The sequence below is a fragment of the Nerophis lumbriciformis genome, linkage group LG39, assembly GCF_033978685.3.
Source record: "Nerophis lumbriciformis linkage group LG39, RoL_Nlum_v2.1, whole genome shotgun sequence".
NCBI lineage: Eukaryota > Metazoa > Chordata > Actinopteri > Syngnathiformes > Syngnathidae > Nerophis > Nerophis lumbriciformis.
Window position 1 is genome coordinate 1,977,501 of NC_084586.2, and position 495,000 is coordinate 2,472,500.

Sequence of the window (495,000 nt, forward strand, 5' to 3'; positions counted from 1 at the left end):
TTGGTCAAAAAGAGGACTCAGATGCAGAGGTGGGGGAATAATCCGGCAGGCTTTTATTTTGAAAAGTTCACTTTTCACCTCTTGAGTCAGGGCAATACAACAACGGCTATAAACTCTTAACAACTAGGTGAAAAGGTTTCACAAAGTGTGAACAAACCAAAAATCACTCCAAAAAAAGGAGGAAACTAAAATACCCATCTCTAACTAGACTAGCGAGGAATACAACTATGACATTTAAATAACAAAAGACGCTCCAAAAAGGAGGGAAAAACAACGGGCTATAAAGCTTCTACACTCATTCTTATCTGTAGTGATGGGTCCGGCAACACCGATGCATCGGCGCATGCGTCGAGCTCATAGAGCAAAACCCTGTGCCGGTGCGCGTACCGCTTTTAGAAAGTCACGTGACACATCATGAGCTGTTTTGGTCACGTGACCGATACGCCAACTGTGTCGCCTCCTCTGTGCCCTGTGAGCGTGTCTTTTCTACAGCCGGTGAAATAATAACTAAGAAGAGAAATCGTCTAAAATGTAATACGTCGGAAAAACTTTTTTTTTTTTTTTTTTTTTATAAAAATGTGTAAAAAATAAAATTAAAAAAATTCCCAGTCCACAATCATCCACAACACGTTCTCTTAGATTTCCATGTTATGATACATGTTCACATTATTTATTGACTGTATCTAAAAAAGATGAAAATATATTTTTATTTAAATGAAGATATGAAATAATCCTAAATGAATTACAATGACTTGGTTTATATTATTGTATATACTAGGGCAGGGGTCACCAACGCGGTGCCCGCGGTCACCAGGTAGCCCGTAAGGACAGGATCAGTCGCCCGCTGGTCTGTTCTAAAAATAGCTCAAAGAGCAGCACTTACCAGTGAGCTGCCTCTATTTTTTAAATTTTATTTATTTACTAGCAAGCTGGTCTCGCTTTGCTCGACATTTTTAATTCTAAAAGAGACAAAACTCAAATAGAATTTGAAAATCCAAGAAAATATTTTAAAGACTTGGTCTTCACTTGGAATAAGCGGTAGAAAATGGATGGATGGATGGGTCTTCACTTGTTTAAATAAATTCATTTATTTTTTTACTTTGCTTCTTATTACTTTTAGAAATACAATTTTAGAGAAAAAAATACAACCTTAAAAATGATTTTGGGATTTTTAAACAAAAATACCTTTTTACCTTTTAAATGTCTTCCTCTTCTTTCCTGACAATTTAAATCAATGTTCAAGTAAATTTATTTATTTTTCATTGTAAAGAATAATAAATACTTTAGCTTCTGTTTTTTCGACGAAGAATATTTGTGAAATATTTCTTCAAACTTACTATGATTAAAATTCAAAAAAATTATTCTGGCAAATCTAGAAAATCTGTAGAATCAAATTTAAATCTTATTTCAAAGTATTTTAAATTTCTTTTAAAATTTTTGTTCTGGAAAATCTAGAAGAAATACTGATTTGTCTTTGTTAGAAACATAGCTTGGTGCAATTTGTTAAATATTCTAACAAAGTGCAGATTGGATTTTAACCATATTAAAACATGTCATCAAAATTCTAAAATGTATCTTAATCAGGAAAAATTACTAATGATGTTCCATAAATTATTTTTTTAATTTTTTCAAAAAGATTCAAATTAGCTAGTTTTTCTCTTCTTTTTGTCGGTTGAATTTTGAATTATAAAGAGTCGAAATTGAAGATAAACTATGTTTCAAAATTTTATTTTAATTTTTTTTCGTGTTTTCTCCTCTTTTAAACGGTTCAATTAAGTGTTTTTTTCATCATTTATTCTCTACAAAAAAACCTTCCGTAAAAGGAAAAAAAAATGTACGATGGAATGACAGACATAAATACCCATTTTTTTATATATATGAATTTATTTATTTAGCTATTCTTGGTTAAATCACACTTACGTGTAACTTACAAATGACAATATATTTATTTATTTAAGTGTGTATCAAACTGGTAGCCCTTCGCATTAATCAGTACCCAAGAAGTAGTTTTTGGTTTCAAAAAGGTTGGTGACCCCTGTACTAGGGCATCAAATCAGTGTCAGTTGAGTCGGTCCATAGGTTGCCTGTAGGGATTTTTAATGTCCAGCAGACGTCAGTATTTAGTGACACAGTATCAATACAGTTTTGCAATGTGTCGAAACGCTTCATGACGCCTCATCAACCCATCACTACTTATCTGGAGAAATAATGAACAAAAGGTCAGTCAAAAATGAGGAAAAGAAGAGACTGAACTCACCACTGCGACTTGAAAACCTTGCAAAGAAACATTCATTCTGCTTAAGAATGAAAAGGAAAACTCAAAATAGCAACTTGGAAATTCAGGACCTGGACAACAAGACGAGACAAGGCTTGAGTATGACGCTGGAGATGCACCAGACATTGTGGCACAGAGCAAAGGGAGGCGTGGACTTAGAAGACACTTGCGGGTAATGGGGAGCAGGTGGAAACAATCAGGGATGACGTCAGACTGATGATGACACAGAAGGAAGAGCAAGTGACCTGAAACGAGAGGACGGTTATTTTTCAAACTAAAACATGAAATTCACAAGACACAAAAAAACCAAGACAAGACATCCCTCACTTGTGTGACACTTGACACATGCTAACTGTTAGCATATTGACATTTTTTTCCAGCCCATTTTACAACCAAACGCCTCAGAGTCATATAACTTGGTACTTGGCACATGCTAAATCTAAACATGCTAACCTATTTAGCCAATTTTGCAGCCTTAGACTTATATAACTTGGTACTTGACACATGCTAACTGTTAGCATGCTAACCTTTTCAGCGATATTTTGCTTCCAAACGCCTCAGAGTCATAAAATGTGGTACTCGACACATGCTAACTGTTAGCATGTTGACTTTTTAAGCCCATTTTGCAGCCAAACGCCTCGGAGTCATTTAACTTGGTGCTTGACACATGCAAAATTTTTAGCATGCTAACCTTTTTAGCCACTTTTGCAGTCTTAGACTTACATAACTTGGTACTTGACACATGCTAACTGTTAGCATGCTAACCTTTTCAGCGATATTTTGCTTCCAAACGCCTCAGAGTCATAAAATGTGGTACTCGACACATGCTAACTGTTAGCATGTTGACTTTTTAAGCCCATTTTGCAGCCAAACGCCTCGGAGTCATTTAACTTGGTGCTTGACACATGCAAAATTTTTAGCATGCTAACCTTTTTAGCCAATTTTGCAGTCTTAGACTTACATAACTTGGTACTTGACACATGCTAACTGTTAGCATGCTAACTTTTTCAGCGAATCTTGCTGCCAAACGCCTCGGAGTCATTTAATTTGGTGCTTGGCACATGCAAATTTTTTAGCATGCTAACCTTTTTAGCCACTTTTGCAGTCTTAGACTTACATAACTTGGTACTTGACACATGCTAACTGTTAGCATGCTAACTTTTTCAGCGAATCTTGCTGCCAAACGCCTCAGAGTCATATAACTTGGTACTCGACACATGCTAACTGTTAGCATGTTGACTTTTTAGGCCCATTTTGCAGCAAAACGCCTCGGAGTCATTTAACTTGGTACATGACACATGCTAAATCTTAGCATGCTAACCTTTTTAGCCAATTTTGCAGCCTTAGACTTATATAACTTGGTACTTGACACATGTTAACTGTTAGCATGTTGACTTTTTAAGCCCATTTTGCAGCCAAACACCTCGGAGTCATATAACTTGGTACTTGGCACATGCTAAATCTAAACATGCTAACCTATTTAGCCAATTTTGCAGCCTTAGACTTATATAACTTGGTACTTGACACATGCTAACTGTTAGCATGCTAACCTTTTCAGCGATATTTTGCTTCCAAACGCCTCAGAGTCATAAAATGTGGTACTCGACAAATGCTAACTGTTAGCATGTTGACTTTTTAAGCCCATTTTGCAGCCAAACGCCTCGGAGTCATTTAACTTGGTGCTTGACACATGCAAAATTTTTAGCATGCTAACCTTTTTAGCCAATTTTGCAGTCTTAGACTTACATAACTTGGTACTTGACACATGCTAACTGTTAGCATGCTAACTTTTTCAGCGAATCTTGCTGCCAAACGCCTCAGAGTCATATAACTTGGTACTCGACACATGCTAACTGTTAGCATGTTGACTTTTTAGGCCCATTTTGCAGCAAAACGCCTCGGAGTCATTTAACTTGGTACTTGACACATGCTAAATCTTAGCATGCTAACCTTTTTAGCCAATTTTGCAGCCTTAGACTTATATAACTTGGTGCTTGACACATGTTAACTGTTAGCATGTTGACTTTTTAAGCCCATTTTGCAGCCAAACACCTCGGAGTCATATAACTTGGTACTTGGCACATGCTAAATCTTAGCATGCTAACCTATTTAGCCAATTTTGCAGCCTTAGACTTATATAACTTGGTACTTGACACATGCGAACTGTTAGCATGCTAACTTTTTCAGCGATATTTTGCTTCCAAACGCCTCAGAGTCATAAAATTTGGTACTCGACACATGCTAACTGTTAGCATGTTGACTTTTTAAGCCCATTTTGCAGCCAAACGCCTCGGAGTCATTTAATTTGGTGCTTGACACATGCAAAATTTTTAGCATGCTAACCTTTTTAGCCACTTTTGCAGTCTTAGACTTACATAACTTGGTACTTGACACATGCTAACTGTTAGCATGCTAACTTTTTCAGCGAATCTTGCGGCCAAACACCTCAGAGTCATATAACTTGGTACTCGACACATGCTAACTGTTAGCATGATGACTTTTTAAGCCCATTTTGCAGCAAAACGCCTCGGAGTCATTTAACTTGGTACTTGACACATGCTAAATCTTAGCATGCTAACCTTTTTAGCCAATTTTGCAGCCTTTGACTTATATAACTTGGTACTTGACACATGTTAACTGTTAGCATGTTGACTTTTTAAGCCCATTTTGCAGCCAAACACCTCGGAGTCATATAACTTGGTACTTGGCACATGCTAAATCTTAGCATGCTAACCTATTTAGCCAATTTTGCAACCTTAGACTTATATAACTTGGTACTTGACACATGCTAACTGTTAGCATGCTAACTTTTTCAGCGATATTTTGCTTCCAAACGCCTCAGAGTCATAAAATTTGGTACTCGACACATGCTAACTGTTAGCATGTTGACTTTTTAAGCCCATTTTGCAGCCAAACGCCTCGGAGTCATTTAATTTGGTGCTTGACACATGCAAAATTTTTAGCATGCTAACCTTTTTAGCCACTTTTGCAGTCTTAGACTTACATAACTTGGTACTTGACACATGCTAACTGTTAGCATGCTAACTTTTTCAGCGAATCTTGCTGCCAAACGCCTCAGAGTCATATAACTTGGTACTCGACACATGCTAACTGTTAGCATGTTGACTTTTTAAGCCCATTTTGCAGCAAAACGCCTCGGAGTCATTTAACTTGGTACTTGACACATGCTAAATCTTAGCATGCTAACCTTTTTAGCCAATTTTGCAGCCTTAGACTTATATAACTTGGTACTTGACACATGTTAACTGTTAGCATGTTGACTTTTTAAGCCCATTTTGCAGCCAAACACCTCGGAGTCATATAACTTGGTACTTGGCACATGCTAAATCTTAGCATGCTAACCTATTTAGCCAATTTTGCAGCCTTAGACTTATATAACTTGGTACTTGACACATGCTAACTGTTAGCATGCTAACTTGTTCAGCGATATTTTGCTTCCAAACGCCTCAGAGTCATAAAATTTGGTACTCGACACATGCTAACTGTTAGCATGTTGACTTTTTAAGCCCATTTTGCAGCCAAACGCCTCGGAGTTATTTAATTTGGTGCTTGACACATGCAAAATTTTTAGCATGCTAACCTTTTTAGCCAATTTTGCAGTCTTAGACTTACATAACTTGGTACTTGACACATGCTAACTGTTAGCATGCTAACTTTTTCAGCGAATCTTGCTGCCAAACGCCTCAGAGTCATATAACTTGGTACTCGACACATGCTAACTGTTAGCATGTTGACTTTTTAGGCCCATTTTGCAGCAAAACGCCTCGGAGTCATTTAACTTGGTACTTGACACATGCTAAATCTTAGCATGCTAACCTTTTTAGCCAATTTTGCAGCCTTAGACTTATATAACTTGGTACTTGACACATGTTAACTGTTAGCATGTTGACTTTTTAAGCCCATTTTGCAGCCAAACACCTCGGAGTCATATAACTTGGTACTTGGCACATGCTAAATCTTAGCATGCTAACCTATTTAGCCAATTTTTCAGCCTTAGACTTATATAACTTGGTACTTGACACATGCTAACTGTTAGCATGCTAACTTTTTCAGCGATATTTTGCTTCCAAACGCCTCAGAGTCATAAAATTTGGTACTCGACACATGCTAACTGTTAGCATGTTGACTTTTTAAGCCCATTTTGCAGCCAAACGCCTCGGAGTCATTTAATTTGGTGCTTGACACATGCAAAATTTTTAGCATGCTAACCTTTTTAGCCACTTTTGCAGTCTTAGACTTACATAACTTGGTACTTGACACATGCTAACTGTTAGCATGCTAACTTTTTCAGCGAATCTTGTATACTCTAGCCTTTGAATAGCCCCCCTTTTTTTAGACCAGTTGATCTGCCGTTTCTTTTCTTTTCTCCTCTGCTCCCCCCTATCCCTTGTGGAAGGGGAGACACACAGATCCGGTGGCCATGGATGGGGTGCTGGCTGTCCGGGGTCGGGACCCGGGGTGGACCGCTCGCCTGTATATCGGTTGGGAACATCTCTGCGCTGCTGACCCGTCTCCGCTCGGGATGGTTTCCTGCTGACCCCACTGTGGACTGGACTCTTACTGTTATGCTGGATCCACTATGGACTGGACTCTCACAATATTATGTTAGACCCACTCGACATCCATTGCATTCGGTCTCCCTAGAGGGGGGGGGGGTTACCCACATATGCGGTCCTCTCCAAGGTTTCTCATAGTCATTCACATCGACGTCCCACTGGGGTGAGTTTTTCCTTGCCCTTATGTGGGCTATACAGAGGATGTCGTTGTGGCTTGTGCAGCCCTTTGAGACACTTGTGATTTAGGGCTATATAAATAAACATTGATTGATTGATTGATTGAATCTAGCTGCCAAACGCCTCAGAGTCATATAACTTGGTACTCGACACATGCTAACTGTTAGCATGTTGACTTTTTAAGCCCATTTTGCAGCCAAACGCCTCAGAGTCATATAACTTGGCACATGCTAAATCTTAGCATGCTAACCTTTTTAGCCAATTTTGCAGCCTTAGACTTATACAACTTGGTACTTGACACATGCTAACTGTTAGCATATTGACTTTCTTTTAGCCCACTTTGCTGCCAAACGCCTCAGAATCATATAACTTGGTACTCAACACATGCTAACTGTTAGCATGTTGACTTTTTAAGCCCATTTTGCAGCCGAACGCCTCGTAGTCATTTAAATTGGTACTTGACACATGCTAAATCTTAGCATGCTAACCTTTTAAGCCAATTTTGCAGCCGAACGCCTCGGAGTCATATAACTTGGTACTTGACACATGCTAACTGTTAGCATGCTAACCTTTTTAGCTACTTTTGCAGCCAAACGCCTCAGAGTCATATAACGTGGTGCTTGACACATGCTAACTGTTAGCATGCTGACTTTTTTCTTCAGCTAATTTTGCATGCGAATGCTTCAAAGTCATATACCGTATTTTCCGCACTATTAGCCGCACCTAAAAACCACAAATTTACTCAAAAGCTGACAGTGCGGCTTTTAACCCGGTGCGCTTTATATATGGATTAATATTAAGATTCATTTTCATAAAGTTTCGGTCTCGCAACTACGGTAAACAGCCGCCATCTTTTTTCCCCGTAGAAGAGGAAGTGCTTCTTCTTCTACGCAAGCAACCGCCAAGGTAAGCACCCGCCCCCATAGAACAGGAAGCGCTTCTTCTTCTACTGTAAGCAACCACCCGCCCGCGTAGAAGAAGAAAAAGCGCGCGGATATTACCGTACGTTTCATTTCCTTTATGTGTTTACATCTGTAAAGACCACAAAATGGCTCCTACTAAGCGACAGGGATCCGGTTCATGAAAAGACGCAATCTCTCCATCCGCACACGGACTACTATTTCACAGCAACTGCCTAAAGACTTTCAAGAAAAGCTGGCTACTTTCCGTGCATATTGTAAAAACAAGATAGCTGAAAAAAAGATCCGGCCAGAGAACATTATCAACATGGACGAGGTTCCACTGACTTTTGATATTCCTGTGAACCGCACTGTGGATACAACGGGAGCACGTACGGTGAATATTCGCACCACAGGGAATGAGAAGTCATCCTTCACTGTGGTTCTAGCTTGCCATGCTAATGGCCAGAAACTTCCACCCATGGTGATATTCAAAAGGAAGACCTTGCCAAAAGAGACCTTTCCAGCCGGCGTCATCATAAAAGCTAACTCGAAGGGATGGATGGATGAAGAAAAGATGAGCGAGTGGTTAAGGGAAGTTTACGCGAAGAGGCCGGGTGGCTTTTTTCACGCAGCTCCGTCCATGTTGATATACGACTCCATGCGCGCCCACATCACGCTGGTTTTTAATATATTATTAAAGTTTGACTGACCTATCTGACTGTTTTTTTGACATTCCTTTAGCGCAGTTAGATGCGGCTTACAACACGGGGCGGCTTATAGGTGGACAAAGTTTTGAAATATGCCGTTCATTGAAGGCGCGGCTTATAACCCAGGGCGCCTTATGGTGCGGAAAATACGGTAACTTGGTACTCGACGCATGCTAACTATTTGCGCGCTAACTTTTTTAGCCAATTTTTCCACCTTAAAATTACGTAACTAGGTGCTTGACACATGCTAACTGTCAGCATGCTAACCTTTTTAGCCAATTTTGCATCTGAACACCTAAGAGTCATATAACTTTGTACTTGACACATGTTAACGCAATTTCTCCCCAAATTGCATATCCTCGAGGGGGTTTTTGTGTGTTAATTCTGTCTTTCGAATGTGTCGCGGGCCAATAAAAAAAAAGCTGCGGGCCGCCCTTTGGACAATTTAGCACATTTGTGTGTTTAAAAAAAAATAAAAAAATTATGTTTGCATTGAAAAAGTGACGTTAAATCCCGACGTGACCCGTGCTTACCCAACCGAACGTCCAAGTCCCGTCTAAAGGACAACAAGACGAGCGTCTCCGGTTTCAGCCGACTGCCGTCCTCGCCTGACCTGATTTGCAGCCCACGTATGTGCAGGGGCCGCCTGTGGGGGGGAGGGGCGCTTATGTAAGAGAGGCTTCCGACGTACATGCTAAACGCACATGGCGGGCTCATGCCTGCTTTCTCCGCTCGGCAATCAGAGACCGGGCGAGGGAGGAAATATTTGGAACGCTTCTTCAACAGCACCCAAGTGGGGCCCTGGCCTTCTTCCTCGCCGGAGTGGAAAATTCCTGCAATGATCGAGCGTAGACATGAAGTGTGCGTGTGTGTGTGTGTGTGTGCATGAGTGCAGTAAAGAAGGGGAGGGGTGGTGATGTGGGGGATATACAGTAGGATGGACCGTGGAGGCGGGGCTAAGAGTCCAAGCAGCTTCACTGGGATTGGCTGTCAGGAAAGCTGCCTTAGTGAGATCACGTCCCCCACAACAGTCCCCCCCTCCCCCCACAAACAACCCCCCAACATGGCCCACTTCACTTGACAACACGCAAAAACTAAAGTCCAAATTGAACACGCGCACGCTAACAACATGTGCTAACCAGCAGTCTTTATAGGCCTATGAGGGGTCTAGCATCTTGGGTGCTGGCATCTATAGGCCCCGTTAACACTGCACACCGATGTGACACAGTTCAGATTTTTCATTTTTTTGCCAGTCTAAACGCTCCAAAGTGCTTCAAATCGGATTTTTTGGCATCAGATTCTGGCCACATCAGGAAGTAGTCCTGAATCAGAATCAGAAATACTTTATTAATCCCCGAGGGGAAATTAACATTTTCAGCACAATCCCATTCAACAGTAGACAAACATTACAGGGAGACAGAACAGGGTCAAACATGACAGGGAGACAGAACAGGATCAAACATTACAGGGAGACAGAACAGGGTCAAACATTACAGGGAGACAGAACAGGATCAAACATTACAGGGAGACAGAACAGGGTCAAACATTACAGGGAGACAGAACAGGATCAAACATTACAGGGAGACAGAACAGGGTCAAACATTACAGGGAGACAGAACAGGATCAAACATTACAGGGAGACAGAACAGGGTCAAACATTACAGGGAGACAGAACAGGATCAAACATTACAGGGAGACAGAACAGGGTCAAACATTACAGGGAGACAGAACAGGATCAAACATTACAGGGAGACAGAACAGGGTCAAACATTACAGGGAGACAGAACAGGATCAAACATTACAGGGAGACAGAACAGGGTCAAACATTACAGGGAGACAGAACAGGATCAAACATTACAGGGAGACAGAACAGGGTCAAACATTACAGGGAGACAGAACAGGATCAAACATTACAGGGAGACAGAACAGGGTCAAACATTACAGGGAGACAGAACAGGATCAAACATTACAGGGAGACAGAACAGGGTCAAACATTACAGGGAGACAGAACAGGATCAAACATTACAGGGAGACAGAACAGGGTCAAACATTACAGGGAGACAGAACAGGATCAAACATTACAGGGAGACAGAACAGGGTCAAACATTACAGGGAGACAGAACAGGGTCAAACATTACAGGGAGACAGAACAGGATCAAACATTACAGGGAGACAGAACAGGGTCAAACATTACAGGGAGACAGAACAGGATCAAACATTACATGGAGACAGAACAGGGTCAAACATTACAGGGAGACAGAACAGGATCAAACATTACAGGGAGACAGAACAGGGTCAAACATTACAGGGAGACAGAACAGGATCAAACATTACAGGGAGACAGAACAGGATCAAACATTACAGGGAGACAGAACAGGGTCAAACATTACAGGGAGACAGAACAGGATCAAACATTACAGGGAGACAGAACAGGGTCAAACATTACAGGGAGACAGAACAGGATCAAACATTACAGGGAGACAGAACAGGGTCAAACATTACAGGGAGACAGAACAGGATCAAACATTACAGGGAGACAGAACAGGATCAAACATTACAGGGAGACAGAACAGGGTCAAACATTACAGGGAGACAGAACAGGATCAAACATTACAGGGAGACAGAACAGGGTCAAACATTACAGGGAGACAGAACAGGATCAAACATTACAGGGAGACAGAACAGGGTCAAACATTACAGGGAGACAGAACAGGATCAAACATTACATGGAGACAGAACAGGGTCAAACATTACAGGGAGACAGAACAGGATCAAACATTACAGGGAGACAGAACAGGGTCAAACATTACAGGGAGACAGAACAGGATCAAACATTACAGGGAGACAGAACAGGATCAAACATTACAGGGAGACAGAACAGGGTCAAACATTACAGGGAGACAGAACAGGATCAAACATTACAGGGAGACAGAACAGGGTCAAACATTACAGGGAGACAGAAGAGGATCAAACATTACAGGGAGACAGAACAGGGTCAAACATTACAGGGAGACAGAACAGGATCAAACATTACAGGGAGACAGAACAGGATCGCTGACGGGTCTGGCAACTTCCGGCGCCCCTCACAAAAAACCCGATTGGAATCGGATCTGTTCAAACGGGACTTCAGTCGAAACGCAATGCGACCTGAATGTGACTTTTTCCACATCCGGTTTCGGTGAGCAAAGAAGCAAAGAAAGCAAATAAAGAAGCAAAGAAAGCAAATAAATAGTCATTATTGAAGGACCTGAATTGATGCTGTGGCACATTTGTTTACATGTGAGTTGAAAAAATAAAATAAAGCTCACATGTTTCTTACAACATGCTTATTGTTAGCATGCTAATTTTTTTTTTTAGCCAATTTTGCACCTCAACACCTTAGAGTCATATAACTTGGTGCTTGACACATGTTAACTGTTAGCATGCTAACTTTTTACCCAATTTTGCCGCCTTAAACTTACGTAACTAGGTACTTGGCACATGTTAACTGTTAGCGTGCTAACTTTTTTTTTTGCCAATTTTGCATCTGAACACCTTAGAGTCATATAACTTGGTGCTTGACACATGTTAACTGTTAGCATGCTAACTTTTTACCCAATTTTGCCGCCTTAAAATTACGTAACTAGGTACTTGGCACATGTTAACTGTTAGCGTGCTAACTTTTTTTTTGCCAATTTTGCATCTCAACACCTTAGAGTCATATAACTTGGTGCTTGACACATGTTAACTGTTAGCATGCTAACTTTTTACCCAATTTTGCCGCCTTAAAATTACGTAACTATGTACTTGGCACATGTTAACTGTTAGCGTGCTAACTTTTTTTTTGCCAATTTTGCATCTGAACACCTTAGAGTCATATAACTTGGTGCTTGACACATGTTAACTGTTAGCATGCTAACTTTTTACCCAATTTTGCCGCCTTAAAATTACGTAACTAGGTACTTGGCACATGTTAACTGTTAGCGTGCTAACTTTTTTTTTTTGCCAATTTTGCATCTGAACACCTTAGAGTCATATAACTTGGTGCTTGACACATGTTAACTGTTAGCATGCTAACTTTTTACCCAATTTTGCCGCCTTAAAATTACGTAACTATGTACTTGGCACATGTTAACTGTTAGCGTGCTAACTTTTTTTTGCCAATTTTGCATCTGAACACTTTAGAGTCATATAACTTGGTGCTTGACACATGTTAACTGTTAGCATGCTAACTTTTTACCCAATTTTGCCGCCTTAAACTTACGTAACTAGGTACTTGGCACATGTTAACTGTTAGCGTGCTAACTTTTTTTTTGCCAATTTTGCATCTGAACACCTTAGAGTCATATAACTTGGTGCTTGACACATGTTAACTGTTAGCATGCTAACCTTTTACCCAATTTTGCCGCCTTAAAATTACGTAACTAGGTACTTGGCACATGTTAACTGTTAGCGTGCTAACTTTTTTTTTTGCCAATTTTGCATCTGAACACCTTAGAGTCATATAACTTGGTGCTTGACACATGTTAACTGTTAGCATGCTAACTTTTTACCCAATTTTGCCGCCTTAAAATTACGTAACTATGTACTTGGCACATGTTAACTGTTAGCGTGCTAACTTTTTTTTTGCCAATTTTGCATCTGAACACCTTAGAGTCATATAACTTGGTGCTTGACACATGTTAACTGTTAGCATGCTAACTTTTTACCCAATTTTGCCGCCTTAAAATTACGTAACTAGGTACTTGGCACATGTTAACTGTTAGCGTGCTAACTTTTTTTTTGCCAATTTTGCATCTGAACACCTTAGAGCTGGGGTGTCAAACTCAAATACAGAGTGGGCCAAAATTTAAATCTGAACAAAGCCGTGGGCCAAGGTTGAACAAATGAACCTTTTAATAGGGACCCAACCAAGTTTAGCATTGAATATTGAACAAGCAAGGCTTATATAACTTTATAGTGACATGCAAAATCGAGTTTCAAATAATAATAATAATAATTACAAAATATCAATGGCATATCAAATACAATTTAAATAAAAATGTAATGCCTCTTTTCTATTTGCAGCCTTCTGAGGTGAATATCAACATTAACTTTTTCCACAGGCTAATACATTAGAAAATAAAATAACAATGAATAAACCAACCATTCAGGACTTTAAACTGCTCAGTTTGCAACACACTGATCTAATCTGATGTGCCCAAGCCAGATACCTGCCATCTTTTCTTGGATGCTAGTTCATTAATGTCGGGGCTCAGGCTTTGAGCTGAGGCAACCTTCATTATCGAACGAAGGTGTTCATCAGTCATTATACCTCGTAGTCCACCCGGACCACAGTCTTGGGGGCGTGCTTTAAAGGCACTGCGTTTATCGTCCTCCACGAGCTGTCGTCACGTCCGCTTTTCATCCATTCCAACAACGTGCCGGCCCGATCACAAAATATGTGCGACTTCAGCACGCACACACACGTAAATGCAAGGCATACTTGGCCAACAGCGATACAGGTTACACTGACGGTGCCCGTATAAATAACTTTAACACTGTTAGAAATATGCGCCACACTGTGAATCCACACTAAACAAGAATGACAAACACATTTCGGGAGAACATCCGCACCGTAACACAACATAAACACAACAAAACAAATACCCAGAATCCCATGCAGCCCTAACTCTTCCGGGCTGCAATATACACCCCTGCTACCACCAAACCCCCCCCCCCCCCTCCATGCGTCGGTTGAGGTGGGCGGGGTTGGGGGGGGGTGTGCGTGCTGATATCGCACATATTATGTGACTGGGCCAGAATTCGCCGGACTGGGTGAAGAGCGGACGTGACGATTTTTGGGAGGGGCACTGAAATTTGAGAGTCTCCCTGAAGGGTTGGCAATTTAGCGGTGAATGCGGTGTTACCGCGGCACCGCCGCTGAATATAATCGGCGGGCCTGCTCTAGTGTTAATTTGATATCGCCTCAAGGGCCAAGTAAAATTACACGGCCAAATATGGCCCGCGCGCCAGAGTTTGACACCCATACCTTAGAGTCATATAACTTGGTACTTGACACATGTTAACTGTTAGCGTGCTAACTTTTTTAGCCAATTTTGCCGCCTTAAAAGTATATAACTTGGTACTTGACACTTGCTTACTGTTAGCGTGCTTACTTTTTTTAGCCAATTTTGCCGCCTTAAAATTACGTAACTAGGTACTTGACACATGCTAACCTTTTTAGCCAATTTTGCATCTGAACACCTTAGAGTCATATAACTTGGTACTTGACACATGTTAACTGTTAGCATGCTAACTTTTTTAGCCAATTTTGCCGCCTTAAAATTACGTAACTTGGTACTTGACACATGCTAAGTGTTAGCATGCTAACCTTTTAGCCAATTTGCCACACTTTGCATGGAAGAGGCACTTAAACGCTTGCTTTTTAAGTTCTATGAAGGAAAAAACTATTTGAAGCGCCTCTGACTCGCCCAGAGCTAGATAAGTCGTCCCTACAACCGCTTACGGTGCACCAGACCTTGAACACAACCCATCCATTTTCCTCCAGTCGCAGGAGCAGGAGTCTCAGTAGGGAAGCCCAGACTTCTTGTCTCCGGTCAGGTCTACCAGTTCCACCGCGAGGACACCAAAGCGTTCCCAGCCAGCAGCAAAACATATTTCTATACCAGAGATTTCTCCAGTATTGGCATGCCCGGAACACCTCAGCGCTGAGGCCTTCAAAAGGACTAGATGCCCGAGTTACCTCAATTAGCGTCTCTTGATGTAAAGGATCAGCGACTCCACTCTAAGGTCCTTCCAGATGACCTAGATCCTAAACCTGTCTTTTAGGATGATTCCTGCCACGCCGTAAAGGAAACCATTTTCGATCTTTCATTCACCATCCAAAGCTTGTGAGAGTAGGAACATACACCCAGAGAAATGACCCGGTACATTACCGCAGATTCACTGATTCACCTGCCGATCTCAGTTCCAGCCTTCCATCACTCAGGAACAAGATGTTAAGACACTTGTACCTGGGGTAAGACCTTGTTCCCAACCCGAAAGGGTGCAATCCATGACCTCAGATTTGGAAGCGACACCTAATATTCTTATTCATCATGTCATTGTTTTATTAGGCCATTGAAACAATCGCAAACTGGACTGTTCAGATTGCCTCAGAAGCAGGCTTCATCAGTTCATGCTCACAGACTTTGATAGGACAGTTCTAGGCAGAGAAACTGGTGCTGGATCCAAAGTGTTTATGGAATTTAGCTCATTTGTTGTCGCACCACAGTAGAGCAAAACTCTTTCTTGTAGACAATAAGTACTTTGGATTCGGCACCAGGCTCTGAGACTAGAGCTGTCCCATCGTAGTCTGTGAGCATGGATGAATAAAACTTGCTTGGATGAAAGGCGAAAGGTCTTCCAAGATAATCAAAACAATCCAGTTCAATGCTCAATGCCCTGAGGACACAAATATGATTCTATGTCAATGTCATTGTCATTCATCAAGGTCCTTGTCATCTCAGAGCATTCAATCAGTCGTAACTCGACTGTTTGGTTTGTCTTAGAAGATGTTTCGCCCCTCACCCAAGTAGACTTCGTCAGTTCATGCTCATAGACTTAGGTTGGTCAGATCGAGGCTTAGACTTAGGGTTGGTCAGATCGAGGCTTAGACTTAGGGTTGGTCAGATCGAGCCTTAGACTTAGATTGGTTGGAATTAGATTATATAATTAGATTGGTCAGATCGATGCTTAGACTTCGGTTGGTCAGATTGAGCCTTGTAATTAGATTGGTCAGATCTAGCCTTAGACTTAGGGTTGGTCAGATCAAGCCTTAGATTTAGATTGGTCAGATGTAGCCTTAGACTTAGATTGGTCAGAGCTAGCCTTAAACTTAGATTGGTCAGATCCAGCCTTTGACTTAGATTGGTCAGATCGAGCCTTAAACTTAGATTGGTCAGATCGAGCCTTAGACTTAGATTGGTCAGATGTAGCCTTAGATGTAGATTGGTCAGATGTAGCCTTAGATTTAGATTGATCAGATCAAGCCTTAGACTTACATTGGTCAGATCGAGCCTTACACTTAGATTGGTCAGATCTAGCCTTAGACTTAGATTGGTCAGACCTAGCCTTAGACTCAGATTTGTCAGATGCAGCCTTAAACTTAGATTTGTCAGATTGAGCCTTAGACTTAGATTGGTCAGATCTAGCCTTAGACTTAGGTTGGTCAGATCGAGCCTTAGACTTAGATTGGTCAGATCGAGCCATAGATTGAGCAGATCGAGCCTTAGACTTATGGTTGGTCAGATCGAACCTTAGACTTAGATTAGTCAGATTGAGGCTTAGATTTAGGTTGGTCAGATCGAGCCTTGTACTTAGATTTGTTGGATCGAGCCTTAAACTTAGATTGGTCAGATCCAGCCTTAGACGTAGATTGGTCAGATGTAGCCTTAGACTTAGATTGGTCAGATCTAGCCTTAGATTTATGGTTGGTCAGATCGAGCCTTAGACTTAGATTAGTCAGATCGAGCCTTAGCCTTAGATTGGTCAAATCTAGCCTTAGACTTAGGTTGGTCAGCTCGAGCCTTATACTTAGATTGGTCAGATCTAGCCTTAGACTTATGGTTGGTCAGATCGAGCCTTAGACTTAGATTGGTCAGAACGAGCCTTAGATTGAGCAAATCGAGCCTTAGACTTAGATTGGTCAGATGGAGCCTTAGATTGAGCAGATCGAGCCTTAGACTTAGATTGGTCAGATCAAGCCTAAGATTGAGCAGATCGAGCCTTAGACTTAGATTGGTCAGATGGAGCCTTAGATTGAGCAGATCGAGCCTTAGACTTAGATTGGTCAGATGGAGCCTTAGATTGAGAAGATCGAGCCTTAGACTTAGATTGGTCAAATCGAGCCTTAGATTGAGCAGATCGAGCCTTAGACTTAGATTGGTTAGATTGAGCCTTAGATTGAGCAGATCGAGCCTGAGACTTAGATTGGTCAGATCGAGCCTTAGACTTAGATTGGTCAGATCGAGCCATAGATTGAGCAGATCGAGCCTGAGACTTAGATTGGTCAGATCGAGCCTTAGATTGGTCAGATCGAGCCTTAGACTTAGATTGGTTAGATCGAGATGAGCATTGTGAACAAAGAAGAGTCTTACCACAAAGTCAGAAAGACCTTGGACACCGTCGGTCTCGTCCGACCTCTCGTCACCGCGCTGGTAAGAAGGCAGCAGACACAGAACTCTTCAGGAGGCTTGACTTTATTAGTGCGTGATTGCGAAGAACCAGAGAGTCGAGGTCACTTTAGTCACATGTTTATTACATAAATAGATCATCAAATAGAACACAGTCACCATAAAAATATCTTCCTTTCAAAAGCCTGACCGACAAAGACGCACATGTTGAACACGGAATATACAAACACGCGCACTGATTGTCACACGCAGACCCACACGCACCTGACCTGTCCCACAGGGGGGGGGGGGGGGACTACAAGGTTGTAGGTGTGAGGGGAGGGAGTCAGGTGCAGGTGAGATGGGCGGGTCTAGCGCGTTGAAGGTGGTATGAGAGGACATCACAGTAGATAGTCGGCGGATTTCCTGCGCACGTCTTTTATTGGACTCGTTTCTGTGCTTCCTGAAGGTTTGCATGAGGACACCTCCACCTTGTTGCTTTCTACCGTTAATTCCTGAAGATAGACGACCTCTAGGTGGCGACACGAGGCTAACTCACCGAGCCCCTGGTCCCCGGTTAAGTCCATGTTTGAGGTCCCGGGCAGGGAAGGGTCTATACCACTGAGTCCAGTGAGCAGCATCGTCCCTCACAGTCTTTGGCACCTTCCACCTGTATAGTCCTTGTCCTCTTGAGGTCTTCATCTGCGAGGTGCTTTGTGTGTTTGAAGTTTGAAAAAAAACAAAAAACTGAAGGAGAACTTCCAGAAAGAAACGCAGAGCTTTGCCGCGTAAAGACGAGGGGACGGAATTCGGCGTGAGATCTTTTGAGATGTTTGTGTTACTATTCTTCATTTGTCTTTTACACACACACACACACACATTCACACACTTTGTACAAGGTGAGTGGGACAAACAAAAAGGGGTCTCATCTGTAAAGCGTGGAAAAACTGCGTTAAAAAAACCCCAATGTAACGCAAGGTTGTAACGAAAAGGTCCATTCGTTTTGTACGCAGACTTTTAGTCCACGTACTTATACAGTTCAAGACCCCGAGTGTCAGCTCCCACCCCCCCGTGCTGACCGTGGAAAGCGCTACAGAAAAATGACAACATGGCCAGTGGACGTGAGGTCTCAAAGAGGCGGTTTGGACTTTGCTGGTGTGATGTGAGGCGCCCTGGACCTGCTACACAGTGGAACGCCTTCATTTGGGTTTGGCTTTGCATACTGCGGACTTAAGGTAAGTGTGCTGGGGTGTGGAACCAGAACCGGACAGGACAGAGGAAGAGGGGACAAAGGCGGAGCCAGAACACCTTTTCAGGCCGGACCTTTTCCGACCTGAGCAGTTGTGAAGCGGACAAACATTTGCATATTTCAACCTGCGGTGTAAAGCGTACATTCGTAGCTGTCTGTTTCCCAGCCGTTTGCTCCCCCCGAATAAATCCTCTTTAAGTGCTCTCTGTTGGCTGCGTGACCAAGTCTCTGTCGCGCCCACTCGGCGACGAGACTTCCTCATCGCGTAGAACTCGACCCGCCCGTTTTAGCTACGTGCCTACGGCGAACCTAAGCTAGTAGGGGCTGAAACAAAGACAACAAAGAACGTCGGCACACTAAGTCGCGTACGGTCGGAAAAACACGCCGTACGGTTGAAACAAGGACTAACCTTTTATAGGGTAAGATTTTTTCCTACAAAAAACAATAAAATGTTGAGTATTAATAGGTTTCACGTTGTCAGTAAATCGACCGAGAAATAATGCAACACATTGCCTTAAAAACCTCTAAAGGCCTTAGTGGCCACATACGTGGACAGCACCTTTTAGCTCTTATTTACAGAATTGTGTACACTACTGAATTGGGGTGTTATGGCCACTTATGTGGACACTTATACTGCCATCTGGTGGTGTCAGAAGAGTATAACATACAATGGAATTTGGAAAAAAAAGTGTAAAAATAAGAATTAGCATGTCACTAAACATGAAGTACACGTTTGTGTACTTATGGACTAAGTACTAGGGATGTCCGATAATGGCTTTTTGCCGATATTCCGATATTGTCCAACTCTTTAATTACCGATACCGATATATGCAGTCGTGGAATTAACACATTATTATACCTAATTTGGACAACCAGTTATGGTAAAGATAAGGTACTTTTTAAAAAAATTTATAAAATAAGATAAATAAATTAAAAACATTTTCTTGAATAAAAAAGAAAGTAAAACAATATAAAAACAGTTACATAGAAACTAGTAATTAGTGAAAATGAGTAAAATGATTGATATATAATGTAGGAACCAGAATATTAATAACAGAAAAAACAGCCCTTTTGTGTGAATGAGTGTAAATGGGGGAGGGAGTTTTTTTGGGTTGGTGCACTAATTGTAAGTGTATCTTGTGTATTTTATGTTAATTTAATAAAAAATAAAAAATAAAAAATAAACACTAAAAAAAACCCAATACCGATCATTTCCGATATTACATTGTAACGCATTTATCGGCAAATAATATCGGCAGGCCGATATTATCGGACATCTCTACTAAGTACATCATGTAAAAAGATGATTCTTAGTTTTTTTTATTCTAAATAGGGTCCAATAAGCCCAAATAGCAAAGAGAAAAAGAAAAAAAAACATGTAAACAAACAGCTTGGGCCTTAAAAGGTTAAATGGGAACGTTGCCCTTCCTAAGATGGCCGCCACGTAGCTGCTACATCGTGCAGCATGTATATATACATATATATTTGTATATATATAAATACATACACACATATATATTTACATAGATACATATATATATATATAGAAAATTATTTATTGGAAAAAGTTTGGACACCCCTGGCATAGAAGGGTGGTTCTCCTATATTTCCTCTATTGACACAATCATATATATTTATAAAGTATATATTAGATAACTGTTAGCGGTATGCTAGTCTAACATTAGTAGCAAGAGGTAGCGTTCAACTAATAACTACGGTTGTTAACGTTTACAATGTAATATACAATATACTGCTTGACAACAGGAAGTGCTTGTGTGACGTCACGTTGGCGCGCGATCGCTCACGTGACGTAGTGCCAGCTCATCTCCGACGGCCGTCAATCTCCTGCCAGCTTTTTTTATTTTTTTAATCTCACGTCGTCCTCACAAGGTGACAATTCACACCTGCTCGGAAGTTACAACTCAGCACACCTGAGCACATGCGGACACATGATTAGGTACATTCCTCCATAGTGCCACCCACCTGCGACGGCCTGAAAAGGTGCTCTGGAGGGGGGGGGGGGGTGAGGCAGCATGCGCGCGCATACAAGGGGTGTGACGTCACATGAACACGCACAAACACACACGGCAGTGACGCACTTGGACCTCAAAAAAATGTTTTTTTTTTTTTTTTTTTTTTAAAAGCGGATGATTGAACCCCTGAATTTTTCACAAACTGGCATGAATATCACAGCTTTTCTAGCAGGGAAACGAAAGTGAAAGTAAAATCCACCATCAACTTTTATATCATTTTCTTCAACCGCATGAGATTCTCAATGTTACCTCATGATTCAGTTTTTGCCCCAAATTCACCCCCCCCCCCCCGGTTTTTGTTCAACTTCTCAACCGCGGAAACTTTTCCAAACAAAGAATAAAAGCGTTGGTGATTCTGTGGGTGTTTCAAAAAAAAAAAAAAAAGAGTACAACAGCAAAATAATCCAACATGGGGCCAAAGAAAGTTGAGAGTAGTGGTGGGCAGAAAAATCTAATTGCAATTATTTTTCATCCCGATTCTAAATTGGTTCATCATATTAAAAAAAAAGATTAAAAAAATAAGTATATATATATATATATTTTTTTTTAAATAATAAATTCTTTAAAATATGTTTTTAGAGCCAACATCATGCAACCAGAAGTTGCTTTTCTAGGCTGTAACCTTTTATGAAAAAGTTTCATTTTATTATTACTATACCAACTAGTTAGGGGTTCACATCCAATTTATGTGTGTATATATATAAATATATACATATATATTATATAATTAATATATATGTATATATATATATATATATATATATTATATAATATGTATGTATGTATTTACATATACATACAGTATATACATAAACACATATATATGTATTTACATATACATATATACATGTATATACATATATGTATACATACAAATGTATACACATACATATAACTGTATATACATATATTCACATGACACATATATATGTATATACATTAATACACAAATGTATATACATATATGTATATACATATATATACACAAACATGTATATACATATCTAGACAAATATATGTACATACATATAAATATATATGTATGGATGTGTATATACATACAAATATATACATACATATACACAAATATATATGTATTTATGTGTATATATATATACATACACATAAATATATATGCACATATAAACATACATACATATGTATATACATATATACACATATATATGTATGTGTATGTATATATATATATATACATACATAGTATATACAGTACATATACATTGTGAAAATCGTGTTGAATCAAGAATCGTAATCACATCTACTCGTTAGGCCCCCAAAGAATCCCACCCCTAGTTGTGAGTCAGCACTTTGATAAAGAAGGTGAGAACCACCAGTAACCCCTACTAAAAGTCATGTTGAATGTTGGTTTATCTCATGTGATGTAATTCACATCAAACTAAAAATACTTGTCAATAAAATGTGTTTTCTTTACATTGTTTTGGGAGTTTGACTTTTTTTTTTTTTTCCTCATGGTAAACATGGCTTTGGTTGTGTTTTCATCGGACCTTACTAGGGAAACGGGTAACGAGTCCAATTAGGACCAAACGGGCGAGATAATCGTATTTCGTAGGTGTGGGAACACAAACATGGAGGAGGAGGAGACAATCACAAAACTGATGAAAGTGAATTCCATAGAGTTCATCATTTATTACAAAATGTTATTTTTACCTGAGAGAATCCTTCAATTAGCTTTCCTCACAACCACTTCTTGTGTGTGTGTGTGTGTGTGTGTGTGTGTGTGTGTGTGTGTGTGTGTGTGTGTGTGTGTGTGTGCGTGCGTGCGCTCTCTGGGGTGGGCGAACGTCACCAAGAAGAAATCCTCTCCTAATACTACCTGAACAGGTAAAGTGCGTTATTTATTAATTCACCTCAAACAATTGTAACCTTTCAGGAAAAGACATAATAATAATAATATTATAAAAAAAAAAAAAATCAATCTTAAAGTTCCTAAGGGGGGGTCACGGGGTATATCCAAAGTGCTTTTTTTTTTCTTCTTCTTTTTTTTAATTTTTATTTTAAGTGCTTTCGTTTGTGATTGCCAATCACTCTTTACAATGACTTAGTCGCCGGGTAGAAAACGTTAAAGCTTCACACCTTTTTAAAATGTGCAATTTAGGGGGCGGGGCTTAAATCTTGGACCTTTTTTTTTTTTTTTTTAATGTGAGATTCGCCCACCGAGCCATGAGAGCATCAACACAGTTTGGAGGGGAATTGCATAGACGCCGTGCGCATGCGGACACACACACACACACACACACACACACACACACACACACACACACACACACACACACACTATGAACATGAAGCGATGGATTGTTGACCTGTTGCGTTATGTCCGCTCTGCTGGTGCGCGGAAGTTTGGGCGGTGGGTCTGGGTTCTACGCCCCCTCCTGTCAGATACATTCATTAGCAGAAACACTCAGCCACTACAAACACCCTCCCATCCCCTAGGGGGCGCTACAGCGTGGGGGTGTGTGTGTGTGTGAGGGTGTGTTAGTAGCGTGCACTCGGGCTGGGCGATAAAACGATATCAATATATATCACCGCAGACGTGAAAAAAATATGTTTTTCTTCGGAGGAGGAAACAGGAAGTATGGAAGCAAGGTTGGTCGCACGAACAAAGGCACTCGCTCTCTGGTAACCGAGCAAGGCAGGAAGTGAATCACGTGACACGCTAACAGCCAATCAGGTGACAGTCAAAAATGAAGAAATTGTAGATAATAGAGGAAAAGTCACCTGGACAATTTTGGTGATTTTTTCCCCCCCAAAGGGACCGTAGTCAGACCAATGTGGTCTGTAAATGATGCAAGGCAAGACCGCTAATGCCACACCACCTTAGAGCTGCTCACCCTTTAGAGCACAGCTGTAATTTCCTGCCACTAAACCTGCAGAAAACAGTTCTTCTCAGGTTTCTCTATGTTTACATTTTCACACTTTGCACTATTTTAATAATAATAATATTGAAATAATGAACGCATAACAAAAATTCCTTTCCATAGTTAAGTGAGAATAACATGGCAAATGAATGTTACACAGTCGTTACTTCCTGTCAATAAACCTGCAGAAAATAGTTCTTTCTCAGGTTTCTCTATGTTTACATTTTCACACTTTGCACTATTTTAATAATAATATTTAATGCATAACAAAAATTCATTTATACAGTTAAATAAGAATAACATGGCAAATTCATGTTACACAGCCGTTATTTCCTGTCACTAAACGTGCAGAAAATAGTTCTTCTCTATGTTTACATTTTCACACTTTGCACTATTTTCTTACACCTTATGAAGCATTTCTTACATATTCCTTATTTTTAAGAGCTTATTGTTAAGTCTTCAATGGGACTTTACTATTTTGTTTTGGATGGATGGATGGATGTTTACATTGTTTGTGTTGACATTTCCTTTCTGCCTTGATAGCGGAGGGCATTATATTCAGAGGAAGGTTACATTTGAATCAAATATATTTACATTTAACATATTTTCTCCTGGCAGCTGAGATAGGCTCCAGCACCCCCCTCTTCTCCTGCAACTTATATTCCATAGGTCATAAAACATGTTATTAATTATCAATATCGATCGATATAATAGTCATATTCAAATAATTAATGCATAAAAAAAATCCTTTCCACAGTCAAATAAGAATAACATGGCAAATTAATGTTACATAGTCATTATTTCCTGGTACTAAACCTGCAGAAAATAGTTCTTCTCAGGTTTCTCTGTTTACATTTTCACACTTTGCACTATTTTCTTACACTTTATGAAGCATTTCTTACATATTCCTTATTTTTGCACCTTCATTTTAAGAGCTTGTACTATTTTGTTTACATAGTTTGAGTGTTTTCCATGCTTGCGTTGACATTTTCTTTCTGCCTTGATAAGCTGAGGAAGGTTACATTTGAATCAAAAATATTTACATTTAATATATTTTCTTATGCACCTTATTTTCAATAGGTCATACATTAAAAAAAAAAAAAAGGATCAATATCAACTACCGAGTATAAGTCACACCTGCCGAAAATGCATAATAAAGAAGGAAAAAAACATATATAAATCGCACTGGAGCCCGACCAAACTATGAAAAAAACTGCGACTTATAATTCGAAAAATACGGTATATAATAATCATATTTAAACAATTAATGCATAACAAAAATTCCTTTCCATAGTTAAATAAGAATAACAGGGCAAATTCATGTTACACAGCCGTTATTTCCTAGCACAAACCTGCAGAAAATAGTTCTTGTCAGGTTTCTCTATGTTTACGTTTTCACACTTTGCACTATTTTAATACACTTTATGAAGCATTTCTTACATATTCCTTATTTTTGCACCGTCATTTTAAAAGATTATTGGTCATTTTGTTTGCATTGACTGTTTTACACGCTTTCCTTTCTGCCTTGATAGTTGAGGGATTATAATCACATTTTAAAATAAATATTAACATTTAATGTAGTTTCCTCCTGCCTGTTATTTTCCATAGGTCATAAAAGATAACAGTAATGATCAATATCGATTGATAAAAAACCCCCCACTGATATCGTGATACCGTTTTCAGCCGTATCGCCCCAGCCCTAGCGCGCACACACACGCACGCACGCACGCACGCACGAGCACGTCAATGCGTCGGAGAACGTTGACGTGCAGCAAAACACGAGGCTCCGCCCACCAGACCCTTGAAGTCGTGAGGTATGACACATTTTAGTGTTTTTTTTTTTTTTTTTTTCCCGTTTTGTTTCTTTTCTCTAAAGACGTATTCACAAACAAACACTCAATAATAACAATAATAATAATAAAAAAAAAAAAGTTTCCTTGCTTGTAAATTGCTCCTGGTAAAAGGGGGCGGGGCATCATACACACACACACACACACACACACGCACAGAAAGGATGGCGCCGAGAGACGTTAGACTGCGCGCGCACACTCACACACGCGCGCGCACATGGTCCGAAAGTGACAAGCTGGTCAAAAGCCCCCTATTAGAAACCCAACAGGAAATAAAGTTTTTTTTTTTTAAAGTCATCTCCTTTTTCTTTGATGTTTTTTAAATCATCTCTTTTATAATATTTTTAACTGTGTACTACACACACACACACACACGCGCGCACGCGCATACACACACACACACCTTTTCCTTCTCGTCTTGTAGAATTCCGGGAGTAGGGGAGGGGCTGCTGTTCCACTGGTGTCCCCCAGGGGGCGCCACTCTGAGCAGACCGTCGTGGCCGCCTTGTCTGACAAGGATGTCCACTTCCTGCTTTTTTTTTTTCTTTTTCCTGAAAGAAGAAGTGACTCCGCCTCCTCGCCCGTGATTGGCTCTGTCACACAGACGCTCGTTTCCCAAGGGAGTCAGCCAACAAAGGGGAGGGTACGGGGGGCGTGGTTTAATCTCCAAATAAGGGCAAGAGGAGGCGTGGCGAGGCTGCGGTAAGTGCAAAAACTCCCACCAGCCAGGCTGGGTGGGCGTGTCCCGGAGGGGGGCGGGTCCGGACAAAGAGGCGGAGCTGGGCTCCGGAACAGGTGGTGTGACGAGGATGGTCCACGGCGTGGGTCTTTGGGACCTCAGCGGAACATTCTAGAACGCTGGCTCAGCACAATTGTCCCGTCCGTCCTGGGAAAAGGACCGCCAATAGAACTTTGTAGAACTTTTCCATTTGACATCCAAACTGTCCTTGCTTTGAGTGTGTGTGTGTGTCTTGGTCCCGTACATAACAATTCCAACATGATAGAACTTTCCCCAAAGATGGCGGGCTCTCAAGTCTTCTTCAGTGGCATTTCTTTTTCAAACCCATAGCACTGCGTGTGCGTGTGTGTGTGTCCACGTAGGTGAGGTAGTGCCCAGAACCATGGGGGGGCAGTGGGGGTGTGTCCACTTTGAGGTAAATGGCAGCCATCTTGGCGTCTGCCTGCTGTCAGTGATGGTTCATACAGATAGTTAAAAAAAAAAGAAAAGGCAAATGTGTATGGAAGCCTGGAGGGGGCAGCACTGAGCTGAGTAAAGGCCCCGCAGGTCAGGGCCCAAAATAATCATCAACAAAAAAAATAAAGCCACCATTGCAGGCGGCCAATGAGGCAAACACGTTACTGAGGTGATGTGTGTGTGTGTGTGTGTGTAAAATAAAATAAAAAATGTGTGTGTGAAAAAAAAAGAAAAAAAAGTGTGTGTGTAAAAGCAAAAAGATAAAATAAAATAAGTTTGTGTGTGTGAAAAATAAAAATAAATAAAAATAAAAGTGTGTGTGGAAAAGCAAAAAAAAGTTTGAATGTGTGTGCCTGTGGGAAAAAAATAGAATAAAAATAAAAGTGTGTGTGTGTGTAAAAACAAAACAATAAAATAAAATAAAAGTTTGTGTGTGAAAAAAATAATTAGAAAAAAAATAATTGTGTGAGAGTGTGTGGAAAAGCAAAATCTCAAAATGTAAATTAATTAGAAAAAAATAATTGTGTGAGAGTGTGTGGAAAAGCAAAATATAAACATTAAAATTAAATTTTGTGTGTGCGAAAACAATGAAAATAAAAACAAAAGTGCGTGTGTATGTGTGTGTAAATTAGCAAAAACATGAATTAATAAAAGGTGTATGAGTGTGGAAAAGCAAAAAAAAAAGTTTTTATGTGGGGGGAAAACATTAAAAATAAAAGTGTGTAATAGCAGAACATGTGAGTGGAAAATAATACAATTAAAATAAAAGTGTGTGTGGAAAAAAAAAAAGAAAATAACTGTGTGTGAGAAAAAATAAAATGAAAATAAGTGTGTGTGTGTGTGTGTGTGTGAAAAACTAAAATTGAAAAAAAGTGTGTGTGTGAAAAACTAAAATAAAAATAAAAGTGTGTGTGTGTGTGTGTGTGTAATAGCAAAAAAAATCAATAAAAACGTTTTTATGTGAGTGGAAAACAATGAAAATAAAAACAAAAGTGCGTGTGTATGTGTGTGTAAATTAGCAAAAACATGAATTAATAAAAGGTGTATGAGTGTGGAAAAGCAAAAAAAAAAGTTTTTATGTGGGGGAAAACATTAAAAATAAAAGTGTGTAATAGCAGAACATGTGAGTGGAAAATAATACAATTAAAATAAAAGTGTGTGTGGAAAAAAAAAGAAAATAACTGTGTGTGAGAAAAAATAAAATGAAAATAAGTGTGTGTGTGTGTGTGTGTGTGAAAAACTAAAATTGAAAAAAAGTGTGTGTGTGAAAAACTAAAATAAAAATAAAAGTGTGTGTGTGTGTGTGTGTGTGTGTGTAATAGCAAAAAAAATCAATAAAAACGTTTTTATGTGAGTGGAAAATAATACAATTAAAATAAAAGTGTGTGTGGAAAAAAAAAAGAAAATAACCGTGTGTGAGAAAAACTAAAATGAAAATGAATGTGTGTGTGAAAAACTAAAATAAAAATAAAAGTGTGTGTGTGTGTGTGTGTTCGTGTAATAGCAAAAAAAAAAACAATAAAAACGTTTTTATGTGAGTGGAAAATAATACAATTAAAATAAAATTGTGTGTGGAAAAAAAAGAGAAAAGAACTGTGTGTGAGAAAAAATAAAATTAAAATTAGTGTGTGTGTGAAAAACTAAAATGAAAATAAAAGTGTGTGTGGGTGTGTGTGTGAAAAAAAAAGCGTGTGTGTGTGTGTGTGTGTGTGTGTGTGTGTGTGTGCGTGTCACAGGAGCCGGTCCGATGACAGAAAAAAAAAAAACAAGGTTACAAAAATGGAGTAGTCTGCCAGAAAGATAGCACCGGGATGGACTGGAACGGCTCAGATTGACTTGAGGAATCCATGCTGGGTCAGTCCAGGTGTGCTCACCTGTCCCAGCCCACCTGCTGATTGTGAGGCTACAAGCGGACAATAATACTGAGAAGAGCAATGGCCGCCGCTCTCTCCGTGTGTGTGTGTGTGTGTGTGTGTGTGTGTGTGTGTGTGTGTGTTGGCATGCTCAGACAGAAGGGCCCCTACACGCCGCAGCAGAAGCCCCTCCTCTTCCTGCCGGCGAGTCGCTTCCAGTTTTTTGTTTGTTTGTTTTTTTCTGTACAAGGTCAGTGAGTCCCCCCCCCGTGCCCGTCACACCTCCTGGTCCTCGAAGACCTCCAGGAAGAGCGGCGGGAAGAGCTCGTTGGGACACTCCACCTTCATGTGCAGGAAGCGGCTGGCGTGGCAGGCGCCGATCATGCGCAGGTCGGTCACCTTCATCAGCAGCTTGGGCCAGAAGTGGGGGACGCTGTGCTTGCGGTAGTTGATGTAGTGCTCCAGCGCCAGCAGGTACGTCTCCTGGCACTTCTCGATCTTCTCCATGCACGTCAGGCCCGAGCGGTCTGCGGGGGGCGGAGCCAAGACGGTCAAAGGTTAAATGGGCCTTGCACGCTCTTATTGTGGAGACGTTCCATGACAGGGCGGTGCCATGCAACCTTCTCAGTTCCGGTACGATAGTTGAGAGGTGGTCGGTGCTGACGTCAGCACAAATTATTCACACTTTCGTCATTCTGTAGTGTGGAATGTGAGACAAGGTTTGATCGAGTGAGACGAGTCAAACAGAACAATGGTAGCTATGAAAAACAACAACCTATTTAGTTTTAACCGTCTGGAATGGACTTATGCTGTCTTTAAGTTGAAGTTCAACCGGGTGGTCGCAATAATTCATGAAGTTCAGCTCATGACGCAGTAAGTTGAATGATGCGGACACGTTTGTTACTGGATACTTCCTAATAACATGCAACTATATTTATTTAATACTTAACATTGACAAATGTGCTCTTTTACACTACAATATTGTTCAATGATTTTTACATATGTCTAGCTTATGTGTGCTATTGTGCGCTTAGCTGTTGCGTAGCTGCTTTTAGCCCACAGCCTGGCATGTTTACCTTTTGTAAATGACTTTAGTAAAATGGAAGACATTGTGTGCTTATTGGAGAACATTTAGATGTTAACTGGCTGTCCAGCTTTGCACAAGTAAAAACGCAGCAGGACTGCTTGTATCGCACATGATATCGCACACAAGTAAACACACTGCAGGACTGCTTGTATCGCACATGATATCGCACACAAGTAAACACACTGCAGGACTGCTTGTATCACACATGATATTGTACACAAGTAAACCCGCTGCAGGACCGCTTGTATCGCACATGATATGACACGCAAGTATACACTCTTAAGGACTGCTTGTATCGCACGCAAGTAAACCTGCTGCAGGACTGCTTGTATCGCACATGATATTGTACACAAGTAAACACGCTGCAGCACTGCCTGTATCACACATGATACTGTACATAAGTAAACACGCTGCAGGACTGCTTGTATCGCACATGATATCGCACACAAGTAAACACACTGCATAACTGCTTGTATCACACATGATATTGTACACAAGTAAACACGCTGCAGCACTGCCTGTATCACACATGATACTGTACATAAGTAAACACGCTGCAGGACTGCTTGTATCGCACATGATATCGCACACAAGTAAACACACTGCATAACTGCTTGTATCACACATGATATTGTACACAAGTAAACACGCTGCAGAACTGCTTGTATCGCACACAAGTAAACACGCTGCGGAACTGCTTGTCTTGCACATGATATTGTACACAAGTAAACACGCTGCAGGACTGCTTGTATCGCAAATGATATCGCACACAAGTAAACCCGCTGCAGAACTGCTTGTATCACACATGATATTATACATAAGTAAACACTCTGCAGGACTACTTGTATCGCACACAAGTAAACACACTGCATAACTGCTTGTATCACACATGACATTGTACACAAGTAAACACGCTGCAGAACTGCTTGTATCGCACACAAGCAAACACGCAGCAGAACTGCTTGTATCGCACATGATATTGTACACAAGTAAACCCGCTGCAGGACCGTTTGTATCGCACATGATATAACACGCAAGTATACACTCTTAAGGACTGCTTGTATCGCACGCAAGTAAACCTGCTGCAGGACTGCTTGTATCGCACATGATATCGCACACAAGTAAACACACTGCAGGACTGCTTGTATCACACATGATATTGTACACAAGTAAACACGCTGCAGCACTGCTTGTATCACACATGATACTGTACATAAGTAAACACGCTGCAGGACTGCTTGTATCGCACATGATATCGCACACAAGTAAACACACTGCATAACTGCTTGTATCACACATGATATTGTACACAAGTAAACGCGCTGCAGGACTGCTTGTCTCACACTTGATATTGTACACAAGTAAACACTCTGCAGGACTGCTTTTATCGCACACAAGTAAACACACTGCATAACTGCTTGTATCACACATGATATTGTACACAAGTAAACACGCTGCAGAACTGCTTGTATCGCACACAAGTAAACACGCTGCGGAACTGCTTGTCTTGCACATGATATTGTACACAAGTAAACACGCTGCAGGACTGCTTGTATCGCAAATGATATCGCACACAAGTAAACCCGCTGCAGAACTGCTTGTATCACACATGATATTATACATAAGTAAACACTCTGCAGGACTACTTGTATCGCACACAAGTAAACACACTGCATAACTGCTTGTATCACACATGACATTGTACACAAGTAAACACGCTGCAGAACTGCTTGTATCGCACACAAGCAAACACGCAGCAGAACTGCTTGTATCGCACATGATATTGTACACAAGTAAACCCGCTGCAGGACCGCTTGTATCGCACATGATATAACACGCATGTATACACTCTTAAGGACTGCTTGTATCGCACGCAAGTAAACCTGCTGCAGGACTGCTTGTATCGCACATGATATCGCACACAAGTAAACACACTGCAGGACTGCTTGTATCACACATGATATTGTACACAAGTAAACACGCTGCAGCACTGCTTGTATCACACATGATACTGTACATAAGTAAACACGCTGCAGGACTGCTTGTATCGCACATGATATCGCACACAAGTAAACACACTGCATAACTGCTTGTATCACACATGATATTGTACACAAGTAAACACGCTGCAGGACTGCTTGTCTCACACTTGATATTGTACACAAGTAAACACTCTGCAGGACTGCTTTTATCGCACACAAGTAAACACACTGCATAACTGCTTGTATCACACATGATATTGTACACAAGTAAACACGCTGCAGAACTGCTTGTATCGCACACAAGTAAACACGCTGCGGAACTGCTTGTCTTGCACATGATATTGTACACAAGTAAACACGCTGCAGGACTGCTTGTATCGCAAATGATATCGCACACAAGTAAACCCGCTGCAGAACTGCTTGTATCACACATGATATTATACATAAGTAAACACTCTGCAGGACTACTTGTATCGCACACAAGTAAACACACTGCATAACTGCTTGTATCACACATGACATTGTACACAAGTAAACACGCTGCAGAACTGCTTGTATCGCACACAAGCAAACACGCAGCAGAACTGCTTGTATCGCACATGATATTGTACACAAGTAAACCCGCTGCAGGACCGCTTGTATCGCACATGATATAACACGCAAGTATACACTCTTAAGGACTGCTTGTATCGCACGCAAGTAAACCTGCTGCAGGACTGCTTGTATCGCACATGATATCGCACACAAGTAAACACACTGCAGGACTGCTTGTATCACACATGATATTGTACACAAGTAAACACGCTGCAGCACTGCTTGTATCACACATGATACTGTACATAAGTAAACACGCTGCAGGACTGCTTGTATCGCACATGATATCGCACACAAGTAAACACACTGCATAACTGCTTGTATCACACATGATATTGTACACAAGTAAACACGCTGCAGGACTGCTTGTCTCACACTTGATATTGTACACAAGTAAACACTCTGCAGGACTGCTTTTATCGCACACAAGTAAACACACTGCATAACTGCTTGTATCACACATGATATTGTACACAAGTAAACACGCTGCAGAACTGCTTGTATCGCACACAAGTAAACACGCTGCGGAACTGCTTGTCTTGCACATGATATTGTACACAAGTAAACACGCTGCAGGACTGCTTGTATCGCAAATGATATCGCACACAAGTAAACCCGCTGCAGAACTGCTTGTATCACACATGATATTATACATAAGTAAACACTCTGCAGGACTACTTGTATCGCACACAAGTAAACACACTGCATAACTGCTTGTATCACACATGACATTGTACATAAGTAAACACGCTGCAGGACCCCTTGTATCGCACATGATATCACACGCAAGTATACACTCTTCAGGACTGCTTGTATCGCACATGGTATCGCACACAAGTATACCTGCTGCAGGACTGCTTGTATCGCACATGATATTGCACACAAGCAAACCCGCTGCATGACCGCTTGTATCGCACATGATATCACACGCAAGTATACACTCTTCAGGACTGCTTGTATCACACATGATAGCGCACGCAAGTAAACAGCTGCAGGACCGCTTCTATCGCACATTATATTGCGCGCAAGTAAACACGCTGCAGATCTGCTTGTATCGCACATGGCATCACACACAAGTAAACATGCTGCAGGACTGCTTGTCTCGCACATGATATTGTACACAAGTAAACACGCTGCAGGACTGCTTGTATCGCAAATGATATAGTACACAAGTAAACACGCTGCAGGACTGCTTGTATCGCAAATGATATTGCATGCAAGTAAACCCGCTGTGGGACTGCTTGTATCACAAATGACATCGCACGCAAGTAAATCTGCTGCAGGACTGCTTGTACCGCACATGATATCACACGCAAGTAAACACTCTTCAGGACTGCTTGTATCACACACAAGTAAACACGCTGCAGTACTGCTTGTATCGCACACAAGTAGACACGCTGCAACATTGCTTGTATCACACGCAAGTAAACACGCTGCAGAACTGCTTGTATCACACATGATATCACACAAAGTAAACACGCTGCAGGACCGCTTGTATCGCACATGATATCACACAGAAGTAGACACGCTGCAGGACTGCTTGTATCGCAAATGATGTCGCACGCAAGAAAACAGCTGCAGGACCGCTTCTATCGCACACAAGTAAACACACTGCAGGACTGCTTGTATCGCACATGATATAGCACACAAGTAAACACTCTGCAGGACTGCTTGTATCCCACATGATATCACACACACAAGTAGACACGCTGCACGACTGCTTGTATCGCACGCAAGGAAACAGCTGCAGGACCGCTTCTATCGCACACAAGTAAACATTCTGCAGGACTGCTTGTATCGCACAGGATGTCGCACACAAGTAAACACGCTGCAGTAATGCTTGTATCACACATGATATCACACACAAGTAGACACGCTGCAGGACTGCTTGTATCGCAAATGATGTCGCACGCAAGAAAACAGCTGCAGGACCGCTTCTATCGCACACAAGTAAACACACTGCAGGACTGCTTGTATCGCACATGATATAGCACACAAGTAAACACTCTGCAGGACTGCTTGTATCCCACATGATATCACACACACAAGTAGACACGCTGCACGACTGCTTGTATCGCACGCAAGGAAACAGCTGCAGGACCGCTTCTATCGCACACAAGTAAACATTCTGCAGGACTGCTTGTATCGCACAGGATGTCGCACACAAGTAAACACGCTGCAGTACTGCTTGTATCGCACAGGATGTCGCACACAAGTAAACACGCTGCAGGACCGCTTGTATCGCACATGATATCACACACAAGTAGACACGCTGCAGGACTGCTTGTATCGCAAATGATGTCGCACGCAAGAAAACAGCTGCAGGACCGCTTCTATCGCACACAAGTAAACACACTGCAGGACTGCTTGTATCGCACATGATATAGCACACAAGTAAACACTCTGCAGGACTGCTTGTATCCCACATGATATCACACACAAGTAGACACGCTGCAGGACTGCTTGTATCGCAAATTATATTGCCCGCAAGAAAAAAGCTGCAGGGCCGCTTCTATCGCACACAAGTAAACACGCTGCAGGACTGCTTGTATCGCACATGATGTCGCACACAAGTAAACAGCTGCAGGACTGCTTGTATCGCACACAAGTAAACACACTGGAGGACTGCTTGTATCCCACATGATATCACACATTTTATAGGCAAGCACATATCATCAACTAGTTTTTTTGACGATATCAGTCCGATATCAATTATTGCATCTAAACACACATGGTTGGTCTTTTCTTCTAATCTACTAAAGTCTTTTACAAAAGGTAAACATGCCAGGCTATAAGCTACTGAGAGCTAGCAGCTACACAACAGCTAAGCACACAGTAGCACACCAGCTAGACCTAGGTAATAATCATTGAACAATAAAACAGCACATTTGTCAATATAAACAAGTACCAAATAATAATAACGTACCCAGTAACAAACGTGTCCGCACCATTCAACTTACTGCATAATGACCTGAGCTTTATAAATTATTGTGTCACAAAAAACACTTCAACTTAAAGACAGCATAAGTCCATTCCAGACAGTGAGTAATGAATAGGTTAGTGTTTCTCTGTTTGACTCATTTCACTTGACCTAACATTCCACACTACTCAATGATATAATTATGTATGACTCGTTATGGATCAACGTCGGTATCGGCCAATAATCAAAGCTCCAATATCAGAATCGGAAGTGAAAAAGATACTTTTCTTCTCTGTAAACAAAGATGAATATTGACAAAACAACACAGGGCTCAGGTGATGGAAGGTGTGCGGACGCTTACCTGAGCTCATGAGCAACACGGCCTGCAACAGCGCCACCTCCGTGTCGTCCAGGTTGAACTGCGCCAGGCTCTTGCCCAGGTCGAAGATGGCGTCCGACACCACGCCCAGCCCGCCGTTCTTCAGCTGCTCGCGCTTGACCGCCATCTCGCCGCTCAGCGTCAGCGTCTCGCTCTCGGGGTCGTAGCGCATGGCGGCCCTCAGCGACATGATCTCCATGCAGCAGCCCTTCAGCAGGATGATCTGGTCCTCGCACGGCAGCTGGCGGGAAGCCACAGGAAGTCGCCATTTATGCCGCGCTTTCATTAGGAAGAGACGATTGGATGCACAGGCCCCGCCCCCTCAAGCTTAATGCAATGAAGCCTCTTTCATATTCCTGTGCTGCTGACTGACCTGTCAGTCATGCACCTTGACACGCACACACTGAGTGGATTGTGTACCTCTTAGGGCAGGGGTGCTCATTACGTCGATCGCGAGCTACCGGTCGATCTCGGAGGGTGTGTCAGTCGATCACTAGCCAGCCATTAAAAAATTGTCCTAAAAATGAGCGATCATATATCTTCACTATGACGTCAATTTCGTCACTTGATTGACATTCACGGCACCCGAGGGTCTTCTGAGATGACGCTGGCTGCTGCCAGCTCATTAAAATTAGCGACTGGAAGGCGAGAAACACTTTATTTCAACAGACTCTGGCGCGTACCTGTCGTCAACTCCAAAGACCGACTGCACAGTTGCACAATAAAAGCGCTACTTCCTCCTGCCTGCGCTACCAAAATAAGAGTCTCAGAAAGCTGGCGTGCACAAGCTAGCAAGCTACGGAGTTTGCCAACAATGTATTTCTTGTAAAGTGTATACAAAGGAGTACGGAAGCTGGATAAATAAAATGCCAAAAACCAACCACTTTCATGTGGTATTGGACAGAAAGGAGGACTTTTTTTCTCCTCCATTCGAAAATGCGGACCTTATTAGCACTACTGTCTGATTCCAATCAATGCAAGTCATCAGAATCAGGTAATACACCAACTTATATTCTTGTCTTCATGAAAGAAAGGAATCTATATGTGTTAAACATGCTTGTATTATCTTTAAACACCTTTAACTTATTAACAATATTAACTATATGGGTTAAACATGCTTGTTTTATCTTTAAACACCTTTAACTTATTACCAATATTAACTATAAGTGTTAAACATGCTTGTATTATCTTTAAACACCTTTAACTTGTTAACAATATTAACTATATGTGTTAAACATGCTTGTATTATCTTTAAACACCTTTAACTTGTTAACAATATTAACTATGTGTTAAACATTCTTGTATTATCATTAAACACCTTTAATTTATTAACAATATTAACTATATGTGTTAAACATGCTTGCATTATCACTAAACATCTTTAACTTGTTAACAATATTAACTATATGTGTTAAACATGTTTGCATTATCTTTAAACACCTTTAACTTAACAATATTAACTATATGTGTTAAACATGCTTGTATTATCATTAATCACCTTTAACTTGTTAACAATATTAACTATATGTAATAAACAAACTTGTATTTTCATTAAACACCTTTAATTTATTAACAATATTAACTATATGTGTTAAACATGCTTGTATTATCATTAAACACCTTTAACTTGTTAACAAAAACATATGTTTCATAAATAAGTAAATATAAATGATATATATGAATGAGGTAGATCCCCACGACTTGATCAATTGAAAAGTAGCTCGCCTGCAGAAAAAGTGTGAGCACCCCTGTCTTAGGGGTATCGAACCACTCAGTCCGATTCCCGGGTGACGATTCCATTCAATCGATTCTCCATTCAAACCTCATAATGTATTATTTGGTATAATAATAATGAAACTTTTTCAAAACAATTTACAGGTGAGAAAAGATCCTTCTGGTTGTGGGTAGGGGTGTGAATCTTTGGGCACCTAATGATTTGATTTTAGATTCAAACTGATTTTTGCAATTTATTACTTAGTTGAATAATTATGCAATTTTCAAAACAGGTGACAGGTTAGAAAAACTCCTTCTGGTTGCATGGATATGGACTAAAAATGTCTTTAAAGAAATATATTTTATTTAAAAATAGACTTTTGAAAATTAAGAATCAACGACTCAGGATCGCGATTCGGTTGTGAATCGAATATTTTGTGCACCCCAGGCAGGGGTGTGAATCTTTGGACACCTAACGATTCGATCCGATTCTCTATTCCTGGAGTGATGATTCGATTCAGAATTGATTCTCGATTCAAACCGATTCATCCAATGTAATATTTGGTATAATAATTATAACTTTTTCAAAACAGCTTCCAGGTCAGAACAATTCCTTCTGGTTGCATGGAAATGGACTAGAAATGTCTTTAAAAAATGTATTTTATTTAAAAATAGGCTTTTGAAAATTAAGAATCGACGACTCAGGACCGCGATTCAGATGCGAATCGATTCTTTTGTACACCCCTGGTAGTGGTGTGAATCTTCTGTCACCTAACGATTCCATCCGATTCACCATTCCTGGAGTGATGATTCGATTAGGAATCGATTCTCACAATGTATTATTTGGTATAATAATTATAACTTTTTCAAAACATGGTTGCATGGAGATGGACTAAAAATGTCTTAAAAAAACAAAAACAAAAGTATATATATATATATATATATATATATATATATATATATATATACATATATATACAGTATATATACATATACACACACACACAGGGCACCTAACGATTCAATCAGATTCCAATTCCTGGAGAGATGATTTGATTCAGAATCGATTCTTGATTCAAACTGATTCTTGCAATCTATTACTTGGTTTAATAATTTATAACTTTTTCAAAACAGGTTGCATGAAGATGGACTAAAATGTCCTTAAAATATATATATATATATTTTTTTTTAATTTAAAAATACACTATTGAAAATTAAGAATCGACGACTGAGGATCGCGATTCGGATGTGAATCAATTATTTTGTGTGTGAATCATTGGGTACCTAACGATTCGATCCGATTTCAACTCCTGGAGTGATGATTCGATTCAGAATCGATTCTCACAATGTATTATTTGGTATAATAATTATAACTTTTTCAAAACAGGTGACAGGTTAGAAAAGCTCTTTTGGTTGCATGGAGATGGACTAAAAATGTATTTCAAAATATATATTTTATTTATAAATAGACTTTTGAAAATTAAGAATCGACAACTCTTCGGATGTGAATCGTTTCTTTTGTGCAATCGCGATCCTAAGTCGTTTCTTCTTAATTTTCAAAAGTCTATTTTTAAATAAAATATATATTTTTAAAGACATTTTTAGTCCATCTCCATGCAACCAGAAGGAGTTTTTCTAACCTGTCACCTGTTTTGAAAAAGTTATAATTATTAAACCAAGTAATAAATTGCAAGAATCGGTTTGAATCGAGAATCGGTTCTGAATTGAATCATCACTCCAGGAGTTGGAATCGGATCTCGCAATGTGTATAATAATTATAACTTTTTCAAAACAGGTGACAGGTTAGAAAAGCTCCTTCTGGCTGCATGGAGATGGACTAAAAATATGTATATATATGTATATATATATTGTATATATATATATTTTTTTTTATATATATGATATATGATGATTCAGTTCAGAACTGATTCTTGCAATATAATATTTGGTTTGATAATTATAACTTTTTCAAAACAGGTTATAGGTTAGAAAAACTCCTGGTTGCATGGAGATGAACTAAAAATGTATTTAAAAAAATATATATTTTATTTAAAAATGGACTTTTGAAAATTAAGAATTGACGACTCAGTATTGCGATGTGAATCGATTCTTTTCATTTTTTTTTTAATCAATTTTCGAAAATCATGAATCAATTTAAAATCGGGATTAATAATTTTTTTCGTGCACACGGAGTGCAAAAAATAATCGATTCACAGCCGAATCGCGATCCTGAGCCATCGGTTCTTAATTTTCAAAAGTCTATTTTTAAATAAAATGTATATTTTTTCGATTCAGAATCGATTCTCACAATGTATTATATGGTATAATAATTATAACTTTTTCAAAACAGGTGACAGGTTAGAAAAGCTCTTTTGGTTGCATGGACTAAAAATGTCTTTAAAATGTTTTATATTTGATTGAAAGAATAGAAAATTAAAAATTGATGACTCAGGATCGCAATTCGGATGTGAATCAATTATTTTACGCACCCTTGGCAGGGGTGTGAATCTTTGGGCACCTAACGATTCGATCCGATTCCAACTCCTGGAGCGATGATTCGATTCTCACAATGTATTATCTGGTATAATAATTATGACTTTTTCAAAACAGGTGACAGGTTAGGAAAGCTCTTTTTGGTTGCATGGACTAAAAATGTCTTAAAATAAAAAAATAAAAAATATATACACAAACACAAACACACACACACGCGCGCATGCACACACACATTGCTTTTGAAAATCATGAATCAATTTAGTATCAGGATGAATAAGAATCATGATTCAGATGTGAATCGATTCTTTTATGCACACTTGGTAGGGATGTGAATCTTTTGATTCGATTCCAACTCCTGGAGCGATGATTCGATTCTCACATTGTATTATCTGGTATAATAATTAGAACTTTTTCAAAACAGGTGACAGGTTAAAAAAGCTCTTTTTGGTTGCATAGACTAAAAATGTCTTAAAAAAAATAAATAAATAAATACACACACACACACACACACACACACACATTGCTTTTTGAAAATCATGAATCAATTTAGTATCAGGATGAATAAGGATCATGATTCAGATGTGAATCGATTCTTTTATGCACACTTGGTAGGGATGTGAATCTTTTGATCCGATTCCAACTCCTGGAGCGATGATTCGATTCTCACATTGTATTATCTAGTATAATAATTAGAACTTTTTCAAAACAGGTGACAGGTTAGAAAAGCTCTTTTTAGTTGCATAGACTAAAAATGTCTTAAAAAAATAAAATAAATAAATACACACACACACACACACACACACACACACACACACACATTGCTTTTTGAAAATCATGAATCAATTTAGTATCAGGATGAATAAGGATCATGATTCAGATGTGAATCGATTCTTTTATGCACACTTGGTAGGGATGTGAATCTTTTGATCCGATTCCAACTCCTGGAGTGATGATTCGATTCTCACAATGTATTATCTGGTATAATAATTATGACTTTTTCAAAACAGGTGACAGGTTAGGAAAGCTCTTTTTGGTTGCATGGACTAAAAATGTCTTAAAATAAAAAAATAAAAAATATATACACAAACACAAACACACACACACGCGCGCATGCACACACACATTGCTTTTGAAAATCATGAATCAATTTAGTATCAGGATGAATAAGAATCATGATTCAGATGTGAATCGATTCTTTTATGCACACTTGGTAGGGATGTGAATCTTTTGATTCGATTCCAACTCCTGGAGTGATGATTCGATTCTCACAATGTATTATCTGGTATAATAATTAGAACTTTTTCAAAACAGGTGACAGGTTAAAAAAGCTCTTTTTGGTTGCATAGACTAAAAATGTCTTAAAAAAAAAAAAAAAAAAAATACACACACACACACACATTGCTTTTTGAAAATGATGAATCAATTTAGTATCAGGATGAATAAGGATCATGATTCAGATGTGAATCGATTCTTTTATGCACACTTGGTAGGGATGTGAATCTTTTGATCCGATTCCAACTCCTGGAGTGATGATTCGATTCTCACAATGTATTATCTGGTATAATAATTAGAACTTTTTCAAAACAGGTGACAGGTCAGAAAAGCTCTTTTTAGTTGCATAGACTAAAAATGTCTTAAAATAAAAAAAAAATAAAAAAATACACACACACACACACACACACACACACACACACACACACACACACACACACACACACACACACACACACACACACATTGCTTTTGAAAATCATGAATCAATTTAGTATCATGATGAATAAGGATCATGATTCAGATGTGAATCGATTCATTTATGCACACTTGGTAGGGATGTGAATCTTTTGATCCGATTCCAACTCCTGGAGTGATGATTCGATTCTCACAATGTATTATCTGGTATAATAATTATGACTTTTTCAAAACAGGTGACAGGTTAGAAAAGCTCTTTTTGGTTGCATGGACTAAAAATGTCTTAAAATAAAAAAATAAAAAATATATACACAAACACAAACACACACACACGCGCGCATGCACACACACATTGCTTTTGAAAATCATGAATCAATTTAGTATCATGATGAATAAGAATCATGATTCAGATGTGAATCGATTCTTTTATGCACACTTGGTAGGGATGTGAATCTTTTGATTCGATTCCAACTCCTGGAGCGATGATTCGATTCTCACATTGTATTATCTGGTATAATAATTATAACTTTTTCAAAACAGGTGACAGGTTAGAAAAGCTCCTTTTGGTTGCATAGACTAAAAATGTCTTAAAAAAAATAAATAAATAAATACACACACAGACACACACACACACACACATTGCTTTTTGAAAATCATGAATCAATTTAGTATCATGATGAATAAGGATCATGATTCAGATGTGAATCGATTCTTTTATGCACACTTGGTAGGGATGTGAATCTTTTGATCCGATTCCAACTCCTGGAGTGATGATTCGATTCTCACAATGTATTATCTGGTATAATAATTATGACTTTTTCAAAACAGGTGACAGGTCAGAAAAGCTCTTTTTAGTTGCATAGACTAAAAATGTCTTAAAATAAAAAATTAAAAAAAATATATACACACACACACACACACACACACACACACATTGCTTTTTGAAAATCATGAATCAATTTAGTATCATGATGAATAAGGATCATGATTCAGATGTGAATCGATTCATTTATGCACACTTGGTAGGGATGTGAATCTTTTGATCCGATTCCAACTCCTGGAGTGATGATTCGATTCTCACAATGTATTATCTGGTATAATAATTAGAACTTTTTCAAAACAGGCGACAGGTTAGAAAAGCTCTTTTTGGTTGCATGGACTAAAAATGTCTTAAAATAAAAAAATAAAAAATATATACACAAACACAAACACACACACACGCGCGCATGCACACACACATTGCTTTTGAAAATCATGAATCAATTTAGTATCATGATGAATAAGAATCATGATTCAGATGTGAATCGATTCTTTTATGCACACTTGGTAGGGATGTGAATCTTTTGATTCGATTCCAACTCCTGGAGCGATGATTCGATTCTCACAATGTATTATCTGGTATAATAATTAGAACTTTTTCAAAACAGGTGACAGGTTAGAAAAGCTTTTTTTGGTTGCATGGACTAAAAATGTCTTAAAACAAAAAAATAAAAAATAAATACACACACACACTGCTTTTGAAAATCATGAATCAATTTAGTATCAGGATGAATAAGAATCATGATTCAGATGTGAATCGATTCTTTTATGCACACTTGGTAGGGATGTGAATCTTTTGATCCGATTCCAACTCCTGGAGTGATGATTCGATTCTCACATTGTATTATCTGGTATAATAATTAGAACTTTTTCAAAACAGGTGACAGGTTAAAAAAGCTCTTTTTGGTTGCATAGACTAAAAATGTTTAAAAAAAATAAATAAATAAATAAAAAAAAAAAAAAATATATATATATACACAAACACACACACACGCACGCACGCACACACACATTGCTTTTTGAAAATCATGAATCAATTTAGTATCATGATGAATAAGGATCATGATTCAGATGTGAATCGATTCTTTTATGCACACTTGGTAGGGATGTGAATCTTTTGATCCGATTCCAACTCCTGGAGCGATGATTCGATTCTCACAATGTATTATCTGGTATAATAATTAGAACTTTTTCAAAACAGGTGACAGGTCAGAAAAGCTCTTTTTAGTTGCATAGACTAAAAATGTCTTAAAAAAAATAAAAAAAACAAATACACACACACACACACACACACACACACACACATTGCTTTTTGAAAATCATGAATCAATTTAGTATCATGATGAATAAGGATCATGATTCAGATGTGAATCGATTCTTTTATGCACACTTGGTAGGGATGTGAATCTTTTGATCCGATTCCAATTCCTGGAGTGATGATTCGATTCAGAATCGATTCAAACTGATTCTTGCAATGTAATATTTGGTATAATAAATATAACGTTTTTAAAACAGGTTATAGGTTAGGAAAAGCTCCTTCTGGTCGCATAGATATGGACTAAAAATGTCTTAAAAAAACCAAACTTTATTTAAAAATAGAAAATTATGAATCGATGACTCAGGATCGCGATTCGGAAGTGAATCGATTCTTTTGCGCGCCCCCAGAACCCAAAGTTGCGTCTGCCGGCGTAGTCGGCGGCGCTTACCTCGGAGAACATGGGCAGTTTTTTGGCAAAGTCCACCACGCGCGTGATGGCGGGAGTGATGATCTTGGTGAACTCGCTGAAGGCCTCCAGGTCCACCTTGTCGCCGTCCGACGTGGGCGCCACCGGCGACTGGCCGATCTTGTCCGGCTGCGGGGGAGATCAGGCGTGATTGGAATTGGGATGACTCATTTGCATACAAACCCGATTAAGACGCACACGCACTAACATTCCTATACTTCACACTTCTTCTTCAACTAATCCCCATGTGGCCCCCTTCCCACCACACCCAGCCACATCCTTCTAGTTGCCTAGCAACCACCCTCCACAATGGCTGCCAGCCCCGCCCCCCTCTTACATTTCCAGGCACTGGCAGAATCCGGCGGTGGCGTGAGAACTTTGGAACAGAAGAGCGATGCCAGGAACCCGAGGCCCCGAGTTCACCGGGGCGAGCGAGAAGCAGGAAAAACGCGCCGGCCGCCGGCTCCCTCGCCAGCTGGCACGTGAGGAGAGCGAGCGAGGATTTTGGCGGCTCAGAGAGATGGGAGCGCCGCGGTGGGACAGCGAGACGGGAGAGGAGAGCGGGAGGAGATTAGAGCAGGAGGAGGGAAACCATGGGAGGAATTAAGACGAGCCCAGAAGGATTGAAGGCTGTGAGGAAGACGAGGAAGGAATAGCGAGAGATGAAGTCGCGGTGGGACGTGAGCAGCCGCCATTTTTGAAACACGTGACTGGAGGTCGTGGGATGTTTTAGGACAGGTCCAGGAGGACTGTGCCTTGGTTTATCCAGGCTCTGCTTTTCCTCGGATTTGGTTTTTCGAGCGCAACAGACGAGTTAAAAAATGTAAAATAACTTCAAAATGATCCACCTGTGGGGCCAAAGGAAATTGAGAGGGGCAGCACTTTGATAAAGAAGGTGAGAAACATTGTTGCATTCAAGAAAGTAGGAAGGTGTGGCTCTCTCCTCCTTTCATTCCTCTTCAGCAACAAGAGTGTTCAATCAAGTCAAATGTTTTATACAATGGCTTACTGCAGGTAAAACTAAGTACCGTATTTTTCGGACTATAAGTCGCAGTTTTTTTCATAGTTTGGCCGGGGGTGCGACTTATACTCAGGAGCGACTTATGTGTGAAATTATTAACACATTAATGTAAAATATCAAATAATATTATTGATCTCATTCACGTAAGAGACTAGACGTATAAGATTTCATGGGATTTAGCGATTAGGAGTGACAGATTGTTTGGTAAACGTATAGCATGTTCTATATGTTATAGTTATTTGAATGACTCTTACCATAATATGTTACGTTAACATACCAGTTGGTTATTTATGCCTCATATAACGTACACTTATTCAGCCTGTTGTTCACTATTCTTCATTTATTTTAAATTGCCTTTCAAATGTCTATTCTTGCTGTTGGCTTTTATCAAATACATTTCCCCCAAAAATGCGACTTATACTCCAGTGCGACTTATATATGTATTTTTCCTTCTTTATTATGCATTTTCGGCCGGTGCGACTTATACTCCGGAGCGACTTATACTCCGAAAAATACGGTAACTGGATTTACACAATTTATCTTACCTTCTCTTTCCTACTTCTGACCTTCTCCTGACATATGTTACCTACTTCTTACCTTATGTTACTTACTTCTTACTTTCTGTTACCTACTTCCTCCTAACTCTGTTACCTACTTCTTACCTTGTATTAACTACTTCTTACCTTCTGTTACTTACTTCTTACCTTCTGTTACATACTTCTTGCCTTATGTTACCTAATTTTTACCTTCTGTTTCTTACTTACCTTATGTTACCTACTTTTTACCTTATGTTACCTACTTCTTACCTTATGTTACCTACTTTTTACCTTCTGTTACTTACTTTTTACCTTCTGTTACCTACTTCTTACCTTATGTTACCTACTTTTTACCTTATGTTACCTACTTCTTACCTTATGTTACCTACTTCTTACCTTGTATTAACTACTTCTTACCTTCTGTTGCTTACTTCTTACCTTCTGTTACATACTTCTTGCCTTATGTTACCTAATTTTTACCTTCTGTTACTTACTTACCTTATATTACTTACTTCTTACCTTCTGTTACCTACTTTTTACCTTATGCTACCTACTTCTTACCTTATGTTACCTACTTCTTACCTTCTGTTACATACTTCTTACCTTCTGTTACATACTTCTTACCTTCTGTTACATACTTCTTACCTTATGCTACATACTTCTTACCTTATGTTACTTACTTCTTACCTTCTGTTACCTACTTTTTACCTTATGTTACCTACTTTTTACCTTATGCTACCTACTTTTTACCTTATGCTACCTACTTTTTACCTTATGTTACCTACTTCTTACCTTATGTTACCTACTTCTTACCTTATGTTGTCTACTTCTTACCTTATGTTACTTACTTCTTACCTTATGTTGCTTACTTCTTACCTTATTCTGCCTTATGTTACCTACTTCTTACCTTCTGTTACTTACTTCTTACCTAATGTTACCTACTAAAGTCACCTACTTCTTACCTAATGTTACCTACTTCTTACCTTCTGTTACTTACTTCTTACCTTATGTTACCTACTTCTTCCTACCTCTGTTACCAAACGTCTTACCTCCTGTTATCTACTGAGTACCTTCACTTACCTACCTATTACCTTCTGTTATCTACTTATTACTTTCTGTTACCTACTTATTATCTTCTGTTATCTACTTCTTACCTTCTATTATCTACTTCTTAGCGTCTCCTACCTTGTTATCTACTTCTTCCGTTGTCCTACCTTCTGCTACCTACTTCTTACCTTCTGTTACCTACTTCTTACCTTCTGTTGTCTACTTCTTACCTTATGTTGTCTACTTCTTACCTTCCCCTACCTTCTGTTATCTACGTCTTACTTTCAGTTAGCTACTTCTTACCTTCTGTTACCTACTTATTACCTTCTCCTACCCTTCTATTATCTACTTCTTACTTTATGTAACCTAGTTATTACCTTCTCCTACCTTCTGTTATCTACTTTTTACCTTCTGCTACCTACTTCTTACCTTCTGCTACCTACCCTTTACCTTCTATTATCTACGTCTCACCTTCTGCCACCTACTTCTTACCTTCTGCTACCTACTTCTTACCTCCCCCTACCTTCTGTTGCTTATTTCTGACTTCATCTTACTTGCAAACTTTACCAAGCGCCCAGGAAACAACATTTTGTGCGTCGAAGTGGGCCATGCTGGGGCTTGCGGCATGACCCCAGGATGCAGAGAGGGAAGGCGATGTGCAGCCAAACAAATATTTGGAGAAGAAAAAGCCGGCTGCACCAGCACGTAGCAGTGGACCGCATGAAAAGAGGAGTACAGAACGCCCGAAAGTAAGTTTGTCGCTCACGTTCTGTCGTTAAAAAGGTTGACATACAGGAGATGAAGTCACATATTTCATGCTGAAACAGCAGTTTTCAGAATACTCTTGTTTCAAAAATCCAGCATGTTTAGGTGAGGATTAAAAGCAGACATCCACGTTGTGTGGTTTGACTCCAGCAAGTACAACCTTCCACACCAAGCACACGCCGTCTTACCAGGAACTTGCGCTTCTGTTTCCACTGGGAACCCTGAGCGTTGGTGTGCCGGTGGGCCTCGGTCACCATGTGGATCACCTCCCACTCCGACCCGGTGGGTTCGGGGCGGTTCTGGAGCGTCTTCACGATCTCCTCCTTCTTGCGGCGCTCCCGGTTCTCCTCGATGAGGCGCCGCTTGGCGACCCTCTTGGAGTCGTCCAGCACCACTGCCGTGACAGACGGGACCGTCAGCCGCGCGGCGCACACGTGTGGTTCTGCGAGGGACTTACGGTCCATGGCCATGCCCACGGCGATGCACTTCTTGAAGCGACACAGCTGGCACTGGTTGCGCGTGATCTTGTCGATGATGCAGCAGCCTTCATACTTGCACGAGTAGCTGGGGTGCAGGTTCTTCTGGATGGTTCTGCGGAAGAAACCCTGCAGAAGACCGGTATTCGTCAGGTGGACCTTGGGCGCGCCTCATGAGTGTGTGTGTGTGTGTGTGTGTGTGTGCGCACCTTGCAGCCCTCACAGGTGATGCAGCGGTAGTGGTAACCTGTGGCCTTGTCGCCACACACCACGCATGGCTCATCCTTCTCCAGGTAGCTGGGGATGTACCCTAAAGAGGGCGCAGACGCAATCAATACACGCTCGGACTTGTGCGACATCAACAAGAGATATCCATTTTTAGATGCGAATACTATCATTATACAGTGCATCACTTTTTACACATTTTGTTATGTTACAGCCCTATTCCAAAACGGATGTACTGTCCTCAAAATTCTCCACACAATACCCCATGATGACAATGGGAAAATGTTTTTTGAGTTAAAAAACAAAAAATAAAATCACATGTGCATAAGTAACGAATTGCAATTCTTATTTGTAACAATTCTCATTTCGTCCCCAAAAAAAATCAAAAATCAATTAAAAACCCCCACAAAAAACCCCTCTCTTGTCCAGTCACTTTAATAAATGTTTCGGAATATATTCATTTTTGTCCTCAAAATTCTCCACACAATACCCCATAATGACAATGTGAAAATGTTTTTTGAAGTAAAATATAAAAAAAACACGTGCATAAGTAACGAATCGCAATTCTTATTTGTAACAATTCTCATTTCGTCCCCCAAAAAAATCAAAAATCAATTAAAAAACCCCCCAAAAAACCCCTCTCTTGTCCAGTCACTTTAATAAATGTTTCGGAATACATACATTTTTGTCCTCAAAATTCTACACACAATACCCCATAATGACAATGTGAAAATGTTTTTTGAGTTAAAAAACAAAAAATAAAATCACATGTGCATAAGTAACGAATTGCAATTCTTATTTGTAACAATTCTCATTTCGTCCCCAAAAAAAATCAAAAATCAATTAAAAACCCCCACAAAAAACCCCTCTCTTGTCCAGTCACTTTAATAAATGTTTCGGAATATATTCATTTTTGTCCTCAAAATTCTCCACACAATACCCCATAATGACAATGTGAAAATGTTTTTTGAAGTAAAATATAAAAAAAACACGTGCATAAGTAACGAATCGCAATTCTTATTTGTAACAATTCTCATTTCGTCCCCCAAAAAAATCAAAAATCAATTAAAAAACCCCCCAAAAAACCCCTCTCTTGTCCAGTCACTTTAATAAATGTTTCGGAATACATACATTTTTGTCCTCAAAATTCTACACACAATACCCCATAATGACAATGTGAAAATGTTTTTTGAGTTAAAAAACAAAAAATAAAATCACATGTGCATAAGTAACGAATTGCAATTCTTATTTGTAACAATTCTCATTTCGTCCCCAAAAAAAATCAAAAATCAATTAAAAACCCCCACAAAAAACCCCTCTCTTGTCCAGTCACTTTAATAAATGTTTCGGAATATATTCATTTTTGTCCTCAAAATTCTCCACACAATACCCCATAATGACAATGTGAAAATGTTTTTTGAAGTAAAATATAAAAAAAACACGTGCATAAGTAACGAATCGCAATTCTTATTTGTAACAATTCTCATTTCGTCCCCCAAAAAAATCAAAAATCAATTAAAAAACCCCCCAAAAAACCCCTCTCTTGTCCAGTCACTTTAATAAATGTTTCGGAATACATACATTTTTGTCCTCAAAATTCTACACACAATACCCCATAATGACAATGTGAAAATGTTTTTTGAGTTAAAAAACAAAAAATAAAATCACATGTGCATAAGTAACGAATTGCAATTCTTATTTGTAACAATTCTCATTTCGTCCCCAAAAAATCAAAAATCAATTAAAAAAACCCACAAAAAACCCCTCTCTTGTCCAGTCACTTTAATAAATGTTTCGGAATACATTCATTTTTGTCCTCAAAATTCTCCACACAATACCCCATAATGACAACGTGAAAATGTTTTTTGAGTTAAAAAACAAAAAATAAAATGACATGTGCATAAGTAACAAATCGCAATTCTTTTAAGTAACAATTCTCATTTCGTCCCCAAAAAAAATCAAAAATCGATAAAAACAAACAAACACAAAGTCACTTTAATGTTTCGGAATACATTCATTTTTGTCCTCAAAATTACCAGCACAATACCCCATAATGACAATGGGAAAATATTTTTTGAAGTAAAAAACAAAAAATAAAATCACATGTGCATAAGTAACGAATCACGATTCTTATTTGTAACAATTCTCATTTCGTCCCAAAAAAATAAAAAATCGATAAAAAAAAAAAAACACAAAAAAAAACTGTCTTGTCCAGTCACTTTAATAAATGTTTCGGAATACATCCATTTTTGTCCTCAAAATTCTCCACAATGACAACGTGAAAATGTTTTTTGAAGTAAAAAACAAAAAAATCACATGTGCATAAGTAATGAATCGCGATTCTTATTTGTAACAATTCTTATTTCGTCCCAAAAAAAATCAAAAATTGATTAAAAAACCCTACAAAAAAAACCTGTCTTGTCCAGTCACTTTAATAAATGTTTCGGAATACATTCATTTTTGTCCTCAAAATTCTCCACACAATACCCCATAATGACAATGGGAAAATATTTTTTGAGTTAAAAAACAAAAAATAAAATCACATGTGCATAAGTAACGAATCGCAATTCTTATTTGTAACAATTCTCATTTCGTCCCCAAAAAAATCAAAAATCAATTAAAAAAACCCACAAAAAAACCCCTCTCTTGTCCAGTCACTTTAATAAATGTTTCGGAATACATCCATTTTTGTCCTCAAAATTCTCCACACAATACCCCATAATGACAATGTGAAAATGTTTTTTGAGTTAAAAAACAAAAAATAAAATCACATGTGCATAAGTAACGAATGACGATTCTTATTTGTAACAATTCTCATTTCGTCCCAAAAAAATAAAAAATCGATTAAAAAAAAAAAACACACAAAAAAAAACTGTCTTGTCCAGTCACTTTAATAAATGTTTCGGAATACATCCATTTTTGTCCTCAAAATTCTCCACAATGACAATGTGAAAATGTTTTTTGAAGTAAAAAACAAAAAAATCACATGTGCATAAGTAATGAATCGCGATTCTTATTTGTAACAATTCTTATTTCGCCCCAAAAAAAATCAAAAATCGATTAAAAAACCCCACAAAAAAAATCAAAAATCGATTAAAAAACCCCACAAAAAAAATCTGTCTTGTCCAGTCACTTTAATAAATGTTTCGGAATACATTCATTTTTGTCCTCAAAATTCTCCACACAATACCCCATAATGACAATGTGAAAATGTTTTTTGAGTTAAAAAACAAAAAATGAAATCACATGTGCATAAGTAACGAATCGCAATTCTTATTTGTAACAATTCTCATTTCGTCCCCAAAAAAATCAAAAATCAATTAAAAAAAAACACAAAAAAAACCTGTCTTGTCCAGTCACTTTAATAAATGTTTCGGAATACATACATTTTTGTCCTCAAAATTCTCCACACAATACCCCATAATGACAATGTGAAAATGTTTTTTGAGTTAAAAAACAAAAAGTAAAATCACATGTGCATAAGTAACAAATCGCAATTCTTTTAAGTAACAATTCTCATTTCGTCCCCAAAAAAAATCAAAAATCGATAAAAACAAACAAACACAAAGTCACTTTAATGTTTCGGAATACATTCATTTTTGTCCTCAAAATTACCAGCACAATACCCCATAATGACAATGGGAAAATGTGTTTTGAAGTATAAAAACAAAAAATAAAATCACATGTGCATAAGTAACGAATCACGATTCTTATTTGTAACAATTCTCATTTCGTCCCAAAAAAAAAATCTAAATTCGATAAAAAACAAAAACACAAAAAAACCTGTCTTGTCCAGTCACTTTAATAAATGTTTCAGAATACATCCATTTTTGTCCTCAAAATTCTCCACAATGACAATGTGAAAATGTTTTTTGAAGTAAAAAACAAAAAAATCACATGTGCATAAGTAATGAATCGCGATTCTTATTTGTAACAATTCTTATTTCGCCCCAAAAAAAATCAAAAATCGATTAAAAAACCCCACAAAAAAAATCTGTCTTGTCCAGTCACTTTAATAAATGTTTCGGAATACATTCATTTTTGTCCTCAAAATTCTCCACACAATACCCCATAATGACAATGTGAAAATGTTTTTTGAGTTAAAAAACAAAAAATAAAATCACATGTGCATAAGTAACGAATCGCAATTCTTATTTGTAACAATTCTCATTTCGTCCCCCCCCAAAAAAAATCAAAAATCAATTAAAAAACCCCACAAAAAACCCCTCTCTTGTCCAGTCACTTTAATAAATGTTTCGGAATATATTCATTTTTGTCCTCAAAATTCTCCACACAATACCCCATAATGACAACGTGAAAATGTTTTTTTGTAACAATTCTCATTTCGTCCCAAAAAGATCAAAAATCGATTAAAAACCCCCCACAAAAAAAACCTGTCTTGTCCAGTCACTTTAATAAATGTTTCAGAATACATTCATTTTTGTCCTCAAAATTCTCCACAATGACAATGGGAAAATGTTTTTTGAAGTAAAAAAACAAAAAAATCACATGTGCATAAGTAACGAATCGCAATTTTTATTTGTAACAATTCTCATTTCGTCCCAAAAAAAATCAAAAATCGATTAAAAAAAACCCACAAAAAAAACCTATCTTGTCCAGTCACTTTAATAAATGTTTCGGAATACATACATTTTTGTCCTCAAAATTCTCCACACAATACCCCATAATGACAGTGTGAAAATGTTTTTTGAGGTAAAAAAACAAAAAATAAAATCACATGTGCATGAGTAACAAATCGCGATTCTTATAAGTAACAATTCTCATTTTGTCCCCCCAAAAATAAAAAATCGATTAAAAAAAAAAAAACACTAAAAAATAACTGCCTCGTCCAGTCACTTTAATGTTTCGGAATACATTCATTTTTGTCCTCAAAATTACCAGCACAATACCCCATAATGACAATGGGAAAATGTTTTTTGAAGTAAAAAACAAAAAAATCACATGTGCATAAGTAATGAATCGCGATTCTTATTTGTAACAATTCTTATTTCGTCCCAAAAAAAATCAAAAATCGATTAAAAAACCCTACAAAAAAAACCTGTCTTGTCCAGTCACTTTAATAAATGTTTCGGAATATATTCATTTTTGTCCTCAAAATTACCAGCACAATACCCCATAATGACAATGGGAAAATGTTTTTTGAAGTAAAAAACAAAAAAATCACATGTGCATAAGTAATGAATCGCGATTCTTATTTGTAACAATTCTTATTTCGTCCCAAAAAAAATCAAAAATCGATTAAAAAACCCTACAAAAAAAACCTGTCTTGTCCAGTCACTTTAATAAATGTTTCGGAATACATCCATTTTTGTCCTCAAAATTCTCCACACAATACCCCATAATGACAATGTGAAAATATTTTTTGAGTTAAAAAACAAAAAATAAAATCACATGTGCATAAGTAACGAATCGCAATTCTTATTTGTAACAATTCTCATTTCGTCCCCCAAAAAATCAAAAATCAATTAAAAAAACCCACAAAAAAACCCCTCTCTTGTCCAGTCACTTTAATAAATGTTTCGGAATACATCCATTTTTGTCCTCAAAATTCTCCACACAATACCCCATAATGACAATGTGAAAATGTTTTTTGAGTTAAAAAACAAAAAATAAAATCACATGTGCATAAGTAACAAATCGCGATTCTTATAAGTAACAATTCTCATTTTGTCCCCCAAAAAATCAAAAATCGATAAAAACAAACAAACACAAAGTCACTTTAATGTTTCGGAATACATCCATTTTTGTCCTCAAAATTACCAGCACAATACCCCATAATGACAATGGGAAAATGTTTTTTGAAGTAAAAAAACTAAAAAAAAAATCACATGTTCAAAAGTAACAAATCTAGATTCTTATTGGTAACAATTCTCATTTCTTTAAAAAACAAAAAACAAAAAAAACATTAAAAAAAAACACCAAAAAAACTGTCTTGTCCAGCCACTTTATTAAATGTTTGGGTAGAATTTAATCAAACAAAACCAGTTTTCTTTGAAGTAATAGAGAAATGTATTAGAGCTGGTTGTTTAATTTATGGAGGAATGTAATTAATCATAGAACTGGCATCCAACGTTATTTAAAAAAGTATAGATTTTAAATCGAGAATCGATTCTGAATCGAATCGTTACCATCAAGAATAGAATCGAATCATGTGGAGCCCGTAGATTCACAGCACCTAACCGTCGTACAGTACACCCAGGAAGTATTCACAGCGCTTCACTTTTTCCATATTTTGTTATGTTACAGCACTATTCAAAAACGGAATACATTTTTGTCCTCAAAATTCTCCACACAATACCCCACAATGACAATGTGAAAATGTTTTATTTAAGTAAAAAAACTAAAAAAAAATCAGAGCTTTTGCTCAATACTTTGTTGATGCACCTTTGGCAGCAATTACAGCCTCAAGTGTTTTTGAATAGGATGCCACAAGCTTGGCACACCTATCTTTGGGCAGTTAAAAAAATGTTTTTTTTAAAATTTCGAACGAATCGCGATTCTTTTTGGTAACAATTCTCATTTTGTTAAAAAAATAAATCAATCTAAAATAGATTAAAAAAAATACAAAAACAAAAAAAACCTGTCTTGTCCAGCCACTTTATTAAATGTTTGGGTAAAATTGAATCAAGCAAAACCATTTTCTTTGAAGTAATATATAAATGTATCAGAGCTGGTTATTTATTTTATGGAGGAATGTAGTTAATCATAGAACTGGCATCCAATGTTATCGATTCTGAATCGAATCGCTACCACCATGAGTCGAATTTAATTGTGTGGTTCCCGTGGATTCACAGCACTTAACCGTCATACGGTACATAATCGATTTTTTTTGATACCCTTAATATACAGTATATATATATATATATATATATATATATATATGTATGTGTGGGAAAAAAATCACAAGACTATTTCATCTCTACAGGCCTGTTTCATGAGGGGGGTACCCTCAATCGTCAGGAGATTTTAATGGGAGCATTCGCATACCATGGTTTATATAGGGCACAGAGTGGGTGGGTACAGGCTGGCCTAGGGGCGTGGTGATTGGCTCATGTGTTACCTAGGAGGTGTTTCCGTCTATGGCGGCATGTTGTTACAATTTCGCTGCGCTTGTTGAGGGATGACAGGTCTGGACGGTAGATAATAAACAGTTTCTCTTTCAAGCATAGGTTGCATCTTTTATTACCACTATTGTAAGGTGTGCTGGATGCAAGAATTTGCCATGTTATTGAATATTCAACATTATTGTCTTTGAGGTCCCAAATGTGTTTGCTGAGTTCTGTGGTATTTCGCAGGTTTTTGTTCCTGAAAGAAGCCTTGTGGTTGTTCCATCTGGTTTTGAATTCACCCTCGGTTAATCCTACATATGTGTCGGATGTGTTAATGTCCTTGCGTATTACCTTAGATTGGTAGACAACTGATGTTTGTAAGCACCCCCCGTTGAGGGGGCAATCAGGTTTCTTTCGACAGTTACATGCTTTGTTGGTTTTGGAGTCGCTCTGACTGGGGGTCGACGGCTCATTTGCAATTGTTTTGTTGTGGTTTGAGATGATTTGTCGTATATTGTTCATGCAGCTGTAGCTCAATTTGATGTTGTTCTTGTTGAATACTTTTCTTAGGTTGTTGTCTTTGGGAAAGTGTTTGTCAATCAGATTGAGGAATTTGTGTCCAATGTTCGTTGAGACGTTTTTGCTGTATGGGGGGTTGTACCAGATGATGCCGTTTCGTTTTCTGTTCTTTTTTGGCTGGTTTCCTGGCGTGGGTTCATAGGTGAGGGTGAAATTGTATCCGCTTTCATCAAGGGCTTTTTGGTACGGGGGGGTTGCTTGGTCAAATTCAGCTTTGCTAGATGACAGCATCGATAGCCTTTTATTGATTCCGGTAGATATTCTTTTCGTGGTGGTGGGTGGATGGCCAGCCTGTACCCACCCACTCTGTGCCCTATATAAACCATGGTATGCGAATGCTCCCATTAAAATCTCCTGACGATTGAGGGTACCCCCCTCATGAAACAGGCCTGTAGAGATGAAATAGTCTTGTGATTTTTTTCCCCACACATACATATATTGCGCTCTACTACGGTATCAAGCACTATTTTTTGGATAACCTTATTAAGACATATATATATATATATATATATATATATATACACATACATACATATATATATACACACAGACACGTGTGTATATATATATATATACACACATGTATATATATATAAAAATATATGTACATACATATACATATATATATACATACATATATATATGTATATTATATATATACACATATATACACATGTATATATATATATATATATATATATATACATATGTATATATATATATATACACACGTGTCTGTGTGTATATATATATATATGTATGTATATATATATATATATATATATATACATATATATATATATATATATATATATATATGTATTAGCAGCTACATAAGGAGCCTTTGTAACCCGCTTTGAAATGTTCTACTATCATTTTTAAACCAAATAAGATATTAAAGTTAATTGTTATGTATCGCAGTTTATCAATATGATGATGTGCATTTTAGGCCGTATCACACTTCATCAATAAGTCAATGACAATATCAATGAGTGCTAATATCCCGGGATGGTGATTGTTGAAGGAGGCCGGCAGCAAACAAGACCAACAAATGAAAGAAATGCGATACTGGACACAAGAACGCTGACCGACGGAAGGATGCTGAAAGCAAATGAAATAAAGCGAGAGGAGAAAAGAAAACACTGAAAAAAACACAAAAACAAATCCGAGCAACGTTCAGCGGAAGTCGACAAAAAACAAGCACGGAGGAAAGATAACAAAAACTTGGTCATCGTCTTATTGGCCAAGGCGCCAGAGCAGCCGACTTGTGTGAAAAGCGGTATCAATAGCAGACCTCCAGTATGACAGGAAGCAGGCGGTGAATCCAGGTCAGGACCTTTCCCAGCGGGACGTCTTTCTTTCTTTGAAGGTAACAAAAGACCTATTTCTTCTACAGCCTCTTTCTTGGCCAACTGGGATTAGACTGAGATCCAAGATGGCTTCACGGACGTATTCATGTCGGCAATAGTGACATCATGGTGTCATTTCACCTGCGGAGACTACAGGTGTCACCGCACACACCTTTTTTTTTTTCACCAGCACAACAATACTGTATTGCTGTTTTACTCGTTTTATAGCCCACAGACTTAAAAGTAGACACTAGATGGCAGTAAAATCACATACTCACAGCTCATTGTCAACTTACTACAATGTTTTCATTTGTTATAACTAATATATTATTAAATATTATTATAGAGATGAATAATTAAACATTTGTCAACGGTTGAGAGCGATCTATAGCGCTCATTTTTGTTGGCAAATGAGAGGCGATGAGAGATCATCATCACACTTCAACATCTCTAATATGGAAATATGTTCTTAATTGTATTACCCCGGATAAATAAACGTTTAGCAAATACATAAAAGCGCGTAAACTAAGAAGTAAATGTCTTTATGTCAGTTTTTTCAACCTTTTTTGAGCCGAGGCACATTTTTTGCGTTGAAAAAAATGCGGAGGCACACCACCAGCAGAAGTCATTAAAAAACAAAACTCAATTGACAGTAAAAAAAATTGTTGTCACAATTGTTGGATATGACTTCCGAAAGGGACAAGCGGTAGAAAATGGATGGATGGATGGACTTTAAACCATAATCAAGCATGCATCACTATAGCTCTTGTCTCAAAGTAGGTGTACTGTCATGACCTGTCACATCACACCGTGATTTATTTGGAGTTTTTTGCTGTTTTCCTGTGTGCAGTGTTTTACTTCTTGTCTTGCGCTCCTATTTTGGTGGCTTTTTCTCTTTTTTTTGGTATTTTCCTGTAGCAGTTTTATGTCTTCCTTTGAGCGACATTTCCCGCATCTACTTTGTTTTAGCAATCAAGAATATTTCAGTTGTTTTTATCCCATTGTTAACTGTCATGTCATGTTCGGATGTACATTGTGGACGCCGTCTTTGCCCCAGAGTAAGTCTTTGCTGTCGTCCAGCATTCTGTTTTTGTTTACTTTGTAGCCAGTTCAGTTTTAGTTTTGTTCTGCATCCCTAAGCTTCGATGCCTTTTCTTAGGGGGCATTCACCTTTTGTTTATTTTTGGTTTAAGCATTAGACACCTTTTTACCTGCACACTGCCTCCCGCTGTTTCCGACATCTACAAAGCAATTAGCTACCGGCTGCCACCTACTGATATGGAAGAGCATTACACGGTTACTTTGCCGAGTTCTAGACAGCACCGACACATAATTTGCAGGCTATAATTACTGGTTTGCAAAAAATATTTTTAACCCAAATAAGTGAAATTAGATTATCTCCCACGACACACCAGACTGTATCTCACGGCACACTAGTGTGCCGCGGCACAGTGGTTGAAAAACACTGACCTAGGGATGGGTACCATTTACACCTGAACCGATACGGCACCAATTCCCGGTTTGATAATATCATCTCCTTTTTTATTGCGACATTGAAAATGATCTGATTACGATAACTGCTGTCCTGTTGTTAAATCTTGTTTTATTATCACGTTTCTGAGCCTCAGTTGCAAGTATGACAATAAGTTGCAATTACAGTTGCAAGTCCAAGATGTTGCGCCCTACAAAGTGTTGATACTGTAAGTATTGTACTTAATACGCACCAGTTGTTTAATTGTAATGTGCATTTTAGTTGTAGTTTTCATTAGCACATTTGGAGGTGTTGAAATCGCCATGTGAAATCGCTAATGCTAATCAGTAGCATGTCAATGGCAAAGCCATTGTGTATTCGCATTACCTTTACTTACATTGGAGGTTTAATGAGTCAAATGTCTTGTTTACACTGCACACCAAATCAGATTTTTTTTTTTGCCCTGAAGTGACACGGATCGGATTTTTTTGTGCCAGTCTAAACGCTCAACCCGATTGGAATCCGATCTTTTTCAAATGTGACTTCAGTCCAAACGCAATCTGACCTGAATGTGATTTTTTTCGTCATCTATGGGCAAGCTACGTCACTTTTGTGCGCGGGAAATCTTTCATCACAACGTCCGGTTTCGGTTTCTATTTAAGACGATCGAACCTTCGGTGCATCACTCGTCAATAGTGTGCGAATAATAGGCTATCCGTATTTTTTCCGACTACAAATTCCTTTCATTTTCTCAAAAATCGTCAGTGCGCCTAATTTACGTAATTATTCTGGTTGTGCTCACCGACCTCGAAGCTATTTTATGTGGTGCATAGTGTAATGATAAGTGTGACCAGTAGATGGCAGTCACGCAGGAGAGATACGTGTGGACTGCAAGATGACGCCAGTAAACAACACCAAAACTTCAAATGTTCCATTGAGAATACAGAACATTACACACGGCACTCAAAAATCTGTCAACATTTTTTAGTACGACTTTGGTAAGCTATGAAGTCGGAGCATTACGGCTACCATAGTCAGACGTACTGTGCTTCAACTTACAGTATTATTAAGGTGCGTGTATAAGGACCCCAAAATGGCACCTATTAGGAGACATTATCTGGCGTTTTGTTTCGCAATATTATGCAAAACCAACTTTTCGTACCTTCTGGTACCTGCCGATGTGTATTTTGGGATCTGCATAAGTCCTGTAAATTTGCGCGTGTCCGCCATTGTAGTCAATGAGCTTCTTCTTTTGGGACATTCATCCTCCGCTGTTGCCATTTCTAATATAAAGTAGTGTAAAGTTCTTACTTATATCTGTCATGAAAGCACTAAAACATACCGGTGTAGTGAGTTTACATTATTCACCCAAGGAACTTTAGTTATTAGAGCGTTCCGGTCGGACGTTTTTTCACGGGACACTTTGTACCCATCCCTTATATTACCCAGAAGGCTTTGCGCCGTAGACAAGAACAGGAAGTAGGACGACAATAGTGTTACACGTTGTTGGTCATGCTTTGTCTACACAAGAAATAAACAAAACTTTTCGAGAAGATTTTTGACGCGCGAGTTTGAGCGCCGTTCAGAGACTAATTTTATTGGCGAAAATGTGCGGGGGCTTAGTGGCCAATGGACAAAGTTGCAAGATTGGTTGAATTTGCGTAATTGGATAATAAACAGCAAACAAAAACGCTACAACGCCCAAACATTTTAGCCAGTCAGAAGCCATTTGCAAAAAATCCATGCCTGGTAAAGACGTGGATTTACTTTTTAATATCCCCGCAGTACAAAAAGAATCATTCCATCTTACTCACCCGTCATGCTCTTCACCGAACATTGGCTGTTCTTCCTCTTCCTCTTCGGGCCATTGAGCCACCTGAAAGAGAAAGTGAAACCTTTACCACTGAGGGCCAAAGACTGACAAATCGTTTTGGGGGTCATTTTGGTAGTTTTCACCTTCAAAACCAGTATAATATATAGATTGTTTTATTTACCCCCCTCAAAGAACTAGAAAATGTAATTTCGGAATACATTTGGTGGGAATGTTGAAGAGCCAAAGCCAAACTGAAATGCTAACAGTAAGCACGCTGGCGAGATAGCGTCAAGTAACAAAAAAATATGAACACAATGAGCTAAAAAAGCTAGCATGCAAACAGTACTATGCTAATATGCTATTAATAGCAGGCTTATAGTTAGCATTAATGAAATACCAAAATATATAACACTGAGGTATAGCTAGTAAATTAGCAGAACAAAAATCTAGCAAGCTAATGTTAGCATGCTAAAATGTTAACTGTAATATGGGTCAAATACCAAAATATATTTCTTTAAAATTGCTAGCCTGCTAGCGTTAGCATACTTCAAGGACCAAAATATGACTACGGTGTAGACCTACAAAATTAGCTAAAAAAAGCGAATGATACCTGTTAGCATCCTAATGTTGGTATGCTAGCTTTTTTTTAGCTAGTTTTGTAGGTCTACACCTCAGTCATCTTTTGGTCCTTGAAGTATGCTAACGCTAGCAGAGTAATATATTTTGGTACTTGACCCATAGTACAGTTACCATTTTAGCATGCTAACATTAGCATGCTAGATTTTTATTTTTTTAGCTAATTAACAGATATACACCTCTGCGTCAAATATTTTGTTACTTGACAAATAATACCTGTTAGCATCCTAATGTTGGTATGCTAGCTTTTTTTAGCTAGTTTTGTAGGTCTACACCTCAGTCATATTTTGGTCCTTGAAGTATGCTAACGCTAGCAGGCTAGTATTTAAAGAAAAACACTTTCAGGATCACACCTCAGAGTAGTATATTTTGGTACTTGACACATATTACAGTTACCATTTTAGCATGCTAAAAAATTTTTTTTAAGCTAATTTAACAAATATACACCTCAGAGTCAAATATTTTGTTACTTGATGAATGAAACTTGTTAGCATGCTAATTTTAGTATGCTAGCTTTTTTTTTAGCTAATTTTGTAGGTCTACACCTCAGTCATAATTTGGTTCTTGAAGTATGCTAACACTAGCAGAGTAATATATTTTGGTACTTGACCCATATTACAGTTACCATTTTAGCATGCTAACATAAGCATGCTAGATTATTTTTTTTAGCTAATTTAACAGATATACACCTCGGCGTCAAATATTTTGTTACTTGACGAATTATATTTTTTTGCATGCTAATTTTGGTATGCCAGCTTTTTTTTTTTTAGCTAATTTTGTAGGTCTACACCTCAGTCATCTTTTGGTCCTTGAAGTATGCTGACGCTAGCAGTTTTAAACCATTTTTTTCAGGTACACCTCCGAGTAATATATTTTGGTACTTGACCCACATTACAGTTACCATTTTAGCATGCTAACATTAGTATGCTAGATTTTTTTTTTTTTTAGCTAATTTAACAGATATACACCTCGGCGTCACATATTTTGCTACTTGACGAATGATACCTGTTAGCATGCTAATTTTAGTATGCTAGCTTTTTTTAGCTAATTTTGTAGGTCTACACCTCAGTCATAATTTGGTCCTTGAAGTATGCTAACACTAGCAGAGTAATATATTTTGGTACTTGACCCATATTACAGTTACCATTTTAGCATGCTAACATTACCATGCTAGATTTTTTTTTTAGGTAATTTAACAGATATACACCTCGGCGTCAAATAGTTTGTTACTTGACGAATTATATTTTTTTGCATGCTAATTTTGGTATGCCAGCTTTTTTTTAGCTAATTTTGTAGGTCTACACCTCAGTCATCTTTTGGTCCTTGAAGTATGCTGACGCTAGCAGTTTTAAACCATTTTTTTCAGGTACACCTCCGAGTAATATATTTTGGTACTTGACCCACATTACAGTTACCATTTTAGCATGCTAACATTAGTATGCTAGATTTTTTTTTTTTTTAGCTAATTTAACAGATATACACCTCGGCGTCACATATTTTGCTACTTGACGAATGATATGTGTTTGCATGCTAATTTTGGTATGCTAGCTTTATTTAGCTAATTTTGTAGGTCTACACCTCAGTCATCTTTTGGTCCTTGAAGTATCATGTGGTACACCTTCGAGTATTATATTTTGGTACTTGACCCATATTACAGTTACTATTTTAGCATGCTAACATTAGCATGCTAGATATATATATATTTTTTTAGCTAATTTAACAGATGTAAACCTCAGCGCCAAATATTTTGTTACTTGACGAATGATATTAGTTAGAATGCTAATTTTGGTATGCTAGCTTTTTTAAGCTAATTTTAGAGGTCTACACCTCAGTCATCTTTTGGTCCTTGAAGTATGCTAACGCTAGCAGGCTAGCATTTTAAAAAAACCTCAGAGTAATTTTTTTGGTACTTGACCCATATTACACTCACCATTTTAGCATGCTAACTTTAGCATGCTAGATTTATTTTTTTTAGCTAATTTAACAGATATACACCTCGGCGTCAAATATTTTGTCACTTGACGAATGATACGTGTTTGCATGCTAATGTTAGCATGCTAAAATGGTAACTGTAATATGTGCCAAGTACAAAATATACTACTCTGAGGTGTGAACCTGAAAGTTTTTTTCTTTAAATGCTAGCCTGCTAGCGTTAACATACTTCAAGGACCAAAATATGACTGAGGTGTAGACCTACAAAACTAGCTAAAAAAGCTAGCATACCAAAATTAGCATGCAAAAAAATATCATTCGTCAAGTAACAAAATATTTGACGCTGAGGTATATCTGTTAAATTAGCTAAAAAAAAAAAAATCTAGCATGCTAATGTTAGTATGCTAAAAGGGTAACTGTAACATGTGTCAAGTACCAAAATACACTACTCTGAGGTGTGATCCTGACAGTTTTTTTCTTTAAATGCTAGCCTGCTAGCATTAACATACTTCAAGGACCAAAAGATGACTGAGGTGTAGACCTACAAAACTAGCTAAAAAAAGCTAGCATACCAAAATTAGCATGCAAAAAAATATATCATTCGTCAAGTAACAAAATATTTGACGCCGAGGTGTATATCTGTTAAATTAGCTAAAAAAAAAAGTAATCTAGCATGCTTATGTTAGCATGGTAACTGTAATATGGGTCAAGTATAGGGTGACCATTTCCATGACACCAAAAAGGAGGACATTATGCGCCATATCAATAAATTACTATGGTGTACATAGGACTCTGGTATACTCTTATTTATAGTACAATTTTGAGTGGTTTAAAGATGATGTTTGTGTGGCTGAATAGGAAAAAATATTAAAGTCAAGTGTTTGTTAACAGTATTTGTATTTATTCAATACATTGTGGTGTTCAAAAAGTGACCACTGAGATGAATCTTTTCAAGTGCAGAGTACCACAAAGCATAACATGTGTGGACTTAAATGTAGTTAACATATATAATTAAAAAAAATGCCACAAAAAATTTTCCACATCAACATCAAGGCTGCTTGCTGCATATCTGGTTGCGTTATGCAGAATATGGGCCAAACAGTTTGCAGGGAGCACATCTTTTTGGCTCAGTTTCAACTTCTGATACACACTGTTATGTTTGCCACAATTAACACTGGCATTGTCTGCTGCATATGCAGACATGTTTTTCACCTCTAAGCCAGACATCTAAAGTTTTGCCAGCAGCTGGTTTGTTATGGCTTCTGACGTTTCGTTGCTGTCACTATAAAAATCCAACAGGACATGTTGGATGCCTTCATCAAAGTGAAAATACCTTACCACAATGGGAAAACACTTTTTTGTTCCTTTATTTTAGGCGTCGGTTGCCACGGAAAAGGGTAGGTTGTTTTCTTTTATGTAGTCGGTATGTTCCTGTACCGAATAGTGAGCGATGACGTTCTCGCACAATGCCTTGGCTTTTGTTCGGCCACAGGCCATCCCTTTAGCTGTGGGATAGTCACTGAAAATCTCCCGGTCCACTTTCATGCCGCAGTCTAAACTTCTGTAGGACTGGTGATGCTTTACAGCAGTGGTTCTCAACCCTTTTTTCAGCGATGTACCCCCTGTGAACATTTTTTAAATTCAAGTACCCTCTAATCAGAGCAAAGCATTTTTGGTTGAAAAAAAGAGATAAAGAAGTAAAATATAGCACTATGTCATCCGTTTCTGATTTATTAAATTGTATAACAGTGCAAAATATTGCTAATTTGTAGTGGTCTTTCTTGAACTATTTGGAAAAAAATATATAAAATAACTAAAAACTTGTTGAAGAATAAACAAGTGATTCAATTATAAATAAAGATTTCTACACATAGAAGTAATCATCAACTTAAAGTGCCCTCTTTGGGGATTGTAATAGAGATCCACCTGGATTTAGGAACTTAATTCTAAACATTTCTTCACAAAAAAAGAAATCTTTAACATCAATATTTATGGAACATGTCTACAAAAAATCTAGCTGTTAACACTGAATATTGCATTGTTGCATTTCTTTTCACAGTTCTTTTTGACATACATTTTAGTGAGGGTCAAACCATCATGGCATGGGGGAAACTCTGGCTTTATGGTAATGAATGGAATAGCCGACTTGATTTGATGTTCAGTTTATGAACTTACATTACATTACATCAGAGGTGGGACCAAGTCATTGTTTTGCAAGTCACAAGTAAGTCTCAAGTCTTTGCCCTCAAGTCCGAGTCAAGTCCCGAGTCAAGACAGGCAAGCCCCGAGTCAAGTCCAAAGTCAAGACTGGAAAGTCTCAAGTCAAGTCCTAAGTCCTGCATTTTGAGTTTCGAGTCCTTTCAAGTCCTTTTAACCACAGACTAATATATTAACACAGATTGTGTATGCTTTTCAAACGCTGTATTTATTTATTAAAACAAGTGCATTTTAAATTGCAGGAAAGAAAATTGTGCTGACATTGCACTTTATAATAGCACTATTAACCAGTCATTTTAAACATTAACTCATTCCTTTACAGAACAAACACATTGAAAAATAAAGTGCAAATGTACTTATTTGTACAAAAGTGTTAACATTGAAAAAACATGACATATACGTGAACATAACAAAAAAGTTGTACTTTTTATATGTCAGGGCCCTATGCTGCATTGCATTTGCAAAAGACCAAATTAGCCAAGAGTCTGTCAGTCATTTGTGCACGATGGGGGCGTAGTATGATGCCACCATGGCTGAAAACTCGCTCCACTGGAGCACTGGAGGCAGGCACTGCCAAGACTCTCATGGCCACTCGGAACAGTGAAGGAAGAGTCTTCATGTTCAATGCCCAGAACAAAAGGGGGGAGAGAGTTGTTTTGGGTTGGTGCACTACTTGTAAGTGTATCTTGTGTTTTTTATGTTGATTTAATTAAAAAAAGAAAAAAATATATATATATTTCTTGTGCGGCCCGATACCAATCGATCCACGGACCAGTACCGGGCCGCGGCCCGGTGGTTGGGGACCACTGAGGTAAACAACCAACAGTATGTCAGAAAGCTAGCTAAAACGGTACACATATTCATAATATAGTATACATTTTAACTGACCTTTATTTTACTATTTTTGTCTTTTTTTAGGTGGCTAAAATACGCGGTGCTGCTGACCACCGTCTAACGTTACGTGTGATGTATTGACTAACGTAACCCTGCTTAAAAAAAATCACTGAACAAAAAGTATGAATAAGGTAGTGAACTGCAACAGATTCCCGTGTTTGCAATAACGTTATAACGTTAGCAGTGAGTTTATAGCCTCACTGATTTAACTACACAGCAAATAAAAGTCACGTTACTTAGCCAATAAACGTTATCTTACATTCAAAACTTACCGTTCTTTGTGCAACTTCAAATGCCGGACGAAGTTGGAAGTTGTTGCCTCTCCATCAGTAATTTTCGAACCGCATGTGTTGCATACTGCAAACCGTTTTGTGTTGACCACCTCGTAATTTTTATACCCAAACAAAATTATTTTAGGTATCATTTTTTGTTCACTGGCGTGTGGTTTGGACATGTCTTCTTCGTTGGTTGTCCTGCAATTTGATTGGATGAATGCTGTGTGATGAAAACAAAGTAGATCTAATTTGATTGGCTGTTGTACTGAGAGCACACCAGCTGACACACGCAACGCTGATAGACAAGTACACAATGAAAAATACGGAGCGCTCCCGAATAACTTTTTCATCTTTGGGTTTTGGGGAAAGTAGCAAGTCATGTCAAGTCATGTCAATTGAAAAGGCTCAAGTCCAAGTGAAGTCACAAGTCATTGATGTTAAAGTCTAAGTCGAGTTGCAAGTCTTTTTACATTTTGTCAAGTCGAGTCTAAAGTCATCAAATTCATGACTCGAGTCTGACTCGAGTCCAAGTCATGTGACTCGAGTCCACACCTCTGCATTACAAAGCCCCAGGGTACCATTTGAGAACCACTGCTTTACAGCATGGTACACCTTGCACAGCTCGCAGCGGTTATCTAGTCATCCAGGGGCGACGAAACTTCACGAAAAAATGTCCTCATTGAAGAGGTGACGCACGTTTATTACTTTTATGTTTATCCGTACCCGTATGCCGTTCAATTGCAGCTTTCCCCTGACTACTTACGTCGACATCACATCGACAAAGTGTGCAGAAGCCATGGAATGAGTCTCGACTGCTTTTCGTTATAAATTCGTGCTCTTTTGTCCATTCAGAATTACACGAGGTCTTGCGTTTTGGCATGATGTCAGCAGCACATGAACCCTTGTTTACTTTTTTAACCAATGATAAGCAGATTTGTATCCGACACCGCTCTTAGCCAATCATTTGATACGTTACTGCGTTGGGGGCATTTTCTACGGTCTTTGATTGGCTATCGCGCTGCAGCCCAGCAAAGATGAAAAAACTCCGCTCTTCAAGCCTAGTGCCTCAAAAAGGAGGACAAATACATGTCCGGCTTGATGCTGCGCCGGACAGGGCATAAAAAATCCGGACTGTCCGGCCTAAATCCGGACACCTGGTCACCCTAGTCAAGTACCAAAATATATTACTCTGCTAGTGTTAGCATACTTCAAGGACCAAATTATGACTGAGGTGTAGACCTACAAAATTAGCTAAAAAAAAGCTAGCATACTAAAATTAGCATGCTAACAGGTATCATTCGTCAAGTAACAAAATATTTGACGCTGAGGTGTATATTTGTTAAAATAGATTTTTTTTTTTTTTTTAGCATGCTAATGATAGCATGCTAAAATGGTAACTGTAATATGTGTCGAGTACCAAAATATACTACTCTGAGGTGTGATCCTGAAAGTGTTTTTCTTTAAATGCTAGCCTGCTAGCGTTAGCATACTTCAATGACCAAAAGATGACTGAGGTGTAGACCTACAAAACTAGCTAAAAAAGCTAGCATACCATCATTAGGATGCTAACAAGTATTATTTGTCAAGTAACAAAATATTTGACGTAGGTGTATATCTGTTGATTAGCTAAAAAATAAATAAATCTAGCATTCTAATGTTAGCATGCTAAAATGGTAGCTGTAATATGGGTCAAGTACCAAAATATATTACTCGGAGGTGTATTTGAAAAAAAATGCTAGCGCCAGCATACTTCAAGGACTAAAAGATGACTGAGGTGTAGACCTACAAAATTAGCTAAAAAAAGCTAGCATACCAAAATTAGCATGCTAACTGGTATCATTCGTCAAGTAACAAAATATTTGACGCTGAGGTGTATATCTGTTAAATTAGCTTAAAAAAAAAATCTAGCATGCTAATGTTAGCATGCTAAAATGGTAACTGTAATATCTGTCAAGTACCAACATATATTACTCTTAGGTGTGTACATGAAACTTTTGTTTAAAAATGCTAGCCTGCTAGCATTAGCATACATCAAGTACAAAAATATGACTGAGGTGTAGACCTACAAAATTAGCTAAAAAAAAAAAAAGCTAGCACACCAACATTAGCATGCTAACAGGCAGAGGTGGGACCAAGTCATTGTTTTGCAAGTCACAAGTAAGTCTCAAGTCTTTGCCCTCAAGTCCGAGTCAAGTCCCGAGTCAAGACAGGCAAGCCCCGAGTCAAGTCCAAAGTCAAGACTGGAAAGTCTCAAGTCAAGTCCTAAGTCCTGCATTTTGAGTTTCGAGTCCTTTCAAGTCCTTTTAACCACAGACTAATATATTAACACAGATTGTGTATGCTTTTCAAACGCTGTATTTATTTATTAAAACAAGTGCATTTTAAATTGCAGGAAAGAAAATTGTGCTGACATTGCACTTTATAATAGCACTATTAACCAGTCATTTTAAACATGAACTCATTCCTTTACAGAACAAACACATTGAAAAATAAAGTGCAAATGTACTTATTTGTACAAAAGTGTTAACATTGAAAAAACATGACATATACGTGAACATAACAAAAAAGTTGTACTTTTTATATGTCAGGGCCCTATGCTGCATTGCATTTGCAAAAGACCAAATTAGCCAAGAGTCTGTCAGTCATTTGTGCACGATGGGGGCGTAGTATGATGCCACCATGGCTGAAAACTCGCTCCACTGGAGCACTGGAGGCAGGCACTGCCAAGACTCTCATGGCCACTCGGAACAGTGAAGGAAGAGTCTTCATGTTCAATGCCCAGAACAAAAGGGGGAGAGAGTTGTTTTGGGTTGGTGCACTACTTGTAAGTGTATCTTGTGTTTTTTATGTTGATTTAATTAAAAAAAAAAAAAATAAAAAAAAAATTTCTTGTGCGGCCCGATACCAATCGATCCACGGACCAGTACCGGGCCGCGGCCCGGTGGTTGGGGACCACTGAGGTAAACAACCAACAGTATGTCAGAAAGCTAGCTAAAACGGTACACATATTCATAATATAGTATACATTTTAACTGACCTTTATTTTACTATTTTTGTCTTTTTTTTTAGGTGGCTAAAATACGCGGTGCTGCTGACCGCCGTCTAACGTTACGTGTGATATATTGACTAACGTAACCCTGCTTAAAAAAATCACTGAACAAAAAGTATGAATAAGGTAGTGAACTGCAACAGATTCCCGTGTTTGCAATAACGTTATAACGTTAGCAGTGAGTTCACAGCCTCACTGATTTAACTACACAGCAAATAAAAGTCACGTTACTTAGCCAATAAACGTTATCTTACATTCAAAACTTACCGTTCTTTGTGCAACTTCAAATGCCGGACGAAGTTGGAAGTTGTTGCCTCTCCATCAGTAATTTTGGAACCGCATGTGTTGCATACTGCAAACCGTTTTGTGTTGACCACCTCGTAATTTTTATACCCAAACGAAATTATTTTAGGCATCATTTTTTGTTCACTGGCGTGTGGTTTGGACATGTCTTCTTCGTTGGTTGTCCTGCAATTTGATTGGATGAATGCTGTGTGATGAAAACAAAGTAGATGTAATTTGATTGGCTGTTGTACTGAGAGCACACCAGCTGACACACGCAACGCTGATAGACAAGTACACAATGAAAAATACGGAGCGCTCCCGAATAACTTTTTCATCTTTGGGTTTTGGGGAAAGTAGCAAGTCATGTCAAGTCATGTCAATTCAAAAGGCTCAAGTCCAAGTGAAGTCACAAGTCATTGATGTTAAAGTCTAAGTCGAGTTGCAAGTCTTTTTACATTTTGTCAAGTCGAGTCTAAAGTCATCAAATTCATGACTCGAGTCTGACTCGAGTCCAAGTCATGTGACTCGAGTCCACACCTCTGCATTACATACCCCCAGGGTACCATTTGAGAACCACTGCTTTACAGCATGGTACACCTTGCACAGCTCGCAGCGGTTATCTAGTCATCCAGGGGCGACGAAACTTCACGAAAAAATGTCCTCATTGAAGAGGTGACGCACGTTTATTACTTTTATGTTTATCCGTACCCGTATGCCGTTCAATTGCAGCTTTCCCCTGACTACTTACGTCGACATCACATCGACAAAGTGTGCAGAAGCCATGGAATGAGTCTCGACTGCTTTTCGTTATAAATTCGTGCTCTTTTGTCCATTCAGAATTACACGAGGTCTTGCGTTTTGGCATGATGTCAGCAGCACATGAACCCTTGTTTACTTTTTTAACCAATGATAAGCAGATTTGTATCCGACACCGCTCTTAGCCAATCATTTGATACGTTACTGCGTTGGGGGCATTTTTTACGGTCTTTGATTGGCTATCGCACTGCAGCCCAGCAAAGATGAAAAAACTCCGCTCTTCAAGCCTAGTGCCTCAAAAAGGAGGACAAATACATGTCCGGCTTGATGCTGCGCCGGACAGGGCATAAAAAATCCGGACTGTCCGGCCTAAATCCGGACACCTGGTCACCCTAGTCAAGTACCAAAATATAGTACTCTGCTAGTGTTAGCATACTTCAAGGACCAAATTATGACTGAGGTGTAGACCTACAAAATTAGCTAAAAAAAAGCTAGCATACTAAAATTAGCATGCTAACAGGTATCATTCGTCAAGTAACAAAATATTTGACGCTGAGGTGTATATTTGTTAAAATAGAATTTTTTTTTTTTAGCATGCTAATGATAGCATGCTAAAATGGTAACTGTAATATGTGTCGAGTACCAAAATATACTACTCTGAGGTGTGATCCTGAAAGTGTTTTTCTTTAAATGCTAGCCTGCTAGCGTTAGCATACTTCAATGACCAAAAGATGACTGAGGTGTAGACCTACAAAACTAGCTAAAAAAGCTAGCATACCATCATTAGGATGCTAACAAGTATTATTTGTCAAGTAACAAAATATTTGACGTAGGTGTATATCTGTTGATTAGCTAAAAAATAAATAAATCTAGCATTCTAATGTTAGCATGCTAAAATGGTAGCTGTAATATGGGTCAAGTACCAAAATATATTACTCGGAGGTGTATTTGAAAAAAAATGCTAGCGCCAGCATACTTCAAGGACTAAAAGATGACTGAGGTGTAGACCTACAAAATTAGCTAAAAAAAGCTAGCATACCAAAATTAGCATGCTAACTGGTATCATTCGTCAAGTAACAAAATATTTGACGCTGAGGTGTATATCTGTTAAATTAGCTTAAAAAAAAAATCTAGCATGCTAATGTTAGCATGCTAAAATGGTAACTGTAATATCTGTCAAGTACCAACATATATTACTCTTAGGTGTGTACATGAAACTTTTGTTTAAAAATGCTAGCCTGCTAGCATTAGCATACATCAAGTACAAAAATATGACTGAGGTGTAGACCTACAAAATTAGCTAAAAAAAAAAAAAGCTAGCACACCAACATTAGCATGCTAACAGGCAGAGGTGGGACCAAGTCATTGTTTTGCAAGTCACAAGTAAGTCTCAAGTCTTTGCCCTCAAGTCCGAGTCAAGTCCCGAGTCAAGACAGGCAAGCCCCGAGTCAAGTCCAAAGTCAAGACTGGAAAGTCTCAAGTCAAGTCCTAAGTCCTGCATTTTGAGTTTCGAGTCCTTTCAAGTCCTTTTAACCACAGACTAATATATTAACACAGACTGTGTATGCTTTTCAAACGCTGTATTTATTTATTAAAACAAGTGCATTTTAAATTGCAGGAAAGAAAATTGTGCTGACATTGCACTTTATAATAGCACTATTAACCAGTCATTTTAAACATTAACTCATTCCTTTACAGAACAAACACATTGAAAAATAAAGTGCAAATGTACTTATTTGTACAAAAGTGTTAACATTGAAAAAACATGACATATACGTGAACATAACAAAAAAGTTGTACTTTTTATATGTCAGGGCCCTATGCTGCATTGCATTTGCAAAAGACCAAATTAGCCAAGAGTCTGTCAGTCATTTGTGCACGATGGGGGCGTAGTATGATGCCACCATGGCTGAAAACTCGCTCCACTGGAGCACTGGAGGCAGGCACTGCCAAGACTCTCATGGCCACTCGGAACAGTGAAGGAAGAGTCTTCATGTTCAATGCCCAGAACAAAAGGGGGGAGAGAGTTGTTTTGGGTTGGTGCACTACTTGTAAGTGTATCTTGTGTTTTTTATGTTGATTTAATTTAAAAAAAAAAAAAAAAAAAAAAAAAAAAAAAATTCTTGTGCGGCCCGATACCAATCGATCCACGGACCAGTACCGGGCCGCGGCCCGGTGGTTGGGGACCACTGAGGTAAACAACCAACAGTATGTCAGAAAGCTAGCTAAAACGGTACACATATTCACAATATAGTATACATTTTAACTGACCTTTATTTTACTATTTTTGTCTTTTTTTTTAGGTGGCTAAAATACGCAGTGCTGCTGACCGCCGTCTAACGTTACGTGTGATATATTGACTAACGTAACCCTGCTTAAAAAAATCACTGAACAAAAAGTATGAATAAGGTAGTGAACTGCAACAGATTCCCGTGTTTGCAATAACGTTATAACGTTAGCAGTGAGTTTACAGCCTCACTGATTTAACTACACAGCAAATAAAAGTCACGTTACTTAGCCAATAAACGTTATCTTACATTCAAAACTTACCGTTCTTTGTGCAACTTCAAATGCCGGACGAAGTTGGAAGTTGTTGCCTCTCCATCAGTAATTTTCGAACCGCATGTGTTGCATACTGCAAACCGTTTTGTGTTGACCACCTCGTAATTTTTATACCCAAACAAAATTATTTTAGGCATCATTTTTTGTTCACTGGCGTGTGGTTTGGACATGTCTTCTTCGTTGGTTGTCCTGCAATTTGATTGGATGAATGCTGTGTGATGAAAACAAAGTAGATCTAATTTGATTGGCTGTTGTACTGAGAGCACACCAGCTGACACACGCAACGCTGATAGACAAGTACACAATGAAAAATACGGAGCGCTCCCGAATAACTTTTTCATCTTTGGGTTTTGGGGAAAGTAGCAAGTCATGTCAAGTCATGTCAATTGAAAAGGCTCAAGTCCAAGTGAAGTCACAAGTCATTGATGTTAAAGTCTAAGTCGAGTTGCAAGTCTTTTTACATTTTGTCAAGTCGAGTCTAAAGTCATCAAATTCATGACTCGAGTCCAAGTCATGTGACTCGAGTCCACACCTCTGCTAACAGGTATGATTTGTCAAGTAACAAAAGGTGTATACCTGTAAAATTAGCCAAAAAGCTAGCATGCTAATATTAGAATGCTAACGATTGTGCCATTAAATTATGAGCAACGAGCCGCACTTTGGACACCCTTGTGCTAAGTTCTGGAAGACATGATCTCATCAAGCACATCTTCAAAAAAACATCTGTTGGACCGCCAGACACAACATTTGAATCACTGTCATCTCAGGGAAGCACTGTCTGGGAAATACATTATACATAATACTACATAATAACACATAATAACTCGTAATAATACATTTTTGTCAATGTTGGGGAATCACCGCCGTATCGAAACAACGTTTTGTGGGGAAGAACAAAGGGAACATGGCAACCTGTCAGGATCACAACTTGGCAGGTACGTTGTGGAAGTGCGGAGCGACAGGAGGAAGAAAAGCTGAGCGGGGACCAGGAAAAAAGCGTCAGAACGCCTGGAGAGTATTAGAACGCGTCGGATGGAAGGAGTGGGGCGGTATAGCTCGGTTGGTAGAGTGGCCGTGCCAGCAACTTGAGGGTTCCAGGTTCGATCCCCGCTTCCGCCATCCTAGTCACTGCCGTTGTGTCCTTGGGCAAGACACTTTACCCACCTGCTCCCAGTGCCACCCACACTGCTACTGAAAGCCACTACTACCGACCACGCAGTCTGATAGTTTATATATCAATGATGAAATCTTAACATTGCAACACATGCCAATACGGCCCGGGTTAGCTTACTAAAGTGCAATTTTAAATTTTGCGCGAAATATCCTGCTGGAAACGTCTCGGTATGATGACGTCAGCGCGTGACGTCACGATTCTAGCGGACATTTTGGGACAGCATGGTGGCCAGCTATTAAGTCGTCTGTTTTCATCGCAAAATTCCACAGTATTCTGGACATCTGTGTTGGTGAATCTTTTGCAATTTGTTCAATGGAGACAGCAAAGAAGAAAGCTGTAGGTGGGAAGCGGTGTATTGCGGCAGGTGTTGTGCCGGTTAACGCACCCCCGCCGTAGAATGCACCCCCTGACTGTTGTGCCGGATAACACAGCCGGTGTTTCATTGTTTACATTCCCGGAAGATGACAGTCAAGCTTTACCATTGGCCTGTGGAGAACTGGGACAACAGAGACTCTTACCAGGAGGACTTTGAGTTGGATGCGCAGACGCGGTACCGTGAGTACGCATGCAGCTGCGGCTTCCAAACATTTGATCGCTTGCCCGTACGTGCGTGCCGCTATGTGCATGTCACGTACGTAACTTTGGGGAGTTTGGGGAAATATATGTGCTGTATGAACTTTGGGGAGGTGAACGGTACTTTGGGCTGTGGGATTGAGTGTGTTGTGCAGGTGTTTGAGTTGTATTGGCGGGTTATATGGACGGGAGGGGGGAGGTGTTTGTTATGCAGGATTAATTTGTGGCATATTAAATATAAGCCTGGTTGTGTTGTGGCTAATAGAGTATACAGGTAAAAGCCAGTAAATTAGAATATTTTGAAAAACTTGATTTATTTCAGTAATTGCATTCAAAAGGTGTAACTTGTACATTATATTTATTCATTGCACACAGACTGATGCATTCAAATGTTTATTTCATTTAATTTTGATGATTTGAAGTGGCAACAAATGAAAATCCAAAATTCCGTGTGTCACAAAATTAGAATATTACTTAAGGCTAATACAAAAAAGGGATTTTTAGAAATGTTGGCCAACTGAAAAGTATGAAAATGAAAAATATGAGCATGTACAATACTCAATACTTGGTTGGAGCTCCTTTTGCCTCAATTACTGCGTTAATGCGGCGTGGCATGGAGTCGATGAGTTTCTGGCACTGCTCAGGTGTTATGAGAGCCCAGGTTGCTCTGATAGTGGCCTTCAACTCTTCTGCGTTTTTGGGTCTGGCATTCTGCATCTTCCTTTTCACAATACCCCACAGATTTTCTATGGGGCTAAGGTCAGGGGAGTTGGCGGGCCAATTTAGAACAGAAATACCATGGTCCGTAAACCAGGCACGGGTAGATTTTGCGCTGTGTGCAGGCGCCAAGTCCTGTTGGAACTTGAAATCTCCATCTCCATAGAGCAGGTCAGCAGCAGGAAGCATGAAGTGCTCTAAAACTTGCTGGTAGACGGCTGCGTTGACCTTGGATCTCAGGAAACAGAGTGGACCGACACCAGCAGATGACATGGCACCCCAAACCATCACTGATGGTGGAAACTTTACACTAGACTTCAGGCAACGTGGATCCTGTGCCTCTCCTGTCTTCCTCCAGACTCTGGGACCTCGATTTCCAAAGGAAATGCAACATTTGCATGGTTGGGTGATGGTTTGGGGTGCCATGTCATCTGCTGGTGTCGGTCCACTCTGTTTCCTGAGATCCAGGGTCAACGCAGCCGTCTACCAGCAAGTTTTAGAGCACTTCATGCTTCCTGCTGCTGACCTGCTCTATGGAGATGGAGATTTCAAGTTCCAACAGGACTTGGCGCCTGCACACAGCGCAAAATCTACCCGTGCCTGGTTTACGGACCATGGTATTTCTGTTCTAAATTGGCCCGCCAACTCCCCTGACCTTAGCCCCATAGAAAATCTGTGGAGTATTGTGAAAAGGAAGATGCAGAATGCCAGACCCAAAAACGCAGAAGAGTTGAAGGCCACTATCAGAGCAACCTGGGCTCTCATAACACCTGAGCAGTGCCAGAAACTCATCGACTCCATGCCACGCCGCATTAACGCAGTAATTGAGGCAAAAGGAGCTCCAACCAAGTATTGAGTATTGGACATGCTCATATTTTTCATTTTCATACTTTTCAGTTGGCCAACATTTCTAAAAATCCCTTTTTTGTATTAGCCTTAAGTAATATTCTAATTTTGTGACACACGGAATTTTGGATTTTCATTTGTTGCCACTTCAAATCATCAAAATTAAATGAAATAAACATTTGAATGCATCAGTCTGTGTGCAATGAATAAATATAATGTACAAGTTACACCTTTTGAATGCAATTACTGAAATAAATCAAGTTTTTCAAAATATTCTAATTTACTGGCTTTTACCTGTATATGTCTTGTCAGGTCCCACCCGCCACTCACAGCATCTTCCCTATCTGAATCGCTCCCACTGCCCTCTAGTCCTTCACTCTCACTTTCCTCATCCACAAATCTTTCATCCTCGCTCAAATTAATGGGGAAATCGTCGCTTTCTCGGTCCGAATCGCTCTCGCTGCTGGTGGCCATGATTGTAAACAATGTGCAGATGTGAGGAGCTCCACAACCTGTGACGTCACGCTACTCGTCTGCTACTTCCGGTACAAGCAAGGCTTTTTTTATCAGCGACCAAAAGTTGCGAACTTTATCGTCAATGTTCTCTACTAAATCCTTTCAGCAAAAATATGGCAATATCGCGAAATGATCAAGTATGACACATAGAATGGACCTGCTATCCCCGTTTAAATAAGAAAATCGCATTTCAGTAGGCCTTTAAGTGTAACTTAGATATTGGGTTTCACTATGTAAAGCGCTTTGAGTCACTAGAGAAAAGCGCTATATAAATATAATTCACTTCACTTTATGATCCTGAGATGGCAATTGATCAATTTGCAGAGAGGACCTCGCTTTTAATGGCGCTAAGTCCGTGACGCGGAATCATTTCATGTCGGACATCTGGGGGATGCGACTCTGTGCAGTAAGATAGCTTGTTAGACAACGGAAAGACAAAACCATCATGTAAGGATTTGTCTTACAATCCTTATGAAAGACAAGAATTTTGACTTGTAAATAAACGGTAGCAAAAGTCAGTTAACAATGGAGCAAAAGGAAGTCCATTTATTCTGCCTATAAAGCACGATAAAAAACTAGAGATGTCTGATAATGGCTTTTTTGCCGATATCCGGGGGGGTGGGGTGGGTTTTAATTGATTTTTGGTGGAGTGCCATCTCCGGGTTGGGGAGGAGATCTTGCCCCAAGTGGAGGAGTTTAAGTACCTCGGAGTCTTGTTCACGAGTGAGGGAAGAGTGGATCGTGAGATCGACAGGCGGATCGGTGCGGCGTCTTCAGTAATGCGGACGCTGTATCGATCCGTTGTGGTGAAGAAGGAGCTGAGCCGGAAGGCAAAGCTCTCAATTTACCGGTCGATCTACGTTCCCATCCTCACCTATGGTCATGAGCTTTGGGTTATGACCGAAAGGACAAGATCACGGGTACAAGCGTCCGAAATGAGTTTCCTCCGCCGAGTGGCGGGGCTCTCCCTTAGAGATAGGGTGAGAAGCTCTGTCATCCGGGGGGAGCTCAAAGTAAAGCCGTTGCTCCTCCACATCGAGAGGAGCCAGATGAGGTGGTTCGGGCATCTGGTCAGGATGCCACCCGAGCGCCTCCCTAGGGAGGTGTTTAGGGCACGTCCGACCGGTAGGAGACCACGAGGAAGACCCAGGACACGTTGGGAAGACTATGTCTCCCGGCTGGCCTGGGAACGCCTCGGGATCCCCCGGGAGGAGCTGGACGAAGTGGCTGGGGAGAGGGAAGTCTGGGCTTCCCTGCTTAAGCTGCTGCCCCCGCGACCCGACCTCGGATAAGCGGAAGAAGATGGATGGATGGATGGACGAAATGAGAATTGTTACAAATAAGAATCGCGATTCATTACTTATGCACGTGTGTTTTTTTTGTTTTTTACTTCAAAAATTGTTTTCACATTGTCATTATGGGGTATTGTGTGGAGAATTTTGAGGACAGTACATCCGGAATAGGGCTGTAACCTAACAAAATGTGTAAAAAGTAGAGATGTCCGATAATGGCTTTTTTGCCGATATCCGATATTCTGATGTTGTCCAACTCTTAATTACCGATTCTGACATCAACCGATACCGATATATACAGTCGTGGAATTAACACATTATTATGCCTAATTTTGTTATGATGCCCCGCTGGATGCATTAAACAATGTAACAAGGTTTTCCAAAATAAATCAACTCAAGTTATGGAAAAAAAATGCTAACATGGCACTGCCATATTTAGGGCCCGCAATGGCCCATTGCAAAAGGACTCCCACAGGGAGTCCTTATGCAATGGGACATAAGGACCTATTGTTATTGTAACGTTTTATTATATTCTTTATTCTTTCTTTATTCTACCGCCGCCTCTTTGAACACTAATTTGACCCACTTAGCATGCTTCAAAACTCACCAAATTTGACCCACACATCAGGACCTGCGAAAATTGCCTTTTGATAAAAAAACCAAACCCCAAAAATAAAAATTGCGCTCTAGCGCCCCCTAGGAAAAAAAAAAAACTAGACTGCCTGTAACTCCCACTAGGAAGGTCGGAAAAACATGAAACAAAATCCTCTATGTAGGTCTGACTTAGACCTAGTTCTCATAATTGTACATCCTCGGGCTAAAATCAACAGGAAGTTGGCAATTCCCCCTTCAAGACAAAAAAGTACTAAAAACAGTCACTTTTGCCTCTTTGAGCTGCAATTTGACCCCCTTAACATGCTTCAAAACTCACCAAACTGAACGCACACATCAGGACTGGCAAAAACTGAGATCTAATAAAAAAACCTAACCCCAAATTCAAAAATTGCGCTCTAGAGCAATTTTTGAATAAAACGGAGAAAAAAACTGCTCCTCGGAAGAAAAAAATTACAAAACTGCCTGTAACTCCCACTGGGAAGGTCGGAGAGACATGAAACAAAAACCTCTCCGTAGGTCTCACTTAGACCTACATTTCATAAATTGACTACCCCCAGCAAAAATCAACAGGAAGTTTGCTATTCCCCCTTCAAAACACATTTTTTGTAAAAACCGGTCTCCTTCCTTCAAAAACGAACTCCTCTGAGCGCGTTTGTCGTTTCGCCTTCAAACTAACACAGGAGAGAGATTGAACCCTTGTGATTACAACAACAGAAGCGCTTTTTAATTAACTGCTCCGGTTTTGATTTTATGACCCTTCAAAGACCCGCAGTGCTGATGCTGCTGCAATGCTGTTTTTTCAAGATGGCTGCTTAAAAGCAGGAAGCACCAACGTGCCCACACAATGCAGACAAGGTAGGTACACTAGACAAAAGTCTTGGGACACTTCAGACTGAAAGTAGACTAAAGTATTGGGACACTTAGGACTAGCACCTGCCAAATACGCGGGCCCGTCCAACGCTGCTTGCAGCTTTAATTATTATTGAAGTCACAAAGTGCATTATTGTTTTTAACATGCCTCAAAACAGCAGCTTGGAATTTGGGACATGCTCTCCCTGAGAGAGTATGAGGAGGTTGAGGTAGCAGGGGGGTGTATATTGTAGCGTCCCGGAAGAGTTAGTGCTGCAAGGGGTTCTGGGTATTTGTTCTGTTGTGTTTATGTTGTGTTACGGTGCGGATGTTCTCCCGAAATGTGTTTGTCATTCTTGTTTGGTGTGGGTTCACAGTGTGGCGCATATTTGTAACAGTGTTAAAGTTGTTTATACGGCCACCCTCAGTGTGACCTGTATGGCTGTTGAACAAGCATGCTTTGCATTCACCTATATGTGTGTAAAAGCCGCATATATTAGGTGACTGGGACGGCACGCTGTTAGTATGGAGGAAAAGCGGACGTGACGACAGGTTGTAGAGGACGCTGAAGGCAGTGCCTTTAAGGCACGCCCCCAATATTGTTGTCCGGGTGGAAATCGGGAGAAATTCGGGAGAATGGTTGCCCTGGGAGATTTTCGGGAGGGGCACTGAAATTCGGGAGTCTCCCGGGAAAATCGGGGGGTTGAAACCGATACCGATAATTTCCGATATTCCATTTTAAAGCATTTATCGGCCGATAATATCGGACATCTCTATAAAAAACCTCCATCATTGGTACACGCTTAAAGCATGAACACTATATTGCCAAAAGTATTTGGCCACCCATCCAAATGATCAGAATCAGGTGTCTTAATAACTTGGCCCGGCCACATGTGTATAAAATCAAGCACTTAGGCATGGAGACTGTTTCTACAAACATTTGTGAAAAGAATGGGCCACTCTCAGTGATTTCCAGCGTGGAACTGTCATAGGATGCCACCTGTGCAACAAATCCAGGGGTGAAATTTCCTCGCTCCTAAATATTCCAAAAATCAACTGTCGGCTTTATTATAAGAAAAGTGAAGAGTTTGGGAACAACAGCAACTCAGCCACCAAGTGGTAGGACACGTCAATCAATGTCAATCAATGAATGTTTATTTATATAGCCCTAAATCACAAGTGTCTCAAAGGGCTGCACAAGCCACAACAACATCCTCGGTTCAGAGCCCACATAAGGGCAAGGAAAAACTCACAACCCAGTGGGACGTCAATGTGAATGACTATGAGAAACCTTGGAGAGGACCGCAGATGTGGGTGACCCCCCCCCCCTCTAGGGGAGACCGGATGCAATGGACGTCGAGTGGGTCTAGCATAATATTGTGAAAGTCCAGTCCATAGTGGATCTAACATAATAGTAAACTGACAGAGAGGGGTTAGCGCAGACCTGGGCAAATTAAGGCCCGGGGGCCACAAGCGGTTTTTCAATCTGGCCCGCCGGACATTCTCAAATGATTTTTTTACGATCTTTAAGATGGAAAGTGTAGCTGCCATTATGATGTGCAGTGATGTTTTCAAAGGACCGTAAGTCTTGGATTATACAAAGTATTTCAATGGTTGGAATCTGTGCTTTTGCATGATATACCGTACTAGTTACTATGGTAATCTAATTAGTTACTATGGTAATCTAATTAGTTACTATGGTAATCTAAGTCACAGCAGCTCAAACCAGGCACCAAGCAGTGTGGGTGGGGAGTGTTTCCACAGAGTGTTTCTAGCGCGGCCAGCCTGAAATGCGGGTGTCAGGGACGAACGCGGAAGGATTTTTACAAGAAAGTTCTAAAGCTTAGTGATGGATCAGAAGTATCAGATTGTAGGTGTTTTTTTTTTGTTGTTTTTTTACCCTTTTCGTTCATATTTCGCTGTGTTTGTTGCATTTTCTTTGGTGTTTTGCTTGATTGTAAAATATGTCGATTGAGAGGGGTGTGACGTTCATATGTTGTCAATATTCAGTGTTTTATCCTTCATAGTTAATATTGTGAATCCATACTTGCCAACCTCGAGACCTCCAATTTCGGGAGGTGGGGGGTGGGTGCGGGGGGCGTGGTTGGGGCGGGGGCGTGGTTAAGAGGGGAGGAGTATATTTACAGCTAGAATTCACCAAGTCAAGTATTTCATATATATATATATATATATATATATATATATATATATATATATATATATATATATATATATATATATATATATACCCCGCGACCCCGAAGGGAATAAGCGGTAGTAAATGGATGGATGGATGGATATATATATATATATATATATATATATATATATATATATATATATATATATATATATATATATATATGTGTATATATATATATATATATATATATATATATATATATATATATATATATATATATATATATATATAAAAGAAATAATTGACTTTCAGTGAATTCTAGTTTTATATATATATATATATATATATATATATATATATATATTATATTATATATATAAATAAAATAAATACTTGAATTTCAGTGTTCATTTATTTACACATATACACACACATAACACTCATCTACTCATTGTTGAGTTAAGGGTTGAATTGTCTATCCTTGTTCTATTCTCTGTCACTATCTTTCTAACCATGCTGAACACCCTCTCTGATGATGCATTGCTGTGTGGCACGCACAAAAGTGCTTTCATCAAACGCACTAGATGGCAGTATTGTCCTGTTTAAGAGTGTCACAACATTGCTGTTTACGGCAGACGGACTGCTTTACTGTAGACGTTCTCTATATTGTGGGAAAGCGGACCTGAGTCCGCATGGAGCTGGAGGGGGCGTGGCCTCCAGCTCCGCCTGAATTTCGGGAGATTTTCGGGAGAAAATTTGTCCCGGGAGGTTTTCGGGAGAGGCGCTGAATTTCGGGAGTCTCCCGGAAAATCCGGGAGGGTTGGCAAGTATGTGTGAATCCCAAATTCTTTATTTTCATGTACATTCTGGGTCTCTCATTCAGTAAACATTTTTTTAAATTCCATTCCGTTTTTTAAGGCGATCTGTCATAACGTTTTTAGCTTTCAATCAGACATTATTGTGAGGTTTTGTATTAGTGTTCCTAAAAATTGGATAGACTGGCCCCCAGACACTTTTTTTTCCTCTAAATTTGGCCCCCCCGAGTCAAAATAATTGCTCAGACCTGGGTTAGCGGATGCTGAAGCGCATAGTACAAATAGGTCGCCGACTTTCTGCACAGTCAGTTGCTACGGAGCTCCTAACCTACTCAGTGGCCTAGAGGTTAGAGTGTCCGCCCTGAGATCGGTAGGTTGTGAGTTCAAACCCCGGCCGAGTCATACCAAAGACTATAAAAATGGGACCCATTACCTCCCTGCTTGGCACTCAGCACCAAGGGTTGGAATTGGGGGTTAAATCACCAAAATGATTACCGGGCGCGGCCACCGCTGCTGCTCACTGCTCCCCTCACCTCCCAGGGGGTGATCAAGGGTGATGGGTCAAATGCAGAGAATAATTTCGCCACACCTAGTGTGTGTGTGACAATCATTGGCACTTTAACTTTAACTTCATGTGACCTTCCAATTAGCCCACGTACAGTACGCAGAGAGGTTCATGGAATGGGTTTCCATGGCCGAGCAGCTGTATCTAAGCCACACATCACCAAGTCCAATGCAAAGCGTCGGATGCAGTGGTGTAAAGCACGTTGCCAGTGGTTCTTAACCTGGGTTCGATCGAACCCTAAGGGTTCGGTGGATCCTCCGCCTTCTATGGAGTGATGAATCACGCTTTTCCATCTGGCAATCTGATGGACGAGTCTGGGTTTAGAGGTTGCCAGGAGAACGCTACATTTCGGACTGTGAAATTTGGTGGAGGAGGAATTATGGTGTGGGGTTGTTTTTCAGGAGTTGGGCTTGGTCCCTTAGTTCCAGTGAAAGGAACTTTGAATGCTCCAGGATACCAAAACATTTTTGGACAATTCCATTCTCCCAACCTTGTTGGAACAGTTTGGAGCGGGCCCCTTCCTCTTCCAACATGACTGTGCACCAGTGCACAAAGCAAGGTCCATAAAGACATGGTGTGGATGAACTTGACTGGCCTGCACAGAGTCCTGACCTGAACCTGATAAAACACCTTTGGGATGAATCAGAACGGAGACTGAGAGTCAGGCCTTCTCGACCAACATCAGTGTGTGACCTCACCAATGCGCTTTTGAAAGAATTGTCGAAAATTCCTCTAAACGCACTCCGCAACCTTGTGGACAGCCTTCCCAGAAGAGTTGAAACTGTAATAGCTGCAAAAGGTTGACCGACATCATACTTGCAAGATGGCGCAAAGTATCAAAACCAATGATTTGTAGTTTTATGTAAAGGAAATTAGCAAAAAAAAAAAACATGCTATAAAAGATGCAGTAAAAATACTTGTGTGATGAAGCAAACATACAGCCAGCAAACAAAATAAGCAGAAATACGGCATATTAGCATGCTAATATCAAATAAGTTTGCATACTTATAAGATGGCGGCAAATATCAAAAACCATGATTTTTAGGTTTAAACATACGGAATTAGCTAAAATGCTAATTCAAAAAGTGACGAGATAGTCCTATAAAGTTTCTTCATCATGTCTGTAATATATTTGTATTTGCATAAGAGTAAAATAGCTACAATTGTACAATGCTTCTTTTTAGCATGCTAGCACCTAGCAAGATAGCATGTCCAGAATGTACTGAACATTTAGATGCTGGAACAGTTCAAATCTGTTGAGAAATGAGGGAAGTAGGACATTTTCAATCCCTTCCGCGATGACCCAGAACCTTATTTTTTTGAGCCCGAATATAGGGAGGCGCGTGACCGTCGGCCTTATTTATCTCCATTGCAGCCGTGGCTGGGGGTTTATTTGGTCTCGTTGTTGACAGAGTTCACATTTCCCGGAAAGTGCCTCGACTTCGAAAAATCCCCCCGGGTCGGATTACTCGAGGTGCCATTAATCAACGCGCAAAATCACAAGATCCTACAAAATTATACCCGAAGGTAATAACGATTACTTGAAGTTTAGGATGTTGGTATACATATCTGTCCTTATAATCTTGAAAGGCAAAGTCCATCTGAGCATTGGTAAGTGGTTTGTGCGAGCTAAAACTAAAAACTGTGTAACATTTAATCGGGAAAAACTCCATTAGTGGCGTTTTGCGATGTTTTTAAACCATTCAGTTTGTATTTAAAATGGTATGCCTAAGTGTTCTCTTGCTGCTATTTAAGTTAAAGCTAAAGTACCCATGATTGTCACACACACACTAGGTGTGGCGAAATTATTCTCTGCATTTGACCCATCACCCTTGATCACCCCCTGGGAGGTGAGGGGAGCAGTGAGCAGCAGCTGTGGCCACGCCCGGGAATCATTTCTGGTGATTTAACCCCCAATTCCAACCCTTGATGCTGAGTGCCAAGCAGGGAGGTAATGGGTCCCATTTTTATAGTCTTTGGTATGACTCGGCCGGGGTTTGAACTCACAACTTAGCGACCAAAGAAAATAATAATAATAATAAATAAATGAATCAAGTTTTTATTTTTGTTATGAGATGATTTTTTTTAGGGTTACTGAACTAATCCATTTTCTTTTTGTTTCCTGCATTTATGACGAAAAATAATGGAGCTATGATGTTTTGATGTTGAATTCTCTATTGGATAACTCTTAATGGGTAACTCAAAACGAAAAAGCGATAATACTGTTATTTATTATAATTTTTTAAAATATATTTTAGATTTTTTTTGTAATCGAGTCATCAAAAAATAGATTTTTCGGACACCCCTAGTATTAATTGCTTTGAGATATTTTGCATTTAAAAATCTCACTTACTGTACAGTGTCTGCTCTCACCGGGATGAAGACTGATGTATGTTTACATGAACAATTTATCATAACCCTCACAAAAAGTTTTTTAAAAAGTATTTTCCTGTCTTTCTCGCCATCTCTGGGTCTAAGTTGGATGTCAAAGTCGACCAACTCGGTGGTTTACGTCCACAACATTCTACTATCCAGATGATTTATCATCTAGAATTAACTTTCGCCAACTCAGAGGCGATGCAGCAGCTCAGTATGTCAATATAGCAGCATAAGCAAGTTAGCTCTCGGAAAAAATAGTTGGTCTGCGTTAGCGCTTATAATAACAATACCGCTAATACTCGGTTAATAGTCAGGTCACGACACGTAAATGGAGTTTTGTTGGTGGTTTTTGGATGTTTTTTTTAGAGAGCCTTGCCTTAGCTGCATTGTTAGCCACCTCGTACTTGCCATATTTCATGATTTATCATTTTTTAAATAGATTTTGGATTTTTTTTGGAATCGATTCTTTCAAAAATAAATTTTTAGGACACCCCTAGTATTAATTGCTTTGAGATATTTTGTATTTAAAATGTTTTTTATAAAATAACGAACAGTTTTAGAAGCTGTGTGCTAAACAGATGCAGCTCCAGTCAAACACTAAGCATCATGTAGCAGTATTGCTAACTGCGAAACAAGACATACAAAGATAATAAAGCAATCACTTACTGTACAATGTCTGCTCTCACCGGGATAAAGACCGATGGGATGTTTGCATGAACAATTTATCATAATCCTCACGTAAAGTTAAAAACGAAGTATTTTCGTGTCTTTCTCGCCATCTCCGGGTCTAAATTGGATGTCAAAGTCGACCAACTTGTGGGTTTACGTCCACAACATTCTACTATCCAGGTGAGAGGCATGACTTATCATCTAGAATTAACTTTCGCCAACTCAAGAGGCGATGCAGCAGCTCAGTATGTCAATATAGCAGCATAAGCAAGTTAGCTCTCGGAAAAAATAGTTGGTCTGCGTTAGCGCTTAAAATAACAATACCGCTAATACTCGGTTAATAGTCAGGTCACGACACGTAAATGGAGTTTTGTTGGTGGTTTTTGGATGTTTTTTTTAGAGAGCCTTGCCTTAGCTGCATTGTTAGCCACCTCGTACTTGCCATATTTCATGATTTATCATTTTTTAAATAGATTTTGGATTTTTTTTGGAATCGATTCTTTCAAAAATACATTTTTAGGACACCCCTAGTATTAATTGCTTTGAGATATTTTGTATTTAAAATGTTTTTTCAAAAATAACAAATAGTTTTAGAAGCTGTGTGCTAAACAGATGCAGCTTCAGCCAAACACTAAGCATCATGTAGCAGTATTGCTAAGTGCGAAACAAGACATACAAACATAATAAAGCAATCCCTTACTGTACAATGTCTGCTCTCACCGGGATAAAGACCGATGGGATGTTTGCATGAACAATTTATCATAATCCTCACGTAAAGTTAAAAACGAAGTATTCTCGTGTCTTTCTCGCCATCTCCGGGTCTAAATTGGATGTCAAAGTCGACCAACTTGTGGGTTTACGTCCACAACATTCTACTATCCAGGTGAGAGGCATGACTTATCATCTAGAATTAACTTTCGCCAACTCAAGAGGCGATGCAGCAGCTCAGTATGTCAATATAGCAGCATAAGCAAGTTAGCTCTCGGACAAAATAGTTGGTCTGCGTTAGCCCTTATAATAACAATACCGCTAATACTCGGTTAATATTCAGGTCACGACACGTAAATGGAGTTTTGTTGGTGGTTTTTGGATGTTTTTTTTAGAGAGCCTTGCCTTAGCTGCATTGTTATCCACCTCGTACTTGCCATATTTCATGATTTATCATTTTTTTTAATCGATTTTGGATTTTTTTTGTAATCGATTCATTCAAAAAAAAAATTTTTTTAGGACACCCCTAGTATTAATTGCTTTGAGATATTTTGTATTTAAAATGTTTTTTCAAAAATAACAAATAGTTTTAGAAGCTGTGTGCTAAACAGATGCAGCTTCAGCCAAACACTAAGCATCATGTAGCAGTATTGCTAAGTGCGAAACAAGACATACAAACATAATAAAGCAATCCCTTACTGTACAATGTCTGCTCTCACCGGGATAAAGACCGATGGGATGTTTGCATGAACAATTTATCATAATCCTCACGAAAAGTTAAAAACAAAGTATTTTTGTGTCTTTCTCGCCATCTCCGGGTCTAAGTTGGATGTCAAAGTCGACCAACTTGTGGGTTTACGTCCACAACATTCTACTATCCAGGTGAGAGGCATGACTTATCATCTAGAATTAACTTTCGCCAACTCAAGAGGCGATGCAGCAGCTCAGTATGTCAATATAGCAGCATAAGCAAGTTAGCTCTCGGACAAAATAGTTGGTCTGCGTTAGCGCTTATAATAACAATACCGCTAATACTCGGTTAATATTCAGGTCACGACACGTAAATGGAGTTTTGTTGGTGGTTTTTGGATGTTTTTTTTAGAGAGCCTTGCCTTAGCTGCATTGTTAGCCACCTCGTACTTGCCATATTTCATGATTTATAAATTTGTTTTAATCGATTTTGGATTTTTTTTGTAATCGATTCATTCAAAAAAAAAATTTTTTAGGACACCCCTAGTATTAATTGCTTTGAGATATTTTGTATTTAAAATGTTTTTTCAAAAATAACAAATAGTTTTAGAAGCTGTGTGCTAAACAGATGCAGCTCCAGTCAAACACTAAGCATCATGTAGCAGTATTGCTAAGTGCGAAACAAGACATACAAACATAATAAAGCAATCCCTTACTGTACAATGTCTGCTCTCACCAGGATAAAGACCGATGGGATGTTTGCATGAACAATTTATCATAATCCTCACGAAAAGTTAAAAACAAAGTATTTTTGTGTCTTCCTCGCCATCTCCGGGTCTAAATTGGATGTCAAAGTCGACCAACTTGTGGGTTTACGTCCACAACATTCTACTATCCAGGTGAGAGGCATGACTTATCATCTAGAATTAACTTTCGCCAACTCAAGAGGCGATGCAGCAGCTCAGTATGTCAATATAGCAGCATAAGCAAGTTAGCTCTCGGACAAAATAGTTGGTCTGCGTTAGCGCTTATAATAACAATACCGCTAATACTCGGTTAATATTCAGGTCACGACATGTAAATGGAGTTTTGTTGGTGGTTTTTGGATGTTTTTTTTAGAGAGCCTTGCCTTAGCTGCATTGTTATCCACCTCGTACTTGCCATATTTCATGATTTATAATTTTTTTTAATCGATTTTGGATTTTTTTTGTAATCGATTCATTCAAAAAAAAAAATTTTTAGGACACCCCTAGTATTAATTGCTTTGAGATATTTTGTATTTAAAATGTTTTTTCAAAAATAACAAATAGTTTTAGAAGCTGTGTGCTAAACAGATGCAGCTCCAGTCAAACACTAAGCATCATGTAGCAGTATTGCTAACTGCGAAACAAGACATACAAAGATAATAAAGCAATCACTTACTGTACAATGTCTGCTCTCACCGGGATAAAGACCGATGGGATGTTTGCATGAACAATTTATCATAATCCTCACGTAAAGTTAAAAACAAAGTATTTTCGTGTCTTTCTCGCCATCTCCGGGTCTAAATTGGATGTCAAAGTCGACCAACTTGTGGGTTTACGTCCACAACATTCTACTATCCAGGTGAGAGGCATGACTTATCATCTAGAATTAACTTTCGCCAACTCAAGAGGCGATGCAGCAGCTCAGTATGTCAATATAGCAGCATAAGCAAGTTAGCTCTGGGACAAAATAGTTGGTCTGCGTTAGCGCTTATAATAACAATACCGCTAATACTCGGTTAATAGTCAGGTCACGACACGTAAATGGAGTTTTGTTGGTGGTTTTTGGATGTTTTTTTTAGAGAGCCTTGCCTTAGCTGCATTGTTAGCCACCTCGTACTTGCCATATTTCATGATTTATCATTTTTAAAATAGATTTTGGATTTTTTTTGGAATCGATTCTTTCAAAAATAAATTTTTAGGACACCCCTAGTATTAATTGCTTTGAGATATTTTGTATTTAAAATGTTTTTTATAAAATAACGAACAGTTTTAGAAGCTGTGTGCTAAACAGATGCAGCTTCAGCCAAACACTAAGCATCATGTAGCAGTATTGCTAAGTGCGAAACAAGACATACAAACATAATAAAGCAATCCCTTACTGTACAATGTCTGCTCTCACCGGGATAAAGACCGATGGGATGTTTGCATGAACAATTTATCATAATCCTCACGAAAAGTTAAAAACAAAGTATTTTCGTGTCTTTCTCGCCATCTCCGGGTCTAAATTGGATGTCAAAGTCGACCAACTTGTGGGTTTACGTCCACAACATTCTACTATCCAGGTGAGAGGCATGACTTATCATCTAGAATTAACTTTCGCCAACTCAAGAGGCGATGCAGCAGCTCAGTATGTCAATATAGCAGCATAAGCAAGTTAGCTCTCGGACAAAATAGTTGGTCTGCGTTAGCGCTTATAATAACAATACCGCTAATACTCGGTTAATATTCAGGTCACGACACGTAAATGGAGTTTTGTTGGTGGTTTTTGGATGTTTTTTTTAGAGAGCCTTGCCTTAGCTGCATTGTTATCCACCTCGTACTTGCCATATTTCATGATTTATCATTTTTTTTAATCGATTTTGGATTTTTTTTGTAATCCATTCATTCAAAAAAAATTTTTTTTAGGACACCCCTAGTATTAATTGCTTTGAGATATTTTGTATTTAAAATGTTTTTTCAAAAATAACAAATAGTTTTAGAAGCTGTGTGCTAAACAGATGCAGCTTCAGCCAAACACTAAGCATCATGTAGCAGTATTGCTAAGTGCGAAACAAGACATACAAACATAATAAAGCAATCCCTTACTGTACAATGTCTGCTCTCACCGGGATAAAGACCGATGGGATGTTTGCATGAACAATTTATCATAATCCTCACGAAAAGTTAAAAACAAAGTATTTTTGTGTCTTTCTCGCCATCTCCGGGTCTAAGTTGGATGTCAAAGTCGACCAACTTGTGGGTTTACGTCCACAACATTCTACTATCCAGATGAGAGGCATGACTTATAACTTTCGCCAACTCAGGGGCGATTCAGCAGCTCAGTATGTCAATATAGCAGCATAAGCTGGTTAGTTCCCTGAAAAATTGTTGGTCTGCGTTAGCACTAATAATAACAATACCGCTAATACTTGGTTAATACTCAAGTCACGACATGTAAATGGAATATTGTTGGCGGTTTTTGGATGCTTACGGGAGCAATAGCGTACTAAATTATTAGCCACCTCGTACTTGCCATATTTCATGATTTAGAATGCATGAAAAAAAGAAAAACATATGTTCTTTGAGAATGACAAAAAGAGCAGTTCCCCTTTAAAGTGTCTAATGATCTGTGACTTCCATCCAAGCATTGGTAAACAAAATGTCATGATGTAACGTTGACTTCAGTTGCTCCAAGAACAAGTTCTTTGTGACATGCCTGAAGGTCCACTTTGTCATTCTCGGAATGTCTTCACCTGCACACCTGCAGCCAGGGAAACAACATCGGTACTTAATGATGTTCTCCTGCCGCCTAGAATGTCACTCTGGAATCTGATTGGCTGTCAGATACGTTGACTCCCTGCCTTCCAGATCTAGAACGCTCGTAAAGTCCCTCTGAAGGAAACCGGAAGCAGCTTGTCAACTTGGACAACATCTCCAAAGACTGTGACCTGAAAATGTTCTAACCCAGGGGTTCTTAACCTCGTTGATCTCGGGGCCCAACTTTTCCACTGAAGAAGGCCCCCCGGAATATTGTTATTTTCATTACATGTACAATTCTACACCACAAAAATCAGCTATTTATTATTAGCATTATTATGGGCCTGCTGCAATACCTTGGTATGTGACACTTGTTAAACGTTAAAAGTTCAAGTTAAAGTACCAATGATTGTCACACACACACTAGGTGTGGCGAAATTACTCTCTGCAATTGACCCATCACCCTTGATCACCCCCCGGGAGGTGAGGGGAGCAGTGGGCAGCAGCAGTGGCCGCGCCCGGGAATCATTTTTGGTGATTTAATAATAAAATTCATAGTTCTACAATGCCCTACATTCTTAAAATGTTGCACCATTTTTTACCCAATTCTGACCTTTAAACCATCCACACTACACTTCCGATATATAGAACCCAAAACGTTTCCCATTTCCCAAAATTCCCAGTTTTCCCGTAACCCAAAACATGTTTCCCATTTCCCAAAATTCCCAGTTTTCCCGTAATTTTCTCCCCATTGTCAATGAATGGTAAATATACAACCTACTGAATATCCCACATTTCTCATCCGATTTGAACCGTTCCAACATCCACACACTTTTTCGGTTCTGAAAATTCCCTGAATACCCTGAATTACCAGGAACTTTCCCCCCCTTGAAATTGAATGGGCGATATACAAACCGCTCCATACCCCACATTTCTCAACCAATACGAACCGCTCCACCATCCACACACTCCGCTCACCTTGGACAATCAAACTACCATTTTACAAGTTCCAAAAAATTCCAGGAATTCCCAGTTTTCCCCTTTTCCTGAAAAGCTTTCACAGTCCAAATTTTTCAACCGTTTTTGACGAGTCCACCTTCAAAACATTTCTCTTTGTCGGGACAACAAATGCTCTATTTGCGAGCCGAATCAACAATGCAAAGCAATCCTTTTTAAGTCCACAGCTAATCCCTCCTTCTTTCCAGGCTTTGTTGGCTTTTTTTTTTTTTGACCAATATAGAGTAACAAAATAGACAAAACTTGATGAATGGCTAGACAAGAAAAACACGCTGAAGCACTGAAGAGTAATGTGCCGTGTAAACAGGTTGTGACGTAGAGGGGCCCGCCCCTTTAAATTTAAAGGGGTTCCAAATCGTGGTTCCACTGTCCAGTATTATTATGTCACTTAATGACAAGAAAATAAATAATCTACATACTTACAGGTAAAAGCCAGTAAATTAGAATATTTTGAAAAACTTGATTTATTTCAGTAATTGCATTCAAAAGGTGTAACTTGTACATTATATTTATTCATTGCACACAGACTGATGCATTCAAATGTTTATTTCATTTAATTTTGATGATTTGAAGTGGCAACAAATGAAAATCCAAAATTCCGTGTGTCACAAAATTAGAATATTACTTAAGGCTAATACAAAAAAGGGATTTTTAGAAATGTTGGCCAACTGAAAAGTATGAAAATGAAAAATATGAGCATGTACAATACTCAATACTTGGTTGGAGCTCCTTTTGCCTCAATTACTGCGTTAATGCGGCGTGGCATGGAGTCGATGAGTTTCTGGCACTGCTCAGGTGTTATGAGAGCCCAGGTTGCTCTGATAGTGGCCTTCAACTCTTCTGCGTTTTTGGGTCTGGCATTCTGCATCTTCCTTTTCACAATACCCCACAGATTTTCTATGGGGCTAAGGTCAGGGGAGTTGGCGGGCCAATTTAGAACAGAAATACCATGGTCCGTAAACCAGGCACGGGTAGATTTTGCGCTGTGTGCAGGCGCCAAGTCCTGTTGGAACTTGAAATCTCCATCTCCATAGAGCAGGTCAGCAGCAGGAAGCATGAAGTGCTCTAAAACTTGCTGGTAGACGGCTGCGTTGACCCTGGATCTCAGGAAACAGAGTGGACCGACACCAGCAGATGACATGGCACCCCAAACCATCACTGATGGTGGAAACTTTACACTAGACTTCAGGCAACGTGGATCCTGTGCCTCTCCTGTCTTCCTCCAGACTCTGGGACCTCGATTTCCAAAGGAAATGCAAAATTTGCATGGTTGGGTGATGGTTTGGGGTGCCATGTCATCTGCTGGTGTCGGTCCACTCTGTTTCCTGAGATCCAGGGTCAACGCAGCCGTCTACCAGCAAGTTTTAGAGCACTTCATGCTTCCTGCTGCTGACCTGCTCTATGGAGATGGAGATTTCAAGTTCCAACAGGACTTGGCGCCTGCACACAGCGCAAAATCTACCCGTGCCTGGTTTACGGACCATGGTATTTCTGTTCTAAATTGGCCCGCCAACTCCCCTGACCTTAGCCCCATAGAAAATCTGTGGGGTATTGTGAAAAGGAAGATGCAGAATGCCAGACCCAAAAACGCAGAAGAGTTGAAGGCCACTATCAGAGCAACCTGGGCTCTCATAACACCTGAGCAGTGCCAGAAACTCATCGACTCCATGCCACGCCGCATTAACGCAGTAATTGAGGCAAAAGGAGCTCCAACCAAGTATTGAGTATTGTACATGCTCATATTTTTCATTTTCATACTTTTCAGTTGGCCAACATTTCTAAAAATCCCTTTTTTGTATTAGCCTTAAGTAATATTCTAATTTTGTGACACACGGAATTTTGGATTTTCATTTGTTGCCACTTCAAATCATCAAAATTGAATGAAATAAACATTTGAATGCATCAGTCTGTGTGCAATGAATAAATATAATGTACAAGTTACACCTTTTGAATGCAATTACTGAAATAAATCAAGTTTTTCAAAATATTCTAATTTACTGGCTTTTACCTGTATGTTACTGGCTGCAAATTTTCAAAAGATGCATTCTGATACTTTTGGAGAGGGTGGTGGGGTGTGTAGGGTTTCATTTGGAAGTTTATATTTTAAAGCAATTTCAGTTTTGTATAGGGCAGGGGTCAGCAACCCGCGGCTCTTTAGCGCCGCCCTAGTGGCTCCCTGGACCTCTTTCGGAGATGTGTAAAAATGGAAAAAGATTTTTGGTTTTAATATATTTTCTGTAGGAGAACAAACATGACACAAACCTTCCTAATTGTTAGAAATCCCACTGTTTATGTTACACATGCTTCACTGATGAGAGTATTTGGCAAGCACCGTTTTGTCCTAATTTCAGCGACCCCTTGAACACATCAAAGTCTGTTTACATGTACAACTTTCTCCGATGCTGCCACAGAAAGACGTGTTTTATGCCACTCCTTCTTTGTCTCATTTTGTCCACCAAACGTTTATTGCTGTGCGTGAATCCACAAAGGTGAGCTTTGTTGATTTTATTTATTTGCTGGAGTGCTTATCAGGCATATTTTGGTCAATCCAAGACTGCAAGCTAATTGATGCTAACATGCTATTTCGGCTAGCTGTATGTACATATTGCATCATTGTGCCTTGTTTGTAGGTACATTTGAGCTCATTTAATTTCCTTTACTTATGTCCTCTGTGTATTTAATGTATATTTGCATGTCTCATGACACATTATATGTATGTAATATTGGCTGCATTTCTCATCATTGTTTGAGTGCCATGTTGTTCCAGACCACAGCAAACGTTACCCAACTTGCAAAGATTGTAATAAATCCATTAGAAGAAGTCAGCCCGCCGTTTCCTTAGACTTGGACACACACATCTATTTATACCTTTGGCCATTCTGAGCCAGTCATTTCCAGAAGTTATCTCATCCTGTGAGAAGCCTCCATTTTACTAATCATTTCCAATGTTGCAAAAATGTGTCGAATAAAAATTAAAATACAACATTTGTGTTAACAAACATTTGCGTGAGCCTTTGATAGTAGGCTAATATAGACACTTACATCATGTGTTGCCTTCATTATAACACTTATATAAGGCTTTTAATTTTTTGCGGCTCCAGACAGATTTTGGTTTGTATTTTTGGTCTTTCAACATTTTGGGTTGCCGACCCCTGGTATAGGGAGTACGGTCTAGGGATTTAACAATTCATGGTATTAATGATAAACCGCCGTTAAAAACTCCCGACAGTTAGTATTAGGTTTCAAATTTAAAACTTCGCAAACCGCGATTGATAACCGCACTGTGATTTAACTCATGGATGTCACAGCCCGAGCGCACACTAGTGCGCATTCATGTGTGCGCTGCGCTGGGCGCATCTTCGGGAGAGTGCCAGGCGCCTGTCAGTCCGGCTGCAGCAAGCAGTTGCAATCAATCGCCAGCAATCAGCGCACCTGTCACCGATCAGAGGACCTGCCTTCATAAGCCTGCACAACCTGCTATCCCGCGCCAGAACGTAGCTACCTGTTCTGTATAGTAAGCCGGATATCATACTCTATGCCAGTGTTTTTCAACCTTTTTTTGAGCCAAGGCACATTTTTTGCGTTGAGACACCACCAGCAGAAATCATTAAAAAACAAAACTCAGTTGAAAGTAAAAAGTTGTTGTCGCAAATGTTGGATATGACTTTAAACCATAACCAACCATGCATCAATATAGCTCTTGTCTCAATGTTGGTGTACTGACATGACCTGTCACATCACACCCTGACTTATTTTGAAGTGTGTAGTCTTTTAGTTCTTGTCTTGTGCTCCTATTTCGGTGGCTTTTGCTCTTTTATTTGGTATTTTCCTGCAGCAGTTTCATGTCTTCCTTTGAGCGATATTTCCTGCATCTACTTTGTTTTAGCAATCAAGAATATTTCAGTTATTTTTATCCTTCTTTGTGGGGACATTGTTTATTGCCATGTCATGTTCGGATGTACATTGTCTTTGTTCCACAGTAAGTCTTTGCTGTCGTCCAGCATTCTGTTTTTGTTTACTTTGTAGCCAGTTCAGTTTTAGTTTTGTTCTGCATAGCCTTCCTGAAGCTTTAATGCCTTTTCTTAGGGGCACTCCCCTTTTGTTTACTTTTGGTTTAAGCATTAGACACCTTTTTTACTTGCACACTGCCTCCCGCTGTTTCCGACATCTACATAGCAATTAGCTACCGGCTGCCACCTACTGATACGGAAGAGTATTACACGGTTACTCTGCCGAGCTCTAGGCAGCACCGACACGCAACAACAACACATCATTTGCAGACTATAATTAATGGTTTGCAAAAAATATTTTGAACCCAAATGGGTGAAATTAGATCATCTCCCACGGCACACCAGACTGTATCCCATGGCACACTAGTGTGCCGCGGCACAGTGGTTGAAAAACACTGCTCTATGCAAACCAGCTCTCTCCCCCGTCGTGTTTATTGTCTCGTGTCCTCCTTGTCGTTCCAACAGCAGACCTCCGTTCCCGCGTGACGAGCTGTGTGTCTCGTCTCCCCTTGTTCCCTCTGCTTCCCTGACTGCCTCTTGGCTCTCGACCTCCCGCCTCGACACGGACCTTCGACGCCTCGCTATAGCCCCCGACTTCCTGCCTGCTCACGGACCTCCAAGCTTGTCTTGTTCCCCCCTTGGACTTCCGCACCTCTTGCTCAACATTCCTGGTAACACTCATTTAATTCCTACACATAGTCGCACACCATACACATTTTGGATTAATACACACACTTCCTTTATTATTTTTATATATATGTATATATATATATATATATATATATATATATATATATATATATATATATATATATATATATATATATATATACATATGGTGCATATTAGAGATGCGCGGTTTGCGGGCACAACCGCGGAGTCCGCGGATTATCCGCGGATTATCCGCGGATCGGGCGGATGAAATTTTAAAAAATTAGATTTTATCCGCGGGTCGGGTCGGGCGTTTGAAATAAAAAAAATTAGATTTTAAATAGATTCAGGCGGGTGGCAGTTAAACCAATTGGGAAATATATATACATAGTTAAATGTTGTTACCCACATACGAAAAACGAGCAGGCACCTGCTGCATATGCCACAACAGAAGAAAAAAAAAGAAAAGAGATGGACACTTTTACGGAGCGGAGAAGGCCCCCGACGCCTCGCCGGGGTCCGGGACCGAGGCCCCTTCCCCCGAGAGGGCCCCACCGGGAGCCGTAGCTGAGGCGATCCGCGAGAAGGGCCCGACGCACGTCCAGGGTCACCACCGCGCCCACCGCACCGACACCCCGCCTCGTCCGCCTTCGCCGCGGCCGGCGTCACGCGCAGCAGGTAAGCAGCTTACCTGCCCGCCACCCCCGTGGCCGGGGGCTCGTAACAGGGGTCACTCCGCGCGCTCCGCCCGCGCAGCTTACCTGCCCGCCACCCCTGTTGCCGGGGGCGCATAACAGGGGTCACTCCGCGCGCAGTGCGCTCACGAAAGGGGTGGGGCTCACCCTGGTTGATATAGACAGCAGCTAGGACGGTGGCCATGGACGTCGGAACCCGCTAAGGAGTGTGTAACAACCCACCTGCCGAATCAACTAGCCCTGAAAATGGATGGCGCTGGAGCGTCGGGCCCATACCCGGCCGTCGCCGGCAGCGAGACGCGCTTGGAGGTGCGCTCAGCGCGGCTCCCGTATGATTGCGCACTGGTGTGCGTCTGGGTCGTGACAGCGTGGCACGCGAATGTCTGTACTGCATTGGATCAGTCTCCTTTCTTTAACAGGCAAAAGCTTTATAACCTCACTAATGCCTTGCATCGTCTATATTAGATATATAACAACGGGCGGGTGCGGGCGGATGGCGGGCGGGTGCGGTTCTGATCAAATGCTAGATCGGGTGGATTGCGGATGGTTGACTACTTTCTGATGCGGTTGCGGATGAAATAATTGCCTATCCGCGCATCTCTAGTGCATATATATATACACACACACACACACACACACACACACACACACACACACACACATATATATATATATATATATATATATATATATATATATATATATATATATATATACTGTATATATATATATATATATATATATATATATATATATATATATATGCTTTAAAATATTTGCGGTGTAGTGAAACCATAACATTTGAAGCGCAATAAAGCAAGGGACAACTGTATTCAGGTTTAAGTTCTGACACTAAAACTTGCCGTCATAGCAACCAAACTGGTACATAAACATACCTGTCAACATTTTTATTTGACAAGCGCCGACTGCCAAGGAAATTAGAGGAAATGTACGGGAAACAATTTCAGCGGGAGGACGACGGGGGGACAGAAGGGCAAAATACGACAGCTTCCTGGGCAAAACGGGGCGGTTATGACGGGGACCTCCCGCGCTTGTCTGCCGGACTCGCCCGACTTGCTGCGGCACGACAACACGGTCATGACGTCACAAGCTGCATCCCAGCGAGTATTGTTTTATGTCAGCTACACTATCCAGGCCACAATAGCACACATGGAAATACTGAACAATCACCAGCTGAGCATTCCTGAGGAGCAAAACAAAGGGGAAAGTAGGGCTGAGCTGAAAAGTGTATCCCCAAATAAAGTGTATTATATCGGTCGATACCGGTAATTATTGATATTTTTATGACCACTGACCTATGGAAAATAAAAACAATTTTTACACATTTTATTTATTTTTATTTATAGGTTTTTATTATTCATTATATATATATATATATATATATATATAATGAAAAATAAAAATCAATAAACATCAATATATATATACCGTATTTTTCGGACTATAAGTCGCAGTTTTTTTCATAGTTTGGCCGGGGGTGCGACTTATACTCAGGAGCGACTTATGTGTGGAATTATTAACACATTACCGTAAAATATCAAATAATATTATTTAGCTCATTCACGTAAGAGACTAGACGTATAAGATCTCATGGGATTTAGCGATTAGGAGTGACAGATTGTTTGGTAAACGTATAGCATGTTCTATATGTTATAGTTATTTGAATGACTCTTACCATAATATGTTACGTTAACATACCAGTTGGTTATTTATGCCTCATATAACGTACACTTATTCCGCCTGTTGTTCACTATTCTTTATTTATTTTAAATTGCCTTTCAAATGTCTATTCTTGGTGTTGGGTTTTATCAAATAAATTTCCCCCCCAAAATGCGACTTATATATGTTTTTTTACTTCTTTATTATGCATTTTCGGCCGGTGCGACTTATACTCCGGCGCGACTTATACTCCGAAAAATACGGTATTTATATTGTGCATATGAATAATAACACAACACTGTTACTATGTGTACACTTGTACCATATGGAAGTAAGCAAAACTAATCATCCGAAAGCTCTTCTTGGAAGTTGAGCGTGACAAAAAAAAGACGCTGCGGTTGACGCGAGGAATGTCCTTTAGCGACTGACCGTCATGTGACACGACAAACGGGCGATTTGGGTCTCCTCGTGCAGGGTGCACTTCTTTAAAGGCCGCTCGTTTGTCTGCAGGAATAGCACCACAATAACAACAAAAACAACAACAACACCGCTGACACAATCCAAATCATTCCCCTTGGAATGTGTGCGTCTCAAGTTGAGTCACGGTTGCATACTGCCAAAACCTACACAGACACACAACAAACACACACACACACACACGTAGACTTAAACACACACAAGCACTTTAGTTGCAACACAGAACCTCACGTGGTGTCTCAGTAACCTGAACTCATCTCAGAAACACAACTGTGCACACACACACACATACACAGCAGATGTTGTGCAGCCGAGTTTGGAGTGGTTACAGAAAAGGAAGGCAAGCGGAGCAAAAGATGGCCGGTGCTGACCTGGTGACGCAGCGAGGTTGCAGGATCAGCATGGCAAACAAGCACTCGGCTCCCGGCGGAACTTCAAGCAGGCTTTCCCTTCAGCAGCCCGTCTAAGTTTAGCACGCTCGCGCTCGCATCAAACGCTCCCCTCCCTCGGCCTGCCGCCAGCCCCGCCCCCCCCGCCGGCTCCACCTGCGGCTGGGCGGAGTTGGCCCGACGGGAAAAGTGACTTCATTACACCTCATTGATTATTGAACGGCTTCAAATGCCAATAAGATCAGCGGGACAGGAAGTTACAGCGCTGCGAGAGTCCACAGTCACACAGCAGAAGTAAATGTTACACAATCCTGACTGGGAGAACTGATTAGCACCCACTTTAGGACGTGTCACTGCATCATTCTTGTGAGTATCCTGCAGGGGAGTCTCTGGGACAATCAGTTGCATGCAAACACAGATCTGTTACGTTTAATCGATTCATTAGAACTAGAACAGCTTCCATGTTTTTCATTATGTTAATCGTTTAGTGAATGTTGATTACATCTGGACTACTGCAAAAAAAGAAGGTAAATAAAATAAAAGGTAAACAAGAAGGTAAAATAAGGTCAATGACAGGTAAAAGAAGGCAAATATAAGGTAAAAGAAGGTACATAGAAGGCAAAGAAGGTGAGACAAGGTAAAGAAAACTTAAAAGAAGCTAGATCAAAGGTAAAGAAGGTAAACAGAAGTAAAAAAAAGTTAAATCAACAGTAAAATAAGGTAAACAGAAATCAAAAAAAGGTAAATAGAAGGTACGGGAAGGTAAATAGAGGGCAAAAAAGGTAAAAGAAGGTAAAGACGGTATGCAGAAGTACAAAAAAAGAGTTAAATAAACGGTAAATAAGGTAAAAAAAAGTAAATAGAAAGTACAGGAAGGTAAATAGAAGACAAAACAGGTAAAATTAGGTAAATAAAAGGTAAAAGAAGGTAAATAAATATAAAATAAGATAAACAAAAGATGATTGTGTAAATAAAAGGTAAAAGAAGGTAAATAGACGGTAAAATAAGTGAACAGAAGGTTCATAACAGGTAAACAGAAGGTAAATGAAAGTAAAAAAAAAAAAGGGTAAAAAGTAAAATAACATCAATTAAAGGTAAATAAAAGGTAACAGAAGATAAAAGAAGTTGTGTAGAAGGTAAACAAAAGGTAAATGGAAGGGAAAGGAAGGGAAATACAAAGTAAAAGGGTAAATTAAAGGTAAAATAAGGTAATTACAAGGTAAATTGAAGGTAAAATCTGGTCAATACAAGGTAAATTGAAGGTAAAAACAAGATGAATAAAAGGTAGAAGTAGGTAAAAAGGCACGAAAAGGTAAAATAATTTTGAATAGAATATAAATAAAAAGTAAATAGAATGTAAAAAAAAGTTAAAAAGTTAAATGTAAGGTAAAAGAAGGTGAACAAGGTATAGAAAAGTAAAAATTAGGCAGATAAGAGGTAAATAGAAGGTAAAATAAAGATGAAATAAGGTAAAATAGTAGGTAAGGAAGTAACCAGAAAATGTTTACTTCAACTATTTTCATTATAATACGCATACGCTCTGTTTTCAATAAAATACAGAAATAAAAATACTATTACAAAAAAATGTTGGGGTTTGTTTTTAAACTGTTGCTGCTAAAAATATAATAATGAATTTAAATCAATGTTATGAATTATTGACTTATTTTTCAAAATTCATTATAATACGCATACGATGTTTTCAATAAGCTTCTAGATCAGAGGTGTCCATAACGCCCGCGGCAAAATAATACTATTAAATAAAATAAATAAATAAATAGATAAATAAAATAATACATGTAACAAAATAAAACAAATAAAAATACTATTACGAAAAAACGTTGGGGTTTGTTTTTAAACTGTTGCTGCTAAAAATATAATAATGAATTTGTCATGAATTATTGATCTATTTAATATTCCACTTTTTTAAAAATGTAGGAAAATATTGCATATTTTGTGTTTTTGCCATAAAAACAGGGTTTTATTCATCTAACAAGGCATAAAACATGAAAACAAAACAAACAAAAACTGTATATCAACAGATAGATCTGATGTTGATGTACAGATTTAAGTGTAGAAAAAAATAGTATTTTATGACTAATTTTTAACCTTCTGGGTCCCTGGGACTAAAATTAAGAGGAGCCTTAAAGTTTGAAAAAAAAATTATTGGTTTTGAAAATAAAAAAATATCAACATGTCCTACAGATGCTTTGATATTTCAATGTACGGCCCTTAGTGTAAAAAAAAAAAAAAAAAAATCATAATTTTTATGTATTTCACATTGTTTTAAGAATGTAATGCAATTGTGATGTTTGTGTAAAAGTGCTTTTTTTTTACTGCTATAAAGTTTTCCTGACATGGTAAACAATCCGTAATAAAAGAAAGTGAAGGTGGCCCCTGAGGTAAACAATAACAATAGAGTAAGTGTTTGTCCAAATCATATCATAATGCATGGTGAGATTGACACCGAGGGACAGACAACAGGTCCCAGTCCGCTGCCTGTATTGAGTAGGACAAGCGCTCGGCTCCAGTACAGCCTCACTCACGGCCTAACTTGATCTTCAAGCACCCCGCCCCTACGCCCCCCCGGCGCACAATGGACCCGTGATGTAATCAGTCACACAATCCACAGCCGTGGAGACAAACAACAATGCTCGTTAGCGCTCTGTGACAGGACATCCTCGCGGGAAGGAAAACCTGAAGCTTGTTTACACTTTTAGGAGCCCTCCACAGACCATTAAAACCTCCCCTGGACAGACCTACCAGAACTCCAGTCGTCAATATTCACCATTCATGGTATCGAACCGTGATAAAAAAAATTCCAAGTATTTGAGATCAGTGTGCAACAACATCATTTAAATGTTGTATCAGCTGCCGAGAGGTAACTCTACATTGTAAAAAGGACAGAAGTGCTCGATAACATCCCAGCATATCAAAACAAACAATACGGTAATTAATTATAATCATAAATAACAACAATAGTCAACTATTTTACATTCTAAAAGTTATATGTATACACATACACACATATACAGTATACACATAAATATATACATATAAACACACACACATATGTATATCTGTGTGTATATATGTATATGTAGATATATGTATATAAGTAAATACATGTGTATATATACATATACATACATGTTTGTACACATATGTATATATATAAATATATATATATATATATATATATATATATATATATATATATATATATATATACTGTATGTGTGTGTGTTTATATATATATATATATATATATATATATATACATATATATATATATATATATATATATATATATACATATATATATATATATATATATATATATATATATATATATATATTAGAGATGTGCGGTTTGCGGGCACAACCGCGGAGTCCGCGGATTATCCGCGGATTGGGCGGATGAAATTAAAAAAAATTAGATTTTATCTGCGGGTCGGGTCGGGCGGTTGAAATAAAAAAAAAATCAGATTTTAAATAGATTCAGGCGGGTGGCAGTTAAAACCAATTGGGAAATATATATACATAGTTAAATGTTGTTACCCACATACGAAAAACGAGCAGGCACCTGCTGCATATGCCACAACAGAAGAAAAAAAAAGAAAAGAGATGGACACTTTTACGGAGCGGAGAAGGCCCCCGACGCCTCGCCGGGGTCCGGGACCGAGGCCCCTTCCCCCGAGAGGGCCCCACCGGGAGCCGTAGCTGAGGCGATCCGCGAGAAGGGCCCGACGCACGTCCAGGGTCACCACCGCGCCCACCGCACCGACACCCCGCCTCGTCCGCCTTCGCCGCGGCCGGCGTCACGCGCAGCAGGTAAGCAGGTTACCTGCCCGCCACCCCCGTGGCCGGGGGCTCGTAACAGGGGTCACTCCGCACGCTCCGCCCGCGCAGCTTACCTGCCCGCCACCCCTGTTGCCGGGGGCGCGTAACAGGGGTCACTGCGCGCGCAGTGCGCTCACGAAAGGGGTGGGGCTCACCCTGGTTGATATAGACAGCAGGACGGTGGCCATGGACGTCGGAACCAGCTAAGGAGTGTGTAACAACCCACCTGCCGAATCAACTAGCCCTGAAAATGGATGGCGCTGGAGCGTTGGACCCATATACCCGGCCGTCGCCGGCAGCGAGACGCGCTTGGAGGTGCGCTCAGCGCGGCTCCCATATGATTGCGCACTGGTGTGCGTCTGGGTCGTGACAGCGTGGCACGCGAATGTCTGTGCTGCATTGGATCAGTCTCCTTTCTTTAACAGGCAAAAGCTTTATAACCTCACTAATGCCTTGCATCGTCTATATTAGATATATAACAACGGGCGGTTGCGGGCGGATGGCGGGCGGGTGCGGTTCTGATTGCCTATCCGCGCATCTCTAATATATATATATATATATATATATATATATATATATATATATATATATATATATATATACACACACACACATTCAGTCGTGGTCCCATTTTCAGTAGAGCCATAATAAATTCATAAAAGAACCAAACTTCATGAATGTTTTTTGTGACCAACAAGTATGTGCTCCAATCACTCTATCACAAAAAAATAAGAGTTGTAGAAATGATTGGAAACTCAAGACAGCCATGACATTATGTTCTTTACAAGTGTATGTAAACTTTTGACCACGACTGTATATATGTACACATACACACATATATACACATACATACATATAAAAATACATATATATACACATATATATACACATATGTATATACTGTATATATATATATATATATATATATATATATATATATGTATGTGTGGGAAAAAACTCACAAGACTATTTCATCTCTACAGGCCTGTTTCATGAGGGGGGGTACCCTCAATCATCAGGAGATTTTGATTGAGGGTACCCCCCCTCATGAAACAGGCCTGTAGAGATGAAATAGTCTTGTGATTTTTTTCCCACACATACATATATTGCGCTCTACTACGGTATCGAGCACTATTTTTTGGATAACCTTATTAAGACATATATATATATATATATATATATATATATATATATATATATATATATATATATATATATATATATATATATATACAGTATATATATATATTTATATATGTGTGTGTGTGTATATGTATATGTACATATATGTATATATGTACATACATATGTATATATACACATATGTATATATGTACATACATATGTATATATACACATATAAATAAATAAATGATAAATGGGTTGTACTTGTATAGCGCTTTTCTACCTTCAAGGTACTCAAAGCGCTTTGACACTACTTCCACATTTACCCATTCACACACACATTCACACACTGATGGAGGGAGCTGCCATGCAAGGCGCTAACCAGCACCCATCAGGAGCAAGGGTGAAGTGTCTTGCTCAGGACACAACGGACATGACGAGGTTGGTACTAGGTGGGGATTGAACCAAGGACCCTCGGGTCGCGCACGGCCACTCTTCCACCGCGCCACGCCGCCCCCATATGTACACATATGTATATATATACACACACACACACACAAGTACATATACTGTATGTACACACACACACACATATATATATATGTACATATATACGTACGTATGTATATATGTACATACATATGTATGTATACACACATACATATACTGTTTGTACACACACACACACACACACACACACACACACACACACACACACACGTATATGTACATTTATGTATATATACACGTATATATACACACACACATATATATGAACATACATACATACGTACATATCGTACGTACGTACAAGACACAAATGAATATATATATACACACATACGTGTGTGTGTGTGCGTGTATATATATATATATGTGTATATATAAAAACATATATTTTTATTTTACAATTTTGCAACAATGCGTTCCCCAGATGCTAATATAAATCGGATTTGCCACAGACAGGCTACTGATTAGCATTATCAATATTACATGGCGATTCCAACACCCCCAAAAGTGTCAATGAAAACTACAACTAAGATGGACGTTACAATCAAACAACTGGTGCGTAAAAAGTACACTACTTACAGAATTAACACTTTTTAGGGCGCAACGAAAACGAAAAAAACAAACAAACAAACAAAAAAAAAACACCATAAACTGTACACTACTGCCATGTTTTGGACTTGTGACTGTGATTGCAACTTAGTGTCATACTTGCAAATGAGACTCATAAACGTGATAATAAAGCAAGATGGACAGCAGTCATCATAATCAGCTCATTTTTAAAATGAGATTTTGTTATCAAAATAAGTAATATTTCTTAACAGTCACACATAAAAGTACCTACAACTTGGTATGGGTATCGATTCCCAGGCACCGGGAATGGGTACCGTATGGGTTCAAATGTACAAACCTTGTTTCCATATGAGTTGGGAAATTGTGTTAGATGTAAATATAAACGGAATACAATGATTTGCAAATCATTTTCAACCCATATTCAGTTGAATATGCTACAAAGACAAGATATTTGATGTTCAAACTGATAAACATTTTTTTGTTGTTGCAAATGATCATTAACTTTAGAATTCGATGCCAGCAACACGTGACAAAGACGTTGGGAAAGGTGGCAATAAATACTGATAAAGTTGAGGAATGCTCATCAAACACTTATTTGGAACATCCCACAGGTGAACAGGCAAATTGGGAACAGGTGGGTGCCATGATTGGGTATAAAAGTAGATTCCATGAAATGCTCAGTCATTCACACACAAGGATGGGGCGAGGGTCACCACTTTGTCAACAAATGCGTGAGCAAATTGTTGAACAGTTTAAGAAAAACCTTTCTCAACCAGCTATTGCAAGGAATTTAGGGATTTCACCATCTACGGTCCGTAATATCATCAAAGGGTTCAGAGAATCTGGAGAAATCACTGCACGTAAGCAGCTAAGCCCGTGACCTTCGATCCCTCAGGCTGTACTGCATCAACAAGCGACATCAGTGTGTAAAGGATATCACCACATGTGCTCAGGAACACTTCAGAAACCCACTGTCAGTAACTACAGTTGGTCGCTACATCTGTAAGTGCAAGTTAAAACTCTCCTATGCAAAGCGAAAACCGTTTATCAACAACACCCAGAAACGCCGTCGGCTTCGCTGGGCCTGAGCTCATCTAAGATGGACTGATGCAAAGTGGAAAAGTGTTTGGTGGTCTGACGAGTCCACATTTCAAATTGTTTTTGGAAACTGTGGATGTCGTGTCCTCAGGACCAAAGAGGAAAAGAACCATCCGGATTGTTATAGGCGCAAAGTTGAAAAGCCAGCATCTGTGATGGTATGGGGGTGTATTAGTGCCCAAGGCATGGGTAACTTACACATCTGTGAAGGCGCCATTAATGCTGAAAGGTACATACAGGTTTTGGAGCAACATATGTTGCCATCCAAGCAACGTTACCATGGACGCCCCTGCTTATTTCAGCAAGACAATGCCAAGCCACGTGTTATATCAACGTGGCTTCATAGTAAAAGAGTGCGGGTACTAGACTGGCCTGCCTGTAGTCCAGACCTGTCTCCCATTTAAAATGTGTGGCGCATTATGAAGCCTAAAATAGCACAACGGAGACCCCCGGACTGTTGAACAACTCAAGCTGTACATCAAGCAAGAATGGGAAAGAATTCCACCTGAGAAGCTTCAAAAATGTGTCTCCTCAGTTCCCAAACGTTTACTGAGTGTTGTTAAAAGGAAAGGCCATGTAACACCGTGGTGAACATGCCCTTTCCCAACTACTTTGGCACGTGTTGCAGCCATGAAATTCTAAGTTAATTATTATTTGCAATTAGTTTGAACATCAAATATCTTGTCTTTGTAGTGCATTCAATTGAATATGAGTTGAAAAGGATTTCGTATTCCGTTTATATTTACATCTAACACAATTTCCCAACTCATATGGAAACGGGGTTTGTAAACGGTACCCCTTCCTAACCTTGCGGCTCACCATTAAAAGCTCGGATCTCAGACGACAAAACGTCAGCGGACTGACGGCTTCCTTACACGGAAGTTTGATTGGCAGCTCCCAGGTGTGCAGATCCAAAGATCCTGTCAGGGAGCACCACTGACGACACGCCTTTTCTGTGTGCCGTCAGCCTCAGCCAACGCTAACGCAACGCGCTGCAAGCAGCGTGTGAGCGAGCGGCCGCCGTAAGACGCCGCCGCAAGTTCTAATCATCACAGTGGGCGGGGCAGGAAGTGCCGACAGGAAGTGAGACGGCAATGAAACAAAATGTTCTTGGCAGGAGCGGCGCAGCACACCTTCTTGTTCCAAGGGAGCACACGCTGTACCCTCAGGCCTTTATGGATGCTCAGAACGCTTCGTTACACGACAGCACGCCGTGGCGGACCGGCAGGACCGGCTATACCGGTCCAAACGTATAGCAAACCACCGAAAGGAAACAAAAGCAGGAGAAAGGAAGGCAGAGCGCTACTCACCGTTTCTCCTCGCTCTCTTGTGGGTTAGGGTCTTCCTCCTTGGGCATGTGTTCCATTCACCTTAATTCCATCCAGCAGCCAATCACGAGAGACTGAGGCAAGCCCCGCCCTCGGATGCACGCTTGTCATTCGCCGCTCGGGAGGGGTCAGTTGCCGAAAGATGACAGGGTCCCGGTCCCCGCCGTCTCGGGACGGGGCAAGCGGAGGGGGACCTCCGGAGGGAGCGGGCCCCTCGCGAGCGTCCCCGAGCGCGGCGCCTGGGACGGGGCCTGACGGCTGGCGCGGACCTCACAGGTGTGCAGGAGAGAGAAGGGTCCAGTCTGGAGGACGACAGGAAGCACTCACATGACCACAAGTCCTCTTTGTTTGACGGTGCAGCGAAGTCACAGAGAAAATATACACATTTTATCCTAAGAGATTTGGAAAATAAATATATTTTGTTGTGGGACACTCATAAAGAAATGTAGAAAAGAGAAACATTCTATTGTAGGACACTTCTAAAGACACCAATGTATATATATGTACATTTATACATATTTATGTACACACATATATATATATATACACATAAATATACATACATATACACACATATATACATTAGGGATGTCTGATAATGGCTTTTTGCCGATATCCGATATTCCGATATTGTCCAACTCTTTAATTACCGATACCGATATCAACCGTTGTGGAATTAACACATTATTATGCCTAATTTGGACAACCAGGTATGGTGAAGATAAGGTACTTTTTAAAATTAAAATTAAAATAAAATAAGTTAAATAAATTAAAAACATTTTCTTGAATAAAAAAGAAAGTAAAACAATATAAAAACAGTTACATAGAAACTAGTAATTAATGAAAATGAGTCAAATTAACTGTTAAAGGTTAGTACTATTAGTGGACCACAATCATGTGTGCTTACGGACTGTATCCCTTGCAGACTGTATTGATATATATTGATATATAATGTAGGAACCAGAATATTAATAACAGAAAGAAACAACCCTTTTGGGTGAATGAGTGTAAATGGGGGAGGGAGGTTTTTTGGGTTGGTGCACTAATTGTAAGTGTATCTCGTGTTTTTTATGCTGATTTAATAAAAAAAACAAAAACAAACAAACAAAAACAAAAAACCGATACCGATAAAAAAACCCCGATACCAATAATTTCCGATATTACATTTTAAAGCATTATCTTTTCTAGTACACACATATACCGGTATATACATTAGATTAGATTAGATTTATTGGTCCCCTTGGGGAAATTCATTCATTCATTCATTCATCTAATCTACATACATATACACACATATATATATATACATACATATATGTACATATATATGTGTATATGTATAAAATAGAAACATTTTATTGTAGGACACTTCTAAAGACACCAATGTAAATATATGTACATTTATACATATATATATACATACATATGTACACACATATACACACATCTATACATACATATGTACACACACATATATATATGTACATATATATGTGTATATGTATAAAATAGAAACATTTTATTGTAGGACACTTCTAAAGACACCAATGTAAATATATGTACATTTATACATATATATATACATACATATGTACACACATATACACACATCTATACATACATATGTACACACACATATATATATGTACATATATATGTGTATATGTAGATATATACAGTATGTAGATATGTACAGTATGTACATATATGTACATGTAGATATATATATATACATATATATGTACATATATATGTACATGTAGATATATATATATATATATATATATATATACATATATATGCATATATATATATATATATTCATATATATAAACATATACATTTATATACATACATATATACATATACATATATATATAGATGGTATGTGAATGCTCCCATTAAAATCTCCTGATGATTGAGGGTACCCCCCCTCATGAAACAGGCCTGTAGAGATGAAATAGTCTTGTGATTTTTTTCCCACACATACATATATTGCGCTCTACTACGGTATCGAGCACTATTTTTTTGGATAACCTTATTAGGACATATACTCCGCTCCAAATTGACATTTGTTGAGCACTGTACGACGATCAGAAATGGAAAAATTCAACATCGACTACTCCACGAAGAACATTCCCATACCCGCGCAGAATGACTACAAGCTAAGGCTCATAGAAAAGACGGAACACTTCCTAAGAAGGATGCGGTGGAAAGCACATTTTTTTCCTCCACCCTGAAACAAAAGGAACGCAAAAGAAAACTTACAGATTCAAATCTACCAAGAACCCACCCACAGTTGAGGAACTAAAGGATTTTGAGAACGACATGCTCAAAATGATACAATCAGTCAAATTCAAGCCAATCCGCAACCCACTCCTCACCAAGCTGAAAAATGACAAGGAGCGCATCAAGAAAGTAAACAACCTCATCATAGCTGCCGATAAAATCACAAACTTCTACAGAATGGACATACCAGAACATCGCACCTTACTGGACAGAAGCATCACCAAATCATACAAAAAAGCACAACCCAACACCTTACAGAACATCCACCTGGAAAATAAAAGGATCGCGGCTGAACTGGACATTGAGGACAGGGTGGACGCCACAGCCAACAAGGAAGCCTTCATCACATTGAAGGACCACAAACCCAACTTCGCAAATAACCCAACATGCCGACTAATAAACCCAACTAAATCTGAAATAGGAAAAATCAGCAAAATAATCCTGGACAGAGTCAACACAAAAATCAAGGACAAAACACCACTCAACCAATGGAGAAATACAGCAGCAGTAATCAAATGGTTCAACAACATCCAAGACAAACAACAGCACAACTTTATCTCCTTTGATATCGAAGAATTTTACCCTTCCATCACGCAAGACCTACTGACTCAAGCACTAGACTTCGCCTCAGACTACGACTCAATCACAGGCAACGAAAGAAACATCATCATCCACGCAAAAAACTCCATTCTCATCCACAACAGTACACCATGGCAAAAAAAGAACAATGCAACATTTGACGTCACTATGGGAAGTTTTGACCGAGCAGAAACGTGTGAACTCGTTGGGAGTTTCCTCCTCTCCAAGCTCGCTAGCCTCAATCTGAACCTTGGTATTTACCGTGATGACGGACTGGCAGTGTGTCGCGCCTCGCCAAGGAGCAGCGAGAATACCAAGAAGCGCATATGCCAAATTTTCAAAGAGAACGGCCTACGGATCACGATTGAAGCCAACAAGCAAACCGTCAACTTCCTTGACGTCACTTTCAACCTGAGAAATAACAGCTACCAACCATTCACGAAACCCAACACAACACTCCAATACGTGCACCATGACAGCAACCACCCACCCACCACCACGAAAAGAATACCTACCGGAATTAATAAAAGGCTATCGATGCTGTCATCTAGCAAAGCTGAGTTTGACCAAGCAACCCCCCCGTACCAAAAAGCCCTTGATGAAAGCGGATACAATTTCACCCTCACCTATGAACCCACGCCAGGAAACCAGCCAAAAAAGAACAGAAAACGAAACGACATCATCTGGTACAACCCCCCATACAGCAAAAACGTCTCAACTAACATTGGACACAAATTCCTCAATCTGATTGACAAACACTTTCCCAAAGACAACACCCTAAGAAAAGTATTCAACAAGAACAACATTAAATTGAGCTACAGCTGTATGAACAATATACGACAAATCATCTCAAACCACAACAAAACAATTGCAAATGAGCCGTCGGCCCCCGGACAGAGCGACTCCAAAACCAACAAAGGCTGTAACTGTCGAAAGAAACCTGATTGCCCTCTCAACGGGAGGTGCTTACAAACATCAGTTGTCTACCAATCTAAGGTAATACGCAAGGACATTAACACATCCGACACATATGTAGGATTAACCGAGGGAGAATTCAAAACCAGATGGGACAATCACAAGGCTTCTTTCAGGAACCAAAACTTGCGGAATACCACAGAACTCAGCAAACACATTTGGGACCTCAAAGACAATAATGTTGAATATTCAATAACATGGCAAATTCTTGCATCCAGCACACCTTACAATAGTGGTAATAAAAGATGCAACCTATGCTTGAAAGAGAAACTGTTTATTATTTACCGTCCAGACCTGTCATCCCTCAACAAGCGCAGCGAAATTGTAACAGCATGCCGCCACAGACGGAAACACCTCCTAGGTAACACATGAGCCAATCACCACGCCCCTACGCCTGTACCCACCCACTCTGTGCCCTATATAAACCATGGTATGTGAATGCTCCCATTAAAATCTCCTGATGATTGAGGGTACCCCCCCTCATGAAACAGGCCTGTAGAGATGAAATAGTCTTGTGATTTTTTTCCCACACATACATATATATATATATATATATATATATATATATATATATATATATATATATATATACACATATATATATACATCTCCCGGAAAAGGGTGGAGTGCCATCTCCGGGTTGGGGAGGAGATCTTGCCCCAAGTGGAGGAGTTTAAGTACCTCGGAGTCTTGTTCACGAGTGAGGGAAGAGTGGATCGTGAGATCGACAGGCGGATCGGTGCGGCGTCTTCAGTAATGCGGACGCTGTATCGATCCGTTGTGGTGAAGAAGGAGCTGAGCCGGAAGGCAAAGCTCTCAATTTACCGGTCGATCTACGTTCCCATCCTCACCTATGGTCATGAGCGTTGGGTTATGACCGAAAGGACAAGATCATGGGTACAAGCGGCCGAAATGAGTTTCCTCCGCCGAGTGGCGGGGCTCTCCCTTAGAGATAGGGTGAGAAGGCCTGGGAACGCATCGGGATCCCACGGGAAGAGCTGGACGAAGTGGCTGGGGAGAGGGAAGTCTGGGCTTCCCTGCTTAAGCTGCTGCCCCCGCGACCCGACCGCGGATAAGCGGAAGAAGATGGATGGATGGATGGATATACATTTACACATATATATATATACATATAAGATGAGGTGGCGACATGTCCAGCCCAAATGCAGCTGAGATAGGCTCCAGCACCCCCTGCAACCCCGAAAGGGACAAGCGGTACAAAATGGATGGATATACTTATATAGTTGAGGTTTCTGTGGTTTATACGTTATACAGTGCTCAATACCGGGGTAGAGCGGAATATATGTTAGGTCAGGAAAAAACACAGAGGCTATTTCATCCCTTCAGGGGATTTCAAATCCAAGGAAACCTGCGAAACAGGCTTGTAGGGATGATATAGCCTCTTGTGTTTTTTCTCTCTCACACACACACACACACACACACACACACACACACACACACACACACACACACACACACACACACACACACACACACACACACACACACACACACACACATATATACATATAGATACACATATACATATACAGGTAAAAGCCAGTAAATTAGAATATTTTGAAAAACTTGATTTATTTCAGTAATTGCATTCAAAAGGTGTAACTTGTACATTATATTTATTCATTGCACACAGACTGATGCATTCAAATGTTTATTTCATTTAATTTTGATGATTTGAAGTGGCAGCAAATGAAAATCCAAAATTCCGTGTGTCACAAAATTAGAATATTGTGTAAGGCTAATACAAAAAAGGGATTTTTAGAAATGTTGGCCAACTGAAAAGTATGAAAATGAAAAATATGAGCATGTACAATACTCAATACTTGGTTGGGGCTCCTTTTGCCTCAATTACTGCGTTAATGCGGCGTGGCATGGAGTCGATGAGTTTCTGGCACTGCTCAGGTGTTATGAGAGCCCAGGTTGCTCTGATAGTGGCCTTCAACTCTTCTGCGTTTTAGGGTCTGGCATTCTGCATCTTCCTTTTCACAATACCCCACAGATTTTCTATGGGGCTAAGGTCTGGGGAGTTGGCGGGCCAATTTAGAACAGAAATACCATGGTCCGTAAACCAGGCACGGGTAGATTTTGCGCTGTGTGCAGGCGCCAAGTCCTGTTGGAACTTGAAATCTCCATCTCCATAGAGCAGGTCAGCAGCAGGAAGCATGAAGTGCTCTAAAACTTGCTGGTAGACTGCTGCGTTGACCCTGGATCTCAGGAAACAGAGTGGACCGACACCAGCTGGACTGCTGCTGAGTGGTCCAAAGTCATGTTTTCTGACGAAAGCAAATTTTGCATTTCCTTTGGAAATCGAGGTCCCAGAGTCTGGAGGAAGACAGGAGAGGCACAGGATCCACGTTGCCTGAAGTCTAGTGTAAAGTTTCCACCATCAGTGATGGTTTGGGGTGCCATGTCATCTGCTGGTGTCGGTCCACTCTGTTTCCTGAGATCCAGGGTCAACGCAGCCGTCTACCAGCAAGTTTTAGAGCACTTCATGCTTCCTGCTGCTGACCTGCTCTATGGAGATGGAGATTTCAAGTTCCAACAGGACTTGGCGCCTGCACACAGCGCAAAATCTATCCGTGCCTGGTTTACGGACCATGGTATTTCTGTTCTAAATTGGCCCGCCAACTCCCCTGACCTTAGCCCCATAGAAAATCTGTGGGATATTGTGAAAAGGAAGATGCAGAATGCCAGACCCAAAAACGCAGAAGAGTTGAAGGCCACTATCAGAGCAACCTGGGCTCTCATAACACCTGAGCAGTGCCAGAAACTCATCGACTCCATGCCACGCCGCATTAACGCAGTAATTGAGGCAAAAGGAGCTCCAACCAAGTATTGAGTATTGTACATGCTCATATTTTTCATTTTCATACTTTTCAGTTGGCCAACATTTCTAAAAATCCCTTTTTTGTATTAGCCTTAAGTAATATTCTAATTTTGTGACACACGGAATTTTGGATTTTCATTTGTTGCCACTTCAAATCATCAAAATTAAATGAAATAAACATTTGAATGCATCAGTCTGTGTGCAATGAATAAATATAATGTACAAGTTACACCTTTTGAATGCAATTACTGAAATAAATCAAGTTTTTCAAAATATTCTAATTTACTGGCTTTTACCTGTATATATATAGATAGATAGATGGATAGTACTTTATTGATTCCTTCAGGAGAGTTCCCTCAGGAAAATTTAAATTATATATATATATATCTTTTATGAATTTATTATGGGTCTACTGAAAATGTGAGCAAATCTGCTGGGTCAAAAGTATACATACAGCAATGTTAATATTTGCTTACATGTCCCTTGGCAGGTTTCACTTCAATAAGGCGCTTTTGGTAGCCATCCACAAGCTTCTGCTTGAATTTTTGACCACTCCTCTTGACAAAAGTTGTTGGTTTTCTGACATGGCTCAAATCGGATAAAAAAAACAAAAAAAACCTCTGAAAATTGTTGTGGCTTGTGCAGCCCTTTGAGACACTCGTGATTTAGGGCTAAATAAGTACACATTGATTGATTGAGAATGGCCACCGCGTGTTTTGATTGTTTTTTCCCCCACTATGCGCCCACGTGTGAGGAAGCTGGGCTTGTCCTGAAGCGGCGGCGGGATTCCTTGACCTTAGAAGTGGTCAGGGTGTGGAGCTGAAAGTGTTGTTGCTGCAACAGCGGCGTTCTTGGAACGTGAAGGTTAAGTACTTTTCACATGAGCTTTGAGTGTGTGTGTGTGTGTGTGTGTGTGTGTGTGTGCGTGTGTGTTCTTGTATTTGTACTCTTCTTGAGACAGCAACAAGGAAAAGTATCTTCCATATGAGGACCGGTGAACAAGTCAGGACCGAAATCATGGTCCCAATACGGAAAACCATCGCAACTAATAGAGAATGTCTCATTTGCACCCCTGGTGGTCAAAATGAGGGTGGTCCCAAAAAAGAGGGATTTTTCAAATTGACTGTGTGTCGGTTTAAAAGTGCTCCCCATCTGGTCAACATATGAAATAACAAGTGTGTGTACAAATTTGAAGTGCTCCCCCTCTGGCCAACACATGTAATAAGCGTGTGTAAGGAATTGAAATGGCACTCCTTTGGCCAAAATTAATTTAAAAAATAAATAAATATGTATATAGAGACATACTGTAATAACTTTTAGTAAATAATGAATATTAAAAACCAATTACAAACGATTCCTGGGCGCGGCCACCGGTGCTGCCCACTGCTCCCCTCACCTCCCAGGGGGTGATCAAGGGTGATGGGTCAAATGCAGAGAATAATTTCGCCACACCTAGTTTGTGTGTCACAATCATTGGAACTTTACAAACACAACATTTAAATTTTTTTTTTACTAAAAGCAGTCTTTTTCTCACTTTTTTCTTATAAAATTGGGAACAATTTCTCATATTCTTTCTGTTTCTGTAATATTTTTTCGTAAAATTATTACTTTTTAATGCAAAATGTTGACATTTGTCATATAAAATTCTGACTTTTATCACAATATTGCCCTTTTTTTTGGTTTTTCTTATAAAATAGAGTCATTTTTTGAGTAAAATGATGACTTTTGTCATAATTTTGCCAAGTGAATTTCCGATTATTATTATAATTTTGCCAAAATTGGAAAGTTTTCTTATAAAATTGTGACTTTTGTCGAGTAAAATGACGACTCTTTTCTCAAAACTGCCAAAACGTTAAGCTTTTTCTTGTAAAATTGCGACCGTTATTGAGTAAAATTCTTTCTTTCTTTAGTTTATTTGGAACATGAACACACTTACAGCATAATACATCACACAATTTCATATCATTTCATTTTACATCATGCCCGAAAAGGAGTAGGAAGAAGCAAAGCTTATTTAATCCTACCCCTTTCCCACTTCAGAGCGTTTACAAATATATAGAATCATTTACTGACCTTTTTATATAATAAAATAACATCTATGAATCAGTTTTGTAATATTTAATTAATTAATTCAGTCATTGTTAACATACTGAGATGAAGAATATCTTATTTCCAATAAGGTTGGAAATATTTCTCATAATTCTTCTTCTTTGTACTTTGTAAGCACTATTATTTTGAACAACCTCTTGAACTGGATCATATCAGTACAATTTTTAACTTCTTTACTTAATCCATTCCATCATTTAATTCCACATACTGATATGCTAAAAGTTATAAGTGTTGTACGTGCATATAAATGTTTTAAATTATTTTTTCCTCTAAGGTTATATTTCTCCTCTTTAGTTGAGAAGAATTGCTGTACATTCTTTGGTAGCCGGTTATAGTTTGCTTTGTACATCATTTTAGCTGTTTGCAATTTTACCAAATCACAGAAATTTAATATTTTTGACTCAATAAATAAAGGGTTTGTATGTTCTCTATATCTAATTCCAACTTTTATCATAATGTTGCACAAATGTTCAGTTTTCCTTGTAAAACTTTGACTTGCGTCGAGTAAAATGACGACTTTTTATTATAACTGCCAAAATTCAAACTTTTTCTTGTAAAATTCTGACCTTTTTCTTGTGAAATTCCAACTCACTTTTCACAACAAGCTTTTTTATATTTGTGTAATAGTGTGATGTTGTTGCGCTATATTATGAACTAGACAGGGTGTTATATTTATTTTGAAGTAACGCTTTTATTTTGAAGAACCGGATGTCCGGTGCGGGAAGTGTCTTTGCTGTTTTTGCGATTGCTTTACTTCCTCTTCCTTCGGACTTTTGAATGAGAAGGTAATAGTTCTTCACTGCTCCGTGTTTCTTCATATTGTAAATATTCTTCCTAAACGTTCCTAGATACTTGAAAAGTTAACCCAATATTGTTGTGGGTACAAGTGATGTGTGGTTTTGAGTCATTTTTATGCACAATTTCGTTCATTTAGACCAGGGGTCGGCAACCTTTACCAGTCAAAGAGCCATTTTGACCAGTTTCACAAATTATAGAAAACAATGGGAGCCGCAAATGTTTTTTGAAATTTTAAATGAAATAACACTGCATACAATTTTTTTGTTGTTGCTTTGTGCTATGTATAAACCAGGGGTTTCAGACACGCTGCCCACACTTTTATGTGGAATTTGAAAGCTGGTGCGGCACGCGGGTTTTAGATGATTGGCGCTTGTCAGCGTCATGCGATGCGTGCCGTGATAGTACAGCATATAGCACCAACTACAGCAAGCGTGCCTGATCAGCCACACGTTGTATGGGGCTACCGCTTGCTCACATAGGTGACAGCAAGGCATACTTGGTCAAGAACCACACAGGTCACACTGACGGTGGTGGTATAAAAAAAAAAACTTTAACACTCTTACTAATAATGCGCCACACTGTGAACCCACACCAAACAAGAATGACAAACACATTTCGGGAGAACATCTGCACCGTAACACAACATAAACACAACAGGACAAATACCCAGAATCCCATGCAGCCCTAACTCTTCCGGGATACATTATACACCCCCCCCCCCCCCCCCCACCTCAACCGACGCACAGAGAGAGAGGGGGGGTTTGATGTGTGAGGGAGCAGGGTTGGGGTGGGGGCGGGGTTTGGTGGTAGCAGGGGTGTATAATGTAGCCCGGAAGAGTCAGGGCTGCATGGGATTCTGGGTGTTTGTTCTGTTGTGTTTATGTTGTGTTAAGGTGCAGATGTTCTCCCGAAATGTGTTTGTCATTCTTGTTTGGTTTTGGTTCAAAGTGTGGCGCATTATTAGTGTCATGACTTGGTCCTGGGGTTTAGTTTTTCTGGGATGCAACGGAAAGTTGGCTCGGGCGAGACGGGAATTTAAGTACATTTTTATTTAAAGACTATAACTACAAAAAAAAGGAAGTAAACAAAAGGCGCGCACAATGGCGGAGAACAAACTATGAAACCAAAAAGACTATAAACATGGAACAAAAACTTACTTGGCTTGGACAAAAATAGTAGCATGAAGGATGGACATGGAAAGAAGTGTCAGGAATGGACAGAGCATAAATGTGAGGGTGTCACCAGAAAGACAAACTGAAAAACACTGAACTTAAATACTACAGACATGATTAACGAAAACAGGTGCGTGACTCAAAACGTGAAACAGGTGCGTGACGTGACAGGTGAAAACTAATGGGTTGCTATGGTGACAATCAAGAGTGCACAATGAGTCCAAACGTGGAACAGGTGAAACTAATGGGGTAATCATGGAAACAAGACAAGGGAGTGAAAAGACAGAAACTAAAGAGTCCTATAACTAAACAAAACCTGACTTAAAACAAAACATGATTACACAGACATGACAATTAGTAAGAGTGTTAAAGTTGTTTTATATGACCACCGTCAGTGTAACCTGTGTGGCTGTTGACCAAGTATGCCTTGCTGTCACGTACGTGTGCAAGCAGAAGATGTATACTATATAACAAGTGTTGGGCTGGCACGCTGTTCATTCAGTTTGTAAAGGGTGCCAAATGTTATACCATCATGGCACGCCCTCATTATAGCCATTAGGGTGAAAATCGGTGAATATTAATCCCGGGAGTTTTCTGCGAGAGGCACTGAAATCCGGAAGTCTCACGGGAAAATTGGGGGGTTCAACAAGTAAGCTGCTGAGCCGCATCAGAGTGATCAAAGAGCCGCATGCGGCTCCGGAGCCGCGGGTTGCCGACCCCTGATTTAGACGTAGAGCGTCGACTGTGTGAATTGCATACCTGCCAACTTTTGAAATCAGAAAAACCTAGTAGCCAGGGTCCAGGGGCCGCAGGCCCCGGTAGGTCCAGGACAAAGTCCTGGTGGGGGGTTCAGGCTTCGCCCCCCGACGCAAAAATGATTATTAGCATTCAGACAGGTTAAAATGTTGCTAAAACCATCACTTTTCTATCAGTCACAGTGACTTTTCAAAACAAAAATATTACAGCAAAAATCATATGGGTTGATTGACATGTTTATTCTGTAAGCTAACTTCAATAGTTTGAAATTATTTTGACAGTTAATGCCAGTTATCCTGTCAACCTTTCACAAGACTTCAATTTGTTAATTGAAAGTATAAACAGTATAAACACTTTTTACAGTAAACAAATGGTAAAACAGTACTAAACAATTCCATTAAAAAAAAATTGGTGTCATTATTAACTTTCTGTCCAAACTTGTATAATCTACTGCCTTGTTCAATTGTAAAAAATATTCTGTGCCTAAAATTCACATTTCTATCACAATTATCATACTGTAAACATGGCAAGCTAACTTCATTAAAATTAATAGTCCTGTCAATAGCATGGAATTACAATTCAAATGTAGTTTTTTTGTAAGCCTTTCAAAAGAATTCAAAATATGAAAATTAATTGAAGCCATCAGACACTTGAAAAGTGGCACATCACATCTCTAATGTAATCATTTGAACTTTTCAACAGAAATAGCACTGCAAAAATATTAAGGACATACTTCTGTATTTTGGTAGTTATGCTGTCAACATTTAACAAGATTTCTTCAACTTGGACTTGAAAGCATAAATAGTATAAACACTTTTAACAGTATAACAGTACTAAACAATTCCAATAGATAACATTGGTGTCATTACCTTTTTGTGGCTAAAATCCGAAAAACGTTGAAAGTTTTCCACTTGTATCGCTAGCAACGGCATTAGACTTGTGTTTTTTTGTCCCAACGTGGTCTTTTACATCGCTAATTCCTCCGTGTCCGATCGAAAAATCTTGTCTGCACAAGGTGCAATTTGCGTAGTTTTCACCCTTTTTGGAACGGATAATTATTCCCGGATAGGCTTTTGAATATTCTTCACGGAATGACTGCAGTTTTCTTTTCGGTTTAAGACTCGTTTGCGATTTTTCTCCGGCTGATTCCATGATCGTTCGCTCGTTTGGAAACAATGGCAACAGGTGCCTCGTGCTTGGCAGCGGTGCTATAAATAGCCTCGCGCATGGCATTCGGAATGGCTCGATAGGAAGTTACGGGAAGCAGTGTCGATTGTCATTGAGAGTCAGCGCTTCTAAAAGTTTTTTAACGATATCCTCCTGTCCACTGATTCTGGTAAATATGTTGTCCTGGTGCTTTTAGATCTGTCTGCTGCGTTCCACGCCACCTTAATCACTCGTCTTGAGAACTGTGTGGGCATTAAGGGCGCCGCCCTCAACTGGTTCCGGTCGTACCTAACCGACAGGAGTTTTTGTGTAAAAGTAGACAGTTTTATGTCGTCCACATCTCCTTTACCACATGGGGTCCCCCAGGGCTCAATCCTTGCCCCAATTTTATTTGCGCTTTACCTTCTCCCCCTTGGTTCTATTTTTAGGAAGTACAGTATTGCATTTCATTTTTATGCCGATGATTGCCAGATTTATTTTCCCATGGCACAAAATAACACGGTTCAACGTCTTATTGACTGCCTGCACGACATCAAAGTCTGGCTTTCAGCTAACTTCCTGAGCCTAAATGAAGATAAAACAGAAGTTATGTTGTTCGGTCCAAGTCGCTCTCCCTCCCCCAACGTTGACCTCGGCACTCTGACCCCGTATCTCAGCGACTCTGTCACAAACCTGGGGGTAAAGTTTGACTCAGATTTTAAATTCGAAAAACAAATCAGCAGCGTCGTTCAAAAAAGCTTTTATCAATTACGCCAAATAGCGAAAGTGAAACCGCTTCTATCAAGACATGATCTTGAGAAATTAATCCACGCTTTTATCTCGACTCGTCTTGATTATTGTAATGCCCTGTATGTTGGCATTAGCCAGGCCTCCCTCGCCCGCCTGCAGCTCGTGCAGAACTCTGCTGCTCGTCTGCTAACACAGACCCGCAGACGTGAGCACATCACCCCTATTTTAGCGTCCCTTCACTGGCTCCCTGTGCGTTACCGAATACATTTTAAACTCCTTTTATTTGTTTTTAAATGTCTAAACAACCTCGCGCCAACCTATCTCTCCGACCTCCTTCAGCCTTACTGCCCCACCCGATCCTTAAGATCAGCCGATCAGCTGCTGTTGACGGTCCCTGACACAAGGCTGAAGCTTAGAGGTGACAGAGCTTTCGCCGTTGCTGCTCCCAAGCTCTGGAACGACCTACCCCTGAGTGTTAGACAAGCCTCCTCTCTTCCTGTTTTTAAATCTCTCTTAAAAACATACTTTTATTCCATGGCTTTTAACACTGAGTGATATCCATCCTGCAATGGCGCCCCATAATACACCTGCTGTGATCCTGTTTTTATGTTTTTATGTTTTTATTAATTCTATTTTAATTATTTATTTTTTATTGTGTTCTGTTTGTGTTGTGTTGTGTTTGCTCGGTACTCGTTTTATCTTTTAACCTGCTCATTGTACAGCACTTTGGCTACCCCTGTGGTAAATTTTAAATGTGCTCTATAAATAAAGTTGATTTGATTTGATTTGATGATTGTTGTTACGCGATTTCGTGAATAAAACTTAAAAAAAAAAAAAAAAAATGTAATTAATGAAAAACCGTATTTTTTATCACTGCAACCGTAACCCGGAATAGGTTGATGAAAACCGTACTAATTACGGGAAAACCGGAGTAGTTGGCAGGTATGGAATTGTTTGGTAGTATTTACGCATGGTATTTACATCACACAGGAGCAGATATCACTCCGCCAGAAAGTTGAGACCTGTGTGTGTCTGTGTCATGTTTCCAACACAGGTTTGTGGATTTGTGCATTATTATTATTTTTCTTAATGAAATTAAACAATGGATGTCCGCTAACTTCTTGCAACTCAACGCCAAGAAAACGGAAATGCTGATTATCGGTCCTGCTAAACACCGACATTTATTTAATAATACCACCTTAACATTTGACAACCAAACAATTACACAAGGCGAATCAGTAAAGAATCTGGGTATTATCTTCCACCCAACTCTCTCCTTTGAATCACACATTAAGAGTGTTACTAAAACGGCCTTCTTTCATCTCCGTAATATCGCTAAAATTCGTTCTATTTTATCCACTAGCGACGCTGAGATCATTATTCATGCGTTCGTTACGTCTCGTCTCGACTACTGTAACGTATTATTTTCGGGTCTCCCTATGTCTAGCATTAAAAAATTACAGTTGGTACAAAATGCGGCTGCTAGACTTTTGACAAGAACAAGAAAGTTTGATCATAATACGCCTATACTGGCTCACCTGCACTGGCTTCCTGTGCACTTAAGATGTGACTTTAAGGTTTTACTACTTACGTATAAAATACTACACGGTCTAGCTCCGTCCTATCTTGTCGATTGCATTGTACCATATGTCCCGGCAAGAAATCTGCGTTCAAAGAACTCCGGCTTATTAGTGATTCCCAGAGCCCAAAAAAAGTCTGCGGGCTATAGAGCGTTTTCTATTGGGGCTCCAGTACTATGGAATGCCCTCCCGGTAACAATTAGAGATGCTACCTCAGTAGAAGCATTTAAGTCCCATCTTAAAACTCATTTGTATACTCTAGCCTTTAAATAGCCCCCCTGTTAGACCAGTTGATCTGCCATTTCTTTTCTTTTCTCCTCTGCTCCCCTTTTCCTTGAGGGGGGGGGGGCACAGGTCCGGTGGCCATGGATGAAGTGCTGGCTGTCCAGAGTCGGGACCCGGGGTGGACCGCTCGCCTGTGCATCGGCTGGGAACATCTCTGCGCTGCTGACCCGTCTCCGCTCGGGATGGTGTCCTGCTGGCCCCACTATGGACTGGACTCTTACTATTATGTTGGATCCACTATGGACTGGACTCTCACAATATTATGTCAGACCCACTCGACATCCATTGCTTTCGGTCTCCCCTAGAGGGGGGGGGTTACCCACATATGCGGTCCTCTCCAAGGTTTCTCATAGTCATTCACATCGACGTCCCACTGGGGTGAGTTTTTCCTTGCCCGTATGTGGGCTTTGTACCGAGGATGTCGTTGTGGCTTGTGCAGCCCTTTGAGACACTTGTGATTTAGGGCTATATAAATAAAGATTGATTGATTGATTGATTGATTATTTTGTGAGAAAACGTTTTTGTTAATGTAATTTAATTTATTATTATTTTTATATGAACGAATGAATGTTACTTCCTCTTCCTTCGGACTTTAGAATGCCAATAAATATTGAACCGACGGCATGGTGAAGTGTTTTTTATTTAAAAAAATGACACAACGCAGAATAAGACTCACTACATTTGCATAGTATGTGTATGTTATTAATGTTGTAAATACTAATCTTTATATATCTAGAAAGGGTGGTCCTAAAGAGGAAAGGCATTTTATCAGGTCTCAAGAAGGTAAGAAATACAAGAATGTGTGTGTGTGTGGAAGCGGTTGATCCATCCACCTCATCAGCCCTCTGTGTTGTCCAAAGAAGGCTTTATTTTCCCCTCCGTTAATCCCCGCTCCAATGCCTCTCTAATCCCCGACAGTGGGCTAGCGAGCATGAGAATGTCCTGTGATATTATTATTAGTGCTATTGCCGCTAATAGATGGATTAGCGAGGCGCTGCAAGCAAATCGATGGCGCACAGCGTCGACTCCGCCGTGGCGCGTCCCTAATCAAAAGGCCTCTCTCCGCCCGGCGGGTGTTTGTTGGCGGCAGCAACAATCGAAAAACACTGGGCGCGGCGGATAAAGCGGAGAGAAAAAGAGAGAAATAATCACCACCGTGTTGTTCCGACAATCCGTCATCCTCGCCAAGCGCCCACAAAGTCCACAGCGGGGAGGCCGCGCTTTCGTTTCACTTTTACAAGGAAATTTCAATGGAATGTTTTCATGGATAGATGAGTGGTTCTTAAAAAACCTTTTCACCGAGGACCACCTCAGAAAACACTTGCTTCTCCAAGTACCACCGTATTGACCGTCTTTAAAACACAGTAGCGTAGTAGGCCTAAGTATTCATTAGGAACAAGGCAGAGGCCAATAAATGCTTTAAAATGTAATATCGGAAATTATCGGTTTCAAAAAGTAAAATGTATGACTTTATCAAACGCCGCTGTACGGAGTGGTACACGGTCGTAGGGAGAAGTACAATAAACCTTAAAGGCACTGCCTTTGCGTGCCGGCCCAGTCACATAATATCCACGGCTTTTCACACACACACAAGTGAATGCAAGGCATACTTGGTCAACAGCCATACAGGTCACACTGAGGGTGGCCGTAGAAACAACTTTAACACTGTTACAAATATGCGCCACACTGTGAACCCACACCAAACAAGAATGACAAACACATTTCGGGAGAACGTCCGCACCGTAACACAACATAAACACAACAGAACAAATACCCAGAAGTAGCACTAACTCTTCCGGGACGCTACAATATACACCCCAAACCCCGCCCCCCCCCCCCCCCCCCCCCAAACCCCGCCCACCTCAACCTCCTTATGCTCACTCAGGGAGAGCATGTCCCAAATTCCAAGCTGCTGTTTTGAGGCATGTTAAAAAAAAATAATGCACTTTGTGACTTCAATAATAAATATGGCAGTGCCATGTTGGCATTTTTTTTTCCATAACTTGAGTTGATTTATTTTGGAAAACCTTGTTACATTGTTTAATGCATCCAGCGGGGCATCACAACAAAATTAGGCATAATAATGTGTTAATTCCACGATTGTATATATATCGGTATCGGTAATTAAGAGTTGGACTATATCGGCAAAAAAGCCATTATCGGACATCTCTAATATTCAATATTTTGGGCCACTTGTCAGGTAGTGTTGGCGACGAACCCCAAGATGCAGAGATGGCAGGCTTCATACGGGAAAACATGGTTTTAATGTCCAAAAATGCAGGTAAAACACGAACCAGGAGACAGAAAACAGCAAACAGGAACAGGAAACAGCAAACAGGAACAGCAAACGGCTAACAGCTATCAGCATACAGGACACAGCAAACAATACTCCAGCCCTGACTGGAAGGCTAGGCAGGTATATATACAGGTAAAAGCCAGTAAATTAGAATATTTTGAAAAACCTGATTTATTTCAGTAATTGCATTCAAAAGGTGTAACTTGTACATTATATTTATTCATTGCACACAGACTGATGCATTCAAATGTTTATTTCATTTAATTTTGATGATTTGAAGTGGCAACAAATGAAAATCCAAAATTCCGTGTGTCACAAAATTAGAATATTACTTAAGGCTAATACAAAAAAGGGATTTTTAGAAATGTTGGCCAACTGAAAAGTATGAAAATGAAAAATATGAGCATGTACAATACTCAATACTTGGTTGGAGCTCCTTTTGCCTCAATTACTGCGTTAATGCGGCGTGGCATGGAGTCGATGAGTTTCTGGCACTGCTCAGGTGTTATGAGAGCCCAGGTTGCTCTGATAGTGGCCTTCTACTCTTCTGCGTTTTTGGGTCTGGCATTCTGCATCTTCCTTTTCACAATACCCCACAGATTTTCTATGGGGCTAAGGTCAGGGGAGTTGGCGGGCCAATTTAGAACAGAAATACCATGGTCCGTAAACCAGGCACGGGTAGATTTTGCGCTGTGTGCAGGCGCCAAGTCCTGTTGGAACTTGAAATCTCCATCTCCATAGAGCAGGTCAGCAGCAGGAAGCATGAAGTGCTCTAAAACTTGCTGGTAGACGGCTGCGTTGACCCTGGATCTCAGGAAACAGAGTGGACCGACACCAGCAGATGACATGGCACCCCAAACCATCACCCAACCATGCAAATTTTGCATTTCCTTTGGAAATCGAGGTCCCAGAGTCTGGAGGAAGACAGGAGAGGCACAGGATCCACGTTGCCTGAAGTCTAGTGTAAAGTTTCCACCATCAGTGATGGTTTGGGGTGCCATGTCATCTGCTGGTGTCGGTCCGCTCTGTTTCCTGAGATCCAGGGTCAACACAGCCGTCTACCAGCAAGTTTTAGAGCACTTAATGCTTCCTGCTGCTGACCTGCTCTATGGAGATGGAGATTTCAAGTTCCAACAGGACTTGGCGCCTGCACACAGCGCAAAATCTACCCGTGCCTGGTTTACGGACCATGGTATTTCTGTTCTAAATTGGCCCGCCAACTCCCCTGACCTTAGCCCCATAGAAAATCTGTGGGGTATTGTGAAAAGGAAGATGCAGAATGCCAGACCCAAAAACGCAGAAGAGTTGAAGGCCACTATCAGAGCAACCTGGGCTCTCATAACACCTGAGCAGTGCCAGAAACTCATCGACTCCATGCCACGCCGCATTAACGCAGTAATTGAGGCAAAATGAGCTCCAACCAAGTATTGAGTATTGTACATGCTCATATTTTTCATTTTCATACTTTTCAGTTGGCCAACATTTCTAAAAATCCCTTTTTTGTATTAGCCTTAAGTAATATTCTAATTTTGTGACACACGGAATTTTGGATTTTCATTTGTTGCCACTTCAAATCATCAAAATTAAATGAAATAAACATTTGAATGCATCAGTCTGTGTGCAATGAATAAATATAATGTACAAGTTACACCTTTTGAATGCAATTACTGAAATAAATCAAGTTTTTCAAAATATTCTAATTTACTGGCTTTTACCTGTATAGTAGCCTGATTGGCAATTGCCACCAGGTGTGCCAGACTGCCAATCGGGGACAGGTGAGGGGAAACAAGCGCTCAGGGAGACGTGCAGGAAAAGGAACCAAAATAAGAGCGCAGACAGGAAATAAAACAAACACGACGGAAAAACCAAAAACATTACTAAAGTGTTAGTGACAAGCCTGACACCACTGTTTGAACAGTCACACTGTGTTTGAGTTTCTACATACAGCTACAACAGTGAAACGACAAAAAGAGCAAAAAAAAGAGTACATGTGCACATGGGATTGCACCAAGCATAGACGAACAACAGTACAAAAATGCCATTTCAGCACCCACATACTGCATGGCCAGAGACAGAGACTCCGTCCTAGGCTGCCCACTAGCGCTCGGCCAATGCCCAGACCGCGCGGATGAGCGAGAATCCTTCGAGAGCAGTGATTCTCAAACTGGGGTACGCGTCCATCTAGTGGTACGGCAAAGAACCACTTGATTAAAGTACAGTGTTTTATTTTCCGTATTCAAACACAGCGTTACTGTTCAAACTGAGTGGCCAAATATATTAAATACACCGACTAATTTATGGATTTATCTCTGACAATAGCCCTTATAAAAAGAGTTTAAAAAAAAAGAAGGCAAATACAGCTAAAAAGTGTTTTTTTAATTTGTGCTATGGCGCCATCTTAAGGCCGAATTTGTTCAATGCAGGTGTCCTTCCATTTACGGGTCGTGCCTTTATTTTTTTCCCAACCGGAATGCCGTGTTCGTATTCCGGCCGTGCATAGCGTTTCTACGCGTATGGATGGATTCTTCATTCATTGCTCTAAGCAACATTTTGTACGTTTTACAATATAACTAAAACAATTCTTACTTACTAAACCGTCCCATGTGTGATGTCAGTAGGAGTGTTTTTACGCAAAATTGTCCATGCTATCGTAATGTAATCAAGCTAGCGTCATTACATTAGCTACTATGCTAACATGTTTACGAGTGCCAGTCATAGTTTTATTACCTTACAAAGGCATTATTTTCGTATTGTTTCAGTTTCACAAATTCCTCAGTAAATTCACCAAAACGTCACCGCGGAGTTATTTAGTCTGTTTAGCTGATTGGAGAGCCAGCTGGCGCAGCTAGTGGGTCCATGACGATGACTTCTGTTTTGTTTGGTCAGCCATTTTACTGCCGTGTTACAGAAACTGTTTGGAAATAATTACGGTATGTAAATAAACACTTACAACATATTTCTGTGTAAATAACTAATTTCACAACATATATATATGCGGCTTATAGTCCAGTGCGGGTAATAAATAATTCTGAAATTTAGTGGGTGTGGCTTATATCCCGGTGCGGTCTATACTCCGGAAAATACGCTACTTGTTCAATAAAACCTTGCTTTTAATGAATAATTAGGTCTACTGCACAACTGTATTTTAATGTTGGTCATTATGGTGGTAATTGGAGAGCCAAGTGTTTTTGAGGTGGTACTCGGTGGAAAAAAAAGTTTGAGAACCACTGATATGGAGGGACCGAAATGTCCGATATAGGGCTGGGCGATATATAGAATATACTCGATATATCGCGGGTTTGTCTCTGTGCGATATAGAAAATGACTATATCGTGATATTCGAGTACACGTTCTCACGCAGTTGCTTTTAGCTGCGGGCATTACACTGCAGGCGTTTCTCACTCTTTCTTGTCTCTCCTTCTCACAGAGACATAAAACAAGCGCACCTTCTTACATATGTCACATACTGTTTGCGGACCATTGAGGTAGCAGCATGGGTAACGTTAGCTGTGATGCTAGCGGTGCGGTGCGAGTGGAAAGAAGGTGCAAATCTGGTAACAAATGAAGGAAAAAGAATTAATTCCCAAGAAAAACAGCAGGGGGTCCATCGTCTGGCGGTGGTTTGGCTTCAAGTGGGAATATGTTGAACAGACAACCGTAATATGTCAAGTATGCGGCAAAAGCGTTGCTCCAAAAAGTAGCAGCACTGCTCATTTGTAGCATCATTTGAAAAGTCACCCGCTCGAGAATGAAGAGTGCTTGAAACTCCGCATGTCAACATCTCCGTTCTGTGCCACACCAACAAAACGCCCAAGCAACCATTTCCACATCAACACCGTATGAAAAAAATAGTCAACAACAGAAGGAGATAACGTCCGCAGGAACCTACCACATAGTGAAGGACATACACTATTTGATTTCTTATTATGCAGCTCATTTTTATTTGACAGTCATTGAAATATCTTGTGTGACATCATGCACAAAAGTGCACTTTATTTGTTTTTAACTATTGTAGTGGCGTTCTGTACAAAAAGCGCACTTTAATTTAGTGTTGTTTTGATATGTCATCTTAGTGACATCATGCACAAAAGTGCACTCATAGCTTGTTTTAAAATGTCTCTGACAATCTTGCACTTTCTGTTTTGAAATGACATGAATGTTTGTGCCACTGCTTAATAACTGTTTAATAAATACACTTTTGGTCAATTGACTTAGTTGTGATTTCCCTCTCTGCATGAAAGTTTAAAAAAAGCATATATTAATGCAGTATGAAGAAGAATGTTTTAATGTAGACACATAGAATCATCATACTGCTGTGATTATATGCATCAAGTGTTCATTCAAGGCTAAGGCAAAATATGGAGATATATTTCGTGTATCGGGACATGGCCTAAAAATATGGAGATATTAATAAAAGGCCATATCGCCCAGCCCTAGTCCAATACACCAGTGATTCTCAAATGGGGGTACACGTACCCCTGGGGGTACTTGAAGGTATGCCAAGGGGTACGTGAGATTTTTTTAAAATGTCTGTCAAAAAAAACTGTGAAAAGAAATGCAACAATGCAATATTCAGTGTTGACAGCTAGATTTTTTGTGGACATGTTCCATAAATATTGATGTTAAAGATTTCTTTTTTTGTGAAGAAATGTTTAGAATTAAGTTCATGAATCCAGATGGATCTCTATTACAATCCCCAAAGAGGGCACTTTAAGTTGATGATTACTTCTATGTGTAGAAATCTGTATTTATAATTGAATCACTTGTTTATTTTTCAATAAGTTTTTAGTTATTTTTATATCTTTTTTTCCAAATAGTTCAAGAAAGACCACAACAAATGAGCAATATTTTGCACTGTTATACAATGTAATAAATCAGAAACTGATGACATAGTGCAGTATTTTACTTCTTTATCTCTTTTTTTCCAACCAAAAATGCTTTGCTCTGATTAGGTCAGGGGTCGGCAACCCAAAATGTTGAAAGAGCCATATTGGACCAAAAATACAAAAACAAATCTGTCTGGAGCCGCAAAAAAATTAAAAGCCATATTACATACAGATAGTGTGTCATGAGATATAAATTGAATTAATATGACTTAAAGGAAACTAAATGAGCTCAAATATAGCTACAAATGAGGCATAATGATGCAATATGTACATATAGCTAGCCTAAATAGCATGTTAGCATCGATTAGCTTGCAGTCATGCAGTGACCAAATATGTCTGATTAGCACTCCCCACAAGTCAATAACATCAACACAACTCACCTTTGTGCATTCATGCACAACGTTAAAAGTTTGGTGGACAAAATGAGACAGAAAAAGAAGTGGCATAAAACACGTCCTAGAAAGTTGGAGAAAGTTATACATGTAAACAAACTACGGTGAGTTCAAGGACCGCCAAAATTAGTAGGACAAAACAGCGCTCGCCAAATACTCGAATCAGTGAAGCATGTTTAATACAAACAGTGGGATTTATAACAATTAGGGAGGTTTGTGTCATGTTTGTCCTCCTACAGAAACCATATTAAAACAAAAAATATCTTTTTTTCCCCTCATCTTTTTCCATTTTTCATACATCTTTGAAAAAGCTCCAGGGAGCCACTAGGGCGGCGCTAAAGAGCCGCATAGAGCCGCGGGTTGCCGACCCCTGGATTAGGGGGTACTTGAATTAAAAAAAATGTTCACAGGGGGTACATCACTGAAAAAAGGTTGAGAACCACTGCGATACACGCCCGTCCAACCAGGTCTCCGTGAGGCTCGTTCAAACCCGAGCTCGCCACGCGGACTCGGAGCTGGTGTCTGGTGCAAACATGGCCATGGTCAAGAGGCAAACGTTTACACGAAAGCGCCAAAAAGTGCCGCAGAGGTCATGAAGGTACCCCCCACTTAATGCGCAGTCCTTTGAATTTATCGCTCTTTTTTGGGCTTTGCTTTTGTAGCTGTATGTAGAAATAGCGCCGCTGACGTGGTTGCATCAGCTGTGTTCCTTTAAAGGGGAACATTATCACCAGACCTATGTAAGCGTCAATATATACCTTGATGTTGCAGAAAAAAGACCATATATTTTTTTAACCAATTTCCGAACTCTAAATGGGTGAATTTTGGCGAATTAAACGCCTTTCTAATATTCGCTCTCGGAGCGATGACGTCACAACGTGACGTCACATCGGGAAGCAATCCGCCATTTTCTCAAACACAGAGTCAAATCAGCTCTGTTATTTTCCGTTTTTTCGACTGTTTTCCGTACCTTGGAGACATCATGCCTCGAGGGTGTAACAACACGAACAGGGACGGATTCAAGTTGCACCAGTGGCCCAAAGATGCCAAAGTGGCAAGAAATTGGACGTTTGTTCCGCACACTTTACCGACGAAAGCTATGCTACGACAGAGATGGCAAGAATGTGTGGATATCCTGCGACACTCAAAGCAGATGCATTTCCAACGATAAAGTCAAAGAAATCTGCCGGAGTGTGTGAGCAATTCAGGGACAAAGGACCTCGGGAGCACGGCAAGCAATGGCGGCAGTTTGTTCCCGCAGACGAGCGAGCTATCGACCCTAGCTTCCCTGGCCTGCTGACATCAACTCCAAAACTGGACAGATCAGCTTTCAGGAAAAGAGCGCGGATGAGGGTATGTCTACAGAATATATTAATTGATGAAAACTGGGCTGTCTGCACTCTCAAAGTGCATGTTGTTGCCAAATGTATTTCATATGCTGTAAACCTAGTTCATAGTTGTTAGTTTCCTTTAATGCCAAACAAACACATACCGATCGTTGGGTTAGAAGGCGATCGCCGAATTCGTCCTCGCTTTCTCCCGTGTCGTTTTCGTCGGTTTTGCTTGCATACGGTTCAAACCGATATGGCTCAATAGCTTCAGTTTCTTCCTCAATTTTGTTTTCGCTACCTGCCTCCACACTACAACCATCCGTTTCAAAACATTCGTAATCTGTTGAATCGCTTAAGCCGCTGAAATCCGAGTCTGAATCCGAGCTAACGTCGCTATAGCTTGCTGTTCTTTCCGCTATGTTTGTTTGTGTTGGCATCACTATGTGACGTCACAGGAAAATGGACGGGTGTATATAACGATGGTTAAAATCAGGCACTTTGAAGCTTTTTTTAGGGATATTGCGTGATGGGTAAAATTTTGAAAAAAACTTCGAAAAATATAATAAGCCACTGGGAACTGATTTTTAATGGTTTTAACCATTCTGAAATTGTGATAATGTTCCCCTTTAATGTCTTTTATGTGCTTTGTTTTCCTTAATGTTTCCCTTTTGTTACCATGTGGTTTTTTTGCCTTATTTTTTGCATCCCTATAATTTCTCCATCGTGGGACATGTAAAGTCTATCCTAAAAAGGAGCTCTTTTATCTTATTTTCCAGCATGTCCACACCAGATGTGAGCTTCCAAACCCCTTCCAGAACAAAAGAGAAGAGAAGTGACAAATGAAAGCCAAATCCTGCAGAAGCTGACATGTTTCTGGAAAAAACCTGGTCAGGGAAACTCCTCCGTGATGGACACTTACCGTATGTGTGCTTTGTAACCATCCATACTTAACCATATCAGCCTTTCATTTCACAAAATTGTCGCATGTGCTCAAAAAGTACTTCTACACACTGAAAACATCTGATTTCAAAGAATAGATGAATATATAAACACTTTCCTTAGCAGAAGAAACATAAAATATCGTTTTGACTTCTTCAAAGTCATGTCATTGTCACTGGAGTGTTTGAATATGTTTATCTTCTCGTGTTTAATTTGTAAAGGTTTTAGAACAGACTATATGTTAGTCATCAATCGTGAGCGCTACGCCAACTTTGAAGTGCACAGAAACATTATAGAGGTACAAAAATGTCCTGCCCATGGTCCAAATAATCAAAAACCAACACACAAGGTTAATAAAAATGGTACAAAACACACAAGCTGCCCACTGAACATCATAAAAACATGTCCAAACACTGCACATAATAAAAAGAATAGTCCAACTCATACTGACTGGTATACACAAGCTATGGAAATGAAAAAAAAATGCATTTAGTTTAGGTAATGAGTCATATATTGGAATATGGGATCCATTATTTAAATTTGTTTTAACTATTAAATGAACCTAAAATATGACTTCTTTCATCTTTGTGGAAAATATTGGACACAATGTGTTGTCAAGCTTATGAGATGCGATGCAAGTGCAAGTCACTGTGACACTATTGTTCTTTTTTTTTTAAATTGTTTTTATTGTTTTATAAATGGCTGTGGTGATCATGTCAATGAGGGATTTACAAGCACTGCTATGTTGGAATTCTTATTAATATTGATACTGTTGTTTATATTTTTCATTTTTGTTTGACTACTTTTGGATTGTTTTGTGTCATGCTTGTGTGTCCTCTCAATTGCTATTCTGAATGTTGCTGGGTTTTGGAATTGGAATTGTATTATTATGGTATTATTGTGTATTATTTTGTTGGATTGATTAATATAAAAAAAAAAAATACAATTAAAAAAATAAAATAAAATAAACAAATAAATAAATAAATAAAAATAAAATAATATAAAATACAATTAAAACATGTCCAAGAACTGCACACAAATTAAAATGACACCCATACACAGTAAACCCATTGCAAAGCATGATGGGTATTCACAAAACACTCTCTTGCCACACTCTCACATGTTTGGCACATTTTAGCTGCTTGATATCTCTGATTGACTACAAACGTTAAGGAGGTTGTCAGAGAACTATACACTCAATATTCAATATTTTACCATTTATACTTTATATTGTAGTGATTGGGTGAATTATTGAGAGGTAAAGTTGCGTGTTGTCGTTCAATCTGTTGATGTTTTTTGGGGGGGAAATATTGCATATTTTGTGTGTTTGCCATATAAAAAACAAAACGTTCGAAAAAAAAAAAAAAAAAGTTCTAAAATTTTTTATCGATTCTGAGCCGAATCGTCACCCCAAGAATCGGAATCAAATCGTGAGTTGTTGTAAGATTCATATCCCTAGCAGTCAGGGCGTTCATACACGTTTGGACTGGGTCATGATGTTACTGAGGTTACTGTGTGCGGTATTCATGTTAGCATTTAAAATACTTAGCGATTAGCACTGTAGTTACAAGCTAGAGATAAGGGGTGCTAGCGGCTAGCTAGCAAATAGCGGCGCTATCTGCTTTTCCAGGAAATGAGCAGCATCACCGTTAGGGTTGGGTACCTTTGCCATTTGAACCAAACTGGTACCAATTCCTAGTACCCTAGGAATTGATACTGGTACTATACGGTACCAATTTTTGGTACTTTTGTGTGAGTTCCTGCGTTAATTGAACACTGAGCTGACAATAATAACTGTGCTCTCCAGTTGTTATATTTTGTTTTGTTACACTTCAGAGTATCATTCGCAAGTGTTGCCGTAGTCAGGAAGTCGTCTTTGCCATTAAGTTGACGTTTGACTACAAAATGTTAATACTGCAAGTATTGTACTTATTACACACCAACTGTTTTGACTGTACCATGCATCTTAGTTGTAGTTTTCAATACCAAATTTAGAGCCGTTGAAGTCGCTAATGCTAACCAGTAGCATGTTTATGGCATCTCCAATGTAAGTTAGCATTAAGCTAACGCATTTTGAAAAGTGGAGCCTTACTTTTGAGTGCATTCTATCAGGCGCATTGGTTTTGTTGGCATGGAAAATGTCAACATCGCAAACAAGTGCCAAGTCTGCAACCGGTACAAAGGTATCAAAATATGGTACTCCGTAGTACCGACGAAATTAAGTCGCTACCTGTAAAAGGTACCAAATTTGGTAGCCATCCCTAATCACCGTGCTGGGAGTTTATCGAATCACGATAAACAATTGCGTTTTTTTGATGATCAACATTTTGAACGGGAATCCGAAGTGTCTGGAATTTTACTGAGGTTTATCTTTAAAACTGGTAATCGTTACCATCCAACTTACGAGGTCAGGTTTTTCTCCTCGAGACATTAAAGAGTAGTTAAGTGAGAAAGGCTTGAACTTTTGAGACAGAGCAAACAAAACCCTTGAAGGGAGGCAAACAAATCAATTGGGGCAGTCCTTGAACTCACCGTAGTTTGTTAACATGTACAACTTTCTCCGCAGCTGCCACAGAAAGACGTGTTTTATGCCACTGCTTCTTTGTCTCATTTTGTCCACCAAACATTTTATGCTGTGCGTGAATGCACAAAGGTGAGCTTTGTTGATGTTATTGACTTGAGTGGAGTGCTAATCAGGCATATTTGGTCAGTGCATGACTGCAAGTTAATCGATGCAAACATGCTAAGATTGGCCCCAGCACCCCCCGCGACCCCAAAAGGGACAAACGATAGAAAATGGATGGATGTACATATTGCATCATTATGCCTCGTTTGTAGTTATATTTGAGCTAATTCGATGTATTTAATTGATATTTGCATGTCTCACAACACATCATCTGTATGTAATAAATATTGGCTGCATTTCTGATCATTTGTTCCAGACTACAGCAAACGTTTCCATGTTGTTTCAGACAACAGCAAACGTTACCCAGCTTGCAAAGATTGTAATAAATCCATTAGAAGACGACAGCCTGCCGTTTCCTTTAACTTAGACACACACATCCATACCTTTGGCCATTCTAAGCTAGTCATTTCCAGGAGTTATCTCACCCTCTGAGAAGTTTTACTAATGTTTTCCAATGTTGCAAAAATGTATAGAATAAAGATTACACTTCAACATTTCCGTCAACGAAGATTTGCGTCAGCCTGTGACACATAGTCATTTTGATAGTAGGCTAATATAGACACTTACATCATGTGTTGGCTTCATTATAACACTTATATAAGACTTTTAAAGTCATTTTGATAGTAGCCTAATATAGACACTTACATCATGTGTTGTCTTCATTATAACACTTACATAAGACTCTTAAAAGTCATTTTGATAGTAGGCTAATATAGCTAATATAGACACTTACATCATGTGCTGCCTTAATAATAACACTTATATAAGACTTTTAAAGTCATTTTGATAGTAGGCTAATATAGCCAATATAGACACTTATATCATGTGTTGCCTTCATTATAACACTTACATAGGACTTTTAAAGTCATTTTGATAGTAGGCTAATATAGACACATCATGCGTTGCCTTCAATATAACACTTACATAAGACTTTTAAATTCATTTTGATAGTAGGCTAATATAGCTAATATAGCCACTTACATCATGTGTTGCCTTCATAATAACACTTACATAAGACTTTTAAAGTCATTTTGATAGTAGGCTAATATAGACACTTACATCCTGTGTTGCCTTCATTATAACACTTATATAAGACTTTTGAAGTCATTTTGAAAGTAGGCTAATATAGACACTTACATCATGTGTTGCCTTCAATACAACACTTACATAAGACTTTTTTTTTAAGTAATTTTGATAGTAGGGTAATATAGACACTTGCATCATGTGTTGCCTTCAATACAACACTTACATAAGACTTTTAAAGTCATTTTGATAGTAGGTTAATATAGCTAATATGGACACTTACATCATGTGTTGCCTTCATGATAACACTTATATAAGACTTTTAAAGTAATTTTGATAGTAGGCTAATATAGACACTTACATCAAGTGTTGCCTTCAGTACAACACTTACATATGACTTTTAAAGTCATCTTGATAGTAGGCTAATTTAGCTAATATAGACACTTACATCATGTGTTTTCTTCATTATAACACTTATATAAGACTTTTAAAGTCATTTTGATAGTAGGCTAATACAGACACTTATATCATGTGTTGTCTTCATTATAACACTTATATAAGACTTTTAAAGTAATTTTGATAGTAGGCTAATATAGCTAATATAGACACTTACATCATGTGTTGCCTTCATTATAACACTTATATAAGACTTTTAAAGTCATTTTGATAGCAGGCTAATATAGGTAATATAGACACTTACATCATGTGTTGTCTTCATTTAAACACTTTTATAAGACTTTTAAAGTAATTTTGATAGTAGGCTAATATAGCCAATATAGACACTTATATCATGTGTTGCATTCATTATAACACTTATAAAGTCATTTTGATAGTAGGCTAATATAGACACTTACATCAGGTGTTGCCTTCAGTACAACACTTACATAAGACTTTTAAAGTCATTTTGATAGTAGGCTAATATAGCTAATATAGACACTTACATCATGTGTTGCCTTCATTATAACACGTATATAAGACTTTTGAAGTAATTTTGATAGTAGGCTAATATACACACTTACATCATATGTTGCCTTCAATACAACACTTACATAAGACTTTTTCAAAGTCAATTTGATAGTAGGCTAATATAGACACTTATATCATGTGTTGCCTTCATTATAACACTTATATAAGACTTTTAAAGTCATTTTGATATAAGGCTAATATAGACACTTACATCATGTGTTGCCTTCAATACAACACTTACATAAGACTTTTAAAGTCATTTTGATAGTAGGCTAATATAGACACTTACATCATGTGTTGCCTTCATGATAACACTTATAGAAGACTTTTAAAGTCATTTTGATAGTAGGCTAATATAGACACTTACATCATGTGTTGCCTTCAATACAACACTTACATAAGACTTTTAAAGTCATTTTGATAGTAGGCTAATATAGCTAATATAGACACTTACATCATGTGTTGCCTTCATTATAACACTTATATAAGACTTTTAAAGTCATTTTGATAGTAGGCTAATATAGACACTTACATCATGTGTTGCCTTCAATACAACACTTACATGATAACACTTTTAAAGTCATTTTGATAGTAGGCTAATATAGCTAATATAGACACTTACATCATATGTTGCCTTCATAATAACACGTATATAAGACTTTTGAAGTAATTTTGATAGTAGGCTAATATACACACTTACATCATATGTTGCCTTCAATACAACACTTACATAAGACTTTTTCAAAGTCAATTTGATAGTAGGCTTATATAGACACTTATATCATGTGTTGCCTTCATTATAACACTTATATAAGACTTTTAAAGTCATTTTGATATAAGGCTAATATAGACACTTACATCATGTGTTGCCTTCAATACAACACTTACATAAGACTTTTAAAGTCATTTTGATAGTAGGCTAATATAGACACTTACATCATGTGTTGCCTTCATGATAACACTTATAGAAGACTTTTAAAGTCATTTTGATAGTAGCCTAATATAGACACTTACATCAGGTGTTGCCTTCAATACAACACTTACATAAGACTTTTAAAGTCATTTTGATAGTAGGCTAATATAGACACTTACATCATGTGTTGCCTTCATTATAACACTTATATAAGACTTTTAAAGTCATTTTGATAGTAGGCTAATATAGACACTTACATCATGTGTTGCCTTCAATACAACACTTACATGATAACACTTTTAAAGTCATTTTGATAGTAGGCTAATATAGACACTTACATCATATGTTGCCTTCATAATAACACTTATATAAGACTTTTAAAGTCATTTTGATGGTAGGCTAATATAGCTAATATAGACACTTACATCATGTGTTGCCTTCATTATAACACTTATATAAGACTTTTAAAGTCATTTTGATAGTAGGCTAATATAGCTAATATAGACACTTACATCATATGTTGCCTTGATAATAACACTTATATAAGACTTTTAAAGTCATTTTGATGGTAGGCTAATATAATATGATATTCATTATAACAATACCAACTAACCAATATGGCTCTTTCAACATTCCGGGTTGCCGACCCCTGATCTAGTGGTACGCCAAAGAATCACTTGATTAAAGTACAGTGTTTGTTTCCTATACACAAACAGTGTGACTGTTCAAACGGTGTGTAATGTTACACTGGCCAAAAAAGATTGTTTATACGTAAATAAAACATCCGCCTTGTTTTTAATGAATACATAGGCCTACTACGGTGGTACTTGGAGAGCCAAGTGTTTCCTGAGGTGGTACTTGGTGAAAAAAACACTGGATTAGAGCTACAGTTTACAGTGTGTGAGCAGGATGTAGCAGACAGGAAGTGGATTTAACGCACACATTTGAACATGGAATCAATTAGTGTGCGTTGGTGTAAAATGCGTCGGCCACATCTGCTGGCAACGTGACGACAATATTCAGACTGCATCGTGTGACGGGCAAACTATAAAGAGACCAAAACAAAAAAAACCTTCAGTCTGACCGAAGAAAAAAAAAAAAAAAAAAGAAGTTTCCAGAATGGAGAATGGAAACATTCCCTGCCGAAGGCCGTGTTTGTGTGTTTGGGTCACGTGAGGCGCGAGGCGACGCGTGACGAGAAGCACACATCGCAGTGAGGCCAACACAACGCCGTCATCTGCGCCGCAAATGCAATTTCGTTCGCCAAAGCGTACTTTTTAACTCACGCTAGACCGCTCGCTCTGTGACCCGATTGGTCTCAGACATGCTTGGGAAGGTTAGATCACGTGCTTCCTTCCACGCCACTGCACTGGATCCTTGTGGGGAGGGGGGGCGGCTTTCATTCGGTTTTCGTCGGCTCTTTTGGAGCGGATCACCGACGACAAGCCACGTTTTGATGTCACCGACGACAGCCTATCGCAATAGAGACGAGAGAAGCAGTCGAAGAGCGCAGACCTCAACCCGGGCACGATAGTAAAGAATGCATGTAGTCACATGTTCCTTATCCCCTTTCTGACATCATCATGGAAATTTTGAGCTATGTTGCTAACAAACTGACCCACGGACAAACAAACACCCCCCCCCCCCCCCCCCCCCCCTCAGCTAGTACACACTGTAGTGACCTCCTGGCGGAGTTAATTCATGGACGAACTAATGCAATCTTCATGTTTGAGTGCGTTTGTTTTATTCGTCAGTCGCGCTTCCAAACAAGCAAGAGGGTTCACTCTTTGCAATCTCAGCACCCGGGCGCTTTTATTCTACAACGGAAGGAAAAGAAGTGTATGGCACAATTGTGCATTTGAACGATCGTATGTGGTATGTGTAGATATGTGTGTATATATATATATATATTTGTATATACAGGTAAAAGCCAGTAAATTAGAATATTTTGAAAAACTTGATTTATTTCAGTAATTGCATTCAAAAGGTGTAACTTGTACATTATATTTATTCATTGCACACAGACTGATGCATTCAAATGTTTATTTCATTTAATTTTGATGATTTGAAGTGGCAACAAATGAAAATCCAAAATTCCGTGTGTCACAAAATTAGAATATTACTTAAGGCTAATACAAAAAAGGGATTTTTAGAAATGTTGGCCAACTGAAAAGTATGAAAATGAAAAATATGAGCATGTACAATACTCAATACTTGGTTGAAGCTCCTTTTGCCTCAATTACTGCGTTAATGCGGCGTGGCATGGAGTCGATGAGTTTCTGGCACTGCTCAGGTGTTATGAGAGCCCAGGTTGCTCTGATAGTGGCCATCAACTCTTCTACGTTTTTGGGTCTGGCATTCTGCATCTTCCTTTTCACAATACCCCACAGATTTTCTATGGGGCTAAGGTCAGGGGAGTTGGCGGGCCAATTTAGAACAGAAATACAATGGTCCGTAAACCAGGCACGGGTAGATTTTGCGCTGTGTGCAGGCGCCAAGTCCTGTTGGAACTTGAAATCTCCATTTCCATAGAGCAGGTCAGCAGCAGGAAGCATGAAGAGCTCTAAAACTTGCTGGTAGACGGCTGCGTTGACCCTGGATCTCAGGAAACAGAGTGGACCGACACCAGCAGATGACATGGCACCCCAAACCATCACTGATGGTGGAAACTTTACACTAGACTTCAGGCAACGTGGATCCTGTGCCTCTCCTGTCTTCCTCCAGACTCTGGGACCTCGATTTCCAAAGGAAATGCAAAATTTGCATGGTTGGGTGATGGTTTGGGGTGCCATGTCATCTGCTGGTGTCGGTCCACTCTGTTTCCTGAGATCCAGGGTCAACGCAGCCGTCTACCAGCAAGTTTTAGAGCACTTCATGCTTCCTGCTGCTGACCTGCTCTATGGAGATGGAGATTTCAAGTTCCAACAGGACTTGGCGCCTGCACACAGCGCAAAATCTACCCGTGCCTGGTTTACGGACCATGGTATTTCTGTTCTAAATTGGCCCGCCAACTCCCCTGACCTTAGCCCCATAGAAAATCTGTGGGGTATTGTGAAAAGGAAGATGCAGAATGCCAGACCCAAAAACGCAGAAGAGTTGAAGGCCACTATCAGAGCAACCTGGGCTCTCATAACACCTGAGCAGTGCCAGAAACTCATCGACTCCATGCCACGCCGCATTAACGCAGTAATTGAGGCAAAAGGAGCTCCAACCAAGTATTGAGTATTGTACATGCTCATATTTTTCATTTTCATACTTTTCAGTTGGCCAACATTTCTAAAAATCCCTTTTTTGTATTAGCCTTAAGTAATATTCTAATTTTGTGACACACGGAATTTTGGATTTTCATTTGTTGCCACTTCAAATCATGAAAATTAAATGAAATAAACATTTGAATGCATCAGTCTGTGTGCAATGAATAAATATAATGTACAAGTTACACCTTTTGAATGCAATTACTGAAATAAATCAAGTTTTTCAAAATATTCTAATTTACTGGCTTTTACCTGTATATATATATTAGGGTTGCAACAACTAATCGATTAAATCGATTAAAATTGATTATAAAGATAGTTGGTGATTAATTTAATAAGGTATAAAAGCGCGATACAAGTACAACACATTTACATTTAATTTAGTCATCGATTCGTTGGATCTATGCTATGCTCAGAGGCAATTTATTTTATTTTTTAAATTTATTTTATTTTATTTATTCATTTTTTTAAACCTTTAATTATAAACTGCAACATGTACAAACAGCTTAGAAACAATAATCAAAATAAGTATGGTGCCAGTATGCTGTTTTTTTTCCAATAAAATACTGGAAATGATAGAAATATAGTCTGTCTCTTTTATCCGATTATTAATCGATTAATCAAAGTAATAATCAACAGATTAATCGATGATCAAATTAATCGTTAGTTGCAGCCCTAATATTATATATATATATATATATATATATATATATATATATATATATATACACAAACCCCCCCAAAAAATAAAGTTGGCACGTTGTATAAATGGTAAATAAAAAGAGAATACAACAACTCCTTTTCAACTTATATTCAATTGAATAGACTGCAAAGACCAGATACTTCACGTTCGAACTGGAAAACTTTGTTATTTTTTTTGCAGATATTAGCTCATTTGGAATTTGATGCCTGCAACATGTTTCAAAAAAGCCGGCACAAGTGGCAAAAAAGACTGAGAAAGCTGAGGAATGCTCATCAAACACTTATTTTGGAACATCCCACAGGTGAACAGGCTAATTGGGAACAGGTGGGTGCCGTGATTGGGTATAAAAGGAGCTTCCATGAAACGCTCAGTCATTCACAAACAAGGATGGGGCGAGGGTCACCACTTTGTCAACAAATGCGTGAGCAAATTGTCCAACAGTTTAAGAACAACATTTCTCAACCAGCTATTGCAAGGAAATGAGGAATTTCACCATCTACGGTCCGTAATATCATCAAAAGATTCAAAGATTCTGGAGAAATCACTGCATGTAAGCAAAGATATTACGGACCTTCGATCCGTAATATCCCTCAAAAAGCGATATCAGTGTGTAAAGGATATCCCCACATGGGCTCAGGAACACTTCAGAAAACCACTGTCAGTAACTACAGTTGGTCGCTACATCTGTAAGTGCGAGTTAAAACTCTACTATGCAAAGCCAAAGCCATATGTCAACAACACCCAGAAACGCCGCCAGCTTCACTGGGTCCGAGCTCATCCAAGATGGACTGATACAAAGTGGAAAAGTGTTTTGTGGTTTGACGAGTCCACATTTCAAATTGTTTTTGGAAACTGTGGACGTCGTGTCCTCTGGAACAAAGAGAAAAAGAACCATACGGACATTTACAGGCGCAAAGTTCAAAAGCTAGCATCTAGTAGGAATTGGGTGTGAATGCCCTATGTGCGCAAGCCGCCGACACGCTTGAATGGAACTGAAATGCCTGAATGTCCGGGGTGAGTGGAGTGTGTGGATGTTGGAACGGTTCAAATCGGTTAAGAAATGTGGGGTATGGAGAGGTTTGTATATTGCTCACTCATTTTCAATGGGGGAAAATTCCTGGAAATTTCGGTAAAACCGGGAATTTTTGAAAATATTGATACTCGCACAATTGTCCTTGATGGTATGAATGGGTTGGGGTTGGAAATGTTCGAATCGGTTGAAAAATGTTGACGTAGCAACAGTTTGAATTTCGGGAATCCTGGAATTTCGGGAAAACCGGGAATTTGTGCGGAAAAAAATTTAGTAACTTTTGTTGTCCCATTTAAGAGGAATGTTTTGAAGGTGGAATGATTGGATTTGATTGAAAAATGAGGACTGTGAAAACTTTCCAGGAAGAGGTGAAAATAGGGCTTTGGAAATTCGGGAATTCTGGTAATTCCTGGAATTTTTTGGAACTTAGAAAATGGTAGTTTGATTGGCCAAGTGAGTGGAAGGTGTTGAAAGTGGAACGGTCCTATTTGTGCAAGTTCGAAAAATGGCCCATACCTTTTCAACGGGGAAAAAACGTCCCGGAAAATTGGGAATTCTGGGATATTTCCGAACAATTTTCTTGGGTGAACACACGATTCCCAGTCGAGGCGAACGTTTTGATACTTGAACGGTTCCTTTCGGATGAAAACTTTGTGCTGTGGTTTCAGTAAGTTAGAGGAGTGACCCAGGATGCGATGAAGTATTTCCAGGTGGTGGTTGCGTTGTAGTGGCCGGGTGACTGCCAAGGCTACTATATTGGGTGAAAGGAGTGTAAACCAGACTATATGGCTTTTATTTCATGTTTAGATGGATCTTATTATGGTAAAAACTTATTTAAACAGTTTTTTTCATGGTTTTGAAATACTTCCCACGTCACTAAAAAGACTCTTCGGCATCTTTTCTCTTCTCGCTCTCTGGCGTTCGCAGCGGGAAGGAGACACTCTTTGGACACGGGTCTTCCCTGCTACTACGATGGACGCGTCTTCGCCAAGATCCTGATGACAAGCGGACACGGCGGCTTCGAATTCACACGCCGGCAGTGCTCTCCGATGCACCCCCCCCCGGGAAGATCGTGTTTCGCGTCTAAGCGGGTTAATGACCACCGAGGGGTTATTAATAGGTCGCTGGCAGCCAGACGTGTCACCCTGTCAACATCGTGACGGAGAAGAGCGTTAGCGTGCTGTACTTATTACGCGCCAGCTTAACTGTTGTTTTCATGCGTACATTTGGAGGTGTTGAAATCGCCATGCAAAGTCGCTAATGCTAATCAGCAACATGTCAATAGCAAAGCCAATTAGCATCAAGCTTTTTTTGGAGCGTTTCTTTTTTTTTGAGTCAATTTCTTTGTTGGCGTTGAAAATTGCGACAATACCTCGAGGTAGTTTGGCTGAACCCGCTCTCGGTGCTGCTGGAGTGGTCGCCGGGTGCCGAAGTGCGAAGAGCCGGCTGGATGAGTTGGCAACTGTACAGAGTATTGTTTTTCGGAATAAGAGCTGTCCTTTGGCTAATTAACATCTAACATTTGTGTTATGAGCATCCCTGCCACCAGTCGGCGTAGCGAATGTCACAGTTTTTTCTCTCGCTAGCATTAGCTTGTTGCTAATGAAGGACATAACTCGGTTTTTCCAGGCGTGGATGTGAAGAAAGTGAGTGTGACGGACAGTGCCGAGGAGAAGAAGTGGGCGATATTCGCTGGAATTAAAGAAATACATCGTCAAAAGAACGTGACAGAGCGTGTAGCTAGCTAACTTGGCGAAACAGGCATTTTGAAGTGTATTATATTTATATAGCGCTTTTCTCTAGTGACCGAAAGCACTTTTACATAGTGAAACCCAATATCTAAGTGACATTTAAACCAGTGTGGGTGGCACTGGGAGCAGGTGGGTAAAGTGTCTTGCCCAAGGACACCAACGGCAGAGACTAGGATGGCGGAAGCGGGGATCGAACCCGGAACCCTCGAGTTGCTGGCACGGCCACTCTTACCAACCGAGCTATACCGCCCCATTTTGGAGCGTAGCGCCGCTCGTCTGCGCCACACTGAAGCACGGACGTTAGAATTACCTAAACATTTATCCATGAAAATATGGAGAAGCTGCTGATGGTGTGTTTGACGGAGAAGCAGCTCTCCAAGGTAAAAATTGCACATTAATGTCTGTCACGTTACTTCATAAAACTACTGTACTTGTTTGTACTACATTCTATTAGTATTGTAGAATATTTGTTATCTAAGAGTGTTTTTATATAAAAAAAGGTATGCCATTGCTGATTTATTATTGTTTTTGGGGTTTTTTTGGGTGGGAGTAGCAGTTAAATATGCTAACGCTATGCTAGCTATATGCCAAAAAACACCCTCCTGTTACTTGATGGAGTGATCTCGGGTTAAACAACCTTGTCAAAACAGTGAAAAATACATACTGTGAGTAACAGTACAACATTTCGCATCTAAAAGTCTGTTGTTGTTTTTTTTAAAGGCACATCTCATGTTCAAATTGCCATGTTTTGAGGGGCCAAGCAGCGATTGATTTGATTTTAATTCATTCTGACGGCCAGCTCGATCTGAGGGACCAATGAAACTCCTAAGATGAGGTACTACAGTGGAACCTCGATTTACAAACTTAATTAGTTCCTGAACAGGGTTCGTAAATAGAAAAGTTTGTGTAGCGAAGCAAATTTATCCGTAAGAAACAAAGTAAAAATGAATAATTGGTTCCAGCCTGGAAACAAATTCGTATTTTAGTGAAGGTTTGAGCACAGTAAAAAGTACTATGCAGTACTGTATGTCAAACAAACAAAATAGGGGAGTGATGGTGTGGAGGGAGATGTTGCCAGGAGCAAAGGTCACCGCCTCTGTCCATGGTGCTGAGGACAGAGCACCATCAGACGGGGGCGTGGCAGTGCTGACGGCGAGACACAGCTGGCAGGTGATTATATTTCACAGGTGGTACGTGTTAATCCAATCATCTGTTGTCTTTAACAGTAAGCGGCCGGGAGCAGGAGGGGAGAGAGGATACGGACGTGACTGAAAAGTCACGTTCTACTGGAGAGAAAACTTTTGTTGAGACATTATTATTAAAACCTGCAGGCTTGGCTCCTGTGCCGTGTCTGACAGCGGGACTGCGAGGACGCAACTTCCACAGATGGATCAACTATCTCTTTGTTAACAAGCCAAAACAACAACGACAAGCTCAACTGTCCTTTGCCAACACGCACGCACACACAAGAATCCCCGTGGTGCCCCCACAAACGATCAAAAATCACAAAAAATCCTTAATTTTGACAACCATATTGCCACAGTAATACCACCAGCAAAGGAGGAGACAGGCAGAGAAGAGAGAGACTGTGGGGGAGGGGCCATGTGTGTGTGTGTGTGCACGCTTGCAAGAGGGGTTGCTGAACTGCTGTGAAATAAGTCTGCTTTGGCATTTTTTTCCAGAAAAGTTGGGTCTCATCACAATTAAAACATACTTCCATACTTGTGAGCACCAATAATGTACTCCTCGCAAAGTCTTTTTTTCCCTTCTTTCCACGGTGGTCTGTTAAATTTTTGGGACTCATTGAGTTAGAAAAACGGACAAAACTTGTCCAAAGGCGAAAAAACGGGGAAAAGGCACACCTGGTGAAGCGCTGAGAAGTGACTACCGTATTTTCCAGACTATACATAAGCCGCACCCACTACATACATAGAAAAACATATTTTCCATTTCTTAGCCACACTATAAGACTATAAGCAGCAGATAGTTACGTTGTGAAATGAGTTAATTGTACGGAAATATTTTGTAAATGTTAATTTACATACCTTAAATGTTTTCAAATGGTGTCTGTAACACGGCAGTAAAACGGCTGATCAAACAAAACAGAAGTCACCGTCATGGACCCACTAGCTGCGCAAGCTGTCTCTCCAATCACCTAAACAGACTCAATAAATCCACGGTGACGTTTTGGTGAATTTACTGAGGACTTAGTGAAACTGAAACAATACAAAAAAAATGTAATTGTAAATTAATAATACTCAGACACACTCTTAAACATGTTAGAATATAGCTAATGCTAACGACACTAGCTTCATTACATTAGGCTAGCACGTACAAATGTGCATGAAAACACTCCTACAGAAATCACACATGGGACGCTTTAGCAAGTAAGAATTGTTTTAGTTATATTGAAAAACTTACAAATGTTGCTTGGAGTGATGAATGAAGAATCCATACGAGTAGAACCGCTAGAAGACGGAACGGCACTTGTACTCAAAGCACTAAACAGAATGAAATACTGTGGGCATTCGACCCGCGGCACCTGCAGTGGGCGAACTCGTCCAAAAGATGGCGCCATAGCACAAACAATAACACACTTTTTACGTTGGTCTTTCATGAAAACTAAATTAGTAGCGCCGTTGTTTATGACGCAGGGTTCTAACACTTTTATACACTTAACATTTTTTAGGAGTAATATTCTCGCGTTTTCAGGGAAAAATGTCAAAAAATATTCTTACTACAAGAACATTTGAAAAGTATATGAATGAGAAGACATAATTAACTTTTTTGAGGAGCGCAGGGTTCAAAGCGTAGGAAAAACGTAGCCGCTTACAATCTGTAAAATAAGGTAGTAGTGTACTGTGCAGCAAAGTGATGGGCAGAGCTCCGCCTCCCCCAAAATACTGCGCCCCGCTTTTTGCCTGCAGGCGTGACACAAAACGACTGAATGAAGCGTTCGTACACAAGAGACACGGGTTCCCTCCACCGAAAAGTTTGTAAATTCGAAAAGTTTGTGACTCGAGGTCATGTCGTTCAAAGTGTCCATAATTAGATTCAGAATTCATTTTGAGAGGCTTCTGACACAAAATGGCAGTGATTTAAGAGGTGTGGCCTAACACGGTGACCTCTGACCTTACAAACACCACACACATGCTCCTAAATCTTGCAGAAAATCTTCCCAGAAGCTGCACCTGGCAACTTCCTGTGGGGGTCGCCATACCTGAAGTACAGTATGTGACCTTTCACCCAGTGACTCTGCCAGCAAAGAACATTCTACCGGGCGTGAACCAGCGAAGTCACGTGGCGGCCGGCTTGACTTTTTTACTTCCACCTGAGCTCTTCCTTCCCCCGTGAGTCACTTGACAAATGACAGCAGCGAGTGAATAAAAAGCGCTGAGGCGGCACTTTGCCTTTTTCTCACAGCTGGACGACGTCCCGGTGAGGCCGCCGGAACAAAAGGCCGAGCGCAAAGGACTTTTTATTAATGACGCTTCTTCACTTTCCTAAAAAGCCGACCCAGGAAAGATCTCCAGAGCGGTGCGGTGTGGATCGCGGACGTGGAAAAGCGGTGACACGAGCTGGCGCTTCCACTTTCCGCTCTCATCCGTCCTCTCGCCGTCAAGGACGCTTCCGAGGCGCTGCCAAGAATGCGATTGCGTCGCGGAAACTAATCCAGCCTCACTTCTTCCTTGAAGGTGACCTGGCGAGTCCTGCAGAGGTTTGTCACGGCTGGAGGATCCATCCAGGCCTGCGCCAAAGCGCTTTTCATTTTCCCCACTTTGCTCAGCTGTTCGCCTCGTTTAGCTCCTTTCAGTCCCCCTTCAGGGGGAAGTCACCGGTATTTTGTCAGCATAGCATGGTAGCATGTCCTTCAGCACTACAACACCCAAAGGGCAACCAAGTGGGGTTTTTTTTTTTTACCGACAACACCCAAAGGGCAACCTTTTAGTTTTTCTACCTCCGACGCCCAAATGGCAACCACTTGGCTTTTATACCTCCGACGCCCAAATGGCAACCATGACAAACATTGGCACTTTAACTTTATTTGGTTTTTCTACATCCAATGCCCAAAGGGCAACCATTTTGTTTTTCTACCGACATCACCCAAAGGGCAACCGTTTGGTTTTTCTACCTCCAACGCCCAAAGCGCAACCATTTGACTTTTTTACCTCCTACGCCCCAAAGGGCAACCGTTTGGTTTTTCTACCTCCAACGCCCAAAGGGCAACCGTTTGGTTTTTCTACCTCCAACGCCCAAAGGGCAACCGTTTGTTTTTTCTACCTCCAACGCCCAAAGGGCAACCAAGTGGTGTTTCTACCTCCAACGCCCAAAGGGCAACCAAGTGGTGTTTCTACCTCCAACGCCCAAAGGGCAACCAAGTGGTTTTTCTACCTCCAACGCCCCAAAGGGCAACCGTTTGGTTTTTCTACCTCCAACACCCCAAAGGGCAACCGTTTGGTTTTTCCACCTCCAACGCCCCAAAGGGCAACCGTTTGGTTTTTCTACCTCCAACGCCCCAAAGGGCAACCGTTTGGTTATTCTACTTAAAACGCCCAAAGGGCAACCGTTTGGTTATTCTACCTCCAACGCCCAAAGGGCAACCAAGTGGTGTTTCCACCTCCAACGCCCAAAGGGCAACCAAGTTGTGTTTCCACCTCCAACGCCCAAAGGGCAACCAAGTGGTGTTTCCACGTCCAACGCCCTAAGGGCAACCAAGTGGTGTTTCCACCTCCAACGCCCTAAGGGCAACCAAGTGGTGTTTCTACCTCCAACGCCCAAAGTGCAATTATTTGACTTTTGTACCTCCAACGCCCAAAAGGGCAACCGTTTGGTTTTTCTACCTCCAACACCCCAAAGGGCAACCGTTTGGTTTTTCTACCTCCAACGCCCCAAAGGGCTACCAAGTGGTGTTTCTACCTCCAACGCCCAAAGGGCAACCATTTGGTTTTTCTACCTCCAACGCCCAAAGGACTACCAAGTGGTGTTTCTAGCTCCAACGCCCAAAGGGCTACCAAGTGGTGTTTCTAGCTCCAACGCCCAAAGGGCAACCAAGTGGTGTTTCTAGCTCCAACGCCCAAAGGGCTACCAAGTGGTGTTTCTAGCTCCAACGCCCAAAGGGCTACCAAGTGGTGTTTCTACCTCCAACGCCCAAAGGGCAACCAAGTGGTGTTTCTACCTCCAACGCCCAAAGGGCTACCAAGTGGTGTTTCTACCTCCGACGCCCAAAGGGCAACCATTTGGTTTTTCTACCTCCAACGCCCCAAAGGGCAACTGTTTGGTTTTTCTACTTCCAACACCCCAAAGGGCAACCATTTGTTTTTCTACCTCCAACGCCTAAAGGGCAACCGTTTGATTTTTCTACCTCCAACGCTCCAAAGGGCAACCAAGTGGTGTTTCTACCAATAATGCCCAAAGGACAACCATTTGATTTTTCTACCTCCAACGCCTAAAGGGCAACCGTTTGGTTTTTCTAGCTCCAAAGCACCAAAGGGCAACCAAGTAGTTTTTCTACCTCCACCGCCCAAAGGGCAACAAAGTGTTTTTTCGAGCTCCAATGCCCCATGGGCAACCAAGTGGTGTTTCTACCTCCAACGCCCAAAGGGCAACCAAGTGGTGTTAGTACCTCCAACGCCCAAAGGGATCGCTTACGTGCAGTGATTTCTCCAGATTCTCTGAACCCTTTGATGATATTACGGACCGTAGATGGTGAAATCCCTAAATTCCTTGCAATAGCTGGTTGAGAAATGTTGTTCTTAAACTGTTGGACAATTTGCTCACGCATTTGTTGACAAAGTGGTGACCCTCGCCCCATCCTAGTTTGTGAATGACTGAGCTGCTTTTATACCCAATCATGGCACCCACCTGTTCCCAATTAGCCTGTTCACCTGTGGGATGTTCCAAATAAGTGTTTGATGAGCATTCCTCAACTCTCTCAGTCTTTTTTGCCACTTGTGCCAGCTTTTATGAAACATGTTGCAGGTATCAAATTCCAAATGAGCTAATATTTGCAAACAATAAAGTTTTTCTAGTTTGAACGTTAAATATCTTGTCTTTGCAGTCTATTCAATTGAATATAAGTTGAAAAGGATTTGCAAATAATTGTATTCGGTTTTCATTTACCATTTACACAACGTGCCAACTTCACTGGTTTTGAGCTTTGTCCGTTTCCTGAACCTTGAAGGTCGACGCCGGTGATCTTTAATTTGGATCTGCAACCAAACCGGACACCTTCTTAAAACTGGCCATGCGTCACACCCGAGTTGTAAGGTCACCGAAGGAAAGCAATTTAGGAAATGAAAATACAAAGTAAAAACACACGCACACGCACACGCACACACACACACACACACACACACACACACACACACACACACACACACACACACACACACACACACACACACACACACACACACACACACACACACACACACACGTCACTTCTCTGTATGCCCTTAATTAAGTGTTTCCATTCATCACCACATCTCATACACCTCTGTAATAAGCAACACAATGTACTGTAAAGAGACCGCAAACACACGCACACACACACACACACACACACACACACACACACACACACACACACACACACACACACACACACACACACACACACACCAAGTTTTTGATCATCACTTGTGGGGACCACCCTTTCTACAGGTTGTGGAGGCATAAAAACAAAGGTGTAAAATGGTCACTGCTCAGTCAGCTCATACACGTCTTTAAATCTCTGGATTGATGAAGTAATGTGCTGATCATTCTTACTGGGGACCCTGGGGGGAAAAAGAGTTAATAAGGTTCATGGGGACCAAATTTAAATAATTTTGCATAATTCACACAAATTTGTACAAACCCCGTTTCCATATGAGTTGGGAAATTGTGTTAGATGTAAATATAAACGGAATACAATGATTTGCAAATCCTTTTCAAGCCATATTCAATTGAATGCACTACAAAAACAAGATATTTGATGTTCAAACTCATAAACTTTTTTTTTTTTTTTTTTTTTGCAAATAATAATTAACTTAGAATTTCATGGCTGCAACACGTGCCAAAGTAGTTGAGAAAGGGCATGTTCACCACTGTGTTACATGGCCTTTCCTTTTAACAACACTCAGTAAACGTTTGGGAACTGAGGAGACACATTTTTGAAGCTTCTCAGGTGGAATTCTTTCCCATTCTTGCTTGATGTACAGCTTAAGTTGTTCAACAGTCCGGGGGTCTCCGTTGTGCTATTTTAGGCTTCATAATGCGCCACACATTTTCAATGGGAGACAGGTCTGGACTACAGGCAGGCCAGTCTAGTACCCGCACTCTTTTACTATGAAGCCACGTTGACGTAACACGTGGCTTGGCATTATCTTGCTGAAATAAGCAGGGGCGTCCATGGTAACGTTGCTTGGATGGCAACATATGTTGCTCCAAAACCTGTATGTACCTTTCAGCATTAATGGCGCCTTCACAGATGTGTAAGTTACCCATGTCTTGGGCACTAATACACCCCCATACCATCACACATGCTGGCTTTTACACTTCGCGCCTATAACAATCCGGATGGTTCTTTTCCTCTTTGGTCCGGAGGACACGACGTCCACAGTTTCCAAAAACAATATGAAATGTGGACTCGTCAGACCACAGAACACTTTTCCACTTTGTATCAGTCCATCTTAGATGAGCTCAGGCCCAGCAAAGCCGACGGCGTTTCTGGGTGTTGTTGATAAATGGTTTTCGCCTTGCATAGGAGAGTTTTAACACTAGAACTCCCAGGATTTTTTGCTCTACCTATAAAACCCAGGGGGCATCCAAACGGCTGGAAGGCCCCCTGTGAACCTTCCTTTTGTTATCTAAACGGGGCAATCACACAGGAGGAGGGGACATGCTAACTTATACGAGGCTTCCATGAGATATTTTCATCTATCACCACTCCTAAGAAAGAATTTTGTTGAACATATTCTATTGGTGTATCATCAATAACAATCCTGATCGGTATATTACTTTTGCAATTGCTAAAGAGCATTATTTTGGTCTTCTTTAACGGGGCATAAGTCTCACTCACTTCCACTCCCTAACACTGTATCCTGATAAAACATTTGCCTAAGTGATTGCCTCGTTCACATAACAAAAGGAGGGCCTTGCAGCCGATCGGCTGACCTGTGGGTTTTATAGGTAGAAAAGCCAAATGGCTGCTCTCTGGGAGTTCTAGTGTTAACTTGCACTTACAGATGTAGCGACCAACTGTAGTTACTGACAGTGGGTTTCTGAAGTGTTCCTGAGCCCGTGTGGTGATATCCTTTACACACTGATGTCGCTTGTTGATGCAGTACAGCCTGAGGGATGGAAGGTCACGGGCTTAGCTGCTTACGTGCAGTGATTTCTCCAGATTCTCTGAACCCTTTGATGATATTACGGACCGTAGATGGTGAAATCCCTAAATTCCTTGCAATAGCTGGTTGAGAAATGTTGTTCTTAAACTGTTCAACAATTTGCTCACGCATTTGTTGACAAAGTGGTGACCCTCGCCCCATCCTTGTTTGTGAATGACTGAGCATTTTATGGAATCTACTTCTATACCCAATCATGGCACCCACCTGTTCCCAAATAAGTGTTTGATGAGCATTCCTCAACTTTATCAGTATTTATTGCCACCTTTCCCAACTTCTTTGTCACGTGTTGCTGGCATCAAATTCTAAAGTTAATGATTATTTGCAAAAAAAAAAAAAAAAAAAAAAGGTTTATCAGTTTGAACATCAAATATGTTGTCTTTGTAGCATATTCAACTGAATATGGGTTGAAAAGGATTTGCAAATCATTGTATTCCGTTTATATTTACATCGAACACAATTTCCCAACTCATATGGAAACGGGGTTTCAATCCAATCCAATCCACTTTATTTATATAGCACATTTAAACAACAAAATGTTTCCAAAGTGCTGCACAACAATATTAAACACAATTAAAAACAATACAAAATAAATATGATTAAAAACAATTTCAAAGGGTAAAACCAATTAAAACAGTAAATAGAAAGCAAAAAGCAAAATGTTAAAAACACAGAGGACCACACAACTCACGTAGTGTTAAAAGCCAGAGAATAAAAGTGGGTCTTAAGACCAGACTTAAAACAGTCCACTGTGGGAGCAGTTGGAACATGGAGGGGCAGAGTGTTCCAGAGCTTAGGGCCGACCACAGAGAAGGCCCCGTCTCCCCTGGTTTTAAGTCTCGTCTTGGACACCACGAGCTGGAGCTGGCTCTCGGACCTCAGAGCGCGCGCAGGATTGTAAGTTTGGATGAGGTCCGAGATATACTGAGGTGCCAGTCCATGTAAAGCTTTAAAAACAAACAGCAAGGTTTTAAAATCAATTCTAAAATGAACAGGGAGCCAGTGCAAACTCTCAAGGATTGGGGTTGTATGCTCGGGTCTCCTGGCCCCTGTTAAAAGTCCTGCTGCCGCATTCTGGACTAACTGCAACCGGGAGAGAATATACTTCAAAGTATATCAAAGCAAACAATACTGTTCTTATAAATATGATCATAAATAACAATATTTTACATTGTAAAAAGAACAGTAGTGTTCTATAACCTCAAAGTATATCAAAACAAACAATAATGAGCTTATGAATGATCATAAATAACTATTTTACATTGTGAAAAGAGCAACATGGCGTGGAGCCTTCAAGTACATAAACAATATTGTTATTCCATCCATCCATCCATCTTCTTCCGCTTATCCGAGGTCGGGTCGCGGGGGCAGCAGCCTAAGCAGGGAAGCCCAGACTTCCCTCTCCCCAGCCACTTCGTCCAGCTCCTCCCGGGGGATCCCGAGGCGTTCCCAGGCCAGCCGGGAGACATAGTCTTCCCAACGTGTCCTGGGTCTTCCTCGTGGTCTCCTACCGGTCGGACATGCCCTAAACACCTCCTTAGGGAGGCGCTCGGGTGGCATCCTGACCAGATGCCCGAACCACCTCATCTGGCTCCTCTCGATGTGGAGGAGCAGCGGCTTTACTTTGAGCTCCTCCCGGATGACAGAGCTTCTCACCCTATCTCTAAGGGAGAGCCCCGCCACCCGGCGGAGGAAACTCATTTCGGCCGCTTGTACCCGTGATCTTGTCCTTTCGGTCATAACCCAAAGCTCATGACCATAGGTGAGGATGGGAACGTAGATCGACCGGTAAATTGAGAGCTTTGCCTTCCGGCTCAGCTCCTTCTTCACCACAACGGATCGATACAGCGTCCGCATTACTGAAGACGCCGCACCGATCCGCCTGTCGATCTCACGATCCACTCTTCCCTCACTCGTGAACAAGACTCCGAGGTACTTGAACTCAACCGGGAGAGAGCTTTTTGGCTAATGCCAACATAAAGTGCATTGCAGTAGTCCAGGCCACTTGAAATAAAAGCATGCACGACTTGTTCAAAAAGGTTCAAAGATGAAAACGGTTTTACCTTTGCTAAAAGACGAAGATGATAAAAACAGGATTTTAAAACGCCATTGACTTGTTTGTCAAGTTTAAATTGGCTGTCTATAGTGACGCCAAGGTTGGTGACTTTGGGACGCACATCATTTTGCAATGGTCCCAAGTCAGTGAGGGCCGGACCAAACACTAAAAATGTGTACGTGACTAACTGAGGACCATTTAAAAAAAAGAAAAAAAAGTTCAAATGAAATATGACATGATCCTCAGAATACAACACGACAGCTGTCCTCTTATAGGAAGTTTCACCACTTCAATGTTGAAGCAAATCTTCTGTGACATTACTGAAAACTGCTATTTAGCAGTAATGAAGTTGTCTGCAACTCCAACTAGCATATACAGAAGGATATAGAATGGATCTGACTATCATTTGACACCATCGATCACACATTACTTTTAAACAAAATGCAGAGGTATGGTTTTAGAGGTCTTGCTCATGATTGGTTGAAAAGTTATCTTGGTGGTAGAGAACAGTATGTGCATATGAACAATGTAGATTCAGATAAAAAGATTATAACACACGGAGTGCCCCAAGGTTCTGTACTGGGACCAAAATTGTTTTTATTGTATATTAATGATATCTGCAAAATCTTTAAAAAACTCAATTGTATTCTCTTTGCTGACGATACAAGTCTGTACTGTTCTGGGCAAGACCTTGGCCAACTCTTAGAGACTGTAGAGAGCGAACTCCATATACTAAAGCAATGGTTTGATGCCAATAAACTGTCAATCAACCTAAATAAATCCATCCATCCATCCATCCATCTTCTTCCGCTTATCCGAGGTCGGGTCGCGGGGGCAGCAGCCTAAGCAGGGAAGCCCAGACTTCCCTCTCCCCAGCCACTTCGTCCAGCTCTTCCTGTGGGACCCCGAGGCGTTCCCAGGCCAGCCGAGAGACATAGTCTTCCCAACGTGTCCTGGGTCTTCCCCGCGGCCTCCTACCGGTCGGACGTGCCCTAAACACCTCCCTAGGGAGGCGTTCGGGTGGCATCCTGACCAGATGCCCGAACCACCTCATCTGGCTCCTCTCGATGTGGAGGAGCAGCGGCTTTACTTTGAGCTCCTCCCGGATGGCAGAGCTTCTCACCCTATCTCTAAGGGAGAGCCCCGCCACCCGGCGGAGGAAACTCATTTTGGCCGCTTGTACCCGTGATCTTGTCCTTTCGGTCATAACCCAAAGCTCATGACCATAGGTGAGGATGGGAACGTAGATCGACCGGTAAATTGAGAGCTTTGCCTTCCGGCTCAGCTCCTTCTTCACCACAACGGATCGATACAGCGTCCGCATTACTGAAGACGCCGCACCGATCCGCCTGTCGATCTCACGATCCACTCTTCCCTCACTCGTGAACAAGACTCCGAGGTACTTGAACTCCTCCACTTGGGGCAAGATCTCCTCCCCAACCCGGAGATGGCACTCCACCCTTTTCCGGGCGAGAACCACGGACTCGGACTTGGAGGGGCTGATTCTCATCCCAGTCGCTTCACACTCAGCTGCGAACCGATCCAGTGAGAGCTGAAGATCCTGGCCAGATGAAGCCATCAGGACCACATCATCTGCAAAAAGCAGAGACCTAATCCTGCAGCCACCAAACCGGATCCCCTCAACGCCTTGACTGCGCCTAGAAATTCTGTCCATAAAAGTTATGAACAGAATCGGTGACAAAGGGCAGCCTTGGCGGAGTCCAACCCTCACTGGAAACGTGTCCGACTTACTACCGGCAATGCGGACCAGGCTCTGGCACTGATCATACAGGGAGCGGACTGCCACAATCAGACAGTCCTAAATAAAACAAAATATATAATTTTTGGAAATAGGAAAAATAACATACAGTGTCATATAAGAATTGATGATATGGAGATAGAAAGGGTGTATTCAACAAAATTTTTGGGAATCTATATAGATGATAAATTAAATTGGAAACTGTACATAAATATACTTAAGACAAAGATGGCAAAAAATATTGCTATGTTACATAAAATCAAAAACTCCGTAAATCAAAAGGCTCTTAATATGTTATATAATTCTTTCGTACTCCCTTATCTTAATTATTGTGTTGAAATCTGGGGTAACAATTACAAAACAAACATCAACTCTATATTCTTACTTCAAAAGAAAGCGATTAGAATTGTAAATTATGCAGATTATCATGACCATACCAATGCTCTGTTTATTAAATTAAAAACCTTAAAACTGCATGATCTTGTTGACCTCAACACTGCTATTGTGACGTACAAAGCTCATAACCACATGCTGCCTCGGTGTCTACAGGAGAGGTTCAAACCCAGAGAGAATCCCTATGACCTCAGAGGTTCAGCTGTCTTCCAGAAAGCTAAGATAAGAAGGATCTTAAAAAGTAGATGTGTTTGTGTCAGGGGGGTTCAACTGTGGAACAGCTTGGATGATTCCTTCAAATGTTCCAGGTCCATTCACACATTTAAAAAACACTTTAAGACCAATGTCTTGGAAAAATATATCACTCTTGAATCAACACAGTAGTTAATACTATGATCAATGTTAATTAAAATACTAAATGTGGGATATAAATAATAATGGAAGTATAATTGTTTGTATATAGTATATAAATTGGTACAAAGGTTTAACACGCGTATAAGGATATTTTACATGCCTTTACTGTGTACCGTATTTTCCGCACTATAAGGCGCACCTAAAAACCACAAATTTTCTCAAAAGCTGACAGTGCGCCTTATAACCCGGTGCGCTTTATTACGATTCATTTTCATAAAGTTTCGATCTCGCAACTTCGGTAAACAGCCGCCATCTTTTTTCCCGGTAGAACAGGAAGCGCTTCTTCTTCTACGCAAGCAACCGCCAAGGTAAGCACCCGCCCCCATAGAACAGGAAGCGCTTCTTCTTCTACTGTAAGCTACCGCCCGCCCCCGGAAGAAGAAGAAAAAACGCGCGGATATCACCGTACGTTTCATTTCCTGTTTACATCTGTAAAGACCACAAAATGGCTCCTACTAAGCGAAAAGGATCCGGTTCATAAAAAGACGCAATCTCTCCATCCGCACACGGATTACTACCGTATTTCACAGCAACTGATATTCCTGTGAACCGCACTGTGGAACGGGAGCACGTACGGTGAATATTCGCACCACAGGGAATGAGAAGTCATCCTTCACTGTGGTTCTAGCTTGCCATGCTAACTTCCACCCATGGTGATATTCAAAAGGAAGACCTTGCCAAAAGAGACCTTTCCAGCCGGCGTCATCATAAAAGCTAACTCGAAGGGATGGATGGATGAAGAAAAGATGAGCGAGTGGTTAAGGGAAGTTTACGCGAAGAGGCCGGGTGGCTTTTTTCACACAGCTCCGAAGGCGAACACACCTTCACTAAGACGGGCAGACAGCGCCGGACGACATACGCCAACATTTGCCAGTGGATCGTAAATGCCTGGGCAGATATTTCGGTCACAACTGTGGTCCGAGCTTTCCGGAAGGCAGGATTCACAGAACAACAGCGACACTGACTCCGATGACTTCGACGAGACGGAACCGGCCATTTTGGATCCCACGCTTGCGCAACTTTTCAATTCGGACACCGAAGACGAAGAATTCGAAGGATTTACGAATGAAGAATAACTTCAGAAGGTGAGCGCTATGTTTATTTTGTGTGTTGTGACATTAACGTTCGAGCAACATTATGTTGCTATTGCTCTACACCATTTTGAATTTTACTATGTTTGTGATTGCACATTTGCGTACATTTTGGGACAGAGTTGTTAGAACGCTGGTTTTCAATATATTATTAAAGTTTGACTGAACTATCTGACTGTTTTTTTGACATTCCCTTTAGCGCAGCGTAGGCGCGGCTTATAATCCGGGGCGGCTTATTGGTGGACAAATTTATGAAATATGTAATTCATTGAAGGTGCGGCTAATAATCCGGTGCGCCTTATAGTGCGGAAAATACGGTATATAATTGAACAGTGTTCATGTTGTGTATAATGTGTATTTATAATATGTTGTACAAAGGACATTTCATAATTTTCGGAAGTTCATCTTGTACTTGACATTGTTTATAGGGTTAGGCGCTATAAGTGTTCAACTTCAGCCTAAACCCTTTCGGTCTGCAACATTTTCATTTTCATTTTCAATCTATGAAAGTGCAACTGTTTGTTTATTTTGTTGACCATTGACCGAAGAATAATAAACTAATTTAAAAAGGTTTCCCTTTAGGGGAGCTGTTTTTTTTGTCCCCATACCGTCAGAGGTCCCCTAAAGGTGACTGAGTAAACAGAGCCATGTCCCCATTAAGTAAGCATTGCCAGAACACACACACACACACACTTCTTTGCCCCTCCCGACACACCCACCCAGGTGTACAATAAAGCCTCCCAGGGGCCCCTCAGTCACGAACAGGCCCTCACGCTATAACCTCCATGAAAAATGAGAAGGTGGCGAGTAAGGAGGGCTTTTTTTTTTTTTTCCGGGGCGGGGGCGAGCAGGAAAGGGCTAAGGCGCTGGACTGGAAGGTGATTTTCTTGGCAGAGACTCGGGCTCCGGCACCTGAGGGCCAGGGGCCCCGGTTCCCCCCCCCCGGATTCGACCGAGCGTGCGTGCGGTCCTGGATCTGATTAGTTTTCACTAAACACAGATGAAGGTACATGTGCCGTACACATGCGGGGTGCACCAGAGACCATGGCGCACGGACCAAGGTCTGAGCACGTGAACGAGTTCTTGGGAACAAACCGCAGGTGGAAGTTTTGGCATCGTGACTCAACCCTCACAGGTGTGTGCTGGGCTTGGTTTTTACTAAAGCCCGAGGGAAGAATGCACTACTGAAGTCCGGAAGAGATGATGCAGTATTATCTGCTCACACGTGTGGTTGTTTGAGCACGCTGCAGCTAGTCCTGGATGGTCCCGCTCACACGCAGGATTCTCACAGGAATGAGGCAATAAGTAACCCAGAACTACTGGACTGACATTTCTCCTAATTATCTCATTATCCAAATATGGTAGACACTGATTTTTTTTTACACTAAATTTCTTAACACTGAATTCAGAAACACTTAAAAAAAATTTTTTATAAGAAATTGTTTTAGTCTCAATTTTTTTACACTGAATTTTTAGAGACAGAATTGTTTTAAACTCAAAATTTCAGCTAATGTCATACTTTTTTCTCTAATTCCACTGCCATACACCTTAGACTCATATACCTTTGTATGTGACCAATGCTATATGTTGGCATGCTAACTTTATCATGCTAGCATGCTAACTTTAGCATGCTAACCTTTTAAGCTAATTTTTCCACTTGTATCTCTAATTCCCCTGCCATACACCTTAGTCATATACCTTTGTATATGACCAATGCTATATGTTGGCATGCTAACTTTATCATGCTAGCATGCTAACTTTAGCATGCTAACCTTTTAAGCTAATTTTTCCACTTGTATCTCTAATTCCCCTGCCATACACCTTAGACTCATATACCTTTTTATGTGACCAATGCTATATGTTGGCATGCTAACTTTATCATGCTAGCATGCTAACTTTAGCATGCTAACCTTTTAAGCTAATTTTTCCACTTGTATCTCTAATTCCCCTGCCATACACCTTAGAGTCATATAACTTGGTATGTGACAAATGCTGTATGTTAGCATGCTAACTATGACATGTTAACCTTTCTAGCTACTTTGCCACTTTTTTCTCTAAATCCCCTGCCATACACCTTAGAGTCATGTACCTTTGTATGTGACGAATGCTACATGTTGGCATGCTAAATTTAGCATGCTAACCTTTTAAGCTAATTTTTCACTAGTTTCTCTAATTCTACCGCCATACACCTTAGAGTCATGTACCTTTGTATGTGACGAATGCTACATGTTGGCATGCTAACTTTAGCATGCTATCATGTCATCTTTAGCATGCTACCTTGTAAGCTAATTTTTCACTTGTTTCTCCAATTCCCCTGTCATACACCTTAGAGTCATATACCTTTGTATGTGATGAATACTATATGTTGGCATGCTAACTTTATCATGCTAGCATGCTAACTTTAGCATGTTAAATTTAGCATGTTAAACTTTAAAGCTAATTTTGCACTTGTTTCTCTAATTCCCCTGCCATACACATTAGTCATATACCTTTATAAGTGACGAATGCTATATGTTGGCATGCTAACTTTAGCATGCTAACATGCTATCTTTAGCATGCTAACAATGGCATGCTAACCTTTTAAGCTAACTTTTCACTTGTATCTCTAATTCACCTGCCATACACCTTAGTCATATAACTTGGTATGTGACAAATGCTATATGTTAACATGCTAACTTTTGCATGCTAACAATGACATGCTAACATTTTTAGCTACTTTCCCACTTTTTTCTCTAATTCCCCTGCCATACACCTTAGTCATATAACTTGGTATGTGACAAATGCTATATGTTAGCATGCTAACTTTTTTAGCAAATTTCACACTTCTAATTCCCCTGCCATACACCTTAGAGCAGGGGTCCCCAAACTACGGCCCGCGGGCCGGATCCGGCCCCCCAGCATCCAAAATCCGGCCCACGGGAAATCCCAAGTTAAAAAAAAAAGTTATAATTTTTTAATTTTTAATTTTATCTTTCCTTTCTAATCCATTTTATACTGCTTGTTACTCTCGGTGTCTCCTAGCCGCTCAAGCAAATCTTATTGTCTAAAAATGAATTTTCCCATCGATAACGTGACAATGTTAAATGTTGATGAACATCAATGTTAATTGATGTTAAATGACAAAACGGATTAACTCGCTGGAATATAAAGACAATGTATATATGTATGTATGTATACATATAATATATATATATATATATAGATATATGTATGTATACACATATCTATATATATATATATATATATCTATATATATATAGATATATATACATATATATATATATATGTATGTATGCATATATATATATATATATAAATATATATATATACATATATATAGCCTGGCCCCCGGCCAATTTTTTTTAACCAAATGCGGCCCCCGCGTCAAAAAGTTTGGGGACCCCTGCCTTAGAGTCATATAACTTGGTATGTAAAAATGCTATAGATAGTACTTTATTGATTCCTTCAGGAGAGTTCCCTCAGGAAAATTAAAAGCTATATGTTAGCATGCTAACTTTTTTAGCGAATTTCACACTTTTTTCTCTAATTCCCCTGCCATACACCTTAGAGTCATATAACTTGGTATGTGACAAATGCTATATGTTAACATGCTAACTTTTTTAGCTACTTTCCCACTTTTTTCTCTAATTCCCCTGCCATACACCTTAAGAGTCAGAACTTGGTATGTGACAAATGCTATATGTTAGCATGCTAACTTTAGCATGCTAACCTTTTTAGGAAATTGTACACTTTTTTCTCTAATTCCCCTGCCATATGCCTTAAGAGTCATAACAAGGTATGTGACAAATGCTATATGCTAGCATGCTAACTTTAACATGCTAACCTTTTTAGTTAATTTTCCACTTTTTTTTCTCTAATTCCGCAGCTATACACCTTAGAGACATATAACTTGGTATGTGACAAATGCTATATGTTAGCATGCTAACATTTTTAGCTACTTTCCCACTTTTTTCTCTAATTCCCCTGCCATACATCTTAGAGTCATATAACTTGGTATGTGACAAATGCTATATGATAACATGCTAACTTTAGCATGCTAACAATGACATGCTAACCTTTTTAGCTACTTTCCCCCTTTTTTCTCTAATTCCCCTGCCATACACCTTAGAGTCATATAACTTGGTATGTGACAAATGCTATATGTTAACATGCTAACTTTTTTTAGCTACTTTCCCACTTTTTTCTCTAATTCCCCTGCCATACACCTTAAGAGTCAGAACTTGGTATGTGACAAATGCTATATGTTAGCATGCTAACTTTAGCATGCTAACCTTTTTAAGAAATTGTACACTTTTTTCTCTAATTCCCCTGCCATATGCCTTAAGAGTCATAACAAGGTATGTGACAAATGCTATATGCTAGCATGCTAACTTTAGCATGCTAACCTTTTTAGTTAATTTTCCACTTTTTTTCTCTAATTCCGCAGCTATACACCTTAGAGACATATAACTTGGTATGTGACAAATGCTATATGTTAGCATGCTAACATTTTTAGCTACTTTCCCACTTTTTTCTCTAATTCCCCTGCCATACATCTTAGAGTCATATAACTTGGTATGTGACAAATGCTATATGATAACATGCTAACTTTAGCATGCTAACAATGACATGCTAACCTTTTTAAGCTACTTTCCCCCTTTTTTCTCTAATTCCCCTGCCATACACCTTAGAGTCATATAACTTGGTATGTGACAAATGCTATATGTTAACATGCTAACTTTTTTAGCTACTTTCCCACTTTTTTCTCTAATTCCCCTGCCATACACCTTAAGAGTCAGAACTTGGTATGTGACAAATGCTATATGTTAGCATGCTAACTTTAGCATGCTAACCTTTTTAGGAAATTGTACACTTTTTTCTCTAATTCCCCTGCCATATGCCTTAAGAGTCATAACAAGGTATGTGACAAATGCTATATGCTAGCATGCTAACTTTAGCATGCTAACCTTTTTAGTTAATTTTCCACTTTTTTTCTCTAATTCCGCAGCTATACACCTTAGAGACATATAACTTGGTATGTGACAAATGCTATATGTTAGCATGCTAACATTTTTAGCTACTTTCCCACTTTTTTCTCTAATTCCCCTGCCATACATCTTAGAGTCATATAACTTGGTATGTGACAAATGCTATATGATAACATGCTAACTTTAGCATGCTAACAATGACATGCTAACCTTTTTAGCTACTTTCCCCCTTTTTTCTCTAATTCCCCTGCCATACACCTTAGAGTCATATAACTTGGTATGTGACAAATGCTATATGTTAACATGCTAACTTTTTTAGCTACTTTCCCACTTTTTTCTCTAATTCCCCTGCCATACACCTTAAGAGTCAGAACTTGGTATGTGACAAATGCTATATGTTAGCATGCTAACTTTAGCATGCTAACCTTTTTAGGAAATTGTACACTTTTTTCTCTAATTCCCCTGCCATATGCCTTAAGAGTCATAACAAGGTATGTGACAAATGCTATATGCTAGCATGCTAACTTTAGCATGCTAACCTTTTTAGTTAATTTTCCACTTTTTTTCTCTAATTCCGCAGCTATACACCTTAGAGACATATAACTTGGTATGTGACAAATGCTATATGTTAGCATGCTAACATTTTTAGCTACTTTCCCACTTTTTTCTCTAATTCCCCTGCCATACATCTTAGAGTCATATAACTTGGTATGTGACAAATGCTATATGATAACATGTTAACTTTAGCATGCTAACAATGACATGCTAACCTTTTTAGCTACTTTCCCCCTTTTTTCTCTAATTCCCCTGCCATACACCTTAGAGTCATATAACTTGGTATGTGACAAATGCTATATGTTAGCATGCTAACTTTTTTTTGGCGAATTTCAGACTTTGTTCTCTAATTCCCCTGCCATACACCTTAGAGTCATACAACTTGGTATGTGACAAATGCTATATGCTGGCATGCTAACAATGGCATTCTAACCTTTTTAGCTAATTTCACACTTTTTTTCCTCAAATTTCCCTGCCATACGCCTTAAAAGTGATAACAAGGTATGTGACAAATGCTATATGTTAGCATGCTAACATTTTTAGCTACTTTCCCACTTTTTTCTCTAATTCCCCTGCCATACATCTTAGAGTCATATAACTTGGTATGTGACAAATGCTATATGATAACATGCTAACTTTAGCATGCTAACAATGACATGCTAACCTTTTTAGCTACTTTCCCCCTTTTTTCTCTAATTCCCCTGCCATACACCTTAGAGTCATATAACTTGGTATGTGACAAATGCTATATGTTAGCATGCTAACTTTTTTTTTTCGCGAATTTCAGACTTTGTTCTCTAATTCCCCTGCCATACACCTTAGAGTCATACAACTTGGTATGTGACAAATGCTATATGCTGGCATGCTAACAATGGCATTCTAACCTTTTTAGCTAATTTCACACTTTTTTTCCTCAAATTTCCCTGCCATACGCCTTAAGAGTGATAACAAGGTATGTGACAAATGCTATATGTTAGTATGCTAACTTTAGTATGCTAACCTTTTTTTTGTGTGCTAATTTTACACTTTTTTTTTCTAATTCCACAGCTATACACCTCAGAGACATAAATTGGTATGTGACACATGCTATATGTTAATATGCTAACTTTAGCATGCTAACCTTTTTTTCTAATTTTACACTTTTTTTCTCTAATTCCGCAGCTATACACCTCAGAGACATATAAATTGGGATGTGACACATGCTAACTGTTTGCATGTTGCACATACCAAATTATTTGGCTCAAAGGTGTATGACTGCGGAAGTCGAGAAAAAGTGTAAAAATAGGGGAATATGTTAGCATGCTAACTTTAGCATGCTAACCTTTTTAGGAAATTGTACACTTTTTTCTCTAATTCCCCTGCCATATGCCTTAAGAGTCATAACAAGGTATGTGACAAATGCTATATGCTAGCATGCTAACTTTAGCATGCTAACCTTTTTAGTTAATTTTCCACTTTTTTTCTCTAATTCCGCAGCTATACACCTTAGAGACATATAACTTGGTATGTGACAAATGCTATATGTTAGCATGCTAACATTTTTAGCTACTTTCCCACTTTTTTCTCTAATTCCCCTGCCATACATCTTAGAGTCATATAACTTGGTATGTGACAAATGCTATATGATAACATGCTAACTTTAGCATGCTAACAATGACATGCTAACCTTTTTAGCTACTTTCCCCCTTTTTTCTCTAATTCCCCTGCCATACACCTTAGAGTCATATAACTTGGTATGTGACAAATGCTATATGTTAGCATGCTAACTTTTTTTCCGCGAATTTCAGACCTTGTTCTCTAATTCCCCTGCCATACACCTTAGAGTCATACAACTTGGTATGTGACAAATGCTATATGCTGGCATGCTAACAATGGCATTCTAACCTTTTTAGCTAATTTCACACTTTTTTTTCTCAAATTTCCCTGCCATACGCCTTAAGAGTGATAACAAGGTATGTGACAAATGCTATATGTTAGTATGCTAACTTTAGTATGCTAACCTTTTTTTTGTGTGCTAATTTTACACTTTTTTTTTCTAATTCCACAGCTATACACCTCAGAGACATAAATTGGTATGTGACACATGCTATATGTTAATATGCTAACTTTAGCATGCTAACCTTTTTTTCTAATTTTACACTTTTTTCTCTAATTCCGCAGCTATACACCTCAGAGACATATAAATTGGCATGTGACACATGCTAACTGTTTGCATGTTGCACATACCAAATTATTTGGCTCAAAGGTGTATGACTGCGGAAGTCGAGAAAAAAAGTGTAAAAATAGGGGAAAATGTTAGCATGCCATTTTTAGCATGCTAAAAGTTCACAAGTGTTGCATACCAAGTTATATGACGCTGGGGTAAATGGTTGCAAAACTAGCTCAAAAAGGGAGCGTGCTAATGTTCGCATGCTAGCAAGCTAATATTAGCATGCTAACAGTCAGCATTTGTCACATTCCAAGTTGCATGACTGTCAGGTGTGTGGCACTCGTCTTTAAAGGAGCAGCGTGTGCGGATGCTGCACATCCATCACGGCGGAACATTCCTGCGCTCAACGCTCAGGAAAACTGTGCAGGCGCGTGCACGGGGAAAAGGTCAGGTGGAGGGTGTTTTCTCCGCCGCCGGCTCTTTAAGGTCTTTCAGGCCAGGCGAGGTTACGTCGCAGTAACGCACTCTTTCACGCTGGTGCTAAATATTTACACGCCACTTTGACCCCTGGACCGCTCCGATGAACGACTGCGTATAGGAGCACAAAGTACACACAGCAGGAAGCATACACAACATTATTATTCATCTGTCGGCTCGGCAGGACCTTCACTCGTCCACATGTGCATTTACACAACTCTCCATACACAATGTAAACAACACTGAACCATGTACTTATTGAAATGTGTCAAATATTTAGGATCAGTGTGTTTAAATATCAGTATGAGCTGCCAGGAGGTAACTATACATTGCAAAAAGAGCAACGGTGTTCTATAACCTCAAAGTATATCAAAACAAACAATAGTGTGCTTATAAATATGATCATAAATAACAATATTTTACATTGTAAAAAAAACAGCAGTGTTCTATAACCTCCCAGTATATCAAAACAAACAATAATGTGCTTATAAATGTGATCATAATTAACAATATTTACATTGTAAAAAGAGCAGCAGTGTTCTATAACCTCCAAGTGTATAAAAAACAAACAATACGGTGCTTATGAATGATCATAAATAACTATTTTACATTGTAAAAAGAACAGCAGTGTTCTATAACCTCAAAACAAACAATAATGTGCTTATAATTATGTTCATAAATAACTATTAAATATTGAAAAAAGAACAGCGGTGTTCTATAACCTCCCAGTATATCAAAACTAACAATAATGTGCTTATAAATATGATCATAAATAACTATTTTACATTGTAAAAAGAACAGCGGTGTTCTATAAACTCAAATTATATCAAAACAAACAACACTGTGCTTATAAATATTATCATAAATAACTATTTTACATTGTAAAAAGAGCAGCGGTGTTCTATAACCTCCCAGTATATCAAAACAAACAATACTCTGCTTATAAATATGATCATAAATAACTATTTTACATTGTAAAAAGAACAGCAGTGTTCTATAACCTCAAAACAAACAATAATGTGCTTATAAATATGTTCATAAATAACTATTTTACATTGTAAAATGAACAGTGGTGTTCTATAAACTCAAAGTATATAAAAACAAACAATACCGTGCTTATATGATAATAAATAACACTATTTACATTGTAAAAAGAGCAGCAGTGTGCTTATAAATATGATCATAAATAACAATATTTTACATTGTAAAAAGAGCAGCAGTATTCTATAACCTCAAAGTATATCAAAACAGGACTGTTTTTATAAATATGATCATAAATAACAATATTTTACATTTTAAAAAGAACACCAGTGTTCTATAACCTCAAAACAAACAATAATGTGCTTATAAATATGATCATAAATAACAATATTTTACATTGTAAAAAGAGCATCAATGTTGTATAACTTCAAAGTATATCAAAACAAACAATACTGTGCTTATAAATATGATCATAAATAACAATATTTTACATTGTAAAAAGAACAGTAGTGTTCTATAACCTCAAAGTATATCAAAACAAACAATAATGTGCTTATGAATGATCATAAATAACTATTTTACATTGTAAAAAGAGCAGCAATGTTGTATAACTTCAAAGTATATCAAAACAAACAATACTGTTCTTATAAATATGATCATAAATAACAATATTTTACATTGTAAAAAGAACAGTAGTGTTCTATAACCTCAAAGAATATCAAAACAAACAATAATGTGCTTATGAATGATCATAAATAACTATTTTACATTGTAAAAAGAGCAGCATTGTTCTATAACCTCAAAACAAACAATAATGCGCTTATAATTATGTTCATAAATAACTATTAAATATTGAAAAAAGAACAGCGGTGTTCTATAACCTCCCAGTATATCAAAACTAACAATAATGTGCTTATAAATATGATCATAAATAACTATTTTACATTGTAAAAAGAACAGCGGTGTTCTATAAACTCAAATTATATCAAAACAAACAACACTGTGCTTATAAATATTATCATAAATAACTATTTTACATTGTAAAAAGAGCAGCGGTGTTCTATAACCTCCCAGTATATCAAAACAAACAATACTCTGCTTATAAATATGATCATAAATAACTATTTTACATTGTAAAAAGAACAGCAGTGTTCTATAACCTCAAAACAAACAATAATGTGCTTATAAATATGTTCATAAATAACTATTTTACATTGTAAAATGAACAGTGGTGTTCTATAAACTCAAAGTATATAAAAACAAACAATACCGTGCTTATATGATAATAAATAACACTATTTACATTGTAAAAAGAGCAGCAGTGTGCTTATAAATATGATCATAAATAACAATATTTTACATTGTAAAAAGAGCAGCAGTATTCTATAACCTCAAAGTATATCAAAACAGGACTGTTTTTATAAATATGATCATAAATAACAATATTTTACATTTTAAAAAGAACACCAGTGTTCTATAACCTCAAAACAAACAATAATGTGCTTATAAATATGATCATAAATAACAATATTTTACATTGTAAAAAGAGCAGCAATGTTGTATAACTTCAAAGTATATCAAAACAAACAATACTGTTCTTATAAATATGATCATAAATAACAATATTTTACATTGTAAAAAGAACAGTAGTGTTCTATAACCTCAAAGTATATCAAAACAAACAATAATGTGCTTATGAATGATCATAAATAACTATTTTACATTGTAAAAAGAGCAGCAATGTTGTATAACTTCAAAGTATATCAAAGCAAACAATACTGTTCTTATAAATATGATCATAAATAACTATTTTACATTGTAAAAAGAACAGTAGTGTTCTATAACCTCAAAGTATATCAAAACAAACAATAATGTGCTTATGAATGATCATAAATAACTATTTTACATTGTGAAAAGAGCAGCAATGTTGTATAACTTCAAAGTATATCAAAACAAACAATACTGTTCTTATAAATATGATCATAAATAACAATATTTTACATTGTAAAAAGAACAGTAGTGTTCTATAACCTCAAAGCATATCAAAACAAACAATAATGTGCTTATGAATGATCATAAATAACTATTTTACATTGTAAAAAGAGCAGCAATGTTGTATAACTTCAAAGTATATCAAAACAAACAATACTGTTCTTATAAATATGATCATAAATAACAATATTTTACATTGTAAAAAGAACAGTAGTGTTCTATAACCTCAAAGTATATCAAAACAAACAATAATGTGCTTATGAATGATCATAAATAACTATTTTACATTGTAAAAAGAGCAGCAATGTTGTATAACTTCAAAGTATATCAAAGCAAACAATACTGTTCTTATAAATATGATCACAAATAACAATATTTTACATTGTAAAAAGAACAGTAGTGTTCTATAACCTCAAAGTATATCAAAACAAACAATAATGTGCTTATGAATGATCATAAATAACTATTTCACATTGTGAAAAGAGCAACATGGCGTGGAGCCTTCAAGTACATAAACAATATTGTTATTCCATCCATCCATCCATCTTCTTCCGCTTATCCGAGGTCGGGTCGCGGGGGCAGCAGCCTAAGCAGGGAAGCCCAGACTTCCCTCTCCCCAGCCACTTCGTCCAGCTCCTCCCGGGGGATCCCGAGGCGTTCCCAGGCCAGCCGGGAGACATAGTCTTCCCAACGTGTCCTGGGTCTTCCTCGTGGCCTCCTACCGGTCGGACATGCCCTAAACACCTCCTTAGGGAGGCGCTCGGGTGGCATCCTGACCAGATGCCCGAACCACCTCATCTGGCTCCTCTCGATGTGGAGGAGCAGCGGCTTTACTTTGAGCTCCCCCCGGATGACAGAGCTTCTCACCCTATCTCTAAGGGAGAGCCCCGCCACCCGGCGGAGGAAACTCATTTCGGCCGCTTGTACCCGTGATCTTGTCCTTTCGGTCATAACCCAAAGCTCATGACCATAGGTGAGGATGGGAACGTAGATCGACCGGTAAATTGAGAGCTTTGCCTTCCGGCTCAGCTCCTTCTTCACCACAACGGATCGATACAGCGTCCGCATTACTGAAGACGCCGCACCGATCCGCCTGTCGATCTCACGATCCACTCTTCCCTCACTTGTGAACAAGACTCCGAGGTACTTGAACTCCTCCACTTGGGGCAAGATCTCCTCCCCAACCCGGAGATGGCACTCCACCCTTTTCCGGGCGAGAACCATGGACTCGGACTTGGAGGTGCTGATTCTCATCCCAGTCGCTTCACACTCAGCTGCGAACCGATCCAGTGAGAGCTGAAGATCCTGGCCAGATGAAGCCATCAGGACCAAATCATCTGCAAAAAGCAGAGACCTAATCCTGCAGCCACCAAACCGGATCCCCTCAACGCCTTGACTGCGCCTAGAAATTCTGTCCATAAAAGTTATGAACAGAATCGGTGACAAAGGGCAGCCTTGGCGGAGTCCAACCCTCACCGGAAACGTGTCCGACTTACTGCCGGCAATGCGAACCAAGCTCTGACACTGATCATACAGGGAGCGGACCGCCACAATCAGACAGTCCGAAACCCCATACTCTCTGAGCACTCCCCACAGGACTTCCCGAGGGACACGGTCGAATGCCTTCTCCAAGTCCACAAAGCACATGTAGACTGGTTGGGCAAACTCCCATGCACCCTCAAGGACCCTGCCGAGAGTATAGAGCTGGTCCACAGTTCCACGACGAAAACCACACTGTTTCTCCTGAATCCGAGGTTCGACTATCCGGCGTAGCCTCCTCTCCAGTACACCTGAATAGACCTTACCGGGAAGGCTGAGGAGTGTGATCCCACGATAGTTAGAACACACCCTCCGGTTCCCCTTTTTAAAGAGAGGAACCACCACCCCGGTCTGCCAATCCAGAGGTACTGCCCCCGATGTCCACGCGATGCTGCAGAGTCTTGTCAACCAAGACAGCCCCACAGCATCCAGAGCCTTAAGGAACTCCGGGCGGATCTCATCCACCCCCGGGGCCTTGCCACCGAGGAGCTTTTTAACTACCTCAGCAACCTCAGCCCCAGAAATAGGAGAGCCCACCACAGATTCCCCAGGCACTGCTTCCTCATAGGAAGACGTGTTGGTGGGATTGAGGAGGTCTTCGAAGTATTCCCTCCACCGATCCACCACTTCCGCAGTCGAGGTCAGCAGAACACCATCCGCACCATACACAGTGTTGGTAGTGCACTGCTTCCCCTTCCTGAGTTGGCGGATGGTGGTCCAGAATCGCTTCGAAGCCGTCCGGAAGTCGTTTTCCATGGCTTCCCCGAACTCCTCCCATGTCCGAGTTTTTGCCTCCGCGAGCGCTGAAGCCGCACACCGCTTGGCCTGTTATTAGTATTCTTTAATATGGTGGTAGTGTGATGTCATCATGGCATTTGTAATGAAATAGGCTAAAACACATTTATGTAAACATCGTTATTCCTTATTAGCTTCAACAATTCAGCTTTTTCTCATTACGTTAAGTCTCTTTGCTCTTTTTGAAAACATTTTCTGTTCATTTTTTTTATTTTGTTTTAATTTCTGCAATGTGTCATAAAAAAAATATGTTGTTTTTTTCTTATGGAGGCGATGGGTAACATATCCGCTCCTTTTTTGGCACTGACCGAGTCCCGCCAGCTCTACCGGCCACCCATTCACCAAAAGCCCAACAGTGCACTTCGGCACTTGGCGATCACTCCAGCAGCACTGAGAGCGGGCCCAGCCTAAGTAACTCTAGGTAATGTTGCAAATTTCAAAGTCAACGAAGAAATGGACTCAAAAAACAAACAAACAGAAAAACGCTCTGACGTAATTAAAGTAAGGCTCCACTTTTCCAAAATGCTAGTATACATGGGCTTTGCTACTGATTAGCATTAGCAACTTTACATGGCGATTTCAACACCTCCAAATGTGTTTATGAAAACCACAACTAAGATGGACGTTACAACTAAACAGCTGGTAATAAGTACAGTACTTACAGTATTAACACTTTAAGGCGCAACAAAAAATGTAACCATACACTACTAGGTGATACAAACCCACAAAATATAACGACTAGACAGCAGTTTTTAAATGTTGCGATAAAAAGAGATTTCAACGTCAAAAATGATTAGCAAAAATACCAAAACAGGTGATTTGGTACTGTATCGGTTCAAATGTGAACGGTATCCGTCCCTATTCAGTGCTGGCGATACTGCAAAAATCAGGTATCGATACTTTTGACGACCATATTTGTGTACTTTTACTTTCACTTTAGTGGAAGATGGCAGCTCTTCTAAAGCGTGACGGAAAAAAGTCGTTAGCGTGACACGGTGGCGGTTGTCAGGTTCAAACACTGATGACGTCTATTAAACAAGACAAGAAGCAAGGAATTAAACAGAGACCGAATTAAATTTGGCTCAATGAGGAGAAACGCGTACACCTGTACCCTTGCACAGTGTCACCACGCTCTGACGAAAGATCATGTGCTTGTATCGCACATGATATTGCCCACAAGTAAACACGCTGCAGGACTGCTTGTATCACACATGATATGGCACACAAGTAAACACGCTGCAGGACTGCTCGTATCGCACATGATGTCTCACACAAGTAAACATGCTGCAGAACTGCCATTTCTTTTCTTTTCTCCTCTGCTCCCCTTTTCCTTGAGGGGGGGGGGGGTCACAGGTCCGGTGGCCATGGATGAAGTGCTGGCTGTCCAGAGTCGGGACCCGGGGTGGACCGCTCGCCTGTGCATCGGCTGGGAACATCTCTAAGCTGCTGACCCGTCTCCGCTCGGGATGGTGTCCTGCTGGCCCCACTATGGACTGGACTCTTACTATTATGTTGGATCCACTATGGACTGGACTCTCACAATATTATGTCAGACCCACTCGACATCCATTGCTTTCGGTCTCCCCTAGGGGGGGGGGGTTACCCACATATGCGGTCCTCTCCAAGGTTTCTCATAGTCATTCACATCGACATCCCACTGGGGTGAGTTTTTCCTTGCCCGTATGTGGGCTTTGTACCGAGGATGTCGTTGTGGCTTGTGCAGCCCTTTGAGACACTTGTGATTTAGGGCTATATAAATAAAGATTGATTGATTGATTGATTGAACTGCCTGTATCGCACATGATGTCTCACACAACGGTATAGCTCGGTTGGTAGAGCGGCCGTGCCAGCAACTTGAGGGTTGCAGGTTCGATCCCCGCATCCGCCATCCTAGTTACTGCTGTTGTGTACTTGGGCAAGACACTTTACCCACCTGCTCCCAGTGCCACCCACACTGGTTTAAATGTAACTTAGATATTGGGTTTCACTACGTAAAGCACTTTGAGTCACTAGAGAAAAGCGCTACATAAATATAATTCACTTCACTTCACTTATATTGGACTTTCCCTGATTACATGGCAACAGCTGTTTCTAAGGGAGGGGGGTCGTAAACAGCCATCGCCTTTGATTAAAACAGTTCAAAGAAAATGTCGCCTGGAGGGGAGTCTGGTGCTGCTTCCTCTCCGCTTTGTAGTTTTCGGGTCAAGACAAAATCTTTCTGTGGATTACAATACATCAAAGACACCGACACCCTCATGTCGCTCCCCATCCTACACAGAGGAGTTTTACAAGCCTTTTTCTTGGTAGGATCAAAGACAGCTTTTGAACTCATTGAAACACAAAGTTTTGTGATAACTTAGATACAATTATTCTGACAGGGAAGACAACTGATTGGCTGTCTGAATTCCTGTCACTCGGCCAGAAAAGTGCAGTTGAACTCGTCGAGGACACGCTTTTCCGTAACACACACGCCGCCATTATCGCCGCCACCGTCTCGTCTAGCAGGGACAAAAGACACCATGAGAGACGTCAGCCCACACGTGTCACGCCGCAGGTGTGAAGTTGAGCCGTTTATTGTGCGGCAGGTGACATGGATACCTGACATGAGTAGCTCCGCCCCCCTGCTGGCATGCAGGTCAGCGGGATCCACGGTCTATAGATCTATGCATTATCTGATACTGGTGGTGCAAAATGGATACTTGTGAAATGGTGCCACTCGGAAGGAAAAAACACGAACAGCGTAGGAACTCAAATACTTCATTGTTATAATCAGGGCTGTGAACGAGTCGATTCGATTCTCGGGGGTAACGATTCGGTTCAGGATCGATTCTCGATTCAAAACGATTCTCACAATGTATTATTTGGTATAATAATTAGAATGAAACTTTTTCTAAACAGGTTAGAAAAGCTTCTTCTGGTTGCATGGAGATAGTCTAAAAACATTTTTTTTTAATACAAATATTATAATCAAAAACTAAACTTTTTTTTTTGGAGTTTTTTTTTAAATCAATTTTTGGAAAATTATGAGTCGATTTAAGAATCGCGATGATAATGGTTGTGAATCGATTTTTTTGTGCACTCCTGGTAGGGGTGTGAATCTTTGGGCACCTAACGATTCGAGTCCAATTCAGGGTGACGACTTGATTCAGAATCCTTGTATCGCGCATGATATCGCCCACAAGTAAACACTCTGCAGTACTGCTTACATCACACAAAATATCGCACACAAGTAAAGACTCTGCAGGACTGCCTGCATCGCACATGATATCACACAAAAGTAAACACTCTGCAGTACTGCTTACATCACACACAATATCGCAGAGAAGTAAAGACTCTGCAGGGCTGCTTGTATCGCACATGATATTGCACAGAAGTAAACATGCTGCAGGGCTGCTTGTATCACACATGATATAGCACACAAGTAAACACGCTGCAGGACTGCCTGTATCGCACATGATGTCTCACACAGTAAACACTCTGCAGTACTGCTTACATCACACAAAATATCGCACACAAGTAAAGACTCTGCAGGACTGCTTGTATCGCACATGATATCGCCCACAAGTAAACACTCTGCAGTACTGCTTACATCACACAAAATATCGCACACAAGTAAAGACTCTGCAGGACTGCCTGCATCGCACATGATATCACACAAAAGTAAACACTCTGCAGTACTGCTTACATCACACACAATATCGCAGAGAAGTAAAGACTCTGCAGGACTGCTTGTATCGCACATGATATTGCACAGAAGTAAACATGCTGCAGGACTGCTTGTATCACACATGATATAGCACACAAGTAAACACGCTGCAGGACTGCCTGTATCGCACATGATGTCTCACACAGTAAACACTCTGCAGTACTGCTTACATCACACAAAATATCGCACACAAGTAAAGACTCTGCAGGACTGCTTGTATCGCACATGATATCGCCCGCAAGTAAACACTCTGCAGTACTGCTTACATCACACAAAATATCGCACACAAGTAAAGACTCTGCAGGACTGCCTGCATCGCACATGATATCACACAAAAGTAAACACTCTGCAGTACTGCTTACATCACACACAATATCGCAGAGAAGTAAGGACTCTGCAGGACTGCTTGTATCGCACATGATATTGCACAGAAGTAAACATGCTGCAGGACTGCTTGTATCACACATGATATAGCACACAAGTAAACACGCTGCAGGACTGCCTGTATCGCACATGATGTCTCACACAAGTAAACCCCCTGCAGGACTGCTTGTATCGCACATGATGTCACACACAAGTAAACACGCGGCAGGACTGCTTGTATCGTACATGAGATCACACACAAGTAAACACCCTGCAGCACTGCTTGTATCGCACATGATGTCAGAAACAAGTAAACACGTTGCAGGACTGCTTGTATCGCACATGATGTCGCACACAAGTAAACACGCTGCAAGACAGTGTGTAACGCGCATGGCATCGCACACAAGTAAGCACGTTGTAGGACTGCTTGTATCACACAAAAGTAAACACGCTGGATGACTGCTTGTATTGCACATGATATCACACACAAGTAAACACGCTGCAGGACTGCTTGTATCGCACATGATGTCACACACAAGCAAACAAGCTGGAGGACTGCTTGTATCGCACATGATATCACACACAAGTAAACACGCTGCAGGACTGCTTGTATCACACATGATATCGCACACAATAAACATGCTGCAGGACTGCTTGTATCACACATGATATCGCACACAAGTAAACACCCTGCAGGACTGCTTGTATCACACATGATATCGCACACAAGTAAACACGCTGCAAGACAGTGTGTAACGCGCATGACATCGCACACAAGTAAGCACGTTGTAGGACTGCTTGTATCACAAAAAAGTAAACACGCTGGATGACTGCTTGTATTACACATGATATCACACACAAGTAAACACGCTGCAGGACTGCTTGTATCGCACATGATGTCACACACAAGTAAACAAGCTGGAGGACTGCTTGTATCGCACATGATATCACACACAAGTAAACACGCTGCAGGACTGCTTGTATCACACATGATATCGCACACAATAAACATGCTGCAGGACTGCTTGTATCACACATGATATCGCACACAAGTAAACACCCTGCAGGACTGCTTGTATCGCACATGATGTCACACACAAGTAAACACGCTGCAAGACAGTGTGTAACGCGCATGGCATCGCACACAAGTAAGCACGTTGTAGGACTGCTTGTATCACACAAAAGTAAACACGCTGGATGACTGCTTGTATTGCACATGATATCGCACACAAGTAAACACGCTGCAGGACTGCTTGTATCGCACATGATGTCACACACACAAGTAAACACGCTGGAGGACTGCTTGTATTGCACATGATATCACACAAGTAAACACGCTGCAGGACTGCTTGTATCACACATGATATCGCACACAATAAACACGCTGCAGGACTGCTTGTATCGCACATTATGTCACACACAAGTAAACACGCTGCAGGACTGCTTGTATCACACATGATATCGCACACAAGTAAACACGCTGCAAGACAGCGTGTAACGTGCATGATATCGCACACAAGTAAGCAGGTGGCAGGACTGCTTGTATCACACAAAAGTAAACACGCTGTAGGACTGCTTGTATCGTATCGCAGATGATATCGCACAAAGTAAACACGCTGGAGGACTGCTTGTATTGCACATGATATCGCACAAAAGTAAACATGCTGGAGGACTGCTTGTATTGCATATGATATCGTACACAAGTAAACACGCTGCAGGACTGCTTGTATCGTACATGATATCACACACACAAGTAAACACGCTACAGTAATGCTTGTATCCTTCATGATATCACACACAATTAAACATGCTGCAGGACTTCTTGTATCGCACATGATATCTCACACAGGTAAACACGCTGTAATGCGAATGATATCACACGAAAGTAAACACTGCAGGACTGCTTGTAATGTATATGATATCACACACAAGTAAGCATCCTTCAGGAATGCTTGTAACGCACATGATATCGCACGCAAGTAAGCACGCTGGAGGACTGCTTGTATTGCACATGATATCGCACAAAAGTAAACACGCTGGAGGACTGCTTGCATTGCATATGATATCGCACACAAGTAAACGCGCAACAGGTCTTCTTGTATCGCACACAAGTAAACACGCTGCAGGACTGCTTGCATCACACACAAACACGCTGCAGGACTGCTTGTATCGCACATGATATCGCACATAAGTAAACACGCTGCAGGACTGCTTGTATCGCACATGATGTCACAAATAAGTAAACACGCCGCAGGACTGCTTCTTTCACACACAAGTAAACACGCTGCAAGACTGCTTGTATCGCACATGATATCGCACATAAGTAAACAGGCTGCAGGACTGCTTGCATCGCACATGATATCACACACAAGTAAACACGCTGCACGACTGCTTGTATCGCACATGATATCGCACATAAGTAAACAGGCTGCAGGACTGCTTGCATCGCACAAAAGTAAACACGCTGCAGGACTGCTTGTATCGCACATGATAGTGCACACAAGTAAACACGCTGCAGGAATGCTTGTATCGCACATGATATCGCACATAAGTAAACACGCTGCAGGACTGCTTGTATTGCACATGATGTCACAAATAAGTAAACACGCCGCAGGACTGCTTCTATCACACACAAGTAAACACGCTGTAAGACTGCTTGTATCACACATGATATCGCACATAAGTAAACCGGCTGCAGGACTGCTTGTATCGCACATGATATCGCACATAAGTAAACACGCTGCAGGACTGCTTGTATTGCACATGATGTCACAAGTAAGTAAACACGCCGCAGGACTGCTTCTATCACACACAAGTAAACATGCTGTAAGATTGCTTGTATCACACATGATATCGCACATAAGTAAACCGGCTGCAGGACTGCTTGTATCGCACATGATATCGCACATAAGTAAACACGCTGCAGGACTGCTTGTATCGCACATGATAGTGCACACAAGTAAACACGCTGCAGGAATGCTTGTACCGCACATGATATCGCACATAAGTAAACACGCTGCAGGACTGCTTGCATCGCACATAAGTAAACACGCTGCAGGACTGCTTGTATCGCACATGATAGTGCACACAAGTAAACACGCTGCAGGACTGCTTGTATCGCACATGATAGTGCACACAAGTAAACAGCCTGCAAGACTCCTTGTATCGTACATTATATCACACATTTCACATGCAAAACCATAAAATCCGATACATGTTTTTCACCCCCTGATATCAGACCAATATCAAATTGATATTGCTCACACTAGTCAAGCGTGCCGTGCTTTAGATCAGGGATTCTCAAACTGTGGCACGTGTACCACTAGTGGTACAAGGGCTCCATCTAGTGGTACGCCAAAAAAAAAAAAAATCACTTAATTAAAGTACAGTGTTTTAGGATGGGATAGGAGAGGACAGAATATTTATACCACAATGGGAACATTATGTGGTTGCAGTGAAGACACAAAAAGTCCACAAAATATTATGTATAAAAAAACAAACATGGAAACATCAAAGGACATGCAAAAGCACACCTGCCTCTTCAGCGGCGCCATTTCTACATACAGCTATAAAGTAAAACACAACAACAACAACAAAAATAGCAATAACAATACATATTGCGACCATATTATTGCACCATGCATAGACAAACATCAAAACAAAACAAAACCACCATCTCATCACCCACATACTGTACACCTCTGCAGTGCTCCACACCGTCAGGTAGGGGGCAGCACACGGCTTTCCTATATTCCAATTGTCTGCAATGATACAGTGACCAAACGCTTCTTAAATAAAACCTCAGCCTTGATTTTAATGAATACTTAGGCCTACTACGCCACTGTGGTACTTGGACAGCAAAGTGTTTTGGGAGGTGGTACTTGGAGAAGAAAGTTGGAGAACCATCAGCACGCCGACGTCAAGAATTAATTAGCGTTGCTAAGCAACAAAGCCGGAAGTCGAGTAAAAGCAAACCTGAACTACCGTATTTCCTTGAATTGCCGCCGGGTATATTTGATCTGCATGCCTCGTTTTACCGCCGGGTCAAACTCGTCACGTCACGAGTGACACTTCACCTTTCAAGGCATCATTTTCCAAAATGGAGGAGGCTAATTTCAATCATTTAAAATCGCATAAAGCATACTTGCCAACCCTCCCGGATTTTCAGGAAACTCCCGAAATTCAGCGCCTCTCCCGAAAACCTCCCGGAACAAATATTCTCCCGAAAATCTACCGATTTTCAGCCGGAGCTGGAGGCCACGCCCCCTCCAGCTCCATGCGGACCGGAGTGAGGACAGCCTTTTCTTTATGACAACAGGGTGACAAGAACTAAATCATCCAGACTAGAGATACATTGTATTATTATGTTTATCTTAACTAAAAAAATAAATAAATTATTAATTAAAAAAATAAATAAATTTTTTTTTACTATATTTTGCTAAAAACATCAAAATTAATTGTATTTTTATTTATTTTTTCTGACTCCTTATTACATCCAGCCATAGAATTATACTTTAAAATAAACATATTTGAAATCATTAATTTTAAATGATCATAATAATTCATTTAAAATGACCATATTTAATTATTAAAATAATTACTTGTTTATCAACAACTTTAGCATTTTATTCATTACATTTTGAAGCTCTCAGAAGCCAAGTTATGTTATATTCCTTAATATTTATTTATGCAAGTTTGAAGTATCAATTATCTAAACACAGTTTTGTTTGCATACTTTCAGGATGTGTATATATATATATATATATATATATATATATATATATATATATATATATATGTATATGTACGTATGTATATATATATATGTATGAAATAATTGACTTGGTGAATTCTAGCTGTCAATATACTCCTCCCCTCTCAACCCACCCCCCCTCAACCACGCCCCTCACCCCCCCCCCCCCCCCACCTCCCGAAATCGGAGGTCTCAAGGTTGGCAAGTATGCATAAAGGGAAGAAGATAAAGAGCTATTCAGTAGGATTTAAGGTCCAAGCTATTGAATACGCTAAAAAGAACAGTAAAAAATGTTTTATTAGTATAGCTGCGTGTGTCAAATATGAGTCATTAAATGACTCCCGCCTCATGGTGGTAGAGGGCGCTATAGTGATCCCAGGGATCACTCTTGCGACTACTCGGTTGCAGAAGAAGTTTTCTAAACTGGACTTTCAATGGAAGCAGGAGGTAATAATTAAAGGAAGATCTCCATCGAGACAGAGAGACTTTTAAAACTGTTAAACAAGTTATCGATGCTTTTGTTCAGAAGGAGCTGCGCATGGACTAGGGATGTCCCGATCCGATATTTGGATCGGATCGGCTGCCGATTTTTGCCAAAAATTGCGTATCGGCAAGGCATGGGAAAATGCCGATCCAGATCCAGTTTAAAAAAAACTCCGGTCCGTGTTTTCCAAAGCACCGATTTAAATAATACATTCCACTTTTCTCCTGCTCCCTAATTTCCGTTCCGCATTTTCCAGCACACCTTCAACACATCCACAGGTCTGTGGATTCTCACGCAGTTGCTTTTAGCTGCTGGCATTACACGACAGGCTCTTCTCACTCTTTCCTGTGTCTCCCTCTCACAGACAGCGAGCGCACCTTCTTACACACGTCACATACTGTCACATCATACGTCACATACGGCAGAGAGGTAGCAGCATGGCTAACGTTAGCTGTGATGCTAGCGCAGCCGTGTGACCAACGTTCTCTCTAAGGTGCGCGCCTGTGCAATTGCAAACTGCTCAAGCGTCCTCTGCGCATAGCAATTATATGCCACGCACAAAATCAAAAAAAAAAAAAAGCGCATAACAATTTTCGACACACGGACACGACAGAGAAAACCGTTTTCGTCATCATTGTTCAAATATTATAAAGTCTGTCGAGACGCTTATCTCCATTCGGTGCCACACGTCCACACCATCAAAATGCCGAGGCAAAAATGTCCAGATCAACACCGTATGAAAAAATTAGTGATTTTTTTAGTTGTGATTTCCTTCTCTGCATGAAAGTTTAAAAGTGGCATATATTAATGCAGTATGAAGAAGAATGTTTTAATGTAGACATGCAAGCCTTGAAAGAAAATGTTGAAAATCAAGACTACATTTCCTGCAAATGGGTGCATTTCTACCCTATATTTTAACTTTAGATTTATTCTCATATCAAACTCTTTTGGCTGTCTTTTTGACACTTACATCCACACCCTGGATTATAAATAATGTAAATAATTCAATGTGATTATCTTGTGTGATGACTGTATTATGATGATAGTATATATCTGATAGTATATATCTGTATCATGAATCAATTTAAGTGGACCCCGACTTAAACAAGTTGAAAAACTTATCCGGGTGTTACCATTTAGTGGTCAATTGTACGGAATATGTACTTCACTGTGCAACCTACTAATAAAAGTCTCAATCAATCAATCCAAACACATAGAATCATCATACTGCTGTGATTATATGCATCAAGTGTTCATTCAAGGCTAAGGCAAAATATCGAGATATATATCGTGTATCGCAATATGGCCTTAAAATATCGCAATATTAAAGAAAGGCCATATCGCCCAGCCCTAGTTCAATGATGCCATTTCTGTTTGTCATGTATCATTTTGTCTATTTTGTGTTTATCCTTGAATAAACAGGTCAGTTTCTTGTTACCAACCATTGTGTATTATTCAAACTCCCCTAATTCAGCTGGCTAGTTGTTATCAAGAGTACTAAAACCCTTTTCAACATGATTCTGACAACTAAGTAGGCTAAATAACTTTAAACTTTAATACATGCTCGGATAGGCCAGTATCGGTCAGTATCAGTATCGGATCGGAAATGCAAAAACAATATCGGTATCGGATCGGAAGTGCAAAAACCTGGATCGGGACATCCCTAGCATGGACTTCATTTATAAGTAAAGGTAAGACCATAAGTTTTTTTTTTTAGGGCCCGCATGGCCCATTGTATAAGGACTCCCAAAGGGAGTCCTTATGCAATGGGACATAAGGACCTATTGAATTTGTAAGGTTTTATTCTTTATTCTTCCGCCGCCACATTAAACTGTAATTTGACCCACTTAACATGCTTCAAAACTCACCATATTTGACCCACACATCAGAACCTGCGAAAAGTACCTTTTTAAAAAAAAAAAACGAACCCCAAAACTCAAAATTGCGCTCTAGCGCCCCCTAGGAAAAAAAAAACTAGACTGCCTATATCTCCCACTAGGAAGATCGGAGAGACATGAAACAGTATGTAGGTCTGACTTAGACCTAGTTTTCATAATTGTATATCATCGGGCAAAAATCAACAGGAAGTTGGCAATTCCCCCTTCAAGATAAAAAAGTACTAAAAACAGTCACTTTTGCCTCTTTGAGCTGTAATTTGACCCCCTTAACACGCTTCAAAACTCACCAAACTGAACGCACACATCAGGACTGGCAAAAATTGTGATCTAATAGAAAAACCTAACCCCAAATCTCAAAATTGTGCTCTAGCGCAATTTTTTAATAAAACGCACAAAAAACTGCTCCTCGGATGAAAAAACTGACAAAACTGCCTGTAACTCCCACTGGGAAGGTCGAAGAGACATGAAACAAAAACCTCTATGTAGGTCTCACTTAGACCTACATTTCATAAATTGACAACCCCCAGCAAAAATCAACAGGAAGTTTGCTATTCCCCCTTCAAAACAAATTTTTTGTAAAAACCGGTCACCTTCCTTCAAAAACTATCTCCTCTGAGCGCGTTTGTCGTTTCGCCTTCAAACTAACACAGGAGAGAGATTGAACCCTTGTGATTACAATGACAGAAGCGCTTTTTTTCTAACTGCTCCGGTTTTGATTTTATGACCCTTCAAAGACCCGCTGCGCTGATGCTGCTGCGCTGCTGTTTTTTTTTAAGATGGCTGCTTAAAAGCAGGAAGCACCAACGTGCCCACACAATGCAGACAAGGTAGGTACACTAGACAAAAGTCTTGGGACACTTCAGACTAAAAGTAGACAAAAGTATTGGGACACTTAGGACTAGCACCTGCCAAATACGCGGGCCCGAACAACGCTGCTTGCAGCTTTAATTAAATGTGCTTTTCATGATGGTATCCTTACATCACACTCAAATTTATAAGCGCAGGCCGAAATTTACCGCATGCCTTTGGTAAGCGCCGGAGTGAGAAGAGGTTTTAAATTAATTACCGCCCCGGCGCTAATTCAAGGAAATACGGTATTTTAGTAGCGAGCGGTGCCGTCGGGAGGTTAAACACTTTTGTTGACCGCCCGACGAGGCCGAGGAGTCAAGAAGCGGCGGCAAAGAAATCGGCCAATCACAGGCCGCCCATACAATCGGCCAATCAGGATGCAAATAAACAAGGACGATGGAAGCTTGCAGAGGGGGAAGATAAGCAGGCTGGGCGAGGGCATATAGGGGGAATTCTATACTAGACCATGAACATGTAAGTGTGTGTGTGTGTGTGTGTGTGTGTGTGTGTGTGCGTGCGCGCCCTCACGCTGCATTAGTGCACGTGAGCGCTGTGTTGACAGAACAGGAGCAAGACATTCTGGGTCATCCAGTCCGCACCATTAACGTAAACACACACACACACACCTGCTCGCTGCCAGTGTGTGTGTGTGTGTGTGTGTGTGTGTGTGTGTGAGTGTGTGAGGGGAGGCGGGGCGGGCCACACTGTCCATGTACAGGCTAGAACATTCTCTGGATTAGTGGAGTCTGATGGAATAAGTTATGTTGGGACAAGCTTTGCAGGGCCTGATGGTGTCCTGGAGGGTCTCACATCTGTTCCAGCTTTTATTTTGAAAACATGCCGGGAGGCCACCAGCACATGCAAACACACAACTCCTATTAGTAACAACAATGACATGCAAACACAACTCTTATTAATAACAACAATGACATGCAAACACACAACTCTTTATTAACAACAACAGTGACATGCAAACACAGCTCATATTACTAACAACAACGACATGCAAACACACAACTCTTATTATTAACAACGACACGCAAACACAACTCTTATTATTAACAACAACGACATGCAAACACAACTCTTATTATTAACAACAACGACATGCAAACACACAACTCTTATTAACAACAACAATGACATGCAAACAACTCTAATTACTAACAACAACGACATACAAACACACAACTATAATTACTAACAACGACATGCAAACACACAACTCGTATTACTAACAACGACATGCAAACACACAAATCTTATTATTAACAACAACAATGACATGCAAACACACAACTCTTATTATCAACAACAATGGCATGCAAACACAACTCTAAATTATTAACAACAACAATGACATGCAAGCACAACTCTAAATTATTAACAACAACAATGACATGCAAACACAACTCGTATTATTAACAACAACAATGACCTGCAAACACACAACTCTTATTACTAACAAAGACATCTAAACACACACATATTATTAACAACAACAATGACATACAAACACAACTCTTATTACTAACAACAACAATTACATGCAAAGACACAACTCTTTTTATTAACAACAACGACATGCAAACACACAAATCTTATTATTAATAACAATTACATGCAAACACACAACTCTTATTACTAACAAAGACATGCAAACACACAAATCTTATTAACAACAACAATGACATGCAAACACAACTCTTATTATTAACAATGACCTGCAAACACACAACTCTTATTACTAACAACGGCATCTAAACACACACATCTTATTATTAACAACAACAATGACATACAAACACAACTCTTATTACTAACAACAACAATTACATGCAAACACACAACTCTTTTTATTAACAACGACATGCAAACACACAAATCTTATTATTAATAACAATTACATGCAAACACACAACTCTTATTACTAACAGACATGCAAACACACAAATCTTATTAACAACAACAATGACATGCAAACACAACTCTTATTACTCACAACAACATGCAAACATAAATAATGCTTCTTTCACACACAAGTAAACACGCTGCAAGACTGCTTGTATCGCACATGATATCGCACATAAGTAAACAGGCTGCAGGACTGCTTGCATCGCACATGATATCGCACACAAGTAAACACGCTGCAAGACTGCTCGTATCGCACATGATATCGCACATAAGTAAACAGGCTGCAGGACTGCTTGCATCGCACATGGTATCGCACAAAAGTAAACACGCTGCAGGACTGCTTGTATCGCACATGATAGTGCACACAAGTAAACACGCTGCAGGAATGCTTGTATCGCACATGATATCGCACATAAGTAAACACGCTGCAGGACTGCTTGTACTGCACATGATGTCACAAATAAGTAAACACGCCGCAGGACTGCTTCTATCACACACAAGTAAACACGCTGTAAGACTGCTTGTATCACACATGATATCGCACATAAGTAAACCGGCTGCAGGACTGCTTGTATCGCACATGATATCGCACATAAGTAAACACGCTGCAGGACTGCTTGTATCGCACATGATAGTGCACACAAGTAAACATTTATATATGCACCTTATTGCTTTTTTATCCTGCACTACCATGAGCTTTTGCTCATGGGATGACAATGAGAAACCTTGGAGGGGACCACAAATTAGCCTGTTCACCTGTGGGATGTTCCAAATAAGTGTTTGATGAGCATTCCTCAACTTTCTCAGTCTTTTTTGCCACTTGTGCCAGCTTTTTTGAAACATGTTACAGGCATCAGTGACGTTGATGGCTGGTGAAGCACTGACTTCATCACAGTCAGATTTACAAACATATGAACCCTAAAGAGTATCTTATTCACCATTTGATTGGCAGCAGTTAACGGGTTATGTTTAAAAGCTCATACCAGCATTCTTCCCTGCTTGGCACTCAGCATCAAGGCTTGGAATTGGGGGTTAAATCACCAAAAATGATTCCTGGGCGCGGCGCCGCTGCTGCCCACTGCTCCCCTCACCTCCCAGGGGGTGATCAAGGGGATGGGTCAAATGCAGAGGACACATTTCATTACACCTAGTGTGTGTGTGACAATCATTGCTACTTTAACTTTACACATACAAACTGTAGCACACAAAAAAGCACATTTAATTAAAAAAAACGTTATTATGGTCTTACCTTTACTTAGAAATTAAGTCCATGCGCCGCAACTAAAGCCCTCACTTCAACTTTCCACGTACAAGATTGAATCTATTTAAAAAAGTGTAACCGAGGGTTTATAAATGTCGCCTATACTGTATGAAACTACAAAATAACAAACACGGAGGCTCCAGTTTACACGAGGACCACTTTATTTACCTTCTTTCAAAAACTTCCGCTCCACTCCGTGACATCACTTCCGCTCTTAGCGCCTTCAAAATAAGAGCTCAAGGCATATACTGTATAACAGCGCATAACAGGAACTTAACATCACAAAGAGGAAAGCCCATGAAAATAGGTTACAAAAGTGATTTAATAAGAAGCCAAAAAGTGCAAAAACAATAATGTTCGTGTTGGAGGAGTTGTGAATTAGGTACACCTGCAGTCTGCAGGTGTACCTAATGTTGTGGCCCTGCAGTCATTCACAACTCCTCCAACAAGAACATTATTGTTTTTGCACTTTTTGGCTTCTTATGAAATAACTTTTTTAAATAGATTCAATCTTGCACGTGGAAAGTTTAAGTGTGGGCTTTAGTTGATGTAACAATTCTACGGCGAGGGTGCAGGAGGCGGGATTACTGGAGCCTCAGCCAGTGCGTCTTTTGCAGCCGTTTTATGATCGCTCAGCACAAGAAATACGTTGTTGACAAAATACACTGTACATTATATACCTCAGCTAACTAAACTATGGAAATGTATAATATAATTCATATAGCAATACAGTCTCACTGCACAGCAGGCCAACAGTTAGCCGAGTCCGGAATCCATGTTGAGGCACTGAGTGACGTGCCTCAACTCAGTATTTGAACGGCAAATGTGAAAATTCAGCGATTTTGAATAAAAATAATCTAAAACTGGTGACGTTAAATGGAAAATAACTTTATAGTATAATTACTGGATACATATAACAATTTAAAAATTTTTTTTTTTCTTTTTACATTTTTTTTCTTTCCATGATGGCAGGTGAGGCGGGGCCTCTAGTGACTGCACGTCACTGGCAGGCATCAAATTCCAAATGAGCTAATATTTGCAGAACATAACAACGTTTACCAGTTCGAACATTAAGTATCTTGTCTTTGCTGTCTATAGGTTGAAAAGGATTTGCAAATCATTGTATTTTGTTTTTATTTACCATTTACACAACGCGCCAACTTCACTGGTTTTGGGGTTTGTATTCATGGTTATATATACAGGTAAAAGCCAGTAAATTAGAATATTTTGAAAAACTTGATTTATTTCAGTAATTGCATTCAAAAGGTGTAACTTGTACATTATATTTATTCATTGCACACAGACTGATGCATTCAAATGTTTATTTCATTTAATTTTGATGATTTGAAGTGGCAACAAATGAAAATCCAAAATTCCGTGTGTCACAAAATTAGAATATTACTTAAGGCTAATACAAAAAAGGGATTTTTAGAAATGTTGGCCAACTGAAAAGTATGAAAATGAAAAATATGAGCATGTACAATACTCAATACTTGGTTGGAGCTCCTTTTGCCTCAATTACTGCGTTAATGCGGCGTGGCATGGAGTCGATGAGTTTCTGGCACTGCTCAGGTGTTATGAGAGCCCAGGTTGCTCTGATAGTGGCCTTCAACTCTTCTGCGTTTTTGGGTCTGGCATTCTGCATCTTCCTTTTCACAATACCCCACAGATTTTCTATGGGGCTAAGGTCAGGGGAGTTGGCGGGCCAATTTAGAACAGAAATACCATGGTCCGTAAACCAGGCACGGGTAGATTTTGCGCCAAGTCCTGTTGGAACTTGAAATCTCCATCTCCATAGAGCAGGTCAGCAGCAGGAAGCATGAAGTGCTCTAAAACTTGCTGGTAGACAGCTGCGTTAACCCTGGATCTCAGGAAACAGAGTGGACCGACACCAGCAGATGACATGGCACCCCAAACCATCACCCAACCATGCAAATTTTGCATTTCCTTTGGAAATCGAGGTCCCAGAGTCTGGAGGAAGACAGGAGAGGCACAGGATCCACGTTGCCTGAAGTCTAGTGTACAGTTTCCACCATCAGTGATGGTTTGGGGTGCCATGTCATCTGCTGGTGTCGGTCCACTCTGTTTCCTGAGATCCAGGGTCAACGCAGCAGTCTACCAGCAAGTTTTAGAGCACTTCATGCTTCCTGCTGCTGACCTGCTCTATGGAGATGGAGATTTCAAGTTCCAACAGGACTTGGCGCCTGCACACAGCGCAAAATCTACCCGTGCCTGGTTTACGGACCATGGTATTTCTGTTCTAAATTGGCCCGCCAACTCCCCTGACCTTAGCCCCATAGAAAATCTGTGGGGTATTGTGAAAAGGAAGATGCAGAATGCCAGACCCAAAAACGCAGAAGAGTTGAAGGCCACTATCAGAGCAACCTGGGCTCTCATAACACCTGAGCAGTGCCAGAAACTCATCGACTCCATGCCACGCCGCATTAACGCAGTAATTGAGACAAAAGGAGCTCCAACCAAGTATTGAGTATTGTACATGCTCATATTTTTCATTTTCATACTTTTCAGTTGGCCAACATTTCTAAAAATCCCTTTTTTGTATTAGCCTTAAGTAATATTCTAATTTTGTGACACACGGAATTTTGGATTTTCATTTGTTGCCACTTCAAATCATCAAAATTAAATGAAATAAACATTTGAATGCATCAGTCTGTGTGCAATGAATAAATATAATGTACAAGTTACACCTTTTGAATGCTATTACTGAAATAAATCAAGTTTTTCAAAATATTCTAATTTACTGGCTTTTACCTGTATAATGGTGCAGAAAATAAAAAGTGTGTGCATGGTGACTTGATGAAGACAAATAGTGGTGTGTGTTTTGATGCACACAAAGAACTTGCGCAGAGTCAGCACAATACTTCTGCACTCAATAATAAGGTGAAAAGGAGTGATTGTGAACATGGCAGCACGTCACTTCCACGTACACGTTGCCGCAGAGTAATCAATACTACATTTCGTACTGCCCGCGCCAACTTATTGATGACAAATGAAGCCTCCGGTCTCTCTGGCGTCGCACAAAAACCTTTTTCTGGGCCGTCCATCAGCGCATGAAGCCGAGAAGGAGGCCGTGGAGGCTCCTCGGATCGAGGACCAAGCACGTCCGATGATGGCGACGCAAAAGCCTCGCCATGCAGGAAGTCAAAGAGGAACAACGGCGAGCGTTTCTCATCACGATGCTGTGTGCATGTCAGACGTCCGCCATGATTTAATGTACGTTTGTTAGAAATCTGGACATGAAGTTGGCTAAAGTGATGCGCTGATGCGAAGTCTGACATGTGAATATGTCGGCCATGACAGGATAGACTTTCGCGCGACGTCTGTCTAACCCAGGGGTCAGCAACCCAAAACGTAAAAAGAGCCATATTGGACCAAAAATACAAAAAACTTACCTGTCTGGAGCCGCAAAAAATGAAATATTAGCCTACTATCAAAATGACTTTAAACGTCTTGTATAAGTGTTATAATGAAGACAACACATGATGCAAGTGGCTATATTAGCCTACTATCAAAATGCCTTTAAAAGTCTTATATAAGTGTTATAATGAAGACAACACATGATGTAAGTGTCTATATTACCTATATTAGCCTACTATCAAAATGCCTTTAAAGGTCTTATATAAGTGTTACAATGAAGACAACACATGATGTAAGTGTCTATATTAGCTATATTAACCTACTATCAAAATAACTTTAAAAGTCTGATATAAGTGTTATAATGAAGACAACACATGATATAAGTGTCTATATTGGCTATATTAGCCTACTATGAAAATGACTTTAAAAGTCTTATATAAGTGTTACAATGAAGGCAACACATGATGTCCGTGTCTATATTAGCCTACTATGAAAATGACTTTAAAAGTCTTACATAAGTGTTATAATAAAGACAATATATGATGTAAGTGTCTATATTACCTATATTAACCTACTATCAAAATAACTTTAAAAGTCTGATATAAGTGTTATAATGAAGACAACACATGATGCAAGTGTCTATATTAGCTATATTAGCCTACTATCAAAATGACTTTAAAAGTCTTATATAAGTGCTACAATGAAGACAACACATGATGTACGTGTCTATATTAGCCTACTATGAAAATGACTTTAAAAGTCTTACATAAGTGTTATAATGAAGACAACACATGATGTAAGTGTCTATATTAGCTATATTAGCCTACTATCAAAATAACTTTAAAAGTCTGATATAAGTGTTGTAATGAAGACAACACATGATGTAAGTGTCTATATTAGCCTACTATCAAAATAACTTTAAAAGTCTGATATAAGTGTTATAATGAAGACAAAACATGACGTAAGTGTCTATATTAGCCTACTATCAAAATTACTTTAAAAGTCTTCTATAAGTGTTATAATGAAGACAACACGTGACGTAAGTGTCTATATTAGCTGTATTAGCCTACTATCAAAATTACTTTAAAAGTCTTATATACGTGTTATAATGAAGACAACACATGATGTAAGTGTCTATATTAGCCTACTATCAAAAATACTTTAAAAGTCTTCTATAAGTGTTATAATGAAGGCAACACATGATGTAAGTGTCTATATTACCTATATTAGCCTACTATCAAAATGGCTTTAAAAGTCTTGTATAAGTGTTATAATGAAGGCAACACATGATGTAAGTGTCTTTATTAGCTATATTAGCCTACTATCAGAATGACTTTAAAAGTCTTATATAAGTGTTATAATGAAGACAACACATGATGTAAGTGTCTATATTACCTATATTAGCCTACTATCAAAATGCTTTTAAAAGTTGTATATAAGTGTTATAATGAAGACAACACATGATGTAAGTGTCTATATTACCTATATTAGCCTACTATCAAAATGCCTTTAAAGGTCTTATGTAAGTGTTATAATAAAGACAATATATGATGTAAGTGTCTATATTACCTATATTAGCCTACTATCAAAATGACTTTAAAAGTCGTATATACTGTAAGTGTTATAATGAAGACAACACATGATGTAAGTGTCTATATTAGCTATATTAGCCTACTATCAGAATGACTTTAAAAGTCGTATACAAGTGTTATAATGAAGACAAGACGTGATGTAAGTGTCTATATTAGCTATATTAACCTACTATCAAAATAACTTTAAAAGTCTGATATAAGTATTATAATGAAGACAACACATGATGCAAGTGTCTATATTGGCTATATTAGCCTACTATGAAAATGACTTTAAAAGTCTTATATAAATGTTACAATGAAGACAACACATGATGTACGTGTCTATATTAGCCTACTATGAAAATGACTTTAAAAGTCTTACATAAGTGTTATAATGAAGACAACACATGATGTAAGTGTCTATATTAGCTATATTAGCCTACTATCAAAATAACTTTAAAAGTCTGATATAAGTGTTGTAATGAAGACAACACATGATGTAAGTGTCTATATTAGCCTACTATCAAAATAACTTTAAAAGTCTGATATAAGTGTTATAATGAAGACAAAACATGACGTAAGTGTCTATATTAGCCTACTATCAAAATGACTTTAAAAGTCGTATACAAGTGCTATAATGAAGACAACACGTGACGTAAGTGTCTATATTAGCTGTATTAGCCTACTATCAAAATTACTTTAAAAGTCTTATATACGTGTTATAATGAAGACAACACATGATGTAAGTGTCTATATTAGCCTACTATCAAAATTACTTTAAAAGTCTTCTATAAGTGTTATAATGAAGGCAACACATGATGTAAGTGTCTATATTACCTATATTAGCCTACTATCAAAATGGCTTTAAAAGTCTTCTATAAGTGTTATAATGAAGGCAACACATGATGTAAGTGTCTTTATTAGCTATATTAGCCTACTATCAGAATGACTTTAAAAGTCTTATATAAGTGTTATAATGAAGACAACACATGATGTAAGTGTCTATATTACCTATATTAGCCTACTATCAAAATGCTTTTAAAAGTTGTATATAAGTGTTATAATGAAGACAACACATGATGTAAGTGTCTATATTACCTATATTAGCCTACTATCAAAATGCCTTTAAAGGTCTTATGTAAGTGTTATAGTAAAGACAATATATGATGTAAGTGTCTATATTACCTATATTAGCCTACTATCAAAATGACTTTAAAAGTCGTATATACTGTAAGTGTTATAATGAAGACAACACATGATGTAAGTGTCTATATTAGCTATATTAGCCTACTATCAGAATGACTTTAAAAGTCGTATACAAGTGTTATAATGAAGACAAGACGTGATGTAAGTGTCTATATTAGCTATATTAACCTACTATCAAAATAACTTTAAAAGTCTGATATAAGTATTATAATGAAGACAACACATGATGCAAGTGTCTATATTGGCTATATTAGCCTACTATGAAAATGACTTTAAAAGTCTGATATAAGTGTTATAATGAAGACAAAACATGACGTAAGTGTCTATATTAGCCTACTATCAAAATGACTTTAAAAGTCTTACATAAGTGTTATAATGAAGGCAACACATGACGTGTCTATATTAGCTGTATTAGCCTACTATCAAAATTACTTTAAAAGTCTTATATACGTGTTATAATGAAGACAACACATGATGTAAGTGTCTATATTAGCCTACTATCAAAATTACTTTAAAAGTCTTCTAATGAAGGCAACACATGATGTAAGTGTCTATATTACCTATATTAGCCTACTATCAAAATGGCTTTAAAAGTCTTCTATAAGTGTTATAATGAAGGCAACACATGATGTAAGTGTCTTTATTAGCTATATTAGCCTACTATCAGAATGACTTTAAAAGTCTTATATAAGTGTTATAATGAAGACAACACATGATGTAACTGTCTATATTACCTATATTAGCCTACTATCAAAATGCTTTTAAAAGTTGTATATAAGTGTTATAATGAAGACAACACATGATGTAAGTGTCTATATTACCTATATTAGCCTACTATCAAAATGCCTTTAAAAGTCTTATGTAAGTGTTATAATGAAGACAACACAAGATGTAAGTGTCTATATTACCTATATTAGCCTACTATCAAAATGACTTTAAAAGTCGTATATACTGTAAGTGTTATAATGAAGACAACACATGATGTAAGTGTCTATATTAGCTATATTAGCCTACTATCAGAATGACTTTAAGTCGTATACAAGTGTTATAATGAAGACAACACGTGATGTAAGTGTCTATATTACCTATATTAGCCTACTATCAAAATGACTTTAAAAGTCTTATATAAGTGTTATAATGAAGACAACACATGATGTAAGTGTCTATATTAGCTATATTAGCCTACTATCAGAATGACTTTAAAAGTCGTATACAAGTGTTATAATGAAGACAACACGTGATGTAAGTGTCTATATTACCTATATTAGCCTACTATCAAAATGACTTTAAAAGTCTTATATAAGTGTTATAATGAAGACAACACATGATGTAAGTGTCTATATTAGCCTACTATCAAAATTACTTTAAAAGTCTTCTATAAGTGTTATAATGAAGGCAACACATGATGTAAGTGTCTATATTACCTATATTAGCCTACTATCAAAATGGCTTTAAAAGTCTTCTATAAGTGTTATAATGAAGGCAACACATGATGTAAGTGTCTATATTACCTATATTAGCCTACTATCAAAATTACTTTAAAAGTCTTCTATAAGTGTTATAATGAAGGCAACACATGATGTAAGTGTCTATATTACCTATATTAGCCTACTATCAAAATGGCTTTAAAAGTCTTCTATAAGTGTTATAATGAAGGCAACACATGATGTAAGTGTCTTTATTACCTATATTAGCCTACTATCAAAATGGCTTTAAAAGTCTTCTATAAGTGTTATAATGAAGACAACACATGATGTAAGTGTCTATATTACCTATATTAGCCTACTATCAAAATGCTTTTAAAAGTTGTATATAAGTGTTATAATGAAGACAACACATGATGTAAGTGTCTATATTACCTATATTAGCCTACTATCAAAATGCCTTTAAAGGTCTTATGTAAGTGTTATAATAAAGACAATATATGATGTAAGTGTCTATATTACCTATATTAGCCTACTATCAAAATGACTTTAAAAGTCGTATATACTGTAAGTGTTATAATGAAGACAACACATGATGTAAGTGTCTATATTAGCTATATTAGCCTACTATCAGAATGACTTTAAAAGTCGTATACAAGTGTTATAATGAAGACAAGACGTGATGTAAGTGTCTATATTAGCTATATTAACCTACTATCAAAATAACTTTAAAAGTCTGATATAAGTATTATAATGAAGACAACACATGATGCAAGTGTCTATATTGGCTATATTAGCCTACTATGAAAATGACTTTAAAAGTCTTATATAAATGTTACAATGAAGACAACACATGATGTACGTGTCTATATTAGCCTACTATGAAAATGACTTTAAAAGTCTTACATAAGTGTTATAATGAAGACAACACATGATGTAAGTGTCTATATTAGCTATATTAGCCTACTATCAAAATAACTTTAAAAGTCTGATATAAGTGTTGTAATGAAGACAACACATGATGTAAGTGTCTATATTAGCCTACTATCAAAATAACTTTAAAAGTCTGATATAAGTGTTATAATGAAGACAAAACATGACGTAAGTGTCTATATTAGCCTACTATCAAAATGACTTTAAAAGTCGTATACAAGTGTTATAATGAAGACAACACGTGACGTAAGTGTCTATATTAGCTGTATTAGCCTACTATCAAAATGACTTTAAAAGTCTTCTATAAGTGTTATAATGAAGGCAACACATGATGTAAGTGTCTATATTACCTATATTAGCCTACTATCAAAATGACTTTAAAAGTCTTCTATAAGTGTTATAATGAAGGCAACACATGATGTAAGTGTCTATATTACCTATATTAGCCTACTATCAAAATGGCTTTAAAAGTCTTCTATAAGTGTTATAATGAAGGCAACACATGATGTAAGTGTCTTTATTAGCTATATTAGCCTACTATCAGAATGACTTTAAAAGTCTTATATAAGTGTTATAATGAAGACAACACATGATGTAAGTGTCTATATTACCTATATTAGCCTACTATCAAAATGCCTTTAAAAGGTCTTATGTAAGTGTTATAATAAAGACAATATATGATGTAAGTGTCTATATTACCTATATTAGCCTACTATCAAAATGACTTTAAAAGTCGTATATACTGTAAGTGTTATAATGAAGACAACACATGATGTAAGTGTCTATATTAGCTATATTAGCCTACTATCAGAATGACTTTAAAAGTCGTATACAAGTGTTATAATGAAGACAAGACGTGATGTAAGTGTCTATATTAGCTATATTAACCTACTATCAAAATAACTTTAAAAGTCTGATATAAGTATTATAATGAAGACAACACATGATGCAAGTGTCTATATTGGCTATATTAGCCTACTATGAAAATGACTTTAAAAGTCTTATATAAATGTTACAATGAAGACAACACATGATGTAAGTGTCTATATTAGCCTACTATGAAAATGACTTTAAAAGTCTTATATAAGTGTTATAATGAAGGCAACACATGATGTAAGTGTCTATATTAGCCTACTATCAAAATGACTTTAAAAGTCTTATATAAGTGTTATAATGAAGGCAACACATGATGTAAGTGTCTATATTAGCCTACTATCAAAATGACTTTAAAAGTCTTATATAAGTGTTATAATGAAGGCAACACATGATGTAAGTGTCTATATTAGCCTACTATGAAAATGACTTTAAAAGTCTTATATAAGTGTTATAATGAAGCCAACACATGATGTAAGTGTCTATATTAGCCTACTATCAAAATGACTTTAAAAGTCTTATATAAGTGTTATAATGAAGGCAACACATGATGTAAGTGTCTATATTAGCCTACTATCAAAATGACTTTAAAAGTCTTATATAAGTGTTATAATGAAGGCAACACATGATGTAAGTGTCTATATTAGCCTACTATGAAAATGACTTTAAAAGTCTTATATAAGTGTTATAATGAAGCCAACACATGATGTAAGTGTCTATATTAGCCTACTATCAAAATGACTTTAAAAGTCTTATATAAGTGTTATAATGAAGGCAACACATGATGTAAGTGTCTATATTAGCCTACTATCAAAATGACTTTAAAAGTCTTATATAAGTGTTATAATGAAGACAACACATGATGTAAGTGTCTATATTAGATATGTGTCGCAGGCTGAAGCAAATCTTTGTTGACTAAATTGTTGAAATATAACATTTATTCTACACATTTTTACAACATTGGAAAACATGAGTACATCAGAGGCTACTCAGAAAGGTGAGATAACCTGGAATCCTGGAAATGACTGGCTTTTTAATGGCCAAAGGTATAGATGTTTGTGTCCAAGTTAAAGGAAACAACAGGCTGTCTTCTTTTAATAGATGTATATTACAATCTTTGGCAAACTAGGTAATGTTTGCTGTAGTCTGGAACAACACAAATAACTATCTGAAATGCAGCCAATAGTAGTAGTACACAATTTTGACCGTGATTGCGGTATCATTTCGGGCCACATTAATCCATATGGCTCATTTAATTTTGTCTTGTTGACACAAAAGGCAACAAGACAGTATAAACAACCTTAACACTGTTACAATAGGAACGTGGGGGCCTGTGTCAAGATCGGGGGGAAACTGAGGAGTGGTTGGGTGACACGCTCGCCCGGGATGAAAAAGTCAGTTTATTTGCTTCTGCTCCTCTGGGAGGACACAATGAATGTTTTGGGGTTCGCTTCATTACTTGATCACATGATTACGCGGTGGTTCACAAGATCTCGTAAAAGTCTGCTCTATTTCGGAGCCGCAACAGAACAGTGGCGGGGATTGTTTTGCATTCAGTGGGAATCCTGGGTTATGCTTCGCCGCTCAAGGCGCCGTGACTCAGCGACGCGCGGCTGCAGGCTCTTTGGTCGCCAAACGACTGAAGCAGATCACCTGGATGGCGGCCGGCGTGCCTTCATCCGGCGCGCACGCAGGAGACGGAGACGAGCGTCCGACACAACGAGACGTTAAAAAGTCCCAGAGGCCAGGACTCAAGCCGTCTCCCGACTGGCGGGAACGTTCACGTGTCCCCGCGGCGACTCCCCCCGCGCTAATCAGATTGTGTCATTAGCCGGGCTCATGAGCGGAGGCCCAGAGGATTTAGCTCGACTAAATGTCTGCGTTTATTGGATTCAACAGGAGAGGGCGCCACTATGGCCTCACAGAACCTCACAGTTGGCGCAATCAAACAGGGAAAGGTGTAAACGCCATGCTTTTATTTAGAGATGTCCGATAATATCGGACTGCCGATATTATCGGACGATAAATGCTTTAAAATGTAATATCGGAAATTATCGGTATCGGTTTCAAAAAGTAAAATTTATGACTTTTTAAAACGCCGCTGTACGGAGTGGTACACGGACGTAGGGAGAAGTACAGAGCAGTCATACTTGCTAACCCTCCCGATTTTCCCGGGAGACTCCCGAATTTCAGTGCCCCTCCCGAAAATCTCCCGGGGCAACCATTCTCCCGATTTCCACCCAGACAACAATATAGGAGGCGTGCCTTAAAGGCACTGCCTTTGCGTGCCGGCCCAATCACATAATATCTACGGCTTTTCACACACACAAGTGAATGCAAATCATACTTGGTCAACAACCATACAGGTCACAGTGAGAGTGGCCGTATAAACAACCTTAACACTGTTACAAATAAGCGCCACACTGTGAACCCACACCAAACAAGAATGAAAAACACATTTCGGGAGAACCTCCGCACAGTAACACAACATAAACACAACAGAACAAATACCCAGAACCCCTTGCAGCACAAACTCTTCCGGGACGCTACAATATACACCCCTCCCTACCCCACCTCAACCCCGCCCCTTTCAACACTACCCCCACCCCCCCCAACCCCGCCCACCACAACCTCCTCATGTTCTCTCAGAGAGAGCATGTCCCAAATTCCAAGCTGCTGTTTTGAGGCATGTTAAAAAAAATAATGCACTTTGTGACTTCAATAATAAATATGGCAGTGCCATGTTGGCACTTTTTCCCATAACTTGAGTTGATTTATTTTGGAAAACATTATTACATTGTTTAATGCATCCAGCGGGGCATCACAACAAAATTAGGCATAATAATGTTTCTGCCGATATCCGATATTCCAATATTGTCCAACTCTTTAATTACCAATATCAACCGATACCGATATCATCCGATATATGCAGTCGTAGAATTAACACATTATTATGCCTAATTTGGACAACCAGGTATGGTGAAGATAAGGTACTTTTTTAAAAAATTGATAAAATAATATAAATAAATTAAAAACATTTTCTTGAATAAAAAAGAAAGTAAAACAATGTAAAAACAGTTACATAAAAATTATTAATTAATGAAAATTTGTAAAATTAACTGTTAAAGGTTAGTACTATTAGTGGACCAGCAGCACGCACAATCATGTGTGCTTACGGACTGTATCCCTTGCAGACTGTATTGATATATATTGATATATAATGTAGGAACCAGGGTTGGTGCACTAATTGTAAGTGGATCTTGTGTTTTTTATGTTGATTTAATTAAAAAAATAAATTAATTAAAAAAAAAAAAAAAAAAAAAAAAAAAGCGATACCGATAATAAAAAAAATGATACCGATAATTTCCGATATTACATTTTAACGCATTTATCGGCCGATAATATCGGCAGGCCAATATTATCGAACATCTCTACTTTTTTCCCATTCACGTAAAACCCCACACAAAATCCCTCTCTGCACTTTGGCACTTGGCGATCACTCCAGCGGCACTGAGAGCGGACTAACCCAACCACCTCCATGTGATGTTGCCATTTTTAATGCCAACAAAGTAAGCAAAGTATGGCTCGACTTTGACAAAAAAAAAAATTGTGCTAGCTTGATGCTAACAACATTGGCTTTGCTATTGACTTTTTAATTTCAACACCTTCAAATGTGTTGATGAAAAGTACAACTTAGTACAATACTTACAGTTAGAGATGTCTGATAATGTTTTTTTTTGCCGATATCCAATATTGTCCAACTCTTAATTACCGATCCCGTTATCAACCGATACGATATATACGGTCGTGGAATTAACACATTATTATGCCTAATTTTGTTGTGATGCCCCGCTGGATGCATTAAACAATGTAACAAGGTTTTCCAAAATGAATCAACTCAAGTTATGGAAAAAAGTGCCAACATGGCACTGCCATATTTATTATTGAAGTCACAAAGTGCATTATTTTTTTTAACACGCCTCAAAACAGCAGCTTGGAATTTGGGACATGCTCTCCCTGAGAGAGCATGAGGAGGTTGAGGTGGGCGGGGTTGGGGGAGTGGGGGGGGGGGGGGGGGGGGGGATGGGGGGGGGGGGGTCGGGGTTGAGGTGGGGAGGGGGGTAGGGAGTAGCGGGGGGTGTATATTGTAGCGTCCCGGAAGAGTTAGTGCTGCAAGGGGTTCTGGGTATTTGTTCCGTTGTGTTTATGTTGTGTTACGGTGCGGATGTTCTCCCGAAATGTGTTTGTCATTCTTGTTTGGTGTGGGTTCACAGTGTGGCGCATATTTGTTAAAGTTGTTTATACGGCCACCCTCAGTGTGACCTGTATGGCTGTTGACCAAGTATGCTTTGCATTCACTTGTGTGTGTGAAAAGCTGTAGACATTATGTGATTGGGCCGGCACGCAAAGGAAGTGCCCTTAAGGTTTATTGGCGCTCTGTACTTCTCCCTACGTCCGTGTACACAGCAGTGTTTTAAAAAGTCATTAATTTTACTTTTTGAAACCGATACAGATAATTTTGAAACCGATACCGATAATTTCCGATATTACATTTTGAAGCATTTATCGGCAGATAATATCAGCAGTCCCATATTATCGGACATCTCTACTTACAGCATAAACACTTTTTAGAGCGCAACATAAAAACAGAAAACCATAAACCAGGGGTGTCAAACTCATTTTAGCTCAAGGGCCACATGAAGGAAAATATATTCCCAAGCGGGCCGGCATGGTAAAATCATGGCATGATAACTTCAAAATAAAGACAACTCCAAAGACTATAAAAATGGGACTCATTACCTCCCTGCTTGGCACTCAGCATCAAGGGTTGGAATTGGGGGTTAAATCACCAAAAATGATTCCCGGGCGCGGCCACCGCTGCTGCCCACTGCTCCCCTCACCTCCCAGGGGGTGATCAAGGGTGATGGGTCAAATGCAGAGAATAATTTCGCCACACCTAGTGTGTGTGTGACAATCATTGGTACTTTAACTTTAACTTAAGGTTGTTTTCTTTGTTTTACTTTGGCCAAAAATAGAACAAGCACATTATGAAAACGTACAAATCCACAAATAATCCTCTGGACAAAACACTTCAAGTTTGTTGAAAATTCTGAAGAAAATTGGTGCAGTTTCAAAAACACAATGAGCTTAGACCTCGTCTCAGTGTATGTACAAAGCCAGGGTTAAACTTTAAGTCACAGTCTTTCAGGGATTGAACAAAAAACATGATATGTAAACTCTTGGAGGTATCAAATACCTCCGTTGTCATGTCCACGTATCAATCCAGTGCTAACTCAACAAACCGTAAGAAACGGAGGTAAAAACTATTCGGAAGGGTTACATTTTCTCGTTTTTGTCAAAAACATTATGGGGGAGTAAGGGTGCCAAATAACGAAGTGTTCGAAGCAGAAGACATAAAACGGCAGGTTTTTAAAACCGTTTTCAGGACTAATCAGCAAAGAACAAGTCCGGTGCTGCTGAAGGAGCAACGAAAAATGCGGCGAGAGTAAGCAGATTTTTGAGCCATTAAGCCAATTTCCTTTTCATCTGTACGCAGCCTCGACTGAGCGGGAAGTGGAAGGCACCGAGACAAAGTCGGCCTGCACAAATGAAATGATCTGATTTGATTAAAAGGTTGTTCTGTCCTGCCACTGGCGAGTACAGTAGGACACGCTGCAACATAGACGCCAAATGGCACTGATTCGGTAGGAAAAACATTTTTTTCTATTAAAGAACCTTCCAGGTGAGATATGTGCTGCCGTCTTCTCCCAAAGAGGGTCCACAAAATGAGCAACAGGCTGAGTGAGCACAGAGTGCAGAGCAGCAGACCGGCCAGGTAGTACAACTTTAGCATTAAGTGCACTGGCTTCCTGTGCACTTAAGATGCGACTTTAAGGTTTTACTACTTACGTATAAAATACTACACGGTCTAGCTCCAGCCTATCTTACCGATTGTATTGTACCATATGTCCCTAAGATGCGACTTTAAGGTTTTACTACTTACGTATAAAATACTACACGGTCTAGCTCCAGCCTATCTTACCGATTGTATTGTACCATATGTCCCTAAGATGCGACTTTAAGGTTTTACTACTTACGTATAAAATACTACACGGTCTAGCTCCAGCCTATCTTACCGATTGTATTGTACCATATGTCCCTAAGATGCGACTTTAAGGTTTTACTACTTACGTATAAAATACTACACGGTCTAGCTCCAGCCTATCTTACCGATTGCATTGTACCATATGTCCCGGCAAGAAATCTGCGTTCAAAGAACTCCGGCTTATTAGTGATTCCCAGAGCCCAAAAAAAGTCTGCGGGCTGTAGAGCGTTTTCTATTGGGGCTCCAGCACTATGGAATGCCCTCCCGGTAACAATTAGAGATGCTACCTCAGTAGAAACATTTAAGTCCCATCTCAAAACTCATTTGTATACTCTAGCCTTTGAATAGCCCCCCTTTTTTTAGACCAGTTGATCTGCCGTTTCTTTTCTCCTCTGCTCCCCCCTATCCCTTGTGGAGGGGAAGACACACAGATCCGGTGGCCATGGATGGGGTGCTGGCTGTCCGGGGTCGGGACCCGGGGTGGACCGCTCGCCTGTATATTGGTTGGGAACATCTCTGCGCTGCTGACCCGTCTCCGCTCGGGATGGTTTCCTGCTGACCCCACTGTGGACTGGACTCTTACTGTTATGCTGGATCCACTATGGACTGGACTCTCACAATATTATGTTAGACCCACTCGACATCCATTGCATTCGGTCTCCCTAGAGGGGGGGGGGGGGGGGGTTACCCACATATGCGGTCCTCTCCAAGGTTTCTCATAGTCATTCACATCGACGTCCCACTGGGGTGAGTTTTTCCTTGCCCTTATGTGGGCTATACCGAGGATGTCGTTGTGGCTTGTGCAGCCCTTTGAGACACTTGTGATTTAGGGCTATATAAATAAACATTGATTGATTGATTGATTAATTAGTTTCCACTGTTTGGTGAATGTATGTATTGACATTTGCAGTTGTATGTCAACTCTGTTCCGTTAGAATGTCAATTGTTATAACAATGTCTACGCTAATTTTCATTAGCCTGTCAATGGGATCTTCCATTATATGTTAGCGTTAAGCTCGTGGCATAAGAGCCAACCTTTATCCTGTATAGTTGCATTGCTTTTTGATACCAAACATTGCTCCTTCATATATGTGTACTTTATGTGTACTGTAAAGTACTTTCTTTGTGTGCTTAGTTTACACAAACGTCATTGTGGAGACTATCAACCTGAAGTTGGAAGTTTTTAAGAAGTTTCCAATTTTTAAGAACTGTTGACATTTAACATTGCTCCTTCATATATGTGTACTTTAAAGGCCTACTGAAACCCACAACTACCGACCACGCAGTCTGATAGTTTATATATCAATGATGAAATCTTAACGTTGCAACACATGCCAATACGGCCGGGTTAGCTTACTAAAGTGCAATTTTAAATTTTGCGCGAAATATCCTGCTGAAAACGTCTCGGTATGATGACGTCAGCGCGTGACGTCACGGATTGTGGAGGACATTTTGGGACAGCATGGTGGCCAGCTATTAAGTCGTCTGTTTTCATCGCAAAATTCCACAGTATTCTGGACATCTGTGTTGGTGAATCTTTTGCAATTTGTTCAATGAACAATGGAGACAGCAAAGAAGAAAGCTGTAGGTGGGAAGCGGTGTATTGTGGCCGACTTCAACAACACAAACACAGCCGGTGTTTCATTGTTTACATTCCCGGAAGATGAAGGTCAAGCTTTACCATTGGCCTGTGGAGAACTGGGACAACAGAGACTCTTACCAGGAGGAGTTTGAGTTGGATGCGCAGACGCGGTACCGTGAGTACGCATGCAGCTGCGGCTTCCAAACATTTGATCGCTTGCCCGTACGTGCGTGCCGCTATGTGCATGTCACGTACGTAACTTTGGGGAAATATATGTGCTGTATGAACTTTGGGGAGGTGAACGGTACTTTGGGCTGTGGGATTGAGTGTTGTGCAGGTGTTTGAGTTGTATTGGCGGGTTATATGGACGGGAGGGGGGAGGTGTTTGTTATGCGGGATTAATTTGTGGCATATTAAATATAAGCCTGGTTGTGTTGTGGCTAATAGAGTATATATATGTCTTGTCAGGTCCCACCCGCCTCTCACAGCATCTTCCCTATCTGAATCGCTCCCACTGCCCTCTAGTCCTTCACTCTCACTTTCCTCATCCACAAATCTTTCATCCTCGCTCAAATTAATGGGGAAATCGTCGCTTTCTCGGTCCGAATCGCTCTTGCTGCTGGTGGCCATGATTGTAAACAATGTGCGGATGTGAGGAGCTCCACAACCTGTGACGTCACGCTAATCGTCTGCTACTTCCGGTACAGGCAAGGCTTTTTTATCAGCGACCAAAAGTTGCGAACTTTATTGCCGATGTTCTCTACTAAATCCGTTCAGCAAAAATATGGCAATATCGTGAAATGATCAAGTATGACGCATAGAATGGACCTGCTATCCTTGTTTAAATAAGAAAATCGCATTTCAGTAGACCTTTAAAGTACTTTCTTTGTGTGCTTAGTTTACACTAACGCCATTGTGGAGACTATCAACCGAAATTTGGAAGTTTTTAAGAAGTTTCCAATTTTTAAGTACTGTTGACGTATATGTCAAACTAAATTCCAACATTCAGGGAGGGCAGACAAGACAGTGTAGCAATAAAATAAACAGCAACAATTCAAAAATACAGTCACATTATATAATGTAACACGAAAAGACATGTTGATACTAATAATAACACAAAGATTTGTCAATAAATAAGGTTTTTTGGTCTTTAAAATAATTACGTGTGTACTAGCCAATTATGCAAATGAATGAAACCCTTTTGTTTACATTGTAGAGCGCTAGCTTGCTGTTAGCGGTTAGCCATTGTATCCTCCAACAGTGTGTAGTGAAGCATGTTTAGCTATTCCTCGATACTTGTAAGAAACGTACTTTATTTGTCGCCATGGAGGCGAGGATTATGGATTTAGAAGTAGCTACAACACTGTGTGGACGGACGTTAGCCGCTGGCTACTAGCTGGCTAGCTATGTTGGCGCAAATTGCAGCCACGCTTCCGTCAGTCTACCCCAGGGCAGCTGTGGCTATGAAAGTAGCTTACCACCACCAGGTGTGAATGACTGATGGGTTCTACATGTAAAGCGACTTTGGGTACTTAGAAAAGCGCTATATAAATCCCAGTTATTATTATTATTATGTTTTGAACCACCGCTTACAGAGCGGCGCTTCAGTATTTATAGCTTCACCTTTATCGTTAGTTTCAGTGACGTGCACTGATGGCAGGTGAGGCGGGGCCTCACCTGCCATCATGGAAAGAAAAAAATGTAAAAAGAAAAAAAATTAATTAAATTGTTAAATGTATCCAGTGATTATACTATAAAGTTATTTTCCATTTAACTTCACCAGTTTTAGATTATTTTTATTCAAAATTGCTGAATTTTCACATTTGCCGTTCAAATACTGAGAAGAGACGGTGCGGTGAACAGCAGCCAGTTGAGGCACGTCACTCAGTTGTGCCTCAACATGGATTGCGGACTCGGCTAACTGCTGGCCTGCTGTGCAGTGAGACCGTATTGCTATATGAATTATATTATACATTTCCATAGTTTAGTTAGCTGAGGTATATAATGTACAGTGTATTTGGTCAACAACTGTATGTGTGTAACGTATTTCTTGTGCTGGGCAATCATAAAACTGCTGCGAAGACGCACTGTGTGAGGCTTGCAGTAATCCCGCCTCCTGGTGGTAGAGAATGCACTCCCGCCGTAGAATGCACCCTCTGACGGGAGTGTTATATCAACTAAAGCCCACACTTAAACTTTCCACGTGCAAGATTGAATCTCTTTAAAAATGTTATTTAATAAGAAGCCAAAAAGTGCAAAAACAATAATGTTCGTGTTGGAGGAGTTGTGAATGACTGCAGAGCCACAACATTAGGTACACCTGCAGACTGCAGCACGGATTTCATATTTCATTCATTCACAACTCCTCCAACACGAACATTATTGTTTTTGCACTTTTTGGCTTCTTATTGAGCTGCTGAATTTTTTGGTTGGGTTGTTTATTTCTATTGAGTAACTTCTACATTTCTAAAAGGGGAGGAATGTAATAGAGTGATCTATGTTTGTCTGTTGCCATCTCCGGGTTAATGTTGGCTATAGCGTACTGTGGTTACTTTTTGGTTGGCCAACGATTTATGTGGTGTCAAGTGTGTGAGTCTGTTCTGAAGTCTACAGTAAAGAGACGCACTTCATCACCTCGCCTGGTTATTGCCTCCAACCCAATATATTACATAAAGGTAAGACCATAATAAGGTTTTTTTTTAATTAAATGTGCTTTTTTGTGTGCTACAGTTTGTATGTGTTAAGTTAAAGTAGCAATGATTGTCACACACACACTAGGTGTGGTGACATTTGTCCTCTGCATTTGACCCATCCCTTGATCACCCCCTGGGATGTGAGGGGAGCAGTGGGCAGCAGCGGCGCCGCGCCCGGGAATACTTTTTGGTGATTTAACCCCCAATTCCAACCCTTGATGCTGAGTGCCAAGCAGGAAAGAATGCTGGTATGAGCTTTTAAACATAACCCGTTAACTGCTGCCAATCAAATGGTGAATAAGAAAGTCTTTAGGGTTCATATGTTTGTAAATCTGACTGTGATGAAGTCAGTGCCTCACCAGCCATCAACCTCACCGCACGTCACTGGTTAGTTTTAAGGCCAGAATACGTCCATTCTCCTTCTTCGGTCTTTACACTGTTTCTGCTTGCGAGTGCAGTGTGTGCGTGTGTTGGACTAACATGCGCCGCGGCTTGTATGCCAGCATCAAATCCATGAAAAAAACAAAACAAAACAGTATAGTACCGTTTTTTACGGTACTAGTGCCGGTATACCGTACAACCCAAGTACCTCCATAATGACTAACATTAAAATACATAGTAGGCCCAAGTATTCATTAAAACAAGTATTTTTAATATATTTGGCCACCATAACATTGCACACAGTTTGAAGAGTAAGACTGTGTTTCAAATAGGAAAATAAAACACTGTACTTTAATCAAGTGATTGTTTGGCGTACCACTAGATGGCGCCCGCGTATACATGAATAAGGCAAGCAGTCAAAACATTGAATCTGATTTCCCGCTCATCTTATTCCGCACACAAATATTCCTTTTTATAATAAACACTTTTGCCTCAGTGCCAAATGGGAGGGAAAAGGTGTTCATGTAAAGCCCCGCCTCTTTTCACAGTCCAGTCATAGTTTTTTAACAGGAAGACAGAATCATGTGACCTCCTGGGTGCGAACGTCACCTGCTGTGTGTGAGGATCATAGTGGCTTCTGTCGTCTCACTGACCCTTTTTTCCCCTCACTCTCTTTCCTCCGCACGATAACGTACCGCTGAGCAGTGTGTGTGTGTGTGTGTGTGTGTGTGTTCTTGTATTCTTACCCTTCTTGAGACATCAACAAGGAAAAGTACCTTCCATATGAGGACCGAAATGGTGCCAATAAGGAAAACCATTGCATCGAATAGAGAGCCAAATACTAGAGTCCGTGAACATTGCTCCAAAGTCAGGATTTTTTGTTTTTTTTAAAGTGCATACAAAAGTAAACATTGACAGGTGCAAAGGCAGCAATATATGATAAAACAAGCTAAAGAAGGACTTCCCTATTCATCCCCGAAAAAACCCGCCAGGTGAACAGCTGATTTTACGACTTCCGGTGCTGACGTAAGACAACCCGCGTTCCATATGTGACCATAGGATGAACAAATACACTACGGTACTAAGACTATAGTGGCCATTAACAGTTAGCGTCTACAGCTGGGTTGCACAAAGTGCGGCACAGGGGCCATCTGTGGTCCGTGACTCGTTTGTCATCGGCCTTAAGCACATTACAAAAAACAAAAAATAGATCTCATTTGCACCCCTGGTGGTTAAATCTATCAAAATTAGGGATTTTTCAAATTGACTGTGTGTCGGTTTTAAAAGTGCTCCCCCTCTGGTCAACATATGAAATAACAAGTGTGTGTAAAAATTTGAAGTGGTCCCTCTCTGGCCGACATATGTAATAACAAGTGTGTGTAAAAATTTGAAGTGCTCCCCCTCTGGTCAACATATGAAATAACAAGTGTGTGTAAAAATTTGAAGTGCTCCCTCTCTGGCCAACATATGTAATAACAAGTGTGTGTAAGAAATTGAAATGCACCCCTTTTGGCCAAAATTAATTAAAAAAATAAAATAAATATGTGTATAGGGACATACTGTAATAACTTGAAGTAAATAATAAAGATTAAAAGCCAATTACAAACAAAACATTCAAAAAAAATTAAATTAACTCAAAGCAATCTTTTTCTCACTATGTGTTGAATTTTCTAATAAAATTGGGAACAATTTCTCAAATTAATTCTGTTTCTGTAATATTGGAATATTTTCTCATGAAATTATTACCTTTTGATGTAAAATTATTGCTTTCTAATACATTAAGGTGACATTTGTCATATATATAATTCTGACTTTTATCACAATATTGTCAATTTTTTTGTTGTACTCGTAAAATAGTGAAATTTTTTTGAGGAAAATTATGACTTTTGTCATAATTTTGCCAAGTAAAATTCCGATTGTTATGAATATAATATCGCCAAAAGGTTTAAGTTTTCTTATAAAATTGTGACTTTTGTCAAGTAAAATTACGACTCTTTTCATAAAGTTGCCAAATTGTTAAGCTTTTCTTGTAAAATTGCGACTGTTAGACTAGAATTCCAACTTTTATCATAATATTGCACAAATGTTCAGTTTTTCTTGTAAAATTTTGACTTGCGTTGAGTAAAATTACGGCTTTTATTGTAACACTGCCAAAAAAAGTTTTTCTTGCGAAATTGTGACTTTTTTCTTGTGAAATTCCAACTTATTTTTCACAACAAGCTTTTTTAATATTTGCAGTAGTATGTATACATTATTAATGTTGTAAATACTCATCTCTATATAATTAGAAAGGGCGGTCCTAAAGAGGTAGGCATTTTACTCAGTTCTCAAGAAGGTAAGAAATAAAATAATTCATGTGTGTGTGTTCTTGCGTTTCCAACCTTCTTGAGACATCAACAAGGAAAAAGTACCTTCCATATGAGGACCGGTGAACAAGTTAGGACATAAATCATGGTCCCAATACGGAAAACCATTGCATCTAATAGAGAATGTCTCATTTGCACCCCTGGTGGTGAAATCTATCAAAATTAGGGTGGACCCAAAAAGGAAGGATTTTTCAAATTGACTGTGTGTCGGTTTTAAAAGTGCTCCCCCTCTGGCCACCATATGAAATAACAAGTGTGTGTAAGAAATTGAAATGTGCCCCCTTTAGCCAAAATTAAAAAAAAAAAAATGTAATAACTTGAAGTAAATACTGAAGATTAAAAACCAATTACTAACAAAACATAAACATTTAAATAAATTAACTAAAAGCTTTTTTTTTTTTAATATCTGCATAGTATGTATTAGAGATGCGCGGTTTGCGGGCACAACCGCGGAGTCCGCGGATTATCCGCGGATCGGGCGGATGAAATTAAAAAAAATTAGATTTTATCCGCGGGTCGGGTCGGGCGGTTGAAAAAAAAAAAAAAAAGATTTTAAATAGATTCAGGCGGGTGGCAGTTAAACCAATTGGTAAATATATATACATAGTTAAATGTTGTTACCCACATACGAAAAATGAGCAGGCACCTGCAGCATATGCCACAACAGAAGAAAAAAAAAAGAAGAAGAGATGGACACTTTTACGGAGCGGAGAAGGGACGCCTCGCCGGGGTCCGGGACCGAGGCCCCTTCCCCCGAGAGGGCCCCACCGGGAGCCGTAGCTGAGGCGATTCGCGAGAAGGGCCCGACGCACGTCCAGGGTCACCACCGCGCCCACCGCACCGACACCCCGCCTCGTCCGACTTCGCCGCGGCCGGCGTCACGCGCAGCAGGTAAGCAGCTTACCTGCCCGCCACCCCCGTGGCCGGGGGCTCGTAACAGGGGTCACTCCGCGCGCTCCACCCGCGCAGCTTACCTGCCCGCCACCCCCGTTGCCGGGGGCGTGTAACAGGGGTCACTCCGCGCGCAGTGCGCTCACGAAAGGGGTGGGGCTCACCCTGGTTGATATAGACAGCAGGACGGTGGCCATGGAAGTCGGAACCCGCTAAGGAGTGTGTAACAACCCACCTGCCGAATCAACTAGCCCTGAAAATGGATGGCGCTGGAGCGTCGGGACCATACCCGGCCGTCGCCGGCAGCGAGACGCGCTTGGAGGTGCGCTCAGCGCGGCTCCCATATGATTGCGCACTGGTGTGCGTCTGGGCCGTGACAGCGTGGCACGCGAATGTCTGTGCTGCATTGGATCAGTCTCCTTTCTTTAACAGGCAAAAGCTTTATAACCTCACCAATGCCTTGCATCGTCTATATTAGATATATAACAACGGGCGGGTGCGGGCGGATGCGGTTCTGATTAAATGTTAGGTCGGGTGGATGGTTGACGACTTTCTGATGCGGTTGCGGATGAAATAATTGCCTATCCGCGCATCTCTAGTATGTATACAGTATATTATTAATGTTGTAAATACAAATCTTTATATATCTACAAAGTGTGATCCTAAAGAGGTAGGCATTTTTCGGAGGTCTCAAGAAGGTAACAAATACAAGAGTGTGTGTGTGTGTGTGTGTGTGTGTGTGTGTGTGTGTGTGTGTGTGTGTGTGTGTGTGTGTAAGGATGTTTTCCTGCAAAGCCAAAAAAAGAAAAAAAGAAGCAGTGTTCCCCTCCCTTCCTCGATGAAGATGTCTAAGTGTGTCAAGCAAACGCACTCATGCGCGACGAAACCCTTTGCCACTCGTTATTTCGGTTCCCCTTGCGCGCCGCAACAACCGCTTGCTCCAAACGCCCACTTCCTGTCGCTGCAGCCTGCTGATTGGCTGTCGCCGGTACACACCCCCGACACACCTACTGCAACATACTCTCTGAGGCTGCTGGCCCGTAGGGCCGGCCTATTAGAGGCTTGGATGTCTGCTGTGCACACACACACACGCACTCACACACACACACACACACACGCACACACACACACACACACACACGCACGCGCACACACACACACACACACACACGTCATGTCACAGAGGAGCGCTGCCAGGAGCGAGCGGCCATGTCAAAACACATCTGGGCGCATCTCGGCGCAGGCAAAGACTTGCAGTGGGAGACGGAACAACCGCCGCGGTGACTCACACGTTTAACAAAAAGACACACAATGGAGATAGGAACACCACACAGACACACACTGCATGACGACATGCTCTTGTGTGAAGTGAACAAAGATGTGAGGTGGCCACATCACAAACATCCCCAGTAAATATTTGATCATATCTAGAAATGCATGGTGGTAGACAACCACACTGTATTGCACCAGGTAGACTCCAAGTTGGACGATACCGACAAAAAGGAGACAGTATATTCCTTCCTGCGCGCTCTCTCTTAAAGGTGCAGTACAGGAAGTCCTCGGCTTAAGTGAGCAGCTCTGGTCTGCGAAGTCGGAACAGAACTTCTGCAGTAAATAAACATCTAAGTCAGTCACGATGTACACAGAACACATTCAAACACGTAAAATACAGTCATAAAAGTAGAGAACAATTGATTAAAGTAGTAATACTACCCCCCTTGACAGATTACAGTAGTAATACTACCCCCCTTAACAGTTAGATTACAGTAGTAATACTACCTCCCTTAACAGTTAGATTACAGTAGTAATACTACCCCACTTAACAGTTAGATCACAGTAGTAATACTACCCCCCTTGACAGACGAGTCATAATACTACCTACCTTTACAAATAGATTACAGTGGTAATACTACCCCCCTTGACAGTTAGATCACAGTAGTAATACTACTCCCCTTAACAGTTAGATCACAGTAGTAATACTACTCCCTTGACAGTTAGACTAGAATAGTAATACTATCTACCTTTACAAATAGATTACAGTAGTAATACTACACCCCTTGACAGTTAGATCACAGTAGTAATACTACTCCCCTTAACAGTTCGATCACAGTAGTAATACTACCCCCCTTAACAGTTAGATCACAGTAGTAATACTACTCCCCTTAACAGTTAGATCACAGTAGTAATACTACCCCCCTTAACAGTTAGATTACAGTAGTAATACTACCCCCTTGACAGTTAGACTAGAGTAGTAATACTATCTACCTTTACAAATAGATTACAGTAGTAATACTACCCCCCTTGACAGTTAGATCACAGTAGTAATACTACTCCCCTTAACAGTTAGATCACAGTAGTAATACTACTCCCCTTAACAGTTAGATCACAGTAGTAATACTACCCCCTTGACAGTTAGACTAGAGTAGTAATACTATCTACCTTTACAAATAGATTACAGTAGTAATACTACCCCCCTTGACAGTTAGATCACAGTAGTAATACTACTCCCCTTAACAGTTCGATCACAGTAGTAATACTACCCCCCTTAACAGTTAGATCACAGTAGTAATACTACTCCCCTTAACAGTTAGATCACAGTAGTAATACTACCCCCCTTAACAGTTAGATTACAGTAGTAATACTACCCCCCTTAACAGTTAGATTACAGTAGTAATACAGCTCCCCTTAACAGTTAGATCACAGTAGTAATACTACCCCCTTGACAGTTAGACTAGAATAGTAATACTATCTACCTTTACAAATAGATTACTGTAGTAATACTACACCCCTTGACAGTTAGATCACAGTAGTAATACTACTCCCCTTAACAGTTAGATCACAGTAGTAATACTACCCCCCTTAACAGTTAGATTACAGTAGTAATACTACCCCCTTGACAGTTAGACTAGAGTAGTAATACTATCTACCTTTACAAATAGATTACAGTAGTAATACTACCCCCCTTGACAGTTAGATCACAGTAGTAATACTACTCCCCTTAACAGTTAGATCACAGTAGTAATACTACTCCCCTTAACAGTTAGATCACAGTAGTAATACTACCCCCTTGACAGTTAGACTAGAATAGTAATACTATCTACCTTTACAAATAGATTACAGTAGTAATACTACACCCCTTGACAGTTAGATCACAGTAGTAATACTACTCCCCTTAACAGTTCGATCACAGTAGTAATACTACCCCCCTTAACAGTTAGATCACAGTAGTAATACTACTCCCCTTAACAGTTAGATCACAGTAGTAATACTACCCCCCTTAACAGTTAGATTACAGTAGTAATACTACCCCCTTGACAGTTAGACTAGAGTAGTAATACTATCTACCTTTACAAATAGATTACAGTAGTAATACTACCCCCCTTGACAGTTAGATCACAGTAGTAATACTACTCCCCTTAACAGTTAGATCACAGTAGTAATACTACTCCCCTTAACAGTTAGATCACAGTAGTAATACTACCCCCTTGACAGTTAGACTAGAATAGTAATACTATCTACCTTTACAAATAGATTACAGTAGTAATACTACACCCCTTGACAGTTAGATCACAGTAGTAATACTACTCCCCTTAACAGTTCGATCACAGTAGTAATACTACCCCCCTTAACAGTTAGATCACAGTAGTAATACTACTCCCCTTAACAGTTAGATCACAGTAGTAATACTACCCCCCTTAACAGTTAGATTACAGTAGTAATACTACCCCCTTGACAGTTAGACTAGAGTAGTAATACTATCTACCTTTACAAATAGATTACAGTAGTAATACTACCCCCCTTGACAGTTAGATCACAGTAGTAATACTACTCCCCTTAACAGTTAGATCACAGTAGTAATACTACTCCCCTTAACAGTTAGATCACAGTAGTAATACTACCCCCTTGACAGTTAGACTAGAGTAGTAATACTATCTACCTTTACAAATAGATTACAGTAGTAATACTACCCCCCTTGACAGTTAGATCACAGTAGTAATACTACTCCCCTTAACAGTTCGATCACAGTAGTAATACTACCCCCCTTAACAGTTAGATCACAGTAGTAATACTACTCCCCTTAACAGTTAGATCACAGTAGTAATACTACCCCCCTTAACAGTTAGATTACAGTAGTAATACTACCCCCCTTAACAGTTAGATTACAGTAGTAATACAGCTCCCCTTAACAGTTAGATCACAGTAGTAATACTACCCCCCTTGACAGACGAGAGTTGTAATACTACCTACCTTTACAAATAGATTACAGTGGTAATACTACCCCCCTTGACAGTTAGATCACAGTAGTAATACTACTCCCCTTAACAGTTAGATCACAGTAGTAATACTACCCCCTTGACAGTTAGACTAGAATAGTAATACTATCTACCTTTACAAATAGATTACAGTAGTAATACTACACCCCTTGACAGTTAGATCACAGTAGTAATACTACTCCCCTTAAGAGTTAGATCACAGTAGTAATACTACCCCCCTTGACAGACTAGAGTAGTAATACTACCTACCTTTACAAATAGATTACAGTAGTAATACTACCCCCCTTGACAGACGAGTCATAATACTACCTACCTTTACAAATAGATTACAGTGGTAATACTACCCCCCTTAACAGTTAGATCACAGTAGTAATACTACTCCCCTTAACATTTAGATCACAGTAGTAATACTACCCCCCTTAACAGTTAGATTACAGTAGTAATACAGCTCCCCTTAACAGTTAGATCACAGTAGTAATACTACCTCTCTTAACAGTTAGATTACAGTAGTAATACTACCCCCCTTGACAGACGAGAGTCGTAATACTACCTACCTTTACAAATAGATTACAGTGGTAATACTACCCCCCTTGACAGTTAGATCACAGTAGTAATACTACTCCCCTTAACAGTTAGATCACAGTAGTAATACTACTCCCCTTAACAGTTAGATCACAGTAGTAATACTACCCCCTTGACAGTTAGACTAGAATAGTAATACTACCTACCTTTACAAATAGATTACAGTAGTAATACTACCCCTCTTGACAGTTAGATCACAGTAGTAATACTACTCCCCTTACTATGGTGTATGAATTATTTATTCACTGTTCTGTTACAGAGAACAAGGAAAAGGGATACAATTGCTATGATATGAAAAGGCGTAGGATTAAATAAGCTCTGCTTCTTCCTACTCCTTTTCGGACGTGCTGTAATGAAACAACTGGAAATACGCGATGCGTTACATTGCATCGTATGCATGTTCGAAATAAACTGAAACTGAACGGATGTACAGGGAGAAAGAGAGCTAGGGAGAAAGATAGCACAGGGCCCAAAGAAGACGAGAGAAGCTGTCAAAAGTTTTGAGAAAAAAAGTTTTGATTTGTATTTTGTCGTTTTAACGATTCGTGTAATGAGTTTGATTAATATATTTTCAAAATCCATTGTTTGTGCAGATTTCTCTAAAAGAGCAGGCATGAGAGTGGTGAACCTACGACAGGAGTGTCCAAAGAGCGGCCCATTTGCAGTGATGTGTTCAGTGTTTCCCACACATTCATTTATTTGTGGCGGCCCGCCACGAAAGAATTATGTCCGCCACAAATGGATTTTTCGACTTTTGACTCGCTCGACCGCTCATAAAAGCAATGGGACTGTCTGTGAATGTTGCTTGTAGTTACACCTCCGGTGCAGTAAGTGGCGGTATGCATTGTAACTCCGCCAATAGCACTTAATTCTCCTGGTGGGCCAGAAGAAGAAGAAGAAGAAGAAGAGGGACGGACGGACGGGACCAAAATACTCGCCGACTACTTTTCATAATGATGGCGCTTCCTACGTTTCTACCTCAAACGTCCAAAAGCTGCTGAAAGCCTTGATCCAGGATGCCATGGGGAAAAAAACTTAAATGGTGCCTTTTGGCGATAGTTAGCAGCTTGGTGGCTCATAGCCGGCTAGCTAACGCTTGCTAGCGTGGTAGCATTGCTTCATTTTTACAGGTGTTATAGGTAGATAGGTTATAGCTGCATCGCTCGCGGCACGTCATATATTTAATGTTAATCCGCGATTTCACCGAGCGTTTCACTGACGGTTTCGCCTGACGCTGCTTCATTAACACCGCCGCTGTTTGACTCGGTCACCTGTTTTCATACCGACGAGCTAACGTGTCCAGGTTATAACCCTGTTGTCAATAAACACACATGGACTGAAGCTAAATTGTCCACTGTCCACTGCAGCATGTGAATGCAATGAAAATAATAAAATCTGAGCCAACCAGCTGTTAAAATGTTGTCCAGGTTAATGTTTTGGCCATTAAAGGCCCTTCATTTCAAGATTTCAACTGTGATTGGGCTTTAAACAGGTGGATGACCTGTTCAGATGGGTGTAACTGCTACTGGTCAAATAATGTGAAATAGCATTTAATTTTACATGTATGCAATGCCATTTAAATGTAATTATAGATAATAATAATAATAATAAATACTGTGTAGTGTTGTAAATAGTCAACGGGAAGGATTCTAGTAAGATATAAGCCATGAGCACTACACAGCCAAAAAAAAACCTAGGCAGGACAAGTAAAAATATTGGGGCAAGTAGATTTGAGAAGTCGGGCAAGTAGAAAAAAACCTTAACGTTGAACCCTGCATGTGTTGAGCTGCTGGTTAGACGGCACTGTACATAGAGCGCTTCTGCTCGTTAGTAATAAATTCTAATGTTGGATGTTTACTCCTTCACACAGATGAGTATAGAAAAATATTTTCAACGGCCGAAAAGGGCTGGACTTGGAGAGGAGGTAGGCCTACAGTCCGGACCACAGGTGCGACCTGTTCAGCAGGAGGAGGAGGAGGAGGTTGACTGACTGTGGCAGGACACCTCTGCCTCTGTTTCACTTCATGTTGCTGGTAAATAACATGGTTGTAGCAGTAGGCTAAAGTTAAATTATTTAGTATTCACTAATTAAAGGGGCAGAGCTTTAAGAGACATTTTAGCTTTTATATTTTATAAGATATATTTTTTGTAAGAACCACAATTAATAAATATATTTCAGTGAATCACTAATTGTTCAAATCTGTATATAAATATGTACATAAAATGTTGTAATTATATTCCAACTCCGCGTTCTTCTTGGTCATCGCTGCTGCCGCCCCCGCCGCCGACCACACCACCACAAATAGATGCCTGTCCTGTGGGAAACACTGGTGTTACATTGTATCGTACTCATGTTCGAAATAAACTGAAACTGAACTGATGTACAGGGAGAAAGAGCTAGGGAGAAAGAGAGCACAGGGCCCAAAGAAGGCAAGGGACGCCGTCAAAGGCTTTGTGATCATTTAAAAGTGAAAAAGACAAACGTTGCGCTGAAATGTTTGCACTTTTAAACAAAGCTGACATCACCTTTGCTCCTGATGGGTCGCGGCTAGCGCCTTGCATGGCAGCTTCCGCCATCAGTGTGGGAACGTGTGACTCTGACGTGTCATGTCATGTAAGCGCTTTAGGTATCATTCCAGGTATGGCATAGCGCTATGTAAATACAGATTATTTATAGAGATGTCCGATAATATCGGACTGCCGATATTATCAGCCGATAAATGCTTTAAAATGTAATATCGGAAATGATCGGTATCGGTTTCAAAAAGTAAAATGTATGACTTTTTAAAACGCCGCTGTGTACACGGACGTAGGGAGAAGTACAGAGCGCTAATAAACCTTAAAGGCACTGCCTTTGCGTGCCGGCCCAATCACATAATATCTACGGCTTTTCACACACACAACTGAATGCAACGCATACTTGGTCAACAGCCATACAGGTCACACTGAGGGTGGCCGTATAAACATACTTGCCAACCCTCCCGAATTTTCCGGGAGACTCCCGAATTTCAGTCCCTCTCCCGAAAATCTCCCGGGACAACCATTCTCCCGATATCCAGCCGTACCTGAGTGAGGACAGCCTGTCGTCACGTCCACTTTTCCTCCATATAAACAGCGTGCCGGCCCAGTCACGTTATAACATCTACGGCTTTTGGAGCTCAGTGCGCAACTGCACACACAACAAGAAGGAGACTATTATATATGTCTCCGTTATCCATAGGTTTATCTATAACCCATAAAGTAGGCAGGCACGGAGCTACTGCTCAGCGTGTGTTTATTCCAGACGGCACGTTAATACACTGACACACAACATCCGGCTTCCCATCATGCATTGCTTCAAAACTACGGTAAGTAGTAGAGAGGAGTGTTATGTGTGTGTATATAAATGAACACTGAAATTCAAGTATTTATATATATAAATATAAATATATATATATACACCAGGGGTGCTCACACTTTTTCTGCAGGCGAGCTACTTTTCAATTGATCAAGTCGTGGGGATCTACCTCATTCATATATATCATTTATATTTACTTATTTATGAAATATATGTTTTTGTTAACAAGTTAAAGGTGTTTAATGATAATGCAAGCGTGTTTAACACATATAGTTAATATTGTTAATACATTAAAGATGTTTAATGATAATACAAGTATGTTTAATACACAGTGGTGATGATAACGTCCGCATTTTCGAATGGAGGAGAAAAAAAGTCCTCCTTTCTGTCCAATACCACATGAAAGTGGTTGGTTTTTGGCATCTTATTTGTCCAGCTTCCGTACTCCTTTGTATACACTTTACAAGAAATAAATTGTCGGCAAACTCCGTAGCTTGCTAGCTTGTGCACGCCAGCTTTCTGAGACTCTTATTTTGGTAGCGCAGGCAGGATAAAGCAGAGCTTTTATTGTGCAACTGTGCAGTCGGTCTTTGGAGTTTTGACGACAGGTACGGCACCAGAGTCTGTTGAAATAAAGTGTTTCTCGCCTTCCAGTCGCTAATTTTAATGAGCTGGCAGCAGCCAGCGTCATCTCAGCAGACCCTCGGGTGCCGTGAATGTCAATCAAGTGACGAAAGTGGCGTCATAGTGAAGATTTATGATCGCTCATTTTTAGGACTATTTTTTTAATGCCTGGCTGGTGATCGACTGACACACCCTCCGAGATCGACCGGTAGATCGCGATCGACGTAATGAGCACCCCTGATATACACAATGTATATAAGAAATACTTGAATTTCAGTTAATTCTAGCTATAAATATACTCCTCCCCCCTTAATTCGCCCCCCGGTCAGCCAGTGCCCACTCCGACCCCCCCCCCCCCATCTCCCGAATTCGGAGGTCTCAAGGTTGGCAAGTATGCGTATAAACAACTTTAACACTGTTACAAATATGCGCCACACTGTGAACCCACACCAAACAAAAATGACAAACACATTTCGGGAGAACATCCGCACCGTAACACAACATAAACACAACAGAACAAATACCCAGAAACCCCTTGCAGCACTAACTCTTCCGGGACGCTACAATATACACCCCCCCGCAAAACCTCGCCCACCTCAACCTCCTTATGCTCTCTCAGGTAGAGCATGTCCCAAATTCCAAGCTGCTGTTTTGAGGCATGTTAAAAAATAATGCACTTTGTGACTTCAATAATAAATATGGCAGTGCCATGTTGGCATTTTTTTGCATAACTTGAGTTGATTTATTTTAGAAAACCTTGTTACATTGTTTAATGCATCCAGCAGGGCATCACAAGAAAATTAGGCATAATAATGTGTTAATTCCACGACTGTATATATCGGTATCGGTTGATATCGGAATCGGTAATTAAGAGTTGGACAATATCGGAATATCGGCAAAAAAGCCATTATCAGACATCTCTAGTTATTTACCAGGAGCAGCAGACCAAGAGCTATTTGGCTCGCTAACTGTAGAATTCAGCATCAGCAAAGAAAGAAGTGAAGATTTATTCAAGTCCAAGATACCGGGACCAAACTGGACCACCTGGAAAGAAACCCAGGCGGCGGAAGAGGTCGAAGAAAAGAAAAAAATAAGTTAGAAAGTCATCCCACGAGTTGACACGGGCGGCTGATAAAACACCTAAAACATACGCTCCAGGGAGTCATATTTCACAATAAAAGCGAGAAGTACTGAAGAATTTCACAGGGGCTAACAAAACGATTATGCTAAAGAGGCCGGCAGAGGATAAATGAAGGGGAAAGAAGAATGAACTCCAATAAATCGCCAAGCGTTGCGATAAGAGAAGATGAGAAATGGAGGACTTGACAAATCCTCTGATGATCCCGTCCGTCATCAATACGACCTCACTTTCATCCAACACTACTTTCATTTCTGCGGCCAAAACCAAAAGAGAAATTTGCAGACAAATTGAGCTGCTTCTTGAACTGACAAACATGAAACTAAAAGCCAACCGCAGATGTGAGATAAGCTAGCTGCTAGCGTTTTTAAGGCGAGAGGCTAAGCGCCGGCTAGCGTAGCGCATTAGCCTGCTGGGAACGCTGTCAGAGGGCATTCAGTCACATTAACAGCGTGGCCCGGAGTCCTGGATATTTCCAGTCCTTTCAGCGGGAGATTGTTTCCACTGTTTCATCCGCGGAGTAGAAAAACATCAAGAAAATTAATGAACGCGCTCGTTTGTACCACGTAATCCTCCAAGGCAGTGTTTTTCAACCTTTTTTGAGCCAAGGCACATTTTTTGTGTTGAAAAAATCCAGAGGCACACCACCAGCAGAAATCATTAAAAAACGAAACTCAGTTGACAGTAAAAAGTCGTTGCAATTGTTGGTAATGACTTTAAAGCATCACTATAGCTCTTGTCTCAAAGTAGGTGTACTGTCACCACCTGTCACCTCACACCCTGACTTATTTGGAGTTTTTTGCTGTTTTCCTGTGTGTAGGGGTTTAGTTCTTGTCTTGCGCTCCTATTTTGGTGGCTTTTTCTCTTTTTGTGGTATTTTCCGGTAGCAGTTTCATGTCTTCCTTTGAGCGATGTTTCCTCCGCATCTACTTTGTTTTTATCCTTCTTTGTGTAGACATTGTCGATTGTCATGTCATGTTTGGATGTACATTGTGGACGCCGTCTTTGCCTCACAGTAAGTCTTTGCTGTCGTCCAGCATTCTGGTTTTGTTGACTTTGTAGCCAGTTCAGTTTTAGTTTCGTTCTGCATAGCCTTCCCTAAGCTTCAATGCCTTTTCTTAGGGGCACTCACCTTTTGTTTATTTTTTGTTTAAGCATTAAAGGGGAACATTATCACCAGACCTATGTAAGCGTTGATGTTGCAGAAAAAAGACCATATTTTTTTTTAACCGATTTCCGAACTCTAAATGGGTGAATTTTGGCGAATTAAACGCCTTTCTAATATTCGCTCTCGTTGTGACGTCACATCAAGAAGCAATCCGCCATTTTCTCAAACACCGAGTCAAATCAGCTCTGTTATTTTCCGTTTTTTCGACTGTTTTCCGTACCTTGGAGACATCATGCCTCGAGGGTGTAACAACACGAACAGGGACGGATTCAAGTTGCACCAGTGGCCCAAAGATGCGAAAGCGTCAAGAAATTGGACGTTTGTTCCGGACACTTTACCGACGAAAGCTATGCTACGACAGAGATGGCAAGAATGTGTGGATATCCTGCGACACTCAAAGCAGATGCATTTCCAACGATAAAGTCAAAGAAATCTGCCGCCAGACCCCCATTGAATCTGCCGGAGTGTGTGAGCAATTCAGGGACAAAGGACCTCGGTAGCACTGCAAGCAATGGCGGCAATTTGTTCCCGCAGATGAGCAAGCTAAACCCCCTGGATGTCTTGGCTCACACCGTCCCTTATGCCACCGAAGATGATCAAGAGAAGAATATCGACCCTAGCTTCCCTGGCCTGCTGACATGAGGGTATGTCTACAGAATATATTACTTGATGAAAATTGGGCTGTCTGTACTCTCAAAGTGCATGTTGTTGCCAAATGTATTTCATATGCTGTAAACCTAGTTCATAGTCGTTAGTTTCCTTTAATGCCAAACAAACACATACCAATCGTTGGTTAGAAAGCGATCGCCAAATTCGTCCTCGCTTTCTCCCGTGTCGCTGGCTGTCATGTCGTTTTCGTCGGTTTGGCTTGCATACGGTTCAAACCGATATGGCTCAATAGCTTCAGTTTCTTCTTCAATTTCGTTTTCGCTACCTGCCTCCACACTACAACCATCCGTTTCAATACATGCGTAATCTGTTGAATCGCTTAAGCCGCTGAAATCCGAGTCTGAATCCGAGCTAATGTCGCTATACCTTGCTGTTCTATCCGCCATGTTTGTTTGTATTGGCATCACTGTGTGACGTCACAGGAAAATGGACGGGTGTTTATAACGATGGTTAAAATCAGGCACTTTGAAGCTTTTTTTAGGGATATTGCGTGATTGGTAAAATTTTGAAAAAAAAATTGAAAAATAAAATAAGCCACTGGGAACTGATTTTTAATGGTTTTAACCCTTCTGAAATTGTGATAATGTTCCCCTTCAAACTTCTATGTGGGAACATTGTCGATTGTCATGTCATGTTCGGATGTACATTGTGGACGCCGTCTTTGCTCCACAGTAAGTTTTTGCTGTCGTCCAGCATTCTGGTTTTGTTGACTTTGTAGCCAGTTCAGTTTTAGTTTCGTTCTGCATAGCCTTCCCTAAGCTTCAATGCCTTTTCTTAGGGGCACTCACCTTTTGTTTATTTTTTGTTTAAGCATTAAAGGGGAACATTATCACCAGACCTATGTAAGCGTCAATATATACCTTGATGTTGCAGAAAAAAGACCATATATTTTTTTAACCGATTTCCGAACTCTAAATTGGTGAATTTTGGCGAATTAAACGCCTTTCTAATATTCGCTCTCGGAGCGATGACGTCACAACGTGACGTCACATCAGGAAGCAATCCGCCATTTTCTCAAACACCGAGTCAAATCAGCTCTGTTATTTTCCGTTTTTTCGACTGTTTTCCGTACCTTGGAGACATCATGCCTCGTCGGTGTGTTGTCGGAGGGTGTAACAACACGAACAGGGACGGATTCAATTTGCACCAGTGGCCCAAAGATGCGAAAGTGGCAAGAAATTGGACGTTTGTTCCGCACACTTTACCGACGAAAGCTATGCTACGACAGAGATGGCAAGAATGTGTGGATATCCTGCGACACTCAAAGCAGATGCATTTCCAACGATAAAGTCAAAGAAATCTGCCGCCAGACCCCCATTGAATCTGCCGGAGTGTGTGAGCAATTCAGGGACAAAGGGCCTCGGTAGCACGGCAAGCAATGGCGGCAATTTGTTCCCGCAGATGAGCGAGCTAAACCCCCTGGATGTCTTGGCTCACACCGTCCCTTATGCCACCGAAGATGATCAAGAGAAGAATATCGACCCTAGCTTCCATGGCCTGCTGACATGAGGGTATGTCTACAGAATATATTACTTGATGAAAATTGGGCTGTCTGTACTCTCAAAGTGCATGTTGTTGCCAAATGTATTTCATATGCTGTAAACCTAGTTCATAGTTGTTAGTTTCCTTTAATGCCAAACAAACACATACCAATCGTTGGTTAGAAAGCGATCGCCAAATTCGTCCTCGCTTTCTCCCGTGTCGCTGGCTGTCGTGTCGTTTTCGCTTGCATACGGTTCAAACCGATATGGCTCAATAGCTTCAGTTTCTTCTTCAATTTCGTTTTCGCTACCTGCCTCCACACTACAACCATCCGTTTCAATACATTCGTAATCTGTTGAATCGCTTAAGCCGCTGAAATCCGAGTCTGAATTCGAGCTAATGTCGCTATAGCTTGCTGTTCTTTCCGCCATGTTTGTTTGTGTTGGCTTCACTATGTGACGTCACAGGAAAATGGACGGGTGGTTAAAATCAGGCACTTTGAAGCTTTTTTTAGGGATATTGCGTGATGGGTAAAATTTTGAAAAAAACTTCGAAAAATATAATAAGCCACTGGGAACTGATTTTTAATGGTTTTAACCATTCTAAAATTGTGATAATGTTCCCCTATAAATACCTTTTTACCTGCACACTGCCTCCCACTGTTTCCGACATCTACAAAGCAATTAGCTACCTGCTGCCACCTACTGATATGGAAGAGTATTACACGGTTACTCTGCCGAGCTCTAGACAGCACCGACACTCAACAACAACACATCATTTGCAGACTAGAATTACTGGTTTGCAAAAAATATTTTTTTACCCCAAATAGGTGAAATGAGATCATCTCCCACGGCACACCAGATTGTATCTCACGGCACACTAGTGGTTGAAAAACACTGCTCCAAGGCCCTCAGTCATGGACGTCAACGGAAATGTCGCGTGAGAGAAAAAAGAAAAAGGGCAAAGGCAGGAAGTAAAAGACCGGAAGCGCCCCTCGTAAACTGCTCCCCTGTGTGTTGTCTTGTAATTTGTCATCTCCATCAGCGTAGAAACCACGTCAGACACACGTCGGGTCCAGAAAGGGTTCTGGTTTGCAGCCTTGAAGCGGACCCAACCCAAAGCGTGCCGGCGGCGCCGACCAGCAAGTTCTACATCCTGCGAGGTCGCGTAAAAGTACAGTTGGAGCGTTTCATGTGTAGTGATGACATTTACGAGCTGATTGACGCGACAAAGAGCAGACGATGCTCTAAGTCAGTGTTTTTCAACACTAGTGTGCCGGGAGATACAGTCTGGTGTGCCGTGGGAGATTACCGTATTTTCCGCACTATAAGGCGCACCTAAAAACCACAAATTTTCTCAAAAGCTGACAGTGCGCCTTATAACCCGGTGCGCTTTATATATGGATAAATATTAAGATTCATTTTCATAAAGTTTAGGTCTCGCAACTACGGTAAACAGCCGCCATCTTTTTTCCCCGTAGAAGAAGCGCGCGGTGCATGCTGGGATATGTGACGTTTTATTTCCATTTGTGTGTTTATGTAAAGACCCCAAAATGGCTCCTATTAAGTGTGTTGTCTGTCTAATTATAAATAATGCAGACGAGGCGTGTTAACTGAGTTCTCAACGTTTACTTACAGCGTGCTCATAACCACATTCTAACTGCCAGCATACAACAACGCTTCTCAGGGCTACCGCGCATGCTCGTAACTATCGTTGCATGCTGGGTAGTGTAGTTGTTATATTTGCTAGCTCATAACAGCACATTAAGAGACACGCTTACGCGCTTAATTCAATACTCGCCGTCATTCCGGGTGGATTGACAAAAGACCTCCAGCCGCTAGATATTGGTGTCAACAGGGCATTCGAAGCTAGACTGCTAACTGCGTGGGAACAGTGGATGACGAAGAAGCGCGCGGTGCATGCTGGGATATGTGACGTTTCATTTCCATTTGTGTGTTTATGTAAAGACCCCAAAATGGCTCCTATTAAGTGTGTTGTCTGTCTAATTATAAATAATGCAGACGAGGCGTGTTAACTGAGTTCTCAACGTTTACTCACAGCGTGCTCATAACCACATTCTAACTGCCAGCATACAACGCTTCTCAGGGCTACCGCGCATGCTCGTAACTATCGTTGCATGCTGGGTAGTGTAGTTGTTATATTTGCTAGCTCATAACAGCACATTGAGAGACACGCTTACGCGCTTAATTCAATACTCGCCGTCATTCCGGGTGGATTGACAAAAGACCTCCAGCCGCTAGATATTGGTGTCAACAGGGCATTCGAAGCTAGACTGCTAACTGCGTGGGAACAATGGATGACAGAAGGCGAACACACCTTCACTAAGACGAGGAGGCAGCGCCAGACGACGCCAACATCTGCCAGTGGATCGTAAATTTGCCCAACTTTTCACTTCGGACACCGAAGACGAAGGATTTACGAATGAAGAATAACTTCAGAAGGTGAGCGCTATGTTTATTTTGTGTGTTGTGACATTAACGTTCGAGCAACATTATGTTGCTATTGCTCTGCACTATTTTGAATTTTACTATGTTTGTGATTGCACATTTGCGTACATTTTGGGAGTGAACAGAGTTGTTAGAACGCTGGTTTTTAATATATTATTAAAGTTTGACTGACCTATCTGACTGTTTTTTTGACATTCCCTTTAGCGCAGCGTAGGCGCGGCTTATAGTCCGGGGCGGCTTATTGGTGGACAAAGTTATGAAATATGCCATTCATTGAAGGTGCGGCTAATAATCCGGTGCGCCTTATAGTGCGGAAAATACGGTATGTCATTTCAACTATTTGGGGTAAAAATATTTTTTGCAAACCAGTAATTATAATCTGCAAATAATGTGCCGTTGTTGAGTGTCAGTGCTGTCTAGAGCTCGGCAGCGTAACAACGTGATACTCTTCCATATCAGTAGGTGGCAGCTGGTAGCTAATTGCTTTGTAGATGTCGGAAACATGGTTTGTCGTGATCCCAATATGCAGACGACAGCGGGAGGCAGCGTGCAGGTGAAAAGGTATCTGATGCTAAAACCAAAAATAAACAAAAGGCGAGTGCCGCTAAGAAAAGGTATTGACGTTTAGGGAACGAAACTAAAACTGAACTGGCTACAAAAACAGAATGCTGGACGACAGCAAAGACTTACAGCGTACTGAGCAAAGACGGCGTCCGCAATGTACATCCGCACATAACATGACAATCAACAATGTCCCCACAAAGAAGGATAGCAACAACTTAAAGGGGAACATTATCACAATTTCAGAAGGGTTAAAACCATTAAAAATCAGTTCCCAGTGGCTTATTTCATTTTTCGAAGTTTTTTTCAAAATTTTACCCATCACGCAATATCCCTAAAAAAAGCTTCAAAGTGCCTGATTTTAACCATCGTTATATACACCCGTCCATTTTCCTGTGACGTCACATAGTGATGCCGATACAAACAAACATGGCGGATAGAACAGCGACATTAGCTCGGATTCAGACTCAGATTTCAGCGGCTTAAGCGATTCAACAGATTACGCATGTATTGAAACGGATGGTTGTAGTGTGGAGGCAGGTAGCGAAAACGAAATTGAAGAAGAAACTGAAGCTATTGAGCCATATCGGTTTGAACCGTATGCAAGCGAAACCGACGAAAACGACACGACAGCCAGCGACACGGGAGAAAGCGAGGACGAATTCGGCGATCGCCTTCTAACCAACGATTGGTATGTGTTTGTTTGGCATTAAAGGAAACTAACAACTATGAACTAGGTTTACAGCATATGAAATACATTTGGCAACAACATGCACTTTGAGAGTGCAGACAGCCCAGTTTTCATCAATTAATATATTCTGTAGACATACCCTCATCCGCGCTCTTTTCCTGAAAGCTGATCTGTCCAGTTTTGGAGTTGATGTCAGCAGGCCAGGGAAGCTAGGGTCGATATTCTTCTCTTGATCATCTTCGGTGGCATAAGGGACGGTGTGAGCCAAGACATCCAGGGGGTTTAGCTCGCTCGTCTGCGGGAACAAATTGCCGCCATTGCTTGCCGTGCTACCGAGGCCCTTTGTCCCTGAATTGCTCACACACTCCGGCAGATTCAATGGGGGTCTGGCGGCAGATTTATTTGGCTTTATGGTTGGAAATGCATCTGCTTTGAGTGTCGCAGGATATCCACACATTCTTGCCATCTCTGTCGTAGCATAGCTTTCGTCGGTAAAGTGTGCGGAACAAACGTCCAATTTCTTGCCACTCTCGCATCTTTGGGCCACTGGTGCAACTTGAATCCGTCCCTGTTCGTGTTGTTACACCCTCGAGGCATGATGTCTCCAAGGTCCGGAAAACAGTCGAAAAAACGGAAAATAACAGAGCTGATTTGACTCGGTGTTTGAGAAAATGGCGGATTGCTTTGTCATCGCTCCGAGAGCGAATATTAGAAAGGCGTTTAATTGGCCAAAATTCACCCATTTAGAGTTCGGAAATCGGTTAAGAAAATATATGGTCTTTTTTCTGCAACATCAAGCTATATATTGACGCTTACATAGGTCTGGTGATAATGTTCCCCTTTAAATATGCTTGATTGCTAAAACAAAGCAGGTACGGGGAATAGCGCTCAAAGGAAAACATGAAACTGCAACAGGAAAATACCAACAAACAGGAAAAGTCACCAAAATAGGAGCACAAGACAAGAACTAGAACACTACACGCAGGAAAACAGCAAAAAACTCAAAATAAGTCACAGCGTGATGTGACGGGTCGTGACAGTACACCTACTTTGAGACAAGAGCTATATTGATGCATGCTTGGTTATGGTTTAAAGTCATATCCAGCAATTGCGACAACGACTTTTTACTGTCAATATCGGCTGCTGAGTTTGATTGTTTCATGATTCCTGCTGGTGGTGTGCCTCGGGATTTTTTAAATGAAAAAAATGTGCCTTGACTCAAAAAAGGTTAAAAAATACTGCTCTAAGTGGTACTCCAGACCAGGACCAGGATCAGAACCCAACAGAAAACTAGTACATTATTCTTTGAGCTCGACTTTGCATTTCGGAACGGATACCGAAGGTAAATAAATGTATTATTAACTATGTTTATGGGCCTGCTATCTGTGCTGTAAACTTCCGACTTGGGGTTGATTGAAGCTAAAAGGCCAGAATAAAATGATAGCATGCTAACATTAGCTTCTTATAACGGGAAGAGTTAGCAGACTTGTAAAACACAACCCTTTTAGGTTTGAATGATGAAAATGAGCAGAAATGCCAGCATAAAATGTTAAAATGCTAATTTTAGAATGCTAACATAGGAAAAGTTAACATGCTATCGCAAATATGCTAGCATAAAACGTGAGCATACTTCTAAGATCAAAATCAATGATTTTAGGGATACATTTATAAAATTACTTAAAATACTAGTATAATCCATTAGCACGCTAATCATAACATTCTACCATTAGCTTTTATAACGGGAACAGTTAGCATACTTGCAAAACTCAAGAATTTTAGGTTTGAATGATCAAAATGAGCTGAAATGCCAGCATAAAATGTTAAAATGCTAATGTTAGCATGCTAACATAGGAAAAGTTAACATGCTATCGCAAATATGCTAGCATAAAACGTGAGCATGCTAACATGAGAGAAGTAAGCATACTTCTAAGATGGCGGCAAGCATCAAAATCAATGATTTCAGGAATACATTTATAAAATTACTTAAAATACTAGTTTAATCCATTAGCATCCTAATGATAACATGCTACCATTAGCTTGTTATGACGGGAACTGTTAGCATACTTGCAAAACTCAAGAATTCTAGGTTTGAATGATGAAAATTAGCTGAAATGCTAGCATAAAATGTTAAAATGCTAATGTTAGCATGCTAACATAGGAAAAGTTAACATGCTATCGCAAATATGCTAGCATAAAATGTGAGCATGCTAACATGAGAGACGTAAGCATACTTCTAAGATGGCGGCAAGTATCAAAATCAATGATTTTAGGGATACATTTATAAAATTACTTAAAATACTAGTATAATCCATTAGCATGCTAATGATAACATGCTACCGTTATGCTTGTTATAACGGAACAGTTAGCAGACTTGCAAAACGCAATAATTTTAGGCTTGAATGATCAAAATGAGCTGAAATGCTAGCATAAAATGTTAAAATGCTAATATTAGCATGCTAACATAGGAAAAGTTAACATGCTATCGCAAATATGCTAGCATAAAACGTGAGCATGCTAATATGAGAGAAGTAAGCATACTTCTAAGATGGCAGTAAGCATCAAAATCAATGATTTCAGGAATACATTTATAAAATTACTTAAATACTAGTATAATCCATTAGCATGCTAATGATAACATGCTACCATTAGCTTGTTATAACGGGAACAGTTAGCATACTTGCAAAACTCAAGAATTTTAGGTTTGAATGATGAATATTAGCTGAAATGCTAGCATAAAATGTTAGCATGCTAACATAGGAAAAGTTAACATGCTATCGCAAATATGCTAGCATAAAACGTGAGCATACTTCTAAGATGGCGGCAAGTATCAAAATCAATGATTTTAGGGATACATTTATAAAATTACTTAAAATACTAGTATAATCCATTAGCGCGCTAATGATAACATGCTGTTAGCTTGTTATAACAGAACAGTTAGCATACTTGCAAAACGCAATAATTTTAGGCTTGAATGATCAAATGAGCTGAAATGCTAGTATAAAATGTTAAAATGCTAATATTAGCATGCTAACATAGGAAAAGTTAACATGCTATCGCAAATATGCTAGCATAAAACGTGAGCATGCTAATATGAGAGAAGTAAGCATACTTCTAAGATGGCGGCAAGTATCAAAATGAATGATTTTAGGGATACATTTATAAAATTACTTAAAATACTAGTATAATCCATTAGCATGCTAATGATAGCGTGCTTACCATTAGCTTTTTATAACGGGAACAGTTAGCATACTTGCAAAACTCAAGAATTTTAGGTTTGAATGATCAAAATGAGTTGAAATGCTAGCATAAAATGTTAAAATGCTAATATTAGCATGCTAACATAGGAAAAGTTAACATGCTATCGCAAATATGCTACCATAATACATGAGCATACTTCTAAGATGGCGGCAAGTATCAAAATCAATGATTTTAGGGATACATTTATAAAATTACTTAAAATACTGGTATAATCCATTAGCACGCTAATGGTAACATGCGTTAGCTTGTTATAACGGAACAGTTAGCATACTTGCAAAACGCAATAATTTTAGGTTTGAATGATCAAAATGAGTTGAAATGCTAGCATAAAATGTGAAAATGCTAGCATAAAATGTTAAAATGCTAATATTAGCATGCTAACATAGGAAAAGTTAACATGCTATCGCAAATATACTAGCATAAAACGTGAGCATGCTAATATGAGAGAAGTAAGCATACTTCTAAGATAGCGGCAAGTATCAAAATCCATGAGTCAGACACACGTCAGGTCCAGAAAGGGTTCTGGTTTGCAGCCTCAAAGCGGACCCAACCCAAAGTGGACCCGAGTGCCGCTTAAAGAAAGCAGATCATGCCAGCGGTGCCGCCCAGCGAGTTCTACATCCCGCAAGGTCGCATAAAAGTACAGTTAGAGCGTTTCGTGTGGAGTGATGACATTTACGGGCTGATTGACGTGACAAAGAGCAGACGTCGAACTGATGGACCGCCTTAAGTGGTACTCCAGACCAGGACCAGGATCATAACCCAACAGAAAGCCAGTACCTTATTCTGTGAGCTCGACTTTGCATTTTGGAACGGATACTCAAAGTAAATAAATGTATTATTAACTATGTTTGTGGGCCTGCTATCTGTGCTGTAAACTTCCGACTGGCGGTTGATAGAAGCTAAAAGGCCAGAACAAAACGTTAGCATGCTAACATTAGCTTCTTATAACAGGAACAGTTAGCATACTTGCAAAACTCAATAATTTTAGGTTTGAATGATCAAAATGAGCTGAAATGCCAGCATAAAATGTTAATATGCTAATGTTATCAGGCTAATTTAGGAAAAGTTAACATACTATCACAAATATGCTAGCATAAAACGTGAGCATGCTAACATGAGATAAGTAAGCATACTTCTAAGATGGCGGCAAGTATCACAATCCATGATTTTAGGGATACATTTATAAAATTACTTAAAATACTAGTATAATCCATTAGCATGCTAATGATAACATGCTACCATTAGCTTGTTATAACGGGAACAGTTAGCATACTTGCAAAACTCAAGAATTTTAGGTTTGAATGATCAAAATGAGCTGAAATGCCAGCATAAAATGTTAAAATGCTAATGTTAGCATGCTAACATAGGAAAAGTTAACATGCTATCGCAAATATGCTAGCATAAAACGTGAGCATACTTCTAAGATGGCGGCAAGTATCAAAATCAATGATTTTAGGGATACATTTATAAAATTACTTAAAATACTAGTATAATCCATTAGCATGCTAATGATAACATGCTAACATTAGCTTGTTATAACGAGAACAGTTAGCAGACTTGCAAAACTGAATAATTTTAGGTTTGAATGATCAAAATGAGCTGAAATGCCAGCATAAAATGTTAAAATGCTAATGTTAGCATGCTAACATAGGAAATGTTAACATGCTATCGCAAATATGCCAGCATAAAACGTGAGCATGCTAATATGAGAGAAGTAAGCATACTTCTAAGATGGCGGCAAGTATCAAAATCCATGATTTCAAGGATACATTTGTAAAATTACTTAAAATACTAGTATAAACCATTAGCATGCTTATGATAACATGCTACCATTAGCTTGTTATAACGGGAACAGTTAGCAGACTTGCAAAACGCAATAATTTTAGGTTTGAATGATCAAAATGAGCTGAAATGCAAGCATATGTTAAAATGCTAATGTTAGCATGCTATCATAGGAAAAGTTAACATGCTATCGCAAATATGCTAGCATAAAACGTGAACATGCGAACATGAGAGAAGTAAGCATACTTCTAAGATGGCGGCAAGTATCACAATCCATGATTTTAAGGATACATTTATAAAATACTAGTATAATACATTAGCATGCTAATGATAACATGCTACCATTAGCATGCTAACAGAGAATGATATAACATACTTCTAAAATGGTGCCAATAAATGGTAAATAAATAAATTAGCAAAAAAAATGTATAGTTGCAAAATACAGGCAAGTCTAAAAATCCATTAAGTTTAGGTTTAATTGATCATAATTGGCAAAAACGCCAGTATAAAACTTTAGCGTGCTAGCATTAGCATGATGACATAAGAAAAGTTATCGTACTTTTAAAATGGTCCCAAGTATCGAAAGCCGTGATTTTTAGGTCCATTATACAAATGAAATGAGCAAAAATGCCAGCAGAAAACCCTAACATGCTAAAATTGGCATGCTAATATAAGAGAACTCGGCATACTTCGAGGATGGCGGCAAGTATCGAAATCCACGATTTCAGGGATACATTTATAAAATTACTTAAAATACTAGTATAACCCATTAGCATGCTAATGATAATGTACAACCATTAGCATGCTAATGATAATGTACTACCATTAGCATGCTAATGAAAATATGCTATCATTAGCATGCTAACATAGAATGATATAACATACTTCTAAAATGGTGCCAATAAATGTTAAATAAATAAATTAGCAAAACAAATTTAGCATGCTAACATTACCATGTTCTAATTGCAAAATAGAGGCAAGTCTAAAAATCCATTAAGTTTAGGTTTAACTTATCATAATTGCCAAAAATGCCAGTATGAAACGTTAGCGTGCTAGCATTAGCATGACGACATAAGAAAAGTTATCGTACTTTTAAAATAGTCCCAAGTATCGAAAGCCGTGATTTTTAGGTCCATTATACAAATGAAATGAGCAAAAATGCGAGCAGAAAACCCTAACATGCTAACATTGGCATGCTAATATAAGAGAACTCGGCATACTTCGAGGATGGCGGCAAGTATCGAGATCCATGATTTTTAAATATAGATAGTATAAAGCGTTAGCATGCTAGCGTTAGCATGCTAACGTTAGCCGCTTTGCAGCATGTGAACGGGTGCTTGCTACGCAACAGGCCCATAAAAAGATACATTGTGAGATACTACACAATGTATCTTTTGTGTAATATCTCACAATGTATATTTTGTGTAATATAAGTACATTTGCTTAATTAGCCATAACACCGAGCAAAGACGTTTTGTTAGCTTAGCATATATTGAGCAATATTGGATTGTTTTTAGCATCTTTATTGGAGAAAATGTGGCTCTCAGGCATCCCGACAGCATGAATGTCGTTTTGAAGATGAATCTGATGGAGAGGAGAAACTGTGGCTAGAAGCCTCTGGCCTCAAAAGGACGTCGCAACAGGGAAAGTGAAACAAAAACAAGAATTATCGTACGATGAATCATCATCCTGGCGAGCGCTCAGACCTCAAACGGCGACTCGCAGCATCTGGCAGTTTGTCGGACATGGCCACTCTGGGACTGTTATTATGATTGAGATCTGCTAACAACTTTCTGCATTCTTAATGGGAGGTGCAGGAAGAAGGCTGTTCTTGACACAATGAATGAATATAATCCATCAAGTCAGATAAGTGCTAGCGACGTAACGATATGTACATTTCAAATAACGGTTATTGTCACCAAAATGATCACGGCATTGTTGAATGTGCTCAAAAAGTACTCGTTACACATTTTTAATCAAGTTTTATGGAAAAAAAAATATATATATATTAAATAAATAGCCACACAATTCTTGGCAAGAGAAATATGTTCTGGTCATATTATTTTAATTTGAGTGTTCAAATATGGTTATCTTCTTGTTTTTATTTGTAAACAGTATTACTACTTTGCACACTTTTGGCATTCTCTCGATGAGCTTCAAGAGGGAGTCACCTGAAATGGTTTCCACTTCACAGGTGTTCTTGAAGCACATTGAGAGAATGCCAAGAGTGTGCAAAGTAGTAATCAAAGCAAAAAGGGTGGCTATTTTGAAGAAACTATAATATAAAACATGTTTTCAGTCATTTCACCTTTTTTTGTTAAAGGGGAACATTATCACAATTTCAGAATGGTTAAAACCATTAAAAATCAGTTCCCAGTGGCTTATTTTATTTTTCGAAGTTTTTAAAAAATGTTTTACCCATCACGCAATATCCCTAAAAAAAGCTTCAAAGTGCCTGATTTTAACCATCGTTATATACAGGTAAAAGCCAGTAAATTAGAATATTTTGAAAAACTTGATTTATTTCAGTAATTGCATTCAAAAGGTGTAACTTGTACATTATATTTATTCATTGCACACAGACTGATGCATTCAAATGTTTATTTCATTTAATTTTGATGATTTGAAGTGGCAACAAATGAAAATCCAAAATTCCGTGTGTCACAAAATTAGAATATTACTTAAGGCTAATACAAAAAAGGGATTTTTAGAAATGTTGGCCAACTGAAAAGTATGAAAATGAAAAATATGAGCATGTACAATACTCAATACTTGGTTGGAGCTCCTTTTGCCTCAATTACTGCGTTAATGCGGCGTGGCATGGAGTCGATGAGTTTCTGGCACTGCTCAGGTGTTATGAGAGCCCAGGTTGCTCTGATAGTGGCCTTCAACTCTTCTGCGTTTTTGGGTCTGGCATTCTGCATCTTCCTTTTCACAATACCCCACAGATTTTCTATGGGGCTAAGGTCAGGGGAGTTGGCGGGCCAATTTAGAACAGAAATACCATGGTCCGTAAACCAGGCACGGGTAGATTTTGCGCTGTGTGCAGGCGCCAAGTCCTGTTGGAACTTGAAATCTCCATCTCCATAGAGCAGGTCAGCAGCAGGAAGCATGAAGTGCTCTAAAACTTGCTGGTAGACGGCTGCGTTGACCCTGGATCTCAGGAAACAGAGTGGACCGACACCAGCAGATGACATGGCACCCCAAACCATCACCCAACCATGCAAATCTTGCATTTCCTTTGGAAATCGAGGTCCCAGAGTCTGGAGGAAGACAGGAGAGGCACAGGATCCACGTTGCCTGAAGTCTAGTGTAAAGTTTCCACCATCAGTGATGGTTTGGGGTGCCATGTCATCTGCTGGTGTCGGTCCACTCTGTTTCCTGAGATCCAGGGTCAGCACAGCCGTCTACCAGCAAGTTTTAGAGCACTTCATGCTTCCTGCTGCTGACCTGCTCTATGGAGATGGAGATTTCAAGTTCCAACAGGACTTGGCGCCTGCACACAGCGCAAAATCTACCCGTGCCTGGTTTACGGACCATGGTATTTCTGTTCTAAATTGGCCCGCCAACTCCCCTGACCTTAGCCCCATAGAAAATCTGTGGGGTATTGTGAAAAGGAAGATGCAGAATGCCAGACCCAAAAACGCAGAAGAGTTGAAGGCCACTATCAGAGCAACCTGGGCTCTCATAACACCTGAGCAGTGCCAGAAACTCATCGACTCCATGCCACGCCGCATTAACGCAGTAATTGAGGCAAAAGGAGCTCCAACCAAGTATTGAGTATTGTACATGCTCATATTTTTCATTTTCATACTTTTCAGTTGGCCAACATTTCTAAAAATCCCTTTTTTGTATTAGCCTTAAGTAATATTCTAATTTTGTGACACACGGAATTTTGGATTTTCATTTGTTGCCACTTCAAATCATCAAAATTAAATGAAATAAACATTTGAATGCATCAGTCTGTGTGCAATGAATAAATATAATGTACAAGTTACACCTTTTGAATGCAATTACTGAAATAAATCAAGTTTTTCAAAATATTCTAATTTACTGGCTTTTACCTGTACACCCGTCCATTTTCCTGTGACGTCACACAGTGATGCCAACTCAAACAAACATGGCGCATAGAACAGCAAGCTATAGCGACATTAGCTCGGATTTAGACTCGGATTTCAGCGGCTTAAGCGATTCAACAGATTACGCATGTATTGAAACGGATGGTTGTAGTGTGGAGGCAGGTAGCGAAAACCAAATTGAAGAAGAAACTGAAGCTATTGAGCCATATCGGTTTGAACCGTATGCAAGCCAAACCGACACGACAGCCAGCGACACGGGAGAAAGCGAGGACGAATTCGGCGATCGCCTTCTAACCAACGATTGGTATGTGTTTGTTTGGCATTAAAGGAAACTAACAACTATGAACTAGGTTTACAGCATATGAAATACATTTGGCAACAACATGCACTTTGAGAGTGCAGACAGACCAATTTTCATCAATTAATATATTCTGCAGACATACCCTCATGTCAGCAGGCCAGGGAAGCTAGGGTCGATATTCTTCTCTTGATCATCTTGGGACGGTGTGAGCCAAGACATCCAGGGGGGTTTAGCTCGCTCGTTTGCGGGAACAAACTGCCGCCATTGCTTGCCGTGCTACCGAGGTCCTTTGTCCCTGAATTGCTCACACACTCCGGCAGATTCAATGGGGGTCTGGCGGCAGATTTCTTTGACTGTATCGTTGGAAATGCATCTGCTTTGAGTGTCGCAGGATATCCACACATTCTTGCCATCTCTGTCGTAGCATAGCTTTCGTTGGTAAAGTGTGCGGAACAAACGTCCAATTTCTTGCCACTTTCGCATCTTTGGGCCACTGGTGCAACTTGAATCCGTCCCTGTTCGTGTTGTTACACCCTCCGACAACACACCGACGAGGCATAATGTCTCCAAGGTACGGAAAACAGTCGAAAAAACGGAAAATAACAGAGCTGATTTGACTCGGTGTTTGAGAAAATGGCGGATTGCTTCCCGATGTGACGTCATGTTGTGACGTCATCGCTCCGAGAGCGAATATTAGAAAGGCGTTTAATTCGCCAAAATTCACCCATTTAGAGTTCGGAAATCGGTTAAAAAAATATATGGTCTTTTTTCTGCAACATCAAGGTATATATTGACGCTTACATAGGTCTGGTGATAATGTTCTCCTTTAAGTACATAACTCCACATGTGCTCATTCATAGTTTTGATGCCTTCAGTGACAATCTAGGCAAGGCAAGGCAACTTTATTTGTATAGCACTTTTCATACACAAGGCAGACTCAAAGTGCTTCACAGCACAACATGTGGTACAACAAAGTGAAATGAAAGAAAATAAAAGCAAAATTAAAATGCAGACAATAAAAAATAAAAACAGTGCGGACGTTAAAAGTTAAAAGATTTAGCTGAAAGCTAAGGTGAACATAAAAGTTTTCAGTCTAGTTTTAAAGGGGAACATTATCACCAGACCTATGTAAGCGTCAATATATACCTTGATGTTGCAGAAAAAAGACCATATATTTTTTTAACCGATTTCCGAACTCTAAATGGGTGAATTTTGGCGAATTAAACGCCTTTCTATTATTCGCTCTCGGAGCGATGACGTCACGTTGTGACGTCACATCGGGAAGCAATCCGCCATTTTCTCAAACACATCACAAACGCCGAGTCAAATTAGCTCTGTTATTTTCCGTTTTTTCGACTGTTTTCCGTACTTTGGAGACATCATGCCTCGTCGGTGTGTTGTCGGAGGGTGTAACAACACGAACAGGGACGGATTCGAGTTGCACCAGTGGCCCAAAGATGCGAAAGTGGCAAGAAATTGGACGTTTGTTCCGCACACTTTACCGACGAAAGCTATGCTACGACAGAGATGGCAAGAATGTGTGGATATCCTGCGACACTCACAGCAGATGCATTTCCAACGATAAAGTCAACGATAAAGGAAAAGAGAGCGGATGAGGGTATGTCTACAGAATATATTAATTAATGAAAATTTGTCTGTCTGCACTCTCAAAGTGCATGTTGTTGCCAAATGTATTTCATATGCTGTAAACCTAGTTCATAGTTGTTAGTTTCCTTTAATGCCAAACAAACACATACCAATCGTTGGTTAGAAGGCGATTGCCGAATTCGTCCTCGCTTTCTCCCGTGTCACTGGCTGTCGTGTCGTTTTCGTCGGTTTGGCTTGCATACGGTTCAAACCGATATGGCTCGATAGCTTCAGTTTCTTCTTCAATTTCGTTTTCGCTACCTGCCTCCACACTACAACCATCCGTTTCAATACATGCGTAATCTGTTGAATCGCTTAAGCCGCTGAAATCCGAGTCTGAATCCGAGCTAATGTCGCTATACCTTGCTGTTCTATGCGCCATGTTTGTTTGTATCGGCATCACTGTGTGACGTCACAGGAAAATGGACGGGTGTTTATAACGATGGTTAAAATCAGGCACTTTGAAGCTTTTTTTAGGGATATTGCGTGATGGGTAAAAGTTTGAAAAAAACTTCGAAAAATAAAATAAGCCACTGGGAACAGATTTTTAATGGTTTTAACCCTTCTGAAATTGTGATAATGTTCCCCTTTAAAAGTAGTCAGAGTTGGGGAAAGTCTGACATCTTCAGGAAGTTTATTCCAGCTATTTGTTGCATAGTGACTGAATGATGCTCTCCCTTGATTTGAGTTGACTCTGGGAACCGCTAACAGATTGGTCTGAGAAGATCTTAGTGATCTAGAGGGCTTATATAGTGGGAGCATATCGGTGATATACTTCGGCCCTAGACCATGTAGTGATTTATATGTGAGCATATAAATTCTCTGATGTACAGGGGAGCCAATGTAAGGATTTAAGAATTGGTGTAATGTGCTCACATTTTTTGGTCTTTGTTAGAACTCTAGCAGCAGCGTTCTGAACAAGCTGTAGCTGCCTGACAGTTTTTTTGGGAAGACCTGCAAGGAGACCATTACAATAGTCTAGCCTACTGGTAATAAAGGCATGTACAAATTTTTCTAAGTCTTGATCTACAATGTAAATAGTCATGAAAATAAAGAAAACGCATTGAATGAGGAGCAGATGTGTCCAAACGTTTGGCCTGTACTGTATTTGTAATGTTTTATGCTCTTTTTGTAAAAAAAATAAAAAATTACGATGGGAAAAAATGTCAGAAATGGATGGTTGGATGGAAGGTATCGGCACCTATTCTTGCTGAAACTGAACGTTTGTTTTAACATAAATATCGTTAGAGACGCCATGCAATTGAGGTTACATAACCACATAATCTGTGGTCATCTTGTGGTTTAGTGGTGCCATTGCACATATGCACACTGACAATGGACAAAAAACCACATGAACACACCTATCTGTAGCAATAACAACCCACCACCATCCTAGTTTTGGTCGTTTGTCGGCAGATTTTTCAATTTGAATGGACAATTATGCAAGAACAAATGAATAATATGCCTGGCATTAACTAGTGTTTGAGAAGTGTAATTACACTCAAAACTATTTTCCCTTGTATAATACCCCAAATCATTGAAGTTGGCACGTTGTGTAAAATGTAAATAAAAACAGACTACAATCATTTGCAAATCCTTTTCAACCTATATTCAATTGAATAGACTGCAAAGAAAAGATACTTAACGTTCGAACTGGAAAACGTAGTTATTTTTTGCAAATATTAGCTCATTTGGAATTTGATGCCTGCAACATTTTTCAAAAAAGCTGGCACAAGTGGCAAAAACGACTGACAAAGTTGAGGAATGCTCATCAAACGCTTATTTGGAACATCCCACAGGTGAACAGGCTATTTGGGAACAGGTGGGTGCCATGATTGGATATAAAAGCAGCTTCCATGAAATGCTCAGTCATTCACAAACAAGGATGGGGCAAGGGTCACCACTTTTGTGAACAAATTGTCCAACAGTTTAAGAACAACATTTCTCAACGAGCTATTGCAAGGAATTTAGGGATTTCACCATCTACGGTCTGTAATATCATTAAATGGTTCAGATAATCTGGAGAAATCACTGCACGTAAGCGATGATATTACGGACCTTCGATCCCTCAGGCGGTACTGCATCAAAAAGCAACATCAGTGTGTAAAGGATATCACCACATGGGCTCAGGAACACTTCAGAAAAAACACTGTCGGTAAATACAGTTTGTCGCTACAAGTGCAAGTTAAAACTCTACTATGCAAAGCGAAAGCCATTTATCAACAACACCCCGAAACACCGCCGGCTTCACTGGGCCCAAGCTCATCTAAGATGGACTGATGCAAAGGGGAAAAGTGTTCTGTGGTCTGACGAGTCCACATTTCAAATTTTTTTGGGAAACTGTGGATGTCGTGTCCTCCAAACCAAAGAGGAAAAAAAACATTCGGACTGTTATAGGTTCAAAGTTGAAAAGCCAGCATCTGTGATGGTATGGGGGTGTATTAGTGCCCAAGACATGGGTAACTTACACATCTGTGAAGGCACCATTAATGCTGAAAGGTACATGCAGGTTTTGGAGCAACATATGTTGCCATCCAAGCAACGTTATCATGGACGCCCCTGCTTATTTCAGCAAGACAATGTCAAGCCACGTGTTACAACAGCGTGGCTTCATAGTAAAAGAGTGCGGGTACTAGACTGGCCTGCCTGTAGTCCAGATTTGTCTCCCATTGAAAATGTGTGGCGCATTATGAAGCCTAAAATACCACAACGGAGACCCCCGGACTGTTGAACAACTTAAGCTGTACATCAAGCAAGAATGGGAAAGAATTCCACCTGAGAAGCTTCAAAAATTGGTCTCCTCAGTTGTTAAAAGGAAAGGTTATGTAACACAGTGGTAAAAATGTGGCAGCAACTTTTTTGCAATGTGTTGCTGCCATTAAATTCTAAGGAATTGATTATTTGCACAAAAAAAATTAAGTTTCTCAATTCAAACATTAAATATCTTGTCTTTGCAGTGTATTCAATTGAATATAAGTTGAAAAGGATTTGCCGCCCGATTGTAGCTGAGATAGGCTCCAGCACCCCCCGCGACCCCAAAAGGGAATAAGCGGTAGAAAATGGATGGATGAATGGATGGATGGATGTATTCTGTCTTTATCTACAAATTAGACAATGTGCCAACTTCACTAGTTTTGGGTTTTGTATATGGAAAGGAGATGCTTAGATCCATTCAGTATTTGTGGTGAAAGCATTACAAAATGTCAGCTTTTCAGTATACTGAAAAATATGTGTTACAATGGGAGTCAATGGGTGACCAAAATGGGCAAAAGGGCTTAAATGCCTACTGAAAGCCACTACTACCGACCACGCAGTCTGATAGTTTATATATCAATGATGAAATCTTACCATTGCAACACATGCCAATACGGCCGGGTTAGCTTACTAAAAAGTGCAATTTTAAATGCGGAAAAACGTCTCGGTATGATGACGTCAGCGCGTGACGTCACGGATTGTGGAGGACATTTTGGGACAGCATGGTGGCCAGCTATTAAGTCGTCTGTTTTCATCGCAAAATTCCACAGTATTCTGGACATCTGTGTTGGTGAATCTTTTGCAATTTGTTCAATGAACAATGGAGACAGCAAAGAAGAAAGCTGTAGGTGGGAAGCGGTGTATTGCGGGCGGCTGCAGCAACACAAACACAGCCGGTGTTTCATTGTTTACATTCCCGGAAGATGACAGTCAAGCTTTACCACTGGCCTGTGGAGAACTGGGACAACAGAGACTCTTACCAGGAGGACTTTGAGTTGGATGCGCAGACGCGGTACCGTGAGTACGCATGCAGCTGCGGCTTCCAAACATTTGATCGCTTGCCCGTACGTGCGTGCCGCTATGTGCATGTCACGTACGTAACTTTGGGGACTTTGGGGAAATATATGTTCTGTATGAACTTTGGGGAGGTGAACGGTACTTTGGGCTGTGGGATTAAGTGTGTTGTGCAGGTGTTTGAGTTGTATTGGCGGGTTATATGGACGGGAGGGGGGAGGCGTTTGTTATGCGGGATTAATTTGTGGCATATTAAATATAAGCCTGGTTGTGTTGTGGCTAATAGAGTATATATATGTCTTGTCAGGTCCCACCCGCCTCTCACAGCATCTTCCCTATCTGAATCGCTCCCACTGCCCTCTAGTCCTTCACTCTCACTTTCCTCATCCACACATCTTTCATCCTCGCTCAAATTAATGGGGAAATTGTCGCTTTCTCGGTCCGAATCGCTCTCGCTGCTGGTGGCCATGATCGTAAACAATGTGCAGATGTGAGGAGCTCCACAACTTGTGACGTCACGCTACTCGTCTGCTACGTCCGGTACAGGCAAGGCTTTTTTATCAGCGACCAAAAGTTGCGAACTTTATCGTCGATGTTCTCTACTAAATCCTTTCAGCAAAAATATGGCAATATCGCGAAATGATCAAGTATGACACATAGAATGGACCTGCTATCCCCGTTTAAATAAGAAAATCGCATTTCAGTAGGCCTTTAAGTGTACAGGTAAAAGCCAGTAAATTAGAATATTTTGAAAAACTTGATTTATTTCAGTAATTGCATTCAAAAGGTGTAACTTGTACATTATATTTATTCATTGCACACAGACTGATGCATTCAAATGTTTATTTTATTTAATTTTGATGATTTGAAGTGGCAACAAATGAAAATCCAAAATTCCGTGTGTCACAAAATTAGAATATTACTTAAGGCTAATACAAAAAAGGGATTTTTAGAAATGTTGGCCAACTGAAAAGTTCTGCATCTTCCTTTTCACAATACCCCACAGATTTTCTATGGGGCTAAGGTCAGGGGAGTTGGCGGGCCAATTTAGAACAGAAATACCATGGTCCGTAAACCAGGCACGGGTAGATTTTGCGCTGTGTGCAGGCGCCAAGTCCTGTTGGAACTTGAAATCTCCATCTCTATAGAGCAGGTCAGCAGCAGGAAGCATGAAGTGCTCTCAAACTTGCTGGTAGACGGCTGCGTTGACCCTGGATCTCAGGAAACAGAGTGGACCGACACCAGCAGATGACATGGCACCCCAAACCATCACTGATGGTGGAAACTTTACACTAGACTTCAGGCAACGTGGATCCTGTGCCTCTCCTGTCTTCCTCCAGACTCTGGGACCTCGATTTCCAAAGGAAATGCAAAATTTGCATGGTTGGGTGATGGTTTGGGGTGCCATGTCATCTGCTGGTGTCGGTCCACTCTGTTTCCTGAGATCCAGAGTCAACGCAGCCGTCTACCAGCAAGTTTTAAAGCACTTCATGCTTCCTGCTGCTGACCTGCTCTATGGAGATGGAGATTTCAAGTTCCAACAGGACTTGGCGCCTGCACACAGCGCAAAATCTACCCGTGCCTGGTTTACGGACCATGGTATTTCTGTTCTAAATTGGCCCGCCAACTCCCCTGACCTTAGCCCCATAGAAAATCTGTGGGGTATTGTGAAAAGGAAGATGCAGAATGCCAGACCCAAAAACGCAGAAGAGTTGAAGGCCACTATCAGAGCAACCTGGGCTCTCATAACACCTGAGCAGTGCCAGAAACTCATCGACTCCATGCCACGCCGCATTAACGCAGTAATTGAGGCAAAAGGAGCTCCAACCAAGTATTGAGTATTGTACATGCTCATATTTTTCATTTTCATACTTTTCAGTTGGCCAACATTTCTAAAAATCCCTTTTTTGTATTAGCCTTAAGTAATATTCTAATTTTGTGACACACGGAATTTTGGATTTTCATTTGTTGCCACTTCAAATCATCAAAATTAAATGAAATAAACATTTGAATGCATCAGTCTGTGTGCAATGAATAAATATAATGTACAAGTTACACCTTTTGAATGCAATTACTGAAATAAATCAACTTTTTCAAAATATTCTAATTTACTGGCTTTTACCTGTATAGTAAGTAAATATCTCCTATTTGGGATAACTTTGCCAAAAGTGCCATAATGCCATTTTAAAGAGGAACTCATTCAGCCCTCTAACCTTTCATTTTAACTGATTTGTCGAAGATGGGGGGGAAAAAATGCAAAAAATTTCAGGTTTTTTGGGGTCAAAGGTGACTCAAGGGTTAACTTTGAGATTCAAATTACAATGTTAAAATAAACGAGAAATACAAGTTTATTACATTATCAACGTGTGTTATCATTACATCAGGGGTTAATTTAGTCTCAAAATACTATTGATAATAATATTGTTTATCGACAATAATTTGAAGATCAACAAATTTGTCATCATCCCATTCCTACTAACATAATCCCTGGTCTATGCTCTTTAAAAGCCACTTAAGGACCTGAAAGAAGCTCTGAGAAGCAGACAAAAAAAAAACACAGTTGACGAGGTTTGTTCTTCACGCAGCCAAAAATAGGCGACAGCCACAAATAACCACCAGCTCTGACTTACGATGGCGGTGGACTGCGGCTGGACACTGTGTACACTTTAGGCTAATCGAGTCAATCTCTCCTTAAACGATTGGCCGTTGGAGGGGGGAGAACAATGCTAGATACAGTGGCCGGGAGAACCCTCTCACAAACACATCCATTGTCAGTGATTGGTGAGCAAATTGTCGCCGAGACAGCGGGGCGGCGGGAGGCGGTGATCAATGAGCTGTAGACAGGGGAGCAGTAGACAGCTCGTTAGCTTGGATGATGAGGCTCAGGCCGAGGGGTTAAAGCCAACATGTCGGCGATAATGACGGTAACAAGCTCCCCCCCCCCTGAGGGCCGGGTGTTTGGGTCTTGGTCAAAACGAGTTGTTACGGCTCTACTGGTGTCCTCGCGACGCGGGGAAGAGCCATCGCCGTACCAAAACATCCGAACGGACCCAGCGGCAGATGCACTTCACGTTGGTCCTAAGTGTTATTTGCGTTTGGAATTGCGAGAAGAATGTCAACATTGATTTAAAAGTGCTTTTAGCTACATCAGCAGAGGTCTGCAAGAAAACAAACTAGCAGCCAAAGTATGCGGGAGGAAAATGCGTCAAGTTGATAAATATTTACTGTTAGGGATCTGCAGTGACTCCTATGTAACAAACAAATACAAAAACAAACTGACTATAACATACCAACATTACTCATGGAGCCCTCACAGTTGAGAAACAACAATAAAGTTAAAATTAAAGTTAAAGTACCCATGATTGTCACACACACACTAGGTGTGGCGAAATTATTCTCTGCATTTGACCCATCACCCTTGATCACCCCCTGGGAGGTGAGGGGAGCAGTGAGCAGCAGTGGTGGCCGCGCCCGGGAATCATTTTTGGCGATTTAACCCCCAATTCCAACCCTTGATACTGTCACACATCATACATACTGACTGGTATACACACATCATAAATACTGACTGGTATACACACATCATAAATACTGACTGGTATACACACATAGTACATACTGACTGGTATAGACACATAATACATACTGACTGGTATACACACATCATACATACTGACTGGTATACACACATCATACATACTAACTGGTATACACACATCATACTTACTGACTGGTATACACAAATAATACATACTGACTGGTATACACACATCATAATTACTGACTGGTATACACACATAATACATACTGACTGGTATACACACATAATACATACTGACTAGTATACACACATAATATATACTGACTGGTATACACACATAATACATACTGACTGGTATACACACATAATACATACTGACTGGTATACACACATAACACATACTGACTGGTATACACACATCATACATACTAACTGGTATACACACATCATACTTACTGACTGGTATACACAAATAATACATACTGACTGGTATACACACATCATAATTACTGACTGGTATACACACATAATACATACTGACTGGTATACACACATAATACATACTGACTAGTATACACACATAATATATACTGACTGGTATACACACATAATACATACTGACTGGTATACACACATAATACATACTGACTGGTATACACACATAACACATACTGACTGGTATACACACAACACATACTCACTGATATACACACACATAACACATACTCACTGGTATACACACATCATACATACTGACTGGTATACACAAATCATACATACTGACTGGTATACACACAATACATACTGACTGGTATACACACATAATACATACTGACTGGTATACACACATAATACATACTGACTGGTATACACACATCATACATACTGACTGGTATACACAAATAATACATACTGACTGGTATACACACATAATACCTACTGACTGTCAAGCAGGGAGGTAATTGGTCAAATGGTTCTATACCAACTTTTTCTTTTTGACCTCTCTGTTAATCATGAATCGTTGTAGTTCAAAATGTCGTAAAACAAAAAGTCACACATGAGAACCAGCGAAACTGAAGACAACCCCCCCAGTACTACATCATGCCAATGTGGGATCTGGGCCGAGGATGTCGTTGTGGCTTGTGCAGCCCTTTGAGACACGTTAGGGCTATATAAATAAACATCGATTGATTGATTGATTGAACTCTGGCTCTCAACGGAGGCGGACCCTTTCATTCCCTCTCTATTATCTCTCCTGCTTTGCTTTTTTTTTTGTCTCTTCTCGTCTTGTCTTAACTTTCTTGGAGACTCTTTTTGCACTGCCCTCCAAAATCTAAAGAATGGGATTGATCACCTGGCCTCTCGACGAAATTCACAAGATCTTCTCGACGAGAAGGGGGTACCCGTCTGTTCTGACGGAACGTTTGTTGCTGAATACACAATTGACTCTCGGGAGAAGTGGAGGGTCAATTCTTTCAGGCGAGGACGTTGAAGACGTCTAATTATTCGGAATCAAAGCAGGACATCTGCTGATTGGAGCAAGTGTTGACCTGGTGTATCGACAAATTCAGAAGATGCTGGCAACTATTTAAGGTACCCACTAGTGTTGTGCCGATACCAATATTTTGGTACCGGTTCCAAAATGTACTTCGATACTTTTCTAAATAAAGGGGACCACAAAAAATGGCATTATTGGCTTTATTTTAACAAAAACTCTTAGGGTACATTAAACATTTGTTTTTTATTGCAAGTTTTTCCTTAAATAAAATAGTGAACATACAAGACAACTTGTAGTCTTTTAGTAGTAAGTAAACAAACAAAGACTCCTAATTAGTCTGCTGACATATGCAGTAACATATTGTGTCATTTATCATTCTATTATTTTGTCAACATTATGAGGGACAAGCTGTAAAAATGGATTAACAATCTACTTGTTCATTTACGGCTTGCTTTCTCTTTTAACATGTTCTATCTACACTTCTGTTCAAATGTAATAATCACTTATTCTTCCGTTGTTTGCATTAGTTCTGGATGATACCACACATTTGGGTATAAATACGATACCAAGTAGTTACAGGATCATACATTGGTCATATTCAAAGTCCTGATGTGTCCAGGGATGTATTACCTGAGATTATAAACATAATATCAATTTAAAAAAAGATTTTGTTAGGCTAAAAAATATTGATGTAATCATAGTAGTATCGACTAGATACACTCCTGTACTTGGTATCATTACAGTGGATGTCAGGTATAGGTCCACCAATGGTGTGTGTTTACATTGTGACGCCGGTGAGCTACGGTGTGTAGTGAAGCATGTTTAGCTATTCTTTGTTCTGCAGGGATGATACTTGTAAGAAACTTACTTTATTTGTCGCCATGGAGGCGAGGATTAGTGATTTAGAAGTAGCTAAAATACTGCAGACCGGGGATGGACTTTAGCCGCTAGCTAGCTAGCCATGTCTTAAAGCACCTCTTCCTGAGGGTGTTTCAGTGTTATAACTTCACCTTTATCATTAGTTTTTAAGCCAAAATGCGTCCGTTCTCCCTTTTCTGTCTCCACACTGTGTCTGCTTGTAAGTACTCTGTGATTGTGCGCTGCCGAACATGCTCGTCTGCTCGTAAACCAGCAATGTCATGACGTGACAACGACGGAGGGTGCGGGGGATTGGTGGGCCGGTACTTTTTAGAGGCGGTATAGTACCGAATATGATTCATTAGTATCGCGGTAATATACTAATACCGGTATACCGTACAACCCTAGTACCCACACATTAATGATGGGATGGGCAGAGCTGTAGCAATTTATGAACTCAATAGTAAACTGGACAACATCTTGGAGAAACTGTCAATTTGATGACCAGAAATGGACAATGAGAATAAAACGTTTAGATTTGTTTTCCTTCACTTAACACAAACATTTTAATCTGGATTTCCTCTTTCCCGCTGGAATGGTTTGTCAATGTCGTTTCTACGAGACTCCCCCCCCCCGATGAGAGCGTGGCAAGAAAATGTTCCTCTGTCGACCCGTTTTATAATATATGTCTGTTTTTGGACAGGTTGTACTGGAAACACATTTTGTTGTTCCATTCTATTTTAGTGACATGTGTGAGTTTTTCAAAAAGCCAACTAACAACTTTATTTATAAAGCCTTTTAAAAACAACCACAGTTGGGAAACAAAGGGTTGTGCATCAACTTTTTATTTTTGTACTGTATTAATTATTTGTGGGAGTGCGTTCATAACACAAAACATTGTGACCAGTGATCGGAAAAGTATTTAATTACAGTTACTTGTACATTTACTTTTACTCTTTAATACATGTAATTAATTACTAGTGAAAGTAATAATGCGTTATTTAAAAAAAACTTCAAATATCTGGCATATGCAGTTAAAAAAGATGTTTCATGAGAGCAGAAAGTGTGTGTGCCTTTAAAAGGCGGTGCCTGTTGCCAAGTGACGTGTGAGCCTTTTAGCTCAGCTGTGTTTGTTAGCTTAGCAGCTCTGTTCAATCTTTTCGCTGGATTGTGTTAGCACTCGTTAATTAAGCGATTGAACGTGCTTCCATGGCTGTGGTCTCCTTGTCCACAATTATTGTAGGATTACATACTTATCACTTCAATCATTGATTTGTTGTTCATTATTACCTCGTAGTAGTAGTAGTAGTAGTACAGACCTGGGCAAATTAAGGCCACATGCGGCCCGTTGAGCTTTTCAATCTGGCCCGCCGGACATTCCCAAATAATTGTTTTAGATTTTATGATGTGCGCTCATGTTTTTTATTGACCGTAAGTCTTGAACTATACTAAGTCTTTAAATGGTTGGAATCTGCATCATATACTAGTTACTATGGTCATCTAATTAGTTACTATGGTCATCTAGTTAGTTACTATGGTCACTATGAGGTATCTCAGATTGTAGGTGGTTTTTTTTTCACTATGTTTGTTGCATTTTGGTTGATTGTAAAATATGTTGTCAATATTCAGTGTTTTATCATTCATAGTTAATATTATAAATCCCACATTCTTTATTTTCATGTACATTCTGGGTGTCTCATTCAGTAAAACAATTTCAAATTCCATTCCGTTTTTTAAGGCGGTCTCTCATAAGGTTTTTAGCTTTCAATCATTATTGTGAGGTTTTGTATTAGTGTTCCTTAAAAATAGATATACGGCCCCCAGACACAGTTTTTTATCTAAATCTGGCCCCCCGAGTAAAATAAATGCCCAGGCCTGTAGTAGTAGTAGTATTAGGGGTGTGTGTATGTGTGTACCTAGCCTACATGCTTGCTGTGCCATGTTGTCATTACTATTTGAAATCATTGCTAGCAACTTGAGGGTTCCAGGTTCGAATCCGGCTCTGTCCGTAACATGAAACTTCAACCACCACCAACATCGCTGTTTGAGAAGTACGACATGAAGTTAACTTTCTAATGAGGTGTATTTATTCTACACATTTTTACAACATTGACAAATATTAGTAAAACTTCGATAACTCCTGGAAATGACTGTCTTAGAATTAGCAAAAGTATAGATGTGTGTGTCCAAGTTAAAGGAAACGGCAGGCTGTCTTCTTCTAATGGATTTAGTACAATCTTTGCAAGCTGGCTAACGTTTGCTGTGGTCTGGAACAACACGGCATCACTAACAACTATCAGCAATGCAGTCAATATTACATACAGATATGGTGTCATGAGACATGCACATATGAATTAACATAAGCAAAGGAAATTAAATGAGCTCAAATATACCATACAAACGAGGCGTAATGATGCAATATGTACATACAGCTACTGTAAATAGAATGTTAGCATCGAATAACTTGCAGACATGCACTGACCAAATATGCCTGATTAGCACTCCATAACAAGTCGATAACATCAACAAAGCTCAGCTTTGTACATTCACGCACAGTATAAAATGTTTGGTGGACAAAATGAGACAAAGAAGGAGTGGCATAAAACACGTCTTTCTGTGGCAGCGTCGGAGAAAGTTGTACATGTAAATAGAGATGTCCGATAACATCGGACTGCCTATATCATCGACCGATAAATGCTTTAAAATGTAATATCGGAAATTATCATCGGTATCGGTTTCAAAAAGTAAAATGTATGACTTTTTAAAACGCCGCTGTGTACACGGACGTAGGGAGAAGTACAGAGCGCCGATTAACCTTAAAGGCACTGTCTTTGCGTGCCAGCCCAATCACATAATATCTACGGCTTTTCACACACACAAGTGAATGCCATCCATACTTGGTCAACAGCCATACAGGTCACACTGAGGGTGGCCGTATCAACAACTTTAACACTGTTACAAATATGCGCCACACTGTGAACCCACACCAAACAAGAATGACAAACACATTTCGGGAGAACATCCGCACCGTAACACAACATAAACACAACAGAAGAAATACCCAGAACCCCTTGCAGCACTAACTCTTCCGGGACGCTACAATATACACCCCCCCGCTACCCCCTAACCCCCCCACCTCAACCCCGCACCCCCCCAAAACCCCGCCCACCTCAACCTCCTCATGCTCTCTCAGGGAGAGCATGTCCCAAATTCCAAGCTGCTGTTTTTAAGACATGTTAAAAAAAATTATGCACTTTGTGACTTCAATAATAAATATGGCAGTGCCATGTTGGCATTTTTTTTCCATAACTTGAGTTTATTTATTTTGGAAAACCTTGTTACATTGTTTAATGCATCCAGCGGGGCATCACAACAAAATTAGGCATAATAATGTGTTAATTCCACGACTGTTTGTATCGGTTGATATCGGAATCGGTAATTAAGAGTCGGACAATATCGGCAAAAAAGCCATTATCGGACATCTCTGCATGTAAACAAACTGTTGAGTCACAGTCCACACAACGATGAGTTCAAGGGCTGCTGAAATTAGTAGGACAAAACGGCGCTCGCCAAATACTGTCATCAGTGAAGCATAAACACAAACCTATTAAACAGTGGGCTTTCTAACAATTAGGAAGGTTCTGCAGAAACCATATTACAACAAAAAATATATTTTTCACCCCATTTTGTTTTCCAATTCCATACGTTTTTTGGAAAAAGCTCCATGGAGCCACCAGGGCGCCGCTCAAGAGCCGCATGTGGCTCTAGAGCCGCGGGTTGCTGACCCAAGCCTTAGCTTCATTCCCCCGACATCACAACAAACAACCCACGTACGGAGGAGAAGCGATTAAATGGAGTCCACAGCCGGCCCGGCGTCTTGTCGAGACGTCAAAGGTTAACGGTTGGCTCCTCCGACATCGAGCGGAACACTCACGCCCTGCAAAGCGCCGACCTCGGCTAACGTGGCGGAAAAAGCTATATGACAGGGCACGGCAAACAAAACACACACACAGCCAATGTTTACAAACGGGACAAGAGGCAGAATGTAAACAAGCTGCTGCTTGACGTGCCACATTATGCAGTTTGCGAGTAAAACATCTTTTTATTTGGCTTTTAAAATACTTTGGTGAAAGTATGATGCCAAAATAGCAATAACAAACATTAGTGCAGGCTGAAATCACAGATATCCACGTAAACATACAAAGTGTGTTTGTGTAAAGTATTTTGTACATATAACCATGCACTTACTGTGTGTGTGTGTGTGTGTGTGTGTGTGTGTGTGTGTGTGCTGATGTCAGCAGCAGCAGGTGAGATATATGAGGTGTTTCAGAGCCCTCCCCCGCTTTAAGGCCACATTCATTGCGTGGGAGTGCACAGCGCGCCCCTTCAAAGGCACATCCACCTTAAAGTGTTTGCCCCACGTCTGTGACAGCCACACCCTAATCATGGAGTATTTGCATTCCCCTGCTGCAGATCACCTTCTGGAGGCGACACGCACCTTCTCCAGTGTTCGCCCGCGACCTCTTTGTTTTTTCCCGCTTCCTATGAGACACGTTCTTCCTGGCGACTGCAGAAGTATTGATCAAACAATGGACTTATCGAATGACATTTGGTGCTACAACATTTTTTGCTACGGCGTTTCATGTTACGACATTGCGTGCTACGTTTCATGTTACGACATTTCATGCTACGACATTTCATGCTACGAGGTTTGGTGCAACAACATTTTTTGCTACAGAGTTTCATGTTACAAGGTTGTGTGCTACGACTTGTGGTACTACAACATTTTTCGCTACTGCGTTTCATGTTACGACATTGCGTGCTACGACATTTTTCGTTACGCCGTTTCACGTTATGACCTTTCATGCGACAACTTTTGGTGCTACAACATTGTTTGCTACGACGTTTGGTGCTACAACATTTTTTTGTTTTACGACATTTCATATTACGACGTTGCATGCTACTACGTTGTGTGCTATGACGTTTGATGCTACAACAATTTTTGCTATGGCCTTTCATGTTACGACGTTCCATACTACGACGTTTCATGCTACAACATTTCATGTTATGACATTTCATGCTACGACATTTTTTGCTACGACATTTCATGCAACAACATTGTTTGCTATGACAATTCATGCTACAACATTTTTTGTTACGACATTTTATATTATGACGTTGCATGCTACAACGTTGTGTGCTATGACATTTGATGCTACAACATTTTTTGCTATGGTCTTTCAGGCTACGACATTTCATGTTACGACATTTCATGCTACGACATTTTTTGCTACAGCGTTTCATGTTACGACATTTCATGTTACGACATTTTATGTTACGACACTTCATGTTACGACACTTCATGTTACGACATATCATGCTACCACATTTCATGCTACAACGTTTGGTGCAACACCATTGCTTGCTACGACGTTTGGTGCTACAAAATTTTTTGTTACAACATTTCATATTATGACGTTGCATGCTACAACATTGTTTGCTACGACGTTTGGTGCTACAACATTTTTTGTTTTACGACATTTCATATTACGACGTTGCATGCTACTACGTTGTGTGCTATGACGTTTGATGCTACAACAATTTTTGCTATGGCCTTTCATGTTACGACGTTCCATACTACGACGTTTCATGCTACATTTCATGTTATGACATTTCATGCTACGACATTTTTTGCTACGACATTTCATGCAACAACATTGTTTGCTATGACAATTCATGCTACAACATTTTTTGTTACGACATTTTATATTATGACGTTGCATGCTACAACGTTGTGTGCTATGACATTTGATGCTACAACATTTTTTGCTATGGTCTTTCAGGCTACGACATTTCATGTTACGACATTTCATGCTACGACATTTTTTGCTACAGCATTTCATGTTACGACATTTCATGTTACGACATTTTATGTTACGACACTTCATGTTACGACACTTCATGTTACGACATATCATGCTACCACATTTCATGCTACAACGTTTGGTGCAACACCATTGTTTGCTACGACGTTTGGTGCTACAAAATTTTTTGTTACAACATTTCATATTATGACGTTGCATGCTACAACATTGTTTGCTACGACGTTTGGTGCTACAACATTTTTTGTTTTACGACATTTCATATTACGACGTTGCATGCTACTACGTTGTGTGCTATGACGTTTGATGCTACAACAATTTTTGCTATGGCCTTTCATGTTACGACGTTTCATACTACGACGTTTCATGCTACAACATTTCATGTTATGACATTTCATGCTACGACATTTTTTGCTACGACATTTCATGCAACAACATTGTTTGCTATGACAATTCATGCTACAACATTTTTTGTTACGACATTTTATATTATGACGTTGCATGCTACAACGTTGTGTGCTGTGACATTTGATGCTACAACATTTTTTGCTATGGTCTTTCAGGCTACGACATTTCATGTTACGACATTTCATGCTACGACATTTTTTGCTACAGCGTTTCATGTTACGACATTTTATGTTACGACACTTCATGTTACGACACTTCATGTTACGACATATCATGCTACCACATTTCATGCTACAACGTTTGGTGCAACACCATTGTTTGCTACGACGTTTGGTGCTACAAAATTTTTTGTTACAACATTTCATATTATGATGTTGCATGCTACAACATTGTTTGCTACGACGTTTGGTGCTACAACATTTTTTGTTTTACGACATTTCATATTACGACGTTGCATGCTACTACGTTGTGTGCTATGACGTTTGATGCTACAACAATTTTTGCTATGGCCTTTCATGTTACGACGTTTCATACTACGACGTTTCATGCTACAACATTTCATGTTACGACATTTCATGCTACGACATTTTTTGCTACGACATTTCATGCAACAACATTGTTTGCTATGACAATTCATGCTACAACATTTTTTGTTACGACATTTTATATTATGACGTTGCATGCTACAACGTTGTGTGCTATGACATTTGATGCTACAACATTTTTTGCTATGGTCTTTCAGGCTAAGACATTTCATGTTACGACATTTCATGCTACGACATTTTTTGCTACAGCGTTTCATGTTACGACATTTCATGTTACGACATTTTATGTTACGACACTTCATGTTACGACATATCATGCTACCACATTTCATGCTACAACGTTTGGTGCAACACCATTGTTTGCTACGATGTTTGGTGCTACAAAATTTTTTGTTACAACATTTCATATTATGACGTTGCATGCTACAACATTGTGTGCTACGATTTTTGATGCTGCGTTTCATGTTAAGACGTTTCATGTTACGACATTTCATGTTACAACATTTTTTGCTACAGCGTTTCATGTTACGACTATTCATGTTACGACATTGCGTGTTAAGACATTGCGTGTTATGACGTTTGGTGCTACAAAATTTTTTGCTACGGCGTTTCATGTTACAAAATTTTATGTTACGACGTTGCGTGCTACGACTTTTGGTCCTACAAAAATTTTTGTTATGACATTTCATGTTGCGAAGTTGTGTGCTACGACGTTTGATGCTGCAACATTTTTTGCTATGGCGTTTCATATTACGACATTTCATGTTACGACATTTCATGTTACAACATTTCATGTTAAGATGTTGAGTGCTACGACGTTTGATGCTGCAACATTTTTTGCTATGGCGTTTCATGTTACGACATTTCATGTTACGATGTTGAGTGCTATGAGTTGAGTTTGGTTGGACATCTTTTGCTATGCCGTTTCATGTTACAACGTTTCATGTTACGGTGTTATGTGTCGTGTTATTCATGTTACAATGATTTGTGTTACAACTTTTTGTGCGTACAACTTTTGTATTGCAATGCTGCGTAGTACGATGTTCCAAATGTTGCGAACGTACTCACATAAATAACTTTTACATCACGTCCCTACGTAATTTGTACAGCGTTTATGGTAACGACATTTCATGTTATGGTGTTTCATGTTACGATGTGTCATGTAATTTGTGTCATGATGATTTGTGTATTTGTGCTACGAACATTTGTGTTACGACATTTTGTGTTATTCGCGTTACTGGGAGGGTGAGGCTTAGATGGTAAAGTGTCTGGGCCAGCAACTTGAGGTTTCCAGGTACGCTAAAAGGAACAGAACTCTCGTTTGAGTATTTTGTAGAATACGATGCCTCTCACAACAGGACTATGTCGTAGTCCCTATGTCTTGTAGCAACGGACAAGACAGGAAGTTCGGTGCTAATGCTAAAATGCTAATACTGTACTAGATTTAGGGATGGGTAGTGAACCCGGTACTTTTTTTTGGCTTCGCCTGAATCCCGGCGATACTACCGGGCAGAGATTCATGTAAAATCCAAGGGTTCTATGTCATGGTACCTGGGTTGCGTGTGAAATCACGCCCGGTTGGACTCAGCCAAACTGCCCTGAGATAACATTGCGATTTTCAATGCCAACAAAGAAATTGACTCAAAAAAACGCTCCAACGTAAGTAAAGTAAGGCTCCACTTTTCCCAAAATGCGCTGATATACATTGGCTTTGCTATTGACATGCTACTGAATAGCATTAGCGATTTCACATGGCGATTTCAACACCTCCAAGTGTGCTAATGAAAACTTCAACCAAAATCCATGTTACAATCAAACAGCTGGTGCGGAATAAGTACAATACTTACAGTAGCAACACTTTTTAGGGGCGCAACACAAACAAATAAAACACATGTTAACTAACGTTTTGCAACTAATTGTCACACTTGCAGAAATGTTACAATAAAACAAGATATACCAACTGGACAGCAGTTATCATAATCAGCTCATTTTTAAATGTTGTAATAAAAACTGAGATTTTGTCAGCAAAAACAAAAGTATCGAAAATTGGTACCGTTGAGTACTGGTATCCATTCCAGTGTACAGGGAATTGGTACCGTATCGGTTCAAAGAGAACGCTTGCACTACTCCGACCGGCACTAGTCACTTGACGACTCAGCAGATTAAAGCTCAACTACGCTCTCCAGATGTGTGTTTGGATGAGAGGGGTGCGGCGTGAGGGTCAGCGTGTGCGTCGACCACAGCCACGGCGCTGCTCGATAGAGTCAAAACATAAGAAATTATAACATCATTGCTCAAAACATAATAATGAATCAGAATCAATGTTATTATGAATTATTGACCAATTTATGGCTTAAAATACTTTACATTAAATAGTCCACTTTGAAATATGGAAAATATTGATTATTTGGGGTGTTTGCCATATAAAAACATAGTTTTCTATGACAAAAAGGGCATGAAAGAAACAGACAAAAAAAATTAAAACTAATAAAAACGTATTATCGACAGAGATCTGAAGTTGATGTAGAGATTTAGGCGTTGAAAGTAAAAACATTTTAAATGTATGACTTATTTTTAACACTTTTATTAGTGTTTCGGATCCCCAATAATTTTTGTGGGATTTTTTTAAACTGTCATTGTTAAAAAATTATAATTAAATAAAATCAATATTGGTATGAATTATTGACCCATTTATGGTTCCAATTACTTTACATTAGATCTATCACTTTCAAAATGTTTTGGGGGAAAATATTGTATTATTTGTGTTCTCGCCATAAAAAACAGGGTTTTCTTTAACAAAATGGGCATAAAACGTTAAAAAAAAAAAAAAGTTTTAAATATCGACAGATTGTTGATGTAGAGATTTAAGTGTTGAAAGTAAAAAAAAATAAAAAAATGTATGACTTATTTTTAACACTTTTATGAGTGTTTTGGATCCCCAAGAATTTTAGTGGGATTTTTTTAAACTGTCATTGTTAAAAAAAATTATAATTAAATAAAATCAATATTGGTATGAATTATTGACCCATTTATGGTTCCAATTACTTTACATTAGATCTATCACTTTCAAAATGTTTTGGGGGAAAATATTGTATTATTTGTGTTCCAGCCATAAAAAAAAGAGTTTTCTTTAACAAAATGGGCATAAAACATTTAAAAAAATGTTTTAAATATCGACAGATTGTTGATGTAGAGATTTAGGCGTTGAAAGTAAAAACAAATTAAAATGTATGACTTATTTTTAACACTTTTATGAGTGTTTCGGATCCCCAATAATTTTAGTGGGATTTTTTTAAACTGTCATTGTTAAAAAAATTATAATTAAATAAAATCAATATTGGTATGAATTATTGACCCATTTATGGTTCCAATTACTTTACATTAGATCTATCACTTTCAAAATGTTTTGGGGGAAAATATTGTATTATTTGTGTTCTAGCCATAAAAAACAGGGTTTTCTTTAACAAAATGGGCATAAAACATTTAAAAAAAAATGTTTTTAAATATCGACAGATAATCTGAAGTTGATATAGAGATTCAGGCATTGAAAGTAAAAAAAACACACAAAAAACCCAATTATTTTTGCCTCTTTTAGGAGTGGGACGCTTTTTAGTGGGATTTTTTAAAACTATAATTGTAAAAATAAAAAAAAATCAACATTGTTATGAATGATTGACCTATTTAAGGCTCCAATTACTTTACAATTACTTTACATTAAATAGTCCACTTTCAAAATGTTTTGAGGGGAAATATTGTATTATTTGTGTTTTAGCCATAAAAAAAAAACATTTTTTTTTTTTTTCAAAACGGGCATAACACCATCCATCCATCCATCCATCTTCTTCCGCTTATCCGAGGTCGGGTCGCGGGGGCAGCAGCCTAAGCAGGGAAGCCCAGACTTCCCTCTCCCCAGCCACTTCGTCCAGCTCCTCCCGGGGGATCCCGAGGCGTTCCCAGGCCAGCCGGGAGACATAGTCTTCCCAACGTGTCCTGGGTCTTCCCCGTGGCCTCCTACCGGTCGGACGTGCCCTAAACACCTCCCGAGGGAGGCGATCGGGTGGCATCCTGACCAGATGCCCGAACCACCTCATCTGGCTCCTCTCGATGTGGAGGAGCAGCGGCTTTACTTTGAGCTCCCCCCGGATGACAGAGCTTCTCACCCTATCTCTAAGGGAGAGCCCTGCCACCCGGCGGAGGAAACTCATTTCGGCCGCTTGTACCCGTGATCTTGTCCTTTCGGTCATAACCCAAAGCTCATGACCATAGGTGAGGATGGGAACGTAGATCGACCGGTAAATTGAGAGCTTTGCCTTCCGGCTCAGCTCCTTCTTCACCACAACGGATCGATACAGCGTCCGCATTACTGAAGACGCCGCACCGATCCGCCTGTCGATCTCACGATCCACTCTTCCCTCACTCGTGAACAAGACTCCGAGGTACTTAAACTCCTCCACTTGGGGCAGGGTCTCCTCCCCAACCCGAAGATGGCATTCTACCCTTTTCCGGGCGAGAACCATGGACTCGGACTTGGAGGTGCTGATTCTCATCCCAGTCGCTTCACACTCGGCTGCGAGCTGAAGATCCTGGCCAGATGAAGCCATCAGGACCACATCATCTGCAAAAAGCAGAGACCTAATCCTGCAGCCACCAAGCCGGATCCCCTCAACGCCCTGACTGCGCCTAGAAATTCTGTCCATAAAAGTTATGAACAGAATCGGTGACAAAGGGCAGCCTTGGCGGAGTCCAAACCGGCAGTAAGTCGGACACGTTTCCGGGCATAACACATTTAGAAAAATAAGTTTCAATATCAAAAGATAATCTGAGGTTGATATAGAGATTTATGAAAGTAAAAAAAAATGTATGACTTAATTTAACACTTTAACATTTTGGATCTGCGTTGTGATTGAACCACGTGACGGCTCATTTCTAGACAGCTGGTGTGGACGAGCGCGAAACATCGACATTAAAACCTGCCTTATACTTCAAAATAAACTGAATAAATAAATACAAATTAATTCAACCAAAAATAAAAAGGAGGATTTGTGTGACACGCCCACTTTCCCATAAAGCCCCCCCAAAAATGAGATTGTGTGCAAATAATGTGACACTGAGGAACACTAAACTATACCTTCTTTTCCATAACCTCATCTTGTGGAAAGCAGCAAATCACATCATTGACATGAAAGTGAGCGCACGAGTGACATTATGTAACGACAGCAATTGATGGCGGCGGCGGACTTTCTCCTGCCAGCAGCACCCAGACTGTGCAAAAGGATTAACCTGGACGACCTGTGTGTCGACCTCAGGAAGTAAGTCATTTGTTGGCCACTCTGCAAGGTCACAAACAGCTATTCACACCTAGTAGTCTTTCACAGGCATTCATGGACAAATATTACAAATAGACATTACAAGCATGTCAACTTAACACACCTCACACTGTCTGGTCTGCCAGAGAGTAAGAAGACTGAGCAGTAGGGATCAGTGTTGCCAACGTAGCAAATTTGTCGCTATATTTACCAAAAAGTGTCTCCATTTTTTACATTTAAAAATCGGCAAAAAGAAGCAAAAGAGAAAAGTTATTTTCTAACTCCATTAAATATTAGTTTTCCTTTTAATGTTTCTGAGTCACTCTTTGTCTTTCCCACATTATCTGTGTCCCCTAAAACATTACAACTAGACATGTGTTGCACAAATTACAGCATAACAACATTTAATTCAGTGGTGTACAAATTGTGGCCATTAGCAAATTTTTTAAAGGCCCGTGGCATGTTCTAAAAATACTATTTGATTTAAAAAAAACAAAAACAAAAACACCTAATAAAAGAGCATACAGGTGAAATGTGACAAGAAAAAGTTGCAATGTTGACTCTAATAACACAATGCCTCCATGCAGGCTGATTTTTTTTTCAAAACTGTCATTGCTCAAAAAATAATAATGAAGCAAAATCAATGTTGCTATGAATTATTGATCTATTTATAGCTCCAACTACTTCACATCAAAATTCCATTTTAAATGTGGAAAATATTGCAAATTTAGGGTATTTGCCAAATAAAATACATAGTTCCCGATGACAAAAAGGGAATAAAAGGAACAAACAAAAAATTTAAAATTATTTAAAAAAATATTACCGACAGAGAGATCTTAAGTTGATCTAAAGATTTAGGCATGGAAACTAAAAAAAAAGAAGAAAAAAAAGTATGACTTATTTTTAACACTTTTATGAGTGTGACTCTTTTGGATCCCCAATAATTTTTTTGTGGGATTTTTTTTTTAAAGGGGAACATTATCACCAGACCTATGTAAGCGTCAATATATACCTTGATGTTGCAGAAAAAAGACCATATATTTTTTTAACTGATTTCCGAACTCTAAATGGGTGAATTTTGGCGAAATAAACGCCTTTCTATTATTCGCTCTCGGAGCGATGACGTCACGTTGTGACGTCACATCGGGAAGCAATCCGCTATTTTCTCACTTTCGTCGGTGTGTTGTCGGAGGGTGTAACAACACGAACAGGGACGGATTCAAGTTGCACCAGTGGCCCAAAGATGAGAAAGTGGCAAGAAATTGGACGAAATTTGTTCAAAATACGAGGCTGTGGGGAAAGCCGACGAAATGGTCAGTCGTTTGTTCCGCACACTTTACCGACGAAAGCTATGCTACGACAGAGATGGCAAAAATGTGTGGATATCCTGCGACACTCAAAGCGGATGCTGAAATCAACTCCAAAACTGGACAGATCAGCTTTCAGGAAAAGAGAGCGGATGAGGGTATGTCTACAGAATATATTAATTGATGAAAACTTTATTCATTACTCGCGGTTTTACGTCAATTATTATACATAAACTGTGTTTACCAATAATTTAGCTTAAAAACATTTATTTTTTTCAATCATTCGAGTACATTCGGGTAGTCTTGTGTAATGCAGTATTTTGTGTCTATCTAGGTATGGTTAACCTGAGTGCTGAAATCGTGGAAAAATATATGTTCTTAGCGCGCCTGAAATGGGCTGTCTGCACTCTCAAAGTGCATGTTGTTGCCAAATGTATTTCATATGCTGTAAACCTAGTTCATAGTTGTTAGTTTCCTTTAATGCCAAACAAACACATACCAATCGTTGGTTAGAAGGCCATCGCCGAATTCGTCCTCGCTTTCTCCCGTGTCGCTGGCTGTCGTGTCGTTTTCGTCGGTTTCGCTTGCATACGGTTCAAACCGATATGGCTCAATAGCTTCAGTTTCTTCTTCAATTTCGTTTTCGCTACCTGCCTCCACACTACAACCATCCGTTTCAATACATGCGTAATCTGTTGAATCGCTTAAACCGCTGAAATCCGAGTCTGAATCCGAGCTAATGTCGCTATATCTTGCTGTTCTTTCCGCCATGTTTGCTTGTATTCACTATGTGACGTCACAGGAAAATGGACGGGTGTATATAACGATGGTTAGAATCAGGCACTTTGAAGCTTTTTTTAGGGATATTGTGTGATGGGTAAAATTTTGAAAAAAACTTCGAAAAATAAAATAAGCCACTGGGAACTGATTTTTAATGGTTTTAACCCTTCTAAAATTGTGATAATGTTCCCCTTTAAGACTGTTATTGTTAAAAAAAAAAATTAAATACAATCAATGTTATGAATTATTGACCTATTTGAGGCTCCAATTACTTTACATTAAATAGTCCACTTTGAAATATGGAAAAAATTGCACTCTTTGGGTGTTTGCTACGGATAAAAAACAGTTTTCCATGACAAAAAAGGCATAAAACAAACAGAAAAAAAACATGTAAAATCAATAAAAAGTATTAGCCACAGAGAGATCTGAAGTTAATCTCGAGATTTAAAAAAAAAAAAGTCTTATTTTTAACACTTTTATGAGTGGGACCCTTTTGCATCCTCAAGAATTTTAGAGGGATTTTTTTAAACTATCATTGTTAAAAAAAATAAATAAAAAAAAAATCAAATCAATGTTGTTATGAATTATTAACCTATTTAAGGCTCCAATTACTTTACAATAAATAGTCCACTTTCAAAATGTTTTGGGGGGAAATGTTGTATTATTTGTGTTTTAGCCATAAAAAACAGGGTTTTCTTTAACAAAATGGGCATAAAACATAAATAAAAAAGTTTTCTAAATATTGACATATAATCTGAGGTTGATATAAAGATTTAGGCATTGAAAGTAAAAAATAAATGAATAAAAGACTTATTTTTAACTATTTTAGTAGTTGGATCCCCAATCATTTTAGTGGGATTTTTTTTTAAACTTTTAATGTTAAAACAATTATAAAATCAATAAAATCAATGTGTTATGAATTATTGACCTATTTAAGGCTCCAATTATTTTACAATAAATAGTCCACTTTCAAAATGTTTTGGGGGGAAATATTGTATTATTTGTGTTTTAGCCTAAAGATATGGGTTTTCTTTAACAAAACGGGCATAAAACATAAACAAAAAAAGTTTTCTAAATATTGACATATAATCTGAGGTTAATATAAAGATTTAGGCATTGAAAGTAAAAAATAAATGAGTAAAAGACTTATTTTTAACTATTTTAGTAGTGGTACCCATTTAGATACCCAAACATTTTAGTGGGATTTTTTAAAAGTATAATTGTTAAAAAAAAAAATGTTTAAATAAAATCAATGTTGTTATGAATAATTGACCTATTTAACTCCAATTACTTTACATTAAATATTCCACTTTCAAAATGTTTTGGGGGGAAATATTGTATTATTTGTGTTTCAGCAATAAAAAAACAGGGTTTTCTTTAACAAAACAGGCATAAAACATAAAAAAAAAAAAAAGTTTTCTAAATATTGACAGATAATCTGAGGTTGATATAACGATTTAGGCGTTGAAAGTAAAAAATTAAAAATAAAAAACATATTTTTAACTCTTTTAGGAGTGGGACCCTTTTGGATCCCCAAGAGTTTTAGTGGAATTTTTCAAACTGTCATTGTTAAAAATATATATATAATTAAATAAAATCAATGTTGTTCTGAATTATTGGCCTATTTAATGTTCCAATTACTTTACATGAAATATTCCACTTTCAAAATGTTTTGGGGGGAAATATAGTTTTATTTGTGTTTTAGCCATAAAAAAACGGGGTTTTCTTTAACAAAACGGGCATAAAACATAAAAAAAAAAAACTTTTCTAAAAATTTACAAATAATCTGAGGTTGATGTAGCGATTTAGGCGTTGAAAGTAAAAAATAAAAAAAATAAAAAATACTTATTCTTAACTCTTTTAGAAGTGGGACCCTTTTGGATCCCCAAGAGTTTTAGTGGAATTTTTCAAACTGTCATTGTTAAAAAAAAAATTAAATTAAATCAATGTTGTTCTGAATTATTGGCCTATTTAATGTTCCAATTACTTTACATTTAATATTCCACTTTCAAAATGTGTTGGGGGGAAATATTGTATTATTTGTGTTTTGTTTAACAAAACGGGCATAAAACATAAAAAAAACAAAAAACATCTACAGATAATCTGAGGTTGATATAGATATTTACATATTGGCTCTTGTTTGCTTTGAGTTTTCATTGAGCATCTCTCAGTAGAAAAGGTTTGGACACCCCTGATTTAAATCATTAAATGGTGTAACTGTTAGGGATGATGTTTGATAAGAAATTATCGAGTTTGAGCCTATTATCGAATCCTCTTATCGAACCGATTCCTTATCGATTCTTTTATCGAGTCCAGATAGGTTGTTGTATATGGGAAAAAAAACAATATTTGGTTTAACAAAAGCTCACTTTTATTATATAAGAAAAAAATAAAATCTAATAAATAAATAAATATTGACTGCTACCCCCCTAAAAAAATAAAATAAAATAAATAAATATTGACTGTTGTTACCCAAAGTATATTAAGTGGGATTTTTCAGAAAAACATATATATATATATATATATATACAGTAACACAAAAACAACCTGTCTCTGTGATCACTATAGGTGTATAAATAATAATATAGTGTTAAATAAAATCAGTCCCTTGGGCACAAAACTGAAAATAATACAGCTCTCCAAAAAGTGCACTTCTGCTGCTATTTGACACAACTGTTTGTTATGATGCTTTGACATTTTTGCACTTTATTTCTTTATTGAAAGAAAATTCTATGAAGAGAAAAGTTGTTTGCAAATGTGGTTACAATGCTAACAAATGAAAAGTTCAAGCTAAAAAAAGAAATACACTTTATTGAGTTAACATTATTACTTTATAGGGGGAAAGATGTGATGTTATGAGCTAGGGAATATAACAATTACACTACCCAGCATGCAACGGGAGTGACGAGCATGCGCGGTAGCCCCGAAAAGTGTTGTTGCATGTCGCCACCCGGCAGCTAAGAATGAGGTTATGAGCACGCTGTGGAAGTAAACGTCAAGAACTCAGCCAACACGCCTCGTCTGCATTATTTATAAATAGACAGACAACACATATACAGTGTGATTTTGTTTTATTTCCAAGGAAAGAAAAACAAAAGTTAAAAAAGGGAGATCGTTGTATATATATATATGTATGTATGTGCTGCGGTTGCGACAGCTGCCGTAAAGGAGGTGCGTTGCGAGCCTGGTTGCTATGTTTCCTGTCATGTCTGTGTTGATCATGTTTTTGTTTGGCCATGAGCTGTCTGGTTTTGGACTCTTTTTAGTTCCTGCTTTTCACTCCCTTGTCTTGTTTCCATAATTACCCATTAGCTTCACCTGTTCCACAATTTGGACTCATTGTGCACTCTTGTTTTGTCACCATAGCAACCATTAGTCTTCACCTGTCACGTCACGCACCTGTTTCACATTTTGAGTCACGCACCTGTTTTCGCTAATCATGTCTGTGGTATTTAAGTTCATTGTTTTCAGTTTGTCTTTCTGGCGACATCATACCCCTGTCACACTCTGTTTACCTCTGCGCACTTCATGCCATGTCCAAGTACGTTTTTTTCGATTCATGCCACAGTTAGCGACTTTTGTTCATGTCCTTAGTTTTTTGCCCACGTGCAAGTATTTGTTTCATTTGTCAAGTTTGTACTTCCGCCTTGTGCGCGCCTTTAGTTTGTTCCTTTTGTTATAGTAAAGTTAAATATGTATTCACCTGCAAGTCATATCTGGTCCAAATCTTTTGCACCTCGGGAGAACAAACCACGCCATAGTCCAGGTCGTGACAGTTTCCGGTTGGTCGTAAAAGTGTTCGTCATGTGTTTGTACCCTGCTGAGATCTCTCAGTAAAGTTATTCATTGGATTATACCTTTTTGTTTTGAACTGTATTACACCTTGGAGCGCTTTTTCCGGTCCATTGTTTTTCCTGCTTTCCCTATCTGCGCCTAATGACTGAGCTACGTGACGTCATTTCTTGTGATGTCTCAAGGGGCATTTCTGGTCGGGACGGGATTCGAATAAAGAACCAACTCTTTTTCTTTACTATAGTGGTCTCGATAACGGGTACCGGTTCTTAAAAAGGGATTCGAGTCCGAGGACTCGGTTCTTTTCTTATCGAACAACCGGGAAAACCGGTTTCGAGTATCATCCCTAGTAACTGTACATATTACTACCTTTAATGGTTCAATTCCCGGCCAGGGTAGTGGCAGGAAGGGCATTCGGTGTAAAAACTGCAGTAAAAAGGAAAAGCCGACAGCGAAAGGGATAATAAGTTCATTTGGCCCCCCTTAACCCGCCACCACAAAACAGTCCTGTGGGGTAAAACTGCACGTCGCCATCAAAGCAGGACCCACGTAAGCCCCAAACACAACCATTGTTAAATTCATTTATTATATTTCAATGCAGAGGAACACGCTGCAGCCTGCAACGTTCAAACTGCCTTCAAGTCCGCAGAAATGCCATTAGGCAACAACCCGCCGACACGCTCATAAAATGATTCATAATAAGCTTCTAAGGAAACGGCATAGCTGAGCAGGCAGCAGCTACGACCCCGAGGCCAGCCCTCGCACGTCATAAACATAAAACAAATAAAAAGCGTGCACGGTGCACGTGGCGTCCACCTACCAGTCATTCTGTGTGTGCCGGCACGGCTAATTATTTCCTGGGGTCTCCCGCGTCGCACAGTCCGCCTCGTCTCCGCCCTGGGTGACATAAAATGAGGATTGTTAGGGTGGTGGGTGGTGGGTGGGGGGGCAGTACAGCTCATAGAAAACAAACAAGGCCATACAGTACAAAGAACAGTACCCCTCCCCCGCCCGCACTATTTGATGGACATTTATCTAGTTGTCTTGTTTTTCCACACTCGCAAGAACGTAAACATTACCCTTGGATTCAAAACCTCAAACTGGCTGACCTCGTCCTGAGGATCCTTGAAGACGATAAAGACGACAGAGGCAAACCGTGGAGCAAAACAAAAAAAAAAAAAACAGACTGCTAACCATACCTACAGCTAGCATGCATGTTAGCGCGGGTGCTAATGAAATGATGAATCACGATTGGGACGTGGACGGTTCTGAATCAACAGACAAACGTCCAAATATGGGTTGTGTAATTATATGAAAATAAGCAGGGGCGTCCAAGTGTTTTCCACTGAGGCGGTTTTCCACCGCCTACTAAAAAATGATAGCATTCGGGGGCCATTTTGATATTTTTCGTTTTTAAAACTAATACACATACATATTGGCGCAGTGGGAGAGTGGCCGTGCGCAACCCGAGGGTCCCTGGTTCAATCCCCACCTAGTACCAACCTCGTCATGTCCGTTGTGTCCTGAGCAAGACACTTCACCCTTGCTCCTGATGGGTGCTGGTTAGCGCCTTGCATGGCAGCTCCCTCCATCAGTGTGTGAATGTGTGTGTGAATGGGTAAATGTGGAAGTAGTGTCAAAGAGTACCTTGAAGGTAGAAAAGCGCTATACAAGTACAACCCATTTATCATTTATTTATTTATTTAGAACTTCCCTCAATTTTACAGAACTTAGCCTTAGAGTTAGACAAACTTTATTGATCCACTAGGGAAATTGTTCCACACAGTAGCTCAGTTACAAAGGATGGAAAGGGTAATGCAGATATAAAGTAGACAAACAATGTACCATAGTAGCAATATAAAATATAACATATGTAATATTTACATATTAAATATACAGTATAAAATATATACTGATATGTTATTATTAGAGATGTCCGATATTATCAGACTGCCGATATTATCGGCCGATAAATGCTTTAAAATGTAATATCGGAAATTATCGGTATCGGTTTCAAAAAGTAAAATGTATGACTTTTTAAAACGCCGCTGTACGGAGTGGTACACGGACGTAGGGAGAAGTACAGAGCAGTTGCGTCTCCCAGTCATACTTGCCAACCCTCCCGATTTTCCCGGGAGACTCCCGAATTTCAGTGCCCCTCCCGAAAATCTCCCGGGGCAACCATTCTCCCAAATTTCTCCCGATTTCCACCCAGACAACAATATTGGAGGCGTGCCTTAAAGGCACTGCCTTTGCGTGCCGGCCCAATCACATAATATCTACGGCTTTGCACACACTCAAGTGAATGCCACGCATACTTGGTCAACAGCCATACAGGTCACACTGAGGGTGGCCGTATAAACAACTTTAATACTGTTACAAATATACGCCACACTGTGAACCCACACCAAACAAGAATGACAAACACATTTCGGGAGAACATCCGCACCGTAACACAACATAAACACAACAGAACAAATACTCAGAACCCCTTGCAGCACTAACTCTTCCGGGACACTACAATATACACCCCCCGCTACCCCCCAGCTCCACCTCCTCATGCTCTCTCAAGGAAAGCATATCCCAAATTCCAAGCTGCTGTGACTTCAATAACAAATATGGCAGTGCCATGTTGGCATTTTTTTCCATAACTTGAGTTGATTTATTTTGGAAAACCTTGTTACATTGTTTAATGCATCCAGCGAGGCATCACAACAAAATTAGGCATAATAATGTGTTAATTCCACGACTGTATATATTGGTATCGGTTGATATCGGAATCGGTAATTAAGAGTTGGACAATATCGGAATATCGGATTTCGGCAAAAAAGCCATTATCGGACATCTCTAGTTACTATATTATATTGTATTTTTATATAATATATACAATATATAACAAATCCCAATTACCATGTACAATGCCATGTTAAGGTCCCAGGGACCCATTAAAGTGTAAAATAACAAGTCATATATTATTTTTGGTGTACTTTCAAAGATAAAACATCTGTAAATAAACTTCAGATCCATCCGTTGAGACAAAGTTTTAATTTGTTGTCAAATAAAACCCTCTTTTTTTATTTATTGCAAAGACACGGTACCGTATTTTCCGGACTATAGAGCACACTGGTATATAAGACGCACCCACTAAAATTCAGAAGAAAAAATATTTTCCATATATTAGCCGTACCGGACTATAAGACGCAGATATACACGTTGTGAAATGAGTTATTCACAGAAATATTTTGTATATAATTATTTACATGCCTTCTTTGTTTCCAAACACGGCAGTAAAATGGCTGATCAAACAAAACAGAAGTCATCGTCATGGACCCACTCGGTGCGGGAGCTAGCTCTCTAATCAACTAAAGAGACTCAATAACTCCACCGTGACGTTTTGGTGAATTTACTGAGGGATTTGTGACACCGAAACAATACAAAAAGAATTATAAGTTAATAAAACCAACACAGAAACTAATAAACCTGCTAGCATATTAACTAATGCTAACAGCGCTAGCTTAATTAAATGACGATAGCACGTACAAATATGCATGAAAACAGTCCTACAGACGTCACTCATGGGACGCTTTAGTCAAGAAGAATTGTTTTAGTTATATTGTAAAACTTACAAACGTTGCTTGGAGTGATGAATAAAGAATCAAATAGAAACGCTATGGACGTCCAGAAGCCGAACAGCACTCCGATTAGAAAAACGACAACAACAAAGCACAATGGAGCTAAAGTGCCCCAGTCATAAAAGTGTTAAAAATAAACGGCTTTGACATAACGGCTAACTAGTTACTTCATGAGAATAAACAACACGTTACTACTTACAACAAAAATAATGTCAGTACTCTCAACTCTGGTTATTTTGCCATAAAAACACTTAGGCAACCTGAAGCACTTTTTCTTTGTTTAGGATACCGAATATACGTATATCACCATTCGGCCTACAAATACCACAATATCAGTTTTGGTCCACTTTGCCCAGCCCTACATGGAAAATGAGTGTTATTAGTGTCATTACTGCAACGTTTTCTCCTTACATTTCACCCGTTTCAACTTTTTGTGTAATATTATTTTTAAATGTGTTTAAAAAATGGCCCCCGGGCCTCTATTCGGACACCACTGAAATTAAGTAAGTACAGACGGTTTTAAAACTCAAAAATGGTGCGGAAACACGTGACAAAAACATAGGAGGAGGAGAGGAGAAGCCATGCTAATTGCTAGTAAAAGAACTAAAAATGTACAATTCAACAGAAGTCTGACTGGAGCCATGTTACAAAACGCTTCAAAAACAATAAAAAGTATCGTTATCAGTTTACAGTAATGCACTGTAAAAACGACCATAGATTTTACGGCAAATAAAAAACGATTGCCAAAATTTTTCAATTTACAGTAATTCAGTTTAAAACATACCATAATGTTTTTGTATTTTTTTTTACCATGTTTCCTCACCACTCTGCGGTACAGTACTTGACAGAGGTGCACAAAAAAAATCGATTCACATTTGAATTTTCAATCCCCCTGATTCTAAATTACCGTATTTTTCGGACTATAAGTCACAGTTTTTTTCATAGTGCGACTTATATATGTTTTTTTACTTCTTTATTATGCATTTTCGGCAGATGCGACTTATACTCCGGTGCAACTTATACTCCGAAAAATACGGTAATTCATAATTTTTTTTAAAAGTCCATAAAACATTTATTTTTTTATTTATTTATTTTTTTTATGAGACTACATATTTATAAAATATATTTCATGTAACCAGAAGGAGCTTTTCTAACCTGTAACCTGTTTTAAAAAAGTGTCATGACAATTATTATACCAAACAATACCTTGCGAAAATCAGTTAGAATACAAAATGCATGTTAGCATACAAGCTTTCCAGCTAATTTTGCAAGTATACACTTTCCAAGTCGAATACTCTGTTAGTAGCATGTTAGCATGCTATTGTTCCAATGTCAGCCTTTTAGCAAATTTTTGTACATACTCACTTTAGAGTCAAATATTTTGTGACTTTAACATGCCACCTGTTTTGTTACGTCATGTTACATTTAGCATGTTCCCATGCTAACATTAACGGCTAGCTTTTTGCTAATTTTGCAGGTATGGACTTCAAAAATACTTTGTATATTTGTTATATTTATGCACAGCAAGTAAACGCCAAACTGGCCGAAAAAATGTCTTCTTTAAAAAACGATTCTTAAAAATGATGAATCGATTTAGAATCAGTTTAAAATAGAATCGCAATTCGGATGAATAGATTTTTTTTGAGCACCCATATTCAATGTGCTTGTAAGCTGCGTTTAGGGTTTATAAAGATGTTAAATGCATGTAATATTCATAAAATGTTGTTTTTTTTTTAAATAGCGCTCATCTATCTATCTATGGATATATTTATCAAATGTGTTCAGTGCTAATACTTTTCAGTGTCTACAACAGATTAATTAGATTTAAACGATTTCTTTAAGGAAAATTACTTTCTTTTTGTACGACCTTCTGGATTAAATTGCTTTTTGTATTTTAACTCGATTATATTTATTTTTATTGATTTATTTATCATTTTCTTAGACATGGATTGCCAATGAAACTGAGACATTGCTATACCCCTGAGGCAATAGAAGACTTGAGGGATGAATATCTTTTAGAGCTGGACAATGGGCGTCATAACAATGGTGCATAAACAGTCAAGCTACATTAACTCTAATAAAAAAAGACGGCAGCACAAATGGCTAAAAGGCAATAAATGTTTGTAATGTACAGAAAACTAGATAATAAACAGAACAGATGTGATAAAAAAAAAACAGCAATAAGGCCGCTTATAGACCAACAACTGATTACATCTACACAGGAAACATGACGTTACTTATTATGTGAATCTTTCCAGAAGCTGATGGAAATTGGCCAAGACGAAGGAAAAGAAGAAGGAAAGTCAAAGACGACAAAATACTTTCATGCAGGAAAGCAACTAGGAAGTTGGCAATAACAGAAGTGGATTTATGATATTATTATAGTGATAGTGAACCAGCCACAGTCATTTTATTCATTATGTACTTCCTGTCAACCATGGAAGATCACTTCCTGTCGTTCATGTTAACCATGGAACATCACTTCCTGTCGTTCACGATAACCATGGAAGATCACTTCCTGTCGTTCACGATAACCATGGAAGATCACTTCCTGTCGTTCATGCCAACCATGGAAGATCACTTCCTGTCAACCATGGAAGATCACTTCCTGTCGTTCATGTCAACAACAAAAGATCACTTCCTGTCAACCACGAAATATCACTTCCTGCCGTTAATGTTAACTTTGGAAGATCACTTCCTGTCGTTTATGTCAACCATGGAAGATCACTTCCTGTCAACCATGGAAAAATCACTTCCTGTCGTTCACGATAACCATGGAAGATCACTTCCTGTCGTTAATGCCAACCATGGAAGATCACTTCCTGTCGTTCATGTCAACCATGGAAGATCACTTCCTGTCGTTCATGTCAACCATGGAAAATCACTTCCTGTTAACCATGGAAGATCACTTCCTGTCAACCTTGAAAGATCACTTCCTGTCGTTCATGTCAACCACGGAAGATCACTTCCTGTCCTTCATGTCAACCACGGAAGATCACTTCCTGTCCTTCATGTCAACCACGGAAGATCACTTCCAGTCCTTCATGTCAACCACGGAAGATCACTTCCTGCCGTTTCTGTCAACCATGAAAGATCACTTCCTGTCGTTAATGTCAACCATGGAAGATCACTTCCTGTCGTTCATGTCAACCATGGAAGATCACTTCCTGTCGTTCATGTCAACCATGGAAGATCACTTCCTGTCGTTCATGTCAACCATTGAAAATCACTTCCTGTTAACCATGGAAGATCACTTCCTGTCAACCTTGAAAGATCACTTCCTGTCGTTCATGTCAACTACGGAAGATCACTTCCTGTCCTTCATGTAAACCACGGAAGATCACTTCCTCTTGTTCATGTTAACCATTGAAAATTCACTTCCTGTCGTTCACGATAACCATGGAAGATCACTTCCTGTCGTTAATGCCAACCATGGAAGATCACTTCCTGTTGTTTATGTCAACCATGGAAGATCACTTCCTGTCGTTCATGTCAACCATGGAAAATCACTTCCTGTTAACCATGGAAGATCACTTCCTGTCAACCTTGAAAGATCACTTCCTGTCGTTCATGTCAACCACGGAAGATCACTTCCTGTCCTTCATGTCAACCACGGAAGATCACTTCCTCTTGTTCATGTTAACCATTGAAAAATCACTTCCTGTCGTTCACGATAACCATGGAAGATCACTTCCTGTCGTTCATGTCAACCATGGAAGATCACTTCCTGTCGTTCATGTCAACCATGGAAGATCACTTCCTGTCGTTCATGTCAACCATTGAAAATCACTTCCTGTTAACCAAGGAAGATCACTTCCTGTCAACCTTGAAAGATCACTTCCTGTCGTTCATGTCAACCACGGAAGATCACTTCCTGTCCTTCATGTCAACCACGGAAGATCACTTCCTCTTGTTCATGTTAACCATTGAAAAATCACTTCCTGTCGTTCACGATAACCATGGAAGATCACTTCCTGTCGTTCATGTCAACCATGGAAGATCACTTCCTGTCGTTCATGTCAACCACGAAAGATCACTTCCTGTCAACCACGAAAGATCACTTCCTGCCGTTAATGTTAGCTTTGGAAGATCACTTCCTGTCGTATATGTCAACCATGGAAGATCACTTCCTGTCCTTCATGTCAACCACAGAAGATCACTTCCTGTCCTTCATGTCAACCATGGAAGATCACTTCCTGTCCTTCATGCCAACCACGGAAGATCACTTCCTCTTGTTCATGTTAACCATGGAACATCCCTTCCTGTCAACCATGGAAAAATAACTTCCTGTCGTTCACGATAACCATGAAAGATCACTTCCTGTCGTTCATGTCAACCATGGAGAAATCACTTCCTGTCGTTTATGTCAAACATGGAAGATCACTTCCTCTCAAGCTTGGAAGATCACTTCCTGTCGTTCATGTCAACCACAAAAGATCACTTCCTGTCGTTTATGTCAAACATGGAAGATCACTTCCTGTCAACCTTGGAAGATCACTTCCTGTCGTTCATGTCAACCATGGAAGATCACTTCCTGTCGTTTATGTCAAACATGGAAGATCACTTCCTCTCAAGCTTGGAAGATCACTTCCTGTCGTTCATGTCAACCACAAAAGATCACTTCCTGTCGTTTATGTCAAACATGGAAGATCACTTCCTGTCAAGCTTGGAAGATCACTTCCTGTCGTTCATGTCAACCACAAAAGATCACTTCCTGTCGTTCATGTCAACCACGAAAGATCACTTCCTGCCGTTAAATGTTAACCTTGGAAGATCACTTCCTGTCGTTTATGTCAACCATGGAAGATCACTTCCTGCCGTTTATGTCAACCATGAAAGATCACTTCCAGTCGTTTGTCAACCATGGAAGATCACTTCCTGTCGTTCATGTCAACCACGAAATATCACTTCCTGCCGTTCATGTCAACCACGAAAGATCACTTCCTGCCGTTAAATGTTAACCTTGGAAGATCACTTCCTGTCGTTTATGTCAACCATGGAAGATCACTTCCTGCCGTTTATGTCAACCATGAAAGATCACTTCCAGTCGTTTGTCAACCATGGAAGATCACTTCCTGTCGTTCATGTCAACCACGAAATATCACTTCCTGCCGTTCATGTCAACCACGAAAGATCACTTCCTGCCGTTAAATGTTAACCTTGGAAGATCACTTCCTGTCGTTTATGTCAACCATGGAAGATCACTTCCTGCCGTTTATGTCAACCATGAAAGATCACTTCCTGTCGTTTATGTCAACCATGGAAGATCACTTCCTGCCGTTTATGTCAACCATGAAAGATCACTTCCAGTCGTTTGTCAACCATGGAAGATCACTTCCTGTCGTTCATGTCAACCACGAAAGATCACTTCCTGCCGTTCATGTCAACTATGGAAGATCACTTCCTGTCCTTCATGTCAACCACGGAAGATCACTTCCTGTCCTTCATGTCAACCACGGAAGATCACTTCCTGTCCTTCATGTCAACCACGGAAGATCACTTCCAGTCCTTCATGTCAACCACGGAAGATCACTTCCTGCCGTTTCTGTCAACCATGAAAGATCACTTCCTGTCGTTTATGTCAACCATGGAAGATCACTTCCTGCCGTTCATGTCAACTACGGAAGTTCACTTCCTGTCGTTCATGTCAACCACGAAAGATCACTTCCTGCCGTTCATGTCAACTATGGAAGATCACTTCCTGTCGTTCATGTCAACCACGAAAGATCACTTCCTGCCGTTAATGTCAACCTTGGAAGATCACTTCCTGTCGTTTATGTCAACCATGGAAGATCACTTCCTGCCGTTAATGTCAACCTTGGAAGATCACTTCCTGTCATTTATGTCAACCATGGAAGATCACTTCCTGCCGTTCATGTCAACCATGGAAGATCACTTCCTGTCAACCATGGAAGATCCCTTCCTGTCAAGCTTGGAAGATCACTTCCCGTCGTTCATGTCAACCACAAAAGACCACTTCCTGCCGTTAATGTTAACCTTGAAAGATCACTTCCTGCCATTAATGTTAACCTTGGAAGTTCACTTCTTGTTGTTTATGTCAACCATGGAAGATCACTTCCTGTCCTTCATGTCAACCATGGAAGATCACTTCCTGTCAAGCTTGGAAGACTACTTCCTGTCCTTCATGTCAACCACGGAAGATCACTTCCTGTCCTTCATGTCAACCACGAAAGATCACTTCCGTCGTTAATGTTAACCTTGGAAGATCACTTCCTGTTGTTCATGTCAACCATGGAAGATCACTTCCTGCCGTTCATGTCAACCATGAAAGATCCCTTCCTGCCGTTCATGTCAACCATGGAAGATCACTTCCTGCCCTTCATGTCAACCATGGAAGATAACTTCCCGCCGTTCATGTCAACCATGGAAGATCATTTTCTGTCTTTCCTGTCAACCTTGGAAGATCACTTCCGGTCTATCCTGTCAACCTTTAAAGATCACGTCCTGTCTTTCCTGTCAACCACAGAAGATCATTTCCTGTCTTTCCTGTTAACCTTGAAAGATCACTTCCTGTTGTTCATGGCAACCATGGAAGATCACTTCCTGTCCTTCATGTCAACCATGGAAAATCACTTCCTGTCCTTCATGTCAACCATGGAAGATCACTTCCTGTCCTTCATGTCAACCATGGAAGATCACTTCCTGCCGTTCATGGCAACCATGGAAGATCACTTCCTGCCTTTCCTGTTAACCTTGAAAGATCACTTCCTGTCGTTCATGGCAACCATGGAAAATCCCTTCCTGTCATTTATGTCAACCATGGAAGATCACTTCCTGCCGTTAATGTTAACCTTGGAAGATCACTTCCTGTCGTTTATGTCAACCATGGAAGATCACTTCCTGTCAACATAGGAAGATCACTTCTTGTCTTTCCTGTCAACCTTGGAAGATCACATCCTGTCTTTCCTGTCAACCACGGAAGATCACTCCATGTCTTTCCTGTTAACCTTGAAAGATCACTTCCTGTCGTTCATAGAAACCATGGGAGATCACTTCCTGTCGTTCATAGCAACCATGGAAGATCACTTCCTGCTGTTCATGGCAACCATGGAAGATCACTTCCTGCCTTTCCTGTTAACCTTGAAAGATCACTTCCTGTCGTTCATGGCAACCATGGAAAATCCCTTCCTGTCATTTATGTCAACCATGGAAGATCACTTCCTGCCGTTAATGTTAACCTTGAAAGATCACTTCCTGTCGTTTATGTCAACCATGGAAGATCACTTCCTGTCAACCATGGAAGATCACTTCCTGTCAACATAGGAAGATCACTTCTTGTCTTTCCTGTCAACCTTGGAAGATCACATCCTGTCTTTCCTGTCAACCACGGAAGATCACTGCATGTCTTTCCCGTTAACCTTGAAAGATCACTTCCTGTCGTTCATAGAAACCATGGGAGATCACTTCCTGTCGTTCATAGCAACCATGGAAGATCACTTCCTGCTGTTCATGTCAACCATGGAAGATCACTTCCTGTCAACCATGGAAGATCACTTCCTGCCGTTAATGTTAACCTTGGAAGATCACTTCCTGTCGTTTATGTCAACCATGGAAGATCACTTCCTGTCAACATAGGAAGATCACTTCTTGTCTTTCCTGTCAACCTTGGAAGATCACATCCTGTCTTTCCTGTCAACCACGGAAGATCACTCCATGTCTTTCCTGTTAACCTTGAAAGATCACTTCCTGTCGTTCATAGAAACCATGGGAGATCACTTCCTGTCGTTCATAGAAACCATGGGAGATCACTTCCTGTCGTTCATAGCAACCATGGAAGATCACTTCCTGCTGTTCATGGCAACCATGGAAGATCACTTCCTGCCTTTCCTGTTAACCTTGAAAGATCACTTCCTGTCGTTCATAGAAACCATGGGAGATCACTTCCTGTCGTTCATAGCAACCATGGAAGATCACTTCCTGCTGTTCATGGCAACCATGGAAGATCACTTCCTGCCTTTCCTGTTAACCTTGAAAGATCACTTCCTGTCGTTCATGGCAACCATGGAAAATCCCTTCCTGTCATTTATGTCAACCATGGAAGATCACTTCCTGCCGTTAATGTTAACCTTGAAAGATCACTTCCTGTCGTTTATGTTAACCTTGGAAGATCACTTCCTGTCGTTTATGTCAACCATGGAAGATCACTTCCTGTCAACATAGGAAGATCACTTCTTGTCTTTCCTGTCAACCTTGGAAGATCACATCCTGTCTTTCCTGTCAACCACGGAAGATCACTGCATGTCTTTCCTGTTAACCTTGAAAGATCACTTCCTGCCGTTCATAGAAACCATGGGAGATCACTTCCTGTCGTTCATAGCAACCATGGAAGATCACTTCCTGCTGTTCATGTCAACCATGGAAGATCACTTCCTGTCAACCATGGAAGGTCACTTCCTGCCGTTCATGGCAACCATGGAAGATCACTTCCTATCTTTACTGTGAACCTTGGAAAATCACTTCCTGTCTTTCTTGTCAACCTTGGAAGATCACTTCCTGTCAACTACGGGAGATCACTTCCTGCCAGCTGCTGTGCCACCTAAACGGGCAGCAACTGTGATGCTGGGTGGAGAAAAAGTGGAATGTTTCTGTTACTTAACAGTCGTGAGAACGGCCATGACTTGGTTTGGTTGTTACTGCGACACGTGGAGCGCCGGGTGAGGACAGCATGTCAGAAAAGGTCAAGTGTTGGAGTCGCACTCCCGTCTCCCCTCCCCCGCCACAAGCCATGACGGACGGCCAGCAGACGGAGCGCGAGTGGGCTGACGACGTGCTTCAAAGACAAGATCCTCCCTCGTTACACCAATTCCGCAGCCTTTTTTCAGCGCGCCGCCAACATGAATAGCTCGCTTTGTTGCCGGCAAGTTCCACTGGCAGGCCTCTAATTAGATGGGGGGGTTGTCCCCCTGCAGGCCCGCGTGGACTACAAAGAGGTACGGGGAAAGGTGCGGGAGCTGCAGGTCTAATTAGGAAGCAGCCGTGTGATTGGTCAATACCAACGCTAATTAAGCCAAGTCGCAAAAGCAGTTTTGTGGGTTAATGGAAGTGTTACAAAGGAATGTTCTCCTTCTGCCTGTTTACCCATCATGCACCAGCTTTGAAATTTGGCGTTGAAGGGAGCGTATCTTTCAGGGCTTTTATTTCCTGTTTAAGCCTGCTTTGTTTGCCAGGCTGTCTTGTCTCCTGACTGTGAGCATGCTAATGTTAGCACGCTAGCTTTGTTAAACTGTCTCAGTATCTTGATGAATGATAGCTGTTAGCATCTCAGCATGCTAACGATACCATGTTAGCCATTTAGTTAATTTCAAACGTATTCACTTCAGAGCCAAATATTTAGTTACTTTGCACATGCTAACTGTTAGCATGGTAAGTTTAGTATGGTAGCGTACTAAAGTTAATATACTCGTCTCAGACTCAAATACTTTGTTACTTGATGAATGATAGCTGTTAGCATGTCAGCATGCAAACGTTAACGTGTTAGCCTTTTAGTTAATTTCATACGTATTCACTTCAAAGCCAAATATTTTGTTACTTTGCACATGCTAACTGTTAGCATGGTAAGTTTAGTATGGTAGCGTACTAAAGTTAATATACTCGTCTCAGACTCAAATACTTTGTTACTTGACGAATGATAGCTGTTAGCATGTCAGCATGCTAACGATAACATGTTAGCCTTTTAGTTAATTTCAAACGTATTCACTTCAAAGCCAAATATTTTGTTATGACACGCATGGTAACTGTTAGCATGTTAGCGTACTAAAGTTAGTATAGTCGTCTCAGACTCAAATACTTTGTTACTTGATGAATGATAGCTGTTAGCATGTCAGCATGCTAACGATACCATGTTAGCCTTTTAGTTAATTTCAAACGTATTCACTTCAGAGCCAAATATTTAGTTACTCTGCACATGCTAACTGTTAGCATGGTAAGTTTAGTATGGTAGCGTACTAAAGTTAATATACTCGTCTCAGACTCAAATACTTTGTTACTTGATGAATGATAGCTGTTAGCATGTCAGCATGCAAACGTTAACGTGTTAGCCTTTTAGTTAATTTCATACGTATTCACTTCAAAGCCAAATATTTTGTTACTTTGCACATGCTAACTGTTAGCATGGTAAGTTTAGTATGGTAGCGTACTAAAGTTAATATACGAGCTGTCTCAGACTCAAATACTTTGTTACTTGACGAATGATAGCTGTTAGCATGTCAGCATGCTAACGATAACATGTTAGCCTTTTAGTTGATTTCAAACGTATTCACTTCAAAGCCAAATATTTTGTTATGACACGCATGGTAACTGTTAGCATGTTAGCGTACTAAAGTTAGTATAGTCGTCTCAGACTCAAATACTTTGTTACTTGATGAATGATAGCTGTTAGCATGTCAGCATGCTAACGATACCATGTTAGCCTTTTAGTTAATTTCAAACGTATTCACTTCAGAGCCAAATATTTAGTTACTCTGCACATGCTAACTGTTAGCATGGTAAGTTTAGTATGGTAGTGTACTAAAGGTAATATACGAGTTGTCTCAGTATCAAATACTTTGTTACTTGATAAATGATAGCTGTTAGCATGTCAGCATTCTAGCGTTAACATGTTAGCCTTTTTGTTAATATCATACGTATTCACTTCAGAGCCAAATAGTTAGTTAATTTGCACATGCTAACTGTTAGCATGGTAAGTTTAGTATGGTAGCGTACTAAAGTTAATATACGAGCTGTCTCAGACTCAAATACTTTGTTACTTGACGAATGATAGCTGTTAGCATGTCAGCATGCTAGCGTTGCCATGTAAGCTTTTTAGTTATTTCATACGTATTCAGAGCCAAATATTTTGTTATGACACGCATGCTAACTGCTAGCATGTTAAGTTTAGCATGTTAGCATACTAAAGTTAATATAGGAGTTAGAGTTAAAGTTAAAGTACCAATGATTGTCACACACACACTAGGTGTGGCGAAATTATTCTCTGCATTTGACCCATCACCCTTGATCACCCCCTAGTGGTTAGAGTGTCCGCCCTGAGATGGGTAGGTTGTGAGTTCAAACCCCGGCCGAGTCATACCAAAGACTATAAAAATGGGACCCATTACCTCCCTGCTTGGCACTCAGCATCAAGGGTTGGAATTGGGGGTTAAATCACCAAAAATTATTCGTATAGCTAAGTTTGCAAATGTACACTTCAGAGTCAAATATTGTGTTACTTGGCACATGCTAACTGTTAGCATGTTAAGTTTAGCATGTTAGCATAATAAAGTTATATAAGTTTTACAGCTAGTTTTGCAAGTGTACAATTCAGAGTCAAATATTTTGTGACCACACGCGTGCTAACTGTTAACATGTTAAGTTGAGATTGTTAGCATGCTCACTTTAGCAGCTGGCTTTCAACTCATTTTGCCGGTATTACACCTCACTGTCAAATGTTTTTTTTTACTGGATGTATGCTAACTGTTAACATGTTAGCATGCAATCTTTTAGACAACTCGTCTTTTAGTAGTAAGTAAACAAACAAAGGCTCTTAATTAGTCTGCAGTAACATTGTTTCATTTGGTCGAACCAGTACTTTTTAGAGGCGGTATGGTACCGAATGTCCTTGAATAAAATAGTGAACATACTAGTGCAGCCCTTTGAGACATTCGTGATTTAGGGCTATAAAAGTAAACTTTGATTGATTGATTGACAGACAACTTGTCTTTTAGTAGTAAGTAAACAAACAAGGACTCCTAATTAGTCTGCGGGCAAATGCAGTAACGAGAGATGTCCGATAATATCGGCCTGCCGATATTGTAATTTTACTCATTTTCATTCATTACTAGTTGCTATGTACCCGGTAACTGTTTTTATATTGTTTTACTTTCTTTTTTATTCAAGAAAATGTTTTTAATTTATTTATCTTATTTTATTAATTTGTTTTAAAAAGGACTTTATCTTCACCATACCTGGTTGTCCAAATTAGGCATAATAATGTGTTAATTCCACGACTGTATATATCGGTATCGGTAATTAAGAGTTGGACAATATCGGAATATCGGATATCGGCAAAAAAGCCATTATCGGACATCCCTCGCAGTAACATATTGTGTCATTTGGTCGAACCGGTACTTTTTAGAGGCGGTATCGTACCGAATATCCTTAAATAAAGTAGTGAACATACTAGTGCAGCCCTTTGAGACACTCGTGATTTAGGGCTATATAAGTCAACTTTGATTGATTGAAGCTTTTTAGCTAATTGTGCAGGTCTACATCTCACAGGCAAATATTTCAGTACTTCACACATGCTAACTATTAGCATGTTAGCCTGCTAACATTATCATGCTAGTTTTTTTTCTTATAGCTCATTTTTCAGTTACCGTATTTCCTTGAATTAGCGCCGGGGCGGTAATTAATTTAAAACCTCTTCTCACTCCGGCGCTTACCAAAGGCATGCGGTAAATGTAAGCATGCGCTAATTCTTTTAAAACCTCTTCTCACTCCGGCGCTTACCAAAGGCATGCGGTAAATTTAGGCCTGCGCTTATAAATTTGAGTGTGATGTAAGGATACCATCATGAAAAGCACATTTAATTAAAAAAATGTTATTATGGTCTTACCTTTACTTATAAATGAAGTCCATGCGCAGCTCCTTCTGAACAAAAGCATCGATAACTTGTTTATAGAAGTCTTCCTTATCTTTCTTCAGTTTTAAAAGTCTCTCTGTCTCGATGGAGATCTTCCTTTAATTATTACCTCTTGCTTCGATTGAAAGTCCAGTTTAGAAAACTGTTTTATTTTAGATATGTAATCCTCCATGTTAAAAGTGCCAGCGAGAGGAAAAAATAAACGATTGCTGCTAACTGTTACTGCTTGTTGTCACTTCTTCTGCAGCCGAGTAGTCACAAGAAGGATCACTAGCGCCCTCTACCACCAGGAGGCGGGAGTCATTTAATGACTCATATTTGACACACGCAGCTACGGTATATTAATAAAACATAGCTGCTTACTGTTCTTTTTAGCATATTCAATAGCTTGGACCTTAAATTTTACTGAATAGCTCTTTATCTTCTTCCCTTCATGCGATTTTAAATGATTGAAATCAGCCTCATCCATTTTGAAAATTATGACAGGTAAAGTGTCACTCGTGACGTGACGAGTTTGACCCGGCGGAAATTCTAGGCATATGCTAATTATTTTGCGAAACGAGTTTGATCTGGTGGTAATTCTAGACATGCGCTAATAAAAATAATATTTTGCGAAACGAGTTTGACCTGGCGGTAATTCTGACCCGGCGGTAATGCTAAGCATGTGCTAATTATTTTGCGAAACGAGTTTGACCCGGCGGTAATTCTAGGCAGGCGCATACTATATACCCGGCGGCAACTCAAGGAAATACGGTATGCATCTAGAGTCATATAATTTGTTTCCCTGAAGCTATCTGGCTCGCGTGCTAGGTGTTCTAATTTCAGGATTCAGGCGCAATTTCCTGCCAAACAATTGTTTACCTTGCTGCTTTACGTGTATGTGTTGTGTTTTACGCTGATGTAGCCATCTCTGAGTTCATCCCTATTCCTTTACCTCTATATACAGGTAAAAGCCAGTAAATTAGAATATTTTGAAAAACTTGATTTATTTCAGTAATTGCATTCAAAAGGTGTAACTTGTACATTATATTTATTCATTGCACACAGACTGATGCATTCAAATGTTTATTTCATTTAATTTTGATGATTTGAAGTGGCAACAAATGAAAATCCAAAATTCCGTGTGTCACAAAATTAGAATATTACTTAAGGCTAATACAAAAAAGGGATTTTTAGAAATGTTGGCCAACTGAAAAGTATGAAAATGAAAAATATGAGCATGTACAATACTCAATACTTGGTTGGAGCTCCTTTTGCCTCAATTACTGCGTTAATGCGGCGTGGCATGGAGTCGATGAGTTTCTGGCACTGCTCAGGTGTTATGAGAGCCCAGGTTGCTCTGATAGTGGCCTTCAACTCTTCTGCGTTTTTGGGTCTGGCATTCTGCATCTTCCTTTTCACAATACCCCACAGATTTTCTATGGGGCTAAGGTCAGGGGAGTTGGCGGGCCAATTTAGAACAGAAATACCATGGTCCGTAAACCAGGCACGGGTAGATTTTGCGCTGTGTGCAGGCGCCAAGTCCTGTTGGAACTTGAAATCTCCATCTCCATAGAGCAGGTCAGCAGCAGGAAGCATGAAGTGCTCTAAAACTTGCTGGTAGACGGCTGCGTTGACCCTGGATCTCAGGAAACAGAGTGGACCGACACCAGCTGGACTGCTGCTGAGTGGTCCAAAGTCATGTTTTCTGACGAAAGCAAATTTTGCATTTCCTTTGGAAATCGAGGTCCCAGAGTCTGGAGGAAGACAGGAGAGGCACAGGATCCACGTTGCCTGAAGTCTAGTGTAAAGTTTCCACCATCAGTGATGGTTTGGGGTGCCATGTCATCTGCTGGTGTCGGTCCACTCTGTTTCCTGAGATCCAGGGTCAACGCAGCCGTCTACCAGCAAGTTTTAGAGCACTTCATGCTTCCTGCTGCTGACCTGCTCTATGGAGATGGAGATTTCAAGTTCCAACAGGACTTGGCGCCTGCACACAGCGCAAAATCTACCCGTGCCTGGTTTACGGACCATGGTATTTCTGTTCTAAATTGGCCCGCCAACTCCCCTGACCTTAGCCCCATAGAAAATCTGTGGGGTATTGTGAAAAGGAAGATGCAGAATGCCAGACCCAAAAACGCAGAAGAGTTGAAGGCCACTATCAGAGCAACCTGGGCTCTCATAACACCTGAGCAGTGCCAGAAACTCATCGACTCCATGCCACGCCGCATTAACGCAGTAATTGAGGCAAAAGGAGCTCCAACCAAGTATTGAGTATTGTACATGCTCATATTTTTCATTTTCATACTTTTCAGTTGGCCAACATTTCTAAAAATCCCTTTTTTGTATTAGCCTTAAGTAATATTCTAATTTTGTGACACACGGAATTTTGGATTTTCATTTGTTGCCACTTCAAATCATCAAAATTAAATGAAATAAACATTTGAATGCATCAGTCTGTGTGCAATGAATAAATATAATGTACAAGTTACACCTTTTGAATGCAATTACTGAAATAAATCAAGTTTTTCAAAATATTCTAATTTACTGGCTTTTACCTGTATTTGTTTTCAGCACGTCATGTGACACCATGGAAGTGTTGCATTTCTTCCAAAACAGATTGTTTATACAGCGGTGCAACACCTCGCCAGACATCACGTACGTGCTGCCGGGCGTGTACTTGACTAGCACGAGTGTGGCGCCGGATCACACGCCGGTGCTATATTTGTGCGCCTGTGAAAACACAAAACAAGTGTTGAGCAAAAGATAAGGAGGACGTTTACATCGAAAGACGGCTCCTGCTAAACGGTACAGTTTGGTTTGCGATGCAAGCTGGCATTTGTTTTCAAAAAGCACTTCAGATAATGAAGAGTTCAAACTTTCCATTTGTAACTTTCTTGCAGTCATAGGCATCACGCAGAAACAACGCAAGGTTCAAGTCAGTGCAGTGAATTGTGTGACCCTATTTATTGTCATGTCAGCAGAATAACAGTAAGGACTTTGCGGTGAAATAATTACATAAGTGTACAGCTCTGGTAATGGGTACATTCACACCCACCTGCACAAATGTACTTCAAAATGTAACAATCAAAATAAATATGACTTTTTTTTTTGGTTTACTAAGGCATGCATGTATAATATGCATTAGTTTGACCATTTAAAATCAACGATAATAAAAAGGAGATGCTTGGAAATAGCATAAAAATGCCCCAAAAACTTGGAAAAACGCGATTCATAGCGTTACTTTTTGGTGTAACCATCATGAGCGTTCTGTTCAGGTATATTTCTTTTATATTTTGATACATCATCATATTTATGTATTATCCACCCAACCATTTTCTACCGCTTATCTAAATTTAAATAGGTATTGATCCATCTTTAAAGGGGAACATTATCACAATTTCAGAAGGGTTAAAACCATTAAAAATCAGTTCCCAGTGGCTTATTTTATTTTAATAAGTTTTTTTCAAAATTTTACCCATCACACAATATCCCTAAAAAAAGCTTCAAAGTGCCTGATTTTAACCACCCGTCCATTTTCCTGTGACGTCACATAGTGAAGCCAACACAAACAAACATGGCGCATAGAACAGCAAGCTATAGCGACATTAGCTCGGATTCAGACTCGTATTTCAGCGGCTTAAGCAATTCAACAGATTACGCATGTATTGAAACGGATGGTTGTAGTGTGGAGGCAGGTAGCGAAAACGAAATTGAAGAAGAAACTGAAGCTATTGAGCCATATCGGTTTGAACCGTATGCAAGCGAAACCGACACGACAGCCAGCGACACGGGAGAAAGCGAGGACGAATTCGGCGATCGCCTTCTAACCAACGATTGGTATGTGTTTGTTTGGCATTAAAGGAAACTAACAACTATGAACTAGGTTTACAGCATATGAAATACATTTGGCAACAACATGCACTTTGAGAGTGCAGACAGACCAATTTTCATCAATTAATATATTCTGTAGACATACCCTCATCCGCTCTCTTTTCCTGAAAGCTGATCCGTCCTGTCCAGTTGGAAATGCATCTGCTTTGAGTGTCGCAGGATATCCACACATTCTTGCCATCTCTGTCGTAGCATAGCTTTCGTCGGTAAAGTGTGCGGAACAAACGTCCAATTTCTTGCCACTTTCGCATCTTTGGGCCACTGGTGCAACTTGAATCCGTCCCTGTTCGTGTTGTTACACCCTCCGACAACTCACCGACGAGGCATGATGTCTCCAAGGTACGGAAAACAGTCGAAAAAAACGGAAAATAACACAGCTGATTAGACTCGGTGTTTGAGAAAATGGCGGATTGCTTCCCGATGTGACGTCACTTTGTGACGTCATCGCTCCAAGAGCGAATAATAGAAAGGCGTTTAATTCGCCAAAATTCACCCATTTAGAGTTCGGAAATCGGTTTAAAAAATATATGGTCTTTTTTCTGCAACATCAAGGTATATATTGACGCTTACATAGGTCTGGTGATAATGTTCCCCTTTAAGCTGTGTGTATTTGATTTTATTATTTAGAATTGTAGTTGAAACTTTTACAACCTTGTGTTGCGCTCATGATGGCGTAACCAAGCTAGATTTCATTTACCGTATTTTCCGCACCATTAGCCGCACCTAAAAACCACAAATTTACTCAAAAGCTGACAGTGCGGCTTTTAACCCGGTGCGCTTTATATATGGATAAATATTAAGATTCATTTTCATAAAGTTTCGGTCTCGTAACTACGGTAAACAGCCGCCATCTTTTTTCCCGGTAGAACAGGAAGCGCTTCTTCTTCTACGCAAGCAACCGCCAAGGTAAGCACCCGCCCCCATAGAACAGGAAGCGCTTCTTCTTCTACTGTAAGCAACCACCCGCCCGCGTAGAAGAAGAAAAAGCGCGCGGATATTACCGTACGTTTCATTTCCTGTTTACATCTGTAAAGACCACAAAATGGCTCCTACTAAGCGACAAGGATCCGGTTCATGAAAAGACGCAATCTCTCCATCCTCACACGGATTACTATTTCACAGCAACTGATATTCCTGTGAACCGCACTGTGGATACTGTGGATACAACGGGAGCACGTACGGTGAATATTCGCACCACAGGGAATGAGAAGTCGTCCTTCACTGTGGTTCTAGCTTGCCATGCTAATGGCCTGAAACTTCCACCCATGGTGATATTCAAAAGGAAGACCTTGCCAAAAGAGACCTTTCCAGCCGGCGTCATCATAAAAGCTAACTCGAAGGGATGGATGGATAAAGAAAAGATGAGCGAGTGGTTAAGGGAAGTTTACGCGAAGAGGCCGGGTGGCTTTTTTCACACAGCTCCGTCCATGTTGATATACGACTCCATGCGCGCCCACATCACAGATGGTGTCAAAAAACAAGTGAAGCACACAAATACTCGCCGTCATTCCGGGTGGATTAACCAAAGAACTCCAACCGCTGGATATTGGTGTCAACAGGGCATTCAAATCACGACTGCGAACGGCGTGGGAACAATGGATGACCGAAGGCGAACACACCTTCACTAAGACAGGCAGACAGCGCCGGACGACATACGCCAACATCTGCCAGTGGATCGTAAATGCCTGGGCAGATATTTCGGTCACAACTGTGGTCCGAGCTTTCCGGAAGGCAGGATTCACAGAACTGCTGAACAGTGACACTGACTCCGATGACTTCGACGAGACGGAACCGGCCATTTTGGATCCCACATTTGCCCAACTTTTCAATTCGGACACCGAAGACGAAGAATTCGAAGGATTTACGAATGAAGAATAACTTCAGAAGGTGAGCGCTATGTTTATTTTGTGTGTTGTGACATTAACGTTCGAGCAACATTATGTTGCTATTGCTCTGCACTATTTTGAATTTTACTATGTTTGTGATTGCACATTTGCGTACATTTTGGGACAGAGTTGTTAGAACGCTGGTTTTTAATATATTATTAAAGTTTGACTGACCTATCTGACTGTTTTTTTGACATTCCCTTTAGCGCAGCGTAGGCGCAGCTTATAGTCCGGGGCGGCTTATAGGTGGACAAAGTTTTGAAATATGCCATTCATTGAAGGTGCGGCTAATAATCCGGTGCGCCTTATAGTGCGGAAAATACGGTAATTATCTAATTTTTAATATTTATTCCCTTTTTTACATTTAGTATATTTAAATATGCATTTATAAACATTGAATACATTTCAAATATCAAGAAAATGCAATTGCCTTCCATCTTATAGGGTAATGTTTAGTTACACCAAGTCATGAGCGTAACACTAAGCTTCATCACTTTGACTTGTAATATCTCTAATTCTGGCGGTGTTTTATGCTTTTTTCTTTTTGGAACATGTACTATACATATAATACAATAAAGTCCCATATAAAAGTATGTTTTTAGCAATACTTTAATTTTGCCTTTGAAAGTAACACTCCAATGTCCATTAGTGGAGCTGTACACATATTTAAAGGACCATATAAGAAAGTAAAATGTCATCTGTTCAATATTTACTTGTTATATCTTGGTTTCTTACACTTCTTAGTGCCAGTTCCTCCATAAAATAGATTTGATTTAAGGACAAACTTGCAATAAGAAACATATGTTTAATGTACCCTAAGATTTTTTGTTAAAATAAAGCCAATAATGCCATTTTTTGTGGTCCCCTTGATTTAAAAAAGTATCGAAAAGTATCAAATCAAATCAAATCAACTTTATTTATAGAGCACATTTAAAATTTACCACAGGGGTAGCCAAAATGCTGTACAATGAGCAGGTTAAAAGATAAAACGAGTACCGAGCAAACACAACACAACACAAACAGAACACGATAAAAAAATAAATAATTAAAATAGAATTAATAAAAACATAAAAACAGGATCACAGCAGGTGTATTATGGGGCGCCATTGCAGGATGGATATCACTCAGTGTTAAAAGCCATGGAATAAAAGTATGTTTTTAAGAGAGATTTAAAAACAGGAAGAGAGGAGGCTTGTCTAACACTCAGGGGTAGGTCGTTCCAGAGCTTGGGAGCAGCAACGGCGAAAGCTCTGTCACCTCTAAGCTTCAGCCTTGTGTCAGGGACCGTCAACAGCAGCTGATCGGCTGATCTTAAGGATCGGGTGGGGCAGTAAGGCTGAAGGAGGTCGGAGAGATAGGTTGGCGCGAGGTTGTTTAGACATTTAAAAACAAATAAAAGGAGTTTAAAATGTATTCGGTAACGCACAGGGAGCCAGTGAAGGGACGCTAAAATAGGGGTGATGTGCTCACGTCTGCGGGTCTGTGTTAGCAGACGAGCAGCAGAGTTCTGCACGAGCTGCAGGCGGGCGAGGGAGGCCTGGCTAATGCCAACATACAGGGCATTACAATAATCAAGACGAGTCGAGATAAAAGCGTGGATTAATTTCTCAAGATCATGTCTTGATAGAAGCGGTTTGACTTTCGCTATTTGGCGTAATTGATAAAAGCTTTTTTGAACGACGCTGCTGATTTGTTTTTCGAATTTAAAATCTGAGTCAAACTTTACCCCCAGGTTTGTGACACAGTCGCTGAGATACGGGGTCAGAGTGCCGAGGTCAACGTTGGGGGAGGGAGAGCGACTTGGACCGAACAACATAACTTCTGTTTTATCTTCATTTAGGCTCAGGAAGTTAGCTGAAAGCCAGACTTTGATGTCGTGCAGGCAGTCAATAAGACGTTGAACCGTGTTATTTTGTGCCATGGGAAAATAAATCTGGCAATCATCGGCATAAAAATGAAATGCAATACTGTACTTCCTAAAAATAGAACCAAGGGGGAGAAGGTAAAGCGCAAATAAAATTGGGGCAAGGATTGAGCCCTGGGGGACCCCATGTGGTAAAGGAGCTGTGGACGACATAAAACTGTCTACTTTTACACAAAAACTCCTGTCGGTTAGGTACGACCGGAACCAGTTGAGGGCGGCGCCCTTAATGCCCACACAGTTCTCAAGACGAGTGATTAAGGTGGCGTGGTCGACGGTGTCGAACGCAGCAGACAGATCTAAAAGCACCAGGACAACATATTTACCAGAATCAGTGGACAGGAGGATATCGTTCAAAACTTTTAGAAGCGCTGACTCTGTGCTGTGGAGGGCTTTAAAACCGGACTGGAACAGCTCAGTGATACCATTATCCTCTAAGAAGGGCAACAACTGACTGTAGACAACCTTCTCTAATATTTTGGAAATGTATGGAAGATTAGAGATAGGTCTGAAGTTAGAGAGGAGAGAGGGGTCGAGGCTGGGTTTTTTAAGTAGAGGTCGTACCACTGCATGTTTAAACTCTACTGGAACTATTCCAGAAGAGAGGCTACTATTGATAATGTTAAGGACACTTGATCCAATAGTAGCAAGTACCTCCTTAAACAGGCGAGGTGGGAGGGCATCTGCAGAAGAACCAGAGGGCTTCATATGACTAACTGTGTCACTTAAAAAAGAAAAGGACACCGGCTCAAACTGATGGAAAACAGAAGAGAAATGCAGAGGAACAGAAGGGTCATATGAAGGCTGAGATAGACTGGCTCTAGTTGACACAATTTTGTCAGTGAAAAAATGGAGACAATTTTATCAAAATCATTTTGGTACCGGTACCAAAATATTGGTATCGGGACAACAATAAATGGAAAAAATCGATTTTTTGATTAAAAATCGTTACAAATCAAAATGGCGATTCAATTGAAAATCTGTTTTTTGGACAGCCTTAATATCCACTGGTAAAGTAAGCCTCATTATTAGAGATGTCCGATAATGTCGAACTGCCGATAATATCGGCCGATAAATGCTTTAAAATGTAATATCGGAAATTATCGGTATCGGTTTCAAAAAGTAAAATTTATGACTTTGAAAACGCCGCTGTGTACACGGACGTAGGGAGAAGTACAGAGCGCCAATAAACCTTAAAGGCACTGCCTTTGCGTGCCGGCCCAATCACATAATATCTACGGCTTTTCACACACACACACAAGTGAATGCAAAGCATACTTGGTCAACAGCCATACAGGTCACACTGAGGGTGGCCGTATAAACAACTTTAACACTGTTCCAAATATGCGCCACACTGTGAACCCACACCAAACAAGAATGACAAACACATTTCGGGAGAACATCCGCACTGTAACACAACAGAACAAATACCCAGAACCCCTTGCAACACTAACTCTTCCGGGACGCTACAATATACACCCAAAACCCCGTCCCCCTCAACGTCCTCATGCTCTCTCAGGGAGAGCATGTCCCAAATTCCAAGCTGCTGTTTTGAGGCATGTTAAAAAAAAAATAATGCACTTTTGTTACGTCAATAATAAATATGGCAGTGCCATGTTGGCACTTTTTTCCATAACTTGAGTTGATTTAATTTGGAAAACCTTGTTACATTGTTTAATGCATCACAACAAAATTAGGCATAATAATGTGTTAATCCCACGACTGTATATATCGGTATCGGTTGATATCGGAATCGGTAATTAAGAGTTGGACAATATCGGCAAAAAAGCCATTATCGGACATCTCTACTCATTATCTTTGTGAGAGCCATCTTGTGTTTCACTACAGGAGTCTTCCCACCACCACACACAGCATGCATTCATAATTCATCCTTTTTTTTTTGGGCCTATTCCCATAGCTGTTTTGAACCATGAACGCATCGTGATGCATTCATGTGGTTTCCTAGGGTTTTTAGCGGGGCAAACCAAACCAAACTGTAAAGTACTCCCGTCCTTTGAAGCATCGGAACCATTAGATTCCCCGGGGCCAGAAGGAGAAGGACCCCCCTGGCTCAAGTTCACTTTTCCACAGCGGCACTATTCGTACAATTTATGTGTGCTGTGGGCTCTTAAGGGGCCGGCGCGCCAGCGTCTAAGAGCGTGCGGTGACGCGGTAAAGAGCACTCTCTCCGCTTTGTGCACAAACAACAATCAAGGCAATTATTGCTCGGGCTGTAATTTCGCCACGCAGCCCGGACAGGAAAAAGCACGGCAATTACAGGACGCTCCTTGAGGCTACTTTCTCTCTGGGGGACACTGACGGGAAGAATTGCTGCTTTTCTATCATTCTAGAAGGAACTGTATCTACTGGGGTTGTACGGTGTACTGTAGTGATGGGTTGATGAGGCGTCATGAAGCGTTTCGACACATTGCAAAACTGTATTGATACTGTGTCGATACTGTGTCACTAAATACTGACATCTGCTGGACATTAAAAATCCCTACAGGCAACCTATGGACCGACTCAACTGACACTGATTTGATGCCCTAGTACAGGGGTCACCAACCTTTTTGAAACCAAAAACTACTTCTTGGGTACTGATTAATGCGAAGGGCTACCAGTTTGATACACACTTAAATAAATAAATATATTGTCATTTGTAAGATACACATAAGTGTGATTTAAACAAGAATAGCTAAATAAATAAATTTATATACCGTATTTTCCGCACTATAAGGCGCACCGGATTATTAGCCGCACCTTCAATGAATGGCATATTTCATAACTTTGTCCACCAATAAGCCGCCCCGGACTATAAGCCGCGCCTACGCTGCGCTAAAGGGAATGTCAAAAAAACAGTCAGATAGTTCAGTCAAATTTTAATAATATATTGAAAACCAGCGTTCTAACAACTCTGTCCCAAAATGTACGCAAATGTGCAATCACAAACATAGTAAAATTCAAAATGGTGTAGAGCAATAGCAACATAATGTTGCTCGAACGTTAATGTCACAACACACAAAATAAACATAGCGCTTACTTTCTGAAGTTATTCTTCATTCGTAAATCCTTCGAATTCTTCGTCTTCGGTGTCCGAATTGAAAAGTTGCGCAAGCGTGGTATCCAAAATGGCCGGTTCCGTCTCGTCGAAGTCATCGGAGTCAGTGTCGCTGTTGTTCTGTGAATCCTGCCTTCCGGAAAGCTCGGACCACAGTTGTGACCGAAATATCTGCCCAGGCATTTACGATCCACTGGCAAATGTTGGCGTATGTCGTCCGGCGCTGTCTGCCCGTCTTAGTGAAGGTGTGTTCGCCTTCGGAGCTGTGTGAAAAAAGCCACCCGGCCTCTTCGCGTAAACTTCCCTTAACCACTCGCTCATCTTTTCTTCATCCATCCATCCCTTCGAGTTAGCTTTTATGATGACGCCGGCTGGAAAGGTCTCTTTTGGCAAGGTCTTCCTTTTGAATATCACCATGGGTGGAAGTTAGCATGGCAAGCTAGAACCACAGTGAAGGATGACTTCTCATTCCCTGTGGTGCGAATATTCACCGTACGTGCTCCCGTTCCACAGTGCGGTTCACAGGAATATCAGTTGCTGTGAAATACGGTAGTAATCCGTGTGCGGATGGAGAGATTGCGTCTTTTTATGAACCGGATCCTTGTCGCTTTGTAGGAGCCATTTTGTGGTCTTTACAGATGTAAACAGGAAATGAAACGTACGGTGATATCCGCGCGTTTTTTCTTCTTCTTCCGGGGGCGGGTAGAAGAAGAAGCGCTTCCTGTTCTATGGGGGCGGGTGCTTTCCTTGGCGGTTGCTTGCGTAGAAGAAGAAGCGCTTCCTGTTCTACCGGGAAAAAAGATGGCGGCTGTTTACCGAAGTTGCGAGATCGAAACTTTATGAAAATGAATCGTAATAAAGCGCACCGGGTTATAAGGCGCACTGTCAGCTTTTGAGAACATTTGTGGTTTTTAGGTGCGCCTTATAGTGCGGAAAATACGGTATAAAAAAATGGGTATTTCTGTCTGTCATTCCGTCGTACATTTTTTTTTTCCTTTTACGGAAGGTTTTTTGTAGAGAATAAATGCTGAAAAAAACACTTAATTGAACGGTTTAAAAGAGGAGAAAACACGAAAAAAATTAAAATAACATTTTCAATTTCGACTCTTTAAAATTCAAAATTCAACCGACAAAAAGAAGAGAAAAACTAGCTAATTTGAATCTTTTTGAAAAAATTAAAAAAAGAATTTATGGAACATCATTAGTAATTTTTCCTGATTAAGATACATTTTAGAATTTTGATGACATGTTTTAAATTGGTTAAAATCCAAGCTGCACTTTGTTAGAATATTTAACAAATTGGACCAAGCTATATTTCTAACAAAGACAAATCAGTATTTCTTCTAAATTTTCCAGAACAAAAATTTTAAAAGAAATTCAAAATACTTTGAAATAAGATTTAAATTTGATTCTACAGATTTTCTAGATTTGCCAGAATATTTTTTTTGAATTTTAATCATAGTAAGTTTGAAGAAATATTTCGCAAATATTCTTCGTCGAAAAACCAGAAGCTAAAATATTTATTATTCTTTACAATAAAAAAAATAATAATTACTTGAACATTGATTTAAATTGTCAGGAAAGAAGAGGAAGAAATTTAAAAGGTAAAAAGGTATATTTGTTTAAAAATCCTAAAATCATTTTTAAGGTTGTATTTTTTCTCTAAAATTGTATTTCTAAAAGTAATAAGAAGCAAAGTAAAAAAATAAATGAATTTATTTAAACAAGTGAAGACCCATCCATCCATCCATTTTCTACCGCTTATTCCAAGTAAAGACCAAGTCTTTGAACTATTTTCTTGGATTTTCAAATTCTATTTGAGTTTTGTCTCTTTTAGAATTAAAAATGTCGAGCAAAGCAAGACCAGCTTGCTAGTAAATAAATACAATTTAAAAAATAGAGGCAGCTCACTGGTAAGTGCTGCTCTTTGAGCTATTTTTAGAACAGGCCAGCGGGCGACTGATCTGGTCCTTACGGGCTACCTGGTGACCGCGGGCACCGCGTTGGTGACCCCTGCCCTAGTATATACAATAATATAAACCAAGTCATTGTATTTCATTTAGGATTATTTCATATCTTCATTTAAATAAAAATATACTTTTATCTTTTTTAGATACAGTCAATAAATAATGTGAACATGTATCATAACATGGAAATCTAAGAGAACGTGTTGTGGATGATTGTGGACTGGGAATTTTTTTAATTTAATTTTTTTAAATTTTTATTAAAAAAAATAAATAAAAGTTTTTCCGACGTATTACATTTTTGACGATTTCTCTTAGTTATTATTTCTCCGGCTGTAGAAAAGAGCCGCTCACAGGGCACAGAGGAGGCATCAGTGCGACACAGTTCGCGTATCGGTCACGTGACCAAAACAGCTCATGATCGGTCACGTGACTTTCTAAAAGCGGTACGCGCACCGACACAGGGTTTCGCTCTATGAGCTCGACGCATGCGCCGATGCATCGGTGTTGCCGGACCCATCACTAGTGTACTGGTACTAATAAAGTACAGCGGTACTAATCAATTAAAAAAAAATTTACCAAATTTTCCGGACCATTCAGACTTGACTTAAATCAATAACGGAGCAGCATCTTCTCATCCGCCGGAAATGTGTCCCGTGAAAAACCGTCCGACCGGAACTCTCTAATAACTAAAGTTCCTTGGGTGAATAATGTCAACTCACTACACCGGTATGTTTTAGTGCTTTCATGACAGATATAAGTAAGAACTTTACACTACTTTATATTAGAAATGGCAACAGCGGAGGATGAATGTCCCATAACAAGAAGATAGAGAAAAATACAAAGGCGGACGACTTATGCAGATCCCAAATACAGATCAGCAGGTACCAGAAGGTAAGAAAAGTTGTTTTTGCATAATATTGCGGGAAAAAATGCCAGATAATGTCTTACCTTATACACACACCCCATAATAATACTCGTATGTTTAATGCGCCACCAATCCTTCAAGTGGTGTGACTTCATAGCTTACCAAAGTCGTACCAAAACATTTTGATGGATTTTTGAGCGCCGTGTGTAATGTTCTGTATTTTCAAAGGAATATATAAAATGTTGGTGTTGTTTACCTGATTCAGTCTACACGTATCTCTTATGTGTGACTGCCATCATATTGCAGTCTACACGTATCTCTTATGTTTGACTGCCATCTCCTGGTCACACTTATCGTTACACCATGTACCAAATAAAATTGCTTAGAGGTCGGTAAGCAAAACGAGAATTATTCCGTACATTAGGCGCACCGGGTTATAAAGGCATGTGTGGCTGAGTCAACTTTTTCAGCCAATTTTATAGCCAAACACCTCAGAGTCATATAACTTGGTACTTGACACGTTAACTGTGAGCATGCTAACGTAGGCATTCCGGCATACTAACTTTAGCATGCTAACTTTTAAAGCCAATTTTATAGCCCAACACTTCAAAGTAATATAACTTTTTACCTGACACATGTTAACTGCTAGCATTCTAACATACTAACTTTAGCATGCTAACTTTTTAAGCCAATTTTATAGCCCAACACCTCACAGTCATACAACTTGGTACCTGACACATGGTAACTGTTAGCATGCTAACTTTAGCATTCTAACATACTAACTTTAGCGTGCTAATGTTTAAAGCCGATTTTATAGCCCAACACCTCAGAGTCATACCACTTGGTACCTGACACATGTTAACTGTTAGCATGCTAACTTTAGCATTCTAGCATTCTAACTTTAGCATGCTAACCTTTTTGCCAAATTTTACAGCCGAACATCTCAGAGTCATATAACTTGGTACTTGAAACATGTTAACAGTTAGCATGCTAACATAGGCATTCCGGCATACTAACTTAAGCATGCTAACTTTTTAAGCCGATTTTATAGCCCAACACCTCAGAGTCATACCACTTGGTACCTGACACATGTTAACTGTTAGCATGCTAACTTTAGCATTCTAGCATTCTAACATTAGCATGCTAACCTTTTTGCCAAATTTTACAGCCGAACATCTCAGAGTCATATAACTTGGTACTTGAAACATGTTAACAGTTAGCATGCTAACATAGGCATTCCGGCATACTAACTTAAGCATGCTAACTTTTTAAGCCGATTTTATAGCCCAACACCTCAGAGTCATACCACTTGGTACCTGACACATGTTAACTGCTAGCATGCTAACTATAGCATTCTAGCATACTAACATTAGCATGCTAACCTTTTTGCCAAATTTTACAGCCGAACATCTCAGAGTCATATAACTTGGTACTTGAAACATGTTAACAGTTAGCATGCTAATGTAGGCATTCCGGCATACTAACTTAAGCATGCTAACGTTTTAAGCCGATTTTATAGCCCAACACCTCAGAGTCATACCACTTGGTACCGGACACATGTTAACTGTTAGCATGCTAACTTTGGCATTCTAGCATTCTAACTTTAGCATGCTAACCTTTTTGCCAAATTTTACAGCCGAACATCTCAGAGTCATATAACTTGGTACTTGAAACATGTTAACAGTTAGCATGCTAACATAGGCATTCCGGCATACTAACTTAAGCATGCTAACTTTTTAAGCCGATTTCATAGTCCAACACCTCATAGTCATACCACTTGGTACCTGACACATGTTAACTGTTAGCATGCTAACTTTAGCATTCCAGCATACTAACTTTAACATGCTAACTTTTTTGGCCAAATTTTACAGCCGAACATCTCAGTCATATAACTTCGTACTCGACACGTTAACAGTTAGCATGCTAACGTAGGCATTCCAGCATACTAACTTTAGCATGCTAACTTTTTAAGCCGATTTTATAGCCCAACACCTCAGAGTCATACCACTTGGTAGCTGACACATGTTCTGACACATGTTAACTGTTAGCATGCTAACTTTAGCATTCTAGCAATCTAACTTTAGCATGCTAACCTTTTTGCCAAATTTTACAGCCGAACATCTCAGAGTCATATAACTTGGTACTTGAAACATGTTAACAGTTAGCATGCTAACATAGGCATTCCGGCATACTAACTTAAGCATGCTAACTTTTTAAGCCGATTGTATAGCCCAACACCTCAGAGTCATACCACTTGGTACCTGACACATGTTAACTGCTAGCATGCTAACTATAGCATTCTAGCATACTAACATTAGCATGCTAACCTTTTTGCCAAATTTTACAGCCGAACATCTCAGAGTCATATAACTTGGTACTTGAAACATGTTAACAGATAGCATGCTAATGTAGGCATTCCGGCATACTAACTTAAGCATGCTAACGTTTTAAGCCGATTTTATAGCCCAACACCTCAGAGTCATACCACTTGGTACCGGACACATGTTAACTGTTAGCATGCTAACTTTGGCATTCTAGCATTCTAACTTTAGCATGCTAACCTTTTTGCCAAATTTTACAGCCGAACATCTCAGAGTCATATAACTTGGTACTTGAAACATGTTAACAGTTAGCATGCTAACATAGGCATTCCGGCATACTAACTTAAGCATGCTAACTTTTTAAGCCGATTTTATAGTCCAACACCTCAGAGTCATACCACTTGGTACCTGACACATGTTAACTGTTAGCATGCTAACTTTAGCATTCCAGCATACTAACTTTAACATGCTAACTTTTTTGGCCAAATTTTACAGCCGAACATCTCAGTCATATAACTTCGTACTCGACACGTTAATAGTTAGCATGCTAACGTAGGCATTCCAGCATACTAACTTTAGCATGCTAACTTTTTAAGCCGATTTTATAGCCCAACACCTCAGAGTCATACCACTTGGTACCTGACACATGTTAACTGTTAGCATGCTAACTTTAGCATTCTAGCATTCTAACTTTAGCATGCTAACCTTTTTGCCAAATTTTACAGCCGAACATCTCAGAGTCATATAACTTGGTACTTGAAACATGTTAACAGTTAGCATGCTAACATAGGCATTCCGGCATACTAACTTAAGCATGCTAACTTTTTAAGCCGATTTTATAGCCCAACACCTCAGAGTCATACCACTTGGTACCTGACACATGTTAACTGCTAGCATGCTAACTATAGCATTCTAGCATACTAACATTAGCATGCTAACCTTTTTGCCAAATTTTACAGCCGAACATCTCAGAGTCATATAACTTGGTACTTGAAACATGTTAACAGTTAGCATGCTAATGTAGGCATTCCGGCATACTAACTTAAGCATGCTAACGTTTTAAGCCGATTTTATAGCCCAACACCTCAGAGTCATACCACTTGGTACCGGACACATGTTAACTGTTAGCATGCTAACTTTGGCATTCTAGCATTCTAACTTTAGCATGCTAACCTTTTTGCCAAATTTTACAGCCGAACATCTCAGAGTCATATAACTTGGTACTTGAAACATGTTAACAGTTAGCATGCTAACATAGGCATTCCGGCATACTAACTTAAGCATGCTAACTTTTTAAGCCGATTTTATAGTCCAACACCTCAGAGTCATACCACTTGGTACCTGACACATGTTAACTGTTAGCATGCTAACTTTAGCATTCCAGCATACTAACTTTAACATGCTAACTTTTTTGGCCAAATTTTACAGCCGAACATCTCAGTCATATAACTTCGTACTCGACACGTTAACAGTTAGCATGCTAACGTAGGCATTCCAGCATACTAACTTTAGCATGCTAACTTTTTAAGCCGATTTTATAGCCCAACACCTCAGAGTCATACCACTTGGTACCTGACACATGTTAACTGTTAGCATGCTAACTTTAGCATTCTAGCATTCTAACTTTAGCATGCTAACCTTTTTGCCAAATTTTACAGCCGAACATCTCAGAGTCATATAACTTGGTACTTGAAACATGTTAACATTTAGCATGCCAACATAGGCATTCCGGCATACTAACTTAAGCATGCTAACTTTTTAAGCCGATTTTACAGTCCAACACCTCAGAGTCATACCACTTGGTAGCTGACACATGTTAACTGCTAGCATGCTAACCTTAGCATTCTAGCATACTAACATTAGCATGCTAACCTTTTTGCCAAATTTTACAGCCGAACATCTCAGAGTCATATAACTTGGTACTTGAAACATCTTAACAGTTAGCATGCTAATGTAGGCATTCCGGCATACTAACTTAAGCATACTAACGTTTAAAGCCGATTTTATAGCCCAACACCTCAGTCATACAACTTGGTACCGGACACATGTTATCTGTTAGCATGCTAACTTTAGCATTAAGGCTGCAGCTAACGATTATTTTTCTATCGATTAATCTATAGATTATTTTTTCGATTAATCGGTTAATCTATAGATTATTTTTTTCGATTAATCTATAGATTATTTTTCCTTTTACCGATTATTTTTTTTATTTAAAATGAAGATGAAAAAATAAATGTAGGCCAGTTTTTTCAAAAGGCATGGCTTTTATTTACAAAAAAAAAAGTATGGCCACTCAGTCAACATTGACAACAACATGACAAAATATTCTGTAACAATGTAAACATTTAACAAAATTAAAAGTAGCTTATTTGCTTTTAATGTGCAAATATAAAAGTAAACATCCAGTGCAAATCTTAATATTCTGCAATAGTATAAGCATTTAAAAAGTAAAAGTATTGCTTATTTTGCTTTAAAATGTGCAAAAATAAAGATAAACATCCAATTCAAAAAAGTGCAAAACGGAAATATTCTGTAACAGTGTAAACATTTCAACAAAAGTAAAACTTTTGCTTATTTTGCTTAATAACACAACAATGATAGTATGATTAAAGTGAAAGTTAATTGTTCGTTTGTACATAGTATACGTAATTGTTAATGTTGTAAAAGGTATTTGCACAACTAATTAACGTTAGCGTTAAAGAGGAGCGCGTCTTTGTAAACACTGAACAGGCACGCCAAACGCTCCTCTCAGAGCGAAACGGTGCTTTAGTTTATGAATGTACAACGCAGATACAAATGACACATTCATGTTTTTGTGTAATGATGACAACGTATACTCACGCGGACGATTGACTAGTTGATGGTGATGGCAAGAACGCTGTCGTTGTGCTGCTATGATAGGCCATTTCCGCTCGACACAGTGTGCATACAACAACATTATTAGCAGAGGTGGGTAGAGTAGCCAGAAATTGTACTCAAGTAAGAGTACTGTTAATTTAGAGATTTATTACTCAAGTAAAAGTAAGGAGTAGTCACCCAAATATTTACTTGAGTAAAAGTAAAAAGTATGTTGTGAAAAAACTACTCAAGTACTGAGTAACATACACACACATATCATATATATATATATACCAAGAAGCGCATATGCCAAATTTTCAAAGAGAACGGCCTACGGATCACGATTGAAGCCAACAAGCAAACCGTCAACTTCCTTGACGTCACTTTCAACCTGAGAAATAACAGCTACCAACCATTCACGAAACCCAACACAACACTCCAATACGTGCACCATGACAGCAACCATCCACCCACCACCACGAAAAGAATACCTACCGGAATCAATAAAAGGCTATCGATGCTGTCATCTAGCAAAGCTGAATTTGACCAAGCAACCCCCCCGTACCAAAAAGCCCTTGATGAAAGCGGATACAATTTCACCCTCACCTATGAACCCACGCCAGGAAACCAGCCAAAAAAGAACAGAAAACGAAACGGCATCATCTGGTACAACCCCCCATACAGCAAAAACGTCTCAACGAACATTGGACACAAATTCCTCAACCTGATTGACAAACACTTTCCCAAAGACAACAACCTAAGAAAAGTATTCAACAAGAACAACATCAAATTGAGCTACAGCTGCATGAACAATATACGACAAATCATCTCAAACCACAACAAAACAATTGCAAATGAGCCGTCGACCCCCAGTCAGAACGACTCCAAAACCAACAAAGCATGTAACTGTCGAAAGAAACCTGATTGCCCCCTCAACGGGGGATGCTTACAAACATCAGTTGTCTACCAATCTAAGGTAATACGCAAGGACATTAACACATCCGACACATATGTAGGATTAACCGAGGGTGAATTCAAAACCAGATGGAACAACCACAAGGCTTCTTTCAGGAACAAAAACCTGCGAAATACCACAGAACTCAGCAAACGCATTTGGGACCTCAAAGACAATAATGTTGAATATTCAATAACATGGCAAATTCTTGCATCCAGCACACCTTACAATAGTGGTAATAAAAGATGCAACCTATGCTTGAAAGAGAAACTGTTTATTATCTACCGTCCAGACCTGTCATCCCTCAACAAGCGCAGCGAAATTGTAACAACATGCCGCCATAGACGGAAACACCTCCTAGGTAACACATGAACCAATCACCACGCCCCTACACCAGCCTGTACCCACCCACTCTGTGCCCTATATAAACCATGGTATGCGAATGCTCCCATTAAAATCTCCTGACGATTGAGGGTACCCCCCTCATGAAACAGGCCTGTAGAGATGAAATAGTCTTGTGATTTTTTTTCCCCACACATACATATATATATATATATATATATATATATATATATATATATGTGTGTATATATATATATATATGTGTGTATATATATACACACACACACACACACACACACACACACACACACGCACACACATATATATATATATATATATACATACATTGATATATACAGTATATAATTTATATTTATTTATTTTGCCGTTTTTGTTTACATGTTAAAGGTGTTTTAATGAATATACATGCATGTTTAACATATAGATTCCTTTCTTTCATGAAGACAAGAATATAAGTTGGTGTATTACCTGATTCTGATGACTTGCATTGATTGTAATCAGACAGTAGTGATGATAACGTCCACGTTTTCAAATGGAGGAGAAAAAAAGTTCCTCCTTTCTGTCTAATACCACATGAAAGTGGTTGTTATTTGGCATCTTATTTGTCCACCTTCCATATTCGTTTTTATACCCTTTACAAGAAATACATTGGCGGCAAACTCCGTAGCTTGCTAGCTTGTTTGCGCTGGCTTTCGGAGACTCTTATTTTGAAAGCGCAGGCGCGATGGAGCGGGACTTTTATTGTGAAGACAGGAACTGTGCAGTCAGTCTTTACGGTTGAAATAAAAAAAGGGTCTTTTTTCCTTCACACTTTTGATTGATTGATTGGAACTTTTATTAGTAGATTGCACAGTACAGTACATATTCCGTACAATTGACCACTAAATGGTAACACCCGAAGTTAGCACGGAGCCAGTCAGGTCATGTGACCCCTGGCTCTGTTTGATTGGTCCAACGTCACCAGTGACTGCATCTGATTGGTGGAACGAAGTGAAACGTCACCAGTAAGGCAGGCACTTTGAAGGTCTGTCTGACAGACCAAAACAAACAAAGCGTGCATTAACAAATCGATACAAATTAGTAGCGAGTAGCGAGCTGAATGTAGATAAAAGTAGCGGAGTAAAAGTAGCGTTTCTTCTTAGGCCGTTTATTGAAATACTCCCACACTTTTGACGACTTTTGGCGTGCTTTTTTCCCCTCGCTCGCACCGCTCGCATCGTCTGCTTTGCGCTCCGCCATGACGGTAGTGTGACGTAAATATGCGACGCGTCGACGAACAAAAACACATGTTAACTGTTAGCATGCTAACTTTAGCATTCTAGCATACTAACTTTAGCATGCTAACCTTTTTGCCAACTTTTACAGCCGAACATCTCAGAGTCATATAACTTGGTACTTGATACATGTTAACAGTTAGCATGCTAACGTAGGCATTCCAGCATACTAAATTTAGCATGCTAACTTTTTAAGCCAATTTTATAGCCCAACACCTCAAAGTCATACAACTTGGTACCTGACACATGTTAACTGTTAACATGCTAACTTTAGCATTCTAGCATTCGAACTTTACCATGCTAACTTTTTTTGCCAAATTTTACAGCCGAACATCTCAGAGTCATATAACTTGGTACTTGAAACATGTTAACAGTTAGCATGCTAACGTAGGCATTCCAGCATACTAAATTTAGCATGCCAACTTTTTAAGCCAATTTTATAGCCCAACACCTCAGAGTCATACAACTTGGTACCTGACACATGTTAACTGTTAACATGCTAACTTTAGCATTCTAACATACTTACTTTAGCATGCTAACTTTTTAAGCCGATTTTATAACCCAACACCCCAGGTACAACTTGGTATCTGACACATGTTAAGTGTTAGCATGCTAACTTTAGCATTCTAGCATACTAACTTTAACATGCAAACTTCTTTTGCCAAATTTTACAGCCGAACATCTCAGTCATATAACCTCGTACTCGACACATGTTAACAGTTAGCATGCTAACGTAGGCATTCCAGCATACTAAATTTAGCATGCTAACTTTTTAAGCCAATTTTATAGCCCAACACCTCAGAGTCATACAACTTGGTACCTGACACATGTTAACTGTTAACATGCTAACTTTAGCATTCTAGCATTCGAACTTTACCATGCTAACTTTTTTTGCCAAATTTTACAGCCGAACATCTCAGAGTCATATAACTTGGTACTTGAAACATGTTAACAGTTAGCATGCTAACGTAGGCATTCCAGCATACTAAATTTAGCATGCCAATTTTATAGCCCAACACCTCAGAGTCATACAACTTGGTACCTGACACATGTTAACTGTTAACATGCTAACTTTAGCATTCTAACATACTTACTTTAGCATGCTAACTTTTTAAGCCGATTTTATAACCCAACACCCCAGGTACAACTTGGTATCTGACACATGTTAAGTGTTAGCATGCTAACTTTAGCATTCTAGCATACTAACTTTAACATGCAAACTTCTTTTGCCAAATTTTACAGCCGAACATCTCAGTCATATAACTTCGTACTCGACACATGTTAACAGCTAGCATGCTAACGTAGGCATTCCAGCATACTAACTTTAGCGTGCTAACTTTTTAAGCCGATTTTATAGCCCAACACCTCAGAGTCATACAACTTGGTACTTGACACATGTTAACTGTTAGCATGCTAACATTAGCATTCTAACTTTAACATGCTAACTTTTTTTTGCCAAATTTTACAGCCGAACATCTCAGAGTCATATACCTTGGTACCTGACACATGTTAACTGTTAGCATGCTACCTTGGGCGGCATGGCGTAGTGGGTAGAGCAACCGTTCCAGAAACCTGAGGGTTGCAGGTTCGCTCCCCGCCTCTTACCATCCAAAAATCGCTGCCGTTGTGTCCTTGGGCGGGACACTTCACCCTTTGCCCCCGGTGCCACTCACACCGGTGAATTGAATGATGAATGATAGGTGGTGGTCGGAAGGGCCGTTGGCGCAAATTGCAGCCACGCTTCCGTCAGTCTACCCCAGGGCAGCTGTGGCTATGAAAGTAGCTTACCACCACCAGGTGTGAATGTTTGATGGGTTCTACATGTAAAGCGACTTTGGGTACTTAGAAAAGCGCTATATAAATCCCAGTTATTATTATTATTACCTTTAGCATTCTAACATACTAACTTTAGCATGCTAACTTTTTTTGCCACATTTTACAGCCAAACACCTTAGAGTCACCTAACTTGGTACTTGACTACTCAGTGGCCTAGTGGTTAGAGTGTCCGTCCTGAGATCGGTAGGTTGGGAGTTCAAATCCCGGCCGAGTTATACCAAAGACTATAAAAATGGGACCCATTACCTCCCTGCTTGGCACTCAGCATCAAGGGTTGGAATTCGGGGTTAAATCACCAAAATGATTCCCGGGCGCAGCCACCGCTGCTGCCCACTGCTCCCCTCACCTCCCAGGGGGTGATCAAGGGCGATGGGTCAAATGCAGAGAATAATTTCGCCACACCTAGTGTGCGTGTGACAATCATTGGTACTTTAACTTTAACTTTAACTTGACACATGTTAACTGTTAGCATACTAATTTTAGCATGCTAACTTTTTAGCCAATTTTACAACATCCATCCATACATTTTCTACCGCTTGTCCCTCTCGGGGAGCGGGGGACAATGGAACCTATGCCAGCTGCACTCGGGCGTAAGCCGGGGTACACCCTGGACAAGTCACCACCTCAGAGTCATATAATTTAGTACGTGACAGATGCTAACGTTAGCCTTCTAGCAGACTATTATTAGCATGCCAACTCTTTTTTTTTTTTTGTAAATTTCCACATGCATATGCTTTTTTCTCATATGACTTGGTCCTTGACGCATACTAACTGTTAGCATGCTAACATTAGCATTTAAGTTCGACCTGCGCATTTCGGCATTCACGCGCAATTGTCCTCAAAATGGAATATTCTAGTTCTTTTGTGTAATGTCCTAAATTTGTAATGTTTTGATTCCGTCTTTAGAATGTGCCCCCACAGTGGATTGGAGGTTGAGGACTCGTTACATGAGAGGACGTTTTCCTGAAAACATACTGGGGGTCAGGGCTGTGAGAGGCCTCCTACCCCCTCCCCGGGTCTGCCGGGACGTCCCACCTTGTGGGGGCAAACATGAGGCTTAGAACTGGGAGAACAGAGGGGGAATTTGCCTCCCTGATGAAAGAATGATTGCCCTCTGAGAAAGGAGGACTAAGACCCCCCCACCACTTACTGAGGGGGGCACACTGTCACCGTCACTAAAACGAGGTCACGCCAGGTTTCAGCTGTGCATGTTGACGTAAGGTGATCGCACCGTGGGGTCAAAGGCTGCAGTCGCACTTCAAGAGACGCTGACCTAGAAAACGTGTCCTGACTCCGGCGTGGACTTGTTGACAATCCACTCCTTCAAAGCGAGAGAAAAATACTCATTTGGATATCGGTCAAATATCAGCCAAAAAAAAAACAAGCATGGGATGATAGGTGCCTGCGTGAGAAAAATGTGTGACATCACGTGCGATGCAAGCAGTAAGTCGTGCAGCGTGTTTACTTGTGTGTGATATCATGTGCAATAAAAGCAGTCCTGCAGAGTGTTTACTTGTGTGTGATATCATTTGTGATGCAAGCGGTCCTCTAGCGAGTTTACTTGTGTGTGATATTGTGTGCGATGCAAGTAGTCGTGCAGTGTGTTTACTTGTGTGTGATATGTGCGATACAAGCGGTCCTCTAGCGAGTTTACTTGTGTGTGATATCATGTGCACTACAAGCAGTCCTGCAGTGTGTTCACTTGTGTGTGATATCATGTGCGATACAAGCAGTCCTGCAGAGTGTTTACTTTTGTGTGATATCATGTGCGATCCAAGCATTCCTGTAGCGGGTTTACTTGTGTGTAATATCATCATGTACGATACAAGCAGTCCTGCAGAGTGTTTACTTGTGTGTGACATCATGTGCGATACAAGCAGTCCTGTAGTGGGTTTACTTGTGTGTAACATCATGTGCGATACAAGCAGTCCTGCAGAGTGTATACTTGTGTGTGATATCATGTGTAATATAAGCAGTCCTGTAGCAAGTTTACTTGTTTGTGATATCATGTGCACTACAAGCAGTCCTGCAGTGTGTTCACTTGTGTGTGATATCATGTGCGATACAAGCGGTCCTGCAGAGTGTTTACTTTTGTGTGATATCATGTGCAATCCAAGCATTCCTGTAGCGGGTTTACTTGTGTGTAATATCATCATGTACGATACAAGCAGTCCTGCAGAGTGTTTACTTGTGTGTGACATCATGTGCGATACAAGCAGTCCTGTAGTGGGTTTACTTGTGTGTAACATCATGTGCGATACAAGCAGTCCTGCAGAGTGTATACTTGTGTGTGATATCATGTGTAATATAAGCAGTCCTGTAGCAAGTTTACTTGTTTGTGATATCATGTGCGATACAAGCAGTCCTGCAGAGTGTTTACTTGTGTGTGATATAATTTGTGATGCAAGCGGTCCTCTAGCGAGTTTACTTGTGTGTGATATCATGTGCACTACAAGCAGTCCTGCAGTGTGTTTACTTGTGTGTGATATGTGCGATACAAGCGGTCCTCTAGCGAGTTTACTTGTGTGTGATATCATGTGCGCTACAAGCAGTCCTGCAGTGTGTTCACTTGTGTGTGATATCATGTGCGATACAAGCGGTCCTGCAGAGTGTTTACTTTTGTGTGATATCATGTGCAATCCAAGCATTCCTATAGCGGGTTTACTTGTGTGTAATATCATCATGTACGATACAAGCAGTCCTGCAGAGTGTTTACTTGTGTGTGACATCATGTGCGATACAAGCAGTCCTGTGGTGGGTTTACTTGTGTGTAACATCATGTGCGATACAAGCAGTCCTGCAGAGTGTATACTTGTGTGTGATATCATGTGTAATATAAGCAGTCCTGTAGCAAGTTTACTTGTTTGTGATATCATGTGCGATACAAGCAGTCCTGCAGCGGGTTTACTTGTGTGTGATATAATTTGTGATACAAGCGGTCCTCTAGCGAGTTTACTTGTGTGTGATATTGTGTGCGATGCAAGTAGTCCTGCAGTGTGTTTACTTGTGTGTGATATGTGCGATACAAGCGGTCCTCTAGCGAGTTTACTTGTGTGTGATATCATGTGCACTACAAGCAGTCCTGCAGAGTGTTTACTTGTGTGTGATATCATGTGCAATGCAAGCAGTCCTGCAGAGTGTTTACTTGTGTGTGATATCATTTGTGATACAAGCGGTCCTCTAGCGAGTTTACTTGTGTGTGATATCATGTGCACTACAAGCAGTCCTGCAGTGTGTTTACTTGTGTGTGATATGTGCGATACAAGCGGTCCTCTAGCGAGTTTACTTGTGTGTGATATCATGTGCACTACAAGCAGTCCTGCAGTGTGTTCACTTGTGTGTGATATCATGTGCGATACAAGCAGTCCTGCAGAGTGTTTACTTTTGTGTGATATCATGTGCGATCCAAGCATTCCTGTAGCGGGTTTACTTGTGTGTAATATCATCATGTACGATACAAGCAGTCCTGCAGAGTGTTTACTTGTGTGTGACATCATGTGCGATACAAGCAGTCCCGTAGTGGGTTTACTTGTGTGTAACATCATGTGCGATACAAGCAGTCCTGCAGAGTGTATACTTGTGTGTGATATCATGTGTAATATAAGCAGTCCTGTAGCAAGTTTACTTGTTTGTGATATCATGTGCGATACAAGCAGTCCTGCAGCGGGTTCACTTGTGTGATATCATGTGCGATATAAGCAGTCCTGCAGAGTGTTTACTTTTGTGTGATATCATGTGAGATACAAGCATTCCTGTAGCGGGTTTACTTGTGTGTAATATCATGTACGATACAAGCAATCCTGCAGAGTGTTTACTTGTGTGTGACATCATGTGCGATACAAGCAGTCCTGTAGTGGGTTTACTTGTGTGTAACTTCATGCGCGATACAAGCAGTCCTGCAGAGTGTATACTTGTGTGTGATATCATGTGTAATATAAGCAGTCCTGTAGCAAGTTTACTTGTTTGTGATATCATGTGCGATACAAGCAGTCCTGCAGCGGGTTTACTTGTGTGTGATATCATGTGCCATACAAGCAGTCCTGTGGCGAGTTTGCTTGCGTGCGATATCATGTGCAATACAAGCAACCCTGCAGCCTGTTTACTTGTGCAAAGTCAACATCTAAATGTCCTCCAATAAGCACACAATTTCTTCTATTTTAGTCAAGTCATTCACAAAAGTGTGCGATACAAGCAGTCCTGCAGAGTGTTTACTTGTGTGTGATATCATGTGCCATACAAGCAGTCCTGTGGCGAGTTTGCTTGCGTGCGATATCATGTGCAATACAAGCAACCCTGCAGCCTGTTTACTTGTGCAAAGTCAACATCTAAATGTCCTCCAATAAGCACACAATTTCTTCTATTTTAGTCAAGTCATTCACAAAAGTGTGCGATACAAGCAGTCCTGCAGAGTGTTTACTTGTGTGTGATATCATGTGCGACACAAGCAGTCTTGCAGTGTTTACTTGTTTGTGATATCATGTGCAATACAAGCAGTCCTGTAGAGTGTTTACTTGTGTGTGATATCATGTGCGATGCAAGCAGTCCTGCAGTGTTTACTTTTGTGTGATATCATGTGAGATACAAGCCTTCCTGTAGCGGGTTTACTTGTGTGTAATATCATGTGCGATACAAGCAGTCCTGCAGCGTGTTTACTTGTGTGATATCATGTGCGATACAAGCGGTCCTCTAGCGAGTTTACTTGTGTGTGATATCATGTGCACCACAAGCAGTCCTGCAGTGTGTTCACCTGTGTGTGATATCATGTGCAATACAAGCAGTCCTGCAGAGTGTTTACTTGTGTGTGATATCATGTGCAATACAAGCAGTCCTGCAGAGTGTTTACTTGTGTGTGATATCATGTGTGATGCAAGCGGTCCTCTCGCGAGTTTACTTGTGTGTGATATCGTGTGCGATGCAAGCAGTCCTGCAGCGTGTTTACTTGTGTGTGATATCATGTGCAATAAAAGCAGTCCTGCAGAGTGTTTACTTGTGTGTGATATCATGTGCAATACAAGCAGTCCTGCAGAGTGTTTACTTGTGTGTGATATCATGTGTGATACAAGCGGTCCTCTAGCGAGTTCACTTGTGTGTGTGATATCATGTGCGATACAAGCGGTCCTCTAGCGAGTTTACTTGTGTGTGATATCATGTGCACTACAAGCAGTCCTGCAGTGTGTTCACTTGTGTGTGATATCATGTGCGATGCAAGCAGTCCTGCAGAGTGTTTACTTTTGTGTGATATCATGTGCGATCCAAGCATTCCTGTAGCGGGTTTACTTGTGTGTAATATCATCATGTACGATACAAGCAGTCCTGCAGAGTGTTTACTTGTGTGTGACATCATGTGCGATACAAGCAGTCCTGTAGTGGGTTTACTTGTGTGTAACATCATGTGCGATACAAGCAGTCCTGCAGAGTGTATACTTGTGTGTGATATCATGTGTAATATAAGCAGTCCTGTAGCAAGTTTACTTGTTTGTGATATCATGTGCGATACAAGCAGTCCTGCAGCGGGTTTACTTGTGTGTGATATCATGTGCCATACAAGCAGTCCTGTGGCGAGTTTGCTTGCGTGCGATATCATGTGCAATACAAGCAACCCTGCAGCCTGTTTACTTGTGCAAAGTCAACATCTAAATGTCCTCCAATAAGCACACAATTTCTTCTATTTTAGTCAAGTCATTCACAAAAGTGTGCGATACAAGCAGTCCTGCAGAGTGTTTACTTGTGTGTGATATCATGTGCGACACAAGCAGTCTTGCAGTGTTTACTTGTTTGTGATATCATGTGCAATACAAGCAGTCCTGTAGAGTGTTTACTTGTGTGTGATATCATGTGCGATGCAAGCAGTCCTGCAGTGTTTACTTTTGTGTGATATCATGTGAGATACAAGCCTTCCTGTAGCGGGTTTACTTGTGTGTAATATCATGTGCGATACAAGCAGTCCTGCAGCGTGTTTACTTGTGTGATATCATGTGCGATACACGCGGTCCTCTAGCGAGTTTACTTGTGTGTGATATCATGTGCACCACAAGCAGTCCTGCAGTGTGTTCACCTGTGTGTGATATCATGTGCGATAAAAGCAGCCCTGCAGAGTGTTTACTTGTGTGTGATATCATGTGCAATACAAGCAGTCCTGCAGAGTGTTTACTTGTGTGTGATACCATGTGTGATGCAAGCGGTCCTCTCGCGAGTTTACTTGTGTGTGATATCGTGTGCGATGCAAGCAGTCCTGCAGCGTGTTTACTTGTGTGTGATATCATGTGCAATAAAAGTAGTCCTGCAGAGTGTTTACTTGTGTGTGATATCATGTGCAATACAAGCAGTCCTGCAGAGTGTTTACTTGTGTGTGATATCATGTGTGATACAAGCGGTCCTCTAGCGAGTTTACTTGTGTGTGTGATATCATGTGCGATACAAGCGGTCCTCTAGCGAGTTTACTTGTGTGTGATATCATGTGCACTACAAGCAGTCCTGCAGTGTGTTCACTTGTGTGATATCATGTGCGATATAAGCAGTCCTGCAGAGTGTTTACTTTTGTGTGATATCATGTGAGATACAAGCATTCCTGTAGCGGGTTTACTTGTGTGTAATATCATGTACGATACAAGCAATCCTGCAGAGTGTTTACTTGTGTGTGACATCATGTCCGATACAAGCAGTCATGTAGTGGGTTTACTTGTGTGTAACATCATGTGTGATACAAGCAGTCCTGCAGAGTGCATACTTGTGTGTGATATCATGTGTGATATAAGCAGTCCTGTAACGAGTTTACTTGTTTGTGATATCATGTGCAATACAAGCAGTCCTGCAGCGTATTTACTTGTGTGTGATATCATGTGCGATACAAGCGGTCCTTTAGCGAGTTTACTTGTGTGTGATATCATGTGCACTACAAGCAGTCCTGCAGTGTGTTCACTTGTGTGTGAAATCATGTGCGATAAAAGCAGTCCTGCAGAGTGTTTACTTGTCTGTGATATCATGTGCGATACAGGCGGTCCTCTAGCAAGTTCACTTGTGTGTGATATCATGTGCGATACAAGCAGTCCTGCAGAGTGTTTACTTTTGTGTGATATCATGTGAGATACAAGCATTCCTGTAGCGGGTTTACTTGTGTGTAATATCATGTGCGATACAAGCAGTCCTGCAGAGTGTTTACTTTTGTGTGATATCATGTGAGATACAAGCATTCCTGTAGCGGGTTTACTTGTGTGTAATATCATGTGCGATACAAGCAGTCCTGTAGCGGGTTTACTTGTGTGTAACATCATGTGCGATACAAGCAGTCCTGCAGCCTGTTTACTTGTGCAAAGTCAACATCTAAATGTCCTCCAATAAGCACACAATTTCTTCTATTTTAGTCAAGTCATTCACAAAAGTGTGTGATACAAGCAGTCCTGCAGAGTGTTTACTTGTGTGTGATATCATGTGCGATACAAGCGGTCCTCTAGCGAGTTTACTTGTGTGTGTGATATCATGTGCGATACAAGCGGTCCTCTAGCGAGTTTACTTGTGTGTGATATCATGTGCGATACAAGCAGTCCTGCAGCGGGTTTACTTGTGTGTGATATCATGTGTGATATAAGCAGTCCTGTAGCGGGTTTACTTGTTTGTGATATCATGTGCAATACAAGCAGTCCTGCAGAGTGTTTACTTATGTGTGATATCATGTGCGACACAAGCAGTCTTGCAGTGTTTACTTGTTTGTGATATCATGTGCAATACAAGCAGTCCTGCAGAGTGTTTACTTGTGTGTGATATAATCTGCGATACAAGCAGTCCTGCAGCGGGTTTACTTGTGTGTGATATCATGTGTGATATAAGCAGTCCTGTAGCGGGTTTACTTGTTTGTGATATCATGTGCAATACAAGCAGTCCTGCAGAGTGTTTACTTGTGTGTGACATTATGTGCGATACAAGCAGTCCTGTAGCGGGTTTACTTGTGAGTAACATCATGTTCGATACCAGCAGCCCTGCAGAGTGTTTACTTTTGTGTGATATCATGCGAGATACAAGCATTCTTGTAGCGGGTTTACTTGTTTGTGATATCATGTGCAATACAAGCAGTGCTGCAGCGAGTTTACTTGTGTGAGATATCATGTGCCATACAAAGCAGTCCGGTGGCGGGTTCGCTTGCGTGCGATATCATGTGCGATACAAGCAGCCCTGCAGCCTGTTAAATTGTGCAAAGTCAACATCTAAATGTCCTCCAATAAGCACACAATTTCTTCTATTTTAGTCAAGTCATTCACAAAAGTGTGCGATACAAGCAGTCCTGCAGAGTGTTTACTTGTGTGTGATATCATGTGCGACGCAAGCAGTCTTGCAGTGTTTACTTGTTTGTGATATCATGTGCAATACAAGCAGTCCTGTAGAGTGTTTACTTGTGTGTGATATCATGTGCGATGCAAGCAGTCCTGCAGTGTTTACTTTTGTGTGATATCATGTGAGATACAAGCCTTCCTGTAGCGGGTTTACTTGTGTGTAATATCATGTGCGATACAAGCAGTCCTGCAGCGTGTTTACTTGTGTGATATCATGTGCGATACAAGCGGTCCTCTAGCGAGTTTACTTGTGTGTGATATCATGTGCACCACAAGCAGTCCTGCAGTGTGTTCACCTGTGTGTGATATCATGTGCGATAAAAGCAGCCCTGCAGAGTGTTTACTTGTGTGTGATATCATGTGCAATACAAGCAGTCCTGCAGAGTGTTTACTTGTGTGTGATATCATGTGTGATGGAAGCGGTCCTCTCGCGAGTTTACTTGTGTGTGATATCGTGTGCGATGCAAGCAGTCCTGCAGCGTGTTTACTTGTGTGTGATATCATGTGCAATAAAAGCAGTCCTGCAGAGTGTTTACTTGTGTGTGATATCATGTGTGATACAAGCGGTCCTCTAGCGAGTTTACTTGTGTGTGTGATATCATGTGCGATACAAACGGTCCTCTAGCGAGTTTACTTGTGTGTGATATCATGTGCACTACAAGCAGTCCTGCAGTGTGTTCACTTGTGTGATATCATGTGCGATATAAGCAGTCCTGCAGAGTGTTTACTTTTGTGTGATATCATGTGAGATACAAGCATTCCTGTAGCGGGTTTACTTGTGTGTAATATCATGTGCGATACAAGCAATCCTGCAGAGTGTTTACTTGTGTGTGACATCATGTGCGATACAAGCAGTCATGTAGTGGGTTTACTTGTGTGTAACATCATGTGCGATACAAGCAGTCCTGCAGAGTGCATACTTGTGTGTGATATCATGTGTGATATAAGCAGTCCTGTAACGAGTTTACTTGTTTGTGATATCATGTGCAATACAAGCAGTCCTGCAGCGTATTTACTTGTGTGTGATATCATGTGCGATACAAGCGGTCCTTTAGCGAGTTTACTTGTGTGTGATATCATGTGCACTACAAGCAGTCCTGCAGTGTGTTCACTTGTGTGTGAAATCATGTGCGATAAAAGAAGTCCTGCAGAGTGTTTACTTGTGTGTTATATCATGTTTTGTACAAGCCGTCCTCTCGCGAGTTTACTTGTGTGTGATATCGTGTGCGATGCAAGCAGTCCTGCAGCGTGTTTACTTGTGTGTGATATCATGTGCAATAAAAGCAGTCCTGCAGAGTGTTTACTTGTGTGTGATATCATGTGTGATACAAGCGGTCCTCTAGCGAGTTTACTTGTGTGTGTGATATCATGTGCGATACAAACGGTCCTCTAGCGAGTTTACTTGTGTGTGATATCATGTGCACTACAAGCAGTCCTGCAGTGTGTTCACTTGTGTGATATCATGTGCGATATAAGCAGTCCTGCAGAGTGTTTACTTTTGTGTGATATCATGTGAGATACAAGCATTCCTGTAGCGGGTTTACTTGTGTGTAATATCATGTGCGATACAAGCAATCCTGCAGAGTGTTTACTTGTGTGTGACATCATGTGCGATACAAGCAGTCATGTAGTGGGTTTACTTGTGTGTAACATCATGTGCGATACAAGCAGTCCTGCAGAGTGCATACTTGTGTGTGATATCATGTGTGATATAAGCAGTCCTGTAACGAGTTTACTTGTTTGTGATATCATGTGCAATACAAGCAGTCCTGCAGCGTATTTACTTGTGTGTGATATCATGTGCGATACAAGCGGTCCTTTAGCGAGTTTACTTGTGTGTGATATCATGTGCACTACAAGCAGTCCTGCAGTGTGTTCACTTGTGTGTGAAATCATGTGCGATAAAAGAAGTCCTGCAGAGTGTTTACTTGTGTGTTATATCATGTTTTGTACAAGCCGTCCTCTAGCGAGTTTACTTGTGTGTGATATTGTGTGCGATGCAAGCAGTCCTGCAGCGTGTTTACTTGTCTGTGATATCATGTGCGATACAGGCGGTCCTCTAGCGAGTTTACTTGTGTGTGATATCATGTGCACCACAAGCAGTCCTGCAGTGTGTTCACTTGTGTGTGATATCATGTGCGATACAAGCAGTCCTGCAGAGTGTTTACTTTTGTGTGATATCATGTGAGATACAAGCATTGCTGTAGCGGGTTTACTTGTGTGTAATATCATGTGCGATACAAGCAGTCCTGCAGAGTGTTTACTTTTGTGTGATATCATGTGAGATACAAGCATTCCTGTAGCGGGTTTACTTGTGTGTAATATCATGTGCGATACAAGCAGTCCTGTAGCGGGTTTACATGTGTGTAACATCATGTGCGATACAAGCAGTCCTGCAGCCTGTTTACTTGTGCAAAGTCAACATCTAAATGTCCTCCAATAAGCACACAATTTCTTCTATTTTAGTCAAGTCATTCACAAAAGTGTGTGATACAAGCAGTCCTGCAGAGTGTTTACTTGTGTGTGATATCATGTGCGATACAAGCAGTCCTGCAGCGGATTTACTTGTGTGTGATATCATGTGTGATATAAGCAGTCCTGTAGCGGGTTTACTTGTTTGTGATATCATGTGCAATACAAGCAGTCCTGCAGAGTGTTTACTTATGTGTGATATCATGTGCGACACAAGCAGTCTTGCAGTGTTTACTTGTTTGTGATATCATGTGCAATACAAGCAGTCCTGCAGAGTGTTTACTTGTGTGTGATATAATCTGCGATACAAGCAGTCCTGCAGCGGGTTTACTTGTGTGTGATATCATGTGTGATATAAGCAGTCCTGTAGCGGGTTTACTTGTTTGTGATATCATGTGCAATACAAGCAGTCCTGCAGAGTGTTTACTTGTGTGTGACATTATGTGCGATACAAGCAGTCCTGTAGCGGGTTTACTTGTGAGTAACATCATGTTCGATACCAGCAGTCCTGCAGAGTGTTTACTTTTGTGTGATATCATGCGAGATACAAGCATTCTTGTAGCGGGTTTACTTGTTTGTGATATCATGTGCAATACAAGCAGTTCTGCAGCGAGTTTACTTGTGTGAGATATCATGTGCCATACAAAGCAGTCCGGTGGCGGGTTCGCTTGCGTGCGATATCATGTGCGATACAAGCAGCCCTGCAGCCTGTTAAATTGTGCAAAGTCAACATCTAAATGTCCTCCAATAAGCACACAATTTCTTCTATTTTAGTCAAGTCATTCACAAAAGTGTGCGATACAAGCAGTCCTGCAGAGTGTTTACTTGTGTGTGATATCATGTGCGATGCAAGCAGTCCTGCAGTGTTTACTTTTGTGTGATATCATGTGAGATACAAGCCTTCCTGTAGCGGGTTTACTTGTGTGTAATATCATGTGCGATACAAGCAGTCCTGCAGCGTGTTTACTTGTGTGATATCATGTGCGATACAAGCGGTCCTCTAGCAAGTTTACTTGTGTGTGATATCATGTGCACCACAAGCAGTCCTGCAGTGTGTTCACCTGTGCGTGATATCATGTGCGATAAAAGCAGCCCTGCAGAGTGTTTACTTGTGTGTGATATCATGTGCAATACAAGCAGTCCTGCAGAGTGTTTACTTGTGTGTGATATCATGTGTGATGCAAGCGGTCCTCTCGCGAGTTTACTTGTGTGTGATATCGTGTGCAATACAAGCAGTTCTGCAGCGAGTTTACTTGTGTGAGATATCATGTGCCATACAAAGCAGTCCGGTGGCGGGTTCGCTTGCGTGCGATATCATGTGCGATACAAGCAGCCCTGCAGCCTGTTAAATTGTGCAAAGTCAACATCTAAATGTCCTCCAATAAGTACACAATTTCTTCTATTTTAGTCAAGTCATTCACAAAAGGTAAACATGCTCGGCTATAGGAGCTAGCAGCTACACAACAGCTAAGCACACAATAGCACACAAGCTAGACATAGGTAATAATCACTGAACAATAACAAGGCCTATTTGTCAATACAAACAAGTAACAAATAATGATAGTTGCATATTACTTACGCATACAAAGTCTCCAAAGCGTATTAGAAAGTATCCAGTAACAAATGTGTCCGCATCACTCAACTTGTAACTCTTCGAGTTACATTTTTAACAAACAGACAGACAAACCGCGTTTCCAAGGCAACAAAATACCTCATTTTCCTATCATCTGACAAGGGTCACACTTGTTGACCTGCAAGTAGGCTCCATGTGTTTAGTGGATGTGATTAAGATCCAGAGTGAGATGACTAATTCAGTGTTAGTATTTGAGTGGGCCCCGGGGGGTCAAAGGTTAAGAACTTGTGCGATAAAACATCACCCGGGCTGCTCAACAAGGTCGTTTCACTGATAGTTTGTCACGTAGAAAAGCTGCTTGGCGATAAAGACTCCATTTTACAGCCCTGGTATGACAGCAGAAATCATAAGTGAGGACACCGCCATTTGTTTATGTACAGAACATGCTGTTCTCTGGCAGATCATCAAACCTGATGGAATGTGAGGGAGCTCAGAGGAGGGGCCCGACACACACACACACACACACACACACACACACACACACACACACACACACAGAGGGGTGGGGGACCTAATGGGACCTCTACGACCAGGGGTCTAAACTTTTTCTGGAATATTAAAGCATGCGGGGGCCATTTTGACAGATTTTTTTTTAACCTATAGGCTACCCTCAAATTTGGCCCCAGGGACCCAGAAGAGTCTCAGTCATAAAAATGTGAAAAATAAGTCGTATATAAACATTTTTAAATCTATTTGTCGATGTCAAGTTTTCATTGTATTTTTTATGCCCTGTTTGGAAAAGAAAATCATGTTTTTTTTTATGGCAGAAACACAAAACGGGCATTATTTTTCCTCCCAAAAAAATAATTCAAAGTGGATTATTTGATAGACTTGTAACCTTGCCTTCGGCCCAAGTGCGGCTGGGATAGGCTCCAGACCCACACCTCCCCAAAATTTACAAACGGAAAAAAATGGAAAATGGCTGGAAGGAATATTTGATGCGTCAATTATAAAAAAAAAAAATGTTTGTTTTGTTTTATGCCCTTTTTGTCAAAGCAAACTTTTTTTTATGGCTAAAACTAGGGATGTCCGATAATGGCTTTTTGCCGATATCCGATATTGTCCAACTCTTTAATTACCGATACCGATATCAACCGATATATACAGTCGTGGAATTAACACATTATTATGCCTAATTTGGACAATCAGGTATGGTGAAGATAAGGTACTTAAAAAAAATAATAATAAAATAAAATAAGATAATAAATTAAAAACATTTTCTTGAATAAAAAAGAAAGTAAAACAATATAAAAACAGTTACATAGAAACTAGTAATTAATGAAAATGAGTAAAATTAACTGTTAGCACTATTAGTGGACCAGCAGCACAATCATGTGTGCTTACGGACTGTATCCCTTGCAGACTGTATTGATATATATTGATATATAATGTAGGAACCACAATATTAATAACAGAAAGAAACAACCCTTTTGTGTGAATGAGTGTAAATGGGGGAGGAAGTTTTTTTGTGTTGGTGCACTAATTGTAAGTGTATCTTGTGTTTTTTATGTTGATTTAATTTAAATTAAAAAAAAACTACCAAAAAAACGATACCGATAATAAAAAAACGATACCGATAATTTACGATAATACATACACTCATGAAAGTGTTAAAAATAAGTCATACATGTATTTAATCATTTTTTACTTTCAACCTATGAATCTCTAGATAAACTTCAGATCTATGCGTCAATTATTTTTTTTTTTTAATGTTTTTTTTGTTTTATGCCCTTTTTCTGAAAGAAAACCTTTTTTATGGCAAAAACACAAAATATACACACACAAAAATCACACTAAAATTCTCAGGACCCAAAAGGGTCCCATTCCTGAAAATGTACTTATTTTTAAATTTTCAGTCCATTTATCTCTAGATGAACTTCAGATCTGCCCAATATTTATAACATTTAATATTTGTTGTTTGTTTTATGCCCTTTTTGTCAAAGAAAACCGTTTTTTATGGCAAAAACACAAAATATGCAATATTTTTCCCCAATAAATATAACAAAGTGGAATATTTGATGTGAAGCAAATGAATAATTCATAAGAATGTTGATTTTCATTCGGTGTTCATTTTTGATCAATGACAAAAAAAAATCCCACTAAAATTCTGAGGACCCAAAAAGGTCCCATTCATAAAAGTGTTAAAAATAAATTATACATGTATTTATTCGTTTACTTTCAGCCCATGAATTTCTAGATCAACTTCAAATCTATCTGTCAATTTTTTTTTTTTTTAAGTTTTTGTTTTATGCCCTTTTTGTCAAAGCAAACTTTTTTTTATGGCTAAAACTAGGGATGTCTGATAATGGCTTTTTGCCGATATCCGATATTCCGATATTGTCCAACTCTTTAATTACCGATACCGATATCAACCGATATATACAGTCGTGGAATTAACACATTATTATGCCTAATTTGGACAATCAGGTATGGTGAAGATAAGGTACTTTTAAAAAATAATAATAAAATAAAATAAGATAATAAATTAAAAACATTTTCTTGAATAAAAAAGAAAGTAAAACAATATAAAAACAGTTACATAGAAACTAGTAATTAATGAAAATTAGTAAAATTAACTGTTAGCACTATTAGTGGACCAGCAGCACAATCATGTGTGCTTACGGACTGTATCCCTTGCAGACTGTATTGATATATATTGATATATAATGTAGGAACCAGAATATTAATAACAGAAAGAAACAACCCTTTTGTGTGAATGAGTGTAAATGGGGGAGGAAGTTTTTTTTGGGTTGGTGCACTAATTGTAAGTGTATCTTGTGTTTTTTATGTTGATTTAATTTAAATTAAAAAAAAACAACCAAAAAAACGATACCGATAATAAAAAAACGATACCGATAATTTACGATATTACATACACTCATGAAAGTGTTAAAAATAAGTCATACATGTATTTAATCATTTTTTACTTTCAACCTATGAATCTCTAGATAAACTTCAGATCTATGCGTCAATTATTTAAAAAAAAAAAGTTTTTTTTGTTTTATGCCCTTTTTCTGAAAGAAAACCTTTTTTATGGCAAAAACACAAAATATACACACACAAAAATTCTCAGGACCCAAAAGGGTCCCATTCCTGAAAATGTACTTATTTTTAAATTTTCAGTCCATTAATCTCTAGATGAACTTCAGATCTGCCCAATATTTATAACATTTAATATTTGTTGTTTGTTTTATGCCCTTTTTGTCAAAGAAAACCGTTTTTTATGGCAAAAACACAAAATATGCAATATTTTCCCCCAATAAATATAACAAAGTGGAATATTTGATGTGAAGCAAATGAATAATTCATAAGAATGTTGATTTTCATTCGGTGTTCATTTTTGATCAATGACAAAAAAAAATCCCACTAAAATTCTGAGGACCCAAAAAGGTCCCATTCATAAAAGTGTTAAAAATAAATTATACATGTATTTATTCGTTTACTTTCAGCCCATGAATTTCTAGATCAACTTCAAATCTATCTGTCAATTTTTTTTTTATTTAAGTTTTTGTTTTATGCCCTTTTTGTCAAACAAAACAGGTTTTTTTTAAATGGCAAAAACACAAAATATGCAATATTTTTCCCCAATAAATATATCAAAGTGGAATATTTGATGTGAAATAAATGAATCATTACATACATCAATAATTCATAAGAATATTGATTTTCATTCAGTGTTCATTTTTGATCAATGACAAAAAAAAAATCTAACTACAATTCTCAGGACCCAAAAAGGTCCCATTCATAAAAGTGTTAAAAATAAATCATACATGTATTTAGTCTTCTACTTTCAGTCCATTAATTTCTAGATCAACTTCAGATCTATCCGTCAATTATAAAAAAAAAAAAAAAGTTTTTGGTTTATGCCCTTTTTGTCAAAGAAAACGTATCTGTTTATGGCAAAAAACACAAAATATGCAATATTTTTCCCCAAAAAATGTTTCAAAGTGGAATAGTTGATGTGAAGTAAATGAAGCATGAAATACTTAAATAATTCAGAAGAACATTGATTTTCATTCAGTGTTCATTTTTGAGCAATGACAAAAAAACAAACAAAAAAAATCACACTAAAATTCTTGGGGACCCAAAAGGGTCCCACTCATGAAAGTGTTAAAAATAAGTCATACATGTATTTATTTTTTTACTTTCAACCTATGAATCTCTAGATAAACTTCAGATCAATGCGTCAATTATAAAAATTTAAAAAATGTTTTTGGTTTATGCCCTTTTTGTCAAAGAAAACGTATCTGTTTATGACAAAAAACACAAAATATGCAATATTTTTCCCCAATAAATATATCAGAGTGAAATGTTTGATGTGAAGTAAATGAAGCATTACATACATCAATAATTCATAAGAACATTGATTTTAATTCGGTGTTCATTTTTGATCAATGACACACAAAAAATTCCACTAAATTTCTCAGGGCCCAAAAAGGTCCCATTCATAAAAGTGTTAAAAATAAATCATACATGCATTTAGTCTTTTACTTTCAGCCCATTAATTTCTAGATCAACTTCAGATCTATCCGTCAATTATAAAAAACAAATTTGTTTTTGGTTTATGCCCTTTTTGTCAAAGAAAACGTATATGTTTATGGCAAAAAACACAAAATATGCAATATTTTCCCCCCAAAAATGTTTCAAAGTGGAATATTTGATGTGAAGTAAATGAAGCATAAAATACTTCAATAATTCAGAAGAACATTGATTTTCGTTCAGTGTTCATTTTTGAGCGATGACAAAAAAAAAAATCACACTAAAATTATCAGGACCCAAAAGGGTCCCATTCATGAAAATGTACTTATTTTTTTATTTTCAGCCCATTAAACTCTAGATCAACTTCAGATCTGACCAATATTTATAACATTTAATATTTTTTGTTTGTTTTATGCCCTTTTTGTCAAAGAAAACAGTTTTTTTTATGGCCAAAACACAAAATATGCAATATTTTTCCCAAAAAAATATTTCAAAGCAGAATATTTAATGTGAATTAACTGAAGCATTACATAGATCAATAATTCAGAAGAACAAAAATATTTGCACTAAAATTCTCAGGACCCAAAAGGGTCCCATTCATAAAAGTGTTAAAAATAAATCATACATGTATTTATTCTTTTACTTTCAGCCCATGAATTTCAAGATCAACTTCCGATCCATCCGTCAATTATAAAAAAAAAAATGTGTTTGTTCGTTTTATGCCCTTTTTCCTCAAAGAAAACGTAGGGTTTTTTTATGGCAAAAACACAAAATATGCAATATTTTTCCCCAAAAAATGCTTCAAAGTGGAATATTTGATGTGAAGTAACTGAAGCATTACTACATACATCAATAATTCAGAAGAACATTGATTTTCATTCGGTGTTCATTTATGATCAATGACAAAGAAAAAAATCCCACTAAAATTCTCAGGACCCAAAAAGGTCCCATTCATAAAAATGTTAAAAATAAATTATACATGTATTTATTCTTTTACTTTCAGCCTATGAATTTCTAGATAAACTTCAGATCTATCCGTCAATTATAAAAAAATTTGGTTTATATTTTATGCCCTTTTAGTTAAAGAAAACAGTTTTTTTTAATGGCAAAAACACAAAATATGCAATATTTTTCCCCCAAAAATGTTTCAAAGTGGAATATTTGATGTGAAGTAACTGAAGCATTACATACATCAATAATTCAGAAGAACAGAATTTTATTCAGTGTTCATTTTTGAGCAATGACAAAAAAAAAAATCCCACTAAAACTCTTGAGGATCTAAAACGGTCTGACTCATAATAGTGTTAAAAATAAAATCATACATTATTTTTTTTACTTTCAGCCCATGAATAACTAGATCAACTTCAGATCTATCCGTCAATTATAACATTTAAATGTTTTTTGTTTGTTCGTTTTATGCCCTTTTTGTCAAAGAAAATATGTTTTTTTTATGGCAAAAACACAAATTATGCAATATTTTTACATAAAAATTATTTCAAAGTGGAATATTTGATGTGAAGTAACAGAAGCATTAAATACTTCAATGATTCATAAGAATATTGATTTTCATTCCAAAAAAAATCCCACTAAAATTCTTGGGCATCCAAAAGGGTCCCACTCATGAAAGTGTTAAAAATAAGTCATACATTTACTTATTTTTTTACTTTCAACATTTTATGTTTGTTTGTTTTATGCCCTTTTTGTCAAAGAAAACAAAATATGCAAAAAAAAAGTATCAATGCGGAATATTTGAAGTGAAGCAATTGGAGCCCCAAATAAGTCAAAAATTCATAACAACATTGAGTTTGATTCATTATTATTTTTTAAGCAGTGCCAGTTTTGAAGAAAAGAAAACAAAAAAGTCAACATTGCAACTTTTTCCCGTTACATTGCACACATGTTTTTAGTTTTGATTACCGTATATGCATAGTATTTTTAAAACATTCCAAGGGCCGTTAAAAATGTAGCTGTGTGCTGCAAATGGCCCCTTGGCCACATTTTGGCAATCCTTGTTCAGACCTGTCAGTTAATTAAAATGACACTGAAGACTAACGGTGATGATGTCATCATTTGCTTGTAGACGAGAGGCCAGTGATCACCTGGTCTGCATCCACGTGACCTCTGACCTCCCCTTTACGACCAGAGGCGATCCATAAATCCTAGACCACGACCGGGGTCAGGTTTGTTTCCAGCTAATCATTCGGCGGGGAGGCGCCGGCGAGAGATTGATGGACACGTCACCTCCTGGTCCCACTTCTTAGCCCCCCCGTCTGGTGTGTGGGCGAGGTCAAGGCAGCGCGACCCTCGTCAACAACGACATGCTAACATGACCTCTCACCTTTGGCCGTCATGACCAGGAGTGCAGCTATTACCAGGAAACACACTTCTCCGTAAGGCGACCTTTGACCTGGATTTGTCAAGGCTAAGCAGGGATACTGTTATAAATATTATATGATATTATTAATGTTACATTAAATATTATATTAATTTTACATTAAATATTATATGATATTATTAATGTTACATTAAATATGATATTATTAATGTTACATTAAATATATTAATTTTACATTAAATATATGATAGTATTAATGGTACATTAAATATGATATATTATTAATGGTACATTAAATATGATGTATTATTAATGTTACATTAAATATGATATATTATTAATGCTACATTAAATACTATATGACCATATTAATGTTATATTAAATATTATATGAGATTATTCATTTTACATTAAATATTATATGACAGTAATTAATGTTACATTAAAAATTATATGACATTAATGTTACATTAAATATTGTATGACATTGTTAATGTTACATTAAATATTGTATAATATTATTAATGTTACATCAAATATATTATATTATTAATGTTACATTAAATATTATATGACATTGTTACATTAAATATTTTATATTATTAATGTTACAATAAATATTATATGACATTATTAATATTACATTAAATATATGATAATGTTACATTAATATTATGAGATTATTAATGTTACATTAAATATTTTATGATATTACATAAATATTATATGGCATTGTTAGTTACATTAAATATATGATATTTATTCATGTTACATTAAATATGAGATTATTAATGTTACATTAAATATGAGATTATTAATGTTACATTAACTATTATGTGACATTATTAATGTTACATTAAATCTATGACATTATTGTTACATTAAATATGTGATATTACTAATGTTACATTAAATATTATATGAGATTATTAATGTTACATTAAATATTATGTGACATTAAAGTTATATTAAATATTATATGACATTAAAGTTACATTAAATATTATATGACATTATTAAAGTTACACTAAATATCATATGAGATTATTAAAGTTATATTAAATATTAAATGAGATGATTAAAGTTACATTAAATATTATATGACATTATTAATGTTACACATTCTGCAGCTCCTGACAGCTCCTCTCCACAGTCTTTCCAGGAGTTTGCAACGTTGCCATGGCGCCAATCCTGGCAATTCATTCGCGCCTTTCGCAATTTCATTCTGTAATTGCAATTTTGACACAACCTTGACATTGACCGACATCAATTCCACTCGGGATGATGATGATCAATCGGCCACCAATCAGTATCGGACGATTTTATTGAAAAAGTATGTGATCACTAGAGGCGCACAAAAAAACTAAACAATTCACATTCCAATCCCGATTCTTATTCATCCCAATTATAGATTGATTCAAAATTTTTCAAAAATGTATTTTAAAACAAAAATTATATATATATATTTTTTTTTTTTTTTTTTTTTTGTTAATTAGAATTAATCTTTTTTTTTTTTTAAATACGCTTTAGGCCATCTCCATGCAATCAGAAGAGGCTTTTCTAACCGGTTTTAAAAACGTTTCAATATAATTATTATACCAAATAATTAGGGCTGTGAATCTTTGGGCACCACATGATTCGATTCGATTCTTGACAGTAACGATTCGATTCAGAATCAATTTTTGATTCAAAACGATTCTCGATTCATAATTAATACTTTTTTTTTTAATAACATTGGATGCCAGTTCTATGATTAACTACATTCTTCAATAAAATAAATAAACAGCTGTGATAAATGTTTGTATTACTTAAAAGAAAACTTTTTTTTAATCAAATTCGACCCAAACATTTAATAAAGTCAAATACAAAGGCAACAGGAGAAGTATCCAACACTTCTCTTTTCTAAAGTAAATCTGTACAGCAGATTTAGATAATCTACATAAACAATATGATTTGTTTGAGTGACTGGACAGGACAGATTTGGGGAAAAAAAAAACATTAAAAAATATATATTTTTGATTTTCTTGACTCGATTAAGAATTGTTACAAATACGAATCGTGGTTAATCTGAAAATCTATTTTTTGTTCACGCCCCTACAAATAATACATTGCAAGAAACGGCTTGAATCTCGAATCGTGTTGAATTTAAAATCGATTCTGAATCCAATCGACACCCAATGGAATCGTTAGGTGCCCAAAGATTCACACCCATGGTTAAAAAACACTTTACTCAGTAGGGGTGCATAAAAAATCAATTTGCATAATAATTGCAATTGTTATTCATCCCGAGTCTAAATCGATTCGAAATGTTCAAAAATCCATTTGAATTGTATCTATTTATTTATTTTTTAAATAAAAATCAATATTTAAAAAGTTGTTTTAGGCCATTTCTATGCGACCACAGGGAGCTTTTCTAACCTGTAACCTGTTTTTAAAATATTTTCATTATAATTGTTATACCAAATAACACATTGCGAGAATAGGTTTGAATCGAGAATGGATTCTGAATCGAATCGTAACCCCGGGAATCCGGATCGAATCTTTAGGTGCTCAAAAATTCCAACCTGTAGTGATTGCCACTCCCGATTAATACCAAACACAAATGCCGATCCCCTCTGACTGATACTTTGTTTTTAGTCCCAGGGCTGACAAGCTAGCAGCTAATTATGAGTTCATGCACAGTGTGAAGCCGCTCCCCTAAATGGATAATAATCACCTCCATTATGGCAAGTAAACTGCATTTCTCAGGACAAGGCAAAAACATGTTATACACCGAGAGCAAGCAAGGATCTGGCATGCTAATAGCTTTGAGACTCATTAGTAGATTGCACAGTACAGTACATATTCCATACAATTGACCACTAAATGGTAACACCCGAATAAGTTTTTCAACTTGTATAAGTCGGGGTCCACGTTAATCAATTCAAGCTAGCTTGAAACAATGCCAAGAAATCCAAATAAAATAAGTACTTAGTAAAAATGTAAGAACAGTAAATGGAAGCACGTTGCAGCAGAAAGTTATTCATAGGCAATTATTAAGTAGATTAATAATAGTCAAAGAGAAGATAATACAACAATGTTGATACCAATATCAGTATATGAGCGATACTAGAGTGATTAGGTCGATATTTTCTCAAAATCTTTTCTTGTTTCTGCTTATGTTTACAAAGTCGGTGAATATATACAGGTAAAAGCCAGTAAATTAGAATATTTTGAAAAACTTGATTTATTTCAGTAATTGCATTCAAAAGGTGTAACTTGTACATTATATTTATTCATTGCACACAGACTGATGCATTCAAATGTTTATTTCATTTAATTTTGATGATTTGAAGTGGCAACAAATGAAAATCCAAAATTCCGTGTGTCACAAAATTAGAATATTACTTAAGGCTAATACAAAAAAGGGATTTTTAGAAATGTTGGCCAACTGAAAAGTATGAAAATGAAAAATATGAGCATGTACAATACTCAATACTTGGTTGGAGCTCCTTTTGCCTCAATTACTGCGTTAATGCGGCGTGGCATGGAGTCGATGAGTTTCTGGCACTGCTCAGGTGTTATGAGAGCCCAGGTTGCTCTGATAGTGGCCTTCAACTCTTCTGCGTTTTTGGGTCTGGCATTCTGCATCTTCCTTTTCACAATACCCCACAGATTTTCTATGGGGCTAAGGTCAGGGGAGTTGGCGGGCCAATTTAGAACAGAAATACCATGGTCCGTAAACCAGGCACGGGTAGATTTTGCGCTGTGTGCAGGCGCCAAGTCCTGTTGGAACTTGAAATCTCCATCTCCATAGAGCAGGTCAGCAGCAGGAAGCATGAAGTGCTCTAAAACTTGCTGGTAGACGGCTGCGTTGACCCTGGATCTCAGGAAACAGAGTGGACCGACACCAGCAGATGACATCGCACCCCAAACCATCACTGATGGTGGAAACTTTACACTAGACTTCAGGCAACGTGGATCCTGTGCCTCTCCTGTCTTCCTCCAGACTCTGGGACCTCGATTTCCAAAGGAAAGGCAAAATTTGCATGGTTGGGTGATGGTTTGGGGTGCCATGTCATCTGCTGGTGTCGGTCCACTCTGTTTCCTGAGATCCAGGGTCAACGCAGCCGTCTACCAGCAAGTTTTAGAGCACTTCATGCTTCCTGCTGCTGACCTGCTCTATGGAGATGGAGATTTCAAGTTCCAACAGGACTTGGCGCCTGCACCCAGCGCAAAATCTACCCGTGCCTGGTTTACGGACCATGGTATTTCTGTTCTAAATTGGCCCGCCAACTCCTCTGACCTTAGCCCCATAGAAAATCTGTGGGGTATTGTGAAAAGGAAGATGCAGAATGCCAGACCCAAAAACGCAGAAGAGTTGAAGGCCACTATCAGAGCAACCTGGGCTCTCATAACACCTGAGCAGTGCCAGAAACTCATCGACTCCATGCCACGCCGCATTAACGCAGTAATTGAGGCAAAAGGAGCTCCAACCAAGTATTGAGTATTGTACATGCTCATATTTTTCATTTTCATACTTTTCAGTTGGCCAACATTTCTAAAAATCCCTTTTTTGTATTAGCCTTGAGTAATATTCAAATTTTGTGACACACGGAATTTTGGATTTTCATTTGTTGCCACTTCAAATCATCAAAATTAAATGAAATAAACATTTGAATGCATCAGTCTGTGTGCAATGAATAAATATAATGTACAAGTTACACCTTTTGAATGCAATTACTGAAATAAATCAAGTTTTTCAAAATATTCTAATTTACTGGCTTTTACCTGTATATGAGTTATACTTGTATAGCGCTTTGACACTATTACCACATTCACCCATTCACACACACATTCACACACTGATGGCGGGAGCTGCCATGCAACCACGACCCATCAGGAGCAAGGGTGAAGTGTCTTGCTCAAGGACACAACGGACGTGGCGAGGTTGGTAGAAGGTGGGGATCGAACCAGGAACCCTCAGGTTGCTGTCACCGCCACTCTCCCAACTGCGCCACACCGTATAACTCCCTGGACAATTTAAATAAACAGTTTATTTGTTGTTTACTATTGACTTGGTTTTGATGTCATAAAAGAGAATAAGGAACTAGTTTGAGTGTTGATATTGTTACACGGTCAATAACACTCACAATAATTACACAATTACGGTAGAGCTCGGTTAGTAAAGTGGCCGTGCCAGCAACTTGAGGGTTCCAGGTTCGATCCCCGCTGCCGCCAGCCTCGTCACTGCCGTTGTGTCCTTGGGCAAGACACTTTACCCACCTGATCCCAGTGTCACTCACACTGCTTTAAATCCTTTATTTCGAAAATCCTCGAAAAAATTGTCGCACAGCAGCTAAATGAACACTTAGTGTCTAACAATCTCTGTGAACCTTTTCAATCCGGTTTCAGGGCAAATCACTCTACGGAGACAGCCCTCGCAAAAATGACTAATGATCTACTGCTAACGATGGATTCTGATGCGTCATCTATGTTGCTGCTTCTTGATCTTAGCGCTGCTTTCGATACCGTCGATCATAATATTTTATTAGAGCGTATCAAAACACGTATTGGTATGTCAGACTTAGCTTTGTCGTGGTTTAACTCTTATCTTACTGACAGGATGCAATGCGTCTCCCATAATAATGTGACCTCGGACTATGTTAAGGTAACGTGCGGAGTTCCTCAGGGTTCGGTTCTTGGCCCTGCACTCTTTAGTATTTACATGCTGCCGCTAGGCGACATCATACGCAAATACGGTGTTAGCTTTCATTGCTATGCTGATGACACCCAACTCTACATGCCCCTAAAGCTGACCAACACGCCGGATTGTAGTCAGCTGGAGGCGTGTCTTAATGAAATTAAACAATGGATGTCCGCTAACTTCTTGCAACTCAACGCCAAGAAAACGGAAATGCTGATTATCGGTCCTGCTAAACACCGACATTTATTTAATAATACCACCTTAACATTTGACAACCAAACAATTACACAAGGAGAATCAGTAAAGAATCTGGGTATTATCTTCCACCCAACTCTCTCCTTTGAATCACACATTAAGAGTGTTACTAAAACGGCCTTCTTTCATCTCCATAATATCGCTAAAATTCGTTCTATTTTATCCACTAGCGACGCTGAGATCATTATTCATGCGTTCGTTACGTCTCGTCTCGACTACTGTAACGTATTATTTTCGGGTCTCCCTATGTCTAGCATTAAAAAATTACAGTTGGTACAAAATGCGGCTGCTAGACTTTTGACAAGAACAAGAAAGTTTGATCATATTACGCCTATACTGGCTCACCTGCACTGGCTTCCTGTGCACTTAAGATGTGACTTTAAGGTTTTACTACTTACGTATAAAATACTACACGGTCTAGCTCCGTCCTATCTTGTCGATTGCATTGTACCATATGTCCCGGCAAGAAATCTGCGTTCAAAGAACTCCGGCTTATTAGTGATTCCCAGAGCCCAAAAAAAGTCTGCGGGCTATAGAGCGTTTTCTATTGGGGCTCCAGTACTATGGAATGCCCTCCCGGTAACAATTAGAGATGCTACCTCAGTAGAAGCATTTAAGTCCCATCTTAAAACTCATTTGTATACTCTAGCCTTTAAATAGCCCCCCTGTTAGACCAGTTGATCTGCCGTTTCTTTTCTTTTCTCCTCTGCTCCCCTTTTCCTTGAGGGGGGGGGGGGGGGCACAGGTCCGGTGGCCATGGATGAAGTGCTGGCTGTCCAGAGTCGGGACCCGGGGTGGACCGCTCGCCTGTGCATCGGCTGGGAACATCTCTACGCTGCTGACCCGTCTCCGCTCGGGATGGTGTCCTGCTGGCCCCACTATGGACTGGACTCTTACTATTATGTTGGATCCACTATGGACTGGACTCTCACAATATTATGTCAGACCCACTCGACATCCATTGCTTTCGGTCTCCCCTAGAGGGGGGGGATTACCCACATATGCGGTCCTCTCCAAGGTTTCTCATAGTCATTCACATCGACGTCCCACTGGGGTGAGTTTTTCCTTGCCCGTACGTGGGCTTTGTACCGAGGATGTCGTTGTGGCTTGTGCAGCCCTTTGAGACACTTGTGATTTAGGGCTATATAAATAAAGATTGATTGATTGATTGATTGTTTAAATGTAACTTAGATATTGGGTTTCACTATGTAAAGCGCTTTGAGTCACTAGAGAAAAGCGCTATATAAATATAATTCACTTCACTTCACAAATAAGTGACAGGTAATACACAAACAGAGACGACAAAGTAGTAAACAAAAGCAAAACGTGTGCTAGCTAGCTTGATGCTAGTAAACAAAGCTGCCCAAATCTTCTCTGAGCCAAGTTTTCCTTCCTCCCTCCTTTCTTTCCTTCTCTCCTTCCTCCCTCGCTCGCTGGCGAGCAGAGGCTTGGCGGGCTGACAAGCAGCGAAGGAAGTGTCAGCTCTGGCAGCTCGGCTCCCCTAAAATCCTCTCACTGTGTCAATATGTCACCGCCGCACGGCGCCTACGAGCGGGGCCGCCGCCTCTTCGCCGGTGGCGGGGTTGGGCGGAGCCCCGTAACGGACCGAGCGCCGCCGTCTTGGGAGGAAGTAGATCCGGGAGCAAGCTTGAAAATATCATCAATGCTGCTAGACACCGACACCTATTTATTAATACCACCATAACAATTTGACAACCAAACAATGACACAAGGCGACTCGGTAAAGAATCTGGGTATTATCTTCCACCCAACTCTCTCGTTTGAGTCACACATCAAGAGTGTTACCAAAATGGCCTTCTTTCATCTCCGTTATATCGCTAAAATTCGTTCCATTTTGTCCACTAGCGACACTGAGATCATTATTCATGCGTTCGTTGTGTCTCGTCTCGATTACTGTATCGTAGGGGTGTAACAGTACACAAAAATTGCGGTTAGGTACGTACCTCGGTGGGATCACACTCCTCAGCCTTCCCGGTAAGGTCTATTCAGGTGTACTGGAGAGGAGGCTACGCCGGATAGTCGAACCTCGGATTCAGGAGGAACAGTGTGGTTTTCGTCCTGGTCGTGGAACTGTGGACCAGCTCTATACTCTCGGCAGGGTCCTTGAGGGTGCATGGGAGTTTGCCCAACCAGTCTACATGTGCTTTGTGGACTTGGAGAAGGCATTCGACCGTGTCCCTCGGGAAGTCCTGTGGGGAGTGCTCAGAGAGTATGGGGTTTCGGACTGTCTGATTGTGGCGGTCCGCTCCCTGTATGATCAGTGTCAGAGCTTGGTTCGCATTGCCGGCAGTAAGTCGGACACGTTTCCGGTGAGGGTTGGACTCCGCCAAGGCTGCCCTTTGTCACCGATTCTGTTCATAACTTTTATGGACAGAATTTCTAAGCGCAGTCAAGGCGTTGAGGGGATCCGGTTTGGTGGCTGCAGGATTAGGTCTCTGCTTTTTGCAGATGATTTGGTCCTGATGGCTTCATCTGGCCAGGATCTTCAGCTCTCACTGGATCGGTTCGCAGCTGAGTGTGAAGCGACTGGGATGAGAATCAGCACCTCCAAGTCCGAGTCCATGGTTCTCGCCCGGAAAAGGGTGGAGTGCCATCTCCGGGTTGGGGAGGAGATCTTGCCCCAAGTGGAGGAGTTCAAGTACCTCGGAGTCTTGTTCACGAGTGAGGGAAGAGTGGATCGTGAGATCGACAGGCGGATCAGTGCGGCGTCTTCAGTAATGCGGACGCTGTATCGATCTGTTGTGGTGAAGAAGGAGCTGAGCCGGAAGGCAAAGCTCTCAATTTACCGGTCGATCTACGTTCCCATCCTCACCTATGGTCATGAGCTTTGGGTTATGACCGAAAGGACAAGATCACGGGTACAAGCGGCCGAAATGAGTTTCCTCCGCCGGGTGGCGGGGCTCTCCCTTAGAGATAGGGTGAGAAGCTCTGTCATCCGGGGGGAGCTCAAAGTAAAGCCGCTGCTCCTCCACATCGAGAGGAGCCAGATGAGGTGGTTCGGGCATCTGGTCAGGATGCCACCCGAGCGCCTCCCTAAGGAGGTGTTTAGGGCATGTCCGACCGGTAGGAGGCCACGAGGAAGACCCAGGACACGTTGGGAAGACTATGTCTCCCGGCTGGCCTGGGAACGCCTCGGGATCCCCCGGGAGGAGCTGGACGAAGTGGCTGGGGAGAGGGAAGTCTGGGCTTCCCTGCTTAGGCTGCTGCCCCCGCGACCCGACCTCGGATAAGCGGAAGAAGATGGATGGATGGATGGATGGTTCGGTTCATTTGCGGTACAGTAAGAAAACAACAAAATACACATTTTTTGGTTATTTATTTACCAAATTTGTAAACAATGGCTTTATCCTTTTAACATTGGGAACACTATAATAATTCTGCCCACGTTAATCAACATTAAACTGCCTCAGGTTGTTGCTCAGATTAAATAAAATGACAAAACTTTTCTTCTACATATAAAAAGTGCAACATTAAACCGTTTCAAGTCAACTCATCATGCTTAATTTATTACAGCATTTGGGAAGCCTGTAGTTGATTTTTATTATGTAAATGTTATATTTTTATCAACATGTGATAGCAGGGACCCTGCCATTCAAAACTAGGCTGCTCTATTACTAATGATTAATGTAGCTATAGCTGAAAAAAATGGTACAATAGCAATAGGAGAGACTATTCATCCCTGAACACCATGGAGTTCATGTAGGCAAATGATGCACTTACATTATTATATCAACTATCAGAGACAGAAACTCTTCATTTAACATAATGTCCTTTTTTGCTGCTTCAACACAGCTCAATCAACACAGAAAAAGGTAAAGTGAAATAACAGACAGACAGGGCTTTGCTGTCCGTAACACACACACACACCGCAAAATGAGCTAACGTTACGCTAAAAGCGAATTAGCCTTCACCTCAAGCCAGGACTGCGAGCGAGCTGAACTGTCTTTTATATTTCTAGAAGGTCAACGGGCTCATAGTGATGTTACTAGTAGTTGACTGGGAGGTGTTTATTATAATTTGGGGAGAGTCCGCTGCCTGATGCTTACCTGCTAAATGCTAAGCACTGACTACATGCGCTCTGAATACGCACTGCTGATTGGCTGTTACCGCTCTGTTTGTAACCAATCAGATGGTTGTGTGGGTGGGACAATGCTGGGTGCTGTGTAGAGGACTGACAGAAACAGAGGCAGAAGGAAGCACAGGCGGCTACTTAATATGTTTGTGTGGAAACTCGTTCGGTACACCTCCGAACCGACCCGAAACCCCCGTGCCGAAACGGTTCAATACAAATACACGTACCGTTACACCCCTACTGTAACGTATTATTTTCGGGTCTCCCTATGCCCAGCATTAAAAGATAACAGTTGGTACAAAATGCGGCTGCTAGACTTTTGACAAGAACAAGAAAGTTTGATCATATTACGCCTATACTGGCTCACCTGCACTGGCTTTCTGTGCACTTAAGATGCGACTTTAAGGTTTTACTACTTACATATAAAATACTACACGGTCTAGCTCCATCCTATCTTGCTGATTGTATTGTACCACAGAAATCTGCGTTTAAAGACTCTCACTATTATGTTAGATCCACTATGGACTGGACTCTCACAATATTATGCTAGATCCACTATCGACTGGACTCTCACTATTATGTTAGATCCACTATGGATTGGAATGGACTTTACCATGAATTGATTTAAGTGGACCCCCACTTAAACAGGTTGAAAAACTTATTCGGGTGTTACCAATTAGTGGTCAATTGTACGGAATATGTACTGTACTGTGCAATGTACTACTAAAAGTCTCAATCAATCAATCAAAAACTCTCACAATATTATGCTGGATCCACTATGGACTGGACTCTCACTATTATGTTAGATCCACTCTTGACTGGACTCTTACTATTATGTTAGATCCACTATGGACTGGACTCTCACTATTATGTTAAATCCACTATGGACTGGACTCTCACTATTATGTTAGATCCACTATGGACTGGACTCTCACAATATTATGCTAGATCCACTATGGACTGGACTCTCACAATATTATGCTAGATCCACTATGGACTGGACTCTCACAATATTATACTAGATCCACTATGGACTGGACTCTCACTATTATGTTAGATCCACTATGGACTGGACTCTCACTATTATGTTAGATCCACTATGGACTGGACTCTCACTATTATGTAAGATCCACTATGGACTGGACTCTCACAATATTATGCTAGATCCACTATGGACTGGACTCTCACAATATTATGCTAGATCCACTATGGACTGGACTCTCACTATTATGTTAGATCCACTATGGACTGGACTCTCACAATATTATGCTAGATCCACTATGGACTGGACTCTCACTATTAGGTTAGATCCACTATGGACTGGGCTCTTACTATTATGTTAGATCCACTATGGACTGGACTCTCACTATTATGTTAAATCCACTATGGACTGGACTCTCACAATATTATGCTAGATCCACTATGGACTGGACTCTCACAATATTATGCTAGATCCACTATGGACTGGACTCTCACAATATTATGCTAGATCCACTATGGACTGGACTCTCACTATTATGTTAGATCCACTATGGACTGGACTCTCACTATTATGTTAAATCCACTATGGACTGGACTCTCACAATATTATGCTAGATCCACTATGGACTGGACTCTCACAATATTATGCTAGATCCACTATGGACTGGACTCTTACTATTATGTTAGATCCACTATGGACTGGACTCTCACTATTATGTTAAATCCACTATGGACTGGACTCTCACTATTATGTTAGATCCACTATGGACTGGACTCTCACAATATTATGCTAGATCCACTATGGACTGGACTCTCACTATTAGGTTAGATCCACTATGGACTGGGCTCTTACTATTATGTTAGATCCACTATGGACTGGACTCTCACTATTATGTTAAATCCACTATGGACTGGACTCTCACAATATTATGCTAGATCCACTATGGACTGGACTCTCACAATATTATGCTAGATCCACTATGGACTGGACTCTCACAATATTATGCTAGATCCACTATGGACTGGACTCTCACTATTATGTTAGATCCACTATGGACTGGACTCTCACTATTATGTTAAATCCACTATGGACTGGACTCTCACAATATTATGCTAGATCCACTATGGACTGGACTCTCACAATATTATGCTAGATCCACTATGGACTGGACTCTCACAATATTATGCTAGATCCACTATGGACTGGACTCTCACTATTATGTTGGATCCACTATGGACTGGACTCTCACAATATTATGCTAGATCCACTATGGACTGGACTCTCACAATATTATGCTAGATCCACTATGGACTGGACTCTCACAATATTATGCTAGATCCACTATGGACTGGACTCTCACTATTATGTTAGATCCACTATGGACTGGACTCTCACAATATTATGCTAGATCCACTATGGACTGGACTCTCACTATTATGTTAGATCTACTATGGAATGGACTCTCACAATATTATCCCCACATCTGCGGTCCTCTCCAAGGTTTCTCATTGTCATCCCATTGGGTTGAGTTTTTCCTTGCCCTGATGTGGGATCTGAACCGAGGATGTCGCTGTGGCTTGTGCAGCCCTTTGAGACACACATGATTTAGGGCTATATAAGTAAACATTCATTGATTGATTGATTGATCAATGTTTTTAATTTGCCGGTCTGATATCTGCAAAAACAACAACGAAAAAGGTGCTCGACTATAGTCGAGCACGACACAATACACTGATTTTTTACACACTGAAGTTTTTTTGTACTGAAATTTTACCCACTGATCGTGACAGCCACGATTCCGAATCGAATCTTCACCCCAGGAATCCGATGGAATCGCCCGTAGATTCCCACCCCTAAAAGACAACCACAATGTACATGACCTCAGGGCGGCCTTTTTCGGTAAAGCTCGCTGGGACCGGCTGTCGCGGCACTTGATTGTCAGTCCCTTCTGGGGGCTCACAAACGCTCCCCGAGGGTCGCCAGACGTGCAGGCGAGGGGGCTCCGGGGCCGCTCCAACGGCAGCCTGGAGTTGATTTAGGATTCTTGAACGCCGGCCAACATTGCTGGAGGAACGATGTAAGCGGAGGAGCTCGCGAGTGGGAAGCGGAGAGAGAGGGGAATGTGGCGAATATGGAATTACACTGTGTGTGTGTGTGTGTGTGTGTGTGTGTGTGTGTGTGTGTGTGTGTGTGTGTGCATGTACTCGTGTTGCCATGGTGAAACAAGACTGCGTGTGTGTGTGTGAGGGGGGAGGGACTGGTAGAATTCCTAATGGGAACATTGGGAGTGCTCTGTATGCAGGGAGCCAAGCAGAAACGTGTGTGAGTGAGTGAGTGAGTGAGTGTGTGTGTGTGTGTGTGTGTGTGTGTGTGTGTGTACGAGAGAGAGATGGGGTGTTAGTGAGTTACGGCGAGGGTTCGGAGAGCAAGTCAGGGCCAAGTGTGACAGCCAGCAGGTGAAGCTGAGGAGATGAAAAAGCGAGATGATGAAGTGGCGTGCAGGTAGGCCGGCCTGCCAGAAACAGACCAGCCTCATGAAGTCATGATGGTCATTTCACAACTGGAACAACAGGACCTTCTCAATAGCTTTTCCGGCGTGCTCACTTTGTGTTACAACGTGTCTGTCGGCACAACAAGGCCTTGGCGCGCCGCCATAGGAGTGGGCGGGGCCCTGGCGCAGGATTTAGACTCACGTTTGACTTCCCGCCAGCTGGACCACGACCAGCTCTCGTGTGTCCAAGTCCTACATTGGAAATCTTTCATCAAACGTTTCCCAGGAATGTGCATGTTGACGTGAAAACATGTCCGTCAATTCGTCATTTGTTGTACTGATTCCATAATCATGGTGTGGCCCCAGTACTAGGGGTGTAACGGTACGTGTATTTGTATCGAACCGTTTCGATAAGGGGGTTCCGGTTCGGTTCAGAGGTGTACCGAACGAGTTTCCACACGGACATATTAAGTAGCGTAACGCAGGTTGTGTAAACAATGCACACCGAGGCACAACACACGGCATGCTAGCAGCTAACGGGCTAGGATACACTGACCATACGTCCTCTTTTGCGGAGCTGTCAGGGCGGAGTTTCTTAAATGCCTCAAATGTCCGGCATTTTGAGTTAGGGTTGCATGTATTTTCAATGTACGCTCAGGGTTAAGAAGGGGTTAAAAACAAAACAAATTGTGCGCGCAGCAGCATTGGTGAGGGAGGGGCAGAGACAGAGAGAGCGAGAGAGTTATGATAAACGCGCATGCGTCACCAGTATGGCGTCACATTAGTGCCAAAAATCCAAGCGCATAAAAACTGTTATCGCGCGCTGATTCTCCACTTCGTGCGCGCGCGCGACACCCTTTTGCGCGCGCGTGGTGCCTTTTTGCACGCGCGCGGTGCCTTTCTGCGCGCTCTCTGTGTACTCCTGGCATCTCTCCTCGCGCTGTCATGTTTCTTTTTGGCACTTTGGGGGCGGGTATGCTTAGACGGCCCCTTCTTTCTGATTGGTCAGGCGAAAAATGCTGAAAAATGCTCAGAGCCAATCAGAAGTATAGCAGGGCGGGTCATCGTCAATATGTATCAAGATTTACGGAGGAAGAAGTGGATAAAAAAATGTCGCGCGCTGATGAAGGTTATTTCATACCACATAAACACAATACAGGGTAATACAAAACGTGACCCAAATAAATAATAAGACAACAAACACCATAATCACATCTTTCAGCCAGAACTGGTCCACCAACAATAACATACATTTTAAAATGTTAAAAATAGCTTTTAATAATGTATTCTGAAACAGTTTAAAATAATCAGAGAACTGACTAACACTGACCCTACACAACTATGTTGCACAATTAAGTCTTTTTTTATTTAAAGCGAAAGAGGTCATTTCAACAGGTACAGCATCCTATGTCATATCTACATGTAATAAGATTTGTAACAAGGCAAACCGTTTGTAAATTGGTCGAAAATCGAGCAAGTTATGGTAATTTAATTAGTACATGTACCATTGACATCAATGTAATGATTGAGGCTAGATGTCCGAGGTAAGATGGCTACAACGTTGCTACACTGGAGAATGATTGGTCATATGAAAAATGCTCACAGCCAATCAGAAAGGAGGGGCCGTCTAAGCATACCCGCCCCCAAAGTGCCAAAAAGAAACATGACAGCGCGAGGAGAGATGCCAGGAGTACACAGGGAGCGCGCAGAAAGGCGCCGCGCGCGCGCAAAAAGGCACCGCGCGCGCCCAGAAGGGCACCGCGCACGCGCAAAAAGGCACCACGCGCGCGCAAAAGGGTGTCGCGCGCGCACGAAGTGGAGAATCAGCGCGCGATAATAGTTTTTATGCGCTCTGATTTTTGGCACTAATGTGACGCCATACACCAGGCTCTGCTTTTTATCCATAGATTTATCAGATTTAATTTATTATTATCTATAGCAGGGGTGTCAAAAGTGTGCCCCGGAGGCCATTTGCGGCCCACAGCTAATGTTTTAAAGGCCTACTGAAACCCACTACTACCGACCACGCAGTCGGATAGTTTATATAAATAAATAAATGATAAATGGGTTGTACTTGTATAGCGCTTTTCTACCTTCAAGGTACTCAAAGCGCTTTGACACTACCTCCACATTTACCCATTCACACACACATTCACACACTGATGGAGGGAGCTGCCATGCAAGGCGCTAACCAGCACCCATCAGGAGCAAGGGTGAAGTGTCTTGCTCAGGACACAACGGACATGACGAGGTTGGTACTAGGTGGGGATTGAACCAGGGACTCTTGGGTTGCGCACGGCCACTCTTCCACTGCGCCACGCCGTCCCTATATATATCAATGATGAAATCTTAACATTGCAACACATGCCAATGTGTTTACTAAAGTGCAATTTTAAATTTTGCGCGACATATCCTGCTGAAAACGTCGCGGTGTGATGACGTCAGCGCGTGACGTCGCGGATTGTAGTGGACATTTTGGGACAGCATGGTGGCCAGCTATTAAGTCGTCTGTTTTCATCGCAAAATTCCACAGTATTCTGGACATCTGTGTTGGTGAATCTTTTGCAATTTGTTCAATGAACAATGGAGACAGCAAAGAAGAAAGCTGTAGGTGGGAAGCGGTGTATTGCGGCCGACTGCAGCAACACAAACACGGCCGGTGTTTCATTGTTTACATTCCCGAAAGATGACAGTCAATCTTTACCATTGGCCTGTGGAGAACTGGGACAACAGAGACTCTTACCAGGAGGACTTTGAGTTGGATACGCAGACACGGTACCGTGAGTACGCTTCCAAACATTTGATCGCTTGCCCGTACGTGCGTGCTGCTATGTGCATGTCACATACGTAACTTTGGGGACTTTGGGAAAATATATGCGCTGTATGAACTTTGGGGAGGTGAACGGTACTTTGGGCTGTGGGATTGAGTGTGTTGTGCAGGTGTTTGAGTTGTATTGGCGGGTTATATGGACGGGAGGGGGGAGGTGTTTGTTATGCGGGATTAATTTGTGGCATATTAAATATAAGCCTGGTTGTGTTGTGGCTAATAGAGTATATATATGTCTTGTGTTTATTTACTGTTTTAGTCATTCCCAGCTGAATATCAGGTCCCACCCGCCTCTCACAACATCTTCCCTATCTGAATCGCTCCCACTGCCCTCTAGTCCTTCACTCTCACTTTCCTCATCCACAAATCTTTCATCCTCGCTCAAATTAATGGGGAAATCGTCGCTTTCTCGGTCCGAATCGCTCTCGCTGCTGGTGGCCATGATTGTAAACAATGTGCGGATGTGAGGAGCTCCACAACCTGTGACGTCACGCTACTCGTCTGCTACTTTCAGCAAAAATATGGCAATATCGCGAAATGATCAAGTATGACACATAGAATGGACCTGCTATCCCCGTTTAAATAAGACAATCGCATTACAGTAGTCCTTTAAAGGCCCACGGCACATTCTAAAAATACTATTAAAATAAACAAAAACATAACAAAAGTGAAATAAAAAAGCTTAAAGGTGAAATGTAATTTAGAAAAAGTTGCAATGTTGACTAATAAAACAAAGCTGTTTTTTTTTCTTTCAAACTGTCATTGCTCAAAACATAATATTGAATCAAAATCAATGTTATTATGAATTATTGACCTATCCAAGGTTCCGATTACTTCACATCAAATATTCCACTAAGAAAAATATTTTTGGTGGAAGATTTTGCAAATTTGGTAAATAAATAACCCAAAAATTTATATTTTGTTGTTTTCTTACTGTACCGAAAATTAACCGAACCGTGACCTCTAAACCGAGGTACGTACCGAACCGAAATTTGTGTGTACCGTTACACCCCTACCCAGTACACATCTCTGAATCTCTTGGGTCTTCTCAATAAAGCACTTTTTTCAGCTCCTCATACATACATACATACATACATACATACATACGTTATTAGATGGATAAATAGATATATACACATACAGTATATACATACACATTATATGTATTTATACATATAATGTATATACACACACGTGTGTATATATAGATGTATAAACAAATCTCTCTCTCTCTCATATATATATATATGTATATATATATATATATATACATACATACACAGGTAAAAGCCAGTAAATTAGAATATTTTGAAAAACTTGATTTATTTCAGTAATTGCATTCAAAAGGTGTAACTTGTACATTATATTTATTCATTGCACACAGACTGATGCATTCAAATGTTTATTTCATTTAATTTTGATGATTTGAAGTGGCAACAAATGAAAATCCAAAATTCCGTGTGTCACAAAATTAGAATATTACTTAAGGCTAATACAAAAAAGGGATTTTTAGAAATGTTGGCCAACTGAAAAGTATGAAAATGAAAAATATGAGCATGTACAATACTCAATACTTGGTTGGAGCTCCTTTTGCCTCAATTACTGCGTTAATGCGGCGTGGCATGGAGTCGATGAGTTTCTGGCACTGCTCAGGTGTTATGAGAGCCCAGGTTGCTCTGATAGTGGCCTTCAACTCTTCTGCGTTTTTGGGTCTGGCATTCTGCATCTTCCTTTTCACAATACCCCACAGATTTTCTATGGGGCTAAGGTCAGGGGAGTTGGCGGGCCAATTTAGAACAGAAATACCATGGTTCGTAAACCAGGCACGGGTAGATTTTGCGCTGTGTGCAGGGGCCAAGTCCTGTTGGAACTTGAAATCTCCATCTCGATAGAGCAGGTCAGCAGCAGGAAGCATGAAGTGCTCTAAAACTTGCTGGTAGACGGCTGCGTTGACCCTGGATCTCAGGAAACAGAGTGGACCGACACCAGCAGATGACATGGCACCCCAAACCATCACCCAACCATGCAAATTTTGCATTTCCTTTGGAAATCGAGGTCCCAGAGTCTGGAGGAAGACAGGAGAGGCACAGGATCCACGTTGCCTGAAGTCTAGTGTAAAGTTTCCACCATCAGTGATGGTTTGGGGTGCCATGTCATCTGCTGGTGTCGGTCCACTCTGTTTCCTGAGATCCAGGGTCAATATATATATATATATATATATATATATATATACACACACACACACACACACACACACACACACACATATATACATATATATATATATATATACAACCATACAAACACATACACACATACATACATACATATATATATATATTTATTGGCGTGTCAAAAAAATATTATTATATTATCGGCCGATAAAATGTAATATCGGAAATTATTGGTATCGTTGTTTTTTATTATCGGTATCGTTTTTTTTTTTTTTTTATTAAATTAATATAAAAAACACAAGATACACTTACAATTAGTGCACCAACCCAAAAAAAAACTCCCTCCCCCATTAACACTCATTCACACAAAAGGGTTGTTTCTTTCTGTTATTAATATTCTGGTTCCTACATTATATATCAATATATATCAATACAGTCTGCAAGGGATACAGTCCGTAAGCACACATGATTGTGCGTGCTGCTGGTCTACTAATAGCACTAACCTTTAACAGTTCATTTTACTAATTTTCATTAATTACTAGTTTCTATGTAACTGTTTTTATATTGTTTTACTTTCTTTTTTATTCAAGAAAATGTTTTTAATTTACCGTATTTTCCGCACCATAAGCCGCCCTGGGTTATAAGCCGCGCCTTCAATGAACGGCATATTTCAAAACTTTGTCCACCTATAAGCCGCCCCGTGTTATAAGCCGCATCTAACTGCGCTAAAGGGAATGTCAAAAAAACAGTCAGATAGGTCAGTCAAACTTTAATAATATATTAAAAACCAGCGTGATGTGGGCGCGCATGGAGTCGTATATCAACATGGACGGAGCTGCGTGAAAAAAGCCACCCGGCCTCTTCGCGTAAACTTCCCTTAACCACTCGCTCATCTTTTCTTCATCCATCCATCCCTTCGAGTTAGCTTTTATGATGACGCCGGCTAGAAAGGTCTCTTTTGGCAAGGTCTTCCTTTTGAATATCACCATGGGTGGAAGTTTCTGGCCATTAGCATGGCAAGCTAGAACCACAGTGAAGGATGACTTCTCATTCCCTGTGGTGCGAATATTCACCGTACGTGCTCCCGTTGTATCCACAGTGCGGTTCACAGGAATATCAAAAGTCAGTGGAACCTCGTCCATGTTGATAATGTTCTCTGGCCGGATCTTTTTTTCAGCTATCTTGTTTTTACAATATGCACGGAAAGTAGCCAGCTTTTCTTGAAAGTCTTTAGGCAGTTGCTGTGAAATAGTAGTCCGTGTGCGGATGGAGAGATTGCGTCTTTTCATGAACCGGAAACCTGTCGCTTAGTAGGAGCCATTTTGTGGTCTTTACAGATGTAAACACACAAAGGAAATGAAACGTAATATCCGCGCGCTTCTTCTTCTTCTTCTACGCGGGCGGGTGGTTGCTTACAGTAGAAGAAGAAGCGCTTCCTGTTCTATGGGGGCGGGTGCTTACCTTGGCGGTTGCTTGCGTAGAAGAAGAAGCACTTCCTCTTCTACGGGGAAAAAAGATGGCGGCTGTTTACCGTAGTTGCGAGACCGAAATTTATGAAAATGAATCTTAATATTAATCCATATATAAAGCGCACCGGGTTATTAGCCGCACTGTCAGCTTTTGAGTAAATTTGTGGTTTTTAGGTGCGGCTAATAGTGCGGAAAATACGGTATTTTTCTTTTTTTCTTTTTTTTTTTTAAAGTACCTTATCTTCACCATACCTGGTTGTCCAAATTAGGCATAATAATGTGTTAATTCCACGACTGTATATATCGGTATCGGTTGATATCGGTATTAGTAATTAAAGAGTTGGACAATATCGGAATATGGGATATCGGCAAAAAGCCATTATCGGACATCCCTAATAAATAACATCCTGTAATATGATTTTGATATTTTTTTATCCTGATAGATTGAAAATTAACACCAATGACTGATGACAAAGACATGCACCTGGGGATAGGTCGACTGGCAACACTAAATTGGCCTTAGTGTGTGAATGTGAGTGTGAATGTCTGTATCTGTATTTGGCCCTGCAAGGAGGCGACTTGTCCAGGATGTACCCCGCCTTCCGCCCGAATGCAGCTGAGATAGGCTCCAGCACCCCCCGCAACCCCAAAAGGGACAAGCGGTAGAAAATGGATGGATGGAGTTGACTGATGAACATTATGACATAGTTATTTATACTTTCTGAATAACTTATTAACCGCAACATGTACCGTATTTTCCGCACTATAAGGCGCACCTAAAAACCACAAATTTTCTCAAAAGCTGACAGTGCGCCTTATAACCCGGTGCGCTTTATTACGATTCATTTTCATAAAGTTTCGATCTCGCAACTTCGGTAAACAGCCACCATCTTTTTTCCCGGTAGAACAGGAAGCGCTTCTTCTTCTACGCAAGCAACCGCCAAGGAAAGCACCCGCCCCCATAGAACAGGAAGCGCTTCTTCTTCTACTGTAAGCAACCACCCGCCCCCGGAAGAAGAAGAAAAAACGCGCGGATATCACCGTACGTTTCATTTCCTGTTTACATCTGTAAAGACCACAAAATGGCTCCTACTAAGCGACAAGGATCAGGTTCATAAAAAGACGCAATCTCTCCATCCGCACACGGATTACTACCGTATTTCACAGCAACTGATATTCCTGTGAACCGCACTGTGGAACGGGAGCACGTACGGTGAATATTCGCACCACAGGGAATGAGAAGTCATCCTTCACTGTGGTTCTAGCTTGCCATGCTAACTTCCACCCATGGTGATATTCAAAAGGAAGACCTTGCCAAAAGAGACCTTTCCAGCCGGCGTCATCATAAAAGCTAACTCGAAGGGATGGATGGATGAAGAAAAGATGAGCGAGTGGTTAAGGGAAGTTTACGCGAAGAGGCCGGGTGGCTTTTTTCACACAGCTCCGAAGGCGAACACACCTTCACTAAGACGGGCAGACAGCGCCGGACGACATACGCCAACATTTGCCAGTGGATCGTAAATGCCTGGGCAGATATTTCGGTCACAACTGTGGTCCGAGCTTTCCGGAAGGCAGGATTCACAGAACTACTGGACAACAACAGCGACACTGACTCCGATGACTTCGACGAGACGGAACCGGCCATTTTGGATCCCACGCTTGCGCAACTTTTCAATTCGGACACCGAAGACGAAGAATTCGAAGGATTTACGAATGAAGAATAACTTCAGAAGGTGAGCGCTATGTTTATTTTGTGTGTTGTGACATTAACGTTCGAGCAACATTATGTTGCTATTGCTCTACACCATTTTGAATTTTACTATGTTTGTGATTGCACATTTGCGTACATTTTGGGACAGAGTTGTTAGAACGCTGGTTTTCAATATATTATTAAAGTTTGACTGAACTATCTGACTGTTTTTTTGACATTCCCTTTAGCGCAGCGTAGGCGCGGCTTATAATCCGGGGCGGCTTATTGGTGGACAAAGTTATGAAATATGTAATTCATTGAAGGTGCGGCTAATAATCCGGTGCGCCTTATAGTGCGGAAAATACGGTAAGTGTAAAAAAAAAACCCCACCAACATTATGATTTGTACATTTTCAGAATGTGCCTGTTCTATTTTTAAACAAAGAAAACAATCTGAAGTTGTCTGTGTTTTTAAGTTATCGTGTCGGGATTTTACCACTTGGGAGTAGATTTTTCTCCCTGTGGCCCCCGATCTAAAATTAGTTTGACACCCCTGATCTAGTCCTTTTAACACATGTTTTTATTGTACTGGTTTTAAAAGTGGAAAAACCCCAAAGTGGCCCCCTGCATCCTTTGGTTTGTCAGTGGAAAAAGTTTGGGCACCCCTGCGTTAGTCGTTTTCCAACATAGACGCTTCACAAATTGGAAGAAGCTGCTCGTTGCAGAAGAAGAAAGGACAAAACGTCTCTCCGCATTTTCCAGCACATGGACGCCGACGTCTTTCAACATCTAGGGGCCGATGATGAATGGGTTGAACGTGAAAGAAAGAAGAGGCTGCTTGTCTTTGCCGCTCGCCTGCTGCGCTTCTTTAGACAACGGTGGTTCTGGTCATGTCGTGCAGGTCTTGCATACGGTTTTTGCCCCCTGGCTCAGGCTTCAAACGGCGAGGGGCCCGATGGGTCCGTTTCAAACGGGGCCTCGCTGCTGCCGCCGCGTCGTCTTTTGCTCTTCCCGGGTTATCCGCGCCCGCTATTTATAGCCGGCTGCAGCAGTACAGTATGTTCTCCTGACCGCATACCCCGGCGTGCCTCTGCAGCGCGCACAAAGGCACTGTCTGCACGTGCATGCACATGCACACTTCTGCAACTCAAGGGCCCGTCGAGAACACTGCAGGCATTGTCAGCATTTTTCATCCTTCATGCAAAACTGAGCAGCCCTTCCCCTTCAATAATGTCCACGCACACACACACACACACACACACACACGCACCAGAAAGGGGTCAAAGGTGAAGGCCTGGATGTACGGGGACTTGGCAATGCAGGATAATTGAGCACAAGCTGTGCCAATATCGGACAGTTATTGATATTTTTTTTATGACCTATGGAAATTAAGGAGCAGGAGAAAAATATATTAACAAACTCTTAAAATGAAGGTACAAAAAATAACCTATTTTCTGCAGGTTTAGGGTTAGGAAATAATGTCTGTGTAACATTAATTTGCCATGTCGTCTTCTTTAACTATGGAAATGAATTTTTGTTATGCATTAATTATTTAAATATTATTACATCGGCCGATATTGATAATTATTTAAATTTGTTATGACCTATGCAAAATAATATATTAAATGTAATTTTTTTTTAATTCAAATGTAGCCTTCCTCAGATTATAATCCTTCTGCTATCAAGGCAGAAAGGAAATGTCAACACAAGCACGGAAAAAACACGCAAACAATGTAAAAAAAATAATAATAGTAAAATCACATTGAACATTATCACCAGACCTATGTAAGCGTCAATATATACCTTGATGTTGCAGAAAAAAAGACCATATTTTTTTTAACCGATTTCCGAACTCTAAATGGGTGAATTTTGGCGAATTAAACACCTTTCTATTATTCGTGACGTCACATCGGGAAGCAATCCGCCATTTTCTCAAACACAGAGTCAAATCAGCTCTGTTATTTTCCGTTTTTTCGACTGTTTTCCGTGCCTTGGAGACATCATGCCTCGTCGGCGTGTTGTCGGAGGGTGTAACAACACCAACAGGGACGGATTCGAGTTGCACCAGTGGCCCAAAGATGCGAAAATGGCAAGAAATTGGACGTTTGTTCCGCACACTTTACCGACGAAAGCTATGCTACGACAGAGATGGCAAGAATGTGTGGATATCCTGCGACACTCAAAGCAGATGCATTTCCAACGATAAAGTCAAAGAAATCTGCCGCCAGACCCCCAGGAAAAGAGAGCGGATGAGGGTATGTCTACAGAATATATTAATTGATGAAAACTGGGCTGTCTGCACTCTCAAAGTGCATGTTGTTGCCAAATGTATTTCATATGCTGTAAACCTAGTTCATAGTTGTTAATTTCCTTTAATGCCAAACAAACACATACCAATCGTTGGTTAGAAGGCCATCGCCGAATTCGTCCTCGCTTTCTCCCGTGTCGCTGGCTGTCGTGTCGTTTTCGTCGGTTTCGCTTGCATACGGTTCAAACCGATATGGCTCAATAGCTTCAGTTTCTTCTTCAATTTGGTTTTCGCTACCTGCCTCCACACTACAACCATCCGTTTCAATACATTCGTAATCTGTTGAATCGCTTAAGCCGCTGAAATCCGAGTCTGAATCCGAGCTAATGTCGCTATAAACTTGCTGTTCTATCCGCCATGTTTGTTTGTATTGGCATCACTGTGTGACGTCACAGGAAAATGGACGGGTGTATATAACGATGGTTAAAATCAGGCACTTTGAAGCTTTTTTTAGGGATATTGCGTGATGGGTACATTTTTTTTTTTAAACTTCGAAAAATAAAAGCCACTGGGAACTGATTTTTAATGGTTTTAACCCTTCTGAAATTGTGATAATGTTCCCCTTTAAGTATGGAAAGGAATTTTTGTTCTGCATTAATTATTTAAATATTATTATATCGGCCGATATTGATAATTATCTAAATTTGCTATGACCTATGAAAAATAATATATTAAATGTAAATATTTTTTTATTCAAATGTAGCCTTCCTCGGATTATAATCCTTCTGCTATCAAGGCAGAAAGGAAATGTCAACACAAGCACGGAAAAAACACGCAAACAATGTAAAAAAATAATAATAGTAAAATCACATTGAACATTATCACCAGACCTATGTAAGCGTCAATATATACCTTGATGTTGCAGAAAAAAAGACCATATTTTTTTAACCGATTTCCGAACTTTGGCGAATTAAACGCCTTTCTATTATTCGTGACGTCACATCGGGAAGCAATCCGCCATTTTCTCAAACACATTACAAACACCGAGTCAAATCAGCTCTGTTATTTTCCGTTTTTTCGACTGTTTTCCGTACCTTGGAGACATCATGCCTCGTCGGCGTGTTGTCGGAGGGTGTAACAACACGAACAGGGACGGATTCAAGTTGCACCAGTGGCCCAAAGATGCGAAAATGGCAAGAAATTGGACGTTTGTTCCGCACACTTTACCGACGAAAGCTATGCTACGACAGAGATGGCAAGAATGTGTGGATATCCTGCGACACTCAAAGCAGATGCATTTCCAACGATAAAGTCAAAGAAATCTGCCGCCAGACCCCCAGGAAAAGAGAGCGGATGAGGGTATGTCTACAGAATATATTAATTGATGAAAACTGGGCTGTCTGCACTCTCAAAGTGCATGTTGTTGCCAAATGTATTTCATATGCTGTAAACCTAGTTCATAGTTGTTAGTTTCCTTTAATGCCAAACAAACACATACCAATCGTTGGTTAGAAGGCCATCGCCGAATTCGTCCTCGCTTTCTCCCGTGTCGTTTTCGTCGGTTTGGCTTGCATACGGTTCAAACCGATATGGCTCAATAGCTTCAGTTTCTTCTTCAATTTCGTTTTCGCTACCTGCCTCCACACTACAACCATCCGTTTCAATACATGCGTAATCTGTTGAATCGCTTAAGCCGCTGAAATCCGAGTCTGAATCCGAGCTAATGTCGCTATAAACTTGCTGTTCTATGCGCCATGTTTGTTTGTATCGGCATCACTGTGTGACGTCACAGGAAAATGGACGGGTGTATATAACGATGGTTAAAATCAGGCACTTTGAAGCTTTTTTTAGGGATATTGCGTGATGGGTAAAATTTTGAAAAAAACTTCGAAAAATAAAATAAGCCACTGGGAACTGATTTTTAATGGTTTTAACCCTTCTGAAATTGTGATAATGTTCCCCTTTAAGTATGGAAAGGAATTTTTGTTCTGCATTAATTATTTAAATATTATTATATCGGCCGATATTGATAATTATCTAAATTTGTTATGACCTATGAAAAATAATATATTAAATGTAAATATTTTTTTATTCAAATGTAGCCTTCCTCGGATTATAATCCTTCTGCTATCAAGGCAGAAAGGAAATGTCAACACAAGCACGGAAAAAACACGCAAACAATGTCAAAAAAAATAGTAAAATCCCATTGAAGACTTAAGCTGTACATCAAGCAAGAATGGGAAAGAATTCCACCTGAGAAGCTTAAAAAATGTGTCTCCTCAGTTCCCAAACGTTTACTGAGTGTTGTTAAAAGGAAAGGCCATGTAACACAGTGGTGAACATGCCCTCTCCCAACTACTTTGGCACGTGTTGCAGCCATGAAATTCTAAAAAGTTAATTATTTGCAAAAAAAGAATAAAGTTTATGAGTTTGAACATCAAATATGTTGTCTTTGTAGTGCATTCAATTGAATATGGGTTGAAAAGGATTTGCAAATCATTGTATTCCGTTTATATTTACATCTAACACAATTTCCCAACTCATATGGAAACGGGGTTTGTATGTAGACCACATTGCTCAGCAGAGTTCAGTGATGCAAATGCAAGTGAAGTTGATCAAATCAAATCAAATCAACTTTATTTATAGAGCACATTTAAAATTTACCACAGGGGTAGCCAAAGTGCTGTACAATGGGCAGGTTAAAAGATAATACGAGTACCGAGCAAACACAACACAACACAAACAGAACACGATAAAAAATAAATAAATAAAATAGAATAAATAAAACATAAAAACAGGTTCACAGCAGGTGTATTATGGGGCGCCATTGCAGGATGGATATCACTCAGTGTTAAAAGCCATGGAATAAAAGTATGTTTTTAAGAGAGATTTAAAAACAGGAAGAGAGGAGGCTTGTCTAACACTCAGAGGTAGGTCGTTCCAGAGCTTGGGAGCAGCAACGGCGAAAGCTCTGTCACCTCTAAGCTTCAGCCTTGTGTCAGGGACCGTCAACAGCAGCTGATCGGCTGATCTTAAGGATCGGGTGGGGCAGTAAGGCTGAAGGAGGTCGGAGAGATAGGTTGGCGCGAGGTTGTTTAGACATTTAAAAACAAATAAAAGGAGTTTAAAATGTATTCGGTAACGCACAGGGAGCCAGTGAAGGGACGCTAAAATAGGGGTGATGTGCTCACGTCTGCGGGTCTGTGTTAGCAGACGAGCAGCAGAGTTCTGCACGAGCTGCAGGCGGGCGAGGGAGGCCTGGCTAATGCCAACATACAGGGCATTACAATAATCAAGATTGTATTATTATCCACTGCAATAACTACTGAAATGAAGGCTAAAAGGGCATCAATGGGAGCTTAAAAAAAAAAAAAAAGAAGTAAATAGTTACTTTTCACAGTAACGCATTACTTTTTGGTACAAGTAACTGAGTTAGTAACTGAGTTACTTTTGAAATAAAGTAACTAGTTACTGGTTTTCAGTAACTAACCCAACACTGGCAGCGAGTACACATGTAGATGGCGTTAAAAAAACCAAAAATGTTTTTTTTAATGTATTCTTGAATATTTTTATACAATTTAGAATCGCAATACAGAATTGTGATTCAAATATGGATCTATTATTTTAAGTACTGCACTGTGATACATATTGTATGGTGAAGTCCTTGACAATATTCAGCCATACTTTGAGGCTTTCTATTATGACGGTTTGTGGAATGTGACAGTAAAAAAGTGATTACCGTATTTTCCGCACTATAAGGCGCACCGGATTATTAGCCGCACCTTCAATGAATGGCATATTTCATAACTTTGTCCACCAATAAGCCGCCCCGGACTATAAGCCGCGCCTACGCTGCGCTAAAGGGAATGTCAAAAAAACAGTCAGATAGGTCAGTCAAACTTTAATAATATATTAAAAACCAGCGTTCTAACAACTCTGTTCACTCCCAAAATGTACGCAAATGTGCAATCACAAACATAGTAAAATTCAAAATAGTGCAGAGCAATAGCAACATAATGTTGCTCGAACGTTAATGTCACAACACACAAAATAAACATAGCGCTCACTTTCTGAAGTTATTCTTCATTCGTAAATCCTTCGTCTTCGGTGTCCGAAGTGAAAAGTTGGGCAAATTTACGATCCACTGGCAGATGTTGGCGTCGTCTGGCGCTGCCTCCTCGTCTTAGTGAAGGTGTGTTCGCCTTCTGTCATCCATTGTTCCCACGCAGTTAGCAGTCTAGCTTCGAATGCCCTGTTGACACCAATATCTAGCGGCTGGAGGTCTTTTGTCAATCCACCCGGAATGACGGCGAGTATTGAATTAAGCGCGTAAGCGTGTCTCTCAATGTGCTGTTATGAGCTAGCAAATATAACAACTACACTACCCAGCATGCAACGATAGTTACGAGCATGCGCGGTAGCCCTGAGAAGCGTTGTTGTATGCTGGCAGTTAGAATGTGGTTATGAGCACGCTGTGAGAAAACGTTGAGAACTCAGTTAACACGCCTCGTCTGCATTATTTATAATTAGACAGACAACACACTTAATAGGAGCCATTTTGGGGTCTTTACATAAATACACAAATGGAAATGAAACGTCACATATCCCAGCATGCACCGCGCGCTTCTTCTACGGGGAAAAAAGATGGCGGCTGTTTACCGTAGTTGCGAGACCTAAACTTTATGAAAATGAATCTTAATATTTATCCATATATAAAGCGCACCGGGTTATAAGGCGCACTGTCAGCTTTTGAGAAAGTTTGTGGTTTTTAGGTGCGCCTTATAGTGCGGAAAATACGGTATTCTTGAATATTTTTATACAATTTAGAATCGCAATACAGCATTGTGATTCAAATATGGATCTATTATTTTAAGTACTACACTGTGATACATATTGTATGGTGAAGTCCTTGACAATATTCAGCCATACTTTGAGGCTTTCTATTATGACGGTTTGTGGAATGTGACAGTAAAAAAGTGATTACCTTGCAATGTGTGCAAAAAAAAACTTGTAACTCTGCAGAGGGAACAGAAATGAAAGGTGCATCATGTAGGTGATACTAACAAGGCAACAAGAGACTATTTGGTCATGCAGAAGTCCTCACAGTGACTATTTATTTTCTTGCGAGCAAAAGACCATACAGGAACTTTGTACATCAAACCAAAGCAGATTTAAAAAAAAAAAAAAAAAAAAAAAGCCAACACAGGAAATTCTCCTCTTCCTTAAATGATTTGCTTTGAAAGTGTTGCTACATTTGGAACAGACGTGGCGCTTTAGTTCCACTTAAAAAGTACTAGTGCAGGACGGCTCAGCTAACGAGGACCGACGATGGCTTTAACGAGTCGCGGCGTGCTGAGACCGCCTCCTTTAAAGACGAGGTTCACTGATCTGGAACAAGTCCAAGTGCAGAACAAAAAAGGAGCTGAGGTTCGCTTTAGTGTGTGTGCGCAATATCAACTTGTGTTCCTTAGAAGAGAAACTAAAACAAAAAGGTCTGTGATTGTTGTTAGAATGTAGCATTTGGTGTTTTGGCGGCACTATCTGTTAGTCCTCCTTCATAAACACATTATAATGGGACTGTCATATAACTCCGTGCAGTAGATGACGGTAGATGTGTTAACTCCAGTTCTTAACACAGCTTATACACACCTGGTCTGCCAGAGAATAAGAAGACGTAGCAAGAGGGATCAGTGTTGCAGACTGATCAGTACTGTCATTTTAAGCTGGGAATCCTGTAGATTCTCTTTTTCAGAAGACACATCTAGCAACTCTGACATGAAAGCACAAATCGCTCTTGTCAATGAGCCCCTCCCCCATCTAAAAGCACTCACAGCGGCTGCGCCTTGTTGAAGAAGAACAACAACAAGAATAAGAACAAGAGGAGGACAGCAATACTAGCACAACAACAACAACAACAACTACCAGAGGGAAAAAACAACCACAACCATAAAAAGACCAAGAACAACAACAAAACAAAAAGAAGAAAAACAACATAACAAAAAAAAAACAAAAAGAAAAACAAAAAGAAGAACAACACAACAAAAAACAACAAAAAGAAGAACAACAATGAAAACAAGAACAGCAACAAAAACAAGTATAATGACAAGAACAGGAAGAACAGCATCAATAAAAAAAACAAACACCATGATAAGAACAACAACAACAAAATAAGATTAACAACACAACAACAACAAAAAACAACCACAAGCGCAAGAATGACAACCAGAACAAGAACAACAACAAGAACAAAACCAACACAATGAAATGAAAAAGAACAATAACAATAAGTGCAAAAATCCCATTAACACAACAAAAAAGAACAACAACAAAAAGAAGAACAACAGAACAAAAACAACGACAAGAACAGGAAGAACAGCATCAATAAAATACAACCATGACAAGAACAACAACAAGAACAAAAAGAAGAAAACCAACACAGCTAAATGAAAAATAACAAAAACAATAAGTGCAAAACCCCCATTAACACAACAAAAAAGAACAACAACAAAAAGAAGAACAACAGAACAAAAACAGGAACAATGACAAGAACAGGAAAAACAGCATCAATAAAATACAACCATGACAAGAACAACAACAAGAACAAAAAGAAGAAAACCAACACAGCTAAATGAAAAATAACAAAAACAATAAGTGCAAAACCCCCATTGACACAACAAAAAAGAACAACAACAACAACAAAAAGAAAAACAACAGAACAAAAACAAGAACAGGAAGAACAGCATCAATAAAATACAACCATGACAAGAACAACAACAAACAAATAAGATTAACAACACCAAAAAAAACAACCACACTCGCAAGAATGACAACCAGCAAAATAGTACAACTAGAACAAAAAGTAGAAAACCAACACAACAAAATGAAAAAGAACAAGTACAATAAGACCAAAAACAACAACCAGAACTAAAATAAGAACAACATTAACACAACAAAAAAGAACAACACCAAAAAGAAGACGAACAGAACAAAAAGAAAAAACAAAAAGAACGATAGAGCAAAAACAACAAGATGAAGAACAACAACACAAAGAAAAAGAACAACAAAAAGAAGAAGCACAGAACAAAAAACAAAAACAACGATAGAGCAAAAACAACAAGAAGAAGAACAACATTAACACAACAAAAAAACACAACAAAAACAAGTTACAACAACAAGAGCAAAACAACAACAACCAGAACAAGATAAAATCATCAAGAACAACCAGAAGGTCAAGAAAAACAACAGCAAGAAAAACAATAAGTAGAACAAAAGGAAAAGAACAACAAGAACAACAAGAGCAAAAACAACCAGCAACCACAAAAATAAGAAAAAGAACAATAAGAACAAAAACAATACTTGTCTTTCACGCTGCCTTTAAAAACTGTCAAAATAAAATTGTACAGTATGTTTGGAAAATGAGGCCCGAAATGGGATTCATTTCTTGATTATTAATTCATCATACAATTATAATCATCATACAAACATCCCTCGTCTTAACCACCATCATCATCATGGCCATAATCATAATCATCATAATCATAATAGCTGTGTATTTATTAGTCAGCTTGTTCTGCCTTCAGTATGTGCAACACACACACACACACACACACTCACACACACACACACTCACACACACACACACACAACATTCTCATCCTTGTATCCTCCTACAGCTGACTCACACTGACTTCAAGCTCCGCCCTCACCAACTTTGAACTGCCTTAACGAGGCGCCCGTGCCCCACACACACACACACACACGATTGTAGCTGAGATAGGCTCCAGCGCCCCCCGCGACCCCAAAGGGAATAAGCGGTAGAAAATGGATGGATGGATGATCATCAAGCTTGGTTCAAAGGGCACATGGTCACGGTAACACACTGCCATTATGCACTCATCCTCAAAATGACATATAGCGGCATAGCTCGGTTGGTAGAGTGGCCGTGCCAGCAACTTGAGGGTTCCAGGTTCGATCCCCGCTTCCGCCAACCGAGTCACTGCCGTTGTGTCCTTGGGCAAGCCACTTTACCCACCTGCTCCCAGGGCCACCCACACTGCTTTAAATGTAACTTAGATATTGGGTTTCACTATGTAAAAGCTCTTTGAGTCACTAGAGAAAAGCGCTATATAAATATAATTCACTTCACTTGTCGCAATATTTACATTTCATACGCTCTTTAATACACACTCTAATACTAATAACTACAGTACATAATAATGATCAGCAATTCAAGTCCAAGGATTGCCTTCTGCAGCATGAAAAATTATAATTGTGTGAATGTTCCAAAGCATTCAAACACAGTTTTCTACACCAAAATTCATATATTTATTCAACTTATTATTAGGGCCCGCAATGGCCCATTGCAAAAGGACTCCCGAAGGGAGTCCTTATGCAATGGGACATAAGGACCTATTGTTATTCGTTCGTTTTATTATTCTTTATTCTTCCGCCGCCACAACAAACTGTAATTTGACCCACTTAACATGCTTCAAAACTCACCATATTTGACCCACACATCAGGACCTGCGAAAATTACCTTTTAAAAAAAAAAACGAACCCCACAACTCAAAATTGCGCTCTAGCGCCCCCTAGGAAAAAAAAAAACTACACTGCCTGTAACTCCCACTAGGAAGGTCGGAAAAACATGAAACAAAATCCTCTATGTAGGTCTGACTTAGACCTACTTCTCATAATTGTACTTCCTCGGGCTAAAATCAACAGGAAGTTGGCAATTCCCCCTTCAAGACAAAAAAGTACTAAAAACAGTCACTTTTGCCTCTTTGCGCTGTAATTTGACCCCCTTAACATGCTTCAAAACTCACCGAACTGAACACACACATCAGGACTGGCTAAAACTGTGATCTAATGAAAAAACCTAACCCCAATTCTAAAAATCGTGCTCTACAGCAATTTTTTAATAAAACGCACAAAAAACTGCTCCTCGGATAAAAAAAACTTACAAAACTGCCTGTAACTCCCACTGGGAAGGTCGGAGAGACATGAAACAAAAACCTCTATGTAGGTCTCACTTAGACCTACATTTCATAAACTGACAACCCCCAGCAAAAATTAACAGGAAGTTTGCTATTCCCCCTTCAACACAACATTTTTGTAAAAACCCGTCACCTTTCTTCAAACATTATCTCCTCTGAGCGCGTTTGTTGTTTCGGCTTCAAACTAACACAGGAGAGAGATTGAACCCTTCTGATTGAAAGTTGGTGAAAGAGTTGTGATACCTGCTCCGGTTTTGATTTTATGACCCTTCAAAGACCCGCTGCACTGATGCTCCTGCGGTGCTGTTTTTTTAAGATGGCTGCTCAAAAGCAGGAAGCACCAACGTGCCCACACAATGCAGACAAGGTAGGTACACTAGACAAAAGTCTTGGGACACTTCAGACTAAAAGTAGACAAAAGTATTGGGACACTTAGGACTAGCACCTGCCAAATACGCGGGCCCGACCAACGCTGCTTGCAGCTTTAATTATTATTATTATTCTCCAGATTTTACCTTCCACATTTTTCACCCGATTCAAACCGTTCCAACTTCAAACTGTTCAGCCTATTCGGTAATCTCCGGCTTTCCCTTGACAAATTCCCAGATTTCCCAGAATTCCCGGGACATTTTTCCCATTGAAAATGAATTGGCCATTTTTCAAACTTCCACCATTTCCACATGTTTCAACCGATTCCAACCATTGGACATTCAAACTACCGTTTTCCAAGTTCAAACCAATTCCAGGAATTCCCAGAATTCCTGTTTTTTCAAACCCTTTTTTCTGTCGACTACTCCTTCCACATTTTCCAACCGTTCCACTGTCAAAACATTCCTCTTAATTAGGACAAAAAAACAATGTTGTTTTTTGAACTGCAAAAATTCCCGGTTTTCCCGAAATTCCAGGAATTCCATAGTACCATTTCTCAATTAAAAATTTTACTACTTCAACATTTCTCGACCGAATTGAAAAATTCCAACACCAACCATTTCAACTCATTCAGGACATGTATGCTATTAATACTTTTTTTTTTTTTAAACTCGCTTTTCTCAAAATTAAAACATTTCCAGGAAGTTCCCATTGAACTGAATGGGACATTTTTCCAAGTTGCACAATTCCCACATTTTTCAACCTATTCAAACCGTTTCCAACTTCAACACATTACACTCATCCTGGACATTCAAACTAACATTTTCCCAAGTTCCAAACCAAAATCCGTTTTTCCTGGAAATTGGAACTCTTCAACATTCAAACAATTCTTACATTCATACTACATTCTATCAGCATTTCAGTTCAACTTCAGCATTGGAGCGTTCACACGCAATTCCTTCAGGAATTGCCTCATCTAGTTAATAATAAGAACTCCTAACGATTCGATTCAGAATGACTCTCAGTTTAAACAGATTCTCCCAATTAATTATTTAGTTTAATAATCCTAATGAAACTTTTTTTAAACAAGTTACAGGTTAGAACAACTCCTGATTGCATGGAGATGGGACTAAAAAATATTTTTTTTAAATTGATTAGTATAAAAAAAAAAAATCAAAAATAAAAGAAAATGTTTTACTTATTTTGTATTGATTTTTGAATATTATGAATCGATTTAAATCCCACTCAATCCCACCAACACGTCTTCCTATGAGGAAGCAGTGCCTGGGGAATCTGTGGTGGGCTCTCCTATTTCTGGGGCTGAGGTTGCTGAGGTAGTTAAAAAGCTCCTCGGTGGCAAGGCCCCGGGGGTGGATGAGATCCGCCCGGAGTTCCTTAAGGCTCTGGATGCTGTGGGGCTGTCTTGGTTGACAAGACTCTGCAGCATCGCGTGGACATCGGGGGCAGTACCTTTGGATTGGCAGACCGGGGTGGTGGTTCCTCTCTTTAAAAAGGGGAACCGGAGGGTGTGTTCTAACTATCGTGGGATCACACTCCTCAGCATTCCCGGTAAGGTCTATTCAGGTGTACTGGAGAGGAGGCTACGCCGGATAGTCGAACCTCGGATTCAGGAGGAACAGTGTGGTTTTCGTCCTGGTCGTGGAACTGTGGACCAGCTCTATACTCTCGGCAGGGTCCTTGAGGGTGCATGGGAGTTTTCCCAACCAGTCTACATGTGCTTTGTGGACTTGGAGAAGGCATTCGACCGTGTCCCTCGGGAAGTCCTGTGGGGAGTGCTCAGAGAATATGGGGTTTCGGACTGTCTGATTGTGGCGGTCCGCTCCCTGTATGATCAGTGTCAGAGCTTGGTTCGCATTGCCGGCAGTAAGTCGGACACGTTTCCGGTGAGGGTTGGACTCCGCCAAGGCTGCCCTTTGTCACCGATTCTGTTCATAACTTTTATGGACAGAATTTCTAGGCGCAGTCAAGGCGTTGAGGGGATTCGGTTTGGTGGCTGCAGGATTAGGTCTCTGCTTTTTGCAGATGATTTGGTCCTGATGGCTTCATCTAGCCAGGATCTTCAGCTCTCACTGGATCGGTTCGCAGCCGAGTGTGAAGCGACTGGGATGAGAATCAGCACCTCCAAGTCCGAGTCCATGGTTCTCGCCCGGAAAAGGGTGGAGTGCCATCTCCGGGTTGGGGAGGAGATCTTGCCCCAAGTGGAGGAGTTCAAGTACCTCGGAGTCTTGTTCACGAGTGAGGGAGGTGTTTCGGGCACGTCCGACCGGTAGGAGGCCACGGGGAAGACCCAGGACACGTTGGGAAGACTATGTCTCCCGGCTGGCCTGGGAACGCCTCGGGATCCCCCGGGAGGAGCTGGACGAAGTGGCTGGGGAGAGGGAAGTCTGGGCTTCCCTGCTTAGGCTGCTGCCCCCGCGACCCGACCTCGGATAAGCGGAAGAAGATGGATGGATGGATGGATTTAAAATCGGGATGACTAAGAATCGCGATTCGAATGTGAATCGATTTACTCGCGTTACTCTCAAACTCAGAAAGCACTCCAAGTGACAACCTTGGTGACCAAACTTAAAAATACAGTAGCGTAGCAGGCCTAAGTATTCATTAAAAACAAGGCCGAGGTTTTATTCAACAAGGCCCTTGTAACATTACACACCGTTTGAACAGTAACACTGTGTTTGAATATTGGAAAATAAAACACTGTACTTTAACCAAATGATTATTTGGCGTACCACTAGATAGAGCGTGTGTACTACAGTGTCAGAATAATTGCATCTAAGTTATCACAAAACTTTGTGTTACATTGAGTTCAGCTCGCCCTGCGAGAGGACAAAAGCTGTCTTTGATCCTACCAACCAAAAGGCTTGTAAAACTCCGCTGTGTATGATGGGGAGTGACATGAGGGTGTCGGTTTCTTTGATGTATTTTAATCCACAGGAAGATTTTGTCTTGACCCGAGATCTACAAAACGGAGAGGAGGCAGGGCCTGACCCCACTCCTGTTTTTTGACCAAGAGCAACAGCTGTTTACGACCTTTTCTTTGAACCGACCTTTTTTTTTAACTGTTTTGTAACCAAAGGCGATGGCTGTTTACGACCCCCCTCCCTTAGAAACAGCTGTTGTCATGTAATCAGGGAAAGTCCAAATAAAAGAGGAGGCGTACAATCTTTCGTCAGAGCTACGCGTTTCTCCTCAATTGAGCTAAATTGAATTCTGTCTCTGTTTAATTTCTTGCTTCTTGTCTTGTTTAATAAATGTCATCAGTGTTTGAACCTGACACACAGTTTGAGAACCACTGCCTTAAAACAACTGGATCACATGATATCTGATCGATCTGCCACCAATTAGTGTCGGCCGATTTACGTGAAAAAGTTACGAGCCTGTGGAGCCGCGGCCTTAACTTAATAATCATCATAAACATAAATAAAGTCCATTCTTTATCCATTCCGGGGACCGGCGGGCGAGGCGTGTACACATCGAGTAAGAGCAAGCCAAGATTTGTATTCATTTGTATACTCTAGCCTTTAAATAGCCCCCCTGTTAGACCAGTTGATCTGCCGTTTCTTTTCTTTTCTCCTCTGCTCCCCTTTTCCTTGAGGGGGGGGGGGGGGCATAGGTCCGGTGGCCATGGATGAAGTGCTGGCTGTCCAGAGTCGGGACCCGGGGTGGACCGCTCGCCTGTGCATCGGCTGGGAACATCTCTGCGCTGCTGACCCGTCTCCGCTCGGGATGGTGTCCTGCTGGCCCCACTATGGACTGGACTCTTACTATTATGTTGGATCCACTATGGACTGGACTCTCACAATATTATGTCAGACCCACTCGACATCCATTGCTTTCGGTCTCCCCTAGAGGGGGGGGGTTACCCACATATGCGGTCCTCTCCAAGGTTTCTCATAGTCATTCACATCGACGTCCCACTGGGGTGAGTTTTTCCTTGCCCGTATGTGGGCTTTGTACCGAGGATGTCGTTGTGGCTTGTGCAGCCCTTTGAGACACTTGTGATTTAGGGCTATATAAATAAAGATTGATTGATTGATTGAAGAGCAGGCGTGCTAATCGCTAAGCGAGCTTGAAACAACGGAGAAAATAAGCGCTTAGTAAAGTTTAAGAAGTGTAAATAAAAAGTGCATATGCATACTGATATCCATTCATTGGCCCCGTGAGTGGTTGCCATGGCGGCGTGGAAGCGATGAGCACACAAAAGGTGTGACACGCATGACATTAAACGCCGCACGGCCCCCTGAGGAGCCATCCGCTTACAAGAATGTCCTCCCGATGTGAAATCTTTACGAGGAGCATTGACATTCAGTTTTAACGCCATTGTCCACCTGGGAGACCGTACACCTTCATACATATAATAACACGCATTAGCGATGGGCGATACTGCCTTTTAAAATATCTATTTGATATATATTGCTATATAGTCTCCTGCTATACATCACAATATATTAATGATATTATAACCATTTCAAAACAGGCTCAAGATCATTAAATGATTCAAGTAATGGATGGAAAAGGAAAAATATCCATTTTAAAATGATTTCCTAAGTCCAGTCTCCACATACTCACTTCCTGAGTTTGTAAACAATAACAGAAACAATAAAAAAACAATTAGGAGGTACATAAAAATTATTGATTGAATCACTGTAATGTCGACTCTGTACCGATACCACACTTGGTATCATCCATCCATCCGTTTTCTACTGCTTGTCCTTCTCGTACTGTCGATATTTGTATTGATCCCTTGTTTACATTTAAGAGCTCTAGCTTAGCGGTTAGCATGGCTTCTCGTATCCTCTTACGGTGTGTAGTGTAACATGTTTAGCTATTCCTCGTACTTCAGTGATAATGATACTTGTAAGAATTATACTTTATTTGCCCACCTCTGTTTGCATTTAAGAGCGCTAGCTTAGCTCTACCTTAGCGGTTAGCATGGCTTCTTGAGTGTAGCATGTTTAGCTATTATAAATATTATAATAGCGCTATATGAATATAATTCACATTCTTTGTCCTCTAGTGATAATAATACTCGTAAGAAATATACTTTATTTGCCCACCTCTGTTTGCATTTAAGAGCTTTAGCTTAGCAGTTAGCATGGCTTCTTGTGTCCTCTTACGGTGTGTAGTGTAGCATGTTTAGCTATTTTAACTATTATATTAGAGCTATATAGGTATAATTCACATTCTTCGTCCTCCAGTGATAATGTTACCCGTAGGAAATATACTTTTTTTGCCCACTTCTGTTTACATTTAGGAGCTCTAGTTTGGCTCGAGCTTAGCAGTTAGCATAGCTTCTTGTGTCCTTCTACGGTGTGTAGTGTAACATGTTTTGCTATTTCACGTCTCCATTGACAATGCTACTTGTAAGAAACATACTTTATTTACATTTAATATCGCTATCTTAGCTCTGGCTTGGCAGGTAACATGGCTTCTTCACATTTAAAAGCTCTAGCTTAGCGGTTAGCATGGCTTCTCGTGTCCACCTATAGCAGGGGTAGGCAACCCGCGGCTCCGGAGCCGCACGCAGCTCTTTGATCACTCTGATGCGGCTCAGCTGCATACTTGCCGACCCTCCCGATTTTCCCGGGAGATTTCCGGATTTCGGTGCCTCTCGCAGAAAACTCACGGGATTAATATTCTCCGATTTTCACCCTAACAATAATAATAAGGGCGTGCCATGATGGTACAACATTTAGCGCCCTCTACAATCTGTACAAACAGCGTGCCAGCCCAGCCTTTTGTTGTATGCATCTTCTACTTGCGCACGCAAGTGACAGCAAGGCATACTTGATCAACAGCCACACAGGTTACACTGACGGCAGCCATATAAAACAACTTTAAGACTCTTACTAATAATGCGCCACACTTTGAACCAAAACCAAACAAGAATGACAAACACATTTCGGGAGAACATCTGCACCTTAACACAACATAAACACAACAGAACAAATACCCAGAATCCCATGCAGCCCTGACTCTTCCGGGCTACATTATACACCCCTGCTACGTCGGTTGAGGTGGGCGGGGTTTGGTAGCGGGGGTGTATAATGTAGCCCGGAAGAGTTAGGGCTGCATGGGATTCTGGGTATTTGTTCTGTTGTGTTTATGGTGTGTTACGGTGCAGATGTTCTCCCGAAATGTGTTTGTCTTGTTTGGTGTGGGTTCACAGTGTGGCGCATTTTTAGTAAGAGTGTTAAAGTTTTTTATACCGCCACCGTCAGTGTAACCTGTGTGGTTGTTGACCAAGTATGCCTTGCTGTCGCTTATGTGAGCAAACAGAAGCCCCATACAACGTGTGGCAGGGCCGGCACGCTGGTTTTAGTGGGCGCTAAATGCTGTACCAACACGGCACGTTCGAGAGAATAGTTACCCTGAAGTTCGTAGTCTGCCGGAAAAATCAGGAGGGTTGACAAGTATGACGCTGTCAAGCGCCATTCATATAAAACTCGCGGGATGCACTAACATTCAATTTTCATATTAAGGTGTGGGTCGCGTGTCTGAGACCCTTGGTTTATACATAGCACAAAGCGAAAAAAAAACTTTGTATGCAGTGTTATTTCATTTTAAATTTCAAAAGATTTTTGTGGCTCCCATTGTTTTCTTTCATTTGTGAAACTGGTCAAAATGGCTGTTTGAGTGGTAAAGGTTGCCGACCCCTGTCCTATAAGTGTAGCACGTTTAGCTATTCCTCGTCTTTCAGTGATAATGAAACTCGTAAGAAACATACTTTATTTGCCCACCTTTGTTTACATTCAAGAGCTGTAGCTTAGCTACAGATTAGCAATTAGCATTGCTTATTGTATGTGTCGTGTAGTATGTTTGCAAATACTTAAAATAAACTTTATTTACGTCAACGGGCTCTAGCTTAGCGGTTAGCATGTCTTCTTTACATTTAAGAGCTCTAGCTTAGCGGTTAGCATGGCTTCTCGTACCCTCTTACAATGTGTAGTATAGCATGTTAAGCAATTCCTCGTCCTCCAGTGGTAACACTTGTAAGAAACATACTTTATTTGACGCCATGCAGGCAAAGATTACGGACTAATTTGCGGCTTCACGCTGGAGCGACGTTAGCCACGACGCTACATTACGTTGAGGGCGTTTGTTCGTGTAGGGCAGTGTTTTTCAACCACAGTCTGGTGTGCCGTGGGAGAATATGTACTTTTACCTATTTGGGTTAAAAATATTTTTTTGCAAACCAGTAATAATAATCTGCAAATGTGCCGTTGTTGAGTGTCGGTGCTGTCTAGAGCTCAGCCGAGTAACCGTGTAATACTCTTCTATATCAGTAGGTGGCAGCAAGTAGCCAATTGCTTTGTAGACGTCGGGAACATGGTTTGTCGTGATCACAATATGCAGATGACACTGTGCAGGTAAAAAGGTATCTAATGCTTAAACCAAAAATAAACAAAAAGGCGAGTGCCGCTAAGAAAAGGCATTGAAGCTTTGGGAAGGCTATGCAAAACGAAACTAAAACTGAGCTGGTTGCAAAGTAAACGAAAACAGAATGCTGGACGACAGCAAAGACTTACAGCCATACTTGCCAACCCTCCTGAATTTCTCGGGAGACTCCCGAATTTCAGTGCCTCCCCGGAAATCTCCCGGGGCAACCATTCTTCCGAATTTCTCCCGATTTCCACCCAGACAACAATATTGGGGTCGTGCCTTAAAGGCACTGCCTTTAGCGTCCTCTCTCACCTGAAAAATAGACTCTGTTATCCACAGGTTTATCTATAACTCATAAAGTAGGCAGGCACGGAGCTATTTCTCAGCGTGTGTTTATTCCAGCCGGCACGTTAATACACTGACACACAACATCCGGATTCCCATCATGCATTGCTTCAAAACTACGGCAAGTAGTAATGTCCAAAAACATAACAGAGACGAAGCAGAAGAACGAAGAAGAGACATGGCGACAACGAGTAAGAAGAAGAAGTACGCTTGAGAGTTCCAAAATGATTGGAAAAAATAATTTCAGTTCATCCAGGACAGCTCGATGCGCTGCCTGCACATTTTGTAGATGAGACTTCTCCATTGAACACGGTGGCCAAACGGATATACTCATTCATGAATGGATTATTAATTTATTTATATGTATATACATATATAAGAAATACTTGAAAATACATACATCCCCCGTTATCCCACCCGCCACCTCCCGAATTCGGAGGTCTCAAGGTTGGCAAGTATGCTTACAGCGTGTGGAGCAGACGGCGTCCACAAAGTACATCCGAACATGACATGACAATCGACAATGTCCCCCCGCAAAGAAGGATAGCGACAACTTCAGTAGTTTTGATTGCTAAAACAAATCAGGTGTGGGGAATAGCGCTCAAGGAAGACATGAAACTCCTACAGGAAAATACCAACAAAACAGGAAAATCACCAAAATAGGAGCGCAAGACAAGAGCTGAAACACCATGCACAAGAAGACACCAAAACGCTCAAAATAAGTCACGGTGTGATGTGACAGGTCGAGACAGTACTTTGAGACAAGAGCTATAGTGATGCATGCTTGGTTATGGTTTGAATTCTTATACAACAATTGCGAGAACGACTTTTTACAGTCAAAATCGGCTGCTGAGTTTAATTTTTTCATGTTTTCTGCTAGTGGTGTGCCTCAGGATTTTTTCAATGAAAAAATTGTGCCTTGGCTCAAAAAAGGTTGAAAAACACTGATGTAGGGAAACACATTGTCAAGTACCATGTCAACAGGAACATCAAAAACTTGGGGAAAAAATAAAAATAAATATATATATATATATATATATATATATATATATATATATATATATCCCCGTGGTAGAGGAGTTAGCGTGTCCCAATGATCCTAGGAGCTATGTTGTCCGGGGGCTTCCATGCCCCCTGGTAGGGTCTCCCAAGACAAACAGGTCCTAGGTGAGGGATCAGACAAAGAGCAGCTCGAAGACTTCTATGGAAATGCAAGAACCGAGACTCAGATTTCCCTCGCCCGGACGCGGGTCACCGCGGCCCCCCTCCGGAGCCAGGCTCGGAGTTGGGGCACGATGGCGAGCGCCTGGTGGCCGGGCCTGTCCCCATGGGGCCCGGCCGGGCACAGCCCGAAGAGGCAACGTGTGTCCCCCCTCCAATGGGCTCACCACCCATAGCAGGGGCCATAGAGGTCGGGTGCAATGTGAGTTGGGCGGCTACAGAAGCTAGCTCTTGGGACATGGAACGTCACCTCGCTGGGGGGGAAAGAGCCTGAGCTAGTGCGCGAGGTAGAGAAGTTCCGATTGGATATAGTCGGACTCACCTCGACGCACAACAAGGGTTCTGGAACCAGTTCTCTCGAGAGGGGCTGGACTCTCTTCCATTCTGGCGTTGCCGGCAGTGAGAGGCGACGGGCTGGGGTGGCAATTCTTGTTGCCCCCCCGGCTCAAAGCCTGCATGTTGGAGTTCAACCCGGTGGAGGAGAGGGTAGCTTCCCTCCGCCTTCGGGTGGGGGGACGGGTCCTGACTGTTGTTTGCGCTTACGCGCCATGCGGCAGCTCAGAGTACCCACCCTTTTTGGATTCGCTCGAGGGAGTACTGGAGAGTGCTCTCCCGGGTGATTCCCTCGTTCTACTGGGGGACTTCAACGCTCATGTTGGCAGCGACAGTGAAACCTGGAGAGGCGTGATTGGGAAGAATGGCCGCCCGGATCTGAACCCGAGCGGTGTTTTGTTATTGGACTTTTGTGCCCGTCACGGATTGTCCATAACGAACACCATGTTCAAGCATAAGGGTGTCCATATGTGCACTTGGCGCCAGGACACCCTAAGTTGCAGTTCCATGATCGACTTTGTAGTTGTGTCATCAGATTTGCGGCCTCATGTTTTGGACACTCGGGTGAAGAGAGGGGCGGAGCTTTCTACCGATCACCACAAAGGTGGTGAGTTGGCTGCGATGGTGGGGGTGGATGGCGGACAGACCTGGCAGGGTGAGGGTTTGCTTGGAACGTCTGGCAGAGTCTCCTGTCAGAGAGAGTTTCAATTCCCACCTCCGGAAGAACTTTGAACATGTCACGAGAGAGGTGCTAGACATTGAGTCCGAGTGAACCATGTTCCGCACCTCTATTGTCGAGGCGGCTGATTGGAGCTGTGGCCGCAAGGTAGTTGGTGCCTGTCGTGGCGGTAATCCTAGAACCCGTTGGTGGACACCGGCGGTGAGGGATGCCGTCAAGCTGAAGAAGGAGTCCTATCAGGTTCTTTTGGCTCATGGGACTCCTGAGGCAGCGGACAGGTACCGACAGGCCAAGCGGTGCGCAGCTTCAGCGCTCGCGGAGGCAAAAACTCGGACATGGGAGGAGTTCGGGGAAGCCATGGAAAACGACTTCCGGACGGCTTCGAAGCGATTCTGGACCACCATCCGCCTCCACAGGAAGGGGAAGCAGTGCACTACCAACACTGTGTATGGTGAGGATGGTGTTCTGCTGACCTCAACTGCGGAAGTTGTGGATCGGTGGAGGGAATACTTCGAAGACCTCCTCAATCCCACCAAAACGTCTTCCTATTAGGAAGCAGTGCCTGGGGAATCTGTGGTGGGCTCTCCTATTTCTGGGGCTGAGGTTGCTGAGGTAGTTAAAAAGCTCCTTGGTGGCAAGGCCCCGGGGGTGGATGAGATCCGCCCGGAGTTCCTTAAGGCTTTGGATGCTGTGGGGCTGTCTTGGTTGACAATTCTCTGCAGCATCGCGTGGACATCGGGGGCGGTACCTCTGGATTAGCAGACCGGGGTGGTGGTTCCTCTCTTTAAAAAGGGGAACCGGAGGGTGTGTTCTAACTATCGTGGGATCACACTCCTCAGCCTTCCCGGTAAGGTCTATTCAGGTGTACTGGAGAGGAGGCTACGCCGGATAGTCGAGCCTCGGATTCAGGAGGAACAGTGTGGTTTTCGTCCTGGTCGTGGAACTGTGGACCAGCTCTATACTCTCGGCAGGGTCCTTGAGGGTGCATGGGAGTTTGCCCAACCAGTCTACATGTGCTTTGTGGACTTGGAGAAGGCATTCGACCGTGTCCCTCGGGAAGTCCTGTGGGGAGTGCTCAGAGAGTATGGGGTTTCGGACTGTCTTATTGTGGCGGTCCTCTCCCTGTATGATCAGTGTCAGAGCTTGGTTCGCATTGTCGGCAGTAAGTCGGACACGTTTCAGGTGAGGGTTGGACTCCACCAAGGCTGCCCTTTGTCACCGATTCTGTTCATAACTTTTATGGACAGAATTTCTAGGCGCAGTCAAGGCGTTGAGGGGATCCGGTTTGGTGGCTGCAGGATTAGGTCTCTGCTTTTTGCAGATGATGTGGTCCTGATGGCTTCATCTGGCCAGGATCTTCAGCTCTCACTGGATCGGTTCGCAGCTGAGTGTGAAGCGACTGGGATGAGAATCAGCACCTCCAAGTCAGAGTCCATGGTTCTCGCCCGGAAAAGGGTGGAGTGCCATCTCCGGGTTGGGGAGGAGATCTTGCCCCAAGTGGAGGAGTTCAAGTACCTCGGAGTCTTGTTCACTAGTGAGGGAAGAGTGGATCGTGAGATCGACAAGCGAATCGGTGCGGCGTCTTCAGTAATGCGGACGCTGTATCGGTCCGTTGTGGTGAAGAAGGAGCTGAGCCGGAAGGCAAAGCTCTCAATTTACCGGTCGATCTACGTTCCCATCCTCACCTATGGTCATGAGCTTTGGGTTATGACCGAAAGGACAAGATCACGGGTACAAGCGGCCGAAATGAGTTTCCTCCGCCGGGTGGCAGGGCTCTCCCTTAAAGATAGGGTGAGAAGCTCTGTCATCCGGGAGGAACTCAAAGTAAAGCCGCTGCTCCTCCACATCGAGAGGAGCCAGATGAGGTGGTTCGGGCATCTGGTCAGGATGCCACCCAAGCGCCTCCCTAGGGAGGTGTTTAGAGCACGTCCGACCGGTAGGAGGCCACGGGGAAGACCCAGGACACGTTGGGAAGACTATGTCTCCCGGCTGGCCTGGGAACGCCTCGGGATCCCCCGGGAGGAGCTGGACGAAGTGGCTGGGGAGAGGGAAGTCTGGGCTTCCCTGCTTAGGCTGCTGCCCCCGCGACCCGATCTAAAAATAAGCGGAAGAAGATGGATGGATGGATGGATATATATATATATATATATATATATATATTTCTGGCTGTGATTAATCGGAATTAATTACAATGAACAATATGCTATTAATGGCAAATAAATAGTTAATCGTTCGACAGCCCTATTAATACACATATATAAATAAGCACCTCCTGAAGCTTGTGATAAAGATGAATCAATTCTTCACAACAAATAAATGCTTTAATGATGACTCAGCACTAAAATGTGATGAGCTGTGATGAGTTCATTGGTTTTTTTCTCGTAAACAAACAAAGGTATGAGTATCTAGTACAGGTGGCTCCTCTGACGCACTTTATTTGTGTGCATTTGGCTGACTGTAGTGTTGTTGCATCACCAGTCATATTGTCGTCGTGCAAGTGAACACAACATTCTCTGCGTCCACACATCACACCGGCGAGTACACCGCAGGCGCGGGGGCGACAACAAAGGTTCGCTTTGCTGAGAAAGACGCAAAAGCCACTTCCTTTCTGTGAATGAGGGCCAGACCGCAGCCCCGCCCACTCCATAAGCAGAACGCTGCACGCAAGGTGCCACTAGTCCAGGGTAGTGTTGTCCCGGTACTAAAATATTTCAATACTTTTTGGTACTTTGATACTTTTTTAAATAAATGGGACCATAAAAAATGCATTATTGGCTTTATTTTAACAAAAAATCTTAGGGTACATTAAACATATGTTTCTTATTGCAAGTTTGTCCTTAAATAAAATAGTGAACATACAAGACAACTTGTCTTTTATTAGTAAGTAAGCAAACAAAGGCTCCCTAATTTAGTCTGCTGACATATGCAGTAACATATTGTGCCATTTTCCATTCTATTATTTTGTCAACATTATTAAGGACAAGCGGTAGAAAATGAATTATTAATCTACTTGTTCATTTACTGTTAATATCTGCTTACTTTCTCTTTTAACATGTTCTATCTACACTTTTGTTCAAATGTAATAATCACTTATTCTTCTGTTGTTTGATACTTGACATTAGTTTTGGATGATACCACAAATTTGGGTATCAATCCGATACCAAGTAGTTACAGGATCATACATTGGACATATTCAAAGTCCTCATGTGTCCAGAGACATATTTCCTGAGTTTATAAACATAATTAAAAAAAATTTAAAACGAAAGAAGATTGTGATGCACAAAAATATCGACGTAATCATAGTAGTATCGACGAGATAAGCTCCTGTACTTGGTATCATTACAGTGGATGTCAGGTGTAGATCCACCATTTGTTTACATTGTGACGCCGGTGAGTTACGGTGTGTAGTGAAGCATGTTTAGCTATTCCTCGTCCTGCAGGGATGGTACTTGTAAGAAACTTACTTTATTTGTCGCCATGGAGGCGAGGATTAGTGATTTAGAAGGAGCTAAAACACTGCAGACCGGGGATGGACTTTAGCCGCTAGCTCGCTAGCAATGTCTTAAAGCACCTCTTCCTGAGGGTGTTTCAGTGTTATAACTTCACCTTTATCGTTAGATTTTAAGCCAAAATGCGTCCGTTCTCCCTTTTCTGTCTACACACTGTGTCTGCTTGTAAGTACTCCGTGATTGTGCGCTGCCGAACATGCTTGTAAAACCAATAATGACATGACACGACAACGACGAGGGGCTGGGTGGGTGGGGGACCGGTACTTTTTAGAAGCGGTATAGTACCGAATATGATTCATTAGTATCGCGGTACTATACCAATACCGGTATACCGTACAACCCCAGTCCAGGGGTGTCCAAACTTGTTCCACTGGGGGGGACTAAAAAAAAATCAAAGTATGCAGATTCCATTGTCATATTTTTCCATTTCAAAACCAATACAATTGATTTTGCAACCATCAGGGCTTCCCTCAGTTGGTGAACGTTAAAGATCTTGGGGACCCAAAAGGGTCTCAGTCATTAAATTGTAAAAAAAAATAAGACCTATATTTTTATTTTTTTTTACTTTCAACGCTTTTTTGAGCAATGAGAGAATAAAAAAATAAATCATAATAAGTAGAGATGTCCGATAACATCGGCCTAAAATGTAAAATGTAATATCGGAAATTATCGGTATCTGTTTCAAGAAGTAAAATGAATGACTTTTTAAAACGCCGCTGTACGGAGTGGTACATATCCGGTAAAACACGGACGTAGGACATACAGGTAAAAGCCAGTAAATTAGAATATTTTGAAAAACTTGATTTATTTCAGTAATTGCATTCAAAAGGTGTAACTTGTACATTATATTTATTCATTGCACACAGACTGATGCATTCAAATGTTTATTTCATTTAATTTTGATGATTTGAAGTGGCAACAAATGAAAATCCAAAATTCCGTGTGTCACAAAATTAGAATATTACTTAAGGCTAATACAAAAAAGGGATTTTTAGAAATGTTGGCCAACTGAAAAGTATGAAAATGAAAAATATGAGCATGTACAATACTCAATACTTGGTTGGAGCTCCTTTTGCCTCAATTACTGCGTTAATGCGGCGTGGCATGGAGTCGATGAGTTTCTGGCACTGCTCAGGTGTTATGAGAGCCCAGGTTGCTCTGATAGTGGCCTTCAACTCTTCTGCGTTTTTGGGTCTGGCATTCTGCATCTTCCTTTTCACAATACCCCACAGATTTTCTATGGGGCTAAGGTCAGGGGAGTTGGCGGGCCAATTTAGAACAGAAATACCATGGTCCGTAAACCAGGCACGGGTAGATTTGGCGCTGTGTGCAGGCGCCAAGTCCTGTTGGAACTTGAAATCTCCATCTCCATAGAGCAGGTCGGCAGCAGGAAGCATGAAGTGCTCTAAAACTTGCTGGTAGACGGCTGCGTTGACCCTGGATCTCAGGAAACAGAGTGGACCGACACCAGCAGATGACATGGCACCCCAAACCATCACCCAACCATGCAAATTTTGCATTTCCTTTGGAAATCGAGGTCCCAGAGTCTGGAGGAAGACAGGAGAGGCACAGGATCCACGTTGCCTGAAGTCTAGGGTAAAGTTTCCACCATCAGTGATGGTTTGGGGTGCCATGTCATCTGCTGGTGTCGGTCCACTCTGTTTCCTGAGATCCAGGGTCAACGCAGCCGTCTACCAGCAAGTTTTAGAGCACTTCATGCTTCCTGCTGCTGACCTGCTCTATGGAGATGGAGATTTCAAGTTCCAACAGGACTTGGCGCCTGCACACAGCGCAAAATCTACCCGTGCCTGGTTTACGGACCATGGTATTTCTGTTCTAAATTGGCCCGCCAACTCCCCTGACCTTAGCCCCATAGAAAATCTGTGGGGTATTGTGAAAAGGAAGATGCAGAATGCCAGACCCAAAAACGCAGAAGAGTTGAAGGCCACTATCAGAGCAACCTGGGCTCTCATAACACCTGAGCAGTGCCAGAAACTCATCGACTCCATGCCACGCCGCATTAACGCAGTAATTGAGGCAAAAGGAGCTCCAACCAAGTATTGAGTATTGTACATGCTCATATTTTTCATTTTCATACTTTTCAGTTGGCCAACATTTCTAAAAATCCCTTTTTTGTATTAGCCTTAAGTAATATTCTAATTTTGTGACACACGGAATTTTGGATTTTCATTTGTTGCCACTTCAAATCATCAAAATTAAATGAAATAAACATTTGAATGCATCAGTCTGTGTGCAATGAATAAATATAATGTACAAGTTACACCTTTTGAATGCAATTACTGAAATAAATCAACTTTTTCAAAATATTCTAATTTACTGGCTTTTACCTGTACTTGCCAACCCTCCCGATTTTCCCGGGATACTCCCGAATTTCAGTGCCCCTCCCAAAAATCTCCCGGGGCAACCATTCTCCCGAATTTCTCCCGATTTCCACCCGGACAACAATATTGGGGGCGTGCCTTAAAGGCACTGCCTTCAGCGTCCTCTACAACCTGTCGTCACGTCCGCTTTTCCTCCATACAAACAGCGTGCCGGCCCAGTCACATAATATATGCGGCTTTTACACACACATAAGTGAATGTAATGCATAGTTGATCAACAGCCATACAGGTCACACTGAGGGTGGCCGTATAAACAACTTTAACACTGTTACAAATATGCGCCACACTGTGAACCCACACCAAACAAGAATGACAAACACATTTCGGGAGAACATCCGCACCGTAACACAACATAAACACAACACAACAAATACCCAGAACCCCTTGCAGCACTAACTCTTCCGGGACGCTACAATATACACCCCCCGCTACCACCAACCCCCCCCAATCTCCCCAATTCGGAGGTCTCAAGGTTGGCAAGTAAGCTCTAGTATACTCTGGACTGAAGTGTGTGCCTTCATTGTTTTTGTAGCTGTTGTTTTGAGGCATGTTTAAAAAAATAAAATAAAATAATGCACTTTGTGAAAGTCAAAGTATAGTATTTCCCATAGTTGTAGTGGGTATTCGGATTATCTCAGGGAGAGCATGTCCCAAATTACAAGCTGCTGTTTTGAGGCATGTTAAAAAAAATAATACACTTTGTGACTTCAATAATAAATATGGAAGTGCCATGTTGGCACTTTTTTCCCATAACTGGAGTTGAAGTTGTTCTCTTATTTTGGAAAACCTTGTTTTTGATTGATTGATTGAAACTTGTATTAGTAGATTGCACAGTACAGTACATATTCCGTACAATTGACCACTAAATGGTAACACCCCAATAAATTTTTCAACTTGTTTAAGTCAGGGTCCACGTTAATCAATTCATGGTAAAGTTACATTGTTTAATGCATCCAGCGGGGCATCACAACAAAATTAGGCATAATAATGTGTTAATTCCACGACTGTATATATCGGTATCGGTTGATATCGGAATCGGTAATTAAGAGTTGGACAATATCGGCAAAAAAGCCATTATTAGACATTTCTAATATTAAGTGTTTTTTTCTTACTTTCAGTGCTTAAATCACTAGATCAAATTCTTCTGGTTTGGTGGCTGCAGGATTAGGTCTCTGCTTTTTGCAGATGATGTGGTCCTGATGGCTTCATCTGGCCAGGATCTTCAGCTCTCACTGGATCGGTTCGCAGCTGAGTGTGAAGCGACTGGGATGAGAATCAGCACCTCCAAATCCGAGTCCATGGTTCTCGCCCGGAAAAGGGTGGAGTGCCATCTCCGGGTTGGGGAGGAGATCTTGCCCCAAGTGGAGGAGTTCAAGTACCTCGGAGTCTTGTTCACGAGTGAGGGAAGAGTGGATCGTGAGATCGACAGGCGGATCGGTGCGGCGTCTTCAGTAATGCGGACGCTGTATCGATCCGTTGTGGTGAAGAAGGAGCTGAGCCGGAAGGCAAAGCTCTCAATTTACCGGTCGATCTACGTTCCCATCCTCACCTATGGTCATGAGCTTTGGGTTATGACCGAAAGGACAAGATCACGGGTACAAGCGGCCGAAATGAGTTTCCTCCGCCAGGTGGCGGGGCTCTCCCTTAGAGATAGGGTGAGAAGCTCTGTCATCCGGGGGGAGCTCAAAGTAGAGCCGCTGCTCCTCCACATCGAGAGGAGCCAGATGAGGTGGTTCGGGCATCTGGTTAGGATGCCACCCAAACGCCTCCCTAGGGAGGTGTTTAGGGCACGTCCGACCGGTAGGAGGCCGCGGGGAAGACCCAGGACACGTTGGGAAGACTATGTCTCTCGGCTGGCCTGGGAACGCCTCGGGGTCCCACAGGAAGAGCTGGACGAAGTGGCTGGGGAGAGGGAAGTCTGGGCTTCCCTGCTTAGGCTGCTGCCCCCGCGACCCGACCTCGGATAAGCGGAAGAAGATGGATGGATGGAAATTCTTTTTTTTTTTTTTTTATGTTTTCCTATGTTTTGTCAAAAAAAATGTTTTATTTATAAGGCAAACACACAAAAAATGCAATAATTCCCACAAAAAAATATTTCAAAGTAAAATATTTGAGTACGTCAATAATAATTCATAGAAATTATTTTTTGAGCAATGGCAGTTTTAAAGTGGAAAAAACAGCCTGCTTGCTCCTTTATTGCACTTTTTTGTTTTTTTTGCGCGAGTATTCTTAATTAAAAAATTAGCCGCGGGCCGCACTTTGGACGCGCCTGTATTAGTCGCTCCTTGTTACTTCCTGACTGGCGGGAAATGTCAGCTCCCAGCATGCTTTGCGGTGTCCTGCTCGAATCCGGCGTCCGCGTCTAGACGTCCAGCGGTGCCTTGATATTGATTGCGCTCATGGAAATGTCACAAGCGCATAAAGGAGACGATCATAAGAGTAATAATGCCGTCCTGTCGTTACTTAAATGTCACGGCGGCCTCTTCGCCGCTGGTGGAGGTTCCGACCGACACGCCGGCGGCCGTCTGGAAAGTGGCACTTAGGTGGCTGCCCTCCCAAACACGTACGTATAAAATATCTCCAAGTCCTGGCATTACCGCTGGTGAGTCAGAGAGCGTCCATGTGGAGATATTGTCACTGTTTCACACCTTCAGCCCAGATGCTAAAGTCATGTCAGGTAATGGAAAAGGAGAGCACGAGGGAGAGCAGCGTAATAACATAACAATAACCTAATAACTGGTTTTAGGCATATGACGCCATTGAGGTCGCTCGGACTGGAGGGTTGGCGGTTAAAATCTGGAATCCGCTGTACTAGCCGGAAACACCGACTAGTCACATGACCCCAGAGCTGGGTGATGAAACAATATGAAGACATGTCTTTGGGGACGGTGTGGCGCAGTTGGGAGAGTGGCCGTGCCAGCAACCTGAAGGTTCCTGGTTCAATCCCCGCCTTCTACCAACCTCGTCACGTCCGTTGTGTCCTTGAGCAAGACGCTTCACCCTTGCTCCTGATGGATCGTGGTTAGGGCCTTGCATGGCAGCTCCCGCCATCAGTGTGTGAATGTGTGTGTGAATGGATGAATGTGGAAATAGTGTCAAAGCGCTTTGAGTAGCTTGAAGGTAGAAAAGCGCTATACAAGTACAACCCATTCTTTGGGTGAAACGGTACGTGTATTTGTATTGAACCGTTTCAGTACGGAGGTTTCGGTTCGGTTCGGAGGTGTACCGAACGAGTTTCCACACGAACATATTAAGTAGCCGCCTCTGCATACTTACCAACATTGAGACCTCCGATTTCGGGAGGTGGGGGTGGGGGGGGAGTATATTGACAGCTAGAATTCCCCAAGTCAAGTATTTCATTCATACATATATATATATACAGGTAAAAGCCAGTAAATTAGAATATTTGGAAAAACTTGATTTATTTCAGTAATTGCATTCAAAAGGTGTAACTTGTACATTATATTTATTCATTGCACACAGACTGATGCATTCAAATGTTTATTTCATTTAATTTTGATGATTTGAAGTGGCAACAAATGAAAATCCAAAATTCCGTGTGTCACAAAATTAGAATATTACTTAAGGCTAATACAAAAAAGGGATTTTTAGAAATGTTGGCCAACTGAAAAGTATGAAAATGAAAAATATGAGCATGTACAATACTCAATACTTGGTTGGAGCTCCTTTTGCCTCAATTACTGCGTTAATGCGGCGTGGCATGGAGTCGATGAGTTTCTGGCACTGCTCAGGTGTTATGAGAGCCCAGGTTGCTCTGATAGTGGCCTTCAACTCTTCTGCGTTTTTGGGTCTGGCATTCTGCATCTTCCTTTTCACAATACCCCACAGATTTTCTATGGGGCTAAGGTCAGGGGAGTTGGCGGGCCAATTTAGAACAGAAATACCATGGTCCGTAAACCAGGCACGGGTAGATTTTGCGCTGTGTGCAGGCGCCAAGTCCTGTTGGAACTTGAAATCTCCATCTCCATAGAGCAGGTTAGCAGCAGGAAGCATGAAGTGTTCTAAAACTTGCTGGTAGACGGCTGCGTTGACCCTGGATCTCAGGAAACAGAGTGGACCGACACCAGCAGATGACATGGCACCCCAAACCATCACCCAACCATGCAAATTTTGCATTTCCTTTGGAAATCGAGGTCCCAGAGTCTGGAGGAAGACAAGAGAGGCACAGGATCCACGTTGCCTGAAGTCTAGTGTAAAGTTTCCACCATCAGTGATGGTTTGGGGTGCCATGTCATCTGCTGGTGTCGGTCCACTCTGTTTCCTGAGATCCAGGGTCAACGCAGCCGTCTACCAGCAAGTTTTAGAGCACTTCATGCTTCCTGCTGCTGACCTGCTCTATGGAGATGGAGATTTCAAGTTCCAACAGGACTTGGCGCCTGCACACAGCGCAAAATATACCCGTGCCTGGTTTACGGACCATGGTATTTCTGTTCTAAATTGGCCCGCCAACTCCCCTGACCTTAGCCCCATAGAAAATCTGTGGGGTATTGTGAAAAGGAAGATGCAGAATGCCAGACCCAAAAACGCAGAAGAGTTGAAGGCCACTATCAGAGCAACCTGGGCTCTCATAACACCTGAGCAGTGCCAGAAACTCATCGACTCCATGCCACGCCGCATTAACGCAGTAATTGAGGCAAAAGGAGCTCCAACCAAGTATTGAGTATTGTACACGCTCATATTTTTCATTTTCATACTTTTCAGTTGGCCAACATTTCTAAAAATCCCTTTTTTGTATTAGCCTTAAGTAATATTCTAATTTTGTGACACACGGAATTTTGGATTTTCATTTGTTGCCACTTCAAATCATCAAAATTAAATGAAATAAACATTTGAATGCATCAGTCTGTGTGCAATGAATAAATATAATGTACAAGTTACACCTTTTGAATGCAATTACTGAAATAAATCAAGTTTTTCAAAATATTCTAATTTACTGGCTTTTACCTGTATATATATATATATATATATATATATATATATACATATCCTGAAAATATGCAAACAAAACTGTGTTTAGATAGTTGATACTTCAAACTTGCATAAATATAACATAACTTGGCTTCTGAGAGCTTCAAAATGTAATGAATAATATGCTATGGTTGTTGATAAACAAGCAATTATTTTAATAATTAAATATGGTCATTTGAAATGAATTATTATGATCATTTAAAATTAATTATTTCAAATATGTTTATTTTAATGTACCGGTATAATTCTATGGCTGGATGTAATAAGGAGTCAGAAAAAATACAAATACAAATACAATTAATTTTGATGTTTTTGGCAAAATATAGTAAAAAATGTTTTTTTTTTGTTGTTTTTTTTAATTAATAAATACATTTATTTTTAGGTAAGATAAACATAATAATACAAATTATCTCTGGTCTGGATGATTTAGTTCTTGTCACCCTGTTGTCCTCCCGTCCTGAAAAAAGGCTGTCCTCACTCAGGTCCGCATGGAGCTGGAGGGGGCGTGGCCATCAGCTCCGGCTGAAAATCGGGAGATTTTCGGGAGAATATTTGTCCCGGGAGGTTTTCGGGTGAGGCGCTGAATTTCGGGAGTCTCCCGGAAAATTCGGGAGGGTTGGCAAGTATGCGCCTCTGCTTCCTTCTGCCTCTGTCTCTGTCAGTAGTCTACACAGCACCCAGCATTGTCCCACCCACACAACCATCTGATTGGTTACAAACAGAGCGGTAACAGCCAATCAGCAGTGCGTATTAAGAGTGCATGTAGTCAGTGCTAAGCGTTTAGCAGGTAAGCATCAGGCAGTGGACTCTCCCCAAATTATAATAAACACCTCCCAGTCAACTACTAGTAACATCACTATGAGCCCGTTGACCTTCTAGAAATATAAAAGGCAGCTCAGTTCGCTGGCAGTCCTGGCTTGAGGTGAAGGATAATTCGCTTTTAGCGTAACGTTAGCTCATTTTGCGGTGTGTGTGTGTTACGGACAGCAAAGCCCTGTCTGTCTGTTATTTCACTTTACCTTTTTCTGTGTTGATTGAGCTGTGTTGAAGCAGCAAAAAAGGACATTATGTTAAATGAAGAGTTTCTGTCTCTGATAGTTGATATTATACTGTAACTGCATCATTAAAGGCCTACTGAAATGTGATTGTCTTATTTAAACGGGGATAGCAGGTCCATTCTATGTGTCATACTTGATCATTTCGCGATATTGCCATATTTTTGCTGAAAGGATTTAGTAGAGAACATCGACGATCGCTGATAAAAAAAGCCTTGCCTGTACCGGAAGTAGCAGACGAGTAGCGTGACGTCACAGGTTGTGGAGCTCCTCACATCTGCACATTGTTTACAATCATGGCCACCAGCAGCGAGAGCGATTCGGACCGAGAAAGCGACGATTTCCCCATTAATTTGAGCGAGGATGAAAGATTTGTGGATGAGGAAAGTGAGAGTGAAGGACTAGAGGGCAGTGGGAGCGATTCAGATAGGGAAGATGCTGTGAGAGGCGGGTGGGACCTGATATTCAGCTGGGAATGACTAAAACAGTAAATAAACACAAGACATAAATATACTCTATTAGCCACAACACAACCAGGCTTATATTTAATATGCCACAAATTAATCCCGCATACCAAACACCTCCCCCCTCCCGTCCATATAACCCGCCAATACAACTCAAACACCTGCACAACACACTCAATCCCACAGCCCAAAGTACCGTTCAACTCCCCAAAGTTCATACAGCACATATATTTCCACAAAGTCCCCAAAGTTACGTACGTGACATGCACATAGCGGCACGCATGTACGGGCAAGCGATCAATTGTTTGGAAGCCGCAGCTGCATGCGTACTCACGGTACCGCGTCTGCGTATCCAACTCAAAGTCCTCCTGGTAAGAGTCTCTGTTGTCCCAGTTCTCCACAGGCCAATGGTAAAGCTTGACTGTCATCTTTCGGGAATGTAAACAATGAAACGCCGGCTGTGTTTGTGTTGTTGCTGCAGTCGGCCGCAATACACCGCTTCCCACCTACAGCTTTCTTCTTTGCTGTCTCCATTGTTCATTGAACAAATTGCAAAAGATTCACCAACACAGATGTCCAGAATACTGTGGAATTTTGCGATGAAAACAGACGACTTAATAGCTGGCCACCATGCTGTCCCAAAATGTCCTCCACAATCCGTGCGGTCACGCGCTGATGTCATCATACCGAGACGTTTTCAGCAGGATATTTCTCGCGAAATTTAAAATTGCACTTTAGTAAACTAACCCGGCCGTATTGGCATATGTTGCAATGTTAAGATTTCATCATTGATGTATAAACTATCAGACTGCGTGGTCGGTAGTAGTGGGTTTCAGTAGGCCTTTAAGCCTACATGAACTCCATGGTGTTCAGGGATGAATAGTCTCTCCTATTGCTATTGTACCATTTTTTCAGCTATAGTTACATTAATCATTAGTAATGGAGCAGCCTAGTTTTGAATGGCAGGGTCCCTGCTATCACATGTTGATAAAAATATAACATTTACATAATAAAAATCAACTACAGGCTTCCCAAATGCTGTAATAAATTAAGCATGATGAGTTGACTTGAAACTGTTTATGTTGCACTTTTTATATGTGGAAGAAAAGTTTTGTCATTTTATTTAATCTGAGCAACAACTTGAGGCAGTTTAATGTTGATTAACGTGGGCAGAATTATTATAGTGTTCCCAATGTTAAAAGGATAAAGCCATTGTTTACAAATTTGGTAAATAAATAACCAAAAAATGTATATTTTGTTGTTTTGTTACTGTACTGAAAATGAACCGAACCGTGACCTCTAAACCGAGGTACGTACCGAACCGACATTTTTGTGTACCGTTACACCCCTACATATCGCAATAAGGCACATGATCGATATTGATAAAAAATGCGTTCGATTTTTTTTTTTCTTCTTGGTGGTAAGATAGCAAGGATGGTATGGTATGGAAGCAAGGTTGGTTGCACGAAAAAAAGGCCCTCGCTCTCTGGTAACCGAGCAACGCAGGAAGTGATCGGTGGGGAGTGACACGCCAATCAGGTGACAGTATCAACTATCAAGTTTGGTTGATTCTTTGCTCACACTAGGTGTGGTGAAATTCCCCTCTGCATTTGACCCATCGCCTTGTTCTGGGAGGTGAGCGGAGCAGTGGGCAGCAGCGGTGGCCGCGCTCGGGAATCATTTTGGTGATTTAACCCCCAATTCCAACCCTTGATGCTGAGTGCCAAGCAAGGAGGTAATGGGTCCCATTTTTATAGTCTTTGGTATGACTCGGACGGGGTTTGAACTCACGGCCTGCCGATCTCAGGGCGGACACTCTAACCACAAGGCCACTGCGCAGGCAAAAGAGGAAAAGTCAGTCAGACCAATGTGGTGTGTAAATGGTGCAAGGCAAGACCGCTAATACCACACCACCTAAGCTCCCGCTTTAGAGCACAGCTGTAACTTCCTGCCAGTAAACCTGCAGAAAACAGTTATTCTCATGTTATCTCTAAACACCTCTCAATTCCTGTTTAACATAATAAAAGTCTAGTTCTGTTGTTGCCTACACTGGTTAAACCCCCGGTCCTGTGGTTTTATGTCACCCTCTCACACACTTAGCTTAGCACGTAACAGCATGACACTTTTTTTGGCAATTTCTGGGATTTTCATCTAAGGGACCGTAGTCAAACCAATGTGGTCTGCAAATGATGCAAGGCAAGACCGCTAACACCACACCACCTTAAGTTAGAGTACCACTGATAGTCACACACACACACTAGGTGTGTTGAAATGACCCTCTGCATTTGACCCATCCCCTTGTTCCACCCCCTGGGAGGTGAGGGGAGCAGTGAATAGCAACGGTGGCTGCGCTCGGGAATCATTTTTGGTGATTTAACACCCAATTCCAACCCTTGATGCTGAGTGCCAAGCAGGGAGGTAATGGGTCCCATTAGTGTCCGCCCTGAGATCGGTAGGTCGTGAGTTCAAACCCCGGCCGAGTCATACCAAAGACTATAAAATAAAACATTTCAAAAGAGGTTCCTGTATGATATAATGACAATAAATGTGCATTTGTGTCCAAATATTGGCGTCTTTTTAATGTTAATCTAAATTATGCAGGCACGTAACAACCTGTAAATAATCATGATTAATCCAAATTCAAATGTGTGTTTAATCTGATTTTAAAATAATATCAAATCAAATCAAATCAACTTTATTTATAGAGCACATTTAAAATTTACCACAGGGGTAGCCAAAGTGCTGTACAATGAGCAGGTTAAAAGATAAAACGAGTACCGAGCAAACACAACACAACACAAACAGAACACGATAAAAAATAAATAATTAAAATAGAATTAATAAAAACATAAAAACAGGATCACAGCAGGTGTATTATGGGGCGCCATTGCAGGATGGATATCACTCAGTGTTAAAAGCCATGGAATAAAAGTATGTTTTTAAGAGAGATTTAAAAACAGGAAGAGAGGAGGCTTGTCTAACACTCAGGGGTAGGTCGTTCCAGAGCTTGGGAGCAGCAACGGCGAAAGCTCTGTCACCTCTAAGCTTCAGCCTTGTGTCTAAAAGAACTGACATCATATATATGTATGTACAGTATAGGCCAAAAGATTGGACAAACCTTCTCATTTCAATGTGTTTTCTTTATTTTCATGACTATTTACATTGTAGATTGTCACTGAAGGCATCAAAACTATGACACCTGTGAAGGGAAAACCATTTCAGGTGACTATCTCTTTAAGCCCATCGAGAGAATGCCAAGAGTGTGCAAAGCAGTAATCAGAGCAATGGGTGGCTATTTTGAAGAAACTAGAATATAAAACATGATTGTAGTTATTTTACCTTTTTTTGTTAAGTACATAACTCCACATGTGTTCATTCATAGTTTTGATGCCTTCAGTGACAATCTACAATGTAAATAGTCATGAAAACCCATTGAATGAGAAGGTGTGTCCAAACTTTTGGCCTGAACTGTATACAAAAACATTGTCTTTAGATAAGTCTGAAGCTGTTGAAGAAAAAATTGAAACAAAAATGTAAAAAAAATATAATAAAACATTACCACTTTATATTAAAAAAAATTGAGCGTTCCAGTTTTACGGCTAAGAAAAGACTGTGTGAGTTTTTGGAAAAAATTGTCATTGTTCCAAAAATAATAAGACACAATTAGTGTTGTTATGAATTATTGACCAATTGTAGGCTGTAATTACCTCATTACCTCGTTTTTTGATATTATGCATATTTTGTGCTTTTCCATTAAAAAAACATTTTTTTTAACCATAAAAAAACAGGTCTGAAGCTGTTGAAGTTTACTGTTGAAAGTTTAAAAAAAATACTATATAACTTTAAAAAAAAATTGGGGTGTGTCTATTTTGTAGTTTTGAATTAAGTCGACTCAAAGGTTAAAAAAACAAATAACAAAAATAAAATGTAATCAAAATTTTGCACTTGAATACAAATCACAACCAAAAGCAGTAGACTAGGTACTGTCTCTGTTAAGGAGGGGTTGGGGGACTCTCAAATATTCACAACCAAAACAATAAAATACATGGCTAAATAAAATATGGACAAACTAAGTTGCTATTAGTTTGAAGTGAAAATAAAGAACACGCATTGAATGAGAAGGTGTGTCCAAACTTTTGGCCTGTACTATCTATATATATATATATCTATATATATATATATATATATATATATATATATATATATATATATATATATATATAGATATAGATAGATAGTAGTATATATATATATACTGTATATGTGTGTATATATATATATATATATATATATATATATACACATATACAGTATATATATATATATATATATATATATATATATACACATACACACATATATATACAGTATATATATATATATATATATATACACACATATATATACAGTATATATATATACATATATATATATATATATATATATATAAATATATATATGTATATATATATACATATATATATATATATATATATATATATATATATATACATATATATATATATATATGTACACTGTATATGTGTGTGTGTATATATATACATATATATATACAGTGTATATATAGACATATATATATATATATAAATATCTATATATATATGTATATATATATATATATGTATATATGCATAAACAAACTGAACTGAAATATTATATACTTATATTTTATACATATATATTTATACATATATACACATTTATACATAAATACATACACATATATACATACGTACACATATATACATACGTATACATACATATATACCCACATACATATTAACACATATATACATAGATACATATACACATACATATAAACATATACACAATTATATGAATATATATATATATATACACTAGGACAGCAACAACTAATCGATTAAATCGATTAAAAAAATAGTTGGCGATTAATTTAGTCATCGATTCGTTGGATCTATGCTATGCGCAGAAGTAATTTTTTTATTTTTTTTTTATTTTAATTTTTTGTTTTTAAATAATTTTTTTTATAAACCTTTATTTATAAACTGCAACATGTTCAAACAGCTGAGAAACAATCAAAATAAGTATGGTGCCAGTATGCTGTTTTTTTTTTTCAATAAAATGCTGGAAAGGATAGAAATGTAGTTTGTCTCTTTTATCCGATTATTAATCGACTAATCGAAGTAATAATCGACAGATTAATCGACTATCAAATTAATCGTTAGTTGCAGCCCTAATATACACACACACACATATAAATACAGGATAATAAATAACAGATTTTGAACCGTGTCGCTCATCCCTAGTTGAATATGGAGTCTTCAGACAACTTTACGCACATTGCAAGGCTCGAGGCAACGTGTACACACTACTGTCCAAACTTTGTGTCAATGTAAACATGTGAGCAGAAGCACTGGCTGGTCTCGATGCTCAACATCAGGAATGTTAACATCCAAATTTGACAAGTGAAGCACAGCTTTTACGCTATCGTCATGCCGCTTAAAAATGTGATTATTGTGAAAGGTCACAGGAAGTGACCCAGGTGCTACAGACAATGAAATCATCCCTTCAATAAAAAGGAATTGTGTGGTGACAAAGTGGTGTTCCTTACCTCAGTGCTCCACCGCGCTCGCTGCTGAACGTTCCCAACTCATCCCGCCTCTCGGTCCACCACCAGGTCTCAGGTCAGATCTGCAACCACAAGAGACCACCTGTGATTGTTTGGAAACCCAGCAGACGGCCGAGTGACAGGAGAGCCCAAAAATGGCTTAAACGGCGGATGCCGAGAGGAGAGCGATAGCCAAATCCTGGGGGGAGCGCCGCGCTGTGGGAAATTCCACATGGCCGCCCAGGAGGAGTCTCTAGAGTCCTAGAGGGGCGGGGGAATTCGCAAAGGAGGCACAAGCTGTTCTAGGGTATGCTAAGCGATGCTAGGTTTTCATGTGACTGGCTTAGCACTAAAAGGCTTACTGGTCTAATCCTTTAGCCAAATGAAGTGTCTAACCTGAGGCTTAGGCTGCCCACGGGAATCACGGGAGGTGGGTTTGCCAGTCCTATACACCTGGCTGGCTTCTGACACCAGCACACCCGTTGAGACTTTTCCTACGCCCCACTTTACCTGCCGTTCGTTTATCGACAAAACCCCCCTCCGGCAAATTTGGTACATTTATTGCACGGCCAAGACAGCTTGCCCGTGTAATTGTGGCATTCTCCGTGCCAAAAAACACTCGCTACTAATTAAATTGCCGACCAGACGTGGTGTGGTTTGAGACCGGTCGCTGGCAGAGAGACTTCTTCCTCGTGCGGTCGAATTGTGATGGAGGTTTCTGAATGCCACCGCTAAGAAGACGCCAAGTCAAAGCAGCTTTTTTTTGGCAGCGTCCATTGCTTCAGGTTGTAGCAAGCACAAAACCCAACACCAGTGAAGTTGGCACGTTGTGTAAATGGCAGAGGTGGGAACAAGTCATTGTTTTGCAAGTCACAAGTAAGTCTCAAGTCTTTGCCCTCAAGTCCGAGTCAAGTCCCGAGTCAAGACAGGCAAGCCCCGAGTCAAGTCCAAAGTCAAGACTGGAAAGTCTCAAGTCAAGTCCTAAGTCCTGCATTTTGAGTTTCGAGTCCTTTCAAGTCCTTTTAACCACAGACTAATATATTAACACAGATTGTGTATGCTTTTCAAACGCTGTATTTATTTATTAAAACAAGTGCATTTTAAATTGCAGGAAAGAAAATTGTGCTGACATTGCACTTTATAATAGCACTATTAACCAGTCATTTTAAACATTAACTCATTCCTTTACAGAACAAACACATTCAAAAATAAAGTGCAAATGTACTTATTTGTACAAAAGTGTTAACATTGAAAAAACATGACATATACGTGAACATAACAAAAAAGTTGTACTTTTTATATGTCAGGGCCCTATGCTGCATTGCATTTGCAAAAGACCAAATTAGCCAAGAGTCTGTCAGTCATTTGTGCACGATGGGGGCGTAGTATTTATTTTACCTTTATTTTACTATTTTTGTCTTTTTTTAGGTGGCTAAAATACGCGGTGCTGCTGACCGCCGTCTAACGTTACGTGTGATATATTGACTAACGTAACCCTGCTTAAAAAAAAATCACTGAACAAAAAGTATGAATAAGGTAGTGAACTGCAACAGATTCCCGTGTTTGCAATAACGTTATAACGTTAGCAGTGAGTTTACAGCCTCACTGATTTAACTACACAGCAAAAAAAAGTCACGTTACTTAGCCAATAAACGTTATCTTACATTCAAAACTTACCGTTCTTTGTGCAACTTCAAATGCCGGACGAAGTTGGAAGTTGTTGCCTCTCCATCAGTAATTTTCGAACCGCATGTGTTGCATACTGCAAACCGTTTTGTGTTGACCACCTCGTAATTTTTATACCCAAACGAAATTATTTTAGGTATCATTTTTTGTTCACTGGCGTGTGGTTTGGACATGTCTTCTTCGTTGGTTGTCCTGCAATTTGATTGGATGAATGCTGTGTGATGAAAACAAAGTAGATCTAATTTGATTGGCTGTTGTACTGAGAGCACACCAGCTGACACACGCAACGCTGATAGACAAGTACACAATGAAAAATACGGAGCGCTCCCGAATAACTTTTTCATCTTTGGGTTTTGGGGAAAGTAGCAAGTCATGTCAAGTCATGTCAATTCAAAAGGCTCAAGTCCAAGTGAAGTCACAAGTCATTGATGTTAAAGTCTAAGTCGAGTTGCAAGTCTTTTTACATTTTGTCAAGTCGAGTCTAAAGTCATCAAATTCATGACTCGAGTCTGACTCGAGTCCAAGTCATGTGACTCGAGTCCACACCTTTGGTAAATGGTAAATAAAAACGGAATACAATGATTTGCAAAGCCTTTTCAACTTATATTCAATTGAATAGACTGCAAAGACAAGATACTTAACGTTTGAACTGGAAAACTGTATTTTTAGCAAATATTAGCTCATTTGGGATTTGATGGCTGCAACATGTTTTAAAAAAGCTGGCACAAGTGGCAAAAAAGACTGAGAAGGTTGAGGAATGCTCGTCAAACACTTATTTGGAACATCCCTCAGGTGAACAGGCTAATTGGGAACAGGTGGGTGCCATAAATGGGTATAAAAGCAGCTTCCATGAAATGTTCAGTCATTCACAAACAAGGATGGGACGAGGGTCACCACTTTGTGAACAATTGCCTGAGCAAATTGTTTGAAAACAACATTTCTCAACCAGCTATTGCAAGGAATTTAGGGATTTCACCATCTACGGTCCGTAATATCAACAAAAGGTTCAGAGAATCTGGAGAAATCACTGCACGTAAGCAGCAAGGCTGACAATGCCCGTGGCCGTCGATTCCTCAGGCGGTACTGCATCAAAAAGCAACATCAGTGTGTAAAGGATATCACCACATGGGCTCAGGAACACTTCAGAAAACCACTGTCAGTAACTACCGTATTTTCCGCACCATAAGCCGCCCTGGGTTATAAGCCGTGCCTTCAATGAACGGCATATTTCAAAACTTTGTCCACCTATAAGCCGCCCCGTGTTATAAGCCGCATCTAACTGCGCTAAAGGGAATGTCAAAAAAACAGTCAGATAGGTCAGTCAAACTTTAATAATATATTAAAAACCAGCGTTCTAACAACTCTGTTCACTCCCAAAATGTACGGTAATGTGCAAATGTGCAATCACAAACATAGTAAAATTCTAAATAGTGCAATAACATCAATAACTTAATGTTGCTCGAACGTTAATGTCACAACACACAAAATAAACATAACGCTCACTTTCTGAAGTTATTCTTCATTCATAAATCCCCCGAATTCTTCTCCTTCGGTGTCCGAATTAAAAAGTTGGGCGAATACGGGATCCAAAATGGCCGGCTCCGTCTCGTCGAAGTCATTGCCTTCCGGAAAGCTCGGACCACAGTTGTGACCGAAATATCCGCCCAGGCATTTACGATCCACTGGCAGATGTTGGCGTATGTCGTCCGGCGCTGTCTCCCTGTCTTAGTGAAGGTGTGTTCGCCTTCGGTCATCCATTGTTCCCACGCCGTTCGCAGTCGTGCTTTAAATGCCCTGTTGACACCAATATCGAGCGGTTGGAGTTCTTTGGTTAATCCACCCGGAATGATGGCGAGTGTTGTATTTGTGTGCTTCACTTGTTTTTTGACACCATCTGTGATGTGGGCGCGCATGGAGTCGTATATCAACATGGAACACACAAAGGAAATGAAACGTAATACCCGCGCGCTTCTTCTTCTACGGGGGCGGGTGGTTGCTTACCGTAGAAGAAGAAGCGCTTCCTCTTCTACGGGGGCGGGTGCTTACCTTGGCAGTTGCTTACCATAGAAGAAGAAGCGCTTCCTCTTCTACGGGGAAAAAAGATGGCGGCTGTTTACCGTAGTTGCGAGACCGAAACTTTATGAAAATAAATATTTATATTAATCCATATATAAGGCGCACCGGGTTATAAGCCGCACTGTCAGCTTTTGTGAAAATTTGTGGTTTTTAGGCGCGGCTTATAGTGCGGAAAATACGGTACAGTTGGTCGCTACATCTGTAAGTGCAAGTTAAAACTCTACTATGCAAAGCCAAAGCCATTTATCAACAACACCCAGAAATGCTGCCGGCTTCGCTGGGCCCGAGCTCATCTAAGATGGACTGACACAAAGTGGAAAAGTGTTCTGTGGTCTGACGAGTCCACATTTCAAATTGTTTTTTGCAAACTGGATGTTGTGTCCTCCGAAACAAAGAGGAAAAGAACCATCTAGAGTCTAGACTGTTACAGGCGCAAGACTTAGGGAAATTGTTCAACACAGTAGCTCAGTTACAATGATGGAAAGTGTAAGGATGGAAAGGACAATGCGGGTATAACTAGACTAATATAGCAATAAATAAAAAATCTAACATATATACGAATATATACAGGTAAAAGCCAGTAAATTTGAATATTTTGAAAAACTTGATTTATTTCAGTAATTGCATTCAAAAGGTGTAACTTGTACATTATATTTATTCATTGCACACAGACTGATGCACTCAAATGTTTATTTCATTTAATTTTGATGATTTGAAGTGGCAACAAATGAAAATCCAAAATTCCGTGTGTCACAAAATTAGAATATTACTTAAGGCTAATACAAAAAAGGGATTTTTAGAAATGTTGGCCAACTGAAAAGTATGAAAATGAAAAATATGAGCATGTACAATACTCAATACTTGGTTGGAGCTCCTTTTGCCTCAATTACTGCGTTAATGCGGCGTGGCATGGAGTCCATGAGTTTCTGGCACTGCTCAGGTGTTATGAGAGCCCAGGTTGCTCTGATAGTGGCCTTCAACTCTTCTGCGTTTTTGGGTCTGGCATTCTGCATCTTCCTTTTCACAATACCCCACAGATTTTCTATGGGGCTAAGGTCAGGGGAGTTGGCGGGCCAATTTAGAACAGAAATACCATGGTCCGTAAACCAGGCACGGGTACATTTTGCGCTGTGTGCAGGCGCCAAGTCCTGTTGGAACTTGAAATCTCCATCTCCATAGAGCAGGTCGGCAGCAGGAAGCATGAAGTGCTCTAAAACTTGCTGGTAGACGGCTGCGTTGACCCTGGATCTCAGGAAACAGAGTGGACCGACACCAGCAGATGACATGGCACCCCAAACCATCACCCAACCATGCAAATTTTGCATTTCCTTTGGAAATCGAGGTCCCAGAGTCTGGAGGAAGACAGGAGAGGCACAGGATCCACGTTGCCTGAAGTCTAGTGTAAAGTTTCCACCATCAGTGATGGTTTGGGGTGCCATGTCATCTGCTGGTGTCGGTCCACTCTGTTTCCTGAGATCCAGGGTCAACGCAGCCGTCTACCAGCAAGTTTTAGAGCACTTCATGCTTCCTGCTGCTGACCTGCTCTATGGAGATGGAGATTTCAAGTTCCAACAGGACTTGGCGCCTGCACACAGCGCAAAATCTACCCGTGCCTGGTTTACGGACCATGGTATTTCTGTTCTAAATTGGCCCGCCAACTCCCCTGACCTTAGCCCCATAGAAAATCTGTGGGGTATTGTGAAAAGGAAGATGCAGAATGCCAGACCCAAAAACGCAGAAGAGTTGAAGGCCACTATCAGAGCAACCTGGGCTCTCATAACACCTGAGCAGTGCCAGAAACTCATCGACTCCATGCCACGCCGCATTAACGCAGTAATTGAGGCAAAAGGAGCTCCAACCAAGTATTGAGTATTGTACATGCTCATATTTTTCATTTTCATACTTTTCAGTTGGCCAACATTTCTAAAAATCCCTTTTTTGTATTAGCCTTAAGTAATATTCTAATTTTGTGACACACGGAATTTTGGATTTTCATTTGTTGCCACTTCAAATCATCAAAATTAAATGAAATAAACATTTGAATGCATCAGTCTGTGTGCAATGAATAAATATAATGTACAAGTTACACCTTTTGAATGCAATTACTGAAATAAATCAAGTTTTTCAAAATATTCTAATTTACTGGCTTTTACCTGTACATAATATGTGTACAGAATAATATATATCCAGATATATTATATTATGTCTAGAACATATATACAATATATACCAATGACCATGTACAATATTACAGTATATACAGTATATGTGACAGCAGCTGCATAAATTAGAGAGTAGATCCAGCAGGAAATGGAAAATAAACATTATAAACATTATAAACAAAGAGAAGTAGCTAACATGTCAGGTGTCAGGTAATAGGCAGATGTCATCAAAGTGTAAAAGCCAGCATCTGTGATGGTATGGGGGTGTATTAGTGCCCAAGACATGGGTAACTTACACATCTGTGAAGGCGCCATTAATGCTGAAAGGTACATACAGGTTTTGGAGCAACATATGTTGCCATCCAAGCAACGTTAACATGGACGCCCCTGCTTATTTCAGCAAGACGATGCCAAGCCAGGTGTTACAACAGCGTGGCTTCATAATAAAAGAGTGCGGGTACTAGACTGGCCTGCCTGTAGTCCAGACCTGTCTCCCATTGAAAATGTGTGGCGCATTATGAAGCCTAAAATACCACAACGGAGACCCGCGGACTGTTGAACAACTTAAGCTGTACATCAAGCAAGAATGGGAAAGAATTCCACCTGAAAAGCTTCAAAAATGTGTCTTCTCAGTTCCCAAACGTTTACTGAGTGTTGTTAAAAGGAAAGGCCATGTAACACAGTGGTAAAAATGCCCCTGTGCCAACTTTTTTGCTATGTCTTGCTGCCATTCAATTCTAAGTTAATGATTACTTGCCAAGAAAAATGAAGTTTCTCAGTTCGAACATTAAATATCTTGTATTTGCAGTCTATTCAATTGAATATAAGTTGAAAAGGATTTGCAAATAATTTTTTTTCTGTTTTTATTTACCATTTACACAACGTGCCAACTTCACTGGTTTTGGGTTTTGTACAGTAAAATACATTGAACTGCACTATAATATGCAATTGTGTCTATCATTCTCAATCCTTGTGTAAAACAAGAATACATGTTTTTCTTTTCATTTCATGCATTCTAAATCATAAATAATCGCTAGCAAAAGTCGGCTAACAATGGCGCAAATGGAAGTCTGTTTATTACGCCTATAAAGCGCTCTAAAAAACCTCCATCAACATGTTATATACACACTGTAAGTATATCAGGGTTTCTACACGCATCAGCAAATCTAATTTAATGCTTTTTAATGCAACTTAAGAAAAAATGTATTGCCCATGTCCGACTGCATATTGAAATTAAATATAGTCAAAAGCTACAATTGTCTGTAAGCATTTGACAAAAACAATGTTGAATAGTTTAAAAAACATGTTGCTATCTGGTGAATTAGAATTGGCTCGCAAGACTGTTTCATCTGAGAATTTATTTTTATTTATTTATTTTTCTGTATTAGTATCCAGTGTTCTCACTTTGTGCACCGGCCGTGGACAATGGCCATTTAAAATGTTCCAGATCGCACCTTCAATCAAAATGATTCAAAGAGAGACTGCACTTAATCCCTCTAAATAAACATCCATTTCTGAATTAGTTGATCAATATAATATGTCCAAAAGTTTGTTTTGTTTTTTAATTGTATCTCTTTAAAACGTGCTTCAAAAACGCATATCCTCTGAAAATATGCCTCTAACTGGAGGATACGTTTTTAATTAGGATACAATTTAATTTTAAAAAAGTACAACTGTTTAATGGAATAATTAATGTTCATACTAGGAATGAAAATGATGCATTTTAAATGCCAATATGCATTAAAATAAACTGAGTCAATTTAACATCTTTTGTTTAAAATGGGTACAATACATACTTTAGCAAGTGCACTATAAAGTGTTTTGGAGCTGAATGAACTACTATTGATCCACTTTGGGATCGTCAGAATATAAAAGAGTTGTGTTCTATTGTGAGAATTGCTTTTTTTGTCCATCCTGGGCCACCGTAGGTCAAGTGCACTGCCTTCACAAGACTTGCCAATGTTAGCCAAGTTACCTCACTTGTGTTAATAGCAGAGGTGTGGACTCGAGTCACATGACTTGGACTCGAGTCAGACTCGAGTCATGAATTTGATGACTTTAGACTCGACTTGACAAAATGTAAAAAGACTTGCAACTCGACTTAGACTTTAACATCAATGACTTGTGACTTCACTTGGACTTGAGCCTTTTGAATTGACATGACTTGACATGACTTGCTACTTTCCCCAAAACCCAAAGATGAAAAAGTTATTCGGGAGCGCTCCGTATTTTTCATTGTGTACTTGTCTATCAGCGTTGCGTGTGTCAGCTGGTGTGGTCTCAGTACAACAGCCAATCGAATTAGATCTACTTTGTTTTCATCACACAGCATTCATCCAATCAAATTGCAGGACAACCAACGAAGAAGACATGTCCAAACCACACGCCAGTGAACAAAAAATGATGCCTAAAATAATTTCGTTTAGGTATAAAAATTACGAGGTGGTCAACACAAAACAGTTTGCAGTATGCAACACATGCGGTTCGAAAATTACTGATGGAGAGTCAACAACTTCCAACTTCGTCCGGCATTTGAAGTTGCACAAAGAACGGTAAGTTTTGAATGTAAGATAGCGTTTATTGGCTAAGTAACGTGACTTTTATTTGCTGTGTAGTTAAATCAGTGAGGCTGTAAACTCACTGCTAACGTTATAACGTTATTGCAAACACGGGAATCTGTTGCAGTTCACTACCTTATTCATACTTTTTGTTCAGTGATTTTTTTTAAGCAGGGTTACGTTAGTCAATATATCACACGTAACGTTAGACGGCGGTCAGCAGCACCGCGTATTTTAGCCACCTAAAAAAAAGACAAAAATAGTAAAATAAAGGTCAGTTAAAATGTATACTATATTATGAATATGTGTACCGTTTTAGCTAGCTTTCTGACATACTGTTGGTTGTTTACCTCAGTGGTCCCCAACCACCGGGCCGTGGCCCGGTACTGGTCCGTGGATCGATTGGTATCGGGCCGCACAAGAATTATTATTTTTTTTTTTTAAATTAAATCAACATAAAAAACACAAGATACACTTACAAGTAGTGCACCAACCCAAAACAACTCTCTCCCCCTTTTGTTCTGGGCATTGAACATGAAGACTCTTCCTTCACTGTTCCGAATGGCCATGAGAGTCTTGGCAGTGCCTGCCTCCAGTGCTCCAGTGGAGCGAGTTTTCAGCCATGGTGGCATCATACTACGCCCCCATCGTGCACAAATGACTGACAGACTCTTGGCTAATTTGGTCTTTTGCAAATGCAATGCAGCATAGGGCCCTGACATATAAAAAGTACAACTTTTGTGTTATGTTCACGTATATGTCATGTTTTTTCAATGTTAACACTTTTGTACAAATAAGTACATTTGCACTTTATTTTTCAATGTGTTTGTTCTGTAAAGGAATGAGTTAATGTTTAAAATGACTGGTTAATAGTGCTATTATAAAGTGCAATGTCAGCACAATTTTCTTTCCTGCAATTTAAAATGCACTTGTTTTAATAAATAAATACAGCATTTGAAAAGCATACACAATCTGTGTTAATATATTAGTCTGTGGTTAAAAGGACTTGAAAGGACTCGAAACTCAAAATGCAGGACTTAGGACTTGACTTGAGACTTTCCAGTCTTGACTTTGGACTTGACTCGGGGCTTGCCTGTCTTGACTCGGGACTTGACTCGGACTTGAGGGCAAAGACTTGAGACTTACTTGTGACTTGCAAAACAATGACTTGGTCCCACCTCTGGTTAATAGTACCAATGATAGTCACACACACACTAGGTGTGGTGAAATTTCTCCTCTGCATTTGACCCATCTCCTTGTTCACCCCCTGGGAGGTGAGGGGAGCAGTGAGCAGCAGCGGTGGCCGCGCCCGGGAATCATTTTTTGGTGATTTAACCCCCAAATTCAACCCTTGATGCTGAGTGCCAAGCAGGGAGGTAATGGGTCCCATTTTTATAGTCTTTGGTATGACTCGGCCGGGGTTTGAACTCACGACCTGCCGATGTCAGGGCGGACACTCTAACCACTAGGCCACTGAGTAGGTTGAACTGCAGACTGAAATAAAGGAGTCGTGTATGAAACAAGTTCACCATGACACGGTGTCACAGTTAAGGACGACACGCCAACGGTGACAAAAGAATGGCAAAGTTTGGGCCCCCGGAGTTTACCGTCCAGCAGAGTGTCCGCTATTGAGGTTGCGCTTTCGTACCTTAAAAGACCTCGCGTCCAGTTTGAATTTAACAAGGCAATTTATCTATGGCCGCAACGTTAAGTTCATTTTCATTTATTGTTTGATTGATTGACCGATTACATTTTTTAATACCTCGAGACATCACATTTAATGCTTTTTAATACCATTTAAGACATTAGTTATCTCAAAAATCCATTTATTGACTTTTAATGTTTTTTTAACCCTGTATACAGTCGTGGTCAAAAGTTTACGTACACTTGTAAAGAACATAATGTCATGGCTGTCTTGAGTTTCCAATCATTTCAACAACTCTTATTTTTTTGTGATAGAGTGATTGAAGTACATACTTGTTTGTCACAAAAAACATTCATGCAGTTTGGTTCTTTTATGAATTTATTATGGGTCTACTGAACATGTGGGCAAATCTGCTGGGTCAAAAATATACATACAGCAATGTTAATATTTGCTTACATGTCCCCCTAGGCAAGTTTCACTGCAATAAGGCACTTTTGGTAGATCTTCCCTCCAGAAGGTCTTATCTTTGTCTATGTGATGTCAGATAAAACAAAAATTGAGCCGTTTGGCCACAATACCCAGCAATATGTTTGGAGGAGAAAAGGTGAGGCCTTCAATCCCAGGAACATCATGCCCACCGTCAAGCATGGTGGTGGTAGTATTATGCTCTGGGCCCGTTTTGCTGCCAATGGAACTTGTGATTAACAGAGAGTAAATGGGACAATGGAAAAGGAGGATTATCTCCAAATTCTTCAGGACAACCTAAAATCATCAGCCCGGAGGTTGGGTCTTGGGCGCAGTTGGGTGTTCCAACAGGACAATGGCCCCAAAACACACGTCAAAAGTGGTAAAGGAATGGCTAAATCAGGCTAGAATTAAGGTTTTTAGAATGGCCTTCCCAAAGTCCTGACTTAAATGTGTGGACAATGCTGAAGAAACAAGTCCATGTCAGAAAACTAACACATTTAGCTGAACAGCACCAATTTTGTCAAGAGGAGTGGTCAAAAATTCAACCAGAAGCTCGTGGATGGCTACCAAAAGCGCCTTACTGCAGTGAAACTTGCCAAGGGACATGTGACCAAATATTAACATTGCTGTATGTATACTTTTGACTCAGCAGATTTGTTCACATTTTCAGTAGACCCATAATAAATTTGTAAAAGAACCAAACTTCAAGAATGTTTTTTGTGACCAACAAGTATGTGCTCCAATCACTCTATCACAAAAAAATAAGAGTTGTAGAAATGATTGGAAACGTTTGACCACGACTGTATATGTAAGGTAGTAACAAGTAACATTTATAATAACATGTAACATACAGTGGGGCAAAAAAGTATTTAGTCAGCCACCGATTGTGCAAGTTCTCCCACTTAAAATGATGACAGAGGTCTGTAATTTTCATCATAGGTACACTTCAACTGTGAGAGACAGAATGTGAAAAAAAATCCAGGAATTCACATTGTAGAAATTTTAAAGAATTTATTTGTAAATTATGGTGGAAAATAAGTATTTGGTCACTTCAAACAAGGAAGATCTCTGGCTCTCACAGACCTGTAACTTCTTCTTTAAGAAGCTCTTCTGTCCTCCACTTGTTACCTGTATTAATGGCACCTGTTTGAACTCGCTATCTGTATAAAAGACACTTGTCCACAGCCTCAAACAGTCAGACTCCAAACTCCACTATGGCAAGACCAAAGAGCTGTCGAAGGACACCAGGAAAAGAATTGTAGACCTGCGCCAGACTGTGAAGAGTGAATCTACAATAGGCAAGCAGCTTGGTGTGAAAAAATCAACTGTGGGAGCAATTATCAGAAAATGGAAGACATACAAGACCACTGATAATCTCCCTCGATCTGGGGCTCCACGCAAGATCTCATCCCGTGGGGTCAAAATGATAATGAGAACGGTGAGCAAAAATCCCAGAACCACACGGGGGGGGACCTGGTGAATGACTGCAGAGAGCTGGGACCAAAGTAACAAAGGTTACCATCAGTAACACACTACGCCGACAGGGAATCAAATCCTACAGTGCCAGACGTGTCCCCTGCTTAAGCCAGTGCATGTCCAGGCCCGTCTGAAGTTTGCCAGAGAGCACATGGATGGTACAGCAGAGGATTGGGAGAATGTCATGTGGTCAGATGAAACCAAAATAGAACTTTTTGGTATAAACTCAACTCCTTGTGTTTTGAGGAAGAAGAATACTGAGTTGCATCCCAAGAACACCATACCTACTGTGAAGCATGGGGGTGGAAACATCATGCTTTGGGGCTGTTTTTCTGCTAAGGGGACAGGCCGACTGATCCGTGTTAAGGAAAGAATGAATGGGGCCATGTATCGTGAGATTTTGAGCCAAAACCTCCTTCCATCAGTGAGAGCTTTGAAGATGAAACGTGGCTGGGTCTTCCAGCATGACAATGATCCCAAACACACAGCCCGGGCAACGAAGGAGTGGCTCCGTAAGAAGCATTTGAAAGTCCTGGAGTGGCCTAGCCAGTCTCCAGACCTCAACCCCATAGAAAATCTGGGGAGGGAGTTGAAAGTCCATGTTGCTCGGCGACAGCCCCAAAACATCACTGCTCTCGAGAAGATCTGCATGGAGGAATGGGCCAAAATACCAGCTACTGTGTGTGCAAACCTGGTAAAGACTTATAGTAATCGTTTGACCTCTGTTATTGCCAACAAAGGTTATATTACAAAGTATTGAGTTGAATTTTTGTTATTGACCAAATACTTATTTTCCACCATAATTTACAAATAAATTCTTTAAAAATCCTACAATGTGAATTCCTGGATTTTTTTTTCACATTCTGTCTCTCACAGTTGAAGTGTACCTATGATGAAAATTACAGACCTCTGTCATCATTTTAAGTGGAAGAACTTGCACAATTGGTGGCTGGCTAAATACTTTTTTGCCCCACTGTATATGTATTTTTTCACATTTTAAGCATATTAATTTCACAGACACATCCCAACAACACTACCAATCATGGCAGACTTGATGAGACAACAACAAAAACTACTTTGGGACAAATGATCGCGAAACAGGTATTTTTGGTCCTGAATATAAGGAGGATGATCTACAAAATGTAGAAGCTGAGTGATAAACAGATGCAGCTTTAGTGAAACACTAAGCATCATGTAGCAGTACTGCTAAGTGCTAAATAAGATATATATACTACAAACAAAATAAAACAATCACTTACTGTACAATGTCTGCTCTCACCGGGATAAAGACTGATGGGATGTTTATATCTTCCCCTTTACATGAACAATTCTTCATAGTCCTCACGAAGGGTTAAAAAAGTGCCACAAACGAGCGTCTTTCTCGCCATCTCCGGGTCTAAGTTGGATGTCAAAGTTGACCAACTTGTGGGTTTATGTCCACAACCGTCTACTATCCAGGTGAGAGGCATGAATTATAATTAGGGCTGGGTGATATATCGAGTTTGTAAGATATATCGATATATTTTTAAACAAGATATCAATTAAGAAAATATCGTAAGATCAATATAATTTATTTCATGTTAAAATGACCAAACGCCGCTTATTTGTTGTGTTCCTTGTTCTCCCCCGCTCCCTCTTCATGGGCTACTTACTAGACCCCTCCCTTTCCTCCAAGACCTGCCTGCACGTATAAGAACATCCATGATTGGTTGGTTGTTTACTATGCTGAGTCACGATTGGTTATGGACAGGCCAATCAGAGGCAAGATAGAGCGGGTCATGAAACCAAGAAGGGAAATCACAAAGTGCCTGCCTGCAAATGTATGTTTTTATCTGAGTTTGATACATTTTGTATTATTTGTTGTTATTTATTTTATGTAGAAATAATATTTTTCTATTTTATTTATGTTATGTAATTCTGTGCCACTTAAACAGTTTATTTTCTGTGCTGTTAATACCCATCTTGACTAACTGGTTTAATAAAAGTGTTTACAGTACAGTTGTCATTCGCTTCATTTTCACTGAATATCGCTCAAATTAATACCTTTATATGTATACTTTCACCGAAAAATATATCGAGATATATATCGAATATCGAGTTTAAGTAAAAATATATCGAGATATATTTTTTCGTCCAGCCCTACTTATAATCTAGAATTAACTTTCACCAACTCACAGGCGATGCAGCAGCTCAGCATGTCTATATAGCAGCATACGCTGCATCTTGACTAATAAAGTTTACAGTACAGTTGTCATTCACTTCAATTTACCTGAATATCGCTAAAAATGTATATCTTTATATGTATACTTTAGAGATGTCCGATAATATCGGACTGACGATATTATCGGCCGATAAATGCTTTAAAATGTAATATCGGAAATTTTATCGATATCGGTTTCAAAAAGTAAAATGTATGACTTTTTAAAACGCCGCTGTGTACACGGACGTAGGGAGAAGTACATACCGCCAACAAACTTTAAAGTCACTGCCTTTGCGTGCCGGCCCAATCACATAATGTCTACGGCTTTTCACACACACAAGTGAATGCCAGGCATACTTGGTCAACAGCCATACAGGTCACACTGAGGGTGGCCGTATAAACAACTTTAACACTGTCACAAATATGCGCCACACTGTGAACCCACACCAAACAAGAATGACAAACACATTTCGGGAGAACATCCGCACCGTAACACAACATAAACACAACAGAACAAATACCCAGAACCCCTTGCGGCACTAACTCTTCCGAAACGCTACAATATACACCCCCTGCATCCCCCCACCTCAACCTACTCATGCTCTCTCAGGGAGAGCATGTCCCAAATTCCAAGCTGCTGTTTTGAGGCATGTTAAAAAAAATAATGCACTTTGTGACTTCAATATAAATATGGCAGTGCCATGTCGGCATTTTTTTCCATAACTTGAGTTGATTTATTTTTGGAAAACCTTGTTACATTGTTTAATGCATCCAGCGGGGCATCACAACAAAATTAGGCATAATAATGTGTTAATTCCACGACTGTATATATCGGTATCGGTTGATATCGAAATCGGTAATTAAGAGTCGGACAATATCAGAATATCGGCAAAAAAGCCATTATCGGACATCTCTAGTATACTTTCACCGAAAAATGTATCAAGATATATATCGAATATTGAGTTTAAGTAAAAATATATCGAGATATACTTTTTCCTCCATTTTGTCTACTTATAATCTGGAATTCACTTTCACCAACTCACAGGCGATGCAGCAGCTCAGTATGTCTATATAGCAGCATACTGTATGCTGGCTAGCTCTCTATCACAGCGCGGCTAAAAATAGTTTGTCCGAGTTAGCGATAATAATAACAATATCGCTAATATTTGGTTCAAATTCAGATCGGGACATGTAAATGGAGTTTTGTTGGCAGTTTTTTTTAGAGGTCTTTAAGGGCGCTATAGTGTACTCCTGTCAGCTGCATTGTTACTTGCCATATTTTACGACTCAGAATGCATACAAAAAAAAAACATGCATTCTTGTCTCACATAGGGATTGTGAATGATAGGCAACATTCCCCCGCAAAAAAGCGCGCTTCCCCTTTAAAGTGCCAACAAGACATGGTGTGGTTTGAGGCATGTCGTTGGCAGGGAGACTTCTTCCTCATGTGGTCCGAGGCGTGATGGAGGCTTCAGAATGCCACCGCTAGGAAGACGCCAAGTTCTGTCACAGAGAAGTAAGAGCAGCGCACGCCTTTAAGCATCAAAGCAGCTTTTTAGGCAGCTTCCATTGCTTCAGGATGTAGCAAGTAGAATAAAACACATTGTCAGGGTGTTGCATTTTGCCTGATCAATCACAGACGGACAGAGGTGGGTAAAGTAGCCATAAATTGTACTCAAGTAAGAGTACTGTTACTTTAGAGATTTATTACTCAAGTAAAAGTAATGAGTAGTCACCCAAATATATACTTGAGTAAAAGTAAAAAGTATGTTGTGAAAAAACTACTCAAGTACTGAGTAACTGATGAGTAACATACACACACATATCATATATATATATATATATATATATATATATACATATATACACATACATTGATATATACAGTATATCATTTATATTTATTTATTTTGCCGTTTTTGTTTACATGTTAAAGGTGTTTTAATGAATATACATGCATGTTTAACACATATAGATTCCTTTCTTTCATGTTGACAAGAATATAAGTTGGTGTATTACCTGATTCTGATGACTTGCATTGATTGTAATCAGACTGCAGTGCTTAACGTCCACGTTTTCAAATGCAGGAGAAAAAAAGTTCCTCCTTTCTGTCTAATACCACATGAAAGTGGTTGGTTTTTGGTATCTTATTTGTCCAGCTTCCATATTCGTTTTCACACACTTTACAAGAAATACATTGGCGGCAAATTCCGTAGCTTGCTAGCTTGTTTGCGCTGGCTTTCGGAGACTCTTATTTTGAAAGCGCAGGCGCGATGGAGCGGCACTTTTATTGTGAAGACAGGAACTGTGCAGTCAGTCTTTAGGCTTGTGACGGGATGTACGTTTGAAATAAAAAAGTGTCTTTTTTCCTTCACACTTTTGATTGATCGATTGAAACTTGTATTAGTAGATTGCACAGTACAGTACATATTCCGTACAATTGACCACTAAATGGTAACACCCCAATAAGTTTTTCAACTTGTTTAAGTCAGGTCATGTGACCGCCTGGCTCTGTTTGATTGGTCCAACGTCACCAGTGACTGCATCTGATTGGTGGAACGGAGTCAAACGTCACTAGTGACTGCATTTTATTGGTGGAACGGAGTGAAACGTCACCAGTAAGGCAGGCACTTTAAAGGTCTGTCTGACAGACCAAAACAAACAAAGCGTGCATTAACAGATCGATAAAAATGAGTAGCGAGTAGCGAGCTGAATGTAGATAAAAGTAGCGGAGTAAAAGCAGCGTTTCTTCTCTATAAATATACTCAAGTAAAAGTAAAAGTAAGTTGCATTAAAACTACTCTTAGAAGTACAATTTATCCCAAAAGTTACTCAAGTAGATGTAACGGAGTAAATGTAGCGCGTTACTACCCACCTCTGCAGACGGACAGACCTTTTTAGCTTCAACAGGTGTACCTCACCCAGATCAGTTTGTAATACTGTTTCCTTCATAGATTGTCCCACTTTAGATGATTAACCAAACAATGATATCAAAAATAGAACCAATAATATATAAATAATACATATAATTAATTACCTTTAGTGTTTAGTATGATTTTCAGCGCCTTGTGATTCTAAAAAATGAACTACAAAATAATTATATGTAAGCACATTTTATTGGTAAAAATATATTTGGTCATTGAAACAATTCAGATAGTTGAAATAAAATTTGGGGGTCTACAGTATATCAAAGTGTTTTGCAGTTCTTTCAGGGAACTTAAAAATGCTCTTGTTACATTAGCCACGGGCCAGAGGTTAAAATGACGACGTAAACAATGGGTTATGGATGAATAAGTGGTATTACGACACTATTTTAGAAGTACGTAAACTTTTCCAATGTCCTCGTGCTAACGTTTTATGCTAGCATTTTAACTAGTTTTCTTCATCTTAGCCTAAACATCAAGCCTTTTAATATTTGGCGCCATTTTAGAAGGACGCTAAAATTTCCAATGTCATCATGCTAACATTTTATGAGAGCAGTTTAACTAATTGTATTCATCTTAACCCAACCATCAAGCCTTTTGATACTTGGCGCCATTTAACATTTCCAATTTCATCATGCTAACGTTCTATATTGGCATTTTAGCTATTTTTATTAATCTTAACCTAATCATCATGCATTTTGATAATTTGTGACATCTTATGGCGACAAATGTTCATTTTTCCTGTCATCAACATACCATTAGCATTCTAGCGTTTGATGCTAATATTTTGGCTACCGTATTTTTCGGAGTATAAGTCGCACCTGCCAAAAATGCATAATAAAGAAGGAAAAAAACATTATGCAACTTTCATAAAGTATGAAAAAAAACAGCGACTTATAGTCCGAAAAATACGGTAATTGAATTCATTTGAACCTTAAGACCTTGGATTTCGATACTTGCGGCCATCTTACAAGTATGCAAACTGCTCCCATGTTAACATGCTAATGTTATCATGCTAAGCCTCATACAAGAATTTCAGCTAATTGTGTACGTTTAAACCTAAAAATCAGGGATTTTGACACTTAGCGTCATCGTGGAAGTATGCTAACTTTTCCTATGTTATCCTACTAACATTAGCATGCTAACCTTTATGCTAGCATTTTTTAACACATTTTGATCATTTTAACTTAAAATTCATGGGTAACTTGCAAGTATAATAACCGTATTAAATTATTAAAGGCTAACATTAGCATGCATCAGTAGTTCTTTCAGGGAACTTAAAAATGCTCTTGTTAAATTAGCCACAGGCCAGACGTTAAAATGACGACGTAAACAATGGGTTATGGATAAATAAGTGGTATTACGACACTATTTTAGAAGTATGTTAACTTTTTCAATGTCCTTGTGCTAACGTTTTATGCTAGCATTTTAACTAGTTTTATTCATCTTAACCTAAGTATCAAGCCTTTTAATATTTGGCGCCATTTTAGAAGGACGCTAACATTTCCAATGTCATCATGCTAACATTTCCAATGTCATCATGCTAACATTTTATGAGAGCAGTTGAAATAATTTTATTAATCTGAACCCAAACATCAAGCCTTTTGATACTTGGCGCCATTTTAGAAGTACGCTAACATTTCCAATTTCATCATGCTAACGTTCTATATTGGCATTTTAGCTATTTTTATTCATCTTAACCTAATTATCATGCATTTTGATAATTTGTGACATCCTATGGCGACAAATGTTAATTTTTCCTGTCATCAACATACCATTAGCATTCTAGCGTTTGATGCTAATATTTTGGCAATTTGTATACATTTGAACCTTAAGACCTTGAATTTCAAGACTTGCGGTCATCTTACAAGTATGCAAACTGCTTCCATGTTAACATGCTAATGTTAGCATGTTAACGCTTCATACAAGAATTTCAGCTAATTGTGTACGTTTTAACCTAAAAATCAGGGATTTTGATACTTAGAGTCATCTTGGAAGTATGCTAACTTTTCCTATGTTATCATACTAACATTAGCATGCTAACCTTTGTGCTAGCATTTTTTAACACATTTTGATCATTTCAACTTGAAATTCATGGGTACCTTGCAAGTATAATAACCGTTTTGAATTATTAAAAGCTAACATTAGCATGCTAACGTTTTATGCTGGATTTTTAGCTTCAATCAATTCCGGGCCAGCAATTTACAGCACGGATGGGGGGGCCCCATCAAAATTTCTGTGGGAATTTTGTAGTTTCTTTTTCTTATAGGAAAAGTTGCTTTGGATTTTGTCTAATGTTTTCACTGCAAAAATTTAAATACAAGTAAGATTAAATATCTCAAATAAGGATGATATTTGCTTATTTTCTGTCTGATAAGATAATTCTTCTCACTAAGCAGATTTTATGTTAGAGTGTTTTACTTGTTTGAAGGGTTTTGATCCTAAATGATCTCAGTAAGATATTACAGCTTGTTGCTGAGATTTGATGACCTATATTGAGTAAAACATGCTTGAAACTAGAATATCAACTGATGCAAAGCTGTGTCATCAACACTCACAAATATAAAACTACTTTTTTAAAGTAATAATTTCTTATTTCAAGCATGAAAAAAAAAATCATGACTTTGACACAATTGTGTCTCATATTAAAACAGATGACAGCCAAATGGACTTTGCTGTTTTATTTTCAATGAAACAATAGAAAAATACATACTCATGTTATTAGTGAGAATATACTTATTTGAAGGTATTTTTGGGTTCATTGAGGTTAGCTAATTTTACTTGTTTTGAAAAGTCTTGACAAGCCAAATTTTCTTATTCTATTGGCAGTTAATTTTGCTTAGTTCAAACAAAATACCCCTAATTTCTGTATTTTTTTTCTTGTTTTTGAACACTGACTTTTTGCAGTTTTCATCAGACGTTTTGGAATGTACTGAATAAGTACTAGAAAGTACCTGCATGAGCACCACAGAGATCTTGGTATAAACTAGAGCCCATAAATTATCATGTAGAAAGCTGGAACGCAAATGGCGCGCTACTAAACTTGAGGTTTTCCATCAAGCATGGAGTGATAGTTTAACAACTTATAAACACATGCTTACCCTAGCTAAAGCTAAATATTACTCAAATCTCATCCACCTCAACAAAAATGATCCGAAATGTTTGTTTAGTACAGTAGCATCGCTAACCCAACAAGGGACTCCTCCCAGTAGCTCCACCCACTCAGCAGATGATTTTATGAATTTCTTTAATAAGAAAATTGAACTCATTAGAAAGGAGATTAAAGACAATGCATCGCAGCTACAACTGGGTTCTATTAACACAGATACAACTGTATCTACGAAGGATACCGCTCTCCAAAATAGTTTCTCTCTCTTTGATGAAATAACATTAGAGGAATTGTTAAGATGTGTCAATGGGACAAAACAAACAACATGTTTACTTGACCCATTTCCTGGGAAACTTATTAAGGAGCTTTTTGTATTATTAGGTCCATCAGTGCTAAATATTATAAACTTATCACTTTCCTCTGGCACTGTTCCACTAGCATTCAAAAAAGCGGTTATTCATCCTTTGCTCAAAAGACCTAACCTCGATCCTGACCTCATGGTAAACTACCGGCCGGTGTCCCACCTTCCGTTTATCTCGAAAATCCTCGAAAAAATTGTCGCACAGCAGCTAAATGAACACTTAATGTCTAACAATCTCTGTGAACCTTTTCAATCCGGTTTCAGGGCAAATCACTCTACGGAGACAGCCCTCGCAAAAATGACTAATGATCTACTGCTAACGATGGATTCTGATGCGTCATCTATGTTGCTGCTTCTTGATCTTAGCGCTGCTTTCGATACCGTCGATCATAATATTTTATTAGAGCGTATCAAAACACGTATTGGTATGTCAGACTTAGCCTTGTCGTGGTTTAACTCTTATCTTACTGACAGGATGCAGTGCGTCTCCCATAACAATGTGACCTCGGACTATGTTAAGGTAACGTGCGGAGTCCCCCAAGGTTCGGTTCTTGGCCCTGCACTCTTTAGTATTTACATGCTGCCGCTAGGCGACATCATACGCAAATACGGTGTTAGCTTTCATTGCTATGCTGATGACAGCCAACTCTACATGCCCCTAAAGCTGACCAACACGCCGGATTGTAGTCAGCTGGAGGCGTGTCTTAATGACATTAAACAATGGATGTCCGCTAACTTCTTGCAACTCAACACTTAGAAAACGGAAATGCTGATTATCGGTCCTGCTAAACACCGACATTTATTTGATAATACCACCTTAACATTTGACAACCAAACAATTACACAAAGCGACTCAGTAAAGAATCTGGGTATTATCTTCAACCCAACTCTCTCTTTTGAGTCACACATTAAGAGTGTTACTAAAACGGCCTTCTTTCATCTCCGTAATATCGCTAAAATTCGTTCCATCTTACCGATTGTATTGTACCATATGTCCCGGCAAGAAATCTGCGTTCAAAGAACTCCGGCTTATTAGTGATTCCCAGAGCCCAAAAAAAGTCTGCGGGCTGTAGAGCGTTTTCTATTCGGGCTCCAGCACTATGGAATGCCCTCCCGGTAACAGTTAGAGATGCTACCTCAGTAGAAACATTTAAGTCCCATCTCAAAACTCATTTGTATACTCTAGCCTTTGAATAGCCCCCCTTTTTTTAGACCAGTTGATCTGCCGTTTCTTTTCTTTTCTCCTCTGCTCCCCCCTATCCCTTGTGGAGGGGAAGACACACAGATCTGGTGGCCATGGATGGGGTGCTGGCTGTCTGGGGTTGGGACCCGGGGTGGACCGCTCGCCTGTATATTGGTTGGGAACATCTCTGCGCTGCTCTCCGCTCGGGATGGTTTCCTGCTGACCCCACTGTGGACTGGACTCTTACTGTTATGCTGGATCCACTATGGACTGGACTCTCACAATATTATGTTAGACCCACTTGACATCCATTGCATTCAGTCTCCCTAGAGGGGGGGGGTTACCCACATATGCGGTCCTCTCCAAGGTTTCTCATAGTCATTCACATCGACGTCCCACTGGGGTGAGTTTTTCCTTGCCCTTATGTGGGCTATACCGAGGATGTCGTTGTGGCTTGTGCAGCCCTTTGAGACACTTGTGATTTAGGGCTATATAAATAAACATTGATTGATTGATTGATTGATAAAGCCTCCAGCAGCTCTCACCTATCAGCAGGTAGCAATAACAAGAAAACAAAGTATCGTCAGGCTGAAGTGGTCTAGGAACATCTTTGCCAGACAACAATCTGAGGAAGACTTTCGGGTCTTTAGGGAGTAACCAAGAAGATAAAAGACACATTTTCTCCAACGTCACATTCAATCAGCTTGCAAAGAACACGACCGAGGCTGCCTCTTAGAATTGAATCAGTTTGAGTGACGCTTGTTTCACTTTGAAATACAACAGACTGCTGCTGTCACAGGACCACCAAACCCGGACTTCTTTTTTGAGCAAAGGGTTTCCAGAATGTGGAAATAATAAAAGGCCGCTCAAGTTCTCACGGCCAATGTTTGAAGACGTGTCTTTCATTGTAACTGACGGCGTTGTCATTATAAAACCATCCGTCCAGTTTCGGACCAAAACATCCGGTCTTGCTAGCGAGCATTAGCTAATAGCTAGAGATGGACATAACTTTGTTTTTTCAAGCATGGTTTTGAAGAAACAGTGCCGTGCACCATACTTAAGCAGAATAAGTCCATAACGCCAGCCAAGGACGTCAAAGTAAGATCTGAACAACACACATTTATCCATGAAAATATAGAGAAGCTGAAGTTTGACGGAGAAGCAGCTGGAAGGAGATACTTTAGAAGTCCACTCTCCAAGGTGAAATGTACTCTCTATTTTATAGTTTATTTTATACAAAATGTATCATCTAAATGTTTGTTTTTATTTTTTAAAGGCATTTACCGTATTTTCCGCACTATAAGGCGCACCTAAAAACCACAAATTTTCTCAAAAGCTGACAGTGCGCCTTATAACCCGGTGCGCTTTATATATGGATAAATATTAAGATTCATTTTCATAAAGTTTAGGTCTCGCAACTACGGTAAACAGCCGCCATCTTTTTTCCCCGTAGAAGAAGCGCGCGGTGCATGCTGGGATATGTGACGTTTCATTTCCATTTGTGTGTTTATGTAAAGACCCCAAAATGGCTCCTATTAAGTGTGTTGTCTGTCTAATTATAAATAATGCAGACGAGGCGTGTTAACTGAGTTCTCAACGTTTACTCACAGCGTGCTCATAACCACATTCTAACTGCCAGCATACAACAACGCTTCTCAGGGCTACCGCGCATGCTCGTCACTATCGTTGCATGCTGGGTAGTGTAGTTGTTATATTTGCTAGCTCATAACAGCACATTGAGAGACACGCTTACGCGCTTAATTCAATACTCGCCGTCATTCCGGGTGGATTGACAAAAGACCTCCAGCCGCTAGATATTGGTGTCAACAGGGCATTCGAAGCTAGACTGCTAACTGCGTGGGAACAGTGGATGACGAAGAAGCGCGCGGTGCATGCTGGGATATGTGACGTTTCATTTCCATTTGTGTGTTTATGTAAAGACCCCAAAATGGCTCCTATTAAGTGTGTTGTCTGTCTAATTATAAATAATGCAGACGAGGCGTGTTAACTGAGTTCTCAACGTTTACTCACAGCGTGCTCATAACCACATTCTAACTCCCAGCATACAACAACGCTTCTCAGGGCTACCGCGCATGCTCGTAACTATCGTTGCATGCTGGGTAGTGTAGTTGTTATATTTGCTAGCTCATAACAGCACATTGAGAGACACGCTTACGTGCTTAATTCAATACTCGCCGTCATTCCGGGTGGATTGACAAAAGACCTCCAGCCGCTAGATATTGGTGTCAACAGGGCATTCGAAGCTAGACTGCTAACTGCGTGGGAACAATGGATGACAGAAGGCGAACACACCTTCACTAAGACGAGGAGGCAGCGCCAGACGACGCCAACATCTGCCAGTGGATCGTAAATTTGCCCAACTTTTCACTTCGGACACCGAAGACGAAGGATTTACGAATGAAGAATAACTTCAGAAAGTGAGCGCTATGTTTATTTTGTGTGTTGTGACATTAACGTTCGAGCAACATTATGTTGCTATTGCTCTGCACTATTTTGAATTTTACTATGTTTGTGATTGCACATTTGCGTACATTTTGGGAGTGAACAGAGTTGTTAGAACGCTGGTTTTTAATATATTATTAAAGTTTGACTGACCTATCTGACTGTTTTTTTGACATTCCCTTTAGCGCAGCGTAGGCGCGGCTTATAGTCCGGGGCGGCTTATTGGCGGACAAAGTTATGAAATATGCCATTCATTGAAGGTGCGGCTAATAATCCGGTGCGCCTTATAGTGCGGAAAATACGGTACATGTTAAAATTGTCAGGGCCGAGCCCTGATACGAGTTCAGAATACGAGTTTTCAGGGTACAAGCTGCGTCACAGAACCAATTAACTCGTATTCTAAGTACCGTATTTTTTGGAGTATAAGTCGCACCGGAGTATTAGTAGCACCTGCCGAAAAGGCATAATAAAGAAGGAAAAAAACATATATAAGTCACACTGGAGTATAAGTCACATTTATTTTTGGGGGAAATTTATTTGATAAAAGCCAACACCAAGAATAGACATTTGAAAGGCAATTTAAAATAAATAAAGAATAGTGAACAACAGGCTGAATAAGTGTACGTTACATGAGGCATAAATAACCAACTGGTATGTTAACGTAACATATTATGGTAAGAGTCATTCAAATAACTATAACATATAGAACATGCTATATGTTTACCAAACAATCTGTCACTCCTAATCGCTAAATCCCATGAAATCTTGTACGTCTAGTCTCTTACGTGAATGAGATAAATAATATTATTTGATATTTTACGGTAATGTGTTAATAATTTCACACAAAAGTCGCTCCTGAGTATAAGTCGCGCCCCCGGCCAAACTATGAAAAAAACTGCGACTTATAGTCCGAAAAATACGGTACTACTGTAATCTGCTCCAGAAGGCCAAAGGAAAACTCAAGCATTCTTTTCCCCCACAAGAAATAATATCAATCCAGTTTATCAAGAAACTAATTTTTCTAGTGCACAATAATAGTTTACTTGCAGAAAACAATGTGAAATATATTTCAACTAGATGAGGCAATTCCTCAAGGAATTGCGTGTGAATGCTCTAATGCTGAAGTTGAACTGAAATCCTGGAATTTTTTTTTTGAATTGTTGAAGTAGAGCACACAATTCCCAAACAGGTTGAATAGTTTGAAGTTGGAACAGTTTGAATCAGATGAAAAATGTCGGAGTTGTGGAATTTTGAAGAATGTCCCATTTCAATGGGAATTTCCAAAGAATTGGGAATTTCGGGAAAAGTGGGAATTTTTTTTGAAAATGGTAAAAAACTTGAATGGTCTGAATGAGTTGAAATGGTTGGCGTTGGAATTTTTCAAATCGGTCGAGAAATGTTGAAGTAATAACACGTTGATTGAGAAATGGCATTACGGAATTCCTGGAATTTCGGGAATTCTTCCAGTTCAAAAAACAACTTTGTTTTTTGTCCTGATTAAGAGGAAAGTTTTGACGGTGGAACAGTTGAAATGCGTTGAAAAATGTGGAAGGAAGAAAGGGTGGAAATAGGGCTTTGGAAAACCAGGGATTCTGGAAAATTCTGGAATTTTTTGGAACTTGGAAAAAAGGTAGTTTAAATTTCCAGAATGGTGGAATGTGTTGAAGGTGGTTTGAATAGGTTGAAAAATGTGGTGGAAGTTTTAAGAAAAATGGCAAATTCATTTTGAATAGGACAAATGTCCCGGAAAACCTGGAATTCAGGAAAATCTGGGAATTTTTGGAATTTGTCAAGGGAGAGCCCGCGATTCCCGAATAGGCTGAACAGTTTGAAGTTGGAACTGTTTGAATCGGGTGACAAATGTGGAAGGTAGAGTGCGCCAAAATCTGGAGAAGAAAAAGTAGTTTAATAAATAGATTTACATTTGTAGCTGTATGTAGAAATGGCTGGTTGTATCAGCTCTGCTCTTTTAATGCCTTTAATGTCCTTTGTGTTCTTTAATGTTTCCCTCTTACACACATGCTTATGTGTGCTATGGCTATGAGGTTTTTTGTTCATTGACCTCAGTCTGGCCCCCCTCTCCAGGGCCCAGGCTTAAGACTGAATATTTGTTTTCTCAGGCAGAGGTTTTATCTAACATGTATCTTCAATATGTTTGGCCACTGTAACAGTTCAAACAGTAACACGGTGTTTGAATATTGAATTAAATACACAAGTATGCAACAATCACATGAAACCAACCCAACATGGCGACCAAGCAACATGTGAGTCCTCAACCAATGTTCTCTCAACTGACAGACGGAGGCTCCAGCAACAATTTCACCCTCAATTTGTGCGTCTGTAACAGTCTGGCTTGAAAAGTAAGTGGAGACCGAGGACAAGACACAAAGACAGCCAAGAGCGCCACAGGCGACTCCCGCGTAAACGCACGTCCATCCGGCGCTATGACGGGTTGAGCTTACGCTCCGCTTGAGTGAGTCCAAACAAACTGAGGGCGAGACGAGAGAAAGACTCCGCCTGCTTCTTAGAAAAACATCAGCGGTGTCCATTAGCAACGTGGCTGACCTCCGGATGGCGATGGTGATGACATCGTGATCCCACAAGCTTGCACCGCATGATAAGGACGTGTCGCGGTTACCCTTGGCGGGGGTTGGACTGATAATCAATACAGACATAAGCACAGGTGCACGCACTGTGCTGCAATCGCTCCTCCACAGTTACATTTCACAAACCTTCACCATAGAAAGCCGCAGAAAGACGACAGTTTATATATAATACATTTAAAGGCCTACTGAAATGCGATTTTCTTATTTAAACGGGGATAGCAGGTCCATTCTATGTGTCATACTTGATCATTTCGCGATATTGTCATACTTTTGCTGAAAGGATTTAGTAGAGAACACAGACGATAAAGTTCGCAACTTTTGGTCGCTGATAAAAAAGCCTTGCCTGTACCGGAAGTAGCAGACGATATGCGCGTGACGTCACAGGTTGTGGAGCTCCTCACATCTGCACATTGTTTACAATCATGGCCACCAGCAGCGAGAGCGATTCGGACCGAGAAAGCGACGATTTCCCCATTAATTTGAGCGAGGATGAAAGATTTGTGGATGAGGAAAGTGAGAGTGAAGGACTAGAGGGCAGTGGGAGCGATTCAGATAGGGAAGATGCTGTGAGAGGCGGGTGGGACCTGATATTCAGCTGGGAATGACTAAAACAGTAAATAAACACAAGACATATACAGGTAAAAGCCAGTAAATTAGAATATTTTGAAAAACTTGATTTATTTCAGTAATTGCATTCAAAAGGTGTAACTTGTACATTATATTTATTCATTGCACACAGACTGATGCATTCAAATGTTTATTTCATTTAATTTTGATGATTTGAAGTGGCAACAAATGAAAATCCAAAATTCCGTGTGTCACAAAATTAGAATATTACTTAAGGCTAATACAAAAAAGGGATTTTTAGAAATGTTGGCCAACTGAAAAGTATGAAAATGAAAAATATGAGCATGTACAATACTCAATACTTGGTTGGAGCTCCTTTTGCCTCAATTACTGCGTTAATGCGGCGTGGCATGGAGTCGATGAGTTTCTGGCACTGCTCAGGTGTTATGAGAGCCAAGGTTGCTCTGATAGTGGCCTTCAACTCTTCTGCGTTTTTGGGTCTGGCATTCTGCATCTTCCTTTTCACAATACCCCACAGATTTTCTATGGGGCTAAGGTCAGGGGAGTTGGCGGGCCAATTTAGAACAGAAATACCATGGTCCGTAAACCAGGCACGGGTAGATTTTGCGCTGTGTGCAGGCGCCAAGTCCTGTTGGAACTTGAAATCTCCATCTCCATAGAGCAGGTCAGCAGCAGGAAGCATGAAGTGCTCTAAAACTTGCTGGTAGACGGCTGCGTTGACCCTGGATCTCAGGAAACAGAGTGGACCGACACCAGCAGATGACATGGCACCCCAAACCATCACTGATGGTGGAAACTTTACACTAGACTTCAGGCAACGTGGATCATGTGCCTCTCCTGTCTTCCTCCAGACTCTGGGACCTCGATTTCCAAAGGAAATGCAAAATTTGCATGGTTGGGTGATGGTTTGGGGTGCCATGTCATCTGCTGGTGTCGGTCCACTCTGTTTCCTGAGATCCAGGGTCAACGCAGCCGTCTACCAGCAAGTTTTAGAGCACTTCATGCTTCCTGCTGCTGACCTGCTCTATGGAGATGGAGATTTCAAGTTCCAACAGGACTTGGCGCCTGCACACAGCGCAAAATCTACCCGTGCCTGGTTTACGGACCATGGTATTTCTGTTCTAAATTGGCCCGCCAACTCCCCTGACCTTAGCCCCATAGAAAATCTGTGGGGTATTGTGAAAAGGAAGATGCAGAATGCCAGACCCAAAAACGCAGAAGAGTTGAAGGCCACTATCAGAGCAATCTGGGCTCTCATAACACCTGAGCAGTGCCAGAAACTCATCGACTCCATGCCACGCCGCATTAACGCAGTAATTGAGGCAAAAGGAGCTCCAACCAAGTATTGAGTATTGTACATGCTCATATTTTTCATTTTCATACTTTTCAGTTGGCCAACATTTCTAAAAATCCCTTTTTTGTATTAGCCTTAAGTAATATTCTAATTTTGTGACACACGGAATTTTGGATTTTCATTTGTTGCCACTTCAAATCATCAAAATTAAATGAAATAAACATTTGAATGCATCAGTCTGTGTGCAATGAATAAATATAATGTACAAGTTACACCTTTTGAATGCAATTACTGAAATAAATCAAGTTTTTCAAAATATTCTAATTTACTGGCTTTTACCTGTATATGGTGATGTCATTAAGACCACGCCCCCACAGCCAGAAGTATCTTGGCAATCTCGGGGAAACCCTGAACTTGATAGTTGACACTGTTACCTGATTGGCTGTTAGCGTGCCACTCCCACTGATCAGTGAGCACTTCCTGCATTGCTCCGTTACCAGAGAGCGAGTGCCTTTGTTCATGCAACCAACCTTGCTTTTCAACTTCCGCCAAATAAATAGTGAACGCATTTTCTGTTGATATCGATGACGATATCACGATACCGTGATATATAGACATCTTTTATCTGCCAACCCTACCAAATCATATGAAAAAAGTGAGGCGTAGAAAAAGCAAAGTACTCCTACATAATTGTAATGCTGATATAATAGTAGTGTGTACGCTGACAGGATAATTAGGCGTCTAAAGATGCTGTTTAAAGCCGAGACTTGGCGTCCAATTAGCGGTGGCATTCATCACGCCTTTGACCACAAGAGGGAGTCGTCTCTGCGCCGAGGAAAGGCCTCGAACCGCACTGCGTCTTGTTGCCACTTTAATCAGCGAGCGCTTTGGCAGAGTGTTAGCGTGCACATCCCTTCTCTCTCAATAAACTGCCGTCTTCATTACGCGGGACAAACAAGCGGGGGGGATTTGCGTTTCAGTTTTGCTTTCCAGACCTGCTGGACGCGAGCACGCTTCCTTTCAGCACGCCGATAATCCGGCGAGAGCTACGCTGGCGGCAATCTGCTTGTTTGCATAGTTGAAAAGCTTAGCTCTCGCATGTGGAAACACTCGCTGTACGCCAGCCGACGTGGAGATTGATCAACTCTCGACTGGCGTCGTCACCCCCCACCCCCCACATCCCCCCCGCCGGCGGAAAAGTATGGCCAACGCAGAGGCCGACGGGCGGCGAGCGTCAGGGCCATCAAAAAACAACGGCTGGCTCTCAGATGTCTGACCCACTTTCTGCGCAGCCTGGTGCACATGGAAGCACTGACGACACGCTTCATAAAAGACAAAGTCATCACAACCCAAGTTACCGTATTTTCCAGACCATAGGGCGCACCGGATTATAAGGCGCACTGCCGATGAGCGGGTCTAGTCAGGTGTAGTGTGCAAGGACGGGAGTGGAAGAAGTGTCAAAAGATGGAGCTAACGGTTTTAAAGTTAAAGTTAAAGTACCAATGATTGTCACACACACACTAGGTGTGGTGAAATTTGTCCTCTGCATTTGACCCATCCCCTTGTTCACCCCCTGGGAGGTGAGGGGAGCAGTGGGCAGCAGCGATGCCGCGACCGGGAATCATTTTTGGTGATTTAACCCCCAATTCCAACCCTTGATGCTGAGTGCCAAGCAGGGTGGTAATGGGTCCCATTTTTATAGTCTTTGGTATGACTCGGCCGGAGTTTGAACTCACAACCTACCGATCTCAGGGCGGACACTCTAACCACTAGGCCACTGAGTAGGTTTTAATGACATTCAGACTTTACTTAAATCAATACGGAGCAGCATCTTCTCATCCGTGGCTCACCAGTGCAACAACAACGCCCGGAACTCTCTAATAACTAAAGTTTCCTTGGGTGAATAATCTAAACTCACTACACCGGTATGTTTTAGCGCTTTCATGGCGAGTTTACTGACAGATATAAGTAAGACCTTTACACTACTTTATATTAGAAATGGCAACAGGGGAGGATGAACATCCCATAAGTCATACCAAAGACTATAAAAATCAGACCCATTACCTCCCTGCTTGGAACTCAGAATCAAGGGTTGGAATTGGGGGTTAAATCACCAAAATGATTCCCGAGCGCGACCACCGCAGCTGCTCACTGCTCCCCTCACCCTAATTTCACCACACTTAGTGTGAGTGTGACTATCAGTGGTTTTTCCCTTTAACTTTAACAAGAAGATAGAGAAAAAGAAGAAGCTTATCGACTACGGTGTCAGCACAGACTACAAAGGCGGAAGCGTGCAAATTTTCAGGACTTATGCAGATCCCAAATACAGATCAGCAGGTACCAAAAGGTAAGAAAAGTTTATTTTGCATAATATTGCAAAACAAAACGCCAGATAAAATGTCTTACCTTATGCACACACCATAATAATACTCACATGTTGAAGCACAGTACAAGCCATCCAGCGGTGCGGCTTCATAGCTTACCAAAGTCGTACTAAAACATTTTGATAGATTTTTGAGCGCCGTGTGTAATGTTCTATATTTTCAATGGAACATATTACATTTTGGTGTTGTTTACTTGAGTCATATTGCAGTGAGAAGAGAAAGTCAAAGTGAAGAAATTGTGGATAAAGGACGAAAAGACACCTCGACAGTTTGTTGGATGTTTCCAAAGGGACCGTAGTCATACCAATGTGGTCTGTAAATGATACAAGGCAAGACCGCTAATACCACACCACCTTCGCCGCGCTCACCCTTTAGAGCACAGCTCTAAACCTGGAGAAAATAGTTCTTCTCAGGTTTCAGTATGTTTACATTTTCACACTTTGCACTATTTTTTACACTTTATGAAGCATTTTTTAAATATTCCTTATTTTTGCACCTTCATTTTAAGAGCTTATTAAGTGTTGTGGTGATTGATCTTACTATTTTGTTTACATTGAGTGTTTTCCACGCTTGTGTTGACATTTCCTTTCTGCCTTGATAGCTGAGGGATTATAATCAGAAGAAGGCCTGCTCCTTATTTTCCATAGGTCATAAAAAATGTCAATAATTATTAATATAGACTGATATATTAATAATGTTTAAACAATTACTGCCTAACAAAAATTCCTTTCCAAAGTTAAATAAGAATAACAGGGCAAATTAATGTTACACAGCCGTTATTTCCTCGCACTAAACCTGCAGAAAATAGTTCTCAGGTTTCTCTATGTCTACATTTTCACACTTTGCACTATTTTCTTTCACTTTATGAAGCATTTCTTACATATTCCTTATTTTTAGGAGCTTATTGTTAAGTCTTCAACGTGATTTTACTATTTTGTTTACATTTTTTGAGTGTGTTCCATGCTTGTGTTGACATTTCCTTTCTGCCTTCATAGCTGAGGGATTATAATCAGAGGAAGGGTACGTTTTTACATTTTTCTCCTGCTCCTTATTTTCCATAAGGCATAAAAAACATCAGTAATTATCGATATTGACTGAAACAGGAACATATAAACAGTGCCATTACAGGAAACAAACCTTCTTTTATTATAACCTAAAGGATTATAATCAGAAGAAGGCCTGCTCCTTATTTTCCACAGGTCATAAAAAATGTCAATAATGATCAATATCGACAGATATATTAATAATTTTTAAACAATTACCGTATAACATTTCCTTTCCATAGTTAAATAAGAATAACAGGGCAAATTAATGTTACACAGCCGTTATTTCCTCGCACTAAACCTGCAGAAAATAGTTCTCAGGTTTCTCCATGTTTACATTTTCACACTTTGCACTATTTTCTTACACTTTATGAAACATTTCTTACATATTCCTTATTTTTAGGAGCTTATTAAGTCTTCAATGTGATTTTTACTATTTTGTTTACATTTTTTGAGTGTGTTCCATGCTTGTGTTGACATTTCCTTTCTGCCTTCATAGCTGAGGGATTATAATGAGAGGAAGTGTACGTTTTTACATTTTTCTCCTGCTCCTTATTTTCCATAGGCCATAAAAAAAACATCAATAATTATCGATATTGACTGAAACAGGAACATTTAAACAGTGCCATTACAGGAAACAAACCTTAACTTATTATTGCATGACTTTGACAGCCCTAACATTTATTATAACCTAAAGGATTATAATCAGAAGAAGGCCTGCTCCTTATTTTCCACAGGTCATAAAAAATGTCAATAATGATCAATATCGACAGATATATTAATAATTTTTAAACAATTACCGTATAACATTTCCTTTCCATAGTTAAATAAGAATAACAGGGCAAATTAATGTTACACAGCCGTTATTTCCTCGCACTAAACCTGCAGAAAATAGTTCTCAGGTTTCTCCATGTTTACATTTTCACACTTTGCACTATTTTCTTTCACTTTATGAAGCATTTCTTACATATTCCTTATTTTTAGGAGCTTATTGTTAAGTCTTCAACGTGATTTTACTATTTTGTTTACATTTTTTGAGTGTGTTCCATGCTTGTGTTGACATTTCCTTTCTGCCTTCATAGCTGAGGGATTATAATCAGAGGAAGGGTACGTTTTTACATTTTTCTCCTGCTCCTTATTTTCCATAAGGCATAAAAAACATCAGTAATTATCGATATTGACTGAAACAGGAACATATAAACAGTGCCATTACAGGAAACAAACCTTCATTTATTATAACCTAAAGGATTATAATCAGAAGAAGGCCTGCTCCTTATTTTCCACAGGTCATAAAAAATGTCAATAATGATCAATATCGACATATATATTAATAATTTTTAAACAATTACCGTATAACATTTCCTTTCCATAGTTAAATAAGAATAACAGGGCAAATTAATGTTACACAGCCGTTATTTCCTCGCACTAAACCTGCAGAAAATAGTTCTCAGGTTTCTCCATGTTTACATTTTCACACTTTGCACTATTTTCTTACACTTTTCACACTTTGCACTATTTTCTTACACTTTATGAAACATTTCTTACATATTCCTTATTTTTAGGAGCTTATTAAGTCTTCAATGTGATTTTTACTATTTTGTTTACATTTTTTGAGTGTGTTCCATGCTTGTGTTGACATTTCCTTTCTGCCTTCATAGCTGAGGGATTATAATGAGAGGAAGTGTACGTTTTTACATTTTTCTCCTGCTCCTTATTTTCCATAGGCCATAAAAAAAACATCAATAATTATCGATATTGACTGAAACAGGAACATTTAAACAGTGCCATTACAGGAAACAAACCTTCATTTATTAAAACCTAAAGGATTATAATCAGAAGCTCCTTATTTTCCACAGGTCATAAAAAATGTCAATAATGATCAATATCGACAGATATATTAATAATTTTTAAACAATTACCGTATAACATTTCCTTTCCATAGTTAAATAAGAATAACAGGGCAAATTAATGTTACACAGCCGTTATTTCCTCGCACTAAACCTGCAGAAAATAGTTCTCAGGTTTCTCCATGTTTACATTTTCACACTTTGCACCATTTTCTTACACTTTTCACACTTTGCACTATTTTCTTACACTTTATGAAACATTTCTTACATATTCCTTATTTTTAGGAGCTTATTAAGTCTTCAATGTGATTTTTACTATTTTGTTTACATTTTTTGAGTGTGTTCCATGCTTGTGTTGACATTTCCTTTCTGCCTTCATAGCTGAGGGATTATAATCAGAGGAAGGGTACGTTTTTACATTTTTCTCCTGCTCCTTATTTTCCATAAGGCATAAAAAACATCAGTAATTATCGATATTGACTGAAACAGGAACATATAAACAGTGCCATTACAGGAAACAAACCTTCATTTATTATAACCTAAAGGATTATAATCTGCTCCTTATTTTCCACAGGTCATAAAAAATGTCAATAATGATCAATATCGACAGATATATTAATAATTTTTAAACAATTACCGTATAACATTTCCTTTCCATAGTTAAATAAGAATAACAGGGCAAATTAATGTTACACAGCCGTTATTTCCTCGCACTAAACCTGCAGAAAATAGTTCTCAGGTTTCTCCATGTTTACATTTTCACACTTTGCACTATTTTCTTACACTTTTCACACTTTGCACTATTTTCTTACACTTTATGAAACATTTCTTACATATTCCTTATTTTTAGGAGCTTATTAAGTCTTCAATGTGATTTTTACTATTTTGTTTACATTTTTTGAGTGTGTTCCATGCTTGTGTTGACATTTCCTTTCTGCCTTCATAGCTGAGGGATTATAATGAGAGGAAGTGTACGTTTTTACATTTTTCTCCTGCTCCTTATTTTCCATAGGCCATAAAAAAAACATCAATAATTATCGATATTGACTGAAACAGGAACATTTAAACAGTGCCATTACAGGAAACAAACCTTAACTTATTATTGCATGACTTTGACAGCCCTAATATTTTTAAGGTGTGTGTTGTGTTGTAAGCAAGAAAATGGTGACGCCTTACTGTCACTGATGTTCTTTCTGGTTTTTGAAACATTTGGAAAGTGTTTAGCAGGAAGAAAGAGCACAATGTGTTCCTTCAATTGAATTCTTGAGTAATGGCGCTGCAATGAAAAGGCAATGGCGTCATTCGACGGACTGCGTTTTGTCATGAAAATATCTGGCGGTTCAGGACGGCAAGAAAACCTGCTGGAGATGTTGCTTCATGGGTCCGAGCGTGGGCTGAGGCGGGAATGCGTGTTCCAGCATGTACTGCACGCATTGGTCATTATGCATGAGAGCCAGAAGAGTGCTTGAACCATCAATTATTCACTAAATCAGCTGCACTCAAATGTTGGACGAGCGAGTCAGTCTGATACGTGCGCTTCATTTCTACAACAACATTTGGCCTTTGACCTTGCTCGCCGAGCATGGTGACAGTGAACTTGAACCCCAAACCTGACTTCGCTCTCCAGCGACACAATTGAACTTCAGTCCCCTCAATTGTTTGGGGAAAATCCAGCCACGAAACTAGAGTGTGTTAAAAAGGAACATTATCACCAGACCTATGTAAGCGTCAATATATACCTTGATGTTGCAGAAAAAAGACCATATATTTTTTTAACCGATTTCCGAACTCTAAATGGGTGAATTTTGGCGAATTAAACGCCTTTCTATTATTCGCTCTCGGAGCGATGATGTCACGTTGTGACGTCACATCGGGAAGCAATCCGCCATTTTCTCAAACACCGAGTCAAATCAGCTCTGTTATTTTCCGTTTTTTCGACTGTTTTCCGTACCTTGGAGACATCATGCCTCGTCGGTGTGTTGTCGGAGGGTGTAACAACACGAACAGGGACGGATTCAAGTTGCACCAGTGGCCCAAAGATGCCAAAGTGGCAAGAAATTGGACGTTTGTTCCGCACACTTTACCGACGAAAGCTATGCTACGACAGAGATGGCAAGAATGTGTGGATATCCTGCGACAATCAAAGCAGATGCATTTCCAACTGGACTGGACAGATCAGCTTTCAGGAAAAGAGAGCGGATGAGGGTATGTCTACAGAATATATTAATTGATGAAAACTGGGCTGTCTGCACTCTCAAAGTGCATGTTGTTGCCAAATGTATTTCATATGCTGTAAACCTAGTTCATAGTTGTTAGTTTCCTCTAATGCCAAACAAACACATACCAATCGTTGGTTAGAAGGCGATCGCCAAATTCGTCCTCGCTTTCTCCCGTGTCACTGGCTGTCGTGTCGTTTTCGTCGGTTTGGCTTGCATACGGTTCAAACCGATATGGCTCAATAGCTTCAGTTTCTTCTTCAATTTTGTTTTCGCTACCTGCCTCCACACTACAACCATCCGTTTCAATACATGCGTAATCTGTTGAATCGCTTAAACCGCTGAAATCCGAGTTTGAATCCGAGCTAATGTCGCTATACCTTGCTGTTCTATGCGCCATGTTTGTTTGTATTGGCATCACTGTGTGACGTCACAAGAAAATGGACGGGTGTTTATAACGATGGTTAAAATCAGGCACTTTGAAGCTTTTTTTAGGGATATTGCGTGATGGGTAAAATTTTGAAAAAAATTTCGAAAAATAAAATAAGCCACTGGGAACTGATTTTTAATGGTTTTAACCCTTCTGAAATTGTGATCATGTTCCCCTTTAAAGGAGAACATTATCACCAGACCTATGTAAGCGTCAATATATACCTTGATGTTGCAGAAAAAAGACCATATTTTTTTAACCGATTTCCGAACTCTAAATGGGTGAATTTTGGCGATTTAAACGCCTTTCTGTTATTCGCTCTCGGAGCGATGACGTCACGCATCGGGAAGAAATCCGCCATTTTCTCAAACACATTCCAAAGACATGCACCTGGGGATAGGTTGATTGGCAACACTAAATTGGCCCTAGTAAGTGAATGTGAGTGTGAATGTTGTCTGTCTATCTGTGTTGGCCCTGCGATGAGGTGGCGACTTGTCCAGGGTGTACCCCGCCTTCCGCCCGATTGTAGCTGAGATAGGCTCCAGCGCCCCCCGCGACCCCAAAGGGAATAAGCGGTAGAAAATGGATGGATGGACATTACAAACACCGAGTCAAATCAGCTGTTATTTTCCGTTTTTTCGACTGTTTTCCGTACCTTGGAGACATCATGCCTCGTCGGTGTGTTGTCGGAGGGTGTAACAACACGAACAGGGAGGGATTTGAGTTGCACCAGTGGCCCAAAGATGCGAAAGTGGCAAGAATCACAATCGAGGCAGAAAGGAACGGATATGCGAAGGCTGTTCAAATGTCCAGATTGAGCCAGTATTTGCGATTAATAAATCACCCAAAAGCAATCACCCACTGATTTAATAATGGTGCCAGTGAAGCCAGAAAAACAGATAGTTAGTTTCAGTGATGAAGGGATGCCATTTTTTCCAGTGAAAATTGATTGCACATGGAAAAAAGACAAAAAATAGTTACAATCTTTTTAATCGGTCACTTCAGCTGTAACTGTCGGCTAGTACCGTATTTTCCGCACTATAAGGCGCACCTAAAAACCACAAATTTTCTCAAAAGCTGACAGTGCGCCTTATAACCCGGTGCGCTTTATATATGGATAAATATTAAGATTCATTTTCATAAAGTTTAGGTCTCGCAACTACGGTAAACAGCCGCCATCTTTTTTCCCCGTAGAAGAAGCGCGCGGTGCATGCTGGGATATGTGACGTTTCATTTCCATTTGTGTGTTTATGTAAAGACCCCAAAATGGCTCCTATTAAGTGTGTTGTCTGTCTAATTATAAATAATGCAGACGAGGCGTGTTAACTGAGTTCTCAACGTTTACTCGCAGCGTGCTCATAACCACATTCTAACTCCCAGCATACAACAACGCTTCTCAGGGCTACCGCGCATGCTCGTAACTATCGTTGCATGCTGGGTAGTGTAGTTGTTATATTTGCTAGCTCATAACAGCACATTGAGAGACACGCTTACGCGCTTAATTCAATACTCGCCGTCATTCCGGGTGGATTGACAAAAGACCTCCAGCCGCTAGATATTGGTGTCAACAGGGCATTCGAAGCTAGACTGCTAACTGCGTGGGAACTTCTCAGGGCTACCGCGCATGCTCGTAACTATCGTTGCATGCTGGGTAGTGTAGTTGTTATATTTGCTAGCTCATAACAGCACATTGAGAGACACGCTTACGCGCTTAATTCAATACTCGCCGTCATTCCGGGTGGATTGACAAAAGACCTCCAGCCGCTAGATATTGGTGTCAACAGGGCATTCGAAGCTAGACTGCTAACTGCGTGGGAACAATGGAAGACAGAAGGCGAACACACCTTCACTAAGACGAGGAGGCAGCGCCAGACGACGCCAACATCTGCCAGTGGATCGTAAATTTGCCCAACTTTTCACTTCGGACACCGAAGACGAAGGATTTACGAATGAAGAATAACTTCAGAAAGTGAGCGCTATGTTTATTTTGTGTGTTGTGACATTAACGTTCGAGCAACATTATGTTGCTATTGCTCTGCACTATTTTGAATTTTACTATGTTTGTGATTGCACATTTGCGTACATTTTGGGAGTGAACAGAGTTGTTAGAACGCTGGTTTTTAATATATTATTAAAGTTTGACTGACCTATCTGACTGTTTTTTTGACATTCCCTTTAGCGCAGCGTAGGCGCGGCTTATAGTCCGGGGCGGCTTATTGGTGGACAAAGTTATGAAATATGCCATTCATTGAAGGTGCGGCTAATAATCCGGTGCGCCTTATAGTGCGGAAAATACGGTATGTATCTTACTGGACAAAAACAGCACATTTAAAATGCTGAAATCGTGGAAAAATATATGTTCTTAGCGCGCCTGAAATGGGCTGTCTGCACTCTCAAAGTGCATGTTGTTGCCAAATGTATTTCATATGCTGTAAACCTAGTTCATAGTTGTTAGTTTCCTTTAATGCCAAACAAACACATACCAATCGTTGGTTAGAAGGCGATCGCCGAATTCGTCCTCGCTTTCTCCCGTGTCGCTGGCTGTCGTGTCGTTTTCGTCGGTTTCGCTTGCATACGGTTCAAACCGATATGGCTCAATAACTTCAGTTTCTTCTTCAATTTCGTTTTCGCTACCTGCCTCCACACTACAACCATCCGTTTCAATACATGCGTAATCTGTTGAATCGCTTAAGCCGCTGAAATCCGAGTCTGAATCCGAGCTAATGTCGCTATACCTTGCTGTTCTAGCCGTCATGTTTGTTTGCATTGGCATCACTGTGTGACGTCACAGGAAAATGGACGGGTGTTTATAACGATGGTTAAAATCAGGCACTTTGAAGCTTTTTTTAGGGATATTGCGTGATGGGTAAAATTTTGAAAAAAACTTCGAAAAATAAAATAAGCCACTGGCAACTGATTTTTAATGGTTTTACCCCTTCTGAAATTGTGATAATGTTCCCCTTTAACAGAAACAGAACATCTTTGTTGGATCTCATCTGAAGCATCTGCTGTGCGGAGAGTAACACTTTAGTATGGGGAACACATTCACCATTAATTAGTTGCTTATTAACATGCAAATTAGTAACATATTGGCTCTTAATTAGTCATTATTAAGTACTTATTCTGCCTTATTCTGTATGGCCTTATTATACAACCAGTAAGCCGTTAACAAACCCTAACCCTTATTAGTAACCCTAAGTGTCCAAATAACGCTAAATTAAGTCTTTGTTACTTTAAAAAGCAACTAATTAATAGTGAATATGTTCCCATACTAAAGTGTTACCACACACAATACTGTTATCGACACAATACTGTTATCGACACAATACTGTTATCGACATATTAGCATCCACAAACAGTAAGAATATTCTAATTATGGTGATCAGCATATTCATGATAAGCCGCTGGAAAAGTCCCGAGGGTAGCGCTGTTTGAAATTGTGATTATGGTAAAGCCGTGATTGATTGCTGCACTTTGATCAGCTAACGGCATAATGATACTCCTCATTTCCCTGGAGAAGCAGCTAGCGCGCTGATCGCTAAGGGTGGGTGTTGTTGACATTTGAACTAGGGATGTCCCGATCCGATATTTGGATCGGATGCCGATATTTGCCAAAAATTGCGTATCGGCAAGGCATGGGAAAATGCCGATCCAGATCCAGTTTAAAAAAAAACTCCGGTCCGTGTTTTCCAACGCACCTATATAAATAATATATTCCACTTTTCTGCTGCTCCGTAATTTCCGTTCCGCATTTTCCAGCACACCTTCAACACATCCACAATTCTCACGCAGTTGCTTTTAGCTGCTGGCATTACACGACAGGCTCTTCTCACTCTTTCCTGTGTCTCCCTCTCACAGACAGCGAGCGCACCTTCTTACACACGTCACATACTGTCACGACATACGTCACATACTGTCACGTCATACGTCACATACGTATACGTCCTCTCCCAGCAGAGAGCGAGGTAGCGGCATGGCTAACATTTGCTGTGATGCTAGCGCAGCCGCTAAGGTGCGCGCCTGCTCAAGCGTCCTCTGCGCACGGCAAATCTATGCCACGCACAAATTCAAATAAAAAAATAAGCGCTTAACAATTTTCGACACACGGACACGACAGAGACAACAGTTTTCGTCATCATTTTTCAAATATTGTGACGTCTGTCGAGACGCATATCTCCATTCGGTGCCACACGTCCAGACTCCACACCATCAAAATGGCAAAAAGTTCCAGATCAACACCGTATGAAAAAATTTGTGATTTTTTTTAGTTGTGATTTCCTTCTCTGCATGAAAGTTTAAAAGTAGCATATATTAATGCAGTATGAAGAAGAATGTTTTAATGTAGACATGCAAGCCTTGAAAGAACATTTTGAAAATCAAGACTGCATTTCCTGCAAATGGGTGCATTTCTACCCTATATTTTAACTTTAGATGTATTCTCATATCAAACTCTTTTGGCTGTCTTTTTGACACTTACATCCGGCGCCCCCCTCCACACCCTGGATTATAAATAATGTAAATAATTCAATGTGATTATCTTGTGTGATGACTGTATTATGATGATAGTATATATCTGATAGTATATATCTGTATCATGAATCAATTTAAGTGGACCCCGTCTTAAACAAGTTGAAAAACTTATTGGGGTGTTACCATTTAGTGGTCAATTGTACGGAATATGTACTTCACTGTGCAACCTACTAATAAAAGTGTTGGAATAATTGTTTGTAAGTTATCACAAAAGAAACATTATATTACATTATGTTCCTGATGAGAAGATGAATGCTGTCTTTCGAGGCCTAACAAGGGGAAGAAGGCTCGTGAAACGCCACTGTGATTTCAACACGGACAGATGGCAGGATCTGCTCAACTCCCAGAGGAACTCTCTTTGAAGTGTTAAACGAACTCTCTTTGAAGTATTTCACAAACTCTCTTCCAACTATTTGGTAACTGAAGTCAACGCTATTTACGACCCGCTGCCCTCTTGAAGTCCCTGTGGTCAGGAGACGGGAGGGGTTATCCATTGTCCTCCAACACCTGCCCCAGCTGGATCCAGGAAGAGCCCAAGCCCGAGAAATCCTCTTCTTGGACTTCAAAGCGACCGAAAACAATGACTCTTTTACACACTTACCATTCCTGCTGTGACATATGTTGGTGCGTGAACATGGAACATCTGAATTAAAAGAGGAGACGAAAACCTTCTTCGTCAGAGCGTGGTGCAGGACTGTGCAGAGAGTGCAGTGGCCATGTCTCTCCTCAATATTGAGTCCAAATTGAATTCTGTCTCTGTTTGATTCCTTGCCTTTTGTCTTGTTTAATAGATGTCCTGTGTTTGAACGTGACAAAAAGTCTCAATCAAAACACATAGAATCATCATACTGCTGTGATTATATGCATCAAGTGTTCATTCAAGGCTAAGGCAAAATATCGAGATATATATTGTGTATCGCAATATGGCCTTAAAATATCGCAATATTAAAAAAAGGCCATATCGCCCAGCCCTAGTTCAATGATGCCATTTCTGTTTGTCATGTATAATTTTGTCTATTTTGTGTTTATCCTTGAATAAACAGGTCAGTTTCTTGTTACCAACCGTTGTGTATTATTCAAACTCCCCTAATTCAGCTGGCTAGTTGTTATCAAGAGTACTAAAACCCTTTTCAACATGATTCTGACAACTAAGTACCGTATTTTCCGCACTATAAGGCGCACCTAAAAACCACAATTTTTCTCAAAAGCTGACAGTGCGCCTAATAACCCGGTGCGCTTTATTACGATTCATTTTCATAAAGTTTCGGTCTCGCAACTTCGGTAAACAGCCGCCATCTTTTTTCCCGGTAGAACAGGAAGCGCTTCTTCTTCTACGCAAGCAACCGCCAAGGAAAGCACCCGCCCCCATAGAACAGGAAGCGCTTCACCCGCCCCCGGAAGAAGAAGAAAAAACGCGCGGATATCACCGTACGTTTCATTTCCTGTTTACATCTGTAAAGACCACAAAATGGCTCCTACAAAGGACAAGGATCCGGTTCATAAAAAGACGCAATCTCTCCATCCGCACACGGATTACTACCGTATTTCACAGCAACTGATATTCCTGTGAACTGCACTGTGGAACGGGAGCACGTACGGTGAATATTCGCACCACAGAGAATGAGAAGTCATCCTTCACTGTGGTTCTAGCTTGCCATGCTAACTTCCACCCATGGTGATATTCAAAAGGAAGACCTTGCCAAAAGAGACCTTTCCAGCCGGCGTCATCATAAAAGCTAACTCGAAGGGATGGATGGATGAAGAAAAGATGAGCGAGTGGTTAAGGGAAGTTTACGCGAAGAGGCCGGGTGGCTTTTTTCACACAGCTCCGAAGGCGAACACACCTTCACTAAGACGGGCAGATAGCGCCGGTCGACATACGCCAACATCTGCCAGTGGATCGTAAATGCCTGGGCAGATAGTTTCGGTCACAACTGTGGTCCGAGCTTTCCGGAAGGCAGGATTCACAGAACTGCTGCACAACAACAGCGACACTGAATCCGATGACTTCGACGAGGCGGAGCCGGCCATTTTTGGATCCCACGCTTGCGCAACTTTTCAATTCGGACACCGAAGACGAAGAATTCGAAGGATTTACGAATGAAGAATAACTTCAGAAGGTGAGCGCTATGTTTATTTTGTGTGTTGTGACATTAACGTTCGAGCAACATTATGTTGCTATTTATTGCTCTACACCATTTTGAATTTTACTATGTTTGTGATTGCACATTTGCGTACATTTTGGGACAGAGTTGTTAGAACGCTGGTTTTCAATATATTATTAAAGTTTGACTGAACTATCTGACTGTTTTTTTGACATTCACTTTAGCGCAGCGTTTTTTTTGACATTCACTTTAGCGCAGCGTAGGCGCGGCTTTTAGTCCGGGGCGGCTTATTGGTGGACAAAATTATGAAATATGTAATTCATAGAAGGTGCGGCTAATAATCCGGTGCGCCTTATAGTGCGGAAAATACGGTAGGCTAAATAACTTTAAACTTTAATACATGCTCGGATAGGCCAGTATCGGTCAGTATCGGTATCGGTCAGTATCGGTATCGGATCGGAAATGCAAAAACAATATCGGTATCGGATGTGCAAAAACCTGGATCGGGACATCCCTAATTTGAACAGATACGGTATCTATTCCTGGTACCCGGGAATCAATACAGGTACCAATTTTTGGTACTTTTATGTGTTTATAAATGTTGATTGTTGGATAATATAAAAAATTTTAATATAACATTTAAAAATAAGCCGATTGTTATATATTTTCATATTTGCAATGTAGACATTAGATGGCAGTACTGTGTAGGCTATCATACGTTGTCTAAATAGGAAGTAGCTTTTCCCAGGAAGCTGAATGTTTTATGTTGCGCCCTCGAAAGTGTTCATACTGTAAGTATTGTGCTTATCATTACACACCAGCTGTTTGATTGTAATTTAGACGGTTTTAAAACAAAAGTGTTCTGTTGAACCACTCGTGGTAACATAAGCTAGTCCAGGGGTCGGCATGCAGCTCTTTAGCACTGCCTTAGTGGTTCCCTGGAGCTTATTCAAAAATGTATGAAAAAGGTGAAAAAATATATTTTTTGTTTTAATATGGTTTCTATAGGAGGACAAACATGACACAAACCTTCCTAATTGTTAGAAAGCCCACTGTTTAATATGTTTGTGTTCATGCTTCAATGATGAGTATTTTCCGAGTGCCGTTTTGTCCTTCTGATTTTGGCGGCCCTTGAACGCACTGTAGTTGTGTGGACTGTGATGCAACTGTTTGTTTACATGGACAACTTTCTCCGACGCTGCCACAGAAAGACGTGTCCATGCCACTCCTTTGTCTCATTTTGTCCACCAAACTTTTAATACTGTGCGTGAATGCACAAAGGTGAGCTCTGTTAATGTTACTGGCTTGTGTGGAGTGCTAATCAGGCATGTTTGGTCAGTGAACGACTGCAAGCTAATCGATGATAGCATGCTATTTAGGCTAGCTGTATGTACATATTGCATCATTACGCCTCATTTGTAGGTATATTTGAGCTCATTTAATGATGCTTATGTCCTCTGTGTATTTAATTTTATTTGCATGTCTCATGACCCATTATCTGTATGTAATATTGGCTGCATTTCTGATAGTTGTTTGTGTGCCATGTTGTTCCAGACCACAGCAAACATTTCCATGTTGTTCCAGACCACAGCAAACGTTGCCCAGCTTAGAAGAAGACAGCCTGCCATTTCCTTTGACTTGAAAACACTCATCTATACCTTTGGCCTTTCGAAGACAGTAATTTCCAGGAGTTATCTCAACATCTGAGCCTTTGTTTCATTCATGTTTTCCAATGTTGTAAAAATGCGCAGAATAAATATTACATTTCAACATTTCTGTCAAGGAAGAATTAACACAGTCATTTTGATAGTAGGCTAATATAGACACTTACATCATGCCTTGCCTTCATTATAACACTTACATAAGGCGTTTAATTTCTTGGGGCTCCAGACAGATTGTTTTTTTGTATTTTTGGTTCTTTCAACATTTAAAATTGCCGACCCCTGAGCTAGTAAATGGTGTTTTTGCTATATTTTTTGCTTTGGAAAATGCAACTGTGAGCAAGTTGCTTCAACCCAAGTATATAACGTATTTTTCTTTTACTATAGAACACACCTGTATTTAAGCCACACACCAAATTTAAGAAGAAACAAATATTTTTACATATATTAGCCACATTGGACCACAGGATGCATATATATACAAACCCTGTTTCCATATGAGTTGGGAAATTGTGTAGATGTAAATATAAACCGAATACAACGATTTACAAATCATTTTCGACGCATATTCAGTTAAATATGCTACAAAGAGAACATATTTGATGTTCAAACTGATAAACATTTTTTTGTGTGCAAATAATCCATTAACTTTAGAATTTGATGCCAGCAACATGTGACAAAGAAGTTGGGAAAGGTGGCAATAAATACTGATAAAGTTGAGGATTGCTCATCAAACACTTATTTGGAACATCCCACAGGTGAACAGGCAAATTGGGAACAGGTGGGTGCCATGATTGGGTATAAAAGTAGATTCCATGAAATGCTCAGTCTTTCACAAACAAGGATGGGGCGAGGGTCACCACTTTGTCAACAAATGCGTGAGCAAATTGTTGAACAGTTTAAGAAAAACCTTTCTCAACCAGCTATTGCAAGGAATTTAGGGATTTCACCATCTACGGTCTGTAATATCATCAAAGGGTTCAGAGAATCTGGAGAAATCACTGCACGTAAGCAGCGAAGCCCGTGACCTTCGATCCCTCAGGCTGTACTGCATCAACAAGCATCATCAGTGTGTAAAGGATATCACCACATGGGCTCAGGAACACTTCAGAAAGCCACTGTCAGTAACTACAGTTGGTCGCTACATCTGTAAGTGCAAGTTAAAACTCTCCTATGAAAGGCAAAAACCGTTTATCAACAACACCCAGAAACGCCGTCGGCTTCGCTGGGGCCTGAGATCATCTAAGATGGACTGATACAAAGTGGAAAAGTGTTCTGTGGTCTGACGAGTCCACATTTCAAATTGTTTTTGGAAACTGTGGACGTCGTGTCCTCCGGACCAAAGAGGAAAAGAACCATCCGGATTGTTATAGGCGCAAAGTTGAAAGGCCAGCAACTGTGATGGTATGGAGGTGTATTAGTGCCCAAGACATGGGTAACTTACACATCTGTGAAGGCACCATTAATGCTGAAAGGTACATACAGGTTTTGGAGCAACATATGTTGCCATCCAAGCAACGTTACCATGGACGCCCCTGCTTATTTCAGCAAGACAATGCCAAACCACGTGTTACAGCAACTTGGCTTCATAGTAAAAGAGTGCGGGTACTAGACTGGCCTGCCTGTAGTCCAGACCTGAAAATGTGTGGCGCATTATGAAGCCTAAAATACCACAACGGAGACCCCCGGACTGTTGAACAACTTAAGCTGTACATCAAGCAAGAATGGGAAAGAATTCCACCTGAGAAGCTTCAAAAATGTGTCTCCTCAGTTCCCAAACGTTTACTGAGTGTTGTTAAAAGGAAAGGCCATGTAACACAGTGGTGAACATGCCCTTTCCCAACTACTTTGGCACGTGTTGCAGCCATGAAATTCTAAGTTAATTATTATTTGCAAAAAAAAAATAAAGTTTATGAGTTTGAACATCAAATATCTTGTCTTTGTAGTGCATTCAATTGAATATGGGTTGAAAAGGATTTGCAAATCATTGTATTCCGTTTATATTTACATCTAACACAATTTCCCAACTCATATGGAAATGGGGTTTGTATATACACCGACAATGAAGATTATGTAAATGTTTATTTACATATTTGTTTCCAAACAGTGCTTGTCAGACATCGGTAAAACAGATGATCAAACTACACAGACTCCACTGTGACATTTTGGTGAATTTACGCAACTGAAACAATACAAAAAGAATGCCGTCTTAACTTAACATCCCTAACACAGACACTTGTAAATGTGTTAGCACATTCGCTAATGCTAATAATGCTTGCTTGGTTAGCACATACAAATATGCATGAAGAAACTCCTACAGACATCACACATTTGGACGCTTTCGTAAGTCAGGATAGTTTTAGTTACATTGTAAAACTCAACAAATGTTGCTTGAAGTGATGAATGAAGAAGCCCTTTCGAGCAGAAACGCTGTGGACGGTTACACTTCTGGCACGAAACAGGAAGTACATTGTCAACACGCAGCACCAGACGATGGCGCTATAGCACAAACAATACCACACCTTTTCAGTGTCTCTGTCGGCGTAATATCAAACCTATTAGTTGAAACCACAACATTATGATTCTCATGATCTCATTGTCCCATTGGGTTGAGTTTTTCCTTGCCCTGATGTGGGATCTGAGCAGAGGATGTCCGTGTGGCTTGTGCAGCCCTTTGAGACACTCGTGATTTAGGGCTATATAAGTAAACATTGATTGATTGATTGCTTGATTATGGCCGTTTGTGAAGAAAAACCCATAAATTAGCCGCACCGTTTTAAAAGCCCCAGGGTTAAACGCCTTGGGAAAAAATAGGGCGATTAATATCCGTCCATGTTGTAATCGTGCTGCATCCATCATTTTTCCCACCTTTAATAATTACATACATTTGACAATAAAGTGGCTTTCATAAGATGTCAATATCCTCCTAAATAGAATAGAATAGAATGGACTTTATTGTCATTATATTTGCATATAACGAGATTAAGGACTCCAACTTAAGGTGCGGTAGTGGTAACAAATATGGGATAAAAATAAATTACACAAGAAGTAATAAAGATAAAACTAAGAATTGAAATAAACAGACTACTATCCAATAAAAATAATAAGCAATCCTGTACAATATACAGAACAAGACAAGAGTACCGGCGTAATAAATAACAATCAGTGTAAATCAGCCACTGTTTACTAGAACCAGCATGAGAAAGACAGGAGGGAGGGGGCGAGCGAGGTTAACAGAGAGCAAGGGTCACCTGTGGTCAACTCATCCTCCCGTGTAAGATAAAGCCTGCTCATGTGTACAGTACATACAGTATTAATAGGCATACGGGGCGGAGCAGTGCAGCCTGGGTAATGTACTCTGCGTGAGAACGCATTAAGTCATTTTGCCCTAAATGAGCCATCCCCATGTGCGCTAAATCAAATTCACGGCGCGCACGAACGAGAGATGCGAGTCGGCACACGGGGCCACGGCAGGCACTGGCACACATGGACGCCGTCCAAAGCGGACAAAGGTCGGCGACGCCAGAGAGAGCGGCGGCCAAATCTTCAGCTCGTACTCTGTGATGCAATTTGTTTTGTCAACATCTGAACAGTGAAGCTTTTCACTCGCTACCAGCTGCTCTTTTTCCCTGCAAAAATAGCACGTCCGCTATGATCAATCATTTAGAGCAGTGTTTTCCAACCTTTTTTGAGCCAAGGCACATTTTTTGCGTTGAAAAAATCCGGAGGCACACCACCAGCAGAAATCATTAAAAAACAAAACTCAGTTGACAGTAAAAAGTCGCTGTCCCAATTGTTGGATGTGACTTTAAACCATAACCAAGCATGCATCACTATAGCTCTTGTCTCAAAGTAGGTGTACTGTCACCACCTGTCACATCACACCCTGACTTATTTGGAGTTTTTTTCCTGTTTTACTGTGTGTTAAAGATGCGCGGATAGGCAATTTATTTCATCCGCAACCGCGTCAGAAAGTCGTCAACCATCCGCCATCCACCCAATGTAACGTTTGATCAGAACTGCACCCGCCCGCCATCCGCCCGTTGTTATATATCTAATATTAATTAAAAAAAAAAAAAAAAGGTGAAAACTACGCGAATTGCACCTTGTGCAGACAAGATTTTTCGATCGGACACGGAGGAATTAGCGATGTAAAAGACCACGTTGGGACAAAAAAACACAAGTCTAATGCCGTTGCTAGCGATACAAGTGGAAAACTTTCAACGTTTTTCGTCGCCCAAACAGATTCTTTGGATGTGATAAATGCCGAAGTTTTATTTACGGAGGCAATAATTGAGCATGGACTTCCAATCGCACTGGCTGATCACATGGGACAGTTAATAATGTAATGCAACCTTTAAAAATCATTACGCGGTGATCGCGATCCCAAAAATAAACTTTTCTTGCATGATAATGTCCAGAAAAATTTGCTTTATATTACTATAGAGTCCTTTTAACGAATGAGTTTGATGGTTTATCACAAACCTTAAATGAAATTCCATGGCCACCGTCCTGCTCTCTATATCAACCAGGGTGAGCCCCACCCCTTTCGTGAGCGCACTGCGAAAGCGGACGAGGCGGGGTGTCGGTGCGGTGGGCGCGGTAGTGACCCTGGACGTGCGTCGGGCCCTTCTCGCGGATCGCCTCAGCTACGGCTCCCGGTGGGGCCCTCTCGGGGGAAGGGGCCTCGGTCCCGGACCCCGGCGAGGCGTCCCTTCTCCGCTCCGTAAAAGTGTCCATCTCTTTTCTTTTTTTTTCTTCTGTTGTGGCATATGCAGCAGGTGCCTGCTTGTTTTTCGTATGTGGGTAACAACATTTAACTATGTATATATATTTCCCAATTGGTTTAACTGCCACCCGCAAAAAAAATAAAAAAATAAAAAAAATATCTAATTAATCCGCCCGACCCGACCCGCGAGCGGATAAAATCTTATTGTTTTTAATTTCATCCGCCCGATCCGCGGATAATCCGCGGACTCCGCGGTTGTTTCCGCAAACCGCGCATCTCTACTGTGTGTAGTCTTTTACTTCTTGTCTTGCGCTCCTATTTTGGTGGCTTTTTCTCTTTTTTTGGTATTTTCCTGTAGCAGTTTCATGTCTTCCTTTGAGCGATATTTCCCGCATCTACTTTGTTTTAGCAATCAAGAATATTTAAAGGGGAACATTATCACCAGACCTATGTAAGCGTCAATATCATACCTGCAAACTTTTGAAATCAGAAAAACCTAGTAGCCAGGGTCCAGGGGCCGCAGGCCCCGGTAGGTCCAGGACAAAGTCCTGGTGGGGGTTCTAGCCCCCCGACGCAAAATGATTATCAGCATTCAGACAGGTTAAAATGTTGCTAAAACCATCACTTTTCTATCAGTCACAGTGACTTTTCAAAACAAAAATATTACAGCAAAAATCATATGGGTTGATTGACATGTTTATTCTGTAAGCTAACTTCAATAGTTTGAAATTATTTTGTTTTGAACATGTTATCGTTATCACGAATAAAAAGATATACCGTATTTTCCGCACTATAAGCCGCCCCGGGTTATTAGCCGCACCTTCAATGAATGGCATATTTCAAAACTTTGTCCACCTATAAGCCGCCCCGGACTATAAGCCGCGCCTACGCTGCACTAAAGGGAATGTCAAAAAAACAGTCAGATAGGTCAGTCAAACTTTAATAATATATTAAAAACCAGCGTTCTAACAACTCTGTTCACTCCCAAAATGTACGCAAATGTGCAATCACAAACATAGTAAAATTCAAAATAGTGCAGAGCAATAGCAACATAATGTTGCTCGAACGTTAATGTCACAACACACAAAATAAACATAGCGCTCACTTTCTGAAGTTATTCTTCATTCGTAAATCCTTCGTCTTCGGTGTCCGAAGTGAAAAGTTGGGCAAATGTGAGATCCAAAATGGCCGGTTCCGTCTCGTCGAAGTCATCGGAGTCAGTGTCACTGTTATCCAGCAGTTCTGTGAATCCTGCCTTCCGGAAAGCTCGGACCACAGTTGTGACCGAAATATCTGCCCAGGCATTTACGATCCACTGGCAGATGTTGGCGTCGTCTGGCGCTGCCTCCCTGTCTTAGTGAATGTGTGTTCGCCTTCTGTCATCCATTGTTCCCACGCAGTTAGCAGTCTAGCTTCGAATGCCCTGTTGACACCAATATCTAGCGGCTGGAGGTCTTTTGTCAATCCACCCGGAATGACGGCGAGTATTGAATTAAGCGCGTAAGCGTGTCTCTTAATGTGATGTTATGAGCTAGCAAATATAACAACTACACTACCCAGCATGCAACGATAGTTACGAGCATGCGCGGTAGCCCTGAGAAGCGTTGTTGTATGCTGGGAGTTAGAATGTGGTTATGAGCACGCTGTGAGTAAACGTTGAGAACTCAGTTAACACGCCTCGTCTGCATTATTTATAATTAGACAGACAACACACTTAATAGGAGCCATTTTGGGGTCTTTACATAAACACACAAATGGAAATGAAACGTCACATATCCCAGCATGCACCGCGCGCTTCTTCTTCTTCCGGGGGCGGGTGGTTGCTTACAGTAGAAGAAGAAGCGCTTCCTGTTCTATGGGGGCGGGTGCTTACCTTGGCGGTTGCTTGCGTAGAAGAAGAAGCGCTTCCTGCTCTACCGGGAAAAAAGATGGCGGCTGTTTACCGAAGTTGCGAGAACGAAACTTTATGAAAATGAATCTTAATATTTATCCATATATAAAGCGCACCGGGTTAAAAGCCGCACTGTCAGCTTTTGAGTAAATTTGTGGTTTTTAGGTGCGGCTAATGGTGCGGAAAATACGGTACTGTACACAGAAATTATTTTTGATTTGATTGATTGTTTATGTAATAAAAGATTTACTTAAAATTTTATGTTTTGTGAATTTTTTTATGCCACCAACTGTACTTACCGGCGATGTAAACCGAAGGAGACATTTCCGTAATGAAAGCTGCAACACCCTTTTTAGATCCCATCATCACTGCAGCATTATCGGCAGCAAAACAAACCAAATTCTGCCAAGGAATTTCGTTTGAGTCTATTTCTTCCCGAGTATTTTGTAAATGTTTTCGCCTGTGGAAGCCGTATTGCATTTCCTCAAAGACAGAAGTACTGACAATACTTTTCTAATGTCGTCATCGAAATATCGAACACAAATGGGGTACAGTTTTACATCGTCATAATCGGTGCTGCCGTCAGTCGACATGCTAAATGGTTCCGTCTTCATGACATCGGCGATACTTTTTGAGGATTCTGTTCCAAGACACTGAATAATGTTTGATGTTTTGGTTCGACCACATCCATAGTTTTTTGGCGATTTTCGAGTCGGGAAACATTTTCCGAAATAACTGTCCCATGTGATCAGCCAGTGCGATTGGAAGTCCATGCTCAATTATTGCCTCCGTAAATAAAACTTCGGCATTCATCACATCCAAAGAATCTGTTTGGGCGACGAAAAACGTTGAAAGTTTTCCACTTGTATCGCTTGCAACAGCATTAGACTTGTGTTTTTTTGTCCCAACGTGGTCTTTTACATCGCTAATTCCTCCATGTCCGATCGAAAAATCTTGTCTGCACAAGGTGCAATTCGCGTAGTTTTCACCCTTTTTGGAACGGATAATTATTCCCGGATAGGCTTTTGAATATTCTTCACGGAATGACTGCAGTTTTCTTTTCGGTTTAAGACTCGTTTGCGATTTTTCTCCGGCTGATTCCATGATCGTTCGCTCGTTTGGAAACAATGGCAACTGGTGCCTCGTGCTTGGCAGCGGTGCTATAAATAGCCTCGCGCATGGCATTCGGAATGGCTCGATAGGAAGTTACGGGAAGCAGTGTCGATTGTCATTGTTGTTACGCGATTTCGTGAATAAAACTTAAAAAAAATATTATTTTTTTTAATGAATGAAAAAACGTATTTTTTATCACTGCAACCGTAACCCGGAATAGGTTGATGAAAACCGTACTAATTACGGGAAAACCGGAGTAGTTGGCAGGTATGCAATATATACCTTGATGTTGCAGAAAAAAGACCTTTTTTTAAGGTTTTACTACTTACGTATAAAATACTACACGGTCTAGCTCCGTCCTATCTTGTCGATTGCATTGTACCATATGTCCCGGCAAGAAATCTGCGTTCAAAGAACTCCGGCTTATTAGTGATTCCCAGAGCCCAAAAAAAGTCTGCGGGCTATAGAGCGTTTTCTATTGGGGCTCCAGTACTATGGAATGCCCTCCCGGTAACAATTAGAGATGCTACCTCAGTAGAAACATTTAAGTCCCATCTTAAAACTCATTTGTATACTCTAGCCTTTAAATAGCCCCCCTGTTAGACCAGTTGATCTGCCGTTTCTTTTCTTTTCTCCTCTGCTCCCCTTTTCCTTGAGGGGGGGGGGGGGGGCACAGGTCCGGTGGCCATGGATGAAGTGCTGGCTGTCCAGAGTCGGGACCCGGGGTGGACCGCTCGCCTGTGCATCGGCTGGGAACATCTCTACGCTGCTGACCCGTCTCCGCTCGGGATGGTGTCCTGCTGGCCCCACTATGGACTGGACTCTTACTATTATGTTGGATCCACTATGGACTGGACTCTCACAATATTATGTCAGACCCACTCGACATCCATTGCTTTCGGTCTCCCCTAGAGGGGGGGGGGGGGGGGGGGGGGGGGGGTTACCCACATATGCGGTCCTCTCCAAGGTTTCTCATAGTCATTCACATCGACGTCCCACTGGGGTGAGTTTTTCCTTGCCCGTATGTGGGCTTTGTAACGAGGATGTCGTTGTGGCTTGTGCAGCCCTTTGAGACACTTGTGATTTAGGGCTATATAAATAAAGATTGATTGATTGATTGATTGATTTTTTTTACCGATTTCCGAACTCTAAATGGGTGAATTTTGGCGAATTAAACGCCTTTCTATTATTCGCTCTCGGAGCGATGACGTCACGTTGTGACGTCACATCGGGAAGCAATCCGCCATTTTCTCAAACACATTACAAACACCGAATCAAATCAGCTCTGTTATTTTCCGTTTTTTTCGACTGTTTTCCGTACCTTGGAGACATCATGCCTCGTCGGTGTGTTGTCGGAGGGTGTAACAACACGAACAGGGACGGATTCAAGTTGCACCAGTGGTCCAAAGATGCGAAAGTGGCAAGAAATTGGACGAAATTTGTTCAAAATACGAGGGTGTGGGGAAAGCCCACGAAAATGGTCAGTCGTTTGTTCCGCACACTTTACCGACGAAAGCTATGCTACGACAGAGATGGCAAGAATGTGTGGATATCCTGCGACACTCAAAGCGGATGCATTTCCAACGATAAAGTCAAAGAAATCTGCCGCCAGACCCCCATTGAATCTGCCGGAGTGTGTGAGCTATTTAGGGACAAAGGACCTCGGTAGCACGGCAGTTTGTTCCCGCAGACGAGCGAGCTAAACCCCCTGGATGTCTTGGCTCACACCGTCCCTTATGCCACCGAAGATGATCAAGAGAAGAATATCGACCCTAGCTTACCTGGCCTGCTGACATCAACTCCAAAACTGGACAGATCAGCTTTCAGGAAAAGAGAGCGGATGAGGGTATGTCTACAGAATATATTAATTGATGAAAACTTTATTCAATACTCGCGGTTTTACGTAAATTATTATACATAAACTGTGTTTACCAATAATTTAGCTTAAAAACATTACAACACTTAAAAACAAACACATACCAATCGTTGGTTAGAAGGCGATCGCCAAATTCGTCCTCGCTTTCTCCCGTGTCGCTGGCTGTCGTGTCGTTTTCGTCGGTTTCGCTTGCATACGGTTCAAACCGATATGGCTCAATAGCCTCAGTTTCTTCTTCAATTTCGCTTAAGCCCCTGAAATCCGAGTCTGAATCCGAGCTAATGTCGCTACCTTGCTGTTCTATCCGCCATGTTTGTTTGTATTGGCATCACTGTGTGACGTCACAGGAAAATGGACGGGTGTATATAACGATGGTTAAAATCAGGCACTTTGAAGCTTTTTTTAGGGATATTGCGTGATGGGTACAATTTTGTAAAAAACTTCGAAAAATAAAATAAGCCACTGGGAACTGATTTTTAAGGGTTTTAACCCTTCTGAAATTGTGATAATGTTCCCCTTTAAGTTGTTTTTATCCTTTGTGGGGACATTGTCGATTATCATGTTAAAGATAAAGTTCCAATGATAGTCACACACACACACTAGGTGTGGTGAAATTTGTCCTCTGCATTTGACCCATCACCCTTGATCACCCCCTGGGAGGTGAGGGGAGCAGTGAGCAGCACCGGTGGCCGCGCCCGGGAATCATTTTTGGTGATTTAACCCCCAATTCCAACCCTTGATGCTGAGTGCCAAGCAGGGAGGTAATGGGTCTCATTTTTATAGTCTTTGGTATGACTCGGCCGGGGTTTGAACTCACGACCTACCGATCTCAGGGCGGACACTCTAACCACTAGTCTATCAAAAGATTACTCGATTACTAAAATAATTGACAACTGCAGCCTTCGTAACTCGTTTTGTAAACTTTTGTTTTGCGATATGCTTTTACAAAATGAGTTACAGGGTAAATAGACCAAAAAACATAGGTTATTGGTTCTCAGGAGGTTTAAAACATGAGATAATGTCGCACGTTACTCATGGCACAAACCAAAAAGCTCAGTTTTACCTGTCCACACGCTAAGCCACGCCCACCCCGCAACTTCACACTACAATAAATTGCAGGCCCGTGAAACTAACAACAAGCTAATTAGATTTTACCCAAATGTAGCATTCTCATTAGGTATGTCTGATAATATCGGACTGCCGATATTATCGGATGCTTTAAAATGTAATATCGGAAATTATTAAATTAAATTTATGACTTTTTAAAACGCCGCTGTGTACACGGACGTAGGGAGAAGTACAGAGCGCCAATAAACCTTAAAGGCACCGCCTTTGCGTGCCGGCCCAGTCACATAATATCTACGGCTTTTCACACACAATAGTGAATGCCACGCATACTTGGTCAACAGCCATACAAGTCACACTGAGGGTGGCCGTATAAACAACTTTAACACTGTTCCAAATATGCGCCACACTGTGAACCCACACCAAACAAGAATGACAAACACATTTCGGGAGAACATCCGCACCGTAACACAACAGAACAAATACCCAGAACCCCTTGCAGCACTAACTCTTCCGGGACGCTACAATATACACCCCCCGCTACCTCCTAACCCCACCCCAACCTCATCATGCTCTCTCAGGGAGAGCATGTCCCAAAATCCAAGCTGCTTTTATGAGGCATGTTAAAAAGAAATAATGCACTTTGTGACTTCAATAATAATTAAAGCTGCAAGCAGCGTTGGTCGGGCCCGCGTATTTGGCAGGTGCTAGTCCTAAGTGTCCCAATACTTTTGTCCAGTTTTAGTCCCAAGTGTCCCAATACTTTTGGCAAGTTGTAGTCCTAAGTGTCCCAATACTTTTGTCAAGTTGTAGTCCCAAGTGTCCCAATACTTTTGTCCAGTTTTCGGCCTAAGTGTCCCAATACTTTTGTCCAGTGGTAGTTATAAGTGTCCCAATACTTTTGTCTACTTTTAGTCCGAAGTGTCCCAATACTTTTGTCTAGTGTACCTACCTTGTCTGCATTGTGTGGGCATGCTGGTGCTTCCTGCTTTTAAGCAGCCATCTTATAAAAACAGCAGCGCAGCAGCATCAGCGCAGCGGGTCTTTGAAGGGTCATAAAATCAAAACCGGAGCAGGTATTAAAACGCTGTTCTGTTATTTTATACACAAGGGTTTAATCTCTCTCCTGTGTTAGTTTGAAGCCGAAACGACAAACGCGCTCAGAGATAGATTTTGAAGAAAGGTGACCGGTTTTTACAAAAAAATTGTTTTGAAGGGGGAATAGCAAACTTCCTGTTGATTTTTGCTGGGGGTTGTCAATTTATGAAATGTAGGTCCAAGTGAGACCTACATAGAGGTTTTTGTTTCATGTCTCTCCGATCTTCCCAGGGAGAGTTACAGGCAGTTTTGTCAGTTTTTTCATCTGAGGAGCAGTTTTTTGTGCGTTTTATTAAAAAATTGCGCTAGAGCACAATTTTGAGATTTGGGGTTAGGTTTTTTTATTAGATCACACTTTTTTGCCAGTCCTGGTGTGTGCGTTCAGTTTGGTGAGTTTTGAAGCATGTTAATGGGGTCAAATTGCAGCTCAAAGAGGCACAAGTGACTGTTTTTAGTACTTTTTTGTCTTGAAGGGGGAATTGCCAACTTTCTGTTGATTTTAGCCCGAGAATGTACAATTATGAAAGGTAGGTGTAAGTCAGACCTACATAGAGGTTTTTGTTTCATGTCTCTCCAACCTTCCTGGTGGGAGTTACAGGCAGTCTAGTTTTTTTTTTTCCTAGGGGGCGCTAGAGCGCAATTTTTATTTTTGGGGTTTGGTTTTTTTATCAAAAGGCAATTTTCGCAGGTCCTGACGTGTGCGTCAAATATGGTGAGTTTTGAAGCATGTTAAGTGGGTCAAATTGCAGCTCAAAGAGGCGGCCGGTATAATAATAATAATAATAATAATAATAAAACCTTAGAAAAACAATAGGTCCTTATGTCCCATTGCATAGGGACTCCCTTTGGGAGTCCTTTTGCAATGGGCCATGTGGGCCCTAAATATGGCAGTGCCATGTTGGCATTTTTTTTCCATAACTTGAGTTGATTTATTTTGGAAAACCTTGTTAGATTGTTTAATGAATCACAACAAAATTAGGCATAATAATGTGTTAATTCCACGACTGTATATATCGGTATCGGTTGATATCGGAATCGGTAATTAAGAGTTGGACAATATCGGGAAAAAAGCCATTATCGGACATCTCTAATTTTCATGTGGTAATTTTTTTACACAAATCCCTTCCCTGGATTCAATACTGGGAGAAAACACTGCAATGAGGAGGAAAAACAAAAAAATTTCGCCGGTCTGTGATGCACAAAAGCGATAAAAGGGACGCTTAAAAGAGGCGGTAAGGCGCGGCGAACAGCTATCGGGTGCTCGCTCTTAGCAGCTGTGTGAAACATCAACTGTTATGTTTTCCCGCACGGAGCGGCGGAGACGCGCACGCGGCGAGCTGAAGCCAACTTGATGCAGCAAAGTCCGGTTCGCATGGCTGTGTGTCCTCACGCTTCACGCGTATCACCTTTCACGCCGCGTGAACACAGGCCTCCGCGCACGCTCACATGGTGCCTTCAATGAGCGTGTGCACGTTTAATTGAGATTGCAAGGCCCTCGACGGCGTCACATGAACACAAATAATGCCGGATAAGGAAATCTCTTGGCGTGCGTGCGTGCACACTCGCGCATCCTCTCGCCGCTCACCTGCGAGGCGAGCAGGCGTGGATGAAAGGCGGCGCCTGGCTGGCGTACGTGACTTATTGTGTGGTAACTATTATTCCAATGGCCCACATTCCTCCAAAGAGCAACTTCTAGGCACTTAACGGCTTAATTAGCTAAAGAACCGCTGCTGTTGTTGATGTGCGGCAGCCGTGTGCACAATATCCGGATTTAATTATCACTCTTTTTTTTTTTTTTCTCCCTCCAGCAGGCTGGGGCTTATTTATTTTGATTATTTGCTTGTTTCACACCTAAAGCTGAACACATTCCCATTCCAGCAGAGCCAATAATGAAGACAATGCAGCGTGAAGCGAAGAAAGCGCTGATGTTTGGGAAAAGCACTTTTCATTATTACCTCGCTTATTTGTCTTGATGGCGCTAGCTGCGCCGCTTTCCCCGTCAAAGAGTTTGGCGCCCAAAGACACACCTTTTGCTATTAAATCAACTATCGCTAAATATATTACCATTAGCAATGATTGGCTTTGTGTCCGCCGGCTGAAAAAAAACAAAAAAACTACTGAAGACCAAAACTAAGCGATCTTTTGGGAAATGAGCTGCAATTAAAAAAATAATGTTGTCACTTGCAAGTCTGCTTAAAATGATCAACTGATAGAGGAAAAACACAGAGCAGGAAAATCTTGTCTGTGAGGTCACAAAAAGTGGGAGGGGCTAAGTGGAAGACAGAACCCATTCCACAAACACAAATGTGCACAAAGAGTTTTCCTTCATATATCTTACGGTGTACCCCAGGGGTCAATACAAGGACCAAAACAGTTTAACCTAATAAAGATTAATCAATTATCGATATTCGGCATTTTGACGTACATCCATCCATCTTCTTCCGCTTATCCGAGGTCGGGTCGCGGGGGCAGCAGCCTAAGCAGGGAAACCCAGACTTCCCTCTCCCCAGCCACTTTGTCCAGGTCTTCCCGGGGGATCCCGAGGCATTCCCAGGCCAGCCGGGAGACATAGTCTTCCCAACGTGTCCTGGGTCTTCCCCGGTTGGACGTGCCCTAAACACCTCCCTAGGGAGGCGTTCGGGTGGCATCCTGACCAGATGCCCGAACCACCTCATCTGGCTCCTCTCGATGTGGAGGAGCAGCGGCTCTACTTTGAGCTCCCCCCGGATGACAAGAGCTTCTCACCCTATCTCTAAGGGAGAGCCCCGCCACCCGGCGGAGGAAACTCATTTGGGCCGCTTGTACCCGTGATCTTGTCCTTTCGGTCATAACCCAAAGCTCATGACCATAGGTGAGGATGGGCACGTAGATCGACCGGTAAAATTGAGAGCTTTGCCTTCCGGCTCAGCTCCTTCTTCACCACAACGGACCGATACAGCGTCCGCATTACTGAAGACGCCGCAACGATCCGCCTGTCGATCTCACGATCCACTCTTCCCTCACTCGTGAACAAGACTCCGAGGTACTTGAACTCCTCCACTTGGGGCAAGGTCTCCTCCCCAACCCGGAGATGGCACTCCACCCTTTTCCGGGCGAGAACCATGGACTCGGACTTGGAGGTGCTGATTCTCATCCCATTCGCTTCACACTCGGCTGCGAACCGATCCAGTGAGAGCTGAAGATCCTGGCCAGATGAAGCCATCAGGACCACATCATCTGCAAAAAGCAGAGACCTAATCCTGCAGCCACCAAACCGGATCCCCTCAACGCCCTGACTGCGCCTAGAAATTCTGTCCATAAAAGTTATGACGTACAGTCGTGGTCAAAAGTTTACATACACTTGTAAAGAACATAATGTCATAGCTGTCTTGAGTTTTCCAATAATTTCTACAACTCTTATTTTTTTGTGATAGAGTGATTGGAGCACATACTTGTTGGTCACAAAAAAACATTCATGAAGTTTGGTTCTTTTATGAATTTATTATGGGTCTACTGAAAATGTGACCCAATCTGCTGGGTCAAAAGTATACATTCAGCAAAGAAATTTGACCGCTCCTTCTGACAATATTGGTGCAGTTCAGCTAAATGTGTTGGTTTTCTGACATGGACTTGTTTCTTCAGCATTGTCCACACGTTTAAATCAGGACTTTGGGAAGGCCATTCTAAAACCTTCATTCTAGCCTGATTTAGCCATTCCTTTACCACTTTTGACGTGTGTTTGGGGTCATTGTCCTGTTGGAACACCCAACTGTGCCCAAGACCCAACCTCCGGGCTGATGATTTTAGGTTGTCCTGAAGAATTTGGAGGTAATCCTCTTTTTTCATTGTCCCATTTACTCTTTATCATTTTGTCTGACATGTTTGAAATCATTTTATCTGATATTATGTCCGATATAATTTTTATCTGATATCATTGTCTGATCAAATTTTAGTTAATATGATTATGTCTGATATCATTGTATCTGATATAATTTTGTCTGACATCATTATGTCTGATATCATTGTCTGATATCATTTTATCTGATATCATGTCCTATATCATTTTATCTGATATCACTATGTCTGATATTTTCTTTTGTATTATGTCATTCCATCTGATACAATTTGATTTAAATATCAAGATGTTTAATACAATTGTATCTGATATCATTATGTCTGATATAATTTTATCTTATCTCATATCATTGTGTCTGATTTTTTTATCATTTTTATCTAATATCAATATGTTTAATATCATTTTATCTGACATCATTATGTCTGAAATAATTGTATCTGATTTTATGTCCGATATAATTTTATCTGATATTAGGTCTGACATAATTTTAGCTAATATTATTATGTCTGATATCATTTTATCTGATATCATTTTGTTTGACATTGTATCTGATATTATATCCGATATCATTTTATGGACTGGACTCTTACTATTATGTTGGATCCACTATGGACTGGACTCTCACAATATTATGTCAGACCCACTCGACATCCATTGCTTTCGGTCTCCCCTAGAGGGGGGGGGTTACCCACATATGCGGTCCTCTCCAAGGTTTCTCATAGTCATTCACATCGATGTCCCACTGGGGTGAGTTTTTCCTTGCCCGTATGTGGGCTTTGTACCGAGGATGTCGTTGTGGCTTGTGCAGCCCTTTGAGACACTTGTGATTTAGGGCTATATAAATAAAGATTGATTGATTGATTGATTATCTGATATCATTATGTCCGATATAATTTCATCTGATATCATTATGTCCGATATAATTTCATCTGATAGCATTACGTCTGATATCATTTTCTTTTGTATTCTGATATAATTTGATTTAATATCAAGATGTTTAATACAATTTTATCTGATATCCTTATGCCTGATATGATTTTATCTTATCTCATTATGTATGATACACTATTTTTAATCTAATATCAATATGTTTAATATCATTTTATCTGATATCATATCTGAAAACATTTCATCTGATATGTCTGATATTTTATCTGATATCATTATGTCTGATATCATTTTAGCTATTATCATTTTGTCTGATATCATTTTAGCTATTATCATTTTGTCTGATATCATTTTATCTAATATAATCTTGTCTGACATAATTATGTCTGAAATAATTTTATCTGATATTACATCTGATATAATTTTATCTGATATCATTATGTCCGAAGTCATTTTATCTGTTATTATGTCTGATGTCATTTTATCTGATATCATTATGTCCGATATTTTCTTTTATATTATTATATCATTGTGCCCCCGCGACCCCGAAAGGGACAAGCGGTAGAAAATGGATTGATGGATGGATGTGGCTGATATAATTTTATCTGATATCAAGATTTTTAATATAATGGTATCTGATATTATTTTATCAGATATCATCACGTCCGATACTTTCTTTTATACTATTATATCATTGTGTCTGATATAATGCTATCGAATATCAAAATGTTTAGTATAATTGTACCTGATATTGGACATGATGATATCAGATAAAATGATATCATTGTATCTGATATCATTGTGTCTAATTTCATTTCATCTGATATCATTTTGTCAGCATCAGACAAAGGTTATTTCTATGTTCTCCTTCTGGACATATTTGTATTCTGGTAGTGATCATATTGTTGATGTTTCACATTGTTAAAATGATTTTAAAAAACGCAGACCACATTAATCCTGCGGCGTGATTATTTTAGGCCCGGGGGGGTAAGACGTTTCGGGGGGGTGCAGAGCCTCAAATTGTTGTTACCACTTGAATCTCCGCCCACATGAAGGGGATTCCTCTCTGGCCACAATGCCAAGTGTTGATGACACAGGCACAATTTACGATCGTGGGAGCCGCTGGAGAAGTTTCTACTTCGCCTTCCGCTACTCGCACGCGGCTCGGCGACCTGAGGGCGGCCAGGTTGTCAGAAAGCGTTGGCCGGCCGGGTAGCCAACACCGGCGCCCGCTGCTTTAGCGCCGCCGTCACAGAAAGTGTCTTGGAGCCCGGCAAGACCTCCTGATAATCTCTCGTCTTTGTCACCATGACAACCTTGCTTATCAGTGACCCCCACGACCGCAACTTGAAGTTAGCTTCTTTTCTTTACGTCGCTGATTAGCGACCGTCAACAGGAAGTAACCATGGTCTACTATCGCCGGAAAAATTGAAGTGAAGAATTCTATTTATATAGCGCTTTTCTCTAGTGACTCAAAGCGCTTTTACATAGTGAAACCCAATATCTAAATTACATTTAAACCAGTGTGGGTGGCACTGGGAGCAGGTGGGTAAAGTGTCTTGCCCAAGGACACAACGGCAGTGACTAGGATGGCGGGAGCGGGGATCAAACCTGGAACCCTCAATATGCTGGCACGGCCACTCTACCGACCGAGCTGTACCGCCCCAATTATATACGGCCTCATTATTTTAAAGGGGAACATTATCACAATTTCAGAAGGGTTAAAACCATTAAAAATCAGTTCCAAGTGGCTTATTTTATTTTTCGAAGTTTTTTTTCAAAATTTTACCCATCACGCAATATCCCTAAAAAAAGCTTCAAAGTGCCTGATTTTAACCATCGTTATATACACCCGTCCATTTTCCTGTGACGTCACATAGTGATGCCAATACAAACAAACATGGCGGATAGAACAGCAAGGTATAGCGACATTAGCTCGGATTCAGACTCGTATTTCAGCGGCTTAAGCAATTCAACAGATTACGCATGTATTGAAACGGATGGTTGTAGTGTGGAGGCAGGTAGCGAAAACGAAATTGAAGAAGAAACTGAAGCTATTGAGCCATATCGGTTTGAACCGTATGCAAGCAAAACCGAGGAAAACGACACGACAGCCAGCGACACGGGAGAAAGCGAGGACGAATTCGGCGATCGCCTTCTAACCAACGATTGGTATGTGTTTGTTTGGCATTAAAGGAAACTAACAACTATGAACTAGGTTTACAGCATGCACTTTGAGAGTGCAGACAGCCCAGTTTTCATCAATTAATATATTCTGTAGACATACCCTCATCCGCTCGCAGATTTCTTTGACTTTATCGTTGGAAATGCATCTGCTGTGAGTGTCGCAGGATATCCACACATTCTTGCCATCTCTGTCGTAGCATAGCTTTCGTCGGTAAAGTGTGCGGAACAAACGTCCAATTTCTTGCCACTTTCGCATCTTTGGGCCACTGGTGCAACTTGAATCCGTCCCTGTTGTCTCCAAGGTAAGGAAAACAGTCGAAAAAACGGAAAATAACAGAGCTGATTTGACTCGGTGTTTGAGAAAATGGCGGATTGCTTCCCGATGTGACGTCACAACGTGACATCATCGCTCCGAGAGCGAATAATAGAAAGGCGTTTAATTCGCCAAAATTCACCCATTTAGAGTTCGGAAATCGGTTAAAAAAATGTATGGTCTTTTTTCTGCAACATCAAGGTATACAGGTAAAAGCCAGTAAATTAGAATATTTTGAAAAACTTGATTTATTTCAGTAATTGCATTCAAAAGGTGTAACTTGTACATTATATTTATTCATTGCACACAGACTGATGCATTCAAATGTTTATTTCATTTAATTTTGATGATTTGAAGTGGCAACAAATGAAAATCCAAAATTCCGTGTGTCACAAAATTAGAATATTACTTAAGGCTAATACAAGAAAGGGATTTTTAGAAATGTTGGCCAACTGAAAAGTATGAAAATGAAAAATATGAGCATGTACAATACTCAATACTTGGTTGGAGCTCCTTTTGCCTCAATTACTGCGTTAATGCGGCGTGGCATGGAGTCGATGAGTTTCTGGCACTGCTCAGGTGTTATGAGAGCCCAGGTTGCTCTGATAGTGGCCTTCAACTCTTCTGCGTTTTTGGGTCTGGCATTCTGCATCTTCCTTTTCACAATACCCCACAGATTTTCTATGGGGCTAAGGTCAGGGGAGTTGGCGGGCCAATTTAGAACAGAAATACCATGGTCCGTAAACCAGGCACGGGTAGATTTTGCGCTGTGTGCAGGCGCCAAGTCCTGTTGGAACTTGAAATCTCCATCTCCATAGAGCAGGTCAGCAGCAGGAAGCATGATGTGCTCTAAAACTTGCTGGTAGACGGCTGCGTTGACCCTGGATCTCAGGAAACAGAGTGGACCGACACCAGCAGATGACATGGCACCCCAAACCATCACCCAACCATGCAAATTTTGCATTTCCTTTGGAAATCGAGGTCCCAGAGTCTGGAGGAAGACAGGAGAGGCACAGGATCCACGTTGCCTGAAGTCTAGTGTAAAGTTTCCACCATCAGTGATGGTTTGGGGTGCCATGTCATCTGCTGGTGTCGGTCCACTCTGTTTCCTGAGATCCAGGGTCAACGCAGCCGTCTACCAGCAAGTTTTAGAGCACTTCATGCTTCCTGCTGCTGACCTGCTCTATGGAGATGGAGATTTCAAGTTCCAACAGGACTTGGCGCCTGCACACAGCGCAAAATCTACCCGTGCCTGGTTTACGGACCATGGTATTTCTGTTCTAAATTGGCCCGCCAACTCCCCTGACCTTAGCCCCATAGAAAATCTGTGGGGTATTGTGAAAAGGAAGATGCAGAATGCCAGACCCAAAAACGCAGAAGAGTTGAAGGCCACTATCAGAGCAACCTGGGCTCTCATAACACCTGAGCAGTGCCAGAAACTCATCGACTCCATGCCACGCCGCATTAACGCAGTAATTGAGGCAAAAGGAGCTCCAACCAAGTATTGAGTATTGTACATGCTCATATTTTTCATTTTCATTCTTTTCAGTTGGCCAACATTTCTAAAAATCCCTTTTTTGTATTAGCCTTAAGTAATATTCTAATTTTGTGACACACGGAATTTTGGATTTTCATTTGTTGCCACTTCAAATCATCAAAATTAAATGAAATAAACATTTGAATGCATCAGTCTGTGTGCAATGAATAAATATAATGTACAAGTTACACCTTTTGAATGCAATTACTGAAATAAATCAAGTTTTTCAAAATATTCTAATTTACTGGCTTTTACCTGTATATTGACGCTTACATAGGTCTGGTGATAATGTTCCCCTTTAACAACACGCCGAGCAGGGTTCAAGTCAAATCAAGGCATCGTTGCCTTTGACAGTGCAACCTTTGACCTTAGGTACACCCCCACAACCTGATAGGACACCATGCCTCATATGGTCAAACAGGGCATGCGTAAGCGGCGACTCGTTATTTAGTGGCCTAGTGGTTAGAGTGTCCGCCCTGAGATCGGTAGGTCGTGAGTTCAAACCCCGGCCGAGTCATACCAAAGACTATAAAAATGGGACCCATTACCTCCCTGCTTGGCACTCAGCATCAAGGGTTGGAATTGGGGGTTGAATCACCAAAAATTGTTCCCGGGCGCGGCCACCGCTGCTGCTCACTGCTCCCCTCACCTCCCAGGGGGTGATCAAGGGTGATGGGTCAAATGCAGAGAATAATTTCGCCACACCTAGTGTGTGAGTGACTATCATTGGTACTTTAACTTTAGTTATTTACCCCGACCAAAAACCTGTGGATTTGTGGGTATAGAGATCGACCGATATGTTGGTTTAAGGGAGATAGTTATATAGAGTTATATAGAGATATTTAAGGTCAAAGAGGCCGATAATCGATAATTGGAACGGATTTTTCATTTTTAGTCAAAGTTATGTGAGTGCTTTAGTGAGGAAAAAGGCAATGGTTATGTATCTACTTCACAAATTCTTCTTTTAAATAAATACTAAAAAAAATTCCGGACTATAGAGCACATACAAAATGCACTCACTAAATTTTAGGAGAAAACATTTTTCCATATATAAGCCGCACCGGACTATAAGCCGCAGATATATTTGTTGTGAAATTTGTTATTTATACAGAAATATTTTGTAAATGTTTATTAACATACCTTAATTGTTTCCAAAAAGTGTCTAACACGGCAGCAAAACGGCTGATCAAACAAAACAGAAGTCATCGTCATGGACCCGCGAGCTGCGAAAGCTAGCTCTCCAATCCGCTAAACAGACTCAATAACTCCACGGTGACGTTTTGGTGAATTTACTGAGGAATTTGTGAAACTGAAACAATACAAAAACAATGGCATTGTAAGTTAATGATACTAACAAAGACACTCGTAACCATGTTAGCATATTAGCTAATGCTAACGACGCTAGCTTTATTACATTAGGATAGCACGTACAAATATGCATGGAAACACTCCGACAAACATCACACATGGGACGGTTTAGTAAGTAAGAATTGTTTTGGTTATATTGTAAAACTTACAAACGTTGCTTGGAGTCAATGTTCCCTCTAATTTTTCATGTGTGTGAGCAAACGCAAAAACTCCCTGCGCATTCAGTGGAGCCCATGTGAGCAACATCAGACGTGCACACTGTGGCTACACCAGCAGCACACCTGTCCCAAACCTGACTAAATAACAAGTTCAATCTCCATCCATCCATCCATCCATTTTCTACCGCTTGTCCCTTTCGGGGTCGCGGGGGGTGCTGGAGCCTATCTCAGCTGCATTCGGGCGGAAGGCGGGATACACCCTGGACAAGTCCCTACCTCATCGCAGGGCCAACACAGATAGACAGACAACATTCTCTTATTATTATAATCAAATGACAGCAGTCATTTCCATGAGGTTATTTTCTAATATAAGTGTTTAGGCCCACTTACAATGACAATAACAAAAAATATTGTTTTTCTTGAACTGTGTACTTGTATTGTTTGTCTGGGTGGAGGTCCTGCTTTGGAAATAATTTGTATCCCTTTCAGACATTGCATTTAGTTCCCATTAAAACATTCACATGTTGCACAATGAGATGTAAGCAGGGGATCATGTGTACATTCCTGCAACTTCCTGTTTGTAAATAATATATTTTTATTAGTATTTATTTAATATACTAACAGCATTTCAAGATTAATATTTATAAATTAAGATTCCTAATAAATGACACTAGAATAAGCACACATTTGATTGGTAAATCATAGTGTAACGACCTGGAATGACACTTTATGTGTGGTGTTGGAGTTGTCCGACTTTTTGTGTGGCTGTAAACGCATCACTGGCTACGTGCCATATGTGCATGTGTTGGCGCAAGTGAGAAAGAGCGAGCGGCTGCTGTTGATATAACAAAGTTGCTTTTGGTCTGGTTTGTACTGCAGAAACTGACCACTTTTGCTAGATATTTTTTTTTACTAATGTTTTGGTGATGTGTTTATGGCCGACAATAAAGAGTTTTGCTCAATAAAGTGATCGATGGAATTCATGTCCTCAAAGCGTCGCGACAGACGTTACAATATTTGAACAATGATGAGGAAAACGGTTTTCTCTGTCGTGTCCGTTGTGTTGAAAATTGTTATGCGCTTATTTTTTATTTGATTTTGTGCGTGGCATAGATTTGCCGTGCGCAGGACGCTTAAGCAGTGCACAATTGCACAGGCGCGCACCTTAGAGGGAACGTCAATGAAGAATCTATATAGGAGTAAAAATGCTATGGACGACTAGAAGACGAAATGGCACTTGTACATCCGGTTGAAAGCTCAGTCTAAACCAGGGATGGGCAAACTACGGCCCGGGGGCCACATCCAGCCAGTTAGTCTTATTCATCCCGCCAAATTAAGCAAAGATCTGTTTTGAGAATTGCCACAACAAAACTGATACTCGACTTCGACGCATTGGCGAAAAAAAGAGTGATCAACAACACTGCTCCCACTGAAAGAGAATGTAAGTGCTAACCCTGTAATACCATTTTTTTGTTTCTTTGAGGTTCTGATACGATGTTGTTGAAAATAGATGTATAGCCCATGTTTGGGAAGTCTACTCTGAGATCCAACAGACATGATGTTCTTTGAAATGCATCATGTGTTCGCCCGGCCCATCTGTCAAATTTCAAAAGCCAATGGTGGCCTCAGAGCCAAAAAGTTTGCCCACCCTGAACCTGTTGTGAGTGAACTCGTCCGAAAGACGGCACCATAACACAAACAATAACACACCAATTCAGTCTCTTTTTTCCCCATAAATCATAAATTGGCCGCACCGTTTTATAGGCCGCTGAGGTCAAAGCGTAGGAAAAAAATAGCAGGCTTATATTATGGAATTTACATTAAATACTGGTATCGTGTGTGTCTATTGTATCTGCTGATGTAGGTGTGTTGGAGTTGTAAAAAAATAAACACTAATAAATAAAGCCAATCTCCATATATGTGAAATTGCCAAATTACGACACTGGAAAACAATTGATCTCTAATGTGAACACGGAAGAACTTATATTGTAAGCAAGCTAACAAATCTTTACGTCTTTATTAGAGATGTCCGATAATATCGGACTGCCGATATTATCGGCCGATCAATGCTTTAAAATGTAATATCGGAAATTATCGGTATCGGTTTCTAAAAGTAAAATGTATGACTTTTTAAAATGCCGCTGTACGGAGTGGTACGCGGACGTAGGGAGAAGTACAGAGCGCCAATAAACCTTAAAAGGCACTGCCTTTGCGTGACGGCCCAATCACATAATATCTACGGCTTTTCACACACACAAGTGAATGCAAGGCATACTGAGGGTGGCCGTATAAAGAACTTTAACACTGTTACAAATATGCGCCACACTGTGAACCCACACCAAACAAGAATGACAAACACATTTCGGGAGAACATCCGCACCGTAACACAACAGAACAAATACCCAGAACCCCTTGCAGCACTAACTACCCCCTCCCACCTCAACCTCCTCATGCTCTCTCAGGGAGAGCATGTCCCAAAATCCAAGCTGCTGTTTTGAAGCATTTAAAAAAAAAAAATGCACTTTGTGACTTCAATAATAATTAAAGCTGCAAGCAGCATTGGTCGGGCCCGCGTATTTGGCAGGTGCTAGTCCTAAGTGTCCCAATACTTTTGTCTACTTTTAGTCTGAAGTGTCCCAAGACTTTTGTCTAGTGTACCTACCTTGTCTGCATTGTGTGGGCACGTTGGTGCTTCCTGCTTTTAAGCAGCCATCTTAAAAAAAAACAGCAGCGCAGCAGCATCAGCGCAGCGGGTCTTTGAAGGGTCATAAAATCAAAACCGGAGCAGGTATTAAAACGCTGTTCTGTTATTTTATACACAAGGGTTTAATCTCTCTCCTGTGTTAGTTTGAAGCCGAAACGACAAACGCACTCAGAGGAGATAGATTTTGAAGAAAGGTGACCGTTTTTTACAAAAGATTTGTTTTGAAGGGGGAATAGCAAACTTCCTGTAGATTTTTGCTGGGGGGTGTCAATTTATGAAATGTAGGTCTAAGTGAGACCTACGAAGAGGTTTTTGTTTCATGTCTCTCCGACCTTCCCAGTGGGAGTTACAGGCAGTTTTGTCATTTTTTTCTTCCGAAGAGCAGTTTTCTCTCCGTTTTATTCAAAAATTGCTCTAGAGCGCAATTTTTAAATTTGGGGTTAGGTTTTTTTATTAGATCGCAATTTTTGCCAGTCCTGATGTGTGCGTTCAGTTTGGTGAGTTTTGAAGCATGTTAAGGGGGTCATATTACAGCGCAAAGAGGCAAAAGTGACTGTTTTTAGTACTTTTTTGTCTTGAAGGGGGAATTGCCAACTTCCTGTTGATTTTAGCCCGAGGATGTACAATTATGAGAACTAGGTCTAAGTCAGACCTACATAGAGGATTTTGTTTCATGTTTTTCCGACCTTCCTAGTGGGAGTTACAGGCAGTCTAGTTTTTGTTTTTCCTAGGGGGCGCTAGAGCGCAATTTTGAGTTTTGAGGTTTGGTTTTTTGATAAAAAGTTTTGCCGTATATTACTGATGTGTGTGTAAAATTTGGTGAGTTTTGAAGCATGTTAAGGGGTTCAAAGTAGTGCGCAAAGCTGCGGAAGAATAATAATAAGAAAGAATAAAACGAACGAATAACAATAGGTCCTTATGTCCCATTGCATAAGGACTCCCTGTGGGAGTCCTTTTGCAATGGGCCATTGCGGGCCCTAAAAATATGGCAGTGCCATGTTGGCATTTTTTTCCATAACTTGAGTTGATTTATTTTGGAAAACCTTGTTACATTGTTTAATGCATCCAGCGGGGCATCACAACAAAATTAGGCATAATAATGTGTTAATTCCATGACTGTATATATCGTATCGGTTGATATCGGAATCGGTAATTAAGAGTTGGACAATATCGGCAAAAAAGCCATTATCGGACATCTCTAGTCTTTATGTTTTAGCCCGCCTGCGGCGAGCACCCCTAGTAATGATCAGATGACATACAACGCTTGGCCTCAGTCACCCCGGGTTGAATAGATCCTATGAAGTCAGCCGCACATAGGTGCTATAATCTAATTAGGCGGGGGGCAAACACCCACACACACCCACACACACAAACAAACAAGCACACACGGGAAAGCGCTCAGGGCATGGCACCTAAGGGACAAGCAGCAGTCATGTCAGGTCATACTGATGGTAAACAAGCAATGCATTATCACTGTAGTATGATCGTTACACTGTATCAGCCTCAATGCGTCAATAACACTGTCATGCTTGTGCAAACATCTTTGCAAACAATCAATCCGCAGCATCAAAAACCTTGTAGCTGTTGAGGCCATGCATTCATGCATTAGTCAATCCTGTGACGGACTCAAACAAGAGCGCCTTTGAGGAATCACTCAGTCAAGCGCTACGTCGTGTTTCCCAGTCGAGGCTGACAGCAGCTAGCATGGAAGCGAAAATCTGTCAAAGACAGATCGATAGGGAATAGGGGAGGCATAATCAATGTCACACCAGCTATGTGAACCACTAAACAAGCAACAGGCCTCTACCAAGGGTTCTTTCGAGGGAAATATGTCAACAACAAAATAAGTCAGATCGGATTCTGCAGGCTTTTTTGAGATAAACCGATTGCGTTCATCTTGTCTTCTCCAATAAATAGGCACAAAATTCCTGTGTTCAGACCAGGTTTTTTGTGTAAGAGAGGCTTCTTATCACACCAGGAAGCTGATGTGTGCGCCGGTTGGGGATGTCCTGATCCAGGTTTTTGCACTTCCGATCCGATACCGATATTGATTTTGCACTTCCGATCCGATACTGACCGATACTGGCCTATCCGAGCATGTATTAAAGTTTAAAGTTATTTAGCCTATTTAGTTGTCAGAATCATGTTGAAAAGGGTTTTAGTACTCTTGATAACAACTAGCCAGCTGAATTAGGGGAGTTTGAATAATACACAATGGTTGGTAACAAGAAACTGACCTGTTTATTCAAGGATAAACACAAAATAGACAAAATTATACATGACAAACAGAAATGGCATCATTGAAACTAGGGCTGGGCGATATGGTCATTTTTTAATATTGCGATATTTTAAGGCCATATTGCGATATACGATATATATCTCGATATTTTGCCTTAGCCTTGAATGAACACTTGATGCATATAATCACAGCAGTATGATGATTCTATGTGTTTTGATTGATTGATTGAGACTTTTATTAGTAGGTTGCACAGTGAAGTACATATTCCGTACAATTGACCACTAAATGGTAACACCCGGATACGTTTTTCAACTTGTTTAAGTCGGGGTCCACTTAAATTGATTCATGATACAGATATATACTATCAGATATATACTATCATCATAATACAGTCGTCACACAAGATAATCACATTGAATTATTTACATTATTTATAATCCAGGGTGTGGAGGGGGGCGCCGGATGTAAGTGTCAAAAAGACAGCCAAAAGAGTTTGATATGAGAATAAATCTAAAGTTAAAATATAGGGTAGAAATGCACCCATTTGCAGGAAATGTAGTCTTGATTTTCAACATTTTCTTTCAAGGCTTGCATGTCTACATTAAAACATTCTTCTTCATACTGCATTAATATATGCTACTTTTAAACTTTCATGCAGAGACGGAAATCACAACAAAAAAAATCACTAATTTTTTCATTCGGTGTTGATGTGGAAATTTTTGCCTCGGCATTTTGATGGTGTGGGCGTGTGGCACCGAATGGAGATAAGCGTCTCGACAGACGTCACAATATTTGAACAATGATGACGAAAACTGTTTTCTCTGTCGTGTCCGTGTGTCGAAAATTGTTATGCGCTTATTTTTTTATTTGATTTTGTGCGTGGCATATAATTGCTATGCGCACAGGCGCGCACCTTAGAGGGATCGTCACACGGCTGCGCTAGCTAACGTTAGCCATGCTGCTACGTCTCTGCTCAGGGGGGGGGGGGCGTATACGTATGTGACGTATGTCGTGACAGTATGTGACGTGTGTAAGAAGGTGCGCTGCTGTCTGTGAGAGGGAGACACAGGAAAGAGTGAGAAGAGCCTGTCGTGTAATGCCAGCAGCTAAAAGCAACTGCGTGAGAATCCACAGACCTATGGATGTGTTGAAGGTGTGCTGGAAAATGCGGAACGGAAATTAGGGAGCAGCAGAAAAGTGGAATGTATTATTTAGATCAGTGCGTTGGAAAACACGGACCGGAGTTGTTTTTTTTAAACTGGATCTGGATCGGCATTTTCCCATGCCTTGCCGATACGCATTTTTTGGCAAATATCGGCGGCCGATCCGATCCAAATATCGGATCAGGACATCCCTAGCGCCGGTAAGAAACTTCTCTTACGCGAAAAAATGTTGAACACAAGAATTTTGCACCTGTGGCTTTTGTGATTCAACTGGCGGGCCGGAAAAAGCGTTTGATTTGGCCCGCCAAACATCGCCCAAATAGGCTTGACGAAACCATTCAAACTAGGGTTGATAATACATGCCAGGGGTGTCTTAAGTGTGGCCCTGGGGCCAATTTTGGCCCACCGCTCGTTTTTTATTGACCCTTTCAGCAGATAGTAACATTTAAATTAATTCATTATTATTGAGATGTAATTAGTAGAGATGTCCGATAATATCAGACTGCCGATATTATCGGCCGATGAATGCTTTAAAATGTAATATCGGAAATTATCGGTATCTGTTTCAAAAAGTAAAATTTATGACATTTTAAATCGCCGCTGTACGGAGTGGTACACGGACGTAGGGAGAAGTACAGAGCGCCAATAAACCTTAAAAGCCCTCCCTTTGCGTGCCGGTCCAATCGCATAATATCTACGGCTTTTCACACACATTGCATTCTTGGTCAAGAGCCATACAGGTCACACTGAGGGTGGCCGTATAAACAACTTTAACACTGTTACAAATATGCGCCACACTGTGAACCCACACCAAACAAGAATGACAAACACATTTCGGGAGAACATCCGCACCGTAACACAACATAAACACAACAGAACAAATACCCAGAACCCCTTGCAGCACTAACTATTCCGGGCCACAATATACACCACCCGCACACACACACACACACAGGTTATCATTTGGAATGGGGACCAAGTTTTTGATCATCACTTGTGGGGACCACCCTTTCTACAGGTTGTGGAGGCATAAAAAATGTTTAGTAAAATGGCCACTGCTCAGTCAGCTCATACACGTCTTTAAATCTCTGGATTGATGAAGTAATGTGCTGATCATTCTTACTGGGGACCCTGGGGAAAATGAGTTAATATGGTTCATGGGGACCTAATTTAAATAATTTTGCATAATTCACACAAATTTGTACGGGACTACTGAGGACCATTAAAAAAAAAAAAAAAAAGTTCAAATGAAATATGACATGATCCTCAGAATACAGCACTACAGCTGTCCTCTTATAGTAAGTTTCACCACTTCAATGTTAAAGCAAATCCTGCATCTTCTGTGACATTACTGAAAACTGCTTTTTAGCAGTAAGCATTTAGCACTGCTGTGCAAATGTCTCACACTCAAACTAACCAGTAAACATGTTTTATGGGCCAAAGCTTAAAAATCATTAAGGCATCTTCAGAATGGATCTGACTATCATTTACTATTCATTACCAGGAATTGATTAACGTGGACCCCGACTTAAACAAGTTGAAAAACTTATTCGGGTGTTACCATTTAGTGGTCAATTGTACGGAATATGTACTGAACTGAGCAATCTACTAATAAAAGTTTCAATCAATCAAAAGTTTAAAAACGCTTCCCTTTAGGGGACCTGTTTTTTTGTCCCCATACCGTCCTAAAGGTGACTGTGTAAACAGAGCGATGTCCCCATTAAGTAAGCATTGCCAGAACACACACAAACATACATACATACATACATACATAATAGGGCTGCAACAACTAATTGATTAAATCGATTATAAAAATAGTTGCCGATTAATTTAGTCATCGATCCGGCTTCCTCCCACCTCCAAAGACATGCACCTGGGGATAGGTTGATTGGCAACACTAAATTGGCCCTAGTGTGTGAATGTGAGTCTGAATGTTGTCTGTCTGTCTGTGTTGGTCCTGTGATGAGGTGGCGACTTGTCCAAGGTGTACACCGCCTTCCGCCCGATTGTAGCTGAGATAGGCTCCAGCGCCCCCCGCGACCCCGAAGGAAATAAGCGGTAGAAAATGGATGGAAATGGATTCGTTGGATCTATGCTATGCGCATGCGCAGAGGCAATTTTTAAAAACTTTCTTTTTTTTATAAACCTTTATTTATAAACTGCAACATGTACAAACAGCTGAGAAACAATCATCAAAATAAGTATGGTGCCAGTATGCTGGTTTTTTTCAATAAAATACTGGAAGGGATAGAAATGTAGTTTGTCTCTTTTATCCGATTATTAATCGAAGTAATAATCGACAGATTATTCGCTTATCAAATTAATCGTTAGTTGCAGCCCTAATACACACACACACACACACACACACACACACACACACACACACACACACACACACACACACACACACACACACACACATACAGGTAAAAGCCAGTAAATTAGAATATTTTGAAAAACTTGATTTATTTCAGTAATTGCATTCAAAAGGTGTAACTTGTACATTATATTTATTCATTGCACACAGACTGATGCATTCAAATGTTTATTTCATTTAATTTTGATGATTTGAAGTGGCAACAAATGAAAATCCAAAATTCCGTGTGTCACAAAATTAGAATATTACTTAAGGCTAATACAAAAAAGGGATTTTTAGAAATGTTGGCCAACTGAAAAGTATGAAAATGAAAAATATGAGCATGTACAATACTCAATACTTGGTTGGAGCTCCTTTTGCCTCAATTACTGCGTTAATGCGGCGTGGCATGGAGTCGATGAGTTTCTGGCACTGCTCAGGTGTTATGAGAGCCCAGGTTGCTCTGATAGTGGCCTTCAACTCTTCTGCGTTTTTGGGTCTGGCATTCTGCATCTTCCTTTTCACAATACCCCACAGATTTTCTATGGGGCTAGGGTCAGGGGAGTTGGCGGGCCAATTTAGAACAGAAATACCATGGTCCGTAAACCAGGCACGGGTAGATTTTGCGCTGTGTGCAGGCGCCAAGTCCTGTTGGAACTTGAAATCTCCATCTCCATAGAGCAGGTCAGCAGCAGGAAGCATGAAGTGCTCTAAAACTTGCTGGTAGACGGCTGCGTTGACCCTGGATCTCAGGAAACAGAGTGGACCGACACCAGCAGTTGACATGGCACCCCAAACCATCACTGATGGTTTGGGTTGGTTTGGTTTGCATTTCCTTTGGAAATCGAGGTCCCAGAGTCTGGAGGAAGACAGGAGAGGCACAGGATCCACGTTGCCTGAAGTCTAGTGTAAAGTTTCCACCATCAGTGATGGTTTGGGGTGCCATGTCATCTGCTGGTGTCGGTCCACTCTGTTTCCTGAGATCCAGGGTCAACGCAGCCGTCTACCAGCAAGTTTTAGAGCACTTCATGCTTCCTGCTGCTGACCTGCTCTATGGAGATGGAGATTTCAAGTTCCAACAGGACTTGGCGCCTGCACACAGCGCAAAATCTACCCGTGCCTGGTTTACGGACCATGGTATTTCTGTTCTAAATTGGCCCGCCAACTCCCCTGACCTTAGCTCCATAGAAAATCTGTGGGGTATTGTGAAAAGGAAGATGCAGAATGCCAGACCCAAAAACGCAGAAGAGTTGAAGGCCACTATCAGAGCAACCTGGGCTCTCATAACACCTGAGCAGTGCCAGAAACTCATCGACTCCATGCCACGCCGCATTAACGCAGTAATTGAGGCAAAAGGAGCTCCAACCAAGTATTGAGTATTGTACATGCTCATATTTTTCATTTTCATACTTTTCAGTTGGCCAATATTTCTAAAAATCCCTTTTTTGTATTAGCCTTAAGTAATATTCTAATTTTGTGACACACGGAATTTTGGATTTTCATTTGTTGCCACTTCAAATCATCAAAATTAAATGAAATAAACATTTGAATGCATCAGTCTGTGTGCAATGAATAAATATAATGTACAAGTTACACCTTTTGAATGCAATTACTGAAATAAATCAAGTTTTTCAAAATATTCTAATTTACTGGCTTTTACCTGTACATACACACACACATATATACATATATATATATATATGTATATATATATATATATATACACATATATATATATATATATATATATATATATGTATGTGTGGGGAAAAAAATCACAAGACTATTTCATCTCTACAGGCCTGTTTCATGAGGGGGGTACCCTCAATCATCAGGAGATGATGATATATTGCGCTCCACTACGGTATCGAGCACTATTTTTTGGATAACCTTATTAAGACACATATATATATATATATATATACACACACACACACACACATATATATCTATATCAGTGGTTCTTAACCTTGTTGGAGTTACCGAACCCGACCAGTTTCATACGCTCATTCACCGAACCCTTCTTTAGTGAAAAATAAAATGATTTTTTTTTTCAAATTCAAGACAAAGTTTTATGTTTTTGGTAACACTTTAGTATGGGGAACTTATTCTAAGTAACAAAGACTTAATTTAGAGTTATTTGGACACTAGGGGAACATATTCTAAGTAATAAAGACTTAATTTAGAGTTATTTGGTTAGGGTTAGGGTCAGGGTTAGAGGGTTATAATAAGGCCATGCCGAATAAGGCATTAATAAGTACTTAATAATGACTAGTTAAGAGCCAATATGTTACTAATTTGCATGTTAACAAACAACTAATTAATGGTGAAAATGTGCCCCATACTTAAGTGTTACCATGTTTTTTTTACTGGTGCACAAAATGAACCGTGTATGAGCATCACCTTGTTGAAAGAACAAAACCAACACAGTGCATAAACTCACAACAAATTACACACCTGCAAATCAGTCAGCTGTTGCCGTTAGGGAGAAGTTTGTATTTACACGATGAGTCGGGTGTGTTTTGACCTCCGCCGAACCCCTGAGGCCGACTCACAGAACCCCTAGGGTTCGATCGAACCCAGGTTAAGAACCACTGATCTATATATATATATATATATATATATATATACATATACACACATATATATACACACTAGAGATGCGCGGATAGCAATTATTTCATCCGCAACCGCATCACAAAAGTCGTCATCCACCCGCCATCCACCCGAACTAACATTTTATCAAATCCACACCCGCCCGCCACCCGCCCGTTGTTATATATCTAATATAGACGATGCAAGGCATTAGTGAGGTTATAAAGCTTTTGCCTATTAAAGAAAGGAGACTGATCCAACGCAGCAGAGACATTCAATGCGTGCCACGCATTAATATCTCTTGGCCACGCATTAGTGGCTAAGAGATATTAATGCGTGATAATATTATTTATCATTATTATAGTATTATTGTCATTTCCATTAAGAAAGTGTTGACTATTGTTGCCAATGCCCTCAGATCAGGAGTGCGTTCCATCCTCACACTTTGTGTGCGCAGTTGCAGCGAGCAGAACGATGCTTTTAAGAAGTTAAAAAAATGTTTTAGAAAGACTAGGCCTATATTTTCATTAGGTAAAAAAAATGTTCTGAATTTATTTCAATGAATATTAACTTGTTAACGTTATAATGCTCAAATAGGGACGAGGGCGGGGTGCACAGTGAAACAGTGAACAATTTTGCGACAAAGATGAACCTTTATTGATTGATCTGCAGCCATGACAAAATATCAGACAATCTCCATTGTCAACGACAGGCAGGAAAATAAAGTTAAACACATAGCCTATGCTGTAGGCATAGGCATAGGCTCATACGTTTTTAAGTTGAAATAAAAAAATAAATAAAAAATGTGCCTCATAAGCCTTAGGCTGTCAATCACGCGCACAAACTTAAATTATACAATAACATATGTATGTCATCCCTATTTAAACAAAAATAAATTAAATAAATAATAATAATAAATTACCTGCAACGTATTGGCCAAGGCAAATAGCTGGTCTTTTTTCCCCTGGTCTTTAGTATTCCCTTTTTTAGTTTGTCGTGTACCACGTTTGCTGCCGGCGTTGCCATCTTTTTTTCTTTTTTTTTTCTGTTGTGTTGTGCTGCAGTGCCTGATGAATAATTGCCTGTTTCAAAGAGTGCTGCTCATTTTTCGTATGTGGGTAACAACATCTAACTATGTATATATATTTCCGAATTGGTTCAACCGCCAACTGCCCGATCTATTTAAAATCTATTTTTTTAGTCATGTCACCCGCTCGACCCGCGGATTATCCGCGGTTGTGTCCACAAACCGCGCATCTCTAATACACACACACACACAAACATGTATAGCAAAAGGTCAGTAAGCATTCATTAAAAACAGGCCACTACAACAGTTTGAATAGTAACACTGTGTTTGAATACAGGAAAATAATAATAATTATAATCATAATTAAAGCTGCAAGCAGCGTTGTTCGGGCCCGCGTATTTGGCAGGTGCTAGTCCTAAGTGTCCCAATACTTTTGTCTACTTTTAGTCTGAAGTGTCCCAAGACTTTTGTCTAGTGTACCTACCTTGTCTGCATTGTGTGGGCACGTTGGTGCTTCCTGCTTTTAAGCAGCCATCTTAAAAAAACAGCACCGCAGGAGCATCAGTGCAGCGGGTCTTTGAAGGGTCATAAAATCAAAACCGGAGCAGGTATCACAAAACGGTTCTGTTATTTTATGCACAAGGGTTTAATCTCTCTCCTGTGTTATTTTGAAGCCGAAACGACAAACGCGCTCAGAGGAGATAGTTTTTGAAGGAAGGTGACCGGTTTTTACAAAAAAAATTGTTTTGAAGGGGGAATAGCAAACGTCCTGTTGATTTTTGCTGGGGGTTGTAAATTTATGAAATGTAGGTCTAAGTGAGACCTACATAGAGGTATCTGTTTCATGTATCTCCGACCTTCCCAGTGGGAGTTACAGGCAGTTTTGTCATTTTTTTCTTCCGAGGAGCAGTTTTTTCTCCGTTTTATTCAAAAATTGCTGTAAAGCGCAATTTTTAAATTTGGGGTTAGGTTTATTTATTAGATTGCAATTTTTGCCAGTCCTGATGTGTGCGTTCAGTTCGGTGAGTTTTGAAGCATGTTAAGAGGGTCAAATTACAGCTCAAAGAGGCAAAAGTGACTGTTTTTAGTACTTTTTTGTCTTGAAGGGGGAATTGCCAACTTCCTGTTGATTTTTGCCCGAGGATATACAATTATGAAAACTAGGTCTAAGTCAAACCTACATACAGGTTTTTGTTTCATGTCTCTCCGATCTTCCTAGTGGGAGATATAGGCAGTCTAGTTGTTTTTTTTCCTAGGGGGCGCTAAAGCGCAATTTTGAGTTGTGGGGTTCGGTTTTTTTAAAAAAAAAGGTAATTTTCGCAGGTCCTGATGTGTGGGTCAAATATCGTGAGTTTTGAAGCATGTTAAGTGGGTCAAATTACAGTTTGTTGTGGCGGCGGAAGAATAAAGAATAACTTAGAAATTCAATAGGTCCTTATGTCCCATTGCATAAGGACTCCCTGTGGGAGTCCTTTTGCAATGGGCCATTGCGGGCCCTAATAATAAAACGGACGAATAACAATAGGTCCTTATGTCCCATTGCATAAGGACTCCCTTCGGGAGTTATTCTTTATTCTTCCGCCGCCACAACAAACTGTAATTTGACCCACTTAACATGCTTCAAAACTCACCATATTTGACCCACACATCAGGACCTGCGAAAATTACCTTTTTTTAAAAAAACCGAACCCCACAACTCAAAATTGCGCTCTAGCGCCCCCTAGGAAAAAACAAAACTAGACTGCCTATATCTCCCACTAGGAAGATCGGAGAGACATGAAACAAAAACCTGTATGTAGGTTTGACTTAGACCTAGTTTTCATACTTGTATATCCTCAGGCAAAAATCAACAGGAAGTTGGCAATTCCCCCTTCAAGACAAAAAAGTACTAAAAACAGTTACATTGCGGGCCCTAATTATAATTCCATTGTCCAAAATGACGCCGATTGTCCAAAATACGCAAGGAAGTTGCGGCCATTATACAAAGTTTGCATGCCATGAAACGTGAAACCAGGTCAAATATCGGCACTTCCTGCGACGGTGACCACGTTCCAGACATGGAAGCTGGCAGATTGACTGCTGGCACCTCCAGCAGGTGGAGTAGATTAGAGGAGAAGGCCACCTCTGACACCACTACACGGCCGAGCAGAGCGGGACGCCAGCGTTACATAAGAGAGCGGCGAGGGGACCTACAGGGTGATGGCGAGGGGACCTACAGGGTGAGGGTGATGGCGAGGGGCCGGGGGAGGAGGAGGAAGGAGGGGTGCAAGAAAAGGGTTGAAAAAAAAATCTGTGAAGAAAGTCGAGGAGAAAAAGCGAGAGGCCCTGCTGAGGTGCCGGCTGCTGGGAAAGAGCGAGGAAGGTCACGCCGGGGCCCCCGAAGGAGGCCCCAGGGCAGGCGGAGACAGAGAGAGAGGATGCACAGCAGGTCACATGACTTCCCCGCCATCCAACCATCGCTCAGATCACCACAAACATGGAGAAACAATCAGGATGCTTTTTTTTTTTTTTTTTAAATGTGCGCACAACTCAGTTGAAGAAGCCCTGCCATGCTAAGCTAATGATTGAAGGCTACAGTGGGCGTGTCCGCCGAGTGTCAACACCATGCGCGCATGCGTGAAGGCTTGAGCACATAAACATGGTGCCGTGTATTCCGTTCTGACATGTGCGTGTGCTAGTTTGTAACACGGCCGTGCGTGTGCATGTTTGTGTGTGCGCGCGCACCACACGAGACAGCCAACATCTGGCCAGATCGGCCGCTAATGCCACCATGGCGGCTCAAGATGGATCAAGTGTAAACATCGGAGTGCGATTAAAAGTGGACCGTCATCGTCATCAAAGTGATATATATGTGGCGATCTCGCTGCGCGCGCACGTGTGCATGCTGGAGGGAAAAGCGCCATTCCAGCGGAGGGAGGAAGGAGGGGAGAGGGGGGGGGGGGACGTGGACGTCACTTACTGTTCCTTCGGTAGCTCTCGGTCCGGCGGGGCACGGTGGTCCTGGAGGAGCTCGTGCTGGGGGCGGGTAGTGTCGCTCACGTCCAAGTGTAAGCCGTCCCCGACCTCCCCTTCGCCACCTTTTTTTCTTTTCTTTTCTTTCTCCTCTCCACCCCGCCGCGGTTCCGTCGACGAGCTCTCCGGGTCCCTCCGAGTTCGGCTGCTTTTTTTTTTTTATTTATTTATTTTCCGCCGCCCGCCTCGTCGCGCTTTCGCTCGCTGCTATCTTGGCGGAGAAGACGAGTCCAGGGGCACACGCGGGGGCCGTGCACGCGCTGGCTCCGCCCCTCACGGCGAGGAGGGACGCGTGTGCGCTGACTCTCAAGCGACGCGGCGCCCTCTTGGGGAGCCTCGGCGCATGGCAGCCACGGCGCTCCGCATGGCGGGAACAAGTTACTTTCCGGTGGCCATTTTTTTTAACTACTTAACATACAGGTAAAAGCCAGTAAATTAGAATATTTTGAAAAACTTGATTTATTTCAGTAATTGAATTCAAAAGGTGTAACTTGTACATTATATGTATTCATTGCACACAGACTGATGCATTCAAATCAATCAATCAATCAATCAATGTTTATTTATATAGCCCTAAATCACAAGTGTCTCAAAGGGCTGCACAAGCCACAACGACATCCTCGGTATAGCCCACATAAGGGCAAGGAAAAACTCACCCCAGTGGGACGTCGATGTGAATGACTATGAGAAACCTTGGAGAGGACCGCATATGTGGGTAACCCCCCCCCCTCTAGGGAGACCGAATGCAATGGATGTCAAGTGGGTCTAACATAATATTGTGAGAGTCCAGTCCATAGTGGATCCAGCATAACAGTAAGAGTCCAGTCCACAGTGGGGTCAGCAGGAAACCATCCCGAGCGGAGACGGGTCAGCAGCGCAGAGATGTTCCCAACCGATATACAGGCGAGCGGTCCACCCCGGGTCCCGACCCCGGACAGCCAGCACCCCATCCATGGCCACCGGATCTGTGTGTCTTCCCCTCCACAAGGGATAGGGGGGAGCAGAGGAGAAAAGAAAAGAAACGGCAGATCAACTGGTCTAAAAAAAGGGGGGCTATTCAAAGGCTAGAGTATACAAATGAGTTTTGAGATGGGACTTAAATGTTTCTACTGTTTATTTCATTTAATTTTGATGATTTGAAGTGGCAACAAATGAAAATCCAAAATTCCGTGTGTCACAAAATTAGAATATTACTTAAGGCTAATACAAAAAAGGGATTTTTAGAAATGTTGGCCAACTGAAAAGTATGAAAATGAAAAATATGAGCATGTACAATACTCAATACTTGGTGGGAGCTCCTTTTGCCTCAATTACTGCGTTAATGCGGCGTGGCATGGAGTCGATGAGTTTCTGGCACTGCTCAGGTGTTATGAGAGCCCAGGTTGCTCTGATAGTGGCCTTCAACTCTTCTGCGTTTTTGGGTCTGGCATTCTGCATCTTCCTTTTCACAATACCCCACAGATTTTCTATGGGGCTAAGGTCAGGGGAGTTGGCGGGCCAATTTAGAACAGAAATACCATGGTCCGTAAACCAGGCACGGGTAGATTTTGCGCTGTGTGCAGGCGCCAAGTCCTGTTGGAACTTGAAATCTCCATCTCCATAGAGCAGGTCAGCAGCAGGAAGCATGAAGTGCTCTAAAACTTGCTGGTAGACGGCTGCGTTGACCCTGGATCTCAGGAAACAGAGTGGACCGACACCAGCAGATGACATGGCACCCCAAACCATCACCCAACCATGCAAATTTTGCATTTCCTTTGGAAATCGAGGTCCCAGAGTCTGGAGGAAGACAGGAGAGGCACAGGATCCACGTTGCCTGAAGTCTAGTGTAAAGTTTCCACCATCAGTGATGGTTTGGGGTGCCATGTCATCTGCTGGTGTCGTAATTGAGGCAAAAGGAGCTCCGACCAAGTATTGAGTATTGTACATGCTCATATTTTTCATTTTCATACTTTTCAGTTGGCCAACATTTCTAAAAATCCCTTTTTTGTATTAGCCTTAAGTAATATTCTAATTTTGTGACACACGGAATTTTGGATTTTCATTTGTTGCCACTTCAAATCATCAAAATTAAATGAAATAAACATTTGAATGCATCAGTCTGTGTGCAATGAATAAATATAATGTACAAGTTACACCTTTTGAATGCAATTACTGAAATAAATCAAATTTTTCAAAATATTCTAATTTACTGGCTTTTACCTGTACTGGAGGTATGCCAACTCCCTGAAAATAAGGCAAATCTTTATTTTTGCCTTTATTTGCGTGAAAGCAGTTTTATACGAAGAGTCCATTAGCATCAAATAAACATTTTAGGATTATATGACCTGATGATTGACAATGTATACATATTTTTATCACGTATTTGATCAGACGTGCAGGTTTTGGGCTATAGGGCAGGGCCGACATCCGGGCAACTGAGCTACATACGGGTTCTTCGAGCCATAGCAACCTGACTGGCGTTGAAAACAAACCGTCGCCACTACTCTTTAACCTGTCGACCTGCGCTGATTAAACCTGTCATTCTGCCTCCAAAATGCCAAAAAACTGTGTTGTTTTTGGTTGTGCAAACCACAACTGTCCATCCATTTTCTACCGCTTATTCCCTTCGGGGTCGCGGGGGGGCGCTGGAGCCTATCTCAGCTACAATCGGGCGGAAGGCGGTGTACACCCTGGACAAGTCGCCACCTCATCGCAGGGCCAACACAGATAGACAGACAACATTCACACTCACATTCACACACTAGGGCCAATTTAGTGTTGCCAATCAACCTATATTGCAGTGGTTCTCAAATGGGGGTACACGTACCCCTGGGGGTACTTGAAGGTATGCCAAGGGGTACGTGAGATTTTTTTTAAATATTCTAAAAATAGCAACAATTCAAAAATCCTTTATAAATATTAATAAAAACCTATCTTTTTTTTCCAAATAGTTCAAGAAAGACCACATATTTTGCACTGTTATACAATTTAACAAATCAGAAACTGATGACATAGTGCTGTATTTTACTTCTTTATCTCTTTTTTTCAACCAAAAATGCTTTGCTCTGATTAGGGGGTACTTGAATTAAAAAAAAAAAACACAGGGGGTACATCACTGAAAAAAGGTTGAGAACCACTGGTCTATTGTTATTAAGGTGAGGGATCACCCCCACTAGAGGGTGGTGTTTGCACCTAACAACTATTCACACACAACTGGAAACAGGGAAAACAAAGGTCGTATCTTGTTCTGCCAAAGCGTGCTAAAAGCCCACAGAGACGAGACAAATGGCTCGCAGCTTTACACCGGGAAAACGAGGACGGTTCTCACTGGAGTCCCCCAAAATCCCGGGTCGTGTGTTCGGATCACTTCGTTTCTGGTAAATATAAGGAACAAAAATCCACCTTCTTAACCACAACTTGGCTATACCGTCCATGCTAATGTTGAACCCGTTGAATTTTTACTGAATAACGTTCGACAGCTGAAGTTGTTGTTGCACAACAATAACATACGGTATAAAGGCTATTTCCAGTAATTCAGCAAATAATAAATCATAATACTGAACTGAATTTGAATGAGCTCTCTACAGATATAATAAATATACAGATACTGGTAGCCACCGTGTCATCCTTATTATCATTTATCAACATACCTTGGGTGATTTAACAATTTTTATGTGATTTATTCGTTATATAACAACCGAAGCTAACAACCGACCTGGTGCGCTTGTGAGGTAGACATAAAGATTTCCAAATTCCATGTCCGGCCATTGTGTAGGATTATCAGTCCACGCATCTGCTGGAAGGCGGTAAGGGCAGTCGTTTAATCCAACTACAGAACATTTTAACTCGTATCTTAACCTAGCCTCACTGGAAAGACTATTTACATAATCATACGCTATTTAGAACAGTTTAAAATGCCGTGAAACCTCGTTAAATGCCTTTTCTGTCAATGCTGTGTTCGCTGTGAGCTGGTTTGTTTTCAACGAATTCAATATGGCGACCGCGTTGCTAGGGGATTGGCAGGCGGAAGTGACGTAGGTCCGCCCTCGCCTATTACAAATACATCAGAAGTAGAGATCGGCCGATAAATGCTTTAAAATGTAATATCGGAAATTATCGGTATCGGTTTTTATTATCGGTATTGTTTTTTTTATTTTATTTTATTTGAATAATTTTTTTTTATTTTTATTAAATCATACTTGCCAACCCTCCCGAATTTTCCGGGAGACTCCCGAAATTCAGCGCCTCTCCCGAAAACCTCCCGGGACAAATATTCTCCCGAAAATCTCCCGATTTTCAGCCGGAGCTGGAGGCCACGCCCCCTCCAGCTCCATGCGGACCTGAGTGAGGACAGCCTTTTTTCACGATGGGCGGACAACAGGGTGACAAGAACTAAATCATCCAGACTAGAGATAAATTGTATTATTATGTTTATCTTACCTAAAAATAAATATATTTATTAATTTAAAAAAAATAAAAAAATAAATTTTTACTATATTTTGCTAAAAACATCAAAATGAATTGTATTTTTATTTTTTCTGACTCATTACATCCAGCCATAGAATTATACATTAAAATAAACATTTGAAATAATTCATTTTAAATTATCATAATAATTCATTTAAAATGACCATATTTAATTATTAAAATAATTGCTTGTTTATCAACAACTTTAGCATTTTATTCATTACATTTTGAAGCTCTCAGAAGCCAAGTGATGTTATATTCCTTAATATTTATTTATGCAAGTTTGAAGTATCAATTATCCAAACACAGTTTTGTTTGCTTATTTTCAGGATATATATATATATATATATATATATATATATATGTATGAAATATAAGTTGATTGGCAACACTAAATTGGCCCTAGTGTGTGAATGTGAGTGTGAATGTTGTCTGTCTATCTGTGTTGACCCTGCGATGAGGTGGCGACTTGTCCAGGGTGTACCCCGCCTTCGGCCCGATTGTAGCTGAGATAGGCTCCAGCGCCCCCCGCGACCCCAAAGGGAATAAGCGGTAGAAAATGGATGGATGGATATGTATGAAATACTTGACTTGGTGAATTCTAGCTGTAAATATACTCCTCCCCTCTTAACCACGCCCCCAACCACGCCCCGCTCCACCCCCGACCACACCCCCCACCTCCCGAAAGCGGAGGTCTCAAGGTGGCAAGTATGTATTAAATCAACATAAAAAACACAAGATACACGTACAATTAGTGCACCAACACAAACAACCTCCCTCCCCCACTCATTCACACTCATTCACACAAAAGGGTCGTTTCCTTCTGTTATTAATATTCTGGTTCCTACATTATATATCAATATACAGGTAAAAGCCAGTAAATTAGAATATTTTGAAAAACTTGATTTATTTCAGTAATTGCATTCAAAAGGTGTAACTTGTACATTATATTTATTCATTGCACACAGACTGATGCATTCAAATGTTTATTTCATTTAATTTTGATGATTTGAAGTGGCAACAAATGAAAATCCAAAATTCCGTGTGTCACAAAATTAGAATATTACTTAAGGCTAATCCAAAAAAGGGATTTTTAGAAATGTTGGCCAACTGAAAAGTATGAAAATGAAAAATATGAGCATGTACAATACTCAATACTTGGTTGGAGCTCCTTTTGCCTCAATTACTGCGTTAATGCGGCGTGGCATGGAGTCGATGAGTTTCTGGCACTGCTCAGGTGTTATGAGAGCCCAGGTTGCTCTGATAGTGGCCTTCAACTCTTCTGCGTTTTTGGGTCTGGCATTCTGCATCTTCCTTTTCACAATACCCCACAGATTTTCTATGGGGCTAAGGTCAGGGGAGTTGGCAGGCCAATTTAGAACAGAAATACCATGGTCCGTAAACCAGGCACGGGTAGATTTTGCGCTGTGTGCAGGCGCCAAGTCCTGTTGGAACTTGAAATCTCCATCTCCATAGAGCAGGTCAGCAGCAGGAAGCATGAAGTGCTCTAAAACTTGCTGGTAGACGGCTGCGTTGACCCTGGATCTCAGGAAACAGAGTGGACCGACACCAGCAGATGACATGGCACCCCAAACCATCACCCAACCATGCAAATTTTGCATTTCCTTTGGAAATCGAGGTCCCAGAGTCTGGAGGAAGACAGGAGAGGCACAGGATCCACGTTGCCTGAAGTCTAGTGTAAAGTTTCCACCATCAGTGATGGTTTGGGGTGCCATGTCATCTGCTGGTGTCGTAATTGAGGCAAAAGGAGCTACGACCAAGTATTGAGTATTGTACATGCTCATATTTTTCATTTTCATACTTTTCAGTTGGCCAACATTTCTAAAAATCCCTTTTTTGTATTAGCCTTAAGTAATATTCTAATTTTGTGACACACGGAATTTTGGATTTTCATTTGTTGCCACTTCAAATCATCAAAATTAAATGAAATAAACATTTGAATGCATCAGTCTGTGTGCAATGAATAAATATAATGTACAAGTTACACCTTTTGAATGCAATTACTGAAATAAATCAAGTTTTTCAAAATATTCTAATTTACTGGCTTTTACCTGTATATCAACACAGTCTGCAAGGGATACAGTCCGTAAGCACACATGATTGTGGTCCACTAATAGTACTAACCTTTAACAGTTCATTTGACTCATTTTCATTAATTACTAGTTTCTATGTAACTGTTTTTATATTGTTTTACTTTCTTTTTTATTCAAGAAAATATTTGTATTTTATTTTATTATTATTTTTTAAAAAGGACCTTATCTTCACCATACCTGGTTGTCCAAAATAGGCATAATAATGTGTTAATTCCACGACTGTATATATCGGTAACGGTTGATATTTGTATCGGTAATTAAGAGTTGGACAATATCGGATATCGGTAAAAAAAAAAAAGCCATTATCGGACATCCCTAATCAGAAGTCAATGTTTTTGTGCAAAAGAACAAAAAAAAAATTCTGAAATGTAAATATAAATTAAAAAACGTATTTTATAAACAGAAGTCTCTACTGCTTAACCATATGCAGTTTTATGATAGAAGTTAAACTTTCATCAGAATGAGAAGTACTTTAACAGAAAGGTAAGATATTTGTTATCTACATGACAGGCTCCATTTGAATTAAAATCACCCGTGGCCAAGGTGTTTATGTCGTATTGTGATCATTTGTCATTAAATAGAAGCGTAATGTCAAAATGTAACACAGCTATTAGGAATTGGAAAACCATATCATTTGACCCTTTGGTGAGTTACTGTATCACCAACTATCTGTTGGTGATCCCTATAGTGTCACTATCATAAGGTGTAGTCCATCCATCCATCCATCTTCTTCCGCTTATCCGAGGTCGGGTCGCGGGGGCAGCAGCCTAAGCAGGGAAGCCCAGACTTCCCTCTCCCCAGCCACTTCGTCCAGCTCTTCCTGTGGGACCCCGAGGCGTTCCCAGGCCAGCCGGGAGACATAGTCTTCCCAACGTGTCCTGGGTCTTCCCCGCGGCCTCCTACCGGTCGGACGTGCCCTAAACACCTCCCTAGGGAGGCGTTCGGGTGGCATCCTGACTAGATGCCCGAACCACCTCATCTGGCTCCTCTCGATGTGGAGGAGCAGCGGCTTTACTTTGAGCTCCTCCCGGATGGCAGAGCTTCTCACCCTATCTCTAAGGGAGAGCCCCGCTACCCGGCGGAGGAAACTCATTTCAGCCGCTTGTACCCGTGATCTTGTCCTTTCGGTCATAACCCAAAGCTCATGACCATAGGTGAGGATGGGAACGTAGATCGACCGGTAAATTGAGAGCTTTGCCTTCCGGCTCAGCTCCTTCTTCACCACAACGGATCGATACAGCGTCCGCATTACTGAAGACGCCGCACCGATCCGCCTGTCGATCTCACGATCCACTCTTCCCTCACTCGTGAACAAGACTCCGAGGTACTTGAACTCCTCCACGTGGGGCAAGATCTCCTCCCCAACCCGGAGATGGCACTCCACCCTTTTCCGGGCGAGAACCATGGACTCGGACTTGGAGGTGTAGTGTCTATCATAAAGTGTAGTGTCACTATCATAATTCCCTTGGATTCAGTACCCCCCTATGCAACTGGCTGCTTGACTTCCTCACAAACAGACTCCAGTCTGTGAGAGTGGGCGACAACACCTCCAGTGCCATCTCCCTGAGCACCGGCTCCCCCCAGGGCTGCGTCCTGAGTCCGCTGCTGTTCATGTTGATGACCCATGACTACTGCGCCAGGTCCACTACTAACCACATTGTGAAGTATGCGGACAACACAACAGTAGTGGGCCTCATCCGTGACAACAACGACATGGACTACAGGGAGGAGGTGAAACATGGTTGACTGACTATATTACGCCTATACTGGCTCACCTGCACTGGCTTCCTGTGCACTTAAGATGTGACTTTAAGGTTTTACTACTTACGTATAAAATACTACACGGTCTAGCTCCGTCCTATCTTGTCGATTGCATTGTACCATATGTCCCGGCAAGAAATCTGCGTTCAAAGAACTCCGGCTTATTAGTGATTCCCAGAGCCCAAAAAAAGTCTGCGGGCTATAGAGCGTTTTCTATTCGGGCTCCAGTACTATGGAATGCCCTCCCGGTAACAATTAGAGATGCTACCTCAGTAGAAGCATTTAAGTCCCATCTTAAAACTCATTTGTATACTCTAGCCTTTAAATAGCCCCCCTGTTAGACCAGTTGATCTGCCGTTTCTTTTCTTTTCTCCTCTGCAACCCCTTTTCCTTGAGGGGGGGGGGGGGGGGCACAGGTCCGGTGGCCATGGATGAAGTGCTGGCTGTCCAGAGTCGGGACCCGGGGTGGACCGCTCGCCTGTGCATCGGCTGGGAACATCTCTGCGCTGCTGACCCGTCTCCGCTCGGGATGGTGTCCTGCTGGCCCCACTATGGACTGGACTCTTACTATTATGTTGGATCCACTATGGACTGGACTCTCACAATATTATGTCAGACCCACTCGACATCCATTGCTTTCGGTCTCCCCTAGAGGGGGGGGGTTACCCACATATGCGGTCCTCTCCAAGGTTTCTCATAGTCATTCACATCGACGTCCCACTGGGGTGAGTTTTTCCTTGCCCGTATGTGGGCTTTGTACCGAGGATGTCGTTGTGGCTTGTGCAGCCCTTTGAGACACTTGTGATTTAGGGCTATATAAATAAAGATTGATTGATTGATTGATGACTGGTGCAGAACCAACAACCTGGTCCTGAATGTCAACAAGACCAAGGAGATCATCGTCAACTTCAGGAAGCACCAGTCCAGCCACGCTCCACTCTACATCAACAGCACAGCAGTGGAGATGGTAAGCAGCACCAAGTTCCTGGGGGTGCAGATAACTGACAATATAAACTGGTCCCTACACACCGGAGCTCTTGTAAAAAGAGCTCAGCAGCGCATGCACTTTTTGCGTCGGATGGAAAAAAAGCACAGCTCCCTCGCCACATTCTCACCACTTTCTACAGAACCTACTGACCAACAGCATCTCTGTCTGGACTGGAGCCTGCAGTGCTTTAGACTGGAAGTCTCTCCAGAGAGTGGTGAGGACGGCGGAAAAGATCATCAGGACTCCTCTTCCTCCTATCCAGGAGATCGCAAAAAGCCCCTGCCTGACCAGGGCTCAGAAAATCTGCAGAGACTCCTCCCACCCCCACCAAGGACTGTTTTCACTGCTGGACTCTAGAAAGAGGTTCCGCAGCCTCCGAAGCAGAACCTCCAGGTTCTGTAACAGCTTCTTCCCTCAGGCCGTAAGACTCTTGAACGCATCATAATGCCTCAACCCCCCCCCTAAAATGGATTAATTCTCTGGAATATAAAGACAATTTAACATACATCCATAAACGTGGATGCATATGCAAAAGTGCAATATATTTATCTGTACAGTAATCTATTTATTTATATCTGCACCTTATTGCTTTTTTATCCTAATGCAACACCATTTTATTCTTATCTGTACTGTAAAGTTCAAATTTGAATGACAATAAAAAGGAAGTCTAAGTCTAAGTCTAATAAGGTGTAGTGTCTATCATAAAGTGTAGTCACTATCATCAAGTGTAGTGTCACTATTCTAAAGTGTAGTGTCTATCATAAAGTGTAGTGTCACTATCTTAAAGTGTAGTGTCACTATCATAAGGTGTAGTGTCACTATTCTTAAGTGTAGTGTCACTATCCTAAAATGTAGTGTCATTATCAAGTGTAGTGTGACTATCATAAACTGTAATATGACTATCATAACATGTAGTGTCACTATCCTAAACTGTAGTGTCACTTTCATAACGTGTTTTGTCACTATCATAAAGTGTAGTGTCACCATCATAAAGTGTAGTGTCATTATCATAAAGTGTAATGTCTCTATCAAAGTGTATGGTCTCTATCATAAAGTGTAGTCTCACTATCAAAGTGTCGTGTCACTATCATAAAGTGTAGTTTCACTATCAAAGTGTCATGTCACTATCGTAAAGTGTAGTGTCACCATCATAAAGTGTAGTGCCATTATTATTAAGTGTAGTGTGTCATTATCAAGTGTAGTGTGACTATCACAACGTGTAGTCTCACTATCATAAAGTGTATTGTCACTATCATAAAGTGTAGTGTCACTATCATAAAGTGTAGTGTCATTATCATAAAGTGCAGTGTCATTATCATAAAGTGTAATGTCTCTATCATAAAGTGTAGCGTCACTATCATAAAGTGTAGTGTCATTATCATAAAGTATAATGTCTATCATAAAGTGTAGTGTCATTATCAAGTACAGTGTGTCTATCATAAAGTGTAGTGTCACCATTATAAAGTGTAGTGTCACCATCATAAAGTGTAGTGCCATGATTATTAAGTGTAGTGTCATTATCAAGTGTAGTGTGACTATCACAACGTGTAGTCTCACTATCATGAAGTGTATTGTCACTATCATAAAGTGTAGTGTCACTATCATAAAGTGTAGTGTCACTATGATAAAGTGCAGTGTCATTATCATAAAGTGTAATGTCTCTATCATAAAGTGTAGTGTCACTATTATAAAGTGTAGTGTATCATAAAGTGTCGTGTCTCTATCATAAAGTGTAGTGTCTCTATCATAAAGTGTATTGTCACTATCATAAAGTGTAGTGTCATTATCATAAAGTGTAATGTCTCTATCATAAACTGTAGTGTCACTATTATAAAGTGTAGTGTCTCTATCATAAAGTGTAGTGTCTCTATCATAAAGTGTATTGTCACTATCATGAAGTGTAGTGTCACTATCATAAAGTGTAGTGTCATTATCATAAAGTGTAATGTCTCTATCATAAAGTGTAATGTCTCTATCATAAATTGTAGTGTCACCATCAAAAAGTGTAATGTCTATCATAAAGTGTATTGTCTCTATTATAAAGTGTAGTGTCATTATCAAGTGCAGTGTGTCTGTCATAAAGTGTAGTGCCACCATCATAAAGTGTAGTGTTATCAATTGCAGTGTCATTACCAAAGTGTAGTGTCACTATCATAATGTTTAGTGTGATCATCATGGAGTGTAGTGTGACTATGATAAAGTGTAGTGTGACTATCATAAAGTTGGACTCATTATGTTTATGTTTAATAACTTAGATACACAATTAGCGTTTGGAGGACATGACATCACTATTGCAACAATGAGAGCAGAGTTGCTAACTGACACTTCTAAAAGAGTGAGCTAGCACTTTTAACAATATCAGAAAAAAATCTCCCAATTTCACCCTATTACGGAAACATGTAATTGTGGTAAAAAGTGATCCAAACAAAAACAGTAGTACACAATGACCAAACAACATTAAAACTACTATTACTCTTTTGAACTACTTTGTTTTTTGCTCTCAAAGTCCTCCTGAGTCCGAGGAATTATCCCCTAACTTTGTGAACATCAACAACAACAACTTTTTTTCTAAAATGAAAAAATTGAGCGAATCACTCAAGTTTTGGAGGAGCAGTGCAGAGACGGTAGGCAGACAGTCAGTAACAGAATATTGCTTAACATAAAGAAAGAAAAGCGCATGCAGGAGTGACTGAGAGGACATGCAACTAGGAAGTTAATAATAATAATAATAATAATAATACATTTTATTTATAAGGCGCCTTTCTGGGCACTCAAGGACACTGTACAAAATCAAGTTAATATTTTAACACCGACAGGGAACAACACGTGGAACATGAAGCAATGATCCAACCCTGTCTGGAAGAGAGGACCGGGACCGGGACAGGAAATAAGATACAGCACAGGGGAAAAAAAGTAAACATAAGTCCAAAAGAGTTACAAGAAAGTAGTAGTATCGATCATATTCTTATAGTAACCTTGTGATCGACACCACCAATTTATGTACAAACCCCGTTTCCATATGAGTTGGGAAATTGTGTTGGATGTAAATATAAACGGAATACAATGATTTGCAAATCTTTTTCAACCCATATTCAGTTGAATGCACTACAAAGACAACATATTTGATGTTCAAACTCATAAACTTTATTTTTTTTTTGGAAATAATAATTAACTTAGAATTTCATGGCTGCAACACGTGCCAAAGTAGTTGGGAAAGCGCATGTTCACCACTGTGTTACATGGCCTTTCCTTCTAACAACACTCAGTAAACATTTGGGAACTGAGGAGACACATTTTTGAAGCTTCTCAGGTGGAATTCTTTCCCATTCTTGCTTGATGTACAGCTTAAGTTGTTCAACAGGCCGGGGGGGTCTCCGTTGTGCTATTTTAGGCTTCATAATGTGCCACACATTTTCAGTGGGAGACAGGTCTGGACTACAGGCAGGCCAGTCTAGTACCCGCACTCTTTTACTATGAAGCCACGTTGATGTAACACGTGGCTTGGCATTGTCTTGATGAAATAAGCAGGGGCGTCCATGGTAACGTTGCTTGGATGGCAACATATGTTGCTCCAAAACCTGTATGTACCTTTCAGCATTAATGGTGCCTTCACAGATGTGTAAGTTACCCATGTCTTGGACACTAATACACCCCCATACCATCACAGATGCTGGCTTTTCAACTTTGCGCCTATAACAATCCGGATGGTTCTTTTCCTCTTTGGTCCGGAGGACACGACGTCCACAGTTTCCAAAAACAATTTGAAATGTGGACTCGTCAGACCACAGAACATTTTTCCACTTTGTATCAGTCCATCTTAGATGAGCTCAGGCCCAGTGAAGCCGACGGCGTTTCTGGGTGTTGTTGATAAACGATTTTCACCTTGCAAAGGTGAGTTTTAACTTGCACTTACAGATGTAGCGACCAACTGTAGTTACTGACAGTGGGTTTCTGAAGTGTACCTGAGCCCATGTGGTGATATCCTTTACACACTGATGTCGCTTGTTGATGCAGTACAGTCTGAGGGATCGAAGGTCACGGGCTTAGCTGCTTACGTGCAGTGATTTCTCCAGATTCTCTGAACCCTTTGATGATATTACAGACCGTAGATGGTGAAATCCCTAAATTCCTTGCAATAGCTGGTTGAGAAAGGTTTTTCTTAAACTGTTCAATAATTTGCTCACGCATTTGTTGACAAAGTGGTGACCCTCGCCCCATCCTTGTTTGTGAATGACTGAGCATTTCATGGAATCTACTTTTATACCCAATCATGGCACCCACCTGTTCCCAATTTGCCTGCACACGTGTGGGATGTTCCAAATAAGTGTTTGATGAGCATTCCTCAACTTTATCAGTATTTATTGCCACCTTTCCCAACTTCTTTGGCACGTGTTGCTGGCATCAAATTCTAAAGTTAATGATTATCTGCAAAAAAAAAATTAAGTTTATGAGTTTGAACATCAAATATGTTGTCTTTGTAGCATATTCAACTGAATATGGGTTGAAAATGATTTGCAAATCATTGTACTCCGTTTATATTTACATCTAACACAATTTCCCAACTCATATGGAAACAGGGTTTGTACATTATATACAGGTAAAAGCCAGTAAATTAGAATATTTTGAAAAACTTGATTTATTTCAGCAATTGCATTCAAAAGGTGTAACTTGTACATTATATTTATTCATTGCACACAGACTGATGCATTCAAATGTTTATTTCATTTAATTTTGATGATTTGAAGTGGCAACAAATGAAAATCCAAAATTCCGTGTGTCACAAAATTAGAATATTACTTAAGGCTAATACAAAAAAGGGATTTTTAGAAATGTTGGCCAACTGAAAAGTATGAAAATGAAAAATATGAGCATGTACAATACTTAATACTTGGTTGGAGCTCCTTTTGCCTCAATTACTGCGTTAATGCGGCGTGGCATGGAGTCGATGAGTTTCTGGCACTGCTCAGGTGTTATGAGAGCCCAGGTTGCTCTGATAGTGGCCTTCAACTCTTCTGCGTTTTTGGGTCTGGCATTCTGCATCTTCCTTTTCACAATACCCCACAGATTTTCTATGGGGCTAAGGTCAGGGGAGTTGGCGGGCCAATTTAGAACAGAAATACCATGGTCCGTAAACCAGGCACGGGTAGATTTTGCGCTGTGTGCAGGCGCCAAGTCCTGTTGGAACTTGAAATCTCCATCTCCATAGAGCAGGTCAGCAGCAGGAAGCATGAAGTGCTCTAAAACTTGCTGGTAGACGGCTGCGTTGACCCTGGATCTCAGGAAACAGAGTGGACCGACACCAGCAGATGACATGGCACCCCAAACCATCACCCAACCATGCAAATTTTGCATTTCCTTTGGAAATCGAGGTCCCAGAGTCTGGAGGAAGACAGGAGAGGCACAGGATCCACGTTGCCTGAAGTCTAGTGTAAAGTTTCCACCATCAGTGATGGTTTGGGGTGCCACGTCATCTGCTGGTGTCGGTCCACTCTGTTTCCTGAGATCCAGGGTCAACGCAGCCGTCTACCAGCAAGTTTTAGAGCACTTCATGCTTCCTGCTGCTGACCTGCTCTATGGAGATGGAGATTTCAAGTTCCAACAGGACTTGGCGCCTGCACACAGCGCAAAATCTACCCGTGCCTGGTTTACGGACCATGGTATTTCTGTTCTAAATTGGCCCGCCAACTCCCCTGACCTTAGCCCCATAGAAAATCTGTGGGGTATTGTGAAAAGGAAGATGCAGAAAGCCAGACCCAAAAACGCAGAAGAGTTGAAGGCCACTATCAGAGCAACCTGGGCTCTCATAACACCTGAGCAGTGCCAGAAACTCATCGACTCCATGCCACGCCGCATTAACGCAGTAATTGAGGCAAAAGGAGCTCCAACCAAGTATTGAGTATTGTACATGCTCATATTTTTCATTTTCATACTTTTCAGTTGGCCAACATTTCTAAAAATCCCTTTTTTGTATTAGCCTTAAGTAATATTCTAATTTTGTGACACACGGAATTTTGGATTTTCATTTGTTGCCACTTCAAATCATCAAAATTAAATGAAATAAACATTTGAATGCATCAGTCTGTGTGCAATGAATAAATATAATGTACAAGTTACACCTTTTGAATGCAATTACTGAAATAAATCAAGTTTTTCAAAAATATTCTAATTTACTGGCTTTTACCTGTATGTATATATATATATATATATATATATATATATATACATATATACATACACACATACACATACACACACACACACACATATATATATATATTTTTGTTTTTTTTGTTTTTGTTTTGTTTGTTTCATCTGACATCACATGGACAAAGATAAGACCTTCTGGAGGAAATTTCTGTAGCCAGATGAAACAAAAATTGAGCTGTTTGGCCACAATAACCAGCAATATGTTTGGAGGAAAAAAAGGACAACCTAAAAAAAAAAATCATCAGCCCGGAGGTTGGGTCTTGGGCGCAGTTGGGTGTTCCAACAGGACAATGACCCCAAACACACGTCAAAAGTGGTAAAGGAATGGCTAAATCAGGCTAGAATGAAGGTTTTGGAACGGCCTTCCCAAAGTCCTGACTTAAATGTGTGGACAATGCTGAAGAAACAAGTCCATGTCAGAAAACCAACACATTTAGCTGAACTGCACCAATTTTGTCAAGAGGAGCGGTCAAAAATTCAAGGAGAAGCTTGTGGATGGCTACCAAAAGCGCCTTACTGCAGTGAAACTTGCCAAGGGACATGTAACCAAATATTAACATTGCTGTATGTATACTTTTGACCCAGCAGATTTGGTCACATTTTCAGTAGACCCATAATAAATTCATAAAAGAACCAAACTTCATGAATGTTTTTTGTGACCAACAAGTATGTGCTCCAATCACTCTATCACAAAAAAATAAGAGTTGTAGAAATTATTGGAAACTCAAGACAGCCATGACATTATGTTCTTTACAAGTGTATGTCAACTTTTGATTGCGACCGACACACACACACACACACACACACACACACACACACACACACACACACACACACACACACACACACACACGCACACACACACTTCCCTCCACACTTATTAAACTTTACTCAGCACTTGTTTCTTTACTCAGCACTTGTCTCTAATAGCGAGGCTAATAGCCTCACTATTAGAGACGGAATAGCTCGGTTGGTAGAGTGGCCGTGCCAGCAACTTGAGGGTTGCAGGTTCAATCCCCGTGTTGTGTCCTTTGGCAAGACACGTTACCTACCTGCTCCCAGTGCCACAAACACTGGTTTAAATGTAACTTAGATATTGGGTTTCGCTATGTAAAAGTGCTTTGAGTCACTAGAGAACAGCGCTATATAAATATAATTCAATTAAATTCAATGAAGCAGTGCACTACCAACACCGTGTATGGTGCGGATGGTGTTCTGCTGACCTCGACTGCGGAAGTTGTGGATCGGTAGAGGGAATACTTCGAAGACCTCCTCAATCCCACCAACACGTCTTCCTATGAGGAAGCAGTGCCTGGGGAATCTGTGGTGGGCTCTCCTATTTCTGGGGCTGAGGTTGCTGAGGTAGTTAAAAAGCTCCTCGGTGGCAAGGCCCCGGGGGTGGATGAGATCCGCCCGGAGTTCCTTAAGGCTCTGGATGCTGTAGGGCTGTCTTGGTTGACAAGACTCTGCAGCATCGCGTGGACATCGGGGGCAGTACCTCTGGATTGGCAGACCGGGGTGGTGGTTCCTCTCTTTAAAAAGGGGAACCGGAGGGTGTGTTCTAACTATCGTGGGATCACACTCCTCAGCCTTCCCGGTAAGGTCTATTCAGGTGTACTGGAGAGGAGGCTACGCCGGATAGTCGAACCTCGGATTCAGGAGGAACAGTGTGGTTTTCGTCCTGGTCGTGGAACTGTGGACCAGCTCTATAATCTCGGCAGGGTCCTTGAGGGTGCATGGGAGTTTGCCCAACCAGTCTACATGTGCTTTGTGGACTTGGAGAAGGCATTCGACCGTGTCCCTTGGGAAGTCCTGTGGGGAGTGCTCAGAGAGTATGGGGTTTCGGACTGTCTGATTGTGGCGGTCCGCTCCCTGTATGATCAGTGTCAGAGCTTGGTTCGCATTGCCGGCAGTAAGTCGGACACGTTTCCGGTGAGGGTTGGACTCCACCGATTCTGTTCATAACTTTTATGGACAGAATTTCTAGGCGCAGTCAGGGCGTTGAGGGGATCCGGTTTGGTGGCTGCAGGATTAGGTCTCTGCTTTTTGCAGATGATTTGGTCCTGATGGCTTCATCTGACCAGGATCTTCAGCTCTCACTGGATCGGTTCGCAGCTGAGTGTGAAGCGACTGGGATGAGAATCAGCACCTCCAAGTCCGAGTCCATGGTTCTCGCCCGGAAAAGGGTGGAGTGCCATCTCCGGGTTGGGGAGGAGATCTTGCCCCAAGTGGAGGAATTCAAGTACCTCGGAGTCTTGTTCACGAGTGAGGGAAGAGTGGATCGTGAGATCGACAGGCGGATCGGTGCGGCGTCTTCAGTAATGCGGACGCTGTATCGATCCGTTGTGGTGAAGAAGGAGCTGAGCCGGAAGGCAAAGCTCTCAATTTACCGGTCGATCTACGTTCCCATCCTCACCTATGGTCATGAGCTTTGGGTTATGACCGAAAGGACAAGATCACGGGTACAAGCGGCCCAAATGAGTTTCCTCCGCCGGGTGGCGGGACTCTCCCTTAAAGATAGGGTGAGAAGCTCTGTCATCCGGGGGGAGCTTAAAGTAAAGCCGCTGCTCCTCCACATCGAGAGGAGCCAGATGAGGTGGTTCGGGCATCTGGTCAGGATGCCACCCGAGCGCCTCCCTAAGGAGGTGTTTAGGGCATGTCCGACCGGTAGGAGGCCACGAGGAAGACCCAGGACACGTTGGGAAGACTATGTCTCCCGGCTGGCCTGGGAACGCCTCGGGATCCCCCGGGAGGAGCTGGACGAAGTGGCTGGGGAGAGGGAAGTCTGGGCTTCCCTGCTTAGGCTGCTGCCCCCGCGACCCGACCTCGGATAAGCGGAAGAAGATGGATGGATGGATGGATAAATTCAATGAGCAGGTCCCTCCTTTGGGAAAAATGGATTGCCTGATAAAGTACTAGCGTTGGCCTTGGTTCTACTCGAAGAAGATAAACACAATGAATGCACCTGAAGGAGAAGAATGTGCGTGCGCTCGGAACATACACGTCAAGTTAACTTTCAGTTTCGATTACTGTCAAGGACGGCAAAACTTAGTGGAAGACGGGCGACCATTTTAGAGACCGCTTCAACGTTTAGATAGCTCAGTTCACTCTCTCTCAGTGCTGTTATTTCTTTTGTTCATACTTTCTAGAACAGTGGTTCTTAACCTTGTTGGAGGTACCGAACCCCACCAGTTTCATATGCGCATTCACCGAACCCTTCTTTAGTGAAAAATAAAATGTTGTTTTTTTTCTAATTCAAGACAAAGTTATATGTTTTTGGTAACACTTTAGTATGGGGAACTTATTCTAAGTAACAAAGACTTAATTTAGAGTTTTTTGGTTAGGGTTAGGGTTAGAGGGTTAGGACCAGGGTTAGAGGGTTAGGGTTATAATAAGGCCATGCCGTTTAAAGCGTTAATAAGTACCGTATTTTTCGGAGTATAAGTCGCTGCGGAGTGTAAGCCGCACCGGCCGAAAATGCATAATAAAGAAGGAAAAAAAACATATATAAGTCGCACTGGAGAATAAGTCGCATTTTTGGGGGAAATGTATTTGATAAAAGCCAACACCAAGAATAGACATTTGAAAGGCAATTTAAAATAAATAAAGAATAGTGAACAAGAGGCTGAATAAGTGTACGTTATATGAGGCATAAATAACCAACTGGTATGTTAACGTAACATATTATGGTAAGAGTCATTCAAATAACTATAACATATAGAACATGCTATACGTTTACCAAACAATCTGTCACTCCTAATCGCTAAATCCCATGAAATCTTATACGTCTAGTCTCTTACGTGAATGAGCTAAATAATATTACTTGATATTTTACGGTAATGTGTTAATAATTTCACACATAAGTCGCTCCTGAGTATAAGTCGCACCCCCGGCCAAACTATGAAAAAAAATGCGACTTATAGTCCGACAAATACGGTACTTAATAATGACTAGTTAAGAGCCAATATGTTACTAATTTGTATGTTAATAAGCAACTAATTAATGGTGAATATGTTCCCCATACTAAAGTGTTACCATGTTTTATTACTGGTGCACAAAATGAACCATGCATGAACATCACCTTGTTCAAAGAACAAAACCAACACAGTGCATAAACTCACAACAAATTACACACCTGCAAATCAGTCTGACTTCTGCTGTTGTCGTATCCGTAATACGCCGATAGGGAGAAGTTTTTATCTACACGATAAGGTCTATTCAGGTGTACTGGAGAGGAGGCTACGCCGGATAGTCGAACCTCGGATTCAGGAGGAACAGTGTGTTTTTCGTCCTGGTCGTGGAACTGTGGACCAGCTCTATACTCTCGGCAGGGTCCTTGAGGGTGCATGGGAGTTTGCCCAACCAGTCTACATGTGCTTTGTGGACTTGGAGAAGGTATTTGACCGTGTCCCTCGGGAGGTCCTGTGGGGAGTGCTCAGAGAGTATGGGGTATCGGACTGTCTGATTGTGGCGGTCAGCTCCCTCAGAGCTTGGTCCGCATTGCCGGCAGTAAGTCGGACGCGTTTCCAGTGAGGGTTGGACTCGGCCAAGGCTGCCCTTTGTCACCGATTCTGTTCATAACCTTTATGGACAGAATTTCTAGGCGCAGTCAGGGCGTTGAGGGTATCTGGTTTGTTGGCTGCAGGATTAGGTCTCTGCTATCTGCAGATGATGTCGTCCTGATGGCTTCATCTGGCCAAGATCTGCAGCTCTCACTGGATCGGTTCGCAGCCGAGTGTGAAGCGACTGGGATGAGAATCAGCACCTCCAAGTCCGAGTTCATGGTTCTCGCCCGGAAAAGGGTGGAGTGCCATCTCCGGGTTGGGGAGGACATCTTGCCCCAAGTGGAGGAGTTCAAGTACCTCAGAGTCTTGTTCACGAGTGATGGAAGAGTGGATCGTGAGATCAACAGGCGGATCGGTGCGGCGTCTTCAGTAATGCGGACGCTGTATCGATCCGTTGTGGTGAAGAAGGAACTGAGCCGGAAGGCAAAGCTCTCAATTTACCGGTCGATCTACGTTCCCATCCTCACCTATGGTCAGAGGTGTGGACTCGAGTCAGACTCGAGTCATGAATTTGATGACTTTAGACTCGACTTGACAAAATGTAAAAAGACTTGCAACTCGACTTAGAATTTAACATCAATGACTTGTGACTTCACTTGGACTTGAGCCTTTTCAATTGACATGACTTGACATGACTTGCTACTTTCCCCAAAACCCAAAGATGAAAAAGTTATTCGGGAGCGCTCCGTATTTTTCATTGTGTACTTGTCTATCAGCGTTGCGTGTGTCAGCTGGTGTGCTCTCAGTACAACAGCCAATCAAATTAGATCTACTTTGTTTTCATCACACAGCATTCATCCAATCAAATTGCAGGACAACCAACGAAGAAGACATGTCCAAACCACACGCCAGTGAACAAAAAATGATACCTAAAATAATTTTGTTTGGGTATAAAAATTACGAGGTGGTCAACACAAAACGGTTTGCAGTATGCAACACATGCGGTTCGAAAATTACTGATGGAGAGGCAACAACTTCCAACTTCGTCCGGCATTTGAAGTTGCACAAAGAACGGTAAGTTTTGAATGTAAGATAACGTTTATTGGCTAAGTAACGTGACTTTTATTTGCTGTGTAGTTAAATCAGTGAGGCTGTAAACTCACTGCTAACGTTATAACGTTATTGCAAACACGGGAATCTGTTGCAGTTCACTACCTTATTCATACTTTTTGTTCAGTGATTTTTTTAAGCAGGGTTACGTTAGTCAATATATCACACGTAACGTTAGACGGCGGTCAGCAGCACCGCGTATTTTAGCCACCTAAAAAAAAGACAAAAATAGTAAAATAAAGGTCAGTTAAAATGTATACTATATTATGAATATGTGTACCGTTTTAGCTAGCTTTCTGACATACTGTTGGTTGTTTACCTCAGTGGTCCCCAACCACCGGGCCGCGGCCCGGTACTGGTCCGTGGATCGATTGGTATCGGGCCGCACAAGAAATATATATATTTTTTTTTCTTTTTTTAATTAAATCAACATAAAAAACACAAGATACACTTACAAGTAGTGCACCAACCCAAAACAACTCTCTCCCCCCTTTTGTTCTGGGCATTGAACATGAAGACTCTTCCTTCACTGTTCCGAGTGGCCATGAGAGTCTTGGCAGTGCCTGCCTCCAGTGCTCCAGTGGAGCGAGTTTTCAGCCATGGTGGCATCATACTACGCCCCCATTGTGCACAAATGACTGACAGACTCTTGGCTAATTTGGTCTTTTGCAAATGCAATGCAGCATAGAGCCCTGACATATAAAAAGTACAACTTTTTTGTTATGTTCACGTATATGTCATGTTTTTTCAATGTTAACACTTTTGTACAAATAAGTACATTTGCACTTTATTTTTCAATGTGTTTGTTCTGTAAAGGAATGAGTTAATGTTTAAAATGACTGGTTAATAGTGCTATTATAAAGTGCAATGTCAGCACAATTTTCTTTCCTGCAATTTAAAATGCACTTGTTTTAATAAATAAATACAGCGTTTGAAAAGCATACACAATCTGTGTTAATATATTAGTCTGTGGTTAAAAGGACTTGAAAGGACTCGAAACTCAAAATGCAGGACTTAGGACTTGACTTGAGACTTTCCAGTCTTGACTTTGGACTTGACTCGGGGCTTGCCTGTCTTGACTCGGGACTTGACTCGGACTTGAGGGCAAAGACTTGAGACTTACTTGTGACTTGCAAAACAATGACTTGGTCCCACCTCTGCCTATGGTCATGAGCTTTGGGTCATGACCGAAAGGACAAGATCACGGGTACAAGCGGCCCAAATGAGTTTCCTCTGCCGGGTGGCGGGGCTCTCCCTTAGAGATAGGGTGAGAAGCTCTGTCATCCGGGGGGAGCTCAAAGTAAAACCGCTGCACCTCCACATTGAGAGGAGCCAGATGAGGTGGTTCGGGCATCAGGTCAGGATGCCTCCCTAGGGAGGTGTTTAGGGCACGTCCGACCGGTAGGAGGCCGCGGGGAAGACCCAGGACACGTTGGGAAGACTATGTCTCCCGGCTGGCCTGGGAACGCCTCGGGATCCCCCGGGAGGAGCTGGACGAAGTGGCTGGGGAGAGGGAAGTCTGGGCTTCCCTGCTTAGGGTGCTGACCCCGCCACCCGACCTCGGATAAGCGGAAGAAGATGGATGGATGGATGGAGTTGGGTGTGTCTTGACCTCCGCCGGACCCCTAGGGTTCGATCGAACCGAGGTTAAGAACCACTGTTCTAGAAGTTCCAGTCATCACTTTAGACAACCCGAGAACAAAAGAATCCGGGACGACTCACCCTGGAACAAATGAGTGGCATGTCCGCCAAGGTGGTGTTTCCAGGATGCAGGGAGGACGGCAGGAGGTAGCTTGCAGGCAAGATGAGGATTTATTCTCAGAAGCGAGGCGAATGAAACAAAGCAAACGTGAAAAGTTGTATGCGAGGCAGGTGCAGATTGCTGTCTGATTAGTGATCAGGAGCAGGTGAGCGTCCCCGACCACTAATCAATCACACATTAAGAGTGTTACTAAAACGGCCTTCTTTCATCTCTGTAATATCGCTAAAATTCGTTCTATTTTATCCACTAGCGACGCTGAGATCATTATTCATGCGTTCGTTACGTCTCGTCTCGACTACTGTAACGTATTATTTTCGGGTCTCCCTATGTCTAGCATTAAAAAATTACAGTTGGTACAAAATGCGGCTGCTAGACTTTTGACAAGAACAAGAAAGTTTGATCATATTAGGCCTATACTGGCTCACCTGCACTGGCTTCCTGTGCACTTAAGATGTGACTTTAAGGTTTTACTACTTACGTATAAAATACTACACGGTCTAGCTCCGTCCTATCTTGTCGATTGCATTGTACCATATGTCCCGGCAAGAAATCTGCGTTCAAAGAACTCCGGCTTATTAGTGATTCCCAGAGCCCAAAAAAAGTCTGCGGGCTATAAAGCGTTTTCTATTCGGGCTCCAGTACTATGGAATGCCCTCCCGGTAACAATTAGAGATGCTACCTCAGTAGAAGCATTTAAGTCCCATCTTAAAACTCATTTGTATACTCTAGCCTTTAAATAGCCCCCCTGTTAGACCAGTTGATCTGCCGTTTCTTTTCTTTTCTCCTCTGCTCCCCTTTTCCTTGAGGGGGGGGGGGGGCACAGGTCCGGTGGCCATGGATGAAGTGCTGGCTGTCCAGAGTCGGGACCCGGGGTGGACCGCTCGCCTGTGCATCGGCTGGGAACATCTCTGCGCTGCTGACCCGTCTCCGCTCGGGATGGTGTCCTGCTGGCCCCACTATGGACTGGACTCTTACTATTATGTTGGATCCACTATGGACTGGACTCTCACAATATTATGTCAGACCCACTCGACATCCATTGCTTTCGGTCTCCCCTAGAGGGGGGGGGGGTTACCCACATATGCGGTCCTCTCCAAGGTTTCTCATAGTCATTCACATCGACGTCCCACTGGGGTGAGTTTTTCCTTGCCCGTATGTGGGCTTTGTACCGAGGATGCCGTTGTGGCTTGTGCAGCCCTTTGAGACACTTGTGATTTAGGGCTATATAAATAAAGATTGATTGATTGATTGATAATCAACGACAGGTGCAAGCAATCAGGCGCTGAAAGAAAAACTGACAATATTACCAAACACAAAGCCTGATCAGACCTGCTGTGACAGATCACAACAGGGCCTACTCCCCTCCACGGGAGCCTGGCTAATATGGCCGACACACCGCAGGAAGCCTGCCGGTAATTGGCCTCGCTTGGCCGGCGGGGGGTTTTTGGTCTCGGTGCTGAAACGGGCCGGCGAGAAGGAAGAAGAACGCGGCAGAGTGCTGCGTCCTGCGGAGGATAATGGCGACTGTGATGGAGTCACAAAGGTGGCTTGGACCAGCGCCTATTATCTGCGTCTTGTCGTGTCTTTGTGGGCTTGAAATGGATGCGACGCACAACGAGGGCTTGTTGCTCGGCAGCCACACGGACGATGCGCCCAACGCAATGAGGCCAAAAGTGTGATTCGCATACTTTTCGCTGTACTGCCCCACACTTAGTCGTACGGTGAACGTGAGCGCCGGGTGTGCTGGAAAAGGACATCTGTCCTGGAGGGATGCTTCCATGGCCAGATGGATAATAGTCCTGCTATGTGAATCTGGCAGACTGCACTTTATCTCCCTGACTGAACCTCAGGTCGTTTGCGGGCAGCTGCCGGCGAAATGATCCCGTGTCGGCACATCCGTCACAAGAATAAAATATTTTATTTCACTGTACTTTACT

General features: G+C 40.3%; 1 protein-coding gene and 1 long non-coding RNA gene across 3 annotated transcripts; both read right to left on the reverse strand.

Annotated features, from left to right (window-relative positions):
* Positions 1-2,131: 2,131 nt before the first annotated feature.
* On the reverse strand, positions 2,132-9,503 carry LOC140677633 (uncharacterized). The gene is made up of 3 exons (XR_012049424.1): positions 9,358-9,503; positions 9,172-9,284; positions 2,132-2,520 (listed from the first exon to the last, which is right to left on the reverse strand). It is a non-coding gene; the product is annotated as an uncharacterized lncRNA (long non-coding RNA).
* Positions 9,504-28,993: 19,490 nt separating this feature from the next.
* On the reverse strand, positions 28,994-470,450 carry LOC133577666 (thyroid hormone receptor alpha-B). Of its 2 annotated transcripts, XM_061931639.2 has the most exons (11): positions 470,118-470,450; positions 388,005-388,084; positions 268,865-268,941; positions 108,616-108,935; positions 60,606-60,667; positions 48,307-48,407; positions 48,079-48,226; positions 47,810-48,015; positions 44,235-44,381; positions 35,797-36,055; positions 28,994-29,379 (listed from the first exon to the last, which is right to left on the reverse strand). In XM_061931639.2, exons 4-11 carry the CDS (start codon positions 108,669-108,671, stop codon positions 29,129-29,131), a joined length of 1,230 nt encoding a protein of 409 aa, XP_061787623.1. In that variant the 5' UTR covers positions 108,672-108,935; positions 268,865-268,941; positions 388,005-388,084; positions 470,118-470,450; the 3' UTR covers positions 28,994-29,128. The 2 variants fall into 2 exon arrangements, with proteins under 2 accessions (XP_061787623.1, XP_061787624.1); XM_061931640.2 differs by lacking the exons at positions 108,616-108,935; positions 268,865-268,941; positions 388,005-388,084; positions 470,118-470,450 and adding an exon at positions 100,145-100,222.
* Positions 470,451-495,000: the final 24,550 nt, after the last annotated feature.

Bases quoted from the DNA above. Each gene is read 5' to 3' on its own strand.
- LOC133577666 (XM_061931639.2), bottom strand. From the start codon at position 108,671: ATGGAACACATGCCCAAGGAGGAAGACCCTAACCCACAAGAGAGCGAG. The intron at 48,408-60,605 runs GTGAGTAAGATG...CGCCCTCTTTAG, and splicing joins TTCGGTGAAGAGCATGACGG to GGTACATCCCCAGCTACCTG. The intron at 29,380-35,796 runs GTAAGCGTCCGC...CGCCCCCCGCAG, and splicing joins CGTGTTGCTCATGAGCTCAG to ACCGCTCGGGCCTGACGTGC.